The sequence below is a fragment of the Moschus berezovskii genome, chromosome 12 (genome assembly GCF_049115385.1).
Source record: "Moschus berezovskii isolate FMDL1 chromosome 12, NW_MosBer_1.0, whole genome shotgun sequence".
NCBI classification, from domain to species: Eukaryota; Metazoa; Chordata; class Mammalia; order Artiodactyla; family Moschidae; genus Moschus; species Moschus berezovskii.
Genome location: NC_142471.1, coordinates 14,165,577 through 14,742,292, shown reverse-complemented (window position 1 = coordinate 14,742,292; position 576,716 = coordinate 14,165,577). Strand labels below are relative to the sequence as shown.

The 576,716-nt window shown below is 40.6% G+C and overlaps 2 protein-coding genes and 1 pseudogene across 4 annotated transcripts; 1 reads left to right on the top strand and 2 right to left on the bottom strand.

Annotated features, from left to right (window-relative positions):
- Nucleotides 1–96,112: 96,112 nt before the first annotated feature.
- On the bottom strand, nucleotides 96,113–96,788 carry LOC129555089 (ADP-ribosylation factor-like protein 2-binding protein pseudogene; annotated as a pseudogene).
- A 23,003-nt stretch (nucleotides 96,789–119,791) lies between these two features.
- LOC129555822 (heterogeneous nuclear ribonucleoprotein H-like) lies at nucleotides 119,792–120,967 on the top strand. The gene has a single exon (XM_088841895.1). The coding sequence runs from the start codon at nucleotides 119,810–119,812 to the stop codon at nucleotides 120,866–120,868; it is 1,059 nt and encodes a 352-aa protein (XP_088698021.1). The 5' UTR covers nucleotides 119,792–119,809; the 3' UTR covers nucleotides 120,869–120,967.
- Nucleotides 120,968–202,252: 81,285 nt separating this feature from the next.
- BICC1 (BicC family RNA binding protein 1) lies at nucleotides 202,253–568,109 on the bottom strand. 3 transcript variants are annotated; one of them, XM_088841894.1, is made up of 22 exons: nucleotides 567,616–568,109; nucleotides 462,348–462,394; nucleotides 368,566–368,635; nucleotides 261,060–261,139; nucleotides 259,147–259,305; nucleotides 257,615–257,668; nucleotides 256,645–256,839; nucleotides 255,927–256,178; nucleotides 253,644–253,775; nucleotides 250,989–251,175; nucleotides 249,035–249,196; nucleotides 248,261–248,457; nucleotides 247,990–248,122; nucleotides 247,035–247,191; nucleotides 234,493–234,652; nucleotides 231,345–231,384; nucleotides 230,839–230,993; nucleotides 221,063–221,219; nucleotides 213,571–213,731; nucleotides 210,680–210,779; nucleotides 207,813–207,891; nucleotides 204,755–204,890 (listed from the first exon to the last, which is right to left on the bottom strand). In XM_088841894.1, exons 1-21 carry the CDS (start codon nucleotides 568,085–568,087, stop codon nucleotides 207,836–207,838), a joined length of 3,126 nt encoding a protein of 1,041 aa, XP_088698020.1. In that variant the 5' UTR covers nucleotides 568,088–568,109; the 3' UTR covers nucleotides 204,755–204,890; nucleotides 207,813–207,835. The 3 variants fall into 3 exon arrangements, with proteins under 3 accessions (XP_055281659.1, XP_088698019.1, XP_088698020.1); XM_055425684.2 differs by lacking the exon at nucleotides 207,813–207,891 and having other exon boundaries at nucleotides 202,253–204,890; XM_088841893.1 differs by lacking the exon at nucleotides 207,813–207,891 and having other exon boundaries at nucleotides 202,253–204,890; nucleotides 234,493–234,649.
- Between the last annotated feature and the right edge of the window lie 8,607 nt (nucleotides 568,110–576,716).

Below are 576,716 nucleotides of genomic sequence, written 5' to 3'. Positions count from 1 at the left end.
GTCTTCATAGAACTGGTCAACTTCAGCTTCTTTGGCTTTAGTGCTTGGGGCCTACACCTGGATTACCTGTGATATTGAATGGTTTACCTTAAAGCGAACTGAGATTATTCTGTTGTTTTCGAGATTACAACCAAGTACTGCATTTGGACACTTTTGTTGATATTATGAGGGCTACTCCATTTCTTCTATGGGATTCTCGCCCACAGTAGTAGATATAATGGTCATCTGAATTAAATTCACCCATTTCCATTCATTTTAGGTCACTTATTCCTAAGATGTTAATGTTCACTCTTACCATCTCCTGCTTGACCATGTCCAATTTACCTTGATGCATGTACTTGACATTCCAAGTTCCTATGCAATACTGTTCTTTATAGCATTGGATTTTACTTTCAATACTAGACACATCCAAAACTGAACATCATTTCCACTTTCACCCATCTGCTTCATTCTTTCTGGAGCTATTAGTAATTATCCTCGACTCTTCCCCAGTAGCAAATTGGACACCTTCCAACCTGGGGCGCTCAACTTTCATATATTTTAGCCTTTTCATACTGTTCATGGGGTTCTCGTGGTAAGAATGCTGGAGTGGTTTGCCATTCCCTCCTCTAGAGGGCCACGTTTGTCAGAACTCTCCACTATGACCCATCCGTCTTAGATCGCCCTGCATGGCATGGCTTATAGCTTCACTGAGTTACACAAGCCCCTTCATCAAATGGCAATGATCCATAAAGGGGACATTGAGTCTTACTCAAGGTAATATAGCTGAGGCTCAAGTTCTGTCCTCCAATTCTTTTTTTCTGTTATGTTGCTGGACATAGGTAGGGCTCTAGGAATACTGTTTAGACCCCTTTAAGATGATGACTTGACTACATTAAACATCCTACATACCTGGAGGCTTGCTGGGCAAAAGACATCTGGCCTTGAAAGATAAAGTTGAAAAGATGTATGTTTCATGGGGAAGCAACTATTTGTTTAAGCCACTAGAAGGGAAGAGATCAAATGACATAGGTGGGGAATTCCAGCAGGCACATGGGGTCTGCTGCTGCTGCTAAGTCACTTCAGTCATGTCCAACTCTGTGTGACCCCATAGACGGAAGCCCACCAGGCTCCCCCGTCCCTGGGATTCTCCAGGCAAGAACACTGGAGTGGGTTGCCACTTCCTTCCCCAATGTGTGAAAGTGAAAAGTGAAAGTGAAGTCGCTCAGTCGTGTCCGACCTTCAGCGAACCCACGGACTGCAGCCTACCAGGCTCCTCCATCCATGGGATTTTCTAGGCAATAGTACTGGGTCTAGGATTGTGCAAATATGAAGCAGATGGACAAAGAGAATTGGTTGGTCCTAAGGACTTTAAGGCTATGGTTTCCCAGTGGTCATGTATGGATGTGAGATTTGGACTGTGAAGAAAGCTGATCGCCGAAGAATTGATGCTTTTGAACTATGGTGCTGGAGAAGACTCTTGAGAGTCCCTTGGACTGCGAGGTGATCCAACCAGTCCATTCTAAAGGAGATCAGTCCTGGGTGTTCATTGGAAGGACTGATGCTAAAACTGAAACTGCAATACTTTGGCCACCTCATGCGACGAGTTGACTCACTGGAAAAGACTCTGAGGCTGGGAGGGATTGGGGGCAGGAGGAGAAGGGGACGACAGAGAATGAGATGGCTGGATGGCATCACCGACTCGATGGACATGAGTTTGAGTGAACTCCGGGAGTTGGTGATGGACAGGGAGGCCTGTGATTCATGGGGTCGCAAAGAGTCGGACACGACTGAGTGACTGAACTGAACTGAAGGACTTTCCTGGCAGTCCAGTGGTTAAGACTCTGAGCTTCCTCTGCAGGGGTCAGAGGTTCCATCCCTGCTTGGGGAATTAAGATCCCATGTGTCATGCTGCCAGGGGGGTAAAAAAAAAAAAAAAAAAAAACACTGATCCTAGGCCAGACACTAACTTTAAAAAGGACAAAATTACTGTATCCAGTAGATCACATGAAAGGCTTGGTGTCCCATAAATCATTTAGCCAAGGGTAATCTGAGGATTGCATTCTACTATTTTTTCTGAATGTATTCATTTCAGCAAGCTCAGGAAATCCTGGGTGTGCCACTTAACTATTGTTTGTTTATTCTCCTTGCTTCTCCTACTTGCTTTAATATGCAGAGTGAAGGAACTTGGACATCAGTGATAATTAAGAAAAGCAAGTTTAAGCCACAGCTCTTCTGTGCAACAACCCTTGTGTTAACTTCAACCTGTATGGATTTGGTTCAGTTATCTGGAAAGGGAGACTTCATAAAGTACATCCTTCCTAGCCTTTATGTTCTTTCAGTCTTGGTGGAGCAAAATATAGAAAGTAGCCTTCCTTGGTCCAGTGTGTACCTAGCCCTTCAGGGTGACCTAGTTAATACACGTACTGCTATTTTGTCCAGCAAGGGACACGTGGACATACGCAGAGAAAACTATACTGTCTTGACAATCACAGTTCTGTTGGGAGATTTCTCTGATCTTCTTTTCTAATTTTTAAGAAGCTACCAAGTGCTGCTGAAATCAGATTGATTATATTCTTTGCAGCCAAAGATGGAGACGCTCTATACAGTCAGCAAAAACAAGACCAGGAGCCGACTGTGGCTCAGATCACGAACTCCTTATTGCAAAATTCAGACTTGAAGAAAGTGGGGAAAACTAGACCATTCAGTTCAGTTCAGTTCAGTCACTCAGTTGTGTCCAACTCTTTGCGACCCCATGAATCACAGCATGCCAGGCCTCCCTGTCCATCACCAATTCCTGGCGTTCACTCAAACTCATGTCCATCGAGTCGGTGATACTATCCAGCCATCTCATTCTCTGTCGTCCCCGTCTCCTCCTGCCTCCAATCCCTCCCAGCATCAGAGTCTTTTCCAGTGAGTCAGCTCGTCGCATGAGGTGGCCAAAGTACTGGAGTTTCAGCTTTAGCATCAGTCCTTCCAATGAACACCCAGGATTGATCTCCTTTAGAATGGACTGGTTCGATCTCCTTGCAGTCCAAGGGACTCTCAAGAGTCTTCTCCAGCACCACAGTTCAAAAGCATCCATTCTTTGGCGATCAGCTTTCTTCACAGTCCAACTCTCACATCCATACATGACCACGGGAAAAACCATAGCCTTGACTAGACGAACCTTTGTTGGCAAGGTAATGTCTCTGCTTTTTAATATGCTGTCTAGATTGGTCATAACTTTCCTTCCAAGGAGTAAGCGTCTTTTAATTTCATGGCTGCAATCAGCATCTGCAGTGATTTTGGAGCCCCAAAAAATAAAGTCTGACACTGTTTCCACTGTTACCCCATCTGTTTCCCATGAAGTGGTGGGACCAGATGCCATGATCTTTGTTTTCTGAATGTTGAACTTCAAGCCAACCTTTTCACTCTCCTCTTTCACTTTCATCAAGAGGCTTTTGAGTTCCTCTTCACTTTCTGCCATAAGGGTGGTGTCATCTGCATATCTGAGGTGATTGATATTTCCCCCGGCATTCTTGATTCCAGTTCGTGCTTCTTCCAGCCCAGTGTTCCTCATGATGTACTCTGCATATAAGTTAAATAAGCAGGGTGACAATATACAACCTTGACGTACTCCTTTTCCTATTTGGAATCAGTCTGTTGTTCCATGTCCAGTTCTGACTGTTGCTTCCTGACCTGCATACAGGTTTCTCAAGAGGCAGGTCAGGTAGTCTGGTATTCCCATCTCTTTCAGAATTTTCCACAGTTTATTGTGATCGACACAGTCAAAGGCTTTGGCATAGTCAATGAAGCAGAAATAGATGTTTTTCTGGAACTCTCTTGCTTTCTCGATGATCCAGCGGATGTTGGCAATTTGATCTCTGGTGCCTCTGCCTTTTCTAAAACTTGCTTGAACATCTGGGAGTTCACAGTTCACATATTGCTGAAGCCTGGCTTAGAGAATTTTGAGCATGACTTTACTCGCATGTGAGATGAGTGCAATTGTGCGGTAGTTTGAGCATTCTTTGGCATTGCCTTTCTTTGGGATTGGAATGAAGACTGACCTTTTCCAGTCCTGTGGCCACTGCTGAGTTTTCCAAATTTGCTGGCATATTGAGTGCAGCACTTTCACAGCATCATCTGTCAGGATTTGAAATAGCTCAACTGGAATTCTGTCACCTCCACTAGCTTTGTTCGTAGTGATGCTTTCTAAGGCCCACTTGACTTCACATTCCAAGGTGTCTGGCTCTAGGTCAGTGATCACATTATCGTGATTGTCTTGGTCGTGAAGATCTTTTTGGTACAGTTCTTCTGTGTGTTCCTGCCACCTCTTCTTAATATCTTCTGCTTCTGTTAGGTCCATACCATTTCTGTCCTTTATCGAGCCCATCTTTGCATGAACTGTTCCCTTGGAATCTCTAATTTTCTTGAAGAGATCTCTTGTTTTTCCTATTCTGTTGCTTTCCTCTATTTCTTTCCATTGATCGCTGAGGAAGGCTTTCTTATCTCTCCTTGCTATTCTTTGGAACTCTGCATTCAGAGGCTTATATCTTTTCTTTTCTCCTTTGCCTTTTGCTTCTCTTCTTTTCACAGCTATTTGTAAGGCCTCTTCAGACAGCCATTTTGCTTTTTTGCATTTCTTTTCCATGGGGGGTATGACCTAAATCAAATCCCTTATGATTATACAGTGGAAATGAGAAATAGATACAAGGGATTAGATCTGATAGAGTGCCTGAAGAACTATGGATGGAGGTTCGTGACACTGTACAGGAGGCAGTGATCAAGACCATCCCCATGGAAAAGAAATGCAAAAAGGCAAAATGGTTGTAAAAGGAGGCTTTACAAATAGCTGAGAAAAGAAGAAAAGTGAAAGGCAAAAGAGAAAAGGAAAGATACACCCATTTGAATGCAGAGTTCCAAATAATAGTGAAGAGAGATAAGGAAGCCTTCCTCAGTGATCAGTGCAGGAGATAGAGGAAAACAATAGAATGGGAAAGACTAGAGATCTCTTCAAGAAAATTAGAGATTCCAAGGTAACATTTCATGCAAAGTTGGGCACAATAAAAGACAGAAATGGTATGGACGTAACAGAAGCAGAAGATATTAGGAAGAGGTGGCAAGAATACACAGAACTATACAAAAAAGGTCTTAATGACCCAGATAATCATGATGGTGTGATCTTTCACCTAGAGCCAGACATCCTGGAATGTGAAGTCAAATAGGCCTTAGGAAGCATCACTTGAACAAAGCTAGTGGAGGTGATGGAATTCCAGTTGAGCTATTTCAAATCCTAGAAGATGATGCTGTTATCAAAGTGCTGCACTCAGTATGCCAAGAAATTTGGAAAACTCAACAATGGCCATAGGACTGGAAAAGGTCAGTTTTCATTCCAATCCCAAGGAAAGGCAATGCCAAAGAATGTTCAAACTACCACACAATTGCACTAGTCACATGCTAGCAAAGAAATACTCAAAATTCTCCAAACCAGGCTTCAGTAGTACATGAACTGTGAACTTCCAGATGTTCAAGCTGGATTTAGAAAAGGCAGAGGAACCAGAAATCAAATTGCCAACATCCGCTGGATCATCGAAAAAGCAAGAGAGTTCCTGAAAAACATCTACTTCTGCTTTATTGACTACACCAAAGCCTTTGACTGCATGGATCACAACAAACTTGAAAATTCTTCAAGATTCAGTAATACCAGACCACCTTACCTGCCTCCTGAGAAATCTGTATGCAGGTCAAGAAGCAACAGTTAGAATTGGACATGGAACAACAAAACAGACTGGTTCCAAATTGGGAAAGGAGTCCATTAAGACTGTATAATGTTACCCTGATTATTTAACTTATATGCAGAGTACATCATGCGAAATGCCAAACTGGATGTAGCACAAGCTGGAGTCAAGACTGCTGGGAGAAATATCAATAACCTCCAATATGCAGATGACACCACCCTTATGATAGAAAACAAAGAACTAAAGAGCCTCTTGATGAAAGTGAAAAAAGAGAGTAAAAAAGTTGGCTTAAAACTCAACATTCATAAAACTAAGATCATGGCTTCCAGTCCCATCACTTCATGACAAATAGATGGGGAAACAATGGAAACAGTGAGAGAGTTTATTTTTAGGGCTTCAAAATCACTGCAGATGGTGACCACAGCCCTGAAATTAAAAGACACTTGCTCCTTGGAAGAAAAACTATGACCAACCTAGACAGCATATTCAAAAGCAGAGACATCACTTTGTCAACAATGGTCCATCTAGTCAAGGCTATGGTTTTTCCAGTGTCATGTATGGATGTGAGAGTTGGACCATAAAGAAAGCTGAGTGCCGAAGAATTGATGCTTTTGAACTGTGGTGTTGGAGAAGACTCTTGAGAGTCTTGGACTGCAAGGAGATCCAGCCAGTCAATCCTAAAGGAAATCAGTCCTGAATATTCATCGGAAGGACTGATGCTGAAGCTCCAATATTTTGGCCACCTGATGTGAAGAGCTGACTCCTTGGAAAAAGACCCTGATGCTGGGAAAGATTGGAAGGTAGGAAGAGAAGGGGACGACACGATGATGAAATGGTTGCATGGCATCACCGATTTGGTGGACAGGGGTTTAAGTAAGCTCCAGGAGTTGGTGATGGACAGGGAAGACTGCATGCTGCAGTCCATAGGGTTGCAGAGTTGGACACGACTGAGTGGCTGAACTGAATTGACCCAGTGCTGCTTGTGGCCTTTCTCCTGAGCATTCCAGTTAACAATAACTTCTATGAAGTTCATTATTCTTCAGATAGGCAGGGAAGCCCTTTAGGCTCCTTTCTGGAATCTTCAGTTTAGTTCAGTCGCTCAGTCATGTCCGACTTTTTGCGACCCCATGAATCACAGCACGCCAGGCCTCCCTGTCCATCACCAACTCCCGGAGTTCACTCAAACTCATGTCCATTGAGTCGGTGATGCCATCCAGCCATCTCATTCTCTGTCATACCCGTCTCCTCCCACCCCCAATCCCGCCCAGCATCAGAGTCTTTTCCAGTGAGTCAACTCGCCACATGAGGTGGCCAAAGTATTGGAGTTTCAGCTTTAGCATCAGTCCTTCCAATGAACACCCAGGATTGATCTCCTTTAGAATGGACTGGTTGGATCTCCTTGCAGTCCAAAGGACTCTCAAGAGTCTTCTCCAGTACCGCAGTTCAAAACCATCAATTCTTCAGCGATCAGCTTTCTTCACAGTCCAACTCACCTTGTCTTAAATATACCGTGACCTGGCCTCAGTAACATGGGATATATTGAAGAGATTCTTTTTTTTTTTTTTTTAACTCAGTGCTCTTTGATACCTCATGGACTGACTATAGCCTGTCAGGCTCCTCTGTCTATGGAATTTTTCAAGCAAGAATACTGGTGTGGGTTGCCACTGCCTACTTCAGGGGATTTTCCCGACCCAGGGATCAAACCCCCGTCTCTTGTGTCTCCTGCATTGACAAGCAGATTCTTTACCAACTGTGCCACCTAGTTTGCTAACAGTGCACTTTTTATGTAAATAAGAGTAGACACAATTGTATTTGGGGGGTTAAGAAGAAAGTGGTGTTTTATTAATGCACTGAGAATTGTACATAACTTTAGATAACCCATAATTGTATGTAATTAATGGGAAGGTCATCCCTCATGTCTTCTCTAGTGGAAAAACAGTCTCTTAACTGATGGTGCTGTCCATGATTGTCTCTAGAGGTGATTTCAGGCCAGGGAGAAGAATCATATGGAGAGAGGAGGGCATTTTGATCCACCAGTGGGGTCACACTGACCCTAAGCACTATGGTTCTGTTAAAAATGAGTTCTGTTTGAAGCATTGGGGCCAAGATACTGATAGTTCTCTATTTTTATCATCGCTAATGTATTTTTCTGCCTAGGAGTGGGGGCATGCTTGAGCTGATAAAATTAGTAGCCTATGAATTTTATGTGTGTATATACAAAACTGTAATAATATGATTACATCTGGAACATAAACATTTATGAATACTAATAAAACTGTCTAAGACTCTGGGCTCTTATCCCCAAATGATCCTCATTATAGTAACCTTCAGTGAGACATATGGTTAGATCAAGCAAGGAAATGGGCAAAAATAAATGGTTGGCCACTGTATTCTACCTAACTGCAGCCAAGCTCTGAAAATAAATAGTTCTTGATTTTTTTTGCTGCACAGTCTCAGAATGTCACTAAGAGCTAAATGAAAAATTTCCAGTAGCCCAAAGCATCTCTGATTTCTCACACACAGAATTACATTATGTAAATATGCTTAGCTCCACATAAAGGCAGTGGAGAAAGATTCACTGACTTTGGATTTTGCATGCTTTCAAGCAAATGTTGAGGTACACAATACTCACTATTCTGGGCATTTAAACAGAACTGGAGGAGGAGTGGTGAATGGACTAGACATTTGAGTTCACGGATATAACTTTGTCTACCTTCAACTTTGTGGCCATTTCAAGATTCATAGCAGATTTACAGACCTAAGTTGGCTTTTAAAACTAAGTGATCGCCTGTCTGCAGCCTGTAATTCTTTAAAATCTAATACCTGTCTTGGTTTTATGGGCAGAGAATCCATAATGACATGTTGTTTATTCCCTCAACTGCTTAGAAACACTTCAGGAGCTAATTCACAGTGTCATTTGCTAAGCAGCTATGTTATTGAAGAACTGAGATTTACAGAGAAAAAACAATTGCTTAATGGATACAGAGTCCTGATGAGTGAGGGAATGGTAGGAAAATGAGGGGTGACACAGGCCTCTTCAGCCAAGATCTATGGCTCCACAGTGCTGCAAATCCTTGCGTTGCAAGTGGCAATCCCAGGGTCTGGCCCAGAGGTAGCTATGCCTAGTGTTAAGAATAGAGTCAAGGGAACACAGTCATGACAGAGGTGGTTGTGTTGCTTTGACAGGCTAACATGCTAACTTGAGTGCTGGCCAGCTAGGGATAGATTAATCCCAGAAATGCAATGAGTATTCTTTTCATATAAACTGATATAAGCCAGTTTTGATTCTCAGATCTCCATGTTCCTCTCTTCTACTATCCAGTCAAAATGAACCTGCTCTCTCTTTTACTATTATTGGACCAAGCTTCTCTACCCACTAAGATTCCAGCTAGCTAGTCTGATAAAAGCACCCTTGCTGATGGAATCATGGAAAGTCAAGAATACTGTGAAACCAGTTTTCTCCTTTTCGTGGCCTTGATGGCCCCATGAGAAATAGCTTCCTCCTCCTCTTATTACTTTCTGCCTGGTTCTATGCCACAAGCATTCTGGTTTCTTTTGCTCCTATAATGCTCCTTACCTTCTCTTGCCTGTGAATCTTCGCCATATGCTGTTTTGCTGCCTGGACCAGTTCTTTCCCCAACTAATGTTTTTGTTCATTAAATCAAGCTTTGTTGTTGTTGTTCAGTTGCTCAGTCATGACCAACTCTTTGCAACCCCATGAGCTGCAGCGTGCCAGGCTTCCCTGTCCTTCATCATTTCCCAGGGCTTGTTCAAACTCATGTCCATTGAGTCTGTGATGCCATCCAACCATCTCGTCCTCTGTCGTCCCCTTCTCCTCCTGCCTTCAGTCTTTCCCAGCATCAGGGTCTTTTCTAATGAGTCAGTTCTTTGTATCAGGTGGCAAATCAAGCTTTCAGTTCAGTTCAGTTCAGTTGCTCAGTCGTGTCCGACTCTTTGGGACCCCATGAATCACAGCACGCCAGGCCTCCCTGTCTATCACCAACTCCCAGAGTTCACTCCGACTCATGTCCAAAGAGTCGGTGATGCCATCCAGCCATCTCATTCTCTGTCGACCCCTTCTCCTCCTGCCCCCAACCTTTCCCAGCATCAGAGTCTTTTCCAGTGAGTCAACTCGTCGCATGAGGTGGCCAAAGTATTGCAGTTTCAGCTTTAGCATCAGTCCTTCCAGTGAACACCCAGGATTGCAGATTTGCTTATTCTCAAATACCCAGTACTTCACCAAGGAAGTTATTCTCAACACTACTTACCTCTCACCACCCATATTACATGTTCTACCTATAGACTCCTTGGTAGACTTTCATGCCAGTGTCAATGACTTGTTCAGTGGTCTTTCTGGAGGATGAACTTCCTGAGTGCTGACTTTATATCTTTTTTGTTTATTTCTGTGTCCTCAGCACTTATTCTAAGATCTGGAACATAATGGACTTGACAGAGAGTTGTTGAATTAATAAATGAGAATAAGAGAAAAAATGCATAAATTGCTCCAGGGGTGTTTGTTGTTGTTGTCTAGTCACTAAGTCATTTCCAGCTTTTTTTCAACCCGTTGGACTATAGCCTGCCAGGCTCCTCTGTCCATATATTGCCTTTCAAAATACAGTTTGAAAGGATGTCCATTGTCTTAAGAGTGGAGTACCCATCAGGTTTAATGGTAACCAAGAATGTTTGCCTAAAGGTCCATTAAAATGATGATTAAGAACAACCTTTTCTTCCTTTCTTTATTAGTTATTTTACTGTACCTACCTTGGTAAGCTTCATCACCGTTGGGATTGCCAGTATCAAATCACAGTATCAATTTCAGATGATAATGCGACTCTGCCATCTACTGGTGAAATGGAGTATTACTGTGGAACCTATGACAAGATATTTTCATTTTGTCCAGAATCTTCTGGATTTGAAAACTAGGAGAGGCTTAGATTCCAAGTCATTTCATTTTACCAACGGGGAAGCCATTTCCCATGAAGAGTATATGATCACCCAGGGCCATCCATCTCAGTGAAAGGGCTTGAACTCTAATGTAGGCTTCCTGACAGAATCAGGCTCTTTTTCGTTCTGGGTGCTAACAGCAGCACATCTGGTCAACAATGCTGGCTTTTTCAAAAAGAAATAAAGCAATTAAAATTTGTTTCAAGTTACGTGCCAGGAATCTCTTACCCCATTATAGAAAATTTCTCAAATTCCAAAAAGCAGAAAATGTGATTTTCTGCTTTCTGTCCATAGATTTCCTGGATCTGAGGACAGTTGTCTGGGATCATGTGGAAAGACTCAACTCACAGAAGTTGAAATTTCACACCAATAAGTGAGGCAAAGATATGGAGCAGGATGTGTGTTGCGTGCTGTTGGATTGCCTGTCATCAGCAATACTTGGAGGGATTGGAAACACACCAGAAGTTTTTTGTTCTGAGAAGCCATGATCTTTAATGGAAAAACTGACAAACCATAACTGAAAATTCTAGAAACTGCCACCCTAATCAGAATAGACAGAATTGGTATAAAACCTTCCAGAAAGCCCCATCTGTGAACCTGGCAGAATTGGCTACAGAAGCCTTCGGTTTTCCAACAAATTTTTTAGATACCCTATGGGACTGTATCTGACCATAGTCATCTTTTTATTAAAGTATGGTTTGCATGAAAACACTTCCCTGGTGGCTCAGACGGTAAAGCGTCTGCCTGCAATGCGGGAGACCTGGGTTCGATCCCTGGGTCTGGAAGATCCCCTGGAGAAGGAAATGGCAACCCACTCCAATACTCTCGCCTGAAAAATCCCATGGTTGGAGGAGCCTGGTAGGCAATAGTCCATGGGGTCACAAAGAGTCAGACATGACTGAGTGACTTCTCTATCTATTGCATGAAAACATGCTTGTCAACATCCCTAGGATCAGTGCAGAGCAAAAACAAACCAATCATCTCACTTCCTGCCAGGAAGAGTTTTGTCTTTCCCTAAAGATTCTCAGAACCAAGCACTTCAGGGACTAGGCTTTTAAAACAACAACAACAAAAAAAAGATGTGGCTGTCTGAAAGTTCTCACTGGGTACTTTGGAAAAATTTCTACGTAGCTCTTTGGCTCTGAATGTATTTTTTAAAATCTTTCCTACTTAAGATAGTACTACCAGCTCATTCAGGCTGATCATTTCATCAACTGCAAAAGTAACTCCTTTACTTCATATTCCTGGGACAAACCTAGTGAGGAAAATAAGACAAGGTCCTGAAGGATTAAGAATCAGTTGAGATACCATTTTAGTCCCTTCAATAATGGGACAAGGGAAATGTCAGTATTCATTCCATTAATCCTTTCTTATGATCATCTTCCCTCCAATATCAACCATTGGTGGAGGGGAGTGATGCTCTCACCATTACACCATCCCTGGATGTGATCTAGAATGTCCTTAGTTTGAATATGCACCCTTTCCATCTCCACACATCCACACAGTGCCCATGGCTGAGGGCACAATCCTAATGTCAGAATTCTAGAGCCCTGCATTAAGGTACTGGGGACTTACTCCCGAGAGAAGGAAAGGATGAGACTGTTTCACTCAGATTTCAGTGTGAGAGTTATATGAGGACCAGGAGGTCCAGATGAGCACCGGAGGCCAAGTGAAGGTTCTTGTGACTTGACCATTATTACCACTGCTGACATTTCCCTCTTAGGGATGAACTCACAGTTCCTGCAGTCCCTGGAGCTAAATTATGCTTGCATGAGCCCAGAGACCATGCTTAATGCAAGTGACAGTTCTCCCCTTTCAAGACCCACAAGGGATGGAACTCAGCCCCCTCCTCTCTCTCGAATCCACATTAAGGAGATGCAGGCAGCTAGAGCCCCTGGTTCTCCCTTTCTAACCCTTCCACCGTTCCACACCTGCCAACGTATCTCCTTTTGTTTCTACCTTCCCCCACAGTCAACTCCGTTTACTCCAAATTCGTTCTCATCTCTTCCCTGGCTCACACTGTCATTTCAGAGTCATCATTCATGATCAGACGGTCCAAAATAGCTTTGCAGACTTGCCTTGAAGCACGAGGCTCCAAAAAATTAACTGGTCTTAATCCCTTTTCCTGGCCCTATAAATAGGGTTTGATGGTAGTGTGATTTTCATGCTGAAAATGAACACTGCACTTTTGAGAATTTTTATGTTTACCTCCAAATTTTGCCTAACTTAACTTAGGCTTATTTTAAATGACTTCAAAAGAAATTCTTATCTTGAGTTCATTCACATATAAGAACCCGATAAAGCTGTTTTCAAAAAAAGAAATAGCTTATACTAGTATTCAAAAGTGTGGGCTCTGATCTCAGACTGCTAATGTTCACATTTGACACCTCTGAGCTTAGAGACCCGTGCAAATGACTTAACCTCTCTAAAACCCAGCTGCTTCTTTTACAAAATACAGATAATAGTAGTACTTGCCATCCCACCTGGTAGGATTAAATAAGATAATGCACAAAATGTATTTAGCATGGTATCATGTGCATTGTAAATTATGTTTTTTAATGTATAAAACCTTTATTTTATATGACAGGCATTTCCACATTCACTATCACATTTAATTCTGATAAATCCATAATGTAGTCTCCCTCAGTACCTGCAATAATTAGTGCCAAGACCTCCATGGATACCAGAATCCTTGGATGTTCAAGTCCCTAGGGTGGTGAGGTACCATGGACCAGCTCTACAAATCCACACATTTCACATCCCAGTGTTCAGCCACCCGGAATCAAACCATGGTTGGTTGGCCCTGCAGATAGGAAGGGCTGGCTGTATTCTGTCCCCATTTTGTAGAATGCTGGCTCTCTCCTGGAGATACAGCTTTCTATACAGCTTTCTCAAGGAGAATTTGCTCAACTTCATATTCTGGAGCTGGAGGGGCCTCCTTGTTCCTCACTGACATTTCCACACCACTGTTCTTGCACTCTTTTGTAAAAATGCCTGCACCATTAAGACTCTTGCTTTTGGTTCTACCATCCTCTCTATTCCTCTCTGTTACTGCTGCTGCCGCTAAGTCACTTCAGTCGTGTCCGACTCTGTGCGACCCCACAGACGGCAGCCCTTATCTACCAAATCTTTGTCTCTATACTCAGATTCTAATGTCAGCATCTCATGTCACTTTACTTACGCTAACACTCAGCATCCTGGCTGCTGGGTTCCTTGAGCTCTTCATCTCCAGTCACCTTCACTGCATTCACAATTTTAGTCATGTGTTTTTATGGTCACTCTCTGGACCTTGTTATCACCCAGAACAGTTCTACCTTAAAAATCAACAACTCGGACTCCTCACAGGTCTTATCCTTCTAGGTGGCTCATTCAGTTTTCTCTGTTGAACCAGCCCCTTGAATTCACTGGGCCGCCCTCACAATTTCTCACTCATCCGCGTCCTCCTTTCGTCACTCCCTTCCCTGTCCTATTTATTCCATGTTCTGTTACTTTGAGCACTCTCTTGTTAATTTCCTCAATTCTCTTGCCCTACTATCCTTTTGACACAACCTACTTGGCCTTTCTCAGTGAATTTAACTACTGACCAAGTTTGCTGAGCATCATTGCAGAAATAAAAGCAGGGCAGCGTGGTGTCATCATGTGTTCATGATCAGGATCTTCAACAGGACATAATAAAGATGGCAAAGCTCTCCCCCGCAGGTTTTCAATTGCTGAAGGGAAAGGCGCTACAAAAATGCTTGATATAGCCATCTTTAGGGGAAGCTAACTCCTTGCCTGAGCTGACAGAAAGCTGTGATGTAGATGGACTGGGCATATTTTCTTTCAAAGGGGAAAAAATGAACAAGGAGGAGGAAAATTAGGTAAGCATCTGGAGGAGGGATTCAGAGAAGGCCCGAGTAACACTGTGACCAAGCAATTAAATCAGCCTCCACTGCTGCAGCTATTTGTGTCTGCCCTTTCTTAGTCTTGGAGCCGGGGGGAATTGAGGAGGCGTTCAGAGTGAGGAATATTATTAAAGAAAGAGAACTAGAAGTGAAGAGCAAGTGTGGGGAGTGTGAGTCGTACAAGGAAGATAAAAAGAACAGACAAAAAAAGGAAACATGAGCCCACGAAGCTAATCTCTGTCTGTAAAAAGAGGTGATATGGGGGCATAGAAAGAGACTACATGTCAATGTCTGGTCCTTGAATGTTATTTTTTCCAATAAAGATAGTTCAGTTCAGTTCAGTTCAGTCCCTCAGTCGTGTCCGACTCTTTGCGACCCCATGAACCACAGCACGCCAGGCCTCCCTGTCCATCACCAACTCCCGGAGTTCACTCCAACTCATGTCCATAGAGTCGGTGATGCCATCCAGCCATCTCATTCTCTGTCGTCCCCGTCTCCTCCCACCCCCAATCCCTCCCAGCATCAGAGTCTTTTCCAGTGAGTCAACTCGTCACATGAGGTGACCAAAATATTGTAGTTTCAGCTTTAGCATCAGTCCTTCCAATGAACACCCAGGATTGATCTCCCCTAGAATAGACAGAACATGGAATATAAATAGGACTCCTTTAAAGGGACTCTCAAGAGTCTTCTCCAGCACCACAGTTCAAAAGCATAAAGTCTCTTAAAATATAGGACTAAGCAAAAAAAAAAAAAAAAGTACACAAAACAGCAAGAAACATATGAAAAATTATTTTGCTGTAAACAAAGAAAAAATTGAAATTCTGAGATTAAATTTGAAACTAAATTGATGAAGAGTCTAAAGCTTACAAGTGTAGACAGAAGTAGTATTGGGGTCAAATCCTAAATTTTGACCTAAGTAGCTATATGATATTGGTCAAGTAGCACTTAACCTGTTCTAGTATCAGTTTCCTAGTTTATAAAATTACAGAGATTGACACAGTCCACTGTTCTCAAGCTGTGATTCCATGAACAGCACTTATTTTCATGAGAGGTGTTAATGAGGAAGATTGAGCATGGGACCAGTGTGGAAAGATCAGAAGTCTGAGAAATACTGGACTGTCTCAAAGATTTCGTCTCTATAATAGAGAATAAGATAATTTAAAGAATTGGTTTGGAACCAGTTTCACCTTTGTAAATGTATATGATGCAGGCAGTTAAAGAGAACAGATGTAGAATCTGTCATATCTTTTTATGTGCAGTTAACTGAAAATCAAGTATAAGGAAAGGATGGCAGAAACTAAGGCTTGGCAGAATCTGGAGGAAGTCAAAGTCTCTTTTATCTTGGTATGTGTCTTCAGATAAACAGTGAAAAGGAGACAAATTGGTTTTTAATTACTGTTGTATAGGGGTTAAGTTGCCTGGGGTCAGGGGCACCATTGAGGGTAATGAAAAGCAATCAGTCCTCAATCACTCTCTTTATCAAACAGCCACAGAGACAGAGCCCCACTTTTGCCTCCAAATAGCACAGTACTGACCACGGAGTCAATCCAAACCGAAAAAGAGAAACCAGAACCTTGTTCCAGCACACAGCAGCCACACACGGTCTTCCAAAGATGTGGTACTTTCCCACCTCATCAGAGTCACCCTTGTCTGTGGTCAACAGAATAATGACCCACTCCCCTTCACGTACCAGAAGATCCCACACCCTAACCCCTAGAACCTATTATATTGCATGGAAAAAGGGATTTTTCAGATATAATTAAGGCTACAGACATTGAAATAAGTATATTATCCTGTATTATCGAGGTTGTTTGTTGTTTTGGTCACTAAGTCTTTTAACTCTTGGAATCTGCCAGGCTCCCCTGTCCATGAGATTTCCCAGGCAAGCATACTGGAGTGGGCTGCCATTTCCTTCTCCAGGGCAATCTTCCCAAACCAGGGATCAAATCTGTGTCTCCTGCATTGACAGGCAGATTCTGAGCTGCCAAGAAAGACCGATTTTCCCCGTTGTTGTTCAGTTTCTAAGTCATGTCTAGCTTTTTGCAACCCCACGGACTGCAGCATGCCAGTGTTCCTTGTCCTTCACTATCCCCTGGAGTTTGTTCAACCTCATGCCCATTGAGTCAGTGATGGCATCCAATCATCTCAACTTCTTCTCCCTTTTCTCCTCCTGCCCTCAGTCTTTCCCAGCATCAGGGACTTTTCCAGTGAGTCGGCTCTTCACATCAGGTGGCTGAAGTATTGGAGCTTCAGCTTCAGCATCAGTCCTTCCAATCAATATTCAGGGTTGATCTCCTTTAGGATTGACTGGTTTGATTTTTTCTTGCAGTCCAGAGGGCTGTCTCCAGCACCACAGTTTGAAAGTATCAATTATTCAGTGCTCTGCCTTCCTTATGGTCCAACTCTCACATCTGTACATGACTACTGGAAAAAACATAGCTTTGACTATACAGACATTTGTTGGCAAAGTAATAATACACTGTCTAGGTTTGTCATAGCTTTTCTTCCAAGGAGCAAGTATCTTTTAATTTCTTGGCCACAGTCACTGTTTGCGGTAATTTTGGAGCCCAGAAAATAAAAATCTGTCACACTTTCCACTTTTTCCCCATCTATTTGCCATGAAGTTATGAGACTGGATTCCTTGATCTTAGTTTTTTGAATGTTGAGTTTTAAGCCAACTTTTTCACTCTTCTCTTTCACCTTCATCAAGAGGCTCTTTTGTTCCTCTTCACTTTCTACCGTTAAAGTGGTATCATCTTCATTTCTGAGGTTGTTGATATTTCTCCCAACTATCTTGATTACAGCTTGTGATTCATCCCCCCAGCATTTCACATGACGTATTCTGCATATAAATTAAATAAACAGAGTGACAATATACAGCCTTGACATACTCCTTTCCCAATTTTGAATCAGCCCATTGTTCCATGTCCACTTCTAACTGTTGTTATTGTCCTTCATACAGGTTTTTCGGGAGACAGGTACAATGGTCTTGTGTTCCCATCCTTTAAGAATTTTCCATAGTTTGTTGTAATCCACACCGTCAAAGGCTTTCATGTAATCAATGAACAGAAATAGATATATTTCTGGAATTCCCTTGCTTTTTCTCTGATCCAGCAGATGTTGGCAATTTGATCTCTGGATCCTCTGCCTTTTCTAAAACTAGCTTGTACATCTCGAAGTTCTTGGTTCACATATTGCTGAAGTCTAACTTGAAGAATTTTTAGCATAATCTTGCCAGCATGTGAAATGAGCACGATTGTATGGTAGTTTGAACATTCTTTGGCATTGTCTGTCTTTGGGATTGGGCTTCCCTAGTGGCTCAGAGGTTAAAGCGTCTGCCTGCAATGCAGGAGACCTGGGTTCAATCCCTGGGTTGGGAAGATCCCCTGGAGATGGAAATGGGGACTGAGTGACTTCACCTTCACCTTCACCTTCACCTTCACCTTCACCTTCTTTGGGACTGGAATGAAAGTTGAACTTTTCCAGTCCTATGGCCACTGCTGAGTCTTCCAAATTTGCTGGCCTATTGAGTACAGCACTTTCACAGCATCATCTTCTAGGATTTTAAATAACTCAACTGGAATTCCATCACCTTCACTAGTTTTGTTCATAGTAATGCTTCTAAAGGCCCACTTGACTTCACACTCCAGGATGTCAGGCTCTAGGTGAGTGACCACACCATTGTTATTATCCAGGTTATTAAGGCCTTTTTTGTTTTCTTGCTACCTCTTCTTAGTATCTTCTGCTTCTGTTAGGTCCTTGCTGTTTCTGATACTGCATTTTATTATGTTGATTTGTTCTGTTTTACATTTTTTAAATGCTCTCTCAGTATAGTTCTGTTTGGCTTTGAACTGTGTTAAAAGACAAAATACCACTGCCCTCCATGCCTGGAGGCACCTGATCATTCATAGAAAGGGCTGTCTTATAAGCAATTGTTTTTCTAGAGTTTACATTTAAAATTAAAGTTGAAAAAGAACTAAACTGAGCCATTTTTCTTCACAGAGTAACATCTTCACTCTCACAATTTAGAAAGTTGCTGAGGTTCTTCTTTAAAGCTCAAAATTTCTTCTACGTTCAGTGAGTCCCATGCCCCAGGGGTGCTGTCGTACTCACCAGACCATTTGACCAACACCGTCTAGTATTTTAATGATGCCCTTGACTCTTGGAGTAACTAACCTGATTGTGTACTTGGGGCAACTCTCTGGTCTTCTACCCGTTCTGTGAACATTCTTCATATTTGTGACAGATTCCTGGCTGCACAGCCATCTGCCACATTGGAAATCTGTCTCCAAAATCATCTCCTTCATATTTGTTGGTCAGTTTTTGGCTTGATGAAGCTCTGTCATGCATCATGAATGAGAAGGTAAAGCCAAACCTCTTTTTAACATAGGCAGTAGGCATCAAAAATCATTTAAGAAACTGGGCAGAAAGAGAAGGAGCAGCATGGCTAACAGTAAGAACTCGAGCAAAGGAAACTGCTGCCTTTCTGGTTTGAGGCTCAAGAAAGACAAAGGAAATTAAAACAAGGAGACAGAGAGCATGAGAGAGAAAAGATAATTTGTATAAATGTTCCCATGGAACTTTTTGGCCATTAAGATGTGTTTTGGTACAGTTTCTTCATAAGAACCATCTTCTGTTAGGTATTTGTCTAATACGTGGTATATCACCAACGCTCATCAGTTTCCATTACCCAGTTAGTACAGGGCTGGGGAGCGCATAGGGGCAGAGAAGGCTAATTCAGTCCTTGTTCCCTGGAATTTCCTAGTAGCTTATGAAGTTTAATAGATGTTCCAAAATAAAGGGTTCCATGATCAGAAATAAGAAAAGAAAATACTGAGTTAATCAAAGAAAAATTAAGCAGGTTTCTCTGCTGCAAGACTTACCTGAAACTTTACTGCTCTGCTATGCTCTGTGACTCAAAGAGGAAAGTTTATATTGCCAGCTCATTTAGCCAGAAGTCTTTGTATCAAAGGAGCATCTATTAACATCTTGATGTTCACTTTGGAAAACACTCCTAAATAGTCACACGAAGCACATTATTCCTGAAATATAGTAGGCTCTCAATAAATACTTGATCAGTGAATGAAAGCCAAAATTTCCAAAATGACCAACCAGAATCTTTTACCTCAGCATTTCTCTATTAGAAAATGCAAATGGGCTTGGGAATCTACTTTTCTCAGGTCAACAATCTTTTCTCAGGTTAAACAAATGTTCCCAGGCAGTTAAACTGACTACTTTGGTCCCGAGCTTCGTGCCAACTAGTCAAAAGGAGGCCAGCCATTTCCTAATGTCCATTACACACACTATTCTCAACACTTTTGGCTGGCTTGTTGAATTCATCTTTGAGAGCAAGTGAAAATGATGTCAAACAGAAGGCATTTAAGGAGATACACAGCAGCATCTAACTACAAAATCTTGATACATGACGAGTGAAATGTCATCCAAAACAACCCCAGACAAAAACACAGCAAAAGTCTGGCTGAGGCCAATTAATCAAGGGTAAAATCATAGAGAGCATTCAAGGTCTTTGGCGCTACTTCCAGGCTTACTTCTGGGACTTTCAAACTATTTGTTTGAAACTAACCCCTTTGACGGAGAAGGCAATGGCAAGCCACTCCAGTACTATTGCCTAGAAAATCCCATGGATGGAGGAGCCTGGTAGGCTGTAGTCCATGGGGTCGCTAAGGGTCAGACACGACTGAGCGACTTCACTTTCACTTTTCACTTTCATGCATTGGAGAAGGAAATGGCAACCCACTCCAGTGTTCTTGCCTGGAGAATCCCAGGGACGGGGGAGCCTGGTGGGCTTCCGTCTATGGGGTCACACAGAGTCGGACACGACTGAAGTGACTTAGCAGCAGCAGCAGCAACCCCTTTGAAAAAACGTTGAACCTATTTCCAGTTTTCTGAACACAAGAGATTCTTTAAGGCTTTTCAGGCTCAAATAACAAAAAGTGATTAAGCACCAAGCTTGATGTTTTCTTTTAACATTGCATCAACTTTTAATACTTTGATTAGTTGTTTTAGTTTCCTATTGATATCGCCTAAGTGACATGAATAGCCATTGCTTTCCCCCCTCAGTATTTTCTCCAGGGTTTTCTAACTTCATTTCTTTAGAAAACAAAGTGTTTATGCTCTTTACTTTCCTGGGTGGTCATGATGAAAAATATCACCCATCTGAGGACTCCGCTGTCTTCTGAAGGCTTTATTGTTCTCCTTTGTGATGTTGCTCCACATGAGTGGAAGCTTATATTGACAATATAATAGCTTAATTATGTGCTACCTTGGTTTGCCCTCTGTTGGTTATTGGTCTGGTCTCCCTAGCACATCCAATTGTCTGATGTGACTTCAGGATAAAGTAAAAATGGGCTACTCTATTTTGGGGGCTCTATTGTTGTCATAACAATGATTCACCCAGTAACAGGTCATTTTCAGCCCTGACCCTGATGAATTGTGCCTTGATTCTTAATAGACTGGGCATGAAAATATCAAGAGTCAGTTGGAAGAACAAAACTGGAAGCCAGGTTGCAAGAACTGGAACGTAGAGGAGTGGAGGTAACTGGGACTCTGGATCAATACAGAGTGACAACTGAGTGCAGTTGTCAATACTGAGGCAGCAGGGTCACATGTCTGGGATGATGGCAAATACTAGCTGTCTTTCCTCTCCCTACTTACTCCCTGGTATCCTCTACCCTCACCCCATACTCTTCCCTACACCCCTGCCTCCAGCCAAGGTAATTTAAATGCTTTCTTCAAACTGGCAAAGAGAAAAGCAATGGCCTTAACTTGTAGGAGTTACTGGAGAGTCAAAGTGAAAGAAATAAGACAGAGGGTGGCTCACTAATTACCTTTTCTTAGCACTTCCTTCCTGACTGAAAGTCTCCAGTGAGTTTGGATTTGTCAATTTCTTCTTTTAATTTTTGGTTTTCTTTATATAAAGTATATTTACCATTTTGTTATAAAATATCTTGCACCTATGCCCATTCCACCAAACTGATTCCCCTGACTGTAACTCAAAGTGCTCAGGATGAGCTCAGAGATGAGCTCTTGTTTTCACTTTTGGAATGTTATCTCTTCCTTTTCTCTGTCTGGTGGGTTTTGCTGCCTTACATTAGAGACCCAACTCAACTGTACCTTCTCTGCAAATGTTTCCAAATTCCTCCAGAACAAATGAACTACATGCAGTCAGAACACTATCCATGTACTTCTGCAGTGTGTACTGTCCTAGCACTTAACAGAGTACTGGGCATTAGTAGAAGAGTTTGGGTAACAATCATGCTAATTTTCTTCAATGTTTGGTAGAATTTGCCTGTGAAACCTTCTGGAATTTCCTTTTTCAGTTATAGGAGTATCTAGATTTTTTCTTTTTTTTTTTATCAGACTGTATGTATGTTTTTATCAGAATATTTGTAATTTGTGAAATTTATCAAGACAAAGCTGCCATAGTAATATTCTTTTATTATTTTTGAAGGTAGGCTCTGTATTTGTGTTCCCCATTTTTGTTTCCAGTATTTATGATTTCAGTTTTCTCTTGATCAGTTGGGATTTTAGAAGTATACTGTTTAATTTCCTGAATTTGGGGACTTATTTTTTGCTATTTTTCTGTTGTTGATTTCAGCTTATTTCCACTCTTCTCAGAGTACTAGTATTAAGTTTTCATCCTCTTGAAATTCGTTAAGACTTTCTTTATGACTGAATACTGTCTGCATTGGGAAATCCCATGTGTGCTTGAAATGAATAGTTTATTTTAGTTTTGTGGTATACTACTCTATATAGGTCGATTAATTCAAGTCTGTTAAATGTTGTTCAGATTGTCTGTGTCCTTAGAAGTTGTTCCTTTTTTTCTCTCTCTTTTTATTTTTGATCTGCTTGTTCTATTTATCACTGAGACTTTTGAGTTAAAATCATCATTGATTTTGAATTTGTCAGTTTCTTCTTTATATTTTTCTATTCATTGCATCTATTTCTGTTGTTTAAAAAAACAACAGAAAGGCAATTTTCTTGCCTTTTTTGAATCAAACATCTTTATAACTTTTTCTGTTTTCTTCTTTAACAGTAGTTTTAGTGGTTATCTTAGACATTTCAAGGTACATTCTTGATTTTTGAGTCTTCATAACAGTTCTTTTACTGCTTCCCAAACAATGCAATCTTACATCACTTCAACTCTCTTTATCATTCCCCATTGCTGCCCATGCTGTTGTTCTCATGATTATAGCACTCTATATGATAATAAAGATTTTATAATTATTTTCAATCATCAATATTTATTTAGATTTCTCTATCCTCTCCTCACTCACAGTGATCTTTATTTCTTCTTGAAATATTTTATTTCTGTATGAAGTCATATGTTTCTTTTTCTGCACGAAATAAAGCTTTGCTTTTAGTAGTTCTTTTAGTATATATCTTCCGAAGACAAATTCTCTCATTTTTGTTTGTCTAACTCTGTATTTATGAATATGTCTTCACTAGGGTATATAAAATTTTTAATTGGTTGTTATTTTCTTCCATCTCCTCAAAGATATCAATCATTTTATTGAATTCTGACATTCAACATTTCTGTGGAAAAGTCAACTATCAGTCTTGTTGTTTTGAAGGAGAATGTATATTTTTTATTACTCTAAAGATACTTCTCTTTGTATTTTGTTTTTATCAGTGTGAATGTATTGTGTCTAGATGTGATTCCTTGGTAATCCTGCTTGGGTTTATAGCACTTCTTGACTTACAGGAAATTTCTGGCCAGTATTTTTTCAAATCAGTTGTTTTTGTTTTCTTCTGTCTCTTCTCCTGGAACTCCAGTTGTCATCTACTGCATATTTCTTACACTCATCCTGTATTTTCAAATCTTTTCTTATCTGTGTGATATGTTCTTAGATCTGTATATTTTCTGCTAATTTATATTTTAGTTTAATTTTTATTCCATGTTTGAATTCATAATATCTTGCACTGTATTTTTAATTTTTAGAATTTTGACTTGACTTTATTTCTTTTTACAGGTACCAGTTTCCTGGAAAAGCTATCTTTTATGAAATCTTGATCATATTAATCATAGTTATCTTAAATTTTCTATAATTTAACTCCAACATCTGGACCTGTTTCTATTATTTACTTTTGTTTTTTAGGCTGTTCCTGTTTCTTGGTATTCCTGGTGTTTTTTTATTGAATATCAAACATTTTGCTTGAACAACTTGTAAGATCTCAGGGTGAAGTAGTCCTTCTTCTTGGAGGATTTAATTTTGTCTGTGGCAAATGAGGATGTGAAGATCAGCTTTAGTCAAGGCTGACTTAAAGCTTTGTTGGAGCTAGCTTGTGGCTTAATAAAGATAGCCTCAAATTCTTTGACACTCTTCTCACTGAATTGATGGGATTAGAGCTCCTTCCCTTCCAGGACTGCTTTGACCAATATAATATCGCAGAAGTGATGCTGTGCCATTTTAGGGCCCAGGTCTGCTTCCTGTCTCTTAAAATGCCCACTCTGGTAGAATCCAGTCTCTACTTGTGAAGTCCAGATACACTGAGACTTTCAAGTTTGAGGAAGCCCAAAGTAGTCATGAGGAGAGGATTCCAATAGAGATAAATGCTCGGCCACCCCCGACCTGTTCCAGACCTCCCAGCCAGACTCTAGACATGTGAGTGAAGAAGCTTTCAAATGAGTCCAGCTTCAGACACTATCTGGCTGCACATGAAGGACGTGAAACAAGGACCACACAAATGAATCTGTCAACCTCTAGAACTGTGAGAAGATAATAGGTTATTATTTTAAGTCTCTAAGTTCTGAGAAGGTTTGCAAAACAGTATTAGGCAATGGGAACATTGTCTGCTCCAGGATTGCCTTTAATGCTATTGTTTAATCCTGACCTTAGGGCAGTTGCTCCCCAGTATCTTCAAACTGCTTTACACAGCTTTTTAAATTGTTCTGGCAGAAGAGTTAGCTTATACAAGTTATTCTGTAATACCATAAACAGAGGCTCTAATGATCATGCAACCTTCCTGACCCACTTTTTAAAACCAGTCAATGCTCAAATACTCTTAGATGCTCTATCTTTAAATCTCTTATGGGCTGAACTTCTGATTCTGCCTTCTAGCTTCTATACCCTTCCAACATGTTCAAAACTTACAGACACAGGGACTCACAGCTGGATGCTAGTTTGGGTGAACTTCCAACCATAATGAGGTTGAAAAGAGAGACTTGCTTATCATATTTTACTTCTTTTGCTGGTGGATCCCATGATGCTTTCTGCTTTGCAAGTCACCACACCACACTGGTAAACTATTCTGAATCCAAATAGTGTATCTTTCATCCATTTTGTACAGTAGGAAACAAGAGTTTCAGGAATTATTCAGAAAAGTTTATTAGCATCACTATCACCACCACCACCACCATCATTATTGTCATCTGCTCACTGAAAACATGTGGAGACTGCAAATAGCTTTATCTAAAAGTGGCTCAGAAGGAAGTCTCCATTTGACCTCATCTAACCAGGAAGGAGCTGGGCTTGTTTTGGCAATGGAAACAGAATATTGCAGCTTATTATTAATACGGTTTTTTTGGTTCTGGTATTTTCAGTTTTGGCAAACATAAGTGTTCCCACCCTGTGACTTGTAGAAAGCAAAAGCCCAAAAGACAAGGCTTCGAACTATGCCCAAATTCAGAAGTGGTTAAAAGAAAAGGAAAAAAAAAGGAATTTAAAACTCATTTGCTTACCATAAAAAATATATAAAAAAGAAATCCATGGTGTTCTATTTAAGGGAATCTCAGTTGACACATCAGTTCAGTTCAGTCGCTCAGTCGTGTCCGACTCTCCGCGACCCCATGAATTACAGCACGCCAGGCCTCCCTGTCCATCACCAACTCCCGGAGTACACTCAAACTCATGTCCACAGAGTCGGTGATGCCATCCAGCCATCTCATTCTCCGTCGTCCCCTTCTCCTCCCGCCCCCAACCTTTCCCAGCATCAGAGTCTTTTCCAGTGAGTCAACTCGTCGCATGAGGTGGCCAAAGTATTGCAGTTTCAGCTTTAGCATCAGTCCCTCCAATGAACACCCAGGATTGATCTCCTTTAGAATGGACTGGTTGGATCTCCTTGCAGTATGAGGGACTCTCAAGAGTCTTCTCCAACACCACAGTTCAAAAGCATCGATTCTTCGGTGATCAGCTTTCTTCACAGTCCAACTCTCACATCCATACATGACCACGGGAAAAACCATTGCCTTGACTAGACGGACCTTGGTTGGCAAAGTAATGTCTCTGCTTTTTAATATACTATCAAGGTTGGTCATAACTTTCCTTCCAAGGAGCAAGCGTCTTTTAATTTCATGGCTGCAATCAGCATCTGCAGTGATTTTGGAGCCCAAAAAAATAAAGTCTGACACTGTTTCCACTGTTTTTCCATCTATTTCCCATGAAGTGATGGGACCAGATGCCATGATCTTTGTTTTCTGAATGTTTAGCTTCAAGCCAACCTTTTCACTCTCCTCTTTCAATTTCATCAAGAGGCTTTTGAGTTCCTCTTCACTTTCTGCCATAAGGGTAGTGTTATCTGCATATCTGAGGTTATTGATATTTCTCCCGGCAATCTTGATTCCAGCTTGTGCTTCTTCCAGCCCAGCGTTCCTCATGATGTACTCTGCATATAAGTTAAATAAGCAGGGTGACAATATACAACCTTGACGTACTCCTTTTCCTATTTGGAACCAGTCTGTTGTTCCATGTCCAGTTCTAACTGTTGCTTCCTGACCTGCATACAGGTTTCTCAAGAGGCAGGTCAGGTGGTCTGGGATTCCCATCTCTTTCAGAATGTTCCACAGTTTATTGTGATCGACACAGTCAAAGGCTTTGGCATAGTCAATGAAGCAGAAATAGATGTTTTTCTGAAACTCTCTTGCTTTCTCCATGATCCAGTGGATGTTGGCAATTTGATCTCTGGTGCCTCTGCCTTTTCTAAAACCTGCTTGAACATCTGGGAGTTCACGGTTTACATACTGCTGAAGCCTGGCTTGGAGAATTTTGAGCATGACTTTACTAGCGTGTGCTGCTGCTGCTGCTGCTGCTAAGTCACTTCAGTCGTGTCCGACTCTGTGTGACCCCATAGACGGAAGCCCACCAGGCTCCCCCGTCCCTGGGATTCTCCAGGCAAGAACACTGGAGTGGGTTGCCATCTCCTTCTCCAATGTGTGAAAGCGAAAAGTGAAAGTGAAGTCGCTCAGTCGTGTCCGACCCTCAGCGACCCCGCGGACTGCAGCCTACCAGGCTTCTCCATCCATGGGATTTTCTAGGCAAGAGTACTGGAGTGGCTTGCCATTGATGAGTGCAATTGTGCGGTAGTTTGAGCATTCTTTGGCATTGCCTTTCTTTGGGGTTGGAATGAAGACTGACCTCTTCCAGTCCTGTGGCCACTGCTGAGTTTTCCAAATCTGCTGGCATATTGAGTGCAGCACTTTCACAGCATCATCTTTCAAGACTTGAAATAGCTCAACTGGAATTCCATCACCTCCACTAGCTTTGTTAGTAGTGATGCTTTCTAAGGCCCACTTGACTTCACATTCCAAGATGTCTGGCTCTAGGTCAGTGATCACGTTATCGTGACTATCTTGGTCGTGAAGATCTTTTTTGTACAGTTCCTCTGTGTATTCCTGCCACCTCTTCTTAATATCTTCTGCTTCTGTTAGGTCCATACCATTTCTGTCCTTTATCGAGCCCATCTTTGCATGAAATGTTCCCTTGGAATCTCTAATTTTCTTGAAGAGCTCTCTTGTTTTTCCTATTCTGTTGTTTTCCTCTATTTCTTTGCATTGATCACTGAGGAAGTCTTTCTTATCTCTCCTTGCTATTCTTTGGAACTCTGCATTCAGATGCTTATATCTTTCCTTTTCTCCTTTGCTTTTCGTCTCTCTTCTTTTCACAGCTATTTGTAAGGCCTCCTCAGACAGCCATTTCACTCTTTTGCATTTCTTTTCCATGGGGATGGTCTTGGTCCCTGTGTCCTGTACAATGTCACGAACCTCCGTCCAGAGTTCATCAGGCACTCTATCAATCAGATCTAGTCCCTTAAATCTATTTCTCACTTCCACTGTATAATCATAAGGGATTTGATTTAGGTCATATCTGAATGGTCTAGTGGTTTTCCCTACTTTCTTCAAGTCTGAATTTCGCAATAAGGAGTTCATGATCTGAGCCAGTCCTTCCATAGAAATGACTAAATGACAGGGTCTGTAGAGCTGCCCAGTTGATGAACACATTCAAGTGTTAGGAAGGTAGCCTTTACCTCCAACTCCATGGACATCAAGGCTCCTGCACTTAAGACCCTTTTGGTCTTCACCCTATGTAACTTGTTATCGCACTATTTCTTTTCTTCATAATAAACTATAATAGTAAGTACAGCAGCCTGCCCGCCTTGTCCACAGAGTATAATGTCTAAAACTCATACACATGTGGATTTACTGGACAAAGGGACAATTCTTCATACTACTCAGAACCACATGCATTTTTTTTTTTTTTGCTTGCAATTTAAACTTCTGAATTGTTTATTTCTGGAATTTTCCATTTAATATTTTTGGACTGAGGTTGAACACGGGTAACTAAAACCATAGGAAGTGAAACCGTGGATAAGGGAGGACTACTATATAGAATTTTCCTAAGTTCTGTGACTCATTCCAGCCAAACTAGACAGAAGCACAGGTGACTTGGGCACCCCATTGCAACTGGCATCTGAGATGGGGGGGCAGTATTGTGAGATTGAACCTTTAACCTGTGGGGTCTGATGCTAAATCCAGCCATTTTTATCAGTTTAATTGAAATGTTGGACACTTAGTTTGTGTCAGAGGATTGGGAAATGAAAGAGATTCATTCATTCATTTATCATGATGTTCAGCACTTTATTCAGGCTTTCTGTCTGGGAGTCTGAGTCCGCCTCCCTTTGCCAAAATTAGCCTTTGCTGTGGCCAGCCAAAATCTATAGTAGCGTTAGATACCAAACTTCCATGTGATAAAAAGTTGGTTTTGTCACTTCTGTCCCCAAAGTATTTCTATGTCAAATCCTACTCCACAGACTTTCATTTTTCTCACCATAGTCCATTGCTCCTTTTCTCTGCCTGTTGACAACGTCGATGAGACCGAAAATCCTCAATACCTAGCTCAGAGACTTCACAACGAATTTCTACAACTTTGCAGATTTGGAACTATTATCTATCTGCCCTGCATTTTCTCCCCACCTCTTTGCAAAAAAGGCTAAAACTACTGCTATTATACACCTACTTCAAACGTGAAAGCAACTCTGGAAATAATTAACACCAAATATAACATAAAGACATTCCCCAGATAACCAGTCCTTAAAGCCTCAAATCCTATTCAACATTTTATATTTTCTCCAGAGGTAAGTTAGTTACTATAAACAGGGTGACCCAGAATCCACCATCTGACATTTAATTTACTTGTTGGAAATATGAGATCTTCCAGATATTTTAGGCCTTATATGATGAATCAAGATTGTTAGAGTATTGTAGATAAACTTAATGTCCAGTTATAAAAGAATGATTAATTAAATATAGTGCATAAATAAAGGTAGTATTATGCATACATTATGTTTGTGAAAACACTTTAATAGCACTGGTTATATATTAAATGCTTATAATCTAAGAGTGGGTAAAAGAAAAGGCAGTTTACAAAGGAATGTATAAAATATGTCAGAAAACTTATACATGTAACACAGAACTTTGGCTACAATCACATGCATCAAAATGTTAACAGTATTATTTTTCTTTTATCATTTTGTGTTTTATCCAAATTTTTCTGTCTTAGCATCTACTTACCTCCTCATGTAAGTTATTTTTCTTCTTTGGGAACCACCAGGCAAATTACAAATGCCAAGAAGTTGGCTTTAACACTTCATAAATTTGCTCTTTAAATTGCTCCCTTTCAGAATAATAGCAAGCAGTCTATTCTTTTCATAATGAGTTATTTCGTTTTTCTCTAAGATGGACACAGTCTTAAATTTATCTTAATCAATTTCTTCAAATTAAGCTGCAGCAAGACCTACTTTCCTCTGGCTTGTTACAAGCGTTATCTCTAATGAAAAATACAACTTAACAAATGCAAAGTATGGGATGCCTGAGCAGTGGTAAGTATGTGACTCGCTTGAGCTCCCAAAATTCACAATAAGATTTTCTAGAATCACACTTCTGTGCCCTCCATTAGAAGTCAACCAATAGGCTTATGCATGACAATGAGCCTCACTCACCCTCTTAGAAAAGGCACCAGATTTTTCTACTATTATCTGAGACCATAATGCCATTCCCAGTTGTTTTCAGCAAAAGCTAAATGGCAAATGAAGTAAAAAAGAAAATGTTTGATGGAGTAAGTATTTGGGGGGTGGATATAATGTGCCACCTCATGCAACGATGAGTTGACTCACTGGAAAAGAGTCTGATGCTGGGAGGGATTGGGGGTGGGAGGAGACGGGGATGACAGAGAATGAGATCGCTGGATGGCATCACCGACTCGATGGAGGTGGGTTTGAGTGAACTCCAGGAGTTGGTGATGGACAGGGAGGCCTGGCGTGCTGTGATTCATGGGGTCGCAAAGAATCGGACACAACTGAGCGACTGAACTCAACTGAACTGATAATGGCAGTGTATCCCAGATTCCTGGCTAAAGAAAAGGCTAAAATCTGAGGAAAAAACAAAAGACAATATAGTGATGATAACCGAACTGACTTCACATTTTCCCTTGCTGGTTTCTTAGTAATTTCAATATACCTGTGAGAAAGTAATTTTTTTTTTTTTACATCAGCCTTCTAAACAGAATATTTTCACATTCAGTCAGGACCCTAAGATGAAAAAAAATAAAAGTCTTCCTTCTTTGATTCTAAATATAACTCAGTAGTCTAAAGAAAATGGGATGGGGAAAGGGTAAAAACTGACACAGCGGAACTGCACAGCCTCACATTGAGGGTTCTATCCAATGCTTCAACAGAGAGATCCATTTGGCTGCCCAGGGGTCCATCACCACCTCCTAGCTACAGAATGCAATTACATTAGGTGCTTCAAGCTTCGAAGAACCTGGCGTTTACCAAATGAATTGCATTTGTGGCCAGAATGTGAATGACTATTATCATGCATGGCCCATAATAACTCTCCAGTGAGTCATTTCACAAAAGCTGTCACTTAAAAAAGAAACAAATAGTCAGTGAAAGGCTCATTTTCAAAGCTAGATTTTCTCCTGTTGTATTTTAGCAAGCTCTCTTTTGACTCACATTGTCTGCATCAGTGAAGTTCAATGTCTATGCTAGTTTTCAGTTACAGGACATGCCTAACCACAAAATCCTCATAGATGATCTTCTTTCCAGGATATTTAAGGAGTCTTCTATGGTCCTGGTTGCATTAGAATCATGGAAAGGTACTCATTTAAAATAGAGGCTTGGGGGACTCATCCCAGTATTAATTACATACAATCTCTGGGAGGGGGAGATCAAGAGTCTGCTTTTTTTTTAAGTATTTATTTATTTGTCTGCACCAGGTCTCAGTTGCAGCATATGAACTCTTAGTTGTGGCATGTGAGATCTAGCTCCTTTATCTAGATCAAACCCAGGTTGCCTGCATTGGGAGCATGGAGTCTTAGCCACTGGACCACCAGGGAAGTTCCAAGAATCTACATTTTTTATAACTTTTCCCTAGGTGATCCGTCTGCCTACTAAAATCTGAATATCATCACTCTAGTAGGAAATTTTCCTTAGAGATAAACTGATGAGCAAATCAAAAACTAAATATTAGAAGAATTCACTTACCACAACTTATCCACTGTTAGTGAATTTGTCTGAAGGTCTATCCTGAATGAAAAGAGGCGTGCCCAAGTTGCTCCTGGAGAGATGCTCAAAGGTGTATTAGCGTCATCAATGAAGAATTCATAAGGACAAGTTGAAATACATTTTCATTTAATGATCTTTTAAAACAAATATGTTTTATTTTCCATATTTTATTTTTCAAGAGATATGCATGCTTAATAAGCCAAATACAAATCTATGGATGCCAGAAAAAATAAACAGAAGTCACAGAAGGACCAGAAGTGAAATATCAGTCCATCCGGCTATAGGCTGCCAATTCACATACCAGAAAGCCACTACAAAATTCAGAGGAATCTGAGTGAGCCTGGGATTTAAATTTATATTTCCTAACCAACTCTAATCTAAGACAGAGAGGGGAGATTCTCAATAAGTGAGAGAGGATGCCATTGAAGAGAGGTTTCCAAACTTGGTTGTATGTTTGAATCATCTAGAGAACTAAAAATCAGTTGTTGGTTGTCTTGTTACTAGGTTTTGTGAATTGTTTATATTTTATATATAAGCCTTTGTCAGAAATGTGATTTGCAAATATTTTCTTCAAATCTTGAGTTTATCTGTTTTATGCATTTAATAGTGTCTTTCATAGACCAGAAGTTTTCAAATAGGGTAATATCCAACTTATAATTGTTTTCTTTTATGGATTATGTTTTGGGTACAGTATCTAGGTCACAAATATTTTCTCCTAAGTTTTCTTCTAGAAGTTTTATAGCTTTATGTTTTATATTTATGTCTATAAAACATTTTGAGTTAGCTTTTGTATAAGATATGAAATATGGTTTCGAGTTGTTTTTTTGTCGTTGTTGTTTTTGCCTGTGGATGTACAGTTGTATGTAATGTGTCTCTTTTAACTTTAAATATTTTCTTATCTTTGGCTTTCGACTGTTTAATTTTGATATGCTTAGTTGTATGCTTTTGTTTGCTTGGTTAATATTTATCCTGCTTAGTATTCTCTGAACTTCTTGAATATGTGGTTTGGTTTAATTTTTGTACGTTGTCAACAGTTATTTCCTCAAATATTTCTTCTATCCATTTTTCTCTTTTCTCCTCTGGCATTCCAATAGTGAATATAGATAATTTTATATTATTCCATAGTTCTTGGATGCTGGAATGTTTTTCCCTGCACTTACTACTCTTTCGTTTCAATTTGGGTAATTTCTATTGATATATCTTTAAGGTTACTGATTTCTTTCCTTGGCTGTATCCAGTCTACTGATCAGCCCATATAAAGCATTCCTGATCTTTGTTTTTATGTTTTTCATCTCTGTCATTTCTATTTTGATTCCTCCTTATAGTTTTCATGTCTTGGTTGAAATTACCCAAATAATCTAACCCATTGTCCAACTTTTCCATTGAGCCTTTTCTGTGTTAATCACAGTTATTCTAAATTATCCGTTAGATAATTCCAACATGTCTATAATAGCCACATCTGATTCTGTTGACTCTTCTGCCTCTGGCGCAGAGAGAGAGTGTGTGTGTGTGTGTGTGTTGTGTTAGGACAGTAGAGACTGGGGTAGGTAGGTTTTGAGCTTGGAAATGGACACATCCTTCGTTCCGTTAGGCCTTTAGTATTGATAGTGGAGGTTTGTATTAATCAGAGTCAGCTTGAGTTTGAGGTTTGTGGTTGCTTTTTTACTCTAAGTCCAGAAAGCTTTCTCTATGATAACTTGTGTTTAGATTGAGGACTGGTTGCCAAGGTGGTGTTTCTTATTATCTTGCTCTGCTCTCAGCTTTAGGTCTTCCTTTTATACTCTGTATGTAGAGGGTATGAATGTTACATGTCTCCTAGCAGTAGCCCACTGCTTCTTTCACTTGGTGGTTTTTAGCATTGTGAAGCCTGTGGGGTCGGGGTGGTACACTCTGATATTCTGATTGAGCCTTAGTCTTACACAGGTACTGTTTCCCTGGGTTTGGGGAATGTAGCCTTTAAAATCCTCTTGCCTCTCCTCCAACTGTAGTTCTGCCCTCTGCATATATTCAGGTCCCTCCTTCTGGGATAGAAGGTATTTTTCCTGATTTCTTCATCAAGCTGCAAGGAGTTTTTACCATTACTCTAGGGACAGCCATTTTTGTTGCCCTCCACCCCCTAGTCTGTAGTAAGGCTTTGTTCCATAGAGGAGATGGGGAAATAGAGAAGGATCTTGGCAGAATTCTGCCCCTTCCACGGCCCCTGCTCTTCTCCTTCCCCTGACCTTCATCATGAAGGAATCTCTCAGAATTCTCCTTAGCCTTCCTTGTGAGTAGTTGTAATTTGTAGAGAAAAAAACTTTCAAAAACATCTCCCATATATGTGGAACTCAAAGTCTTCCCACTCTCCCTGTAGCCTGCACTCACTTTTGCCAATTTATCGACTATTCTAGCTGAATTCTTCTTACTGGTGTCCAGCTGCATCTACCCAGGTAAGCCAACTCTCATGTCCCATCTCTGTCCATATTTCAGGTTTAGTTTTTCACCCTGCAAATTTAGCACTCTCTTGGGTTCAAGGAAAGTCATGGACTTGAAAATTGCCCATCTTTTTCATGTCTTATAAGTGTGGGAGGAGCACTGTTTGTAATCTCAAGATCCCCAAGTCCATTCTTTCACTTTTGACTTTTCTGTAATATTATTTGAAATTAAAATGTTTCCCTCATAAGAAGCATATACATGAGTTTGGGTTTTAATCCAATTAATTTTCATTATTAACACAAAGTGTTAGTTCATTTACATTTAATTACTGATACAACTGATTTTATAGCTATAATTTTTCTTTTTGTTTCTGTTTCTCACATATTTTATATTTCTTTTTTTCTTCTTTCTGTCCTTTTGGATCAATCCCTTTTTATTACTTAAGTTTTCCTCTTCTAAATAGTAAATATGTACTAAAATATTATTTTTTATTCCTTTAATGACTAGAGATTTTAGTATGTACTCTTTTATTTATTGTGGCTAAAATAAATAATTTTTACTTCCCAAATTCTACTTTAGAATATTTTCTCTCCTTTGATCTCCCATTATCAAAATTTTTATTATTGTTCTCATGCATTTAGTTCTAACAGTATTTTAAACTCTATAAACATAATCATTTTATAATATTCAATATTTCTATTTCTTGGATATTTACTCATTTTTGGTACTCTTCATTAACTCCTATGTTTCCATATTTTTGTCTTTGTTTATTTTCCTTCTGCTGGAAAACACCCTTTTCTGATTTTTTAAAAAAATACAGTCATACTAACAATGATTACGCTCAGTATTTGTCTAAAAAGGTCTTTACTTCACTTTCATTTTGTAGGTTATTTTTACTCTGTATGGAATTTCAAATTGACACTGAATTTGCTTTTAGCACTTTAAAGTCAATTTTCTGTTTTCTTCTGAATTCCATTGTTTCTGTTCAGAAATTAGCTATTCAGCTTCTCAGTCCTTGAACTTAATTTGTCTTTTAAGTTCTAGCAACTTTTAACTTTTTTTCTTTACTTTTGTTTTTCAGTATTATAACTGAGATATGTGTAGGGTTTTTGTGTTTTGGTGTTTTTCTCTTTTTTAATCCTGCTTGACAGCTGCTTAACTTACTACATCTGTGAGTTGATTTTTATCCATTTAGAGAAATTCTTGTATAAAACACATTAGAATATTGCTACCGTTCCACTCTTTTTCTTTACTCTGGTGCTCCAATTACATGTACATTAGACGTTTTGAGTATGTCTCGCCTTTATGTTACATCTGAGCTTTCCCCCATTTTTTTCTCTCTTTAATCTGTTTGGATATTTTCTACTGACCTGTTTTATTCACTGATCCTGGATTTTTCATTTTCCAATCTGCTGTTAAATATATCCATTCAGTTCTTAACTTTAGTTATTATATCTTATAATCCTAGAATATCCATTAGATTCTTTTTAAAATTACAGTGTCCTGGTGAAGTTCTTCATCCTTTCACCTCTCTCATCCATCTTTGTTCTTGAATACATTAATTGAGCTCATTTATATTCTCATCTGCTAAATCTAGTGTCTGATCTTCTGTTGTCTGGAGTTTTTCCCCCAGCTATCTATTGCATGGTATTATTCCTCATGTGTCTCATACATTTTCTTATATGCTACAAAGTGTGTGTGAAACAACCAGGAAGTCCCCAGATGATGTTATGTCTTCTTGTATAACAAAGTTGTTTCCTTTGTTAGATAAGGTAAGGGACCGCTCACCTGAATCCATTTAGGAATTCAGATGGGTCTTCTGTGGACTTCAGTGTTGCTGGAGTTCAGTTTACCACTGACTTGCCAGTATTTCTAGGATATGGTCCTCTAGGGTTTTTACTTTAAAGCCTACTGAGTCTTTGTCTTCTTGGCTCTATAAAACTCCAATAGTTCTACTCTTTGGCATTTTTCAGTTAGCTTGTTAGCCTCCTGACATCTTGAAATACGTTGGATATTTGAAGGGGAGACAGCAGTGTGTCTGAGGCCTCTCTACTCACTGCTGCTGCTGCTGCTGCTAAGTGGCTTCAGTCGTGTCCGACTCTGTGCGACCCCATAGACATCAGCCCACCAGGCTCGCCCGTCCCTGGGATTCTCCAGGCAAGAACACTGGAGCGGGTTGCCATTTCCTTCTCCAATGCATGAAAGTGAAAAGTGAAAGTGAAGTCGCCCAGTCGTGTCCGACTCTTCGCAACCCCATGGACTGCAGCCTACCAGGCTCCTCCGTCCATGGGATTTTCCAGGCAAGAGTACTGGAGTGGGTGCCATTGCCTTCTCCAGTCTACTCACTAGTCCTACAGAAATGGTGAAATCTGTGCTAGTCTCTCCCAGCAGCAGCCTTTTGTCATGACCAAACCTTGTCCTCTACCTGTGTGCTCCCTCCCACTCCCTCCAGAGATGTCCTCAGGTAAAAAGAAGATATAGGCCCTCAATGTCAGTTCACTATTTCCTCTAGGATTTTACCTCTTGCCTATTTTAATTTCAAGATTGCACTGTTGATCTTTGTTTCTTAAGCACTACAAGAAATTTCACTCTACCTGTCAGATTTTTTCCCCTTATCTCTTAACCGCCCCCATGCAACTTCAGATTAAAGCCAATAGCTTTTGCAGAAAACAGACCAAGTAGTTGGAGCCTCTGAAATCTCCAATTTTAAAAGATGCATTGATTTCTCTATTCCCCAGTATTTGCCTCATACATGAGTCAACTCCACTTACCAGCCTATACCTAAAATTGACAAGGCTCCTGGGAAAAACTGGTAGCTAGTTGCCAGCTCACCTCTAAATGATCCTCCCTGCTCTAGAATTTTAGTCTGAATAGCTGCTTAGGTTTTTCACGTCTCTCTGCTTCTTTAAAGTATGTATCTGTCTGCAGCATCGGGTCTCGGTTGCAGCACGCAGGGTCGTTTGGTGCTACATGTGCGTTTCTCTCTAGTTGTAGCACTCAGGAGTTGTGACACCAAGACTTGTTGCCCCATGGTATGTGTGGCCTTCATTCCCAGACCAGGGATCAAGCCCACGCCCCCTGCGTTGGAAAGTGGATTCTCAACCACCGGACCACTAGGGAAGTCTCTCTGATTTTTTAAGTAGTATTTTTATTATCCATCTGGCTTTTTCTGGCTGTTGTCTGCATCCATGATGCTAAGTCACTTCAGTCTTGTCCAACTCTTTGAGACCCCGTGGACTATAGCCTGCCAGGCTCCTGTGTCCTTGGAATTCTCCAGGCAAGAATACTGGAGTGGTTGCCATGCCCTCCTTCAGGGGATCTTCCTGACCCAGGGGTGGAACCCTCATGTCTTACATCTCCTGCATTGGCGGGTGGGTTCTTTACCAGTCACACCACCTGGGAAGCCCAGGTGTTGACTACAGGAGCATAACTTACCACTTCCTGACATTACCTATCATGAACTACTTACTACACCCTACTTGGAGATGAACGACACCCTACTTACTCTGTAGAATAGAATCATAATTGATCCTTTAGAAATGCTCCAGTCAATGAGAATCTCCACAAGATTCCACCTTTATCTACATATTTACTTTCTTTACCTTTCAACACTATATGTATATGGGCAAACTGCTTAAGTATGTTTCCCAATATTCAACTGAATATAATTTTTATGTGAGCATACTAACCAATGAATATGAAAGCATCCAGTAACCACTTAAAAATCACAAGAGTTAATTTAGAAATGATGATGTTGCTACTGATGGGTGAGGATAGGCAGTGACCACTTATGAGAACTTGTTTCTGGACTTTTTTTTTTTTGCTCAGTTCTTCTGTTGGGTTGTTTGTCTTCTTATTATTTAATTATAAAAATTATTCTTAATAAGTCCTTTACCTGCTGTATGTTTTGAAAATACCTTTCAGATATGTGGCTTGTCTTTTCATTGCCCTAATGTTATCTCTTAAAAAGCCAAAGTTGAGAATTTTGATGTGGTACAATTTGCCAATTTTTTAATGGATCATACTTTTAATGTGTATCTATGAAATGTTTGCCTAACCCAAGGTTACAGTTTTTCTCCTGTGTTTTCTGTAGAGGTTTTATGGTTTCAGTTTTTATATTTAAGTTTATCTGTGATTCATTTTCAGTTAATTTTTGTGTTTGGTACAAATTATGAGTCAAAATGTTTGTATATACTATATGGATAACCGATATTCCTCTACTACTTGTTGAAAAGACTCTTCTTTTTCCAATGCATTGCCTTGACTCCTTTGTTGAATATCATGTTGATTTGCTTCTGGACTCTATTCTCTTCTATTGATCTATATTTCAATCTTTATGCCAATACCACATTGTATTAATGCTTAATATTTTTTAAATGAAGGTTAAAATGTGTGTAAATTAATGCATCTCAAATACTTTGAAATCAATAGTTTGTTGAGTTACAAAATTGAAGGCTTGAAGATTTAAATGACTTAAGTATTGATAACATTTTCTAAATCACTAAATTTAAAACTCTAATATTAAACTCATAAGCAAATGCTAACATAGAAAAGAGGCTTTTAAGATTAAAAAAAAATAGAACTCTGTGATTGTACCGAACTTCAGAGAACTCTGGAGAAGAAAAAAAAAATCACTGAAATTTTGGAAAAGGGGAAATTTATGGAAGACTTACCAAAGTTGCCCATATTGGTTGCAGGAGACCATTAGATCTTTAAAGCATCAATATCTGATTCACAACCCCAAAGATATGGATTATTTTGGAATAGAGCTAGATTTGGGAAGCATGTAATAGTTAAACAAATAATCCAGACACAAGTAAATCAAACACATTTAATCATTGTGGAAGGAGCATAAGAAAATAAACATGCCATACAGAAATGAGGACTGCAGTGTAAGATATTTGGGGATGAGCTAAATATCAAAGAAATGCACTATTACTTTTAATAATTATTGAGATCTATAGAATAGCACACATTTACACAAGTACAATTGTTTTATGTTAAAAGGTCTGACTTCTACCTACAAGATTAGAAGGAGTCATTATATATTAATAGCTTCCAATTTTTAAATCTCATTTTGAGTCCAGAAGCAGATCCTGACACAATAATTCAGTGCAAGTATTTTTATTACAAAACAGCAGGAGAAGTAGAGAAATGATAAAGGAAAGAGAAAGCAGCCCATGAAGGATGTGTGGTCTAGCCATCTACCACTGCAATTAGCTAGAGCTTGATCTTATGGAGAAACACTGGGAAGCCTCAAGAGTTCTCCTGAGCAGCTAGGAAATGAGGCATTTATGCATCAACACCCCGGAGTCACAATTTGAGGGCTCCTGGGGTGAGAATGGTATTCCTCAGGCATTTCTGTCCTTCCAAGTCTTCAGAAGTAGTCCTCAGGTAACGAGCGGCATACAGTGGCAGTTGGAAGTCCACCAGAGTTCATACAGTTGGTAAAGTCTGAAAGGAAAGGATAAAGCGCAGACAGATTCTGCTGCAGTGGACTAAAGGACTTTGAGATTCCATTTAATACATTATTTATAACCTTTACAGAGACTTCAGGGAGGTTTTTTCTATCTTAACTTTAAAGAGAAACCAAGACATCTGATAATTATTGTGTGCCTTTTATGTACCAGACACTGCTCTGGACTTCTGTGATAGAGTGATGAACAGAACCGACTGGAAATATGCCCATGTGGAGTTTATACTGTAGTTGGGGAGACTAGCAACCATGTAAATGAATACAGCTATAGAGACAAGAGCTAGCAGAAAAATAAAGTAAGGTAATCAAGAATGACATGGGGTACTTTTTTTAGATAAATAATTTAGGGAAGTCTGGTTATTGGGAGGATATTGAGAAGAGAACCAAATGTTATGAGGGAGCCAGCCAAGTAAAAGTTACAGGCAGAGTAAATAGCAAGTCCACATTCCCAGGGTGGATCTGGGCTTGGTATGCGTAAAGAACAAGGTACCCAGTATGGCCAGAGCAGAGGGAGAGGGAGCACTAATCAGAAATAAGGTGAGAGAGGTTCATCCTTAATATTAAGTCCTTAATATTTAACTTTAGAGTTAACCAAAAGTGTAAAGAACCTGCCTGCCAGTTCCGGAGACGTAAGAGACACAGGTTTGATCCCTGGGTCAGGACGGTCCCCTAAAGGATGGCATGGCAACTCACTCCAGTATTCTTGCCTGGAGAATAGCATGGACAGACAAGCCTGGAAGGCCTCAGTCCATAGGGTCACACAGAGTTGAACTCAAATGAAGCAGCTTAGCACACATGTTCGTGACAGTTAAGAGCAGAAGAAGGAAAACAAATTAGGAGTCAGTTGTGCTAATTCAGGAACAGTGATGGTGTTAAATGATTCTTCCAAGGAGACAGAATTATTAAGTGTTTAATCGTCAGCTGAGACAGAAGTCTGAATTCCTTCCAAGCTGATGATCTTTTCACTGTTGTGCTCCCTCTCCTTTACAGCATGACATTCATTTCTCTAGAATTCTTTATGAATGTGTGCAATTGGTGATATCTCTTTGCCAAATTAAAACAAGGGTTCAGTTCAGTTCAGTCGCTTAGTCGTGACTGACTCTTTGCGACCCCATGAATCACAGTACACCAGGCCTCCCTGTCCATCACCAACTCCTGGAGTTCACTCAAACTCATATCCATCAAGTCGGTGATGCCATCCAGCCATCTCATTCTCTGTCATCCCCTTCTCCTCCCTCCCCCAATCCTTCCCAGCATCAGAGTCTTTTCCAGTGAGTCAACTCATCATATGAGGTGGCCAAAGTATTGGAGTTTCAGCTTTAGCATCAGTCCTTCCAATGAACACCCAGGATCGATCTCCCTTAGAATGGACTGGTTGGATCTCCTTGCAGTCCAAGGGACTCTCAAGAGTCTTCTCCAGCAAAACCCTCAAATTGACTATTTAAAAAAATTATCTATTCACTCAGCCGCTCCGAGTCTTAGTTGCAGTACTCAGAATCTTCATTATGGTATGTGAGATCTTTAGTTACAGCAGTTCAGTTCAGTTCAGTTCAGTCGCTCAGTCATGTCCGACTCTCCACGACCCCATGAATCACAGCACGCCAGGCCTCCCTGTCCTTCACCAACTCCCGGAGTTCACTCAAACTCATGTCCACAGAGTCGGTGATGCCATCCAGCCATCTCATTCTCTGTCGTCCCCTTCTCCTCCCACCCCCAACCTTTCCCAGCATGAGTCTTTTCCAGTGAGTCAACTCATCTCATGAGGTAGCCAAAGTATTGCAGTTTCAGCTTTACCATCAGTCCTTCCAATGAACACCCAGGATCGATCTCCCTTAGAATGGACTGGTTGGATCTCCTTGCAGTCCAAGGGACTCTCAAGAGTCTTCTCCAACACCACAGTTCAAAAGCATCCATTCTTCGGCGATCAGCTTTCTTCACAGTCCAACTCTCACATCCATACATGACCACGGGAAAAACCATAGCCTTGACTAGACGGACCTTGGTTGGCAAAGTAATGTCTCTGCTTTTTAATATACTATCAAGGTTGGTCATAACTTTCCTTCCAAGGAGTAAGCGTCTTTTAATTTCCTGGCTGCAATAAGCATCTGCAGTGATTTTGGAGCCCAAAAAAATAAAGTCTGACACTGTTTCCACTGTTTTTCCATCTATTTCCCATGAAGTGATGGGACCAGATGCCATAATCTTTGTTTTCTGAATGTTGAGCTTCAAGCCAGCAGGCAAACTCTTAATTGTGGCACATAGGATCTAGTGCCCTGACCAGAGATTGAACCCAGGCCCCCACATTGTGAGCCCAGAGTCTTAGCCACTGGACCACCAGGGAAGTCCTTCAGATTGACAGATTTTTCAAAATTACTATTGATAGCCCAGATTTAATAAGCTGTGGCTGCTTATTTTTTTTTCAAATCCTGGGAAATATGAAAACTTTAAACTTGCAGCAGTAATATTTCATGAGTACCTTTGGCTGCCAACTCCACCTACAAGCATTATCTTTTGGGACTCACTGAAATCTCAAATTGTTGCTTTTCTGTGTGCTGTGAGTTGAAAAGAGCCCAGAGTCATTTGTTTCCTCCACAAGCCTCAGGTATTTCGTGAATCCACATTTAAGTCAGGGATGCTTTCTTTCCCTCATGAGAAACTTTTATGTCTCGAAGGTCAATAGAAAGCCTTGGAATATGCAGCCTTTTTTTATCTTGCTAACAGTAGGAAAAGAGCAGAAAGAAAGAACCTCACAGTAAGAGGACATAAAGAATAAAAGGAATGGCAACATAATTTCTTTCATGTTTTTTCAGTCAAAGAAAGAAAACAAGAATACCCCTGGCACAGTAATAACTACCTGGTTAGCATTCTGGCAACTTGCTGGGTTTGTTTTGCTATGGGAATATTGATGGGCCTGACTCTGGGGTAGTTTGGTCCAATTAATGACAGGATCATGACTCCTCTTCACAAACTGCAAGATTGGCTTCTGCAGACTTCCGGAGTCAGTCCTCACCAACGCTGGCCCTCCTGAAGCTCCATTCAGGTACTGGAAATAGGGAGGTGACCGTTTCCTCTTCTGTACTTTCTTCTCTCAGAGACACAGACATCACCTTTCTTCAAAAGGTTATTTATTTATCTTTGGCCGTGCTGGGTCTTCATTGCTGTGAGTGGGGTTTCTCTACTTGCGGCAAGAGTAAGGGATACTCTTCTTCGCCATGTGTGGGCTTCCCATTGCAGTGGCTTCTCTTGTTGCTGCGCATAGGCTGTAGAGCCCGCAGGCTCAGTAGTTGTGGCACATGGGCTTAGTTACCCTATGGCATGCAGAATCTTCGCAGACCAAGGATCAAACTTGCCTCTCCTGCACTGGCAAACGGATTCTTTTTTTTAAATGAATTTATTTTTAATTGAAGGATAATTGCTTTACAGTGTTGTGTTGGTTTCTGCCATACATGAACATGAATCAATCGTAAGTATGTATATGGAAGGCTGATTCTTAACCACTGGACCACCAAGGAAGTTCACAAACATCGTCTTTTGTGGCCTACCTCAGTAATAAATCCCTCTGCCATGAACAAAACACTGAAACCTGGGGTTGGGGAGGGAGGGTCGGGTCCTCGATAATAATTCACAAGGTAAATATGTGGTTTGTCTTTCAGAATTGAAGGTACACTAAAATAAAAGGGTCGCTAGAGTCAGAGAACCTGGGTTGGAATCCCAGCTCCTCTACTTACTAGCTATATGGGCAAATCGCTCAGCCTGCAATGCCTCAGTTTACTGGTCTGAAAAATGGGAGGAAGAATAAAAATAATATTTACCTTGGAATTTTAGTTAGTTAATGCAGAAAACCATTTCTGAATAACTCTCCCCATTGGTAATGCACATGTGCACATAACCTGATTCACTCCCTTCCTCTATTTAGTCCATGTCCCCAGAATTCTGCTGGCCACATGGCCCAGGGTTAGACTGCTCAGATAGCTGTCACCTAATTAAGAGATAGTCATTCACACTGTCCTGGGAGTCTCCACAAGGATTTCTGGACCCAGAATCATTGCTCCCAGATGGCATCAATCATAGCCAGGACAAGGGTAGATTATAATCATCCCAGGAAATTCCTAGGCAACTCACAGTAACTTTTCAATCATGCTTCTCTGGCATGGAAGCCAATCATTTGACTTTATTATAAATAAATTATTTATTTATTAAAATTACTTGGTCCCCACTAATTCCAGTTGAGCTATTTCAAGTCTTGAAAGATGATGCTGTGAAAGTGCTGCACTCAATATGCCAGCAGATTTGGAAAACTCAGCAGTGGCCACAGGACTGGAAGAGGTCAGTCTTCATTCCAATCCCAAAGAAAGGCAATGCCAAAGAATGCTCAAACTACCGCACAATTGCACTCATCTCACACGCTAGTAAAGTCATGCTCAAAATTCTCCAAGCCAGGCTTCAGCAGTATATTAACCGTGAACTCCCAGATGTTCAAGCAGGTTTTAGAAAAGGCAGAGGCACCAGAGATCAAATTGCCAACATCCGCTGGATCATGGAGAAAGCAAGAGAGTTTCAGAAAAACATCTATTTCTGCTTTATTGACGATGCCAAAGCCTTTGACTGTGTCGATCACAATAAACTGTGGAACATTCTGAAAGAGATGGGAATCCCAGACCACCTGACCTGCCTCTTGAGAAACCTGTATGCAGGTCAGGAAGCAACTGTTAGAACTGGACATGGAACAACAGACTGGTTCCAAATAGGAAAAGGTGTACGTCAGTGTTGTATATTGTCACCTTGCTTATTTAACTTATATGCAGAGTACATCATGAGGAACGCTGGGCTGGAAGAAGCACAAGCTGGAATCAAGATTGCCGGGAGAAATATCAATCACCTCAGATATGCAGATGACACTACCCTTATGGCAGAAAGTGAAGAGGAACTCAAAAGCCTCTTGATGAAAGTGAAAGAGGAGAGTGAAAAGGTTGGCTTGAAGCTCAACATTCAGAAAACAAAGATCATGGCATCTGGTCCCATCACTTCATGGGAAATAGATGGAAAAACAGTGGAAACAGTGTCAGACTTTGTTTTTTTGGGCTCCAAAATCACTGCAGATGCTGATTGCAGCCATGAAATTAAAAGACGCTTGCTCCTTGGAAGGAAAGTTATGACCAACCTTGATAGTATATTAAAAAGCAGAGACATTACTTTGCCAACCAAGGTCCGTCGAGTCAAGGCTATGGTTTTTCCCGTGGTCATGTATGGATGTGAGAGTTGGACTGTGAAGAAGGCTGACCGCCGAAGAATGGATGCTTTTGAACTGTGGTGTTGGAGAAGACTCTTGAGAGTCCCTTATACTGCAAGGAGATCCAACCAGTCCATTCTAGAGGAGATCAATCCTGGATGTTCATTGGAGGGACTGATGCTAAAGCTGAAACTCCAATACTTTGGCCACCTCATGCGACGAGTTGACTCACTGGAAAAGACTCTGATGCTGGGAAAGGTTGGGGGCGGGAGGAGAAGGGGACGACGGAGAATGAGATGGCTGGATGGCATCACCGACTCTGTGGACATGAGTTTGAGTGAACTCCAGGAGTTGGTGATGGACAGGGAGGCCTGGCGTGCTGTGATTCATGGGGTCGCGGAGAGTCAGACACGACTGAGCGACTGAACTGAACTGAACTGAATTTCATTAGAGAAAAATTCTGGAATATAAATAAAGCACTTGGAACACAAAGTAGAACTACATCTATAACTGTTAGTTACTGTCATTTCTGTTCATCCTTTGGGAAAAAAGAGACAGTGTTGAGGCTAATGTTCACAACTTCCACGTGTCCATCTCATTGCAACAAGAGAAAAGATGTCGAAGAAACTTTGTTTATAACATTAAGACTTAAAAATGGGATTCTTAGTCTGTAACATGAGAGAGCAAGAGATGACCATGTAAATTTTAACTAGTTGTGTGGTATGAAGAAGGGAGAAGTAATTTGAATTTGGAAGAGAATTTGTAGAGTTCCTATCTAAACCAAAACGTGCATTTGCAAAACGATGAATTTTTAAAATGATAGTCCTTGTATCTTATTCGCCTCTTCTGGGCTCAGCAAGATAACTAGATATCTCCAAGGCTATCAGTAGAGCTGTCCTTTTTTAATTTTTTTTTTGAGCTACATATTTTTATCACATTTTTGTGGCCAAGCTTTTTAGCATTAAGTATTTAAGAAGTTAGCAAAATGATGGTAGAATGTGAGTGTGAGCGGGAAGCATTGCAAAGGGAGTGCCTGCCAATTTCCCAAGCACTCGTTCTGTCCCTGAGTGAAGAGAGCATATGTGAATGTCTTCCATGTAAATGGGAGTGCTCTGACCTGCCCGTAGAACTATGGTATGTTAAAGGTCTTGCTGTTTGGTACTCAAAAGAAGTCACTCACTGCCACTCTCAGATCTATAATCAAAACTTAGAAAATGAAGCCTCACTGGCACAAATAGCCCAGAGTCCCCCTTATGCTTAAGGCAAGTTGTAATCCCAGCCAGTGTAGGCAAAAGTGGGATCAAAGGCTCCTAAATACAAAGAGAAGATGGATTGCTGTGAGTATGGGAAGCTCTTAATGCACTCCGTGAGGCCCCAGTGACATAACTGTGTGACTTCATCGTACAGATAAAGGGGTCTTTGTCAGTTGGAACTCAGGTCTCTTATTTTGTACTGATTTAAGGTAAATAATTAGTATATTCTGGCATTTGTTGGATGATTGGCCTTTTAAATGGAAAGTGTGTTTTTCATTTTTTAATGCTCATTACCATAAACCAGTATCAGGTAATTTTTCATCCTGACTTTTCCTGTCATTCATGGTAGCAGCCTTTTCATTATATATGTATCACCAGCCACATACACATTTGCTTATGCATTTAAATATTTTTTAAGCGTGAACTTCCTTTATATATTCACATCCAATCCTGTAGCCTCGGGTATGCATTCCAAATCTCAAAAAAATAGCAGCTCAGCTTGATAATTCAGGTATTTATGAAAACAGAAAACTAGTTCATTAGTGGGCAGAAGAAAAGTCAGCATAAAAAAACAAAGAGCTTTGCTTTCCAGTGAGGGCTTTAACACGTAGCTGAAACTACTAAATTTATGAAAAGTTTAAATATATATTTCTGAAGAGTTGAAAATTCAGCTCAAAAAGCAGACTTTAGATTTTGGTTTTATGTATAAATATATATATATGAATATATAATTTAACTATATATAATCTTAGTTTTATATATAAATAAATCAGAACTTTAAAATTAAAATATTTTCTAAAAAGTTTTCAAATAAGAAGACTATTCTATCAGTTTGAGTTTATAATAAAACATAGTTATTAATAGCATGCAATATAGGGGAAGATACTATTAGCAGTCCTCCACCATGGTACTGTTGGTATATGTGCATGAAAAATGCCAGAAAGATACAGAGTTTAAGAACATGAGTTTTATAGGCAGGACCTGAGTTTAAATTTTAATTCTGCCACTTATTTAAGTTACTTTCTTCTTTGTTCCTCGGTCTTCTCATTAATGACATGAATAAAATGAATAGTGTACCAACTGCACAGCATTGTTGCTGCTGCTGCTGCTGCTAAGTCGCTTCAGTCGTGTCCGACTCTGTGCGACCCCATAGACGGCAGCCCAGTAGGCTCCCCCATCCCTGGGATTCTCCAGGCAAGAAAAGTGGAGTGGGTTGCCATTTCCTTCTCCAATGCGTGACGGTAAAAAAGTGAAAGTGAAGTCGCTCAGTCGTGTCTGACTCTTTGCGACTCCATGGGCTGCAGCCTACCAGTCCCCTCCGTCCATGGGATTTTCCAGGCAAGAGTACTGGAGTGGGTTGCCATTGCACAGCATTGTTAGGAAGACTAAATTCAACAAATCTGGAAAAATTCATGGAGTAAAGCAAGTACTCAGTAAATATCACTTATTTTTATAAATGGCAGAGTAATGAAAACTTCTACTTTCAGTTAACTTAATAGCCTCCAAGAATGGATTCAACATCCTACTTATTTCAGTTCAAAGAAAATCAATTTTAGACACAATTCATACTTGTTGCTCTAAGTTGCTTTTTAGTTAGACTTAACCCAAAGCATACATGAAAAGATGCTCTAAATTCCATATGTATGTGTTAATATACAATATTTGAAGCAGGGCACCCAAAGCCAGTGCTCTGGGACAACCCAGAGGGATAGGGTGGGGAGGGAGGTGGGAAGGGGATTCAGGATGGGAGAAACACATGTATACCTGTGGCCAATTCATGTTGCTATATGGCAAAATCCATCACAATATTGTAAAGTAATTATCCTCCAATTAAAATAATTAATTTAAAAAAGAAATAAGAAAGAAAAGAGGCTCAACCTTATCAATATTTGAGCAAATTGAAATAACAAAATTCCCTCTTTACCTCTCAGGTTAGCAAAGGTAAAAGGGATTCTAAATTTCATTGTTGGTATATACTGGGAGGAAAAGAATCCTCTTCTACTGCTGGGGGTGGTCTAAATTGGCATGAACTTTCTCGAAGGCAGTTTGGCAGTATACATCAAAATCTGTAAATTGTATATTCTCTTGACACAGAAATTCAACATAGAGAAATTAATCCTAAGAAAATGTTAGACAATGAGGCAAAGATGGATAAACAGGATGGTCACTGTGGTGTTATTTATAACAGCTTCAAATTAGAAGTTACTTGAAAGGGGGTACAAGTTAATGATAATGGATCAGGTCCATAAAGTAGAATTCAGTGGAATCATTCACAAAAATGATAGATTTTATATAGAAAAGATGGATCAAGAGAAAAATAGCATTATTACAGCATGGTTCAAGTTTTTGTAATATGCATACATATTTGTGCGTAGGAAATGTCAGAAAGGCCATACCCTAGAGCATTTCCAGTTATTACGTCTGAAAGATAGAACAACAGGTGATTTATTTTATGCTTGTCTGTGAACTGTGGGCATTTTACAAGGAAAGTATATTACTTCCATAATCATAGAAACATCTGTGAAACTGGTTAATAAAAACTTAATCAAGTGAAGCCCCTAAATCTACAGAAAAACATCATGGGTTTAAACTACTGGACAATGAGGCATTCAAAAATGCAGCTTTATATGTACTTTAGATTTTTATTCCCCTAACAAAGTGATATTCAGTATGGGCAGAACAGCTTGATAGAATTTCAGTCAAGGAGGCTCTGTGGACCTGTACCTGGAATAGAATCGTTGCTTTTTGTTTTGTCTCCCCATACTGCCCATACCCTCCGGGCAGTTTGTTAGAGTTAACGCTCCTTCAATCTAGCTGCTAGCTGTAATTTGGAATTCATTGAATTGTTGACATGGTTGGCCTGGGCCAGTGTGATTCAAGGTTAAGAGGACTAAAAGTCAAAATGAAAAAGAAGTTCTGTGGTACATAAGAAAGGCAATCATTGAAGGGCTATTCCAGAACAGTGGAGTTAATGAAAAGCTATCTGTCTTCTGTCAGTAACACCCAAATTCTAAAGATCTATATATTTAACCAGTCCTAATAATGGTTAAAGTTGAGATGGAAGTTTCACAAAAGGAGATTGACAGTCAACAATCAGTGGACCAGATTTTATAGTTGATAAGGAAGGGTTATCAGTAGGCAAATTTTTAAATAAAAGAGGATTTTAGTTTGGGTGGGCTTCCCTTGTGGCTCAGCTGGTAAAGAATCCACCTGAAATGAGGGAGATCTCGGTTTGATCCTGGGTTGGAAAGATCCCCTGGAGAAGGGAGGGGCTACCCACGCCAGGATTCTAGCCTGGAGAACTCCATGGATTGTATAGTCCATGGGGTTGCAAAGAGACACAACTGAGAGACTTTTACTTTCACTTTAGTTTGGGTAACCAGAAAAGTATTAAACTTCTGAAGATTAGTTAACATAAGCTACTAATTTTTTAAAAGTTATCTGAAGGTATCAAAATCCAAAAGCACATTAAGAATTTTCTGTTAGACTATTATAAAAAATGCCACATATAAATTGTTATATATTGCTGTATATTATTTACAAACATTGTGTATTTAAATTATTCTGGGCAAGGAGGTCTTTTTCAGAAAATATTCCAAACAGAAATTTACCTCAGCCACTGATATTTGATAAGGCCAAGTTAGAATGTGCCAAGATGAATGGTTCAACAGAATCATCCCTGTGGTGATGTCTGTGTGGTGGGGGCAGGGGAAGCAAATGAGAGAGAGGTGAAGACAGAAACATTTAGTAAGAAGAGGAGAAGATAAAGACAGGAAAGATAAATTAACTGAGAAGTTAAGAACTTTGAGTTCTTCTCCCATCTCTGTGGATGAATCCCCAGATCTTAGTCTCTCATTTATCATTATAAATAAAAGATGTGAACTGTAAATGTCTAAAAGTCTTCATCATTCCAGTCTTTCCTTATTCTCTGCTTCTGAAGGCTGCCTTTTTATTTGAGATGACAAACTGAAAAATGCAAAATTTCAGTCAGAGTTTGCATAGATAGGCAATTCATAAAGGTACATTTCTCTCCATCAGACCACTGGGATCCCCACACTAACATAAGTACAATCCAAAAACTAAGAGACTTAAGTAAACAAATGAAATGCAAGTGACCAAGCAGTTGGGAAGAACTCAGTTACCCACCCATTAAAAAAAAATACCTATTCCAGAGAGCAATATTATGAAGAAGATTTATAAGTTTATAGCTCAGATCACAGAGACCACCAGTTTTAGATGATCAATAACCTTTAATGGTTGAGATTAGAGAATATGCCAATTTGTGACTCCCAGTGGCATTTCTTTAAGTCATGTTCTGTCTTTTCTCAGTTTAATCATTATTCAAACAGTAAAAGTCTATATTTTAACTTGTTCAAGATATACTTGAACACAGAACTGTACACTTGGGTGTCTGTCAGTTACCCTCCATGCCTGGAATAATTTGAAAAGAAATTTGTTATACCCTAAAAAGACAGAAACTTCTACCAGATGTCTCTGAACCAAACTCCATGAGTATTGCCTAAGCAAAAACTAGCCACTAAAAGATAAATCTGCTAATGCAGCCGTTATATATTATGACCACCACACAATCACACATGAGGTTAAATAGAGGACTGACAGATTCCATGTCTCATGATTTTTCTTTATCTCTTTTTCCCTCTCTCCCTCCCTATCCCCTTCCCTCTTCCTTCCATCTCTTTTTTTTTCTCTTTCTTTCTTTCCTTCCTTCCTTTACTTTTTTCCTTTAAGCAAAAGGTGCTGTCAAGTTTCAGGTCTTATTTTTTTTTTTTACCTTGCCATGTGACTTGTTGGGTTCCCCAACCAGGGATTATCGAACGTGGCCCAGGTAGTGAAAGTACCGAGTCCTAATCACTGGACTGCCAGGGGAATTCCCTCAGGACGTATCTAAAGGATTATTTTTGTTCATAAATTATACATGCTATAGAAATGCAAGTCTAGGGAATTGATATAATAGGGTATATATTTTTAACATATGATGGATCAGTTTGGTTGATGAAGTAATTTCTAAATATTGTTTTAGACATTGACCATTCTAAATTTCAGTAGCCTTTTAGCACTTTATCCCAGAAGAGTTTAGTGAAAATGTGCAGAAAGAAAGAATAATAACTAGATCAAAAAGAGCTCACTGCAAGTGCAGACTGATGATCATTATAAGTAGGAATATATCCAGTCAGATTTGGTGAACCAGGTCAAAGATAGATGCTAAGTGCCATTTTCATCACATCTTTATAGATGAGTTTCAAGATACATAAGAAATAGAGAAAATACATTGATTTTATCCTCAACTAATGTAGGACTAAGCATCATCATAAAAACCGCACACATAAAGGGAAAAAAAATACAGAGAAATCTTAAAATGTACTGAACCATTTATCTTAATGAGTAGAGGTGCCTTAGAAATATTGGGTAGAGACAGAGGTAAATGATTGAGCTAGAAACAGTACATGACTACCTCCAATACTTAAGAATTGTATTAATAAGTAACTTCCTCATTTCTTGCCATAGTAAGTCATCCTCTGCTCTTCAACCTACATTCTACCGGAAATTCTGGTGGAATCTGTTTCCTCTCTGCATAAGTTCATCAAGCTCAGCATTACTTCTAGGCTTTCAGTCTAGGTGGCCATCTGTTCCCCGCCTCTTCTCCACCATCACTCCATGTTCACCCATTCCCAGTGTCTTCTCTTGTCATTTCAACACAAGCCTAATCCCACTTCCTCTTGGAAGCCTTCATGGCCGATTCAAGCTGCACTGATTTTCAAAGTCTCTGACCTGTTGTTTAGGACTTCCCTGCTGGTCCAGTAACTTAATTTTTGATTGAATTGAATTGACTCTATAGTGGTAAGCATGTGAATCGATTGTTGTCAAGGTAATTTTAATATTAAATATAAGTATTTCATCCCATGTCATCTATATACCTGAGATTTTGGCATATTAATGATCAATTTTCACAATTATTTAATCAATAAACCTTTATTAAGCCCCTTCTACATTTCAGACACCGTGTTATTTGACAGAGATACAGAGTTAATATGGCTCAGTCTCATAACTTGATAATGACAATCCTGGACATTTGTATGAATAACATTTATAGCTTATGAAACAATTTGACATTTTATGTAACTTATTACCTACAGTAACTCTTTATTACTGAGATTGAATGGAAGCTAGGAATGTACTAATCACTTTCAGAAATGACTCTCTTAGCAATTTTATTGCTATCAAGGGCCCCAGTTCTACACAACGTCTCTTACTATCAGCCTTAGCTGGTGGAAGAAGATCATAACTGAGCATTTCATCAATGCTGTTCCCCTTTTACTAGTGCATTCCTTGTGCATGGTTGTTCAGTTGCTAACATGTCCAGCTCTTTTGCAACACCATGGACTATAGCCCGCCAGGCTCTTCTGTCCATGGTATTTCCTAGGCAAGAATACTGGAGTGTGTTGCCGTTTCCTCCTCCAGGGGATCTTCCTGATCCAGGGATCAAACCCACGTCTCTTGTATCTCCTGCCTTGGCAAACAGGTTCTTTACCACTGAGTCACCTGGGAAGCCTGCATTCCTTACAAAGTTGACAAATCTGCTGGGCCCTCTACAGAACATAATGGGCTGGTGGGTTTTCCTGAATTACATGATTATTGTTTTTGTTGTTCATTTGCCCAGTTGTGTCTGACTCTTTGCAACCCCATGGACTGTACCACGCCAGGCCTCTCTGTCCCTCACCATATCCCTGAGTTTGCCCAAGTTCATTTCCATTGTATAGGAGATGCCGTCTAGCCATCTCATCCTCTGATGCCCTCTTCTCCTTCTGCCCTCAATCTTTCCCAGCATCAGGGACCTTTCCAGTGAGTTGGCTGTTCACATCTGGTGATCAGAATACTAGTGCTTCAGCATCAGTCCTTCCAATGAGGATTCAGGGTTGATTTCCTTTAAGATTGACTGGTTTGATCTTCACACTGTCCAAGGGGCTTTCAGGAGTCTTCTCCAGCACCACAGTTCAAAGGCATCAATTCTTTGGCACTCTGCCTTCTTTGTGGTCCAGCTCTCACAACTGTATGTGACCACTGGGAATACCATCAGTTCAGTTCAGTTCAGTTCAGTCGCTCAGTCGTGTCTGACTCTTCATGACCCTATGAATCACAGCACGCCAGGCCTCCCTGTCCATCACCAACTCCCAGAGTTCACTCAAACTCATGTCCACAGAGTCGGTGATGCCATCCAGCCATCTCATTCTCTGTCGTCCCCTTCTCCTCCCGCCCCCAACCTTTCCCAGCATCAGAGTCTTTTCCAGTGAGTCAACTCGTCGCATGAGGTGGCCAAAGTATTGCAGTTTCAGCTTTAGCATCAGTCCCTCCAATGAACACCCAGGATTGATCTCCTCTAGAATGGACTGGTTGGATCTCCTTGCAGTCCAAGGGACTCTCAAGAGTCTTCTTCAGCACCACAGTTCAAAAGCATCAATTCTTCAGCGATCAGCCTTCTTCATATGGGAATACCATAGCCCTGACTATATATGGACATTTGTCAGTAATGTCTCTGCTTTTCAACACACTGTCTAGGTTCGTCATGGCTTTCCTGCCAGGAGGCAGTCATCTTCTGATTTCATGGCTGCAGTCACCATCTGCAGTGACTTTAGAGCCCAAGAGGAAATCTGTCCTCTTCTTGATACATGGTACATCTATTCAAACAGGTACAGTACACTTAGCTCTTTGATATCTTTTCTATTTTTTGCCATGGTGAGTGTGGCATTTTTTGCTTGATGTTGTCTTCCTCCAAATTTCTAACAGCCATTCTCAAAGACAGCATCAACATCATCTCCTTGAGAACTTTCCAGAGTGCAAATTCCTGGATTACGCAAAAGGGCTCCTATACACACTCTCCCTTATCTGCCTTTATGTTGTTCCCTGCTTGATCCAGCATCCTCAGGATTGAGTTTCATACGTTCTCTCTCAGTTCTTGCTGCACACATTGATGTGTGTCTCCTCACAGAATAGCCCTTTTCTCTCTCATCTGTCCATGCACTTCCATAGCTGGACTGAATGGTGATTTAGTGCTAGTTATTCACCCAGGGGACAAGGGTGAAAGTGAAAACAAGGCAGAGGACTCCAGCCAGTGGAGCGAACTAAACCTTAGCAGAGCAATTTGGTCCACTTTTTCAGGCCCAAAGGAGAATGTGGGGATTCAAGATGTTTTAGACTATTAACCCAGCTTTCCCTGTGTCATGTGTCAAGGTCTCATTTCTCCAAATATAACCTTGCCATTGGTGCAGAAAATGTGCCCAGTTGGAGAACTCAGTCTCTTCTGTAGTTCTTCTACTTTTGTAAATAAGATTTGAGACCTGATCTGACTCAGCTTTCTGGAGAGAAGAGTCTCTTTATATGTTGCCAACAAGAACCTCTGACTTCCATATTCACTTTTTAATTTGGTAATTAAACATCCTCAATTTTCATGATCTTTTCTGATGTATTGATTGCCTCCAGCTATATAGTCATCCAATTCCATAGTCATTCTAAGTACTCTTTTTCTCTTGTACAGGTTATCTAATACTGTGTTTAAAAAGAACACCCCCAAAATTACGGGTATAAAATAGCAATTTTAGTATATTTACAGATTCTGCAGGGCAGGAATTTGGGCATGGGAGAAATTGCTTTTCTCAGATTCATGATATCCGGGATATATACTGGGAAGGCTTAGATAACTTCAAAGTAGTGAAAAGAAAGTGTTAGTCACTCAGTCATGTCCAGCTTGTTTGTGACTCCATGAACTGTAGCCCTCTAGGCTCCTTTGTCAGTGGAATTCTCCAAGCAAGAATACTGGAGTGGGTGGGTAGCCATTTCCTTCCCCAGGGGATCTTCCAGACCCATGGACTGAACCCGCGTCTCCTGAATTGCAGGCAGATTCTTTAATCTGAGCCACCAAGGGAAGCTGTTAGATAGCTTAAGGTCACTTAAAGGGCTAAGAACTAAATTTATCTGAAGGAGTGGTTCCTAACTGGGGGTATTTTGTCCCCATGGACTACAGCAGTGTCAGAAACATTTTTGTTTGTCACAACTGCAGGAAAAGAAGTACTACTAGTAATAGCAGACAGAGATCAGAGATACTGCTAACCATCCTCCCGTGTCAGGACTGTCCTCCCAATGAAGAATTGCCTGGCCTCAAATGTGAATAGTACTGAGGCTGAGAAATCCTAATCTGGAAGTTTCTGCCTCCATATATTGGGTACTTGGTCTTGGACAGCTCAAAAGCTGAGCTCTGGGACCTCCCAACATGATAGGCTCCCTCGTAGCATGGCAACCTCAAGGTCACCTGGATTTTTACATACTGGTGCAAAGTTTTAATGGAGAAGGCAATGGCAAGCCACTCCAGTACTCTTGCCTGGAAAATCCCATGGATGGAGGAGCCTGGTGGGCTGCAGTCCGTGGGGTCGCTGAGGGTCAGACACGACTGAGCGACTTCACTTTCACTTTTCACTTTCACACATTGGAGAAGGAAATGGCAACCCACTCCAGTGTTCTTGCCTGGAGAATCCCAGGGACGGGGGAGCCTGGTGGGCTTCCGTCTAGGGTCACACAGAGTCGGACACGACTGAAGTGACTTAGCAGCAGCAGCAGCAGCAAAGTTTTAAGAATAAACAAGGCTGTCACTGAACCATACACTTTAGATGATTAAAAATAAATATCTATTGTATGGAAAAAAAGAGAGTAAATAAGTCTAGAAAAAGCTGTCTGACCTTTTATGATGTGTGTGTGTGTGTGTGTGTGTGCGCACACACGCGCTCAGTTGTGTCCAACTCTTTACAACTCCATGGACTTCAGCCTGCCAGGATCCTCCAGGCAAGAAAACTGGAATGGGTAGCCATTTCCTTCTCAAGGGCATCTTTCTGACCCTGGGAGCAAACCCATGTCTCCTGAGTCTCCTTCACTGCCAAGGGGATTCTTTACCACTGAACCACCTGGGAAGCACCCAACCTTTTATAATATAATCTCATAAATCACATATGATCACTTCAACCTTAATGTTATTGATGAAAGCAGTCTAAAGTACATTCAAATTCAGGGATAGAGGGCATAGTTCCTACTTATTGATGGGGGCAGGGAGTATAAAAACTTTTCTAGCAATGTTCTAAGAACAGCAAAACCCATATCTCTTATAAATCTGAGCTATGCCTCTCAGTGCATTTTTTTTCTACCAGCATCACATCCCAATTCTGTACTAATTAATTATTAACAGTTGCATTCCTGTAGCATGTCAGGCACTACTCATCTTCCACCTACCACCAGTGATGGAGTTCTCTCTGCGACTCAACCAGGGAGTTATTAAGCTCTAAAATCTCTTAGGGTAACTTCTGGTTCCAGTGTTCACAGATCAGGTCCCCAGAAAATAAATGCTGAAATTCTGAGATTTGCATGTGGGAGATTTGAGGGATGCTTATAAGAACAATATCTCTGAGGGTATAGGGTAAGAATTTGTCAGAGGGAGAAGTTGAAATGTGAGATAGTTGCAATGCCCTCCTGGATCCTACAGGATGCTCTAAAGATGGGATGATCCTTTAGAGATTTTTGTAACAGAGGTAAAAGTTTCAGGCTTTCATAACCCTGCTTCAGCTGGTTGTTGAATGTAAACTGCTCCCTTGGAGGGGGCATAAGCTTGGGAAAAGCAGAATCAGTAAACAGGGCAGTTCCTCAAATGGGGCATGGTCTTGCGCTTTCAGCAGGTAATATACTCTTGTCAGCTAGAGGACTAAATTCCTCAAGGGGAATCTGGTTGTCACATTTGCTACAGGTCTTATTATTGTTATTTTTTACCAAAGTAACCTTTTATAATCCACATTTAATTTACTTGGGAAGACAATTGTCATTTATCTTTAGTGCATGCTCTGTAATTGCCATTTGTTTTATTTTAAGTTCAGTATGTTTGAGATGTGCCACTTAAAGTATTATGTAATGACTTGTCTGTAAGAACACAACAGATACAGTCAAGAGCTTAGAGCCTGATGCAAATAATTCTAGTTGCATACCACATGATTCAAATTTTAAGCAATCCATTTAGGGGAAAAATATCCTTGTTTTCCTGTTCTCTGAAAAATAGTTGACCCTCCGCCCACAAGATATTTCATTCTTCACCTTAGAAAGAGAGTTCAAATTTGTTCAGTTCACTGGAGCTCAGCTCAGAAAAGTAACTACATGGGCTATTTGTTATACTCCTTTCAATACAGAAAGGAATAAAATTGATGACAAAATTTCCAAACCATCTGTATTTGTTAAATAACCTTTATTACCTTAAGGTGAAATAAATTACCTTAAGGTGAAATAAAACCTATGGCTTACTTATTTTTCTTTAGGATTCATTTAGGAAGAATTACTAAATGCTGCCTCTCCATAGAAAATGCAACCCTATGGACAGGTTTTTGGAACTGCTATGGATTTTTATATTCAAAAATACCAGTATTAGTAGTAAACACACCATTAAAACTGAAGTAAGAGATGGTAAAGGGAAGTAAAAACAAAGGAAACTTCCCCTCAATAGCAGGGCCAAAGACTAGAGTGAGGTAAATGAAGAGTCTAGGGTACAAAATTTACTGAGGCATTCGCTCTTAAGCATTGATTCTGCCCTTGCATGACCCTGAAAATGAGTGCCTCCTAAAATTTCACACCCAGGCCTCTCTTGCCTTGCCCTAATCTCATCTCTGCTCAGTAGGACATCTGAACAGTAATCAGGTAGGAAGTAGGTGGAATGGGCTGGTTTCTACATGGAATGTGTATTTGACAGTTCATACCGAGTACCTGCCTTCTGATCCATTTTTTTGGTGGTTCTTTAAACAAAAGTCACCCCACTTTGTACCATGGGTTCCAGCTAACTTGATCATACCCAGTTTGACCAGGAGTTAACATCTGAGCTAGAGACAGTTGTCTGTGGTCTGCACCCTTTGATGTGATCTATTGCGAGACTTCTGCCCAGCAGGGGCATTTATGCCAGATGGTAACCATTCAAATCAATCTGATCATATTTTGGAAAATTTGAATGGAATTTACAGTGAGACTAAGCAGAAACTGAAGTAGTACCAAGTAGGAAATCTCAGAAGAGAAGGTCACCAGTATAAGTAGAGAGTCAAGGAAGGTAGCTGGCAGCAGAACAGGAAAAAGCAGCTCCTTGAGAGAGAGACTGAATGGTTAACTCTTTAGTGTCAATCACTGAGTTGTGTTTAGACCACCACTGGCTTCAGACTCCTGTGACTGCTCTTATATCTTAAATTGTGATGATGACACCCTTACTTTCACTGAAACCTGACTGCTCAGTACTGAAACGTTTCTCATCTTTCTTGCTTTTTTCCTTCTAATAAAGCATATTAGTAGAAATAAATTGTGCATTTTCCCGTACATTTCAGGACTGTAGTTACAGAGGCTCTGAATAAAAGTGGTTTGTCCTAAAATATCTTCCACAGCTTCTGACCATGGCTTCTAAAATTGAAGAACAGGTGATTCATGTGTTTGGGTCCTGAATGTATTTCTAGCTTGATGAATTCCCTGTTAAAATGCAAGTACACCTGAAAGGGGCATATTTGAACTGCTGCCAAACAACCTCATTTTGTTTTATTTGCTAGTGCAACTCACGAGCATGAGATTGAGAAAATCCTCCTAATGGGAGGATTAGCCGATCGAGGTCAGCTCCATCCTGTAAACTTTGGCCTCAGCAAACTCCAGGGCTGGGTTCATCTACAGGTCATACTTTCACCTAGCTTTCATGATTTGTCTTAAGACACATTTTGCTCTTCTAAGAGCTGACAGCTTATGAAATAAGGTGTTAGAGTGACTGTTGACCAAACCAGAACTGAGTTGCGATCCTTGTGTCCTCACATATGCAAAGGGCACAGGAGTCAGTCAGACAGACCTGAGTTCAAATCTTGGTTCTGCTCTTTATGTACTAGGTGACCTTTAAATGATAAGACAATTTTGTTACCTGAGGTGCATCCTCATTTGTCAAATGATAATAAGATTTCACAGGGTTATTTTGAGGATTATAAATAACGTAGGCCAAGCATTTAGTATCACTGTAGTAGGAACCCAGTTTTTAAAATGTACCTGATCATAGCTGTTATATATGAATATTTCCAATACTCTGATGAGTATTGAAACTTCTGCTTTAAGTTGAAACTTCTATGCCAAACACTGAAGACCAAATAAATCTTTGTTATTTGAGTGTTTATTTCCCATTGTAAGCAAATTGTCTTTCTTCTGTCAGTTCCACACATGCTAGGCTCTCTTTAGCGTCTCTGCCTCTACATCCTTTATTACACAGGGTTCTATAGTTTACAAAGGAATTTCCATGTATTATCTCATTTGATCCATTGAAACATGTTTTATAATCCTTACTTTGCAGATGAGGAAACTGAGGGCCAGAAAGTATAAATAACTTGCTAAGCGTGCATAGTATTGAGCTGTCCTCTGAAGCCTTCAAGCCTTATAATTACCCAGCCACAAAAGTGAAAAAAGAACCCAGAGACAGTGATGGCAACATTCTTGGTTTATTGGATAGGGAGTCTTACAAGTCAAAAGCAAAGATCATGGAGCAACACTCCATCACCTTTGACAGAGCTGAGCAGGCAAGACACAACAGCAGTCTTTGCTGCGTGAGGGAGAGGGAGGCTACCATTTATAGGGGAACTTATTGGCTCATCAGTTGCCAAGTAAATCAGTATCTGGGGCAGGCAGCGAGATAGTTACTCATTCAGAGGATTGGATGGTCATGTGAGTGGAATGTTGGTGAAACAGGGACTGGTCAAGCAGGGATGTACAGAGAGCAAGAGAACCACCGTCTTCAGTGACCTGATCATACACATAGTGAGCAAGCAATAGGGTAAGGCCTAAATTTCTTTTTTTCTTTTTTTTTAATTTTTATTTTATATTGGAATATAGTTGATTAACAATGTTGAGTTAGTTTCAGATATACAGCAAAGTGATTCAGTTATAAAGGTATCTATTGCGGCCATGAAATTAAAAGACATGTGCTCTCTGAAAGGAAAGTTATGACAAACCTAGACAGTGTATTAAAAAGTAGAGACATTAACTTTGCCTGAAAAGATCCATATAGTCAAAGCTATGCTTTGCCCAGTAGCCATGTATGGATGTGCAAGTTGGACTATAAAGAAGTCTGAGTGCCAAAGAATCAATGTTTTTGAACTGTGGTGTTGGAGAAGACTCTTGAGAGTCCCTTGGACTGCAAGGAGATCCAACCAGTCCATTCTAAAGGAGATCAACCCTGAATATTCACTTGAAGCACTGATGCTGAAGCTCCAATACTTTGGCCACCTGATGTGAAGAGCCAACTCACTGGAAGAGACCCTGATGCTGGGAAAGATTGAGGGCAGGAGGAGAAGGGGATGACAGAGGACAAGATGGTTGGATGGCATCACCAACTCAATGGACATGAATTTGAGCAAACTATGGGAGATAGTGAAGCACAGGGAAGTCTGGTGTGCTGCACTCCATGGGGCTACAAAGAGTTGAACACAATTGAACAACATTCTTTTTCAAATTCTTCTCCCATTTAGGTTATTGAGCAGACTCCCCTGTGATGTACAGTAGATTCTTATTCTGTTTTAAATATAGCAGTGTATACATGTTAATCCAAAATTCCCAATCTATCCCCGCTCACTCTTTCCCCGATAACTGTAAGTTCGTTCTCTGTATGTTTCTGTTTTGTAAATAAATTCATTTGTATTGTTTTTTTTTTTTTAGATTTCACTCATCAGCGGTATCATATTTGTCTTTTGGCCTGACTTACTTTGCTTAGTTTGATAATTTCTAGGTTTACCCATGTTGCTGCAAATGGCATTATTTCATTCTGTCTCATGACTGAGTAGCATCCCCACATCTTCTTCATCCATTAATCCGTTGGTTGACATTTAGGTTGTGTCCATGTCCTGGCTATTGTAAATAGCGCTGCAATGAATATTGGAGTGCATGTATTTTTTCAAATGACAGTTTTCTCTGGATATATGCCCAGGAGTAGGATTGCTGGATCATTTGTTAGCTCTACTTTTAGTTTTTAAAAAACCTCCATACTGTTCTCCATAATGGTTGTTCCAATTTATATTCCCACCAACAGTGTAGGAGGGTTCTCTTTTCTTCACACCCTCTCCAGCATTTATTTTTTGTAGATATTTTATGATGGCTATTCTAACCAGTGTGAGGTAGTTGTACAAAAATCATTGTACTTTTGATTTGCATTTTGCTAATAATTAGCCATGTTGAACATCTTTTCATGTGCCTTTTGGCTGTCTGTATGTCTCTTTAGAGAGACATTTGTGTAGTTCTTCTGCCCATTTTTTAATTGGGTTGTCTGTTTTTTTGATATTGAGCTGCACGAGCTGTTTGTAAATTTTGGAGATTAATCCATTCTCAGATGCATCATTTGCAAATATTTTCTCCCATTCTATGGGTTTTTCATTTTATTTATTATTTCACACCTTCTGATTTCAAAGCCCATAAGGTTTCCACAGTTGTTCTCAGCCCTCACTATTCATTTGAGTTTTCTGGGCACCATAAACAACTATCCATGTCAAGGCTCCATCCCAGAGCAATTAAATCAGAATGGAACTGGCCTGAGACTTGGGAATATTTAAAACTCCCCAAGATATTCTTAGGCTGAACTAGACCAGTTCCAGTGAGAATCCTGTCTCTACTATAAAACTTAGACCATCTTAATCTCTCTAATGAATCTTTTATTGTGTTCATTTAAAAATATACATATTTAGTACTTTATTTTAGAAGTCATATAATGCAAATTCTGGAAGGAACTTCATATCCTTAATTAGTCTGGCTCTAAAACTTGGATCTGAGGACTGGAAAGCAGAAAAATAAGGGCAATATAACAGATGAAAGGGGCTTCCCAGGTGGTTCAGTGGTAAAGAATCCACCTGCCAATGCAAGAGACACAGGAGACATCCGTTCGATCCCTAGGTCAGAAATATCCTCCACAGGGGGAAATGGCAACCCACTCCAATATTCTTGCTGGGAAAATCTCATGGATTTAGGAGCCTGGTGGACTGCAGTCCATGGGGTGGCAAAGAGTCCTGATCTGACTAAGCACGTACCCAGCAGATGTAAGCCGATTATCTGTTGGAAGAACTGATAGTTATTCTAAAATTTGTTTGTGTTAAATGCCCATTCTTTTCTGAAATAATAGTGATCTTTGTTTTGCTAATATCCTCACTTAGAAGCAGAAAAATTTGACAACCCTTTAATTCATACCAAGTTATTTTTGGAAATTTTACTGACTTATAAAATCCAACAATTTCTGGAAGCCACTGATCTTTGCCAACCCCCTCATTTTGCAGTTAAGGAAACTGAGGCCCAGAGAGAAGTTCAGGTACCCAAGTTCTATTCTGTGTGTTGCCTCAGTGATTTTAAACTTATTTTTAAAAAGTAGAATTTAATTATGCCTTTTAATCCACGTGTGGTTCTGATTAATGCAGAGAAAGGAAACATAATTGGAAAAGAAAAGTGAAAGGGTAAAAAAAAAAAAAACTGTAACTCAAAGACTCTGGAATTGTGACATGACAGATTTGAAAATAAGTCAAAGAGAAATTTTAGAACTGTAAAATACTATATCCCAAATTAAGAATTCAATGACAATGGTAATAGAAAATTAGTCACAGCTGAAGAAATAATCAGTCAACTGGGAGACAGACCAGAGAAAATAACCAAATAAGTTAGACTAAAGGATTGGAGAAGGGCATGGCAACCCACTCCTATATTCTTGCCTGGAGAATGTCATGGACAGAGGATCCTCGTGGGCTACAGCTCACAGGGTCGCAAAGAGTCAGACATGACTACAGCGACTTAGCATGCCCACACACACACTAACGGATTTAAAATACAGAAGAGAGTGAAAGACAGGGCACAGAGTGAGAAGGTCCTGGAAAGAAATAAGATAATAGAGGTGAGGCAAAATTTGAAGAGAATTTTCAACGATTTTTTCCAGAACTATGGAAAGAATAAAGCCATAGCTTCAAGAAGTCAAACAGATTTATAAAAGAGAAAAGAACACATCTAAATCCAATTCACTGAGAATGAAAAAAGAAAGAAAACTTAATAGTGGTTTAAAAAAGAAGACTATCTTCAAAGTCATAACAGTTAGATTAGCAGTGACTCCTCAATAGCAATCATTAAAGCCAGAACACAATGGATAGATAAATTAAATATGCTGAAAGAAAACAATAGCCCACTTACAGTTTAATATCCAGAAAAAAAAATTCCAAAAGCAAAGACAAGAGGAAAACATCTTCAGACAAAGGAAAATTGCAAAAAAGTCTCTCAGAGTTCTTAACCTTTCATGTGTCGTGGCCCCTTTGGCACTCTGGTGAGACCTATGACCACTTCCTGAGAATAAGTTCTTTAAATATATAAAATAAAATATGTAAAATCACAAAGGAAACCAATTTTAGACAAATACAAAATATATTTTTAAAGTGATATAGTGATATGTTTATAAATATGCTGGCTGCTGCTGCTGCTGCGAAGTCACTTCAGTCGTGTCCGACTCTGTGCGACCCCGTAGACGGGAGCCCACCAGGCTCCCCCATCCCTGGGATTCTCCAGGCAAGAACACTGGAGTGGGCTGCCATTTCCTTCTCCAAAATATGCTGACTAACAAGAGCTAAAAATAGATCTGAATAAGAAGATCTAAATAAAAAGTATGTATGGTAATTTCTGAGTTGATTACAGTAATTTCTAAGAAGGATAAATTTCTAAAAGTTTATCTCCTTGAGTTTAGTCAGAAAGCTAACTGTGCAAAGTTCTCTCAGAAAGCAAGGAAGTGGAAGAAAGCAATCAGTGGGAAAGCTGACACCTCCTTAAGGCACATCCAAGAAACAAGAGCCATATTACACAGTGGATGGTACAGATCTTTAATACAGGGAATAATAAACATCAATCATTGCTTCCTGCATAAACAGAAAGTGTAGGTTACACAAGTACGTGTGTACCATCTCTATTTTTAAAAATATCCTAACAAGTGTCTTCTTTCTTTTTTTGTTTATTTACAATGTTTTGTTAACTACTGTTGTAAAGTGACTCAGTTATGCACTTTTATACAGTCTCTCTTTATATTCTTGTTCATTATAGTTTATCATAGGATATTGAATATAGTTCTCGTGCTATGAAGTAGTTCAGTTCAGTCACTCAGTCATGTCCGACTCTTTGCAACTCCATGGACTGCAGCATGCCCAGGCCTCCCTGTCTGTCACCAACTCCTGGAGTTTACCCAAACTCATGTCCATTGAGTCAGTGATGCCATCAACAACCTCATCCTCTGTCATCCCATTCTCCTCCTGCCCTCAATATTTCCCAGCATCAGGATCTTTTCCAGTGAATCAGTTCTTCACATCAGGTGGCCAAAGTACTGGAGTTTCAGCTTCAGCATCAGTCCTTCCAATGAACATTCAGGACTGATTTCCTTTAGGCTGGACTGATTGGATCTCCTTGCAGTCTAAGGGACTCTCAAGAGTCTTCTCCAACACCACAGTTCAAAAGCATCCATTCTTCGGCGATCAGCTTTCTTCACAGTCCAACTCTCACATCCATACATGACCACTGGAAAAAAAAGCCTTGACTAGATGGACCTTTGTTGACAAAGTAATGTCTCTGCTTTTTAATATGCCGTCTAGGTTGGTCATAACTTTCCTTCCAAGGAGTATTTCATGGCTGCAGTCGCCATCTGCAGTGATTTTGGAGCTCAAAAAAGTAAAGTCTGCACTGCTATGAAATAGGACCTTGTTTATCTATTCTATATATAAAAACTTACATCTAACCCCAACCTCCCACTCCATTCTTCCACCAACCCTTTCCCCCTTGGCAACCACCAGTCTGCTCTCTCTGTGAATCTGTTTCTGTTTCATAGATAGCTTCACTGTGTCATGTTTTCGATTCCAGGTATAAGTGATACCATATGATATTTGTCTCTTTCTGAGTTCTTTCACTCAGAATGATAATCTCTGGTTGCACCCATGTTGCTGCCATGACACTGTTTCATTATTTTCATGACTGAGTAGTACTCCATCATATACGTGTACCACAACTTCTTTATCCATTCATCTGTCAGTGGACAGTTAGGTTGTTTCCATATCTTGGCTGTTATGAGTAGTGCTGCTATGAACATAGAGACACATGAATCTTTTTAGATTAGAAGTTTGTGTGGATATTTGCCCAGGAGTGGGATTATGGAATCATACAGTAATTCTATTTTTAGCTTTCTGAGGAATCTCCATACCGCTTTCCACAGTGGCTGCACCAACTCACATCCCTACCAACAATGCAGGAGAATTTCTTTTCTCTGCAACCTCTCCAACATTTTTTTTTTTAGAGAACTGTCATGTTTCAACATTTTCCTTTGAAAGTATATGTATAATAATAAAGCTTTAAATAAATACTCTGTTTCCTTCCATCTCATTAAAAAAAATAAGATTCTGTCTTTAATTTCCAGATATTTTTGTTTGCTCAGAGTAGGATTGAGTCTTCTCAAAACAGTTAGTGTCTACACATAAATATTTCATTTTTAAGTTGTCATTAATGCTGTTTCTGAGAAAACAGGTTATTGGTATCCTTGTTCAGATTGTATGGGGGAAAGATACATTGTATCAATACAAAGAGACACTAGTTATTTCAAGTATTCCCTTAAACAGAGCATCCCAAATGTACTTGATAATTGCCTGTCTATGGCCTTCATTTAGTCCTGAGGTACTTCTTGCTATTGGCATAAACATTAGCAGGAATAATAGGTGTTTCGGTGAATACTTGAAGATGTTAAATAATTTGAAAAGCTTTTAAGTGTTGAGTTTATTATTTTAGTTCAGTTCAGTTCAGTCGCTCAGTCGTGTCCGACTCTCCACGACCCCATGAATCACAGCACGCCAGGCCTCCCTGTCCATCACCAACTCCCGGAGTTCACTCAAACTCATATCCACAGAGTCGGTGATGCCATCCAGCCATCTCATTCTCTGTCGTCCCCGTCTCCTCCCGCCCCCAACACTTCCCAGCATCAGAGTCTTTTCCAGTGAGTCAACTCGTCGCATGAGGTGGCCAAAGTATTGCAGTTTCAGCTTCAGCATCAGTCCTTCCAATGAACACCCAGGATCGATCTCCCTTAGAATGGACTGGTTGGATCTCCTTGCAGTATAAGGGACTCTCAAGAGTCTTCTCCAACACCACAGTTCAAAAGCATCCATTCTTCGGCGATCAGCTTTCTTCACAGTCCAACTCTCACATCCATACATGACCACTGGAAAACCCATAGCCTTGACTAGACGGACCTTGGTTGGCAAAGTAATGTCTCTGCTTTTTAATATATTATCAAGGTTGATCATAACTTTCCTTCCAAGGAGCAAGCGTCTTTTAATTTCCTGGCTGCAATCAGCATCTGCAGTGATTTTGGAGCCCCAAAAAATAAAGTCTGACACTGTTTCCACTGTTTTTCCATCTATTTCCTATGAAGTGATGGGACCAGATGCCATGATCTTTGTTTTCTGAATGTTGAGCTTCAAGCCAACCTTTTCACTCTCCTCTTTTACTTTCATCAAGAGGCTTTTGAGTTCCTCTTCACTTTCTGCCATAAGGGTAGTGTCATCTGCATATCTGAGATTATTGATATTTCTCCCAGCAATCTTGATTCTAGCTTCTGCTTCTTCCAGCCCAGCGTTCCTCATGATGTACTCTGCATATAAGTTAAATAAGCAAGGTGACAATATACAGCCTTGACGCACTCCCTTTCCTATTTGGAACCAGTCTGTTATTCCATGTAAAGTTCTGACTGTTGCTTCCTGACCTGCATACAGGTTTCTCAAGAGGCAGGTCAGGTGGTCTGGTATTCCCATCTCTTTCAGAATTTTCCACAGTTTATTGTGATCCACACAGTCAAAGGCTTTGGCATAGTCAATGAAGCAGAAATAGATGTTTTTCTGGAACTCTCTTGCTTTCTCCATGATCCAGCGGATGTTGGCAATTTGATCTCTTGTGCCTCTGCCTTTTCTAAAACCTGCTTGAACATCTGGGAGTTCACGGTTCACATATTGCTGAAGCCTGACTTGGAGAATTTTGAGCATAACTTTACTAGCGTGTGAGATGAGTGCAATTGTGCAGTAGTTTGAACATTCTTTGGCATTCCCTTTCTTTGGGATTGGAATGAAGATGGACCTTTTCCAGTCCTGTGGTCACTGCTGAGTTTTCCAAATTTGCTGGCATATTGAGTGCAGCACTTTCACAGCATCATCTTTCAAGATTTGAAATAGCTCAACAGGAATTCCATCACCACCACTAGCTTTGTTCCTAGTGATGCTTTCTAAGGCCCACTTGACTTCACATTCCAAGATGTCTGGCTCTAGGTCAGTGATCACATTGTCGTGACTATCTTGGTCGTGAAGAACTTTTTTGTACAGTTCTTCTGTGTATTCTTGCCACCTCTTCTTAATATCTTCTGCTTCTGTTAGGTCCATACCATTCCTGTCCTTTATCGAGCCCATCTTTGCATGAAATGTTCCCTTGGAATCTCTAATTTTCTTGAAGAGATCTCTTGTTTTTCCTATTCTGTTGTTTTCTTCTATGTCTTTGCATTGATCACTGAGGAAGGCTTTCTTATCTCTCCTTGCTGTTCTTTGGAACTCTGCATTCAGATGCTTATATCTTTCCTTTTCTCCTTTGCTTTTCGCTTCTCCTTTTCACAGCTATTTGTAAGGCCTCCTCAGACAGCCATTTTGCTTTTTTGCATTTCTTTTCCATGGGGATGGTCTTGGTCCCTGTCTCCTGTACAATGTCACGGACCTCCATCCAGAGTTCATCAGGCAGTCTATCTATCAGATCTATTCCCTTAAATCTATTCCTCACTTCCACTGTATAATCATAAGGGATTTGATTTAGGTCATATATGAATGGTCTAGTGGTTTTCCCTACTTTCTTCAATTTAAGTCTGAATTTCTCAATAAGGAGTTCATGATCTGAGCCACAGTCAGCTCCTGGTCTTGTTTTTGCTAATTGTATACAGCTTCTTCATCTTTGGCTGCAAAGAATATAATCAATCTGATTTAGGTGTTGACCATCTGGTGATGTCCATGTGTAGAGTCTTCTCTTGTGTTGTTGGAAGAGGGTGTTTGTTATGACCAGTGCGTTCTCTTGACAAAACTCTATGAGTCTTTGCCCTGCTTCATTCCATGCTCCAAGGCCAAATTTGCCTGTTATTCCAGGTGTTTCTTGACTTCCTACTTTTGCATTCCAGTCCCCTATAATGAAAAGGACATCTTTTTTGGGTGTTAGTTCTAAAAGGTCTTGTAGGTCTTCATAGAACTATTCTACTTCGGCTTCTTCAGCATTACTGGTTGGGGCATAGGCCTGGATTACTGTAATATTGAATGGTTTGCCTTGGAAACAAACAGAAATCATTCTGTCGTTTTTGAGATTGCATCCAAGTACTGCATTTCGGACTCTTTTGTTGACCATGATGGCTACTCCATTTCTTCTAAGGGATTCCTGCCCACAGTAGTAGATATAATGGTCATCTGAGTTAAATTCACCCATTCCAGTCCATTTTAATTCACTGATTCCTAGAATGTCTATGTTCACTCTTGCCATCTCCTGTTTGACCACTTCCAATTTGCCTTGATTCATGGACCTAACGTTCCAGGTTCCTATGCAATATTGCTCTTTACAGCACTGGACCTTGCTTCTATCATCGGTCACATCCACAACTGGGTATTGGTTTTGCTTTTGCTCCATCCCTTTATTCCTTCTAGAGTTACTTCTCCACTGATCTCCAGTAGCATACTGGGCACCTACCGACCTGGGGAATTCCCCATTTAGTATCCTATCATTTTGCCTTTTGATGCTGTTCATGGGGTTCTCAAGGCAAGTATACTGAAGTGGTTTGCCATTCCCTTCTCCAGTGGACCACATTCGGCTGTGGTCCATGTGATCAGATCAACTAGTTTCCTGTGATTATGATTTCAGTGTGTCTGCCCTCTGATGCCCCCTCCCAATACCTACCATCTAGTATTAAAAGTGATTTGCTTATGCTCATAGCTGAAGCTTCTGCCCTTGCTCAGATGACATGACCAATGTGATCATTACTTGTAGATACATGTTACAAATCTGACATTCTCCCCAGTAGTCCTTAACTAGCTCATCATCTTCTTCCCCTGTGAAACAGATGCAACGACATAATTGACTTCCCAATTTTGCTGGCCCAGATCTACACTGTGTATCATTTCCCCCCATGAAAGCTCTATCCACGTGGCAGAAAATCAACATTAGAAGCAGAAATAAGATTCTTTATTTCCTTTATTTCTTCAATCCAACCCTTAAAACACTTTAAGATTCCCATAAGCCAATACTGAAATATCCAAATGAGAACTTCCAAAGTATCTTTGTGCCATGAAGCAGACTAAAAATCAAAATGGTTCTAAATGCTTTACGAATGAGTCCCAGATATCATACTGTTACTCATTGTGACTTCTGATAGCTCTAAATTATGAGTCTGTGCCACAACCCTCAAAGTAAGGGCAGGCTTCTTCCTGGACTTCATCAACCCAGTGAGGCCCACCAGGAAAGGAAGAGGGAGTTAACTTCACACTTACATTTCTGGTGGCTCAGATGGTAGAGAATCTGCCTGCAATGTAGAAGACCAGGGTCGAGAAGATCCCCTGGAGAAGGGAATGGCAACCCACTCCAACATTCTCACCTGAAGAATCCCATGGACAGAGGAACCTGATGGGTCCATGGGCTCGCAAAGAGTAGGACACAACTGAGCAACTAACATATACACAGGCTTCCAAAGAAATTTGGAGTTGTTTCAGATCAAGCTACCAAATCCCTATAATGGAGTAACAACCTCATTTCCTAAACATTACTTGTATTATTTTTGTGATTTGGATTTATTATGAAGGTTTGAGCAAACAGGACCATGTTTGTAGATTCTATTAAAGATTTATTTTCCATTTCACTTTATCTTGGAATAACAAATAGCTAATATCTGGGGATATATACCCACAGAGGTTTACAAAGAAATCACTAATCAAATGCCCAGATGCATTTCAGATTGTCCTCTTCCCTTTTGTGAGAAGAAGGTTTTTTACATGATTTTGTTCACCCTGCCACCTTGTTCTCCCTAGGATGCCCTTCTGTTCAGCATTGCAAGGGCATTAGACAGGGCCAGGGTGGCAATGATGCAAGTTATCTACATCGAGGCTGACCAAAGTTAGTGGGAGATATAAAAAGTTCTGCCACATTGAGCTTCCTTAACTGGCAGCCCTCATGTTGCCCTTGTTATTCACAGTGAGTTCCTTGTATCCTGGCCTCATCCTGTCTCTGCCTGCCACACAGCCTTCCCCCAAGGTAGTGCTCGCTAGGTCACCTGTTGGTCCACTGTTTATTTCATTTTCCTGTGTTATCAGTTGCCTGTAACCAAGGCAACCAGGGATGGCACCTGTGCAATCAGACAAGCGTTTCTCCCATCTGCTCAGGCCACAGTAGCGTTCTTTCTCACCTCACTCTTGTGGCAGCAAGAAATACATGATCAGCAAAAGCCTTCTCCTTGTCATCTGTTTCTCCACAGGGACTCAGAAACTATACAATTTTCTCTAGGTTTATCAATTAACTTATTTCTTCTAACGAATCTTGGTATGTTTTCTCTTCTAGTGGATTGTACTTCCAACCAGTTGTTGCACTCAACATATTTCAAAATCAGAAGAGAAAATGTACAAACACACAGACTCACAGACAAACATACACCTGTTCTTGGATCACCATTAATGAATGTGTGTGCTAAGTGGAAGGGAAAAATCTTCAGTGGGATGTTTATTCTTTGGACATTTTCCCTTATAGGAAGGACAGACCTTCTGGGGTATAACCCATGAAAACTCCACTTTCCATGAACCTCCTCTCCTCTTCAAGCTACACTCGGACTCTTTTGGAAATTGCATCCATTCTCCCATCTTTAAATACTATATATAATGATGATTCCTATATCTGTATATGCAATCTGGAACACTCCCCTGAATTTTAGATTCATAAATTCACCTGCCTACTTGACATCTGTATCTTGACAGCTGTTAGGAATCCCAGTGTGAATATTTGTAAAGAAACCGAAGTCCCGATCATTTCCTTATCCCAGATTTGTTCTACTCCAGCCATTCCCTTTTCTGTTAGAGGCAACTCCTTTCTTTCCAGTTTATTATGCCAAAATCTTGGATTCACCCTTTATTGCTTTCTCTCTTCATCGCACATTTAATTGGTTATCAAATCCCGTGGGCTGTCCTCTCAAAATATATCCAGAATCCAAGCAATTCTTAATCTCTTTAGCTACTACTAACTTGGTCCAGGGCTTCCCTGATGGCTCAGTGGTAAAGAATCTGCCTGCCAATGCAGGAAACATTGATTGCATCCTGGGTCAGGAAGATCCCCCAGAGAAGGAAATGGCAATCCACTACAGTATTCTTGCCTTGGAAATCCAATGGACAGAGGAGCCTGGTGGGCTATAGTCCAGAGTTTACTCAGACTAAAAAACAACTTGGTCCAAGTCACCATTATCCCTTTCCTAGATTATTTCAATTGGCTCCCACCCTTGTATCTTTCCATCTTTGTTGGTCATAGTATATCCTCACCATATCTACAAGTATGGGTGAGCTTTTGAAGCTGCAGGTTAAACCTGTTAATATCCTCCAGGGACTTTCATTCGCACTCAGAGTGAAAACCAAAGCCCCTTCATAGCTTATGAAGATCTAGTTGATTTCTCACTTCATTTTTTCTACCCTCTTGTTCTTCATCAATCTATGCCAGCCATGCCATGCTCCTTTTGAAGGATTTGAACTTTCTGTTTCCTCTTCTGGAGAGTTTTCTCACCAAATATTTATCCACGTGTCTGGCTTCCTTATCTTCTTTAGGTCTATACTAGATAAAGGAGAAGGGAAAGAAAACTAATGTAAGAAAGGGGAAGTGAGCAAAACATTGTGTAGTTCAGTTCAGTCGCTCATTCATGTCCGACTCTTTGCAACTCCATTGACCACAGCATGCCAGGGCTCCCTGTCCTTCACCAACTCACAGAGTTTACCCGAACTCATTTCCATCGAGTTGGTGATGCCATCCAACCATCTTGTCTCTGTCGTCCCCTTCTCCTCCTGCCCTCAATCTTTCCCAACATCAGGGTCTTTTCAAGTGAGTCAGCTCTTCGCATCAGGTGGCCAAAGTATTGGAGCTTCAGCTTCAACATCAGTCTTTCCAATGAACACTCGGGACTGATTTCCCTCAGGATGGATTGGTTGGACCGGTTGGACCTCCTTGCAGTCCAAGGGACTCTCAAGAGTCTTCTCCAACACCACAGTTCAAAAGCATCAATTCTTTGGCACTCAGCTTTCTTTACAGTCCAACTCTCATATCCATACATGACCACTGGAAAAACCATAGCCTTGACCAGATGAACTTTGTTGGCAAAGCAATGTCTCTGTTATTTAATATACTGTCTAGGTTGGTCATAACCTTCCTTCCAAGGAGTAAGTATCTTTTAATATCATGGCTGCAATCACCATCTGCAGTGATGTTGGGGCCCAGAAAAATAAAGTCTGCCACTGTTTAAACTGTTTCCCCATCAGTTTTCCATGAAGTGATGGGACCAGATACCATGATCTTAGTTTTCTGAATGTTGAGCTTTAAGCCAACTATTTCACTCTCATATTTCACTTTCATCAAGAGGCTCTTAAGTTCCTCTTCACTTTCTGCCATAAAGATGGTGTTATCTGCATTTCTGAGGTTATTGATATATTTCTCCTGGCAATTTTGATCCCAGCTTGTGCTTCATCCAGCCCGGCATTTCTCATGATGCATTCTGCATATAAGTTAAATAAGCAGAGTGACAATATACAGCCTTGACATACTCCTTTCCCAATTTGGAACCAGTCTGTTGTTCCATGTCCAGTTCTAACTGTTGCTTCCTGACCTGCATACAGATTTCTCAAAGGGAGGTCAGGTGGTCTGGTATTCCCATCTCTTTCAGAATTTTCCACAGTTTATTGTGATCCACATGGTCAAAGTCTCTGGCATACTCAATAAAGCAGATGTAGATATTGTTCTGGAACTCTGTTGCTTTTTTGATGACCCAGCAGATCTTGGCAATTTGATCTCCGGTTCCTCTGCCTTTTCTAAAACCAGCTTGAACATCTGGAAGTTCACAGTTCACGTATTGATGAAGCATGGCTTGGAGAATTTTGAGTATTACTTTCCTAGGGTGTGAGATGAGTGCAGTTGTGCAATAGTTTGAGCATTTTTGGCCTTGCCTTTCTTTGGGATTGGAATGAAAACTGACCTTTTCCAGTCCTGTGGCCACTGCTGAGTTTTCCAAATTTGCTGGCATATTGAGTGCAGCACTTTCACAGCATCATCTTTCAGGATTTGAAATAACTCAACTGGAATTCCATCACCTCCATACCTTTATTCATAGTGATGCTTCTTAAGGCCCACTTGACTTCACATTCTAGGATGTTTGGCTCTAGGTGAGTGATCACATCATCATGATTATCTGGGTCATGAAGATCTTTTTTTGTACAGTACTTCTGTGTATTTTTACCACCTCTTCTTAATATCTTCTGCTTCTGTTAGGTCCCTACGATTTCTGTCCTTTGTTGAGGCCATCTTTGCATGAACTTTTCCCTTGGTATCTCTGATTTTCTTAAAGAGATCTCTACTCTTTCCCATTATATTGTTTTCTTCTGTTTCTTTGCACTGATCACTGAGGAAGGCTTTCTTATCTCTCCTTGCTATTCTTTGGAACTCTGCATTCAGATGCTTATATCTTTCCTTTTCTCCTTTGCTTTTTGCTTCTCTCATTTTCACAGTTATTCGAAAGACGTCCTCAGACAGCCATTTTACCTTTTTTGCATTTCTTTGTCTTGGGGATGGTCTTGATTCCTGTCTCCTTTACAATGTCATGAACCTCCATCCATAGTTCCCCAGGCACTCTGTCTATCCAGATCTAGTCCCTTAAATCTATTTGTCACTTCCACTATATAATCATAAGGGATTTGATTTAAGTCATACATGAATGGTCTAGTGATTTTCCCTACTTTCTTCAATTTATGTCTGTATTTTGCAATAAGGAGTTCATGATCTGGGCCACAGTCAGCTCCTGGTCTTGTTTTTGCTGACTGTATAGAGCTTCTCCATCTTTGGCTGCAAGGAATATAATCAATCTGATTTCGGTATTGGCCGTCTGGTGATGTCCATGTGAAGAGTCTTCTCTTGTGTTGTTGGAAGAGGGTGTTTTCTGTGACCAGTGCGTTCTCTTAGCAGAATTCTATTAACCCTTGCCCTGCTTCATTCTGTACTCCAAGGCCAAATTTGCCTGTTACTCCAGGTGTTTCTTGATTTCCTACTTTTGCATTCCAGTCACCTATAATGAAAAGGACATCTTTTTTGAATGTTAGTTCTGGAAGGTTGTAGGTCTTCATAGAACCGTTCAACTTCAGCTTCTTCAGCATTACTGGTCGGGATATACACTAGGATTACTGTGATATTGAATGGTTTGCCTTGGAAACCAACAAAGATCATTTTGTCATTTTTGAGATTGCATCCAAGTACTGCATTTTGGACTCTTTTGTTGACTATGAAGGCTACTCCATTTCTTCTAAGGGATTATTGCCCACAGTCGTAGATAGAATGGTCATCTGAGTTAAATTCACCCATTCTAGTCCATTTTAGTTCACTGACTCCTAAAAAGTCGATGTTCACTCTTGCCATCTCCTGTTTGACCACTTAACAATTTGCCTTGACTCATGGACCTAACATTCCAGGTTCCTTTGCAATATTGCTCTTTATAGCATCAGACCTTGCTTATGTCACCAGTCACATCCACAACTGGGTGCTGTTTTTGCTTTGGCTCTGTCTTTTCATTCTTCCTGGAGTTATTTCTCCAGTGATCTCCAGTAGCATATGGGCACCTACTGACCTGGGAAGTTCATCTTTCAGGGTCCTATCTTTTTGCCTTTTCATACTGTTTATGGAGTTCTCAAGGCAAGAATACCAAAGTGGTTTGCCATCCTGTTCTCCAGTGGACCACATTTTTTCAGAACTCTCCACCATGACCCATCCATCTTGGGTAGCCCTACATGGCATGGCTTAGTTTCACTGAGTTAGACAAGGCTGTGGTCCATGTGATTAGATTGGTTAGTTTTCTGTGATTGTGATTTCAGTCTGTCTGCCCTCTGATGCCCTTTCTCAGCACTTACTGTCTTACTGGGGTTTCTCTTACCTTGGACGTGGAGTATCTCTTCATGGCTGCTACATAAAGTGCAGCTGCTGCTCCTTACTTTGGACATGGGGTATCTCCTCACTGACACCACTACAGACCTTGGAGGCCATGTATCTCCTCTCGGCTCCTTGCCGCTCCAGCGCTGAGTAGCCGCCACTTGCTGCTCCAACACTATGCAGCCTCCGCTCACCACTCCAGTGCTGTTCAAAAAATTGTATAAATGTTTATTTAGTATAGTAAAATCAGGCAACTATATCATTGTGTAAGAGATATACCATTGCTGTGAGATATATCATTGTCTAGATGATAGACAAAATCCAGGAAACAAAAGGCATCTAGAGGAATAAAAATGAAAGTAGAATGAAATCTAAGAGAGTGAATAGAAATAAAATGCAAAGACTTTACCTCCAAGTCCCCAGAGGTCCATATGGCACAACCTCAGGAGTTCCCTTGTTATCCTGATATTAAATTAGAGAACCCCATGTAGGTAGCTGTTTCCATTGTTTCTATTATGTTTATTCTGGGTCAACCTTTTACTGGATTGGAATAATGACAATCAAACAGAAAAAGATAAGTCAGAAAGTAGTGATTCAAAAGGTTAGGCTAAGAATTGAAATGTTAAAAAGGATTTAAAATATTTTTTCAAAGACTCATTTAAAAGGGAAGAAAGTCCTTTTCTAAATGTAAAAGTAGTGCCAGTAGAAATACTTGCTAGTTCACAGAATTGTGTTGGCTTGTAAGAAAGTTATTCCTGAATGAAATCCAAGTGCTTATCCTCTTCCTCCTCATAGAGCCTAACACAGAATATTTTGGAAATGTAGCAGGCCAGAAGAATACCACTTTTATCCAAATGTTTATCTTCGTAGACTATCCTTAACCAAAATTATTCAAATGTTCCTTAAATTGCTTGAAACTGGACAGCCTCTCAGGGTCTTATTTGATTGTATCTGTTAGTTTATTTTTGTAGGGAAAGTGCCAATGGAGGATGAAAATTTACATCATCAAAGCTAGAAATGCCAATTTGAGTGCAGATTTTTTATTCTGTAGCAAAATTCCTGTAATAGAATTTATCTTTGGGAATAGCCATTTGGGCAGGTCTTTTATTTGCGCAGATATAACACAAGGACTCACCCATTTCTCTTAGAGAACACTGCTTCTGACCCACAGTTAGTAATATGAAGTAGATATATGATTGTACCTTTACAGATTAAGACTTTTGGGGAATTTTTTGTTTGTTTTTATCTAGACATCCCTATCTACAGAAGAGTATTGTATTATTCTTATGAGGGGTGTGTATATGTGTTTAAGGAAGAAATTAGAAGCTGAGACTGGTTGATGGCCGGAGAGATGAAGTAGCAAGTCTGAGATGTCTTCTCCTCAGGCTGGTGGTTGGATCACGGGCTTTGCCAGCAGCCACTCCCTGCTAATCTTCTAACCCCCCACCCCCAAAGGTACATCACGTACCTCCAACTGTAACAACTCCTGTCAAATATTTCATTCATTCTGTCCCATGCATGACTTGGGAGCCAGACCAAATCCTATTAAGGGGCTTCCCTGTCAGCTCAGGTGGTATAGGATCTGCCTGTAATGTGGGAGAAGCAGGTTTGATCCCTGGATTGGGGAGATCCCCTGGAGAAGGGAATGGCTACCCACTCCAGTATACTTGCCTGGAGAATTCCATGGACAGAGAGCCGGACCAAATCCTATAAACAAAAAGGTAGGGTATTCCCCTAAAGAAAAATCTGTCTCCTCTGTCAAATCACTTCAAGAGAGAAAATAGGGAAGGTTTTAGCCTGGAGGAAGAAATGGGCTATGAGCTGATGAGCCTGAATTGGAAACTTCTGATAAAAGGCATTTTTCTGAGAGGGGGTAGGCTTAGTTTTGAAACCTAGTGGCTGGACGATGTCAGGTAAAGAAAACTTGTATAAGGGCATTTCCAACAGGTCTAGAAAGAATGATATCTGTATCCAGGTCTAAGCTTTTCCCCCTTCATTGTAGTTCTCTTCTCAGGTAACAACCAGAATATTTAATTATTCCTTGGAAATTCTCAGGAAATACTTTGAAAGTGTAGGGTCCATTCTTCCATTAAAAAATAAATTCTCAAGGTTAACCAGATGGGAAATAAGAATACGGGTTTGGGAAAAGGATTCCTTCTGAAGGCTGGAGAGCCCATGTAACTCTGAGGCATGATTAATTATGTGAAGGGTGCCAAATTTAGAATCCTAAAGTCCTTCAGCCTACATATATTAGAAGAGGGACAGTGCCCAGGAATAAGTCTTACCTCTGACACAGAATACCACCCCAGGGCCGTGGTCACTGGACAGATTCAGTCACTAGCCTCAGTGATCAAATGCAAAGTCCAAAGTCACTTTGTGCCAGCTTTAGAGAACTAGTTTAAATGTGTAACCCAAATTCTGTAGGTCATAACAACATTGTTAAAAGATTAATAAAACAGTATTTCTCTGGTTCTGCCCTCACTGGTATTTTTGGGTTGCCAGCCTATCCTATTTTGCCTCTGCAAACTTCCTTACAGAACGTCACATACTCCTTAGCCTAAACTAAGTTCTGCAGCCTGAATTCTGTCCTCCCTCTGCTCCCATTCAAGTTATTGCAGTCAGCATCTCTTCTTGTGTGGCGGCGGCCCCAAGGTTCAACTCCCAGGCTTCTGTCTCCAGTCCACACGTAAACCGGACTCTTCCATGTGTCAAAGGCCTCCTGAAGGCAAGAAGTTTCCCTTAACCCCCACTTGCACACACTCTGCTACACACATTTGCCTTCTGCTCTCCCAGTCTTACTGAGATTTTATTAGAGTTGTTTTCTTTCTCCTTTAAATAGTCTCTTTCCAGAAATAATCCATGACTGCTAAGAGCTGGTCCAGAGGACATGCTAAGAGACAGACACTACACTGGACTTAGAGTTACCTCTGCCCTCTGACTTCACCCTACTTTTCTTGGCTTGAATCTGAAACACAACTCTCTCTTCCAATTGGATGAGCCTTTCCTATTTGACCTCCCTGGGGATTAGCCTGATAGGCCCAGACTGGAAGCAAAGTGAGCTTCTGATGGTGCTGGGAGTGAGAGACTTTGGGCTGGGAGCAAGTACATAAAACAGCCACAACCCTTTGATTATATGTTTCACTGTCTAATTGTTTGTTTTATTGCATATTTCATGTAGCTTCTTCTAAACCCTTTTTGATGGTTATCTTAAAAATCATTAAAAGATAATGATTTTGGGGAAAGTTTTTCAAAAATGCAATCACTGTCCTTTTCCCTCCCAAGCTACCTCCTTCTGACTCAAAATCATTTGTATTTTTAGGCAAACCAAGCTGGAAACCCTGCCATAGGAAATACGAAAGCTTTTTCCTGATTCAACTTCTTTCTTTCATTGGACTATTCACTGAAGGAAGATGGTAGATGGCATATATATATATACCTTTTAACCCCCTGAATTCAGTCTTCTGAAAGAGTTAAGCCCTCAGGTTACATGCCAGATTTTTCAGACCTTGTAGCCAGTGGACATCAAATAAGCTAAGAAAACATGAGAAACAAAAAGGCCTGAGGAACATGGGTAGACTTTTAGTGTTTTACTGGCCATTGAAAAGAAATTGTGCACTGCACTATTTAGAAATTCAGCCACTATTACATTTTATAAATGGATGTGCCTACATTTATAGATGTACAAATAATTTATGCTAAGTTATGCTTGTTTTATTGCCAGGGATACTCACTAGGTCCTGGGAAATCCAGAAGACAGACTGTAACCGTAATTTCAAAAGCTTTTGCTAGACCTTGGAACAGAATTATCTGATGGTGGTAGCTCTTGTGGGATTTTGCCAATGAGACCAGAAGTTCCCAGAAGCAAAGGGCTTCAGTTCAGTTCAGTTCAGTCGAATTTCCTGCAAAACTACCTGGTTTTGGTTCTAATTAGAAAAGTAACTCATGATCAGAGTAAAACACTTTGAAAACACATAAAAGCTTGAATGAAACAAAAATAGCTTACAATTCTAAAATCTGCTGATAAGTACTCTTAGTATGTTGGTGTATTCTATTCTATTATTTCCAATACTCTTTTATTGATTGATGCACCTTTTTTTCACATTTTAACATCTTTGAAACAGTTGCATCTTATAATTGGTGATTTGTTAAAATAATTATTGGAAGTGTTTTTCTCTTTCTTAAATATAGGTATATGAAATGATTCATCTTAAAATCAATAACCACAAATTAGGTAATCATTTAAGACATGAAATATTGAATATATGTGCATGCATTTGTGAAGGTCTGGTTATATTTAGGAGAATTTATCATGGTTTTCTCCTATTACTATTTTGTATTCAAAGGACAACACTAGTAATCAAAACTAATCAAATTGTTCATTCCATTCTCTCAAAGGACATCAATATGTAACCCCAGTTTACCTCTTAAAATTCTTCTTTCCCAACCCCATGTTTCCAGATCTTTTTTCAGCCCTTCCCTAGTCTCCTTTTGTCCCAGTCTTCTTCACTTCTCCTTTCTTTAACCTCCATCATTTTTCCTTATCATTATTACTTTGTATTGTTTTTTTCTTATTATTATTAACTTCCATCATTTTTCCTTTTAATTATTACTCTTAAGAGTAAAACTGGCCATATCTGATGCAGTTCCTTTCTGCATTACAAAACCCCAGAAACTCAGCACTCAAAGAGGATTTTCATTAGAAGCTAATAAGTGAGAGAGTGAGAGAGATGGGATGGGCAAAGAGCAAAATTTCTGTAGCAAGTGAGGGGAAAAGGGAATCATGTTAATCATTATTATTTCTGACAAAACAAATACACAGATGCAGAGGCATACATAATAATAGTCCTCTAGGTATCAAAAATATTTAATGTTTTGATGGAGCTTTTTGATTTGAAGTAGTAAAAACAATACAAAATAAAAGAAACAGAAACTCTAGTTTGTACATAAGGGGTTACATTTCCTATAATTCTTGCTCTTACACTTGGCTTGTCATCAGAAAATATAAGTTAATAGCCATGTATTTTTTCTTAATATGTAATTTTTCTTTTATATAAAAAAGATACTTGAAAGTATGCTACAACCTTGCTTTTGGCTCATCTGACTACCTGACAGAACCTACCCACTGTTCCCTTGTTACCTTTGATAGATCCCACTGTATAGACACAGGTCTTGGAGGAGTTAACTTTCATCAGACCTGGCTTGTACCTCTTATCTTTTACTGAATATTTGCTCAGAGTATTCTCTGTTGACACATAATGAGAGAAGCTTAAAATGCCCACAAAGGCTAATACAGACTTCCAGTCATTCCACGCCTAATATCAGTGCCTTCCAAGGGGTAGGTCTTGGTGAACACAAGAGTTCCTTGGAGGAGAAAGAGGGCATAGAGAGGGAAAATCAGGAGAAAGTAAACAGTCAAACCTGGTACTTGATCCTGTGCAGTCTAGTCACCCCTCGACCTCGATTACAGAGAGTTCACTGTAAAATGTGGCTGGTTACACCAGGACCCTATTCTTTAAAAACTGAAGGACCTTATAAACTGTTTATACACAAGCCTTAATTTCAGATTCATCAGAAAGCAGGGGAGTCTTCCCCCACATCTGCCCCTCGAATGATAGTAATCATAGAGCAAAGTCTCCAGACACGTTTCTCCCCCTTCACATTCTTTACCTCCCTCTTCTTCAGATATTTTCTTTACAAAAGAAACAAGGGTGAGAATGAGAGATAGGCTTAATGTATATAAATATCAGGCAAATCAGAGCGGAGACTTAATCCAAGCAAAAAGGGGATTTGCTGTATGGTTCAAGAAACTCAAACAGGGGCTCTGCATCAACCTAGAGGGGTGGGGTGGGGAGGGAGAGGGGAGGGAGGTTCAAAAGGGAGGGGATATATGTATACCTATGGCTGATTAATGTTGAGGTTTGACGGAAAACAGCAAAATTCTGTATAGTAATTATCCTTCAATTAAAAAATAAAGAGAAAAAAATAAGGGAATCAGCAGAATGTAGCCTAATTGCTTGTACACAACAGCACATTCACAAATAATAAACTTAAAACATCTTTAATGTCAAGCAACATTCTCCCCAGGTCTCTTTATCCTGCTGAGCACCAAGAGGTTGGCATCAAGCCCCAGGTGATACCACCTCTAGGGCTAAAAACAGAAAGACAAGACAAAGGAGACAGAAAATACAAGTCAGTGTTTGTGCTAGATGCAGTTCACTAGCAAAGCCAATAGTATTCTATAATTTGGGCTGGGAAACAGCTTTTCTTATAATATTATTGTAAGTATCTGTAATAGCTACCAAAATTTAATGGGATTTCATTATACATGGAGTTGCATATAAGAAAAGAAAATAGGGCATTGTCCATTCAAAGAGACAGTGTAAATCTTCCCTTTCTCACTGATGTCTGGGAAAGCACTCAAATAAGAACTATGAAGAACTGGCAGGAAGATTCATTGAGAAAAGCACATTTGTCAACTGCTGGCTGATGTGGATAAGCAGACAGAGTGGAACGAACCTTGGATGAGTTAAGATAAAGTCTTCTCATTAAGGCTCAACTAACCTACAGATTTCAGTCAGTTCCCCATGAGACGAACAAAGATTCAGTCAGAGTTTTATTGCAAGATGCACCAGACCCAAACACAGTGTCAGGTAAACTGTAAAAGGCCTGAATAAAACAATGAAATAATAAAACAAAGTTAAATAAAAAATAAGGAAATAAAACTGTCCACAATCTCCACCCCACCGTTACAAACACTACAAACTTTGAACAAATGGATCCATACATTTACCCATCTACAGCTTAACTGTGGTGTTTTGAGTCCTATTTTTATAGTAAGCCTCTCATTTACAACTGGCCACCTCACTTGAAGACTTGCATCTCTGCTGGTCACCCCAAGTATGTCCCCTTTTTAATGTCTCTGCCCTTACGGCCATTGTCTTCATATTCCCCTCCCTTCCTCAGCTGCTCTTATTCATTTGTTCCACAAATATTTATTGAGTACACATTGCTTGTGTAAATCAGACACTCTTCCCTCCAAAGAACCAGACCACTACCCCGTGTTAATGAACTTAACACCTGAAGCTGAAGACACAGTAGGTTCCTGCAGAAGAGCTGCCTGCTCCCCATCACCCAGACTCTGCCTGCGCACCAGCAAAAATGCTCATACAAATGTTGCTGCCTCCTTCCAGTCTGATCAGACCTCTTGTTGTTTTTCAGTTGCCCAGTCGTGTCCAATTCTTTGCGACCACATAGACGGCAGCACTCCAGACCTCTCCGTCCGTCACCATCTCCCAAAGTTTGCCCAAATTCATGTCCATTGTATCAGTGATGCCAACTAGCCATCTCATCCTCTGATGCCCTCTTTTCCTTCTGCCCTCAGTCTTTCCCAGCATCAGGGACTTTTCCAATGAGTCGGCTGTTTGCATCAGGTTACCAAAATACTGGTGCTTTAGCTTCAACATCAGTCCTTCCAGTGAGTGTTCAGGGTTGATTTCCCTCAAGATTGACTGGTTTGATCTCCTTGCTGTCCAAGGGACTTTCAGGAGTCTTCTCCAGCACCACAGTTCGAAAGCATCAATTCTTTGGTGCTCTGCCTTCTTTACAGTCCAGCCCTTATAACTGTAAGTGACCACTGGGAGAACCATAGCCTTGACTATACAGACCTTTGTCGGCAGAGTAATGTCTCTGCTTTTCAACACCCTGCCTAGGTTTGTCATAGCTTTCCTGCCAAGAAACAATCTTCTTCTGATTTCATGGCTGCACTCACCATCCGCAGTGATTTTAGAGACCAAGAAGAGGAAATCTGTCATTACTTCCACGTTTTCCCCTTCTAATATGCTATAAAATAATGGGGCTGGATGCCATCATCTTAGTTTTTTTAATATTTAGTTTTAAGCCAGCTCTTTCACCCTCATCAAGAGGTTCTTCAGTTCCTCTTCCCTTTCTGCCATTAGAGTGGTGTTATCTGCATATCTGAGGTTGTTGATGTTTCTCCCGCCTATCTTGATTCCGGCTTGTAACTCATCCAGCCCAGCCTTTCTCACGATGTTCTCAGTGTATAGGTTAAACAAGCAGGGTGACAGCAGACAGCCCTGTCGTACTTCTTTCCCAACCTGGAACCAATCAGTTGTTCCATACAGGGTTCTAACACTTGTTTCTTGACTCACATACAGGTTTCTCAGTAGAGAGGTAAGATGTCATGGTGAAAGGACTTGCATAACTCAATGAAGCAATAAGCCATGCGGTGTAGGGCCACCCAAGAGAGACGGGTCACGTTTCTGACAAAATATGATCCACTAGAGGAGGGAATGGCAAACCATCCCAGTATACTTGCCGCGAGAACCTCATGAACTGTATAAAAGGACAAAAAAGATCTGACCTCTAGCATCCTGTAACCAAACTCCATCCTTAACTGCTCTGTCAGGTTCACCTTGTCCCTCAGATTCTCTGTGTACATTTAAACAGCTACACCTGGAACAGTGTCACACTGGAGTGTGTTGAAATACCCTGGTTGAATACTGTCATGTAGCAGCCTCAGCATGTACAGTTATGAAGTGAAACCTTAGACCAGAATCTCTCAAAGAGATTTTTAGAAAAGGTGTCTTATTGTACATCAACTCAGAAAAAGCCAAGGGCATTTAACATTATTTTAGCTTCTGAATTTGGTGAGGTACAGCTAGGGTGAAAAGAGATGAAGAAAAAGGAGACTAATGAGTCAGGAGTGTTTACTTTTTTGAGAGTCTGGTATCAGCAGGGACTTTACCTGGAAGGTATGTGTGTTTCATTTGCCTAATTTTGATTTAGAAAAAACAACAAAAAAGAAGAGCTTGTGTGGGCAACAAGACTGACCTTGGGAGTCTGAACATGGGAGACAACATAGAATGGTAGTGAGAGAGCATCAGAGATCAAGGCCAGCGGTCTGACGTTGGTCAAGTGGTGGAACTTGACTAAGCCTCAAGGCCCTCAGTTATAAAGCAAGGATAATATTAATAATAGTCACAGTGAGTGCTAAGTACCAGACTTTAACACACAGTTGGTATCCAAACAATGTTAGGTGATATTAATATTAATGTTAATTAATGGAAATGACAGCCGAAAGCAAAGGCTGGATAATCCCTTATCTGAAATGTGTTGTGCCTCTTAGTGCAGGATTAGAAAACCACATCCGTTTCAATTCTGTGGCTCTCTGATTCCCTGTGACATTCTTAGTGCAGGAGCAGTCACAGAACCAAATTAGCGATGCCTCGTGGAGCCTCGGTAAGTCAGGCAGTGGACTAGATCCTTTACACGTTATTTTTCATTCAAGCGCAGACTCTCTGACCTATAAATGATTGTCTTCATTTTGCAGATGAGAAAACTAAAGCTCAGGAGAGCAAATAAAGTGCTAGAGGCTGTACTCCTGGGAAGTGGGCAGAGGTTTAACCTTAACCTGAGTCTTTCAAACCTCAAAGCCTGTGCTCTTTCCAATATGCTACACTTCTGTATGGAAACAAGAAATGAGTCATTCATCCTCAGATGGTTTTCCAGGGGAAGAGTGTCTTTCCTCTCAATGGTCTGCTGTCATTTTTTGAGTTCCTTTAGTGACCAGTAGTAATACAAAAGTAGCACCCATCTTTAAATTGATTGACTGGGGTGGGGCTGCCAGATATGGCTGAGGATCACATCTAGCTGAACACTCATCTAATGCACTTAGCAGTCTCAGGGAATGCTATGACAGATACTCTGATGGGGAAAAAAGTCAATAACCATTTTAATAGCGTGGGTTTGACATGGACCAATAACTTAAAAAAACAAAACTCCTGTAAAACTGTGGGAATAAAGATCACTGTTTTCACCTTTGAATAGGAAAAAAGTGACAGTTGAACTCATATTTAATGCTAACTCTACTATCTATGTAGCCACTACTTCCTAGGCCTTAGAAGCTGTAGGGAGATGGTGAAGATCCCAGGGTAACAATAACAATGGGAAATATCTTGACCAAGACTTGACCAATTATAGTTGCTAGGAACTAGATCATCCTCCCTTCCTTTAGCATGATCCCAGATGTCTCAGTGTGACCCCTTGAGAGTCTGTTACCTTTGTGTACTGTCAACACCATGTATCTGCAGTCTGCCTGCCAGCCTCACTGGTAAGCCACTACTTCTGCCAGTAAGGGTCACAGCTGTGGCTGCCATTCAACTGCAACTCTCTCAGAGGCTAGGGTTCCCAGACTGCGATCTACGTGACTTTATATTGGTCTCTCCAAAGTGCCATTATGTTTTCTTTTAATCCACTCTTGAGGCAAATGGATCAGTTTACTTACCACTGAGCTGGATTACACTTGAGTGGAACAGCCCAGATCACAACCAAAACTGAACTGCCGAGCTGACCATAAAAGAATGTCCTCAGAGAGAGTTCTGATACAGAGTAGATGTCTGATCCAGTCAGAGTATTCCTTCTGGAGCATGATTCTTGATGCATGTCTGTCTGTCTTCTGGTGAGATGACTGGGGTTCTAAGGAGCCAAGAACTGATCACTCATTTCTCATGGAAGAATGATGAAAACTCAGTGTCCATCTTTATATAAATCTAATTGCTCCTTACTAGTAAAATGATGGACTAAGGTATTAAAAATCTGATGTAGAAATTACCCAGTGGTTAATGTTTCCTTTGGAACAGAATCATCAGCAAAATAAGAAAAAAGCAATTTTCCTCATGCTCCTTGCAGAAATGGTGTTTGTATTTCCTGTCTGGGGATTCTTGGATTCAAACAGTGGCCAACATACTTTTTGAGAATTTGTATAGACTTATGCAATACTCTTGCCTGGAAAATCCCATGGACGGAGGAGCCTGGAAGTCTGCAGTCCATGGGGTTGCTGAGGGTTGGACACGACTGAATGACTTCACTTTCACTTTTCACTTTCATGCATTGCAGAAGGAAATGGCAGCCCACTCCAGTATTCTTGCCTGGAGAATCCCAGGGACGGGGGAGCCTGGTAGGCTGCCGTCTATGGAGTCGCACAGGGTCGGACACGACTGAAGTAACTTAGCAGCATGATGACCTGACACCAGTCCCATCCTGGGCTTCGTTTGGTTAGGAAAGGGGTCCCAGACTCAAATGAATCCTGAGGCTTTGTGAGTAATATAGATGAATGCATTGTTTAAGATATAATGAGGAGGGTGGTATCTGTGGTAACCTGGAGTCAGCAGTTAGATATGGCCTTTTTAAAAGAAATCTGCAGCTGGAAGGCGGACATGGCTTATACAGTTTGGGACTCAGTTCTAGTCAGTGTTTCCCAAGGTATGGTCCAAGGAACACCTGCAGCAATGTCATTTTTTTAAATGAAGATTTACAGGCCTACCCCAAACTGCTGAATCAGAATCTCCAGAATTAAGATGTAGCCATCAGCATTTTAAGTAAGCATTCTTGGTAATAAATGAATAATTAAAAGATAGGGGAGATTGGCCCAACATTGAGGTATTGGATTTTCTGAGATAAGATCTGAGAGATGGACATGTTCCCATATCACAAATAACACAAAGACCCTACCTCTGTGTTAGCTGCTCCTCCTCATCATCATCTGATCATTTGACCACATGACAGATGTTACAGATATTTATTGAGCTCCTATTATGTGCCAGATTCTGTTCTAGTCACTGGGGATGCAGCACTGAATGAAAGACAGTAAGACCTCTGCTCTCGTGCAGCCTAATTCTGGTGGGGGGACCAGTAAAGAAGGTAACAAGTAAAATATAGGAAGTGAGATGGTAGTAAGTGCTAAGGAGGAAAACAAAGAAGGAGGAGCAGGTATTGGAAGATGGAATTTGCCATTTTAGACAGGATTTTCAAGAAGGCCTCACTGCCTAGAGCTGAGACCTTTAGGAGAGAAGGGGAGATCCACGTGGAAATCTGGGGGAAGGCATTCCAGTCAGAGGGAATAGCAAGTGGAATGGCCCTCAGGCCTTTGCGATGAGTGAGATCCAGGAGCAACATGGAAGACAGATTGGGCAAGAACACTGAGCAAGAAGGTAGTAGGAGATGAAGCAAGGGGAAGGGGTTGTACTGTATAGGGCCTCGTGGGCCAGGTAAGGACTTCAGCCCTTTCACTCTCACAGAGACGCTGGAGGGTTTTGAGCAGAGAATGAGAGGATCGCTCTGGTTTCTGAGAAGGGCATGAGGAAAGACTTATTTCAAAAGGTATAATAATCCAGGTGGTTTGGACCATGAGGATAGTGGTGGAAATGGTGAAAAGTGGTTGAATTCTGGATGTATTTTGAATGTAGAGCTAACAGCCCTAGCCAGTGAATCAGATGTGTGATGTGAGACAAAGACGAATCCAGAATGATATCAAGGTTTGGGACCCAAGCAATTGTAAGAATGGAGTTGATAGTTACTGGAATAGGACAGATTGCAAGAAGAGAAGGGTTTGGTAGGGAGAGTATCTGAAGCTCAGTTTAGGATATATTAACCTAGAAATGCCTGTTGGATATGGAGACTCAAGGAATCTGCTGGCAGAATTCCTTTTTGTTCAGGGAAGGTCAGTCTGTGTTTTCTTAAGACCTTCAGCTGATTGGCTGAGTCCCACCCACATTGTAAAGGAAAATCTGCTTTACTCAGATTCACCAATTTAAATGTTGATATCGTCCAAAATATACCTTCACAAAAATCATCCAATATAATGTTTGACTAAATATCTGGGCATTGTGGCCCAGCCAGGCTGAAACATAAAATTAACCATCACATCATCATCACCATAATAATCATAGTTAAAATTTATTGGGTCTGGTGCAGGTGCTTTATATTATTTAACATTTAACTACTCCCCAGTACACCACAAGGTAGTTTTACTATTCCTATCTTATAGATTACAAAACTGAGGCTCTCAGAGGTTAAGCAATTTGTCCATGGTCATATGGCCAGGATCCAATTCCATATCCAATTTCAGGGACTGTAATCTTTTCCACTACACCACCCTTGCCTCCCAATCCACAAGCTCCTTATTTCCCCAACATTCTATTCTGAGTATTTATGTCTTGTTACATTCTGTTCCTTGTGCCTGAAAAACACTCCCTCCATCAACTGAATAAGTTTTACCCCTTCATCAAAATGCAACTTAAGGGTCACCTTCTCTAGGAAGCCTTCTTTGGTTCCTCTCCTACCTGGATTTTAGAAGCTCTTCCTATATGCTCTCAAAAGGAATTATCGAACTAAAATTGTGGATTTGCTGACCTTTCTTCTACTTTAGACTGAAAACTTCTTGATGGAGGGGAACACACCTTTATTCATCATTCTATTAATATCTGCAGATCCTCGGCACCTAACCTGGTCCATGATAAGTGCTGTACAAATGTTTGTTTCATGAGCGAATGATCTAACATTGTGGAGAGGAAGGGAAGACAGCATGGGACCAAAGAAGGATTAAGAGACTTAAGGGGAAGCAGGAGAGGACAGAATTATAAGACATGGGAAGAGAGGTCTGGTGAATGATGGTAAGTGATGCAGAGATATTGCTAAGACTTAAAACTAAAAGAGGCTATTGGATTTTAATGGTGTTAGCTGTACCAGCTGAGTCAGCATCTCAAAGAACTTGCAGTCTGATCTGGGACTTATAGAAAGTAGACTTTGAATAGGTGTGTGTTAGGTAGCTGAGGGTGGGGGCTAGGGACTGGGGGAGCTGTGATAAAATGGCAAGCAAAGTAGGATTACATCTTTAAAGTAAGTAGGGAGGATGCTGAAGACATTGGAGAGTAACTAGGTAGCCCAGGTATGGAAGGAAACAATACAACCTGAAACAGAACATTGCACACCTGCCTCCCATTCCCTGGCAGGGTTCTTTGCCTCCCTGACAGCTTACTGCCCATCAGCAAATAGGGAAAAGTAGATCTCAGCTCTCTAATATTCAAATCCCTGTGGTGTATAATTTACGTGTCAATTCCTCTGATGAAAAGTGCAGTAAGAACAAGTTTAGACATATTTCAAAGGATGAAAATATAAAATCTGGTAACAACTCAGTTTGTTTCTGTGATCTCCTAGCCAATTCAGTGTGACCTAGACACTAAGAAATTTTTTCTCTGCTTACCTTGGAGCCTTAGAATAAATATGCAGTGGATAACAAATGATAGTTTCTCATTGAGAAATAAAATCAATGGCATATTACCAATGGAAGCTGGCTAACCACCTCACATTCCTAAATTTCCAATAGAAATGAAACATCATTTGATATTATAATTCTAAAGAAATATGCTGCCTTAAATATATGCTCTAGCTGTAAGCTAAACCACTGCATTTCTTTAATATTTCTCCAATACAAGCTATTTGAGCCAACTGCTTTTCATAAGAACAGTGAGATTGGAGGCCTTTGAGCCTTCTGCCAAATTACAGGGCAGAGATCAATCAGTTCACTGTGCTAAGTGGGCTCATTTTGCAGCACTAGCAGAATTATAGCTCTTTGGGGGCCTGGTATTTCCATAGTAACTGCACAAGGTCCCAGCAATACACAGATCATAGCAAAGACAGAAGTAGGATTTGTTTACTTCTTACACAGAGGCAGCAGAGAATATTTTGTTTAGGCATTTTATCTTCAACACATAATGTCTTCCGTGCTTCAAATGTTAATGCAAAGCTAGAGTTCAATATGCAAAATAGTGTCTAAATAATCTGTTGGATGTTGTGGGTTTAGCAACCAGAGTCCAGCTGACCTTTGAGAAGAGAGCCGGTTTCCTTTGTTTTCACTCTCTCAGCCTCTATTGGTCACTTAGGAAAAGAGAACTTTATATTGAACTTCATTTCTGGGTCAGTTCAGTTCAGTCACTCAATCGTGTCCGACTCTTTGCGACCCGAACTGCAGCCTGCCAGGCCTCCTTGTCCATCACCAACTCCCGGAGCTTGCTCAAACTCATGTCCATCGAGTCGGTGATGCCATCCAACTGTCTCATCCTTTGTCATCCCCTTTTCCTCCTTTCTGAGTCAGTGGGCTACAAAGGCTCGCAGAAAACTCTTCCCATCCATGGTTGACCTCATCAGAATTATCTTGTCTGCCAGAGCACCTCTGTTTTCTGGGCTATCTCTCCAGCTTGTGATGAAATACATTTGGTGCCTTTTGCTAAATTTACAGATGGATACCTCTGGGCAAAATTGTTTTCCTCAGGCTTGATGAGAAAATTCAAATGTAATTTACAATTCATAGTCAACTATGACATGACAAATATTTAAAAGTCTTTTCTAATATACATGTGACTTACAAAATACATGATTTACAGTGACCCCCTTTTCCCTGCACCCCTCTAAAACCTAAAAATGATAGAAAACAATGCAAATGCAACGAAAAGAATTAAATACTTAGGAATATATCTACCTAAGGAAACAAAAGACTTGTACATAGAAAACTATAAAACACTAGTGACAGTAATCAAAGAGGACACTAATAGATGGAGAAATATACCATGTTCGTGGATTGGAAGAATCAATATTGTAAAAATGAGTATACTACCCAAAGTAATTTATACATTCAATGCAATCCTTATCAAGCTACCAACGATATTTTTCACAGAACTAGAACAAATAATCTCACAATTTGTATGGAAATACAAAAAACCTCAAATAGCCAAAGCAATCTTGAGGAAGAAGAATGGAACTGGGGGAATTAACCTGCCGGACTTCAGGCTCTACTACAAAGCCACAGTCATCAAGACAGTATGGTACTGGCATAAAGACAGAAATATAGATCAATGGAACAAAATAGAAAGCCCAGAGATAAATCCATGCACCTATGGACACCTTATCTTTGACAAAGGAGGCAAGAATATAAAATGGAGAAAAGATAGTCTCTTTAACTAGTGGTGCTGGGAAAACTGGTCAGCCACTTGTAAAAGAATGAAACTAGAACACTTCCTAACACCATACACCAAAATAAACTCAAAATGGATTAGAGAGCTAAATGTAAGACCAGATTCTATAAAACTCCTAGAGGAGAACGTAGGCAAAACACTCTCTGACATAAATCACAGCAGGATCCTCCAAGACCCACCTCCCAAAATATTGGAAATAAAAGCAAAAATAAACAAATGGGACCTAATTAAAATCAAAAGCTTCTGCAAGCAAAGGAAACTATAAGTAAGGTGAAAAGACAGCCTTCAGAATGGGAGAAAATAATAGCAAATGAAGCAACTGATAAAGGATTAATTTCCAAAATATACAAGCAGCTCCTGCAGCTCAATTCCAGAAAAATAAATGACCCAATCAAAAAATGGGCCAAAGAACTAAACAGACATTTCTCCAAAGAAGACATAAAGATGGCTAACAAACACATGAAAAAATGCTCAGCATCCCTCATAATCAGAGAAATGCAAATCAAAACCACAATGAGATACCATTTCACACCAGTCAGAATGGCTGCTATCCAAAAGTCTACATGCAATAAATGCTGGAGAGGGTGTGGAGAGAAGGGAACCCTCTTACACTGTTGGTGGGAATGCAAACTAGTACAGCCACTATGGAGAACAGTGTGGAGATTCCTCATAAAACTGGAAATAGAACTGCCATATGATCCAGCAATCGCACTCCTGGGCATACACACCGAGGAAACCAGAATTGAAAGAGACACATGTACTCCAATGTTCATTGCAGCACTGTTTATAATAGCCAGGACATGGAAGCAACCTAGATGTCCATCTGCAGACAAATGGATAAGAAAGCTTTGGTATATATACACAATGAAGTATTACTCAGCCATTAAAAAGAATACATTTGAATCAGTTCTAATGAGGTGGATGAAACTGGAGCCTATTATACAGAGTGAAGTCAGCCAGAAAGAAAAACACTAATACAGTATACTAACACATATATATGGAATTTAGAAAGATGCAAATGATAACCCTGTATACGAGACAGCAAAAGAGACACAGATGTATAGAACAGTCTTTGGGACTCTGTGGGAGAGGGCAAGGGTGGGATGATTTGGGAGAATGGCATTGAAACATGTATGTTGTCATATGTGAAATGAATCACCAGTTCAGGGTCGATGCATGTTACAGGATGCTCGGGGCTGGTGTGCAGGGATGACTCAGAGGGAGGATAAAGGGAGGAGGGAGGTGGGAGGGGGGTTCAGGAAGGGGAACTCATGTATACCCGGGGCGGATTCATGTCAATGTATGGCAAAACCAACCAATATAATATTGTAAAATAATTAGCCTCCAATAAAAAAAAGAGAGAGAAAAAATAAATTGCTTGTATGTAAAAAAAAAAAAAAAAAGAAAACAATGCAACTGCTTCTCATTATTTCCACTGTGTCTTAGGTTGAGGGTTTTAGAGCCCAGAGCCCTGTTCTGTGGAAGTTCAAAATCATTAGATTTTTGGCTTCTACTCTAGTCCCCACACCTGTGCTTGCATCACCCAGTGAGTAAAATGCTGTCCAAGTAGCCTCAGCTGTAGCAGGAAACACAGGCAGTTCCTCTGACATGCAGTTAGCAGAGGACGTGCAGAATTTAGTCACCAAGGGCTGAAAGTTTAAAAATACCCATTTACCTGTGGCCCCTTCTGCCAAATAAATCAGGTTCCAGTTTAACCACATCTTAACTTGAATACTGAACAGAGGGAAAGATGTGGATTTGAATTAGTAGAAAGCCTTGAGTTCAGACTCTTCACTCCTCACTCATTGAGTTGATATTGATTTTTTTATAACATTAAATATTTCTATACTGAATTTGCATTGAATTTTTATATTGCTGAGCCTTCCTTCGCGTCTTTAAAATCCCTTTCCCGCTAGGGTATTGGAAGGATTGAATGACATAATGTATTGGAGGGCACCTGGAATGTGCCTCCCACATCAGATGCTTAATAAACAACTAGGACCGACTGACCCTCTAAAGTAGATTGGGTGTCTACACTCACTTATTAAGAAAGAAGGAACCATAGTTCCATGGCAACATCCAACCAAGGCTTTTATAGAATCTCAGAGATGAAAGACAGTTCAGATGGGTTCTAGTTCTTCCTGGTGATTGATTTGTCTCTGTATCGTCTCTGTCAGGAACTACTCATTCCAGCTCCTCAGGCATGAATATTTCCAAATACAGAAGAATTGCCATTTTATCAGCCAGCCATTTAACTGTGAAAAATGGAAAAAAAAAAAGGAGGGGAGAATAACTGTTTTGAGGATCAACTGTGTACCCAGCACTAGATTGATATTATAGTCAAATGACTACTCTGTAGGGTAGATATCCCAATTTTAGGAAACTGAGGCTCAGAGAATAAATAATTTCACAAGCTCCCACAGCTTTATTTAAAAGAGCAGTGATCTCCAAAAGTGATATACTCTAAAATGTCAGAGAGTGGTCAAGTTTAGTAGAACTGCTCTTACCATTTGCACAGTTCCAACATGTCTGTGTTCTTAGTGGAGATGGATAAAGGCATATGTTTCATCTTCTTATAACTCACACCTACTCTCCAAGTTTAACACTTGTCTGTCCTTGCACGTGATTAAGTCAGAATTCCAGACACCCGCTGCCAGAAAGCAGTGAGATGTGCTTTCTACAGACTCTGAAGTGAGAGCGAAAATCCATGTCATTCTCAAAGATTCTGTTTCTACAGACTCTGAAGTGAGAGCGAAAATCCATGTCATTCTCAAAGATTCTGTTTCTAATTGAGAGATAACTACAAGTTAGGAAAAATATTCCCAGTGTCTCATACAGTGCCTGAGATGTGGTTGTTAGTCAGCAAATAATGAAGGATTAGTAAAACATAGTATTGAAGCTCCATTGTGATTTAATATAACCTTTCCTTAACTATAAGCAAGGTGAAAAGATAGCCTTCAGAATGGAAGAAAATAATAGCAAATGAAGCTACTGACAAAGAATTAATCTCAAAAATATATAAGCAGCTCCTGCAGCTCAATTCCAGAAAAGTAAATGACACAATAAAAAAATGGGTCAAAGAACTAAACAGACATTTCTCCAAAGAAGACATAAAGATGGCTAACAAACACATGAAAAGATGCTCAACATTACTCATTATCAGAGAAAGGCAAATCAAAACCACAATGAGGTACCATCTCACGCCAGTCAGAATGGCTGCTATCAAAAAGTCTACAAAAAAATAAATGCTGGAGGGGGTGTGGAGAAAAGGGAACCCTCTTACACTGTTGGTGGGAATACAAACCAGTACAGCCACTATGGAGAACAGTGTGGAGATTCCTTAAAAAACTGGAAATAGAACTGCCATATGACCCAGCAATTGCACTCCTGGGCATACACCCTGAGGAAACCAGAATTGAAAGAGACACATGTACTCCAATGTTCATCGCAGCACTGTTTTTAATAGCCAGGACATGGAAGCAACCTACATGTCCATTGGCAGACAAATGGATAGGAAAGCTGTGATACATATACACAATGAAATATTACTCAGCCATTAAAAAGAATGCTTTTTGAATCAGTTCTAATGAGGTAGATGAAACTGGAGCCTATTATACAAAGTGAAGTCAGAAAGAAAAACACCAATACAGTATATTAACACATATATATGGAATTTAGAAGATGGTAATGATGACCCTATATACGAGACAGCAAAAGAGACACAGATGTAAAGAACAGACTTTTCCACTCTGTGGGAGAAGGTGAGGGTCGGATGATTTGAGAGAATAGCACTGAAACATGTATGTTATCATATGTGAAACAGATCGCCAGTCCAGGCTCGATTCAAGAGATAGGGCACTCAGGGCCAGTGCACTGGGATGACCCAGAGGGATGGGATGGGGAGGGAGGTGCGGGGGGTTCAGGATGGGGGAGACATGTACACCCATGGCTGACTCATGTGAATGTATGGCAAAAACCACTACAATAAAGTAATTAGCGTCCAATTAAATTAATTTTTAAAAATTTAAAAATATATATAACTTTTCCTTGAGTTTTAAAGCAAGCCAAATTGCCTTTTAAAAGGTGGGGGGCGGGGATAGAAATCAAGGAATCAAGTTTTTAGTGTTTTTTTTTTCACGGTACAAAAGTATTTAACAAGCACCATGTCGGTACAGAAAAACACACAGCCTGTAGCTCATCCTTTAAAACCAAAAGCGTCAACTGAAAAGTTAGTAGAGATTCCTATGTCTACTTTAAAAATAAAAACAAAAAACTAAGCACACAGTGGGAATTGAACTACTACATTTTTTCTTTCAACTGTGTTTTCCGGCCAGTAATGTTCTATTCAGCACTGTAATAAGACAATGCACTGAATCTAAGCAGATGACCAGGAAAGCTGTTTGCTATCTCCCACTTGTACTAAGCTAGACCATGGAACACTATCTTGGTAGGATTATTTTGACAGCCAAGAAGGAAGTGCAGAGCCCCTACCCCAAACCTAAGGAGCTGATTTACACAGAAAGGGTTTTAAGCAAACCTGCACAAACACAAACATGCTCTAAGAAAAGGATATATTTTAGACTACTTCCAGCATACATTCACTGGCGCCCAGTAAAATGGACCACCAAGGTAGAAAGCATTTTAGCTTTCGTAGCACTAATAGCTAAAAAGCACACAGCATATAATACTTTAATCTTGAAGTGGGTAATCATGGAAGTTCCAAGATTGTATCCACTAGGTTAGCCTGAGTATTCATCTATAAAAATATTTTTTCAGAAACATGTAAACGAGGGTTATGGAAACAATGGGACTACATCTGGACCTGTAGAAGACAGTGATACAAAAACTGCACATGTAAGACTAGGAACTGATTTTCACAAGTAGCTTTTAGGTAAAGGAAATCTCTGTAAGTTGATTCCTACTAGCTGTGGTGGTAGGCTTTTCAGAAATCTTGAGATGGGCAGCTAGCTGCAGTTAACCCCTAGACAAATACTCCCCGTCAAAACACCCGCTGAGGCTGTAGGACTCAAACTGATCCATACAAAGAGCTGTGAGTGCACAAAAAGCCTCCTGGGACATGTAAGGCCTGCTGGGCCAAGAGAGTTGATGATGGTGAATTTTCCCAACACGGACACCCCGCATGAATGCTGGGGACAGGCATCCCAGGTAGAATGCTGGACTTGAGTTTGCTGCAGGAGCCAGACTCCGAAGCCTGAGAGAGGGGTCTTCTTGTGGAGGAGTACTAGGATTACCAAAACCAAGAATGTCTTGTCCCAGGAAGGTCATTCTGACCCATCAATACTTAACAATGAAGAGTTGCAGAAGAGTCAGTCTTTCCAAGATGTATTCTTCTGACATCATTAGCCAAAGCCTCTCCCAGTCTATTGAGCTGGTGACGTCCAGGAAGAGTTCAGAGCCTAGGGCCGCAGATTGTTCTGGGAGGCTGGCACAGAAGATGATTTGCACAGTGAAGTCACCACTAAACCACTGCTCAAATCCAGTCCCTGGCCTTCTTTTTCTGCTCGGTAGTCCAGAAACATTTCTTTAAAAGCCAGAAAATCCGTGACAGTGAGCAGCATGTCAAAAATGTCACCAGCCACTTCATCTTTATGGTTCTGTAAAGTTATAGTGAAACCCGCCATGTTAAATCCAGGAATCCGCTCCAACAGCTGTTCTTCTATGTACTTTTCCACCAAAGAAATATATTCATTAAAAATAGGTGTGTAGGTGAGCTTATTCTCTTCCGTGTCTTCAAACTCCTAGTAGTACTTGTCCATGAAATTCCTCTGTAATAACTGGAACTCATCATCCATGATAACGTCCTCTAAATATCCAACCACAGCATAAAATTCTGCATCAGAGGCGGAAGAGAAGGACAGCGCGAAGCTCTCTTCCTCTAGGGCGTCCATCGCCGCTGCCGCATCCACCGCGCGTCGGGAGCGGACCCGTTGGCCTTCTACCCTTGCCTGCCGCCGGGCGCAGCCTCTGCTATGCACCGCAGAGCTCCAACCGGCATCCGGGAGGCCTCACCGCCGAGGCCGCGGCCGGCTCACGGCCCAGCCGGGTAGCGCCTATGCGCGACGCCCAGCCTCAGGCTCCCCGGCTGCGGCCACACGCCGGCCGGGCCTCCCAGCCTTCTAGTTTAATTTTTAAAAGAAATTGCCTTCTTTAAGTTTGTCCCGAAGGAAGCCACTGACTCATACCCGTTGGACTCTCATGTTGTTATCCCGATTTCGCCCGTGTTTCCATACACTTGACAGAATCATTTAGCCCGTCAGTCCTCCATTTAGCTCAGTTACCTGACCTATAAAGAACCACTTATTATTTTAAAAATTTCTAGGAAGATAAATTTATGTTCCGTGTTCTTATTACAAAATAACAAAAGAGGACAGAAGGAAATTTTGGAGCTTATGGGTAGATTTATGGCATAGATGTGCTGATGGCTTCATGGATGTATCCTTAGCTTCACTTGTCAAACGGTATACATCAATTATATACAGCTTTTTGTATGTCAAAAAAAATGCAATTAAGTGAAAAAAGGATTCCACTTAGCTTATTAGATCTTATTTCTGATCATGAAAGATTTTTCCATTATGGTCAGGATCTGGGAATGAATGCAAATTCTACAATGCTTAGTTCGCGGCTGATAAATTAACCCGTTGTGAATCCTTTCATCCTGGGCTTACCTTTTCCATCCCTCCAGCTTCCCACATTTGCCCTGTGTGCTCAAATTGCTCAGAAATTTGGAGAGTGGGCATCCTATGAGAGCTTCTATTTGTGGTGAACCTACCTTGCATCAATCCTCTTTTTCTCAGCTCAAAACACAAAAGGCTCCAGGGGGAATGACAAATCCCGGATATGTTTTTCCTTGTTTAGCTTTCATAAAATATTTTCCTTGGCGAGATCCTGGACCGATTCTTCTCAAAGCATTTTCCTTGCCCCTTGTCCTTTCCAGACCTCCTTTGAGGCCAGAACCAGTTTCCCTGATGAAAGGCTGACCCTTCGTTCTCCTTTGGAACCATCCAGTTCTTCCTGCTTCACAGCTCACCACTCATTCCTAATCATTCTCTCTCCTCCCCCTTTCCTCTCTCCGATGTATTTTCATTTTGTTTCTCCCCCAGAAAACATAAGCCAGGATATCATCTGCCAAGATGGGTTTGGCCTTTGGAATAAAGTTTTCCAGTGTCCTACCACATTTCCCAGGGGATGGCAAGAATTCTTAAGCTCAAAGAAAGTGTATTTTTCACTGATACATTAAAAGGAAAGGTTGTGCTCTCTGAAAATGCCTCTGTAACTCAGGAAGTGAAATTAAATCCTCAAAAAAAAACCCAAAAAGTACCTTTACTTCATCTTAAGAACATTTCTTCATTCCCCCATAAAACAGTACATAATTTCAAAGATTGGTTGAAGTAATCACATTATTATGCATTTCTAACATGCCAGTCTGTACATATTTTCAAGTTTCTTAAGTGCATTCTGCCATTTTATCTCACTAGTAATGTCTTTGTGATTCGCGGTCAGAAAATTCTTTTTCTAATTTCTTGCAGCGACCACTGAAAGACATTAAGCCATTTTAGTCAATAAATGTGCATTAAATGCTCTCTATGTGCTGTGACATGGAAACATTAACCACTGAACATGCAGAGCATGCACTTTCATTGTTTCTCTGAAACTTGCTTAAATTCCTGAAATGGATATCTCCATACTGTCAATACTGTTTCCCACAACAAGCCAGTGCTGATTTGATCCTGAATTCTCCTGTGGTTTCCTAAATATGCCTGAGGAGCTTATCAGGTAAAAATAAGAAAAATTAAATGTCCGCAACCCTCAGTGTTCTCCACTACTGATACAGATCACCGGCCTGTGTAGTGAGTAGTTCAAAGATCTGACATTCACTTCCTGAAGCCTCCTCCTCTTTCCACTTCAACAGAAAGAGAAATATTTGGTCAAAATCAGAGAATCCATTTTGATCACATGATCTAGTGACAGAGCTTTCAAACAGTTAAAACAAGAATTCTCAAATTTAGTTGCTATTAGTCTCACATGGGGTACTTGCTTTTCCCACATTATCCGAATTTTATTGAGATAATCATTGTTCACATTATTCTTCTTGGCATGGGCATTTTGAGGTCAATACTTAACCTTCTTTGTTTTGTTGTCATTTTGTTCTTGTTTAAATAAAATTTTATTTTGGAATAATTTTAGATTTCCAGGAAAGTTGTAGAGATAATATAGAGAGTTTTCCTATACTCCTGACCTACTTTTCAGTTTCCCCTCCTATTATCATCTTCCTTTATTGTGGTACATTTGTCAAAATTAGGAAATGAACATTGGTAAATTACTATAAACTATAATCTAGACTTTACTCAGATTTCACTAATTTTTACTTTTTCTCTCCCGGGCTCCAATCCACTGCATTTAGACATTACTTCTCCTAATCTCTTCTGGTCTCGCTTTCTGTCTTTACTTGCTTTCCTTGAAAGCCCTAATGAGTACTCGTAGGTCATCTAGTGCTAGTTCTTGTTCTAGCAGAATATCCTTCAGTTTGGGTATGTCTGAGACTAGAATTGTAGGTTTGTGGAAAGGGTACCCCTGAGGTGAAATGCCCTTTTCATCACATCAGAGGATCCATGATAGCCATATAACACCTTTGGCAGTGGTAACCATCACCACTTAGTGTTTTCCAGGTTCCTCCACTTAAATAGTTACAATTTTCCCCTTTCCCTACTTTATTCTTTGGAAACAAGGCACAAAGTCTAGCACATTTTCAAGTAGGTGAGGGAAGAATTAACGTCTGCCTCCTAGAAGGGGTAATATCTACATAAATTACTTGCTGCAAATATCAATAACCTCAGATATGCAGATGACACTACCCTTATGGCAGAAAGTGAAGAGGAACTCAAAAGCCTCTTGATGAAAGTGAAAGAGGAGAGTGAAAAGGTTGGCTTGAAGCTCAACATTCAGAAAACAAAGATCATGGCATCTGGTCCTATCACTTCATGGGAAATAGATGGAAAAACAGTGGAAACAGTGTCAGACTTTATTTTTTTGGCCTCCAAAATCACTGCAGATGCTGATTGCAGCCAGGAAATTAAAAGACGCTTACTCCTTGGAAGGAAAGTTATGACCAACCTTGATAGTGTATTAAAAAGCAGAGACATTACTTTGCCAACCAAGGTCCGTCTAGTCAAGGCTATGGTTTTTCCCGTGGTCATGTATGGATGTGAGAGTTGGACTGTGAAGAAAGCTGATCGCCGAAGAATGGATGCTTTTGAACTGTGGTGTTGGAGAAGACTCTTGAGAGTCCCTTGTACTGCAAGGAGATCCAACCAGTCCATTCTAAAGGAGATCAATCCTGGGTGTTCATTGGAAGGACTGATGCTAAAGCTGAAACTCCAATACTTTGGCCACCTCATTCGATGAGTTGACTCACTGGAAAAGATTCTGATGCTGGGAAAGGTTGGGGGCGGGAGGAGAAGGGGACGACAGAGAATGAGATGGCTGGATGGCATCACTGACTCGATGGACATGAGTTTGAGTGAACTCCGGGAGTTGGTGATGGACAGGGAGGCCTGGCGTGCTGTGATTCATGGGGTCGCGGAGAGTCGGACACGACTGAGCGACTGAACTGAACTGAACTGAACTGAACTCTATAAGAAAGATTTGTCTCTTTCTCCTCCCTTATTAATTCAGTTGTTTAATTATATCAGTATGGACCCATGTGTATTCATTTCACACTTTGGGTTATAATCCAACACTATGTTGTTTATCTTGTTTCTCAAATATTTCCAGCTTTGGCCATTAGGAGTCCTTTCAGGTTGGTTCCTGTGTCCCTGAGGCATGACCCCATCTTTTTAATTTTTGAACACTGCCTTACTTTCTGGTTGCACAAGATGCTCAATGTTTATTTTGTATTTTCCTTCCCATTTCTTTAAAGTGACCTAGTTGCTTTTATAGGGGAATGATAATGATAAACCAAGATCTGAGAATTGGGAATGTTCACTGCTTTCAGCAAAGCAAAGAAATATGTATTTGTATATTAGTCTATTACAAACATTTTTGAGGGCTTCCATGATGGCTCGGTGGTGAAGAACCCAACTGCCAATGCAAGAGACGTAAGAGACATGGGTTCGATCTCCAGGCCGGGAAGATCCCCTGGAGGAGGGCATGGCAACCCATTCCAGTATTCTTGCCTGGAGAATCCCATGGACAGAAGAGCCTGGGGAGCTACAGCTCAAAGGGGCACGCTTAGTCTGTATATAAAACACATATTTGTAATTCTGTAATGTTCATCTGTCTCTCTCTCTGTGTTGCTAAACATGAGTTCACACTGATGTCTCTGACTCCAGCCCACAAGATTCACTCTAGCCTTGCCTTCCTGCTTATCTGTAACTTTCCTCTCTGACTGAGAAAATTGATAGCCACCACCCACCGAACATTTACTTAATTTTTGATTCCAGAATACAGAAAAAAAGCAGTTCCAAAATTTTTAATCCACACCACACCTGAGGAAATTTTAAAGCACCTCATATCCAAGGCACATGAGACCAATTAACTCAACTTTTGGGATGCAACCCAGACCTTAGCTTAAAGTTTCCCAGGTGATTTCTATGTGTAACCACAGTGAGAACCGTTGGATATAAATGGTTAGAATACATGGAGGGGTTCTTTCTTGCTTTTTTCTGCCTGCTGTTTGCTTCCATGTGACTGAAACTGGAAGGGCTGGGAGCTGGTTCAAAATGCAGGAGATACAGACAGCTCGCTGTCTCAGGGTAAGCTTCACCTCCCCACATAGGTTCAGCAGCAAGGGAGTTATTTTTCCCTTCAGCTTTGATTCCAAGGCTTCAAATACTCTGGCGATGGCAAATTGGCTTGCAGGTGAACTTTTGCCTCAGCATGTATGCTCTGACTCTGGCCTAGGCAGGGAAAAACAGACCAAATCTCCTCACAGCCTGCTTAACTAACTCGCAGATTTTTTAAGGCAGAAAGTGTCTACCAAGTGTGTCACAGCTCAGATAAGTAGTGTCACCATGAGAAGTGATTTGTCACAGCTAGGACCAAAGTGCTCAGTTGCTCAGTCATGTCTGACTCTGCGACCCCATGGACTACAGCATGCCAGGCTTCTCTGTCCCTCTCCCAGAGTTTGTTCAAGTTCATGTCCATCTAGTCAGTGATGCTATCCAACCATCTCATCCTCCGTCGTCCCCTTCTCCTCCTGACTTCAGTCTTTCCCAGGCTTTTCTAATGAGTCAGCCCTTTACATCAGGTTGCTTCTCCTTTGTTTGCATATTTCCTACTTGTGGACCCCTGAAGAAGAGTCACTACTAGTCAAGAAAAGGTTTCTGAATATCCTAGTCTAAATGGATATAATTTCTTATTTAAAAAGTAAACATAGGCAGGTGGGAACAAATCATTTATATAATACAAATTATTTTTTAATTTAAACTGTTTAGTTTTTAATTAAATTAACACCTAAACATAGCTTAAACAATTCAAACCATGCAGAGGAGTCTAAAATTTAAAATCCTCCCCTTTTTTCCACCTTCAAATCCATCTCTCCCTGAAGTCGTTGCTTTAGGTATTTCCTGGTTTTTAGATTTTTCTAGTGTTGACTATTACAAATTTAAATAATATATTCATAGTTCTCTGGCTTGAATTGTCAATATTATAGAGTTTTTATACTCCTGTTAAAAAAACTTTGTGTTTCTCTCTGAATCTGATTGGAAGTCACTGTGTTCTCCAGCATACCACACGCATAATTGTTTTTGTCTTCAAACGAACTTTTTTATTTCAAGATAAATACAGATTCACCTGCAGTTGTAAGAAACAATACGGAGACACCTCTACACCCTTCACCCACTTGCCCCCAAAGGTAGCATCCTGGGTGACTAGACTGTTGTATCATTACCACAACATTGACATTGATCAAAGCACCCAGTGATGCAGATCCACCAGTTTTACGTGCCCACCTGCCCAATAAGGGTATTAAGTTTTATGAATTTAGTCACAGGTGTAGGTTCCCAAAGCCACCAGCACAGGAGATACAGGACAGTCCCATTATGCACTGCTGTTGTTCAGTCACTCAGGTGTGTCCGACTCTTCGCGACCCCATGGACTGCAGCACGCCAGGCTTCCCTGTCCGTCTTTATCTCCTGGAGCATTCTCAAACTCATGTCCTTTGAGTCGGTGATGCCATCCAAAGATGCATAATTTTTCAAGACACTCTCCTCTCTACCTTGCACAGAAATGTGAGGGCTGTGAGATGACATTCTTAAGAGTCCAGAAACATTTATGCCTAGCTGAGAGGATCTACGAGGTATCAACTGAAAAAAAAATGCACAACCTAGAAGTTGAGAGTTACATTTTATTTGGCAGACAAAGTTGAAGACTTAAGTTCAGGACACAGCATCTCAGCTAACTCTGAAAGAATGCTCTGAAGAGGCAAGGGTGGGAGCCAGGATATATAGGAAATTTTGCAACAAAGATCGGGTAGTCGGAACATCAAAAGATTACTGTTAATTAAAGAAAACCAGATATCTCAAGTTAAAAAAAATGAGTTTGTTGACTTTCTACTACAAAAGATGAGAAATTGAACACATTTATACATCCAACCACTTCCATCTCTCTAGCCTTATTCAGTTCGGTTCAGTTCAGTCGCTCAGTCGTGTCCAACTCTTTGCAACCCCATGAATCACAGCACACCAGGCCTCCCTGTCCATCACCAACTCCCGGAGTTCACCCAAACTTAGTTATATATATATTTTCACAGTTTTTCTTTTGTAGTCATAACTGTTTTGTTTTATAGTCATGACTGTCTTTTGTGCTTTTGTTGTCTCTGAGGTCAGTTTCTCTTTTTGCTCATCTTAGTTAAAAACTATTTTGCTGTTAGTTTTCTCTGAATGTCATATGATCTTCAGTTCAGTTTTGGTTTTTTTTTAATGATTGACAAGTTAGGTTGATAACTATAGGTGCCTGGATTGGTTTTCTGTAAAATTAGGGTATTTATGAGGAAAAGAAAGGCTAGTTTAAGAACAAGAAATTCACTAGGAAGATTCAGAGTGATATACAGAATTGAAGACAGGGAGTTGCATCTGAAGGAGAGGTACCAGGCAGCCACACTGTAGAGTTCGGGTGCTATAGACTGAATATTTGTGTCCCCCACAAAATTCAGATGTTGAAACCTAATTTCTACTATGTCGGTATTTGGAGGTGGGGCCTTTGGAAACTTGATTAATGTCCTCATAAAAGACCCCAGAGAGTTCTTTCTCCTGTTCCACCATTAAGTAGGAGGCATGCCCTCAGCAGACACTGAATCTCCTGGCACCTTGATTTTGGACTTTCCAGCCTTCAGAACCATGAGAAATAAATTTTCATTGTTTGAGCCAGCTGGTCTAATATGCTCATTGCAGCAGTCCTAAAAGACTAACACAGTGGGCCTGCAAATAATTACCCAGCGCTTTGCTGGCTTTTAGCTATAAGGGTGCTCCCTGAAGAAGGGGTATTTGTGCCTCTTTGGGAGAGAAATTGTGTGACATCCCCTGATCTCTTTTCATTTTCTTTTCTTTCATTAACCTGGTTCCATCTACTTTATAATTTCCAAAGATTTCCTCTAATTTTTCTGGTTTACTGCCAATTGTCTTTTTTTACTCCAGAATTCTTATCACTTGTATTTTCATTTCACTCTCTTGTTTCAGTAGAAATTTGGGATGTTTGAGGTAGATGGAGGTGCTCATTCCAGAATTTTGACAAGGGTTCAAAAATATTAATGTCATTTTCCATTTCTTAAAAGCACCCCGTTTTCCATAATTTCTAATAAAAATAACAGGGTATTTATTGGCCAGATGACTAAGGTTGGACATCTTTATATTAAGATTGTTCTTGGAACACATGATAATAGTACTACATTGAGAAATATTTTTTTCATTATTAATACTAACTGGAATAAATTGCTTTTACTTTGTCTTACTTTAATACCTAATTTTTTTTTAACCAAAGACTGCCAAAACTGAGTATCTCCTTTCTTTCAAAATTCTCTCAATTGACATTTTTCAAATACCTGCTGTATAACAATTTGTTCATGTTGGCCCTAAGAAAAATTTAACTTCTTTAAGTGAATTTTAAATTCAAGGAATACTGATTTATATATAGTTTAATTCAGCATAATTTTATATGCTTTATAGTATTTTTTATGTTTGGAAAAATATCAATATATTAAGAATGATAAATAAAACTATGACATAAGAAACTACTGGGACACATTAATGAACTTTTAATAGGAAAAATAAATAACACGTCATTAAATAATAAATCACAAGTCATTAAACAACAAATTTCAAAGAATACATTTAATTTTTCAAATTCTAGATGGCAAAAGACATCATCAACAGAATGAAAAAAATAAGCCACAGACTCGAAGAAGGTATTTGTAGTGTATATTTATATAAAAAATTTTCACTAGTTGAGAAAATAATATAACAACAAAAGCAGTGTAATAGAAAAATGGGCAAAGAACATACATTTGAAAAGAGAGAGATATTGGAATGATAAATAATTGAAAACATGGTCACTGTAAATCAGACAAATGTTACTTAAAACACACAAAAAATCCATTTTTACCCATAAAATTGGCAAAAATGGAAAAGTTTGGCAATATCAGATATTTGGTGAGAGTGAAAAGAGAATTAGTTCTTTTTGTTTATTGATAGTTAAGTTAAATATATATATTTACTTTGAAAAATAATTTAGTTCAAAAATGGATAATTCTTATACACTGTGATCCAGCAATTTCACTTCTATTTGTATACCTTTGAAAGTGTGTCTCAAGTTTTGGTTAGTATCACCTGAGTTATTGTTAAAATCTCCAGTTCCCAGGCTCCATCTCAACTCTACTGTCTTAGAATGGTGAATGGAGGCCTCCCAGATACCTTCTGTTCATCCCTCCAAACCCACTCTCCACCTTGCCCACCCTGCTTTCTGCTCTAGAAGGCTAGACTTGGCGATAATACAACAGGACACCATGTCCTGGCTTTAGGATTGGCTTAGCCAAATGGGAAGCACTGACAGGAACTCAGAAGTGAGGTTCAGATATTTAACTCCTTCCTGGAAGGTCTCCATGAGCTCTCCCGCAGTTCCCCTCAAGTCATGCATCTGACTCCAGAGGACACCCTTTTTTTTTCCTCCAAGTCCCAGTAACGTGCCTCTTCCCTTCAGATCTCAGTAGCCAGAGCTCAGCTGCTACTGATTCCAGATAACTGTACTATTCCTTGCTTGACCAAACCAGGGATCAACAAACCACCAGCCTGTTTCTGCACAGCGCTTGAGTTCACAATATTATTTTACACTTTTTAAGAATTGTAAGAGAGAAGACAAGGAAGAGGATGCAGCAGATTGCATATGACCCACAAAACTTAAAATTTTACTGTTTGGCCCTTTACAGAAAAAATTTTCCCACTCATGACCTATCCTTTACCTTTACTTTTTGAAGATACTCTCCTTGTAATTTAACCTGTTGCAGCTGGGGTTTTTTTGTTAGTTTTGTTTTTAGTTTTCCAAGTTTCCTGCTTGGCCTTTGACTGTTATGGAGGAACCTGGGAAGCTATATTTGTAATAAGTGATCTCAGGTGATTTTTACCTCCAAGGAATTTTATCTTTCAGTAGTTTGTATTAAAGTGCCCAAGGAAATATTTTGCCAGTTTTTATAATAATAAAAAATTAATTACCCATCAAAAGTGAATTTTAAAAAATGGGATACAATTAGATGGAGGGTACCAATGAATAATATATCATAATGAATAGGTCTCAAATACATGAAAAACAATAATCAAGTTATACAAACATGTAAATAAAAAGCAATGCATGTGAATTTTAAATATATATTGTTTACAGATTAATGTGTACATTAGTCATTAGTACTTCTAGGAGATGGAGGATATATAGAGTTACATGGAAAAAAGGACCAGTAGTGGTGATCAAAGTCTGTCTGCAGCTGATAGTCTTTGTATGGCTCAGGTTCTGCCAAGCAGAAGCACTGTGTGCAATTGCAACAGGGGAGTGAGCTTTGTGAAATGGTCCTTCTGTGTTGGGAAATGCATGGTGGTGAAAGCATGCAAGTCTTCTGAGGCACTGTAGCAAAATTTTAGCTTTAGAACTCTATCATCATAGGTACTGGGTAATAGATGGCAACACAACAGTGATGCTTCTGCTACAAGAGCCTCATGGTGTAGCTGATCAGGTCTTCTCGCTGCACTGATCCCAGCTCTGTAGCACCCAAGCCTAGTACTTCACCCTGTGTGAGATTCTATGAGCTACCTTGCAAACTGCTAAGTCACTTCAGTCATGTCCGACTCTGTGTGACCCCATAGACAGCAGCCCACCAGGCTCCCCCATCCCTGGGATTCTCCAGGCAAGAACACTGGAGTGGGTTGCCATTTCCTTCTCCAATGTATGAAAGTGAAAAGTGAAAGTGAAGCCGCTCGGTCGTGTCCAACTCTTCGCGACCCCATGGACTACAGCCTACCAGGCTTCTCCGCCCATGGGATTTTCCAGGCAAGAGTACTGGCGTGGGTTGCCATTGCCTCTTGAGCTACCTTCAGTTCAGTTCAGTCACTCAGTCGTGTCCCACTATTTGCAACCCCATGAATCACAGCACACCAGGCCTCCCTGTCCATCACCAACTCCTGGAGTTCACTCAGACTCATGTCCATCCAGTCGGTGATGCCATCCAGCCATCTCATTCTCTGTCGTCCCCTTCTCCTCCCGCCCCCAACCTTTCCCAGCATCAGAGTCTTTTCCAGTGAGTCAACTCGTCGCATGAGGTGGCCAAAGTACTGCAGTTTCAGCTTTAGCATCAGTCCCTCCAATGAACATCCAGGATTGATCTCCTTTAGAATGGACTAGTTGGATCTCCTTGCAGTCCAAGGGACTCTCAAGAGTCTTCTCCAACACCACAGTTCAAAAGCATCAATTCTTCGGCGATCAGCTTTCTTCACAGTCCAACTCTCACATCCATACATGACCACGGGAAAAACCATAGCCTTGACTAGACGGACCTTTGTTGGCAAAGTAATATCTCTGCTCTTTAATATGCTATCTAGGTTGGTCACAACTTTCCTTCCAAGGCCTTTTTAAAAACCCCTTTCAATTTAAACTAGTAGTTTGGGTTAGAACTGGACATGGAACAACAGACTGGTTCCAAATAGGAAAAGGTGTACGTCAAGGTTGTATATTGTCACCTTGTTTATTTAACTTATATGCAGAGTATATCATGAGGAACGCTGGGCTGGAAGAAGCACAAGCTGGAATCAAGATTGCTGGAAGAAACATCAATAACCTCAGATATGCAGATGACACTACCCTTATGGCAGAAAGTGAAGAGGAACTCAAAAGCCTCTTGATGAAAGTGAAAGAGGAGAGTGAAAAGGTTGGCTTGAAGCTCAACATTCAGAAAACAAAGATCATGGCATCTGGTCCCATCACTTCATGGGAAATAGATGGGGTAACAGTGGAAACAGTGTCAGACTTTATATTTTTGGGCTCCAAAATCACTGCAGATGCTGATTGCAGCCATGAAATTAAAAGACGCTTGCTCCTTGGAAGGAAAGTTATGACCAACCTTGATAGTATATTAAAAAGCAGAGACATTACTTTGCCAACCAAGGTCCGTCTATTCAAGGCAATGGTTTTTCCCGTGGTCATGTATGGATGTGAGAGTTGGACTGTGAAGAAAGCTGATCGCCGAAGAATTGATGCTTTTGAACTGTGGTGTTGGAGAAGACTCTTGAGAGTCCCTTGGACTGCAAGGAGATCCAACTAGTCCATTCTAAAGGAGATCAATCCTGGATGTTCATTGGAGGGACTGATGCTAAAGCTGAAACTGCAATACTTTGGCCACCTCATGCGACGAGTTGACTCACTGGAAAAGACTGATGCTGGGAAAGGTTGGGGGCGGGAGGAGAAGGGGACGACGGAGAATGAGATGGCTGGATGGCATCACCGACTCTGTGGACATGAGTTTGAGTGTACTCCGGGAGTTGGTGATGGACAGGGAGGCCTGGCATGCTGTGATTCATGGGGTCGCGGAGAGTCGGACACGACTGAGCGACTGAACTGACTGAACTGAACTTGGGTTCTGAGGTGACAGTGAAAGCACAGAGACTTTGGTTTTAATCTGTATTGTTTAATTTCTTTAAAAGCAAGCATAATGAAACATTGTTATCTGTGTGTTATGAAAATAAAGTTTTGTTTAATTGTGCTTTGTAATTTTTAATTTTCTGTAATCTTCTTCCTCAAAGAAATCTAATCTCTACATGGAACATATATTAGCTCTATACTATTATTCTAGGCTGTGTAGTGTGCTTAGTCGCTCAGTCATGTCTGACTCTTTGCGACCCCACGGACTGTATGTAATCCACCAGGCTCCTCTGTCCATGGGGGTTCTCCAGGCAAGGGTGCTGGAGTGGGTTGCCATGCCCTCCTCCAGGGGAATCTTCCCAAACCAGGGATCAAACCCAGGTCTTCTGCATTGCAGGCAGATTCATGACTGTCTGAGCCATCAGTAAACCCCTAATATTACTCTACTAAAGATTAATCAACAATTTATGACAGCAAGATATTTGTCAGCCCAACACAAAAAGCAACTATTACAGTCCTGTATTTAATAAGTATCCTAAATAATATCTACTCTTACCTGTCTTCTCATCTTTTCCTATAGCATTTCTAATTAATAATTTCCCCAAATTAAATCACCCTAAGGATTTTCCTTTTTTATTGAGCCATAATTTAAATATTATATTAGTTTCAGGTGTACAATACAAGAATGAAATATTGGTAAATATTGCAAAATGATCACAATAACTTAACATTCCTTATCATGCATAGTTGTAAATCTCTCTTATGAATAGAACTTTTAAAATCTAATCTCTTAGCAACTTTCAAATATTCAATACAGGATTATTAACTGCAGTCACTATAATGTACATTATATTTCTGTTGTTCATTTCCCCAGTTTTGTCCAACTCTGCCACCCCATGGACTGCATCACAACAGGCCTCCCTGTCTCTCACCATCTCCCAAAGTTTGCCCAAATTCATGTCCATTGCATCGGTGATGCCATCCAGCCATCTCATCTTCTGATGCCCTCTTCTCCTTCTGCCCTCAGTGTTTCCCAGCAATCAGGAACTTCTCCTGATAGGTCAGCTGTTCGCATCAGAATACTGGAGCTTCCCCTTTAGCAGGTGGCACTAGTGGTAAAGATCCCACCTGCCAGCGCAGGAGATATAAGAGACACAGGTTCAATCCCTGGGTCAGGAAGATCCCTTGGAGGAGGGCATGACAAGCCACTCCTGTACTCTTGCCTGGAGAATCCCACAGACAGAGGAGCCTGGCGGGCTGCAGTCCATTGGTCACAAAGACTCGGACACGAATGCACACACACACATTTTACTTCTAGGACTTACTTATTTTAAAACTGGAAGTTTGTACCTTTTGACCTTAACCCATTTTTCCCACCTATGGCAACACCAGTCTGTTCTATCTATTAGTTCTGGGGTGGGGGGAGTTGTGTGTTTTGAGGAGTTGGAGTTTTTTATATTCCATGTATAAGTGAGATCTCATAGTACTTGTCTTTTTCTGTCTAATTTATTTCACTTAGTATAAATTATGAAATATTCAGGGTCTGTTCAGGGTCCATTCATCTTATGGCAAATGGCAAGATTTCACTATTTTTTGTGGCTGAAGAGTATTCTTCTGTGCACATGTGAATGTGTTTATCACATTTTATTAATCAGTTCATATGTTGATTTAGATTATTTTCATATCTTGGATACTGTATATAATGTTTTGGTGGGCAAGGGCTGTATATAACTTTTCTAGTTAACATTTTTGTTTTTATTTAATAAATACCCAGATGTGGAATTGCTGGATCATAAATTTTTAATTTTCTAACAAACTTCCATGGTGGCTGCACTGATTTAACAGTTCCACTAAGAGTGTGGAAAGATTCCCTTTCTACATGTCCTTTCCAAAATTGTTTATTTCTTGTCTTTTTGATAATACCCATTCTAACAGCTGTGACATTATGGATATCACCATTGTGATTTTAATTTGCATTTCTCTGACGATTAGTGATGTTGAACTTTTTATTATGTTTGTGTTGGCCCTCTGTATGTCTTCCTTGCAAAACTATCTTTTAGATTCTCTGCCCAGATTTTAATTGAATTCTTTAAGTTTTTATATTGAGTTTTATGAGTTCTTCATATATTTTGGATATTGATCCTTATCAAATATACCATTTGCAAATATTTTCTCCCATTTGGTAGGTTGCCTTTTCATTTTGTTGATTCTTTTTTTCTGTACGAAATCTTTTTAGTTTAAAATGGTTACCCTCTTTTTTTTTTTTTTCCTTTTATTGCTTTTGCTTTTTGGCATCAGATTGAAAAATCATCACCAAGACTTAAAACAAGAAACTTACCACCTATTGTTTTCTTATAGAGTGTTATGGTTTCAGGTCTCACATTCAAGTCTTTAATCAATTTTAAGTTTATTTTTGTGTATGGTGTTAGATAGCAGTCTAGTTTCATTCTTTCGTGTTCAGCTTTCCCAACACTATTGAACAGACTGTACATTCTCCATTGTGTATTCTTGATTCCTGTGTCATGAATTAATTAACCTTACATGTTTGGCTTTTCTCTGGGTTCTCTAGTCTTTTCCATTGTTCTGCATATCTGTTTTAGCCAATATCATACTGTTTTGATTACAATAGCTTTGTAAAATAATTTGAGCTCAAGAAAAATGATGCCTTCAGTTTTCTTCTTTCTCAAGATGACTTTGGCTATTATGTGTCTTTTGTGGTTCCATACAAATTTTAGGAGTGTTTTTCCTATTTCTATAAATCTTTACAGTGATTGCACTGAATCTGTAGGTTACTTTGAGTACTAAAATTATGATTTAATAATATCAATGCTTGCAATCCATGAACCTGCAAAACCCTCCCATATATTTGTATCTTCTTCAATTTCCTTCATCAGTGTCATCTGCTTTTCAGTGAACAGGTCTTTCAACTCCTTGGTTAAATTTATTCCTAGTTATTTTATTCTTTTTGATGCACTGTAAATGGGTTTTCTGATAGTTTTCTATTAGCATACAGAAACAAAACAGATTTTTATATTGATTTTGTATATTGTACCTTTATTGAATTTATTAGTTTCAACAGTTTTTTGGTGAAATCTTTAGGATTTTCTGTGTATGATATGTCATTTTCAAATAGTGATGGTTTTACTTTTTCCTTTCCAATTTTGATGACTTTTTTTTTCTTGCATAATTGTCTCTGATTTCCAAAACTATGTGGGAGAGGGCATCGTGATGATGTTCATTTTAAAAATGTATGCATGTTTGTCTTTTGCTTGCCTTCACTCATTAACATATTATAATTTCCACCAGATTCATGGAAAACAGAATTTTAACAACGCTTCTCATCTTGCACCAATAATTTTACTGCAGGAAGGTGATGATCAATTCTGAATGGGGTTGCAATCTATACACTCATGATATATTTAATGAGTGATGACAAATGTCAAGACATGATTTGTTGTTTTCTTTTTCATTAAATTCTTGGATCTTGTGACTTTGTCAGATTACTCAGTTTTGCCAATTTTAAAGATCATTCTCACCTTTAAAACTGGGGCCTAACTTGCATAGATGACTGAAAGCAAATATGCTTTTGATTTTTGACATGGTGAGTTTGAGGAGCTTTTACTAATTGGAGATACTTGCTTAATTGGCAGCTTGTATATATATAAGATTATATTCATATGAAATTTCAGGGTAAGAGATAGAAATTTGAAATTTACTTGTATATGAATGTATTTGAGACCATGGGTATAAATTATATCCCTTAAGGATACAGTATAGAGTAAAGTGAGTAAAGGACCAACCACCAGACTTCAGAAATACAGTATTAAATGGCCTGACATATGAGCCTGCATTTAAGGCTGAAAATGAAGGACCAGAAAGAAAGGGGAGAACTGGCAGTGTATTATAATCTGAAGAAAGAATTTTTTTAAATTAATCTATTTTTTATCATAGGATAATTGATTTACAGAATTTTGCTGTTTTCTGTCAAACCTCAACATGAATCAGCCATAGGTATACATATATCCCCTCCCTTTTGAACCTGCCTCCCATCTCCCTCCTCATCCCACCCCTCTAGGTTGATACAGAGCCCCTGTTTGAGTTCTCTGAGCCATAGAACAAATTCCCGTGGGCTATCTATTTTATATATGGTAATTTAAGTTTCCATGTTACTCTTTCCATTCATCTCACCCTCTCCTCCCCTCTTCCCATGTCCATAAGTCTATTCTCTATGTCTGTTTCTCCATTGTTGCCTATAAATAAATTTTCAGTACCATTTAGAATACAATATTTATCTTTCCCTTTGTGACTTACCTCACTCTGTATAATAGGTTCTAGTTTCATCCACCTCATTAGAACTGACTCAAATGCGTTCCTTTTTATGGCTGAGTAATATTCCACTGTGTATATGTACCACAGTTTCTTTATCCATTCATCTGTCGATGGACATCTAGGTTGCTTCCATATTCTAGCTATTGTAAATAGAGCTGCAGTGAACAATGGGATACATGTGTCTTTTTCAATTTTGGTTTTCTCAGGGTATATGACTAGGAATGGGATTGCTAGGTCATATGGTGGTTTTATTCCTAGTTTTTTAAGGAAATCTCCATACCGTCTTCCATAGTGGCTGTATCAATTTACATTCCCACCAGCAGTGCCAGGGTATTCCCTCTCTCCACACCCTCTCCAGCATTTACTGTTTGTAGACTTTTTGATGATGGCCATTCTGACCAGTATGAGGTGATATCTCATTGTGCTTTTGATTTGCATTTCTCATCCACCTGATGCGAAGAGCTGACTCATTTGAAAAGACCCTGATGTTGGGAAAGATTGAAGGCATGAGGAGAAGGGGATGGCAGAGGATGAGATGATTAGATGGCATCTCCAACTCAATGGACATGAGTTTGGGTAAGCTCTGGGAGTTGGTAATGGACAGGGAGGCCTGGCGTGCTGTGGTTCATGGGGTCACAAAGAGTCAGACATGACTGAGTGACTGAACTGAATAATGAGTGATGTTGAGCATCTTTTCATGTATTTCTTAGCCATCTGTATGTCTTCTTTGGAGAAATGTCTGTTTAGGTCTTTTTCCCACTTTTGGATTGGGTTGTTTGTTTTGCTAGTATTGAGTTGTATGAGCTGCTTGTATATTTTGGAAATTAATCCTTTGCCAGTTGTTTCATTGGCTATTATTTTCTCCCATTCTGAGGGTTGTCTTTTCACCTTGCTTATAGTTTCCTTTGCTGTTCAAAAGCTCTCAAGTTTAATCAGGTCCCACTTGTTTACTTTTGTTTTTATTTCCGTTACTCTAGGAGGTAGGTCCTGAGAAGGCAATGGCAAGTCACTCCAGTACTCTTGCCTAGAAAATCCCATGGATGGAGGAGCCTGGTAGGCTGCAGTCCGTGGGGTCGCTAAGGGTCGGACACGACTGAGCGACTTCACTTTCACTTTCCACTTTCACACATTGGAGAAGGAAATGGCAACCCACTCCAGTGTTCTTGCCTGGAGAATCCCAGGGACGGGGGAGCCTGGTGGGCTTCTGTCTATGGGGTCACACAGAGTCGGACACGACTGAAGTGACTGAGCAGCAGCAGCAGGAGGTGGGTCATAGAGGATCTTGCTTTGATTTATGTCATCAAGTGTTCTGCCTTTGTTTTCCTCTAAGAGTTTTATAGTTTCTGGTCTTACATTTAGGTCTTTAATCCATTTTGAGTTTATCTTCCTGTATCATGTTAGGAAGTGTTCTAATTTCATTCTTTTACATGTTGCTGTCCAGTTTTCCCATTTATTGAAGAGGTTATCTTTGCCCCGTTGTATTTTCTTTCCTCCTTTGTCAAAAATAAGGTATCCATAGGTGCATGGGTTTATTTCTGGGCTTTCTATCTTGTTTCATGGGTCTATAATTCTGTTTTTGTGCCAGTATCATACCATTCTATTCTTGTGCCAGTTTTGATGACTGTAGCTTTATAGTATAATCTGAAGTCAGGAAGGTTGATTCTTCCAATTTCATTCTTCTTTCTCAAGACTGCTTTGGCTATGGGGGGGGGGTCTTTTGTTTTTCCATATGAATTGTGAAATTTTTTGTTCTAGTTCTGTGAAAAATGACATTGGTAATTGATAGGGATTGCGTTGAATCTGTAAATTGCATTTGTTAGTATAATCATTTTCACAATATTGATTCTTCCTACCCAGGAATATCTCTCCATCTGTTTATGTCAACTTTGATTTATTTCATTAACGTCTTATAGTTTTCGTGTACAGTTCTTTTGTCTCCTTAGGTAAGTTTATTCCTAGATATATATTTCTTTTTGTTGCGATTTGTTGATTTCTTCATTTCTCTTTCTGATTTTTCATTGTTGGTATATAGAAATGCAAGTGATTTCTGTTTATTGATTCTGTATCCTGCAACTTTGCCAAATTCCCTGATTAGCTCTAGTAATTTTCTGATACTATCTTTAGGGTTTTCTATGTACAGTATCACGTCATCTGCAAACAGTGAGAGTTTTATTTCTTTTCCAATCTAGATTCTTGTTATTTCTTTTTCTTCTCTGATTGCTGAAGCTAGGACTTCCAGAACTATGTTGAATAATAGTGGTGAAAGTGGACACCCTTGTCTTGTTCCTGATCTTAGGGGGAATGCTTTCAGTTTTTCACCATTGAGAATAATGTTTTCTGTAAGCTTATCATATATGGGCTTTACTATATTGAGGTAGATTCCTTCTATGCCAATTTTTTTAAGAGTGTTAATCATAAATAGGTGCTAAATTTTGTCAAAGGCTTTTTGTCAAAGGCATCTATTGATATTATCATATGGATTATATCTTTCAATTTGTTAATATGCTGTATCACATTGATTGATTTGCATATATTGAAGAATCCTTGCATCCCTGGAATAAATACAACTTGATCATGGTATCTGAGCTTTTTGATGTGTTGCTGAATTCTGTTTGCTAAGATTTTGTTGAGGATTTTTGCATCTATGTTCACCAGTGATATTGGCCTGTAGTTTTCTTTTTTTGTGTTGTCTGTGTCTGGCTTTGGTATCAGGGTGATGGTGGCCTCATAGAGTGTGCTTGGAAGTGTTCCTTCCTCTGTAAATTTTAGAAAGAGTTTTAGAAGGATAGGCATTAGCTCTTCTCTAAATGTTTGATAGAATTCTCCTGTGAAGCCATCTGTTCCTGGGCTTTTGTTTTTTGGGAGATTTTTGATCACAGCTTCCATTTCAGTGCTTGCAATTGGGTTGTTCACGATTTCTATTTCTTCCTGGTTCACTCTCAGAAGATTAAACTTTTCTAAGAATCTGTCCATTTCTTCCAGGTTATCCATGATATTGCCATATACTTGTTCACAAAAGACTCTTATAATCCTTTGTATTTCTGCATTGACTGCTGTAACCTCTCCTTTTTCATTTCTAATTTTGTTGATTTGATTCTTTTTTTTCTTGATGAGTCTAGCTGAAGGTTTGTCAATTTTGTTTTCTTCTCAAAGAACCAGCTTTTAGTTTTGTTAATCTTTACTATTGTTTCTTTCTTTTCCATTTATTTCTGCTTGGATCTCTATGTTTTCTTTCCTTCTACTAGTTTTGGGGTTTTTTTTTTTTTCTTCTTTTTCCAGTTGTTTTAGGTGTAAAGTTAGGTTTTCTACTTGATGTTTTTTCTTGTTTCTTGAGGTAGGATTGTATTACTATAAACTCGTAGCTCAGTTGGTAAAGAATCTGCCTGCAATACAGGAGACCCAGATTTGATCCCTGGGTCAGGAAGATCCCCTGGAGAACGAAATGGCAACCCATTCCAGTATTCTTGCCTGGAGAATCCTATGGACAGAGAAGCCTGGCAGGCTAGAGTCCATGTGGTCACAAGAGTCAGACTTGACTTAGAGACCAAACCAAAACAACCAAACTTACTTCTTAGACCTGCTTTTGCTGCATCCCATGGGTTTTGAGTTGTCATGTTTTCACTGTCATTTGTTTTGAGAAATTTTTTTGAATTCCCTTTTGAATTCTTCAGTAACTTACCAGTTATTTAGAAACGTGTTGTTTAATCTCCATGAATTTTTGTTCTTACTGTTTTTTTCTTGTAATTGATATCTCGTCTCATAGCATTGTGGTTGGAGAAGATGCTTGATATGATTTCAATTTTCTTAAATTTACTGAGGTTTGATTTGTTACCCAGGATGTGGTATATCCTGGAGAATGTTCCATATGCATTTGAAAGGAAGGTGTATTCTTCTGCATTTGGATGGAATGTCCTGAAGATATCAGTGAGATCCATCTCATCTAATGTATCATTTAAGACTTGTGTTTCCTTATTAATTTTCTGTTTTGATGATCTGTCCATTGGTGAGTGGGGTGCTAAAGTCTCCTACTATTATTGTGTTACTGTCAATTTCTCCTTTTAGGTCTGTTAGTGTTTGTCTTATGTATTGAGGTGCTCCTATGTTGGGTGTATAGATATTTACAATTGTTATGTCTTCCTCTTGAACTGATCCCTTGATCATTATGTAGTGTCTTTCCTTATCTCTTGTAATCTTCTTTATTTTAAGGTCTATTTTGTCTGATATGAGGATTGTTACTCCAGCCTTCTTTTGCTTCCCATTTGTATGGAATATATTTTTCCATCCTCTCACTTTCAGTCTATATGTGTCTTGAGGTCTAAAGTGGGTTTCTTGAAGACAGCATATATATAGGTCTTGTTTTTGTATCCATTCAGCCAGTCTGTGTCTTTTGGTTGGAGCATTTAATCCACTTACATTTAAAGTAATTATTGATATATATGTTTCTATTGCCATTTTCTTAATTGTTTGGGGTTGATTTGGTAGATTTTTTTTTTTTTCCTTTTGTATGTCTTAACTGTATAAGTCCATTTAACGTTTGTTGTAAAGCTGGTTTGGTGGTACTGAATTCTCATAACTTTTACTTATCTGAAAAGTTTTTGATTTATTCATAAATTCTGAATGAGATCCTTGCTGGGTACAGTAATCTTGGTTGTAGATTTTTCTCCTTTAGTACTTTAAATATATTCTGCCATTCCCTTCTGGCCTGCAGAGTTTCTACTGAAAGGTGCTGTAAAGTATATGGGGTTTCCCTTGTATGTTATGTGTTGCTTCTCCCTTGTTGCTTTTAATATTCTTCCTTTGTGTTTAGTCTTTGTTAGTTTGATTAGTATGTGTCTTGGCATGTTTCTCCTTGGATTTATCCTTTATGGGACTCTGCACCTCTTGGAATTGATTGACTATTTGCTTTTCCATGTTCGGGAAATTTTCAAGTATAATCTCTTCAAAAATTTTCCATACCCTTTCTTTTTCTCTTCTTCTTCTGGGACCCCTATAATTCGAATGTTGTTGCTCTTGATATTGTCCAAGAGGTCTCTGAGACTATACTCAGTTATTTTCATTCTTTTTATTTTATTCTGCTCTTCAGAAGTTATTTCCACCATTTTATCTTCCAGCTCACTGATTCATTCTTCTGCTTTGGATATTCTGCTATTGATTTCTTCTAGAGTATTTTTAATTTCATTAATGGTGTTGTCTCTGTGTGTTTATTCTTCAGTTCTTTCAGGTCTTTGTTTAAATGATTCTTGCATTTTCTCCATTTTGTTTTCAAGGTTTTGATCATCTTTACTTTCATTGTTCTGAATCCTTTTTCAGGTTGCCTATTTCCTCTTCATTTATTTCGACTTCTGTGTTTCTAGTTTTTTCCTTCATTTGTGTAGTATTTCTCTGCCTTTTCATTATTATTTTTTAACTTACTGTGTTTGAGGTCTGCTTTTCCCAGGCTTCAAGGAAAGTTGAATTTGTTCCTTGAAGAAGGTTGAATTCTTTATTCTTTTTGGTTTCTGCCCTCCTACATTTGGTCCAGTGGGGTGTGTAAACCTTGTATAGGGTGAGATTTGTGCTGAGTTTTTGTTTGTTTGTTTTTCTTCTGATGGGCAAGGGTGAGTGAGGTGATAAACTTGTCTGCTGATGATTGGGTTTGTATTTTTGTTTTGTTTGTTGTTTACATGAGCCATCCTACACAGGGTGCTACCGGTGGTGGGGTGATGCTGGGTCTTGTATTCAGGTGGTTTCATTTGTATGAGTCTCACTATTTGATACTCCCTAGGGTTAGTTCTCTGGTAGCCTAGGGTCTTAGAGTCAGTACTCCCACTCCAAAGGCTCAGGGCTTGAATCTGGTCAGGAAGATTCTACAAGTGGTTTGTTATGGCATTAAGTGAGATTAAAACAAATATCCAAAAATGAGAAACCAAAGATGAACCCCAGACCAATATCAGTTACAAAATCAGGCAAATAATACTTAAAATAATGGAATATACACCCATGAGCAAAGTAAAAATAATCCAACAAAAATAAAATACAGTAGATTAACCCAGCAAACAAAGGAAATAAAAAATTATATTTACCATTTAAGAACAAAACTAACTAAAGCACAAACTGGAAAACAAAACTAAAGCAAGGTGCCAAGTGGGGAATAAAGCAATGAAAACAAAAGTAACAAATATGTTGACAGGAAAGGAAAGAAAGAAAAAAAAAAAAAGATTTTGTCTCAGCCGTGCCAAAGTTGTGTGTGCAGGTCTGCCTGCCGTCCCCCATCTTGCAGCCTGATTTGACGCCAGCACCCAGTAGGAGACAATGATGTTGGGCACCAAAGGCGGTGAGGGGTTCGTGGTGAAGGTCCAGGGCTTGCCTTGGTCTTGCTCTGCAGACGAAGTGCAGCGTTTTTTTTTTTTTTTTTCCTGACTGCAAAATTCAAAATGGGGCTCAAGGTATTTGTTTCATCTAAACCAGAGAAGGCAGACCAAGTGGCGAGGCTTTTGTTGAACTTGAATCAGAAGATGAAGTCAAATTGGCCCTGAAAAAAAAAACAGAGAAACTATGGGACACAGATATGTTGAAGTATTCAAGTCAAACAACGTTGAAATGGATTGGGTGTTGAAGCATACTGGTCCAAATAGTCCTGATACAGCCAATGATGGCTTTGTACGGCTTAGAGGACTCCCCTTTGGATGTAGCAAGGAAGAAATTGTTCAGTTCTTCTCAGGGTTGGAAATCGTGCCAAATGGGATAACATTGCCGGTGGACTTCCAGGGGAGGAGTACGGGGGAGGCCTTTGTGCAGTTTGCTTCACAGGAAATAGCTGAAAAGGCTCTAAAGAAACACAAGGAAAGAATAGGGCACAGGTATATTGAAATCTTTAAGAGCAATCGAGCTCAAGTTAGAACTCACTATGATCCACCACGAAAACTTATGGCCATGCAGCGACCAGGTCCCTATGACAGACCTGGGGCTGGCAGAGGGTATAACAGCACTGGAAGAGGAGCTGGCTTTGAAAGGATGAGGTGTGGTGCTTATGGTGGAGGTTATGGAGGCTATGATGATTATAATGGCTATAATGATGGCTATGGATTTGGGTCAGATAGATTTGGAAGAGACCTCAATTACTGTTTTTCAGGAATGTCAGATCACAGATACGGGGATGGTGGCTCTACTTTCCAGAGCACAACAGGACACTGTGTACACATGCGGGGATTACCTTACAGAGCTACTGAGAATGACATTTATAATTTTTTTTCACCACTCAACCCTGTGAGAGTACATATTGAAATTGGTCCTGATGGCAGAGTAACTGGTGAAGCAAATGTCGAGTTTGCAACTCACGAAGATGCTGTGGCAGCTATGTCAAAAGACAAAGCAAATATGCAACACAGATATGTAGAACTCTTCTTGAATTCTACAGCAGGAGCAAGCGGTGGTGCTTATGGTAGCCAAATGATGGGAGGCATGGGCTTGTCAAACCAGTTCAGTTACAACGGCCCAGCCAGCCAGCAGCTGAGTGGTGGTTATGGAGGCGGCTATGGGGTCCAGAGCAGCATGAGTGGATATGACCAAGTTTTACAGGAAAACTCCAGTGATTTTCAATCAAACATTGCATAGGCAGCCAAGGAGCAGTGAACAGCAGCTACTACAGTAGTGGAAGCTGAACATCTGTGGGAGTGAACGGAATGGGAGGGATGTCTAGCATGTCCAGTATGAGTGATGGATGGGGAATGTAATTGATCCTGATCACTGACATTTTTTAAAAGAAAAATATAAGTTTTAACAGTTTTGCTATACAAGCTTGTGATTTATGCTTACTCTAAGTGGAAATCAGGATTGTTTTAAAGACTTAAGTTTCAGTATTTTTGAACACACATTCATCTAGGATGTAACAACTAGGTTGAGTAAACTATTACTGTTAAATAATTTTAAGCTTTTCTCAAGTTAGTTCTATTGTAGGATGTACTTAAGCAGTAAGTGTAATTAGGTTCAGTTGTAGCTCAGTCGTGTCCGACTCTCCGCGACCCCATGAATCACAGCACGCCAGGCCTCTCTGTCCATCACCAACTCCTGGAGTTCACTCAGACTCATGTCCATCCAGTCGGTGATGCCATCCAGCCATCTCATTCTCTGTCGTCCCCTTCTCCTCCCGCCCCCAACCCTTCCCAGCATCAAAGTCTTTTCCAGTGAGTCAACTCGTCGCATGAGGTGGCCAAAGTATTGCAGTTTCAGGTTAAAGCAGTTGAATTATGTTAAATGTTGCTCTTACATCACATTACATTGAACACTGTCTGGATGCATGTTGAAAGACATGCTTTTTTCTAAAACTCAATATAGGAGCTGTGTCTACAATTAAAAGTGAAACATTTGGCATGTTTGTTAATTCTAGTTTCATTTAATAACCTCTGGCACGTAAGGTTAAGCTTTTTTTCTTTTAAGTTAATGGGGGAAATTTGACACGCAATACCAATACTTTAGGATTTTGGTCTTGGTGTTTGTATGAAATTCTGAGGCCTTGATTTAAATTTTTCATTGTATTGTGATTTTCCTCTTAGGTGTATTGTGCTAAGTGAAACTTGTCGAATAAATCTTTCTTTTAGAAAAAAAATAGATATGCAAGGTTAAATAGTGGTAGATGAAGATTTATATACATTAAAGATTAACTGCAAGTGGAAAAGAATAGTAGGAAAGGTAAACAAAGAAATAAGAAAAATACGATAGCTTTAAAAATATTAAAATTATAAAGAGACAAGACGGTGACACTGTCGTTGGACATGGAGTACATCTCTTTCCATGGATACATCATGAATACACATTCAGACACAAAAGTGCATGCAGAAAACACCAGCTGAGAGCAGACTAAGAGTACCTGACCAGTGGAAAAGAATACATAGAATCATGCAAAACTCAGTAGAACGAAAGAACTAGGGGGAAAAACAGGAGTGCTAGCAGGACTGGACCTCCCTCAGTGGGTGGGGGAACTGAAGCAGGGGTCTGATCCCCACATCTGGGCAATTATCTGAGTCAGAGGAGAACCATTTAAGGCTGAGAGTGAAACAGCTGATCTGTGGTAGCCTAAATGGAATGAGAACTAAACAGTCCTTGCTGCAGCCATAAATACACCTGACAAAAACACTGGTCCCCTGGAAGGTGGAGCGGCTGGGAGCTGGAGTTTAGGGATTGTGGAGCAATCCCAGGGCAAGGGCTGCTGCTGACTGAAGAGACAGATCGAGGGGACATGAGGGAGGAATTTGTGGTGGGAAATGCCAGGGGAGGAAAGCCAGGCAGCCATGGAAGCAAGGCGATACTGCTGAGTCACGCGTAGCGGGTGGAGCCATTACCGTGGCCTCTCTCTTCCCCACACGCCAGCATCAGCAGCCAAACAATAAAGAGGCTTGCCCATCAAATGCCTGATGCACTGAACTACAGAGCAGGACCCCAGGCAGGGTGCCCTTTTAAGTGCCTGATGTGCACATATACAGAGGAGGACCCCAGCCAGGGGAGCCCTCTATGTGCCTGACACACCAAACAAGAGAGAAGGACCCCAGGCAAGGGAGCCCTCTAAGTGCCTGAACGGGCAAAGCTACGGGGAAAGACTGGCCAAAGAGGCCTTCAGATTGCCAGCTACAAGAGGCTTGAAAAAAGACTCTGATAGGGCCATAATTCCTGCAGTGGAGGTAGTCCATGTCCCTCCACACTAGGCACCACCAGGGTCCCTGCAAGCCAAGCAGCTGTGCCACCTTCACGCTCAACTCTCACTGGGGCAGAGCTGCCACAGGCAACAAAAAATCTTGTGTCTATGCGCACAGGGTCGCTTTGGTTGTGTCTGACTCTTTGCAACCCTGTAGACTGTGGCCTGTCAGCCTTCTCTGTCAGAGAGAGAGATCTCCAGGCAAGAATATTGGAGAGTATTGGCCAATACCGGTTGTCATACCCTTCTAGAGTACTGTATTTCCTGCTGCCCTACCCTCCAACTCCCCTGAGTACCTGGTGCTGCCAGAACCCCTGCAACCCAAGCAGGTGCATCACCTCCACACCTCAGAGGGACAAAACCAAGTCCTCCAGGACAGCCTCAGGAGCAAACCCAGTGGACAACCCACATGTGGAGGTGGAAATAAAACCACATTTGAAACCCAGGGGCAGTGTGGCTAAGGAAGAAGACCCAAACCCTTCCCACCAGCTGAACAAGCTGCAGATTAAATCCACACACGATCAACTAGGCAGACTGTGTGTCTATGGAATATATAAAAGGTCACTGAGAGCTCCGACAAAAGAACACACACTAGTTCTGATAGCTAGCTGTAGACATTGGAGGCCAGAACACACTGAAATAGGACCAGATTAGAATCTGAGCTGCCCCACAGCAGATCCAGAAATCAGCATGGTGTTGGAGGGCATCCTAGGGAGGTGAGGTGGACTGTGACTCCCAGCGAGGGAAAGGACTCTGACAGCAGTGACTCAAGAAAAACATTTATTATTCTTATGTTTTGACTTGTTCTGCAGATTCTTTTGGATTTTTTCTCTTTTCTCTTTTTTTTCCTTTTTCCCCCGCTGTGTTGTAGTTGTCGATTTTAGCAATCACATTTTTTATTGTTATAAACTTCTGACTCTGTGTTGTGCTTTTGCAGTTCTGCTCAATGTTCCTTTTATTTTTTTTCCCTTTTTTAAATTTAAAAAAATTTTTAAACCTATTATTTTTTATACATTTATTCCTTTGTTTTTCCTACTGTTCTTATCCCCTTGCAGCTAATCTTAATAGATATAAATCTTCTTTATCTACCTCTATTTAACTTTGCATATCTATTCCTTCTTTCTTTTCTCTCTCTCTTTCCTCTCAACATATTTGTTAGTTTTATTTTCATTGCTTTATTCCTCACTTGGCACCTTGCTTTAGTTTTGTTTTCCAGTTTGTGCTTTAGTTAGTTAGTTTAGTTAGTTAAGTTTAGTTAGTTTTAGCTAGTTGTGCTTTAGTTGTTCTGGTAGATAAAATTTGTAGTTTCCTTTGTTCGCCAGGTCAATCTATTATACTTTATTTTTGTTAGACTGTTTTGATTTTGCTTATGGGTGTATATGTATATGTGTATATTCAGTCACACTTTTTATTGTTGTTAAGAATTTTTTTCAGCTGTTTATATTTAGGTTGTATTATACAATATGATTTTCTTTTTTTATTTTGCTTATTGGCTGTGCTGAGTGCTCATTGCTGTGTAAGGGCTGTCTCTAATTGCAGCCAGCAGGGGCTACTCTCCAGTTGCAGTGCATAGGCTTCTCATTGTGGTGGCTTCTCCTGTTGTGGAGCACAGACTCTAGGGCATGCAGGCTTCAGTAGATGAGAGCTCAGTAGCTGTGGCTTGAGGGCTCTAGAGCACGAACTAGTTGTGGTGCAGGATGTGGGATCTTCTCAGTCCAGGAATAGAACCCATGTCCCCCAGCAGATTCTTAATCACTGTACCACCAGGGAACGTTATACGTGGGATTAATGAACATAATTAGAGGTCAAGTAAGTGGAATATTAAAATTCTCCAATAATTTTAGTGGAATGGAAGTTAATTGCCAAAAGTCAGGTGTTAGTGTATAGAGGGGAAAGTGGGTCTATCCTCTAAGATGTGGGTGAATTGAGAATGTTTAAATGTAAGAGAGAAGATTCTAGTTTCTTGGTTTCGACTGTTCTCTGTACCTAAAATATCTTACCCCTTCTCTACCTATTTAAATCTATACATCCTTCATACTAAAGGTCTTCATTTTCTGAATGATATTTTATATGAGTCAAGCTTTAATTTCAGAGACTTGAATATACTTTAGCTACATTAAGCCAAAAGGGATTTATATAGGATAATATATGAATTTCAAAATCATTGTTGAAAAAACAGATTAAAATCTTAGCTTCCTATAATAATTTTAGAGAAACACTACAGAGCTGGATTTTGAAGAGGGCTGATGCTTTATCTACAATCATATATCTATGTACTGACCAAATATCTTAGGAAATAAAACTGTAAATATATGCTATTTCCAAAAGGTAACTGATCAACGTTTTTCAGTTAGATGCTTATCATTCTAACAGACAACTTTATACTCATTCTCCATGTGTAGGTATTCAAGATTAATATATAGTATTGATTTGCCTCTTTATAAAATATTTGTCTTCTATGAGAATCTACATATTATTCTACAACTTTTCACTTTTGTTAAGTGGGGATAATGAGGAGGCAGTTGTATGTATGTCTCTGATGCTCAATATTGCATGTGTGACTTTTTTATTAACATGCTGGCTATAGTGTATATCACTGTGTGATTATCTGAAAATGTCTTTAGTTATTCTCCTGATATGTGCAGTTGGTTCTCTTTACAATTTTCTCTGCTGAAAATGTTTCAATATCACTTCTACTCCCATCAGAGATAGAGTACTAGATTTATCCCTCTTCTAAACCTTAACAATTAAAACACTAGACAAAATATATAACATTGAACACTAGGCAACAAAGAATTGTGATTGCTGAGATACAAGAAAAATTAGAAGAACCTTCTGATGCTTATTTTCGTGTCATGGCACAGTAGGGACTAACTCAGGCAAAGCTTTGTGTGCTCCCTAACCTGCTGCTGCTGTTGCTGCTAAGTCCCGTCAGTTGTGTCCGACTCTGTGTGAACCCATAGACGGCAGCCCACCAGGCTCCCCCGTCCCTGGGGTTCTCCAGGCAAGAACACTGGAGTGGGTTGCCATTTCCTTCTCCAATGCATGAAAGTGAAAAGTGAAAGTGAAGTCGCTCAGTCGTGTCCGACTCTTTGCGACCCCACGGACTGCAGCCCACCAGGCTCCTCCGTCCATGGGATTTTCCAGGCAAGAGTACTGGAGTGGGGTGCCCTTGCCTTCTCTGCTCCCTAAGCTGAGGAATCCCAAATAGCTAGAATTTACAGAACAGAATACCAGAGGAGAGAGCTATAAACAGAGAACTCTGGAGACTTGCAAAAGGATACAGCAGAATACTAATCAGTGTATATTTGTGATGAAAATACCCAAGGCTGGGAAATGAACCATGCAAAAGGATTAAATGTACTCAGAATTCACACAGTAATGGGAATAGTGCCTATTATTAAGTTTTTATATCTATATTTATTAATTTTTGACAGGAAACATGAAGTTTCTAGATCAGAGAAAAGTATTTAATTACTCAAGGAACATTTGTTGTCAGTCTCCCATGCATCAATTTCCCAAAGGGCAGTGCATTAGGGCAGAAATCTCCTGTGTGTACATAGGGTCTATACAAGAGAGCTGACCCATCTGCTCCCACCCCTCCTCCGGAAAGAGGGAGAGAAACTTTTTTGCCTTTTAACATAGAGAAATGCTCTTGGCAGAGGGTAAAGTGTGAAGGTCCCCAAGTCACTTGTATAAATAACACTGTAAGTCTTAACTCCTAAGGCTTGTTTGTCATTCAGCATCCGTTCACCCAGGTACCAGCAGTCTTTGTTAAGAAAGCTCTGATCATTTAGCATTGTTTCATGTTGCATTAAGCCACTCCAGTACTCTTGCCTAGAAAATCCCATGGATGGAGGAGCCTGGTAGGCTGCAGTCCATGGGGTCGCTAAGGGTCAGACATGACTGAGCGACTTCACTTTTCACTTTCACACATTGGAGAAGGAAATGGCAACCCACTCCAGTGTTCTTGCCTGGAGAATCCCAGGGACGGGGGAGCCTGGTGGGCTTCCGTCTATGAGGTCACACAGAGTCAGACACGACTGCAGTGACTTAGCAGCAGCAGCAGCAGCATGTTGCATTGTATTCCTAACTTCTCTTCCCACCAGTCAGACTGGAGAATCTTATAATTCAGAAGAAAGTGGGTAGTCAGAAGGCTCTTATCTCAGCAATGGGGATAATTATTCCTACAATAAATGTTGTTATGTTCATACCTAAAAGTTTAAAAGCAAGGCCTAAAATGATCAAACTGTTTCCAACAGGAATACAAAACTGTCTAACTCCTGTCAAGGTACAATTCACAATGTCATCTAATTAAAAACTCTCAGGAAGAAGAAAAATTAAGTATTGAAACTGACCCACACATAAATGCTTCAGTTAGCAAACAAGCACCTGGGGGGAAAAAAGCTTTTATAACTGTATTTGTTCAATAAACTAGAGGAAAATGAAACATTGTAAATATGTAATACATAGAAAAATATCCTGATTGAAATTCTAGAGGTGAAAATTATAATGCAGGAGATGAAACAGCAGTTGATAAATTAATAGCAGGCTGAATATTATGGACGAAAAGAAAAATGAACTTGAAGACATAGCAATAGCAACTATCCAAAATGAAACAAAGAACAGGCTCATTTAAAGATAGCAAAAAGAAATAAACCATCATTAGTGAGGTATGTGGTGATTTCAAGCAACCTACTAAATGTGTAATAGGAGTCTCTGGATAATAAAAGGAAAGGATGTGTGTGTGTGTGTGTGTGTGTGTGTGTGTGTGTGTATACATACACAGAAATGTTTAATCAAATTTGAAAATTTTTTCAAATTTGATTAAAATTATGAACTCTCACATCCAAGATTCTCAGCAAACACCAAATCCAAGAAACATGAAGGAAACTATAAGAAGGTACATTGTAAAAATCTTAGAATCTTAAGCATCCAGAGTAAAAATGTTTTATCTACAGAGGAACAAAGGTAAGAATGACAGCAGATTTCATTTGGAAACAGTAAAGTGACTAGAAACTGGAGCATCATTGTTAAAGTACTCAAAGGAAAAAAAAATAACCTAGAATTCTATATCCAATGAATATATATTTCAGAAAAAAAGGTAAAACAAAGATTTGTTGGGTCATACAAAGGTGAAAGAATTTTTTTTTTATTAGCAGACCCAACTGTAAGAAGAGTGAAAAGAAGTCCTTTGGGTTGGAAGAAAATGATAGCACATGATATCAGACCTCTGAGCAAAGGAATGAAGGTCATCAAAAATGATAATATGTTTGTGAAAAAATAATAGTTTTTTTCTTATTTAATCAATAAAAGATAATTGACTTTTTAAATTGTAATGAAGTGTGTGTTTTAGAACAATGAAGAAGTAAAATGTTTGACAATAGCTCAAAGGTCAAGAGGAGAACATGGGACATATACTGTTTTTTAATGACTTATAGGAGTTCTATACACATTCTAGATGATAATCTTCTGTCAAGTATATGTTTTGCTAACCTTTTCCCAAGGCTTATGGTTGGTTTTGTTTTGCCCCCAATGTATTTTTTTAGATTTTATTGAAGTATAGTTGATTTACAGTGGTGTGTTAATTTCTTCTGTATGGAAAAATGACTCAGTTATGTATACTTTTTCATATTTTTTTCCATTATGATTTGTCACAGGATACTGAATATAGTTCCCTGCACTATACAGTAGGACCTTGTTGTTTTTTCATCCCATATATAATAATTTGCCTCTACTAATCCCACACTCATTCCTTCCCTCCCCTTTCCCCCTCCCCCTTGGAAACCACAAGTCTGTTCTCTATATCTGTGAGTCTGTTCTTTTTCATTTCATAGATATGTTGATTTATATCAAATTTTATATTCCACATATAAGTGATATCATATGGTATTTGTCTTCTTTCTGACTTCACTTGTTATGATAATGTCTCGGTATGCATGTTGCTGTAAATGGCATTATTTCATTCTTTTTAATGACTGAGTAATATTCCATTGTATATATGCACCACATCTTCCTTATCCATTCATCTGTTGATGGACAGTTAGGTTGTTTCCATGCCTTGGCTATTGTGAATAGTGCTGCTATGAACACAGGAGTGCATGTATCTTTTAGAATTATAGTTTTTTCTGGGTATATACTCAGGAGTGGGATTGCTGGATTATATGGACAGTATATTTTTTAGTTTTCTGAGAAACTCCATACTTTTTTCTATTCCCACCAACAGTGTAAAAGGCTTTTCTTTTCTCCACATCTCCAGCATTTGTTATTTGTAGACTTTTTACTGTTGACCATTCTGACTAGTGTGAGGTGGTACCTCTTTGTAGTTTTGATTTGCATTTCTCTAATAATTAGTGACGTCGAACAACTTTTCATGTGCCTATTGGCCATCTGTATGTCTTGTTAGGATAAATGTCTCTTTAGGTCTTCTGTCTATTTGTCAATTGCATTGTTTTTTGTTGTTGAGTTGTATGAGTTGTTTGTACATTTTGGAAATTAAGTTCATATTGGTTGCATCATTTGGTTGATCACTGTAGGTTATGGTTTCTTTTGCTGTGCAAAAGCTTGTAAGTTTGATAAGGTTCAGTTTTGTTTTTGTTGTTGTTTCTGTTTCTATTGCCTTGCTTTGGGAGACTGACCTAAGAAAATGCTGGTACAATTTATGTCAGAGAACGTTTTGCCTATGATCTCTTCTAGGAATTTAATGGTATCATATCTTATGTTTAAGTCTTTAAGCCATGTGTTCTAACTTCACTGATTTACATGCAGCTGTGGTTTTTCCAGTGGTCATGTATGGATGTGAGAGTTGGACTGTGAAGAAAGCTGAGAGCCAAAGAATTGATGCTTTTGAACTGTGGTGCTGGAGAAGACTCTTGAGAGTCCGTTGGACTGCAAGGAGATCCAACCAGTCCATTCTAAAGGAGATCAATCCTGGGTGTTCATTGGAAGGACTGATGCTAAAGCTGAAATTCCAATACTTTGGCCACCTCATGCGACGAGTTGACTCACTGGAAAAGACTCTGATGCTGGGAGGGATTGGGGGCGGGAGGAGACGGGGACGACAGAGAATGAGATGGCTGGATGGCATCACCGACTCAATGGACATGAGTTTGAGTGAACTCTGGGAGTTGATGTTGGACAGGGAGGCCTGGCGTGCTGTGATTCATGGGGTCGCAAAGAGTCGGACACAACTGAGCAACTGAACTGAACTGAACTGTCCAACTTTCCCAGCACCGCTTCCTAAAGAGACTGTCTTTTTTCTCATTTTATATTCTTAACCTCCTTTGTCCAAGATCAATTGACTGTAGGTGTGTGGGCTTTTCTCTGGGCTCCCTATTCTGTTCCATTGATCCTTATGTCCATACTATTTTGATTACTGAAGCTTTGCAGTATTGTCCAAATCTAGTAGGGCCATACCTCCTGCTTTGTTCATTTTTTTCTGCAGGATTGCTTTGGAAATTCTGAGCCTTTTATGGTTCCATATAAATTTTAGGATTATTTGTTCTGGTTCTGTGAAAAAATGGCATGGGTAATTTTATATGGATCCTATTATATCTGTAGATGGCTTTGAATAGTATGGTCATTTTAACAATATTAATTCTTCCAATCCAACAGCGTTGGATATCTTCACATTTTTCTAAGTTATCTTTCATTTCCTTTCTTAATGCTTTGTTGTTGTAAGTATATAAGTTTTGCCACTTCCTATGGCATGCAGTGTTTCTGTAGAAAACTCAGCTTATAGCCTTTTAGGGGTTCCCTGTAATTAACTCTTTGTTTTTGAATGTTGCCTTTAGAATCCTCTCTTTATCTTTTGCCATTTTTTATTATAATATGTTGTGGTGTGGGTCTGTTTGGGTTTATCTTTTTGGAACCTTCTGTGCTTCTTGTATCTGTTGCCTTCTTTAGGTTTGGGAAGATTTCAGCCATAATTTCTTCAAGTATGTTTTCAGTCCCCTTTTTATTCTTCTCAGTTCCCTATTATGTGTAGTTTGGCATGCTTTACTTTATCCTGTGGGTCTCTCATATTGCTTTTTTTTTTTTCATTTGGGTTTCTTTCTGCTGTTCTAATTGGGTGATTTCCATTATTCTGTCTTCTATATCTTCTTCTGCATTATTCATTCTGCTATTCATAGCCTTTAGTTCAGCTTTCATCTCTTCAAATGAATTCTCTAATTTTTCTTGGCTCCTTACAGCTTCTAGTTCCTTTTTACAGCAATCTGCATTTCTTTTGATAGCCTTTCTTAATTCCTTCAGTATTTTTATTATCCCCCTTTTAAACTCAGTGTCTGTTAGACTAAAGAAGTCTGTCTCATTGTTTGTTCTTTCAAGGGAATTCTCTCTCTATTTCAGCTGGGAGTGGTTCCTCTGCTTCTTCCTTTTACTTATATTTCTCTTGCTCTATGAGTTGAGAAAAAGCAATTAAGTACTGTGGTCTTGGAGGGTTACTTTTATGTGGAAACATCCCTGTGCAGCCTGCACAGGTTTAATGATTTTTGGTGTGAGGGCTGTTTTTAATATGGATTGCTGCCCCAGGTTTCCTCAGTGTTTACTGGCCTTTACCCTTGTGTTGTGATAACCAGAGGCTGCGTTGGATATGGAGCACTCTGGTGTCTTTTGATACAGACTTTAATTACATTTTTATGTAGTCAAATTTATCAGTCATTTTGCATAGTTTGTGCTTTTTGTCTTGAGTAAGAAATCTTTCCTCACCATTGCCAAAATCATGAAAATATTCTTTATATGTTCATCTAAAACTGTTCCCCATTTCTGCTTAAATTAGCTAACTGATACAAAGTTCCTTACAAGAGAGTGCTGCGATTGCTTTCCTTTTATTGAAGAATAATCCTCTCTACTTGTGGAAGTCATCCTCTCTCAACTTCAGGAGAACTCCTCATGGTATGAGGAGTAAGAAAGAGTCCATGTCCATCAGATCAGTCACATCAACCCTAGCAATCAGAGGGCTGACAGCTGTCTCACTTTCAAGCCCTTTGTAATTACTGGAGGACACCAGCCAAGAAGGAAAGTAGTTATGCCCATGAAAGAGTTCTGGATATATGAGAAGGAAAGAGATAACATCCACTGAGAGTTTAGCTTTCCCAGATCCATAAGCCTATGTTTGAGAAAGCATTTCACCAATAATAACAAATAAGGGCTTGCTGTTTTCAACGTCTGAATAGAAACTGCTTAAATTTCCCTAGTCAGTATTTATTTCTTCCATGAGTCAAGGTACTCCCCATTTTATTTTCTGACTCATCTTCTTTTGGAGATCACATTTGGTTCTTATGTTCAACTACCTTCCTAATACTTCTTTAAATAAATAATTAGAAGAGGGGATGAAATCTTTATTCAGTTTCAAGGATGGATTCTGATAGAAGCAAAAACAGAGCAGAACAGGTTCTAGATGTGCTGAAAAGTCAGCTAGAACTATTCCTTTAGTTTGGTAACAATCTAAATGTTGTTTAAAAGATTAAACAATGTTTTTGAAACATTCTTTTAAAACGCTTTTCACTGTTTAACTATCCTATTTCTATTTTTTCTTGCATCATTATAGTAATTTATACTACAGCACTTTAAATTTATTATACCAAATGATGTCAGTTATTATCAACATTCTTGTGCAATTGAATTATTTTTCAAAATGGAAATTATTTTTTCATCCACTGTTTCCTCCCTGTATTGCTCGAAAGAGTAGTCTTCAGTCATATGGTTTTGAAGTACATATGTAGGAAAAATTACTTTGGCTAAAATTTTAGAAATTACTTAAATCATCTTCTCTCCAAACATATTCTGCTAGTGATTACAATAAGTTTTATTTCTAAGTAGAATGGAATAAATTGCATTTTGTTTTTTATTTGAGTAGACTGTGTACCAGAACAATATTAAATAATCACAAACAGTCTGTGGTTTTTGTTTTGGACTTTACTGCAGCACGAACTGTGAGGAGGTGATGCAACATTTTCTCTAATTGGCCTTTGTGTGAAATTATAACACTGGACTCAAAATTCCATCCCTGCTCTGAATTTCGGGTAAGGTTATATGAGGTTCTCAGACTCAGATAATGGTCAGTTATGATCATAAACAGCTGGTGAAGCCTTGGCAAGAAGCTGGTGTTAAAGAACTTAGAGTGAAATTGAACCCCAGAGGACAGGGGTGCCCCACTTCTTAGATGCTAGTACATCCAATAGCATTCATCCTGACCTACGGGTCAGCATAGAAACTACTGACCCAGTCAGGCCTAGAAGACTGCTGAGAACTTTTCATTTTCCAGGAATAATAGATATTTCCAGAAAATGAGGTCCTTCCCTAGGAAAGGGCTGGTAATTTTGGTTGGGAGTCCTTGCAATTTCATTTGCAAGTGTTGGTGTTGCTAAGGCCTGATTATCTCTTAAGAAATGTGATATCTCATTTCCTGTTGGCCAGAGAGTCTTAGCTATGGACATAATCAGAACCCCACAAAAATGCCTCAAGGAAGACCGAGTTTATATTTGAAGCTACTTCATTTCCCTTGTCAGTTTCCTCCTTCTCTCTTCCTGCATTCTCTGTCATCCCATACTCTTACATTGGTTTCTGACTACCCAGACGTTTCTCCTGCCACTTACAGAGACCTGAACTTGCCAAGCAGAAAACTTCTTCCTCTTGAAATTGGCTTGCCCTGTTTCCATAAGTACAGGCTCCCTATGCAGGGCCAAAGATGAGGGTGGAAGGCATCATAGAAATGGTACATTTTCTAGAGCTCAGAGATCCAGGGTACCCTACTCCAGTTGTAACTCTAGTAGCATGATGTGTGGGTTCAGAACAAAACGAAAACTAAAATTATAGGCCTACCTGAATACAGGTTAAAGCAGAACTATCCTAAACAGTCACTGCTTCCTGAAGGATAGAGGTTTTATTTTTTTTAACTTGCCCTATGAAAAGCAGGGGATTGCATTACTTTATGAGAAAATTCCAAAGTCCCTGATGCACAGAGAGAACAAGAATAATGTATAATTCACAGTGAGAAAAATCAGAAGAGATGGAGGGCTAAGGGATATGCGGCTCTCTCTCCCATCTTTCCTCATCCATCTGGCTCCAGTCAGCTTACTGTCAGTTCAGTTCAGTTCAGTCTCTCAGTTGTGTCCAACTTTTTGCTACCCAATGGACTGCAGCACGCCAGCCCTCCCTGTCCATCACCAACTCCCAGAGTTTACCCAAACTCATGTCCATTCAGTCAGTGATGCCATCCAACCAGTTCATCCTCTGTCGTCCCCTTCTCCTCCTGCCCTCAATCTTCACCAGCAACAGGGCCTTTCCAAATGAGTCAGCTCTTCTCATCAGGTGGCCAAAGTATTAGAGTTTCAGCTTTAACATCAGCCCTACCAATAAACACCCAGGACTGATCTCCTTTAAGATGAATTGGTTGGATCTCCTTGCAATCCAAGGGACTCTCAAGAGTCCCTTTTTTTGAACTCCAACACCACAGTTCAAAAGCATCAATTCTTCTGCACTCAACTTTCTTTATATTCCAACTCTCACATCCATACATGACTACTGTAAAAACTATAGCCTTGACTAGACAGACCTTTGTTGGCAAAATAATATCTCTGCTTTTTAATATGCTGTCTAGGTTGGTTATAACTTTCCTTTAAGGAGTACGCGTTTTCTAATTTCATGGTTGTAATCAGCATCTGCAGTGATTTTGAAGCCCCCAAAAATAAAGTCTGTCACTGTTTCCACTGTTTCCCTGTCTATTTGCCATGAAGTGATGGGACCAGATGCCATGATCTTAGTTTTCTGAATGTTGAGCTTTAAGCCAACAATTTCACTTTCCTCTTTCACTTTAATCAAGAGGCTCTTTAGTTCTACTTCACTTTCTGACATAAGAGTGGTGTCATCTGTATATCTGAGGTTATTGATATTTCACCAGGCAATCTTGATTCCAGTTTGTGCTTCCTCCAGCCCAGCATTTCTCATGATACGCTGCATATAAGTTAAATAAGCAGGGTGACAATATATAGCCCTGACCTACTCCTTTCCCGATTTGGAACTAGTCTGCTGTTCCATGTCCTGTTCTAACTGTTGCTTCCTGACCTTCATACAGGCTTCTCAAGAGGCAGGTCTGTAGTCTGGTATGCCCATCTGTTTCAGAATTTTCCACAGTTTATTGTGATCCACACAGTCAAAGTCTTTGGCATAGTCAATAAAGCAGAAATAGATGGTTTTCTAGAACTCTCTTGCTTTTTTAATGATCCATCAGATGTTGGCAATTTGATCTCTTGTTCCTCTGCCTTTTCCAAAACCAGCATGAACATCTCAAAATTCACGGTTCATGTATTCCTAAAGCCCGACTTGGAGAATTTTGAGCATGACTTTACTAGCGTGTGAGATGAGTGCAATTGTGCGGTAGTTTGAGCATTCTTTGGCATTGCCTTTCTTTGGACTGGAATGAAAACTGACCTTTTCCAGTCCTGTGGCCACTGCTGAGTTTTCCAAATTTGCTGGCATATAGAGTGCAGCACTTTCACAGCATCATCTTTTAGGATTTGAAATAGCTCAGCTGGAATTCCATCACCCCCACTAGTTTTGTTTGTAGTGATGCTTCCTAAGGCCCACTTGACTTCACATTCCAGGATGTCTGGCTCTAGATGAGTGATCACACCATCGTGATTATCTGGGTCATGAAGATCTTTTTTGTACAGTTCTTCTGTTCTTGCCACCTCTTCTTAATATCTTCTGCTTCTGTTAGGTCCTTGCCATTTCTGTCCTTTACTGAGCCCATCTTTGCATGAAATGTTCCCTTGGTATCTCTCATTTTCTTGAAGAGATATCTAGTCTTTCCCATTCTATTGTTTTCCTCTATTTCTTTGCACTGATCATTGAGGAAGGCTTTCTTATCTCTCCTTGATAGTCTTTGGAATTCTGCATTCAGATGGGTATATCTTTCCTTTTCTCCTTTGATTTTTGCTTCCCTTCTTTTCACAGCTATTTGTAAGGCCTCCTCAACAGCCATTTTGCTCTTTTGCATTTCTTTTTCTTGGGGATAGTCTTGATTCCTGTCTCCTGTACAATGTCACGTATCTCCATCCATAGTTCATCAGGCAGTCTGTCTGTCAGATCTAGTCCCTTAAATCTATTTCTCACTTCCACTGTATAGTCATAAGGGATTTGATTTAGGTCATACCTGAATGGTCTAGTAGTTTTCTCCACTTTCTTCAATTTCAGTCTGAATTTGGCAATAAGCAGTTCATGATCTGAGCCACAGTCAGCTCCCAGTCTTGTTTTTGCTGACTGTATAGAGCTTCTCCATCTTTGGCTGCAAAGAATATAATCAATCTGATTTCGGTGTTGGCCATCTGGTGATGTCCATGTGTAGAGTCTTCTCTTGAGTTGTTGGAAGAGGGGTTTGCTATGTCCAGTGTGTTCTCTTGGGAAAACTCTTTAGCCTTTGCCCTGCATCATTCTGTACTCCAAGGCCAAATTTGCCTGTTATTCCAGGTGTTTCTTGACTTCCTACTTTTGCATTCCAGTCCCCTATAATGAAAAAGACATCTTTTTGGGGTGTTAGTTCTAAAAGGTCTTGTAGGTCTTCATAGAACCATTCAACTTCAGCTTCTTCGGCATTACTGGTTGGGGCATGGACTTGGATTACTGTGATATTGAATGGTTCGCCTTGCAGACAGATTTTCTGTTGTTTTTGAGATTGCATCCAAGTACTGCATTTTGGATAATTTTGTTGATTATTATGGCTACTCCATTTCTCCTCAGGGATTATTGCCCACAGTAGTAGATATAATGGTCATCTGTGTTAAATTCACCTATTCCAGTCCATTTTAGTTTGTTGATTCCTAGAATATTGACATACATTCTTGCCATCTCCTGTTTGGCCACTTCCAATTTGCCTTGATTCATGGACCTAACATTCCAGGTTCCTATGCAATATTGCTCTTTACAGCATCGGACCTTGCTTCTATCACCTGTCACCTCTACAACTGGGTGTTGTTTTTGCTTTGGCTCTGTTTCTTCATTCTTTCTAGAGTTATTTCTCCACTTATCTCCAGTAGCATACTGGGCACCTACTGACCTGAGGAGTTCATCTTTCAGTGTCCTATCTTTTTGCCTTTTCATACTGTTCATGGGGTTCGGAAGGTAAAAATACTGAAGTGGTTTGCCTTTCCCTTCTCTGGTGGACCACATTTTGTCAGAACTCTCCACCATGACCCATGTGTCTTGGGTAGCCCCATATGGCATGGCTTAGTTTCACTGAGTTAGACAAGGCTGTGGTCCATGTGATCAGATTGGCTAGTTTTCTGTGATTGTGGTTTCAGTCTGTCTGCCATCTGTTTCCCTGTCTTAGTGCCTACTGTCTTACTTGGGTTTCTGTTACCTTGGACGTGGGGTATCTCTTCATAGCTGCCGCTCCTGACCTTGGACATGGGGTATATCCCCTGGGTCGCTCCTGCGCTGCTTATTGTGAGTGTTCCAAAATCTCCACCTTGTCCTTTCTCTCCTCCTGCCTCCAGACAGGACTCAACTTGCTCCTCTCAGTATGTCTCCATCAGAGATTTTATTTTGTGGACCTGTCATCACTGATAAATTTCTCTCACCATAATGCAAATGTTGTATCTTATATTAATTGTTCTCACAAGACTTAGCACTAACAAGGTATGCCATCAGTGACTAAATAAAAGTTCATACAAATAGTAAAGATGCTCGATCTCACACCTGTGAAACAACCATGTTGTCTGTTCAGCTGTATATTCATATCAGATAACCAGAAGTGTGAACTGTTTAAAGTAATGAAAAGATACAAATCATACCCCTGGACATGATCTGCTCTATTACAGACTAAAGAATGTGACTTAGAACTGTTGGCTAAATTCCATGATCCATTTCTCTGACCTTTTGATAAAAGTGAAAGCTGGTGAAAAGAATGAGAGTGTGCATGTAAGGTAGAGACAGTTATGCCTCTGACCTTCCTGTGTGGTGACTGGTACTGGCTCATTCATGCTTCACGTATGCCCCAGGACAACTTTGGACTTTCCTTCAAACCATGATAGAGGCATGAACCCTAATTATGGTTCAGGAATAGTCTCATTTCTTGGCCACTAAAGAAATGAGAGATTGAGCCTGAAAGCTACATTCTCCCAAGAAATAAAAGCAAGAGGAGCAGACAGACAATGTGATGCTACGTGGAAGTAGTCTTGTGTGGAGGGTGTGGTCAGGGAGGGCTGGGGATGTCCTTTGGTCATCCAGAAAAGGTTCAGAGGAAAAAGGCAGGGGGAGTGTAATGCCTTGCCATGCAAGCAGGGAATAAAAGGGACAGAAGACACGAGTCAGTCTTGTGGAACCAGGCAAGCAGAGATGGCACCATCTGGAAAAGGACCTCAGTGCCCTAGTTGGCACTTTTCCAGATGGTGCTGAGCTGTCTCCAGCCAGAGAAAAGCATTCCTTTATGGCTGATAAGAAATCTTGGGGTTGTAACCAACTCCTGTGGGAGTTGGTAAACAATTTCCATACCTCTTATTGTTATGAAGTGAGGCTATATATTCTCAGAAGCTGTGTGGTTCAGAGAAATATTTTCAGTAACCCTTGCCATTGAAGTTCCAGAGAGACCATGGAAGTCGATCTTAATCAAGCATAAAGGGTGGTACATACTGTACCCAACCCGAAGCAGTGTAATCCAAAGACCAGCTTTGATAATCACTATTAGTGCATTGTATGTAATTACCTAAATAATGTGACTAAATAATTGTGGCACCAAGTCTATGTTAAATTTACTGTGGATGGAAAACTGTCAATATGTATTGAGCAAGCAGAATGTCAGACATTTTGCTGGCTATTTTAACTAGTTACCTCATTTAGTTCTCATAACAAACCTATGAGGTATGACTTTACAGATGAGACAAGTGATAACCTGAAAGGTAAATAAACTGCCTAATCCATACAAACAGAAAATAAATAATATATATTTTAGACTCATGTCTGCTAAACTATTTTCCCTTGCAACATTGATAGTAACCATAGAAACACTTATAGCAAACATTGATATAGCTTTTGGACTGTGGTGCTGGAAAAGGCTCTTTAGAGTCCATTGAACAGCAAGGAAATCAAACCAGTCAATCCTGAAGGAAATCAACCCTGAATATTCACTGGAAGGACTGATGCTAAAGCTGAAACTCCAATACTGAGGCCACCTGATGCAAAGAACCGACTCATTGGAAAAGACCCTGATGCTGGGAAAGATTGAGGGAAAGAGAAGAAGGAGACGACAGAGAATGAGATGGTTGGATGGCATCACTGATTCGATGGACATGAGTCTGAGCAAACTCAGGGAGATAGTGAGGGACAAGGAAGCCTGGTGTGCCGCAGTTCATGGGGTTGCAAAGAGCTGGACACAACTTAGCAAGTGAATAACAACAATATAGCATTCATTCGCTAAGCATTTTATGTACATTCCTTGAGTTGATGTCACTCCAGCCTCCATTTCCTCATAAAGATCGACAATTAGATAGTTATTTATGAACAAAAACAGCTCCGGGAATGGTCCACTTAAGAAACCTGAGCAACACAGTAGGATAAAAGCAACTTGAAACTAACCACACAAGAGGAAAGATTTGTTTTGCCTGCATCATCCCATCCCTCAAGCGAACATTGTTCAGGGCCAATATAATAAAGGCTAAAGATGACAAACCCACAGCTAACATCATACTCAGTATCAAAAGGTTTAAAGTTTTTCCTCTAAGAGTAGAAGCAAGAAAATAAGATCCACTCTTACCACTCCTATTCAACATAGTACTGGAAGTCCTTGCCAGAGAAATCAGGCAGGAAAAAGAAATAAAAAGCATCTAAATCATAAAGGAAGAAGTAAATTTTTCTTTATTTGCAACTCATATGATCCTATACATAGAAAATCTTAAAAACATGCGCCCAAAGTGTTGAAACTAATCAATGAATTCAGTAAAATTTCAGGATACAAGATCAAGACAGAAATCACTTGTATTTCTATGCACTAACAATAAAGCATCTGAAAGAGAAAGAAAACAATCCCAATTCACAATAATATAAAAAATAATAGAATACTTAGAAATAAATTTAGCAAAGGAAGTGAAAGATCTGCACACTAAAAGCCATGAGACTTTGAAGAAGGAAATTAAGACACAAAAAAATTAAAAGATATTCTTTACTCAGAATAGAATATTGTTTAAATGCCCATACTACTACCCACAGCCATCTATAATCAGTGCCGTCTCTATCAGAATTCTAATGGCATTTTTCGCAGGAATAGAAAAAGACCCTAAAATTAGCATGACACCACAAAAAATCCTGAATAGTCAAAGCAATCCTAAGAAAGAAGAACATACTGGAGGTATTATACTTCCTAATTTCAAAGCTATAGTAATCCAAACAGTATGGTACTGGCATAAAAATAGACATATAGACCAATGGGCCAGAAGAGAGAACCAGAAATAAATCCTAATGTATACAATCAACTAATATTTCCCAAGGAAATCATGAGTACTTAATAGGTAAAGGATAGTCTCTTCAATAAATAGTGCTGGAAAAATGGGATAACCACATTGTTGAAGAAAGAAATTGAACCCCTTATGCCACTCACAAAAATTCTCAAAATGAATTAAGTATTAAGACATAAAACCATAAAAATCCTATAAGAAGACATAAGAAAAACCTTCTGGATATTGGTTTTAGCAATAGTTTTTTGGGTGTGACACCAAAAGCACAAGCAACAAAAGCAAAAATTAATAAGTGGAACTACATCAAATTTCTGCACAGCAAGATAAATGCTCTGTTTCAGGAAAAATAAACATTAACAAAATAAAAATACAACTAATGGAATGGGAGAAAATATTTGCAAATCATAGCTAATAAAGGATTAATATGTAAATAAGGTTTCCTTGATAACTCAGTTGGTAAAGAATCCACCTACAATGCAGGAGACCCCAGTTCGATTCCTGAGTTGGGAAGATTCCCTGGAGAAGGGATAGGCTACCCACTCCAATATTCTTGGGCTTCCCTTGTGGCTCAGCTGGTAAAGAATCCACCTGCAATGCGGGAAACCTGGGTTTGATCCCTGGGTTGGGAAGATCCCCTGGAGAAGGGAAAGGGTACCCACTCCAGTATTCTGGCCTAGAGAATTTCATGGACTATATAGTCCATGGTGTTGCAAAGAGTCAGACACAACTGAGAGACTTTCACTTTCACTTTTTTCAAGGTTTTCATACAAGTCAATAGAAAAAAATATCTGACTAAAAATGGGCAGAGGAACTGAATAGATATTTTTCCAAAGTAGACAAGACATACCAATGACCAGCAGATAAAAGAGGCTCAGCATCATTAATCAACAGAAATGCAAGTGAAAACCAGAGTGAGCTATCACCGCAATCCTGTTAGAATGGTTTTCACTGAGAAGACAGAAGATAACAAATGTTGGAGAAGATGTAGAGAAAAAGAAACCCTTATGCACTGTTGGTGGGAATGTAAATTAATGCAGTCACTATGCAACACAATATGGAGATTACTCAAGAAATTAAAAATAGAGTCACCACTATATGATCCAGCATTTCCACCTCTGGAAATGAAAACAAGATCTTGAAGGGATATCTGCATTCCCATGTTCACTGGAGCATTATTCACAGTCGCCACTATGAATGAAAACAACTGAAGTATCCCTCAAGGGATGAATCGTTAAAGTTGTAGTGTACATATATACAATGGAAAAATACCTATGAGAAAGAAGGAAATCCTGCCGTATGAGACAATATGAATGGACCATGAGAACATTATGCGAGTGAATAAGTCAGAGAAAGACAAATAATGATATAACTTATGTAGAATCTAAAAAAGTAAATCTCATAGAAACAGAGTAGAGTAGTGGTGGTTACCAAGGGCTGAGAGGTAGGAGGCGTGGGGAGATATTGGTCAAGAGTATTGTTTTATGCTGGTCTCATCCTGTTGGTAACCAGTGTTATTGCTGAACTGACCTTTGAGGTTCTTACCATGATTTTAAGAGGCCCTCAGCAATAACCAACAGGAAACTTTGAGGAAGAGGTTTATTACTCAAAGGTCTTGAAAATTACACAGCACACCTCAGGCCACATAGCAAAGTCAGGGGTAGAAAAGAGAGAGGCAGCAGGCGTAGGGTTGTGGGAACAAGTGTAGGGACCTACAGTTTCAAAGGCCTTCTGTTTATTGGTGAATTTAAAACACAGAGTGGAAATTTAAAGGGGAGAGAAAAAACAAGCAGCCCAAATGGTCATTTATTGAAATCAATCAAGGTCTCTGAAACCAGCTGTCACATCCTCTCAGCAACCTCCTCCAATAATTGACATGGATAAAGAAGAATATTTTGGGATTATGAAATAGTTCTTTATCTTATTGCAGCAGTGTATGTTACAATTCATAGAAATATATATCCCCAAAAAGTTTTTAACATAATAATTTTTAATGAAAAATAAACTGCAGGCTTTACACACAGACTTTCTAAATTTGAATCACCTATTTGCCATTTATCTTGAGATATGTTACTTAATTTCCATATTTCCTAACTTCTCATAAAAATAATGGCAATCGTAGTGACAACCCCCTCACAGAGTTGTGATGAACACAAAATGGGCTAAAATGTATACGCATTTAGAGAAACCCCTTGTATACAGTAAGTGTTCAGTATTAGTGATCATTATTAGGACACGTATATATTATGTGGGATTAATGTTTTATGCTGTGTAATTTTAAGAGCTTTCAGTTCAGTTCAGTTCAGTCGCTCAGTCGTGTCTGACTCTCCGCGACCCCATGAATCACAGCACACCAGGCCTCCCTGTCCATCACCAACTCCCTGAGTTCACCCAAACTCATGTCCACAGAGTCAGTGATGCCATCCAGCCATCTCATTCTCTGTCGTCCCCTTCTCCTCCCGCCCCCAACCCTTCCCAGCATCAGAGTCTTTTCCAGTGAGTCAACTCGTCGCATGAGGTGGCCAAAGTACTGCAGTGTCAGCTTTAGCATCAGTCCTTCCAATGAATACCCAGGAGTGATCTCCTTTAGAATGGACTGGTTAGATCTCCTTGCAGTACAAGGGACTCTCAAGAGTCTTCTCCAGCACCACAGTTCAAAAGCATCAATTCTTCAGCGATCAGCTTTCTTCACAGTCCATTTACTTTTCAACAATTCACATGTTCCTGAGTTGATGAATGTGGTCTATCTATACAGTGGAGTAGTAGTCATAATAAAATGGAAGCAAATACTGACCCATGCTACAGTATAGATGAACCTTGAAAACATAATGCTAAGTGAAAGAAGCCAGACACCAAAGGTCACATATTGTAAGATTCCACTTATATGAAATGTCCAAAATAGGCAAATCAGTAGAACCTGAAAGTCAATTAGTAGTTGCCAGGGAAAGGGGAGAAATGGGCCTGACTGCTAATAAATATGGGACTTGTTCTGACATGATAGAAATACTCTGAAATAGATAACAGTGGTGTTGGCTCAACTCTATAAACACACTAAAAACCTCTCAATCGTATACTTTAAAGTGTGAACTTTATAGTATGTGAATTGTATCTCAATAAGGCTTTTATTTTGTTTAATCTCTGAAACAGAGGAGCCTGGGGCAGTGGGGGACAACTCAGCCTGACTCTTTATCTAGACATGTGGCTGGCAAGGTGTTTGTAGAGATAGCTGTCTTTGAAGTGGATGCCTCTTTGAAGTGGATCCCTTGGCAATCAAAGCCTAAGTCAGACACTTGCATTACAAAAAAGAAAAACCAACTGTCAGGCCTGATGCTACAGGTACAAACTTCCTGTAACAAGATGAATAAGTTTGAGGGAATCTAATGTACAGCATGGCGATTGTAGTTGATGATACTGTGTTGTGTTCTTGAATGTTGCTAAGAGAGTAAACCTTAAATGTTCTCATCACAAAAAAGAAATGGTAACAATGTGATGGAGGTGTTAACTATGTTCTAGTACTATGGTGGGAATCATTTTGCAATATATAAGTATATCAAATCTACACGCTGAACACCTTAAATTTACACAGAGTTAATGTCGTTATTCAATGGACATGGGTTTGGGTGGACTCTGGGAGTTGGTGATGGACAGGGAGGCCTGGCATGCTGCAGTTCATGGGGTTGCAAGGAGTTGGACATGACTGAGTGACTGAACTGAACTGAATGTCATTATATCTCAATAAAGCAGAAAGAGATATTTTAATTTAAAAATCACTATAAATTGGCTCATTTTATTCTCACAGAAACTTTTTGAGGACACCATTATCCCTGTTTTATATAGGTAAAGAAACTAAGGTCAGAGAACTTGCCCAAGGTCATACATACTAAAATGGGAAAGAAATAGCGTTCAAACCCAGAAAGTCTGACTCTAGAAACCATAGTCTCAACACATTCTACTGTTCTGTTTTCAAATATTTCCTGAACCTAGTGTTTTTCAGAACTTTCGACTTTCTAACCAGACAAGGTCAAACTCCAAAGTGGCCCTCATAAGCCCCTAAAGGAAAATATACCTGACAGAATTCTAGGGATGAGAGCAGTAATAAGCCAAGTAACTGAATGGGAAAGACACCAAAATTTCTTGAAATATTGTATCAAACCCCCACACTGTGATACCTCTCCTCACCCAAGACCTCTTGCTAAAACCCCAGGAGTTAAGGACAGGCCCCTGGAGAAGCTTCAAAGGCTCTCAGGAGTTTAGTCTCCAATGTTGAGGGAGACTGTACTCCCAACATGAGCAGCTGCTCTGTGTTAGGACCACTATACCTTCTGCTTTCCAGCCTGAGGTCTAAGAGGCAGGAAAAACATATAAAATCTTCAAACCCTGAGCAGATGCTTCACAGGGAGAAGAGAAGTGCAGATGCAAATAGCTTACTTGGCTTTCTCTTTTTTTCCCAGAGCTGCCTAAACTTGTCTCATGAGGAATCCACTGAAGGACTTTTTGGGGAAGAGAGTACAAGTCAAGATGTCCAGAAACCAGGTAGGGTGGTCCACCATTACAGGGGTTAATAATCAGCTGCCTATTGCTCTGGCTAAGCCATGAGAAGAACACCATGGGAAAAGAAGAAAAGCAAAATATAGCAGTACAGTATAATCTAAACAAAATTATATCAGGTTATTAGCTGGAGTTGTCATGCCCTGCTAAGCTAAGGAAAAACATAGTGTGGACCTTGGAACAGCGGATCAGAGCAAGTTCAGAACACTGCTTGTGCACACACCAAGATGTTTTCCCAAGGCATATTTGGGTCTATGACCCCCAACTGGGTGATACCCCTTGTACAAGAAAATAGCATGATCCAGCAATCGCACTTCTGGGCATACACACCGAGGAAACCAGAATTGAAAGAGACACATGTACTCCAATGTTCATTGCAGCACTGTTTATAATAGCCAGGACATGGAAGCAACCTAGATATCCATCTGCAGACGAATGGATAAGAAAGCTTTGGTACATATACACAATGGAGTATTACTCAGCCATTAAAAAGAATGCATTTGAATCAGTTCTAATGAGGTGGATGAAACTGGAGCCTATTATACAGAGTGAAGTAAGACAGAAAGAAACGCACCAATACAGTATACTAACACATATATATGGAATTTAGAAAGATGGAAGTATAACCCTGTATACGAGACAGCAAAAGAGACACAGTTGTATCGAACAGTCTTTGGGACTTTGTGGGAGAGGGTGAGGATGGGATGATTTGAGAGAATGACATTGAAACACGTATGTTGTCATATGTGAAACGAATCAGCAGTTCAGGGTCAATGCATGTTACAGGATACTCGGGGCTGGTGTGCGGGATGACCCAGAGGGAGGATAAAGGGAGGAGGGAGGTGAGAGGGGGGGTTCAGGAGGGGGAACTCATGTACACCTGGGGCGAATTCATGTCAGTGTAGGGCAAAACCAACCAATATAATATTGTGAAATAAAAAAAAATTTAAAAAAAGAAAATAGCAGATAGTTCAAAGTAATCAATAAAATGAGAGAAGTGACCGGGGACACAGGAGGCTGATTTTATCGTAGCAAAACAGATACTTTCTGCGTGCCAAGATACTAAATAAAAGTGATGTGGCTCCAAGGAATAGGGCTCTTGATCCAAGAGGTCTTGAGTTCCCTGGTCCCATCTTTAAAACTTTAATTCTTGTTCCCAAAATTGTGTGTTAACTACTTTCAATCCCTACCTGCTGCGCTGGCCGCAGCATACCATCTCAGTTCACCAGGGACTAGGGGACTTCCAGGGGCACAGACTTTGAGTGCTAAAGCCAGGACAGTTGGTTACCCTTCACTCATGTTAGGGTCAGCAAGAACCCCTAGGATTTTTCTTCATTCCAATGCATTCCACTCATGCCAAGTTGTGCTACTCACAGCTACAGAACCATCCAGTCATGCAAATGAATTCTGACTGTGAGCCTTTCATTTTGACTCCCACTTCAGTTATTATTGCTGTAACCCCAGCACCCATTTCCTTAGAATGGTTGCTGTTATTCACTGACTTGGTCTGCTTAAATCAGATGGGATTATTTTCTATAGTTGCTGCCTCCCAGCCAGAGGGGATGTAAAGTTTCCTGGCTTATTCAGAATGTAACCCTGTCTCTTTCAGCTGCTAACTGTCTGAACTTGTCACCAGATAGGCTGCTGTCAACCTGCGATCAAGATGACAGACATGAAGAGTGATACATTTCATTGTTTTAAAACTTCTTGGTTACAAAGGAGTAACTGAAACCGGCCCCACTGAAGTTTTGACTAATTGTTTTCATTGAGTCTTTCAATCCCTTACATAATTAACTTCTCAGAAGCATGTGTCTTTTTGTTTGTTTGTTTTGGTTGCTCCAAGTCTTAGGTGTGGCATGCAGAATCTAGTTTCCTGGAAAGTGAAAGTGTGTAGTTACTCAGTCGTATCTAACTCTTTGCAACCCCATGGACTGTAGCCCTAGTTCTCTGACTAAGGATCAAACCCGTGCCCCCCTGCATTGGGAGCATCGAGTCTTAGCCCCTGTACCACCAGGAGGGAAGTCCCAGAAGCATGTGCCTTGTGGGCAGTACTACCCAATATTCCCATGGAAACCGGAAGATGCGCTATGAGTGCATGAGCCTTTAGAGCACAGTCAGTCCCATTTAAAATTCCCCATTATAAGTAAAGCTGAGCATTAGTGACAGGCACAGCCCCTACCTTTAAGAGATGGTGTAGTCTAATTAGGGAACTGTGCTCACGAACATACAAACACCCCTGCAAGCCCCAGGGATTACAGATGTCAGGAGCTGTTAGTACAGAAACTCATTTCTGACTGAGGAGGAAGGGAACCAGGTGTGAGTTCAAGCACCAGAGTCTCTGCCATCTGCAGCTGTTTCCTTCCAAACTGACTTCCTGACAGTGTCTCCTACACTTCGGGAGGGCATCTGGATGCCCTGGGGTTGTCCCTTATGGAGGAGAGGCTGACTCAGGTTTGGAAGGTGTGTGCAACAACCACCCTCCCAACCTTCTCTTCTCCTCTGTTCACATCCACCCGTGCAGGTTTGGCAGAGGTGCCTGCTAGAGCCCCACGATCTCTGATTATTCTAACAAGATCCATCCCTGAACAGATGGCCACCTCAGTCACAGTGGACTTCATATCTGGCCAAGATAGAGCATTATATATCTAATGAGCAATCTAGCAAATGAGGTTGAACAGGCGTGCATCGTTCTTCATTTAATCATCCCAGCTGTTGGCTCCTAGGCCATGGACAGGCAGGCAGGCTGAATTGGGCCTTAGTATAAAAGTGCAGGTATGGAAAGAGCCTCTCAGAGACCAACCAGGACACCAGATGGAGTTAGATAGCATTACATGCATTTAGAATGTGAACCTCTCATGAACAAAGAGCTGGCTGGCCAACGTGCACCAGAGTGATACCATTATAGAGGGAATGTTTAGGAAATAGCGATTTCCATGCTGATGAGAACAGTGTTTGTTCATTTTTATTGTCTGCTGCAGTCATTCTCTTTTTTTATTTTTAATTTAACTGGAAATAGTTGATTTACAGTGTCATATTAGTTTCATGTTACAGCAAAGTGATTCAGTAATACGCACATTCATCCTATTTTAGACTCTTTTCTCATGTAGGTTATCACAGAATACTGAGTAGAGTTCCCTGTGCTATACAGTAGGTCATTGGTTATCTGTCTCATACGTACTAGTGTCTATGTTCATCCCAAGCTCCTGATTTATCCTCCCCCTAACATTTCCCCTTTGGTAACCATAAGTTTGTTTTTGATATCTGTAAGTCTTTTTCTGTTTTATAACTAAGTTCATTTGTATCGCTTTTAAGAAATTTCATCCCATGGGTGATATCATATGATATTTGTCTTTCTCTGCCTTAGTGTGATCATCTCTAGGTCCATCCATGTTCTGCAATGGTATTATTTTGTTCTTTTTTATGGCTTTATGTATTGTATATATGTACTAAATCTTCTTTATCCATTCCTCTGCTGATGGACATTTAGGTTGCTTGCATGTCTTGGCTATTGTAAATGATGCTACAGCTCATTTCAGGTTATGATTTCCTTTCAGAATATGGTTTTCTCTGGATATATGCTCAGGAGTGGGATAGCTGGATCATGTGGTAGTTCTACTTTTGGTTTTCTAGGGAACCTCCATACTGTTCTCCACAGTGATTATACCAATTTAAGTTCCCACCAAGAGTGTAGAAGGGTTCCCTTTTCTCCACTCTGTCTCCAGCATTTATTGTGTGTAAAGAGTATTCTTAAACTTTACCCGGAAGGGTTTTAAATACAAATTAGGTCCAAGTGTGGAACCAGAGAATTTACACTTTTAACAAGTTCCCTAGTAGAGACCGGAGAAGGAAATGGCAACCCACTCCAGTATTCTTGCCTAGAGAATCCTGTGGACCAAGGAGCCTGGTGGGCTGCTGTCCATAGGGTCACACAGAGTCATACAGGACTGAAGCGACTTAACATGCATGCATACATGCATACATTGGAGAAAGAAATGGCAACCCACTCCAGTATTCTTGCCTGGAGAATCCCAGGGACGGAGGAGTCTGGGGCTGCTGTCTGTGGGGTCTCACAGAGTAGGACTCTACTGAAGCGACTTAGCAGCAGCAGCAGCAAGTAGAGACCATGGGTTCCAGGACTACACATTAAGAGGCGTGGGTCTACAGGAAATAATCCATATAACAGTGTATGTATGTGTGTGTTTCTTCTGCAGACCCAGCCCATATAGAAATCATTGTGAAGCATCATATAACAACATACCAAGATATTTGTTGGAATAATGAGGGATGAAAACTCACAACCAATATTTGATCAACTAACTGCTGCTGCTGCTGCTGCTAAGTCGCTTCAGTCGTGCCCGACTCTGTGCGACCCCATAGACGGCAGCCCACCAGGCTCCTCCGTCTTATTAAGCAGCTACCATGTGCAAAACTAGGTCCTAAATTCTGTAAAGATTAAAAAGAAATGTCGAATTCAAATTGGAAAAACCTTTCTAGAGGTCATTTAGTCAATATATAACTAAAGTCTTAAAACTTGCTACTTTTTCACCCACCAAGCAGTTCTATGTCTAGGAATTTATCACAAGAAAATAATGTAAAACGTTGACAGAGTTTAAACTAAGGAAGTGTTTACTGATGCTTTTTAAAAGGAAAAGGTGGAAATCTAAAAAGTCAACAAATATACTTGTAAATAACTGACAAATACATCACATTCTGTCTCATGCATATCCTATCTTGCTCTCCCTCTAACACACACACACACACACACACACACTCCTTGTTTCTGTAGACCACTGGTTCTCAACACATTTTGGGATTTTAAATGTCTTTACTTGTCACAGTTCAGAAGAAGGAGTGCTACCAGCATCTAGTAAGTAGAGACTTGGGATGCCGCTAAACACCTCACAATGCACAGGAAAGCTCTCAAAACAAAGAATCAATAGTGCTGACCTTGAGAAACCCTGATTTAGTCTCACTTGCCAGAGGATTCCAGCAGAACCACATTGACTCCGATGATTATATTCCATAGAATCAGGCCCCAGCTGTGTAGTGAAGGACTTTATTCCCCTCAGAGCCTCATGGTGTTATTTCTGTTCCTGAGGATTGTCTCAAGTGAATTCATGCATTGTCCATGTGGGATTTCTCCCTCAGCTTCTGCCTATGTTGTGGCAATGCAGAGAGAACTCCCTTGAGAGCAGCCACTGAGCTTGCACAGCTGCCTATTCCCTCCTTCCCCCTTCAGGGGATGGTGATGGGGGCAGTGCACCACCCCTGGTGCCCGTGAGCCTTGCTGGTGCTGTCCTCGCAGCCTCAACACTGCCATAGCTCTATGCAGTCTACGCATGTATGCTTATGCCAGTTACTCAGGTGTGTCAATTCTTTGTGGTCGTTTGGACTATAGCCTGCCAGGCTCTTCTGTCCATGGGATTTTTCAGGCAAGAATACTGGAGTGGATTGCCATTTCCTCCTCCAGGGGGGTCTTCCCGACCCAGGAATCAAACCTGCATCTCCTGTGTCTCCTGCATTTTAGGCAGATTTTTTATCCGCTGAGCCATCAGGGAAGCCTGTGGAGTCTAGTTACCTGGAAACCAAAGCAGTGCTCTTGGGTGGGCTCACACAACACCCTACGAGAAGAGTTTCTTTGGTTTCTGCCTGCAGCTGCTCTCCAATACAGGTTTGTAGGGCCTGGCCAGGAGACCAGGAGCTAGGAAAAGACTGCATTGTCCTCTCATATCTCAGGTCCCTGAGCCAACCACTTTTCTTCTCCTGTGAACAAAATTTTTCAAGCAAATAAACATTTGCAAATCCATATATACACACACTAAGAGTAAATACTATGAGTTCAGATAAAGACACAGTTACTCCAGTTGACATCCACGACAGATGCGTGGAGTGTCCCCTCCCACCAGCCACATGGGCCAAGCTAATGCCCATTCCTTTGCCTCAGCTTATTCTCCAACAGATCTCCCTACCTCTACTCTGTTTACATAAATCTTGCTGTCTTTTAAGACCTGGTTCTCATCTCCTCCAGGAAGTTTTCAAAATCAGCTAGGATGCTTTTTCTGTAAGTAGCAGAATGTTTAAAACAATTAGTGGTCTTATTATTTTATATAAAAAGAAGCCTGCAGCTAGAGAGTTCCATAGTTGAGCAATTCAAAAACTCAGTGGCTTCTTTCCAATTCTCTTGATTTTGTCTCATGGTCACAAGATAGCTATCACAGCATCTTCTCATCATGAAAATATCAAAAGGCAGGAAGTGAAAGAGAGGTTCCCAGCCTCTCCCTTGCTGGGGTATAAAAAAGGAATTTGATTAGAAGCCTTTTTCTTTTTTGTCAGAGAGGAAATTCTTTCCCACAAGTCCCCAACAGATATCTCTTTTTATTTCATCCTCCAGAACTAACCCAGTCATTGAGATGATTGTGATAACTTTAGACATATCATGGTCATTCCTTGAACCTGGAGGAGGGACCCACCTTACCTTAGTGCATTGCTGCTCCGTGAAAACAGAAGCATTGGTTCTTTGGGAGTACTCAGAAGGAGACTTGCCAGGCCCTTTGGAATGAAGGGTAGGACCGTCTTGGATGCTACACATAGTAACACCAGAACTGTTTGAACCTGTTGATGACAAAACCATATCAAGAGAGAGACATATTTAAGACCACCGGTTCTCCTTGTTCTTTCCCATCATTGAGCAACAAGCTCATGAAATGTGCCATAGTGGAGAGAGTGTTGAGAGTTAACATTAAGTTAATATTGAGAGTAGTGAGAGTTAACAAACTTAGATTTGAATTCCAGTCCTGGCACTGATGATTAACCTTGGGCAAGTCATTTACTCTCTCTCTGAATTGTGCCACTCACTGCCAGTCTATTATTCTCTGATACCGAAATGGCACCTTGGGAAAACTGGAAGCTGAAAACAAAAATGTCTCTCATGGGCTGCCTCTGCTCAGTTCTTAACTTCCTCAGTCTTCTCCAGGATGGGACATTCTCGTGTTGTCTGTTCAAAGTTCCAGCAAATGCTAGAGACTCAACACTGAAATACTGAATCCTGGACCTTAGAACATTGAACAGAACAGCAGCAAGGGCTGACCAAAAGTAGAAATATTAGAATTTCAAAGTCATCAAAACTCAAGAAAAGGATTCTATTCAGGGCATTGGAATATTTTTAAGACTTCACTTTTTTAGAGTAGTTTTAAGTTAACAAAATTGATAGGAAGGTATCATATCCCTTCTGCCCCCACATGTGAATAGCTTGCCTAATTATCAATATTACTCACCAGAATGGTGCATTTGTTATTAATAGATAAACCTACATTAACACATAATTATCACCCAAAATCTGTAGATTACCTTTCGGGTTTACATTGCTGTTGTGCATTCTATAGGTTTGAACAAATATATGATAACGTGTATCTATCATTATAATATAATAAAAAGTATTTTTACCGCCCTAAAAATGCTCTGTGCTCCAGCTGTGTGCCTCTCTTGCCTCTTCCCCACTTCTGGCAGCCACTGACAATTTCATGATCTCCATAGGTTTGCCTTTTCCAGAAAGTCTTAACTGGTGTAATCATACAGTATGTAGCCTTTTCATATCGGCTTGTTTCACTGAGTAATATACATTTATGTTTCCTACATACCTTTTCATGGCTATACTTCTTTTTTATGAGAACTGTTAGGATTTACTCTCTTAATAACTTTCATATGTATCATATAGCAGTGATAACTATAGTTATCATGTTGTACATTACGTCCCTAGTATTTATTTACTAGTACTCGGGGGATCTTATAACTGGAACTTATGTTTTGACCACCTTCCAGTTACCACTCTTCCATGCCCTACCTCTGGGAGCTATAAATCTAATCTTTTTTACCTCTGGGAGCTATAAATCTAATCTTTTTTCCTACAAATTTTTAAAATTTTAATTAGACTTTGCATGTAGAAGAGATACCGTATTTGTCTTTCTCTGTCTGACTTACTTCACTTAGCATTAATTCACTATAGTTCTTCCATGTTGTTGCAAATGACAACAACATGAGTATTTCCTCATGTTATGGCTGAATAATATTCCATGGTATATATAAAACAGTTTTTTAATCCCTTCATCCGTCAATGGACTCTTAGCTTGCTTCCATGTAATGGCTGTTGTAAATAACACTGCTATGAAGATCGGGATGCAAATATCTTTTTGAGTTAGTTTTCTTTTTTTGTGGACATATTCCTAGAAATGGGATTTCTCGGTTATATGGTAGTTTTATTTTTAACGTTTGAGGATCCTGCATACTGTTTTTCATAGCAGCTGCACTAGTTTACAATCCCGTCAACAATGCACAAGGATTCCTTTTACTCCACATCCTCACAGGCATGTTTTCTCTTATATTTTTGATGATGGCAATTCTAATAGCCATGAGATGATATCTCATTGTGGTTTTGACTGGCATTTCCCTTATTGCTAGTGATGATGAGCATATTTTCATCTGTGTGTAGGCTGCTCACATATCTTCTTTGGAAAAATGTTACTCGGATTTTTTACCCTATCTTAATTGAATCATTTGGGTTTTTGCTATTATTTGAGTTCTTTGTATATTTTGAATAATTTCTTATAAGATATGTGTTTTTTATGCTTTTGTTGTTTGTGCTTTAGAAGTCATATCCAAAAAAATTCATTGCCAAGATCAATAGGAGCTTTTTTCCTATATTTTCTTCTGAGAATTTCATGGTTTCAGTTTTAGGTTTTTTATTTAACTTTTTAATCCATCTTGAGCTAATTTTTGTGAATTTTGTTCTTCAACATTTAAATATCCAATTTTGAGGGCTATTTATTTATTAAAATCTTTTCTCCATTGAGAATCCTTGGATTTCCTGTCAAGTATTAGTTGACCATATATGTTTGGGTTTATTTGTGGTTTCTCAATTCTGTTCCATTGATTTGTCTGTTTTTATCCAGAACCATATGCTTTTGATTACTAATACATTAAAAGTATAGCTTGAAATCAGGAAGAGTGATGTCTCCTGCTTTGTTCTTCTTTTTCAGGATTGCCTTGGCTATTCTAGTCTCTATAGTTCTATATAAAATTTAGGATTGTTTCTTTACTTATGCAAAATATTCCATTGAAATTTTGATAGGGATTACATTGAATCCATAGGTGGCTTTGAGTAATATGTACATTTTAACAATATTCTTCCAATTCATGAGCACAGTATACCTTTCCATTTTTTGTGTTTTCTCTGATTTCTTTCATCAGTGTCTTGTAATTTTCAAAACAGCGATCTTTCACCTCCTTGGTGATAAACCCAAATGTATATGGTCAACTAATATTTGACAAGGAATGTAAGGATTCTGAATGGAGAAAAGACTTTAATAAATAAATTGTCCTCAAATTGGATATTCATATGTTGAATAACGAAATTCACAAAAATTAGCTCAAGATGGATTAAAATACTTAAATTTATGCCTAAGTATTTTTTGTTTTTGATGGTATTCTAAATGGGATCAATTTTTTTCTTTTGCAGAAATTTCATTCTTAGTACAGAAACATTACTGATTTTTGTAGTTAATTTTGCAAATTTACTGAATCTTTTGATTTGATACATAATAGTCCCTCCCTCATTCACAGGATCACTTTCTGTGGTATTAGTTAACCAGTTTACCATGATCTTAAATATTAAATGGAAAATTCCATAAATAAGCAACTTATAAATTATAAATTGTGCAGTGCTCTGAGTGATGAAATCTTGTCCTACTTGGGACAGAATACTGCCCTTTGTCCAGTGTATCCATGCTGTAGGCACAATCCACCCTTTAGTACCTAAATAGAAAAAAGCATAATAATTATGATTAGGATTCTATACAATCTGAAGCATCACACATTCACTGGAGGTCATGGAACATGTGAGTGACCCTTATAATGTGTTGTTGAATTTTTTTTGCAAGTATTTTGTTGAGCATTTTGCATCTATATTTATCAGGAATATTGGCTTATAGTTTTCTTTTCTGATGATGTCATTTTCTGCTTTGGGTATCATGACAGTGCTGGCCTTGTAAATGAGTTTGGGAGTGTTCCTTCTCTTTGATTTTTATGGGAGAGTTTGAGAAAGATTGGTATTAATTATTCTTTAAATATTTGGTTAAATTGACCAGTGAAGCCATATGGTTTTGGGGTTTTCTTTGCTGGGAGATTTTTAGTTACTGATGAAATCTCTAGCTGGTAATTCTATTCAGATTTTCTGTTTCTTCCAGATTTAGGCTTAGTAAGTGTATGTTTCTAAGAATTTTTCCATCTGTTCTAGGTTGTCCAGTTTGTTGACATATAGTTGTTTGTAATATTTTCTTATAGCCTTTATAATTCTGTGGTACTTATTATAATGTCTCCTTTTCTATTTATAATTTTCTTTATTTGAGTCTTTTGGTTAATGAGCAGCAAAAGGTTGGCCAGTTTTTGTTTATATTTTCAGAGAACCAGCTCTTTAATAATGTTTTTCTATTCTTTATTTCATCTTTTTTTGCTGTAATCTTTATTATTTCCTTTCCAAATTTGGGCTCAATATGTTCTTTTTCTAGATGCTTAAGTAGTAGAGTTGTTTATTTGGAATCATTTTTGCTTCTTTTTTTACATTTAATTTTTTTAAATTTTATTTTATTGGTGTATAGTTGATTTACAATGTGTTAGTTTCAGGTGTATAGCAAAGTGATTCAGTTCTACATATACATATATTCATTTTCAGATTCTTTTTCCATATTGGTTATTACAAAATACTGAGTAGAATTCCCTGTGCTACACAGTAGGTCCTTGTTGGTTATCTATTTTATATATAGCAGTGTGTATAGCCACTCCGGTACTCTTGCCTAGAAAATCCTATGGATGAAGGAGCCTGGTAGGCTGCAGTCCATGGGGTCACTACAAGTCAGACATGACTGAGCGACTTCACTTTCACTTTTCACTTTCACACATTGGAGAAGGAAATGGCAACCCACTCCAGTGTTCTTGCCTGGAGAATCCCAGGGACGGCGGAGCCTGGTGGGCTTCCGTCTATGGGGTCACACAGAGTCGCACACGACTGAAGTGACTTAGCAGCAGCAGCAGCAATGTGTATGTGTTAATCCCTACTCCTACTTCATATGTTCCCACCCCACGCCCCAACGTTTCTTTTTTTTTTTTTTGGTAATTAATTTATTTTTTATTGGAGGCAAATTATTTTACAATATTATATTGGTTGGTTTTGCCATACATTGACATGAATTCGCCCCGGGTTTACATAAGTTCCCCCTCCTGAACCCCCCTCCCACCTCCCTCCTCCCTTTATCCTCCCTCTGGGTCATCCCCGCATGCCAGCCCCGAGCATCCTATAACATGCATTGACCCTGAACTAGTGATTCATTTCACATATGACAACATACGTGTTTCAGTGCCATTCTCCCAAATCATCCCACCCTCACCCTCTCCCAGAGAGTCCCAAAGACTGTTCTATACATCTGTGTCTCTTTTGCTGTCTTGTATACAGGGTTATCATTTGCATCTTTCTAAATTCCATGTATATGCGTTAGTATACTGTATTGGTGTTTTTCTTTCTGGCTTACTTCACTCTGTATAATAGGCTCCAGTTTCATCCACCTCATTAGAACTGATTCAAATGTATTCTTTTTAATGGCTGAATAATACTCCATTGTGTATATGTACCAAAGCTTTCTTATCCATTCGTCTGCAGATGGACATCTAGGTTGCTTCCATGTCCTGGCTATTATAAACAGTGTTGCAATGAACATTGGAGTACATGTGTCTCTTTCAATTCTGGTTTCCTCGGTGTGTATGCCCAGGAGTGCAATTGCTGGATCATATGGAAGTTCTATTGGTAATCATAAGTTTTTGAAATTTGTGGGTTTATTCCTATTTGTAAATAAGTTCATTTTTAATCATTTTTAAAATTAGATTCCACATAAGAGAGAGATATTTTTCTCTGACTTACTTCACTGCATATAATAACTTCTAGATCCATCCATGTTGCTACAAATGACATTATTTCATTCCTTTTGTGGCTGAGTAATATTACGTTGTACGTGTGTACACATCTTCTTTATGCATTCCTCTCTTGATGGACACTTAGGTTGCTTCTATATCTTGGCTATTGTAAATAGTGCTGCAGTGAATACTGGGGTGCATGTATTCTTTCAGATTATGGCTTTCTCTTTTATTTCTTTCATCAGTGTCTTATAGTTTTCAGAGTACAAATCTTTTGGCTCTTTATGTAGGTTTATTCCTAGGTATTTTGCTGTTTTTGATGCAGTGGCAAAGAGTATTGTTTCCTTAATTTCTCTTCCTGATTTTTCGTAGATAGTGTATAGGAATGCAAGAGAATTTCTATGTATTAATTTTATATCCTGCAAGTTTACCAAATTCATTGATGAGCTAAATAGTTTTCTGATAGCATCTTTAGGATTTTCTATGTATAGTACCATGTCATCTGCAAACAGTGACAGTTTTAATTCTTTTAAAATTTAGATTCCTTTTATGTCTTTTTCTTCTTAGATTGCTGTGCCATGGGACTTTCAAAATTATGTTGAATAAAAGTGGAGACAGTGGGTATCCTTGTCTTGTTCCTGACCTTAGAAGGAATGCTTTCAGCATTTCACCAATGAGAATAATGTTAACAGTGGGTTTTTCATTTATGGCCTTTATTATGTTGTGGTATATTCCCTCTATGCCCACTTTCTGGAGAGTGTTTTTAATCATAAATTGAGTGTTGAATTTTATGAAAAGCTTTTTCTGCATCTATGGAGATGATCATGTGGTTTTTATTTTTCAGTTTGTTAATGTGAGTATTATATTAATATGTGGGTATTATCACATTGATTGATTTGTGGATATTGAGGAGTCCTTGCATCCCTGGGATAAATCCCACTTAATCATGGTGTGTGATCCTTTTAATATATCGTTGGTTTGTTGTGTGCATATATATTTATAATTGTTATATCTTCTTCTTGGATTGATCCCTTGATTACTAGAGCGTGTCCTTTGTCTCTTGTAACAGTATTTTAAATTCTACTCTGTCTGATATGAGCATAGCCACTCCAGCTTTCTTTTGATTTCTATTTGCATAGAGTGCCTTTTTCCATCTCCTCTCTTTCATTCTGTATGTGTCCCTAGATACATGCAGTGGGTTTCTTATCGACAGCGTCTATATGGGTTTTTTTGTTTTATCCATTCAGCCAGTCCATGTCTTTTGGTGGAAGCATTTAATCCATTTACCTTTAGGTAAATTGTTATGTATGTTCTTATTGCCATTCTGTTATTTTGGATTTATTTTTAGATCTTTTTTGTTCCATTCCTCTTTTGTTCTCTTATAATGTGATGACCATCATTAATGTTGTGTTTAGATTGCTTTTCCTTTTCTGTGTGTGGATCTGTTGTAGATTTTCGGTTTGCGGTTACCAGGAATTTTTGAAATACTGTTGCAGAAACCAGTACTCGAGAAACCAAGCACCACCCTCGGAGAGCTGGAGAACTCAGGATTATTATGCCAGCAGGCCCAGAGGAGTTAACACTCCAAGCTCTGAGCCCCGAACAAAGAGATTACAGAGTTTTTATAGACAGACTGTAGTGGACAACAGTGACTGTTAATAGGCTGGTTTAAACTAAGAGGCTTCGCGCGCACCGGAAGGGCAGTCAAGGTGGGGAGGGGAATGCCTGACCTTTGCATAGACAGGCTTGATTAAGCAGGTTTGCAGAGGCTGGGCAATTGCAAAGAGAAGGACAAGGGTGAGTGAGATAAGCTCCAGTTCCTAGTATTGTAATCCCTACTTTCTGAGCCTACGTGACCTACATGATCCAAACTTTGCAAGGAGTAAGCTGAGTTACAAAGGAGCAGGAGATTATGTAAAATTTTAACTTTTCCTCTTCAGTTACAATGTATATATACACACAGATTGCTTGAAGTTGCTGATCTCTTAATTTCCAGTGCATTTCCAATATCTTGCATTTGTACTTTCCTCTTCTCATGAAGAAGCTTTCCTGATGGCTCAGTGGTAAAGAATCTGCCTGCAACGCAGGAAACACAGGAGACTCAGGTTGGATTCTTGGTTGGGGAAGATCTCTTGGAGTAGGACATGGCAACCTGTTCCAGTATTCTTGCCTGGAAAATTCCATGGACAGAGAAGCTTGGTGGGCTATAGTCCATGCGCTTACAAAGAGTCAGACACGACTGAGCACATAGCACAGTTTCTCATGATTACTGGTTTTTCACATCATATTTCTGTATAAATGGTTTCCTACCTTTACGTTTTCTTTTACTGGTGAGCTTTCCCATTTGTTATTTTCTTATCTCTAATTGTGGGCTTTTCTGCCTAGAGAAATTACTTTAGGATTCATTGTAAAGCTGGTTTGTTGGTGCTGAATTCTTTCAGCTTTTGCTTGTCTGTAAAGCTTTTGATTTCTCCATTAAGTTGAAATGACAGCCTTGCTGGGTAGAGTATTTTTGGTTGTAGGTTTTCCCCTTTCATCACTTTAAGTATATTGTTCCACTCCCTTCTGACCCACAGTTTTTACTGAAAAATCAGCCGATATCCTTATGCAGATTTCCTTGTATGTTATTTGTTGCTTTTTGCCTTATTGCTTTTAATAGTTTTCTTTATCTTTAGTTTTTGCCAGTTTGTATCTCAGCCTGTTCTTCCTTGGGTTCATCCTATATGAGATCCTCTGTGCTTCCTGGACTTGAGTGTTTCCTTTCTCCTATTAGGGAAGTTTTTTGGCTGTGATATCTTCAAATATTTTCTCAGGCCCTTCCTCTGTCTCCTCTCCGGGACCTTGGTAATGTGATTGTTGGTGCATTTAATATTGTCCCAGAGGTCTCCGAGTCTGTCCTGACTGTGCTCATTTATTTTCATTCTGTTCCACACAGTGATTTCCACAGTGCTTTATTCCAGCTCGCTTATCCATTCTTCTGCATCATTCAGTCTGCTGTTGGTTCCTCCTAGATATATTTTCTATTTCAACTTTGTTTTGTTCAGCTCTGTTGGTTTGTTCTTTCTATCTTCTAGGTCTCATTAAGCATTTCTTGTAACTTCTCAGTTTGTGTCTCTATTCCTTTTCTGAGATCTTGGATCATCTTTACTATCATGAGTCTAAGTTCTTTTTCAGGTAGATTGCTTATCTCTACTTCAGTTAGTTATTCCTGTGTGTTTTTATCTCGTTCCTTCTCCTGGAAAATATTTCTCTGCCATCTCATTTTGTCTTACTCTGTTTGTGATCTCCTTTCTCCAGGCGGCAGGAACATAGCTCTTCATGCTTCGGGTGTCTGCCCCATGGTGGGTAAGGTTGACACTGGGCTTGTGTAGGTTTTCTGGTAGGAGGGACTGGTGCTTGCCCACTGGTGGTTTGAGCTGGATCTTGTCCCTCTGGTGGGCAGGGCCATATCAAAGTTTGTGTTTAGAGGTGGCAATGGCAACCCACTCCAGTACTCTTGCGTGGAGAATCCCATGGAGAGGGGAGCCTGGTAGGCTACATTCCATAGGGTCGCAAATAGTCAGACACAACTGAGCAACTTCACTTCACTTCTGAACTCAGCATGGCTTTAGGCAATCTGTCTGCTGATGGGTGGGGCTGTGTTGCTATCCTGCTGGTTGTTTGGCTCAAGGTGTTCCCACACTGGAGTCTACAGGACATTAGGTATGAGGTTTGATTATGTTGCAAAGACCCCCTCCTACTCTCTCATTGTGGCTAGTTTACAATCCTACCAATAATGTACAAGGATTCCAATTTCTCCATATTCTTTCCACGTTTGTTTTCTCTTGTCTTTTTTCATGATGGCCATCCTAAAGGTCATGTGGTACAAACCACAAAACTGAATGTGGTTTTGATTCAGTTTGGTTCAGTCACTCAGTCGTGTCCAATTCTTTGTGACGCCATGCATCACAGCACACCGGGCCTCCCTGTCCGTCACCAACTCCTGGAGTTTATTCAAACTCATGTCCATCAACTCGCTGATACCATCCAACCATCTCATCCTCTGCTGTTCCCTTCGCCTCCCACCCTCAAACTTTCCCAGCATCAGGGTCTTTGCCAATGAGTGAGCTCTTCGCATCAGGTGGCCAAAGTATTGGAGTTACAGCATCAGTATTTCCAATGAATATTCAGGACTGATTTCCTTTAGGATGCACTGGTTGGATCTCCTTGCAGTCCACAGAACTCTCAAGAGTCTTCTCCAACACCATAGTTCAAAAGCATCAATTCTTCAGTGCTCAACTTGCTTTATAGTCCAACTCTCACATCCATACATGACTACTGGAAAAACCATAGCCTTGACTAGACAGACCTTTGTCAGTAAAGCAATGCCTCTGTTTTTTAATATGCTCTCTAGGTTGGTCATAGCTTTTCTTCCAAGGAGCAAGCATCTTTTAATTTCATGGCTGCAGTCACCATCTGCAGTGAGTTTGGAGCCCTCAAAAAAAAATGAAGTCTGTCACTGTATCCATTGTTTCCCCATCTATTTGCCATGAAGTGATGGGACCAGATGCCATGATCTTAGTTTTCTGAATGTTGAGCTTTAAGCCAACAATTTCACTCTCCTCTTTCACTTTCATCAAGATGCTTTTTAGTTCTTCTTTACTTTCTGCCATTCAGTTCAGTTCAGTTTAGTTCAGTCGCTCAGTCGTGTCTGACTCTTTGCGACCCCATGAATCACAGCACGTCAGGCCTCCCTGTCCATCACCAACTCCCAGACTTCACTCAAACTCATGTCCATCGAGTCGGTGATGCCATCCAGCCATCTCATTCTCTGTGGTCCCCTTCTCCTCCTGCCCTCAATCCTTCCCAGCATCAGAGTCTTTTCCAGTGAGTCAACTCGTCGCATGAGGTGGCCAAAGTATTGCAGTTTCAGCTTTAGCATCAGTCCTTCCAATGAACACCCAGGATCGATCTCCTTTAGAATGGACTGGTTGGATCTCCTTGCGGTACAAGGGACTCTCAAGAGTCTTCTCCAGCACCACAGTTCAAAAGCATCAATTCTTTGGCGATCAGCTTTCTTCACAGTCCAACTCTCACATCCATACATGACCACGGGAAAAACCATAGCCTTGACTAGACGGACCTTGGTTGGCAAAGTAATGTCTCTGCTTTTTAATATATTATCAAGGTTGATCATAACTTTCCTTCCAAGGAGTAAGCGTCTTTTAATTTCCTGGCTGCAATCAGCATCTGCAGTGATTTTGGAGCCCCCAAAAATAAAGTCTGACACGGTTTCCACTGTTTTTCCATCTATTTCCCATGAAGTGATGGGACCAGATGCCATGATCTTTGTTTTCTGAATGTTGAGCTTCAAGCCAACCTTTTCACTCTCCTCTTTCACTTTCATCAAGAGGCTTTTGAGTTCCTCTTCACTTTCTGCCATAAGGGTGGTGTCATCTGCATATCTGAGGTTATTGATATTTCTCCCAGCAATCTTGATTCCAGCTGGTTCTTCTTCCAGCCCAGCGTTCCTCATGATGTACTCTGCATATAAGTTAAATAAGCAAGGTGACAATATACAGCCTTGACGTACTCCTTTTCCTATTTGGAACCAGTCTGTTTTTCCATGACCAGTTCTGACTGTTGCTTCCTGACCTGCATACAGGTTTCTCAAGAGGCAGGTCAGGTGGTCTGGGATTCCCATCTCTTTCAGAATGTTCCACAGTTTATTGTGATCCACACAGTCAAAGGCTTTGGCATAGTCAATGAAGCAGAAATAGATGGTTTTCTGGAACTCTCTTGCTTTCTCCATGATCCAGCGGATGTTGGCTATTTGATCTCTGGTTCCTCTGCCTTTTCTAAAACCTGCTTGAACATCTGTGAGTTCACGGTTCACATATTGCTGAAGCCTGGTTTGGAGAATTTTGAGCACGACTTTACTAGCGTGTGAGTTGAGTGCAATTGTGTGATAGTTTGAGCATTCTTTGGCATTGCCTTTCTTTGGGATTGGAATGAAAACTGACCTTTTCCAGTCCTGTGGCCACTTCTGAGTTTTCCAAATTTGCTGGCATATTGAGTGCAGCACTTTCACAGCATCATCTTTCAGGATTTGAAATAGCTCAATTGGAATTCCATCACCTCCACTAGCTTTGTTTGTAGTGATGCTCTCTAAGGCCCACTTGACTTCACATCCAAGATGTCTGGCTCCAGGTGAGTGATCACGCCATCGTGATTATCTTCATCGTGAAGATCTTTTTTGTGCAATTCTTCTGTGTATTCTTGCCACCTCTTCTTAATATCCTCTGCTTCTGTTAGGTCCATACCATTTCTGTCCTTTATCAAGCCCATCTTTGCATGAAGTGTTCCCTTGGTATCTCTAATTTTCTTGAAAAGATCTCTTGTTTTTCCTATTCTGTTGTTCTCCTCTATTTCTTTGCATTGATTGCTGAGGAAGGCTTTCTTATCTCTCCCTGCTATTCTTTGGAACTCTGCGTTTAGATGCTTATATCTTTCCTTTTCTCCTTTGCTTTTTGCTTCTCTTCTTTTCACAGCTATTTGTAAGGCCTCCTCAGACAGCCATTTTGCTTTTTTGCATTTCTTTTCCATGGGGATGGTCTTGGTCCCTGTCTCCTGTACAATGTCACAAACCTCCGTTCAGAGTTCATCAGGCACTCTATCTATCAGATCTAGTTCCCTAAATCTATTTCTTACTTCCACTGTATAATCATAAAGGATTTGATTTAGGTTATATCTGAAAGGTCTAGTGGTTTTCCGTACTTTCTTCAATTTAAGTCTGAATTTGGCAATAAGGAGTTCATGATCTGAGCCACAGTCAGCTCCTGGTCTTGTTTTTGCTGACTGTATAGAGCTTCTCCATCTTTGGCTGCAAAGAATATAATCAATCTGATTTCGGTGTTGACCATCTGGTGATGTCCATGTGTAGAGTCTTCTCTTGTGTTGTTGGAAGAGGGTGTTTGCTATGACCAGTGCGTTCTCTTGACAAAACTCTATTAGCCTTTGCCCTGCTTCATTCCGTGCTCCAAGGCCAAATTTGCCTGTTACTCCAGGTGTTTCTTGACTTCCTACTTTTGCATTCCAGTCCCCTATAATGAAAAGGACATCTTTTTTGGGTGTTAGTTCTAAAATGTCTTGTAGGTCTTCATAGAACCGTTCAACTTCAGCTTCTTCAGCATTACTGGTTGGGGCATAGGCTTGGATTACTGTAATATTGAATGGTTTGCCTCAGAAACGAATAGAGATCATTCTGTCGTTTTTGAGATTGCATCCAAGTACTGCGTTTCGCACTCTTTTGTTGACCATGATGGCTACTCCATTTCTTCTAAGGGATTCCTGCCCACAGTAGTAGATATAATGGTCATCTGTGTTAAATTCACCCATTCCAGTCCATTTTAGTTCACTGATTCCTAGAATATCGACGTTCACTCTTGTCATCTCCTGTTTGACCACTTCCAATTTGCCTTGATTCATGGACCTAACGTTCCAGGTTCCTATGCAATATTGCTCTTTACAGCATCGGACCTTGCTTCTATCACCGGTCACATCCACAACTGGGCCTTTGTTTCGCTTTGGCTCCATCCCTTCATTCTTTCTGGAGTTATTTCTCCACTGATCTCCAGTAGCATACTGGGCACCTACTAACCTGGGGAGTTCCTCATTCAGTATCCTATCATTTTGCCTTTTGATGCTGTTCATGGGGTTCTCAAGGCAAGTATACTGAAGTGGTTTGCCATTCCCTTCTCCAGTGGACCACATTCTGTCAGACCTCTCCACCATGACCCGTCCGTCTTGGGTGGCCCCACACGGCATGGCTTAGTTTCATTGAGTTAGACAGGGCTGTAATTACTTCACAATATTTTATTGGTTTTGCCATATTTTGACATGAATATAAAACCACCCCGGGTGTATATGTGTTCCCCATCTTGAACCCCCCTCCCAGATCCCTCCCCATACCATCCCTCTGGTTCATCCCAGTGCACCAGCCACGAGCATCCTGTATCATGCATCAAACCTGGACTGGCGATTCATTTCACATATGATAATATATATGTTTCAATGCCATTCTCCCAAATCATCCCACCCTCACCCTCTCCCACAGAGTCCCAAAGACTGTTCTATACTCTGTGTCTCTTTTGCTGTCTTGTATACAGGGTTAAGAAGTCCATCAATAATTCTATAGCACTTTTTGGTGTGTGCTGAATCCTAGCCACTAGACCACCAGGGAATTTTGAGGACTCGTTTGTATGTTACTCATCTCTGTATGTCTCTTATCTTGCTGCTTTTAAAATTCTTTTTTCTTTGATTTCTGATGATTATAATGTGTCTCAGTGTAGCCATATTCATGTTCAGCCTTTTTGGCATCGTTTGAACCTTTTGGATATGGATGCCATTTCTCTCCCCAAGTTTGTGAAATTTTTAGCCATTACCACTTTAAATATACTTTCTGTCCCTTTCTCTTTGCCTTTGTTGTTCTTATAACATGAATATTGTTTCTTCCCATTGTGTACCATAGGTCCTGTAGGCTTTCTTCACTCTTTTCATTCTTTTTTATTTTTGCTCCTCTGATTGGATAATTTCAAATGTTCTTTCTTCCAGGTCGCTAATTCTTTCCTTTTTCCTGCATGATCAAGTCTGCTTTTGAAGCTCTCCATTGAATTCCTAAGTTTAGTTATTCTGTTTTTCAACTCTTAGATCTGTGTTTTTGCTTTTATTATGGTTTCTATTTCTTTGCTGAGCTTCTCATTTTACATATGCATTGTTTTTAAATTTTTTTTGTTCATATGTTCTTATAGTTCACTAAGCTTCTTTAAGAAGATTATTCTGAATTTCTGTTTCTGACAGTTCATGGATCTCCATTGATAGTTACTAGAGCTTTATTATTTTTCTTTGGTACTATCATATTTATCTAACTTTTTATGATCACTGAGTCCTACATTGGTATCTATATATTTGAGTATATGGGCTCCTCTTGCAGACTTACAGTTTCACTTTGGCAGAGTTAGATTTTTACCAGTTCAGACTGAGTTCTGGGTGTGTCTGCTAGCAATATCCTTGGACAGGTGGGGCCTACTATTAGGATTTATTTTTGGGTAAGGCATTTGTTTGACCTCTGAGATTGACATGAGTGGTATGCCACTGGCCAAGAACAGCTGGATAAGACTTTATCTTGTTTCTCTGCCCAAGTGAAGCTGTAGGATGGGTGATTCTTATTTAGATGGTCATGACTGGGTACTATACTCAGTGGGAGGTGCGGCTATGAATTAGTTACCCTGCCCTAGTAGGGCAGAAGGACAAGACACAGGGCCTGTATAGCTTGATGTTTGGAAACTGGAATCTGGCAAGAGTATGCACAGAATTTCCTGACAGGTGAAGCCACTGGTTTTGCTCTGCAGATGGGGAAACTAGATGCAGTCCTCTCTGTTCAAGCACCACTGTAAGCTGGGCTGTTGTATGAGGTGTATCCTGTTTGCTCCGGTGAAGTTCCCTATTTGGGCAATTTGAAGGCTGTTTTCAGCCATGAGTGGGGCAGTCAATTAGTTTCCCTGCCCAGGCACAGCCGTAGATATAGCTCTAAGGTCTTACTGCTTTTGGTGGTCTTAACTCAAGCTGACCCATGCCCTATGTTCCCTGGTTGAATATGGCCACCAGCTTTGCCTTGCAGATTATCAGCTCTGCCTGCACATCTCTGACTTGAGCATTACTGGGTTACCAACTTTCAGATGTTCCCTCTAGCAAGTCTGGTCAAATGGGGCCAGAAGCCAGATCCCACAGAGGATGAGACTGTGACTCATTTGCCTGCCTGAATGGGACAGGGAGGGGCCGCAGCAGGGAACTCACAGTTTTTCTACAGGCTTCCCAGTCAGCAGGGGCTGGGAGCTACCCTCTGCCTCAGGTGAGGCTATGGATTAATTCTCCTGCCTGGGTATAGAAGGGGAACCCTTCACACCTGATACTGCTCCTACGGACATCAGTTTCTGCCCATTCCACTTTTGGCTGGGGCATTGCTAAGTTATACAGCTTCCCCCAAGCTCTTCTGGTCAGTTGGGGCCAGGAGTCATGCTCACACCAGCAGATGTGGCTATGACTCGGCTCGCTTGCCTGACGGTGGGCAAGCCAGTCTCTAGGGCCATCCAAACTCCTTGTTTGAGGATCCAAACAAGGTAGACCTGCACCCCGCTGAGTTCCCTGGCCCAAGGGCTCCACTGACTTGACTCTGCAGATGAACAAAGCTGCTGGTTCAGGGCTTACAGAAAGAAGCTTAGTCTGCCGATTTGAGTGCTGATTGTTACAGGCTCCTCCCCTCTTCTCCTTCACAGTCAGATTCCCAGCAGTTGAGCCCTGCAGACTCCCCTGTAATCCCCATGGGGCCAGACCAGAGTAGGGGCTCCCACCAAGCAATCCCCAGCACTAGGAATGATGGGTTGGATGTCCCTCCCAGACTCTCGCTTCCCCTGAAGGAATAGTAGACTCAGGGGAGACCTCTCCATGTGGTGCTGCACTGCCCTGGGGAGGGCCGGCGTGCTGAGCGTGTAGCCACTTCTCCCCTTTCTGTGCAGTTTCTCTTGGTTTCTGTGGTGTGTATGTATATATGGGGTGGTGCTTCAGCCTCATCCCCATGTTCTTGGATTCTCTCAGTTGTGTCTTGTCAATGTATAGTTGTCACATTTTGTTCTATGAAGGGGGATGAAGTCAGGGGTGACCTCTGTCACCATCTTGGTGAAGTCACTGTCCAGCTCATTTCAACACTGAGTAATATTCTGTTGTCTGAATATGCCGTGGTTTATCTGAGTTTTTTAAAGCTATCGTGATTGATTTAGATCGGTCTATACGCCTCCCTCCAAATCCCAGGTTCCCTGTCACTCCGTGTAGTCAAATGATTATCATCATCACTGCTCACAGTTGTTAGTGGCCTCCCATGTGCTGACATTCTGCTGAGAGCTTTGCACATCTTCATGTTATATGATCCTCACAACAGTCCTTTAAGTTGAATTTTATTGTCAGCTCATTTTTACATGTGAGGAAACAGGTTTAATGATGGAAAAGCAGACTGCCCATTGTCGTACACCTAAAGCAGACTTGGCTAGTTGTTTTTGTTTAGATGCTAAGTCGTGCCTGACTCTTTTGCAATCCCACGGACTGTACCCCGCCTGGCTTATCTGTCCATAGGGTTCTCCAGGCAAGAGTGCTAGAGTGAGTATCATGTCAAATGCTATTTGGCTAAAAAGGCATCTGTGGTGTTCACTTTTCCATTCCCAGAACATGTTTCAGTGCCTGACACACAATAGCCAGTTATTAAATAAACTTGGTATTGATTTTTACAAATTGTACTATCGGGTTGAATTATTGTTCTAATAAAATTAAAAGTGAAGGGTTCTCAGGACATGAATTGAAAGTGTCTTTTCTGTGTCCCATATTCCACGGGAGATGGATGCTTTGCAGTATATCAAAACCATTTCATAGATAGAAATATTGAGGCCAATTCAAGTTAACTGCTAGAGGAGATTAGAGTTATGAGAAGAACTTAGACTTCCTGGTTTCTACTACTAACCTCTTCTCGGGCCAATTGAAGTCCTCATTGCTGAGTGTTACTTAGCAGATCTGACTCCCAATGTACTCCAGAATGATCTTTCACTGCCAGCTAGTAGCCTAGTTGTTCCTTCTTAAGTTTCATTTTTTATTATATTTCCTCTTTCCAGTTTGAGGCTATTCTCACTATTTCTAATCAGTTTCATCATTTGGTTTTTAACATACATCAAATCAAATATCAGGACACATATTCATGGAGCAATTATAGCAGATGGGTCACGCTGTGAAATGACACAGAGATGCAGCAGAGCATGCTTTTTGCCCAATTCAGGAGCAACAGACTCTGCATTTGGAAAAAACTAACTGGATCTCACATGTCTCCCATCCTTCTACTTGCTGTCTTAGTTCAGTCACCTCTAGGACTTCCTCCACCTTAACTGGGTATGAAGTGATTATTATTAAACAACAGCACAAGAGAAATGCTGATTATTTCTACCTCTGTGAAAGTGTTCATCACTCAGTCATGTGCGACTCTTTGTGATGCCATGAACTGTAGCCTGCCAGGCTCCTCTTGTCCATGGATTCTCCAGGCAAGAATACTGGAGTGGGTAGCCATTTCTTTCTCCATGGGATCTTCCCAACCCAGGGATCCCAACCTGGGTCTCCCGCATTTCAGGCAGATTCTTTAAAATCTGAACCACCTTATTTTCCATCAAGTACCCTTGAACACAATTCATGTTGGCAAATATTTGCTGGCCATTTACTCTTCTGGTCATTATTTTAGTCACCATCTTAGGCACCAATGAGAAAATAGAAGAATGAAAACTGCATCTATCCTCAAATTGTATTCAGTCCAGTTCAGTTGCTCAGTCATATCTGACTCTTTGCAACCCCATAGACTGCAGCACACCAGGATTCCCTGTCCATCAATACCCAGAGCTTGCTCAAACTCATGTCCATCGAGTTGGTGATGCCACCAACCATCTCATCCTCTGCTGTCCCCTTTTCCTCCTGCCTTCAATCTTTCTCAGCATCAGGGTCTTTCAAAAGAGTCAGTTCTTTGCATCAGGTGGCCAAAGTGCTGGAGCTTCAGCATCAGTATTTCCAATGAATATTCAGGGCTCATTACCTTTAGGATGGACTGGCTTGATCTCCTTGCAGTCCAAGGGAATCTCAAGAGTCTTCTCCGGCACCACAGTTCAAAAGCATTGATTCTTCAGCACTCAGCTTTCTTTATAGTCCAATTCTCACATCCATACGTGACTACTAGAAAAACCATAGCTTTGACTAGATGGACATTTGTTGGCAAAATTATGTCTCTGCTTTTTAATATGCTGTCTGTTCAGTTCAGTTCAGTTCAGTCGCTCAGTCGTGTCCGACTCTCTGCAACCCCATGAATCACAGCACGCCAGGCCTCCCTGTCCATCACCAACTCCCGGAGTTCACTCAAACTCATGTCCACAGAGTCAGTGATGCCATCCAGCCATCTCATTCTTGGTCATCCCCTTCCCCTCCCGCCCCCAACCTTTCCCAGCATCAGAGTCTTTTCCAGTGAGTCAACTCGTCGCATGAGGTGGCCAAAGTATTGCAGTTTCAGCTTTAGCATCAGTCCCTCCAATGAACATCCAGGATTGATCTCCTTTAGAATGGACTGGTTGGATCTCCTTGCAGTATAAGGGACTCTCAAGAGTCTTCTCCAGCACCACAGTTCAAAAGCATCGATTCTTCGGCGATCAGCTTTCTTCACAGTCCAACTCTCACATCCATACATGACCACGGGAAAAACCATAGCCTTGACTAGACGGACCTTGGTTGGCAAAGTAATGTCTCTGCTTTTTAATATACTATCAAGGTTGGTCATAAATTTCCTTTTAATTTCATGGCTGCAATCAGCATCTGCAGTGATTTTGGAGCCCAAAAATATGAAGTCTGACACTGTTTCCACTGTTACCCCATCTATTTCCCATGAAGTGATGGGACCAGATGCCATGATCTTTGTTTTCTGAATGTTGAGCTTCAAGCCAACCTTTTCACTCTCCTCTTTCACTTTCATCAAGAGGCTTTTGAGTTCCTCTTCACTTTCTGCCATAAGGGTAGTGTCATCTGCATATCTGAGGTGATTGATATTTCTCCTGGCAATCTTGATTCCAGCTTGTGCTTCTTCCAGCCCAGCGTGCCTCATGATGTACTCTGCATATAAGTTAAATAAGCAAGGTGACAATATACAGCCTTGACGTACTCCTTTTCTTATTTGGAACCAGTCTGTTGTTCCATGTCCAGTTCTGACTGTTGCTTCCTGACCTGCATTCAGGTTTCTCAAGAGACAGGTCAGGTGGTCTGGGATTCCCATCTCTTTCAGAATGTTCCACAGTTTATTGTGATCCACACAGTCAAAGGCTTTGGCATAGTCAATGAAGCAGAAATAGATGTTTTTCTGGAACTCTCTTGCTTTCTCCATGATCCAGCGGATGTTGGCCATTTGATCTCTGGTTCCTCTGCCTTTTCTAAAACCTGCTTGAACATCTGGGAGTTCACGGTTCACATATTGCTGAAGCCTGGCTTGGAGAATTTTGAGCATGACTTTACTAGCGTGTGAGATGAGTGCAATTGTGTGGTAGTTTGAGCATTCTTTGGCATTGCCTTTCTTTGGGATTGGAATGAAGACTGACCTTTTCCAGTCCTGTGGCCACTTCTGAGTTTTCCAAATTTGCTGGCATATTGAGTGCAGCACTTTCACAGCATCATCTTTCAAGATTTGAAATAGCTCAACTGGAATTCCATCACCTCCACTGGCTTTGTTCATAGTGATGCTTTCTAAGGCCCACTTGACTTCACATTCCAAGATGTCTGGCTCTAGGTCAGTGATCATGTTATCGTGACTATCTTGGTCGGGAAGATCTTTTTTGTACAGTTTTCTGTGTATTCTTGCCACCTCTTCTTAATATCTTCTGCTTCTGTTAGGTCCATACCATTTCTGTCCTTTATCGAGCCCATCTTTGCATGAACTGTTCCCTTGGAATCTCTAATTTTCTTGAAGAGATCTCTTGTTTTTCCTGTTCTGTTGTTTTCCTCTATTTCTTTGCATTGATCACTGAGGAGGGCTTTCTTATCTCTCCTTGCTATTCTCTGGAACTCTGCATTAGGATGCTTATATCTTTCCTTTTCTCCTTTGCTTTTCACTTCTCTTCTTTTCACAGCTATTTGTAATGCCCTCTCAGACAGCCATTCCACCTTTTTGCATTTCTTTTCCATGGGGATGGTCTTGGTCCCTGTCTCCTGTACAATGTCATGAACCTCCGTCCAGAGTTCATCAGGCACTCTATCTATCAGATCTAGTCCCTTAAATCTATTTCTCACTTCCACTGTATAATCATAAGGGATTTGATTTAGGTCATATCTGAATGGTCTAGTGGTTTTCCCCACTTTCTTCAATTTCAGTCTGAATTTGGCAATAAGGAGTTCATGATCTGAGCCACAGTCAGCTCCCAGTCTTGTTTTTGCTGACTGTATAGAGCTTCTCCGTCTTTAGCTGCAAAGAATATAATCAATCTGATTTCGGTGTTGACCATCTGGTGATGTCCATGTGTAGAGTCTTCTCTTGTGTTGTTGGAAGAGGGTGTTTGCTATGTCCAGTGCATTCTCTTGGCAGAACTCTATTAGCCTTTGCCCTGCTTCATTCTGTACTCCAAAGCCAAATTGCCTGTTACTCCAGGTGTTTCTTGACTTCCTACTTTTGCATTCTGCTGCTGCTGCTAAGTCACTTCAGTCGTGTCCGACTCTGTGCGACCCCATAGACGGAAGCCCACCAGGCTCCCCCGTCCCTGGGATTCTCCAGGCAAGAACACCGGAGTGGGCTGCCACTTCCTTCTCCATTGTGTGAAAGTGAAAAGTGAAAGTGAAGTCGCTCAGTCGTGTCCGACCCTTGCATTCTAGTCCCCTATAAATAAAAGGACATCTTTTTTGGGTGTTAATTCTACAAGGTCTTGTAGGTCTTCAAAGAACTGAACAACTTCAGCTTCTTAAGCGTACTGGTCGGGGCATAGACTTGGATTACCATGATATTGAATGATTTGCCTTGGAAATGAACAGACATCATTCTGTTGTTTTTGAGATTGCATCCAAGTACAGCATTTCAGACTCTTTTGTTGACTATGATCGCTACTCCATTTCTTCTAAGGGATTCCTGCCCACAGTAGTAGATATAATGGTCATCTGAGTTAAATTCACCCATTCAAGTCCATCTTAGTTCACTTATTCCTAGAATGTCGATGTTCACTCTTGTCATCTCCTGTTTGACCACTTCCAATTTGCCTTGATTCATGGACCTAACATTCCAGGTTCCTATGCAATATTGCTCTTTACAGCATTGAACCCTGCTTCCATCACCAGTCCCATTCACAACTGGGTATTGTTTTTGCTTTGGCTCCATCCCTTCATTCTTTCTGGAGTTATTTCTCCACTGATCTCTAGTAGCATATTGGGCACCTACCGACCTGGGGAATTCATCTTTCAGTGTCCTATCTTTTGCCTTTTCATACTGTACATGGGGTTCTCAAGGCATGAATACTGAAGTGGTTTGCCATTCCCTTCTCCAGTGGACCACATTCTGTCAGACCTCTCCACCACGACCCGGCCGTCTTGGGTGGCCCCACACAGCATGGCTTTCATTGAATTAGACAAGGCTGGCTAGTTGTCAGATTGGCTAATTGTGTGTGATTGTAGTTTCAGTCTTTCTACCCTCTGACCCCTTCTCTCAGTGCCTACTATCTTACTTTGGTTTCTCTTACCTTGGACGTGGGGTCTCTCTTCAGATTTTATTGCAAGGCATCATTTAATAAACCATGTGAGAGAAGTACATAGAAGGACAGAAATTCACAGAAGGAATGACTCTTTCACCCCAGTAATCAAGAAATCTGCATGATGGAGCTTCCTTTCAATTGGGCCTGCAGAAAAGGATAAGATTTCTCCAATTGTTGAGTGTCAGGGAAGGCTTTTCAGGCTGAGGGAACATGTTCATGGGCTCATGGACATGAGAATGTGCTCAAGGAATGTTCAACTGTTTAATTAGATTGAACAGAAGTGCATGGAGACTAGAAACATAGTGTGGAGAGGCTTGAAAACTATGATAAAGGACAATGATTTGAGGGAGTGGGGAGTGTTGAGCTGGTGATAATTTTCCTATCTGTTACTTTATGTTTCTAGGGAAAAGTGTTATTGGAAGTTCTTTCCCATATAATCTTCCCTATAGCTCCTTCCGCCAAAAATGAAAGTGACAAATCTCATTGCAGTCTTTTCTTACTCATTGGATGTATTATTCATTCATAGTGGGCTATTGCTGAGCTTCACAGATGGAATCCAGGCTTCAGCTTGCCTCCTGTCATTTCTGCTCCCTGCCCAGTGGGCCCTCTCTTCAATTCTTCTCTCTTTCTGTGATGTGAATTCAGGGCCCTGCCTCTAGTAATGAACTCAGGCTGTGCTCCTTCTACCCAGCCATCCTGTGTCAAGGGGGAGGGAACACATACCTCATTATACCTCTTGGCTCAACCATGTTCCCAAACTCAGTTTTATCAGAGAAGCCTCTTTATGAAGGGGACTCAGAGTTAATATTAGGCATGTACTCAGCTGTTAATAAAAAGAAGCACTTCACTTCCCATTTAGATTCTATTTCCTAAGGCCCTCCTCTTCAGCTGTCACTTTCCTTTCTAGGTAAGCCAAACCGTCCTCCTGATAATAAAAGCAGGGAAAATCTAAGAATCAGCCTCCATACTTCCCACTCATCTTTCACTGCAACCCAGAGGGAAAGTGTCCATCACTTCCTTGTGCCAGGGCAGGATTCAGGCAACAATGCTGTTAAGTATAACTGGGAAACAATATCGATAAGCACCTGTGTAGTAGTCTTAACACCTACCCTGACTTCTGTGAAAGTGGTAAAAACAAAACAAAACAGGCTGTAAGATGTACCCAGGAACCCTGTGATCACACAGCTTCCATTTAACTCTGTTTGCAGAACTCTTACTCTTTCCCTTAGCATCATTTTTCACATGTGCCTATAAAGTGAAAGTGAAGTCTCTCAGTCGTGTCCGACTCTTTGCAACTCCATGGACTGTAGTCCACCAGGCTCCTCTGTCCATGGAATTTTTCAGGCAAGAGTACTGGGGTGGGTTGCCATTTCCTTCTGCAGGGGATCTTCCCGACCCAGGGATGGAAGCTGGGTCTCCTGCACTGCAGGCAGACGCTTTACCATCTGAGCCACCATGGAAGCTCCACGTGTCTATAAACAGCTTTCAAATCCTAGAACTCCCACCCCGGCAACACCTCTATTGACCGTTTACTTCATTTGCATGTAGGTGTTTTTCTCATGATCAATTTGGTAACATGAGGAGGAGCCCTGCTTGTCACCCGTGTCCTACCCTTAACGGCGAAACATGTCTATTCCATTAACCTTCACAGTGTCCTTGACTCACCTTTCTTTGTGGTTGCACAGCTCAAACATTCTGTGAATTCGTCTCATTTTTGTTTCTCCACGAGGTCTTTTGTAATCTGTACACATTACTCTGAATCCATAGACTTCACCCATTCTTTTCTTATTATTAACTCTGGTAGATTTCTCCTTCCTACTAGGGATAATCAGTCTGATCAACATTACCTTTTCAGTAGGGCCCACCTATCTTTCTAAATACCTTAGCTTTCTCTAGAAAGGTGCCATTCATGATATTTTTCCTATTTATTCTTTTTCTTGTCTTTTTCTCTTCTATTACATTGCAAAAAGAATATAATGCTAACAGGATAATTATGAAGACCCTGTTATTATAATCCCTCCCTCTAAATAGTTTAAAACATTAGCTGTCCCAACCTCATCTTCCAAATGGTGCTCTGGAGTGACCTCAGAACACTGCAAGGTGCGGCTTCACTCACCCTAAAGTGATTCGGTGAAAACCTCACCTCTGTGATAATTATGTCAGGACTGGGCCATGACCTAGCTCAAATCCACATAGACTTCTATAAAAGTGTGTGGTTCCAGACATCTGTGATGTGTGTCCAATGTGTGAGTTTCTGAGCTGTTAATTTCTGTCCTGGATGCTGTTCACACAATATTTTACCTCAGATTGTTGAAGCCTAAGTTACCAGGGTCATATACTAATGAAAAGCAATTTGTATCACATGGTCAGTTACAAAAAGCACAACAAGGTCCAAATACACACCCAGTTGTCCGGTGAGGATAGGATACTCTGGAGTAAGCAATTGACCCTCCCACACATTAAACCCATCCTGAACCACTTACTCTATAAGATCATGATCTCAAATTGCAGGTTCAATTGCTTGAGATCACCCTACCCTTATCAGTAATAGTCAAAGTATGTGAAGAACAATTTAATAGATCATAATGATTATGACTCTTTCATTAATCACTAACCATGTGACAGAAACTGTGCTAAGTACTTCACAGAGCCATTATTTAACTTAATGATGATCATCAGTCCTCCACAGAAAATGCCTCCTATGGGGACAAAGCAAGTACCTGGTTCCCTGGTACCATTCAGAGTTTTATGAAAACCATACAGAAAACCTTGTCTTGAAAAGACAGAGGCTGATGCCTGATATTCCACCACTGGATCTTCATTCCTTTGGATTAAGGTATTATTTCTGGACGTGTTACTAACAGCCACTTTGGGAATTAAAAGAAATTCTTGACATTCACACCTAAACAGGACTTTCCCCTCCCTTCCCCAGGTGACCATATTTGATCTGAAAGCAAAACTAATTTGTTGAGGAAAGGGACACAGGTTGGAGAACCTAAGAAAGTAGATATAGGAAGGGAAACTGGGGGCTCTGGAAGATCAAGGGAAAGCTGAGGGCAGAGCTCTCAGGGGTAAGGTATTTATTCTACAGCTTTTCTCAGAGGTAACTTTGCTTCTCTCCTATGCAAAAGAATTAAATGTGCAAGGAGGAGGTGAATTTAGCTACCGCAGAAGAGATTTAACTAGGCTATAAAGAAGAACTTCTTCCTAGTGGTTTTTGTTCTCTGATATTTGACCCCCATGAAAGCAAAATTCCATGTGCCTACCAACTTTGAATTCTTCTTTCCCATTTCTACATGTGTTTCCCACTTCCTTCTGGGTCAGTGTCTGGATTTTATGGTCTAGAGAAATGCAAATAACAGAGATTACTAATGGTATTAGATTATAGCTTTAGGAGGTATCTTGATTATAATTATTTGAACCATACACTGCTAAGAGAAAAGTAAATGCCACTCTCTCCATAAACTGACCACGTAGGAGACGATTCTGCCTCTTTCCACTTTCCAACCTCAATATCAAAAGCACTGTGAGCAGTTTCTCAGCCAGTCCCAACCTAATCACATCACCTTCCACTCTGGCTGGGCACCACCTGGAGTTTTGCAGCACTCTCTGGAATGTGTATGTCTCGTCTCATTTGTTCGGGTGTTAACACCAGATGCAGAGTGCTGGCTGGTGGGAGACTGACTGACTTGACCTGCACTCAAGAGTCACTGTCTCCTTTGTCAGTAACTAACCAGAGTGGGAGAGAGAGAGCAATCCGTCTCTTGCTTTGGTATAAACAGGTGTCAGGGTGCAGATTCTTCTGCACAGGTACCACGGAGAAGAGAGACTGCTGACTGCCCGCAGGAGGCCTGGCAATGTCTGGGTTACACACACACAGTGTGCACACAGTAGGGACTCAGGAAAGAATTTTGAATAAGTAAATGCAGAGAATCCAGAGTCAGTGATGGAGTGAGAGGGTCCAAAGAAGGATGAACTTCAAGAAATAACTTTTTTTAAAAAAACCCATCATTGAACCATGAGAGTTTTTGATGGTTGATGTTCTTTCTCTCCCTCTCTGGCCTCTCTCCCCCAGGCTATTCCAAAACTGGTTCTCAAGAGTCACTCCCAGAAATGAGGGCACTAGAGAAGCGCCCCCCTCACACTCTCTTCCCACCTCTGTGTGCTGCAGGAGCCATCCTGAAGGGCAGGGAGGCAAAGCTCATGGGGCAGGACAGGGAGGGGACTTCTGAAAGGACCCTGATGGCTGCCTTCCAGGACAAATAGTCTGCCTTTGATTGTGACATTTAGGAGCCCTGATCATGAACCAGATTGCCTGGGTTTGAATCCTAGCTCCATCATCCACGAGCTGTGTGAAATTTATTGGGCAGGTTATTTCATCTCTCTGATCCTCAGTTTCCTTATCTGTATAATAAGGCTTAAAAGGTACTGACCTTTTTGGGATGTTATGGCATTAAATGTGTTGGTATCTGTGATGCTCTGAAAACAATCTCTGGCATGTACAAAATAGTCAATGCTATGAATAAATTAGTTAAATAAATTATTCAATAATAGTATAAAAACAAAGTAATGAGAAAGAGAAGGGCAGCCCCCTAGTATCTGAGAGAGGTACTTGGCCTCCCGCCAGAACTCCTTCTCCAGCGGAACATAAGCAGTTCTGCTCAACGCCAACATCAGACAAGGCCATTCAGGGACTGTGATGAATTGAAACAGTAAGACCATTCTGTCACCATGTCCGAACAGACAAAACGTGAGCATTGTCCAAACCTCAAAATTCCAAACATCCCCTCTCCTAGCTAATATGAGCCACTGCTTGTTGAATTTTTACATATTACAGCTTTATGCTATGCTGCATCCTTCAAGGTCAAATGTATTAAGGAACCCAGTCAGAATTACGCCTGCTTCCTGCCAACATCCAACCCAGAGCAGATTCTCTCTTCCTTCAAACTCTTCCCCCAAATCACCCAACACCAGCCCAGATCCCAAGAAGGCCTTTTTAATGCCACTTACTGAGACACCCTCATAGTGCCCCATAGGTGTTTTCTCCCTCTCTGCAATGGGGAATAAACCCAGTTGTCAGCTTCAGATGTGTTTCTAGTGAGTTTGGTTGGAGGACATCTACAGCCACCTTACGTGAAAAATTCACAAGGAACTCTCTACGTCAGATTTTTGAAATGTGCTTTGTAATTGTTTTTTCCAGCAATTTTTATATATCATTTATGGCTTTATTGGGTCTTCATTGCTGCACGTGAGCTTTCTCTAGTTGCAGAGAGCAGGGCTTCTCTTCCTTGCAGTACACAGGCTTCTCACTGCAGTGTCTTCTCGTTGCAGAGCACTGGCTCCAGGGCGCACTGGCTCCAACAGTCGTGGCACACAGACTCAGCTGTTCCATGACAGGTGGGATCTTCCTGAACCAGGGTTACAGCCCACGCCCCTGCACTGGCAGAAGGATTCTTACCCTCTGGACCATCAGGGAAGTCTTCCAAGAGTTTTTGAAGCATTGCTCTGGAAAGACTCCTGGGACAAGAGGGAGGAAGAAGTGAACACTTATTGAGCACGTGCTAATTGAAAGGTACTACGTCATGTATGGATGTGAGAGTTGGACTGTGAAGAAAGCTGATCGCCAAAGAATTGATGCTTTTGAACTGTGGTGCTGGAGAAGACTCTTGAGAGTCCCTTGGACTGCAAGGAGATCCAACCAGTCCACTCTAAAGGAGATCAATTCTGGGTGTTCATTGGAAGGACTGATGCTAAAGCTGAAACTCTAATACTTTGGGCCACCTCATGCGAAGAGTTGACTCACTGGAAAAGACTCTGATGCTGGGAGGGATTGGGGGCAGGAGGAGACGGGGACGACAGAGAATGAGATGGCTGGATGGCATCACCGACTCTGTGGACATGAGTTTGAGTGAACTCTGCGAGTTGGTGATGGACAGGGAGGCCTGGCGTGCTGTGATTCATGGGGTCGCGGAGAGTCGGACACTACTGAGCGACTGAACTGAACTGAACTGAGGTGAGATTCTTAAACCTGATTATTGTACTTAACTTTCAGCAAAACCCTGGGCAGCAGGTATTTGTTAATTACATTTTACAGCTACAGAGCCTGAGTGTCAGAGAGGCCAAATAACTTGCCCCAAAGTAAAGACAAGCTGATAAGTAGGCTAAATCCAGTGGTCAATATTTAGTCAGTAGCAAAGCTTAATTTCATCAGATCTCTAGGAAAAGCACAGCAGAATGTTTGTGATCAAACTGGCACAGTTCAAAGATACATCAGACCTGTTCCCCTACCCTGAAGGAGGGGTGGAAGTGTAAGTGGGACTGGGGAGACCTGAAGCATTCCATGCCGTCTTCCCCTTCCTGCGATAATTGCAGTTTCTTCTTGATTGGTTGAGAATGATGCATATGGAAGCCACAGCCCTTACACTCTTTCCCATGTCAGGGCTTCTTTAGGTTCTGTAGTGATTAGAGAAATCAAAGCCTGCAAATCTCCCAGGAAGGCTGAAGTGCCAACCACCCATTTTCAGATCCTGGTGAGTGCAAACTCTCTGGAAGAGACTGACTCCCCTCTGCAGGAAATCCTCAGTACTTGGTAAATAACAAAACACTTATATCATCCTATTTTTCCTTTGAATGGTTTCTGATCTTTGCAACTCTCAGAATTTAGCCAGGTACTATTCCTCTCAATGCCATGACTTCTTGTCACGTTGACTGTTTCATCTGACCTTTCCCCTGACACATGTCATGACAAACCTAGGGTATCTTAGAAAATAAATTGTGGGCTACTTAAAGGGTTCAGAAAGCAATTCTCAGTGAGGGTTTGAACCTTTGTTTGATTAAACACTGCCTCCTTCCTACTCAGTGCCCTAGGCGAAAGAAAACAATTCTCCTTCTCCTGTGGCCTGCTCTGTCACAAGAGTCTAACATCTCTTTTCCCCCTGTACACCCATCTCAAAATTTTATTCCTGAGGTCCCATTTGATATTTGCTGGGAGTATCAACCTGGTTAGAGGGAAAAGAAGTGAGTTGTAGTTTAAATATCATAAAGAAGCAGATGATCCAAGGAAGAAGAGAGGACCTGCAGACTGCTTTGCAAAGGCACTAGGCAGATTGAGCAAGAATTTATTGGCAGTCACTGGCCAGACCACATGGCCCTATGAGTCCATCATTTGCTTCACACACACATGGCCCAGCCTAAGCAGGAGGCAAGGCAGAAAGGATTCTTTTATGATTCTGGCTTCCCTAAAACTCTCCACAAAAACAATAATGATAAAATTATATGCCAAACTGGCTGTTTATTGAATGAAGACTAGTCTATGGGCCAAGTGTGGCTCAGAGGGAGCTCGATGTGTCTTGCCAAGAAGAGGCAATGGGCCAAAGGAAGCATTCTCCCCAATCACTGTTCCAGTAAGAAGACCTATGTCTAATCCCCCAAATCAGGTCACCTCTCCTCATTCATTTTCCTGAACAGCTTAATGTGACAGGCACAAAAATGGAAAGGAAGTTGGACTGGCCAAGTGTTTCTGAGCATTCACAGAGAGCTGGATCAACCTTAGAGGCAAGAACAGCTGCATAATTTGTGGGCCCAGTGCAAACTGAAAATGTGGAATCTCTTATTCTGAAATCATTAAGACTTTGAAGATGGCAGCATCAGAGCATTAAACCAAGTGCAAGGCCCATCTAAGCATGTCTATGGAACTGGCTGTGCCCAGAACCAAGAGATCCGGCGAGGTAGGAAGAATAATGGGAGGCACAATGAGACACATCCTGTTTTTGTTTGTTAGGGAACATACCTGTCTTAGCCCAAAGAGGCAGGTTTGATGGTAGACTTCATGTACCCTGACAGTCCAGGGAGAGAATTATTTTAAACCCCAGGGGAGCATGGGCTTCCAGATGCACTGTCATCTCAGTGTTTTCAGCAGCCAGGTGTCACTTCCTGCTACAGGTTACAATTCACATCTCTTCACGGGAGGCAAACTGTTGGTGTACAAAAGGAGAAAGAATATGGGGGTGTCAGAATGTGGCAGACCATTACGTCTAATGATGAACTTAAGGACATGGAAGCTCAGATTTAGCATACAATAGGAACTTTAATAAGGTAAACTTCAGTTTTAAAGTGGTGGAATTGAGGACTTTATGAACTGGGGGAAGGGTAGAATTCTAATAATGTAATTTTACTCCACCCAAGGACAGTGTCCAACCCACTAATCTATTCTTCAAACCACTGCCTTACACAAATCTTCAGGAAATCTGTGACTGATTTTTGGATTATCTTGCAACTGATGTCTACATGGATGTTTTTTAAAGTTCTAGGGAACTGAAAGTGCGTTTTATTCAAAAGGTGGTTGTTAGGCTTGAATTTGGAATAGAAAAGTGTTACATTGGAAATGATTATTTAACAGTGATCTGGTCCAGTGGTTACAAAAGACTGATTCTCTATGCTGATGTGACAGAACCATCTGTGAAGCTATTAGAAAAATATAAATTCCCTGAAATTTTCTCCAGAAAATTTTCAGTCATTAGAGTAGAGCTGGGGAATCTGTATTTCTATAAAACTATCAATTTTAATTTAGTAAACATTAGAAAGAAATAACATGAGCAGAAGTCTCACAAGTCACAAAGTAGGAATCAGTCTTTGCAGCTCATACCTAGATGGACCTGGGTCTGAGAGCCAAGAGTGAAAGTATCATCATACAAGACCCTTGAGGGACTTCCCCGGTAGCCCAGTGGCTAAGACTCCACACTCCCAATGCAGGGAGCCCAGGTTGGATCTCTGGTCAGGAAACTAGATCCCACATGCCCCAGTTAAAAAAGAAAAGATCCTGCAGGCTGTGATGAAGATCCCGAAGGCTGTGATGAAGATCCCAAATGCTGCAACTCAGACCCAGGGTTTTATTTGTTTTTAAATAAATAAATATATATATAAAAAAAGACAAGACCCTCTGAGCTGGCACAGGACTGTACACAGACAGGCTCACACAACCAGGCAGAACTGTGTACATCTGCAGGATGCCGATGTATTTATTTACAAAGGAAGACTTTGTGTCCAAGCTCTGATCATTGTTTGACTTCAAACTTGCTGTGTCATCTTCCCCATTCTTTCTACCATGAGCCGGGTGGTGTTCTGTCTGTCCCCCATCTCTCTCCCAGCTAACAGTGAGAAGTCTTAGAAAATCTGAGCAGCCCTTGGAAAGGGAGCTTCTTCACGAAGCCTTGTAATTTCAGGCGTTCCTTTTTTGACCAAAGGCATTTCCACAGCCTGGCTGGAGGATCTGGAGGCAGAACACCTCCAAGGTCCACAGACACAAACCCAGGGATCTTGTCCTCTGGTGATGTGGCCTCGGCCTTACCTAGCATGTTCCCCCTATTTCCCTGTTTCCCTTTTCAGTATTTGATTTGATTCCTTTCCCTTGCGTGTGAACAGTTGGTCCTCATAAACCCCAGGCGGCTTGGAGTTGGTTTGTTACCATCACTCCACAAGGCGCTCCATTCGGTTCCAGCAGGCACATTGGTTTGGACATCCTCTTCCCATAGCTGTCAGTTCATTTCTCTAGGCTGCAGCTGGAGTGGCCACTGTTCGGGATTTGGTTTCCCTTTCTGCTGCTGAACGTGTATCTGTGTCACTGCCTGTGGTGGGTATTGGGATGATTCCTCTCTTTAGTGAATTGTTAAAATCAATTTCCAAGAGTATCCTTAAGAGGTCAAGGTCTAATGTCTGCTAATAAAGAACGACTCTGAACAAAGTGGCCCGGATTAGCCTTGCAAGGTGAAAATGACGATGGGCCTGCCTCCAAAATGCTGTAATGTTACATGCCAGCGTCTGCCTTGGAACCCTACAAGCCACCATCTTGAGAACATCAAAGGGAATATTTTTCGCTTCCAGAGCATGCCAGATCCTAGAGGCACTGCCACACAAAATAAACTGTCCTCTAAGTGATTGAAAATGCTATTTCCCCTCAATTGTAGGAAAGCATAAATAAATGGGACAGCGTGAGATCGAGAAAGCAAGGGGAGAATTTGATACATTGAACACATGGGAGGCACACCCGATATTTCTCTGGGAGATTTAGTCAACTTACTACATCTTAAAGACTCTTGAAGGCACATCCAAATTCTTTGTAGGCTGGTGCAGCTGCTAGAACAAGGGGACAACACTCAGTAATTCCACATGTATCTTTTTAAATACATTTTTAAGCTTTCTGTTACAAAAAAAAAAAAAAACCAACTTCCGACAATTGAGTCCTCTAAGAGTGATTAGGTATGTGGATAGGTATGCATTTGAGAACTGTTTATTCCTGGTCTACAATAAGTACAGGAAATGAGAATAAGCATTTAGAAATGTTTATAGTAACTTTATACTGCCATACTGTTTTTACTGTATTTTATAGCTGTATTAGTCACATGAGTTCATTTTTTCAAATACATTTTTAAAACTAGCTTTTTAATCACATATGGTTTGGGAAATAATGGAATAACACCTGTGTTTGCTACACTCTGTCCATGGAATTCTCCAGGCCAGAATACTAGAGTAGGTAGTCCTTCCCTTCTCCAGGGGATCTTCCAGACCCGGGGACTGAACCCCAGTCTCCTGCATTGCAGGCAGATTCTTTACCATCTGAGCCACCGGGGAAGCCCCATGTTTGTATAACCTAGATTTGTTTCTAAAAAACTAGCATAAATACAGAATACTTCATGTATGAAGAGGACATAAAACTAGGCACTTAAGATTTGCTTTTAAATTATTTCTTTAACTTTCTACCTGGCTTCTCTATCTTGTTAGCTTATTATATTATTGCCTTGAAAGGGGTGTCACCAAGAAAGTAAGAGATCCATTTTTGCATATTTCTACTTCCTAATTCATGGATATTCCAAAATGTTTGTATACACTAGGCTTTGAAAAATACAAGGGCAAAAGTCTAACCTTTATCATTCCTGGAATACTCTTTTCTAACTCAGTTCTGTGTTCTCTGATATTTTTAACAAATCCATTCTTTAAAGACATCATTATAGTGGATTGCCTTATTTAAAATTTATTTTATGAAGGTAACAACTGTAATTTTCCTTAAAGCTACCCTGTTCTCATATTTTTGATGGAAAATTTTAAGGTAGTTTTACATGTTCTTAAAAGATTTTAAATATATAAGAAAAAGTAATAGAATAGAACTGCTCCCCTTGTTTAGAGATTTAATTCAGGTTTGTGAAACAGAAGGTTGCAGGACTTTTCATTGTGGAGACTCAGCCCATAGGAAGAATTTAAGTAGAGCAACCTCATTTGGCTGTTATTAGTGTCAGTTAAAGACTCTGGCGAAGAGGGGGGAAAATAAAGGAAGTGTCACCCACCCACATCAACAGACTTAAAAACCTGGAAAACTTGATTCACAGAGATTTTACATCATATTGCATCAGCAGTTTGGACAAAGAGTCAGTAGTCCTTCAGTGAAAAGTTTGTTTGAACATAAACTGTTTTCTAGATGTTTTGCTAAAGTCTTGTAATGTCCAATTCCCACAACCTCTCTATGAGGGATTAAGAAGCACTGGACACAATGAGTTCAGAGTCATTTGTTTTCTCTGGCCTTGAAAAAAAGGAGGAGGCACACACACACCAAATTATTGATCTACTCTGTTTTTCCTCTTGTAGTTCATCCAAACATTCTATTATGAAGTTGAAACTTTTCAGTTACTGTAATTTTTTCCTAAAGATTCTGGTTCCCACACTGAAATTCTGCTTCCACAGTCAGATTCAGAATCCAGTTCCCAAAATCTGTTCCAAAACATTCGTGGCGTAACCCTTGAGAAAGGGAACTTCAAGCTCCACTTGTCTCCTTGCAGAATGAGTCAGAGTATTTTTAAAAGCAACAAAAAATGTGAAATCCCTTGATGAAGTGTTTTTGAAGTGTCCTGACCACATCTGTAGAAATGGTCAAATATTATCTAACTCAGTTCACTTTTTAAAGTGGAAAACAAGTAAACTTAGCACGAATCCAGGCAAATGATTCCTTCTAAAATAAAAGAAAAGCTCATTATATACACACAAAGGAACTTGGTGTTAAACCCTGGGGTAGTGGTGGGCCCAAAGGAAGGAGAGTGAAATTGGTGAAAACCAGGGTGTAGGACTGAGGTGACTTACAGGGGCAAAATGCCATCTGGAAGTAATGAGAAACTCAGGGAACATGACAATTAGCCACAAAATTTATGACTGTTAGAATTTGCTGCTTATCCTTTCCACACATTCAGAGAGTTCTGTTATCAACGTTCTGATAAGTCAGAGATTTTAGAGAATCAAAATAAAGAGCAATAAGATACAGTACAGATTTCTGTACAAAGTGTAAAACCCTCTACCTTCACCTTATCAAAGTGTTCCGACTTCAGTCTTAATCTTTCTGGAGGCAGATCCCTGAGACAGGAGTTTACAGTCCTCGTGACTAATGTTCTGGCCCAGGAAATGGGCTTCCCCTCCTGACGCAGAAGGCAGATGAACACAGTGAAGATGCCTGGTGGCAAAGAAATCACCCATGCAATGAAAGGAACACCCAGTTAGTAATAATGAGCTGCTGTTGCTTCACTGTTCGCTGTGTGTCACATATTATGTGGGGTGATTTACACAGGGCCCTTCTTTACCTTTTCAACCATTCTAGAAGGTAGGTATTATTTCCATTTTATGGGGTGAGGACTTTGAGGCAAAAAGGGATTCTCCTGAGATCTAAAGATAAGATCCGAATGCATGTTTGTCAAAGTATAAAGTCCAACCTCTTCACCACTCAGCCAAACTACCTGAAAGTTATCTGAATGGCTGTTTGAGGTCAGGAATGGAAATTACTTATCTGGAACAGGATTGTAAGAGAAAAAACAGAATCATGGCCTCTGGCAATGACTGGAATTATATTGTGTTGAAAAACCTTCAGTATAGTATCAAAATTAGCTTAAATGCACACTAACATAATTGAATATATTTAATTAGTAAGTACTAACCTGGCATGATTCGTGGGGTCGCGGAGAGTCGGACACGACTGAGCGACTGAACTGAACTGAACTGAACTGAACCTGGCATGCTGCAGTCCATGGCATTGCACCAACTTTTTGCAACCCCTTAGACTGTAGCCTGCCAGGCTCCTCTCTCCATGGAATTCTCCAGGCAAGAATACTGGAGTGAGTTGCCATTCCCTTCTCAAGGGGATCCCAACCCAGAGATGAGACCCAGGTCTCCTGCATTACAGGCGTTTTCTTTACTGTCTGAGCCACCAGGGAATCCCCAAATCCTGTCCAGGGACAGGACAAATCCTAAGCTAATTTAATAATGTATACCAAGACTTATATAACTAGGAAAATGAAATACCCTTGGAAACAGTCATCCAAGGAGACTTCATTTATTCCATTGTTCAGTGTCTTTGGGAGGTCTGTTTTTTAAAAAACAACTATACTTCTTATGCTGTACAATATATCCTGCAGATTGTTTTATACATAGTAGTTTGTGCCTCTCAATCCCCTGTTGCCCCCCTCCCCTCTCTCCACTGGTAACCTCTAGTTTGCTGTATTTTTAGATTCCACATATAAGTGATGTCACACAGTATTTGTCTTTCTCTGACTTATTTCACTTAGCACAATACCTTCCAAGTCCATTCATGTTGCTGGAAATGACAAAATATTCTTCTTTCATGGCTGAGTAGTATTATATTGTGTATATATACTGCATCTTTAACCATTCATCTCTTTATGGACACTTAGGTTGCTTCCATATCTTGGCAGTTATAAATAATGCTGCCATGAATACTGGCATGTATCTTTTTGAATTACTGTTTTTGGGTTTGGGGGATATATACCCAGGAATGGAATTTCTGGATCATTTGGGAGTTCTATTTTTAGTTTTTAAAGAAACTTTTGTACTGTTGTACAATGGCTGCATGCATTTGCATTCCCACCACCAATGAACAAGAGTTCCCTTCTCCCCACATCCTTGCCACCACATTTCTTATTTGATGTTAGCTATTATAACAGGTATAAGGTGATATCTCATTGTGGTTTTGATTTGCATTTTCCCCATGATTAACAATATTGAGCATCTTTTCATGTGTCTGTTGCATATCTTTTTAGGTCTTCTGCTCATTTTTATTTGGATTATTTGTTTTTTGATGTTGAGTTGTATGATCTGTTTATATATTTTGGATTTTAACTCCTTTCCAGTCATATCAATTGCAGATATTTTCTCCCATTCAGTTTGTTCTCTCTTCATTTTATTGATGGTTTCCTTTTCTGTATTTAGGTCCCATATGTTTAATTTTGCTTTTATTTCTTTTTGCCTGAGGAGACAGATCCAAAAAATTGCTGCAATTAACATCAAACAGTATTCTGCCTGTGTTTTCCTCTAGGAGTTTTATGGTTCCCAGTGTTACATTTAGGTTAATCCAGATTTAGTTTATTTCTCTATATGATGTTAGAGAATGTTCTCATTTCATTCTTTTATATGCAGTTGTCCAGTTTTTGCAGCACCACTTATTGAGGAGACTGTCATAAACTAATTGACCATAAGCGCATGGGTTTATTTCTGGGCTCTCTATTCTGTTTCATTGATCTATGTGTCTGTTTTTTGTGCCAGTACCATACTGTTTTTATAACTGTACCTCTGTAAAATAGTTCAAAGTCAGCATGATTTCTCAGCTATATTTTTCTTTCTCAAGATTGTTTTGGCTATTCAGGGTCTTTTCTGTTTCCATATAAGTTTTTTAAATTATTTGTTTTACTTCTGTGAAAAATGCCACTGGTAATTTGATAGGGATTGCACAGAATAGGTAGATTGCCATGAGTAGTATGGTCATTTTAACAATATTAGTTCTTTCAATTCAAGAACACAGTATATCTTTCCATCTGTGCTGTCTTCAGTTTCTTTCTCCAGTGTCTTATAGTTTTCTGAGTACAGGTCTCTTATCCGGTAGGTTTATTCCTAGGCATTTTATTCTTTACGATACAGTGGTAAATGGGACTGTTTAACTAGATGATTATTGCTGCTAAGTCACTTCAGTCGTGTCTGACTCTGTGCAACCCCATCGACGGCAGCCCACTAGGCTCCCCTGTCCCTGGGATTCTCCAGGCAAGAACACTGGAGTGGGTTGCCATTTCCTTCTCCAAGATGATTATTACTGAATAAAAATACAGGATTTCTGTATAATAATTTTATATCTTGCAAATTAATTTTGTATCTTACTGAATTTATTGATGAGCTCTAGTAGTTTTCTGGTAGTGTCTTTTAGGATTTTTTTATGTATAATATCATGTCATCTGCAAACAGTTACAGTTTTACTTCTTCCTTTCCAATTTGGATTCATTTTATTTTTCTTGTCTTTTGTTGTAGCTAGAACATCCAATACTATGTTGAATAAAAGTGGCAAGAGTGGGCATACTTGTCTTGCTCCTAATCATACAGGACATTTTTTCAACTTTTCATTATTGAGACAATGTTAGCTGTGGATTTGTCATGTATGGGCTTTATTACATTGCCCACTTTCTGGAGAGTCATTATCATAAATGGGTATTGAATTTCATCAAAAGCTTTTTCTGCATCTCTTAGGTGGTCATATGATTTTTATTCTTCAGTTTCTTGGTATGGTATATCACACTGATTGATTTGCAGATACTGAGAAATGTTTGCATCCCTGGGACAAATCCTAGTTGATCATAGTATATGATCCTTTTAATTGTTTTTATTGCTGGATTTGGTTTGTTAATATTGTGTTGAGGATTTTTGCATCTATATTCATCACTGATATTGGCCTGTAATTTTTTTTTTTGAGATATCTTCTGCTTTGGATATCAGGGTGATGATGGCCTCATAGAAGGAGTTTGGAAGTGTTCCTTCTTTGGCAATTTTTGGAATTGCTTGAGACGTATAGATATTAACTCTTCTCTAAATGTTTGGTAGAATTTACCTGTGAAGTCATCCAGTCCTAGAATTTTGTTTTTTTCAGAGTTCGTAAATTACTGGTTCAGTTTCATTACTGATAATTTGCCTGTTCATATTTTCTATGTCTTCTGGTTCAGTTTTTCGAGATTGTACGTGTCTAACAATTTGTCCATTTCTCCTATGTTGTGTCTTTTGTTGGCATTTAGTTGTTCATGGTAGTCTTTTACAGTTATTGTATTTCATGGTCAGTTGTACCTTCTTTTTCATTTCTGATTTTATTGATTCAGGCCTTCTCCATCTTTTTTTCTAGATGAATCTTGTTAAAAATATATTGGTTTTATTTTTTCAAAGAGTCAGCTTTCAGTTTCATTGATCTTTCTATTATTTTTTAGTCTTTATTTTATTGTTTCTGCTCTGAGCTTTATGATTTCTTTCCTTCTACTAACTTTGAGTTTTGTTTGTTGTTCTCTATTTAGGTATAACTTTTGTTTATTTAAGGCTTTTCTGATTTCCGGAGGTAACCTTGTATTGCTAATATACTTCCCTCATAGAACTGCTTTTTCCATGTCCTATAGGCTTTGGATCATCATGTCTTCATTTCTGTTTGTGTGTATTTTTTAATTTCCTTTTTGTCTCTTCAGTAATCCATTGGTTGTGCAGTAGTATATTGTTTAATCTTCTTGTGTTTGTGCTTTTTCAGTTTTATTTTTTTCTCCTGTAGTTGCTTCTAAACTCTTAGGGTTGTGGTTGAAAAAAGTGCTTGCTATTATTTTAGTCTTAATTTACTGAGGTTTGCCTAGCATGTGATCTATCTTGGAGAATGTTCCATGCACTCTTAAAAAGTGTATCCTGCTGCTTTTGAATGGAATGCTCTATAAATGCCAATTAAATCCATCTGGTCTAATGTGTTATTTAAGGCCAGTGTTTTCTTATGAGTTTTCTGTCTGGATGGTCTCTTCATTTATGTAAATGGGATGTTTAAAGTCTCCTACTATTATTGTTTGGCTGTCAGTTTCTCCTTTTAAGTTTGTTAATAGTCCCTTATATCTTGAGATGCTCCTGTGTTGGGTGTAAATATATTTACAATTGTAATGTTTTATTCTGGGGCTGATTCCCAGATCATTATTTGATCTTTGTTTCTTATAATAGTCTTCAAAGTCTATTCTGTCTAATATGAGTATTGTTACTCTGACTTCCTTGTGATTTCCCTTTGCATAAAGTAACTTTCTCCATTCCCTCACTTTCAGTTTGTGTGTTTCTCCAGATCTGAAGTGAGTCTCTTGCAGGCAGCATATATACAGGTCTTGATTTTTTAATCCATTCAGCCATTTTGTGTCTTTTGATTTAAAATCCATTAACATTTAAAGTAATTATAGCTGTTATGTTCTTATTTTGTTACTTGTTTAAACGTCAGCTACTTTGTAGATCATTTTTCCCCATTTCTTTTTCTTTTGTGATTTAATGGCTATTTTTAGTGTTGTGTTTGGATTCCTGTTTCTTTTTTGTGTATACACCTACTACAGATTTTTCATTTGTGGTTACCATCAGGTTTTTATATATATACAGGTTTTTATAGTTTTTATATTATTGTTTTCAGTTGCTGATATGTTATTTTCAAATGCATTAAAAATCCTGCATCTCTGCTTTCCTCCCCTCATTACTGCCACAAAATTACAAAATGAACAGTTCGTTGGAAAAGGCAAACATACCGTAAAGTAGGAAATTATCCACACAAAAAACTAGTTCAGTTCAGTTCAGCCGCTCAGTCGTGTCCGACTCTCCGCGACCCCATGAATCACAGCACGCCAGGCCTCCCTGTCCATCACCAACTCCCAGAGTTCACTCAAACTCATGTCCGCAGAGTCGGTGATGCCATCCAGCCATCTCATTCTCTGTCGTCCCCTTCTCCTCCCACCCCCAACCTTTCCTAGCATCAGAGTCTTTTCCAGTGAGTCAACTTGTCGCATGAGGTGGCCAAAGTATTGCAGTTTCAGCTTTAGCATCAGTCAAGGTTAAAAAAACCAAAGTACTAAAATCATCTATATCCAGAATAAGCAGAGACAAGACAATTGAGAGTTCTTTGTTTGGAATTAGCTTCTAAATATTGCTTTATTTTTCCAGTTTCATTGATATTTAATTGACATATATCACTGAATAAGTTTAAGATGTACCGCACAATGGTTTAACTTTCAGATATTGTGAAATGATTACTGCAATAAGTTTGTGTAGCAGCCATCATCTTTATATAGATACAATAAAAAGAAAAAGCAGGAAAAGAAAATTTATTTTCTTGTAAAGAGACCTCTCAGAATGTACTCTTTTAACAACTTTCTTATATAGCAGTGTTAACTATAGTTATGTTGTATGTTATATTTCTAGTACTTTTTTATCTTATAACTGAAACTTTGTATCCTTTAACCATGTTCCTCCAAAATTCTTCCCTACCCACTGCCTCTGATGATCATTAGTCCTTTTACTATGAGTTTTTTAAAATTAGACTGTGAATGTAAGATCATACCACATTTGTTTCTTTGTTTGACTTATTTCACTTAACATAAAGCCCTCAGGATCAATCTGTTTTTGAAAATGGTAGAATTCTCTCATTTTTATGGCTGAATAATACTCCATTGTATTTACCACAACTTCTTGAACATTCATCCACTGATGGACGCTTACATTGCTTTCCTGCTTTGGCAATTTCAAATAATATTGCTACTGTGAACATGGGAGTGTAGATACCTCTTAAAGTTTGTTTTGTTTGGATGTATTTCCAGAAGTGGAATTGCTGGATTATATAATAGTTTTATTTGTAATATTTTGAGACTCATCCATTTTGTTTTCCACAGTGGCTATACTAGTTTATAGTCCTACCAATAATGTATAAGGATTCCCATTTCTCCATATTCTTTCCACATTTATTTTATCTTGTCTTTTTTCATGATGGCCACTCTAATGGTCATGAGGTGATACATCATTGTGGTTTTGATTCAGTTTGGTTCAGTCACTCAGTCTTGTCCGACTCTTTGTGACCTGATGGACTGCAGCATGCCAGGCCTCCCTGTCCATCACCAACTCCCAGAGTCCACCCAAACCCGTGTCCATTGAGTCGGTGATGCCATCCAACTATCTCATCCTCCGTCGTCCCCTTCTCCTCCTGCCTTCAATCTTTCCCAGCATCAGGGTCTTTTCAAATGAGTCAGCTCTTCACATCAGGTGGCCAAAGTATTGGAGTTTCAGCTTCAACATTAGTTCTTCCAATGAACACTCAGGACTGATCTCCTTTAGGATGGACTGATTGGATCTCCTTGCAGTCCAAGGGACTCTCAAGAGTCTTATCCAGCACCACAGTTCAAAAGCATCAACTGTTTGGTGCTCAGCTTTCTTTATAGTCCCAACTGTCACATCCATACATGACTACTGGAAAAACCATAGCCTTGACTAGACAGACTTTTGTTGGCAAAGTAATGTGTCTGCTTTTTAATATGCTATCTAGGTTGGTCATAACTTTCCTTCCAAGGAGTAAGTTTCTTTTAATTTCATGGCTGCAGTCACCATCTGCAGTGATTTTGGAGCCCCAAAAACGAAAGTCAGCCACTGTTTCCACTGTTTACTCATCTATTTGCCATGAAGTGATGGGACTGGATGCCATGATCTTAGTTTTCTGAATGTTGAGCTTTAAGCCAAACTTTTCACTTTCCTCTTTCGCCTTCATCAAGAGGCTGTTTAGTTCTTCACTTTCTGCCATAAGGGTGGTGTCATCTGCATATCTGAGGTGATTGATATTTCTCCTGGCAATCTTGATTCCAGCTTGTGCTTCCTCCAGCCCAGCGTTTCTTATGATGTACTCTGCATATAAGTTAAATAAGCAGAGTGACAATATACAGCCTAGACGTACTCCTTTTCCTATTTGGAACCAGTCTGTTGTTCCATGGCCAGTTCTAACTGTTGCTTCCTGACCTGCATACAGATTTTTCAAGAGGCAGGTCAGGTGATTTGGCATTCCCATGTTTTTCAGAATTTTCCACAGTTTGTTGTGATCCACACAGTCAACAACTTTAGCATAGTTAATAAAGCAGAAATAGATGTTTTTCTGGAACTCTCTTGTTTTTACAACAATTGGCATTTCCCTAATGACTAGTGATGTTAAGCATCTTTTCATGTATTTGTTGGCCATTTCTATATCTTCTTTGGAAAAATGTCTATTTTTTTCCCTATTTCAATTGAATTATTTCTTTGCTATTGAGTTTTATGAGTTCTTTATATATTCTAGATATTAACTCCTTATCAGATATATGGATTACAGATACTTTTTCTCATTTATAGGTGATCTTTTCACTGTATTGTTACTTTTGCTGTGCCGAAGCATTTTGGTTTCATATAGTCCCACTTTTTAATTTTTGCTTTTGTTGCTTGGGTTCTAGGAATCATACCAAAAAGTCATTGCCAAGACCTATGTCAATGCGCTTTTTTCCCATATTTTCTTCTGGTAGTTTTACTGTTAGTTTCAGGTCTTAACATTTAAGTCCTAGTCCATTTTTAGTTAATTTTTGTGACTGGTGTAAGACAGAGGTCTAGTTATATTCTACATACGTCCAGTTTACTGAATACATTGACTAAGCATAACAGCTTTTAGTGAGTTCTTTAGGAAATTCTACATATAAAATCATACCATCTGCAGAAAGAGGCAATTTTAACTTGTTTTCCAATTTGATGACTTCCCTGGTGGCTCAGATGGTTAAGAATCTTCCTGCAATGCAGGAGACCCAGTTTCAATTCCTGGTTCAAGAAGATTCCCTGGAGAAGGCTTTTACTACCCACTCTAGTATTCTTGGCTGGAAAAAACCATGGACAGAGGAGTCTGGTAGGTTACAAAGAGTTGGACATATGTAGAGTTGTGTCCAACTCTTTGTAGGGGTTGCAAAGAGTCGGACACAACTGAGAGACTAACACTTTGAACACTTCTTTTTCTTGCCTGATGTTCTGGCTAGAATTTCCAGAACTGTGTTGAATGGAGTGGTGAAGGTGGGCACCCTTGTCTTCTTTCTGATCTTAGAGGAAATGCTTTTAATCTTTCTCCATTGAGCATGATATATTAGCTGTGGGCTTATCACATGTGGCTTTTATTATGTTGAGATACATTTCTTTAATACCTAATTTTTTCACTTTTTATCATTAAGAGATGTTGATTTTTTCAAATGCTTTTTCTGCATCTATTGAGATGATCATAATTTTTTCCCTTTGTTTTATTAATGTGATATATCATATTGATAGATTTGTGTATTTTGAATCATTCTCGCATCCAGGGATAAATTCCACTGACCATGGTGAATGATAGTTTTACTGTGCTGCTGATTTTGCTTTGCTTGTATGTTATTGAGCATCTTTCCTTTTATATTGATAAGAGATACTGGGTAATTTTCTTTTCTGATAGTGTCCTTTTGTGTTTTGGTTTCAGGTAACACTGGCCTTGTGAAATGGGTTTGGCCATGTTCCCGCCTCTTCAATATTTTGGAATAGTGTGAAGAGGATAAGTATTAGTTCTTCTTGTGTTTGGTAGAGTTCCCCCTGTGAAGCCACCTGGTCCTAGACTTTTGTTATGGACAGGGATTGGGGGAGACATTTTGACTACCAATTCAGTTTCACTGCTAGTGATTACTCTGTTCAGATTTTCTTTCTGATTCAGTCTTCAAATATTTTACGTTTCTAGGAATTTATCCATTTGTTCTAGGTTATCCACTCTGATGGCATATAACTGTTCATAGTATTCCCTTATGATTGTTTGGGCTTCCCTGGTGGCTCAGATGTTAAAGAGTATACCTGCAGTGAGGGAAATGCAGGTTCAATTCCTGGGTCAGGATGATCCTCTGGAGTAGGAAATGGCAACCTACTCCAGTATTCTTGCCTGGAGAATTCCATGGACAAAGGAGCCTAGTGGGCTACAGTCCATGGGGTCAGAAAGTTGGACTCGACTGGGGGACTAACACTTTTTTTTTCTTTTGATTGTTTATATTTCTATGATGTAAATTGTAAGTTCTCCTCTTTCATTTCGTATTTATTTGGGCCCTCTCCTTTTCTTGGTGAGTCTGGGTAAATATTTGTCTATTTTGTATATTATCTTTTAAAAACTAGTCCTTATCTCATTGAGCTTTTCTGTTTGTATTATCAGTTCAGTTCAGTTCATTTGCTCAGTCGTGTCCGACTCTTTGCGACCCCATGAATCACAGCACGCCAGGCCTCCCTGTCCATCCCCAACTCCCGGAGTTCACTCAAACTCATGTCCATCGAATCGGTGATGCCATCCAGCCATCTCATTCTCTGTCGTCCCCGTCTCCTCCCGCCCCCAATCCCTCCCAGCATCAGAGTCTTTTCCAGTGTTATAGTCTTTATTAAGGGTGTTTGTGGAGTTCTGTTCTTTCATTTGTAACATATCTTTTGTCCTCTCATTATGTTTGACTCCCTGTATTTGTTTTTATCAATTAGGTGAAACAGTTATTATCCCAGTATTGAAAACACATCCTTGTGTTGGACCATCCTACTACATGTGTCTTGTGGCTTTGGCAGGAGGACTGGAGCTGAAGTGGTCATGGGCCAGCGCTTTTCCCAGGGCATACCAGGGGAGCCACCTTGGTGGGTAGGGGGTGGTAGCTGGGGCCAGAGCCTGGTGCAACCAGGGCTTCTCCCAGGTTACACCTTGGTGGGGGTGAGGAACATTGATACCAGGGGCAATGGCCTTGGTAGGTAGAAGGGACTGGAGTCTGCACTCAGAACAGGGCAGAGAGCATGCTGTCTTAAGCTGACTAGAGTGCCAGGTGCTTTTTAATCGGCTGACTCTATGCTAGAACTCAGAGCAAATAACCAAGACCAAATCTTGGTTTTCTGTTATCTTCTGGCTGTCCTGGTTGTAAGCCCCAGTGGTTTTTGGAATCTGTTAAGGCTGATCGCCGAAGAATTGATGCTTTTGAACTGTGGTATTGGAGAAGACTCTTGAGAGTCCCTTGTACTGCAACGAGATCCAACCAATCCATTCTAAAGGAGATCAATCCTGGGTGTTCATTGGAAGGACTGATGCTAAAGCTGAAACTGCAATACTTTGGCCACCTCATGCGACGAGTTGACTCACTGGAAAAGACTCTGATGCTGGGAAAGGTTGGGGGTGGGAGGAGAAGGGGATGACAGAGAATGTGATGGCTGGATGGCGTCACTGACTGTGTGGACATGAGTTTGAGTGAACTCCAGGAGTTGGTGATGGACAGGGAGGCCTGACGTGCTGTGATTCATTGGGTCGCGGAGAGTCGGACACGACTGAGCAACTGAACTGAACTGAATGGGGTTTATATTCCCAGTTCCAGTCCCCAGTGCTGAGGTACTCTATTTGAGGTTTGAACCCCTCACTTCTTCTGGAGGACTTCCAAGTTTGTGATTTCCTTTTCTGCTTGTGGGTCACACATTGGGGCTGTTGGTCCTGACTAGAATGCACCTCTGCCTCACCTACCTGTCACGAAGACTTTTTCATATATCCTTAATTGTGGAGGAGGTGTTCTGCTAGTCTCCAGGTTGTTCTCAGAGAAAACTGTTCTATATGTGGTTTTAGACTTGGTGTGTCCAGGGGAGAAGCTGAGCTCAGAATGATCCTACACCGTCATCTGTGTTCTTTTCATTCTTTTTGCTCCTATGACTAGATAATGTCCTATTTTTCACATTGCTGATTCTTTGTTCTGCATGGTCAAGTGGGTTTTTCGTGCTCTCTATTGAATTATCAATTCATTTATTCTATTTTTCAGATCTAGAATTTCCATTTTGAGTTTGTGTTTTTGTTTGTTGATGTTCACGTTGTTTGGTAGTGGTTTCTATTTCTTTGTTAAACTTATTTTGTTCACACATTTGTTATTGTCGTTCAGTCGCTCAGTCGTGTCTGACTCTGCATCACGGTGGACTCCAGCACGCCAGGCTTCCCTGTCCTTCATTATCTCCCAGAGTTTGCTCAAATTCATGTCCATTGAGTCAGTGATGCTATCTAACCATCTCATCCTCTGCACTCCCTTCTCCTTTTGTCTTCAATCTTTCCTAGGATCAGGGTCTTCTCCAGAGTTGGCTCTTCACATCAGATGGCCAGAGTATTGGAGCTGCAGCATCAGTCCTTCCAATGAATATTCAGGATTGATTTCTTTAGGATTGACTGGCTTGATTCTCTTGCAGTTCAAGGAACTCTCAAGAGCCTTTTCCAGCACCACAATTCAGAAGCATCAATTCTTCGGCACTCAGCTTTCTTTTTGGTCCAACTCTCACATCTGTACGTGACTACTGGAAAAACCATAGCTTTGACTATATGAACCTTTGTTGGCAAAGTGATGTTTCTGCTTTTCAACACAGTTCATCACAGCTTTTGTTCCAAGGAACAAGCATCTTTAATTTTCATGGCTGCAGTGACTGTCAGCAGTGATTTTGCAGCCCACGAAAATAAGATCTGCCACTGCTTCCACTTTTCCCCCTTCTATTTGCCATAAAGTGATGGGACTAGATGCCATGATCTTAGGTTTTGAATATTAAGTTTTAGGCCAACTTTTTCACTCTTCTCTTTTCACCCTCATCAAGAGGCTATTTAGTTCCTCATCACTTTCTGTGATTAGCGTGGAATTATCTGCATATCTGAGTTTGTTATTTCTCCCAGCAATCTTTATTCCAGCTTATGAGTCATCCAGCCTAGCATTTTTCATGATGCACTCTGCATATAGGTAAAGTGATCTGGTATTCCCATCTCTTTAAGGGATTTCCCCAGTTTGTTGTGATCCACACAATTAAAGGCTTTAATGAAGTCAATAAAGCAGATGTTTTTCTGGAACCCCTTTGCTTTCTCTACGATCCAGTGAATGTTGGCAATTTGATCTCTGGTTTCTCTGCCTTTTCTAAATCCAACTTTATTCATCTGGAAGTTCTCAGTCCACATACTGCTGAAAGCAAGTTTGAAGGTTTTTGAGCATCACCTTACTAGCATGTGAAATGAGCACAATTGTCCGGTAGTTTGAACATCCTTTGATACTGCCCTTTTTGGGGTTGGAATGAAAACTTACATTTTTTAGTCCTGTGGCCATTGCTGAGTTTTCAAAATTTGCTGACATTTTGAGTGCTGCACTTTAACAGCATCATCTTTTAGAATTTGAAATACCTCAGATGGAATTCCATCACCTCCACGAGATTTATTCATAGTAAATTCTCCAAGCCAGGCTTCAGCAATATGTGAACCGTGAACTCCCAGATGTTCAAGCAGGTTTTAGAAAAGGCAGAGGCACCAGAGAGCAAATCGCCAACATCCGCTGGATCATGGAGAAAGCAAGAGAGTTCCAGAAAAATATCTATTTCTGCTTCATTGACTATGCCAAAGACTTTGACTGTGTGGATCACAATAAACTGTGGAACATTCTGAAAGAGATGGGAATCCCAGACCACCTGACCTGCCTCTTGAGAAACCTGAATGCAGGTCAGGAAGCAACAGTCAGAACTGGACATGGAACAACAGACTGGTTCCAAATAGGAAAAGGAGTACGTCAAGGCTGTATATTGTCACCTTGCTTATTTAACTTATATGCAGAGTACATCATGAGGAACGCTGGGCTGGAAGAAGCACCAGCTGGAATCAAGATTGCCGGGAGAAATATCAATCACCTCAGATATGCAGATGACACCACCCTTATGGCAGAAAGTGAAGAGGAACTCAAAAGCCTCTTGATGAAAGTGAAAGAGGAGAGTGAAAAGGTTGGCTTGAAGCTCAACATTCAGAAAACAAAGATCATGGCATCTGGTCCCATCACTTCATGGGAAATAGATGGAAAAACAGTGGAAACAGTGTCAGACTTTATTTTTGGGGGCTCCAAAATCACTGCAGATGCTGATTGCAGCCATGAAATTAAAAGACACTTACTCCTTGGAAGGAAAGTTATGACCAACCTTGATAGTATATTAAAAAGCAGAGACATTACTTTGCCAACCAAGGTCTGTCTAGTCAACGCTATGGTTTTTCCCGTGGTCATGTATGGATGTGAGAGTTGGACTGGGAAGAAAGCTGATCGCCGAAGAATGGATGCTTTTGAACTGTGGTGTTGGAGAAGACTCTTGAGAGTCCCCTGGACTGCAAGGAGATCCAACCAGTCCATTCTAAAGGAGATCACTCCTGGGTGTTCATTGGAAGGACTGATGCTAAATCTGAAACTGCAATACTTTAGCCACCTCATACGACGAGTTGACTCACTGGAAAAGACTCTGATGCTGGGAAAGGTTGGGGGCGGGAGGAGAAGGGGACGACCGATAATGAGATGGCTGGATGGCATCACCGACTCTGTGGACATGAGTTTGAGTGAACTCCGGGAGTTGGTGATGGACAGGCAGGCCTGGCGTGCTGTGATTCATGGGGTCGCGGAGAGTCGGACACGACTGAGCGACTGAACTGAACTGATACTGAATGCTTCCTAAGGCCCACTTGACTTCACACTCCAGGATGTCTGGCTCTAGGTAAGTGACCACACCACCCTGGTTATCTGGGTCATTAAGACCTTTTTTGTATAGTTCTTCTGTGTATTCTTGCCACCTATTCTTAATTTCTTCTACTTCTGTTAAGTTCTTACCATTTCTGTCTTTTACTGTGCCCATCCTTAGATTACTTTCCTAATTTCACTGAGTGCCTGTGTATTCTTATAGTTCACTAAACTTTTTTAAGACAATTATTCTCAATTCTTTGCCTGACATTTAACAGCTTTTCATTTATTAATTTCCTTGCATGGTGTCATATTTACGTAATGTTTTATGATCCTTGATTTCTTACACTGGTTTGCCTAAGTGGTCTCCTTTTCCGTGCTTTGCTAGTTCACCTTGGTAGAGATAAGTTTTCACTAGTTAGTTCAGTTGGAATTCTGGGCATGTTTATCGGTAAGGTCTTTGGGCAAGTGGGGAGCTGCTAAAGATCTATTTGGGGCAAGGCAACTGTTTGAGCTCTTAAGGTGGGAGTGAGGCCTGTGCCACTAGCTGAGAATAGCTGGATAGACTGCTGCTTGGTTCCCTGCGCAAGGGATATGATAGCATGCACTCCACATTTGCCTGGAATGCCTCCTCTGAGAACCTGAATCAGGCAGACCTGCACCTCACTGAGAGTTCCCTGGTCAGACTGTGCTACCTTCCTGGTTCTGCAGGTGATACTTGTTAAATGGTCATGACTGAGCTCTTTACTCGACAGTAGGTGGGGCTATGAAGTAGCTTGCCTTGCAGGATTGCTGGACAGGATGCAGGCAATGGGTTTGGGAACCAAAATCTGGCAAAAGTGTACACTGATTATCTTGGTCAGGTGAGGCCACCAGTTTTGCTCTGCAGATGGGAAAAGTCATGGGTTGTGGCTCATGGGTTTTAAGCAACACTGTAAGCAGGACTATTGAGGGGCTATGCATTGTGCTCTGGTTAGGTTCCCCGATCAGGAAGCCTGAAGGAGCAGTGAATTTATTTCCCTTCCTCAATGCAGTGGGAGGAGCATCTCCAAGACAGTAAGTCTCTCTGTCGTCGTACTGACTCAAGCCAATCCATGACCCAAGCTCCCTGGTCAAACAGGGTTGCTTGCTTTGCTCTTGAGGTCAGCTCTGCCCTTCTTCCTCTCAGGTGGAGTGCTACTGGGTTAGTCAGCCACTTCCAGGTGTTCTGCCAGCCCTTGCTGCAGATGGGGTGGACAGTCACAATCTAACAGAGGGTGAGGCAGACCAGGCTCCAGAACCTGAAGAACTCCTCCTTTGAGGACCTGAATCGGGCAAACCTGCACCCCTCTGAGTTCCCTGGTCAGACTGTGCTACCTTCTTGGTTCTGCAGGTGAGCAAAGCCGCTGCTTGGGACTACTACTTGGGCACAGCAGATAGGAACTCAGACTGCCCAGATCCAAGGGCTGGTTGTTGCAAGCCCCTCTTACTGGTATCTTATCCATGAATAGTTTTTAGTTTTTCTTTTAGTTAGGGGAAGTGAAGGAGGAATGAACTGTCACCATCTTGGTGATACCATTCTCTATGACTGCATTCTCAGAGTATCCTCAAGGGTAGAAACCTCATGTTCTTTCAAGGTAAATTTCATTTCTAAATATGGCAGCGTCACCTGGAGTCAAATCTAAGAAGTGATGCATCATCATATAAAGCTGTACCATCTCTTTCGATCACACACTCCTTTCAAGAATGTGATTAAACCTATGAAACGTAGACAGAGGAGGAAAGGAGGCTGTGAATAATATCATGCATTGAAAGCACAAGCCTGTTTCTATGAGATGGGTACTTTCAATCATTTTGTCAAAAAGCATGATTTCTAGAAAGCACTCAAGTTCCCTTGGAAAGCTGTAAATGCATGGAGGCCTATGTTGAAGGGTAGGTGTTTCATCCTTCAGTCCCTCTTCAACAGTTCCATCTTCATTTCAAATGTACGTTTAGTGAGGTTAAGAGTTTGTTTCATTTACTGGTGTTCCTAGAACAGGGCCTGGTACTTAGCCCTCATTTAAGTATTCGTATAATGAAGGAATGCTTGAATATTGGGTTCACAGTAATATTTCAGTTATCAAAAGAACTACTGTGCTAGAATCAATTTTTAAGAACCACCAGCACAGGGAAGTCAAGTGGGGATAATTCTGGGAGTATAATGGGTGGAGGGCTAGGGTTTCTTTGAGATTTAGACAAATCTCAGAATTAATATTCCAGTATCCATTCTGTTTAAGAGTAAGTTCAGACACAACCTCAGAGCAGGGCACAGTAGCCATTCAGCATGCTGGCATAGTCAGTATCTGAAATGGGAACCTGGGTCAGGAAATCCAGCATCACTTTAGTAAGGAGCTCCTTTGCTGATGGATGAGGTTGTCAAAGCAATCATACACTTGAGTCTGTATTTTTAAAAAAGAAGAATGAACAAGAATAAAACCTGTTTCATCATCTTACTCTTTCTATACGTACCTATGGGTGGCCACAGAAACAATGATTGATTACTGGTGCTGGATTCTCTGGCTAAAATAAAGTGCCTTAGTTTTTGGCTGAAAATGAGGACTGTCAATGCAAAACAAGAGTATGGACAGTGGATATTTAATTCTACTTGCAGAAATGTCTTTCAATTCTGCTGAGAATAGAAAAGTTAGAAAATAAAGACATATTTCATGTAGCAATGGCAATACAAAGGGGTTATATAAATTTATTTTCCATATAACAACTGATTAGTTTAGAAAAATTCCCACTTTCAATGTTTAATTCCATCTCTCATTTTAAAAAAATCACTAAAAGGACAAAAGCCCACACAAAAATACAATCTGTATCTGTTCTATATTTACAGATAACCGGTCACTATTAAGGCACAGATTGATTAAAGACATTTATTCAAATAATCCAAATATTTTGTGCATCATATAACACTGACAACACCGTATACTGTAGTGTCATATTCCCTTCATTGCATCGAGAAAGTGAGAAAAGTAATTTCCAGTGTTTTTATTTTTTTTAGCCACTCTATTTAATCTAAGTTTAATTGGGAGAGTTTTCCCTTTGGCATAATATCAAAGCACTGTTCATAAAACCTATATCCACTCAATACTGCAAATTCATTCCATCTTCCTCCTGTTGCAAATGCATGGTGGAGAGCTGGGAAAAGACTTCAAATGACTATTTTGCAGGGGCCAAGATCTTATTAAAGACATGATAAAATGTAGAGCACTGTATTTTTGCACGGGAAACAAATCTGGAATTCTTATTCTATGCTGACTGTGGCATGACGTGTTCATCTGGCCGGATATGTCAGGGAGCTCTATGTGCTGACCTGCATCCATGTTCCCTGTGTGCAGGATGCTTCCGTTCTGTTTGCAAAGGGAACAATTTAGTTTTATATCCATAAGTAGATACAGTTCCTTTTAGGAATGGACATTCCCTTAGTTCTATTATAATTGATAACTTTATGACAGGCCCATTACCTATGCCTTCAAGGTAACCAGTATTTTTTAAGTGAAAATTTTTCTGTGTACAATATTTCTCTCTTGGTTTTTGTTCTTACTTTAATGATTAGCCAAGTATTTCTTACCCCACATTTGTACGAAAGTCCCCAGTTGTTTGTATGACTCTTAACGCCTTCTGTGGAGAGCACTTGACAGTGGTTTATGTCCATGCAGAAGAAAGTCTTGAATACGGAACATAAATAAGTCATTACAGTACAGGTAAGTCACCACATTTCCTAATGGGAAAGTTTTCCAACAAATTCATACACTTGGAAATAATATTGCTTTGAAGAAAGAGAGGCACTTAGTGATTGTCTTCATGGATTGAAAACCCTTCATAAATCCACAAAAAGATGTCTGAAAAGACCTAGGAAACAACGTTGCCTGATTTCTTGGGCTTTCACAGTATCAAGATTGTAACAATGAGTTTAGCCGCTTACAGAATAGTCTTATTTTTCCTCCTTCAGAACTCTGCTATCTTTATAAACTGTCACCCTAGATAGAGACTTAAATAAAACCCTTCCAGTCTCAAGAAACCCAGGTCTACTTCAAGCAGACTGATATGGTTTTAGGAAAGTCCTGTGACCCTATGGAGCACAGCTAATGTGTACATAAGGACAGTAACGTATTCTTCCTCCTCATGGCAACAGTGCTGTCTTGTCAGATGATTATTTGTCTTTTTTAAATAAAGTGACAATCTAGGGCTCCAGTTATTGAATGCCGTCCATTCTCTACCATAAATCTCTAGTAGATATCAATTTAATCAGTTATGTACTGTATGCTTATAATATCTAAAAAATAAAAGTTTGATATAAATAAGTATCCTTTAGTGGCAGTATACTAAAAATAGCCCTTTGCCTTCAGACAACCATTAAAATCACTTTAGCAATAAAGGCAGCAGCTAAATATGATGACTGCAAAGGGTTAATATTGCAAAGTCCATTTGGTCTTTCTTTGCTTGCACCTGTTCCAGTGAACTTGGTTCATTATAAAGTATTTCTAGGATGTTGACATAAATGAACATAACTGGTCCATAACCAAGTGGAGTCACTTAGGTTTCCCAAAGTCACAGAATATTCTGCACAAAAACTAATAATCCAGTACTATTTCAAATGAAAGTTTTAACACAGTCAGAAAAATGTGACTAAATCTGATTTGTACCAATACATCAGGTGACATAAAAATGAGAGAGAGATAATTTCCACAGGACAAGAAATTAGAAAGTGTAAAGTGCTGAAAGACCTCAATAATTATTTTAAAGCAGTACCAGAAAATTCCACTTTGATTATTAAAAAAAAAAAAAAATCCCCAAATACTAAAGCAAACAAAATAACTTCTGTGTTTTCTGGCATCCCAGATGTCAACTCATCCTTCATGTTAAGTAAAAAATCAGTGCATATGTTATATAGGTAAATAAAAAGAGGAAATAAAGCCCTACCCCCATATTGCAAATTCTGTCCAGTTGCCATTAGGAAAAAAAGTAATCCGCATGTGGCATTTGGTATGATGACATAAGAACATCTTCTCTCTTTTCTTCCTTCTTGGCACAAAGTTCAGGCGTGAATAAGATGCTTTGGTCCTGATACCAGACACCCAGAACGCTGAGGACGGTGTGCAGTGAAGGCCTTTCACAGATCTTCTGCATCCAACTTGATAGTTGGAGGGCATATGCCTGGAGGGTAGCGCTACCAGCGGCCACTGACACTAGCAATGTCCGAGTGATACTGACGGGGTAGCCTCCCACTTGCTCCACCTTCCAGGAAAGAGGTGCGTGTATTTGGCGGTTCAAAGAGCTTTCTTCGGTTTTTGTTTAGTTCTGGAGAGAGAAACAGAGACTTATTAGGAACCAAAGGGAGAAGTTCTATAATCTTCAGGACTTGGCAGAAGAGCTCAGAAAATAGCGATGCAGTATGTTTGCAGGGGGGAAAGTCCGGTAGGCAGCAAAAGGAAAACCTTTAGGTTGACCATCAAGACATTTTTGAAATGCTCAAAATCAAAAGTCTGATATGAAAGGTAGCATGTGTAGCTGAGAGAACCAAGGACAGCAAATCATTTTACTGCAGTTTATAAACTCACTGGGGAATATGTCATTCTCAGAACCCTTTCAAGCCCAAATATACAAAATAGTTTGCTCTACCCTAAATGTCCTTTCAGAGGCAAAGGGAGGGGGGCCATCAAAGTTGGTGAAAGGTATATGACAGGATGTATTACCAGTGACACAGAACATTATTGCAGCTCATTAGACATCCATGTCAAACAGAGTGATCATTAAATTATTTACGTCAGACATGAAAAGAGGACCTCGTACCTAAACGTGAGAAGACTGAAAAAGCGCACCGATGTGTTAAGCCACAGCCCGGAGGCTCCACTGACTCGCGATGCCTACACTCCTCGAGTCAGAAACAGTTGTATGAAGAAATGTATCAGTGAGAGGTTTCTTTGAATAAAAAATCAACTCAGTAAAAACAGTAACAGTAAAGGAAATCATTGAAAACAACCAATACATGAATCCAGATTTTCAGGGAAAAACTAGTAAGATCCTAGAATTTAGTTTTAAATAATTTAGTTTTGAACCAGAGTGCTGTTTAGTTTGTCTTTTCCCAACTAAAAATTATTAATCAGAATAGTGAAAAATTGAAGCACTACCTGTTTATGACTATACAATGTGCTGTCCTCCCCTCCATATACACATTCACAAATCCTCAAGTCAACTGACATAATTATTACTAATGAATACATACAAGTAACAGAATTGTCAGACTAGAAAGCAGTGTTTCTGATAGCCACCAAAGGCAAATACAGCTGACCCTTGAATACTGCAGATTTGAAGAGAGTGGGTCTACTTATAGATGGATATTTTTCAACAGTAAATACTACAGTATTACAGGGCAGGTGGAATCTGCAAAGAAACTGTGGATACGAAGGTGACTATAAGTTACATGAGGATTAACTCTCATGTGGTTCAAGGGTCAACTGTATCTTCAGATTTATTCTATCTCAAATATACAGATTAAATAGTTCATATGCTTAAAGCTGTTGTCTTTAGGAGGGTGTTGAAGCACGTGATTCAGTACCTTTAATAACCTGCATAGTACACAGTACTTCTTCGCCATACACACGCACACAACCCCATTCTAAATTCTGAGGTTACAGAAAGCTATGGCTTGCTACAGGAATGCTGGCGGTGAGAACAGACTCAAGCAGGTAGTAGAGGGTCAGAGGAGGCCAGGGACAGCCATATGGCCAGACACACTCTTGTCTCCCAAGTTCTTGAAGAGAGACCAGAACCCTTAACATTTCACCCCACTGCTTTCCAAAGTGTTAACTGACTGTCTCATAGGGGTGATGCCAGAGTGGAGACACCGCGTTCCTGTGCACATTTAGGTCTTAGGGGAGAAGAGAAACAACAGTAATTTATTACAGCCTACATTTGTTATGTGCTATTTAACTCCTCCTTGAGGGGCAGATAGTAATGCTGCTGCTGCTGCTGCTAAGTCACTTCAGTCGTGTCCAACTCTGTGTGACCCCATAGACGGCAGCCCACCAGGCTCCCCCGTCCCTGGGATTCTCCAGGCAAGAACACTGGAGTGGGTTGCCATTTCCTTCTCCCATGTGTGAAAGTGAAAAGTGAAAGTGAAGTCGCTCAGTCATGTCTGACTCATAGCGACCCCATGGACTGCAGCCTACCAGGCTCCTCCGTCCATGGGATTTTCTAGGCAAGAGTACTGGAGTGGCTTGCCATTGCCTTCTCCGGCAGATAGTACTACTATCCTCAATTTATAGGTAAGAAAGTTGTGTTTTACAAACAGACAAAGTAACTTGCCACGTGGCTGTTGGTGACAGAGCTGAAACCCTGCCTGCCCGACGCAAAGGACTGTGCCACAAGCTGCTGCGATCCATCCATTGGGCAGAGACCACCTGAGGTATCCGGAGTACAAAGTTGAGAAACTGGTAGTTCCAGGCATGCCAGATGACAGAGCTCTCCTTCATAATTCATAGCTATACCAAAACTACTTTTTAAATAGAAAAGGCTTAGAAAATAAAGAAGCAAGGAAAATATTATCAGCAACAGACACATGCAGGCATGCATACAGATGGCTACTGTCTCAAGTTCCTACAGAAACACAGTAGCAGTGACATTCCTATTACATGTATCTCATTTTAAAAACAATACATAAAATTCACAATTCAAGACAGAATTGAATATATTTAAAGGCACACTTAACGGAGAATTCAAAATAAATGATTTCCCTTAAACACAGCCTGGAAAAGTTTTATCACCTTCAGATAGGAGACTTTCTTTGGCCTCCATTTTCTTTTGGGGGCAAGAACCCATGAGTCAGGAGGATATTCATTCCCCCGCTACAGAGAAGAGAAAGAACGGAGTCAGATCAGACACTGTTTTCAGATGCTCATGGAGAATTATTGGGCCATTGAAGACAAAAAATTTAACAGACACTGAAAACTTCATTCTGAAAAGTCACGTCAACTAGATTTTTGAGAGAATAAATGATCATGAGTAATTTCAGCCATTCCCTAAAGATGTAATTTCTAAGAGTACATACATAGAGATATTCCAAGTGTGAAGCAGAGAAATCTTTTAAGAGAGATTATCAAGGATCAAAGCCCTACTGAAGAGACTTTAGTTTTTGTTTTTTAAATTAAAAAGCAAGCTCCCTCCTCTGATTTTTTTTTTTTTTTCCAGTAAGCCTAAGGGATAGTTTGAGAAAATACCAACCTTTTTCTTTGAAATTCCAAGGTTCACACAATCCTGGCAGCTCTCAGGATCTTGTTGCGGATCTGAACAGAGTCACAAACTAAAAGAATAGGTCGGGAAATGTTAGATCTACCTGAGGCTGTGGTGGAAAGCCTGTCAATAGGATGCTAAACTTCCTGTCACTTAGTCCCTGTATGTTTAGTTAACCAATCACTACCATACTCAGAGAGAAATCCATGTATTTTCCAAAAATCATGTATTTGGGGGGAAAAAATTGTTTTCTCTGATCTATCTCTAGAGGAGAGAAATCTCATCTCCTCCTGTAATATTAAATGTGTGTCTTCTGGCCCAAGATTAAAAGCAAACCAAAACCTGATCCTGAAAGAACAACTCAATTATAAGTTAAAAAATCTACAAAAATGTTAAAAAGTAATTTGAGCAAACTCTGTGTCTAGCCAACCTATGTAACCACAAGACAAATGCTAAGGCCTCCCTGCTACCCTGCGTCTATCTGGAAGTGAAGTGTCCTGAGACTTTAAATCAATGTCTTTGTTATCAGAGGAACTGAATTGGAAAAAGAAGCTTTTCAATGAAGGGTTTCTCAAAAACTTACTCCTTGCAGAGAAAATGATTTACCAGGTTCAAACAAATGCACTCAACAAAATCACCCTTAAAATAATCAAACACTTCCTGCTGTACAGAGCATTCATAAGGCATCTTATTCAAAGTTTCTAATTCCCTTTAAAAGCAAGAGGACCTGTGAACCCCACTGAGAGAGGCAGTCTGTAGAAGCAGGATATAACCTCAATAGAACCACACTGAAGATGATGTCTAGAGAAAATATTTTTCTTAAATAAGAACTGAAAATCCCTCATGTTTTGCACCCTACTCCCCCCAACCCTCCCACACCAAAACCGACCTAGAATCATCACCAATGTATTCCAGAGTAAAAGTACTGATGATCTACCTGGAATCTATTATAACATTTAGAGACATTTGCTTGTTGCTGGAAGCTTTACAGTTTGGAATTGGGTTGCTGCACAAAGAAACAACTTAATTTTCATTATACAGACACAGACATTCCACGGACCTCTAGTGAAGAAGTATAGAGTTCTGAAACATACACTTCTGTGGTATAAATATGCGGCCCCACAGTATAGACATGGTGATTGAGTTAATAAAGGTCCAAGTAGTATATTAATTTCATTTTCAAATTAATAAAAGAAATATAAAAAAATAAATGAAGTTAATTTGGGTCCAGAAGTAACCTTCTGAAACTTAGCTTTCAGGTAAACAAGTTGAAAACTATTCTACTGCCACAGATAGTTAAAAAAAAAACAAAACCAAGGGGGAGTACCCTACTAATGATACATATTGTTAAAATTGTAGGTTATCTTCACTGTGTCTGATGATATACCATACGGAAGGACAGATCTTAGAACTGGAAGGTGACCTGACATGATCATATACTCCAGTTTATCTTCATGATTAAGAAACCAAAATCAAGAGATCTGAAACTCACCCAAGGGTGCATGACTTGGAGAGGCAAATCTCGGATCTCCTATGTAAACAGTGTTCCTTCCACTGTAACCAAGCTAATTTTACGAGTGAACAAGAAAAACAGTGGCCGCCCTACGGAGCTCCATCAGCGCAGCTGCTTTGGTACACAGCGGGCAGAAAGCCTTCTCAAACTGTTATGTACAGGGCTCTATCCGTGGAGAGGCCTACCAGGCTGCTCAGCAGCTGAGTTTCTACCCCATTTCAAGACTACTCTGCTTATATCTGCTTCGGATATTAGGTCTGTATATACGATTTCCTGTGGGGAGGTCGCTGGGGTTGATCTGCTTCTATAACCCAATGGAAAAGCAATCTGCTGCTAAAATAAAATGGAAAAGCACTGAGGCTTTTAATTTCATTTGATGATTTGATTAGCGAACGTTGTTTATAAAGAACTCTCACCAGTTGGATGCCACTGCTGGCCTCAAAGGCATAGCCTGCAAATTTGGTGTTTTGAAAAAGCAACATCATTTTCTCATCACCCCTAACATTTGGCTTCTGCCCTTGCTGTCTCTTTTTGAGAGACGGGCACACATATAAAATTGGCATTCATGAACTGAATCAGAAAATCTTCAATAACCTTATTTTGTTGCCTCCCAATGTCTTCCTCATATTTCTCTAACCACCTTTTTGAGGTGCACTGTTATGACTCCTGGCTTACACTCATGGGACTCTTGGCCATTCCTTTTGCATGAGAGGTGCCTGGTGAACACACACAGCGTTTTCTTATACACAGAACACGCAAAAGATGCACAAAGGCAGTGGTCTGGGAGACAGACCTTCAGATTTTCCTTCATTCTGTGACTACTTTCAGGATACTACTCTCTTCTATGACTCGCAAATCCTATTAAAACTTTGGGGAAAGTTAAAAAGCATTAAGACAAGAAATACTGCCAGGTTCCAGCTGTACCGAAGAACATTCCCTTTCTCTCTGCTGCAATGATCTCAGCTGCTCTACAAGGACACATGTATTTAAAGCATGACAGCCAATCCAGAATAATTACTCATGAACCCAATGATTAGCACTTAACACAACTGCAACACAGATTCAAACTGCTCCTCCAGCCCCACGTTCTGCAAAGGGGAATTCTGGTTAGATCTCTCGGAAGAGATCTATTTTCAGGGATGACCCTTGTCAAGGCAGGTTTTCAGGCAGTGCCGTGGTGAAGGAGTTGGGGTATCCTCAGCATTTGTTACACTGTTAGTGGAAAAACACTCTGAAACCACAGCCACAAAGCTGCTAGGTAGGAAGCAGAACCAGCCCCACTGGGTGAGACCACTGGCAGAGAGTCTTCAGGTTTTAAGATATACAGAAGAACAGTTATATTCACCTGAGATTGCAAGCAGCATTTTCCTTCTGGCACCAAAAGTCGTAATTCCCAGCTCCTTCAGATCCTGATCTGTGAGCGTGAGGAATGTCTGAAGATCGATCTGTGGGTGAACGAGTAAATCTATGGTCAGTATAGTAAGTACTCAGTTCTTCCTCAGTATGAGTTCAACTAACTGCTGTACTCATTACGCTCTGCCTGCTTCAAAGCAGAATGGTGGTGTTTCAAACACCGAGGGGACAACGGTTAAGTCATAAAGGGGGTCAAAGGAACTGATGATTCTAGCAGAAGACTCTGTATACTTAGTCTTACTTTAACAAACTTAGGTCTTAGCTTCCTGGAAGCCAAAGCAAAAAGGGAAAAAGAAATGGCACCATTTTTCATGACCTGATAAAGCATACATACCCGTCCAGAAGAGAGAAAATATTTCTTAGTGTTAGATTCTGCCTCAGGTAAGTATATCTCCATTAAAAGGGACTGAATGATACCATATAGAGTATCTCTAACTGTGCTCTACATAAAAATGAGAGCAGAATTCACAGTGTAACTCAGACCCGTGATTCCCTTGGCTCAGTCCAGCTGACCATCTCTGAGAGTAGCATATATGAACTATTCCAAGAGACAGTATAATTGTACTTCCTGGCATCAGCAAAAATGTGTGGCGGGAACCACCCCAATAATCCCATCCTGCCTTGAAAACCGTTGGAAGGACAGAAAGGCAATGGGCTCTGAAGCCAGAGAGGCTTGGGTTCAACTTCTGATTCCGCAATGACTAGTTGTGGGCACTCAGGGTTGATGATACCTCACAGGGTTGTTCGGGGCATTAAACATGATCCTAGATATAATGCAGTGTGCTCACCAAAGGGGTAAAACAGTCGGCAGCTATGGTTAGCAATAATGTATTCAGACATCTCATCTGTGAAAGTTGCTAATCTTCATCCTGCTTACAATATATTAAATCTCACACAGTTACTTAATGGGGGATTCCTGTTAAGTCAATGAGAAAATATCCTATATGAAGAGAACAGTACCAAATTTCAACACACCTGAAAATAATGAAATACACTTTTTATTCAAATTCTATAGCAATTAATTTGAAATTTTCTGTTTTGATTTTGAAGGTTACATTCAGATCTTGAAAATCCCTTTCATTTACCACTTGTAACAGGTCTGGAAATATGTTTTGTTGTTTTTTTTTTAGCAATTCTATCCAGTGGAGACTATTACAGGGATCCTCAAACTCTTTTTAAAGGGCCAGAGAATAACTAGTTTAGGCTCACCGGGCCAATATTGTCTCTGTTGCAAGTACTCAAACTCCGCTGATTTAGCTCAAAAGCAATCATGGGCAATATGAGGTAACTGAGTTGGTATGGCTGTGTTCCAGCAAAATTTTATTTACACAATCAGGCAGCAGGTCTGCAGGTTGCCAGTCTGACTATATTATCATGTTTTCTTCCTTTTTGAAGTAACTAGATAACAAGCACCCATATTAACTTAATTTCTGTGCATCTTCAAATAGGAAATACAGATAAAAACAAACCCAGGATATCACCGAATAACATCTAGCTACTTATTTCTAAAACCTTATGTGCATGAACAAGTTAAAATTCCTCAGCTCTGAGCTTCTCAACTAGCCACCTGCATCTGACCAGCAAGACTAAGTAAAGAAATGCAGTTCTTTAATGCACAGATGATGAGCGTGTTATTCAACTTAGAAAATCTTCGGTTAAATGAATACTAATTTAAATTTAGAAAAAAGGAAACAAAATAGTTGTCCTAAAGTCCAAAATACACATGACAACATTTTGGGGGTGTTAAAAGAACAAAAAAGTTCAGCAATTAAACTTAAATTAAGGACAGTACATTAAATTTATGCTATAAAGTACCTAATAAAAATCTTAGATTTTTTATTGACTAATGCATGCCAGGCAATTACTGGAATGTACTCATCCCATGAAGTAAAGCCAACTAGCATGAAACCTGGATGATGTCAGGATTTGGAAAATAGATACATTTAGAGAACTATTCTCTGAATAGTTTCTGGTGCCTTGATAATATGACATGATTAGAAAGAACCATGCTTAGGGGGTCTCCTCCTTATGCCAGTGAGTCATGGCCATGACTGATCAGTTTGACCAAAATCCATGGCAGGGATATTTCAGAAGACATCTTAGTTCTGTCTCAGTTCAGACAAAACCCAAACAGTAAATTAATAAGTTAACATGTATAAAAAGCACATTATATTCTATACTGAGAACAATCTTCAGTAATATAATTAGGATGGTGTCAAAAAACAACTATGGTTATTTATTTCAGATGCTGTTAACTTTTAAGTGCCACAAATAAAGATAACAACGATGAAAGAATAAAATCTTCTTAAATATAGAGTTGCTGCCAACCTTCAGGAAAGTGAAAGTGAAAGTCACTCAGTCGTGTCGGACTCTTTGCGACCCCATAGACTATATAGTCCATGGAATTCTCCAGGCCAGAATACTGGAGTGGGTAGCCTTTCCCTTCTCCAGGGGATCTTCCCAATACAGGGATCGAACCCAGGTCTCCCGCATTGCAGGCAGATTCTTTACCAGCTGAGCCACAAGGAAGTATGAATCAAAAGTTAATGTGAGTCACAACACTCATGAGGTCTTTTAGCTAAAACTGGTGAAGGATGGCTATGTGTGTTTTTGCAAGCACAATTTCCTATATTTCTGCTATCCTGTGTTTACCAGTTGCACTAAATAAAAAAGAAATGACAATTTTCTTGGCAAAAACAAGCTACGAGACTTGAATAAATGCTCAGTGAAAGCGCAGTCATAGGTCAATGAGTGATTTCCTTCTAGAAGTCATCACACATACAACCAAGACAAAGATACCTGGGAAAATAAATACTGACTGACCTCTTGTTGCTGGAAGACGTCTGTATATTTGCCCAGGCCCAGTTTGCTGAAGAGTTCAGGGAGGTCAGAGCCTTTGAAAGAGCTGTTCAGGTTACAGCCATTGCTTCCTGTCAGCGAGGAAATGCAGTCCATGTAATTGCTACTGCTGAGATAGTGTTCCGCTGAAAGGCAGAGGAGAGACAGGCTTGAAGTGGAAATGCCCAGAGAGAACATGGTTTAATTAAAAGTTTTAATCACTCAAATATTTCAGATTCATTGTTTTGGGCTGAATAGAGCAGTTGCTACAGAAACACAGCAAATCCTTTACTGAAATTTTGGCTTTTCATTAAGGAAATACTGGTTATTGCTTTCAGGCAGGCTCTTGCCATTTAAAACGGTACACTTGGGAGACAGCAATTCAGCAACAATGTCTCTGTAGTTAATAATCATTAATCATATTCTCCCTCAGCATTCAGAAACATTTGCTCTTTATAATTGATTTGATGTGAATTAAATGAGGACTCGGAAGGAAGATCCCTAGGACACAATAAAGGTAAGGAAAGTTACAGGCTCCTCTGGCATGCAGGCTGGGCTGTATCCACACTTGTGCTTTCCTGTGGTCAAAGAAATTCTGTGATATTACCACATGTAAATCCCATTTCCCTCCAACATAACTGGGCAGTGAGTTCATGAAATAGAGTGCTCCAAAATGAAGAGGAACATGTGAAATGAAAAGAATGATGCTGGAGTTCCTGGGTTTAACTTACAACGGAAACATATCCATCTCTTAGGGGAAATTCTAAGACAGCCATGTCAAGCTTTGCCTGGATTCTCCTCCTGATCTTGTAGGTGAAGATTTTTCCATATTGTTTGTGGTTCTCAGACCCAATGGCATGCACAATTGGGTGATAGACTAGTGAGCCATACCAAGTACTTGACCAGATATCCACACACCGTTCAAGAGCAGCTTTGGAGAATCTAGCAGAGCTGTGCAGCCATTCCTACCACCCTAATCAACAATGAACTCTCCTCCCTTTGGGAATTCTACCAAAGATGCTGCTTTGGCAGGGATTCCCAGAGAGATGAGGGCAGAAGACACTCACCAAGCTAATAAGATACATCTAATCTCCTCTAGGATCAATGCATTCACCAAATCTAAGAACGCTGTTCTGTACGGCCACTGATCATTTTCTCTGGTTGTTTTCATCTCCTGGTTCACAAGTCCTAATTAGATCTTAAGTGGAAGGAATTTCTTCATAAGGTTTCTCTTTCTTTTAAAAACAGATGTTTTATCTCTTTGAGGAAGAATTTGTAGGGCAAAGGATCTAGGACCAAAGTGAAAAGGCCCTGAGCCCTGGAACACTCCAGCAATTGAAGGTAAGACCCCAGAATCACCAAAAAGATTGAGGAGTAACAACCAGTGAGGTATTGGTTCAAAGGTGACACAAAGCAGAGTATGATGACGGCACTGGAGTGACCACTGGACTTGACAGAATGGAAGCAGGCTGGCTGACCATATAACTCGCTGTCCAAATGATAAATTTACTTTCTTTAAGGGAAAAAAAATCAACCTAAATGTCCATCAACAGAGAAATGGATAAAGAAAATGTGGTCCATATATACAACGGAATATTACTCAGCCATGAAAAGGAACAAAATTGGATCACATATAAAGATACTGATGGGTCGACCTAGAGACTATCATATGGAGTGAAGTAAGTCAGAAAAACAAATATCATATATATTAATGCATATGTGTGGAATCGAAAACAATGGTACAGATGATCTTATTTGCAAAACAGAAATAGAGACACAGATGTAGGGAACAAATGTATGGACACCGAGGAAGGAGTGGAGGGTGATGGGATGAACTGGGAGGTTGGGACTGATATACATACACTATTGATACTGTATATAAAATAGAAAATTATTGAGAGTCTACTATATAGCTCAGCAAACTCTACTCAGAGGTCTGCCGTGACCTAAATTAGAGGAAATTCCCCAAAAAAGGAAATATATATATACGTATGACTGATTCACTATGCTCTACTATAGAAATTAACACAACATTGTAAAGCAACTGTACTCCAATAAAAAAATTTTTAAAAACAAGAATTACAGTGGAGCAACTGGTATAACATGGATTCCCAGAGAAAACCTATATATTGGTGACTTTGAAAAGGGTGTCAAGAAAATTACCTAAAACTTTTTTGATCAGTACAGTAGTCAATGGCAACTTGTGGCTACTCAACACCTGAAATCTGCTAGTGGAAATTGAAAATTTTTCTGTAAATGTGAAATAACACACCATATTTTAAAGACTTAGTACAAAAATGACATCTTAGAAAGCAGGGAACTAAAATGGATGGGAATGGGTGAATTTAATTCAGATGACCATTATATCTATTACTCTGGGCAAGAATCCTTAGAAGAAAGGAAGTAGCCATCATAGTCAACAAAAGAGTTGAAAACACAGTACTTGGGTGCAATCTCAAAAATGACAGAATGATCTCAGTTCATTTCCAAGGCAAACTATTCAACATCACAGTAATCCAAGCCTATGCCCAACCACAGATGCCGAAGAAGCTGAAGTTAACCAGTTCTATGCAGACCTACAAGATCTTCCAGAAGTAACAGCAAAAATAAATGTCCTTTTCATCACAGGGGACTAGAATGCAAAAGTAAGAAGTCAAGAGATACCCGGCACAACAGCAAGTACAGCCTTGGTGTACAAAATGAAGCAGGGCAAGGGCTAACAGTTCTGTCAAGAGAACTGACACTGGTCATAGCAAACACCAGTTTCCAACAACCCAAGAGACAACTCTACACATGGACATCACCAGATGGTCAACACTGAAATCAGACTATGTTCTTTGCAGCCAAATATGGAGAAGTTCTATACAGTCAGCATAAACAAGATGTGGATCTGACTGTGGCTCAGAGCATAAGCTCCTTATTGCAAAATTCAGACTTCAATTGAAGAAAGTAGGGAAAATGACTAAGGCATTCAGGTATGACCTAAATCAAATCTCTTATGATTATACAATGGAGGTTACAAACAGATTCAAGGGATTACATCTGGTAGACTTGAGTGCCTAAAGAACTATGGATGAAGGTTCATAACACTGTATAGGAGGCAGTGACCAAAATCATCCCAAAGGAAAAAAAAGGAAGAAGGCAACGTGGTTGTCTGAGTAGGCTTTACAAATAGCTGAGGAAAGAAGAGAAGCAAAAAGCAAAGGACAAAGGGAAAGATATACCCAACTGAATGCACAGTCCCAGAGAATAGCAAGGAGCGATAAGAAGGCCTTCTTAAAGGAACAATGCAAAGAAGTAGAGGAAAAAATAGACTGGGAAAGTCTAGAGATCTCTTCAAGAAAATTGGAGACATCGGGAAAATTTCATGCGTGGATGGGCATGATAAAGGACAGAAATGATGTGGACCTAACAGAAGCAGAAGAAATTAAGAAGAGGTGGCAAGGAAGCACAGAAGAATCACACAGAAAAGGTGGGATAACTACACAGAAAAGTGGGATAACCACTGTGGTGTGGTCACTCACCTAGAGCCAGACATCCTAGAGTGTGCAGTCAAGTGGGCCATAGGAAGCATTACTCAAGCACAACTAACAGAGGTGACAGAATTCTAACTGAGGTAAAATCCTAAACCAGATGGTGCTGTGAACGTGCTGCACTCATTAAGTCTGCAAACTGGAGAACTCAGCAGTGGCCACAGGACTGGAAAAGGTCAGTTTTCTTTCCAATCCCAAATAAGGGCAATGCCAAAGAAGGCTCAAAGTACTGTACAGTTGTGCTCATTTTGCATGCTAGCAAGGTAATGCTCAAAATCGTTCAAGCTAGGCTTCAGCAGGACATGAACTAAAAACTTCCAGATGTACAAGCTGGATTTAGAAAAGGCACAGGAACCAGAGATCAAATTGCCAACATTCATTGGATCACAGAGAAAGTAAGGGAGTTCCAGAAAAACATGTACTTCTGCTTCATTGACTACACTAAATCCATTAACCTGTGTGCTTCATAACAAACTGGAAAATTCTTAGAGAGACAGGAATACCAGACTACCTTACCTGTCTCCTGAGAAACCTGTATGTGGGTCAAGAAACAACAATGGAACATCTGACTGATTCAAAACTGGGAAAGGAGTATGACAGAGCTGTCTACTGTCACTCTGCTTATTTAACTTCTATGTAGAGTACATCATGCTGGGCTGGATGACTCACAACCTGGATTCAAGATTGCCAGGAGAAAGATCAACAACCTCAGATATGCAGATGATAAAACCACCACCATAGCATAAAGAGAAGGGGAATTAAAGAATATCTTGATGAGAGTGAAAAAGGAGAGTGAAAATGCGAGCTTGAAACTTAATATTAAAATAGCTAAGATCATGGCATCCAGTCCTGTCACTTCATGGCAAATAAATGAGGAAAAAAATGGAAGCAGTGACAGATTTTATTTTCTTGGGCTTCAAAATAACTTCAGACAGTGATTGGCAGCCAGGAAATTAAAAGACGCTAGCTCTTTGGAAGGAAAGCTATGATAAACCTAGGCAGCACATTAAAAAGCAGAGACATCATTTAGCCAACAAAGGTCCATACAGGCCAAGCTATGGTTTTTCCAGTAGTCATGTACAAATGGACCATAAAGAATGATGAATGCCAAAGAATTAATACTTTCAAATAGTGGTGCTACAGAAGACCTGAGTGTCCCTTGGACAGCAAGGAGATCAAGCCAGTCAATCCTAAAAGAAACCAACCCTGAATAGTCATTGGAAGGACTGATGCTGAAGCTGAAGCTTCAATACTTTGGCCACCTGATGCGAAGAACCAACTTACTGGAAAAGACCCTGATGCTGGGAAAGACTGAAGGCAAAAGGAGAAGGGGGCGGCAGAGGATGAGATGGTTAGAAGGCATCAGTGACTCAATGGACGTGAATCTGAGCAAACTCTGGGAGACAGTGGAGGCCAGAGGAGCCTGGCATGCGGGAGTCAATGGGGTTGCAAAGAGTTGGATACAACCTAGGGACTGAACAGCAACAAAAAGACATTTACATCCTTTCTTACATTGATGACATGTTTTGTTGTTCATGTTTAAATGATAATACTTTACAGATGTTGAGTTAAGCAATACATCAGTAAAAGTTTTAAAATATTTCAAAATAAAATACTCTTAGTGATAAATATTTATTATGGTACACAGCTTTTTTAAAAAATATTTGGTTTTATCTTAACTACTTACAGTAGTTACCCCAGGCTCTTAAAACATCTGACAAAGGCCAAAGAACAGTGCTTCTTTAATCAATATTTTTAAATTAATGAATCCCCTATCTTAACCCTAATCCTTAATTTCAATGCAGCGAACTTGCACAGTCAATTTTAATTATCTAGTGTTAAGTGAAAGGAAAGGGGATAAGGACAGAGGAGAGGCACAGAGCTAATTGATGCTGGAATATAAAACGGAGATAATTTCTACCCTGGCTCTACCTCTGGCACCAGCCTACCTCTCCGCTCCACCCTCCTGTCAGTGGTGGGTGGCCCAGCCCAGGACTAACAGGAAGGCTTCAGACTGCTAATGACAGTACACGTGGTGATAAAAGAATGGACCCTGCTTTCTAATGTAGACCTAGCTGACACCATGACTTGTTTTTCCAAATCTGAGGCTCGGACAACATGGCCCACTTGATTGAGAGTAACAACTAGCTGTTACTGTTCACTATGCTCATTTAGATCACCTTTCTCCAAGTAGTCTTCAAATAGTCTAAGAAAAGTGTTTCAGGACTCGAAATCCTGACAGAAGACATTAGGGGCATATCTTGTGATTACTCCGTCAGTTCTTGTCTGTTTACCTATTTATACAGACATGTGGGTGCTGTTACAGACACAACCACTTGACTCATGCTGAGTCTTAATCATATCGGTTCAAAGCCTATGCTTTAAACTTTTTATACAGCTACATCTTGTCAACGTGAAAAGTCCTGCTCTTCTCCTTTGGTAGCTACAGGCCACCGGGCAGACATTCTTCTGTTGTCCAAGACAGAATTAATTTGATCACATTCTGCTCGATTCCTTTACATTCCTGCCTTTTCCTCATCGTCTTGATGTTTGTGTGTTCATAACTCATTTGTATCGGAGAAGGCAATGGCAAGCCACTCCAGTACTCTTGCCTGGAAAATCCCATGGATGGAGGAGCCTGGTAGGCTGCAGTCCGTGGGGTCGCTAAGGGTCGGACACGACTGAGCGACTTCACTTTCACACACTGGAGAAGGAAATGGCAACCCACTCCAGTGTTCTTGCCTGGAGAATCCCAGGGACGGGGGAGCCTGGTGGACTGCCGTCTATGGGGTCACACAGAGTCGGACACAACTGAAGTGACTTAGCAGCAGCAACTCATTTGTATATTCATTCTACAAATATTTACCAAACACCTACTAGTCTTGGACACTGTTAGACATGTGGGAAGAAATAACAGATTAAGAAATAAGGCATAGCCTCCTGTTACTGGGATTGTAAACTGCTGCAGGCACTATGGAAAACAGTATGGAGGTGCCTTAAAAAAATCAAAAATAGAACTGCCATACCCAGCAATTTCACTTCTGGTTATTTACCCAAAGAAAACAAAAACACTCATTCAAAAGGATATATGCACCCCTACATTCACTACAGCATTATTTACAATAGCCAAGATACAAAAGCAACCTAAGTGTCCACCAACAGATGAATGGATAAAAGGTATGTATACAACAGTGTACCAGTCATAAAACGAAGTCCTGCCATGGGTAACGACATGGACGGATCCAGAAGGTACATAGCTAAGTGAAATAAGTCAAAATCAGAAAGACAAGTACTATATGATCTCATTTTGAAAATAGACTCACAGATGCAGAGAACAAACGAGTGGTTGCCAGAGGGAGTTGGGGAGGTGAGACAGATGAAGAGGATTAAGAGGCACAAACCTCCAGTTATAAAATAAAAAAGCAACAGGAATATAACATCCAGCATAAGGAGTATGGTCAGTAATACTGCAATAACTACGGGAGTTACTAGACTTATCATGGTGATAATCTCATAATGCCTGCAAATGTGAAATTACTACATTGTATACCTGAAACATAATATTATATGCTAACTATATTTCAACTTAAAGAAAGAAGGCACAGCCGTAAAGAATGTCTGGTGAATGGGCAATAAAGTTTACCGAATGAATATAGTCCCTGGCTTGTAGATCTCAAGTTCTACACGAAGAGACAGTTATGCAAACAACTGTGCTTCACTAAGACAAATGCTAGAGTGAAAGCATATACGAACTGCAGTGAACGCAGAGAACCAACGGCCTGCTCCCTGGGAAAAACAGGGAAGGCTTCTCAGAGGAGGCGACATGTGAATAACACAAAACCCTTAAAGGCATGAAGTCCAGAGTTTATACTTGAACATCACACCAAACCAAGTAAATTCCAAGCTGATTACATCTAAACATGTGACGAAAAGTCAAAGCTCACTGGATTTGTTCTGTTTTCGCTTGGGGCTGCCAACAGAAGCTGCAAATTCACTGTGACTTGCAGGACCTATTCCATTGCGGTCTCTCCAGTTGTCAGATTCGCTTCCACTTCCCAGGTGCTCACGACTGTTGGACCTCGAGAGGGACATTGATGAACCCTGTAAACAAAGCCAGACAGGGAAATGTTTAATAAGGTGAGTTTCCCAGAGTGGGAGGAAGAAAGAACCCACATTAGACCCCTATCCTTTATTTCAGGTGCTGGCCATGGCAGTTACCCACAAATGCATATTCTCAAGTACAGGGTGTGGGACCTGTTTAGTTTTTTCTTCCAGCTACCAAAAGTGTTAGTCGCTCAGTCATGTCCGACTCTCCGCAATCCCATGGACTGTAGCCCACCAGGCTCCTATGTTCATGGGATTTTCCAGGCAAGAATACCAAGGACACTTGGTCATATACACATGGTGAAGTGTTCTTCCTTCATTATGAAGGAGTTGATACGAGGGTGAGCAGAGTAGTTCTGAGTTCAGTTCAGTCACTCAGTCACGTCCAATGCTTTGCGACCCCGTGGACTACAGCACACCAGGCTTCCCTGTCCATCACTAACACCTGAAGCTTGCTCAAACTCAAGTCTATCAAGTCAGTGATGCCATCCAACCAGCTCATCCTCTGTCGGTCTTTCCAAATGAGTCAGATCTTTGCATCAGGTGGCCAAAGTATTGGAGTTTCAGCTCCAGCATCAGTACTTCCAATGAATATTCAGCACTGATTTCCTTTAGGATGGACTGGTTTGATCTCCTTGCAGTCCAAGGGATTCTCAAGTGTCTTCTCCAACACCACAGTTCAAAAGCATTAATTCTTCAGCACTCAGCTTTCTTTATGGTCCAACTCTCACATCCATACAAGAAGACAGGAAAAACCATAGCCTTGACTAGATGGACCTTTGTCAACAACTAATATCTCTCCTTTTTAATATGCTCTCTAGGTTGGTCATAGGCTTTTCTTACAAGGAGCAAGCGTCTTTTAATTTCATGGCTGCATTCACCATCAGCAGTGATTTTGGAGCCAAAAAAAATAAAGTCTGTCACTATTTCCATTGTTTCCCCATCTATTTGACATGCAGTGATGGGACCAGATGCCATGATCTTAGTTTTCTGAATGCTGAGCTTTAAGCCAGCTTTTTCACTCTCCACTTTCACTTTCATCAAGAGGCTCTTTAGTCCTTCTTCACTTTCTGCCATAACAGTGGTGTCATCTGCATATCTGAGGTTATTGATATTTCTCCCGGAAATTTTGACTCCAACTTGTGTTTCATCCAGCCTGGCATTTCGCATGATGTACTCTGCACAGAAGTTAAATAAGCAGGGTGACAATATACAGCCTTGATATACTCCTGTCCCTGTTTGGAACCAGTCTGTTGTTCCATGTCCAGTTCTAACTGCTGCTACTTGACTTGCATACAGACTTCTAACGAGGCAGGTCAGGTGGTCTGGTATTCCCATCTCTTGAAGAATTTTCCACAGTTTGTTCTGATCCACACAGGCAAAGGCTTTGGCATAGTCAATAAAGCTGAAGTAGATGTTTTTCTGGAACTCTCTTGCTTTTTTGATGATCCAACGGATGTTGGCAATTTGATCGCTGCTTCCCCTGTCTTTCCTAAATCCAGCTTGAACATCTGGAAGTTCACAGTTCACATACTATTGAAGCCTGGCTTGGAGAATTTTGAGCATTACTTTGCTAGTGTGTGAGATGAGTGCAGTAGTTTGAACATTCTTTGGTACTGCCTTTCTTTGGGATTGGAATGAAAACTGACATTTTCCAGTCCTATGGCCACTGCTGAGTTTTCCAAATTTGCTGGCATATTGAGTGCAGCACTTTTACAGCATCACCTTTTAGGATTTGAAATAGCTCAACTGAAATTCCATCACCTCTGCTGGCATTGTTCATAGTTCTGCTTCCTAAGGCCCACTTGACTTTGCATTGCGGAATGTCTGGCTCTAGGTGAGTAATCACACCATCGTGATTATCTGGGTCATGAAGATCTTTTTTGTACAGCTCTATGTGTAGTCTTGCCCCCTCTTAACATCTTCTGCTTCTGTTAGGTCCATACCATTTCTGTCCTTTATTGTGCCCATCTTTGCATGAAATGTTCTCTTGGCATCTCTGATTTTCTTGAAGAGATCTCTAGTCTTTCCCATTCTATTGTTTTCCTCTATTTCTTTGCATTGATCACTGAGGAAGGCTTTCTTATCTCTCCTTGCTATTCTTTGGAACTCTGCATTCAGGTGAGTATATCTTTCCTTTTCTCCTTTGCCTTTCACTTCTCTTCTTTTCTCAGCTATTTGTAAGGCCTCCTCAGACAATCATTTTGCTTTTTACATTTCTTTTTCTTGATCACTGCCTCCAGTACAATATCACAAATCTCTGTCCATAGTTCATCAGGCACTCTATCAGATCTAATCCCTTGAATCCATTTGTCAATTCCACTGTATAATCATAACGGATTTGATTTAGGTTATACCTGAATGGGCTAATGGCTTTCCCTACTTTCTTCAACTTAAATCTGAATCTGGCAATAAGGAGTTCATGATCTGAGCCACAGTCAGCTCTCAGTCTTGTTTTTGCTGACTGTATAGAGCTTCTCCATCTTTGGCTGCAAAGAATAAATCAATCTGATTTTGGTATTGACCATCTGGTGATGTCCACATGTAGAGTCTTCTCTAATGTTGTTGGAAGAGGGTATTTTCTATGACTGTTATATTCTCTTGGCAAAACTCTGTTAGCCTTTGACCTGCTTCGTTTTGTACTCCGAGGTCAAATTTTCCTGTTACTCCAGGTATCTTTGACTTCCTACTTTTGTACTCCAGTCCCCTATAATGAAATGAACATCTGGTGGAGTTCTGAGAGCCCCCAGTAAAAAGAGTCACTCCTATAAGATTTGGAGGAGTAGGTGCTAAGATTCCTGTTTTGGGGAACCACAAGGCAAGTCCTCCATCTGGCATAGTAGAGATTCTCTGCCTAGTATCTCACTAGGGTGAGCAGGGAAGTGAAGCAGCTACACCCAGTGCTTTGAGAGGAATCGAGCTCACAGAATGGAAGTGTGGAGAGCAGCCTGGCGTTGTCCTGTGTTATCTCACCAAATAAGTACATGACTCTCCAGCAAATGACAAGTGCCTGGAAATCAAAATGAACTCTCCCAAATCTAATTAAAAATAGTAATTTAAAAGATCTCAAAGTTTACGCCCAACCTGCATTTATTCATTCTTTATTCGTTTATTTAATCACTATATTACAGGTGCCATACTTTGTACTATATATCTATAGTATTAAAGTCAACGTTTTCTGATAACCCTAGTTTTATGTTTACTGGGTAATTCCAAGAGAATCCTTTACTATTCAGGTCACTGAACTCGATTCAATCCCACGGCAGCACACCCACAGCTGACAGTGCCTGGCTGGAACACTTCTTTCTTCAGGGCATTATGACAGCACTCATGACACCATTCTCAAGACTTCCCATCTGCCCTACTGCATCCTTACTGTAGGATCTTCCTCTCTTTTCTATTCCAAATGTCAGGTTTGGTCTTCACATTCCTTATCATCTCTCTCTACACTTTCTCCTTAGTAATCAGTAATCACAACCTTTTTCAAAGCTTAACAACAGCCATGACTGAAATTGTTACCTCTGGGTTTGAATTCTCTACTGAAATTTAGCATCATGGAGTTGCCAATCTGACACCTCCATTTTACTATCTCACAGACATTTTAAACTTATCGTGTTTGAAACCGTATTGGTCATGACCATCCCCACCAGCTACACTCAAATCTACTCCTCTCCCAGAATTCCTACATCTCAGTGAGGACCATTCACCCAGATGCTCAAGCCAGACTTCTGAGAGCCACACTCATTCGTCCTTTCCTCACCCTCTCCAGGTTGTCAGTTTATCAATGTCATATCTAAACGTACCCCAAATCTACCTACTGTTACCAATCTCCACCACTGTCATTAATGGCCTCGTTAATGGACATGCTGATTCTTTCTTGCCTCCCACCCCAATTAATCCATCTTCCATGAAGCAACCAGGCTCTAGGTTGTTTTTTTAAACGCAAATTAGAACAAAACCATGCCTCTCTCAGCATACAGTCCTATAATAATCCGTTGCCAGTACTTTACCATGGGCTGAAATGCTCCATAATCAAGTCTCTGCCTGTCTCTCCAACCTTATCTTCAATGCTCCACCACCCTATCCACCTTCTGCTCCATGAACTAACCAGTTCGCTCTGACTCCAATATGATAATACCAGCTATTTCCCTGGCCTAGTACTATTTCCCTAGATAGTCACAAGGTTGGCCCTTTCTTGCCATGTAGGTCTTAGCTTAAATGTCATTTGCTCATTAAAGCCAGCTAAAACTACCCAATATAAAACAGCCTCTGTTTCATATTTATCAGGGACTTTTATTACTTAATGCCTTCTGGTTAACTTGTTATATATTTCTTTCTACCCACCAAAAAAAAAAAAAAGCTCTATCCATGGAAAGCAAGAATCTGTATTCAAGCATTGTATCTACTGCCCAGAACTGCATCTAAAACACAGGAAATGCTTATTGATAAATATTTGCAGAATTACTAGATCTCACATTTACCTTTTCCTACATCTATGGGATCCCCTTTGCTGACTTTTGGGAAGGGGCTTAAGTAAAGGAAGACTCCTCACACCAAAAAAATGGGTTTTTCAGTTAAAACCATCATTAACATAATTCAACCAGATAAATTCCATGCAGCAAGAGAAATAAGAACATGCTCAAAACTGGTTAATTACCAGGAAGGAGACCATTATGTAGTATTCCTATATATTTTAAAATTTCTGCATCTAAACTCTTTTTGAGTATAAAAGCAAACTTATCTAAGATCTAAGCTGATTTCATTCACACAGCTATCTCAGATCTGGCTAAACATGATGTTTTCTAAAAACATTAAATAAAAAATAATCTTGTGATATTTACCAGTTTTTTATGATATGTTAGAAGACAACAAACTGGTAAATATCACAAGATTATTTAGATTTGTAAGATTTAAAATAGTCAGACAATCTCATTACTCTTAGGGGGAAATTTAAAACCTTCTTTTAACTTGCAATGCAAGTTTTACCTGCTCCAGAGAACACGCAACCATTTCTAATGCCTTTAAGAGATAAGTGGCAAAAAGAAAAGGAACATCCAAAACTTTTTAGTTCTATTAATGTGACAGAAATACTGCAGATCAAAGCAACCTTTTGTTTGACCTTTGCTGTCCCAGTATATCATTAAGTGGATAGGGTCATACTTTTGAGTCTTGAAGAAAACAAAAATAAGCCTCAAGCTACTTGCTTCTTATCTAAAGGAGTTCTTTGGAAAAGTCTAATTTCTCAAAAATGCCTTAAAACTGGAAACAGTTGCTCAAGTCTAGTTTCTCAGTAATGTGAACAGGGTGTTCAAAGCATCAGTTTCTTGCCTAAAGCAAGCTTCCTAGAGCAGGAAACCCATGCGCCTTGATCCCCTACACACTGAGTAACCCACACCTGTCAGGACCCATCGGCTTCTCTAGAGCATTCTACTTGTCCATTTGGTTTTGGTTTTCTTTGGAAAAGAATAAGGAAAAAGAGCGTTTCTAACTACCCCCTAATTTTTTTTAACTTTTTATTTTGTATTGGAGTATAGCCGATTAACAAACAGTTAATAGTTTTAGGTGAACAGTGAAGGGACTTAGCCATACACCTTCATGTATCCATTCACCCCCAAACTCCCCTCCCACCCAAGCTGTCACATAACATTGAACAGAGTCCATGTGCTATGCAGACCTTGTTGGTTATCCATTTTAAATGCAGCAGTGTGTACATGTCAATCCCAAACTCCCTAACTATGCCTTCCCCCATCCATCCCCCTGGCAACCATAAAGCTCGTTCTCATAGTCTGTGAGTCTGTTTCTGTTTTATAAGTTCATTTGTATCATTTCTTTTTAGATTCCACATATAAAGGATGTCATGTGATATTTCTCCTTCTCTGACTGACTTCCCTCAGTATAATAATCTCTAGGTCCACTCATGTTGATGCAAATGGCACTATTTCATTCTTCTAGATGGCTGAGTAATATTCCATTGTTTGTATATATGTACCGCATCTTCTTTGTCCATTCCCTGTCAACCGACATTAAGGTTGCTTCCATGTCTTGGCTACTGTAAACAGAGCTGCAGTGAACACTAGGGTACATATATCCTTTTTGATCATGTTTTTCTCTGAATATATGCCCAGGATTGGGATTGCAGAGTGGAATGGAGGTTCAAGAGGGAGGGCACGTATGTATCAGTTCAGTTCAGTCGCTCAGTCGTGTCCGACTCTTTGCGACCCCATGGACTACAGCACACCAGGCTTCCCTGTTCATCATCAACTTCCAGAGCTTGCTCAAACTCGTGTCCATCGAGTCGGTGATGCCATCCAAACATCTCATCCTGTCATCCCCTTCTCCTCCTCCTGCCCTCAATCTTTCCCAGCACCAGGGTCTTCTCCAGTGAGTCAGTTCTTCGCATCAGGTGGCCAAAGTGCTGGAGTTTCAACTTCAGCAACAGTCCTTCCAGTGAATATTCAGGGCTGATTTCCTTTAAGATTGACTGGTTTGATCTCCTTGCAGGGTCATAAGGTAGCTCTATTTTTAATTTTTTAAGAAACTTCCATCGTGGCTATACCAGTTTACATTCCCATCAACAGTGTAAGAGTGTTCCCTTCTCTCCACACTCTCTCCAGCATGTATTGTCTGTGTGTTTTCTGATGATGGCCATCCTGGCTGTAACTACCCTCTGATTTTAAAATAGTGCTACAAGTGGAGATGTGGTAAATCTTTTTAAAAAATTTTATGCCCGCTCCACTTTTCCCCAGGTCCTTCTCAATACCCACCCTGTCCCTATGTTCTAACCCATTAATTGCCCACTTTACAATCCCTCTGAGTTTTAACAGAATAAAGAAGAGGGCAGGCATCCACAAACAGCAACTGTTTCAGAGTATCAGATCATGCCAGGTAAGGGCCCTTTTACCTCCTTTCGATGGCTTTGGGGTGTGTGAAAGTCCTCCACACCGCGAAAATCTAGAACCATTCCCTAAGAAAGCCTGAATCTCTCTCTTATCACCACTGCTTAAAGAGGCCGTGAATAAAAGCAGGTTACCTGGTGAATGCCCTGGCACTGATCTTGCTGGATTCATCCTCTCCCCCACCTTTCAATGTGAATGAGCTGTTAGACATTAGCCAGAAAGGTGGAACAGGCTGGCCCGAGAGAACCAAAGCAAACAAAGCCACAGGAGGGATTCAGCCACTGAGTCAGGAGCCTGCAAACTCAAGCCCACAGAGAGTGGTCTACTCGTCCTCGGCCAAGACCCAGAGCAGAGGCCCTCCAGGTTCTGAAACCACTTCTGAGTCCCTGCAGAGCAGTGTTTCCAGGAGGGTGCCTGCATCAGAATCAGACCCAGGCTTTTGGTGAAAATGTAAATTACTGGTTCCTGCTGGCTCGTTCCCTGATGAGTGAGATGCTGGGGGAAGAATCTGCATTTTTAAGTGCACCAAGTGATTCTTATGTCTTTTAACATGGCTCTAGAGTATTTATAAATCACCTTGTATAGTAAAGAATTTGCCTCCAATGTGGGAGACGCAGGTTCAATCCCTGGGTCGGGAAGATCCCCTGGAGAAGGAAATGGCAACCCACTCCATTATTCTTGCCTGGAAATTCCATGGACAGAGGAGCCTTGTGGGCTGCAATCCATGGGGTTGCAAAGAGTTGGACATGACTGAATGACTAACACTAACTAACTTGCTATGTACCCTTTGAGTTAAACCATTAGGAAAAAGAGGATAAAGAAATTTTGCAAAATGAATTCAAGTCCTTTTTTCTAACAACTACTGCCATGACTTCAAGTAAGACACTTAACTGATCTGGGACCCTTTCCCTCACTGGGAATTTATAGGGATCAAATAAGCTCATGGATGAAAATGGACCGTATAAAACATCAAAGAAATAAATGAATGTGATTTAAGGTAATTATTACTAGCACATTATGTGTTCATGTAAGACTCTAAAGTATTCCTTTAGATATAAAAAGCATATCTATTTTGAATGTGCAGAAATACTTTCACTAATAAGCATTCATATATGTATATGAATCACATCTTTCATCAGGCTCTTGGTTTTCCTCAGGGTAAAGTTCTTTGGTGGAAATAACAGTAGTTGCTAAATATTACTGAGACTTCCTGCACATCACACTAAGCACTGGATGCCTTCTCCCACAGCATGCTCAAAATAACTGCAATGAGAAAACAGGTTCTGAGGTGTGAAGTCACTCATCAAAGCTGTACATGTGTCAGTGGTGGCTGTCAGGTTCCCATAGCCCCTGCATTTGACAACTACTTTATTAGAACGATCGTCATTTCAACCTGTCATACTACTGGTCTCTGAGAACAGAACTGAATTAGCATTTCTAAAGTGAACTATTTCATCTCTGAAATGACAGAAACATAATCCACCACCTAAAGATCCATTCCGCTGAAGGTGGGGTGAGCACTCAGACGACTGCAGGTCCATCAGTGGAAGCCTGAGAATGAGCACAGCAGTTTTTAAGGTCTCTGCCAACCTGAAAGGAGATGTTGACTTTCTCTCAGAGCTATAATGGCAGAAAGAGGGGTGTATACCTCCTAGGGCCTCAAATTTTTCATAATGATTCCTGCATTCTAGCTGCCAACAGTAACTTCAGTCTTTAAATATACCCTGCCAAGATGCTACTTTAAGTCTGACAATGAAATTTGCAGGAGACTGCTTTTTGGTATTTCAATAGTACTTTCTTTTTCACTTTCTCTAAGAGATAAAGGGAAAAAAATCACATGTTTGCATTTGCATTTCATCAACATGCTAATTTATTACCAAAAAAAATGGGTGAAGAAATGAAGGTCAATCTGCAAATGCTGGTGATTAGACTAACAATTATGAAACACTTAACCAGTATTTGTTTTTGAGCCTCCAGTGGTCTGATTGAACATTGTGATTCTTGGATTAATAATTTTCATCCATCTTTTAGGTTTGTGCAGTCTCTGCAGTTGTGTGTGTGAGTGTGTGCACGCGCATGCATTCTAACTCCACCTGCACTTGCAAAAGACTTACAGCCAAAATCCAACACTCTGCAACTGAAAAGGCCTTGCTGACTGAGTCGCGTACAGCCCGGCCGAGAAGCAAGGAGCTCTGAATCCCTTCTGCCTATGGTGAGGACGCCAGCTTCCCTGTCTCACCCCTAAGCCCTGCAGCCAACATCTGGGAAGCAAAATGTTTTGGAGCTCTTGTTTGTGATACTTCCTGCTGTGTTCCTGGCACATCTGAACACACTGAATTTTTAACTCAGATCTGAGAACTTGTTTTTGTTGAATAATTGCCTTTTCCCCCTGGAATGAAGGGATTCCTTATACATTTTTTATGGCATATTACATATGTCCTTTGCTTAATCTCAGCCCTGCTCTCCGACATTCTCCCCTAACAAAAACACATTTATCCAAATTTCCTTCACAGCTGATAAACAACTTTGAGAGAAAACATGTAAAAGATCATGATATATCAGATTGTATCTATTTCACAGCAGTACATTTACAGTATTAGAAATTAAAGCAAATCACCATTAAGAAATTGTCTTTATGTAAACAGAGAATGAGAGAGAAGATGGTTCTCTTTTGCTGAGAGAATCGACGGGAAGAGTACATAGGGCATGACTCTACAAACCTCAAAGGTGGTCGTCATTGTGGGCTTATACGACACGTGGTTGGCCCTTCTCAGCTCCTTGATCGTTTCAGCGGGCATGGATTTAGAAAATCCCAGACCACTCCAGGTGTTTGTGGGTGTTCTGACCTCCGTCACCACTGGTTTCTTTAACATAGCTTTGGAAAAGAGAACATAAAACAAAAGCTTGTTTTTAATGCATTTCTTAAATACAACATTGATGGGTATTTTTTTGTTGATGTATATAAAGAAATTACCACTGACTATCTCCTAAAATGTCTTCATAAAACATTTTCTACAAAGTAACAGTAAATTTTTAAATGATACATTATTTCTTAATTGATCTAATGCTAATCTATTTAACCTCAACAAAGTTTATGCAACTTGAACCTAAACATTCTGGGCTTCCTTTTATGAAAGTCCAATTTCTCAGTTCGATATCAGTATTGAAAAACTTTATATGTGTCTACTGAAAAAACTCAAAGTATAGATCATAATGTATCACATACCTTTGGTTGCTAATAGCTTCTTCTGTTCATAGTCAAATGCCTGAAAAAGACAGAAAATATCTTTATTGTCAGTTTACCCAAATGTCGCGCCAATGCTCCATGAAAAGATTACATGACTGCAGACCATGCACCTGCCTGAGGCAAATGCTAAGCTATGCACCATGATGTTACAGGAACCCACGCAAGTCTGATAAACTTAAACATGTTTTCAAAACTCATTCATTATAATAATATCCTACTTCTGACCTTAAGTCATGACAGTGACAAGAGTCAGAAATCTTCCTTCAAAGGGAAAAAAAATTCCTCTTTATTATGAATATTTAACATACCAGGACATATATATGCTAACATATAGTGAATAACTTAATAAGGGTTATGCTAAATTTCAAAACAATGCATTCTCAAAATACTTTCAGGTTATCTATTATTGGCCTCCTTTGTTTCCCAAAATCCCCTCTTCACTTGGGTAAAATGGTATGATGTCACAAAAACCTATGAAATTATGTAACTTAATTGGCATCATCTACGCTTTTAAAGTGACATAAATGACAAATGTCTAGCTTTAATAATGACACAAGCAGAACGTTAAAATTAAACCTAAATAAAAATATAAACTGAGTTAAAAAATGAAGCTGATCTATCTTGTATTCCACAGGACTAGGATGGCACCATTTATCCTCATACACACTGAAGAGGTGACCACCACACAGATGGGTCTTTATACAGACTAAGGCAAGCTCCGAAGAAAGAGGTCCAGATATAGCTACATCTCAGATGCTGACTCGGGGTCTCAACTCCCGTGTTTCAAGAGCTGAGGCTTGATTTTAAAATGCCTCTTATAAATAAAAAACTATAATGGAAAATGAAAAAAAAAGAACAGAGATATACACATATATATGTAAATCTTCTTTGCTATACAACTGAAACTAACACAATATTGTAAATCAACTATACTTCAGAAGTTAGGGGGAAAAAATGTCTCAAAGATAGTTCAAGAACCCATTGACAAGGGCCAACTACCCATTGGCCCTTCCTCCCAGGAGGACTGTACACCATCATATGCAGAGTGTTCATATAATTTATGGTATGAAACAGGATACTTCTAAAAGTGAAAAGTACCACAAATGATCAGGTCAAAATAATGAAAGTAAACTGGCTGACTCTGACCAACCAGAAGGAACATGGCAGTAAACTGGGAGAGTCAGATTTTTAGATAACATGGCTTGATAATGTTTTTGAAATCCTAGGTCTAAAATGGCTCTGGGAGTTAAAATCAACTTTTAATGACTAACGTCTAAGGCAAGATGTGGGGAGATTCTTAAGTTACTTGTTCAATAAATATTTATTGAGTGCCTTCTGGTTATAGATACTGTGCTACACTTTGTGGAAGAATAAAACAATGAATCAAAAATAATCTATAGCCTCAAATCATATGGTGGCTTAAAAGGGATGAATAAGAGAAATAACCGCAAAATAAATTATAAAGTGAGATAAATGTGAAAAGAGAGCTGGAGATTCAGAAGTCCAAGAATGGTCAGGAAACAAAGGTCATCTCAGGAGACAAGGGTCATCTTTAGCTCCAGAAATCACAGAAGTCTTCAATCTCTCTCCCTGTCAAAGCTCAGTAACTCTTATCATTGATTTCTTAGTGATTTTAAAAGTCAGCTCTTCACTAATGGCATAAATAACATCTATTTAGATTTGAAACTCTATCACCAGGAACACTCTCATCCATCCTAAAAGAAAGGAACATGAAAAGGTTCACTATAGGTATAAACTCGATGGAAGAGATGGGACTCACAAGATGGCCAAAACTCACAAAGGGACCATAAAGGAATCTGATACATTTTAAATAAGAGAATTTTAATTTATAATAACTGAAAATATATCCACCAGAGAAAATGTAATAAATGTTTGTTTTTAACTTTGCACCTTGTAAAGGCCATGGCTTTTGTAAAAACATTCATCTAAAAACATGAAAATGTTCAAATGCAAAGGATTAGTAAAAGCAGACAAGCAGGATTGTACTGTAGTTTTCACTGGAATTACAGAAGTATAGTGTCAAAGAATTAATTTCTTTGACATATTTGTGACAACTTCTTTATTTCTAAGATTTTGTGAAGTTTTTTTCTTTTTTGGAGGTGGGGAGATGGAGGTGATATATCTTACTATGAAGTAGGTAAGTCTACCCATTAATTCAGACACTGAAACCAAATGTTTATCAGTTCAATTCAGTTCAGTCGCTCAGTCATGTCCGACTCTCTGCGACCCCATGAATCACAGCACACCAGGCCTCCCTATCTGTCACCAACTCCCGGAGTTCATAGACATCTCTAAAAGCACAGAATCCTTATCTTTCATATTGTGATCAATATAAAAATCAGATTTCTGAATTCCATGATCAACAGTCTATTTTTTTTTTTTTTTTGGTAATTGGATCAATAGTTTGAAAATGAATACAGAGAAAATCCCTGCTGAGGAAATAGTTTAAAATAATCATAAAAATCTGTGAACCAACATAATCATCAATAATATTTAGTATCTCCTTTCAAAAAACTAAAGCCTCACATTAGTTATTTTTATAACTGTCTAAGAAGCACCAAATTCATTTTCTCCATTTCACAGATAGAAGGATAGTATATCTATTTATTTAAGACTATGTCACGAGGTAGTAAATGCTCAGAAATAGCAGATCGTATATTTATCTGAATTATTTAAGTAACAGATGAAAAATGTCCTTTGCATAAGACACAGTGACAGAGACCATGTTAGATCACTTTTAATATTTCAAAGAATTCTCCTCACTTAAACTAAATCCTGCATTTCATTTTTAATGTTTATAGCAAAACCAATTCCTAACCACTGCATATATATTTAAATTTAATTTTGAGCAGGCATTACCGACTCAATGGACATGAGTTTGAGTCAACTCTGGGAGTTGATGATGGACAGGGAGGCATGGCGTGTTGCAGTCCATGGGGTCACAAAGAGTCGGACACAACTGAGCGACTACACTGAAATGAACTGAGCATGTGCAGGAAAACGGAATTTCTGCTCTGCTGCTAAAGGCTCACTGAATTCCCCATTTCCCTCAATCTAGACGGCCCACATTTGGATGATTCTCCCTTTTTTTTTTTACACTCATTACCTGCATGTTGACATATGATGGCCGCGGGGCAAGGCGGGCCCTCTCACTGTTCTGCTGTGCGGCCCTCTCAGCAGCGCGCTCACTCCCTGGAGCCTTCTTGTCAGCCAGTGGGCTTTCTGCAGCGCTCAGTTCAGGATCTGAGAGCAACCGGTCAGTGCTGCTGTGAAAGAGAGAGTTTGGGATTGAGCATGCCACTGTCACATTCACACGCACCACACCTTTGCCAGGGGCCGTGTTTCCTAGTTAGGTTTACGTGTCCACCACGCACAGGCATTATCTCCTGTGATCCTCACAGCACTGCGATGAGGTAGGCAGCATTACTGTCCCCATTTTTCACATGAGGGAAGTACCTTATCCAAGCTCACACCTCTGGTAAATGGTAGAGATGGGATATGAACGCAGATTTGCTGACTCTCAACATGGTGTTGAAACTATCTCAAGATACATATTCACGCACAGTAAATATGTATATATGACATTCTGTATATGGTACATACGGAGTAGACATACAGACAAGATTTCTGATTTACAGACAAGCAAGCAGATATCTGACCCACGTTTATCTGAACACACTGAGTCAGTCTGAAAGCACGCAGATAACCCATTCCATCTGCGTGCAATACACATGAGGGTGCTACAAATCTGCTGTGATAAAGGCAGCAGGTAAATAAATGCTCTTTAATATCTGTTCAGGGTGCAGGGAAAGAACACCTCATGAAAGTGCTTCTTAAAACAAGGGAGAGTTATCTGAATTATAAGAATTCATAGTGCCATAGACATGCACCTCAAGCTTAACTGCAACTGAAGGTTAAGCTCAAGTAAAACAGAAATAATAAACAGTATTAGTCAAAGAGCTGATTTGTTCACACGTTCTTTTTTGTATCATTCACTATTCAGCTGTGCCAGGGGAATTCAGAGGAATTTAGAAAGGGCTATTAGAACACAACAGGAGGAGCAAAGAGCTTTCTGTGTTTGACAAAAGTTCACAGAGACTTCACACAGGCTTGTGACCTGGAATTGAAAGGGCAACTGCAGGCTCACCACTGAACAGCAGCAACTCAGAGGGAACTGCATAAGTGAAGGCAAGGAAGTATGCAGTGCACATCACTGGTGGTTTTAAAGCCAGAATTACTTCTCTAACCTAACATTATTCCTCTAAGAAAGAAAGAAAGTGAAGTCGCTCAGTCATGTCCAACTCTTTGCAATCCCATGGACTGTAGCCTACCAGAGTCCTCTGTCCATGGGATTTTCCAGGCAAGAATACTGGAGTGGGTTGCCATTTCCTTCTCCAGGGGATCTTCCTAACCCAGGGATCAAACCCCGGTCTCCCACATTTCAGGCAGATGCTTTACCATCTGAGCCACCAGGGAAGCCACCTATAACAAATAATGTTAATTTGGCATATTAGTACAATATCAAGAAAAACACAGATAAAGCAGATTTGGACAAAATGGAAACAATGATAATCAATCAAAAACTTTATAAAAGTAGAGCAGATTTTTCTTTTCATAAAAGCAAGACAGATTTTGCTGGACAAAGGAGGAAGTAAGAATAGAATTATTATTTAACACATTTTAAATCAACTACGCTTACTCCTTGGAAGGAAAGTTATGACCAACCTAGACAGCATATTAAAAAGCAGACACATTACTTTGCCAACAAAGGTCCGTCTAGTCAAGGCTATGGTTTTTCCCGTGGTCATGTATGGATGTGAGAGTTGGACTGTGAAGAAGGCTGATCACTGAAGAATTGATGCTTTGAACTGTGGTGCTGGAGAAGACTCTTGAGCGTCCCTTGGACTGCAAGGAGATCCAACCAGTCCATTCTAAAGGAGATCAATCCTGGGTGTTCATTGGAAGGACTGCTGCTAAAGCTGAAACTTCAATACTTTGGCCACCTCATACGAAGAGTTGACTCACTGGAAAAGACTCTGATGCTGGGAGTGATTGGGGGCGGGAAGAGACAGGGGCGACAGAGAATGAGATGGCTGGATGGCATCACTGACTCAATGGACATGAGTGAACTCTGGGAGTTGGTGATGGACAGGGAGGCCTGGCGTGCTGTGGTTCATGGGGTCGCAAAGAGTCAGACATGACTGAGCGACTGAACTGATACTTCAATTAAATTTAACTTAAAAAATACATGTGTTATATTTGCCTAAAGACATTCTATTCTGTAAGGATATAAAACACAGTAGAGGAAATTCAGTTAAGTTCAGTTCAGTCGCTCAATCGTGTCCAACTCTGCAACCCCATGAACCGCAGCATGCCAGGCCTCCCTGTCCGTCACCAACTCCCGGAGTCCACCCAAATCCATGTCCATTGAGTCAGTGATGCCATCCAACCATCTCATCTTCCATCGTCCCCTTCTCCTCCTGCCCTCAATCTTTCTCAGCATCAGGGTATTTTCTAATGAGTCAGCTCTTCGCATCAGGTGGCCAAATAATTGGAGTTTCAGCTTCAACATCAGTCCCTCCAATGAACACCCGGGACTGATCTCCTTTAGAATGGACTGGTTGGATCTCCATGCTGTCCAGGGGACTCTCAAGAGTCTTCTCCAACACCACAGTTCAAAAGCATCAATTCTTCGGTGATCAGCTTTCTTTATAGTCCAACTCTTACATCCATATATGACTACTGGAAAAACCATAGCCTTGACTAGACGGACCTTTGTTGGCAAAGTAATGTCTCTGCTTTTTAATATGCTATCTAGGTTGGTCATAACTTTCCTTCCAAGGAGTAAGCATCTTTTAATTTCATGGCTGCAATCACCATCCGCAGTGATTTTGGAGCCCAAAAAAATAAAGTCTGACACTGTTTCCACTGTTTCCCCATCTATTTGCCATGAACTGATGGGACCAGATGCCATGATCTTATTTTTTGAATGTTGAATGTTAAGCCAGCGTTTTCACTCTCCTCTTTCACTTTGGTTAAGAGGCTCTTTAGTTCCTTGTCACTTTCTGCCACAAGGGGTATCATCTGCATATCTGAGGTTATTGTTATTTCTCCCGGCAATCTTGACTCCAGCTTGTGCTTCATCCAGCCCAACGTTTCTCATGATGTACTCTGCATATAAGTAAAATAAGCACGGTGACAATATACAGCCTTGACGTACTCCTTTCTCAATTTGGAACCAGTTTGTTGTTTCATGTCCAGTTTTAACTGTTGCTTCTTGACCTGCATACAGATTTCTCAGGAGGCAGGTCAGGTGGTCTGGTATTCCCATCTCTTTCAGAATTTTCCACAGTTTGTTGTGACCTACACAGTCCCATGGACAGAGGAGTCTGGCAGGCTACAGTCCAAGGGGTCACAAGAGTCGGACACAACTTCGCAACTAAACCACCACCACACAGTCAGAGGCTTTGGCGTAATCAATAAAGCAGAAATAGATGTTTTTCTGGAACTCTCTTGCTTTTTCAATGATTCAGCGGATGTTGGCAATTTGATCTCTGGTTCCTCTGCCTTTTCTAAATTCAGCTGGAACATCTGGAAGTACACGGTTCAAGTACCATTGAAGCCTGGCTTGGAGAATTATGAACATTACTTTGCTAGCATGTGAGATGAGTACAATTGTGCAATAGTTTGAACATTTGTTGGCACTGCCTTTCTTTGGGATTGGAATGAAAACTGACATTTTTCAGTCCTGTGGCCACTGCTGAGTTTTCCAATTTGCTGGCATATTGAGTACAGCACTTTCACTGCATCATCTTTTCGGATTTGAAATAGCTCAGCTGGAGCTATCTCACGTCCACTAGCTTTGTTCACAGTGATGCTTCCTAAGGCCCACTTGACTTCGCAGGAAGGTGACCTTGTCTGAAATAATCCTTTCTTTTGAGGAAGACTTCCTTGTCCCTCATTTTGGCTGCTTTAAAAATGTTTTCTACAGCATTTTGGAGCTTCTTTCTATTTACTAGATGGGATGCTGCTGATTCATGAATTGTTGAATAAAGTAAATTTGATCTTTAAACTGAGTTTTAGTTTTTTCTTTTTTTAACAGATCTGATGGCAGTAATAAGACTGAAGGAGACTTCCAGTAACTTTGGGCATGAGAAACATGGGTGTGGCACCGGCAAACCCTTTTCAGTTCTCTGTCTCTGTTTCTGAGGTCTGTAGGTAAGTTCCTTTCAGTTCTGAGCTCTGCTCTCTTTGCACTGAGCTCCCAATCTAATGGGCTTCCCAGTACAGGGCAGGTCAGCTCAATCTGGCAGATGGCTCTGCCTGGAGCTCAAGCCCCTACCCTTTATTTCAGACCATGACAGTCAATTAATTGGTGGAAACCCCCAAGCCTTGATTCTGTCCCAGGATCCACATGGGAACTATATATGTGCAGCCCCTCGTCCTCAGTCCCTGTCTGTTGAGGTCTGCTGGTTCAGTTCTTTCCCCAGGCCAAGGTCCCATGGCAGGAACTGTTGGGGTGCACACAGGGCCTTTAAATGGCTGGGACACAGAAGAATCTTTTGGTTACTGCTGGTTTAAGGTGCACGTGTTTGTTCGACTTGTTTTGTACAAGCTACTACTATTAGGAATCTCTGTGGCCAAAAAGTTGCAAAAATTAGTGGGCAAGGGTGAAGCCTTTAAAACCTGATGAAGTACTCTCCACATAACTCAAGGACTCCCGAGTTCAAATACGCTGGTCACATAAGCTTCTAGGTTAGCTTGATACTAGTTCATCCACCAGCCACAAGAAGATTTCTATGCAACAAGGCTCACTGTAAAATACCACACAATCCCTAGGCCCACAGCACGTATTAATCTCGCTCCCCCAAACCCAAAAAGGCTTAGCTGAAAGAAATGGGATCCTTAATATTCAAAGAGTTAAGCACTCTACCTTCTGGTACACTTGCTGATTTTACATCTAAGAACTATGGCCCTGGAAGCTGTAACTATCTATAAAAATGTCAACGTGTTACTAAGGACAACTATAATTAGAATGGCCATTATGAGGAATGTTCCAATTATATAAGATCATTTAAGAACTGCACTTAAAAGCAAGAGCTTTCCTGCCCAACTCCCACAAAAAAAAAAAGGTGGGGCAGGGCGGAGGATACCTATTTTAATTGACATGCAGAATGCTCCAAAAGGCTTCAAAATTCCAAAATAGCTTCACTGAAAGATTCATTGCAAAAAGGCTAATGAAAAATTAAAGACGCAAGAGGTACCTAAAACAAGAGATAATATGACTGACTATCTGCTACTGCTCTCCTCTATACTTATTTTCTTGGCCATGTCATGCTGCTTGTGGGATTTTAGTTCCCCAACAAGGGATGGAACCCAGGCCCTCACCAGTGAGAGTGCAGAGTCCTAACCACTGGACCACCAGGAACTCCCTATCCTCTTTGAGTACTCATTCCAGTAATCCTGTCTGAACTGTCTTTCCACTCTGAAAAGACTGCAAGACCGCAACAAAAGTCCGCCATGTTAGTGGTCGTGGGGCTTCTAGTCACGAAGCCTTTCTGTGTCCCCGGTTTCTTATACGTAGGGAACAGACTCTGGCCTGTATGATCTTCCCTGAGTTCCTAAGGGCATATTTGAACAGTTGCTAATCAGGGGAGGGAAGAGATCCAGAGACAAGGGAGGAGCAGCCAAGAAACCATAGTGGGGCAGGTCCTGGTTCCACCCTAATCAGATATACTTAACATCTTTGAGTTCTTCTAGGGAACTAAAACCCTCAACAAATGGAAGACAAACTACTTGATGAAGAAGTCCTCATTCCAGAGGGAAGCTCACGGTTTGATAGCCTTGAGAACCAGAGAAGCTGGTTAGGTTAGGAAGCTTCTCAGGTTAGGAGACCACTTGAGGGCACATTAAAGGAACGCAGGCCTGCACACACCCTGATCCTCATCAGCAACCCGGCCCTGGAACTATTACTATAAAACTCCTCACTAAAGCCTCACATGTTGGGACAGTTTTCCAGGGCACAAGCCTGAAGTGTCCTCCTTTGCCTGGCAAAGTAATAAAGCTATTCTTTTCTACTTCACCCCAAACTTTGTCTCTGAGATTCAATTCAGCCCTGCTGCACAGAGGCCGAGTTTTCAGCATCAAAAGACACCCTCGTATCTACCCTCAAAGGATGATCTCTGTATGGGCCTTTCCCAGAACCGACGACATTCTGAGGGATTTTCTTGTAAACTACTACACTATTCCCTTAAACAGCTAAGGGAAATTAAATATAAATTAATGAAAAACTCTGCCAAATTCTGACAGACACTGGAGCTAACCTTCTAGTTTAAACCCTCTTTGGAGCATACAGATGAGATTCTCAGAAAACTGGCAGAAGTCAGCTAAGGGTGAGATTCTTACCAGAGCCAGCACTCGTGGATCTCTTGTGTAGTACCCAATAAACAAAGGAAAATAAAATAATTTTTGCACTCCCTTTTGGAATAGCTTTTAAGTCCAAGGGGTTATTCAACACTGCCAGAAATATTTACTGTTTTTCTATACTGAAAACTGACAAGAGAGTTAAAAGGTTTTTTTTTTGTTTTTTTTAAGGAAGAGAAGACTCTACACATGGACCTCACCAGATGGTCGACACCGAAATCAGACTGATTATATTCTTTGCAGCCAAAGGTGGAGAAGCTCTATACAGTCAGCAGAAACAAGACCGGGAACTGACTGTGGCTCAAATCATGAACTCCTTATTGCAAAATTCAGACTTAAATTGAAGAAAGTGGAGAAAACCATTAGACCATTCAGGTATGACCTAAATCAAATCCCTTATGACTATACAGTGGAAGTAAGAAATAGATTTAAGGGACTAGATCTGATAGACAGAGTGCCTGATGAACTATGGACGGAGATTCGTGATATTGCACAGGAGACAGGAATCAAGACCATCCCCAAGAAAAAGAAATGCAACAAAGCAAAAAGGCTGTCTGAGGAGGCCTTACAAATAGCTGTGAAAAGAAGGGAAGTGAAAAGCAAAGGAGAAAGGAAAGATATACCCATTTGAATGCAGAGTTCCAAAGAATATCAAGGAGAGATAGGAAAGCCTTCCTCAGTGATCAGTGCAAAGAAATAGAGGAAAACAACAGAATGGGAAACATTAGAGATCTCTTCAAGAAAATTAGAGATACCAAGGGAACATTTCATGCAAAGATGGGCTCAATAAAGGACAGAAGTGGTAGGGACCTAACAGAAGCAGAAGATATTAAGAAAAGGTGGCAAGAATACACAGAAGAACTGTACAAAAAAAGATGATCATGATAGTGTGTGATCACTCAGCTAGAGCCAGACATCCTGGAATGCGAAGTCAAGGGCCCTAGGAAGCATCACTACAAAAAAAGCTAGTACAGGTTGATGGAATTCCAGTTGAGCTATTTCAAATCCTGAAAGATGATGCTGTGAAAGTGCTGCACTCAATATGTCAGCAAATTTGAAAAACTCAGCAGTGGCCACAGGACTGGAAAAGGTCAGTTTTCATTCCAATCCCTAAGAAAGGCAATGCCAAAGAATGCTCAAACTACTGCACAATTGCACTCATCTCACACGCTAGTAAAGTAATGCTTAAAATTCTCCAAACCAGGCTTCAGCATTACATAAACCGTGAACTTCCATGTGTTCAAGCTGGTTTTACAAAAGGCAGAGGAACCAGAGATCAAATTGCCAACATCTGCTAGATCATTGGAAAAGCAAGAGAGTTCCAGAAAAACATCTATTTCTGCTTTATTGACTATGCCAAAGACTTTGACTGTGTGGATCACAATAAACTGTGGAACATTCTGAAAGAGATGGGAACACCAGACCACCTGACCTGCCTCTTGAGAAATTTGTATGCAGGTCAGGAAGCAACAATTAGAACTGGACAAGGAACAACAGACTGGTTCCAAATAGGAAAAGGAGTACGTCAAGGCTGTATATTGTTACCCTGCTTCTTTAACTTATATGCAGAGTACATCACAAGGAACGCTGGGCTGGAAGAAGCACAAGCTGGAATCAAGATTTTTGGAAGAAATATCAATAACCTCAGATGTGCAGATGATACCACCCTTATGGCAGAAAGTGAAGAACTAAAGAGCCTCTTGATGAAAGTGAAAGAAGAGAGTGAAAAAGTTGGCTTAAAGCTCAACATTCAGAAAACTAAGATCATGGCATCCGGTACCATCAGTTCATGGCAAATAGATGTGGAAACAGTGGCTGACTTTATTTTTTGGGGCTCCAAAATCACTGCAGATGGTGATTGCAGCCATGAATTTAAAAGACGCTTACCCCTTGGAAGGAAAGTTATGACCAACCTAGATAGCATATTAAAAAGCAGAGACATTACTTTGCCAACAAGGTCCGTCTAATCAAGGCTATGGTTTTTCCAGTGGTCATGTATGGATGTGAGAGTTGGACTATGAAGAAAGGTGACTGCTGAAGAATTGATGCTTTTGAACTGTGGTGTTGGAGAAGACTCTTGAGAGTTCCTTGGACTGAAAGAAGATCCAACCAGTCCATCCTAAAGGAGATCAGTCCTGGGTGTTCATTGGTAGGACTGATGATGAAGCTAAAACTCCAATACTTTGGCCAACTGTTGAGAAGAGCTGACTCATTTGAAAAGACCCTGATGCTGGGAAAGATTGAGGGCAGGCAGAGAAGGGGACAACAGAGGATGAGATGGTTGGATGGCATCACCGACTCAATGGACATAGGTTTGAGTGGACTCTGGGAGTTTGTGATGGACAGGGAGGCCTGGCGTGCTGCAGTTCTTGGGGTCGCAAAGAGTCGGACACAACTGAGCAACTAAACTGAACTGATGCACTCAGAGGGAAAGAAAAACTCTCTAAAGCCTTTGTGGAAGGATGCACTACAATATTTAGAGGCAAACAGCTCTAAATCCAGAACACAGAAATCTTTTGATTTCCATCTTAGTTAGAAATCTCCCTGATTATTTTTTTTAAGGAAATTAAGGATAATGTAGTTGGATGGGTGGCTCAAAATATAATGTCACTTAGGCTGCAATCCTATTTGGGAGAAATTAAGAACAACTTTTCTTCCTTATCTTAGAAATCTTTGCAAAACTAGGAACTAACTCACTATAATATCTATTCCTTTTATCAGTCCTAAAACCTCCCCTCTTTATCTCAAATGTATTGTAGAAATTCTGGCCTTAGGAAGCCAAAGTCCTTGGAGGAAATTTTATTCTTTCCCTGTACCTTTGAAATGCAAATGTTGTATTAAAAACTTCTGGGATCATTTCATTATTTTTAGTGCTGAGTAATATTATATATGTATATTGTATATGTGTATTACATCTTCTTTGTCTATCTATGGGCGTTTAGTTTGCTTCCATATCTTGGCTTGTGAACAGTGCTGCAATGAACACTGGGGTACACATATCCTTTCAGATCATATTTTTCTCTGGACACATGCCCAGGAGTGGGCTTGCAGGGTCACATGGTAGCTCTATTTTTAGTTTTTTAAGGACCCTCCATACTGTTCTCCATAGTGGCTGTACCAGTTTACATTCCCTCCTACAGTGTAGGAGGGTTCCCTTCTCTCCACACCCTCTCCAGCATTTGCTGTTTGTGGATTTTTTGATGATAGCCATTCTGACCTGTGAGGTGACATCTCACTCTAGTTTTGACTTGCATTTCTGTGCTGAACATCTTTTCATGTGCCTGTTGGCCATATGTATGTCCTCTTTGGAGAAAAGTCTATTCAGGTCTTTTGCCCATTTTCTGAGTGGGCAGCAACGTGGATGGACCTAGAGAGCATCATACTGAGTGAAGCAGACAGACAAGGAGAAATATAATAGGACATCCCTTATATGTGGACTGTAAAAAAATAAATGGTACAAATGAACTAAAATGAACTTATGGTTGCTAGGGGAAGGGATAGTTAGGGAGTTTGGGACTGACATGTACACACTGCTACATTCAAAATGGATTACCCACAAGGCTCTACTTACAGCACATGGAACGCTTCATGTTATGCCCTAGCCTGGATGGGAGGGACTCGAGGGAGGATGAATACATGTGTACAGATGGCTGAGTCCCATCACTGTGCACCTGAGAGCACCACCACGGTGTTAATCGGCTATGCGTGCATATGGAGTCACTTCAGTCGTGTCTGACTCTTTGTGACCCCATGGACTGTAGCCCACCTCTGTCAGTGGGATTCTCCAGTCAAGAATACTGGAGTGAGTTGCCATGCCTTCCTTCTGGGGATCTTCCCGACCCAGGGATCAAACCTGCATCTCTTGCGTCTACCTGCACTGGCAGGTGGTTTCTTTACCACTAGCATCACCTAGGAAGCCCATTAATTGGCTATGCTGCTGCTCAGCTATACCCCAACATAAAATAAAAAGTTTGAAAAAAAAAATTGATAACCCCCCAAAAAACTTCTGGGAGTTAATTCCCATCAAAAGATGAACAAAAGAAAAGACCATCTGAAACACAGGTGGGCAAAAAAAATTTTAAGTGTCTTCCCCACCGATGCAGTAAAAAACTTCACCCCTTTGAGCAGACTTATTTCATCTACCAAAAAACAACTGAAATCCAACATTTTTTTATGACTAGTGAAATTTTGTATTATTGTACTTGATTCACAGCAGTAATTTAAAAGTGGAACCCAAAAGGACTCTTCAATTCATGTGTGTCTATGTATGTGTTGGGGGCTTCCCAGGTGGCTCAGTGGTAAAGAATCTGCCTGCCAATGCAGGAGACATGGATCTGATCTCTTGGCTGGGAAGATCCCCTAGAGAAGGAAATGGCAACCCACTCTAGTATTCTTGCCTGGGAAATCCCATGGACAGAGGAGCCTGGTGGGCTATAAAAGAGTTAGACATGACATATCGACTAAACAACAGCAATGTATGTGTTAGAGATGTATTGAATTTTCCACCTACAGAGAGTATGGCCAAAATTAATTGGCAGTAAATTAAATAAATAAGTAAATAAAAAATGTAAATAAATAAAAAAGTAAAGTAAATAAAGTAAATAAAAAAGTCTATTAAAATGGCTTTAAAAGATGAAATGCTTATATAAATCAAGTAAATTGAATCCAGTCGTCCCCCTTTATCTGTGGTTTCAATTTCCATGGTTTTAGTTACCTACCATCAACCTCAGTCTGAAAATATTAGAAGAAAAATTTCAAAAATAAGTCATAAATTTTACATTGTTTGCTGTTCTGAACAGTGTGATGAAATTTCTCGCCACCTCACTCGACTCCATCCTGGGATTCCCCAACCATCAGCAGTGTCATGGCTCTATGATCCAGGGTCCTAGAGCCCGGATCCTCCTCCTGATGTCAACAATAGCTAACATGACATCACAATGCCTACATCACTCGCCTCACTTCACTTCATCACAGGCATTCCATCATCTCACATCATCACAAGAAGAAGGGTGAGTACAGTACAATTAGATATTTAGAGACAGAGATAAAATGAGAAAGACCACATTCACATAACTCATATTGCTGCAATTATTCATTAGCTTTGTGAATCTCTATCTGTACCTAATTTATAAATTAAATTTTATCATAGATATATATATGGAAAAAACAGAGAATATATAGAATTCAGGACTATCCATAGTTTCAAGTATCCATTGCAAGTCTTGAAACGTATCCCCCAAAGATAAAAGGGGATTACTAAATTCCATATATATGCGTTAGTATACTGTATTGGTGTTTTTCTTTCTGGCTTACTTCACTCTGTATAATAGGCTCCAGTTCCATCCACCTCAATAGAACTGATTCAAATGTATTCTTTTTAATGGCTGAGTAATACTCCATTGTGTATATGTACCACAGAATTTAGAAAGATGGTAACGATAACCCTGTATATAAGACAGCAAAAGAGATACAGATGTATAGAACAGTCTTTTGGACTCTGTGGGAGAGGGCGAGGATGGGATGATTTGGGAGAACGGCATTGAAACATGTATATTATCATACGTGAAATGAATCACCAGCCCAGGTCCGATGCATGATACAGGATGCTCAGGGCTGGTGTACTGGGATGAACCAGAGGGATGAGATGGGGAGGGAGGTGGGAGGGGGGTTCAAGATGGGGAACACATGTACACCCGGGGCAGATTCATGTCAATGTATGGCAAAACCAATACAATAATGTAAAGTAAAAGAAAAAAAAGGGTGGGGGGATTACTGCAAATGTAAATGAGATAAAAGTTTTTCAGTAAATTTTTTAAATAGTTTCTCTAAAATATTACTTGTGACCTAAAACCTTAAAGTTTTGCTAAATTAAATGATAGTCACTAAATATTCAGATCCTTCCAAATCAGATAAAACACTAAGATTTCGTGTCCCATTTGCCATGGGATGCTGCTGATTTGTGAACTGTTGAATAAAATCAATTCGATCTTTAAACTTACTTAGTTGAATTTTGTTTTATAATAAAGGTGAAGGTTACCAGATACTATTTCTTAATAAAATTTTTAAAAGTAAAAAGAGAAGGTAATTATAAAAAGAAATGAAAAAAAAAACACAAATATCAAATGCACTTAAACCAAAGAGCACTAACTATTCAGTTTAACATATATCCAACCTGTTACATACTTTCTTTCAAAGGATCAAGGACTTCAAAATTAAGATACATACTGTAAGTGTGAGTTTTTTGTGCCTTGCAATAGTTCTACTGTCTGCCTCTTGGCACAGGAAACTTTGGAGGGACCCATCATCTGTTTCAAGTCACCAGCATTTCCAGAATGGGAAGGACTTCGAGGCATGCCTACTTCAACAAAAGCATCATTACAACCTGTAGAGGAGAAGAAAAGAAGAGTAAAAATCCAGGGGACTTCCCTGGGAGTCCAGTGGTTAAGACTGCCTTCCAGTACCGGGGGTGAGGGTTCAGTCCCTGGTGAGAGAGTTAAGATCTCACATGCCTCGCAGCCAAAAGACCAAAATATAAAACAGAGCAGTATTGTAAACAAATACAATAAAGACTTAAAAATGGTCCACATCTAAAAAAGAAAAAAAAATCAAAATATCACCTTACTATCAACAATCACCTGCAATAGAAACTAATCAGATTCTGACTCTATGGAGACACAGCATAACAGCTTTCAGCTACAGAGATGATGCCTTAAATTAAGGCTATCTTAAAAATACAAGATGAAATCTGAAAAGTAGACCCTCATATTTTTTAAAGATTGATAGAAATGTATGGCAAAAACCACCACAATATTATAAAGTAATCAGCCTCCAATTAAAATTTTAAAAATAAAATAAAAGCAGGAACACAAATTCTGGGTTACTTTGGGAAAAAAAGATTTTTAGAAAAAGAAATACTCTACTTGGAAAAAAATTACACAGCAAATTAATGCTTTCCTGCTGCACAATCACATTCACTTTAATTTAGGAAGTTCCAATGGAAGGGGAAAGTGCTCTTTCACCATGTTCTTTGGAACTCTGTTCAAGATATTGTCCTTCTGCATCCTTGAGGCAGGATGAGTCATAACTAGTTAGCAAAACCAACTCAAAAATCACTGCATAGACTTTTTACGATCCCTTTATCCAATCAACAGAGCAGGCTGAAGTTCAGAAGGAAAGATACCTTCCGTGGGGTTTGATTTGGGAGATGTCTGCTCAGATCCAGTTGTCTGCAGGGATGGATCACCGTGATTCGCACTCAGCACTTTTTCTCCAAGTGATGAAGTGGATATTGCACCATATTTTATACTTGGAGACTGAAATAACAGTAGAAAATAGCACAGACATATGGTCACAACCCTAAAATTCATTTCAGGTAAAAGTTTAAACATGTTATCAGTGGCTTATCCTTTACGAACAGCATATATCACAAGCGCTTTGCTGAAGGGCATTACCTGTGTGTGTCCATTTAAAGCAGCAGAGATTTTTTTGCTTTCTGTCTGCATAGTGTTGATATGGACATCAACAGGTGTCAAGCCAGGAGGGGGAGACGGAGCTGTGTGCCCATAAGTGGGTACTCCAGACAACAAAATATTGGTTAGCGTGGCTTGGGCAGTGGATGGAATCATAAGGTGTGGTATAGCAGAAAAACCTACAACAGCATTTCACAAAGACAGGCATTAGACACAAAGCAACTCAGAATCATTTTAAGTAACAACAAAAAAGTCACTTTTGTTGCTGTCAATGCTGAAGAAAATTCCATTTTGATACCTCTGTTAATAGGTTTAACACATTACTATAAAAACATACGAGTATTAGAATGGAACAACATTTTAGAGAGTATTTAGTTAAGCTCTTCATTGTACAGACAAGGAAACTATTAATAGCTAGACTTAGCAAGTGCATTTGACTACTAAGCAAATTTGTCAAACTAGAACCTGCACTTCCTAATCACCAGGTCAGTGACCTTCAGGTGTTTCTGTCATTGCTCTGCGTGCATCATGCTCTTTTTCCTGATCTGCTTGTCACATTTGAAGATTACTTACTTTTATGAAAAACTCACTGTTTTTTAATGCTTCATTTTAACTGACACTTTGGAGAACTTTTTGGCTGCAGTATGCTTTGAGCCATAATTTTTCCCTGAGGAAACGGAACCACTAGTACAGTTTACTTAAAAACCCATAATACCTAAGAATACACACCTTCGATTGTACTTAAATACCACTGACCTGTGGCACTTGAAGTATTAGCGAGTGGCGGAGCCCACAACGTGGGGCTGGGGGTGCCGGAACTCGGACTTTGCAAAGGACTGACTGAGCTGTTCAGAGCATTTAAGAGTGAGTTTGGGGATGTCGAAGTGTTGAGAGATAAGGCGGTGGGTCCCAAAAGACCTGAAAAGATGAATGTAAAGTCAACACACATAAATTCAAGATTGTAATATACAGATGGCATCAATATTGCCGTTAGGAACACACATTCATAGCATCTGATGTTTTCCAGTCATAAGGCATGGGTGACAGATTACCTTCTTTCAGATATTCACATGAAATACCACATGATACACAGCTCCAGCACTGGACCTTGTTTGTCACAAACAGACCCAGAAACGGGAGGACAGGGGAGCTCGGATCAGGATAGACCGCGGGGCCTGGAGCACCACCGGCTGCTTTGCAATCATTTCAATGAGCCAGCATGAACGAAACTGTGCTCAAGTGGAAACCCAATTTTAATTTCTCTGAGTAACTCACATGTCATCTGCTATTAAAAAAAAAAAAAAAACTCTTTCTAAAGCACTTACAATTAGCAGTGAATTGGGAAATGTTTTTCTGCAACAGGACAGCTTCCTTCAGTTCATCTGCAGAGAGGTTGGCCCCCCGAAAAAGCTTTCATACTACGTTTGAAAGATCTAAGTTCCTGCCAAAGTGCCTGAACGGCATTTCCTGACTTACAAGCAGTGCTGTAGTCAGCATCTCCAGTGGAAGAGACAGCTTTGGGAGATTACGGGCCAAGGGGCCGTAATATGTCTTTACTTGTAATGGTGTCTGGGCAGGGCTACTTGGAACCTTCATCATATTATAACCATATTACATCTTTAAAAAGCTAGAATAGCTACTAAAAAATTTAAAGACTGCTGAGAGTATTTTTGTTAGGGCTTCCCAGGTGGCTCATGAGTAAAGAATCCACCTGCCAATTCAGGAGACGCAGAAGATGTGGGTTCGATCTCTGGGTCGGAAGAACCCTTGGAAGAGGAAATGGCAACCCACTTCAGTATTCTTGCTGGGATAATCCCATGGATGGTGGAACCTGGTAGGCTACAGTCCCTGGGGTTGCAAAGAATTGGACATGATGGGGTGAGTGAGCACGCACGCACAAGAGTATTTTTTGTTTCAAATCAACACTGAGGCAGAATGATTTGTGAGGGTTATTGCACTAACTTTTTATACACAAGCTACTTAAAATGTACAAAAAAGTAGTGAACCTAGAATAACTGATATAGCAATGAACTTTATCCAACAAAACAGGAATCTATAAATGAGACAGTACGTATCACACCATGACTGTTAAATGGCTCACCCTGCTTTCTTAAAAAACTAAAGCACCAAGGTGATGCTTTCTTTCCTCTTTCTCTTCTTTACCTCAGATATAAATGCAGGTCCATTCGCTTCCCATGGCGGCTGCAGGCTACATTTCCTTTGTGTCTGGACGAGGCTAAAGTAAGCGCTGGGAGCACGGTTCAGCTTGCCTTCACCCACCCCTGCCCACCCCACATGCAGATTTGCAATTACTGTTTGTAAAGCAAACTGGATAATCTTTATCTCCAGGGACTGATGGCAATATTGCAAACGCAAGAAAGAACAAACACATAAATTATAGTCAGCCTGCTCACTTCACTCTCCATGGCTTTCTTAATTTAGAAGAACAAACACAGCCACCGAAAATAAAACAGCCAGACCTTGATTATTTATGCAGAAATAAAAAAATCTGGGTAACAGAAATCCAGAGAGTCTAACAACAAAAAAAATCAAAATAGATTGATTCGAGTTGTGTTGCTTTTCAGCTGATCATAGAACCTAAAGAAGGAAAAAAGAGCCTCTGAAATGTAGCCCCAGACAGTAGAAAGAAAGGGAACTAGATAAGCAATCCTCTGGTGACTGAGAAGGGCTGTAATAATAAATTTTATACCTAGTCCAGTGAGTCCAAGGCCTGCAGAAGCTAAGATATCCAGGCTGGGACATGCCAGGCCGGCAGGGCAGGACGCTGGGGACGGGCTGGTTGCTATGGAAACCCCACTGCTTTCAAGTCCGAGGAGACATTTCCTTGCTTCATACATATTTAAGGCATTTCGCTCAACACTTTTCACAATCACAGACTATGAAAACACATAATGAGAAAGAAAAAAGTGACACGCAAGTAGTCTACAATGAATTGGGGAAGGGGGTGAGAAAATGAGTATGATAATAAGAATTCCACTCAGGGCATGGCTTAATGCTGTTAAAGTCAACTGCAAATTCTAACCACTTATTTCCCAAGTTTACTCCTCTTGGTAAAAGCATAAAAGGTTAATTACCACTTACTCGGTGTGTCCTACATCCCAGGCACTGTGGTGGAAGCTGCACAAATACTCTAATTCCTGCAGAACCTTATGGGGTGAAATTATTATTTGTGTTCAACAAAGGCCCAAAGCCACAGTGCAGCTGCAGGGGGGCAGCTCGAGGAACCTAGGTCCGTCTGTCTCTACAGCCCATTCTCATTTACATCCTCTTGTCTTTACATTAAAGCTTCCCCCATTTATCTCATCTTTTAAAAATCAAATTTGTCACCATAGATAGACTGCACAGTAATGGTCATTTACATTTGACATTTACAGTCTACCAGTTGACTAATGGACTTGGAGGTACCACTCTTCCTCACTGATGATATATCTGTGGCAAAGCTTATGGCAAAATAAATTCCCAAACAATAAATCTTTTTTTCCCTCAATGGACTCATCTAGAGAATTAGAAATTTGAACCCATGAGAGAAAGCCTCCAATGGAAAATAAATAAAATGTGTGGCTGACAAAGCAGTTAAAGCAGTGGTCAGCCTGGCGGCCAGGGAGGCACAATTAAAAAGCTCTGGGATGCTGCAAGGTTTCAGAGCTCTCATTTTTCATTTCCCCCTGACCTTGGCTCACTTCTTGCTGAACTCCAGAACTCTTCCTGGGCCTGTCCATCTTTACATGCAGAGTCTTTTCTGTTTGCATCTTTTCATCCTAGTCATCTACAGTGACTCTAGTCAACTCACATTAGTCAGATACGAAGCTCCACAATACAGAAAGTCAATGTCCTGTTCTCTAATTGTAAACTCAACATAGCAAGCTCGTTCAGAATCAATCCTATCTTTTCCTTTAAAGTTTTCTTTGAGGAAGGCATGATTTTCTTTCTCATGCTGGACACTGACTACCACATTATTTGCATACATACACATACATAACAGTACATATTTTTATATATGTACCATATGCATATATGATAAAATTCATAGTTTAGAAATTTTAAAAGCACAACTATTTGGTGTTTTATCTACTATAATAAAAATATATGTTATCATTTAGTATATGTTGTTGTGTAACTTGTTTTTTTTCACATTTTAAAAAATTTATTTTTAATTGAAGGATAATTGCTTTACAGTCTTGGGTTGGTTTCTGCCAAACACCAACATGAATCAGCCACAGGCATACCCATGCCCCCTCCCTCCTGAACATCCCTCCCCACCTGCCTCCCCATCTCACGCTCTAGGTCATCGCAGAGCCCTGGTTTGAGTTCCCTGAGTCACATGGCAAATTCCCACTGCCTATTTTACATGTGGTAATGTATGTTTCCATGTTACTTGCTCCATGCATCCCACCCTCTCCTTCCCTCCCCCTCCGACCATGTGCATAAGTCTGTTCTCCATGTCTGCATCTCCACTGCTGCTCTGCAAACAGGTTCATCAGCACCATCTTTCTAGATTTCATATATATGCATTAGTATATGATATTTGTTTTCCTCTTTCTGACTGACTTCATCAACTTGCTTTTTTTATTCAATACCACTCTTGTTGATTAACTTCTGATACAAAGGTTTCCTCAGCATGTATGACTAGAAATAGAATCACTGGTGGTAGAATATCAGTATTTTTGTGATCAAATGATCACAAACTACTTTTAAAGTGCTTGGGCTAATTTATACAGTTTAATGCAGGAACATTTCTCTTTCCTCATATCCTTACCAGCACTTAATATCATCAGACCTATCCCATTAAATTTTTGACAGCACATGTAATTACTGAAATTTTGCAACATCTTAAAAGAGAAGCTCCAAGAAAGCTGAACTAGGGACACTAAATTGTCTCAACTATTTATGAAAATGAATAGGCACCTATTCTTCAAACCTCTAGGGCAAGCACAATGGCTCACAAGCAGTAAATAAACCAAGCATTTTTAAAACTGCTTTGCATCCGTACACCCATACATGTGGACATAACACAACATTTAGCCTTACCAACTCTGTGGCAACTTAGTAAAGCTTAAAGTTACCAAATTGCAAATTAAGAAAAAAAAAGTTTCCTTCCCATATATGTAATTAAAATAATGGTCACAAAAAGACTCCAAAAACCAACACACATATAAATAAAATGATCAATAACGAATGCTGTTATAAATTTGCCTTTATATAAAGTAAAATATAATATGTAATAGTGTCTATTATATAGAATATCAAGTGCCATGTATACGCAGATATTCATTTATATGAAAATCACACTATATTGAATGTGATATGATACTTGGTTCTGTTTGGGCCCAGACTCTGAACCCACCTTGCTTGGCTGTTTTGGCTTTGGTTTAATACTGATGAAGACATCAAGCTGTTCCATCAGCTGAGCAATGAACTGTGGATCGACTTCAATTTCTTCCTTCATATCAAACATCAGCACAAGGGGAAGACAACCCTAGAAAATGCCACAGTAGAAAGTGAGGGAGGTTAAACACTATTTGTTTATACATCCAATAATTTAACATGCCTACAGATAACGCAACATTTTATAGATTTAAAGAATAAGAGTCCCTTTGCTGTCCACCGGAAACTATCACGCTGTTAATCAGCTATATTCCAGTACAAAATAAAAAGTTTAACTAAAAAAGAATAAACCAAAGTGTTGAAGCTCAATTACATACCTTCACATAGCTTAGAAGGCTGGTGTGGGAATAATATTGAGGGGTGGAAACTATCTTTTGGATGATGGAAATAAGTGTCTTGTGTTTCTCTTTATGGCTGTGAATTTTTTACTTACTCTCCACCTTGGAAAAACTCTTCCATTCTCTGACTTCAGCTTTGTTGGTGGCGCCAGAAACTATATTCTCAACTACATGAAGGGTGGTAATCTTGTGGTCTGGCTCAAAGACTTACAGTGGAGGCTCTTTACTGTCTCCTGAATGAAATCTAAACATATATCAGAATTTAAAAATCTCCACATTCCCACCCAGCTTTGCTTGTGCAGTCACAGGTCTCTCTGTGTATGTCTGCCCCTTCTCCAAACCACACCAACTTATTGACAGTCTTTGCAACAGATTCTGTTCCCCAGGATCTTAACTCATCATCAGACTTCTCTGCCAACCCAAGTCCTACTTCTCCTTTGACGCGGCTCAAAGCTTCCCTCCTTCCTGAGTAAACTGCTCTCAGCCTTTCCTGTGACTGTCTCTCTCTTCAGCAGAGCAGGGTTTAGCACTTGTGCTTTTTCTCTGATTCTTCCTTCCTGGCTCTTAATCTACTGAGTATAGGAACCACATCCCACAGTTTTTTGTGATGCACAGATTGATGGGTTTGTACATAAGTATTGGAAGAAGTTACTGTTAAACATACAGAATTAAAAAGAAATCACCATGCTCCATTTCTCTTCTGGATAAGAGATGTTTATACAGACGTTGCTATAAAAAACCGTGATACTATTTAAAATTTAAGTTAAAGCCTTTTAATTTCTCTCTCAATCTTTCAGTATTGTGCGGTAATAATAATATGTCTCATTGCATACCTGTATTTTTGTCAGGTATGAGCACAGTATGAATGTGAATTCATAACTGTGCTGATTGCTTGAAAATTTCACTGAACTCAAAATAATATCTAAAGAACTTGAAAAGTGTGAAAAAAGAAAGTATGAAGAGTAATCATAATAATCTTTGGATACAAATATGCTGTCTAACTAGCAGTATATTAAAAGTAGCCTAAGTAAGCTTAGCTAAAAAAAATCATTCACAATGAAATTAATTTATTAAAATCATACATCATAGTTCTTAGTGATTATAACAAGTTTTCATCTATCAGAGGAATGGAATCAACAATAAAAATCTGGATTTTCTGAAAGTTTCTCAAAAATAGATTCTGCAAGTTAATAATAGTTAAAGGTCATGCCTGAAGCTTATGGATTCAAATGTCACTAAAGGTCTAGCCAGAATGGAGAATATAATAGCATTTTTTAATAAGAATACATGGTATGTCAGTCCATTTTGTTACTGTATCAACCTACACACTGGGTTTTTAATGAATATAGGAAGGATAGACAGACTGAATATTATAAGCTGAAAGCAGTAGTAAATTATGTAACTTATTTTCTTTCAATTCATGACACTCAAATTCACGGCTCAAATACTACAGCATTTTTAAAATGCTATGAGAGATTTATGAAATGTTCAAATGTTTCATGCTACCAAAATTTATTATCTTTGAGGGTAGGGTAAAATTTTAAATTTATTAATTTTTAGTTGTTCTTTTTAAAAAGTGATTTTTTTTGTCAAACACAAACTAATGCTAAATGTCAAATAAAAATAATCACCTTCCACAAAATACAGCCAATTATTTCCATGTAACCTCTTCAGTTGTTTAAATTTAAAAACAAATACTGCAAGAGAATTACCCACAAAACGAAATTAAATCTGGGAGGCACCATGTACCTTATTCTTTTACTTTCTTTTACCAAGAACCTCCCTTATTTGACCAGAATTCCAAAGTGCTTCCATAAATACCACATTGCTACAGTATGTGCAGCAACATACACGGTAACCAAAGATGTTAAAAAAAACTGTACCATTAATTTCAGTAAACCTACCATGAGATATTGCCTTGCAAGACAGACAGACTCAATGGTGCCCTGGAGGTAGACGGTGGATTTCTTTTGTGGATTACTGGGATCAGGAAAGTGGATCTGAGCACCCGTTCTCTGCATGATATGTTTGATGTTGCTTCCATTTCGACCCATCATAAAGAGATGATGCTGAGCTGCAATATCCAGTTGCGTGCTCACGGGGATAGCTGACGCCAAGCTCCCGGCGAGATGTTCCAACAGCATGGCCGTTCCTTCCTAAGAGAAAAAGTGGGAGAGAAATAGTCCCATGCGACAGATGTCCACACTGAAGGGAAAGGTTCTACTGCGCTTCTGACAGCTATGGAAAAATGCAACATGTCCTAAAAGCCAGAATGTGGGGCCTTCCCTGGTGGCCCAGTGGTTAAGAATCTGCCTTCCAATGCAGGGGATGCAGGTTTGATCCTTGGACAGGGAACTAAGATTCCATGTGTCGAGGGGCAACTAAGCCCACGTGCTAGCAACCAGAGAAGCCCACACACCACGGTGAAGGATCCCACAGGCTACAACTACAACCCAACACAGCCAAATAAATAAACAAATATTTTTAAAATAAATAAATAAAAATGGGAACCAGAATATAATATGAGAGGAAAAAAAAACCGAATTTGTCTTAAAATCCTTTAAAAATAAAACTCACAGGATTCGTACACCTACGATGTCTGGAATGACCCACATCACTCACCTTCACAGCGCTTGTGTTACTCTGAGACCCCCGTACTATCACCGTGGCACCATACATCCGGGACCGCTGTTTAAATGACACTGAAATGTTGTACATCTGTGATATGTGCTGGATAGAGGGGGAATTAGGATCAGGCGCTGGTTGAAGAATTCCAGCGATTGGCAGCTCAAACATCAGCACCAAAGGAAGCAGCTCCTAAAACGAGATCACAGAACCCAGAGCAGACAGGTCACTGCATAGTTACTCAAAGTGAAAATGTTAGTCACTCAGCCATGTCCAACTCTGCAACTCCAAGGACTGCAGCCTGCCAGGCTCCTCTGTCCACGGAATTCTCCAGGCAAGAATACTGCAGTGGGTAGCCATGCCCTCCTCCAGGGGATCTTCTTGACCCAGGGATAAAACCCGAGTCTTGTGCATTGCAGGCAGATTCTTTACCTTCTGAGCCACTAGGGAAGCCCATTCATTTAGAGATATGTGTAATTCACTCATTCTTTTGTCAAGATGGGATTTTTTTCGCAAGATGAGGGCAGATATGTGTGTGTGTATATATATATATATGATTTACTTCAGTAGACTCACACAACGTTGTAAACAATCATCCTTTAATAATTTAAGATTTAAAAAAAAAAAACAATGCTTTTATTACAGCCATAAGCTTGGGTAGGCTATCTGAAGTTTTTAAATGGAAGGAAACTTCTGCAAAACCTGAGAGTTTATAACTTGAATTGCCTGTGGCATTTTTCCTCAGGCGTCTTTTTGATCATTTCAAAACCATCAGAGCAACAGAGCCAGGTAAAATTCAGACCATCTCTAAGAAGCATCTTCAAGACATTAAAACAACTTTTATCACTCTTTCCTACATGTTGAACATACGACTGGCTATAAATTGACAAATTACAAGATTTTTTTTGCCTTATAATGCCAGCATTGCTGACATTGCTTTATAGTACGAAAAGGAATCAACACTTACCCGAATTCTAACTCGGGCAGATTCTACTCCTGCTGGTTGTCCTGCTATAGATACCTGCAAAAGTAAAAAACACAGATTTATTGTCCTTGAATCCACATCCACCTTCTCAGTTACCTACTCCTTCACTACTCAAAGTGTCATCCAGGGTAAAACAGCATCGTCTTTCTCTCGGAGTTTGTTAATAATGAAGGACCTCAGGCACCAACCCAGACCTACTTAATCAGAATCTGCACTTTAGCAAGCTCTGGTGATCTGGTCAGTGAATCAACATTGCCTCCTGGACTTACCTGAAACCTCCCAGCCCACAGAAGGCCTCCCACCGTCCTCCCGGTTTCCCGTGCTCACTGCAGTTTCCCCCTTTTGTTTAAACTCTTTGCACATGAGGTGGGCATCAATGTGCAATGGTCCCGCCACACTGTGTTCACAAAGTAATGGACTACTTCCATGCTGGTTGGCAAAAAACATCGTTGCTCCCCAGCCCTTCCTCAGGATCTTCTAGGCTTTCCTATGGTCCATCAATTGAGGAATTACTCCTGGCATTAGGGCGAAAGGGCAGGCCTCCAGGACAGCGCTCTCATGGGTTATGTGCACACCATGTTGTCAGATAATTTAATTACTGCTCTCGCTTTTTACCATGGCTTTCTATCTAGTTCCCTGTGTGTATCTGCCACTGTCACCATCAGTCCCCACAGAGAAAAGACTGTCTTATTCATTTTTGTGGCCAACATAGCTTCTCTGTTGTTTAGTTGCTAAATCATGTCTGACTCTTTGCAACCTCATGGACTGTAGCCCACTAGGATCCTCTGTCCATGGGATTTCCTAGACAAGAATAGTGGATTGGGTGGCTATCTCCTCCTCCAGGGGATCTTCCCAACCTAGGAATTGGATCGAACCCAGGTCTCCTGCCCTGGCAAGCGTGTTCTTTAACACTGAGCCACCCAGGTTCTAACATCACCATTAGAGGAGAGAAAACTTCCAGATAATACAAAGAACACTATCTGTTCTTCAGGTACTGACAGCATTTTGATGTAGACGCGTGAGCTCCATTTGTTTTCAAACCCAAGAACTAGAAAAAAAAGGCGGGGGCATAAAACAGAGACATAATTTGGCCAATGTGAGCAAGTTGGACACTTGCACATCGCCTCTCAGAAGGGGTAGCCTGGAGGAGCACTTGCGTGATGCTTCAGACAGAAGCCCAGCTATCAGTAGATGCCCGGACTAGGCGAGCTTTCAGGTCCTTTCCTAACTCACATGCCTTCTGAGCCTTTCTGGAAGGACTTCATTTCAATTTACCATGACAACCTTCCCTCTTTTCTACCAACCATTTAGAGATCAAGAATTTAAGGCCCATCTACAACGCATCTCTTTAAAAAAGCTGAGCACTTTCAGTCTCCTTAGAGGGGGACATCCAATCTATACTACCTGCCATCTTCACAAGTACTCTTTTCTTCTCCTCTCCCCCAAAAGATGCGCATACAGGAAATCCAAGCTTTAATCTGTCCCATAAAATTTCATGTGAAAAGTCCCAGCACCTGGTTGCTTTTTTCGGCTTGATTATTCCTGTTGGAGTCCGGGAAGTGGATGTGGCATCCTGTTTCTTCCATCACCTTTTTAATATTGTTGCCCCCTTTGCCGATTACATGAGAATGTTCTGTGTGTGAGACATCCATCTTCAAGGTGACCCGATTGCTCTACATGGAAATAACGTATTATTTCTTGATGTATGAAAAAGGAAAGAACAACTTATAAAAAGACACGTTTACCCCAAGGGAACAGGATTAACAAAAAGTGACCCAGTGGAAGTTCTTACAGAGTTCTTAAGATCATCTTGATCTATAAATTTTTCAATTTTTATCTATCTATCCTTGGCTCATAAAAGATGTTTCATTTAAAGATAAATCTTTCAGAAGAAATAGGAAGATATACTCTTTACCAAGATAATGTTTTTGGACAGTAGTGTTCAAGTCAAATTAGTTACAATTACAAATAGATATTATTAATGAAAATGAATTCAAATAACTGAAAAACAGGTGAAAAAAATTGCAAGAGTGAATAAATGTATGTTAGTAGAAATGCTGAACAATGATAGAAAACTAGAAACAAAAATAAAGCTCAAAACTGAATAAAAAAGTATTTACAGACACTTTCACAACTTCTCTATCACTGTATGTCAAACTTTACAAAGTAGGTAAATTATTCTTGCAGGTAGGAAGAAGAGTGAGGAAGAAATCACAAAGTATACTTCTCCAGGAGTAAAATGGCTTCAGTAAACCAGTACAGAGTGTAAGATTAACTATACTAAAGGCAAATGTAAAATTTTAAGACAAAATGAATAATTACAGGCAGACTGGAATTCATGTATTTAATCTGGGGACATGTAGTGCCGTAAAATTATAAAGACTAACATGAAATGTTTTCTCATTTATAAAATTGATATTGAAATTCTTCAGTCCTTACAAAGTAAAATTAAAAAGTCAAGATACAGCAAGATTTTAAAAAGATCAGTAGTTGTATACTTTCTGAATTCTTAAATTTTAAACTTAGATCCATTAAATACTTTGGTTTTTAAACTTAGGTATTTTAGTTAACCACTAAAAGAAGTAAAAAGATAACCTTTTTTGGATATTGCAAAATTTTCAATAATTATAGGATGAATAATTATTTTCTTAAAAAAGTACAACAGCAGCAAAAAGGAACAAAAAAAAATAGGGAGGAAAAGATTAGAAATAATTTCAATGAAATACTAGGTGGCAAAAATAGTGGTTAAGAACCAGACAGACTGAATTTGAACCCACCTCCCCACTCGGCAGCTATTATATCCTGGGTAAATTCCCTAATATCTCTTTCCTGAGCTTGTTATGAGGATTAAACAAATTAATAACTGTGAATGATGGAGCTAAGTGCCTGGCATAGGGTAAGTGATTTAGAAGTGTTTATTAAAATAAATTCTCAAAAGCAAGTATACATTTTTAAATATTTTCATTTCTCTATTGTTTCTCTCTACATTGTAGAAAGAACATAGCAGACATATTGTCAGATTTCACACACAGCTATACAGAACATAATTTTGGTTTTCCACTGACTTCATAAAAGCAAATATGCTAAATTCTTGCAATTTTTATTACTTGTTCTGTATTAATCAAGGTCAATGTCTATTTCTGAAGATGGCATATACATACATACGTACTTATACATAAAGACATACACACGTATACATGCTATGTATTTAAGTATATATAGAGAGAGAAAGTATTATTTAATTACCCAACATGAGAGAACCTATGCAAATGACCTTCACATCCATTGTAGAATCACGGGCTTATTTTAAAACCCACCATTACTTTCTCCTGGTTTTTCTTCTCCGAATGGTTCATTCACAAAAGCATGAAGTAGCCCCTTCCAGAGACAAGGTTCTGACATCTGAGTGTCTTTAACATTCACTTACTTTTGTGTCTAAGACAGACATTATCATTTCCTTGGCTTCCTTAACATCTTCTTTCTTTCCAGAAACCTTAATGTGGGGATCTGTAAGAAATCAAGAACAAAAAGCTCATATGAAACCTCTAAGCTCTGTTTTAAAACTTATGTTACAATATAAGAAACAGTGATTACATAATACATTCAATATTTGATTCATTCTAGATGTGTTGTCACTGTAATAAAAACAGAAATATGTAAAATATTCCTTCTGAACACTGGCTAACTTATTTAACTTTAATTGCAAAATAAGTATATTATTATTTTTTAAACAAGTGGGGAGTCTATATATTGAATTTATTACTTCATCTCTTGGTACATTTAAGGCCCTGTTCTAAAGGCTTGAAAGGCACTGAATCATTCAATCTACACCATGGTTTACTTTTTTCTTTTTTAACCTACCTGTACTGTAAAGCAATTTCTTTAGTGAATTATCCTGCCTGTTTTAAATTCCAATGGTGACATCTCTAAAAATAAAGTGTTTTTCAATTTAAAAAAAAAATCCCACAATGCAGTATCACTTCACAGTACAATAGTTAAAATGAAACAGACAATAATAAGTATTGTACACCACAGTTTTGTGAGGTTGTCTGCAGAGGAAACTAAGGTACAGAGCAGTTTAGCAACTTGCCCCTGAAAACCATTCAGGGGATGTTTATTATAACCCAATGTCTTCCAACTCTGGATCCATACTTTAAACTATGTGATCATTTAAGAGATATTCTTATTGGCCAAAGTTGACAGGAAAAAAACACTTAATCTTCATTCAGGAATATTTAATATTTATTCAGAATCAGTACTAAGTAAGTGATTAAGTTATATGCTATGTCTGCAGGAAACCACTCATTCACTCAGTAAAGATTTTCTGAACCTGAACCTCTCTTATGCTCCTCCAGCAGCCTCACACTTGCAATGTAGGGGGTGCTGGTTTGATCCCTAGTGGTGGAACTAAGATCCTACATGCCACATGCCAGGACCAAAACAAGAAAGCCATCTGTCCACATGGACCTTTCAGACTTGTGCAGGGAGGTAAAAATCAGTCAAATAAATAAATGATCTAGTATATTAGACCTAAGGAGCCTCTTGATGAAAGTGAAAGAAAAGAGTGAAAAGGCTGACTTTTCTCAACATTCAGAAAACTAAGATCATGGTATCTTGAGCCCATCACTTTATGGCAAACAGATGGAGAAAAAATGAAAACAGTGACAGACTTTATTTTCTTGGTCTCCAAAATCACTGCGGACGGTGACTGCAGCCATGATATTCAGAGATACCTGGTCCTTGGAGGAAAAGCTACGACAAACCTACACAGCATATTAAAAAGCATATTAAAAAGTCACACTCTGCCTTCTTTATGGTCCAACTCTCACATTTGTAATGATTACTGGAAATATCAGAGTTTTGATTAGATGGACCTTTGTTGCCAGAGTGATGACTCTTTATTAATATGCTGTGTAGGTTTGTCATAGCTTTCCCTCAAAGGAGCAAGTGTCTTTGAACATCATGGCTGCAATTCACCATCCACAGAGATTTTGGGGCCCAAGGAAATAAAGCCTGCCATTGTTTCCATTTTTTCCCCATCTATTTGCCATGAAGTGAGTTCTTCTAAACCACAATAAACTAGGATAAGAAAATGACTCACTGTAGATTTTACCAAACTACACATATTTCCTTGTCTTGTGATTTAACCCTCCCATCTCCACCTCACAGTCATCAAGGCCAAGATTCATCAGTCCAGTTCAGTTCAGCCACTAAGGCATGTCCAATTCTTTGTGACCCCATGGACTGCATTACGCCAGGCTTCCCTGTCCATCACCAACACCTAAAGCTTCCTCAAACTCAGGTCCATTAAACCGGTGACACCATCCAATCACGTCATTCTCTTCCGACCCCTTCTCCTCCTGCCTTCAATCTTTCCCAGCATCAGGATCTTTTCGAATGAGTCAGTTCTTCACATCAGGTGGCCAAAATATTGGAGTTTCAGCTTCAGCATCAATCCTTCCAATGAATATCCAGGACTGATTTCCTTTAGGATGACTGGTTGGATCCCTTGCAGTCCCAGGGACTCTCAAGAGTCTATTCCAACACCACAATTCAAAAGCATCAATTCTTCGGTGATCAGCTTTCTTCACAGTCCAACTCTCACATCCATACATGACCACTGGAAAAACCATAACCTTGACTAGATGGACCTTTATCAGCAAAGTACTGTCTCTTCTTTTTAATATGCTGTCTAGGATTGTCATAGCCTTCCTTACAAAGAGCAAGCATACTTTAATTCCATGACTGTAGTCAGCATCTGCAGTGATTTTGAAGTCCAAGAAAATAAAGTCTGTCACTGCTTTCATTGTTTCCCCATCTATTTGCTATGAAGTGATAGGACCAGATGGCATGATCTTAGTTTTTAGAATGTCGGGTTTAACCCAGCTTTTTCACTCTCCTCTTTCTATTTCATCAGGACGCTCCTCAGTTCCTCTTCACTTTCTGCCATAAGGGTGGTGTCATCTGCATATCTGAGGTTATTGATATTTCCCCTGGAAATCTTGATTCCAGTTTGTGCTTCAGCTAGCCCAGCATTTCTCATGATGTACTCTGCATATAAGTTAAATAAGCAGGGTGACAGTATATAGCCTTGGTGTACTCCTTTCCTGATTTGGAACCACTCTGTTGTTCCATGTCCAGTTCTAACTATTGCTTCTTGACCTGCATACAGATTTCTCCAGAGGCAGGTATGATGGTCTGGTATTCCCATCTCTTTAAGATGGGAATTTTCAACAGTTTGCTGTGTACTACACTGTCAAAGAGTTTGGCATAACCAATAAAGCAAAAGTAGATGTTTTTATGGAATGTTCTTGCTTTTCTATGATCCAACAGATGTTGGCACTTTGATCTCTGGTTCCTTTGGCGTTTCTAATTCCACCTTGAATATATGGAAGTTCATGGTTCACATACTATTGTAGCCTGACTTGGAAAATTTTCAACATTACTTTGCTAGCATGTGAGATGAGTGCAATTGTGTGGTAGTCTGAACATTCTTTGGCATTGACTTTCTTAGGGATTGGAATGAAAACTGACATTTTCCAGTCCTGTGGTCATTGCTTACTTTTCCAGATTTGCTGACATATTGAGTGCAGCACTTTCACAGCACCATCTTTTACAATTTGAAATAGCCCAACTGAAATTCTATCACCACCACTAGCTTTCTTTGTAGTGATGCTTCCTAAGGCCCACTTGACTTCACATTCCAGGATGCCTGGCTCTAGGTGAGTAATCACACCACTGTGATTATCTGGGTCATGAAGATCTTTTTTATACAGTTCTTCTGTGTATTCTTGCAACCTCGTCTTAATATCTTCTGCTTCTGTTAGGTCCATACCATTTCTGTCCTTTATTGAGCCCATCTCTGCATGAAATGTTCCCTTGGTATCTCTCATTTTCTTGAAGAGATCTCTAGTCTTTCCCATTCTGTTGTTTTCCTCTATTTCTTTGCATTGATTGCTGAGGAAGGCTTTCTTATCTCTCCTTGCTATTCTTGGAACTCTGCATTCAGATGGGTATATCTTTCCTTTTCTCCTTTGCCTTTCACTTCTCTTCTTTTCTCAGTTATTTGTAGGGCCTCCTCAAACAACCATTTTGCCTTTTTGCATTTCTTTTTCTTGGGGATGGTCTTGATCACTGCCTCCTGTACAGTGTCACGAACCTCCGTCCATAGTTCTTCAGATATTCTATCAGATCTAATTCTTTGAATCTATTTGTTCTTCCACTATATAACTGTAAAGGATTTGATTTAGGTCATACTTCAATGGGCTAGTGGTATTCCCCACTTTGTTCAATTTAAGTCTGAGTTTGGCAATAAGGAGTTCATGATCTGAGCCACAGTCAGCTCCCGGTCTTGTTTCTGCTGACGGTAAAGAGCTTCTCCATCTTTGGCTGCAAAGAATATAATCAATCTGATTTCATTGTTGACCATCTGGTGATGTCCTTGTGTAGAGTCTTCTCTTATGTTGTTGGAAGAGGGTGTTTGCTGTGACCACTGTGTTCTCTTGTCAAAACTCTGTTAGCCCTTGCCCTGCTTCATTTTGTACTCCAAGGCCAAATTTGCCTGTTACTCCAGGTATGTCTTTATTTTCACTTTTGCATTCCAGTCCATTATGATGATAAGGACATCTTTTTCATGCATTAGCTCTAGAAGGTCTTGTAGTTCTTCATTGAACTGTTCAGCTTCTTCAGCATTACTGGTTCAGGCATAGACTTGGATTAATGTGATACTGAATGGTTTGCCTTGGAAACAAACAAGAGTTCACTCTGTCATTTTTCAGATTGCACCCAAGTACTGCATTTCGGACTCTTTTGTTGACTATGAGGGCTACTCCATCTCTTCTAAGGGATTCTTGCCTACAGTGGTAGATACAATGGTCATCTGAGTTAAATTCACCCATTCCAGTCCATCTTAGTTCACAGATTCCTAGAATGTCAATGTTCACTCTTTACATCTCCTCTTTGACGACTTCTAATTTGCCTTGATCCATGGACCTAACATTCCAGGTTCCTATGCAGTGTTGCTCTTTACAGCATCGGGCCTTGCTTCCATCGCCAGTCCCATCCACAGCTGGGTGTTGTTTTCACTTTGGTTCCATCTCTTCAGTCTTTCTGGAGCTGCTTCTCCACTCTTCTCCAGTAGCACAGTGGGCACCTACTGACCTGGGGAGTTCATCTTTCAGTGTCCTATCTTTTTTGCCTTTTCATACTGTCCATGGGGTTCTCGAGGCAGGAATACTGAAGTGGTTTGCCATTCCCTTCTCCAGTGGACCACATTCGGTCAGACCTCTCCACCATTACCCGTCCGTCTTCAGTGACCCTACACAGCGTGGCTCATAGTTTCACTGAGTATCATGATTCATAGTGAAAGAGAAGGAGACAGAGAAAGGGAAGGATGAGAAGGAGGAGGAAACCATTTTCTAAAGCTCCACACCCTTAGGACCAGGATGAAGCAATCCTAATCAGCAAGAGTACACAGGGAGCTTCAGAGCCTAGGAATGAATCTGGCCTCCTGGGGAGACCTCCCAGCAGCTGGCCTCAATCTGAATCAGTGCCTACACTCCAGCCCCGCCCTCTCCCCCAGACTATGCCTCCTGCCAGCTGCCCTGGGATCAGGCACCTCTCCTCAGCCTGTTCTCTAATCCCCCCACTGACAGATGCCCTGTCAAAGGGATACTGTGAAGATTAAAGACCTCAATGTTGGTTAAAACTTTCTAAAAAGTGTAAGTATCAGGTTCTGACAAAATGTGGTCCACTGGAGAAGGGAATGGCAAACCAGTATTCCTGCCTTGAGAACCCCATGAACAGTATGAAAAGGCAAAAACATAGGACACTGAAAGATGAACTCTCCAGGTCAGTAGGTGCCCAGTGTGCTACTGGAGAAGAGTGGAGAAACAGCTCCAGAAAGAATGAAGAGACGGAGCCAAAGCAAAAACAACACCCAGTTGTGGATGGGACTGGTGATTGAAGCAAGGTCCAATGCTGTAAAAAGTAATATTGCACAGGAACCTGGAATGTTAGGTCCATGAATCAAAGCAAATTGGAAATGGTCAAAAAGGAGATGGCAAGAGTGAACATCGACATTCTAGGAATCAATGAAATAAATGGACTGGAATGGGTGAATTTAACTCAGATGACCATTATATCTACTACTGTGGGCAAGAATCCCTTAGAAGAAATGGAGTAGCCATCATAGTCAACCAAAGTGTCCGATATGCAGTACTTGGATGCAATCTGAAAAACGACAGAATGATCTCTGTTCGTTTCCAAGACAAACCATTCAATATTAAGTAATCCAAGCCTATGCCCCAACCAGTAATGCTGAAGAAGTTGAAGTTTAACTGTTCTATGAAGACCTACAAGACCTTCTAGAATTAACACCCAAAAAAGATGTCCTTTTATTTACAGGGCACTGGAATGCAAAAGTAGGAAATCAAGAAACACCTGGAGTAACAGGCAAATTTGGTCTTGAAGTATAGAATGAAGCAGGGCAAAGGCTAACAGAGTTTTGCCAAGAGAATGCACTGGTCAAACACCCTCTTCCAACAACACAAGAGAAGACTCTACACATGGACATCACCAGATGGTCAACACCGAAATCAGATTGATTATATTCTTTGCATCCAAAGATGGAGAAGCTCTATACAGTTAGCAAAAACAAGACCAGGAGCTGACTATGGCTCAGATCATGAACTCCTTATTGCCAAATTCAGACTGAAATTGAAGAAAGTGGAGAAAACCACTAGACCATTCAGGTATGATCTAAATCAAATCCCTTATGACTATACAGTGGAAGTGAGAAATAGATTTAAGGGACTAGATCTGATAGACAGAATGCCTGATGAACTATGGACGGAGGTTTGTGACATTATACAGGGGACAGGGATCAACCATCCCCAAGAAAAAGAAATGCAAAAAAGCAAAATGGTTGTCTCAGGAGGTCTTATGAATAGCTGTGAAAAGAAGAGATGCCAAAAGCAAAGGAGAATAGGAAAGATATATCCATCTGAATGCAGATTTCCAAAGAATAGCAAAGAGAGATAAGAAAGTCTTCCAGAGTAATCAGTGCAAAGAAACAGAAGAAAAAAAAAGGAATGGAAAAGACTAGAGAGCTCTTGATTAAAATTAGAGACAACAAGGGAATAATTCATGCAAAGATGGGCACAATAAAGGACAGAAATGGGATGGACCTAACAGAAGCAGAAAATATTAAGAAGAGGTGCCAAGAATACACAGAAAAACTGCATAAAAAAGATCTTCACGAACCAGATAACCATGATGGTGTGATCACCTACAGCCAGACATCCTGGAATGTGAAGTCAAGTGAGCCTTAGGATGCATCAGTACGAACAAAGCTAGTGGAGGTGATGGAATTCCAGTGGAGCTATTTCAAATCCTAAAAGATGATGCCATGAAAGTGCTGCACTCAATATGCCAGCAAATTTGGAAAACTCAGCAGTGGCCACAGGACTGGAAAAGGTCAGTTTTCATTCCAATCCCTAAGAAAGGCAATGCCAAAGAATGCTCTAAGTACTGCACAATTGCACTCATCTCACACGCTAGCAAAGTAATGCTCAAAATTCTCCAAGCCAGCCTTCAACAATACATGAACCGTGAACTTCCAGATGTTCAAGCTGGTTTTAGAAAAGGCAGAGGCACCAGAGATCAAATTGCCAACATCCGCTGGATCAGTGAAAAAGCAAGAGAGTTCCAGAAAACATCTACTTCTGTTTTATTGACTATGCCAAAGCCTTTGACTGTGTGGATCACAATAAACTGTGGAGAATTCTGAAAGAGATGGGAATACCAGACCACCTGACCTGCCTCATGAGAAACCTGTAAGCAGGTCAGGAAGCAACAGTTAGAACTGGACATGGAACAACAGACTGGTTCCAAACAGGAAAAGGAGTACGTCAAGGCTGTATATTGTCACCCTGCTTATTTAACTTATATGCAGAGTACATTATAAGAAACGCTGGGCTGGAGGAAGTACAAGCTGGAATCAAGATTGCTGGGAGAAATATCAATAACTTCAGATATGCAGATGACACTACCCTTATGGCAGAAAGTGAAGAGGAACTAAAAAGCCTCTTGATGAAAGTGAAAGAGGAGAGTGAAAAAGTTGGCTTAAAGGTCAACATTCAGAAAACAAACATCATGGCATCTGGTCCCATCACTTAATGGCAAATAGATGGAGAAACAGTGGAATCAGTGGCAGACTTTATTTTTGGGGGCTCCAAAATCACTGCAGATGGTAATTGCAGCCATGAAATTAAAAGATGCTTACTCTTTGGAAGAAAAGCTATGACCACCCTAGACAGCATATAAGCATAAAAGCAGAGACATTACTTTGCCAACAAAGGTCCATCTAGTCAAGGCTATGGTTTTTCCAGTAGTCATGTATGGATGTGAGAGTTTTGACTATAAAGAAAGCTGAGTGCCAAAGAATTGACGCTTTTGAACTGTGGTGCTGGAAAAGACCTTTGAGAGTCCTCTGGACTGTAAGGAGATCCAACCAGTTCATCCTAAAGGAGATCAGTCCTGAATGTTCTTTGGAAGGACTGATGTTGAAGCTGAAGCTCCAATACTTTGGCCACCTGATTGAACAGCTGACTCATTTGAAAAGAGCCTGATGCTGGGAAAGACTGAAGGCAGGAAAAGAAGGGGACAACAGAGGATGAGATTTTTGGATGGCATCACCGACTCAATGGACATGAGTTTGAGTAAACTCCAGTACTTGGTCATGGACGAGGAGACCTGGCATGCCGCAGTCCATGGGGTCGCAAAGAATCTGACACAACTGAGCAACTGAACTGAACTGATGTATCAGGTATGTAAGGAGAGGGGCTAAAAAAAAAAAGTAGGCCAAAATGGCTGTCCAACCCCTGCAAGCTGGGAGAGCTTCCACACACAATGTTCTGTCTGCTTGCTCCTGCTTGGGTCCATTCATGCTTCCATCCTAATAGAGAGTATCTTGTCTGTGTAAGACTCTCGCCAACTTCAACACACTTACGTAAAGAAAGTGAAAGTGTTAGTTGCTCAATCATGTCTGAATCTTCACGATCCCATGGATTGTAGCCTGCCAGGCTCCTCTGTCCATGGGATTCTCCAGGCAAGAATACTGGAGTTGGCTGTCATTTCCATTCTCTTTAATTATTTGTATTATACCCACTAAGACTCCTAGAGGCAATATTTACACAGAGCTGTCTACATTCAAACTTTTGGTCTCAACTATCTTGAACTTTGGTAGTCTGGTAGGCATACACTCTCATTAGTATCCCCTAGAAGTGCTCATTGCTACAGTGGAGAGTGGAGCCTGGTGCGTCTCAAACATGTCTGCTCATCAGACTCATTTTCTAAAACTTAGGTTCCGGGTTTCTAGGACCCAGCAGTCAGCATTTTGTTGTTTTCCCAAGTGATTCCTTAATCAGGCATCGGACACAGCAGATCAAGCTGAAAGACATGCAACCATAGCCCCTTATGTATCAGCCAGGTATATGTAACAGAAAATGCTTCTACAGGGAAAAAAGTGTATTTTCTTACAAAACAAATTAACAGCATGTATTGAGTGCTATGATAATCTGAAAACCAATTACATTACTGGTTGCATAATCACATTAAAATTCCTATGCATCTGTATAGGGACAGGAAACCTCAGATCTAATTTAAGAAGGAATCTGATTTTCCACCATCTCTGCATCAACAGAACAATAAACAAAATAAAAGGCAAAAAAGACTCAATTTTAAAAATGCATATATATTTCAAAGCGAAAGAGCACCATCTAGTGGCCAGAAATATAAATTATCAATGAACACAACAAAGACAACTCAGTCACCAGTAGCATCGAACTGTCTCCAGGGCTCAAAGCAGCACTCGTTTGGGATATGGTTCTTCAAAAAAAAAAAAATCAAGGCTCTGAAGTACAGAGGAAAAGATGACAAAATTCTGGTTTAGACTGCTAAAGCGGCAGTAGTATCGTACTTTTCTTTCCCTCTTCGCTCTTAAAGGCATCTACAGGACGTGAGCTCTTCTTCCAAGTTGAACTTAATGCTCTCATCCCAAAGCCTGAAATACTCCTCCTGCTTTCAATGAGTGTTACGGTTACCATTCAAGCTTTGTCCATGTACCACCACAAGGCACTATGGTGTCACTCAGACCCATTCTGGAAATACTTAATGGAGAGGTGAAAAATCAAAGCATGAACTGTATTAATAAACATAAAAACAAGGAAATCGACTCTTGGAGGATGGTGGAAAAATAGGAAATAAGTATGTAGTCTGCTCTTCCCCAGAACTAATGGCTTTGTAGGACCACTCTCATTCAGCCATGAATGTTTGAAAACGTTGCTCTAAAAATAATACTGATTACTGTTGAATCGACCCTCAAGCTCTCTGGATACAGGGATTGTTTTAATGGATTTTGTCACTTCCACAGCTAGCTCATCGAAAAAGCAAGAGCGTTCCAGAAAAACATCTATTTCTGCTTTATTGACTATGCCAAAGACTTTGACTGTGTGGATCACAATAAACTGTGGAGAATTCTGAAAGAGATGGGAATTCCAGACCACCTGACCTGCCTCTTGAGAAACCTGTATGCAGATCAGGAAGCAACAGTTAGAACTGGACATGGAACAACAGACTGGTTCCAAATAGGAAAAGGAGTACGTCAAGGTTGTATATTGTCACCGTGCTTATTTAACTTCTATGCAGAGTACATCATGAGAAATGCTGGGCTGGAGGAAGCACAAGATGGAATCAAGATTGCCGGGAGAAATATCAATAACCTCAGATATGCAGATGACACCACCCTTATGGCAGAAAGTGAAGAAGAACTAAAGAGCCTCTTGATGAAAGTGAAAGGAGACAGTGAAAAAGTTGGCTTAAAGCTCAACATTCAGAAAACTAAGATCATGGCATCCGGTCCCATCACTTCCTGGCAAATAGATGGGGAAACCGTGGCTGACTTTAGTTTTGGGGGCTCCAAAAATCACTGCAGATGGTGATTGCAGCCATGAAATTTAAAAAAGACGCTTACTCCTTGGAAGGAAAGTTATGATCAACCTAGACAGCATATTACAAAGCAGAGACATTACTTTGCCAACAAAGGTCCATTTAGTCAAAGCTATGGTTTTTCCAGTGGTCATGTATGGATGTGAGAGTTGCACTATAAAGAAAGCTAAGCGCCGAAGAATTGATGCTTTTGAACTGTGGTGTTGGAGAAGACTCTTGAGAGTCCCTTGGACTGCAAGGAGATCCAACCAATCCATCCTAAAGGAGATGAGCCCCAGGTGTCATTGGAAGGACTGATGCTGAAGCTGAAACTCCAATACTTTGGCCACCTGATGCGAAGAACTGACTCATTTGAAAAGACCCTGATGCTTGGAAAGATTGAGGGCAGGAGGAAAGGGGATGACAGAGGATGAGATGGTTGGATGGTATCAACGACTCAATGGACATGGGTTTGGGTGGACTCCATCACGGGAGTTGGTGATGGACAGGGAGGCCTGGCGTGCTGCGGTTCATGGGGTCACAGAGTCCGACACGACCAAGTGACTGAACTGAACTGAACTGTGCCAAATAAGAAGCAGATTTTCACCAAACTGTTGTGGAATAGATTGATGGCTCCCCTATATTGGGGAGATGGCAGAATACAGAGAGAGGAGATGTGAATCTGTGGAAAGAGTTGAAACCTCACATCCACGGTGACCATATGTCCTGCTGCTGCTGCTGCTGCTAAGTCACTTCAGTCGTGTCCGACTCTGTGTGACCCCATAGATGGAAGCCCACCAGGCTCCCCCTTCCCTGGGATTCTCCAGGCAGTTACCAACATAGTTTTGATTTCAAATATTCTGATCTCAGCTCCTCTATAAAAGTACAGAAAACTGTCAAATATTTGTCCAGATTTTTGTTTTTTAGATTCCTGCCCCATTAATCTGCTCACAGCTCTCTGGTGTCATCCTATGGAAGAGAGGGAGACTTGACAGTGATCCAGCCTTCCACAAGGAATATGAAGCTGTACGGACATGGGTTTGATATGAGCACATTATATGTGTACCCTGCAAAATAGCCAAACATCCGGGCAACAGAGGTTTTTTATGACTCCATATGGAAATTCATAAGGGCTTGGTAAGATAACAAATGTTTTCATAAGAACATGCTAAATACCATATTTTCAGAAAGATAAATATTTCAAAGAGTTTGTATGTTTATTTGAGCTTAAGTTATGGCTTTAAAAAGATTATCTCTTAGAACTCTGTTGTCTCCCCTCTGGTTTCCCATCCTTGGAAACAGTGCCCATCCTGGAAACATCAGAGGACATTTCGCTATCTTTTCCTTCTCTCCACAAGTTTAAGCCTCCTTTCTGTTTCATTCCTATCCCACAGCAAAAATCTACAGAATATGCTCACATGAGTTCACTGTATTTATTCCATATTATGCTGCAGAAAGTCAGGTGCTATACAGGTGATGAACTGAAGCCACTGACGTGCCACCAATGGTCTACGTGTAACTACTTTCCTGCTTCCATGGCTTGAGTGCTGTTGAGAGAAACTTCAATCAGAAAAATTCAAAGCAATGCTTTCACTGTCAGCATGCTCTCTTGGACAGAAAATAGACAGACAGAAAATCCTTTGTTTGACTAACCTCAGTCCTCCCACCCACAACACCCCCAAATAAAAACATCGTATTAGAACTGCATGTCTGTTTATGGGGGAATATTCCATATCATGGCCTAAAATCAAGATGGCTTTTGGTACATTTTTACAAATACACAAGGCTTCCCAGGTGATCAGAGTGATTAAAGAATCTGCCTGCCAATGCAGGAGACACAAGAGACTCAGGTTCAACCTCTGGGTCAGGAAGATCCCCTGGAGTAGAAAGTGGCAACCACTCTAGTATTCTTGCTTGGAAAATCCCATGGACTGAGGAGCCAGACAGGCTATAGTCTATGGGGTCGCAAAGAGTCAGACACAGCTGAGCAACTGAGCATATACAAACAAACAAAATGGCCAACCTGGCCTTAACCCCGGAAGGAGAGAGCACGGGGCAGAATTCACTTTCTCCCAGCTTGGAACTCTTTTCAGTTTTATTTCGTGTTCTTCCTAAAAAGTCTTAGCCTTTAAACCTGACTAACCAAGGATTCTGGCTGGGGACAGGTCTGTCAACGCTGTTAGGAGTGGGTCAGCGTTGACAGGCAGAGAATTTCAGCTTCCTCTGAAATTCCCTCCAACCACTGGGAATATATCCTCCGTTGGTAAGTAGTTCCAAGTAGTCATGGCCAAATTTTTTATGGAAGGAACACTTTGGCTCTAGGATAAGAGTTTTGCCCAACAGCCAACATACATCTCAGAAAAATCTCCAGGCATCTCAAGGGTACTCACTGGTTGACTTGGATCACATTGGGGAGATGCTAGGAAAAGCCAGCAGATGGCACAGAGCAGCTATTATGGTTTAAGGTCTTTGACCCTGCCTAGGCCACAGAGTCCCTTCGTGCTGTGAGGAACAGTCATAGATTCTACTGTCATGGTGCTAAGTTCTGAATCCCAATTCAGCATAGACAATCTCTGTTATCTTGAAAGGTCACTGAATCTAGCGAATCTCTGGAGTGTACTTTCTTCAAAAAACATAAAGGGGCGGAGGGAAGTTTGGTCAGATCATTTACATAATGTTTCATAAATCTAAATTTCTTTGGTGTAAAGCAGTACTATCAGATTCTTAAATAAAAATAACCTCAACAAGTTTATTTTCCAGTTTTTGGGATCTCATGGTAAGTGGCTGACACCAAAGATTTGTTGCTGTTGTTACTGTTCATTCACTAAGTCACATCCAACTCTTTGCAACCCGATGGACTGCGCTCCACCAGGGTCGTCTGTCCCTTCACTCTCCTGGGGTTTGCTCAGATTCATGTCCACTGAGTCAGTGATGCTGTTGAACCATCTCATCCTCTGCCACTCCCTTCTCCTTTTGCCTTCGATCACACCAAAGATACCACCATCTAAAATGTTTCCAAGAAGCAGAAGATACAGGAGCGAAACATAAGTGTGTCTGAAATTGTGTTCCTCCTCTGAGTGGAAGAAGATTAGGCCCCCAACCTTGCTGACAGACCCACAAGTGGCTTCAGAGATGGCAGCTCGGGCTGGTCTTTTGTGCTGTATACTCTGGGAATGTGGAATCGTGTGTCACAGTAGATGAAATTCAGTGCTCACCCCACTGTCATCTCCTGCAGATGGAGCTTGTAAGCATAAAACATGTGCAGTGCCAAGCCCAGAGGGATTTTATTCCACCTCGCACCCTACTGAGCTACGTCACTATTCACAGCTAGAAACCATCCATGTCTGCTATTCTGATCACTTTTCCTTTAGGCTGGAAAGTTTGGCTGACCAGCAAAAGTGGATTAAACTTATGGTCAACTGGCCACAGCTCGTATATTTCTGTGAAACTAAAGAGTTTCCCTGTAACTTCCTGAGAAACAGACTTTCCTTTTTAGGGGGAAAAAAAAGTGATATGGGTCAAATACATACCAGTATCACCTTTTTAAAGTAAAGATATATATTTTATCCAGAGAGAAAACCTCATTTAACCTGACTGGGAATAACTTGAAAAGAATGAAACAGAGTGACAGGAAATCAATGCCCTTGAAGCTTATTCTGTAGCCAGTGATACTACAGATTCTTTCAAAGAATGCTCTTTGACAACAAGAATTCCAATAAACTGAGTTAAAATTCAAATAAAAGGGCAAGGAGTATATTTGGACAGGGGTAGAAGAGTCCAAGCTGTATTTAAGACAAACTGTTGTTGATCTAACAGATAGTATAACTGGGATCAAGAAAAACAAATTCACCTGTATTTAACATATTCACCTGTATATAAACAACTATGCTGCTTTAGTTAGTTAGTTAGTTCAGTCACTCAGTCGTGTCCAACTCTTTGCGACCCCATGAATCACAGCACGCCAGACCTCCCTGTCCATCACCAACTCCTGGAGTTCATTCAAACTCATGTCCATCGAGTCGGTGATGCCATCCAGCCATCTCATTCTCTGTCGTCCCCTTCTCCTCCCGCCCCCAATCCTTCCCAGTATCAGAGTCTTTTCCAGTGAGTCAACTCATCGCATGAGGTGGCCAAAGTTTTGGAGTTTCAGCTTTAGCATCAGTCCTTCCAGTGAACACCCAGGACTGATCTCCTTTAGGATGGACTGGTTGTTATTTATCTTATTTTAAAACAACAAAAAAACACTGGGCTTCCCTAGTGACTCAGTGGTAGAGAATCCACCAGTCAATGCAGGAAACACAGGTTCCATGCCTGATCCAGGAGGATCCCATATGCTGAGGGGCAACCGAGCCCATGCGCCACAACTGTGCAGCCAGACAGCCACGACTACTGAAGCCCACGCGCCCAAGGGCCCATGCTCTGCAACAGGGAGGCCACTGCGGTGAGAAGCCCTCACCCCACAACCAGAGAGAAAGTCTGTGCGGCAAACAAGACCCAGCACAGCCAAAAATTTTTTAAAAGTCTAAAAAAAGATTAATCTGCTTACTAGTCAACTGGAAGAGAAGAGGGCTGGATACTGAGGTGTGAAAAACCAAATGTGTTTTAAATTCAAAGACCTAATTTTCCCAAGAATCAAAGGTTTGCACTGTTATCTGCAATCAAATTACACACCATGATGCCCCTAGATAACTTCCTATCAAAATTCCATTCAGAAGAATGAAAGAATACGCAACAGAGAAATGGTATTCTTGACTTGACAATGGCATGAATGACACAAGCAAATCAAAGGACAAGAAAGTATAGCAAGTTCCTCAAGACATTTTCAGTTCAACTGTTTGGCAATGACTGAAATGAGGTGTCCTAACCTCTTTGATGATGAACACTTCAGGCAAGTTCCTGCTGAATGCAAGGAAAGGGTGAATTCACATCCCAGGATGGAGCATATGGACTCTTTATCAAGTTGGTAGGAAAGAGCTATCAGCCTGAGAAAGTCCAAAGCTAGCTAGAAGATATAAAAGAGCTTTTGCTGATGAAATACCAGCATTTCCAACTAAATCAGCAATAAAAGAGTTCCAAATACACTGATAATATGCTGTGATAATTATTCTCTTCTGATGTTTCAGCTTTAGGAGGAAATAAGGCATAAGAAAGAGATGAAGGAGGTCAATCAGGCACATATTTCTTTTCTGTTAAGATTCTTATGTGCCTTATCACAGCTATTTATTTAATCAGAAACAGTTTTAGGAACTCAGCAAAAAGCTAGAAATAATCTCAGAGAAAAACAACGAAATGCAAACAAACTATAAAGCAAACTCGAGGCATAAGATGAGAAAATCAAGAACAGATGTACTTAAGGAGTGTGAGAATTGAGAAAAGGTTAATGACTTTATTTCATAAACCGCCTTATCTTATGCAGTGTAAACTCAACTCCATGCATAACTGCAGAGTTGCTGTTCAGGTAGGGTGGCGGGGGGGCGAGGGAAAAATCGAAAGCACACACACAAAAAATGGGACTTGGAGGGTGAAGAAAAGAAATTAAAAACACCAATCCTCACTCAATTAGTTTCTTGAAGCCTTTTGGCCTCTGAGGCTCTACATTCAGAAATAAGAGGATTCTGAGAAGAGAGATGGGAGGAAACAAAATGCCAGGAGGAGATCTGGAATCTTCTGAATGGTTTATATTAGGTTGGCCAGAAAGTTCACTCAGGTTTTTCCGTTACCTCTTATGGAAAAACCCAAACGAACTTACTGACCAACCCAGTACATAACAATTCTACAGCAAGTATGAGCAATGCTAGGTTACTTCAAGAGAGAACATTCTCATATGTGTGGTCGAGAGATGGACACCACTTGTGGCGGTGGGAACAAAGCCACGGGGCCTGACAGAAACAGTAATGTGAGGACTCAGGAGGAGGAAGGGCCACGGCTTAACAGAAGAGAGCTGGACTGAATACCTGCCCTCTGGACGGGAACTCGAGTTCCAGGCTGATAGCAGTGGTCCATTTGAGAATAGAGGGGGCTTGGAGGAGGAGATGGAGCTTGTGATGGTTAAAGCATCCCCAGGAAGCTGTACTGAGATAACAGCAAGTTATGCAAGAATTTCTGGGAGCCACAAGTGACTAATCTTCATTCTCTCTCCAAGGAACATGACTGTTCGCAGTGTTCACAGCAGGTCCCAGAGGTATAAACTCTGGTCTAAACCCTGTCATCTGTGGCCAGCGCAGACCGTTCCATCTGACAGCAGCTGGAACCATTCACAGAGTCTTAACACGGAGCTGCTGCTTGCAGGCACAGGAAAGCGACCGTGCCCTGAAGAGCTCACACACATTACATGAGGGAAGTTCCACAAATGAAGACATGACCCTGTCACACCACACACGCGGTCTCTTTGTTTTACTTCTGGCCTACTGAGAGGAGAAATTAAAAAAAAAAAACAAAACTGTGACTTTTGAAGGTATTTGAGGCACAATTAAGGGCTTACATATGAGACAGCAAAACTCTGAGATCAGTTCTAAAAAAAGCTTACCAGCTTGAGGCCGGCATTAAGATTCTCCACCTTTCTCAACTTTGTTGTACGATCTAGTGAGGAAGTTTTACAGAATGCACTGAAGAGCAGTTGATTAAGGGTCCACGTGACTCTGGGGGTTAAAGACTGTTGCAGTCTTGTTCATGATCTCAAGAAAGGAATTTTCACAAGAAGTGAAAGCACCTAATACTGGGTAAATGAGCCTAAAAGAAAATTATTCAGAAAAGCCCATCTACCAGTCCTTTCTTCTTCCTCCCCCTTTCTACAGGATGACTGAACAGCTGACTGTTCACACTGTTTTTATGCAGCCACACATATTGAAACAACAGTCATACCCCTGTCTCCAGCTCAGTATCACTCTGCATATTGTCCATTTCTCTCATATTTTTTTAGTAACTGTTTTGACCAAGAGTCTTAATCTCTCAGTCCTAAGAGATTCATACCTTCTGGAGGAATACATTATTTCAATTACCAAATAACTTTAAAATGACTATCATTCTTAATAAAAGAGGCCCAACTGTTTCTAAATCAGGATTCACTGAATATTTATCCAAAGGTAATACTCCTGCTTAAATATCTTAAATAATGAAAAAGTTCAGAGTTCAGTACTTTAAAACTAACTGGCTTGCCTTTGAGAGCAAGAATACAGGGCTTCTCACCAAAGGTCACAGGAAACAAATATCACCGATAAGGGTGATCAACCTGTCCTATTTTTATTAGTAAGAAATTTATTAAATAAATTTGTATCTATACAAAGAGCTCCTCTAGACCAAGGGGGATAAAACCACTAATTGTCACACTGCAAAAATTGGGAAAAGGCATGGATAAATAATTTAATAGAAAAATAACCAATAAATGGATAAACACGAATAAAATTTGACCTTACTAAATAATATTTTATTTATAAAATTGGGAACAATTTTTTTTTAATTATACAGCTAACAAGGATTTAGTTAGACAAACTAATATACTCTTGATGGAAATAAAGATTGGTGCAAAATGCCTGGAGAGCAATTTGGAAATATTAACAAATACTCATAATACCATAATTTCATTTTAAAGATACATGTATATTCGGTGGAATAAAAAAGGAAACTACCAAATTAATACTGATTACTTCTAAGTAACAGGGTTACAGGTCATTTTTATTTCATTTTTATGCTTCAAGATTTTTTGTATTTTCTATTAGTAAAAAAACATGCATTTATAATGGGGAAAAAAATACTCATACCTTAAAAGAAGGTTATCTGTATCAGGAAAATCTGAAATCAGCTTGCTTCAATTAGATCCTTATACTTTAAGACATTAAAATGTATTTAAGTCAGAGCTCCCTGTTTTCCAAACACAATGTTCCACAAGAATTCTCTTAAAAATTGAGACCTTTAAAAACGTTGATAATGACAACCATGCTTTCTCAATTAGCAAAGTCCCTTCTTTCCCCTTTACAGGCCTTTTGCCAGGCATTTTCTGAACGTCACTCTTTTTACTGGTTATGCCGTGACCCTTAATATTTTATCAGCATACTCTGGCTCTCAATGTAGACTTCCCCAGTTCAACTAGAGTGAGCCCATGATGACGGGGTAACTGAAGTTGAAATACGCAGCTGGAACAGGGTCCAAATAGTTGGCAAAGGCCATAACGAAACATGCCCCCACTAACGAAACATGGAACTCTTTCAAACAATTATGGCCACATCTCTCTTTTTCTTCGGCAGTTGTTTCCAAAATAAATGGAATTTATTCCAGTCCTAGTAGTGGGAGTATGCTGCTGCTAAGCTGCTTCAGTCGTATCCAACTCTGTGAGACCCCATTGATGGCAGCCCACCAGGCTCCCTCGTCCCTGAGATTCTCCAGGCAAGAACACTGGAGTGGGTTGCCATTTCCTCCTCCAATGCAGGAAAGTGAAAAGTGAAAGTGAAGTTGCTCAGTCGTGTCCGACTCTTCGCGACCCCATGAACTGCAGCCCATCAGGCTCCTCCATCCATGGGATTCTCCAGGCAAGAGTACTGGAGTGGGGTGCCATTGCCTTCTCCGAGTGGGAGTATGAAGTGAAGTGAAGTTGCTCAGTCGTGTCCGACTCTTTGCGATCCCGTGGACTGCAGCCCACCAGGCTCCTCCGTCCATGGGATTCTCCACACAAGAATACTGGAGTAGGGTGCCACTGCCTTCTCCGAGTGGGAGCACAGTGCTCTTTTAAAAATATATATATATTTATTAGGTTGGCTGGTAGTGCCAGGTCTTAGTTGCAGCAGGTGAGGTCTAGTTCCCTGACCAAGGATCAAACCCGGATGCCCTGGCATTGGGAGTGAGGAGCCTTAGCCATTGGACCACCAGGGAAGCTCTTAGTGTTCTTTTTTATTATCGTTTTTACTTTTAATTGGAAGATCATTGCTTTACAAGGTTGTTTTGGTTTCTGCAATACAATGACATCAACCATCCATAAGTATACATATATCCCCTCCCACTTGAACCTCCCTCTCACCCCACCCCACCCCTCCCCTCTAGGTTGTCAGAGAGCACTGGGTTGAGCTTCCCGTGTTATACAGCCTAATCCTCTTTCTTGATAGAATTCTCCCATGTCCTCCACCAAGCAAGGACATATCATTCTCAGGGTATGATGAAACCAGCCCTTAATATAAGTAAATAATAACCTCAAAGAACAGTGTCTTCCTGACAAAGAGTTTCACCAGGACGGCCAATAACAATCTGTCTTCTCAGCAGAGAGGTCCCAGGGGCGGTAATGGGACCTGGACTGGCTCCAGGGGCTCCGCCCAGGTCGGCCCGCTCTGCCAGTCTCTCCTCCGTCCTGCTTCACACCCAGGACACTGGACCAGCATCTCTGGCGGGAGCTGCCTGGCTCCTCGGCCAGGACTCCACTGAGCAGCCTCCTGCCGTGGTCCCCACCTCCCAGGGATCCCACCCACCACACCCTCTGTCCTCCCCTGGCCCCTCAGCCCCTGGGCGGTCAGGGCTTCCAGCTGTGGCCAGTTTTGGTGCCTCAGCCTATCAGCAGCCCTCTGCCTGCCCCTCTACTCTGTCTACTGTAAGTAGCGCCTTCACTGGAGTTCATTTAAATCACTTGTAGTTAATTCTGTTTTCTGACAGACTGAGACTGCCTGCTCCACCAAGTCCTCATCTTCTTTTTTCTTTTAAGGTTTTTATTTTGGGGGGATGTGGATCATTTTTAAAGTTTTTGTTGATTTTGTTACAATACTGCTTCCATTTTACGTTCTGGTTATGTTAAGCTCCCCAACAAGAGACTGAACCCCCCACCCACCCACCCCCACCCTGGAAGGTGAAGTCAACCACTGGGCTGCCGGGGAAGTCTTGCGTCTCCTTCTGAGGAGAAAGCGTGCCTGAGGCTGAGGTGATGACGCGGACAACCCCACACTGAGGACTTGGGCTGCTTCTCTTCTCACGAAAGGACTAACTTTTAGGGGGTGGACTTCACGCCTTATGTAGGTTAAGTATCATACTCCTTAGGTCTTGGCAGACATTGTTTTGAAAAGACTGATTCCTTCTTACTGTTCAACACAAGTCAATTTCACAACAGCAGCAGAAAACGGTAATACAGTTTTCTTTTTACTTTCTTTCCCTTTTCTCTCTCCCTTCCTCTCTTCTTCCCCCACCCCTATTTCTGCCTCTGGGTCTCTCTCTGTCCACAGGCTATGCAAATGCATTTTCATCACGTGGTCATGTTTACTCCAGCACATTACTGGAAATATCTTGGCACCTTCTTCTGTTCCTTGATAAAAAGGTTGTTGAGAAATATGTGTGGATTCAGCAGCACTTAAAATTTTCTTTAATATTTTCTTAGCTTCCATACAACTTTTATCTCTAAAGGCATTTGTTTTCGTGTTCCTCCCCAAACACCACTATTTTAAATACATACATAAATCTGTGTTGTGCCAACGCCAAATCTATACAAGTGGGATTTCTGTAAACCACAGCATCATTCTAAAGTCCGAGTTTCTTACTGGGGTGGGGAGAGCTCAATGGATTATCTTTGTGGGGTTTGTGAACCTCCCTAAAATTGAAATCAAAGACTTATACATATGCCTGTACATATGCTTCGGTGAAATTTTATAATACAGTTTCAGGACTACTTAAAACATGAATGCTAACCAATAAAATGACACCAAATTTGTGTTCATCATTACTTTCCTTCAGTTATTATAAGAGATCCAGAAGAAAACAGTAACAAAGAATGGAAGATCTGGGACTCCTGTGGTGGTCCAGGAGACAACACTCAGCTCCCAGTGCAGGGGGCCCAGGTCTGATCTCACATGCCACAATTAAAAACACTGCATGCTACAACACCTGCAATGCAGGAGACCCCAGTTCAATTCCTGGGTCGGGATGATCTGCTGGAGAAGGGGTAAGCTACCCACTCCAGTATTCCTGGGCTTCCCTTGTGGCTCAGCTGGTAAAAAATCTGCCTGCAATGCGGAAGGCCTGCTTTCAGAAGATCCCCTGGAGAAGGGAAAGGCTACCCACTCCAGTATTCTGGCTGGAGAATTCCATGGACTGTATAGTCCATGGGGTCACAAAGAGTCAGACACAACTGAGCGACTTTCACTTTCATACTACAACTGAGACCCAGCACAGTCAAATAAAAATTTTTTTTAAAAAAAGCATATCTGTGAAAGAAGGCACAACTGAATCAAATTCTCTTTGCTTAAAAATCCTATATATTTTATTAGAGCAGAAATCCTGGAGCTTTCACCATTCTGCTACAGAAATGGATCTTCATTCAACAGATGATATGAAATCTTGTTTCAGAACAACTCCTAGAAAGCATATTAAAGAACTTCAGACCTGGAAAGGAACGGAGTCCTAGCCTGCCTTCCTGTCCTTCATCGAAGGTCACTAAGGGCTCCCCCTGGGTGGGGCACACCCTACAGGGTCCAGCTGCAGTGGGGACGACAACATAGTCAAAGCCAGGTAGGGGCCCACGGATTTTAAAACTTCCCCTCCCAGGACGCTTTCTTCTACAGAACACTCCTCCCCAGTGTCATCCAGAATGCCACGTTTTTAGTGACAGAAAGTGTACCACTTTACCAGATAGCAGACGTTAGCTGTTAAAAATAACTCTCTTCATACCATCTTTCTCATCATAAACCTCCAAAGATTCCTCAACCTTACGGAATTAAAAGCGGGATCCGGTGGTTGAGAATATACCTTGCAATGCAGGGGACACAGGTTCAATTCCTGGTCAGAGAGCTAAGACCCCACATGCCTCTGTGCCTGCACATCACAACTAGAGAAGCTGGAGCACCACAATGAAGACCCGCGCAGCCAAAATTCAAAAAAAAAAAAAAAAAAGGTATGGACTGTCGCCCGCATTATCGAAAGCCCGTGTGACTGGGACCACATCCAGCCATTTCTCTTTCACTCCCCTTCTTTCCCTTCATATAAGCTGCACTACAGTGCAACCTGAACAGTCCCCACACACCAACATGTCCTAAGACCTCCCATCTCCACGCCACTGTGCCTGGAGACACTGGACACTGCATGCTCCTCCTCTGAGCTCCACCTGGCCCATCCACACCTGCCAAGATCAACTCAATGCCATGGTTCATCAGGTCCCTCCAGTGCCTCTCTGCTGGCTTCTCCTTCACTGTTCATCCTCCAACAGGCCCGTTGCGTGCTCCACTATCACACACCCCTGCCAGTCTCCTGGCGTCCGAAGGCTCCTGGATCTGACTGTGCCCCCTTTCCACACCCTCCACAGAACACACTGCTCACTGCATCTTGAGTGCAGGCAGGAGATGACTCTGGACTTCACTCCAGTGACGGGTATCTGCTCCCCAGTCTTTCTGATGCAGGTGTGCCCTCCCCTTCCACACTAAAAACCCCGCCCCTCGGCCCACCCATCATTGCCGTTCAGACTCTGTGTCCAGTCATTCCGTTTCAGTGCAGTGTGACCCTTGCTTGTTCAGCTAGGAACTGACTTTAAGTGTGCATGCGTGCCAAGTCACTTCAGTCATGTCCGACTCTGCGTGCTCCTCTGTCCATGGGATTCTGCAGGCAAGAATGCTAGAGTGGGTTGCCATTTTCCTCCTCCAGGGGATCTTCCTGACCCAGGGACTGAACCCATGTCTCCTGCGTCTCCTGCACTGCAGGCAGATTCCTTACCCACTGAGCCACCTGGGAAGCCTGACTTTAAGTAGAGCAACTTTAAGTTTTTGAATCCTCCATCTCTCGCACAAAGTAGGTGTCCCACACACATAGCTGTGAGGAAGAAATGATAGTAGTGGGGACAGCATAACTAGTTTAGGTCTATAGAACCTTTCAATCCCTCTGCTAAAGCCGACAAAGTTGGCATTTGTAACCACAGCAAAGATACATCACAGCTGGTGCAGTGACTTCGAAAACCAAAACCCCAGAGTTTTCTCATTGCATCTCCCCTCCTTGGACTATTCAACAAGTGCAAACAACTCCTCATGTTTTACTATAGTTTATATATATATATATATATATATATATATATATGAGATTAAAACATCTCTGATTTGCTTTATTAGTATTTCTTTTTTAATGGGAAACTCCTATTGAACTGTTAGCATTGCCCTCGGAAAGAGAGAAGATAAACAGCAATAGGATAAACTCTTATTCCTGACTTTTTAGAAAAACTTTTATATACGGTTTGACATCTGTTTGTTTCCCCTCACTTTCAATGAGTATTAGGAATGTAGGACACAGCGATACGATCCATCCTCAGTGAGGACAGACTCAGCAGTTTGTGAGAGGATAACATTTGAAAAAAGAAAGACAAGAATTAAAATGGATGCATCCATGTTGCCAACACCTCATGGTTCCTCTCAAAAGAAAAGCAAAATATCGGATTAGATCATTGTGGCCACAACAGGAATTCTAAAGGCTGGAAATCAATGAAGACAAATTCAGCATAAATCCATCATGTCTCTACCATTTATATTTTCTGTGGCAGAGCCTCTTGATGATACTTATAAACTAGAAAACAAAGCAAAGGAGTTTGAAGCTAGACTTCTAAAAGTTAAACTAGGTCATATCTGCTAAATATTATAAATGATTACTCAGAAAATGTTAAGAACTCTCATTTTGCAATTATAATTAAAAACGTTACCGCTGATTTAGACAGCTTGGAAGGAACATAAAATAAAGACATAGAGACATGAAACTCTTTGCAAGTCCTAGTTTCAAGATTCTCCTATGTTCATACTAATCAGTACAAAAGTCCCCAATCTACACTACAGTGATACAGTGACAGTGAAGCCGCTCAGTCGCGTCCGACTCTCTGCAACCCCGTGGACTGTAGCCCGCCAGGCTCCTCCACCCATGGGATTTTCCAGGCAAGACTACAAAGTGGGTTGCCATTTCTTTCTCCAGGGGATCTTCCTAACCCAGGGATTGAACCCGGGTCTCCCCATTGCAGGCAGTAGCTTTACCATCTGAGCCACCAGGGAAGCTTCATCTACACTACTTTATTTACTATCTCTATTTTACTGCCCACTTTTAGGAATTTAGGTACCAAATCTCACATATCTTCTGAGCTTCCTAGATGCTAAAGTATATTATTAGTGAAGTAAAATATATGAGATAAAAAGCCATCAGTATTCACAAAAATGTTTTCCAAAGAAAAATAACCATTATTGAATTCTTAAGTTCAGAACTATTCATGTATATACAGTTGGGCCAACAGTAGTTCAGAGAACACTCACTAAGAGACACACTTAAAATCAAAGAAAATATGTGACATGGTACTTCAAAGCATGATGGTATAAAATCATTCCCTAATGCAACACAGGCATGAAAGGAGGATGGCTTTCAAAAGTATGAGATTTTGTTGTTGAAGAAGACATCTTATTAACACTTTCAGCTGATAACTCTGAGATGATTCAAACGTTATTGTGATTTACATAACAAATAAAAATGTATATGCTAAGGAAGTGAAACATTTTCTTGCACCCACACCCAATTACTCTTCCTACTCCATTTCATGGCAAAGTAGTAAAGAATCTGCCTGCCAGTGCAAGAAATGTAGAGTCAGGAAGATCCTCTGAAGAAGCAAATGGCAACTCATGATAGTATTCTCGCCCGGGAAATTCCATGGATGGAGGAGCCTGGTGGGCTACAGCCCACAGGGTCACAAACAGTCAGACACGACTGAGTACGCTGCCATTCCACTCTATTTCAAGAGGAGCAATGGAATTTAAAAATACATGGGGTCATTCTTGTACCATATCCAGCAAGTTTCAGCTGTCCTGCCCTCCAGGGCCCTGCCACCCATCTCTACCCCCACCCCGTAGCCCTACTCTCAAGACTAGATTTGGCTTTATTCTGGTTCACAGGCGGGGTTTTTGGTTTTTTTTCTTTGGATACAGTGCAGCATGAACCACTTCTGCAGCCATTGGACACTACCCAGCATCCCTCCTGTCAGCCAGAAATGATGGGGGTTTTCGAAGCAGCAGCAGGCAGCCGTGTCCAACTCTTTTGAGACCCCATGGACTGTAGCCCGCTAGGCTCCTCTGTCCATGGGATTTTCTAGGCAATACGGGAGTGGGTTGCCATTTCTTTCTCCAGGAGATCTTCCAGACCCAGGGATCAAACCTGCATCTCCTGCAGTGGCAGGTAAATTATTTACCACTGAGCCACCAGGGAAGCCCAGACATAGAACAGGCATCAGCTTTTCTGACCTAAGTATTTAATAAGAACAGAAGCATGAAACGTACCCTTTTAGAGCAGGAGAAGTATTTCCTCCTCTGATCTTTGGCTTAGAATCCAGGATGTTGGTTGGAGAAAGGTGAGATTGCTTCATTGGTAGTCTGACCCATCCAGAACTGCTGCCTAGCTAAGTTTTCAAATCTTAGGTAACAAAGGGATTCTCATGGCCTTGACAGAGAACATGTTTCCGGTTCACACTGGGCCTTTCTTAGGTGCCATTTTAGTCATGTGGACGTCACTCATTCCCAGTATCAAAGTTCTGAGCTAGGCTGGGCTTTACCTCTCCTTTGGAAATGAAGGAAGTGCTTAAATAAGTACATGAATATAAATAAAAATGTCTGGGCAAGAGAAATGCTATTCAAACACCATCAGGTCCTTTAGAAGCCAAATGTATACATTTTAAACCACAGAATACCAATAAAATCATAATAACAAATCATCAAAGTGTCTCCTCGGGAATATTAGGTAATCGTTTGAGAAAGCAACCCAGAGGAGAATAAGAAAACTTTCTTCTAATAATACCTTTTGGATTCAGGTTTTCCCCTAGTTAACACAGGTATCACACTGACTATTCTAGATCAGAAATGATTTACTGGAATATTTGTGCTCACATAATCTGTTGATGATTCCCTGACAGGCTAGTGAACTTGCCCAGTTTCACCTATTTTCGTTTCCTCAGTGTCCCTAAATTTCAGTTCATTGATTTCCTATTTTTATCTCCATCAAACAAAGATTAGAGAAAATCAAAGGCATAAAATTTAAAACAAACCCCTTTTCCTGCTTTAGGAAGAAACTAGGAAACACCTGATCTGAAACAAAAATGGGAATTACAGCTTAGTTTTCAAGGCTTTAAGTTTCTCTTCCCCAAGTCTGGAGAGGGTTTTATGCTAACTCAGATCTTTTTGCCCTTCTGCTGTATCAGCACATAGACATGTATCACCTTCTTCATTTTCTGTACGATTTTTACTGCCTCAAGCACTTCTTTAGCTTTTTCATCCACAAGTGAATTTCGGATCCCTTCCAAGTTAGGGGATCTCTCTGCCAATAAGGTGTCCGGAAAAGGATACAGCATTCCAAGTACAGATTTTCCCCACAGTCACATAAACTAGATTTTTTCCACATCTGTTGCTCACGTCTAAGGTCTCTGGGTAAGTGAGCTGAATTCTTAAGGATCCTTGATGGAATTGTGTTTCTGGCAATCTGCAGTTGCTTCCAGCTCTCTTTGTTTGATCATTTACTTAGTAACATTCAAAAGCTTACGGTTGGCAAATGGTTATTATCAAAGTAAAATCGATATGAGTTCTGGTTCTCCTGATGTGAGTGGTTTCTTCACTCATAAAATGGTTTTGATAAAACAGCAGTATGCATTATTGCACCTCCACCTTCTAGGGGCCCCAAAGCATCACTAGACTTACAGCAATTTTATCACTGAGTCGTTGCTTGGTATTCCTACTCAGTCTCTTTTCCTGCCTTGTCTGCCTCTGCTTCCAGGGTATCCCCTTTGGGATCTGTCTTTTGCCTGGATAATCCATTTCCTCATGTAGTCTTAACACTCTGATGCGTTCAAATTCTGGTTTCCCAACTTTGATCACCCTATATTTCCAGCCACCCAGTCAACAATTTCCCACTTTCCTCACCCTCTCCAATTTCAACATGGCAGATCCAAAATTTATTACTATACTCTCTCCTCTTTGGAGAAATGAAGATCTCCATGGTTGAGGAATGAACATGCTTGTGCACAGAGCAGTTCAAAGATGAACAGATCAGAGCATGTGATCCTGTCCTACTTGACAAGGTCTGTGCTCACAACCAGGTTCCTCCTGGTTCTCTTCAATGTACCAGTCAGGGGGGCACAGTCCATTATCAGAAATCATCATGCTTGTTTTTTTCTTTGACTAATTCCAAAATGTATGAGGCTTACACCTGAAAACATTTCCTTCCTTCATCTAAACTAGATTTTAACTTGTCCTTTGGGAATACCATCTTAGGGAAAGCTCAGTTCTATACAGTCACAGTTTTAAAAATCACCTATAAATGTTGACCAACTCCCATTACCGGCTACAGTGGCTAGTACCAAAACAACAGTGAGAAAAAAAAAGATAAAGTATTTTAGGTATCTTTCCCAAAATCTCTAATAAAGCAGCTATCTTACCTTTTCAGGGTTTATTCATTATTGGAAAACTCTATTAATTTTATCCCTGGTAGAGATGGTCACAGTTGTGCAGATCTGAAGATCTGATGGAACTACAGCTGGTTATTAGGAGGGAAATTATGTCATGATCACAACTCAATACTCAATTGCTTCCCCTATCATTCCTCATTCAAAAAAGTAAAAGATCACAGGGCCTTGAAACAAAAAATGTAAAACATTTAGAACCTAAGAAATTCCAATAGACTTTCTAATCTTCTGAGCCTGATGAACACATGGCGATTTGCTCCATGAGGTGGTGAGGAGTGTGCAATATTCTTTATTTAAAGATTAAATCACTCAAATACTGTGATATACTTGTATGGCTAATCTAGAAAAAATGAATACTCTTTGTTTTTTTTAAAGTTCCAATGTACACTTGCAATTTTGGCCAATGTCTTTTAACTTCCATCTCACAATAAAAACTCAACATGGTCCGAAAGAATACATACACCTCAATGTTCACTGCAGCACTGTTTATAGTAGCCAAGAAATGGAAGCAACCTAAACGTCCATCAAGAGATGAGTGGGTAAAGCTGTAGTACACATACATAATGGAATACTACCCAGCCATTTAAGAAAATGAAATAATGCCACTTGCAGCAACACGGATGGACCTACAGATTGTCAAACTGAGGGAAGCAAGTCAGACAGAGACGGAGAAATAACCTATGACATCCCTTATATACAGAATCCAAAAAGAAATCACACAACGAGCTTATTTACAAAACAGAAACAGACTCACAGACTTAGAGAACAAACTTATGGTTGCTGGGGGGAAGGATGGAAGGAAGGAATAGTTAGGGAGTTTAGGATGGTCAGCTACACACTGCTATATTTAAAATGGATAACCCACAAGGTCCGACTAGATAGCACAGAGAACTCAATGTTACGCTGCAGGCTGGATGAGAGATTTGCGGGGGGAAACAGATATAGGTGTATGTATGACTGAGCCTCTTTGCTGTCTACCTATAACTATCACAACGTTGTTAAATGGCTATCAATTCAGTCGCTCAGTTGTGGCCGACTTCTTGAGACCCCACGGACTGCAGCACGCCAGGCGTTCCTGTCCATCACCAACTCCCAGAGTTTACTCAAACTCATGTCCATTGAGTTGGAGATGCCATCCAACCATCTCATCCTCTGTCGACCCTTTCTCCTCCCACCTTCAATCTTTCCTAGCATCAGCGTCTTTTCAAATGAGTTAGTTCTTTGCATCAAGTGACCAAAGTATTGGAACTTCAGTTTCAGAATCAGTCCTTCCAATGAATATTCAGGACTGATTTCCCTTAAGATGGACTGGTTGGATCTTCTTCAAGTCCAAGGGACTCTCAAGAGTCTCCTCCAACACCACAATTCAAAAGCATCAATTCTTCAGCACTCAGCTTTCTTTACGGTCCAACCCTCACATCCATACAAGACTACTGGAAAAACTATAGCTTTGACTAGATGGACCATTGCTGGCAAAGTTTTTTTAAAATGCTTTTTAATATGCTGTCTAGGTTAGTCATAACTTTTCTTCCAAAGAACAAGCAACTTCAATATAAAATAAAAAATTATGTTGAATTGTTTCATAGTGCTTTTCAGGTCTACTATATCCTTCTACTTCTCTATATAATCATTCTATTAATTTTTGAGAGTTTGACATTGAAACTCCAACTAAAAATCTTAATTTATCTACTTAAAATAACTGTAATATGTAGTGGAACTATATGTAACTTTTTCTGTATTTTCCAAGTCTCCTGTTATTTATTATATTTTCATAATTTAAAAAATAAAAATTGAAATAAAAAATAAAATATAAAGTTAAAAAAAAGCTCAAGTCAATTGCGGTATAAAGAAAATTTTGAAGAGAGAATGTACAGAGGCTCAATGCCACATATATCTGTCTGTTTAAACCAGACTGGCTGGACCTTACCTGCAGCAAGGCTGACCACAGGCCCCAGAGTTTGTATAGAAGAACACCAGCTACTTAATAACCTATTCCTATTTCTTTTACCATATGATGTGGAAACAAAAGAAAACAAAGTTGACTGCATTTTTGGCCAGATACCACGATAAAAATATATCATATAAAACCTTATGGATCTTGATTTTGGCAGTTCCACTGTATACTTTAGACATTTTCTGCTGTATTCAGCAAAGCTGACAACGGCATTCTGCAGTTTTCACAGACATTCCCTTCAAGTTTGGCTGCAAAACAGATCTCAATGTCTGACCAGATTTCCTCATTTTGGTGGCACCTCTCACAGTCTCTTGTTTTGTTCTCTTTAAGTTTCCGTGATTTTTGTTTTTCTGTGTTTGTACATTCTTCAGCGTTCCCTTACTTGGCCCTGAATCTGATCGGCTCTGAGAGTCTGCTGGCCACACTGTTCTCTGAGAGTAAGGAGGAACTGGCCCACCCCAGGTTAGAGACACAGTCTGTACAGGCTCTTTCCAACATAAATCAACAACAAAGACGTGTGGGAAAACCAGGGTCGTGAGGGAAAGCAGTGCCAACTTGGAAACAAACACCTGGAAAACAGCTTGGTTTCCAAATGAATCCTGGACTCACACCTACAAAACAAAGTCAACTTCTACCATTTGACCTATTTTTATCCAACTATAGGCTCCCAGTTCTTTCCTGATGGGAGTATTTCCCAAGAATTTTTTTCCAGTCATTATGGAAATGGTTGCTTTTATCAGTAGCTGATACAAACTTCAAAATTCATGAGTTTGGGACTTCCCTGGTGGTCCAGTGGCTAAGAATCTGCCTTGCCGTGCAGGGGATGCAGGTTTGATCCCTGGTTGAGAAACTAAGATCCCACATGCCGGTGGAGCAACTAAGCCCAGGTGCTGCAACTCCTGAGTCCTGCACGCTCCAGAGCCCGAGTGCCACCACTAGAGAGTCCACGCTCTACAACGAAAGATCCTCCATGACACAGCAAAGATCCCATGTGCTGCAACGAAGACCAACATAGTCAAATAAATAAAGATTCTTTAAAACCCACGAGTTCTTGGAGTGTGCTGATGAAAAGGATTATAAAGGCACTTACTCCAGACTCCTGGAAGATGACAGTGTTTTCCCAAGAATCAGAGTACCAGGCCAATTCTTGCTCTGCAGTCTCCAGAAAAGAAGCCCCGTCAGCTCCTTCAGTTAGTGCTTTCTCTCTAAGACAGGCTGAAGGAATCCACAGCCTGAACCATTTGTTAATCGCCTACTCTCAAGAACCCTTATCTATAGGAGCACAATGCCCTTTTGCGATCTTAACTGTTTAAGCACACAAACACTTCTACATTTTTCTAAGTGATTCTATTGAACTAGAGACAGATGGAACTAATTAACGCACAAGGGAAATCACAGTAAACCATCTCTAAAACTGTACGTTGATGCAGTTCTCTGCCAGTTCCTTCAAATGGAAACTGATTTAAGGTCCCAGGGAGCTTAAAGTCCTTCACTGACTCGTTTTTAGTGTTCCCCTCATGTAGATCTTCAACTTTGTCATTGCCTCCTCTTCAAGGATTTGTGCATCTCCTCTGGCAATTAGAGGGGCCTCCCTAGTGGCCCAGATGGTAAAGCATCTGCCTACAATGCAAGAGACCTGGGTTCAATCCCCAGGTCAGGAAGATCCCCTGGAGAAGGAAGTGGCAATCCACTCCAGTATTCTTGCCTGGAAAATTCCATGGACAGAGTAGCCTTGTAGGCTACAGTCAATGGGGTCGCAAAGAGTCGGACATGACTGAGGGACTTCACGTCACTTCACTTCTTGCAATTAGAAAGGAATCAACTATCTTCCCAGTCCCATACATAGACAGCTGGTACAGAGGCAGCAACCTCCATCTGCATCTCGGCATCATCTAGTTTCATATGTAGTCATCATTCTGTTTAGAAATTCACAGCATCTAACTTTACAAAAAAAATCTTACCTCATGAGATTTAAGAATGAACTTCATATCTTTTATAACAGAGAACGAAGACGTCTTTGTCAGGACTTCTCTGATGGTCTATTGGTTAAGAATCAGCCTGCCAATGCAGGGGACACGGGTTTGGTTCTCGGTCCAGGAAGATCCTACCCGCCTCAGGGCAACTAAGTCCACGAGCCACAACTACTGAGTCTGCGGTCTAGAGTCTGTGCTCCACAACAACAGAAGCAGCACAATGAGAAGCCCAGCACCACAACTAGACAGTAGCTCGACAGCTCGCTGCAACTAGAGAAAACCCATGAGTAGCAATGAAAACCCAACTTGGCCAAAATAAAAAGATAAATCAGTCAAAAAAAAAAAAAAAGACTTTGTATAGGAACTGAAATAACCTTAGAAACCTTTCAGAAAATAACCAAAGGACAGCTGTGTGCTACTTCTCCACTAGTTCCTCTGGTCCTATTCAAATGTTCATTTATGTCAATCATAACTAATGTAATGATAAGCAAAAGAGATTCCTGGAGTCTCTAATGGAAACTCTGCACGGTTTACAGCTCAACTTTCCAGGTTTTCTGATGCTAGCCTAGCATGGCCTTTGAACTACTTAATAGAACTCCTTAAATTTTATACAACTGAGTGCAAAGCAAAATAAGTGTTGTCTAATAGTGCTTAGTTGCTCAACTGTGTCCGACTCCTGGTGACCCCATAGACTGTAGCCGGCCAGGCTCCTCTGTCCATGGGGATTCTCCAGGCAAGAATACTGAAGTGGGTTGCCACGCTCTCCTCCGGGGGATCTTCCCAACCCAGGGATTGAACCCAGGTCTCCCGCATTGCAGTCAGATTCTTTGCTGTCTGAGCAACCAAGGAGTTGTTTCAGTTCAGTTCAGTTCAGTCGCTCAGTCGTGTCCGACTCTTTGTGACCCCATGAATCACAGCACGCCAGGCCTCCTTGTCCATCACCAACTCCCAGAGTTCACTCAAACGCATGTCCATAGAGTCGGTGATGCCATCCAGCCATCTCATTCTCTGTCGTCCCCTTCTCCTCCCACCCCCAACCCTTCCCAGCATCACAGTCTTTTCCAGTGAGTCAACTCGTTGCATGAGGTGGCCAAAATATTGGAGTTTCAGCTTTAGCATCAGTCCTTTCAATGAACACCCAGGATTGAACTCCTTCAGAATGGACTGGTTGGATCTCCTTGCAGTACAAGGGACTCTCAGATGACACCACCCTTATGGCAGAAAGTGAAGAGGAACTCAAAAGCCTCTTGATGAAAGTGAAAGAGGAGAGTGAAAAGGTTGGCCTGAAGCTCAACATTCAGAAAACAAAGATCATGGCATCTGGTCCCATCACTTCATGGGAAATAGATGGGAAAACAGTGGAAACAGTGTCAGGCTTTATTTTGGGGGGCTCCAAAATCACTGCAGATGCTGATTGCAGCCATGAAATTAAAAGACGCTTACTCCTTGGAAGGAAAGTTACGACCAACCTAGATAGTATATTAAAAAGCAGAGACATTATTTTGCCAACCAAGGTCTATCTAGTCAAGGCTATGGTTTTTCCAGTGGTCATGTATGGATGTGAGAGTTGGACTGTGAAGAAAGCTGATCGCCAAAGAATTGATGCTTTTGAACTGGTGCTGGAGGGAGTTGTTTATAGAGACATGCAAATAAATCCTGTCCCCTGGTGATTCAATTAACTTCCTTTCCACTTCCCATTAGAAAAAACCAACTTCAGATACACTTGTAAATTCACATGTAAACCTTTATTCCATATAAACTGTGCTTCTCCTTTGAGAGGTTATAACATCTGTCTGGTTCTCTCACTAATAATGAGATAAATAAAATCTTTAACACATGTTCAATTTATATCTGTAGGAGAGTCAGGATTTTTCATTTGGGGGGAAATGATCCTTTAAGTCTAAAACCAATAATTCCCAAAGCTATGAATAAAGACAATTTAAATCCTATTACAATAGATTCTGAAAAGCATTTTTTGGCTAACAGAAATTTCTCTGCATTCAATGATAGTTTAAATAAATGATTTAGAAAATGTATTTGCACGATGTTTGGTGGTGATGTATTTATGGTAGTGAGGTCCCACCTGGGATGTACACATAAGCTTCTCTGTGGAAGATAATATATGAGTTCTACAGTTTAACAAAAAGCAAAACTGTTAGGTATAGACATACCAAGGAGCTAAAAAATAGTGGAAACTGTCACTTGGGGACTCAGCGATCTGCTGCGTGAATGTAATCTTTAATAATTTAACACCCTTGATGGAATAAAGGTTCCTTGAGAAAACCAATCCTGTTCTCAGACCTGGCAACAACCAGGCTTCTTTTAGCATCATCAGCTCTTCCCACAATATATGAATTCCCAGTGGACTTACTATCAAAACCAAAAACAGAGCTAAGAATGTGTTTGTTTAAAAAGTGTTGATGAAAAACAGCTCGCATTTGGTCGTGTTTCAAATGACCATGAGTCTCTCAAAAATGAACAATCTTTCTTACTCCTTTGCCCTTCTTCTTAGTATTTTTATTTTATTAATAGTATTTAATTTTATTTTTAGGTTTCATAAAACTTACACCTGGGGCGGATTCATGTCAATGTATGGCAAAACCAACCAATATAATATTGTAAATTAATTAGCCTCCAATAAAAAATAAATAAATAAATAAAAAGAAAGGTCAGCATACAGACATAATCAATAAATAATAAAAACAACTTAGAACATTTACTTAAAAAAAAAAAAGAATGCCAACACTGAGTTTCTTTCGGATTATAGAAAAAGAAGAAACAGAAAGCATTGTTTTAACAATAAAAGACAATTTAGTAGTTTTCATTCCTTCCCTACTCTTACTTGTAACTTTGTAAAAAAGGTTCTAAGGCACCATACCAGTTAATACAAAGTTATTCATATCAATTAATCCTTTCTGTGTGCCAGCAAAAGGGCTTAACATGCCTGCTTCCCAGATACTTGGGCTGAAATTTTCCTCTAGAAAAGTCTGCAAAGATTTTAGATTTTACAGGTATCTTTTTGTTCATATTTAAATATATTTACATTGTATTTTAATGCCTGAAGCTACTGTCTTTGGAATCTAAATTGGACTTTCATCTTTTAAAAAAAAAAAACTCATTGGAACAAATGCTCAGTTTTTGTTTCTTTTCTCTGATCACGTTTTATAGAACTTAACAGTTTTTACTCCCAAGAGCAACAGAAATGTTTAACCAGTAAGAAATATCAGAAGCCAGTTCCATCCGTTTCATTATCTTGGACCTACAGATGGTGAGAAGAAATGGCTGATGAAGTATTTCTGATGCTTGACAACATTTGGTAAGAATAAAGGGTTGAAATGGAATTATTATCTAGCCCAATAGTTTGGTTGTTAGAAGTAACCTTGGCTTTGCCAGATGGAGAACTGGAAGGAATAATGGGCTGGCTTTTTCGTCCCAGCCCCAAAAGTGGAGGGAGAGAAGAAGTGGAGAACCACGTGCCAGGAACTGCTTCCTGAGTGTCATATCCACGACAGTAATATAATTGCTCTACCAGGATCTGCCACAAATTCTTTTTTTTTTTTCATTTTTAAAGTCTTTATTGAATTTGTTACAATAGTCCTTCTGTTTTACATCTTATTTTCTTTTTTTTTTCCGGCCCCGAGGCATGTGGGATCTAGTTTCCCAACCAGGGGTCGAACTCTTACCCCCTGCACTGGAAGGCAAAGTCTTAACCACTGGACCGCAGGGAAGTCCTGACAAGTTCTGTTTTTTATTTGGTAGGGAAGAAGGGCATGAGAAAACATTCGGCAACCTTAATAACCTGTGAGGGCTCCCGCATAATCTAAAATCTATTAAGTATATGTGGCCCATGCTCAACACAACCAGGGACTACAAGCTTTTGAATAGGTAGTATTCTCCGAATGTTTTTCCGTACTGGTTTTATGAGACATGCAATGTATTCTCCTAGCCAAAAATATGAATATTTTTACATGATGGCTCTGGTCCCAGGTTTGGCTCCCAAAGGTCTAATAATCTACAGGATGACTTTAAGAACTAGATATTTAGTTTTTTAAGACAGTAGAGAAAACATATTGTGAATGCATGTTAGGGCATTTTGTCTTCTACAGAATGGTTTTGGAAACCAAGCACCATTTCCAAGGTTCTCTCCTGGGGTAGTTTCTGAGACAGGGAGTGAAACTTCTCAGTGTTACCAGCTTTCAAGAACTTCAAACCTGTTGCTGTGACAGCAAAAAGAAAAGCTTTTGATGTGAAGGCCAACTGCTCACAGCTGATATGAGTGGGAGATTTCAAACTTAAGGACAGACTGCATCAATATTTATGGCACTCCTGATTCTAACTAATTTTACCCATGAGCAACCTAAATCAATGAATAATCTTTGATGGAAGTCTTATGTGGGTCCCTGTCTTGCCACCTTCTTTATTCCTCAGGATATCTGGGAATTAATGAGCTAGGTGGAGTTCCAGCCTCTCTGAGAGCGTGACTTACACAGGTGTGTGCAGTTAAGAAACCCCTCTTGGTGCATAAGACCTCTTGATGCAACTGAAATCCGAGTCGGAAATCCTAAATATTTATCCTCTGAAATATCTACCTATTAATCATAAGCTACCAGGTGGTACTAGTGATAAAGAATCTGCCTGCCACTGCAGGAGAAATAAGAGAGGCAGATTCGATCCCTCAATTGGGAAGATCCCCTGGAGATCTCCTGGAGTGGTTGCATGGCAACCCACTCCAGTTCTCTTGCCTGGAGAATCCCACAGGTAGAGAAGCCTGGCGGGCTACAATGCATTGGGTCGCAAACAGACACAACTGAAGCAACTTAGCATGCACGCACACTCTAGTAGTGAACTAATGTTTATTTCTGTTATCTTTCAAGGACAAAGCAATGTCCACACAGAGGTTTAATATCTGTTGTACTTTTTCCCTCCCACATCTCAATTAGCAGCGCATTTTCCAAGAGAAACACAGAATGCGATAGTTGGGCAATGAATTGGTAGCGCTAAGTGTTCTTCCTATAGACAATGTGCTATGACTTTAAAGAATTTACTAAAATCTGTACTTCACAGTTGAAAAATGTCCACACAGTCACAGCAAATATAAATTCACAGAATACACTATACATGTAGTGTTAACATACAAAATCCAACAGGGAGGCTGATTTCATTTCAGGGTCAGAGAAATGAAATTATTTTATATGCATGCTTTTGTATATTCTAAAGTGATCTATCTAATTATACGTTCACATTGTGTATTTTAATTACACACGGTTATTTTGATGCACAATAGAAGTTTTCTGTCATAGCAATTAAAAAATTAAAGCACCAAGAAAATAAACTGCAATTTTTCATGTTAGCATCTAGGACAATTCTCTGCAAATACCATACAAGCATTCCTCACTATCAAAATCTATTAAATTCATGTTATCTGAATTTATTAGATATCAGGGATTAAAAATCCCTGAGTTTTAATAAGCTTTAGTCAGCTAAGTTTGGATAGCATGGTTTACACAGTACAAAGGCTAGAAAGTTCTTTTCTCTTCTTTGTCAGATGAAGCCATTTTAAAAGGCATCTCAATGTTGTCAGAGTGTTAGATATATTTGCACAAAAATAATTTGGTTGATTAAATTCTTGCTTTTCTCCACAAAGGAATTAACTGCTAACTTAATATGTGACTAGAGTTACTATGGAGAACATTCTGGCAAAAACAATAGTAGGTGCGGAAGAGTCCTGATGACCAGGAACCTCTGTGAAAAGATGTGTGGTGATCACATGGGAAACATTTAGGGGCAGGACCAGGGCAAGAGGAAGCAAACCCACAGGGCCCCTGGATATCCTGCTGGAAAGGGAACCAGAGGTTACCTCAGGAGACTAGACCTAAATATAGGGACAGCTTCAAATCAACAAAACGTTAAGGAAAAACCTGTGGGAGGCAGACGCCAGAGACTCTAAATATCACCTTGCCCCCTCTCCTGCCCCCACACACAATCTCAAAATGAGCGAGTTTAATTTCACACGGCATACCTGCAGTTTCCAAGGAAGCAGCAACCCAGTCCGCTTAGGAAAAGTAAAAAGAAGCCCTTCCAACCAGTCATTAAGTGAGGAGAGCTACTGCTTTCTACGCTATGAAAGGGAATTGAAAAGAACTTCTCCATGTTGATGATGCCAGCACAGGCCACATAAGAAGGAACATTTTTTTCAAAGGAAAAGATGCAAGACTTCAAGACACAAGTGAAAATGGAACAAGCAGGAGTGTGACCTTTGAAGGCTGATTAGAAGCAAAGGTATAAAGAAATAAGAGGGCCACAAATCTAGAGGAAAAGAGAAAAAGCACAGGTGGGCAAAAACAGATAGGGGCCTCGTGAGTACCGAGGCGGGTGGGGGAGTGAGAGCATCTCAAGGAGAAAACTGTGGAACTGGGGGGTGACTCATGTGCCAGCAGCGGACACAGTCCCCAAGAAGAGTCTCTCAGGTCTTTCAAGAGACAGGTGGGACTGCCACTGGAAACCCCAGCGTCCAATCCAGACTCAACCACTGCTGCAAAGATTTTCCCAAAACTCAGATGAAATTCACCATCCCCCCCAAAAAAAAAATTCACGCCCAAAAGGGAAAAAAAATTTAAAAAAAATATATATATATACAACACACTATATATATCTATATTAGATACACACACACACACAATCCAGGAATGTAACTGAGAAAAACCCACTCCAACCGAAGGCGTTTCTTCCTTTGTCCATTTAGGATCATGACTTTCCACAAACTGTAATTTTTTCTGAAGACCTCAGATGGAAAATCCCCGACACACAGGAACTGATGCAGAGTTGCCAGAGTCTGAGAAATACTTCCCCAAATGTACTGGAATGTGAAACCCAATCAAATGTAAACCGAAATCACATGAGGAGTCTCAGCTGGCCACCGAAGAACCAGCTTTTTCTCAGTTTTTAACTTGACAGCCCCACTGACTTAGGGACCTTGGAGTGTGGAGGCTGTAAGGCTGAGACCAATTTGAGGACAAATGCTCTCATCTTCCTTCCCGGAGATGGCCAAACGCAAAACTGTAGAGACGGAGATCGAAAGTAGGGCAGATACTAAAATGTGTGCCCCGGCAGTTTAGAAAAAAGGGGAGGGATCATAACAAACTGAAGTTCATAAGGCTAAAATAAGGCTGTCTATTTAGCTCCTTGCTTTTGTACGTGGTTTAAACAAACAGTCACCAAGCCCAGAACAATTCCTCCATGAAAGCAAAAACAAAGAGAAATCTTGTGATCTGGACACAGTTGCTTTTCAAAATTTTCAGAGTCAGGCTCCCACTCACTAACAGTTTCAGTTTACCAAGGAACTTTAAGAGAAAGCAGATGTAACCTAAATACGACTGGAATACATACGGTAATTTGTCTGGAATTGCAAGCAATAAACCTGAGGTCTGCAGGGGACCTGCTTGCAATTCTGATCTGCTACAAGAAAACCATTTTCACGTCCAAAGTGCCTTTTCAGGCTTCCTCTTTTTTTTAATCTCAGTTATTTGGAAGGTAAATAACTTCAACTTGGAAATCAGGGTTCAAGTAGAGTGTTACACACACACACACACACACGTGTGTTCAAGTGTTTACTCCTAAAGCTGGTACAGTATAGATGGTCACAGAAGAAAAATTTCCCAGCCACGTCTGAGGCATCCCTGGACTCCCTGGAGGGCCCACCCTCTCCAGACATCGATGAGATGTTCCTTCTCCTCCCTGCCGTGTTGGACATCGGTTGAACAGAGGTTGCCAACCTTTGGCAAGTTATGAAGAAATCAGACTAGAAATCCAAGAGACTCTGGACTTCTCTCCAAGAGAAACGCCCACTTGAAAACAGCTGCAGGGTTTGTTGTTTTTTAAACAACTTGTGACCAAACGTGTTTTAATCCTCTGTGACTGATTTTTGCAAACCCCCATGTTTCCAACATCAGGATGATCCAGTTTGCTGATGGAACTGACTAGATTCATTCAGCATCTTTCAAGTACTGTTCAACAGAATTTTTAAAAAGTCACTTTCTCCTTGGAATATAAAAACATAAGCACTTCTGCTCAAAGTTGTTCGCTCTCAATTCCCAATACACTATTTTTAGTCAGATGAGGGGTCAGAGGGGGGCTTTCCTCGATGACTCAGATGGCAAAGAATCTACCTGCAATGTGGGAGACCTGTATTTAATACCTTGGTCAGGAAGATCCCCTGGAGAAGGGAATGGCAACCCACTCCAGTTGCCTGGGAAATCCCACGGACAGAGGAGCCTGGCGGGCTACAGTCCATGGGATTGCAAAGAGTCAGACAGGACTAAGCAACTAACACTTTCACTTTCAAGGGGTGAGAGAGACAAGAATAAAACATGGCAACACTGTTCAGGGCTGTTATAGTTTTAGGAGAACACACTGTAACATCTGGTGGTAAAAGAACAAAGCAGAACCAAACCACAAACTTCTGAGATAGACTGAATATTAAGGTTTTCATATTGCTATTTTTAGGGGTGGGTGTTGAATCTAGGCTTCTTACACCTAATACTTCAAACTGCTTTTTTTTTTCTTGACCCTATGGAAGTTTATTTCTTTTTTTAAAATTTTAATTGGAGACTAATTACTTTAAATTGGTGGCCCGTGAAATAGAAACACAGACATTAATGAGCTCTATCACATCAGCAAGCAGAAACATCATCTCTACCATCTCCATCACTTGTCAATGATAAGAAGGAAAAAGCAAGAAAGAAAAAGGGAAAACATCAAGATAGAAGCAGGGAGGCAATGGGAAGGACAGGAAAAGAAAAGCAAAAAGGATCTTTGCCTACCATATACTAAGATTATGCCATCTAAGAGACAAAAAGAACAAGTTCCAGAAAAATATGAGGGAGGAAAAATGCACACGTGTGTGTGTTGATCAACTTGTTTAACAAGAAAAATCAGTGAGAAAGGACAGATAACCTATAACTTGGTGCTGAGAAAACGGACTCCTTTCATGGAAACAAATTTGGATCCCTACCTCACATCATATACAAAAACACATTATGGGTGGATCAAAGATCTATGCCTGAAAGGCAAAATTAAATAGGAAAAAAAAAAAAAAATAAGGTTAACTCTGAGCCATTGGGGGAGGAGACCAGCAGAGGCAGTTGAACTTTCTATCAGCAGAGGAAGGAGTGATGAAAACCACACAAGCCTTTCCCCCAACCTCTCACCCGTCTCTTGCTTCCTCCGGACGGCTGAGTGATGGAGCTACCACCTTGTGACCACACATGACAAGCACAAAGGCAACCAGCACATAACAGAGAGAATGTCAGCACCTGGCTCCCCGGCCATAAACACCATCAATCAGTGGAACCGGCCCTAGACCGCTGACCTCCAGACATCCTGTGATGCAAGGAAAAAATAACTTCCACTTTTGGAAACTACAGCTGATTAAGGTTTCTGTTCCTTACAGCCATGAATGAAAAGTGTGCATCAAGTAAATGTTGTGTGTGTGTGTGCACGTGTGCACATGCATGTTCTCAGCAGTGTCTGACTCTTTGTGACCCTATGGACTATAGCCTATCAGGCGACTCTGTCCATGGAACTTGCCAGGCAAGAATACTGGAGTGGGTTACCTCCTCCAGGGGATCTTCTCCATCTAGGGATCTAACCCAAGTCTCCTGCGTCTCCTGCACTGGCAGGCAGATTCTTTGCCACTGCGCCACCTGGGAAGCCCAAACGCTGTGTGTACCCCCAAGGTAACAAAACCACAACCACACTATGTTTGTGAAAATGTCTCTGAATGTAGCCTGGAGAAGGATATGGCAACTCACTCTAGTATTCTTGCCTGGAAAATCCTACAAACAGAGGAGCCTGGCAGGCTACAGTATGTGGGGGTCACAAAGAGTCGGACACAACTGAGTGGCTGAGCATACACGCTCCTAATAGAGAGCAGATGTGCTCTTGAAAATAATCAAAAGTAATCCTACAATCAGCAGTATCTCTAAAACATTCATTGGATTCAGTGGAGGATTCATGTATCAAAGGAGGATTCAGGAGGACCAGACGTGAGACAGACGGTGGTCCAGTAGCAAAAGATAACAGTGTTGGAAGAGCTCCTCTTTCATCAGCCTTGTCGGGACGTGGCTTGACTGCTGCCCACCAAGCGTCTGATGGCATTCAGGACAGGACCTGGCCTTGGACAGACACTGGGACAGCTGAGCAAGTCCTGAATCTTGCATTCCTATGACAGAATCTGGTCTATCTACTAAACTCTTTTGCAAGCAGATATTCAAACTCTGTCCCTGGGCCCTTTTGCTATCAGAGAATCGCATAACAATACATTGAAAATGCCACCCATACAACACTGAGAACAAAAGCTTCTTTATTTGTTTAAATAAACAACTCCACAACAGTCTGAGTGCCACACAGTGAGCCAAGTGTGCCTCCAGTAAACAATCTCAGACTTCTCTGGGAAATTATTGAGGAATGCCTCAGATTCAGAACTGTAATGATAACAAACTGGGTTTTTTGAGCAGGATTGGGGGGTGGCCATTTTTCCTCCTTATCTAAAGAAGTCTACAAGAAAAATGCACCCAACATTCAATTCTATGTCTCAAAGTAGGCAAAACTGCAAAATCTCAGTTGCTCATGTTCAATCTTAGTGAAGTTTACTAGAGAACTTTATCACAGACAGGGAGGCATGTTTCCATTTTAACATCTTCTCTTTACCTGATTTTCTGGGACAAAAAATTATAAATGTACCCTGTAGGTATGTTACACGTTCAATTCCAGAATAAATTAGATCACCTAAAAATACACAGCCTGTGTACTTCTGGGTCCAAATCTACATGTGAATGTAGAAATGCTTCAGGCACTTTAAAAATAAATCAACTTTGTCTCTTAGAAACAAACTTTGAAGTATTCGTGGTTCGATAAAGGAAAATTAAAATATAAGCAGAGTATGCATTCTGACTAACAGTAAGCCCCAGTTATATTTGAGGCTGTATTAGTTCCTGGGCCTATTCTTCTCGAGCAAAACTAATCTGCTTGCTCTAATAATGAAATACTTCTGAACTTAAGTCATAAGTATTGAGTCCCTAACATAGATGTGTACACACACACAAAGATGAAATAATTCCTACTAGGCACACTACTTCAGAAATACAAAATACATCCCAGACACTACAGATGAAACACTTAAATTCCAACAAAACCTATAGTTGACATAGTGTTATGATATCTCGATTTGTATTACAATCTTTATCAATAACATCTCAAAACTGACAGCACATTAGGCTGCCTGACATCTGTCAAAATCACCAGAGAGGTGATATTAGGAAAAGGTTGCAATCAGTATCTGGCAACTGCATCATCTGTGTTAGAATCACTTTACTAGTAGAGAAATTTAAAATGAGATTTTAGATAATTTATAGGAATGGATGATAAAAAATTAGTGGATCATATGTAAAATATTCACTGGGAATCTGCTGTACGACTCAAGGAACTCAAACCAGGGCTCTGTGACAACCTAGAAGGGTAGGGTGGGGTGTGAGGTGGGAGAGAGGTTCAAGAGGGAGGAGACATACATATACCTATGGCAGATTAATGTTGAGGTTTGGCAGAAACCAATACAATATTGTAAAGCAATTATCCTTCAACTGAAAATAACTAAATTTTTAAAAATCAGTGGATAAGAATAAAACAACTGTAATTATTTGGAGCCCATAGCCCTTCCTGAATTCAGAAGAGTTTCTGGGAGTCTGCAGCCCCAATATACTTTCTTGCTGTTGATCTGGGTATGTGCATTGTTCAATTAATTTTTTAAAAAATTTTTATTGGAGGCTAATTATTTTACAATATTATATTGGTTGGTTTTGCCATACATTGACATGAATCCACCCCGGGTGTACATGAGTTCCCCCTCCCGAACCCCCTCCCCTTATCCTCCCTCTGGGTCATCCCCGCATACCAGCCCCGAGCATCCTGTAACGCATCGACCCTGAACTGGCGATTCATTTCACGTATGATAACATACATGTTTCAATGCCATTCTCCCAAATCATCCCACCCTCACCCTCTCCCACAGAGTCCCAAAGACTGTTTTATATATCTGTGTCTCTTTTGCTGTCTCGTATACATGGTTATCATTTGCATCTTTCTAAATTCCATATATATGCGTTAGTATATTCTATTGGTGTTTTTCTTTCTGGCTTACTTCACTCTGTATAATAGGCTCTAGTTTCATCCACCTCATTAGAACTGGTTCAAATGCATTCTTTTTAATGGCTGAGTAATACTCCATTGTGTATATGTACCAAGGCTTTCTTATCCATTCGTCTGCAGATGGACATCTAGGTTGCTTCCATGTCCTGGCTATTATAAACAGTGCTGCAATGAACACTGGAGTACATGTGTCTCTTTCAATTCTGGTTTCCTCGGTGTGTATACCCAGGTGCGATTGCTGGGTCGTATGGCAGTTCTATTTCCAGTTTTTTGAGGAATCTCCACACTGTTCTCCATAGTGGCTGTACTAGTTTGCATTCCCACCAACAGTGTAAGAGGGTTCCCTCTCCAGCGTTTATTGCTCGTAGACTTTTGGATAGCAGCCATTCTGACTGGTATGAAATGGTATCTCATTGTGGTTTTGATTTGCATTTCTCTGATTATGAGGGATGTTGAGCATTTTTTCATCTGTTTGTTAGCCATCTATATGTCTTCTTTGGAGAAATGTCTGTTTAGTTCTTTGGCCCATTTTTTGATTGGGTCATTTATTTTTCTGGAATTGAGCTGCAGGAGCTGCTTGTATATTTTGGAGATTAATCCTTTATCAGTTGCTTCTATTGCTACTATTTTCTCCCATTCTGAAGGCTGTCTTTTCACCTTGCTTAGAGTTTCCTTTGCTGTGCAGAAGCTTTTGATTTTAATTAGGTCCCATTTGTTTATTTTTGCTTTTATTTCCAATATTCTGGGAGGTGGGTCATGGAGGATCCTGCTGTGATTTATGTCAGAGAGCGTTTTGCCTATGTTCTCCTCTAGGAGTTTTATAGTTTCTGGTCTTATATTTAGCTCTCTAATCCATTTTGAGTTTATTTTGGTGTATGGTGTTAGGAAGTGTTCTAGTTTCATTCTTTTTCAAGTGGCAGACCAGTTTTCCCAGCACCACTTGTTGAAGAGACTGTCTTTTCTCCATTTTATATTCTTGCCTCCTTTGTCAAAGATAAGGTGTCCATAGGTGCGTGGATTTATCTCTGGGCTTTCTATTTTGTTCCATTGATCTATATTTCTGTCTTTATGCCAGTACCATACTGTCTTGGTGACTGTGGCTTTGTAGTAGAGCCTGAAGTCCGGCAGGTTGATTCCCCCAGTTCCATTCTTCTTCCTCAAGATTGCGTTGGCTATTCGAGGTTTTTTGTATTTCCATACAAATTGTGAGATTATTTGTTCTAGTTCTGTGAAAAATATCGTTGGTAGCTTGATAGGGATTGCATTGAATGTATAAATTATTTTGGGTAGTATACTCATTTTTACAATATTTATTCTTCCAATCCACGAACACGGTATATTTCTCCATCTATTACTGTCCTCTTTGATTACTTTCACTAGTGTTTTATAGTTTTCTATGTACAAGTCTTTTGTTTCCTTAGGTAGATATATTCCTAAGTATTTAATTCTTTTCATTGCAACAGTGAATGGAATAGTTTCCTTAATTTCTCTTTCTATTTTCTCATTATTAGTGTATAGGAATGCAAGGGATATCTGTTTGTTGATTTTATATCCTGCAACTTTACTGTATTCATTGATTAGCTCTAGTAGTTTTCTGGTAGAGTCTTTAGGGTTTTCTGTGTAGAGGATCATGTCATCGGCGAACAGTGAGTGTTTTACTTCTTCTTTTCCTATTTGTATTCCTTTTATGTCTTTTTCTGCTCTGATTGCTGTAGCCAAAACTTCCAGAACTATGTTGAATAGTAGTGGTGAGAGTGGGCACCCTTGTCTTGTTCTTGACTTTAGGGGAAATGCTTTCAGTTTTTCACCGTTGAGGATAATGTTTGCTGTGGGTTTGTCATATATAGCTTTTATTATGTTGAGGTATGTCCCTTCTATTCCCACTTTCTGGAGGGTTTTTTTATCATAAATGGATGTTGAATTTTGTCGAAGGCTTTCTCTGCATCTATTGAGATAATCATATGATTTTTATTTTTCAGTTTGTTAATGTGGTGTATTACATTGATTGATTTGCGGATATTGAAGAATCCTTGCATTCCTGGGATAAAGCCCACTTGGTCATGATGTATGATCTTCTTAATGTGCTGTTGGATTCTGATTGCTAGAATTTTGTTAAGGATTTTTGCATCTATGTTCATCAGTGACATTGGCATGTAGTTTTTTTTGTGGGATCTTTACCAGGTTTTGGAATTAGGGTGATGGTGGACTCATAGAATGAGTTTGGAAGTTTCCCTTCCTCAGCAATTTTCTGGAAGAGTTTGAGTAGAATAGGTGTTAGCTCTTCTCTCAATTTTCGGTAGAATTCAGCTGTGAAGCCGTCTGGACCTGAGCTTTTGTTTGCTGGAAGATTTCTGATTACAGCCTCTAGTTCCGTGCTTGTGATGGGTCTATTCAGATTTTTTATTTCTTCCTGGTTCAGTTTTGGAAAGGTGTACTTTTCTAGGAATTTGTCCATTTCTTCCAGGTTATTCATTTTATTGCCATATAATTGCTGATTGTATTCTCTAATAATCCTTTGTATTTCTGTGTTGTCGGTTGTGATCTCTCCATTTTCATTTCTAATTTTATTGATTTGGTTCTTCTCCCTTTGTTTCTTGATGAGTCTGGATAGTGGTTTGTCAATTTTATTTACCTTCTCAAAGAACCAGCTTTCTCTTTTGTTTCTTTTGCATTTATCTCTGGCCTAATTTTTACGATTTCTTTCCTTCTACTGACCCTGGGGTTCTTAATTTCTTCCTTTTCTAGTTTCTTTAGATGTAGGGTTAGGTTATTTAGTTGACTTTTTTCTTGTTTCTTGAGGTGTGCCTGTATTGCTATGAACTTCCCCCTTAGCACTGCTTTTACAGTGTCCCAGAGGTTTTGGGTCGTTGTGTTTTCATTGTCATTCATTTCTATGCATATTTTGATTTCTCTTTTGATTTCTTCTATGATTTGTTCATTATTTAGCAGCGTGTTGTTCAGCCTCCATATGTTGGCATTTTTAATAGTTTTTCTCCCGTAATTGAGATCTATTCTTACTGCATTGTGGTCAGAAAAGATGCTTAGAATAATTTCAATTTTTTTGAATTTACCAAGGCTAGATTTATGGCCCAGGATGTGATCTATCCTGGAAAAGGTTCCATGTGCACTTGAGAAAAAGGTGAAATTCATTGTTTTGGGGTGAAATGTCCTATAGATATCTATTAGGTCTAACTGGTCTATTGGATCATTTAAAGTTTGTGTTTCCTTGTTAATTTTCTGTTTAATTGATCTATCCATAGATGTAAGTGGGGTATTAAAATCTCCCACTATTACTGCATTGTTGTTAATTTCCCCTTTCATACTTGTTAGTAATTGTCTTACATATTGTGGTGCTCCTATGTTGGGTGCATAAATATTTATAATTGTTATATATTCTTCTTGGATTGATCCTTTGATCATTATGTAGTTTCCTTCTTTGTCTCTTTTCACAGCCTTTGTTTCAAAGTCTATTTTATCTGATATGAGTATTGCTGCCCCTGCTTTCTTTTGGCCTCTATTTGCGTGGAATATCTTTTTGCAGCCCTTCACTTTCAGTCTGTATGTGTCCCTCGTTTTGAGGTGGGTCTCCTGTAGACAACATATATGGGGTTCTTGTTTTTGTATCCATTCAGCCAGCCTTTGTCTTTTGGTTGGGACATTCAACCCATTTATGTTTAAGGTAATTAATGATAAGTATGATCCCGTTACCATTTTCTTTATTGCTTTGGGTTCAAGTTTATACATCCTTTCTGTGCTTCCTGTCTAGAGAAGATCCTTTAGCATTTGTTGAAGAGCTGGTTTGGTGATGCTGAATTCTCTCAGGTTTTGCTTGTCTGTAAAGCTTTTGATTTCTCCTTCATATTTGAATGAGATCCTTGCTGGGTACAGTAATCTGGGCTGTAGGTTATTTTCTTTCATCACTTTAAGTATGTCTTGCCATTCCCTCCTGGCCTGAAGAGTTTCTGTTGAAAGATCAGCTGTTATCCTTATGGGAATCCCCTTGTGTGTTATTTGCTGCTTTTCCCTTGCTGCTTTTAATATTTGTTCTTTGTGTTTGATCTTTGTTAATTTGATGAATATGTGTCTTGGAGTTTTCGCCTTGGGTTTATCCTGTTGGGGACTCTCTGTGTTTCTTGGACTTGGATAATTATTTCTTTCCCCATTTTAGGGAAGTTTTCAACTATTATCTCCTCAAGTATTCTCTCATGATCTTTCTTTTTGTCTTCTTCTTCTGGGACTCCTATGATTCGAATGTTGGAGCATGTAACATTGTCCCAGAGGTCTCTAATATTGTCCTCATTTCTTTTAATTCATTTTTCTTTTTTCCTCTCTGTTTTATTTATTTCTACAATTCTATCTTCTAGCTCGCTTATCCTGTCTTCTGCCTCTGTTATTCTACTGTTTGTTCCCTCCAGAGTGTTTCTGATCTCATCTATTGCATTATTCATTGTATATTGACTCTTTTTTATTTCCTCTAAGTCCTCATTAAACCTTTCTTTCATCTTCTCAATCCTTTTCTCCAGGTTATTTATCTGTAACTCCATTTTGCTTTCAAGATTTTGAATCATTTTCACCATCAAAATTCGAAATTCTTTATCAGGTAGATTCCCTGTATCTTCCTCTTTTGTTTGTGTTGGTGGGTATTTATCTTGTTCCTTTACTTGCTGGATATTTCTCTGCCTCTTCATCTTGCTTATATTGCTTTGCTTGGGGTGGCCTTTCCCTCTTCTGGCCGTTTGTGGAGTTCTCTTTATTATGTAGTTTCCTCACTGTGTGTGGGGTTGGACAGGTGACTTGTCAAGTTTCCCTGGTTAGGGAAGCTTGTGTCGGTGTTCTGGTGGGTGGAGCTGGATTTCTTCTCTCTGGAGTGCAATGTAGTGTCCAGTAATGAGTTATGAGATGTCAGTGGGTTTGGAGTGACTTTGGGCAGCCTGTATATTGAAACTCAGGGCTATTTTCCTGTGTTGCTGGAGAATTTGCACGGTATGTCTTGCCCTGGAACTTGTTGACCCTTGGGTGGTGCTTGCTTTTAGTGTAGGTATGGAGGCGTTTGATGAGCTCCTATTGATTAATGTTCCCTGGAGTCAGGAGTTCTCTGGTGTTCTCAGGATTCGGGCTTAAGCCTCTTGCCTCTGGTTTCTGGTCTTATTCTTGGAGTAGTCTCTAGACTTCTCTATCTGTCATTTCCAAGGTGGTTCCCTCTGTTTTAGCTTCTGTTTGCTGGTCTCTTCAGTGTCTAATTTCCGCCCTGATACTAGGGGGCGGGTGGACACTTTTTAAGGCTCAGTTGTTCAGTCCTGTTCTGGGAAGGGAGGAATGCTGCAGACAAATATCTCTGGCGTCTGTGGGGAGTGCTCGCAGCGTCTCGGCCACACTGGGCTTGCCCCCGCTCACAGCACATGTGTTGTCCCAGTCTACACTGCACAGGCTCTAGGTTGCTCTGCTGGGAACTATCCGAGGCCGGCGCTGGGTTGTATGCACTTCCCAGGTCTGAGCGGCTCAAGTTCAGTTTCTCGGGTACTCCACAAAGGCGCAGACTTGGCTGGGTCTGTGTTTTGTGCCTTCCCCGGTCCAAGCAGCTCAGGTGACCAGGTGGTTGATGAGCACGGTCACTGCGACTTTTCGCCTCCCCAATCCCTGCCACTCGGTTTTCTGGGTGTACAACCGGCGCACCTTCTCAGGCGGATATCAACCAACTGGAGCCCAAGAAGTCTTGATTAGCAACAAGCCTGCCTGCAGTTTGTATTGGATGCCTTTCTGGGGCCGCGGTTGTCCCCTCCGGCTCTGGCTGACTTCCCTGTCTGTCTCAGCGGGGGATGGGGGATGGGCTGACCGCAGCCAGCTCACTCTGCTTAGCCCTTTGTTCTGTGAGCAGGGCTGGTGGAGTCTTACGTTAGAGCTTTCCGCCTTTTCGTGGGGAAGCTATCCCAGTCTGCTTTGCTACCCCCTGTTAGATCTCTCGGATTGTTCTAGCGGCATTCAAGCCCAGTCCTCTCTCTAAGCAGTTCAGCAAGCTCCTCCCTGCCCAGCACCCGCTTGCTAATGGCGTATGCAGGCGTCTGCGCTGCTTCTCCGCTGGGAGTTACCATTTGGCGGGTAATCTGTGAGTTTTAATTATTTCTTTCTTTTTCCTCCCGGTTATGTAGCCCTCTGAGGTTCAAAGGCTCACCACAGACTCGCCAGTGAGAGTGTTTCCTGGTGTTTGGAAACTTCTCTCTTTTTAAAGCCTCCCTTCCCGGGATGGAGCTCTGTCCTTACCTCTTTTGTCTCTCTTTTTATCTTTTATGTTTTTTCCTACCTCCTTTCGAAGACAATGGGCTGCTTTTCTGGGTGCCTGATGTCCTCTGCCAGCATTCAGAAGTTGTTTTGTGGACTTTACTCCGCGTTCAAATGTTCTTTTGATGAATTTGTGGGGGAGAGAGTGGTCTCATCGTCCCATTCCTCTGCCATCTTGTTCCTTCTCTTTGCATTGTCCATTTTAAACCTCTTCAATGAGCCCTGTGACTAACAACTTATTCTCCAGGGTTGTGCTTCTATTTCACAAAGTCTTCACACTTCTTTTTAGGAGAAAGAGAAAACAATTGCAGAAGCAAAATACTTTTCTGAAGAAGACAAACATGAAATAGGAATCAGCAATACACAGTGAGAACCCTTCATGTGAGAAAGTATTTGTGACTTCAAAAGAGTAAAGACTGATTCCAATTAAAAAGCAGGTTCCCTTCCGATTTCTAGAACTTAGATTTTTCTTAAAAAAAGAAAACTTTTCACGGGAAGGGACAACACTTGGATGGTAATGGTAGATATAATCTAGCCATTTCATTTCAAAAATCTACTCAATTTACCTTATGCACAGAAACATAATACGGAGCACTAAGAACTTTTCATCTATTGTATTTCACTGATTATAAGATGTATATTTCAACACCAACGAAGTGATGATGCATCTTAAAATTGAGAATGCTCAAAACTACAATATAATCCATCTGATTTCTGTATTGACATCTGGTGACATCCATGTGTAGAGTCTTCTCTTGTGTTGTTGGAAAAGGGTGTTTTTGATGACCAGTGCATTCTCTTGGCAAAACTCTGTTAGCCTTTGACCTTCTTCATTTTGTACTCCAAGGCCAAATTTGCCTGTTATTCAAGGTATCTCTTGACTTCCTACTTTTGCATTCCAGTCCCCTATAATTAAAAGGACATCTTTTTGGGGTGTTAGTTCTAGAAGGTCTTGTAGGTCTTCATAGAACTGTTCCACTTTAGCTTCTTCAGCATTACTGGTCGGGCATAGACTTGGATTACTGTGATATTGAATGGTTTGCCTTGGAAACAAACAGAAATCATTCTGTTGTTTTTGAGACTGCACACAAGTACTGCATTTCAGACTCTTTTGTTGACTATGAGGGCTACTCCATTTCTTCTAAGGGATTCTTGCCTACAGTAGTAGATATAATGGTCATCTGAGTTAAATTCACCTGTTCCAGTTCCTTTTAGTTCACTGATTCCTAAAATGTCAATGTTTATTCTTGCCAACTCCTGTTTCAGCAGGTCCAATTAACCTTGATTCATAGACCTAACATTCCAGGTTCCTATGCAATATTGCTCTTTACAGCATCAGACTTTACTTCCATCACGAGCCACACCCACAACAGGGTGCTGCTCTGGCTTTGTCTCTGTCTCTTCATTCTTTCTGAAGCTGTTTCTCCACTCTTCTCCAGTAGCATATTGGGCACCTACCCACCTGGGAGTTCATCTTTCAGTATCATACCTTTTTGCCTTTTCATACTGTTCATGGGATTCTCAAGACAAGAATGCTAAAGTGGTGAAGTAGTGGAGGTGATGGAATTCCAGTTGAGCTATTTCAAATCCTAAAAGATGACGCTGTGAAAGTGCTGCACTCAAAATGCCATGAAATTTGGAAAACTCAGCAGTGGCCACGGGACCAGAAAAGGTCAGTTTTCATTCCAATCCCAAAGAAGGGCAATGCCAAAGAAGGTTCAAACTACCGCACAATTGCACTCATCTCACACACTAGCAAAGTAATGTTTAAAATTCTCCAAGCCAGGTTTGAACAGTACATGAACCGTGAACTTCCAGATGTTCAAGGTGGATTTAGAAAAGGCAAAGGAAGCAGAGGTCAAATCACCAACATCCGCTGGATCATCGAAAAAGCAAGAGAATTTCAGAAAAACATCTATCTCTGCTTTATGGACTATGCCAAAGCCTTTGACTGTGTGGATCATAACAGGCTGTTGAAAATTCTTAAAGAGATTGTTTAAATACCACACCACCTTACCTGCCTCCTGAGAAATCTGTATGCAGGTCAAGAAGCAACAGTTAGAGCCAGACATGGAAAAACAGACTGGTTCCAAATCGGGAAAGGAGTACATCAAGACTATATATTGTCACCTTGTTTATTTAACTTATATGCAGAGTATATCATGTGAAGTGCCAGGCTGGATGAAGCACAAGCTGGAATCAAGATTTATGGGAAAAATATTAATAAACTCAGATATGCAGATGACACCAACCTTATGGGAGAAAGCGAAGAACTAAAGAGCCTCTTGATGAAAGTGAAAGAGGAGAATGGAATAGCTGGCTTAAAACTCAACATTCAGAAAACTAAGATCACGGCATCCAGTCCCATCACTTCATGGCAAATAGATGGGGAAACAAGGGAAACAGCGACAAACTTTATTTTGGGGGGTCTCCAAAATCACTGCAGATGGTGACTACAGCCATGAAATTAAAAGACACTTGCTCCTTGGAAGAAAAGCTAGAACCAAAAAGCAGAGACATTACTTTGCCCACAAAGGTCCATCTAGTCAAAGCTATGATTTTTCCAGTGGTCATGTATGGATGTGAGAGTTCGACTATGAAGAAAGCTGAGTGCTGAAGAATTGATGCTTTTTAACTGTGGTGTTGGAGAAGACTCTTGAGAGTCCCTTGTACTGCAAGGAGATCCAACCAGTCCATCCTAAAGGAAACCAGTCCTGAATATTCATTGGAAGGACTGATGCTGAAGCTGAAACTCCAGTACTCTGGCCACCTGATGCGAAGAACTGACTCCTTGAAAAAGACCCTGATGCTGGGAAAGATTGAGGGCAGGAGGAGAAGGGGAAGACAGAGGATGAGATGGTTGGATGGTGTCACTGACTCGATGGACGTGAGTTTGAGCAACTGAACTGGATTGACTGAAAAACCACAATGAAGTACCCCCCAATAAATGCTGAGGAGGGCGTGGACAAAACGGAGCCCTCTTACACTGCTGGTGGGAACGTGAACTGAAGCAGTCACTGTGGAAAACAACATAGAGAGTCAGTAAAAACAGAGTTGCCATTACGATCCCACAATCCCACTTCTGGTCATATATCTGGATGAAAGTAGAATTTGAAAGGATACATGCTCCCCTACGTTCAGTGCAGCACTATTTACAACATCCAAGACAGGGAAAACAACCTAAATGTCCATTAACAAATGAATGGAAAAAGAAAATATGGTATATGTACACACAACAAAATATCAACCATAAAAAGAATGCATAGTGCCATTTGCAGTAACATGGATGGACCTAGAGACCATCATACTAAGCAAAGTAAGTTAGAGAAAAATACCACTTATATGTGGAATCTCAAATATAACACACATGAACATATCTATGAAACAGAAACAGACTCACAGACACAGAGAACAGACCTGTGGTTGACAAAGGGGAGGAGGAGGGAGGGGGGAAGGACTGGCAGTTTGGGATTAGCAAATGTAAGCAAACTATTATATACATTGTGGACAAATAACAGGGCTGCCTTGGTGGCTCAGATGGTAAAGAATCTGCCTGCAATGCAGGAGACCTGGGTTTGAGCCTTGGGTTGGGAATATCCCCTGGAGAAGAGAATGGCAACCCTCTCCAGTATTCTTGCCTGGAGAAATCCATGGACAGGGAAGCCAGGTGGGCTACAGTCCATGGGGTCACAAGAGTCAGACACGACTGAGCGACTAACACTTTCACCTTCAACAAAAAACAACAAGGCCTTATGTATAGCATAGCAAACTATGTTCAATGTCCTGTGATAAACCATAATGTAAAAGGATATGAAAAAATATATATATATATAACCGAATCACTTTGTTGTACAGTACAAATTAAGACAACATTGTAAATCAACTATACTTCCATAAATTTTTTTTTTAAATGACACGCTATAATGGCTCTTGGTCCTGTAGTGATCATGGATGGTATAATTCCATTGTGCAAACTGAGACACAAAGGTCCATATTTCCATATATCCTGTGACAAAACACTTCTAAAAGAGCCATATAAGTTTAAAATAATAATTTCAAATGGCAAGAAAGTATGTGCCCTGGTTTAAATACTACTGTTTTTTTCTTCCTGAGTGCTGAGTATGTTTCTAACATTCAATGACATTACACAATCAGTAACGCAGGACATAAATATAATCCAGATAAGCAGTACTTGTCCGTGACTAGTGATTCAAGTTGTCTAACAAAGAGTATAAAGCTTTCCCACTGGCCATCAGGGCCGCACACAACAGAATCTTAAATACATTCCCCAGCTTCTGTCTCAGTAGCTACTATTCTTACTGTCTTGCTATTAGGAATGAACTGTTCATGATGCACTGAACATCTGCTTCATCTGCTTCCCAAAGGATTCCCTCATGTTCTCTCCTGCTGTTTCCTCATGCACTGTGTGTGTGTGTGTGTGTGTGTGCGTGCGTGCGTGCACTCAGTCATGTCTGATTCTTTTGTGACCCCATGACCCCGCCAGGCTCCTCTGTCCATGGGATTCTCCAGGCAACAATACTGGAGTGGGTTGCCACGCCCTCCTCCGGGGGATCTTTCCTTATAGTGGAACTTAGCTGGTGAACTAGGCTTTGTCAATCCACATCATGTTTTAGTTTTGTTTACTTTTCACTTGCATGAACATTAAAAAAAACTCACAAAACCCCAAACTGTTGAGTATTATGTGCCTAGCTCCTTAGAATTCAAATTTTCAATCTCTGCCTTATCCAACTAAAGGTCTGAAAGTCCCTTAAGGTAGAAATTTTACCTTTGTAGACCCATAGTAGGTATCTTCTAAACATAGGCTGAAATGAATACATCCTTTAAAAAAAAACCCACTCTACTCACATTATGGCTTTGGGGGATGCTTTGCAAAAGCTATATCTTACAATAAAATGTCTTAAATTACACTGAATTAAGTAAATTTTATTACAGCACCTCATGCGATGAGTTGACTCACTGGAAAAGACTCTGATGCTGGGAGGGATTGGGGGTGGGAGGAGATGGGGACGACAGAGAATGAGATGGCTGGATGGCATCACCGACTTGATGGACATGAGTTTGAGTGAACTCCGGGAGTTGGTGATGGACAGGGAGGCCTGGCGTGCTGTGATCCATGGGGTCGCAAAGAGTCGGACACGACTGAGAGACTGAACTGAACAGAAAATGTGGTGAACTTTTGTTTATTACGGTTTTTATATTTGCCTGTTTTCTGTGTATATTCATACTCAAGAGAGAGAGCGCCAATATCAATGAAGGTTTTTAGGGAATTTCTATAGAAATAACAACAATACAGTTTGCAGACATAGAATACATCCTATGAACAGTTTAGAGTTTTGGCATCCAGTGGAATTAATTCTCCTTAATTCTAAATGGAATTTTACAGAAAACCAGCAGCAACTCGGGAAGATGACCTTAAGAAATACTCTGTCCTTTCCTAAGCTTAAGTCAATTAAACATATTAGTACTGGGTACCTATCACATACTGTGGAGTTGGGATACAAAGAGAAAATCATGAACATTCATGGCCTTCACCCTTAGAACTGAGTGTTCATAGATTTTCCCAAAGAAATAATGTAAAATTTATTAATGAACATAAATCTATGGGACTGTAAGAAAGCATCTTAGAATTCTCACTTCTTTGGAAGTTATTCCTCAGAAAAGAGTCCTGAATATTAAGTAGTTTCCTTGGTCAAACCGTTAGTGGGATCTCTTAGTCTAATTCAAAGAGCTATAAAGCGTTTTTAGGGAATTTAAAAATACTGGAGGAACTGGAAGAACTCCCACGATCATGGAGGGTGGTGGTTCTCTCAGTGTGGTTACCAGGCCAACAGCAGAGCTGGCTTCACCTGGGACCTTGAGAGAAACGGAAATTCTCAGGCCCCAGCCCAGACCCACTGAATCAGAAACTCAGGGGATGGGGACAGCAATCTGTGCTTTAACAAACCCTCCAGATGATTCTGAGACTCAACTTTGAGCAGCACTGACAGAGTACAATCCACTGCATGTCGCAGGGAATTTTTAAAGGCCATTCAGCCAAAAAGAGATGAGAAAGTGAAAGTGTTAGTCACTCAGTCGTGTCTGACTCTGTGAGCCCATGGACTGTAGCCACCAGGCTCCTCTGTCCATGGAATTCTCCAGGCAAGAATACTGGAATGCGTTGCCATTTCTTTCTCCAGGGGATCTTCCTGACCCAGGGATTGAACCCAGGTCTCCCACATTGCAGGCAGACTTTGTACGTACTGAGCCACCTGGGAAGCCCAAAAGAGACTAAACAGGGACTAAAACACAAGTTGCCTGTTGTCTAATCAAATTTTCTTCTACCATATCAAAACGTGTATATTTTATTTGCCATGTTATATCCTTGTGCAATTTTGAACCATGTATAAAAAGCTCAGAGAAAAAATTACTGGTTTGAAATACTTCATTCTCCATCCCCTTTTTCCAAAAATCTAAACCTCATCAGAGATTCAGATATTTTGGAAAATTAACCAGCTTACTGCTAATGACAAACAACACCATTAGTGTGCCCACAATATACATAAAAATACAGTACATACCAGGCATTAGATGATATGTTTGTCTGTTTTTTATCTGCCTACTCTACTAGGCTGCAAGATCCACGAGGGTGCTTTGTCTTCTTTGATTATTTCTACTTATTTTACTTTAGAACAATGCCCAACTCCGAGGCGGCACTCAAAAAGCACTCAATTTGAATCAACAAATAAATGAACTTCAATTTGACTTGTACTATTACTTAAATTCGGAGAAGGCAATGGCAAGCCACTCCAGTACTCTTGCCTAGAAAATCACATGGACAGAGGAGCCTGGTGGGCTGCAGTCCATGGGGTCACTACTAGTCAGACACGACTGAGTGACTTCACTTTCACTTTTTACTTTCACACATTGGAGAAGGAAATGGCAACCCACTCCAGTGTTCTTGCCTGGAGAATCCCAGGGACGGGGGAGCCTGGTGGGCTGCCGTCTATGGCGTTGCACAGAGTTGGACACTACTGAAGTGACTTAGCATTACTTAAATTTGGGAATCTGTTTCTCCAACTACATATTAAGTTATTAGACACTCAGCCTTCAATGATTCTTGAACTCACATCACCTAGAAGGTATAATGTACCACACCTGTCTAACAGTTGACACTGTTTGTTCTATAAAGGGAAAGACAGTAAACATCTTGGCTTTGCAGGGCATAATGTCTTTATTTCAACTACTCAGCTATGCCTCTCAGAGTCGGACACAACTGAAGCGACTTAGCATGCATGCATGCTAAGGAAATGGCAACCCACTCCAGTATTCTTGCCTGGAGAATCCCAGGGATAGAGGAGCCTGGTGGGCTGCCATCTATAGGGCAGCACAGAGTCGGGCACTACTGAAGCAACTTAGCAGCAGCAGCAGCAGCTATGCCTCTGAAGCAGCAAAGTAACCACAGACAACTTGTAAATGATGGATGTGGCTGCATCCCAATAAAACTTTATTGACAAAAGCAGGTGGCAGGGCAGATGTGTTCTGTGCCATGTAGTTTGCTGATCGCTGATCAAAGCAACAGAGCTAACAACTATTATTACTGTTATATTCAAAAGACTAAGTTAACAGATACAAATAGAAGGCTATAAGAAGCTCTCGAATACCTATTTTTAAAAAGAGCACATTAATGCTTATTACTTAAAATCTATATCCTCTTAAGAAAATTAGGATAAGTTGTAGAGACTTAAGTCAATTATTTATTTACTTCAGTTCAGTTGCTCAGTCGTGTCTGACTCTCTGCAACCCCATGAATCACAGCACACCAGGCCTCCCTGTCCATCACCAACTCCTGGAGTTCACTCAAACTCATGTCCATAGAGTTGGCAATGCCATCCAGCCATCTCCTTCTCTGTCGTCCCCTTCTCCTGCCCCCAACCTTTCCCAGCAACAGAGTCTTTTCCAGTGAGTCAACTTGTCGCATGAGGTGGCCAAAGTATTGCAGTTTCAGCTTCAGCATCAGTCCTTCCAATGAACACCCAGGATTGATCTCCTTTAGAATGGACTGGTTGGATCTCCTCGCAGTCCAAGGGACTCTCAAGAGTCTTCTCCAGCACCACAGTTCAAAAGCATCAATTCTTCGGCGATCAGCTTTCTTTATAGTACAACTCTCACATCCATACATGACCACGGGAAAAACCATAGCTTAGAGGCCAGTTAACATAAAGTTCATTCCAGTATCTTTTAACATTTTTAAAACAGAGGTATAACCAAGATGGACATTAAAGAAAGCCTGCTTCCTTCACTTCACTGACCTTGTAAGTTTCAGGGCCAAGGAAGTAGGAAAATGAGCATTACTTTATTAAATAAAATTTACTCTGGCACCCCAAAGCTATAAGGTTAATCTTCTCCACAGCATCCCAAAAGGCTTTAATAAGAAATATATCACTTTGCATTTCTCTTTAAAAAATAAAGAGTGCTTCCTTTGTAATTACAGCCAAAGGAAGACAGACCTGGCCCACCAGCCATACTGTGTGGTCCTGCAAACCTCAGCAGCTGACATGAGCAAGGATAAATCACTTGGTTCTGTTGCTGGGGAGAACGTCCTTTGGACGTGAAGGGAAAGGAGAGAGCCAAGAGCTGAAAGTCACCCTCTGAAGCACTGTTCTGTTGCCAGAATCAAGGCTATTGTTATTGGCATTCACTTTCCGAAGAGAGAATGAATTATTTCGCTGTTGTTGACATATCAGCTGACTTTTTTTCTTCAGTGAGTTCTGTGAACACACTTTCCCCTCCGCCCCCTTTTTATGAAATATAATCACTGAGTGTGCTGGTCAGTATACACTGTACTAGAAAACAATGGCTTCATATATTCCTGGCCTGGTTTAAGAAAGGAAAAGAATGCCTCTCTCTTCCATCCCTCCCCTGCAAACTGAGTTATATGAAGAATCACAGAGAAGCAGACTGACTTAGAAACACAGGTACAATGTCTCCTCTGGTTTCCTGGGCTATAGAAATGGGAACTTACCTACTCATTCATCTATCCCTCTTCCCACTAATCCTACCTCCAAATTTTAATTAAGGAAGAAAACAGGATGGGGATTGACAAAGATACACTACTGTTACTATGTATAAAATTAATAACTAATGAGAACCCACTGTATAGCAGAGGGAACTCTAACCCATGCTCTGCAGTGACCTAAATGGGCAAGAAATCCAAAAAAAGGGGGATATATGTATACGTACAGCGGATTCACTTTGCTGTACAGCAAAAACTAATGCAACACTGTAAAGCAACTCTACTCCAATACAAATTTTAAAAAGGAAGAAGGCAGGTGCTTTTCTTACCCTATCCTTTTTGGCAGGCATATCTCTAGGGATGACTTTGTTGTCTAAAAGATTTGAGCTGTTTTAGTTCTCAAAATGCTGACAGGGTTCATAAAATAATTTTTATGAAAACATTTATAAACTGTGAGCCACCTCACAAATGTTTATCCATTTTATTACATTGTTTTGAGTCTCTGCCCACTCTAAATCATAATATTTGATGTAATTAGGTCATATTTTATGGATATAAGCAAAAAAAGAATAAGTTTCAGTAGGAAAACAACCTCTCATAGATAAATGAACTAAATGTTGCCTTCTTCACTGCTGTCATCAAACCTTTCAGAGGCACTAACCAAAGGGGAAGGTCAATTTGGATAGTTATAAACATATGACAAAGGAATTAGCTCTAGTCCATGTAGATGCAAAAAAAAATAGCATCGTCACATAATCCTTCCCACTTTTCTCTCTTTCTTTGGTCCCTCTCTTCTGCCTGGGGTAACATAACTGCTCCCAAAATAGAAAAGAATTGTGGAAAAATATAAACATCTACTCGAACACTAGGATATCATGAGGTGAAAAGGGACAGAATTATCATCCACTCCATACTAAAGGTTTCCTTCCATCTCCTAACTCCCTGGATCCTGTGAAGATATTAGGTTACATGGCAAGGATACTTAAGGTTGCAGATGGAATCAAGGTTGTTATTAACTGGATTTTACAAACAGGGAGATCAGGACTCCCCTAGTGGTCCAATGGCTACAACTCTGCACTCTCAAAGCAGGGGGCCCAGGTTTGGTCCCTGGTCAGGGAAGTAGATCTTACATGCTGCAACTGAGCGTTCACATTCTGCAACTGAACATCTCACAGGCCATAACTAAGACCCGGAACAGCTAATTAAATAAATAATAAAAATATTTTCGTAAATAAGGGGATTATCTTGGATTATCTAAATGGGCTCAATATAACCACAGGTCCTTAAGAGGGAAGCAGAAGGGAGAGTCGGAGGGAGATGTTGACTATAGGGGGAAAAAAGGCTTTAAGGGTGAATGAGTGGGGTTATGAGTCAAGAAATATAGGTGGCCTTTTGGAACCCGAAAAGGCAAGAAAATGAATTCTCCTCTAAAGACTCCACAAGGGAATGCAGTCCTGCCAACAGCTTGATTTTAGCCCAGTGAGGCCCATGAGGGAATTGTGACCTATAAAACCATAAGATGACAAAATTTGTGTTGTTTTAAGCCACTTGGTTTGTGGTGACATGATATAGCAGCAGTAGAAAACTAACATATTAGACAATTACGATATAGCAATTCTTTTTTTTGGCCACACACTGGGGCATATGGGATCTTAGTTCCCCAACCAGGGATGAACTCGCATCCCCTGCAGAAAAAGAGTGGAGTCTTAACCACTGGACCACCAGGGATGTCCCTAATATATCAATCCTTACATAATTGAATGAACCAGGTACAATTATTGTTTCCATTTCACAGAGGAAGATACTGAGACAAGAGAAGTTAATGACCTTCCCAGGGTCAGACAGCCAGTAAGTGGAAGGGCAAGAATTCCAGCCCAGGTAATCAGGCTCTAGCGACCACACTGCCAGCCAACAGTTAACTCTGTGAAAGATATGATGCTGCAGAGAACACTTCATGGACAAGCACATCCTGTGGCTAAAATTTAAAGTTTTATGATGAAGAGTCACTGGAAGACTAGAGTCATCAATGTGGTCATCAAAGGAAGTGAAGTGGGTTGTTACAACAATCAGGAATGTGGATGTATCAGAATAGGGTCATAACAGGAGACAAGAGAAAATCTAATTTAAGGCCTGACTGAACCTGTGGAAAGAGATCAAACAAGAACACCCTTGTAAGATCTCTCAAGATGAGTCCAGCTTTCCATTTCTTCCAGACCATCCATCCCCTCCATTTGCTGTAATTAATGTCCTTCCCATGTTTCAGTTCTTAGGAAGTTACCCCTGTTCCCCTTCAAGGGTCTTCCAGCTCCCAGTGTCTTTGCCATGACTCCCTACACCGTTCTCCTGGAACTGTGGTCCAGAAGGGGACACTGTAATGAGCACCAGGTGGAGACATCTAGATTTGACACAGTGGTCCTTAGCAAACAGTGTCTTACCCAAAATAAGGATAAAGATGTGAACTGAAGATTTCATTGCTTTCCCCTCAATGGTCAATAAATAAAATAGAATGTTTAACAGTAAACACACACAAGAAGAATAATTATCACTTTGAGAAAAAAGTGATCCTATTAAAATTCAAATGATACTGGTAAATGAATAAACAACTTATTCCTTAAAATGGAACTTCATTCATTATACCTAAGTAACAGTTTAAAATCCTTCGCAAAGCTTCAAAAAGCACACAATAGCTACTGATATAAACATTAAAACTAGTATTCAATTACATCTTTTAATAAATATAAGCTTCATCAGGTATTAACTTGAAAATGAAATTTATCTTTGGCAGAAAAATTAGGGGGAGAAGGTATATGCCAGAATACTGAGAGACTATTTATTACACTATAAAATCACCATTATTAAAACATCCATTTTCTATGCTTAAGAAATTTAAAGTTTTCAATCATGAAACAGTATTTTTCCCAACTGGCAACTGAAATAGAATTTACTTGTTTTTAAGTGGACAAAACATAAATTTAACATCATTCAATTTTTTAACAGATTGCTTATAATTGTAATTTTATTAAGCTCTTAACAAAAAAGATTTTGAAATATTTGCCCATATAACACCTTGAACTAGCTAAATTCTCCTGCCTTAGTTTATTAGGCAGCATTGAGAATCGAAGGCATTTTTGTGGTATGAATATTTTATAGCTAAGATGATACTCAATACCTGCATGGAGTTTTGTTGTCATGGGGACCATCTAGGAGAAACCATTTAAATGCCAGAATTTCAAACCCCCTGGAACACTGCCTTCAAGTCTGGCTTCACTTACAACTTGGAAATCAAAACTGTAGTGACCATTTTTTTAAAAAATGTACAATCCATCTGCTTAAAAAAAAAAAAGTACTGACTTCACTCTTTGAAAAGTCTTAAATTTCCTTTCCATGAAAAATTCTGATGCTAGAGCATACCAAGTGGGGGGATACTGCTGCCTAGCAGGTCGTCATGGCAACTAAAGTACACACACACACACATTGTGAGCCTACACTAAAGCTAACATGATAAGACCACAGCTGAGAAGTCTGGCATGTATTATCACTGACGCTGTCTCCTTTTTTATTTCTATTGGTATTTTAAAAGAAATCCAGCTAAATTCATCTATTTCTTAAAGCTCACCCACAAATCACCATCAAAATAACAGATAATTTTGCCCAAAATCAAAAGGCATCAGAGAAATGAAAATGCAAGTGGGGAAAAGGGGAGAGGCCTTGATTTCCAATTAGCTGGAACCCTGTGAGGACCATGCTGTCAGCTGGCCTGATAGTCAAACTGCAGCCCACAGAAGCATCATAGCCAGGCTCCTACTAAGAGATCTCCTACTGGGAGATTGTATTTTCTTGCTGCTGCTGCTGCTGCTAAGTCACTTCAGTCGTGTCCGACTCTGTGTGACCCCATAGACGGCAGCCCACCAGGCTCCCCCTTCCCTGGGATTCTCCAGGCAAGAACACTGGAGTGGGTTGCCATTTCCTTCTCCAATGTGTGAAAGTGAAAAGTGAAAGTGAAGTCGCTCAGTCATGTCCGACTCGTAGCGACCCCATGGACCGCAGCCTACCGGGCTCCTCCGTCCATGGGATTCCCTAGGCAAGAGTACTGGAGTGGCTTGCCATTGCCTTCTCTGTGTATTTTCTTAAGAAATCATATATTACAAAGTCCTCCTCAGTTTGATTCCAAGCAACCTTATCTGAAGCCTGTCTCTAACTACACTATCCCATGAACTCTGCATTCCAGCCAAATTTGCCTGCTTGTCAATCCATACACATGCTGTGCGTCCTTCTGACCTTCCCTCGCTATACCCACCACCTGAACACTCTCTGAACCTTCGTCCTACAGGGAGTAAAATGATCTCTAAAACCATGAGCAACACACAGAAACCCCTTACATTTCTATACATTAATGATTAAAATTCAAAAAGTTAAGGAAACAATCCAATTCACCATTTCAACAAAACGAATAAAATACCTAGGGATAAACCTACCTAAAGGGACAAAAGCCCTGTATGCAGAAAATTATAAAGACACTGATGAAAGAAATCAAAGATGAAGCAAACAGATGGAGAGATATGTCATGTTCTTGGATTGGAAGAATATTGTGAAAATGATTATACTACCCAAAGTAATCTACATATTCAATGCAATCCCTATCAAACTACCAATGCTATTTTTCAAAGAACTATAACAAAAAACTATCACAATTTGTATGGAAATACAAAAGACCTCAAACAGCCACAGCAATTTTGAGAAAGAAGAATGGAGCTAGATGGATCAATCTTCCTGACTTCAGTCTATACTACAAAGCTACAGTCATTAAGACAGCATGACATTGGCACAAAAACAGAAATACAGAAAAATGGAACAAGCTGAAAGCCCAGAGATAAACCCATGCACCTATGGGCACTTTCTCTTTACAGAGGGAAGAATATACAATAGAGAAAAGATAGCCTCTTCAATAAGTAGTGCTGGGAAAACTGAACAGCCACATGTAAAAGAATAAAACTAGAACACTTTCTAACACCACACACAAAAATAAACTCAAAATGGATTAAAGATATAAATGTAAGGCCAGAAATGATAAAGCTCTTAAAGGAAAACATAGGCAATACATTCTGACATACATCACAGCAAGATCCTCTTTGATCCACCTCCTATGGTAATGAGGGGAAAAAATAAACAAATGGGACTTAATTAAACTTAAAAGTTTTCTCATAGCAAAGGAAACAATAAATAAGATTAAAATACAACCTCAAAATGGGAAAAAACAATTGCAAACAAAACAACTGACAAAGGATCGATCTCCAAAATATACAGGCAGCTCATGCAGCTCAATACCAGAAAAACAAACAACCCAATCAAAAAATGGGCAGAAGACCCAAACAGACATTTCTTCAAAGAAGACATACAGATGGTCAAAAACACATGAAAAGATGTTCAGCATCACTCATTATTAGAGAAATGCAAATCACAACTACAATGAGCTATCACCTCATAACGCTAAGAATGACCATCATTAAAAAATCTACAAAAATGTTGGAGAGGATGTGGAGAAAAGGGAACCCTTCTGCACTGCTGCTGCTGCACTGCTAGTGGGAATATAAACTGCTAAGCCACCACAGAGAACAGTATGGAGATTTCTTTAAAAACTAGGAATAAGACTACCGTATGATTCAACAGTCCCAGTACTGGGCATGTACCCTGAGAAAAGCACAACTGAAAGAGACGGGGCAACGCGCGTTCACTGCAGCACTACTCACAAGAGCTGGGGCATGGAGGCAACCGAGACGCCCACCGACAAGTGAATGGGTACGGAAATCGTGGCACCCATGCACAGTGGGGTATTAGAGCTATAAAAGAGAACACATTTGAGGTAGATGAACCTAGAGCCTATGGTACAGAGTGAACTAAGAAAGAGAAAGACGAATACTGTATATTAATGCTTGTACGGAATCTAGAAGGATGGTACTGATGAGCCTGTTTTCTGGGCAGGAAGGGAGTCCCAGACGTAGAGAACAGACTGTGAACACAGTTAGGGAAGGAGAGGGTGAGACGAATTAAGACAGCAGCATGAAAACATATACACTGCCATGTGTAAAACAGATTCCCAGTGGGAGTTTGCTGTGTGACACAGGGAACTCAACCCAGTGCCCTTTGACAGCCTAGAGGGGTGGGATGTGGTGAGAGATTCAAGAGGGAGGGGACATATGGCTGTGGCTGACTCAAGTCAATGTACGACAGAAACCAGCACAACATTGTAAAGCAATTATCCTCTGCAGACGAATGGATAAGAAAGCTTTGGTACATATACACAATGGAGTATTTTTCAGCCATTAAAAAGAATGCATTTGAATCAGTCCTAATGAGGTGGATGAAACTGGAGCCTATTATACAGAGTGAAGTAAGCCAGAAAGAAAAACGCCAATAGAGTTTTCAGTTCAGTTCAGTTCAGTCGCTCAGTCGTGTCCGACTCTCCGCGACCCCATCAATCACAGCACGCCAGGCCTCCCTGTCCATCACCAACTCCCGGAGTACACTCAAACTCATGTCCACAGAGTCAGTGATGCCATCCAGCCATCTCATTCTCAGTCGTCCCCTTCTCCTCCCGCCCCCAACCTTTCCCAGCATCAGAGTCTTTTCCAGTGAGTCAACTCGTCGCATGAGGTGGCCAAAGTATTGCAGTTTCAGCTTCAGCATCAGTCCTTCGAATGAACACCCAGGATTGATCTCCCTTAGAATGGACTGGTTGGATCTCCTTATACTAACGCATATATATGGAATTTAGAAAGATGGAAATGATAACCCCGTATATGAGACAGCAAAAGAGACACAGGTGTATAGAATAGTCTTTGGGACTCTGTGGGAGAGGGCGAGGGAGGAATGATTTGGGAGAATGGCACTGAAACATGTATATTATCATATGTGAAACGAATCACCAGTCCAGGTTCGAGGCATGATACAGGATGCTCGAGGCTGGTGCACGGGGATGACTCAGAGGGAGGATAAGGGGAGGAAGGAGGTGGGAGGGGATTTCAGAGAGGGGAACTCATGTACTTCCGGGGTAGATTCATGTCAATGTATGGCAAAATCAACCAATATAATATTGTAAATTAATTAGCCTCCAATTAAAAAAAAAAAAACTAAAGAGAAAGCATGAGCAATCCCCACCCAGCAAAAGTGCCTGTGTTTTTCAATATTTATTTATTTATTTGGTGGCACTGGGTATTACTTATAGCACGCAGGATCTAAAATCTTTGTTGGGTCATGCAGGATCTTTAGTTGCGGCATGTGGGGTCTTTTTTTTTTTTCCTCTTCTAGTTTCGGCATCTGAACTCTTAGTTGCAGCATGTGGGGTCTAGTTCCCTGCCCAGGGATTGAACCCAGGCCCCCTGCATTGGGAGTGCAGAATCTTAACCACTGGACCACCAGGAAAATCCCCAAAAGTGCCTTCTGAATTGATGTAACTATCTCATTTATATTGCTTATTTGACATTAATTTTTTGCCTCCCAGAGTATTCAGGGGTCTACTTCACTTCTCCCTGACACTGACCATTCAGGAAGGGGGTTATATTTTGTGATCTAAGGGCTAGTTCTCCAGTTACTTGGACAACAATAGAAGGGACCATAGAAAATTAAGGAATATTGATAACAACCAGCATATACTAATACCTTTAAGCAGATCATGCCAGAGTTGTATGAGACAGAATTTTTCTAAAAAATCATACAGGTAACCTCATGGCAGAGATGAACAACTCTTGAAAACACCACTGAGATATAATTTATTCATGTGGTGACACTCACTGATGTCAGAAAATCCTTAAAACACTCCATTGGAGCTAGATATACCACAATTCTCTCTAAAGATAATGATTAAAGATATTTTTCTCCTAAATTTTTTCCAGACACCTTTCTGACAAAATACATATACATAAAATGAAGTATGATACTTGGGCATGAAGCAATATTGCATCTAGAAAGAAAAAAAATAGAAGTTTTCAAAGTGACTACCTTGGCCACTTGGGACATTAACTTTGAAACTTTTATTTAAGGCCAGAATAAAATTGAATATCCAAACTTTAATGGCTCATTTTATAACAGAAAAAGTTACAGTTCTGTCAACTCCAAAAATATGTCTTTCATTTTTCTTGTATTACAACTGCTTACCAGACATCTCCACCAACTACTTCAAATGTAACAAGTCCAAAGCTTAAATGATGATCCATTCCATTCCCACACACACAAAACAAAAACAAAACTACTCCTTCACTCATATTTCCTGTTCCAGTTAAAAGTGCCAGTAACTGTGGTCACTCAAACCAGAAGCCATTGGGTCAGCGTTGACTTGCTTCTCAGCCTCATATCCTAAATTCAACGATTTCAATAGGGAAACAATATCATGTAAAACAAACAGCATGGATTTAAATATCAGGACTTCTTATTAACTATAAAACCCTTGGAAAACACATTTAATCTTATTAACTCTCAGTGAAGACTATGAGTCATGTAAGATTTTTTAAAAATAAATAAATAGGTTTTGAGATAGATTTCTATTATCCTATTACTGTTCTCTTGGAATTCACAAAACATGCTATCAGATTCAAGGTGACGGGAAATAAAAAAATGACAGCAAAAACTATTTCATTTGGTTTAATTACTCTTTCCCAAACTTACTTGATTTTTAAGGAATGCACTGACATTTCTTCTCCTTAAAAAAAAAAAATTAGCTGTGAAATACTAACCTATTTCATGGCTGTGCGTGTGGAAACATAGGTATCTTTTGGGGTTTCGCTCTGTACTACACCCCTCCTAGATGTCCCACCAGTTCCTCAGGTATCTGGGGGCTCCCTGGTGTGTGCCCACCCTCTCCCCATTAGCCTTTCATTTGGGTCCAGAATACTGCCCAGGGCAGTTTCTGCCCAGGGTGGGACTAAACAGGACAGGTTTTCGTGTGTGTGTGTGTGTGTGCGTGCGTGTGCACACGCATGTGCATATGACTGAAGTATAATATAGCCAATCACTTCATGTGTGTGTGCGCGCGCACACGTGCGTGTGTGCATGAAAGTAACTGAAGTATAATATAGCCAATCACTTCATGTGTGTGTGCGCGCACACGTGCGTGTGTGCATGAAAGTAACTGAAGTATAATATAGCCAATCACTTCATGTGTGTGTGCGCGCGCACACGTGTGTGCACATGAAAGTAACTGAAGTATAATATAGCCAATCACTTCTGTACAGCAACGTAACTCAGTTACACATACAGACATTCTTTCCTCATCCTCTTTTCCATCATGGTTTCTCACAGGTGACTGGATACAGTTCCCTGTGCCATACAGTAGGAACTTTTTGTTTACTCATCCTATCTATATACCATAGTTTGCATCTGCTAATCCCAAACTCCCAATCCTTCCCTCCCCAGCAGCACTATTCACAACAGCTAAAACATGAAAACAACCTAATGGTCCTACAACAAATAAATGATGAAGAAGATGTGGTACATACATACAATGGAATAATACTCAGTCATAAAAAAGTATGGAATGATGCCATTTGCAGCAACAGAGATGCAAGTAGGATGAATTTTCTTTTAATGAGTCAGAGGCCAGAAAAAGAAAACATTCCCTATTGTGTAAGGAACTCTATATACCTTAGAGAATAAAACTCCTGTGTCTGTGCTTTAAGAAAAATGTTTCAATGTGAGATTAAAGCTCATGTAATATCATACATATCCCATACACATTAATTAAAACTCTTTCTTCTTCTGCACATCAATCCTCTCACCTAAGGATCCCACTCTTAACTTCTTTTGTTCCAACTTCTGTCACCACATCTCATCTCTCATCTAGACTATGGTCAATGCCTTCCAAGATCTCAGCTATTCCCTCACCTCCTGGGCCAACCCAGAAACCTCTCTAAAACACAGATGTGAGCAACTGCCTTTCAGGTGAAGAACACATTCCTTAGGATACACACCCTTCTGGATTTGGCCCCAGTCCTCTTCCAGTACTTTGGCACACCATTCCCCACTGGCCTCGCCTGCACAGGCCTGGAGGCAGCTTTCATATTGTCATGTCCTATGGTCCCAGCAGATTTTTTTTTTTTTTTACTGTTAATGAAATACGTGTGCTTTCAGGGCTCTGCCTTTTCACGTATCACTCCCTTGGTCTGTGAAAACCACCCACACCCATCCCAATCTCCATCTGGCAAACAATTCATCCTTCAAAGCCAACCCAAATGTCACTTCTTCTATGAGGTCTTCCAGAATGAGTTAGTCACTCCTTCTGTGGACTCCCATGGCACTTTGTTCTCAACTCTGTCCTGGTGAGTTATTTAAACTCAAGAACAAAAGCGAAAGACATAGTGATCTTAAAATTATTAATTCCTAATGACTTTTTTCCACTAAAATCCTAGGCACTCCATACTTTTTCTTGATTACATATACACAAGATCCAAGGGAAATACTAGGAACAAAGAGCCTCGACATAATCAAATAAATTCAGAAACCATCATATTCATCCAAATGAATCAGGCCTGATCTCATTTTGAAATACCTGCTGGTGTCTTGACAACTTTTAAATGTCAAAGGAGTTTCAGGGAACAGCCAAAAAATTTTAAGGCTCTCCTAAGTTTCCAAAATATAATTTCTAAATTGTAACAGTCTTTTCTTCATACATGTGTAAAACTTTTAGAATTCAATGGGGAAATAAACTTTCATTTCAAAAATTAACTTTGAAATTGGGAAATAAAAACATATGCCACTGCCAGGCACTAGTCATAATAATGGGTTTCCCAGGTGGTTCCGATGGTAAAGAATCCACCTGCAATGCAGGAGACATAGGTTTGGTCCCTGGGTAAGGAAGATCCCCTGGAGAAGGGAATGGCTACCCGCTCCAGTATTCTTGCCTGGGAAATCCCACAGACAGAGGAGCCTGGAGGGCTACAGTCCATGGGGTCTCAGATAGTCAGACACAACTGAGATCGGTCCCAGTAACAGTCGCTACCATTTGCTGAGGGCCTCATGCCAGGGCTCCTCAGGGCAGTTCCTGCAGATTCCTGCATATAATTCCTGCAGCTACTCCATGAAGTAAGAGTCATTATTCCAATGTTTTAGATAAGGAAGTTGGTCAAAAAGATTAAGGGAACCCACCTAGATATTATCCAGTGAAGACTCAAACCCAGACCCTATGACTCCCTGGCACATGCATACCTTCTATAAGCTACAATACAGAACCAAAAGTTGTATCAACTGGGTAACTTCTCTGTGAGGAAATAACCATGGACTTGCTCACTTCAAAGGGGCACTCTTCTGTAATCAAGGGGCTTTCATCTAAGACTTATATACTGATCACCAGAGAGCTAGATGAAGTTATCAAAGTATTTTTATTTCCTCATAGTGAGCAACTTTAAAATTTCCTTAGAAAATGATATATAAATATTTTTATAATGTGACAGTAAACTCAATTTAAGAAAAAATCTAGTCTAAATCAAACGAGTTTTTAAGCTGAAGTTTATCTAAAAACAAACAAGAAGGCAGAAATCTTTCAGTTCATGTAAGAATTGCTGGAAATAAAGTCTAGAAAATATTAAACCAAGGTTTTGTAAATCCAGCTCTATTTTTCTTTATTTCTCCAATCAAATTGATATTTCTTATTTTGACTGATCATGACAAACGATTTAGACTTACATTTCCCTCAAACTACTTGGCTCAATTCTTTTTTGTCAAGTACTGGGTGATCATAAAGAGTATTGTGAGTCTTCCATGAACACAAGACTTCTATATCAGAACACAGACCTTGATTATAACTATTCTGCAAATACATATTTATCTTCACACACAAAATTATAAATTTTGTTTGCTTATTTATATTTTCTGAAAATGCAGCAATAAATCACAGATACATCCACTAGGAAGAGAGCCTTGTAGTCTTTCTTAAATTTTATGAATACTTAGTCATTCATAAATGCTTCAAACTGACCAATGTTTTCACCTCTGTGATGACTCACATGAATTATTTGGTACTTGATTTTTCACAAGACTAAGACCATAAGAAAAAAGAAGATGCTACATTCGACAAAGTAACGAATAAATCAAGTATGAATTGTAATCACAGAATTCTGCATATTACTTAAATTGTTTATGAAAGAAGAAATATTTGATAAGCAAAATAATTTAAAAACCATTTTAACACTCTCTCTCATTTTCCTGAGTCAACCCCTATTTGCTGAATGCCTCGTATGCACCATACTCCACCTTTCAGGGATGCAGCGGGTCGTGCCTCTTGGATAAGATGGAAAGAGTGAACAGACAATGACAAGTGAGATGAACGCTATAAAGGAAGAGAAATATACAGAGCTGTGACTTTGGTGCAAAATAAGGTTTGCCGAGGAAACAAGCAGACAAAGTAGGGAAAAGCAGCAAACAAGAAGTTTCCAAGTCAAAGAAGTAACGAAACTGAGCAGGCAGGACCCTGAGGGGCCCCTGGGCACAAAAGCCTTTCTGTGTCCCGTTCCCTGAGCTCCAAAGGGCAGGCTCAAACAGTTGCTAACTGGGGAGAAGAGGAATGAAGAGACAGTGGAGGAGCCCTAAGAAACACGTGTGGCCCCCTCAAGGGAAACACAAAACAGTAACTTCGAGCTCTTCTGCAGAACTAAAACCCCCACCATGCGGAAGAGAGGTCACAGTTCAGTAACCTTGACAACCACAGATCACGAGATGCCAGAAGATCTCTAGATTTAAGGACTGCAGGCCCTGCACGCACCCTGATCCTTATAGTCCCTTCCCAGATGCACCTGGGTTGGGACATTCAGTTTTGAGGGCATTAACCCTCTGTGGCTCCCTTTGCCTGGCAAAGCAATAAAGCTATTCTTTTCTACTTCACCCAAAACTCTCTCCAAGGTTCAATCTGGTACCGGTGAACAGAGACCAAATTTCGGCATCAACAACAGGCAAGCAGGTCCAGAGGCTTCAGGGACAAGTCACACAGGGCTGGAGAGGAGCCCATGTGGGGAGCCAAGCAGATCTCCCTGTGGGAACAAAGGACTCACCCCCTCAGGTGCTGGGAGGGGTCAGCCTGCTCTGTTGCTACTTTAGCCTCTGCTGAAGAAAATGCCCCTCCCTGGTCACACCTTCTTCCCGTGTCATGGAGGGACTATCCAACCCATGGTCTAGAAGCCTGGCCCTCTGACCCAACTGGGGACAGTTCTGAAGGGCCTCACAGCTCCAAAGTTTCCACTGATGGTGGGGGCCTGCTGTGAGCCCTGCACAGCAGCCCCTCCTCCCTGCACACAGCCAGGCCTTCTTCTCCGCCACTCCCTGCCGCATGGGTTGATCTCAAGGGCAAAGGCATTCCCCGACAAATGTCTCATACAGGAAACTCCCTCTCAGAGTCTGCTCTCCAACTCTGGGATCCAGTGTGAGCCAGGACGAGAGGTGAAAATGATGACAGAGGACAGCACACTCAGGGCCCCACCTGGAACTCAGCCTCAGGGATTACAATTAAGGTGTGACAGATACATCATCAGAGGCAAATCCTAAAGGAGGAGAAGAGAATACAAAGAGGGAACATCAGGGGAAAAAAGTCACCCACTAGAAATTTCTCCCCAGACCTCGAGGGCAGGTGATCTGACCATCAGAGCAGATGTACTCAAAGCCTTTTATGGAAAGGAAATTATCTTGAAATTCTGATAAAATAGGACTAAACTCCAGTTTGTGTACTGGTGGTCATCCAACCCTTATACAGGGACTGTGAGGCTCTAAGGCTTTAGGTTAGAAATACTAGAGCATTCATTAAAAAATTCTTGTATGGAATCACATAACAATAAAAGAAAAAATCCCATTCCACATAACAGCTATTTTCTAGTAGAAAAATTAATGAAAAGAAAGATCCTTCTTGTTAAATAAGACTTTGCAATTTTAATATTTCAGGCAGTGTAAAAGTCAGTGTAAAACCCAAAGAAAATTTATTGAAAATATCTCTGTGTTGCCACCTTTTGGTATTTTTGTATGTAACACCTCTGGTGGCTCTATTTTTTTGGTTTACAAGTTACATAAAAGGTGGTAGCAAATAAGCCATAATTCTGCCAAAGATAATTCATTCGATGTGATGCATACAAGCCCCTTTTAAATATAGGCTTTTATCTAGATATAGCCTATCAAGAAGAGAAAACTTTTAAATTGCACTTATTGGATAAAGCCACCTTCTGAAAAATCAAAACAAAACTGATCAAGTGTAGGAATAGATAAGCGTGCAACAAGAGTAGCTGGAGTGCTGTAGGCCAGGGGAAAGCGCAAGGCAGCTGACTGGGTGTGAGAGCAGACACTGGAGTCGGGGGGTGGACAGACTGATACATGGTGGGGGCCACTGGGGGCGGGGGTGCTGTTTTGACCTCCCTTTCAGAAAGAAAGGCCTTTGCTGGTAGCCCAGATGCTAAAGAATCTGCCTGCAATGCAGGAGACCTGGGTTCGATCCCTGGGTGGGGAAGATTCCCTGGAGAAGGGAATGGCTACCCACTCCAGTACTCTTGCCTGGGAAATCCCATGAACAGAGGAGCCTGGTGGGCTACAGTCCATAGGGGCACAAGGAGTTGGACTTGACTGAGCAACTAAACGACAAGGGGCTGCTGGGCAAGTGTGGCCTGGGCTGAAAAGCTGAAGTGAATCCTAAGGCCCTGCAGCTGGAGGCAGTCAGCTGACTACCCAGCTGCCACGGCACTGCCAGTTCTTCCAAAGAGAAGTGTTAGTCACTCATTTGTGTCTGTCTCTTTGCAACCCCATGAACTGCAGCCCACCAGGCTCCTCTCTCCATGGGATTTCCCAGGTAAGAATACTGGGGTGGGTTGTCATTTCCTTCTCTAGGGGATCTTCCTGACCCAGGAACTGAACCCACATGTCCTGAATTGGCAGGCGGATTCTTTACCGCTGAGCCACCTGGGAAGCCCTCAGCAGCCCTAGTGAAAGACTAAAGCCCAGGGGCATATCTTGTCCATTCGGCTCAAAATGAGATTTCTGTAACAGGCAACCTTTGCTCCAGAGCCACTGCTGGACCAACGGAGGTGATGTCAGGTCTGCATCCCAGTCCAAGGCTCTCCTGACCTCCTTCCCCGACATGTTTCCTCTCACAGGTGTCAGAGCTAAACTGGGCCTCCATCCTGCTCCTTTCCCAGGCATTCCAACAGCTGACACAGCGATGCTTAGCAGGTAGAGTCAATGGTACTTTGTGCCCGATGGAATGTAGTGGATGAGCAAGAAGGAGGGCTCAAGGCTAACTCCTGGGATTCTGGCTTGAGCATCTGAAACAGGAACTCTGAAAAGGGGCCAAATTTAGGGAGATCGCAAGCTTGCTCGGAGTTGGGCTAAGAACAAGGTACCTACAAGAAATTGCTTTTCATCCAGACACCTAAGGAAACAAACGAGTTTGGGACACTTGCTTAAAATTGTTTTTGTTCCCCTGCTCTGCATACCATGTACCATACACCCAGCCTTCTTCAAATACTGATTTAATACTTAGACAAAGAAAACAATTTCTTGAAGTGCCAAAAGGTCAAGTAATGCCTGGAGCCACTGCAGACAACCTGGCAACAAATTCCCTTGAAAAAGGAATTTTTCCTATGAAAGATGGATCATTCGCCTCTTCACTGAGAATTTAAAAATTCACTTTTCACACTTGTTTAAAATTCACAATTCCAGTCATAGATTGGAACTCTGTGGTTTCTTTCCAGCTTTACAATACTAATACTCTTGAATGTTTCACTTCATTATGAAAGTCAGTAAAGTGACTGGTGTGGTATATGGGCTTTAGACTCTAAAAGATATAGCCGGGTAATTTATCAAAAGTACCACAAGTGTTCTTTTCCCCATCATAAATGGTGTTAGGGGGTTAATCCCTGCCCTGCAGGGAGGCTGTGATCTAGAACAAGGTCTGAGACATAGGAGGGAGGCACTTGTAAAAAGTATATTTTGTTATTCTATGTCCTATCTTAGGGCTTCCCTGGTGGCTCAGAGGGTAAAGCATCTGCCTCCAATGCGGGAGACCCGGGTTCGATCCCTGGGTCAGGAAGATCCCCTGGAGAAGGAAATGGTAACCCACTCCAGTATTCTTGCCTGGAGAATCCCATGGACGGAGAAGCCTGGTAGGCTACAGTCCACGGGGTCGCAAAGAGTCAGACACGACTGAGCGAAGGAACAGAACGGTCCTATCTTAGTAAACATATCTGTTAAGCACAACACTAACACCTTCATTAGACAGACACACACGGAAGGATTTGGGAAAACATCCTAGAAGGAAGGCTCTGTACCCTGTGAAACCTGGATGGCTCCACAGGTTTGAACAGTGCATGGCATGTCCCTAGTGAAGGTGCCTCCCCTTACGCGGCAGCTAATATAGAGTGAGTGTTTCCAGTAACACTAGGAGCAGCGAGGAGAAAATACCCCTGCCAATGGCATCCAAACAGGAGACCACATGTTCCAAGTAGACCCTGCTGCAAGCAGAAATTTCAAGACAGTCATGAAGAGGACACAGTCTATCACACCACAGACAATGCATGTTTAGAAAAAAAATGGTTTTCTTTTTCAGAGCATAAAAGAAATTTAAAAAGCAATTAGCTTCTGCTTAACAGTGAATGTACAACATCCTCATAACAGTCTTTTCACCATCTGCCTCCATCAGAAAGGCCACTGTGATTTACTTCCTGGAGAACGAGAACCTGTAGTGAGGGGATGAAAATTCATTCCATAAGATCTGCTTGACTGACAGTTAAGAAACCAAATCTACTTGCAGATGTGGAAATACACATGGCTGACTGCTTTCATCCCCCTGCTCTGCATACCATCTAGTACACCCAGCCTTCCTCAAATACTGATTTAATACTTAGACAAAGAAAACAATTTCTTGAAGTGCCAAAAGGTCAAGTAACACCTAGAGCCACTGCAGACAACTTGGCAACAAATTCCCCTGAAAAAGGAGTTTTTCCTATGAAAGATGGATCATTTGCCTCTTCAATGAGAATTTTAAAATTCACTTTTCTCAGCTAATATAAAGTTACCACCAATTTCCTGAAAATCCAAACACAATTTTGAAACCCCAAAATTATGATGACAAAGAAATATTTCCAGTGCGCTTCAGCATCCAGCTAAAAGAAGAAAAATGTTCAGGAATTCCCAAATCATATTGTTCCTCTTCATCCAGCTCCTACATCCAGTGGGCAGAAGCGAAGTATTTATTGAGTCCATATGGATGCTTGGAAATGTTAGCAATTGTATTTAAAACAAAAATAAATTCAACTATGTCAGCATTTCAGGAATTTATAGCCAAAAACCACAGTCAATACATGCCAAAAATCTCATGCTAACCAGAAAGCATTTTCGAACTTCTCCAGAATGAATATTTTTTATCATAATGATCACATCCTCTAAACAGAGCTTAATTAAACAAATACTGACCGGAAGTCCTTGTCAAGCTTACAAGTCATTGAGTGAGCATGTCTGCTCTCCAACAGGGCAGATGACCAGAGGCAGGGTGGCAGGTAAATAATTAAATACAGCCTAGGCTACATGTTAGAATTGTCCTCATTTTTGTCCAGAGCCGTGTGAAGTTACAGACCACACTTTTCCCATGGGTAGAAGCGCAGTTTTTACAATCTAAGGTAGACATCAATAAATCCTCTAAGAGGTAGCCACTACTTGTGCTCCCATTTTGCAGATGAGGAATCTAGAGGTTTAACGCGGCTTCCCAGGTGGCTCAGTGGTAAAGAATTTGCCTGCCAATGCAGGACACATAAAAGACACAAGTTTGAAGCCCTGGGTCAGGAAGATGCCCTGGAGGAAGAAATGGCAACCCATTCTAGTAATCCTGCCTGGAGAATCCCCATGGACAGAGGAGCCTAGAGGGCCACAGTCCATGGGGTTGCAAAACAGTCAGACATGGCTGAGTGAACTCGCACACACACACACACACACAATCTAGAGGTTTAAAGGGGCCCACTGCCCATGTTTCATAACTAGTAAGCAGCTGAGCTAGTCTTCCAACATAAGGAGCTCTCAATCAAGACACCACACTCCCAACCACTGCCCTGCACTAGAGCAGAGATCTTTAAAGCACAGAAGAAAGTCCTTCCAAGATAACCAAGGCAATCCCACACACATTCACCCAGCTAGGCTATCTGATCATGCAGTGGCTACAGTCAATAAGCCATCTGACTTCCCCAGCTTCAGCTGAATCTGAGAAGGCAGGGAAGCAGGTCTGACTGTGTTGGGGACTGAGAGTTTCTAGGGAACTGAGGCTATTTGGGGTGAGACATGGTTCCTACCAATACCACCACCATAAGCATCAATCTCCACAAACTTTCTTTGGACTTTGTGCCTGGGATAACTACTCCAGCATTAATCCAGCATGTTCTCTGAGCATGTATCTAAGTATACCAGAGTAAGGAAGTAGGGAAGAGAAGAGGAGCTACTGATTGTTCATGAGCATTGCACTGGCAGCAAAAGGAGGGGTAAGTTCATATATCCACGCATCAACCCATTGATCATGACAGCAGCCATTCATTCACTCTTATTTATTCACTCACAGATACACACACACAGTTCTCAACACCCACTATGCACGAGGCACTACCTCAAGGGCTGGTAACTGTTTCACAAAGTGCCATTCTCAGTGATTCATAAAAATTAGAAGAATTACAGCTGTTCATAGCGTTATGCTTATTTTAGTCACATCATAATTGTCTACCTAATCTCCCTATACATGAACAGTTTATTACTTTATTAAAAGGCTGTTAACAGATATTACTCAGGTGTACTGCTAAGTGAATAATTAAATTCAGTTTCTAAGAGATTATACCTTCAATAGGGCTTCCCTGGTGGCCCAGCATTAAAGAATCCACCTGCCAGTGCAGGACACATTGGTTCAATCCCTGGGTCAGGAAGATCCCCGGGTGAAGGAAATGGCAACCCACTCCAGTGTTCCTGCCTGGGAAATGCCAGGGACAGAGAAGCCTGGCTGACTAGAGTCCATGGGGTCACAAGAGTCAGACACAACTTAGCAACTAAAATACTCACCACCATATCTTCAATACAAAAGAGATCTACTATTTAATAGAACTTTGCTATGAATCCTTTTGCAATTGTAAAGTATGAAAACCAATTTTTTTAACTATCTGGCTAGAGACATTGGACACTTACACATTAAGGTTTCTCAAGGAAAAACAAATACATAAAATACGACCAGAATCAGCATTCTAACCAGGGATGTATTATCTTGTTACTGTGCCATGCAAAATTTCATTTGCTCTCAATAAAATTCATTTGGACTTTGTAATGAGAAGGCAATGGCACCCCACTCCAGTACTCTTGCCTGGAAAATCCCATGGACAGCAGAACCTGGGAGGCTGCAGTCCATGGGGTCACTAAGAGTCGGACATGACTGAGCAACTTCCCTTTCACTTCTCACTTTCATGCATCGGAGAAGGAAATGGCAACCCACTCCAATGTTCTTGCCTGGAGAATCCCAGGGACGGGGGAGCCTGGTGGGCTGCCATCTATGGGGTCACACAGAGTCGGACACGACTGAAGCGACTTAGCAGCAGCAGCAGCAATAAGAAGAGCAACAATAAATTCTATCATCTTTTAAAGGCAAACATTAACATTAGTGAGATAAAGTTACAAAGTTTTGCAAGGTTAACATTTCTGCTTACTTTTTAATTGATTGCTTACATTTCTCAAGTCAACTCCTTCACAAATTCTCAGTCTTGCACCCACACACATACACTTTTCCTCCTGGACTCTGAACCCTGCCAAGTTCCAGGAGGAAAGTGTTTCCTTTTATATAACGGCAGTCTACAGATCTGATTTTCCCTGGGGTAAATTTGTTCTTTTGTACACTGATTAAAATATATTTACCATCAATTGAGTTATTCAACCTTAAGAAACAACTGCAGAACATTCTGTGGTAATAGGTGCATATTTTTAAGATGATGACAAAAAAAAAGTAGGAGATTATTAGCTGTTCCAGAAGAAAAGGCTATCAGTTAATTTCTTTTGTGTGAGAAAGAAACACAGGACAGATGGTGGCTGCACAGTTATCTCCAATTTATGCTTATGACATGTAATTAAAATATTATCTTTTAAAATCAGATATATTTAACTATTAAAATGCTCAAAAATATACACATGCTCAGTTCAGTTCAGTCACTTAGTCATGTCCAACTCGTTGTGACCCCATGGACTGCAGCACGCCAGGCCTCCCTGTCCATCACCAACTCCTGAAGTTTACTCAGACTCACGTCCATTGAGTTGGTGATGCCATCCAACCATCTCATGCTCTGTCATCCCCTCTTCTCCTGCCTTCAATCTTTCCCAGCATCAGGGTCTTTTCCCATGAGTCAGTTCTTCGCATCAGGTGGCCAAAGTATTGGAGTTCCAGCTTCAACATCAGTCCTTCCAATGAATATTCAGGACTGATTTCCTTTAGAATGGACTGGTTGGATCTCCTTGCAGTCCAAGGGACTCCCAAGAATCTTCTCCAACACCACAGTTCAAAAGCATCAATTCTTCGGCGCTCAGCTTTCTTTATAGTCCAACTCTCACATCCATACATGACTACTAGAAAAACCATAGCTTTGACTAGATGGACATTTGTTGGCAAAGTAATGTCTCTGCTTTTTAATATGCTGCCTAGGTTGGTCATACCTTTTCTTCCAAGGAGTAAGCGTCTTTTAATTTCATGGCTGCAGTCACCATCTCCAGCCATGCAGAGAGCCATACACGTGCTATCCAAGTGCAAAAGGTCAGGTCCAGGGTTCTATACTAGAAGCTCCAAGCATGGTCAAGAAGATGATCTACCAACTAAATGAACTGTAGGTGCAAATTTCCAGTCAGGGCACCTACAAATTGCCTAACCATATGGAGTTCTCTGAGACTTTGTTGCTTCATGTAGGATAACAGGTTTAGGTCATAGAACTCACTAGAGTAAGGTAATCCAGAAAACACATATACTGTAATCCAATGACTGACTTAATAAGTGTTCAATAAATGATAGTTGTTGTTATTACTGAAACAACTTGAAAGATAAAACTCATTGTGGATAGTAACACAGTCTTACCTGGATGAAAACTGGCATGCTTAATATCTGATCTAATTTTTACTTTTAATTCTTCCTACTCAAGGGTACTGATGCTAAAGCTGAAACTGCAATACTTTGGCCACCTCATGCGACGAGTTGACTCACTGGAAAAGACTCTGATGCTGGGAAAGGTTGGGGGCAGGAGGAAAAGGGGACGACAGAGAATGAGATGGCTGGATGGCATCACCGACTCAATGGACATGAGTTTGAGTGTACTCCAGGAGCTGGTGATGGATAGGGAGGCCTGGCGTGCTGTGATTCATGGGGTCGCGGAGAGTCGGACACGACTGAGCGACTGAACTGAACTGAACTGAACTGAACTCAAGGGTACAAAGACTTAATTTTAATGGGCAGGGAAAAGTTAGTCAAATCACTGGATTTTCAGGCTAATTAAAATTATAGGGCTTCCCTGGTGGCTCAGTGGCAAAGAATCCACCTGCCAGTGCAGGAGATGTGGGTTCGATCCCTGGTCCAGGAAGATCCCACATGCCATAGAGGAACTAAGCCTGTGTGCCAAAACTATTGAGCCTGTGCTCTAGAGCCCAGGAACTGCAACTACTGAGCCTGTGCTCCACAGAGCCTGTGCTCTGCAACAAGGAAAGTCACTGCAAGGAGAAGCCCACACACTGCAACTCGAGAGTAGTCCCCACTTGCTGCAATGAGAGAAAAGCTCGTGTAGCAATAAAGGCCCAACACAGCCAAAAATAAGTAAATAAATAAAATTATTTTAAGATTATATTACACAAGGAGCAGATTCTCATTCTTTGTGGCTATGAGAGAGAAAGAGGCAGAAATTTAAAAATAAATTGTATAAGTGAAAACAACACTAACAATCTACATTAAAGTTAATTTTGACATCTCCAATTATAAAGGGTATTTTTAATACACTGAGTGTGCAACCACTTCCCACAAAGTTGTTAAGAAACATCAATCAAAATAATAAGGCAAGCCTTCAAGAACTTACTTCAGCATTAAAAAAAAATCTTTCTTTTTAATTAACTCTCCCCTAAAAATATGTCTTCAGGAAACCAAGAGCTTATAGGGTATCTCCTTAGATGGTGCCAAATTTATGGTATTAAGACTAGTAATCCAAGATGTCTCCTAAGCCTGAGGTGGCCAGGAAGGCGCTAGGAATTAGATGAAGGCCCAAGGGACTTCCCTGGTGGTCCAGTGGCTAGGACTCCATTCTCTAAATGCAGGAAGTCCAGGTTCGATTCCTGGTGGGGAAACTAGATCCCACATGCCGCAACTAAAGATCCTGCATGCTGTAACTAAGACCCAGTGCAGCCAAATAAATGTATTTAAAAGAAGATGAGGGCCCACAGGTTCACAGTCTGAAAGACTTAGGAATCATGTGGGTTTGTGAAAGAAAAACAAGCAAACACACAAACAGAAACACATGCTGCTAAACTGTCTCTGCCTTCTGATACGATGTGTTCATACTGCGGTGAAATCCACTTCAACCTTGCTCCTCTCCCTTCTTCCAGACTGGCAGGTGAAGGAGAAGGTACCTTCACAAGCCAGAACAGTAGATTATCCATACTTCGAAGGAGTGCAAATGGGGACCAGGGTCAAGATAAAGGCAAAGAGACGATCTGATGTTTTTAAATGTTTGCTGAATTACATTTGGGCAGAGACTGGAGTTGGGGGTTGTAAAAGAGCACGATAAGCAGAATCTCTCGCTGTCTCACAGGTCTCGTCTGCCACAAATGGCTGAATGGCCGGTATTTACAAGATGAAAATCCAAAAGGAAAGGCTGTGTTCTTTGTCATCAATGTATAATAAAGGGCCCACGACAGGAAATTCAGCCACAATTTAAATAAGGTAGAAATGATTAAACTCTTCCTAAAACACACCCCCACCAAATTGCTCCGGAGAACTCCAGATTCTCTCTCACCACAAATGAGGAGGGATATGAGCAAAATTTTTTTGTATTTCAAAGGGAGTAGTGGACTTCACCTTATACCTTACACCTTATACCTGCACCAGGCAGGGATCCAAGTTCAAATAAGATTCTGGTTAGTAAAGGGAGAAAGACAGACAGCCAAGACAGACAACAAGATGCTTAGAGATTCTTAAATGCCTTCATCTCCTGAACTTACTCCTCAGTAAGGGAGGCCAGACCCCATGATGAGTAACTGAAGGTACAAGAATCAAATCTAAAGGTGTACCGTCTGCCTCATCAGGAAAGAGCAGCCAGGGTTTTGGGCAGACAAGCTCCAGAGACAGCCAGTCTCTAAGCCAAAGCCTCCACATCCTGCAAATCACCAGCAGACTCTACTACTACAGCAATTCAGGAGATGCTGGAAAGGTAAAGAAGGTTGAGTATAAATGGCCAGTCAGTCCAAAGCCCCAGAAAGAAGGAATGGCTTGGAGGGTGAACACTCTCTGTGACTCCAAGGAATCCTGTGTATAGCTCAGCTCTGGGTTGGCACAGGTTTTGATGTTCTGTTAACTGAAAGGTGACCTACCTGATCCCTCTGGTGGTCCACAAGGAACAGCCAAAGACATGGTCAGATCAAATCTAACTAGTACTTATTATTTGTGTATTTGCAAAATTACACCCACACACAAATGTTCTTCAACCAATCATCCTGTTGAATTTCTATAAAAAATATAACTTTTTTCCCCCTTGTAAGGAGCCATGATTACATAATGATTTCAAATTGTATAACTAGGAAGTTATGAAGTTCCTAGATTATGTAACATCTATGAACCATGGATGCATTTATTTTCTTTCCACATATGATGCAATTCTCACTGGAAAACATGCATAAGTTATGAGGTGTTCGCACATTTAACATTTTAAAACTGGCTAGCAAAAAGCACTGATCAGCTGTTATGTAATTCATTCTCCCATACATGAAAGTCAATGACTAAAGGAATATGAACTTGACTACTCAGCTTTAAAAATCACACAATTCAGTAAACTAGAGTCATATTGACATTAACTGATTCCACCTTACTTGGTTTTAACTCCTTAACAAGTTTCTTTTTGCTTGTTTAAAGAATCAAATTTAAGTTTGCTAAACAATCCTAAAGTTGCTAAGAATTATTAAACTGTGAAACATTACATTAGTAACCCACAAAACCAGCCATAAACTGGACCTCATCACAACCAGACTCCACCACTTCTAAGATGTCTTCTAACTGGTCATTTCTTCCTGTGGCTACAACCTCCTACCAGTGCAATTCTTGAAAGCCCTCAACTCTGAAAGTTCTCTAGAATATTATGTCTTCCTGTTGGCTTTAATTCTTCCTGTGCCATCCCACCCCAAGGGTAACCATTTCACCCTCTCATCACACACTCTAAAACCCACCCCCAATCTGTATTCTCCACTTCGGAGAGACCAAAGAACTGGAAAAAGGCATGTAACTACCCCAAGAAATCTCACTACAAATTCATACTACGCAGCCTCAGCTGTATAATAATTTGGTTTGGCAAGTTTTTTAATTCATTTCTATTGCATTTTCCATAAGCAGCTGTTCTGAACTCTCCCTAGTTTTTTCAAGTCTCCAAAACACCCTTCTATGCCTGCAAGAGATGACTTCATCTCCAAACAGATTGAGAAAAGTAAAGGAAATTTATACTCAATTTTCTCCCATTTCTCTTAAATCCATCATAATCTTTACTCTTTTCTCCTTCTCACCAAACTCAGGAAAATATGTTCAAGCCCATTTAACAGACTTTCATTGAGGACACACTAGATAGAAGTCAAGCATTCTACGAGGTATGGATCTGGCAGAATCAATGCCCACAGCCATTAGACCCATGACCATACCTAGCAGAGTCTATCGGAGAAGGCAATGGCAAGCCACTCCAGTACTCTTGTCTAGAAAATCCCATGGATGGAGGAGCCTGGTAGGCTGCAGTCCATGGGGTCGCTAAGGGTCGGACACAACTGAGCGACTTCACTTTCACTTTTCACTTTCACACATTGGAGAAGGAAATGGCAACCCACTCCAGTGTTCTTGCCTGGAGAATCCCAGGGATGGGGGAGCCTGGTGGGTTTCCGTCTATGGGGTCACACAGAGTCGGACATGACTGAAGTGACTTAGCAGCAGCAGCAGAGTCTATTGAGGACTACAGATATGAACCAAAAATTGAAACTGGTTGTTTCACTAAAATGAGCATAATAATACCAGCAGAAGGACTCATAAAGAGAGGGAACAGCTCAAGGCTGACTAACCCCTGCCCAACACCTATTATCTCCAACCTAGCTCTGCTCTCCTGTCTTCTCTAGTGTCATTCTCTTCTCTACACTTCTTAGCCTCAAAGTTCTCTCAGCTTTTATTCTGAAAAGAATGAAACAGTAAAAGAAAATGATATCATTTCACCTCAAATCATGGACACATCATGCAACCACTCCATCCATTACCATTTTCCTTTAGAGATAGACAATCTTCACTATTAGTTGCTGTGTTTTCCTTCCCTGACTGTTGAAGTCTAGATTCCGTTTTTCTCTCAAAGGTCACTAATAGGATCAGTACTTATTTTCACTTTCCTATACATGATGTTTTATTCAATAGAGATGAGGATATTCTGATTTTTAAAAATTACATGTTCCAGAAAGTATTCAAGTTTTATTATTTTATTCCTTAATTCATATGACGGATGAGATTATAAAATGATAATTCATATGAACACTCCAAAATTTATTAAATGGTAAACAAACAATCCATGTTTTAAATTCATTTCAAGAGAATTAAGAATCTCTAATAGATAGATCATCTATGGTGTTGTATGTGTATTAGTCATTCAGTAGTGTCCGACTCCTTGAGACCCCTTGGACTGTAGCCCGCCAGGCTCCTCTGTCCATGGGATTCTCCAGGCAGGAATACTGAATTGGGTTGCCATGCCCTCCTCCAGGGGATCTTCCTGACCCAGGGACCGAACCTAGGTCTCCCACACTGCAGGCAGATTCTTTACTGTCTGAGACACCTGGGAAGCCTGCACAATAGATTTTAGAAGAAAAACACCAATAAACACTATTCTTTCCCTTCTAGAATAAGGTGCAACATAGAAAACAGGGCTGGGGACTTGAAAGTACAGTGGTTAAGACTGTGCTTCCAATGCAAGGGGCACAGGTTTGATCCCTGGTCAGGAACCTAAGGTCCCACGTGGCAAAAAAAAAAAAAGAAAAGCAAAAAACAATATGTGGCTAAATAAAACCAGGGTTTCATTTTGCAAGAGAGTGTAATAGACAGGACCACCCCTGCGTGGGCATCTTTTCATTCAAACATCAAGTTCCAAATGCTGAAGAATGCAGATACAATTGTTCATGGAAACTGGATGCATTCACTGCTTCCTTGTAAGCAATTTTCTTGCCATTTGTCTATAAAACACTATCAAGTGCTGACTTTTACAACAGTTAGATACTAATATGAACATCAGGAAAAAAATGAAAATAATGAAATTCTTGTGATTACCATCAAGTAAATAATTCAGAATTCCATGGAACATACTTAACAACTATATTGTTAGTAACGGAAATATTTTTCCTAACTTGGCTGCAGCCACTCAGCATGACTTTCAGGAGAGCACAGCACGTGGACAAAAATGACCCTATGGCTGGGTCCTCTCCCCATGACTGATCATCAGTGAATTGCATCACAGCTGCCAATGGCCCAGGATTCCTAAGCCACCTGGCTGACACCCATGTGAGGACACCTACGGCGCCTGCCCTGCTCACCCGCTGACATTCTTCTTGATTTGCTGAAATCAGGGGTTTTCAGGACCTTTCTCTCTTCCTGCCTTTCCCTGTAGTGTATATTTTTCTCTATGTTGACAACAACCTAATGTGCCTGGAAACTGCTTCAAGTGCCGATGTGCCACTTGGGATCATTTCAATACTTTTGCAGATGGTTTGGGGCTTTTTTTCCTCAAAATGAGCCATGAACTCTAAATCATTTTGCCATATTTGCACTGATATATAAAATATACTTGAGATTAATGCAGTCTTTTTTTTCCACTAAAATAACAAGAGTCATTAATTAACCACTGGAAGAGAATGCCAACTCCATTTTTCCATGACATAATGACCATTCGATCATCCAGGATAGCCATCTTAGCCTGTACTGCCCACAAAGAGACCCTGAGACAAGAACCTGGGTTAGTGTGTGTTACTTGCATAGTTTATTCGGGAGGTGATCCCAGGGATCACAAGTTAGGAAGGAAGGAAGATATGGGTGAGGAGAGAGGGAAGCAAATAAAGGGGAGTGGTACCGAGCAGCTGCTGCTAGGGCTCCAGCCCCCTGGGGTATCCAGGGGAGACATGAATAATATGCCTCAGAACATTCCACAGAGAGAAGGGAAAACTGGACATTTGTCTTCTGACTCCAGTCCTTCACTGGCTGAAGCCTGTCCGTGGGAGAGGTCATCCTCCAGCATAACTGCCAACACTTCCAGGCTGCTCTGCCCCAGAAGGGGTGGTTCCCATTGTGCTGACCCCAGAGAGAAGGGCAGCGACCCAGCCCCCGACCTGGGAACTGTCAGCCTGCAAGGGAGATGCCCACCGCAAGTAAACTCAGAGACAAAACAAGAGCATAAGAACATTCCTTGCCTGTGTCAAGCCGCCATGTTATGATGATTCGCCTTTCAAGAACTCTCTTTGGATGGGAGGTGGAAGGCAGGTTCAAGGAGGGGAAATAGGTGTACCCATGGCTGGTTCATGTTTACGTACGGCAGAAACCAACACAATATTGTAAAGCAATTATCCTTCGATTAAAAATAAGTAAACTTAAAAAAAGAAGTTTCCTTAATCCCACTGTTATCAAATATGATGTACTACACTGGTCTCCCAACCTTTAACCCCTTCCAACCACAGTTACCAATTATCTCCTGCAACCATCCCCTACCCCAGGCTGTCCACTGTCTACATAATGGACGAGGTTCTCATGAGGTCCAACCTCACTGGCCACCAGCTCTTTCCCCTCTCCCCCTTTCACCAATCACTCTCCTCTCTTCTCTAACACACAACGATCCTTCTCAGCTTTGAGCCTTCCCCACACCTACCCTTTGGAAACCCACACGATCAAGTACCTACTGCTCAGGAATATTTTCCTTAGCTGTGGCTTGCACCCTTCTCCTCCTCCTCCTCTGAACTATTCTAGTCTTGATAGCAAACAATGCCACTTTTAAAAAGCTGTTTAAAGTGAGTAAGGCAGAAAACCCTGGCCAAACTCTAAGTCTCCAAGGGGCAGAGACTGAGCTCAATGCTTCATCCTTATGTTTCTACAACATTCACCATGGTGCCCACTGGCCAAAGACCACCAAGAATACAGCTGCAGTAGATAAAACGAGCTTTCTTCAATGCAAAGCACTGAGGAGGAAACTGAAGGAAGCTCATTACAGAATCTGGTTTGTTCTGGGTGATTCCATTGAGGTCTTGTGAAAGTGGAGGTGGCCAAATCTGGGTCAGAAGCTGCCAAGAAAGAGGGGGAAATCTACTGAATGAACATCTTGGCAAATGTAACACGGAAGGCAGAGGATGAAAGCAGAGTTGGAATCATCACTGTTCAAGCAGCAACAATTACTGAGGTCGCTCATAAGAGAGGGATGTTTAATTAATTTTGTGGCTGCAGAGTGGCCATGTTTTCAGCCTTGCTTCAGACTTAACCAAGGAGTAACCCTGTCTGATTATTTATACTCCATGAGAGGTATTTATATTCAATTGGGAACACTGCGGCCAGGCTGCCAAGGCCATTTTTCACTTTCTCCGAAGTGACTCAAAAGATACTTAAATCACTGTTGAATTAATTTCAAATTTGCTCTAAACCTAAGTTACAATGTAAACTTTACCTCCTAAGTTATAATTCCACTCCTGGCAGGCACCATGCACACGGAAGGGAATAAGACATGCTGGCCTCTGACGCAGGTCCATGAGCTCAGAGTCCAGGAGGAAAGGCAAAAGTCTAGGCTGCTGCAACACAAGCCGAGAAAGTGCTAACATGGAAAGCTGCATATGGCACCGAGTTAGCACAGGGAACTGAGCACTAACTCTGTTTCAGAGTGTGGATGGTGAGGCTCTCCAGGAAGACGCGTCATCTGAGATGGATGTGAAACAAAGACTAGGAGCTGACCAGTCAGACACAGCACACGCAAAGGTGTGAGACGGCTTCACAGGCTGGCGAAGAGAGCATAAGTCAGTGTGGCGGGAAACACTTTACTCCAAACTGAAAATTCTGCAGTGAACTTGAATGGATTTCCAAACCTAGGTTATGTGGCTACTACATTTGGCGGGTGTGGAAACAGTGTTACATAACTTGCCTATGATGTAAAAATTGATTAGGCATTGACCAAAGGAGAAAACCCAACAGGATTAGATTAAAATATACCCCCTTGATGGTAAAAGCAAAAGAAACAGGGGCATACAGTTTGATCTCAAATATGTATATCCCTAGTGGCTGAAACACCTTTTTCCTCTCTTCTCCCTCATTTTGCTGAGTTCATGCATGTCTCCCAGCTGAACAAAATAAATCTGGACTCTGTGGTGCTGTGTCAGACTTGAGAAAGAACATGGACCACCCAAACAAAAGCAAAGGGGGTACTCCTGAAACAGTGCAATGCAAAAGGTGGCTTCTGTTCCGTAAGGCGAGCTCAGTGCTGAAGAGGAAGTGAATCACACCAAAGCTGAGTACACTCTCCCTGACGGCGCACGCGAAGTCGCTTCAGTCGGGTCTGACTCTGCAACCCTATGGACTATACCCTGCCAGGCTCCTCTGTTCATGGGATTCTCCAGGCATGAATACAGATCCTAGTCTCCAAATGGGGAGAGTATAGAAATGGAGTGAAAGTTAATCCAAAATAATATATTCAAGTGTCCGTCCCTTGAATATAAAGGAATGGAAAATTTTTCACAAATTTTCCCCACTAAAATACAAAACTAAAGCTCAACACATGAAAATAAAAGCAAATGACTTCCTGGGTCTTACTTCTGTTACACCAAGAAAACTCAGGAATTCAATAACTTTCTCAATAGTATTTTAATTATTTCTCATGCTCTGCCAATACACACACACCCACGTATATACATAAATATACATCTGTGTGTACGTGTGTACACATGTGTGTACCTGTATATTTACATAATTCCCATGCTATTAATACTGATGACCTAATCTTTATAAATTGTTTACTTTGGAAATCCAGTATCTTAAAACTTCATCCATACTTTCCTACAGTCCTTCAGAAATCAATACATGATTACCACTTAAGGTCAATTCATTTCTTTCCAGTTTTGAATAGAAATGATTCATGAATGACTTGCAAATACTATTAACAGTGAGAAATGAGCTACGTGGTCATTATGGTTAGAGAGAAGCATAAGTAATCTTACATTTTCAAATAGAAAAAACAATTTAAAGGTCTTTATTTCACTGTAAAAAAATAAAAAAGATGAACTACTCACTAAATAGGGAAAGATTATGAATCAATTGATAAAAAGCAAGGACAAGTAATTCACAGCAATAATGCAAATAAATGTTCCATGAATGGACAAAACAGGCTCAGCTTTTCTATTAATTAAGGTAGGGTATGGAAAAACGTATTTTTCACTACATATTTAGGCTACCCAAAGATGGGAAAGCACAGTGTTGGCAGAGATGACTGGAAAGGGGTATTTTGTTTCCAGAAGACAGAACCTTCTGGTAGAATTTCAAGTCATTTGGGAGGACAAGATGGCAATCCTAAAAATTACCAAAGTTGCTTATTACCTAAGACCTGGGAACTCTACTTATAAAAATGTATGTAAGAAAAAAAGGCTGTACAAAGGGGCAAATAAATCTGATATTCATTGTATTGAAAAAAAAAAGTACAGTCCAAAGTCCATTAAAACACATTATAATATATCCACACCCCACAAAAACACAATGGCATCATAGGGGACTGGAATGCAAAAGTAGGAAGTCAAGAGATCCCTGAAGTAACAGGCAAATTTGGCCTTGGAGTACAAAATGAAGCAGGGCAAAGGATAACAGAGTTTTGCCAAGAGAACTCACTGGTCATAGCAAACAACCTCTTCCAACAACACAAGAGAAGACTCTACATATGGACATCACCTGATGGTCAACACCAAAATCAGATTGATTCTATTCTTTGCAGCTGAAGATGGAGAAGCTCTTTACAGTCAGAAAAAACAAGACTGGGAGCTGACTGTGGCTCAGATCATGAACTCCTTATTGCCAAATTCAGACTTAAATTGAAGAAAGTAGGGAAAATCACTAGACCATTCAGGTATGAACTAAATCAAACCCCTTACAGTTATACAGTGGAAGTGACAAATAGATTCAAGGGATTAGATCAGATACATAGAGTGCCTGAAGAACTATGGACGGAGGTTCGTAACACTGTACAGGAGGTGGTGATCAAAATCAACCTCAAGAAAAAGAAATGCAAAAAGGCAAGATGGTTGTCTGAGGAGGCATTACAAATAGCTGACAAAAGAAAAGAAGTGAAATGTAAAGGAGAAAAAGAAAGATATATCCATCTGAATGCAGAGTTCCAAAAAACAGCAAGGAGAGATAAGAAAGCCTTCATCAGCAATCAATGCAAAGAAATAGAGGAAAACAATAGAATGGGAAAGACTAGAGATTTCTTCAAGAAAATCAGAGATATCGAGGGAACATTTCATGCAAAGATGGGCACAATAAAGGACAGAAATGGTATAGACCTAACAGAAGCAGAAGATATTAAGAAGAGATGGCAAAAATACAGAACTATACAAAAAGACCATAATGATTCAGAAAATCATGATGGTATGATCACTCACCTAGAGCCTGATATCCTGGAGTGTGAAGTCAAGTGGGCCTGAAGAAGCATCACTATGAACAAAGCTAGTGGAGGTGATGGAATTCCAGCTGAGCTATATCAAATTTTAAAGATGATGCTGTGAAAATGCTGCACTCAATATGCCAGTAAATTTGGAAAACTCAGCAGTGGACACAAGACTGGAAAAGGTCAGTTTTCATTCCAATCCCAAAGAAAAGCAATGCCAAAGAATGCTCAAACTACTGCACAATTGCACTCATCTCACACGCTAGCAAAGTAATGCTCAAAATTCTCCAAGCCAGGCTCTAACAGTATAGGAACAGAGAACTTCCAGATGTTCAAGCTGGAATTAGAAAAGGCAGAGGAACCATGGATCAAATTACCAACAAAAAAAAGCAAGAGTATTCCAGAAAAATATCTACTACTGCTTTATTGACTATGCTAAAGCCTTTGACTGTGTGGATCACAACAGACTGTGGAAAATTCTTCAAGAGATGGGGATACCAGACCACCTTACCTGCCCCCTGAGAAACCTGTATACAGATCAAGAAGCAACAGTTAGAACTGGACATGGAACAATAGACTGGTTCCAAATTGGGAAAGGAGTACGTCAAGGCTGTATATTGACACCCTGCTTATTTAACTCATATGCAGAGTACATCATGCAAAATGCCAGGCTGGATATAGCACTAACTGGAATCAAGATTGCAGGGAGAAATATCAATAACCTCAGATACGCAGAAGACACCACCTTGATCTCAGAAAGCAGAAAGGAACTAAAGAGCCTCTTGATGAAGGTGAAAGAAAAGAGTGAAAAAGCTGACTTAAACCTCAACAATCAAAAAACTAAGATCATGGCATCTCTTCTCATCACTTCATGGCAAACAGATGGGGAAACAATGGAAACAGTGAGAGACTATTTTCTTGGGCTCCAAAATCACTGCAGATGGTGACTGCAGCCATGAAATTAAAAGATGTTTGCTCCTTGGAAGAAAAGCTAGGGCAAAGATAGCGTATTAAAAAGTAGAGACATTACTTTGTTGACAAAGGTTCATCTAGTCAAAACTATGTTTTTCTAGTAGTCATGTATGGATGTGAAAGTTGGACCATAAAGAAGGACAAGCATTGAAAAACTGATGCTTTTGAACTGTGGTGTTGAAGACGACTCTTGAGAGTTTCTTGGAATGCAAGGAAATAAAAACCAGTCAATCCTAAAGGAAATCAATCCTGAATATTCACTGGAAGGACTGATGCCGAAGCTCCAGTATGCTGGTCAACTGATGTGAAGAGTCAACTCATTAGAAAAGACCCTGATGCTGGGAAAGACTGAAGGCAGGAGGAGAAGGGGACAACAGAGGAAGAGATGACTGGATGGCATCCCCAATTCAATGGACATGAGTTGAGCAAGCTCCAGGAGATCGTGATGGACAGGAAGGCCTGACATGCTGCAGTCCATGGGGTCGAAAGAGTCGGACGCAACTGAGCGAGTGAACAACAACCTCTCATTTTTTAAGAGGAAAAAGCCAATTGCAAAAAAATGCTTGTTTGTAAAAAATGAGCCAATTTTCATAACGTGATAATACATTAACTTGGCATAGACCAAAGAGCCAAAAATAGATACATGCTGTGTTCTTGTTTTATTTTTATTTCAGGCGAGACTTATTTTGCCTTAAGAGTAATTTCTAGCAACGAGATATAAAGAGAATGTAACTTCTCATTCCTGAAATCTCTCTATTACCTTTTGATAAAAATGTCTCTTAGTACCAAGGTTTGTATGAAAATGGCTATAATAAGCCACAAACCATGCTTTAGTGCCAATAGAAAGACCATCTGAAGAAGTGAGGGTGCTACTCTGACTTGTTTTCCTTAGCTAATGAGAAATACCACATGGTGGTTTGGTCATGTTTGCAACTGCAAAAGACTTCTTTAAAACACTCTAATTGCTACTGACAGGCCTGACAGATGTCACTGAGTTCTGTCCAGTGGTGCCGTAACTGACAGAATAAAGCCAGGGAGATCCCACAAGCGGCTGGGGAAACCATCAAAACCTTGTGCCCACCTCTAGACCAAGACAGGAGTGTATGGCACCCTCATGGTGGTCAAATATGGTCACAAACCACAGAAACTGTCACAGTTATCACGACCACACATTCCAGAAAGGAGGAATGGAAGACACAGTCAGCTGGCAAGGGGAGGGCAGCCAGTCCTACAGGCACCAGAGCTACAGGCGCAACTTGAAACAGGGCTGAAACGCTCAGGGAGAATAAACAGCGCAAGTTGCACCAACTACATCATTCCAACTGGACTACAAACTAGCTTTGACAATGTGCGGGTCTGCCCTCCTACTGTGTTTCATCTCTCCTGCTGACGTTCTGTCCTTCCACCTGTTACTATGTGTGTATGCCCGCCTTCAGGAGTCACTCATACAGATCAACTCTGTTCTTAAGGCTGCAAAAGAAAACCAGTTACACAAGACACACATTTGCAAGAAATGGCCCAATAAGAATCCAGCGCATGGAAGGACCTAGAGACTGTCATACAAAGTGAAGTCAGACGGAGAAAGGTAAGTACCATATAATATTGCTTACATGTGGAACCTCAAAATATGATACAAATGAACCTATTTACAAAAGGTAAGTAGAGTCACAGATGTAGAAAACAAACATGGTTCAGGAGGGGAGGGATGTACTGGGAGACTGAGATTAACACACACTCACTACTATGAATAAAATAGGTAACAATTAGGATCTACTGTACAGCACAGAGGAAGAGTCTACTCAGTAATCTCCACCACTCAGTACTCAATATGGGAAAAGAATCTGAAGAAGAATGAATATATGTGTTTGTGTAAATGAATCACTCTGCTGCAACCTGAAACTAACATGACACAGTAAGTCAACTATACTCCAATAAAAACTTTAAAAGCAAATTTTTAAAAAAGAATCTGATGCTATGTAGAGCCATCTCCTGATACCACACCTGTTCCTCTAAGCTCCGGGTTTCTCAGCCTTGCACTGTTGACATTTTGTGTCAAATAATTCTTGCTGTGGAGGCTGCCTTTTGCATTGCAGGATGTTTAGCATCATCCCTGGCCTCTACCCACCAGAAGCCAGCAGCAGCACCTCCTGCATGGGATAACCAAAACTATCGCAACAGTGCCACCATGTCCCCTGGGGAATAAAATCAACCCAGCTTGAGAACCACCATACCAGGTAACAGTGTACAAATCCTAGTGAAACCATTAATGGATTTTAAAAGAGACAAGGAAGGAAAAATACTGTAAAAAGCACAAATAGAAACAAAAAACCGAGGTTGAAAATAATTTTACAGATGGTCATCAAGCAAGGTTCTAAAATGTGGGTAAGGACTTAGGATTGCATTTCTTCTTGAAGAAATAGTTAAGAAACATAGTCTCAATCTGAGTTTTCCTAAACGAATGTGCTGGTGAATCTTCATTCCTCTGGTGAACACACACTCACCATGAGCACCTATGCATGTGCTTAGCAGTGAAGAGAATGCCCTTGAACTATGCAATCAAGGTTTCCAGCCGAAAACCCATCATTTCAGACCCTATGTACGACACTGAACAAGTTATAACACCTGTCCATCAGTTACTCGTGTGCAGACCAGGGATAATCACAGTCACTCGTGGAGGATGACTGTGAGGATAAAGACAGAGAACACACCTGGGACAACACATATGACAAGGCAGACAAATAAGGAATATTTTTGCCCTTCCTCCTCATGGGGTTTAACAAGGAAAAAGAGCTGCGGTTAGCAGGGATCTTGGGATGGCAATTTCTTCACTTTTAAAGGTAACTGACTTGAAATAAAACGTCTGTTCAGGAACAAGACCACTGAGGGGAAAGGAGCTCTCCCCAGGAGACAGGGTAACAGAGGCAAGTGAATTCAGAAAGCTTGTGACTTCGCTCCAGTCCCTTCTGGGGAACACAAAGGCGTGATATACCATTTAATCATCCTTCTTACTTTCATTTCCTTTTTTAAAATTTTGCAAAAATTTTCATTAGTTCTTGAGATTTCATAATGCTTTTTTTTAAATTTATTTATTTTAATTGGAGGCTAATTACTTTACAATATTGTATTGGTTTGCCATACATTGACATGAATCCGCCCCAGGTGCACATGTGCTCCCCATCTTGAAGCCCCTCCCACCTCCCTCCCCATACCATCCCTCTGGTTCATCCCAGTGCACCAGCCCTGAGCATCCTGTATCATGCATTGAACCTGGACTGGCGATTCGTTTCACATGAGATAATATACATGTTTCAATGCCATTCTCCCAAACCATCCTACCCTTGCCCTCTCCAACAGAGTCCAAAAGACTGTTCTATACATCTGTGTTTCTTTTGCTGTCTCGTATACAGCGTTATCATTACCATCTTTCTAAATTCCACATATATGCATTAGTATACTGTATTGGTGTTTTTCTTTCTGGCCTACTTCACTCTGTATAATAGGCTCCAGTTTCATCCACCTCATTAGAACTGATTCAAATGTATTCTTTTTAATTGCTGAGTATACTCCATTGTGTATATGTATCACAGCTTTCTTATCCATTCATCTGCAGATGGACATCTAGGTTCCTTCCATGTCCTGGCTATTATAAACAGTGCTGCGATGAACATTGGAGTACATGTGTCTCTCTCAATTCTGGTTTCCTCGGTGTGTAAGCCCAGGAGTGCGATTACTGGGTCATATGGCAGTTCTATTTCCAGTTTTTTAAGGAATCTCCACAGTTTGCATTCCCACCGACAGTGTAAGAGGGTTCCCTTTTCTCCACACCCTCTCCAGCATTTATTGCTTGTAGACGTTTGGATAGCAGCCATTCTGACTGGCGTGAAATGGAACCTCATTGTGGTTTTGATTTGCATTTCTCTGATTATGAGTGATGTTGAGCATCTTTTCATGTGTTTGTTAGCCATCTGTATGTCTTCTTTGGAGAAATGTCTGTTTAGTTCTTTGGCCCATTTTTTGATTGGGTTGTTTATTTTTCTGGAATTGAGCTGCAGGAGTTGCTTGTATATTTTTGAGATTAATCCTTTATCAGTTGCTTCATTTGCTATTATTTTCTCCCATTCTGAAGGCTGTCTTTTCACCTTGCTTATAGTTTCATTTGCTGTGCAGAACCTATCCTACTCAAACTCTTCCAGAAAATTGCAGAGGAAGGTAAACTTCCAAACTCATGCTATGAGGCCACCATCACCCTAATCCCAAAACCTGACAAAGATGCCACAAAAAACAGAACTACAGGCCAATAGCACTGATAAACATAGATGCAAAAATCCTTAACAAAATTCTAGCAATCAGAATCCAACAACACATTAAGAAGATCATACATTATGACCAAATGGGCTTTATCCCAGGGATGCAAGGATTCTTCAATATCCGCAAATCAATCAATGTAATACACCACATTAACAAAATGAAAAATAAAAACCATATGATTATCTCAATAGATGCAGAGAAAGCCTTTGACAAAATTCAACATCCATTTATGATCAAAACCCTCCAGAAGGTGGGAAAAGAAGGAACATTCCTCAACATAATAAAAGTTATATATGACAAACCCACAGCAAACATTATCCTCAATGGTGAAAAAGTGAAAGCGTTTCCCCTAAAGTCAGGAACAAGACAAGGGTGCCCACTCTCACCACTACTATGCAACATAGTTTTGGAAGTTTTGGCCACAGCAATCAGAGCAGAAAAAGACATAAAAGGAATCCAAATTGGAAAATAAGTAAAACTTTCACTGTTTGCAGATGACATGATCCTCTACACAGAAAACCCTAAAGACTCTACCAGAAAACTACTAGAGCTAATCAATGAATATAGTAAAGTTGCAGGATATAAAATCAACACACAGAAATCCCTTGCATTCCTATACACTAATAATGAGAAAATAGAAAGAGAAATTAAGGAAACAATTCCATTCACTGTTGCAACGAAAAGAATAAAATACTTAGGAATATATCTACCTAAAGAAACAAAAGACCTATATATAGAAAACTATACCACATTGGTGAAAGAAATCAGACAGCACACTAATAGATGGAGAAATATACCATGTTCATGGACTGACAGAATAAATATTGTGAAAATGAATATATTACCCAAAGTAATTTATAGCTTCAATGCAATCCCTATCAAGCTACCAACAGTATTTTTCACAGAGCTAGAACAAATAATTTCACAATTTGTATGGAAATACAAAAAACCTCGAATAGCCAAAGCAATCTTGAGAAAGAAGAATGGAACTAGGGGAATTAACCTGCCGGACTTCAGGCTCTACTACAAAGCCACAGTCATCAAGACAGTATGGTACTGGCATAAAGACAGAAATATAGATCAATGGAACAAAATAGAAAGCCCAGAGATAAATCCATGCACCTATGGACACCTTATCTTTGACAAAGGAGGCAAGAATATTCAGTGGAGAAAAGACAATCTCTTTAACAAGTGGTGCTGGGAAAACTGGTCAACCACTTGTAAAAGAATTAAACTAGAACACTCCCTAACACCATACACAAAAATAAACTCAAAATGGATTAAAGATCTAAATGTAAGACCAGAAACTATAAAACTCCTAGAGGAGAACGTAGGCAAAACACTCTCCGACATAAATCACAGCAGGATCCTCCATGACCCACCTCCCAGAATATTGGAAATAAAAGCAAAAATAAACACATGGGACCTAATTTATAATGCTTTAAACTTACAATTAAGAAGTTATTGATAATATAGCATTATCTTTGCATATCATACACTTTAAAATGCTGATTTAAGTGTTGTGCCTAATATCTAGGACTATTTTTTAATATAGACTCTGTTTTTTAGACCGTCTCAGGAACACAGCAAAATTGATGCGAAGTACAGAGTTCTCATATGCCACTCCCCACACACAGCCACTGGCTCCCCCACCATCAACATCACAAACCATTTTGTGGGTTTTGACAGATATAAAACGACATGTACTTACTATTTTAAATTATATAGTTTAGCTATCCTAAAAGCCCTCTGTGTTCAGCCTATTCATCCTTCCCTCCTCCAGTTCAGTTCAGTTCAGTTCAGTCGCTCAGTCGGGTCTGACTCTCCGCGACCCCATGAATCACAGCATGCCAGGCCTCCCTGTCCATCACCAACTCCGGAGTTCACTCAAACTCATGTCCACAGAGTCGGTGATCCCTAGCAAATACTGACCACTAAATCTTTTTACCATCTCCATGTTTTTTACCTTCTAAAATGTTCATGTAATTGGAATCATACAGGATAACTTACCAGTCTGCTATTTATTAACTGTAAAACCCAGGGCAAGTTATTTGACTTGATGTTTCTTAATTTTTTCACAGGTAAAATGAAAATACCATCACCTAACTTACATGTGTTCTGATCAGGAAATAAGATTATTCACGTGAAATATTTGGCAGAATGCTGTGCCCCAATTGGTCTCAATAAATGGTAGTAGCCAATATTAGTATCGACAATGTCAATGACATAACCAAATTCTAATTAAAACACCACAACCAAAACAACTTTGGTCTGGAAGATAATCAGGAGGCTGTATCTTGTAAAGTCTCATTTACATACCTACTATGAACAGTACCAGAGTTTTATTGATTCAAGGGTCCCATGAATAGCAGCCATCAGATCGTTTTCCTTAAGTTTCTTTCCACTTCTCTGACTAGGGCTACTCAGACCATGAAATGCAGTTTGAGCCACATAAGCTTCAGCCACAAATCGTGTCCACTTTCATTCACTTAGAGAGGTCTACAGGAAAGATATCAATAGTCAATTTTCTCAATAGTGAATGCTACTCCTGTGTGAAGGCTGTGATTCTAAATCTTTTTCCTACACAATACATCTTGGTGATATACATTCTCATCTCTATTCGCAGTTTCACTATGATCATGACTGAGTTACCAGACAATCTACAAATACTGACTCGGGGTCCACTATGTACGGGTTGTGTGCTTGCTCAGTCCTCTCCAACTGTTTGGGACCCCATGAACTGTAGACCACCAGGCTCGTCCAGCCATGCAATTTTACCAGACAAGAATACTGGATTAGGTTGCCATTTCCTCCTCCAAGGGATCTTCCCAACCAACCCTGGGATCAAACCTGCACCTCCTGCTTCACGTGCATTGGCAGGTGGATTCTTCAATCCACCTGAGCCACCAGAGAAGAAACACAATGATGAACAAAATGCATGTACTCTTTATCATCTGAGGAACTAACTGCTTAAAATGGTGTGTTCTCTGACCTTTCGTTATCACCCATTGCACATTAGGGCATGCACACCTGCTCAGTCATGGCCAAATGTTTGCTACCCTATGGACTGGGGCCCTCCAGGCTCCTTTGTCCATAGGACTCTCCAGGCAAGAATACTGGAGTGGGTTGCCATTCTCTTCTCCAGGGGATTTTCCCCACATAGGGATCGAACCAGTGTGCCCTGCGTCTCCTGCATAGGCAGGCAGATTCCTTTACCACCAAGTCACCTGGGAAGCCCCATTTCACATCATGACCGAGTAATATATACGTGTTTGTTCATACATAAAAACAGTGACAGACCTGACTAAAGGTTTCATGAAACGATGCTTTCACACTCCGACGTTCACTTCTATGATCTAGTCGTGGTTTGTGTACATGCTGCTTGTGACCCCACAAAACACAAATATCGTGGTCAAAATCCACCACTGGGAATACTGTCGTCCATATGTTGTGCCAGGCCTTCTTTCTGCCCCCTGCCCTTTGAGCAGTAAATACCAAGGTAAAAGCATCATCAAGTCCAATGTGAACACACAACAGAAGCTTTAGTACACTTGACAATACATTTTCCTCCGGAAAAAAATAAAGTGAAAAGTCTACATTTTTCTCACGTGAAGATTCTATATTAGATGTTGCTTGTTCTGATGGAAGACAACCAACAATAATAAAGGCCCATAGAATTCTGATGATCTTCTTTATTCCAGGAGGAGGAGAACGGCCAGACTTGGTGCCAAATGGCCTCCAAAACATCAGGCAACCCAGCCAACACCTTCCATTCTGGCTGTCTTGGGGCACTGAAACTGTCGTAAGAGAAACACTTGCAGACAACAGTTGCTATCACTTAGTTAAACTCTGCAGGACAACTCTTCCCAGAACAAAAGGCAATAAAGCTTTATTAATGCTGATCTTACGTACATGGAATTTGGCATAAAAACTTTAAACAATTTGTAACCACATCTATCTTGGCTAGTCTAAGAAGAAAGAGGACTGATAAGCAAATTAAAAGCAAGAAGATTTTAAGAAAAATGTTTACCTATTTAAGGGAATAAGCTCATCTAACATTAAGGAGCATGCAGGATGATCACAACAACGCAGTAAGTTCTCCTAACAAATCACTTTTATCTATTTGTTAAGGCAGCTTTGGCAGGACTTGTATTTAGCAAAACAGTCAAACTTGTTCAGAATGTAATCTGTACTTTAATAAAGCTGTATTTATTTTAAAATAGGCTGTGATTCAGAATAACATTCAAAATTTTCATGAGTACCTGAAATCATTCTCTGTTAGTAAGCTTCTACAGTATTACACAATTGTTATTAATTTTTGGCTGCACTGTGCAGCTTGTGGGATCTCAGTTTCCCAACCGGGGATTGAACCTGCACCACAGCAGTGAAAGCACGGAATCCTAACCACTAGGCCATCGGGGAACTTTAATTCTGCTTTTTTTGTTGTTGTTGCACTGGGTCTTCTTTGCTTTGCGTGTGGGCTTTCTCTAGCTGGGCAAGCAGGGGCTGCTCTTCGTTACAGTGCAATAGCTTCTCATTGTGGTGGCTTCTCTTGTTGCTGAGCACAGGTTCTGAGGCATCCTGGCTTCAGCAGTCATGGCATGTGGGTTCAGCAGTTGTGGTTCAAGGCTCTAGGGCACAGGCTCAGTTGTTGCAGCACATAAGCTCAGATGTCCCGCAGCACATGGAATCTTCCCAGACCAGGGATCAAACCTGTGTCCCCTGCACTGACAGGCAGATTCTTATCTATTGCACTGCCAGGAAGTCCCTTAATTCTTAAATACTGCTCTCACAGGAACAAACATCAAGTCTTTCTTTGGAAAGCAGAATATTCTATTATTCCAAATCCAACAGTTGGAGAGATTTTTATTTTATTCTACTCAAAACAAATTTATGCCATACAGTAGAAATACTATGTATTGATTTATTTTCTTAATCATGGCCCCCATTACGACAATCCTCAGTTCAGTTCAGTTCAGTCGCTCACTTGTGACTGACTTTTTGCGACCCCATGAATCACAGCAAGTCAGGCCTCCTTGTCCATCACCAACTCCCGGAGTTCACTCAAACTCATGTCCACAGAGTCACTGATGCCATCCAGCCATCTCATTCTCTGTCATCCCGGTCTCCTCCTGCCCCCAATCCTTCCCAGCATCAGAGTTTTTTCCAGTGAGTCAACTCGTCGCATAAGGTGGCCAAAGTATTGGAGTTTCAGCTTTAGCATCAGTCCTTCCAATGAACACCCAGGATCGATCTTTAGAATGGACTGGTTGGATCTCCTTGCAGTCCAAGGGACTCTCAAGAGTCTTCTCCAGCACCGCAGTTCAAAAGCATCAATTCTTCAGCGATCAGCTTTCTTCACAGTCCAACTCTCACATCCATACATGACCACTGGAAAAACCATAGCCTTGACTAGATGGACCTTTGTTGGCAAGGTAATGTCTCTGCTTTTTAATATACTATCTAGGTTGGTCATAACTTTCCTTCCAAGGAGTAAGCGTCTTTTAATTTCATGGCTGCAATCACCATCTGCAGTGATTTTGGAGACCCCAAAAATAAAGTCTGACACTGTTTCCACTGTTTCCCCATCTATTTCCCATGAAGTGATGGAACCGGATGCCATGATCTTAGTTTTCTGAATGTTGTACTTTAAGTCAACTTTTTCACTCTCCTCTTTCACTTTTATCAAGAGGCTTTTGAGTTCCTCTTCACTTTCTGCCACAAGGGTGGTGTCATCTGCAATTCTGAGGTTATTGGTATTTCTCCCGGCAATCTTGATTCCAGCTTGTGTTTCTTCCAGCCCAGCATTCCTCATGATGTACTCTGCATATAAGTTAAATAAGCAGGGTGACAATATACAACCTTATCGGACTCCTTTTCCTATTGGAACCAGTCTGTTTTCCATGTATAGTTCTGACTGTTGCCTCCTGACCTGCATACAGGTTTCTCAAGAGGCACGTCAGGTGGTCTGGGATTCCCATCTCTTTCAGAATGTTCCACAGTTTATTGTGATCCACACAGTCAAAGGCTCTGGCATAGTCAATGAAGCAGAAATAGATGTTTTTCTGGAACTCTCTTGCTTTCTCCATGATCCAGCGGATGTTGGCAATTTGATCTCTGGTGCCTCTGCCTTTTCTAAAACCTGCTTGAACATCTGGAAGTTCACGGTTCACATATTGCTGAAGCCTGGCTTGGAGAATTTTGAGCATGACTTTACTAGCATGTGAGATGAGTGCAATTGTGCGATAATTCGAGCATTCTTTGGCATTGCCTTTCTTTGGGAACTTTTAGAACTAACACCTTTTACAACTAACACCCAAAAAAGATGTCCTTTTCATTATAGGGGACTGGAATGCAAAAGTAGGAAGTCAAGAAACACCTGGAGTAACAGGCAAAGTTAGCCTTGGAGCACAGAATGAAGCAGGGCAAAGTATTAATAGAGTTTTGCCAAGAGAACACACTGGTCATAGCAAACACCCTCTTCCAACAACACAAGAGAAGACTCTACACATGGACATCACCAGATGATCAACACCAAAATCAGACTGATTCTATTCTTTGCAGCCAAAGATGGAGAAGCTCTAAACAGTCAGCAAAAACAAGACCAGGAGCTGCCTGTGGCTCAGATCATGAACTCCTTATTGCCAAATTCAGACCTAAATTGAACAAAGTAGGGAAAACCACTAGACCATTCAGATATGACCTAAATTAAATCCCTTATGATTATACAGTGGAAGTGAGAAATAGATTTAAGGGACTAGATCTGATAGAGTGCCTGAGGAACTCTGGACGGAGGTTCGTGACACTGTACAGGAGACAGTGACCAAGACGTTCCCCATGGAAAAGAAATGCAAAAAAGCAAAATGGCTGTCTGAAGAGATTTTACAAATAGCCATGAAAAGAAGATAAGTGAAAAACAAAGGAGAAAAGGAAGATATAGGCATCTGAATGCAGACTTCCAAAGAATAGCAAGGAGAGATAAGAAAGCCTTCCTCAGTGATCAATGCAAAGAAATAGAGGAAAACAACAGAATAGGAAAATCAAGAGATCTCTTCAAGAAAACTAGAGATACCAAGGGAACATTTCATGCAAAGACGGGCTCGATAAAGGACAGAAATGGTGTGGACCTAACAGAAGCAGAAGATATTAAGAAGAGGTGGCAAGAATACACAGAAGAACTGTACAAAAAAAGATCTTTATGACCAAGATAATCACGATGGTTTGATCACTCACCTGGAGCCAGCCATCCTGGAATGTGAAGTCAAGTGGGCGTTAGAAAGCATCACTACGAACAAAGCTAGTGGAGGTGATGGAATTCCAGTTGAGCTATTTCACATCCTGAAGGATGATGCTGTGAAAGTGCTGCATTCAATATGCCAGCAAATTTGGAAAACTCAGCAGTGGCCATAGGCCTGGAAAAGGTCAGTCTTCATTCCAATCCCAAAGACAATCCTGCGCTTGCCTCTTTGAATTCCCCATTGCCTATGTAAATTTAAGATACTGAACCTTAAATTCTTAGTTCTTTTTGACAGAGGATTCAGTCTCCCAATGATTTCAAACACTTGGGAATTTTTTTTTTTAATTTTAGAGCCCCTGAGTTTATATCACAAAACATGCACAAAATGCCCTGCTTACTAAACGACAATACTCCTAGTACATTTTTCCACTGTATTCTCTATGGTTAAAGGGAATGAAGAAAGGTAAAGGGGAGTATAAGGGGAGAGAAGAAGCGGGCAGAAGGGTGACATGGAAGGAAGAGGGGCGGATGGAGGGGACAAACAGCAGACAGACTTGTACCCCTCATGACATCTCACACAGGCACCGAACAATGAGGTCACTGTCGCTCTAAACTCATTCACGCTGACTGCAAAGAGGGCAGAGACACAAAATTAATGAATCCATACAGAGGCAGTTCTTTAGAAACCAAGATGGACATTGTTCCAGAGAAGTGGCCGCTGAAGGATCTTGCCTGTTTTCCGATAGCAGTCATCATCCATCCATTCCCCTTTGAACACGTGGTCTCCCAAGTGACTAAATAATGGTATTTCCATATGAGATGGGGAGATTTTTGTTTCCCAAACTCAACCTTAAGAACCACCAGGGGAACTTGTTAAATATACGGATTTCCAGTCCCACCCCAGACATACTAAACCAGAATCTCTAGGGTGTCAGTTGTTCAGTCATGTCCGACTCTTTGTGACCCCAAGGGTTGGAGCCTGCCAGTTCCTCTGTCCATGGAATTCTCCAGGCAAGAATACCAGAGTGGGTTGCCATTTCCTTCTCCAGAGAAGAATCTTAAGTTCTTACATGATGGCAAATTCAGGATGCTGGCTTTCTGCCTTTCTGCCAAGCAGGATCCTACTAGCACATCAACCCAAGGAGTCATGCAGCTACTCATACAGCTGCTCCAATAAAGGATTGATGACTTGAAAAATATTTTGGACAGGACAACTTGAAAAATGCAGGACTAATTGCCATAAGGTAAAGAAGGGGACATACTACGGTAACAGTAGCCATGAAAAACATTTGTCTAGGCTCAAATATTCAATCAATAAGCGTCATAAATCTAAAAGTGAAATACAATATAAACACATGGCTGCACTGTCTCAATGGCACACGAGGGATCATCTGCAAATTCCAAACCTTCACATCACCATGGGACTTAGAATTTAATAATCATCCAAAACATGGCATGAGTCACTAGATACCTTTATATTCTTTGGTCTCTTGAATAATAATAGTTTGGAATGAATAAAGCTTAAAATTAAGAACACTAACTCTTTTCTCAACAACATTCAGAGGTAAGAAAGGGTCAGATAAAAAAGCAAATAATTATCTTCTAAAGTGCCTCCTGTCACTTGACTTTTACTAAATACAAACTATAATCCCACAAATTTCATCTATAAATCAGATCGTTTTAAAAATATACAGGAATACACATATCAGGGATATAAGCCAAAATGTGATTCAGCAGCTGTGTGTTTAAGTACTAAGGGCAAATCAAGTCAGTTCTGAAGAGTAATTTCCTCTGAGGAACACTTTTTTTTTTCTTTCTTCCTTGAGCTCAATCTTTCTCTTTTGGCACATTCTGCTCATAATTCATTATTGTATACATTTATGGCACTTCATAAATAATAAAAAATTGAAGGATGTCTTTAGACCTAGGCCTTCAGGGATCAATTTTTAGGCACAATTCCAAAAGTTAACTTTAACCATGTGGAAATTATGCTAAATGCCCTCAAATGTACTGCTGAGATACTCTTATTTTCAAAGCAAAATGTATCATCACAGTGTGGAATACAGCTGGCCACTGTGAATGGGTTAAATGGATCCATGACCAGAAACCAATCTAAAACACTAACTGTTCAATCCATATTATCTAACATCTCTAAAGTTGCAACCACATTTTAAATTTTTTAAAATGAATAATTCTCAGTTTCCCACGATAGGGGGAAGAAAACTGTAGCAGGGATAATGCAAGAGAATAAGCCATCCAAAATTATCTGGGATTGTTGTAATATTCATGTTTCCTTGGGGCTTTTCTTTAGGGACTGATCAAATTACATTTTTATTAGGCTAGTAATGAAACTCATGTCATTCTTTAAGTAAAAATACGTGACAACACGGCAGGAGGCTCCAGTTCATGTTCAAATTCCAACTTTTTCAAATGGCAGGCCAGGGATTTTGAGTGGCTGCAAACAACCCAATAGAAAGGCAGCCAGTTAGTGGCAGCTTATCCTTCTGCATATTAAGTATAGCGCATCTCAGCACACTGGAGATAGATATATCCTACAGCACTTGGCAAACTCAAGATTCCTACAAAGTTGTGGAATTCCACTTGGAAATTCAGTGTTTTCATAGGAATGTTTAGCATATAAGCTTCCCTTTTCTTGCCACCACGGTCACAAATATTAAAAGTAACAAGGTCAGAGTGTCAATAGGAATTCCAGTCCACTGAAGTCCGGATAACAACACTCCCACGAGTTGTAAAATAACTTACATTCCAAGGGATGAGTAGCTCTAATAAAATGAGATTAAAAGAAGGCAATCTGGATGACCAGAAAGAAGAAAGCTGACAAACCTTGCAGTGTTCAGCATCATTTAGCAATAAAGGTCACAGAGAGAAGGGGGAGCAAATGCAAAACTTAACAGCAACAACAAAAAAGCTAGACCACAACAGACAACGCTCAGCTCACACTGCCGTTTTCTGAACTGTTTGGTGACGGTTTCCCATTATCTCCTAGCGACTACAGGCATCTTTTAATGACGTATATGCAACAAAGTTTCTTGACACTGAGGTTACACACACACACACAAAAAAAGCTATCCATAATATGTAATAATGAAAATATAAAAACAATATGTAATCTTGGGAGGAAACTAAGGGTCCTATGCTTTCATTTCTGACCATCCACGCACCAGTGAGTGTCCTCTAGGTTAAAGCAGAGAAAAAAACAGACAAGGAAAATGCTTGGCCTAAAAGAGAAATCCTGTGTGTTTTTTGCTGTGTGATAGACAAAGAGGAGAAGCAGCAGTCAGGAAAGGAAATCTAAGTTCCTATCAAACTGGAGGTGAAAATAATCAGCTGTTAAATCTGGGACATAAACAAGAAGCCTAAAGTGTAAACAGAAGGAATCTGTGAGTTGAAAACACGTTATTATATGTGGGAGTTACCATGACTCATGGCCACTAGATGGTCATCCTTGAAATCATAAGATGCTACAATAATCTTCTACAATAACATGTCTATTATTACAAAATACACAAAAATATTATTCTGATGTTGAATCAAAAAGTTATGTTATTTTGCATTATGATAATCCTTCCCAAATACTGTTATGTAACAAATATTTGGGAACAACGATGATAAGGATAAAGGTTGATTTTAATCCCCAGGAAACCTGCTGATATTCCATAATCTGCATTATCACAACCACCGATATCTCCGTCTCGCAGGATTTACCTTTCTTGGATTTGGCACCAATCTTCAGTTTTGATGGCCAAGCAATCTGAGTATTTGTTTCCTCCATGATCTGCAGCAAAAATTTAGAAAAAAATATTGATTCGATTAAGAACTTGCATTTATAGGTAAGATTTTTTCCGCCCCCCCAAAAAAAAAAATTATTTTCAAGTCCTTAGCATCATGTTGTTGCAACAAAATGACCTCTTTTTAAAACAATTCAAAAACAACACAGAACCTTGGCGGGGTGGGAGGGGAGGGGAGATGCATTTTTATAAGCCTTTAATCTATTAGAAATAGTCAAGTATATTTGTTACTCCTAGCATTCCTGTCTGTGATGCTCCAGAATTTTAACTTGTTGCCAAACCACCCGAGATGCTTGCACTGAGTAAAATTCCCCATGACAATCACCAGTGGATTGCAACACATCAAACACGATCCTTGTCATACAAAATGACGTGGGATAGGCCTACAAAATGAAGTGTTTTTTTGTTTTTGTTTTTTTTTTCTGGAGAAAATAAACTTGCTTTGGGCACATTTGTGTTTCATTAAAACTGATGAAAAGCCTCTAAACAGGACATCACGTCATAAGGCTGCATTTCCCATCATCTTTTGCCTGATCTGAGATGACATTTTTGCCACAGTTCTTTCCCACTTCCCAGGCAGCTAATACTGGTCAGAAGGACTGGAGACCCACTGTGCAAAAGCCCAAGGACAAGTGATGCAAGCATGGTGTGCAGAGCAAAGGAAGTCCACGGTAAATGAGAGACAAGTGAATCACCAAGAAATGCCCATCCTTTCTATTATTACACAAATTAGCCTAGATTATTGCTGACTTTCACACCATGAACATAAAATTCACTCAACAAATGAATAAAGCCAACAACTGACTACCACTTGTAAGTCACTTGAGTGGGATAATATTTAATTTTTCACAAATTAATGGCGAAGGCAATGAAACGCATGAACAATGTAGTTAATAAAAAGTACCTCTTCTCCCTCTGTGTTGGCTATGTTCTGGGCATAAGGCTAAATGGTTAACATGTTAGCGTGCATCATTCTTCATTTAATCCCCTTTATCACAGCAGCAAAGGGCTTGCAGCAGATGTTTCAGCCTGGCAGCCCACAGAGGCATGCTGTCCACCCACTATAAGGTTTTTTAAAATCTAAGCCAACATTTTTAAATCTTGGAATTTCACAGACATTCAGGATTCTGCTTCTCTGGGAAATGTGGCAGAGTTAGCATCTGGAGCCCACATCCCCACGTGGCAATGCTCAGCTGAGGACCAGATGCCCCCTTTACCCGGGACCAGGAGACCCTGGGCTGTCCCCCACCACCAACTCCCCCTGGGTCTCCCACAATGAGATCCCAAGCCACTTGCCCTTCCTGTCACTGTGTATTACTCACTTGCCATTCATCACGGTGTTTGCACTTCTATACCCGTGTCTGTATTAAAAACTAAAAAACAAACTACAGTCACACTGTCTTCACAAAGTCGAGCGGCTGCCCTGGCCCTGCAGATGGGCAAGCCCTTTGCCCCAACTCTCCAGATCCGGCCCCTGCCTCTACTCCTCCTATCTATGCTGTCCAAGTGATGGGTTTCATTGTCTTCTCCATGAAATAAGAGAACTTATTTCTAAACGAGTTAGAAAGAACTTATTAATTTCTAAACCTAACTCTAAATCCATATTTTAAAAACATTTTTATTGGAGCTGATGTGCAATGCTGTGTTAGTGTCAAGTGTACAGCAAAGTGAATCAGTTACACATACATCTACTCTGTTTCAGATTCTTTTCCCATGTAGGTCATTACAGAGTGTTGAGGAGAATTCCCTGTGCTGTACAGCAGGTCCTCAGTAGTTATCTATAACTACTAAAAGACAAATATCACATGACATCACTTCAAGGCCCTGTGCCCCGCCCCCAGCTTCCCCCCAGCCCCAACTCATGCACCACCCCAACGACCTCTCTGTTTATCTTCCTCCTAACCCTTATCATAATCTGAGATTCTATTTTCTGTGTTTCCTTGTTTATAGTTTGTCTCTGCAAATAAAAGTTCTCCAGACCCTGCACACAGCAAGCACAGATTTATCTGGATAAATGAATCTTCCTAACACCCTTAGAAAGTAGATTTCTTTATTCCTCAGACAGCTGGGATGGAAGAGAGTAGGGATAAAAACTTTAGACAGCTGACAAAGACTGCCTTTTAACCACCGTACTATATGGAATATAGGACCTCTCTCTTTTAAAAACGTGTCTAACACATTTGAAAACATGCTTTAGAATTTATGCAGACTGATTGCTTTTAACAATCTGCAAATATTTATCAATAACCTACTTCGGTGCCATAATTATAATACTTAATAAAGAAGTGGCTCATCAAAGACAGTTGGAAGATATAACATTCTGAAATTTTCATTATTTGGAGAGCTTCCCAGAAATCACCCTGCATAAGATCATCTCTTTTTATTAAACACCAATAGATGCTCCATAAAGAAAATAATTTGCCATAGAAAATATCTTAATAGCAGGTAACAGCTATTGAGCTGAAATGCCTTCTTTACACACACTTCCTCTAAACCTCACACCAGTCCAGTGTCTCTACAGAGCAGTGAAGTGCCAGGACCCATAGCAATGAATAAGGAACAATTCCTGGTGTTCACAAGTTTACAGTCAAGTTCAGGGACACAGACAAACCATCACAGGCAGTGGGTTGGGTGCTGGCACAGGACCACTCACAAGGGTGGGTCTGGCTCCTACTGTGAAAGGTTGGGGTTCGAGGTAAAGTTAGTAAAGGGCTCCCCAAAATATAGCCTGCAAAATCACTCAAGCCCTGAGAGCCAAGTGAAAGCCAATTTATGAATGAGCTTATCAGTCACTAAATGAGGGCAGGAAGGCCTAATCAGGAGGCTTTCTTATGGGTCATGTTTTATCCCTGATTAGTTCCAGCTACTGTACACATATCTTCAAAGTGACTAAAATTAGCATATTTTCCTCTAAGATAGCTTCAGAGAGAAAATGGTAAATTAAGATCTTACTATCATATTGGTGGGGAAGCAGAAAGAGAATAATCTATATACTTTTGTGAATTAAATAATTTGGCCGTGTAATCCAGTAAATTATATCAAGTGCCATAATTATAATACTTAATAAAGAAGTTTCCCTGTCAAAGATGGTTAAAAGACATAACTTTCTGATATCTTAATCATTTGGAGAGCTTCCCAGAAAGCATCCTGAGTTCAGAGGCAGAAATACAGCACTAAGCAAGTCTGAGGCTCTGTTACTAGCACGTTTGACTTAATGGTCGTCAGAACAAGTAGACAGGAGAACTGGCAAAGATGAGCTCAGGAAGCTTGTGGCTGAAATCAAAGAAGCCACAAAACCTCCGAGAAGAAAAAGACTATCTTACATCTCAAGAAAAAAGGGGGAAAAAAATCCTAAAGTGAATTCCAGCTAGTTATTTCTTTTTAATCTTATTATGGCCCTTGTTTCCACTTTCACAAAACCAAAGCTCAAAGAAGAAACTACTAATTTTGAATCATGTTCTACAGACATTAAATCACGCCTTAAATATTTCAAAGACTTGTTTTAACCCGTAATTCTGGATGCTGTAACCTTGACAAAGCAGCTAATGAATGGAGGTCAGAGATAAAGTGAAGATTTCAGTCAGAGGCAAAAATAAGACTTAGAAAGTTTACAGGTGAATTCCACACTTTTTAAAAAAGATGTTTCAGGGCTTCCAGATAAGCCCTGACCTAAGGGCTTATCTTCCTTTTCACAGAGGCCCCGGCCTCGAGTTGAACACCAGCTTGCGTGTAGACAGAGATGATGTTGAAGCCACTGAGGAGACTGAGCCGCGGACGCAGCAAGTTCCGAGCACATCTAAAGGGTCAGCAGGCAGGGTAAGGAGATGAAAGGAGCAACTATCACAGGAGCGACAGGTAGTCTCTCACCATCTTCACAAAATCCAGACACGTTTAATAGAGAACAGAGCTAAAGGGACACTTTTTCTAAAAACAGGAAAGAACTCTGGAGGAGTTCCTTCTGTGGATTTTATAATGTATGAAAACACTGACATCTTTCAAGAAAATGTGTCTTCTACAAATGAATTAATTCCTGCAAGACTTCACAAAGAAATCAATTCCCAGAAAACCATGATATGCAATAATTTTTTTAATTGTTTTTAATTAATTTTTAAAGAATTTGTGCCTGCACCCTGTGGCACATGGGATCTTCGTTTCCTGACCAGGAATCAAACCCACACCCCCTGCATTTAGAAGGCAGAGTCTTAACTACTGGACTGCCAGGGAAGTTCCTACGCCCTAATTTTTAAGCAAATCAGGATGATATCCAAAAACTTTCGTTTGCATTCAAGGAATAATTTCAATTAAACGGCCAACTCTGACCAACCTCTTTACAAAAAATAAGTTGTTGATGTCCCCCAGTTGTGTGAAATTTGAACTGAAAACTGGGAAACCTACCTAAAATCACTAGTGCTTCCATGTGAAACTAAATCTATAAATATTCTGGTGTCAGTTAAGCCAGGAATGCCTGGGTATGCAAAACCACAAAACCTTTGAGAAGAAAATGACTATCTTCTGTCTCAGGAAAAAAAAATCCTAAAATGAATTCCAGCTAGCTTTTTACCCCCTAATTGTATTATTGTTCTGGTTTCCACCTTCACAAAATCAGACCTTAAAGAACAAATATTTGATGTTGAGTCATTTTCAATAAATATTAAATCACACCTCAAATATTTTAAAGACTTGTTCTAACCCATAACTCTGGATGCTTCATGTTTATACCATCTCAACTAGGTCAGTGTTAGCTTCTGAGTATCTTCACTCTCACAAGAATCTCTTGTCAATTCTACTAATTTCTGCCAGGTTATAATAGGCAGCAATTCTATATGTCATAAAGATAGAGGAGATTTTGGAGGAGTCGATCTAAAAATGCAATTATATGAAAAATAACTCTTAAATTTCTGTCATTAGACTTGTTGCACTGACTATTTACAGGGAATTAATCATTAAAATGTAACTTAATTCCTATGCTAATCTCAGATGTGATGAATTCCAAATATTTATAGTAAAAAATGGAGGAGGAAATGGCAATTCACTCCAGTATTTGCCTGGAGAATTCCATGGAGAGAGGAGTCTAACAGGCTACAGTCCATGGGGTCGCAGAGTCGAACACGACTAAGCGAATGAGCATACACAGTAACAAAAGTATCTGACTGAACACAAACTTTAAAATACATGAAGCAATGAAAATTGAGATGATTGATGTTAGAAAGAACACCTATTGTAGCTTCAAAGGTTACTCTTCATCATGAAAAATCTGTTGAAAATAGAACGCTATATGTAGTTACGGCTGATTTGAGGTGCTGTACGGCAGAAACCAACACAGCATTGTAAAGCAATTATCCTCTAATGGAAAAAAAGAGAAAACTATGGATAGATTACAGTTTTGGAAGCTAAAGAGCCATCTTAAAGTTCTAATTCACATTTGCTTTTCACAAACAGGGAGTAATTTCCCTGATCAAAGAGTAACAGCACTGCTTCTTATATTTAAAAGGTACCTAATAAAAATGGAGAAGGCAATGGCAAGCCACTCCAGTACTCTTGCCTAGAAAATCCCATGGATGGAGGAGCCTGGTAGGCTGCAGTCCGTGGGGTCGCTAAGGGTCGGACACGACTGAGCGACTTCACTTTCACTTTTCACTTTCACACATTGGAGAAGGAAATGGCAACCCACTCCGGTGTTCTTGCCTGGAGAATCCCAGGGACGGGGGAACGTGGTGGGCTTCCGTTTATGGGGTCACACAGAGTCGGACACGACTGAAGTGACTTAGCAGCAGCAGCAATAAAAATGGAATCGTATATTCTTCCTTTGGTTTTAGCTTTGGGGGAATAAGGGAAGGTAGGAAGGTAACATTTATATAAGATGGAATACGGAAGCTTTTTTTGATTGGATGAAAGTTCTATCAGCTGTTGGAAAAATGTCATCAAAGATGTACATGGAAGCATTGAAATAATCTCACTTTCCTTAAATAACTTGCCAAATTAGAATAAAATAAACAAGATAACCTAATCAAATTCTACAAGTAGCTTCATTCATGATAAAAATAATCTCCATTTATATTCTTCAATAACAAGTCATAGATTTACTTTTCCCTCTCCAACAAATTCCACTTTAGTACACCATGTGAAAAGAGAACATGTCTATAAATGCTCACTATACTACACATTCTGAAAGTCTGAAGCAATTATAGGATAATATCTAACAGATGAAGGAAACCTTTGCTAAACCAACAACATTCTACTAATGTGCTTATTTCACCAAATTCTTCAATCCAAACGTAAAGCTAAAAATCCACAGGTAAGTAATCGGCATCTCAGATCAACCCAAGACAAATCTATTTATGCTGACTTTACTTGAAATATTTATTTTTGAACCAGGAAAAGAATGCTTGACATTTATACTCTAAGCTATTGAAAATTCATCCTTCAAAATGGCTACCAGCTGGGCACCACCTGCAGCCTGCTTCTCTAAGAGACCAGCTCCTGTGTGCTCCATTTTCCCTGTGTTAATATCAATGGAGAAATAAGGTCCACCTTCACGGAGGAGGCTGTTTGAAGTCACTTCATGTACTGGTGGATTATGAGTCAATTTGCCGAACTTCACCACGAAGGGAGCTAAGTGAGAAAAGAGCAACTAGAAGTCACTGAAAGGTGGAGCTGGGAAACCAGTCAAGTCTCACATAAGGGGGTGTCTAAAAGCTGAAGAAGGGACTTCCCGGTGGTCAGTGGTTAAGACTCTTGAGCTTCCACTGCAGGGGACACAAGTTCAATCCCTGGCTGGGGACCTAAGATCCTCGCATGCCATGCAGTGTGTCAAAATAAACAAAAATTGGGATATTGATTTTGCTGAGACATTAGAGGTCTTTGTTATATTTCATTTTAAATCCAAGAAACGTGTCTCAATTATTCAGTTATTCATCATCCCCAGAACATCTGCTCACATTTGCGTGACGTTAGCAAACACTTTCCATGTACTCAAGATAATCTTATAAATCAGGTATGTGAAACCCTTTTTTTTAATTAACAGATGAGGAAAGCAGGATTCAAAGAGGTTAAGCAGGAGATAGGCATGTGGTAAAGCCCAACCTGACAATAAGCGACTGAATCCCCAGGCAAGGGTGATTTCTGCTCACCTGGCTTATGAAGGAAGGGACGGCACCACATACTCAGGGGAGGGTGCTGTCAGAACCCTGCTGTGAACATGGAAGTGCTCGCCAGCGGCGGACTGGCTGCCCCTCACATTCTGATCAATGACACAGTGACCCAGAGGTGGCCCCAGAATGGTTCAATCCAGGGAGGAATCCCCACCCCACGCATGAATGGAGAATATGAGAAGCAATTTGGTTGTCACAGTGACACAAATGAGAGCCACACTGGCGCTCAGCTGAACCTCCCATGAAGAGCGGGAATATCCACTTAAGATACCCACAGAGAGGGATGTCCCTGGTGGTCCCGTGATTAAGACTCCACACTTCCATTGCAAAGCAGGCAAGTTCAATCCCTAGTCTGGGAACTAAGACCTAACATGCCACACAGCCAAAAAAAAAAAGATATCCATAGAGACAGTCCTGGCTTCACACTGTTTTGATACACGGATTTTAGTTACAACAGTTCAGTTAGTGGTGTTGTGATGATGGAGAAGATTCTTAGAGCTCCCTGAAAAGCAAGGAGATCAAAGCAGTCTATCCTAAAGGAAATCAACCCTGAATATTCATTGGAAGGACTGATGCTGAAGCTCCAATACTTTGGCCACCTGATGTGAAGAGTCTACTCATTGGAAAAGATCCTGATGCTGGGAAACACTGAAGGCAGGAGGAGAAGGGGACGACAGAGGACAAGATGCTCCGGGAGGGGTGAAGGACAGGGAAGCCTGGAGTGCTGCAGTCCATGGGGTGGCAAAGAGTCAGACACAACTTAGCAACTGAACAACAGCAGCTCAGTTCAACATCACCAAACCCCCAACAACACAAGCTTACATTCCAGTTACCAAAGTCTATTCACTGTGATTTTGAGTAGCTGCATCAAATAGAAATTCCCCTGCCAGCTCTTCAGTACACAAATCACTACATATGTAACAGATGTTCAGCTTGATCAGTGACTAGTCACGCTGCTTCTTTCAAAGTCTGTCTGTGGTTACTCACAAGACATCTGTAATCAGTTCACGTATAGACAGCAAAGCAAGGAACAGTGCTGACTTTCTGTCTTCCAGTGATAAAACCAAAGGACACGAAAATGGATAACCCAAAGTGAAAACTGGTCAACAAAGATGAAAGTGAAGCAAAGAAGCAAAATATTATACTGCTGGAACTGGAATTGAAATCCAGTATCAATGGGGATAGTATCAAGAGCTAACAGTGAGAATTTTGACGCTGATGCTGTATGTGAGACTCTGAATTCACAGCCAGAGGAACTTTGTGAAGACAAAAGTAACACCAAAGAATGAACGCAGTCATGACAAAAAGGGGGAAGATGTCCCAAAGGAGATGATAGCAGCCAAATAACTCACATTAAAAAAAAAAAAACACCAGGTTTCCCTGGTGGCTTAGTGGTAAAGAATCCACCTGGAAATATAGGAGACACATACTTGATCCCCGATCTGGAAAGACCCCACATGCCGCAGAGCAACTGAGCCTGTTTACCACAACTACTGAGACTGTTCCAGAGCCCGGAAGCTGCACCACTGAAGCCCACACGCCTAGAGCCCGTGCTCGCAACCAGAGAAGCCACCACAATGAGCAGCCCACTCATAACTAGAGAAGGACCCTCGCTCACCACAACTAGAGAAAAGCCTGCGCGGCAATGAAGACTCAGAACAAAAATTAATTTTTTAAAAAAACTCAGCAATTTCACAACTTTGAAAGTACAAAGGATAAGCGGTTGGAATTTGATTCAGAATTAAGGCTGTGATAATTCAAGGCACAGAAAAGATGCTACCTCAATATGCAATAAAAAGAAAGCTAGTGCTGTTGCAACTTGACAAGATTTTACACTGAAATGAAACACAATAATCCTCAGTGTTTCTAATGTTTAAGTACAATGTTCTGAATAATTATTAATTTTACTATTTTTTCATTTTCCTATAATTTATGATTGATAGGAAGAGACTGTTTTCTAATGTTTGACAAAAATTTTTAACAGTGGCAGATCATCGCATTTTCCCACTGATTACTAAAAGGGTTTTGCAGTTTCAGTTTGCAAGGTTGTTTTTAGGGTCCCACATTACTATACAAGGTGAAGACTACTTTTTAATGCCCCACTGAAAATCACAGATAAAGGGGTTTAAACTATTCACACCATAGGCAAGCTTAAGCTCATTTATTTCAGAAAGTTCAAAGAACTCTTACTTATCAATTAAAACCTAGATGAAACGTGCCCTCCACTGTGAAAACTCCTCCAGATTTCCCAGGCAAAGCTCAGCTCTCTCTCCCCACCCCCATTCTCACCTTGGGGTGGCAACATTATAGTGCTTATTTCTTTGCTGAGATTACCAATCCCACGATGAGTTGGGCTCCTGGTAGCCAACAGCTGTATTTTGATCTTTTTCATGGGTGAACGGTCTAGATAACTTTATATTTTTAAACTTTTTAAAATTTATCTTTATTGAGGTATAGTTGAAGAACAATGTCAATTACTGCTGTATAGCAAAATGACTCAATTATACACACATTCATTCTTTTTCAGGTTCTTTCCCATCATGGTTTATCACAGGATACTGAATATAGTTCCCTGTGTTACACAGTGGGACTTTGTTGTTTGTCCATTCTACGCTTGCATCTGCTAATCCCAAACTCTCAATCCAACCCTCTGCCACCCACTACTCCCTCGGCAACCACCAGACTGTTCTCTATGTCCCGGATTCTGTTTCTGTTTCATAGATAGCTTCATTTGTGTCGTATTTTAGACTCCACATATAAGTGATATCATATGCTATTAGGATCTCAATAAGCATTGGTAAAGTAATCAGCAGTGATGAGGAAGAAATTCTGAAGGCAACAGAAAATGTTCCCTTTATATGAGATTTTCCAATTACACAGCACATGCTGTAGCTCAGATAACAGCCATTGCATCTACAAAGTCTCTTTAACTCACACAAAATATGGTATTTTTGAGGAGTATGCTTACCAGAATAAATGAACTGAGTGAAAATTCATTAGGTGAAAGTAAATTCTAAATCACTGACAAGATTCATTCTCTCAGGGTACAGTTCAGTTCAGTCACTCAGTCATGTCCGACTCTTTGCGACCCCATGAATCACAGCACGCCAGGCCTCCCTGTCCATCACCAACTCCCGGAGTTCACTCAAACCCATTTCCATCGAGTCGGTGATGCCATCCATCCATCTCATTCTCTGCCGTCCCCTTCTCCTCCTGCCCTCAATCCCTCCCAGCATCAGAGTCTTTTCCAGTGAGTCAACTCTTTGCATGAGGTGGCCAAAGTATTGGAGTTTCAGCTTTAGCATCAGTCCTTCCAATAAGCACCCAGGATTGATCTCCTTTAGAATGGACTGGTTGGATCTCCTTGCAGTCCAAGGGACTCTCAAGAGTCTTCTCCAGCACCACAGTTCAAAAGTATCAATTCTTCGGTGCTCAGCTTTCTTCACAGTCCAACTCTCACATCCATATATGACCACTGGAAAAACCATAGCCTTGACTAGATGGACCTTTGTTGGCAAAGTAATGTCTCTTGCTTTTTAATATACTATCTAGGTTGGTCATAATTTTCCTTCCAAGGAGTAAGTGTCTTTTAATTTCACAGCTGCAATCAGCATCCACAGTGATTTTGGAGCCCAAAAAATAAAGTCTGACACTGTTTCCCCATCTATTTCCCATGAAGCTCAACATTCAGAAAACAAAGATCTCATGGGTACAGTTGAATTATAATAGAGAAAAAAACTCTCCAACCAAAATATTTGGAGTTGTGGGTTAAGTACAGTGAATGGCAAGTTGGGTCAAGTGTACGCTGTGGAAAGCAGGAAGCCCAACTTCTGTCATTTCTCTTCCAGCCTATGGCTGGCACCGGCTTGAGGAAAGGGGACACGCCACACACACACCCCCCCCCGCATTTTAAAAGACAAGCCAAGTTTTCACATTAAATCTGATTTCTAAACGTTGGCACCTATTTCAGTAATGTAAAAAACATTCTGTGGGGAAAAAAAGCATGGTTCCCACTTCGTGATCTGTGCTCCAAACCAAGGAGAATTTTCACGGGATGTGTGCTCAGTCACTTCAGCTGTGTGACCCCATGGACTGTAGCCTGCCAGCTCCTCTGTCCATGGGATTCTCCAAGGCAAGAATACTGGAGTGGGTCGCCATGCCCTCCTCCAGGGGATCTTCCCAACCCAGGGAATGATCTCACGGTTTCTCCTGCGTCTTATGCATCACAGGCAGATTCTTTACCAATGAGCCATTTGGGAAGCCCTTTCATGGGGTATGAGTCCATTATTTCTGATGACCTATGTTAGTAAAAATCTGGTTTCTTGGTTCCCCTGGGACATAAGGACCTATTATTCTTAAGACTATTTCGTTCTCCAAGTATCCCTTTATTCCTCAGAAAGATTAACCCGATCTCTATCTGACTTCATGAGTAACTCTGAAGAGATTTATTAAACTTGAACTATCAGAGTTAGCTCACTGTAACTGTTGTGTAACTTGAGTGTAACAGTATATAAATGGGGGAAAATATAACACTATTGATATATTTAATAAAATCAAGTTACCAAGCTCTGGCTGTTAATTTCCTAGAGTCTGACTTTTCACATGCCTGGTTAACTCCAGTTACAAGAATCTACATTATAGGCTTTTTTAGACAATACATTTTACCACCCCGCTCATTTTAATCTTTTCAAAGTTAACAATCTTACTTAGCTCAGTAACCTCGAATGGTATTGATGCTGTTAAGGAATGAAAGATCAACATAACACAGCAGCTCTATAATGGTGTCCCTGAGACATCAAAGAGATAAAATTCCATGCAGGCTATGCTACTGCAACAACTCTAAATGGAGCGTGTTTAGTGGATGAATATAAAAAAAGCTTCATTTCTCCTTCATGTTGAATGGCCTGTGTGAGTTGTCAAGGGGCTTTGTTCTACACACTGAGGGACCTGAGCTAAAGGAGGCGCTTCCATATTACAGTTGCCCATCTGGAATCCATGGCCTCCTGAGTCTCCCTTTGGGAGAAAAACAGGAAGAACCCTGCATCAATATTTTACTGCCTTGGCGTAGAAGAAAAACATGCTGCTTCCCCCACAGCTCATTGACCATGACGATGTGTACATCTCTGCCAAACTCAAAGGGAGCTGGGACATGCAGGAGGCAATTAAAATACTTGGTGGGCACTGCTGTCTCATTACTGCCAGACAGTTCTTTAAAAGCTTCATGTCCCATCACCGAAGAACTTATTACAAAGTGAAACTTCCCCTTTCTCTTTTTTTTTTTATAATCCAGACCAATACACATAGCCTTTTAAGCATATCTCCACCTGGGCATCTCACTAGCTTCTTAGACATGTTTAAACTGAACACATCTTCTCCATGCAACTTGACACTGTGAGTTGCCTAACCAGGATCCAAATATCAACCCAATTATCTAAGGGTTCTGCCATTCCCATTGCCAGAGGTTAGTATAAAAACCAGCATGTTAAAACTCAACAACAAAAAATACAAATAACTTCATCCAAAAATGGACAAAGACGTTTGAAAAGACATTTCTCCAACAAAGATATATAAATAGTTAATACACATATAAAAAGACGCTCAATATCATCCATTATTCAGTTCAATTCAGTTGCTCAGTCGTGTCCGACTCTTTGTGACCCCATGAATAGCAGCACGCCAGGCAGCCCTGTCCATCACCAACTCCCAGAGTTCACCCAAACTCATATGCATCGACTCAGTGATGCCATTCAGCCATCTCATCCTCTGTCATCCCCTTGCAAACCTGCCCCAAATCCCTTCCAGCATCAGAGTCTTTTCCAATGAGTCAACTCTTCGCATGAGGTGGCCAAAGTATTGGAGTTTCAGCTTTAGCATAAGTCCTTCCAATGAACACCCAGGACTGATCTCCTCTAGGTTGGACTGGTTGGATCTCCTTGCAGTCCAAGGGACTCTCAAGAGTCTTCTCCAACACCACAGTTCAAAAGCATCAATTCTTTGGCGATCAGCTTTCTTCACAGTCCAACTCTCACATCCATACATGACCACGGGAAAAACCATAGCCTTGACTAGACGGAACTTGGTTGGCAAAGTAATATCTCGGCTTTTTAATGTGCTGGCTAGGTTGGTCATAACTTTCCTTCCAAGGAGTGAGCATCTCTTAATTTCATGGCTGCAATCACCATCTGCAGTGATTCTGGAGCCCCGAAAAATAAAGTCTGACACTGTTTCCCCATCTATTTCCCATGAAGTGATGGGACCAGATGCCATGAACTTAGTTTTCTGAATGTTGAGCTTCAAGCCAACTTTTTCACTCTCTTTCACTTTCGTCAAGAGGCTTTTTAGTTCCTCTTCCCTTTCTGCCATAAAGGTGGTGTCATCTGCATATCTGAGGTTATTGATATTTCTCCCAGCAATCCTGATTCCAGCTTGTGCTTCTTCCAGCCCAGCATTTCTCATGATGTACTCTGCATATAAGTTAAATAAGCAGGGTGACAATATACAGCCTTGACATGCTCCTTTTCCTATTTGGAACCAGTCTGTTGTTCCATGTCCAGTTCTAACTGTTGCTTCCTGACATGCATATAGGTTTCTCAAAAGGCAGGTCACATGGTCTGGTATTCCCATCTCTTGAAGAATTTTCCACGGTTTATTGTGATCCGCATAGTCAATGAAGCAGAAATAGATGTTTTTCTGGAACTCTCTAGCTTTTTCGATGATCCATCGGATGTTGGCAATTTGATCTCTTGCTCCTCTGCCTCTTCTAAAAGCAGCTTGAACATCTGGAAGTTCACGGTTCACGTATTGCTGAAGCCTGCCTTGGAGAATTTTGAGCATCACTTTACTAGCATGTGAGATAAGTGCAGTTGTGTGGTAGTTTGAGCATTCTTTGGCATTGCCTTTGGGATTGGAATGAAAACTGACCTTTTCCAGTCCTGTGGCCACTGCTGAGTTTTCCAAATTTGCTGGCATATTGAGTGCAGCACTTTCACAGAATCATCTTTCAGGATTTGAAATAGCTCAACTGGAATTCCATCACCTCCACTAGCTTTGTTCGTAGTGATGCTTTCTAAGGCCCACTTGACTTCACATTCCTGGATGTCTGGCTCTAGGTGAGTGATCACACTATTGTGATTATCTGGGTCGTGAAGATCTTTTTTGTACAGTTCTTCTGTGTATTCCTGCCACCTCTTCTTAATATCTTCTGCTTCTGTTAGGTCCATACCATTTCTGTCCTTTATCGAGCCCATCTTTGCATGAAATGTTCCCTCGGTATCTCTAATTTTCTTGAAGAGATCTCTTGTCTTTCCTATTCTGTTGTTTTCCTCTATTTCTTTGCATTGATCACTGAGGAAGGCTTTCTTATCTCTCCTTGCTATTCTTTGGAACTCTGCATTCAGATGCTTATATCTTCCCTTACCTCCTTTGCTTTTCACTTCTCTTCTTTTCACAGCTATTTGTAAGGCCTCCTCAGACATCCATTTTGCTTTTTTGCATTTCTTTTCTATGGGGATGGTCTTGATCCCTGTTTCCTGTACAATGTCACAAACCTCCGTCCAGAGTTCATCAGACACTCTATCTATCAGATCTAGTCCCTTAAATCTATTTCTCACTTCCACTGTATAATCATAAGGGATTTGATTTAGGTCATACCTGAATGGTCCATTGGTTTTCCCTACTTTCTTCAATTTCAGTCTGAATTTGGCAATAAGGAGTTCATGATCTGAGCCACAGTCAGCTCCTGGTCTTGTTTTTGCTCACTGTTTAGAGCTTCTCCATCTTTGGCTGCAAAGAATATAATCAATCTGATTTTGGTGTTGACCATCTGGTGATGTCCATGTGTAGAGTCTTCTCTTGTGTTTTTGGAAGAGGGTGTTTGCTACGACCAGTGCGTTCTCTTGGCAGAACGCTATTAGCCTTTGCCCTGCTTCATTCCGTACTCCAAGGCCAAATTTGCCTATTACTCCAGGTGTTTCTTGACTTCCTACTTTTGCATTCCAGTCCCCTATAATAAAAAGGACATCTTTTTGGGGTGTTTGTTCTAAAAGGTCTTGTAGGTCTTCATAGAACCGTTCAACTTCAGCTTCTTCAGCGTTACTGGTCAGGGCTTAGGTTTGGATTACTAGGAAGTGCAAATCAAAAGTACTGTTATAGATACCACCTCATATCCGTAAGCATAGCTTACTATCAACACACACACACACACACAGAGAAAGTAACAAGCGCTGGTAAGGATGCGGATAAAATGAAACCCTCGTGCACTATAGGTGAGAATATAAAATGGCACAGCTGCTCTAGAAAACACTATGATACTGCCTCAAAATAGTAAAAATAGAATTAACATATGATTTAGTACTTCTGGGTATATATCAAAAAGAACTTAAATCAGGGACTCAAAGATATATTTGCACAATGATCAACCATGTTCATAGTAGCACTATTCAAAGTAGCTAAAATATGGAAGCAACCCTAGTGTCCATCATTGGATGAACAGATAAGCAAAATGTGGTTTATATATACAAAGGAATATTATCCAGCCTTAACAAGGAAGGAAATTTAAACATATACTACAGCATGTATAAACCTTGAGAACATTATGCTAGGTGAAATAAGCCAGTCTCAAAAATACATATACTATGTGCTTCCATTTATATGAGAAATGTAGTCAAAAATCAGAGAGATAGAAAGTAGAATGGTGGTTTCCAGGGGCTGCAGGGAGAAAGCAATGCAGAGGTATTCCTTAACAGGTAGAGGTTCAGTTTTACTAGATGAAAAGAACTACGGAGATAGATGGTGCTGATGGGTGAACAACACTGGTGCTGTTGCTGTTCAGTCACTAAGTCGTGTCTGACTCTCTGCGAATCCACAGACTGCAGCACGCCAGGCTTCACTGTCTCCCAGAGTTCACTGAAACTCATGTCCAGTGAGTAGGTCCAACCATCTCATCCTCTGTCTCCCCCATCTCCTCTCGTCATCAATCCTTCCCATCATCAGAGTCTTTTCCAATAAGTCGGTTCTTCACATCAGGTGGCCAAAGTATTGGAGCCCGTGAACAACATTAATGAATGTACTTAATACCACTGCTGCTGCTGCTAAGTCGCTTCAGTCGTGTCCGACTCTGTGCGACCCCACAGACGGCAGCCGACCAGGCTCCGCCGTCCCTGGGATTCTCCAGGCAAGAACACTGGAGTGGGTTGCCATTTCCTTCTCCAGTGCATGAAAGTGAAAAGTGAAAGTGAAGTCGCTCAGTCGTGACCGACTCTTAGCGACCCCATGGATTGCAGCCCACCAGGCTCCTCTGTCCATGGGATTTTCCAGGCAAGAGTACTGGAGTGGGGTGCCATTGCCTTCTCCGACTTAATACCACAGAAAGATACACTTAAAGATGGTGAAAATGAAGTGACATCAACATCATGGTGGCGTGAGACACTCCCTTTGTTTCCCCTCTTTTAATCTACAACAGTAAAACATCCATAACTCAACAAAGGTCTCTCTGCCCAACACACCAGGATGCTGGAGACTCCACACATCTACACACCTAAAGGGTGGACTAGAACACATGGAGGAGGCGGAACCAGGGGAAGAGCAGAGGCAGTGCCGAGATCCTCATAACCCAGCCATGGCAGCTGAGCCTGCAATTCAGAGAACCCAGATGCAGGAGGGGAACGGGGGTACATGGCTCTGGCGTCCCAGCTCCAGCAGCACCCGCAGCCAGGGACCTGGGTGGCAGCTGCAGCAGTAACAGCAGGACCTGCAGCACAGTTCCTCCAGCTGCTGCAGGGCCCAGGTCTCCAGCCCCCTATGCACAGCGACAGTGCCCATGAACCCAACAACCCCAGCTATGGCAGAAGCATCCCACTCACCTCCCCAGCCCTCCTACTGCCCCCACCACCGCAGCTGCCTGCAACGCAGGGGACCCCAGACGTGGTGGACATGCCCATCATCCCGGGTTCCCAGCAGTGACAGCAGCAGCAGCAAAGCACCAGCAACCCCAGAGGCACACGCAACGACAACGGAGGCGCCAGGCCACACCTGACAGAGAGGCAGTAGAGGATGCAAAGTGCCAATTCTCAAATAGAGCCAGAGGCAGCACAGGTAAGAGAAATCCAAAACTTGCGATATATCGCCACCTACTGAAAAACAAAAGAAAAGCCTCTACTTACCAACCTGTTGAATTAGAATTGAATGAAAAAAAGCTTTACCTAAAGAAAAGTAAAAAGCAGGAGCAGAGGAACAACTCACCAAGCACCGCGAAAAAGTCATGACACACAGTATCACATACACAAAAAAAATGACTGTTCTCCATAAAGCAAACTTAAAGTCTGAATACTGCAATCTAAATGACAGAGAATTCAAAATAGCTGTCCTGAAGAAACTTAATGAGAAGATTCAGAAAGGCAGTTCATTGAGCTCAGGAACAAATAAATAATGAACAGAAACAATACTTTGCCAAAAAGACTGAAACTCTGAAATTATAAAGATCCAAACAGAAATTCTGGAGCTGAAGAATTCTATAAGTGAGACTTTTTTAATGTTTTAGAAAGCACTGGAAACAGAACAGACCATATGGGAGACAGAATTAGTGAACTTGAATATAGAAATCTAGACATGACTCGGGTAGGAGAGAGAGTTATGATTTTTGTAATGAGAAAAATTCTAAAAGAATTGTCCATTAGGAAGAGCAAGATGTGTTTAAAGGGCAATATAAGGATAATGGGTATCCCAGAAAGAGAAGAGAGAGAGAAGGGGGCAGAAAGTTCATTTAAACAAATAATTGCTGATAACTTCCCAAACCTGGGGAAGAAACTGGATAAGCAAGTCAATTAAGCCAAAAGAATATCTAACTCTCTTGAAGCAAAAAGACCTTCACCAGGACACATATTAAAACTGTCAAAAGTCCATGACAAAGAATGAATTTTAAAGGCAACCAGAGAAGAAAAAACCAGTACCCTACAAAGAAACCCCATTAGGCTTTCATCATATTTTTCATCAGGAACTCTACAGGCCAACAGCGTAGAATGACATACTGTGCTCTAACTACTCAAAGATAAAATACTCTCATCCAAGAATATCCAGCAAAGTTATCCTTCAGGTCTAGGAGAAATAAAGGTTTTCCCAGTAAACATACTTGGAGGGAGTTCACTACCACCAGACCTGCCTTACAAGAAATGTTGAAAGGAGCTCTTCTACCTGAAATGAAAAGGCAAAAGTACACAAAACTGAGTAAGGTGGTGATCAAACAGGAAAAATCAGAAAAATTCAACTTTATATCAAAATGGTTGTTAAACAATTATAATATAAAGGTTAAAGGGGAGAAGAGCAGTAAAATATATATAGATATACTCATTTTGGTAACAAACTCACAATATAAAAAGTGATAACTTGTGACAACAAAAACATAAAAGAGGAAAAGGAACAGAACAGAACACAGAGAGGTAAATGAGATAAGATGCTATCAGCATGAAAAGGAGTATTCCAGCTTTGAGACATTTTGTACACATCTCAGTAACCACATTTAAAAAATCTAGAGCAGACAGGGCACTCAAAGCCAGTGCACTGGGATGACCCAGAGGGATGGGATGGGGAGGGAGGCAGGAGTGGGGTTCAGGATGGGGGACACATGTACACCAGGGCTGATTCACAGCAATATACGGCAAAAACCACCAAAATATTGTAAAGTAATTAGCCTCCAATTAAAATATAAATTAATTTTCTTTTAAATCTAGAGCAAAGACATGAAACATAAAAGAGAAAACTGAGAAAAAATTATAAAATACTGCTAAACTCAAATGGCAGACAGAAACACAAGGAAAAAGAAAAAGGGAAATATAGAGCAACCAGAAAACAAAAGGTAAAATGTCAGTACTAAGTATTTATCATTAGTCACCCTAAATGTAAATTGATCAAATTCACCAATCCAGAGTCATGAAGTGACTAGATGGATTAAAAAACAACACTCAGCCACATGTTTCCCCCAGGATAATCATCTCAGTTCTAAAGATAAACATAGACTCAAAGTAAAGGCTCAAAAGGTGATATTCCAACCAAATGACAGCCAAAGAAAGAGAGTAGAGTCATACTCATGTCAAATAAAATGGACTTCAAGCCAAAAAGGGCATCAAGAGACAAAGCTGGATGAAAGTGATGACAATCCATCAAAAAGACATAACGGTTTTTAATATATATGAACCTAACTTAGGAGCTCTAAAATATATAAAGCAATTATTTACAGACCTAAAGGGGGAAATTGACAGCAATGCAATAATAGTAGGGTACTTTAATACTGCACTTACATCAAGGGATGGATCAAGACAGAAAGTCAACAAAGAAACAGCAGCCTTACATAAAACATTAGACTAAATGGACTTAATAGAATTATATAGAACATTCCAAATGCAGAACATGATTCAGAGCTTTCATATCCAAATGCAGAGCTTTCATATCCAAATGCAGCAGAATGTACAATCCTCTCAAGTGCATATTCTCAATGACAGACCGTATCTTCAAACACAAAGCAATTCTTAATAAATTTTGAAGAGTGAAATCATATCAAGCATCTTTTCCAGTCACAATGGTATGAAACTAGAAATCAACCATGAGAAGAAAGCTGGAAAAATTACAAATGTGTGGAGACTAAACTACTGAGCAAATATTGGGTCAATTAAGAAGCCAAAGGAAAAATTTTTAAATGCCAGAAGACATCTGTTCAAAACTTTATCTCCTCCACTCCTCCGTCCCTGCTGCCATCCCCTACACTACCCTCTCCAACAGGCTGCGTGAACCTAGTGATTCTCTCTCCAAATCTGCATCCAGAATCAAAGAGAAGCTTCCATCCGAATCATGGCCCCCGGGAACATTTCCACAAAACGGGTTCCACAATATGGGTTTCAGCACTGCTGAGAGCACTTCCGGTCTTCTCCCATTCAAGTCACAGGCTCTAAGATGTCTCTCTTGTAATTCAAAAGCCAGCCCGTGCTTATTCAGTATCCTTTAATTTAGGCATAAACTTCGTGGCCTAAAATTTAAGACTGGTCTGAAAACCAGGCCTTGACACACCTTTATTAGTCTTACTTTTCCTCAAACTCCTCTACTTTCATCAACCTCTCTAGCCACTGTCCTATCCACACCTGACCCTTACGGGTCTTCTTGTAATCACACTGTTGGACAGTCTCACTGTCTCCAGCTGCTGACTTTCTACCTGTTGTTCAACACAAAACATAAAAGCAACATCAAGATTCCATCAATCAGATGTAATCTTTCCCTCCTCAGAGCTGCTATATGGTCTCTCTGAAAAATGAAAGTGAAAGTCACTCAGTCATGTCTGACTCTTTGTGACCCCATGGACTATATAGTCCATGGAATTCTCCAGGCCAGAATACTAGAGTGGGTAGCCTTTTCCTACTCCAGGGGATCTTCCCAACCCAGGGATCGAACCCAGGTTTCCCGCATTGCAGGCGGATTCTACTGTCTCTCTGAGGCCAGTTATATGACAGTACTATTTTTAATAGTACTCCCTTTTAGAATACAAAATCCTCAGGGCAAAGTCTGTTTTACTTATAACAAACTTGCCAATCTCTATAAGGTCTAATTATTTGGAAAGCCAGTAACAGATACCCTTCTAACAAGTCATCGAGAGGATATCTGGGGGTTTCATTCCAAGAGATCTGTAAGCTTCTAGAAAATCAAAATACTGATCTTTGAGGGACCCAAAGGTGGGCTCACTTTCTTTTTATAGAACCATACATCTAATCAAGAGTCCCTAACTCATTTGTTTACAGAAGTCAGGCATGAAACTTTTAAAAATGAATAAGCATATTGCAAGCTTTTAATTCAAATATACATTCCACAAAGAAACCAACAGATGAAAGTTATTTGTTCCCCCAAATATACCTCCTCTCATTTTTTTGGCATTCACTGTCCCCCTCTCATTCACATTTCCCCTTGATTGGCCACAATACAAAAAACTATTTTATCCGACCATGAGAAAATCCACAGTACAACAAGGAAAAGTGATAACTGACACTTGACCTCCGTGTCAGGGAAATAACAGGGCGCTGCAGTGGGAGGGAGGACCAAGCAGGAGACCACTGTCCTGCCCAAGGTGGCTGCTTGCTAACTCCAGCTTCCATTAGCATACAAGAGCTAGCCCAGAGCAGCCAGTCTTTCAGGTTTTTCAAGAAAAGCTACCAAACCAGACTGCTATGTAAAATCTCCTTAATTTTAAAATGTTGGCAGACACATAATTCATATCAAAATCACTTTTTGAAGAAATACAATATGGCCTAAACTAAACATTCCTTGATGTCATATATAACCAGGAAGCTATCCATTCATTTTCTGTTTATCTGAAATGGGTTACAGAAAAACTGTCAGGAATATGGAAATACTCAAAACAGTGAGTAAATGGTGCTTCTACCAGAATCACGAAAGCTGGTGCCCCACGCATTTTATAACTAGCTGTGCTTTGACTGTAGAAAGAAGGAATGAACAGACAGCTTTACAGCCCAGCACCTGACTTTTGGTCAAGGGTATACAGTGGGGCGGAGAAGGCAATGGCACCCCACTCCAGTACTCTTGCCTGGAAAATCCCATGGGTGGAGGAGCCTGGTGGGCTGCAGTTCATGGGGTCGCTAAGAGTCAGACACAACTGAGCGACTTCACTTTCACTTTTCACTTTCATGCATTGGAGAAGGAAATGGCAACCCACTCCAGTGTTCTTGCCTGGAGAATCCCAGGGACAGGGGAGTCTGGTGGGCTTCCATCTATGGGGTCGCACAGAGTTGGACACAACTGAAGCGACTTAGTAGCAGCAGCAGCAGCATACAGTGAGGCGGAGAAGGCAATGGCACCCACTCCAGTACTCTTGCCTGGAAAATCCCATGGATGGAGAAGCCTAGGAGGCTGCAGTCCATGGGGTCGCTGAGAGTCGGACACGACTGAGCGACTTCTCTTTCACTTTTCACTTTCATGCATCGGAGAAGGAAATGGCAACCCACTCCAGTGTTCTTGCCTGGAGAATCCCAGGGAGGAGGGATCCTAGTGGCCTGCTGTCTATGGGGTCGCACAGAGTCGGACACGACTGAAGTGACTTAGCAGCAGCAGCAGCATACAGTGGGGAGGAGGTCCAGGGCTAAAAGCTGCTGAGAAACTGAGGCCAATTAACACAAGGTGAATCCCCTTGAACATTTTAGGATTTTTAAAACCAGAAGACTTTCCTGAATTAATGTTGGAAATCATTTCTTCCAAGAAGATACCAGAAAAAGTATTATTCATTGAATTTGTACATCATGGTAAAAAATATCTGCTGTACTGAAAATGTATTTTTCTGCAAAAGTAATTTTAAATCTGTCTCATATAGGAAAATGTGTGGAGCCCATAAAAAGTTATGAGTAATATTCAAAGAATTTACACATTTCAAAAATGAATTTAATTGATTATGAAATTTTCCAAAGGAGCTTCTCTGGAGGCTTAAGTTCACTAATGATGTCACAAGGGAGACTTGGAAAGACAAACATGCAGATGGACAAGGATTTCATTAATCCTCAACAGCACAGAATTGCATTTGGCATTATCTCAGATGTTTTCATGTGATTTTTAGAGTGAAATTTTCAAGTTTTTCCCTTCAAAATTTTAGGTTCTTAACATCTGAGGAGAATCCAGTTAAAAAAATCACTCAGTTTTCCAAAGGCTGGTTTCAAGAAATTAAGATTCTCTCCATTTATCCTCAACCTCCAACACCTAGTCCCATCTGATTAAACAGCATATAACTATCATACTGTGAAATGTCAACCAGTCGGTGAGGTATATTTTCACCACTATAAACTCATTTATGAAACATATGAGTGTGGAGCAAGAAGTTCACCAATGGGAAACAATGCCTGACACAAACTGCCACAGCCACTGCTCTCGCAAGGCTGACAGTAGTCCAGGGAACAACCAGCCAAACAACTCTGCTCAATGCAATAAAGAGGTAAAAATTTCCACAAAAGAAACTTAAAAGTTGCAGATGGTAATCTGATAGAGACATGCCATGCAGTCTATTAATCCGGGAAAGCAACCTTCAACAAGAAGGTCACAATATGAAGTGTGGTAACACAAACCATGAGGATCACACAAGGGGGTAACACAAACCGTGCCAGGGAGAAGAATCAGCTTTTATTCACACACAAGTATGTCCTGCCTGCCAAACACGTGCCAGTCACCATGTTAAACATTAGGTATGTCATAGGGAATAGAATTTCAGCAGTCCCTGATCACATTTACAGTCTACTGGGGAAAGCAACAAATTTTCAGAATAATAATAAAATAAATATACTGAGGTAAATGAAGGAAGAATGGGGGGAAAACATCATCGTTTAACATGGGGGAGGGGTTAAAAAGAACAAGATGCTCTGAATCAGAACAGTAAGAGGGTTTGTACTTTATATTGGCTAGGACCATCTCACTGGGTCTCTAAAGGGTCACTGAACCCAAGACCTGGAGGATGTTAATATATAGGACTTCCCTGGTGGTCTCGTGGTTAAGAATCCACCTGCCAATGCAGGGGACAGAGGACTGACCTTGGCCTGGGAAGATTTCACATACCTCAGGGCAATTAAACCCGTGCGCCACAACCAATAAGCCAGCACACCCTAGAGCCTGTGGCCCCAACAACAGAAGCCTCACAATGAAAAGCTCACATACCGCAACCAGAGTCAGCCCCGCTCACTGCAACCAAAGAAAACCCATGTGCGGCAATGAGGACTCGGCGCAGCCACAAATGAATAAATTTTTTTTAAAAAGAATACAGAACACTGCAGGCAGAGAGTACAAGACAAGCATGAAAGCCCTGAGGCAGGGAGAACTCGGCGTTAAAGGAACTGAAAGACCAGACTGGAAGCAGAAAGTGACATACGACATGGAGAGAGCAGTACGGGGCACTCACACAAAGCCAGGAAAGCCACAGTAAGGCATTCGATCTCAGACTCTCAGCACATCAGGAAGGCAACGAGCGGGTTTAAGCATTAGAGGAACACGGCTTTATGTGTGTTTAAAACAACACACTAAAGGCAGCAGGACTGGGAGCAGAGAGATGAGTTAGGACAACATGGCAATTGTCAGGCAAGAGATGACGGGAACACAGAGAAGGTTTTGGAAGGTAGAATGAAGAAAAGGAAAACAAATCAACATGTACGAGGGGAGAACTCACAAGACCACTGACAGAATTGATCGAGGTGTGAGGGAAAGGAAGTTACAAAATAGTCAAACATGTCTCCGGTATAAATAACTGGATGGCTGGTGCCATCACTGAGCTTGGAAGAAAGGAGAACAAATGAGACTGAGAAAATAAGAGTTAAAAAAGAGTTAAAATAAGAGTTTAGGGACTTCCTTGGTGGTTCAGTGGTTAAGACGCCATGCTCCCACTGCAGGGGATACAGGTTCCATCCCTGATTAGGGCACTAAGATCCCACCTGCTGCCTGACATGGTGAAACAATAAGAAGAAGAAAAATATACCAATGTAGTTATAATATATATATTTTTAAAATACTTAAGGTTTAGACAGGTTATATTTTTAAAGTCTATAAACCACTGAAGTGGATTTCCATCCAAGTGGTAATATCAAGCCCAAGTTACAAGGATCCAGTGATCAAAGGGAAAAAATCTAATCACAAATATAAATTTGGATTTCTATAGATGATATTTAAGGTCATGGAAACTGAGGCTCCCACGTAGGAAGAACACAAAGAAGAGACAAAAGTTCTCCTAATTTAGGTGCCAAACCAGCCTTGAGAATTTAAGGAGAGGAAGTAGACAAGTAGTCATAAGGACCTGGGGGTGCGGGAAATGGGTAGTTATTGCTCAAAGGTTATGGGGGTTCAATTTGGGAAGTTGAAAAAGTACTGCCTGTGGAAGGTGATGATGGTTGCACAGCAGTGTGTATGTACTTAGCGCCACATTCAAATGGTAAAATGTTTATGATTAATTTTATGCTATTTATCTTTCACTATAATTTTTTTAAAAAAACTAAACCTTGAAAAATTCCAGCATTCAGCCTGGAAAATTCCATGTGACTGAGCACAAACCTTGGAAAATCCCAGCACTCAGGCATTGGGTAGAATAGGAGATGCTGAAAAATAGGAGGACAAGGAGCTTACAGGAAGATGGCAAATGACAAAGTCACGGAAGATGGACGAAAAATTTAAGACTTAACTGCCTACAGCAGAGTCCCTCGAGGGAAAAGAACTGAAAGCTACTGAGCGGGTAAGACTTTGACATATTCCTTGTATTCTTGAAACACGGAGACCACAGGTAATCTAGACACAACCAGCTACATGGAAGGTTAGTACAAGAGATGTGGTGAATTAAGAAGAGAAGGGATAATAGCATTATTAACAGAAAACTCTCTCAAGTTTTAATTCTAAAAAGAAGCAGAAAAGCAAGACAGTGGCTGGAAGGGAATGTAGGCTCAAGGAAGATACAGCAGTTGCTAACAGCCTAGCCCAATGTCCATTTCTCCCAAGTAGAACCTCCAATTTCTAACTGGGCACATGGACACCTGAAGTAAGTGCTCTGCCTTCCATGAAGAATTGTTAAGGTCAGGTAAGTCGGCTCTGCCCAGGGAAATGACAGCAGATTCTGAGAAATGCATGACCTTTGTTTGCCTTCCCTCCTGCTCTTCGGACTGTGATGTCTAAAGTTCCAACTTGGATTATGAAGATAAAGGCCATCGCCTGAGAGCAGGAAACTGTACAGGCAGAATCAACGTGGTTTACTGCGGTCGTGAGGGAGCACTGGCACCTCCCAGGCTTGCACTGCCCTGCTACACGATTCTTTAAGGGGAAATAATCTTCCATCTTAAACAACATATCACTCATTTTGTTTTGTGTTTATTTTCTGTTTCTACAGACGATTCTAATTCCAACTAATACAGGCAGTTTTTGTCTGTCTTTCAAATGGGAGACACTACTTGATGACAGTGTAAATTGATACAGTCACTACAGAGAAGAGTATGGAGATTCCTTAGAAATCAAACACAGAGCTACCATACAACCCAGCAATTCTACTACTGGGCATATACCCAGAGAAAACTGTAATCCAAAAAGATACATGCACCCCAATGTTCACTGCAGCACTATTTACAACAGCCAGGACATGGAATCATTGTAGGTGTCCATCAACAGAGTAACGGATAAAAAAGATGCGGTATCTATATATAATGGAATATTAATCAGCCATAAGAAGGAATGAAATTTGGTCATTTGCAGAAACATGGATGGATGTACAGAGTGTCATACTATGTGAAGTAAGAAACAAGCATTATATATTAACACATATATGTGGAATCTAGGAAAATGACATATATGATCTTATTTGTAAAGCAGAAACAGAGACACAAATGTAGAGAACAAACATATGGATATCAAGAGGGAAAGATGGTGGTGGTGGAAGGAACTGGGAGACTGAGATTGACACTTACATATTATTGCTTGTTGTCATTCAGTCGCTAAGTCATGTCTGACTCTTTGCAACCCCATGGACTGCAGCACACCAGGCGCCTCTGTCCTCCACCATCTCCTGGACTTTGCTCAAATTCATGTCCCGTGAGTCAGTGGTGCTATCTAACCATCTCATCGTGTGCTGCCCTTGTCTCCTTTTGCCTTCGATCTTGCCCAGTATCAGGGTCTTCTTCAATGAGTTTGCTCTTTGCATCAGGTGGCCAAAATATTGGAGCTTCAGTTTCAGCAACTGTTCTTCCAATGCCTAGTGTAGTGACTAGTGTAAGCAGATACACTATTAATACTATAAATAAGATAAATAACTAATGAGAATATAGTACATGGCCCCAGAAACTCTACTTAATGCACTGCGGTGACCCGAATGGGAAAGAAGTCCAAAAGGGAGGGGATACAAGTATATGTATGGCTGATTCATCGTGTTGTACGCTAGAAACTAACACGACATTGCAAAACTACACTCCAATAAAAATCAATTTTAAAAAATAAAATGAGACACTAGAACACAACTGTGTGTCAGTGGGAGTAACCCAATTAGAGAGACTGCCTCAAGACAGCAGAGGATAAAGTCTAAGGCATGAAGCATGTGGGACATGCAAACCCAGTGTGGTTAGAAAGATGAGAACCAGAAGAAAGTCGAATCATGAAAACTACAGTAAGGATTTTCTTTTTTTACCTAAAAGCAATGGGAAACAACTAGACATCTTTTAACAGGGAAGTAGTATACTTAATGTGCATTTTTTCAAAGATCCCTGACAGTGGTCAGGGAAGGTAACAGACAGGGAGCCAAGAGAGGGAGCAAGGAGACCAGTTAGATGGTTATTTGGCAATCCAGATGAAAATGGTGCTGGCTTCAAACAGGATCGTGATTAGGCACGACAGCAAAGCGACTGAATGTGTTGAAGACAGTGCTGGCAGGACTCTGTCTGATGATGTGTGAGAGCTCAGGGACTGGGAGCAGTCAAGGTTATGACTTGGACAGCACTGTGAATGGTGCTGCCATTCACTGACACGGGGACTTGGGGAGAATATACAGCTGGGTGAGCTCAACTTTGAACATACTAGGGAACTTCCCTGGTGGTCCAGTGGCTGACGCCATGCTCCCAATGCAGAGGTCCAAGTTCCATCCCTGTTTAGGGAACTAGATCTCAGACACCACAACAAGATTTCACGTGCCACAGAGAAGATCAAAGATCCCATGTGCCATAACTAAGACCCAGCACAGCAAAAAAAATGTTTAAAGAAAAATTTTGAACATACTAATTTTTAAGCTCCTGAGTTAAACAAATGGAAGTACCCAGCAAGTAACTGGCTTGTTCTCAGCAGCTTTACTCATAATAGCCCAAAACGGGAAACAGTCAAGAAAGAGATAAACCGTGGTAGGTTTCATACGATGTAACATAACTCATTAATAAAAAGGAATGAATTACTGATATATGTAACAATATGGATGAAACCCAAAAGCACTACGCTAAGTGAAAAAACTCTTATACCAGAGTATATACCATATGTTTCAACATATATAATATTCTAAAACACAAAATACTAATCTTTGATTTAAAAAACAAAACTCAGAAGAGTGGTTACTTCTGAGTTTAGGGAGATTCAAGAGGGTCTAGAGGAAGGGGTGGGAGGAAATTTTTCCAAGTTATAGTCTGTATCATATTAAGAGTTTGAGTTACATGGATGTATATTATACATTTGACAAGACAGAGAATGCTTCATTGATTTTAACAACAACAGAACACTATGGGTGAATTTGGTGTGCATGGGGAAGGGCTGAAGTGTGCGGTCTACAGCCTGGAATGCATCAAAAAGACGGAATCGTGAAAAAGTACACGGATGGAGAGATGATCCATGTGTGACAAAGCAAATATTTTAAAGGTGATTGTAGAACATAAGTAGAGGATATAGGGCATCCCTTGCATACTCCTTTCAACTTTTCTGTATTTTTATAATAACACAGTAGAAAAGCCTTACGTAACCAAACTGCATTTCTTTAAAAGCAATAACTAAGATTTTACAAAAATACAGACAAGCAAACTCTTCCTTTGTTTTCTTCATAGCTTCACTTTGATTATGAATCTATGAATGTTTACTACTAAGGAATTTGTAACTAATTCAATCACCAAGAAAATTATGTTATGCCATCTGAAATCATTATCAAGGACCCAAAATACAGACTTTGCAGAAGAAGAGTTAAGTGGAAATATTCTAATGCATTTTAAGCAATGAAACCATGATAATTGCGCGGGGGGGGAGACAAAAAGTTCCAACTAAACAGGCAAAATGATGGTCATTCTGATTTATGCAACATTTTAATGGATAATGTTTTCTTATTTTCATGCACTGGAAGGTCTTTAGGACCTATTTAACAAGTAGGTAACTATCACTGGCATACCAAATGTCACATTATGTTACTCATTAATGTATTTTTTCCATGTTTCCCTAGGAATCCTGCTTATATCCTTAATTTCCACTACCAAACACAAGTGTTTTACTTAAAACTCCTTGGTCACTCTTTGCAAAAACTATCAACTGTAAAATTATTAATGGCTTAGTTAAACAATACTAAAAATTTATCTTCAAAAAATAAAATCGAATTGCCCCCTTTCTCCCCTTGCAAAGGGTTTACTGGGGATGATTCAACCAAAGTAGTAACACCAGGAACTCGAATCCTGAGGATCCAGACAGAGCTCAAGGGCTGGCTGAGGGGAGCTGACTGCATTCAGAAGCAAGGACATGACTTTTTGAGGGCACAGGGAATGATGCAGGTCTGGTCTGGAACTGTGAAGAAGGTCTCCATGAAAAACAAGACGGCTGGTGGCTGGGCTCTGGACAGGCGTGAGCACCTGACCCATTTCCAGGGTTTGTACTTAGACATCTGCCGAGGTGTTCCAGAAGACGATGACCATCGTGACAGAGGAGGACAAGAAGAGCAGCAGAGGTGAAAGGGCAGGACACCCACTGTGTGGGTCACCAGAACCCGCCAGCCCACAAAGCGCTGCTTCTGGGTCTCCGGTTCCCACTGGTGCTGCAGGCATCCATTTAACTCTGCCTCTCTGGTACCTGGCACCTTCCCCACCAAACTCAACAGTTCCTTCAGGCCAGGCAGATGAGTGGAGGTAAGACCTAGACCCTTATTTCCTTTCTGGGGTGTGGTGGGGCAGCATTTCCTGAGGTCAGTGCAGTGCAAAAGCAGAGAATGGAGCCACCAAGGCACAAGTGAGAGCCAGGTACAGCAAACAGGTGATGAACGTGGTCTCCAGGAGGCCGACCCGCACCATCAGAGGCAGTGCGGGCCAAGGAGACGCTGAGAGCGGGTACCAGTGGCCAGGAACAAGTCCATCGTCATGAGCAGAAAGATGCGTAGCCCAGGAGAAGTGCCATCTTTCTGCTGGCAGGAAGAAGCTGAAGGTACTGATGACAAACAGAAAGCCATCAAGCACCAAAGGACACATCACGCAAAGGCTGGACCTGCGCCTGATGGCCACCTGTTTACATGAAAGGGCCTAGGCTGAGTGTGAAATTCTGTTCATCAGAGGGGAAAGAGATGTCCAGGTTACAGATGCGGACCACATTTCTGGACCTTCACTGTTGACATAAGTCATGAGACCTGAAGGTGCCTGATCCACATGCATGAACTCCTCAATGAAGGTATCTGGAAGCCACAGGCTCTGAGTTGCCATGCTGAGCTTCCTGATGTCCCCATATGCCTCTGGGTTCCACCTGGTGGATCCATTGTATGAGATCATATTTAGCCACAGGAATGATGTCATCAGCTGAAGCTGTGCATCCACTTCCAGGACAACGGACGGGGTGAAGGAGAAGATGATGTGAGTGGGATGCTGTAGAGCATGACTGGACAGAAATCTTTCTGTGAAACGACAGGATCTACCTCCATGCTGGTCAAAGTCCAAGTGACCAACAGAGTGTTTCCTCTCACTTGAAGGAGCAGGTAGAGAAGGAAGCAAACTCCTCTCCATAGAGTCAACCTCTTTCCATTGTCCCCTCCTAGGCTCTTCTCTGGAGACTCAGTGATGATATCGACTTGAAAGGACTATTATCTTCTTAATTAAAACTTTTCATTAAACTGTTTTCAAAATCAGCAACAAATTAAAATGTTCAAGGTCAACTCTCATTTATTCAACCACTCCTTACGTAGAGTTTATTATGTGGCAAGGACTACTGTTGACACTGTACATATCAAAAGCTTTCATTTAGTAACATAAATATTTAATTATACATCTAATTATACAATTATATTCAATTATACATTCACTGCTTGGGAAACTATAATTTATTGCTTATTTCAACAGTGACGTTTTTAACCTATAGTCTGGTGAATTTAGTAAGACAAGTACCTTCCTTACTGTACATGCTATTCATTTGGACCTTTCCTGTATAAAACTTTTTATAATTCTTTTAAATTTTTGTGTGTAAATTTATTTATTTTAATTGGAGGCTAATTACTTTACAATATTGTGGTGGTTTTTGCCATAGATTGACATGAATCAGCCATGGGTGTACAGGTGTCCCTCATCCTGAACCCCCTCCCTCCTCCCTCCCCATCCCATCCCTCAGGGTCATCCCAGTGCACCAGCCCTGAGCACCCTGTCTCAGGCATCGAACCTGGACTGGCAATCCATTTCACATATGATAATATACATGTTTCAATGTTATTCGCTCAAATCATCCCACCCTCGCCTTCTCCCACAGAGTCCAAAAGTCTGTTCTTTACATCTGTGTCTCTTCTGCTGTCTCATATATGGGGTCATCATTACCATCTTTCTAAACTCCATATATCAGAGAAGGCAATGGCAAGCCACTCCAGTACTCTTGCCTAGAGAATCCCATGGACGGAGGAGCCTGGTAGGCTGCAGTCCCGTGGGGTTGCTACAAGTCAGACATGACTGAGCGACTTCACTTTCACTTTCACACATTAGAGAAGGAAATGGCAACCCACTCCAGTGTTCTTGCCTGGAGAATCCCAGGGATGGGGGAGCCTGGTGGGCTGCAGTCCCGTGGGGTTGCTACAAGTCAGACATGACTGAGCGACTTCACTTTCACTTTTCACTTTCACACATTGGAGAAGGAAATGGCAACCCACTCCGGTGTTCTTGCCTGGAGAATCCCAGGGATGGGGGAGCCTGGTGGGCTGCCGTCTATGGGGTCGCACAGAGTCGGACACGACTGAAGTGACTTAGCAGAAGCAGCAGCAAACTCCATATATATGCGTTAATACACCATATAGGTGTTTTTCTGACTTACTTCACTCTGTATAGTAGGCTCCAGTTTCATCCACCTCATTAGAACTGATTCAAATGTATTCTTTTTAATTGCTGAGTAATACTCCATTGTGTATATGTACCACAGCTTTCTTATCCATTCGTCTGCTGATGGACATCTAGGTTGCTTCCAAGTCCTGGCTATTGTAAACAGTGCTGCGATGAACAGTGGGGTACACATGCCTCTTTCAATTCTGGTTTCCTTGGTATGTATGCTCAGCAGTGGGATTTCTGGGTCGTGCAGAAGTTCTATTTCCAGTTTTTTAATGAATCTCCACATAATTCTTTTTAAATTCCCAAAGAAAGGCTTATTAATCTGTCAAGTAAATATCTACTTAGAGCCCACTGTTAAAGGAAAGATAAATAGCTAAGTGAGCACAAGGCTGCTCCCAAGACCTCAGTTTCTAAATTCTTCTCTGGTCTGAATCAGGAAAAAAAAATTTTTTTTTTGGCCACATTTGTGGGGTCTTAGTTCCGTGACTGGGGACTGAACCCAAGGCCACAGCAGTGAAAGCACTGAGTCCTATCCACTGGACCACCAGGGAAGTCCCAGGAAAAATAATGAACGAGATCCACCACCACCCCACCCCACCCCAGTTTTAGGGAAGGAAGAGAAATCTTCTTTTACAAGTTGATGGGTCCTGGTTTGCAAACTGTAATGGGCCCGAAGCAAAGTGCTTTCAATAAATGTGGTAAACAAACAGCAGAACTCAATGTCATCAATAAAACTGAGTTTTCCCAAATAACAGCATGTTGGAGTCACACACACTATCCATTTAAACTGATGCAATGTTTGGGATGTGTGTTCGTTAAAAGGGCAAGTGAAGTAGCATAAAGCTCCAATGTGACCACTGGAATACAGAATGTTATGCCAAAGAAAAATTTTGAGATTTTTTTCAACAAGAGTCAGACCTAAAAGGCTATGAATCCATCTGGAAAAAAAAAAAACTAAGTGGAAAGTTTACATTTTAAATTTTACTGATATTTTCCCTCTCTTTTATAAGGTCATTCGGTGAAGATCAAAAGCTCACAAGAGGAATTCATGGAGGAAAAGGAAAGGAAAAGTCGTTACGACTACTTTTTGTATAAATTGGTGTACCTGACCCAAGGCAATAATATGCACTGACTGAAATCAGAGCATCTAAAGATTATATAAAACTCCATTTTCTCTAGCCAAATGATTAAGGGAAACTTCCAAAAGAAGTTTGACTCCAGTCTTCACCCTGTGCATTTTGTTAAAAAGTAGAAGACCACAAAATATTTAATTCAGTGCTCACTACCAATTTTCTACTTATTATGTTCACACACAAAAAGTCACTTACAGTAAGTCAAGATGAGACAAAGAAAAAAAAACACTGATGGAGCACCTGGCATCAGTGCCAGCACTTCATAAACACACACACACACACACATGAGCTCCACTCCATCCATGTAAACTTACAAAGCAGGCATGATCCCCTTTAACACTTGAAAAGGAAGTTTAGAGAGATTAAAGAGTTTGCTTGGATCATGGAGCTATGAGTCAGGAGCATCGTTCGGTTCTGGCTTTGCCATTCAGTTCAGTTCAGTTCAGTCGCTCAGTCGTGTCCGACTCTTTGCGACCCCATGAATCACAGCACACCAGGCCTCCCTGTCCGTCACCAACTCCCGGAGTTCACTCAAACTCATGTCCATCGAGTCGGTGATGCCATCCAGCCATCTCATTCTCTGTCGTCCCCATCTCCTCCCACCCCCAATCCCTCCCAGCATCAGACTCTTCCAGTGAGTCAACTCGTCGCATGAGGTGGCCAAAGTACTGGAGTTTCAGCTTTAGCATCAGTCCTTCCAATGAACACCCAGGATTGATCTCCTTTAGAATGGACTGGTTGGATCTCCTTGCAGTCCAAGGGACTCTCAAGAGTCTTCTCCAGCACCACAGTTCAAAAGCGTCAATTCTTTAACTAGCTATAAATCCTATATACTTGTAAGTCACCTCTCTGACACCCTGTTATCTCACATGCAAAATAAAAAAGACTCAACTGAACATTTCTATTACTTTAAAAGGTTAATTTGGGTTTTTCGGGACTGATAGTGGAGGCCCAGGCTTCTTGCTTCCCTCTCTTTCCCCCTACCCTGGCTTCCTTGTCTTGGTCTAATTTCACTCTTCACCCACTCCACAAGAAGGGAGTAAAGGGAACAGCTCTCCTACCCCAAAAGAGTGCTTAAAAATTTTGATAGTTGACAACACATCTGATTTTTAAAGGAAAAAAAATGTGAACAGAGAAATTAAGACTACTTCCTAAAAATAGACTGGTCATGACTTTCATCTTATACTACAGTTTTATCATGATTACAGTGAATGAATGAGAACTGACTTCATAAAATTCCCTCAAATGCCTCACATCTTCACTATAAAAAATAAATCATTGTGGTGATCTCACAATAACAAGTTTGGTAGACACAGAAGCAACTTAAATGTCCATCAACAGAGGAATAGATAAAGAAGACGTGGTACACATATAAAGTGGAATATTACTCAGCCATGAAAAAGAATGAAATAATACCCTTTGAAGCAACATGGATGGATCTAGAGATTGCCATACTGAGTGAAGTCAGTCATACATACTGAGTGAAGTCAGTCATACAAAGACAAATATCATATGGTGTCACTTACATGTGAAATCTTTAAAAAGCGTACAAAGGAACTTATCTACAAAACAGAGTTATAGATGCAGAAAACAAAATTATGATTACCAGGGGATGGCAAAGGTAAGTTTGGAGACTGGAATTGACATATACACACTGCTATATATGAATTAAATAACTAACAAGTACCTACCGTATAGCACAGAGAACCCTACTTACTATTGTATAACGGCCTGTACGGGAAAAGAGTGGATATATACATAACTGATTCACTTTGCTATACACTTGAAACCAATACAACATTGTAAATCGATGTAAATTGCAAATCAATCCAATAAAAAAATTTTTTCTTAAGCTTGGTAAAGAAGCATCATCAACTGCAAGTGAGAAATTGTATATCTAGGCTATATTTAAATGTCATTCTTTGTAAGTCAACTCTGAAAGAGGCGGCCAAGGGAAATAGATGAGTAGTTTCGTCTGAATCCTGTTTATAATCTACAGAGGCACAAAACTTACAGTAGTTAAGTAGAAAACAAAATCTTAGTTTGGTAAGTAGTCAACTGTGCCTTTCTTGAAACTACTGAGCTGCACTGAATTGAGATTTTTCCATCCAGCCTAATTGTGAACCTCTCTTTCTAGTTCATTATTGAAAAGACAGAATAAGCTATCACTTCCAATGTATCTGTCAAAGGAGCTTAAATATTAAATAGAGAAAGCAGGTTAAATAGCAGCAAATGGCTGCAGTATCTGTATTTGAAATTCCTTGCAGAGGGGAACTCAAGAGAAAAACAAGGGTACACTGAATAATTCAGTGGGTATTTGAGAGGAAGCATGATATTAACATTTGAATGGCTACTACAGGGACATGCCAAGCAGGAGGTTTTCCATAGGTTGCTTCATTTAATCAAGTCTTTAATCCTATAAAAGGTAGGCATTACTATCCCATTTAATAGGTGAAGAAATAAACTAGGTGATTGGTCCAAGGTCACACAGCTAATAAATACTGATGATCTATTTCCAGCTCAAATACACTTGAATATAAAAGGCATGAAAAGTCTTTATACTTCCTCCTCCCACCTTTTCCATGCTTGGCTAGGGATTCAAAAATACATGATTATAGAGCCCACACTCCTCAACAAGAGAAGCCACCAGTGAGAAGCCTGAGCACAATGAAAGTAGTCCCTGCTTGCAGCAAGACCCAGCACAGCCAAAACAAATAATTTTTAAAAACACACACAATTGTAGATTTCCACTGCTCATCTCTTCCTACTGAGTATGAATCCGTACATGACAAACTGAAACTAAACAGCGATCGTACCAAATGTATTTAATATCTCAATAAGGAAATAAGAGCCAGTGTACCAAACTGCTATCTTCAGGTTTTTTTGAAATTTTCACTTACTTCTGCTATTTAAAAAAAAAAAACTTTTATAAAGATGCTAACAATCTTAAAGTAAAAACTAAAAATAATTTTAAAACTACATGATTATGACAATTCATCAACTTCTATAGCAAGAGAGATGAGAAGATAGCATAAGATAGTGCAAGATAGAACTTGTACTTCTTTCAGCAACAGGTTAAACTGGATAATCAGATAAAGCCATTTAAGTAGAAAATATCTTAAAAAATAAAAAGTATTTTAGAACGTATGGAAATTCTTCAGAGGTCAGAAATGATAAAAGAGATAAGTGAAGAATCAGCAACTGCCATAGAAATGTCTGTTATTTAATCTGGTAGCCTTTAGTCTGGATTTAAACACCATGATCAGAGAATGGAAAATAAAGTTTACATCAAAAACACTCACATAAAGCTACAGAGGTCGAAACAAATAAAACTTCCGCTTAATGATGGACCATGGCAATGAGTGCCTGGCTTTTCCTTGGTGAAATGAGGGGAAAGAGACGAAGTCTCTCCTGAGAATTTTTTTTAATTTAAAAAAAAAATTATTGAAGTATAATTGATTTACAATAATGTGCTTATTTCTGCTGTACAGAAAAGTGACTCAGTTATACATACATTCTTTTTCATATTATTCTCCATTATGGTTTATCACAGGATATTGAATATAGTTCCCTATGCTCTACTGCAGGACCTTACTATTTATCCATCCTATACATACTAGTCTGCATCTAAAACAACATTTCCTTTCATCTAAGCCCAAGGCCGCCAGGGGTTTTAAGCTCATGGTTCTGTCTGTATGACTAGCAGAGCTGAGAACTGAGAACTGCAACGTGCCTGGGAACTCCCTCACCACCACCCAGCACAAAGATACAACACAGAAGTGCAACAAACATTATCAACAGGGTTTTTATTGTCTGGAGTGTATCCATTCAGCAGTTCGAAATCATTTTTCAAGTTTCCTATGAGCGGTTTCTCTGTTAAATCTAACTCCTCAGACCTCACATGAACTCTTCACTCTTTTTCCTTCCCTAGTAAAATACATTTGTTTTGGAGATGATTTTGATTAAATTGTGTTTCCTCTGAAAGAATAAAGCAGTGTTCACAGTTTTTTTGATGTACAGTTGAGTTACAATGTTGTATTAATTTCTGCTGAATAGTAAAGTGATTTGTTATACATATGTATAAATTTAAATCTTCTTTTCCATTATGGTTTATCATAGGATATTGAATATAGTTTCCCTGTGCTATAGTAGGACCTTCTTGTTTATCTATACTATATATAAAAGCTAACATCTGCTTATCTCAAACTCCCAATCCACTCCTTCACTATCCTCTGCTGCTGCTGCTGCTGCTGCTAAGTCACTTCAGTCGTGTCCAACTCTGTGTGACCCCATAGACGAAAGCCCACCAGGCTCCCCTGTCCCTGGGATTCTCCAGGCAAGAACACTGGAGTGGGTTGCCATTTCACTATCCTCTAAGAATTCTCAAACCCAAGTCTCTATTAGTGTACCCTTGGTAACAGGATGCACAAACAAAACAAATACATTTGGAATAGCCTTAGGCTAAGGCTGTGCTCTCAGGCAGAGAGACAGATACTGTCTGGAGCAAAGGACTTTAAACAGTCTTAAACCCAATGATTATAATGAGCTCACAATCAAAAAATTCACTAAAGATAGAGGAAAAGCTACGGCTAGTGAAGAATCATAGACAAGCTACAGAAAAAGACCACCAAAATAATGCAGATATTACAGTAATTGACATAGACTATTTATGCTTATAAAAATTTATCAAAAGTATGTTGAAGGAACAAGATACCATCAAAACTAATCACGCAGATTTCAAAAATAATTATGCGTGGGCAGGAACACTGAGAAAGCCCCTTTCCTAAGGCTCAGGCACAGAGGGCTTGCCTAACACTGAGGCTTGGGGGAGAAGGGAAACTCTCAACTCACCCTCTACCCCACCATGAACCTTGTACCAAGTAACAAGCAACAACAGTCTACTGGCAGGGGAGAGGTGGGAACACGGGGCACCCTGGGGCCCAGGGATGCAGCACTGACCTGAAAACAGAGGTGGATCACTGAGAAAACCTTCCTGCCCACCCCAGGCCTCATACTAGCTCAAGGGAGCAGCAGGCACCACTGAGGAAATTTAAAACTGTACTGTACTCACAATAAATATAAATACAAGAAAAGCAAAATTCAAATTCAGCTTAACTGCTGACAGTAGCAACACAGTTACATATATTAAGAGCCTGAAGGAAAAAAAGAAAGTACCATTTACTGATACATTATTCATCCCAGCCTCCGTTGTTCTTTAGCACATAATACCTGACACAATTTAAAAATCACTAGACACAAAAAGGGAAAAAAAGAGCCATTGTTAACAGACAACAGAGTCAACAGAACCAGACTCCAAGATGGCCCAGATTTCCTTAAGTATCAAATAGGATATTTAAAATAATTACAAATATGATAAGGACATAACTGAATAAAATGATCAATGTATGTATATGGGGGAGGTAGATTTACTACAGAGATGAAAACTATGTAAAAAGAGTCAAATGAAAATGCTTAAAATTCACAGCAAAGTCATGGACTGGGAAAAAAACATTTACAAAACATATCTCCAATAAAGGACCTGTGTCCAGAACTCTTACCACTTCAATAAATAACACATTTTAAAAATTAGCAAAATGTTGACACTGAACAAAAGATGCTATACAAATAGCCAACAGCACATGAAAAACTGCTCAGCAACACTGGTCATAAGAAAAATGTAAATACATCTGAAATGAAAAATTACTAAGGTATCCACTAGGATGACTACCATTAAAAAGATGGACAATATCAAGTGCTGACAAGGATGTGAAAAACTGCAACTCTCATGCACTGCTGGTGGGAAGCTAAAATCATACACTTTACAACACACTGGGCAGTTTCTGATAAAGTGAAATATACATGTACATATGAGCCAGCAATTCCACTTGAAGGCACTTACCCAAGAGAAGCAAAAACATATGTCCACACAAAGACCTATATGCGAATTTCACAGAAATTTCATTTATGAAAAGGCATAAAATGTGAACAATTCAAATACCTGTGGATGGGTGAATGAACAACAGCAAAAATGAAGTATATCTATACAACAGATGTCTACTCAGAACCAAAACAATAAATTGCCAATACACCTGACCACCTAGATGAGTCTCCAAGATTTATTGCAAGTAAAAAGATACAAGAGACTAAATATCATATGGTTCTACCTTTACAACATTCTGAAAAAGGCAAAACTGTAGGGAGAGAAACAGTTTGGTGGTTGTCAAGTGCTAGAAGCTGAAAGGAAGGAAACTGCTCTTTCATTAAAACTTATAAATTAAATTTTCAAAATTAACTTACAAATAAAATATCTTTTATTTATTTATTCAACAAACACCAACTACCTACAGCACAGTAGGCACTGAACAAAAAAGAATCAGAAAAACTTGAAAGGAATATCCTTTCGTTGAATAAGTAATTTTAGATGGTATAATTCATGCAAATAACTTTAGAAAAAATTTCAATGTTCAAAAACAAAAATCAACATTTTGCTAATTTTTAAAATGTGTTATTTATTAAAGTGGTAAGAGTTCTGGACACAGGTCCTTTATTGGAGATATGTTTTGTAAATGTTTTTTCTTTTTTTTCTTTTCTTTTAGTTGCACAACTCTGAATTTTCAGGAAAGTAACTGATGAGAACAAACAAAATAAAACTCATTTAATCCAAGTTTTCCATACGTGTAGACAACGTTATCAGTCAAAACTCTTAATATTTTCCCCATCTTCTTATAAAATTGTTTTAGCCTGTATTTTACCATGATAATTTATATATTTATTAGAGTTGAACCATATGAAACTTCAGTATAACCAACAAAATAGTTCTTTCCTATGACAAGATCTCAACTAAGAAATTTGTTCATCAATGGTCATGTCACACCTTCTCTTTGTAATGCAAAATAATCAATAACTGAATTTCTAGTCAAAACACCTAGAGCTTCTTTTCACTTTTGAGAATTATTCCCAAAATCCAGACTAAAGTGTGTTATTCATCTTGTAAATAGAAATGATTGCCATGGAGACTTAGCTGACTTCTGGTCTCTTATTTCTAATGTAAAGACTAAAGGACAACAAAGTTATTCCCATTTTTAGTCAAAAGTCTTATCTTTAACCTCATTCTTTACCATTAGCAGAAAACATGTGACAATCCTTCTAAAAAGGTTTATTTCATCAAGGCATTTTAAAGTGGAATATATCTACTTATAAAAAAAATATACTTGCTAGAATCAGAAAAACTTTGTTCTATAAGCAATTTTAGATGGTATAATTCATGCAAATAACTTTAGAAAAAATTTCAATGTTCATGCTTTAACAGTATCTTAATATCTTTTTATAAGCCATGGGGCATATGTACATTTCTAGTGAATTATTTCCATTAACTGTGTTGACAGTATTTTGGCCTGGAGGAACTACTCATTCTATGGTCCCTGAAGGCTTCTTTAGGCACCTAAATGACAGGTGTCACTCAACAACCACACACCGAGAAAATGGAGCTTCAGGACCATGAGTCTCACAAAGAACTTCATCACAGAGAAAACACAATGAACAGAAATTCATTAAACATTAGAGATGAAACTTTTCATCCCTCATTCATAATATTTTTCAGAATTCCAAAATATGAAAGTTCTGCAAGTTAAAAAGTCTAGTTTTCTTTTTCCAATGTTTTTCCTCAAGCCACACTCAAATTTTTCTGCTTTTGCTTGCTTGATTTCTTCATCTTTTATAACTGTTTCAAATCTTCAAGTTACGGAATTTAATCTTTAGTCAAATGAATGCTACTAAAAAGCCTAATGTTTTAAAATCTAAATTATATCAGATTTGAAACTAGTATAAATTCAATAACACTTAATCCAATTTTTCAAGTAAAAGTGAGATTTTACAGACTCTCTTACCCTGCAACTGACGTCAGATATTTTCCACTATGTAAGAGATTATCTAAAGTAAACTCATGCTATGCAACCTTTGCAGAACGAATGTGTGCCAACAGATGAACAAAACCTGAACACCGCATACGTAGGTAACTCTATCCCTTGATTTTAATTGTTTAAAACCTAAACATTGTCGATAATAGCAACCAACTTAACAATCTTCAGAGAATGAAAACCAGATGAAAAGTCTTAGATCATCATGAATCATACAGCAACGGAATTTAGCTTCAGATCACCCTTAGGATTCTCCTGACTATAATCAGGTTCGGAGCTTTGATTTTTATAATCTAGGCCACCAGCTCCCAACTACTTCTCCCTCCACATTTCCTTCAAAAAAGATGGGGTTAGTTTAGGAGATGCGTTACCTCTTTAAAACCCCATTTTTAAACTCCAGGGAGAAAAGACATGGGATCCTCATGGTATCAGTGCTTCTGAATTTAGTGAAGAAGCAGAAGCAGAGAGAGGCATGAGAGAGCTTCAAAGACTAAAAGAGAAATCCAAGCTCTGTATGCGAGTCCTTGTGAAGTCATGAATGTACAGAATACACTCCTATATATAACACAGATAACTAATAAGGACCTACTATATAGCGTGTGTGCATGCTCAGTCACTTCAGTCGTGTCCAACTCTTTGCGACCCTATGGTCTGTAGCCCGCCAGGCTCCTCTGTCCATGGGATTCTCCCAGCAAGAACACTGGAGTGGGTAGCCACGCCATCCTCCAGGTGATCTCCCAGCCCAGGGATTAAACCTGCATCTCCTGCATTGCGTGTGGATTCTTAACTGCTGAGCCACCAGTGAAGCCCCTATATAGTATGTGAATTTGCTCAGTCATGTCCGACTCTCTGCGACCGCATGGACTGTAGCCTACCAGGCTCCTCCATCCATGGGATTTTCCAGGCAAGGGTACTGGAGTGGGTTGCCATTTCCTTCTCCAGGGGATCTTTCCAACCGTGGGATCGAAACCAGGTCTCTTGCATTGCGGGCAGACGCTTTACATCTAAGCCACCAGGGAAGCCCCCTATATAGTATAGGGAACTCTAATTCTGCAATGGCCCATATGGGAAAAGAATCTAAAAAAGAGTGGATGTAGTTAGCATAACAGATTTACTTTGCTGTATACCTCAAACTAACCCAACATTGTAAATCAACTATACTCCCAACAAATCATAAGTGACCAGTCCAGGTTCGACGCATAAATTTTCCTCTGTTCATTTCTTTGCATTTGTGCTTTTTCAATAAAAATACTTTTAACTGAAAATAAATAAATAAATATTCGTTACAAGTTAAAAAAAAAATTAAAACAAATAAAAGAAAAGGAAAAAAAAATAAAAAAAAAAAAGAATCCGCCTGCAATGCAGTAAAAAAAAAAAAAAAAAATTTTTTTTAAAAAAGAAAGCATCTCCCCCTTAAAAACTCTTGACAGCACCAGGTTGCTACCAATACACCAGATCAGACCATTTTGGAAAAAATCCTACTCACACAAAGGAAATTAAAAACATTAGAATAAAATGCAGCTATCAATACCCTGCTGAATGAAAATGAAATGAAATGAAAGTCGCTCAGTCGTGTCCGACTCTTGGCAACGCCATGAACTGAATAGTCCATGGAATTCTCCAGGCCAGAATACTGGAGTGGGTAGCCTTTCCCTTCTCCAGGGGATCTTCCCAACCCAGGGATCGAACCCAGGTCTCCCGCATTGCAGGCGGATTCTGTTACTAGCTGAGCCACAGGGGCTAGAGTCTCACAATTAGTAAGAATTTATCTCTATTTCATGTATGAAAGAATTGTACAAGCTGATAACAAAGATGTATCTCTAAAATCTCAACTATTTCACGACAAAAGAATGTCTGGTTTGAAATATTTAAATCAGACATAATGTACGTAACACATTAATACAGTGATTTTCAACCTTGGCAGCACATGAAGTCACCTGAGGTGGAGGGTGGAGGGTTCTCTCTATTCATTCCCTTTTCCTCCCTCCTGGCATGAAGACACTGAGATCCCAGAAGTGGGACCATGATTGGGACTGAGTGCCATACAGAGACGTCGGCGGCAGCATGCCGGCTGCCAGAGGGAGGGGAGAATAGGGGAGCACCACAGTGGCAGAAAAGAAGCTTCCTGTGTAGTTGGAATTAATTAACTAACTGGGCACAGAATTAATAGACTGAGGATAATGGAAGCCAGCCTCCTCAATTTCTAGAGAAGAAGAAAGGCTAGAAAGAATACTGAATAATTCAATTACAAATTGAACTATCAGAATAAACTCATTATTATAGTAAGTTATACAGACACAGATTCAGAAATAGTCACAGATACATATGTGTGAATATACGTAGACACATGTACATTTCCTAGTTCTGCCTGCTGAGAGGGCCTAGAAGTAACAGCACCCTGATACCCCAATCATGATTCTAGTGAGCATCTACCACTCAAAAGAACAAGGGCGAGGGACTTCCCTGATGGTCCAGTGGTTAAGACCGCGCTTTCACTGTAGGCAGCACAGGTTTGATCCCTACCCAGGGAACTAAAGATATTGCATGTAGCATAATGTGGCCCCCCCAAAAAAGTAATTAATTTAAAGAGAAAAGAACACAGGACAGGGCTGGGGCAGAGATACTACAATATAAGCCTGGAACATTTTGTGGTGCCTGAAAGCAGGAAAATGCTCAAAAGATAAGAAATTGTCAAAAGAACACAGGGGTCAATGTGAAAGATTCCAAATCCAGAACAACGTGAGTGTCACAATAATGAAATTATCAGATTAAAATCCACTAAATAAAATAAGAATTCATAAATACATACTGAAATAAGTTAAATGAATAAGCCAGTTGATAAATCAGGGAGAAAAGAAAGCTCTTACAGAATGTCAACTAATAAATATAGATGGGATACTGAAAATAAACCATCATCACTCAGCAACTATCAAGTAGCAGTCAGGGCTTAGAGGTGGAGATATGATGAAGAATAGGATACAGGCACCATATGGGAATACCTCCTTACCAAACATAATTAAATACAAGGGGGATAACAACAGTGACTCCACAGTCGACAAACTTAGCATTCACTAACCTCATGAAGTGGAGAAGGCAATGGCAACCCACTCCAGTACTCTTGCCTGGAAAATCCTGTGGACAGAGGAGCCTGGTAGGCTGCAGTCCATGGGGTCGCTAAGAGTCGGGCATGACTGAGCGACTTCACTTTCTCTTTTCACTCTCATGCATTGGAGAAGGAAATGGCAACCCACTCCAGTGTTCTTGCCTGGAGAATCCCAGGGACGGGGGAGCCTGGTGGGCTGCCGTCTATGGGGTCGCACAGAGTCGGACACGACTGAAGCGACTTAGCAGCAGCAGCAGCAGCAACCTCATGAAGTGACTACAGTTAACATCACCAGTGGTTAGACAGATTATTTTTCCTGACGTGATACACCTTAAAGGGCCCGGCATCATTCCTGCCAAGATAGCATGGCCTGAGTCTGGTCCCAGGTAAGGGTTTCCCCTGTCAAGGGCATGAGAAACAGGGGAGAGACATAGGAATGGGTTCCATACTGAAGAAGCCTGGTGGACGTGACAACTAAACTCATGTTCACATATACAATCCTAGACCAGAAAGGGAAAGATCAGCCCTGCCAGGGCATTTGATGAAATCTGAACAGGGTATTGCATTGTGTGATGATTTTGTATAGTGTTGATTTCCTGAGGGCTGAGGGATAATTTTTCCATTCTCTCCTATCCTCCCTTACTTTCCTTTGTCTCACCATCATGGTAACACAGACACCCAAGGAAGCGAGGCAGAGAAGGGGACAGGGTGCCAGTCTAACAGCCCAAGGAGAGGGGAGGACAGTGTAGGGGAACCACGGCAGTGATGGGGGAAGGAGAGTGACCACAGGGTGGTCATTACAGGTATAGATGTACGTAGGGAAGGGCTCTTCTTGGAGGAAGGCACATACCATAGCATTTAGGGGTGATGGAGCATTATTCTTAAAAAAAGATTACATAGGGACTTCCCTAGTGGTTCAGGGGTTGAGAATCTCCCTTTCAATGCAGGGGACACAGGTTGGATCCCTGGTTAGAGAACTAAGACCCCACATGTCACGGGGAAAATAAGCCAGCATGCCACAACTACTGTGCCCGTGTCCTGCAACTAAGACCTGATTAAGCCAAACAAACAAACTTTTTTTTAAAAGGTTGCATAGGTTAATATAAAGGAAAAAAAATTCAGGAGAAGGTTAACAACTAGGAATCTAGATGACAGGAGTACAAGATTTCTTGGCAGCATTTTTGGAGATCCAATATTATTTAAAAAGGAAACTTACCTAGTAACAAAGAATCCCCTAGGGAGATGGTTAAAAATCCCAGTACCCAGATCGCCCCTTTGACAAACTAATCTTTGGGTGAGGGGAATCCACTGACTTAGCACTCTACAATACACAGTGATTCTTCAGTAAATGGTTGAAACAGCTATAACCTAGTGGCTCAGTGGTAAAGAATCTGTCTGCCAACACAGGAGATGCAGGTTCGATCACTGGGTTGGGAAGATCCCCTTGAGGAAGAAATGGCAACCTGTTCCAGTATTCTTGCTGGGAAGTTCCATGGACAGAGGACCATGGCAGGCTACAGTCCATGGAGTGACAAAGAGTCAGACACGACTAAGCATACACATGTAGCAACTGCTGCTCAGACTATTCTATTTAGCATGACCTCACATGTCTATACTGGAGGAGGGCACAGCAACCCACTGCGGTGTTCTTGCTTAGAGAAACTGATGGACAGAGGAGCCTGGTGGGCAACAGTCCGTAGGGTTGCAAAGAGTTGGACACGACTGAAGCGACTGCATGCACGCACACAAATGTCTATACGCAGAACATAATCTACATATTGAAAATAACTCTTTAAGACAACAATCCTGAGTAACTGTGACCTATCTTAAGCAGCAAAGTTCCAACACAAGTAATGAGGTTGCTACTATTAGCAGAGACCGCACTAAGACTGTAAGTAAAATACTAATAGTGATGGGAAAACAAGTCTTTAATCTCTAAAACGCTTATTATATCACAAAAAAAAGTTACCGAATTTGATCTCAGGTAAGATTATAAATTATTACAAACATTATTTGCCTATAGAATCCTCAGAAATAAATAAAATATAAATTTCAGTTGGAATCAAAAAGAAGCCAATTTAAGTAATAGCTACTTGTGCTAAATGGGTTTTTAAGTAGCTCTTCAAATTTTCTTATTCTGGTCACTAAAAAAACAATATAAAACAACCTGTACCTATTGTCTCTATGTTCAGAAATCCAAATCAAACCTACAATGAGATATCACCTCACACGGGTCAGAATGGCCATCATCAAAAAGTCTACAAACAAAAAATGCTGGAGATGGTGTGTAAAAAAGGGAACTCTCTTGCACTATTGGTGGGAATGTAAATTGGTACAGCCACTATGGAGAACAGCATGGAAGTTCCTTTTGAAACTAAAAATAGAACTACCACATGACCAAGCAATCCCACTCCTGGGCATATACCCAAAGAAAACCATAATTCAGAAAGATACATGCACCAGAAAATTCATGGCAACACTTTTACAACAGCCAAGACATGGAAGCAACTTAAACATGAGGAATGGATAAGGAAAGTGTGGTACATATATACAATGGAATATTACTCAGCCATACAAAGGAATGCAACTGTGCTATTTGCAAAGATGCAGATAGACCTAGACACTGGCATACTGTAAGTCAGAAAGAGAAAGATCAATATACTATAGGATCACTTATATGTAGAATTTAGCAAGAATGATGTAGATGAACTCATTTGCAAAGCAGAAGCAGACACACAGGTAGAGAACAAATGTACGGATAACCAAGATGGGAAGAGGGGTGGGATGGAATGGGAGATTGGGATTGACATATATATATTATGTGTGTGTGTGTGCGCACGCGTGTGTGTGTGCATGCACTCAGCTGTGTCCAACTCTGCAACCCCTGGACTGTAGCCCACCAGGCTCCTCTGTCCATGGAATTTTCCAGACAATTTTACAATTGTCCAGATAATTTTTTAAAAATTAATTTTTATTGGAGTATAGCAGCTTCACAATGTTACTTTCTGCTATTACAAGAACGTGAATCAGCTATACGTATGTGTGTATATTCACATATCCCATCTGTTTTTTATTCCCTTCCCATTTAGGTCACCACAGAGCACTGGTAGAGTTCCTTATGCTATACAGGAGGTTTTCATTAGCTATCTATTTTATACATAGTAGTGTATATATGGACTTCCCAGGTGGCAAAGTGGTAAAAAATCCACCTGCCAATGCAGGAGACGCAAGAGATGTGGGTTCGACCCCTGGGTCAGGAAGATCCCCTGGAGAAGGAAATGGTTCCAGGAGAAAACAAACACCCTGCCTATATCTGGACTTTGCACATATGTTACACCGCAATGCAGTGTTACATGAAAACAAAACTCCAAGGGGGAATAGATGGTATGTTCAATGCATTCGTAAGGATCACTGATTTCTTTAAACAGTATGTCAGGCGGCCTTTCAAGAATAATGCATCAATAGGCAAAAAGAGATAAGAGAGGAAGTGCATTCATGTAGATGGAATAGCAAGGCCCTGCTGCATCTGGGGAGCAGCTGGCCACCCATTTGGCAGCAGCACGTGATTAGTATGGGCTTCCCTGGTGGCTCAGATGGTAAAGAATCTGCCTGCAATGCAGGAGACCCGGGTTCAAACCCTGGGGTCAGGAAGATCTCCTGGAGAAGGGAATGGCAACCCACTCCAATATTTTCGCCTGGAGAATCCCATGGACATGATTAGTATACACAAGTTGAAATTGAAGAAGATGGAAAGTGAGGCTACTACAGAAGACAGCAGCACTGAAATCACAGGCAAATCCAAGGCCTGGTGAGTGTCCAGCTCATAATAGATGTTCAACAAATGCTTACAATGGTAAGTCATGGTGGAGACACAGTCAACATCACACCCAGATGCAGTCAACCGCGCACAATACTCTGAAGGTTGGAAGCAGTCCTGGCAGTGCATGTGGAGATGTCCTTTATTTCCATTCCTTCGGCTGGTTGTGAATACTTGAAGAGATTGCTACAGCTATATTCTTAGATCAAGAAACTCGGTAAGAATTCTGAAAGACAGAACTTATTAGGACTTCTGTGATTTAAGTCAGAGGTCCCCAGCCTCCAGGATCTAATGCCTGATGATCTGAGGTGCAGCTAATGTGATAATAGTAGAAATAAAGTGCACAATAAATGTAATGTGCTTGAATCAGAAACCATCCTCCTCACCGGTCCATGGAAAAACTGTCTTCCACGAAACTGGTCCCTGCTGCCAAAAAGGTTGGGGACTGCTAATTTAAACAACTGTTTTCCTACTGAGGTCACAGCCTACACATGCTAAACATGTATTTGCGGGCACAAAGCAGGGGCAATGACACTCGGTAAAGGATACACGGTACCCTGATTCAAACAGACCTGTGGACTGAACACAGGGCAAATGAAGGCTAGACTCCAGCAGTTTTCCATGCTGCACTGTTCTGAGTTCACATCTTGCTGAACTACATTGTCATGGAAATAAAGCCACCCTTCAGAAGAGAATTGCATAGTCTGACACTCAGGAAAGGGGCTTTCAATTTCCACCCCTGCCCCTTGGGTCCCCCATGTTTGCATGGGTGTGAATCTCTCAGTGTTTGTCCCACCAGTGGGGCTCAGCTTCAAAGAGAACTGAAAACTAACCAGATCCATGAAGATGATGCAATAGCACTGGAATTTTGGAAACAACTCTACAAATCCCTAAACTATTTCTGGCTACTTGGCCAAACTCCGGGCAGGGTTTGGATCTGCCCATCCCAGTGAAAACATTCTCTTATGTGAAATATGGCAGCCACCACCAGCAGGACAAACCATCAAAATCATCCACCCTGACTAAATACATACTATACTGTAGAGAATAACTAGTCATTTCTTTGTGTTTGTGTGTATCATTTCTTTGTGTTTATGCATGTGCATGCACGTGTGTTCAGTTCTTGGCCCTGACTCTTTGTGACCCACAGACTGTAGCCCACCAGGCTCCTCTGTCCATGGAATTTCCCAGGCAAAAATACTAGAGTGAGTTGCCATCTTCCCAACCCAGGGATCGAACTCACATCTCTTGCGTCTCCTGCATTGGCAGGACTAAGGCCACCTGGGAAGTGCTTATTTATTTATTTATAGCCACACCATGTGGCACGTAGGATCTTAGTGCTGCAACCAGGGATCGAACCTGTGCCCCCTGCATTGGAGGTGCAGAGTCCTAACCACTGGATCACCAGGGGAGTCCCAAGAATAACTAACCTTTTAAATACGTCAACCACGTTATTAAAAGGACTCAATGATTAGCTCTAAGGCAATAACTACGCATTATTGTGACTAGTCTATTAATCTGTTTCCTGTTTATCTCTTGTATTACTGGTTAAAATATTTATTGGCATGACCCAAATGTTCAACTATATGTAACAGGCTGTCAGGGAAACTTGTGCTTGGCCTCCACGTGCACAGATTTCAAATTATGAAGTCTTCCACTAATAGTAAACACTCATTTAAGGAAAGGGGGTAAAAAACTAACAAAGTTCCAACTATGTGCAAGGCACAGTGCTTGTTCTCTTCCACCCAATAAACAGAAAATGTATAAGAGTTCTGTAATAAATATATAAAAACAAGCTACCTCCTGCCAGACAACAATCTTATTAAATATACTACTTCCCAAAAGTCACTCAGTTGCAAAGAGTTGGACACGACTAAGTGACTGAACTGAACTGAAGGTCTCTTTCTAAGTTAAAATGTTGTGGTTTTATAAAATGTTTTAAAATGAATTCTAAGGTAAGGTAACAAGGTGATACATACTGACCATTTTTAATGGATAATGCTATAAAATTTCAAGTCAGAACAATAAACACTTATTGAATACCTACAATGGATATATCAAAACACACCAAGAATATGCCTAAGAGTAACCTTTCTAGTAACTTATAATCACAGCAGCATGCATGGATGTGTGTACACAATTATTTTCATTTGTGTTACTCCAAAATTATGAGGAAAACACCTGTATTCTGGGTCTGGAGGCCAATCATTCTGCCAAGAGACTGCAATGAGGGTGTGATGATTTGTATTAACTCAGACACTGCTAAAGGGCCTCAAATCTCAGGACTCCCAGATTTCTACTTACATACATCATGGTGGGAAATTCTCTTTTCAAGGTTCTAATTTAACTGCATTTGGAAAATCACAGAATTTTAGAGTTGGCAGAGTAGTTACATTCATTTTGTCTAGTTCCCTCATTTTAGAGACAAGACGACTAACTTAGAAAAGGGAAAATGGCTTCTCACAGTAACACTGCCAGTTAACAGTTCTGTTGCTTCACAGGATCAACACCTCTAACTCTACCTGCTTCTTCTGAACTGTTAAGTGTGTTTACTTGTTTCTGCACTAAACAGCTTATAAGATCTTAGTTCCCAGAACAGCGATCGAACCCTCGCACCTGGCAGCGAAAGCACAGAGTTCCAACCACTGGAGTGCCAGAGAATTCCCAAGTGTAAATTTTTAATACACTTTCTGTCCCAATTCATTACTGAATGTGGATGGTTCCTTACAATCTCATATTCAGTAATTAACATGATCTTTCAATCATCTTCATTCTGCTATCTCAAGGAAAAAATAAAACAACACTTTTATCTTAGTCATACCTACCTAACCTTGCCAAACCTAGAACAAGATTCAAAGGTCTGTAGGAAAGCTGTGGTCTCACTCTCCCACCACAGACTTGGGGGCATAACTTGCTTTCAACCACCACCACTATCAGGCAGTAGATAAGCAAAGCTAAAGCCTTGAAAACACAGGTTATATTTACTCAGCAATGGCGCTCTAGATGTATGTGATTCACCATGAGGACTGGAGGGATCTTACAAAGCACAGAGGAAATCAGAGCATCCCATGAAGAATCAAGAGAATACCAGAAGGAAAATTAGAGTGGAAGAAGGTATCTTGGGTTAGAAACTCGATCCCTGCTTCCTTCAAGCAAAGAGAGAAACCACATTTGTACAGTATTCAGTATTGTCCATAAAGCTAAAAAGTAAGCCAATGTTCCAGGGGCAAAAGCACTGAGGTTGCTAGTATGAAGCTCTGCAAGCAATTTCCCCAGCAGTTCCTCAACAAGAGTCGATCTGTGATGTGGTGGATGTCCTCCATAATATTGGCCTGTGCTGGGTCTCTTCTCATAGTTTCTAAATACAGGTTGATGGCCTTGTGCCACGTAAAGGAGAGACAGACAACACATCTCACTGGGAGAGGCAGGTAGGGGGAGGGCAGGAATGCATGCAAAGGAGGTCCAAATCTTCCTTAAAGAACCATCTAGCTTCATTCCAATTCCCAGACCAATGGGTGATTAAGGTCAGAACCTGGTCACAATCATTTAAGCCTGTAAAGTGTTCAAGGCAGGCATTCCTCATTGCCTACAAAAGTAATTTGTAAGTTGGGGGTGGGGTCAAGAGGGGACCCAGTAATTTTCTGGTCTCTAAAAAGCATGATTCAACGAACTCTAACAGAAGTTTTGCTATTAACACTTAAACTTCTTAATAAATTTTCAAGGACTAACTGATGTTGGTTTCATCTTTTCCTATTATGACATTTTTTTCATCTTGACTTATTTTTAACCAAGGGAATTCCAGGTTGACTTTAAAAGTTTATTGAAAGGATATAAAGAGGCTGAGTTTTACTGAAAATAAATTATAAACCGATGAGGAATGAATGAATATGATGTGCTATAAGTGATCAATACAATTATAAAGAAGTCTAAACTAGCAAAATAAACCCTTTCAATAAAATCTACTCTGGGCTAGTATTACAAAACATCTTGAAGTCTGAAATTAGCACCTCCAAACCCCAACTTCAGCAGCAAAGATGAGTATAGCCTATGTTCCATGGAAGACAGGGTCATCCCAAGCAGACTGCAAGCCTCTCACAAAGTCATTTAGACAAAGGCTGATATAACTAGCTCACAAACAAACCATGAATTGGTGGGGCGGGGAGGGGCGGGCAGTAACAAATGGCAACCCACTCAAGTATACTTGCCTGGAGAATCCCATGGACAGAGGATATAGACCACGGGGTCACAAGAGTTGGACACGACTTAGTGACTAAACCACCACCACCAGTAACATGAACCCCAACATCATTACTTTCAACTGCTCTCTTGAATCCCTCCTTCCCTGTCTTTTACCAGGAACGTAAAAGTATTAGTCATTCAGTCGTGTCCGATTTTTTTCAACCCCATGGACTGTAATCCGCCAGCCTCCTCTGCCCATGGAATTCTCCAAAAAAGAATACTGGAGTGGGGAACCCATTCCCTTCTCTGGGGAAATCTTCCCAACCCAGAGATTGAATCTGGGTCTCCTGCACTGCAGATGGATTCTTTACCATCTGAGCTACCCAAGGATCCATCAACTTCTGGTCACTTTCAGTATGAGAAACTCAGGCCAGGGAAGGGTAACTCTCCACCCTCACGACCAATTCTGTTAGCCCCATTCTCCGTGACCACCCAGGTTTGCAACTCAGAAAACTCATGGCAGTGTGGACGGGGAGAAGAGGAGAGAGCAACAGAGAGAGAAGGCGCACAGGGATCGGGCGCGGTGCTCTCCTCCCTTCAAATCTCTTCTGAGCATCAGGGCTTCTACTCAGGGTAACTAGCAATTTTTTAATGAGAGGAAAAAAATCAGGCTATGTTACATGTAAATGTTATTCTCATTTTTTTTCCATTTATTTCTATGTAGGTGTGCACAGGGTCAGGATGTAAAATGTATTTTTTATCGCTGCTGCTGCTGCTAAGTCGCTTCAGTCATGTCCAACTCTGTGCGACCCCGTAGACGGCAGCCCACCAGGCTCCCCCGTCCCTGGGATTCTCCAGGCAAGAACACTGGAGTGGGTTTCCATTTCCTTCTCCAATGCATGAAAGTGAAAGTGAAGTTGCTCAGTCGTGTCCAACTCTTAGCAACCCCGTGGACTGCAGCCTAGCAGGCTCCTCCGTCCATGGGGTTCTCCAGGCAAGAGTACTGGAGTGGGCTGCCATTGCCTTCTCCAATTTTTTATCGCTGCTGCTGCTGCTGCTGCTAAGTCACTTCAGTCATGTCCGACTCTGTGTGACCCCATAGACAGCAGCCCACCAGGCTCCCCCGTCCCTGGGATTCTCCAAGCAAGAACACTGGAGTGGGCTGCCATTTCCTTCTCTATTGTGTGAAAGTGAAAAGTGAAAGTGAAGTCGCTCAGTCATGTCTGACTAGTAGCGACCCCATGGACTGCAGCCTACCAGGCTCCTCCATCCATGGGATTTTCTAAGCAAGAGCACTGGAGTGGCTTGCCATTGCCTTCTCCGCTAATGACAGTCAAAAGATTCAAAATCATGTCTTTTGATCTCAGATGATGTAACAATATGGTGGTTACAGCCACGGCCCTGGGAGCTGGACCACCTCACTCCAAATTTCAAACACTAAATCTTTCTATGAGAAATAAATATCGTATATTAACACATATGTGTGGAATCCAGAATAATCATGTAAATGATCTTATTTGCAAAGCAGAAATAGAGACACAGACATAGAGAAAAAACGTATTGGACACCAAGAGGGAACGGGGGTAGGGGTGAATTGGAAGACTGGGATTGACACATAAACACTATTGATACTGTGTATAAAACAGACAACTAATGAGAACCTACTGTTTAGCACAGGGAACTCTATATGATGCTCTGTGGTGACCTGAATGGGAATCCAAAAGAAGAGGAGATACGTGTATACGTCTGGCTGACTCACTTTCTTGTACAGTGTAAATGAGCACATTTTAAAGAAACTATACTCTAATAAATATTAATTTAAAATAATAAAATCTCTCTATGCCTTAGCTTCCTGTGTCTGTAAAATATGAACAATAAAAGAACCTATATCATGAGTTGTGCTGGGAGGATTTGATGAATTAACATATGGAAAGCATACAGCATATGCCCGTGGAGATTAGCTATTCAGGGGAAGAAAGGACAGAAGTAGCAGCAAATGCCCCCTCCCTGACCTGGGTGCACTAGCAATCCTCTCTCTACTGCATTCCAGAGCTTTCTCTGACTAATGCTAACCGGCCGCTGACAGCCTCTCTGGGAAGGACTGCAGGTGCGGCTCTCTTGTGGGGAGCCTGTCCAATTTCCTGAGGCTTCCATGAGGGCTCCACTTCCCTGACATGAGAAAACCAACACCCTTCCACATCCCCTTCCATGACAGCAGCGGAATATCCAACGGTCTCCAGGTGCTGGGCTGTCCGCACCCAGCAGTCAGGCTTCATGGGTGGGTAAAAAGAGACAGCTCTCCAGACCAGCTACCTTCAGTGGCATCCACGTGACCCACACTGAACTGTGGGAGAGTTTCTCCACAATGCTCTTCCCAAACCTCACTCAGGCACAGGAGCATGTCAGCAAGTCTGCTGCTCATGCAGTAATGCCACCAGGTAACACAACACTGGTCTTCCTCCTCCTGCAAACGTCCCCAATGTTTATGAGAGATTTCCTTGGAAAGATCCTTTCTTTTCCCAAGAAATCTTCTCGATTTTTATGGGGACCACTGATATTTCCCACCAGTCCAACATCCCCAGAGATTCACCACCTCTTTCTTCCCACTTCAATCTTCTTATTGGGAAGGGGGTTTGCAGGGAAGAGGGGTGGCTTGTCGCGGCGGCTGTTGGTGTGATTCTACCACCTCTTAATAAATGCAAAGAAGTGTACAGACTCAAGTGTTGGCAGTTCTGACACTCTTTTCAGAATGCCAGGACCACACAGCCCTCCACTCTTGAGTCTTAGTTGCCAACTGGGGGGTAACAGGAAAAGATCCTACTCAAATCTTATGTAGTGGAACGACCAAGAAAAAAAGAAACTCAAAAAGGAGAGAGAGAAGCCAACAGATGGAAAGTTGTCTAGAGTAGAACAAAAGGCAGCAATACCAAGCAGCTTTACACTCAGACAACAGAAAGGATTTCCAACAACACCGAGCCATCCTGTACCTCAGTGCTCTGGCCGCTCAAGATACAGGATGGGGAGGGGTGTGTGTGTGTGCGCGTGCGTTTCTGTGTGCACACGTGCTGCTGTGAGACAGAGATAACTGATTTAGAGAGTGACACTAGACATGGCATTGCTCTTTCTATACCACAGCCTTTAAAATCCTAGGACACCGCTATAGTAATGATCTGCGTCACAGCAAGAGTGGCGAGCACACAAGAGTGCTGTGCGCACCACAGAATAAAACGCTGGGTGCGGTAAACACCTTCAGCGGCTTGGATTCAAAGGCTCCTCTGACCAAGGGCAGAAAGAAATGGCATTTAAAGTAGGTGAGCAGAAGAAAATGTAGCAGGATCAGTACAATACCAGCACACTGACTCCATGTGCACTGTGATGCATCTGAGACCAACAGCTCAGATACCACAGGTGTTGGAATGTTTTAATACACTGTGAGCATCTAAAACTTCCAAGTACCATACGTGTCTCCAGCAGATGACTTCCCCCATGTTCTACTGCAGAAGTTCTCAGTCAAAAGAGCTGACCCTGCCCTCTGAGACAGACTCGCAGCCTGCTGAATAAGCAAAGTAGTTGCTCTTTAATGGAATTCACCATGTCATGTTTATTTCTGAAAACTTTTTCAAATTAAAATAAGGTGTGAAGACACTAGACACAAGTTGAAAAGAACTCAACATGCCCTAAAGCTGGGCGGGCGGGAGGCGGGGGAAGTGATGTGATTTCTGGAAAGTACACTGCTGAATGCAGTGTGTGCTCAGAACAGTTTACAATGCTTACAAAATCAGTCAATTGTAGTTCTGGTCAAAGTGAAGCACCAAAGGGAGCCGGAGAAAACTTTATCAGTTTCGTGTTTGCAGAGCTGTGCTTCTCTCCCATGATTACACACACACACATGCTTCTCTCCCATGATTACACACACACACGCTTCTCTCCCATGATTACACACACACACATGCTTCTCACCCATGATTACACACACACACACACGCTTCTCTCCCATGATTACACACACACACACACACGCACGCTTCTCTCCCATGATTACACACACACATATGCTTCTCTCCCATGATTACACACACACACACACATGCTTCTCTCCCATGATTACACACACACACACACATGCTTCTCTCCCATGATTACACACACACACACATGCTTCTCTCCCATGATTACACACACACACACACATGCTTCTCTCCCATGATTACACACACACACACACACGCTTCTCTCCCATGATTACACACACACACACACACACACAATGCTTCTCTCCCATGATTACACACACACACACACATGCTTCTCTCCCATGATTACACACACACACACACATGCTTCTCTCCCATGATTACACACACACACGCTTCTCTCCCATGATTACACACACACACACACACACACACACACATGCTTCTCTCCCATGATTACACACACACACACATGCTTCTCTCCCATGATTACACACACACACACACATGCTTCTCTCCCATGATTACACACACACATGCTTCTCTCCCATGATTACACACACACACACACACACACACACATGCTTCTCTCCCATGATTACACACACACACACATGCTTCTCTCCCATGATTACACACACACACACACATGCTTCTCTCCCATGATTACACACACACACACACACACGCTTCTCTCCCATGATTACACACACACACACACATGCTTCTCTCCCATGATTACACACACACACACACACAATGCTTCTCTCCCATGATTACACACACACACACATGCTTCTCTCCCATGATTACACACACACACACACATGCTTCTCTCCCATGATTACACACACACACACACACACGCTTCTCTCCCATGATTACACACACACACACACATGCTTCTCTCCCATGATTACACACACACACACACACACGCTTCTCTCCCATGATTACACACACACACACACAATGCTTCTCTCCCATGATTACACACACACACGCTTCTCTCCCATGATTACACACACACACACACACACACACACATGCTTCTCACCCATGATTACATACACACACACACACACACACACACATATGCTTCTCTCCCATGATTACACACACACACACACACACACAATGCTTCTCTCCCATGATTACACACACACACACACACACGCTTCTCTCCCATGATTACACACACACACACACACACACACACACGCTTCTCTCCCATGATTACACACACACACACACATGCTTCTCTCCCATGATTACACACACACACATGCTTCTCTCCCATGATTACACACACACACACACACAATGCTTCTCTCCCATGATTACACACACACACGCTTCTCTCCCATGATTACACACACACACACACACACGCTTCTCTCCCATGATTACACACACACACACACACGCTTCTCTCCCATGATTACACACACACACACACACGCTTCTCTCCCATGATTACACACACAAACATGCTTCTCTCCCATGATTACACACACACACACACACGCTTCTCTCCCATGATTACACACACACACATGCTTCTCTCCCATGATTACACACACACACACACACACGCTTCTCTCCCATGATTACACACACACACATGCTTCTCTCCCATGATTACACACACACACACACACACGCTTCTCTCCCATGATTACACACACACACACACGCTTCTCTCCCATGATTACACACACACACACACGCATCTCTCCCATGATTACACACACACACACACACAATGCTTCTCTCCCATGATTACACACACACACACACATGCTTCTCTCCCATGATTACACACACACACACACACACGCTTCTCTCCCATGATTACACACACACACACGCTTCTCTCCCATGATTACACACACACACACACACGCTTCTCTCCCATGATTACACACACACACACACACGCTTCTCTCCCATGATTACACACACACACACACGCTTCTCTCCCATGATTACACACACACACACACACACGCTTCTCTCCCATGATTACACACACACACATGCTTCTCTCCCATGATTACACACACACACACATGCTTCTCTCCCATGATTACACACACACACACACATGCTTCTCTCCCATGATTACACACACACACACACACACATGCTTCTCTCCCATGATTACACACACACACACACATGCTTCTCTCCCATGATTACACACACACACACACACATGCTTCTCTCCCATGATTACACACACACACACACACACATGCTTCTCTCCCATGATTACACACACACACACACACGCTTCTCTCCCATGATTACACACACACACACACACAATGCTTCTCTCCCATGATTACACACACACACACAATGCTTCTCTCCCATGATTACACACACACACACAATGCTTCTCTCCCATGATTACACACACACACACACACACACACACACATGCTTCTCACCCATGATTACATACACACACACACACACACACACACACATATGCTTCTCTCCCATGATTACACACACACACACACACACACACAATGCTTCTCTCCCATGATTACACACACACACACACACACGCTTCTCTCCCATGATTACACACACACACGCTTCTCTCCCATGATTACACACACACACACACATGCTTCTCTCCCATGATTACACACACACACACACACGCTTCTCTCCCATGATTACACACACACACACACACGCTTCTCTCCCATGATTACACACACACACACACGCTTCTCTCCCATGATTACACACACACACACACACACACACACGCTTCTCTCCCATGATTACACACACACACACACATGCTTCTCTCCCATGATTACACACACACACATGCTTCTCTCCCATGATTACACACACACACATGCTTCTCTCCCATGATTACACACACACACACACGCTTCTCTCCCATGATTACACACACACACACACACACACGCTTCTCTCCCATGATTACACACACACACACACATGCTTCTCTCCCATGATTACACACACACACATGCTTCTCTCCCATGATTACACACACACACATGCTTCTCTCCCATGATTACACACACACACACACACAATGCTTCTCTCCCATGATTACACACACACACGCTTCTCTCCCATGATTACACACACACACACACACACGCTTCTCTCCCATGATTACACACACACACACACACGCTTCTCTCCCATGATTACACACACACACACACACGCTTCTCTCCCATGATTACACACACACACACACACGCTTCTCTCCCATGATTACACACACACACACACACGCTTCTCTCCCATGATTACACACACACACACACACGCTTCTCTCCCATGATTACACACACACACACACAATGCTTCTCTCCCATGATTACACACACACACACACACACACACACACACATGCTTCTCTCCCATGATTACACACACACACACACACACAATGCTTCTCTCCCATGATTACACACACACACGCTTCTCTCCCATGATTACACACACACATGCTTCTCTCCCATGATTACACACACACACACACACACACACACACACACATGCTTCTCTCCCATGATTACACACACACACTTTTAGAAAGCACTTCCCAAAATCCCTCAAGCACTCATTCTTGTAATGGTGAAGGATAGTCCTTAATACCCTATCAGTAAACCAAAAAAGTATCTGTGTATAGCCAAAGAGGGTTTTATGACTTGGAAAACCTTAAGTTTCCAAAGTGCTGACAAGCCAAAAGACACAGATTGTGGTGAGGGTGGTGGTTTTCAGGAGGGTCGAAAATCACCTTGGGAAAAAGCACCTCTTTAAGTCTTTGATACTACAACCACTAGGATGCATTCCTCTGGAGTATTGTTAACTAGTGTTTTATGGTATTCAAATACTTCCTAAACTCATGAATTATCTGTGAGCTCCTTCAAATTTCTGAACTAAGTTAAAGACCAAGGATTTCTGATTCTCTAAAGTATCAAAGAGATTTTGACATTCCTGTATTTTATAAACTAAACTCCTTACGGCATATATTTGGCATCCTCTCTTTCAATGGTTACTATAGACAAACATTCAGCATTTAATGCTAGTTTTCTAACTGAACAAAATACTTTCATATTCTAATGAGAAAATTATTAAGTGAGTCCATGATCAAACAGAATGTTGTAAATCGATATTTATGAACAAGAAAAGGTGATGACTAGAAGAAAAAGAATACAGACTAGTTGGTAGACTAAATGACATTAAATAAATGTTAAATAAAACATATATACAGGCTTAAACAAAATAGTTATATAGATATAGACTTAAATAAATAATTATGTGTATACAGGTAGAGGCTTATCTATGACAGGAACATAACGAGAGATATTTCTAAAATGTATATAATATCTTTAGGGAGGAATGTGGCTTTTCTTTAGTTTCTGCTCTGTAATTCTCTGCACCTTTTTTTCAATGAGTACAAAGCTTTTTTCTGAAAAAAAGAAAAGGCTATTTTTCCAAACATAAAACTTATGAAAAGGAACGTTTTCTGTTGCATTTAAAATTAACATGAAAACTACCTAAAACAGGGAGTAATTAGTTAAAAAAATAAAATAAATTTTAAAAGTAAATTCAGGAGCAGGAAAGAGGGCTCTTATTTCTCCCAAAGGCAACACTGCCTGTTGCCTTTTTCAAAAAAGCATCTTGTACATCCTAAAAGCAAGTGTCAGCTACCACTGTTTCTACTGTGAATCTCCTAAGAGGGTCTATGCATGAGGCACACAGACATCATGCAAGTCTCAATCAAAACGTTCCAGACAAAGGAGACTAAACAAAAGGGGCTATCAGCAGTGAGAGTTTATGTGCAGAGGGACGTCCATCTTCATAGTACTCACATCTACATAATGATATCCAAACAGGATGCAGGCAGCCTACAAGATCCTGAGCCTTTTGGAAGGATATATGATAGACATACACCTCACCAGGAAGCACGCGACACTACTTCTGATAATGTATTATGGAGAATTTTAACCCAGTCAAATAATGGGTTATTCATATTCATTCCTTTTACTGATAAATTTCATATTTCACACTCTTATTAATTTCTCACATGTGCATGTTGACTCCGTTTGGGAAAGTGGAAAGGACAGTTATATTTATCAGCATCTTGCCCCCAGCATGACTCACACATTTAAAAGGTGTTTCCTTTTAAATATTTAGCTTTCATAACTGGCCTGCATTTTCCATCTCATAGTAAATAGCACAGTACCATTGCTGGCCCACACAGTACTGCTGTCAGCCCAAAGAGTCAGTGCAAAATAAAAACAAAGTAAATGGACAGACCTATGGTTCAGAAATTATTTTTCAAAAGCTTTACACATCTGATCACTAGTCTGAAAAACACGTAGTTCTCCAGTTTCACTGGCATTGCTCAAATTCATCCAGAAAAGCTACTTAAGTAAAGAACTGAGTGTACCTAGGTGTTTGAAAATTTTGTTCATTTGCCGGAAGAAAGAGAAAGGTTTTTTTTAAAGCAAGCATATCTCCAGCAGGAAAATCTAGTCGTCAGAAAGGAGAGCACCAAAGGAAAAGGCAGCTGCTCCTGGCAGAAAGGAGTGCTTTTCCTTATACAGCTTCTCTTCACCTCTGAGGCTGTTCAGATGACCTGGCCCACTGGACTGCCTGCCTTTGCTTCAAGTCAGTCACCTGGCCTCCTGGGGAGAAAATTCACTTCACTACTGACTCAAATGCCAATGCAATTGCTGGCAAAATTGTGTATTCCAAATTCAAATGGTAACAGAGTTTACTACATTTTGAGCCAGGATCACAAAACTAAAATTGAGAAACCAGTCAGGTTGGACGCTTGGGTAATGTCCTTTGTGTTTGTTGAAGTCTGCCTAGCAACTACTGGCAACTTCTGAAAGCACGTTCACCCTGGAAAAATAAATACCTGCCAAAATGCCAATGTGGTTCTAATTGCATACCTTCTCCCTCTTTAAAACTTATCATCAGCTTCTCCATGTTGACCTAAGGTACCACAAATTGTGGTTATATTGAGAGGGGGTCGTTGGAGGTGGTCCCTTTCTGTCCATATAAAGCAAATGCTTTGTTTCAACACACATTCGACTCTTTAAACTGTGGGCATAATACTATTCAGTGAACACTGTTATTAAAAATTGACATTCAAAAGTGACTTTGCCTCTGGCTTAAAATATATACAGGCAAATGTTAAGGCTACTTTCCAGCATATAATATACTGTCAGAATGATGGAAGGAGAGAACCTATACATTTTTTTCACTTATATTTTTAATCATAAGGACATGGTAGAAATATTATCAAATCTCAAGCATCTTTACATGGAAGGTTTTTTCCTTGCCTTCTTGTAAGACTACCCTTCCTGACATTAGCCAACTTAAATCTAATTATATTTTCAAAGCTTAAGAGCATTTTAAAAAATCAAAGCAAGAAAACACTTGTTCTTATCTAGCTTTTCCAATCACTCTCATTCACTCTGGAGGCACGATTCAGTCTCAAAGGGAGACAGCTGTGGAATGCCACAAAGCAGGCATGCGACACAGGGGGCCACCAAAAACCAGGGGCGCCCAGGCACGGTGGCCGGGGGGGCTCTCTCCGCAAAATGGCAATGAGAAGAAAAGGCTGCTCCTAGGACTGCTTTTAAGATTTGGCTGAAAAGAGCTCAACTGCCCTCTCTCCTCAACTTCTCGGTCGCGGGTAGTGGAAACCATACAAGGCGCACGGGCCAAGTCAGTCAAATTCTCTGAGCCAATTTCCTTTCCCTAAAGTCAAAATCAAGCTCCTGCAGGGTTTCTGCAAGGATTACGAGATGTCTTCCGCAGCTAGTGCCTTAATGTCTGACACGTTATGGGAGCTGTGCAAAGAGTAGCCACATGTTAGGAAGTAGTGCTATTGCTAGAATTAGTAGTAATGATAAAAATGCGTAAGTAGAGACTCCCCTGGTGGTCCAGTGGCTAAGATCCAGCACTCCCAACGCAGCGGGCCAGGGTTCCATCCCCTGGTCAGGGAACCAGATCCCGCATGCTGCAACTAAAGATCCTGCATGCTACACTGAGACCTGGTGCAGCCAAACAAATATATTAAAAAAAAAAAAAAAATGAATGAGTAATCACAAAAGCTCGATCACCACCTTATCTGACTCAGCTGGGCAAAAGAATATTCCTAGAGGACTGTCTCACAATTGTATAGGTCATCCTCGGTATTTTAAATCCCTAATTCTTGTAGAACTGCTTTAATTCATAGTAGCACAAAAGCAACTATTTTTCTATACTGAGAGGTAACTGGAAACAATCATACAGCAGCTAGGGGTGGTTGCTGTTGACAACACCGTCTACTGGCCTCATACTGCATTGTCCCCTTTAGCAAATTCACAAAAGATCTTCTGAGGTTGAGGCTTCTATAGCCATAAACCCTGTGATTTGTGGGACTTCCCTGGTAGTTCAGTGGGTAAGACTCCATGCTCTCAATGCAAGGCGCCCCAGGTTCGATTCCTGGTCAGGGAACTAGCTCCCACGTGCTACAACGAACACCTGGCCCAGCCTAAACAAATAAATATTGTTTTTAAAAAACCTGTGGTTTTCCTGAGCCACTGATGCAGTTTTAATCTTCTGAACCTTGTGCTTCTTATAACTGGCCGGCTTTTCAGCTCTGGCAACTGGGGAAGCTCCAATTCTGAGGTGTGTGTTGTATACAGACCTTAATGCTCCTCACTTCAGATCATTTTCAAATTCCTATTTTCCCTTCACACCAATTTCCTCTTGCATTTATATTTTAGTCTCTGTTAATACATGTAGGTTACTAAAAGCCACTCCAAATCCATTTTTTGGAACAAGAGATAACATAATATATCTTAAACCCTTAAAGCTTGACCACTCTGCCATTCAGAACTCACACTGAAAACAGAATGCTGTGTTCAGCCCAGGCCAGCCAAGTTCAGGTCTGGAGGTAATGGAAAGGTTTCTCTGATGGAGAGATGGTGACAGATGACTAGGGAGGAAACTGCTTCAAGAAATATCTGGGAAGCTTGACAAAATTAGATGCAAAGGAAGAAGATAGCAAAGAGCTCTGTCATCACAGGAGGGCACTTTAATCGCTAGATGCAGCCTAATGTTTTTGGATGTACAAGGTTTTCGCATAAGCGAGAATATTACCCCTCCCACGAAGGCTCCTGTCCGGATCCGAGACTGGCACCATCACAGAGTCTTCAGAAGACAGACCAACCACAGTGATTCCAACTCCCCAGTTTCTAGGCTGAGAAATTCAACTCAGCTTTCCTTTAAGTCATGGGTTAGTTGAGAAAGCCAGACAACACAAAATTTTGTTCAGTGGTGTCTAAGAGAAACTGGTTGACAAACCCCATATGTAAATATCACCTCATACGCAGTACCAGGTCTAAGAATAACGCAAACAGAAGTTCCATATTTTCAGGAGCACAGGTGTTTTTGCCGATTTGTCCAATTAAATGATGGGTTGTGCAGTCAAGCACACTTTTCCTGCAAGACCACTGGCTGCGGAGAAGACAACAGGCTGGACCAATAGAACAGAAATGGTGATTGCATGGGCCAGACTTGAGGGCAAGGTTTGGCAGATATTCTCAAGTCACCAGAAACTCATTACAGAAAAAGTTCCACAAAGTTCCAGGTATGATACCAGCCTAGAACTCCTCTCTCTGACCTCCTCCTCTGCCCTTCCAGAGTCACTATTCTCCATCCTGGAACATGACACACACATGGACTTAATAAACATTTCAGGGAAGATGAAATGGGCTCTACACGTATGCTCTTTTCCACAAGCATCTTTCACAACACGGAGTAAGAAGCTGGGATCAGCAGCTGCTGTGCGTTTTCACTCACCCCTGAAGCGCAGAGCTCCCTTCGCAAAAAGGCAGAGACCTGCTGTTGTTGTTGTTCAGTCACTAAGTGATATCCGACTCTTTGCAACCCCAAGAGCTACAGTACACTAGGCTTCCCTGGCCTTTACTATCTCCCGAAATTTACTCAGATTCACATCCATTGAGTCGGTGATGCTGTCTAACCATTTCACCCTCTGCCACCCCTTTCTCCTTTTGCTTTCAATCTTTCCCAGCATCTGGGCTGGATACTATTCACTGAAATGTGCAAAGCTGACCTCTAAGAGTCCTGGCTATTCCAGGTCAATATGCGGCAAAAACTATTACAATTTCAAATTTTATCTTTCCAGCAAAATATCTTGTTTCTGTGATTCAGTGTGAATTTTTTTTCCCTATAAACAAATGGCTATCTTAAAGTTAAAATACAATTCAGATGAGTTGCTATTTTTACAGCAAGAATTTAAGTAGTACAAAAAAGTGAATGCACTTAATGCCAGTAAACTATATACTTAAACATGGTTAAAAGGATAAATGTTATAGTATGTGCATTTTACCACAGTAACAAAAAACAAAGAATCTCTCATGTGAGGTTTTCTCCATCTAACCATATTAGTAACCACGTGGCCAACTCATCCTTCCTTAGAAAGAAGAGCAACCAATGGCTTCCTAAAACACAGGTGATAAGCTCTACTATATTATTAGAACTTAAAGTTATAAATGATTCATCTAAGACTAATCGATATTTGACTAGCTCCCGGCATGAAGACACCACTAGAACATTTCCTTCCATCTGTTGTCACTGCTTGAAACTATTCAGCACCAGTGTTCTTGCAGGGAAACGAGAAAAAAAAAAAAAAAAAAACCAACAACAACAAAATCAACCTAGATGGCGCCAAACCACCCCTGAACCTAAGGAAAGCAAATATCTTGCCTCTGAACTTGCAACAAGCCCCAGAAAAATTCCGACATGAAGAAAGGGCATGACAGCAAAACCACAATCTGAGTGTTGCCCTGATTTGAAAGGCAAACAAAACCCCAAGTCTATCCAACACAGAGTAGATAATGAATAGCAGCCATCACATGATAAAGCGTCCCTAAATCATTTCCTGAGAATCCAAATATTTAGCCGGGGTTAAATCAGTCTTTTCTCCCCTCCCTCCCTCACTTTGGTTGCCCTATAAAAAGAAATTATTTACCAATTGTCTTGACATCACAGGTAATGGAAACACATCAAATGAGATGCTTCATTATTCCTGCTGAGGCTTAACTCTAAGGAATGTAGTACTGTTTTGGAAGAACTGTAAAAGAATTCCAATAAAGACAAATACAGAAAAGACAATTATATCCTTCATGGGTAAGATTTCTTAGATGTGCTAGTCTAAGTGAGAGGGTAAAGAATTGCTTTTGAAAGCTGAAGCAAATACTTTAAAAAGATTTTGTCTAATCCAAGCAAATGATTAAAATTTACCTGTCTCCTGAAATTACTTTGTTTAGAAAAACTGAGTTTTCACTTAATGTGTTCATCCATTTAACAAGTCTTTCCCCATATCCATACCTTGGATGTTTCTTTCAAAATGGATTATAATCAATCATTATTTTATTTGCTTATATTCTTGTATTCTTCCTAAATTCTTCAGTAAAATTTCCATTTGTTCCAAAATGACAGAACTTACATCTAAACTGCTCACCACTGTATGCCCAACACAGCACCTGGCACACATTAAAAAGCCCCTCAAATTTTTTAATGAGTAAATCATTTCATTCACTCGATCAACAAATATGTATTGAATAACTTAATTCCATGGCTGCAACAATCATTTTAAGATTTAGGCAAAGGATGCATATGTAAGCTTTTTGGGGCTCTGGAATTAAAAATTCACAAGAAGGAAAGAAAGGCAGTCTGAAAGTTCTTTAGAATATAATGACTTAAAACACCTTAAAATTTCACATGTTGGGACTTCCCTGGTGGTCCAGTGGTCAAGACTCCATGCTACCAACACAGGGGGTACAGGTTCGATCCCTCATCAGGAAACTAAGATCACACATGCCATGCAGTGCAGCCAAAAGATTAAAAAAAAAAATTTTTTTTAATCTAAAAATCTTTGACTTTTGGACACAGTGGGGAAAGGAAAGAGTGGGACAAATTGAGAGAGTAGCACTGAAACATATTACGTAACCACATACAAAATTAGGCAGCCAGTAGAAATCTGCTATATGATGCAGGGAGCTCAAATCAGGAGATCTGAGACAACCTAGATGGTCAGGGTGGGGTGGAAGGGAGGTTCAAGAAGGAGGGCACATATGTATCAGTTCAGTTCAGTCGCTTAGTTGTGTCCGATTCTTTGCGACCCCATGGACTGCAGCTTGCCAGGCCTCCCTGTCCATCACCAACTCCGGGAGCTTGCTCAAACTCATGCCCATCAAGTTGGTGATGCCATCCAACCACCTCATTTTCTGTCGTCCCCTTCTCCTCCTGCCTTTAACCTTTCCTAGCATTAGGGTCTTTACAAATGAGTCAGTTCTTCGCATCAGGTGGCCAAAGTATTGGAGCTTCAGCTTCAGCATCAGTCCTCCCAATGAATATTCAGGACTGATTTCCTTTACGATGGATTGGCTGGATCTCCTTCCTGTCCAAGGGACTCTCAAGAGTATTCTCCAACACCACAGTTCAAAAGCAACAATTCTTCAGTGCTCAGCTTTCTTTATAGTCCAACTCTCACATCCATAGATGACTACTGGAAAAACCACAGCTTTGACTAGACGGACATTTGTCGGCAAAGTAACATCTCTGCATTTTAATATGCTGTCTAGGTTGGTCATAACTTTTCTTCCAAGGAGCAAGCAACTTTTAATTTTATGGCTGCAGTCACCATCTGCAGTGATTTTGGAGCCCCCCAAAATAAAATCTGGCACTGTTTCCATTGTTTCCTCATCTATTTGCCATGAAGTGATGGGACCAAATGCCATGACCTTAGTTTTCTAAATGTTGAGTTTTAAGCCAACTTTTTCACTCTCCTCTTTCACTTTCATTAAAAATCTCTTTAGTTCTTCTTTGCTTTCTGCCAGAAGGGTGGTGTCATCTGCATATCTGAGGTTACCGACATTTCTCCCAGCTATCTTCATTCCAGCTTGTGTTTCATCCAGCCCAGCATTTCTCATGATGTACTCTGCATATAAGTTAAAATAAGCAGGATGACAGTATACAGCCTTGATGTACTTCCCGATTTGGAACCACTCTGTTGTTCCATGTCCAGTTCTAACTGTTGCTTCCTGACCTGCATATAGATTTCTCAGGAGGCAGGTCAGGTGGTCTGGTATTCCCATCTCTTTCAGAATTTTCCACAGTCTGTTGTGATCCACACAAAGGCTTAGGTATAGTCAATAAAGCAGAAGTAGATGTTTTTCTGGAACTCTCTTGCTTTTTCGATGAATACCTATGTATACCCATGCACACATGTATACCTATGGATGATTCATGCTGATATACCTATGGCTGCTTCACCTATGGCTGATTCATGTTGATATTCATGTTGATATATATAGCAGAAACCAACACAAAATTGTAAAGCAGATATCCTCCAATTAAAAATGAGTAAATTTTCTAAAAAATTTAAAACTCTTTTAAAATGTCACATGTAAAGAAGCCACAACTCAGAATGCTCAGCATTCTTCAGCATGAATAAACACTAGTCATTAATGGCAGCCCCTACCTGTGTACAGGCAAACATTTTGATATAAGCGTTCCACTATAACTCTTCTTTTGACAAAAGCCAAACCTTTCAGTACCCAAATAGTGAACAAAATCTGCAAGGAATGTTGTCACTAAACAAAGAAAGGGCACGTGATGTGAACCTGCCACAAAAATAATCCTGTGGATTCAATTCTTTTTCTCACCCAATCAGTTCGGAGACAAATTGCTTAGCTTACTACATATTGCCTCCACCAGAAAGGGGAGTAGAAAACAATATTTCCTTATGATTAATGAGAAGTTAACATTTCTGTCCAAAATTAACAGTTAACAAGAGCTAGTCATGAGGCTCAGGGCAAATCATAAATCTTTTCTGTATATGCCCCATTTATCATCACATGGTTTCCAAGAAGATGACCCTGGATGAATTTCGGTGATGAGCTTGCTTATCAAACTTCTTTAACAGCTAAAGACTTTCCTGCTGCCCTATCTTACTGGGGAGTTTAGAAAAATAAAAGCCTTGGCAAATTTAAGAGTGTTGCATAAATCTCCCATGAAGAAGAAGAATAAATATACTCTATGAGCTGTTACTTGGGATACTCTCCTGATTCATTGGGAACACTTATGGTATGGATATGGATCTTATTTCTGTATACTAAAAAGCAGAGAATCACAACTTTAGAGACCAGATGGTTCTGCCCTCCCTTAATGAATAAGGAACCAGAGACTTAGAAAAGAGATTCAACACTGGAATTAGCTCCCTCTTCTTTCTCCTGATCCAATGCTCTTTTCCCAACAACCAGCTATTAATAAACTGGTACAGTAGCCTCGGGTCTCCTTTCTCATTATGACTGTGCCACAAACCACTGGGGAGGCTGGTGTGACACATGTGGCCCTCTGGGAGAAGGAACTTTCAAGTCTCTGAACCCTGTGTGACCACCTATCAATGCATACGTGGCAGTGAGGCACTGGCCTGCATCTCAGAAGTGAGTGCAGGACGGTCAGGGGAGAGGAGCCTGAGACAGGATGAGAGCAAAGAAAGCAAGAGCCGAAGAAAATGAAGCTTTTACTGAAGCTTGAGTTATTCCAAATTCAGACCCACATTTCTAAAAGAATACACACTGAAACTTCACTGGTGGTCCAGTGGTTAAAACCCATGCTTCCACTGCAGGGGGTGTAGGTTCAATTCCTGGTCAGGGAACTGCTGCTGCTGCTGCGTCACTTCAGTCGTGTCTGACTCTGTGTGACCTCATAGACGGAAGCCCACCAGGCTCCTCCGTCCCTGGGATTCTCCAGGCAAGAACACTGGAGTGGGTTGCCATTTCCTTCTCCAATGTGTGAAAGTGAAAAGTGAAAGTGAAGTCGCTCAGTCGTGTCCGACCCTTAGCGACCCCACGGACTGCAGCCTACCAGGCTCCTCCATCCATGGGATTTTCTAGGCAAGAGTACTGGAGTGGCTTGCCATTGCCTTCTCCAGGTCAGGGAACTAAGATTCCACAAACCGTGTGGGGCATGGTCAAAAAAAAAAAAGAATACACATATGCCCCACATTTCCTATTGGATATCTTCTAGTCATTTTTTTAAATCTCCTTTAAAAAAAATCCATAATTACTTACCATAAAATGTAATGGTTATTTTCCATAATGTTAAGAAGTTGGATAAGAAAATTCCCAGTTTATAGGCAATTTTACAGGAACCACCTCACCATTACTGGAACAATGCAAGTGATTCCAAATAAGTCACTATTTCCAGCCCTGATTTCTTGGCTACATGCTATCAAACATCTCCAACTTGGCTTCAATGCATTTCTCCTAAACAACTCTCCTGCTAGATGATACTATATTCTTTTCATATGAGAAACGTTGAAGTCACCCTTAATTCTTTCCTGTTCTTCTTCTCCATACCACTAGATGCTAGCAAGACTCTTCATTCTCGTTTCTTCATATCCATCCCTGCATCTTCCTGTCTCCTATCTGTCCAACATCCCTGGGCTTCTTCACCTTACAGGTCCCATTTAAGCGGCTCCCCTGGATCCCCACAGTTCTGGTCCATCACGCCTGTACCAACCTAACTGCCAGTGACAACATCCAAGCCGATGTGGTGGTGGTGCTCAGTCGCTCAGTTGTGTCCAACTCTGTGATCACATGGACGCTAGCCCACCAGGCTCCTCTGTCCATGGGATTCTCCAGGCAAGAACACTGGAGCAGGTTGCCATGCCCTCCTCCAAGGGATCTTCCCTAACCCAAGGATCGAACTCATCTCTCCTGCATTGCAGGCAGATTCTTTACCTACTGAGAAGCCCCTATCCAAACATATGCTGCTGCTGCTGCTGCTGCTAAGTCGCTTCAGTTGTGTCCGACCCTGTGCGACCCCATAGACGGCAGCCCACCAGGCTCCCCCGTCCCTGGGATTCTCCAGGCAAGAACACTGGAGTGGGTTGCCATTTCCTTCTCCAATGCATGAAAGTGAAAAGTGAAAGTGAAGTCACTCAGTTGGGTCCGACTCTTAGTTACTCCATGGACTGCAGCCCACCAGGCTCCTCCATCCATGCAATTTTCCAGGCAAGAGTACGAAGTGGAGTGACATTGCCTTCTCCGACAATAATTACTGGAGTGTTTAAAACAGAATTTAAAACCAACACTCTAACCTACAGATCACTGTCTCCATACAAAACCTTCAGACAATTTCACAACACTAGCACCTCTTCTCCCCTGAAACTACCACTTATGACTTATTTTCCTTAAAGTCTGTTTTTCCTGAAGCAATTACTTACATCAAGATTCCTAAGTCATCTAAGAGGCCAACTCCTACTCTCCTGCATTTGCTGATTATCAAGTAGAAAACTAGAAAAGTTCAGTTCAGTTCAGTCACTCAGTCGTGTCCGACTCTCCGCGACCCCATGAATCACAGCACACCAGGCCTCCCTGTCCATCACCAACTCCCGGAGTTCACTCAAACTCATGTCCATCGAGTCGGTGATGCCATCCAGCCATCTCATTCTCTGTCGTCCCCTTCTCCTCCCGCCCCCAAACTTTCCCAGCATCAGAGTCTTTTCCAGTGAGTCAACTCGTCGCATGAGGTGGCCAAAGTATTGCAGTTTCAGCTTTAGCATCAGTCCTTCCAATGAACACCCAGGATCGATCTCCCTTAGAATGGACTGGTTGGATCTCCTTGCGGTACAAGGGACTCTCAAGAGTCTTCTCCAACACCATAGTTCAAAAGCATCAATTCTTCGGCTGATCCCCAAATAAATACCTCCACTCATAATGAGCAACCAACAGAATCTCCCGTCTTGTCATGTTCTTGCAGAGGCCTAACAGTGCCCCAGTCAATGTTCAATAAAAGCTTTCAAAACCATCATGATGCATGGCTCGTACCCCCTACTAACAGGCCAACTGGCTGCAGAAAAAATGGCTCATAAGTGGTCTTCAAAGGACTCTTATGGCTCAGAGCCAAGAGCCACGAAGCCACAAGCTGAAAGCAGAGCAGGCGTGAGGAGGGAAGACAACACACACGTGAACCAAAATGGCAAATTCTTGTGGCTGAGACACGAAACATTCCGTGTGCCCAGAGAGAACTGGCAGCTCCTGAATCAAAAAGCTGGCTAGATTTTCTTTTTATCTTCTTCTGCCAAACAGAACAGAAAGATTTTTGCATCCAAAATGAGACTCTGGTTGCCCCGGATGATTCTTTATTGGTAGCAAACCTCCCCCAGCCACAACCCATCATTCCCTGACAATTCTCCACCCTGAAACAAGGCGGCATGAGGATTTCTAGTAATAGCAGTGCAAACTATCCCACTGCATGAAAACTTGGCACCACTGACACCACCTCAAGAAAACAAGAACGGGGAAAAGTCACTAAGGAAGAAAATATTCTTACTGTCAAATATCAAAAAAAAACCTAATATATTTCAATAAAAATAAACAAATGGAATCTTTTCTCAACATAAGAATCTGGAAAGTGGTATTCCCAAATAAAAGTTACTATCACTAATACTAAACTGAAAAAAGTTACCACCAATATTATAGATGTGTATGTGGCTTTTGTTCTCAAGCAATTAAAGATATAGGGACCCTATCCTGGCAACTCCCTGGCAGTCCAGTGGTTAGGACTGCACGATTTCACTGCTGTGGGCCTTGGTTTGATCTCTGATTGGGGAACTAAGATTCTGCAAGGCACATGGTGCAGCCAGAATACAAAGAAGTAAAGACATGGGGTCCCATCCTGAAACAATAAAGTTCTGCAGGCTTCCCTCAACCTCAAAGATGCAAGCACCCATATCAGAAGAATCCCATCACGTCTCACATTTGCCCAAAGCTTTTCAATTTCAACCCATTTGGAATTGCTCGATCTCAACTGATTTTTAACACTAATTCTATGATGAACAGTCCCCATTTTTTAAGTAAGAGCAGTGAGTCTCAACAACCAAATGACTTGCCTAAGATTTCACGGCTTGTGACTTGAACTCAGATCTCATGGCTCCTAGTTTAGTTCTTTACAATACTGACATCTCTCATTTGTTTCATCCACTGGTTGATTCAGAATGAGGGCATGGCATAAATCAGGAAAGGGAAGAAGGGATAAGGATAAGCAAGAAGGAACCATACTGTAATGAATATTCAATGCCAAAGGGTAGACATTTAGCTTTTTCTGGGAGGCAGTGGAGAGATGTTAAAGAAACTGAGCACAGTGATCAAAGGATAATGGTTGTGTTTTAGGCAAAAATCATGTACTTCGAAATGATTTACACTCTCAACTCTATCATAAAGCCCACTGGGGATATACATTTTTTAAGAAAACCTCCTTTGTTGCTGCTCACCTGAAACTACCACAGTATTGTTAATCAGCTAAGTGAAAGTGAAACTGTTAGTCGCTCAGTTGTGTCCAACTCTGCAGCCCCATGGACTGTAGCCCAACAAGTCCTGTATCCATGGACTTCTCCAGGCAAGAATACTGAAGTGGGTTGCCATGCCCTCCTCCAGGGCATCTTTCTGACCCAGGGTTAGAACCCAGGTCTCCTGCATTGCAGGCAGATTCTTTACTATCTGAGCCACTATATTCAAACATAAAAAGTTTAAAAAAGAGAGAAAGAAAGCCTCCTTTGTAAAACCACATTACATCCAGTCCTAACACAAATCTTGGTCGGTGGGAAAAAGTGAATTTCTAAATGATTCACTGATAGTCTATAAAATTAAAACAATCTTTTCAACCCCCAAAAATATGATGAAATGTTGCATAATATATATTCCTCTAACAAATTCACAAATTACAAATAACTGACACATTAGTGGCTACAAGCAGTTCCGCAGGAAAGAACCTGTTTTAATTGTACATAACAGCATTCCTCAAACTTACCTGAACATGGAACTTTTAAAAGTACAATATTTATTAACATAATACAGAACTGGCATTCCACAGTATATTCCCTTAGAAATCGTACCATGGAGAATTTAGTCCTAAGAGAATGAAACTCAACAGAAAGTGAAACCCACTGATAATTGACACAAACACACAAAATACATACAATTCCTTCCTTTTAATCAGCATTAAAGACCAACACAAACTTACAATTCTCTTTGCACTTGCCCACATGTCACATTAGTGGTTCCCAACCTTGGCTGCAAATTTAAGTCACTCTGGCAGTTTGGGGGGGAAAAAAACACTAATGTTCAAGCTTTACTTCCAGAACAATTAAACCAGAATCTCTAGTTTAGCCATCAATAGGTTTTAAAAGGTCCTCAGGCAAACCTATACAACGAGGGTGAAGCACATTGCTGTAGATGAAGTTTGCTAACTCTAAAATGGTTAATGGTAGAGTTTGAGGAAATGGGAAAGGGAGTCTGAATTCCACTTAATTCAGTTAGAAACTCTTCATCTGAAAAAAAGAATATAGCCAACTATATTTATTGTGCATACAATATCGGATCTTGAATATTCCTAGCCTTCTCTGTACTTGTTCATCACTGCATAATGGCGGTTTAATGCTAATACTAGAATATGCTAAATCGTTGATGGCCAAGAATTCCTTTAAGAGAAGTTTTCATTTTAAACAAACAGAACTAAATTTTCTAATATTTGCCAAATTGGAATCACTGGTCTCAAGTTTTAGTTTGATTCCCATAAAACACAGCCAGAAGTAAACTGCAAAGCCAAAGCTTTCAACTGTCTTCCTGGAAAATACAGTTTTTAAAACTGCCTATCATAGGAGGTTAGTTAAATTATGCTATTTATTTTATAGCCATCATTCCAAACTTGGAAATGTTATCATCCAAAATATAATGAAGGTATTACAATAGTTGAAAACCCATGTTTCAAAGCACATTTAAAAGTTAATCTTCCTGGGAATGCATTTCCCCTCCAGGAAAGGAGAGGGAAGAAAAAAGTAATAATACATCCCTCAACTCAGCATTTACAAAGAAGTCAGAAGCTGCAAAACAAATCAACACAAAATGTCTGATTATCCTGGCTATCATCTTTAATTTTCATCATCCTTCAATACACAATGAATACAACAGTATGATTTCCTCAATTTAATCTGAATTTTCAAACCTTCTACTCACCCTCTCAACCTTCCACTTCATTCTGCATAATTAGCTCAGAAAATGATACAATTATATACATACATACATATATATATATATATGCATCACTTTTAACTCATTTGCTCTCTAGGTCATAGGACAGAAAAACACTCTCCACTGTCCTTCTTTTCCTGCTGTGCAGTGTCCGCAATACTTTGCTCAGGCTTTCTCTAGTTGCAGTATTCAGGTTCATTGAAGGGACTTCTCCCGTTGTGGAGCATGAGCTCTAGAGCACACAGGCTCAGAAGTCCCGCAGCATGTGAGAACTTCCCAGACCAGGGATCGAACCCATGTTCCCTGTATTGGCATGCATATTCTTAACCACTGGACCATCAGGGAAGTCCTCTCTCCACTGTAGCTTATTTTGCCTTTGCAAAGGCACTCAGTGGGTCCTTTCCACAAGGAATGCCTTTCCATCTTGCCTCCATTAAATCATGTAGGCAGTGGAATGTCCAGAAAGCACCTTAATCTAATCTCAACCCTGCTCTCTGCTCAGAAACTCTTCCACAAGGCCTGCCCTAATCTTAATCAACATACACCCTTTACCTTTCCCTCAAATTCCAACTCAAACACTTTCTCCTGAGGGCAGCCTTCCTTGACTTTTCTGAGTAAAATGAATCACTCCTTCTGTTTCCTCTATTACTGTCGCCATGCTGGCCAGCACTCCAGTGTCACTTCTCCTTAAGTGTGACCCTTCTGAGGACAAGGGCCAGATGTAAACCTTCCCTTCTCCCACAGTCCTGCACCTGGACAGTATCGAGCTCACAGGGAGGGTGGAAACTGTCTCACAAATGGCCTCCTTAGCATCTTTGTAAGTTCAGTTCAGTTCAGTCGCTCAGTCATGTCCGACTCTTTGCAACCCCACGAACCACAGCACGTCAGGCCTCCCTGTCCATCACCAACTCCCAGAGTCTACCCAAATTCATGTCCATCAAGTTGGTGATGCCATCCAACCATCTCATCCTCTGTCATCCCCTTCTCCTCCTACTGGCACCCCACTCCAGTACTCTTGCCTGGAAAATCCCATGGATGGAGGAGCCTGGTAGGCTGCAGTCCATGGGGTCGCTAAGAGTCGGACACGACTAAGCGACCTCACTTTGACTTTTCACTTTCATGCATTGGAGAAGGAAATGGCAACCCACTCCAGTATTCTTGCCTGGAGAATCCCAGGGACGGGGGAGCCTGATGGGCTGCCGTCTATGGGGTCGCACAGAGTCGGACACGACTGAAGCAACTTAGCAGTAGCAGCTCTCCTCCTACCCTCAATCTTTCCCAGCATCAGGGTCTTTTCAAATGAGTCAGCTCTTCGCATCAGGTGGCCCAAGTATTGCAGTTTCAGCTTCAACATCAGTCCTTCCAATGAACACCCAGGACTGATCTCCTTTAGGATGGACTGGCTGGATCTCCTTGCAGTCCAAGGGACGCTCAAGAGCATCTTTATAAAGCCTGTACTTAATCGTTCATTCTAACCTCTTCTTGGGAACATCATTCCCTTCTGCTTGAAGGCTCTCTGAAGGTAGAAATTATTTCTCCTCTAGTATTTCCATTAGAGAAGGAAATAGCAACCCACTCTAGTACTCTTGCCTGGAAAATCCCATGAACAGAGGAGCCTGGTAGGCTACAGTCCATGGGGTCACAAAGAGTCGGACACGACTGAGCAACTTCACTTTTTTCACGTTAGTATTTCCATGAAACCAGAAGGTGACAGAAAAAGTCTCCAGGTTGATAGAGTATGAGGTTCCATTCCGTTCCGTCGCTCAGTCGTGTCTGACTCTTTGCGACCCCGTGGACTGTCGCCTACCAGACTTCTCCATTAACACACCGTATTTTTTAACGTGTGAGAGGGAAGCTAAAGTGAAGTGCTACTCACAAATGAGAAGAAATACAACATTCATGTTCCAATTAAATACTGAAATATACTATTTCCTCAATTTTGTTAATATTCCCTCTCAATCTACTGGCTGAAACCAGGAAAAATTTAGGCTCTCCCAACCTACCAACCTAGGGACCACACCACAGAGCTTCCCAAACAGCGCCTCCTATTGACTTACACGTGGATTTGGACCATTGTCTTGGAAAATCCCATAGAAAAATATAACAGGAAGAAGTTCTATTTAAGAAAACAACTCCAAGCTTACTGAGTTTAAAGTTTTCTTATTCGCGTGGGATTAAGGTTTCTTGGTAACTCCAAAGTAAACAGGCACATGGGAAGTGAAGATTTTTTTTCCCTGTCTCTCAAAAAACTAACTGATTGTGAACTCAAGAAAGAAAACCGAGAAGGAAGCACAGAAGCCTCTATACATAATATGTGACTGTAGTTGGTTTCATCTCTGGCTAAATTCCTTCATTCCCAATCATCATCACTTTAACCATTAAGAAGCAGAAAATCTGAATAAGTAAATGATAATGTAGGGTGACAAAAGTACTAAAAGTAACAAATGCTAAGGAAGAAAGGCACGCTTATACACTCCTCCTAGATCATTTTGATTTCACCAAGGGGGAAAAAGAAGTAATGAAATCTATTTTTCTTTTTACCACTTAAAGTGACAAAAGGCAGCTCCTTTCAAGAAGGAATTTGCCTCCAACAAAATAAAAACCTGCCAAAGAACGAGTTTGGACAAGCCATGACTGCTGAACATACAAAATAAGAGTGTAACATTCAGGATATTTAATAATTTAATTCAAGGATCATGTTACTTAAAGAGGCAAAGAGTAACAACGTGTTCTCCCTAACCACTACTGAGAAACACAGAAAATGTTCAACAGCTGTACTAACCACTCTGCACACTGGCTGACTGTAAACCTCCCTCTAAAAGTATAACACTGACGAAAACAGTGCCAACGTCCAAGGTGAAGGAGGAAATCCTACAATGCACAATAAAAGCCCGCAAGAAAACCATTTTGGAAAATAAGGACAACACAAGCTTTTTCCACCAAAGATATTAACAGCAATGATGACCTTATGATTCTTTGAATGATGCTGGCAACTGGCTACCAAAAAGAAACACCCTGAATAAGAATACTATTCATATACAAATACATATGTGTGTATATATACATACACACCCACAGACAAATACACACACACACACATATATATATGAATTCTATTCAGAGTGTTCATCACATACTGGTATGGTATATTTTTATACATTAAAACATACTATACCAGTATATGATGAATGGGCTTCCCAGGTGGCTCAAATGGTAAAGAATCCATCTGCAATGCAGAAAATCGGGATTCGATCCCTAGGTCAGGAAGATCCCCTGGAGAAGGGAATGGCAACCCACTCCAGTATCCTTACCTGGGAAATCCCACAGACAAAAGAGCTTGGTGGGCTACAGTCCAAGGGGTCACAAGAGTCAGACATGACTTAGCCACTAAACCACAACCACATATGATGAACACTGTCTAAATAGAATTCATGTGTGTGTGCTACTATACACATCATTTAATGACCCATTGTGGGAGGACGTCTTATGTCTTATTTAGAGAGCAATGCTCCTTTAAAGATGCAACTTAATTTGAGATACTCATTGAGGGGTTAAACTGTTCTACACACACACACCAAATTTTGTTAACAAGTACGAGCATAACTTTTTGAAGAGGTGGTGGTTTAGTCACTAAGCCGTGTCAGACTCTCGCGACCTAATGGACTGTGGCCCACCAGGCTCCCCTGTCCATGTAATTTCCCAGGCAAGAATACTTGAGTGGGTTGCCATGTCCTTCTCCAGGGAATCTTCCCAACCAAAGAATCGAACCCTTGTCTCCTGAAGAGCAGGCAGTTTCAGATTCTTCACTGCTGATCCACCAGGGATTCCCTTTGAAGAGGATAATTATGAAATTATTCACGCAATTGAATACCTTTTGTACATTTCCATCTGAAACTTAATTACAAGGCTTTCCAGGTTCTCAACCGCATCAAGAGAAAGGAAGAAGACTGCAAAGACACCTATGGATTCAAACTGGAGAAATGTCACAAACTGCCAGCTCCCCACCAGAGGCATGAATCACTGCTGGTATATCTGCTTCTCAAGTTGCTTTTGTTTTGTTCCACACTTCCTTCTGTGGACTGGCTTCTTCTGCTGACTCAGCTGCTTCTTCCTGTAACCCCAGCGCTTACCCGTGGCCCACACGGCCATCGCTGGCTTCTCCGCGACCCCACCCGGTGTCATGACCTTTCCCTCCACAGTCCCACAGCCACTCAAGGTCTCAGTTTCCCCAATCTGTAAGGGACAAGTCTCGCTCAGAGTTTTCAGAGCAAGCCACACAGGTCATGGCCAGTATCTACAGAAGGTCCATCTTTGGATCTGGTGCCACATCTAGGCCTGTTGGCTGAGGCTGGAAGAGCCAGAAAACAGGCGATGCAAAACACAGCCTGCTCCTCTCCTTTTCACGGGAGGGCACAGGAAAAGACAGGCGTATAATCACATAAATGAAAAAGTCCGTACGCTTAAAAGTACTAAGCAGAGACAAAGCAAGACAATAGTTGAATTAGCCAAAGGACAAATCCTAAAGCAATCTATTTAGTCAAAATAAAATGCAAAATGTTAAATACATCAGGTAAAAGGCTGTTCTTTAAGAAACCAGAAAGGATTCCTAAATTGAAGAAAAGACTGACTCATAAGATGACAATAAGCCATTACTGTTAGTCTCCTGGATAAAGTAAAATAGTGAAATAACAGGTACCAACTTCCGAAGAACCAACCTTAAGATGATCTTGAAACCTGACTGTTTAAACAAAATACAAAGGATTACAAAACCCTTACCACTTATTTTACCATATTAATTTGCCTCCAGCCCTCTGGCTGTCCCTCTAATGCACCACAATGACCCTAATTCAGAGCCCTAGTCAGCAAAACTTACAGCTTTAGCCAGAACCTTTCTCACTACACAGGCACAGTCTACATGCTTGAGAGCATGCTAATCAACAGTTTAAAGAAAATAATTTATATTTTATTAACAATAGTCAAAGTCCAAAAAGCATCTTCAGGTCCTGGCTGCCACCAACCAGCTATCTGACCTTGAAAATAAAAAAATAAAAAAAATTCAACACTATTCAGATCATTATCTAGAAGAAAAGGACATCACCATCACACCCAATTTCTCAACATGACAATTCTTCCATAAACCCATTTCTTTTATTTAATTTTTTTTGTTTTGGTGTGGACCATTTTTAAAGTCTTTAATGAATGTTATAATATTTCTTCTGTTTTATGTTTTTGGCCTTTTGGCCACGAGGCCTGTGGGATATCAGCTCCCCAACTAGGGATCAAACCCATGCCCTGTGCATTGGAAGGCAAAGTCTTAACCAGGGAAGTCCCTGTATACTCATTGTAAAGCAGTAAAGTTTAAAGCTCTTTACTAAATGTCACAGCATTCCCTCAAGTCACATGAAGAGTCATTGCCTTACCCCATTAGGCTGTCATGCAGTGGTCAAGTACTTTTCTGGGTAACCTTGTGGGATCCATGATGAAGAAAGAAAATCATGCAGGGGTTCTGACTACATAGAACCAGGATCAGTTCAGTTCAGTTCAGTCGCTCAGTCATGTCCGACTCTCCACGACCCCATGAATCACAGCACGCCAGGCCTCCCTGTCCATCACCAACTCCCAGAGTTCACTCAAACTATGTCCACAGAGTCGGTGATGCCATCCAGCCATCTCATTCTCTGTCGTCCCCTTCTCCTCCTGCCCCCAACCTTTCCCAGCATCAGAGACTTTTCCAGTGAGTCAACTCATCGCATGAGGTGGCCAAAGTACTGCAGTTTCAGCTTTAGCATCAGTCCCTCCAATGAACGCCCAGGACTGATCTCCTTTAGAATGGACTGGTTGGATCTCCTTGCAGTATAAGGGACTCTCAAGAGTCTTCTCCAGCACCACAGTTCAAAAGCATCGATTCTTCGGCGATCAGCTTTCTCCACAGTCCAACTCTCACATCCATACATGACCACGGGAAAAACCATAGCCTTGACTAGACGGACCTTGGTTGGCAAAGTAATGTCTCTGCTTTTTAATATACTATCAAGGTTGGTCATAACTTTCCTTCCAAGGAGCAAGCGTCTTTTAATTTCATGGCTGCAATCAGCATCTGCAGTGATTTTGGAGCTCAAAAATATAAAGTCTGACACTGTTTCCACTGTTTTTCCATCTATTTCCCATGAAGTGATGGGACCAGATGCCATGATCTTTGTTTTCTGAATGTTGAGCTTCAAGCCAACCTTTTCACTCTCCTCTTTCACTTTCATCAAGAGGCTTTTGAGTTCCTCTTCACTTTCTGCCATAAGGGTAGTGTCATCTGCATATCTGAGGTTATTGATATTTCTCCCAGCAATCTTGATTCCAGCTTGTGCTTCTTTCAGCCCAGCGTTCCTCATGATGTACTCTGCATATAAGTTAAATAAGCAAGGTGACAATATACAACCTTGACGTACACCTTTTCCTATTTGGAACCAGTCTGTTGTTCCATGACCAGTTCTAACTGTTGCTTCCTGACCTGCATACAGGTTTCTCAAGAGGCAGGACAGGTGAACTCTTTCAAAGGGATGCTCCCCTCATTTGCATGTTCTGGCCACCTTAACTGCCACATGATCTCCAAGCCAAAGGTCAGGTCAGGAGACTACAGTGACAGAGCATGTGAGCAATTTCTAAGTGGGCTTACCTGCTAGTCAGAATTCTAGCATCCTTAATTTTATATTATGTACCTAGCAATGACAATATGATCCAAACTTGCCTCTTCATTTGGGTGAAGAATAGCACAAAAAAAAAAGCCAACTCAGTGCCTGAAGACTACATGCTGCTGCTGCTGCTGTAGCCTTTAGCTAATTCTGGATCATATCTATACTATGGATATTATGGCCTCACTATAACTGTACTCGTCAGCCTATACTCAAAATACTGTACCGGATATTGTTGCTACATTTAACATACAACATTGATCCTGCTCCTAAAGAGACTAAAATGGCAAGTGGTCTGAAAATTAAGTCATATGGTAAATAAAATTTAAGTTATCTTTAGTCTGAAGACATAAAGATGTTATTTTTAAAAATCTTCAAAAAAAATTTTTATACCTCCAAATGGCAAAACAAGAACAGCACATGGATGAGAACAGGTGGAAACTTTCTAAAAATCAGCACTGACTAAACATGACTTGCCTTATACACGGACGTGAGACCCGTACGGTCTTTATACCTGTTGTAGGAACTAATACAACTACTTCTGTAGGATACAGAAGGAACTTCAGTACTTCATGGGAGGCAGAATCCAATGACCTTTGACACTTCTCTCAACAAAATATTGTGTGTTCTACAAATTGGCAATAATTTATGTATTCATGGACAACCTCAACCTAGGTCAGCCATTATGACCTGTTTTTCTCCATGAGGTGGTGGCAGTAGCGATTAATCTTAATTTTAAAAATAACACTGGTTCACTGCATAAAAAGTATAAAGAATACAAATCAACCATAATCTCACCACTGAGACAGAACTTAACATATTACAATAATTTCTTAGTAATCTTTCAAGGCACAAATATATATAACAAAAGTTGAGTCAACCTATTTATATGCCTTCTGTCCTGATTTTTGCATTCATATGATAATCCATTTCCCAAGTCACTAAATACTGATGGCAAAAGCATGATTTTTAAGGCCTACATAATAATCCAATCATAAACTCAATTTGATTTTCCATAGCATCCAATGCTTTCAGTCTGGATTTAGGAAGAGAGAAGGACATTTTCACCAATTACAACTAAACATTCATATGGTATTGCTTTAAATAATACTTCAGTTCAGTTCACTTCAGTCGCTCAGTCGTGTCCGACTCTCCGCGACCCCATGAATCACAGCACGCCAGGCCTCCCTGTCTATCACCAACTCCCGGAGTACACTCAAACTCATGTCCACAGAGTCGGTGATGCCATCCAGCCATCTCATTCTCCGTCGTCCCCTTCTCCTCCCGCCCCCAACCTTTCCCAGCATCAGAGTCTTTTCCAGTGAGTCAACTCGCCGCATGAGGTGGCCAAAGTATTGGAGTTTCAGCTTTAGCATCAGTCCCTCCAATGAACATCCAGGATTGATCTCCTTTAGAACGGACTGGCTGGATCTCCTTGCAGTATAAGGGACTCTCAAGAGTCTTCTCCAACACCACAGTTCAAAAGCATCGATTCTTCGGCGATCAGCTTTCTTCACAGTCCAACTCTCACATCCATACATGACCACGGGAAAAACCATTGCCTTGACTAGACGGACCTTGGTTGGCAAAGTAATGTCTCTGCTTTTTAATATACTATCAAGGTTGGTCATAACTTTCCTTCCAAGGAGTAAGCGTCTTTTAATTTCATGGCTGCAATCAGCATCTGCAGTGATTTTGGAGCTCAAAAATATAAAGTCTGACACTGTCTCCACTGTTTTTCCATCTATTTCCCATGAAGTGATGGGACCAGATGCCATGATCTTTGTTTTCTGAATGTTGAGCTTCAAGCCAACCTTTTCACTCTCCTCTTTCACTTTCATCAAGAGGCTTTTGAGTTCCTCTTCACTTTCTGCCATAAGGGTAGTGTCATCTGCATATCTGAGGTTATTGATATTTCTCCCAGCAATCTTGATTCCAGCTTGTGCTTCTTCCAGCCCAGCGTTCCTCATGATGTACTCTGCATATAAGTTAAATAAGCAAGGTGACAATATACAACCTTGACGTACACCTTTTCCTATTTGGAACCAGTCTGTTGTTCCATGTCCAGTTCTAACTGTTGCTTCCTGACCTGCATACAGGTTTCTCAAGAGGCAGGTCAGGTGGTCTGGGATTCCCATCTCTTTCAGAATGTTCCACAGTTTATTGTGATCGACATAGTCAAAGGCTTCGGCATAGTCAATGAAGCAGAAATAGATGTTTTTCTGGAACTCTCTTGCTTTCTCCATGATCCAGTGGATGTTGGCAATTTGATCTCTGGTGCCTCTGCCTTTTCTAAAACCTGCTTGAACATCTGGGAGTTCACGGTTTACATACTGCTGAAGCCTGGCTTGGAGAATTTTGAGCATGACTTTACTAGCATGTGAGATGAGTGCAATTGTGCGGTAGTTTGAGCATTCTTTGGCATTGCCTTTCTTTGGGATTGGAATGAAGACTGACCTCTTCCAGTCCTGTGGCCACTGCTGAGTTTTCCAAATCTGCTGGCATATTGAGTGCAGCACTTTCAGAGCATCATCTTTCAAGACTTGAAATAGCTCAACTGGCTGGAATTCCATCACCTCCACTAGCTTTGTTAGTAGTGATGCTTTCTAAGGCCCACTTGACTTCACATTCCAAGATGTCTGGCTCTAGGTCAGTGATCACGTTATCGTGACTATCTTGGTCGTGAAGACCTTTTTTGTACAGTTCTTCTGTGTATTCCTGCCACCTCTTCTTAATATCTTCTGCTTCTGTTAGGTCCAAACCATTTCTGTCCTTTATTGAGCCCATCTTTGCATGAAATGTTCCCTTGGAATCTCTAATTTTCTTGAAGAGGTCTCTTGTTTTTCCTATTCTGTTGTTTTCCTCTATTTCTTTGCATTGATCACTGAGGAAGGCTTTCTTATCTCTCCTTGCTATTCTTTGGAACTCTGCATTCAGATGCTTATATCTTTCCTTTTCTCCTTTGCTTTTCGCCTCTCTTCTTTTCACAGCTATTTGTAAGGCCTCCTCAGATAGCCATTTCGCTCTTTTGCATTTCTTTTCCATGGGGATGGTCTTGGTCCCTGTCTCCTGTACAATGTCACGAACCTCCGTCCAGAGTTCATCAGGCACTCTATCAATCAGATCTAGTCCCTTAAATCTATTTCTCACTTCCACTGTATAATCATAAGGGATTTGATTGAGGTCATATCTGAATGGTCTAGTGGTTTTCCCTACTTTCTTCAATTTAAGTCTGAATTTCGCAATAAGGAGTTCATGATCTGAGCCACAGTCAGCTCCTGGTCTTGTTTTCGCTAACTGTATACAGCTTCTCCATCTTTGGTTGCAAAGAATATAATCAATCTGATTTCGGTGTTGACCACCTGGTGATGTCCATGTGTAGAGTCTTCTCTTGTGTTGTTGGAAGAGGGTGTTTGCTATGACCAGTGCATTCTCTTGACAAAACTCTATTAGCCTTTGCCCTGCTTCATTCCGTGCTCCAAGGCCAAATTTGCCTGTTACTCCAGGTGTTTCTTGACTTCCTACTTTTGCATTCCAGTCCCCTATAATGAAAAGGACATCTTTTTTGGGTGTTAGTTCTAAAAGGTCTTGTAGGTCTTCATAGAACCGATTAACTTCGGCTTCTTCAGCATTACTGGTTGGGGCATAGGCCTGGATTACTGTAATATTGAATGGTTTGCCTCGGAAATGAACAGAAATCATTCTGTCATTTTTAAGATTGCATCCAAGTACTGCATTTCGGACTCTTTTGTTGACCATGATGGCTACTCCATTCCTTCTAAGGGATTCCTGCCCACAGTAGTAGATATAATGGTCATCCGAGTTAAATTCACCCATTCCAGTCCATTAATATTATTTAATAGTTTTATTAAATAATAATATTGAATAATTATTAATTCAATTATATTAAATAATATTACTTAACTTATTATTTAATAACTTAAAAATTATTTTAAATAACTTTAATACTTTTTTATTTAATAACTTCTTAATTTATTTAGTTAAATAATAACTATTTAATAATTAAAATAATTATTTAAATAACTTTTAATTATTTTTAATAATAGTTAACTAACATTATTTAACTATTAAATAATAGTTAACTATTACTTAACAAGGCTTCCCAGGTGGCTCAGCTGGTAAAGAATCCGCCTGCAATGAGGGAGACCTGGGTTCGATCCCTGGGTTGGGAAGATCCCCTGGAGATGGGAAAGGCTACCCACTCTAGTATTCTGGCCTGGACAATTCCATGTACTCTATAGTCCATGCTGTCACAAAGAGTCAGACACAACTGAGCAACTTTCACTTTTCACGTAAACTATTACTAGTCACTTTAAAAAATCATAATAGCAATTAGGGTATATTCGTGGCCATCAAACACCCAGTTTAAAGGAATCTCAACTGCATCCCCTATTTCCATGGCTGCAGAGAGAGGAATAAAAGACCAAATGTGGTTCTCATAAAGCAGTGTGAAATGACTGCCAAAGAAAACCTGACATGATGACAGAACGCAACAGGTAACTGTACGACACGCTCAAGAATACAGGCTTGACACCAGGCTCATCCTGTTCAAATCAACACAAAGACAGAACTCAGAGGACACTAAGAACAGAGAATGAGCAAATCACATAAGATAGTCTTTTTTCTGAATCTTTTCTCACTAACCCTTAACTGCTAGACTCTGCTGGAAGACAGAAAGCAAATTAAAAGATATAAAAATAGGACAGGTTCTTACCTTTAACAACTTTATAAAAGATGACCATATGGGGAAAGAATCTAAAAAAGAGTGGATATATATATATATATGCATAACCGATTCACTTTGCTGGACACATGAAACCAGCACAACATTGTAAATCAACTATACTCCAATAAAAATTTTTAAAAATGAATAAGTAAGCAAAAGATGACCAGATAACCTGTTTGGGGGGTTGTTTCTTTTTTCCAAGTCATATATATGCCACTCACCTCTATTTAGTCAGTTGTAGAAGAGAAGAGGGATAGATTCTCTCAATGAAACTTACACTCAGGGTCATAAAGCTGTCATCAGGAGTAAGAACTCAGGGTTCCTGCATGTTAGCTGTAAGGCCTAACTGTCCATTTGTGATGACATCCATTGCTGACCACCTTTGAGTTTGGAAACGAAATCAACCCTGTCATTCTGCAGCCTTCTCCACCCATTTTCACTACCGTGGCATCAAATACTCCACTGTACATACATCTTTTGGGAATGTTTGAATTGTAAAACACGTGAATATATTCCCTACTGAAACACATACTGATATTAAAATGTTAAATATCCTAACTTTATTACATCAAATTTGATTTTACATGTTCAAGCAAAAAGACTCAGTGTCAGAGAAAGCATACCATGAGCTACAGTTAAGTGAATGCACTTTTAAATAATTAAATCAAAAGTTATTTCTATGACCAGAGGACTATGAGCTATCCAAACTAAACAAATTAATGGCCAGTGGAGAAAGAAGAAATTGTAGTCAGACATTTCTGTCTCCCTTCCAATAAAAATATTTAAGTAGTCCTCATCTAAGACCACCTAATGTACTTGTTTTGAGATACAAAGGGAGCCAGCTATTCCTCCAAGCAATTTACCCCAGAAGACAACATTTGCTACTTTCCAGTCTCAAAATGACAAAAGTAATCTATTTGCCTAAAAAGATGAATTTGAGGGTAGTAAAAACATACCACATAAACCATCAAACAGTTTCCTATTTATACTGGCCTTAGTGATAAGTCCTTCTGAAAAACCATAGTTTACAGGTCAGTTTTCTAACTGACGTATTTTAAGGATATAAAATACCCCACATTTAAAACATGCTTTGTGTACTTTGTGGAGAAACTATGTATATAACCCAATGTAACAGAAAATTTGGTTTGATCAATTACAACACTCACTGGATTTTCCCCTCTTCAGCCAACGGGATTCAAGATTCCTAAAGCATTTTGCTTTGATGAATCACATTTGTAATACAATCACTTTACTCATCCCTACCTAATACAGTGTAACTAACACATTTTCCCCTCCAAGATCTCACCATAGTCATTGCACAAGAGAAATGTAAAAAAGAACTGATTAAAGGAAACAGGACAGACAGTGAGTAAGCCATGAACAACTGCCCATAGAACTGTAAAACTCCTGGCAGATCATTTCCATGTGTTTCAATTAAAGTTGCCATGACAAGTGGACAAAAACTAGACAGAAAGCTGTAAAAGTTGAATCCATTCCCTCCTTTTGTTAAGTATAGTTAGAGTCAAAAAATAAAAAACACAATTACTGAAGAATGTGCAAAATTCCAACACAGAAAAACATCTGGGATGTATCCAATATGGTCTAATTTGTAATCTCATCAGCCAATTAAAGAATATTAAAAAGCATTTTATATACATTTATATATATATATATATATATATATATATATATAAGGACCAAAGTATATAAACAGTAGTGCTGGAGAAGACTCTTGAGAGTCCCTTGGACACAAGAAGATCAAACCAGTCAATCATAGAGGAAATCAACTCTGAATATTCATTGGAAGGACTGATGCTGAAGCTGAAGCTCAAATACTTAGGCCACCTGATGCAAAGAGCCAACTCACTGGAAAATATGGCAATACTGGGAAAGATTGAAGGCAGGAGGAGAAGGGGGTGACACAGGATGAGATGGCTGGATGGTATCAATGATTCCATGGACATGAGTTTGAGCAAACTCCAGGAGATGCTGGGAAGCCAGGCATGCTGCAGTCCAAGAGATCACAAAGAATCAGACACAACTTAGGGACTGACAACAAGTGTATAAAGAGTAGTTTTCTTTCAAAGGTAGGAAGACTAAGTAGATTTTTTTTCTTTTTCTTGCATGTCAATTATGTATTTGTTATAAACAACTTAAAAATGACTTGCTATAAGGAAAGAAAAAGATTTAGTATAAGTGAAAGTGAAGTTGCTCGGCTGTGTCCGACTCTTTGCAACGCCATGGACTGTAGCCTACCAGGCTCTTCCGTCCATGGGATTTTCCAGGCAAGAATACTGGAGTGGGTTGCCACTGCCTCCTCCAGGAGATCTTCCCAACCTGGGTCCCCCACATTGTAGGCTTTACTGCTTTACCATCTGAGCCACCAGGGAAGTCTCTAGTATAAGTGACTAGGAAATTAAAATCTATAAATCAAATTGAGTATCAAAACATGATAACATTTACAGTTTTACCAAATTGTTCTGACTATAGTAAATTTTATACAAAATAATTTCCGCCATTGAAAGATATTATAGGTTGAGCCATATCCCCCAAAATTCATCATGTTGAAATCCTAACCACTAGTAAGTACCTCAAATGCGAACTGACTGGAAACAGGGTCACTGCAGATGTAATTACTGAGATAAGATCACTAGACTGAGCCCTAATCCAATAGGACTATTGTCCTTATAAAAAGGAGATATTTGGACACAGACACACATGGGAGAACTCCACAGGCAAACATCAGGTTAAAGCTTCTAGAAGCCAAGAACACCAAAGATGGTGAGCAAATCTCCAGGAGCCAGGAGAGAGGCGTGGACCAGATTCTCTCTCAGCACTCAGAAGGCAGAGCCCTGCCCACACCTTGACCCTGAACTTCTAGCCTCCAGAACTGTGAGACAATCCATTTTATTGTGTAAGTCAATCTGTGGTACACTCAATCTGTGGTACACTTTTACAGCAGCCCTCAAGAAAATACAAAAGGTTTCAAAGCGTAATACAGAGACTTTACCCTCTTGACCACGTTATTTCTTCCTGACAATCTGCCTTTTGTTAGGCAGTACTTGCAAAATCAGTATTTCCTCCAGACACTCCTCCTCCCACCTCTATGACTACAGTTACAGAAGGCCACATACATGAGTTTCCTCCTCAGAATGTGAGAACGAGTGACACACGACAGACCCAGACCTGGACCTTAAGACCAGGGCATCTTCCGCCTCCTCATCAGCTCACATGTGGCCACGGTAATGACCCAGCTTCAACCATACAGATGAGATGCGTGCCTTAAGGAACAAGAGTTCAGTCATAGAAGAGATGTGGGTCTCTCACTGACAGCACGAGACAGCACTACCCACCAAGCCGGAGTACTCTCCTTAGAATGTTACATCAAAGTAAAATAAAGAACTCTTCTTTAAGGCATGATATTGTTGGATGTATCTGCTATACCAGGTTAGTCTTTTACCCCAATAGAGTATCAGTGGAAATAAAATATTGTGTGTGTGCGTGCTAAGTTGCTTAAGTTGTGTCCAACTCTTTGTGACCCTATGGACTTAGCCCACCAGGCTCCTCTGTCCATGGGATTCTCCAGGCAAGAATACTGGAGTGGGTTGCCATGCTCTCCTCCAAGGGATCTTCCTGGCAATACACAGACAACAAAACAGTCTACAGAAAACCAGGAAGCTCTTTGAAATTAAGTAGTGGCTGTGACTCCAGGGGAGAATTTTAAGTTTAGAGTCAACTGAACAACTATACATTATGGCTTCAAATTTGACACAATAGATCTGATGATCCCAGCGGTTGTTAAACTATGATTTCAACCCTTTGTAGAAATCTAACCATTTTTACTCTTAAAGATATTTAAAGTTGTTTTTTTTTTCATTTTTGAAAATTATTAATGAAAATAGTTAATATAATCATATTGTTATGGTTTTACATATATTTTTACAAAAAAACAAAATAATATATAAAACTCTCGTCCTCCTCTTCCAATCCTCTCATCAGGAAGTGTGCATGCTCAGTCACTTCAGTCATGTCCGACTCTGTGCTACCCTATGGACTGTAGCCCGCCAGGAGCCTCTGTCCATGGGATTTTCCAGACAAGAATACTGAAGTGGGTTGCCATGCCCTCCTCCAGGGGATCTTCCTGACCCAGGGATCGAATCCAGAGCATCTCCTGTATCTTCTGCATCACAGGTGGATTCTTTACCACTGAGCCACCCAGAAAGCCCATCAGGGAGAGCTAGTAATGAATTCACGAGTTATACTTCCAGGCTTAGATCTTTTTAAAGTCAGGATAATAATAAAAAAAAAAAATTGAGGGGCGGGGATAGTCCAATTTTAAACTAAGCTCAAAGAGAGATTTTAATGTCAATGTCAGTTTGTGATACATACCCCCAGAGTCAAAATCCAAAAGACATCCTAATAATAAGCATATATAACCTTCATATTTGCATTTCCCTGAAAGAAAAAAGAGCATTTTTTCAAAGATGCTCACAATCAGCAATGTGGTTTATTTTTTGTTCCTGTTTCCCAAAATGCTATTATTTTTAAATGGGAGGTATGCAACTAAAAGAAAGCTCCTGGAGGACAATTCAATACTCCTCCTTTCCTTCATTCTAATGTAGACTGTAATTTATTCTTCTCTCTGGTCAAAACACTAAAAACTACTTTTCTGACATTTGAGCTGTTCCACTTTTATTAAGTAACAGGAGCTTTTTCCCATGGTAAGTATCCAAATATGACACGGACCCTTGTTGATCAGGAAGACACTCTTTATTGAGCTAAAGAAGAAAATGAGATTAAAAAGTACTCCATTTAGTTACTCAGAGACCTCATTAACCTGTGATCAAGAATGGAATCGATGATTCCAACTCATGGTTTGTGGGATGCACATATGTTCCTGGATTCAGACATGTGTTTCCATTTAAACTGCTGGAATGTATACATAGCTCTGTAAAGAGTGATAAATATTAGCAAATCTTCTAAGAATGAAAGTCCTTTATGACCACATACACCGTGTTTTGATTCAGTTTTTAAAATGTGAGTCATATAAAGCTGAACAGTCTGTTTTTTACATCTCTTCACAAGTTAAAGAACTAAAAAAAAAAAAAAAAAAATCCTTCCATAGAGTGCATTTATTTGTACCATCACAGAAAAACCAAGGCAACTCTGTGATTTCTATTTGTCTTCTCTTTTCTTTGCCTTGCAGCAAGCCTACCCCAGCCAAAAGCTGAGATTCTGAATTGCCCAAGCATTGAGTACAAGCTGTACATGAACCAATGTCAGATAATACCAAGTAAGGGTGCTTCAGACATACTACATAAATTTCAACAGCAAGAGCCTAAAAAGCAGGGGTGGAAAACTGTGGTCTGGCATATTGTATCCGGCCAGGACAGCAAATTTTTAATTAAATATCTTTAGGAATGCACCCTCACCCCCATACAAAGAAGGTACTTCATCATATAGGACAGTAAACCTCACTCTGCACTATGAACCTCTCAGATGATGCTTTCAAATGTGAATGTTGCATGAATTTCTCCACATCGGAGCTTTCCTCCATTCTGTTTCTTCACTCAGAATGCGCTTTCTACCCACCCAAGTCTATCCCTCCACTTAGCTAATTTCCACTCTTCAAAAGATCTCAAGAAGTTCTTTTTAATCTCCTCAAGTCCCAGTCAAGAGCTTAGTCCTCTCTGGTGCAGACTCCCCTGCTATTTAGGCAGCTATATAATCAAACACCAGACTGATTCCTTTAGGGAGGGGATGCCTTGCTCATTTTGGTCTTTCCAGTGTGTTCCACACAGCAGGTGGTAAACAAACATTTTCAGAATGAAGAAAGGGCAAGCCCAGTATCAGCTCTGAAGATATTCGCTTTTAATAGCCTTGGAAGAAAATGCAGATGAATAACGAACTTGACAAAAAAAAAGATCAGATCACACAGAAAGCAAGAGAATAAAGAAGCTTACTTGTAAAAGACACATCTGGTCACAAAGGTATTTTCCAAAAGCTTGATGACCTACCACAGCGATATTTAACCACATCCAGAGTTGCTACTGTGTGTCACTCTAGGACAAACTGCATATTTGTCCCTACACACATGCTTTCTGGATGCCAACAGCAAACACAAATATCAATATAATAAACTCAAATGAACAAAAGAAAGGAGGATGGGAACTTGAGTCAACTTCTTGGCAAAGACAGACATCTTCCCTTACATAAAACACTTACTTTAAAACAGAGCTAATAACCAGAAGTAATCCACGGCTGTCGACAGTACCTCAAATCACTTGCCATCAGTTTTATTCCTGTCTCCCTTTATGACTGGCCAGGCCGACTTCACTGAAGGTCAGAACTTAGGACCGCCAGGGACACAACAGACAAGGTTACCAGTCGTGAACAGAGAGGTACAGTAAGCATCTTCTGTCAATTTTATCACCCCACCCATGGTCCTGCTTACCAGAAATGAAGCCTCTGACATGGGGAGAGGGGAGGAGAGGGTGAGATGTATGGAAAGAGTAACATGGAGGCAACGGGAATCTGCTGGATGTCTCAGGAAACTCAAACAGGGGTTCTGCATCAACCTAGAGGGCTGGGGTGGGGAGGGAGATGGAGGGAGCTTCAAAAGGGAGGGGATATATGTATACCAATGGCTGATTCAAGTTGAGGTTTGACAGAAAACAGCAAAATTCTGTAAAGCAATTATCCTTCTATTAAAAAATAATTTAAAAAAAGAAAGAAATGAAGCCTCTGTAAGGGACTCCTCTCCAACTCCCTAGGTCAGGTATGTGTTTAAGGAAGGAGGAAACAGGCAAAGAGAACAGGTAAAGAAAATAATCTGGTAGCAGATCTGGCAGTCCTCATCGCCTGCAATGGAAAACTTCATTAAGTTTGCCCAGAGAGAGCTGCCTTTGAATGGTTATGTCCCAAACAGCCTACCACCCTTTTCTTGCCCTGAGCATCTCCAGCTTTAAACCTAGTCCCCTTCACAGAGAAGGGGAGCTTTCAGGGGCTTCTGGGGTAGCTACTGAGAGACAGGTACATTTCTCTTTAATTATCGTCAAGACAGGAGTAAAAAGTCACTTACCTTCTGAAAAAAGTCTTCCCCACTTTTGCCTTTTCCTTCGGCAGCAGCTGTAAATAAAAATGTATACATTTAAAATAGTTTCGTTTTCCAACCTAAGTATTCAAAGCACTCTCAGTATCAGGCACAAGAACAGAGCTAAACAAGATGCCAGCCTCGCTCTCCCCAAGCTCAGGGCCTGTTCACAGGCCTCATCTGTGACACGAAATGGAAAAGAAACACTAACCCCATCCATCAGACATCTTCAGATACCCTCGCACTCCGTTTTCTGTCTGAAACCCTCACAAGTCTCTATTTTCACACGCAGATGAAAGTAATCTTGTTTTTTTCATAGTTAAGAAGCTACACATACGAACAAATGCAACTATCAATAGAATCATCTGTACTGCTGTGAGTACTTCCTGTCTGAAATCAGTTCCAAGCAAGAGATTGCCTTTTCCAGTGATGGCTCATCTGACAAGGCCTCCTCGGGGCTATTTCAGGTTTATGCTTTGCACTGACTATATAATCTACTTGGATTTCAGCTGGCATCATACATGACTTTAATCCACTCCTTTATTCACATTTACAAAGAGAGAGACAAAAAAACAAGAGAATTACAAAGTCATGGTCAAGGTCCCAGACAACAAAATTTCACCTGAGATTAATTTAAAGGTCGTTGTATTTGAACATTTTCGTGTCTAAATGGTAGCCTACAAATATGGGACAAGCCCAGTTTTATATGTGCAAAAGTTTTAAGGTCCTGTGGACATTTTCTTTTTCATCTTCAGAGAGAGGAGAACAAAGAGCTAATGGCATCTTGCTTGCAACAGCCTCAAATCACATCTTTCAGAATGCAAACACTAGGTCTCAGATTCAGGCAGGGGTGAAAAATGGTTAACAGAAAAGGCCACCCCTGGCCAGGACAGAGAAATGAGCTGGAGCAAGAACTCCTCTAAATTGAAATCTGGCAGACTGGTACCCCAAACACCTAATGGGCAATACCATCAAGGGACCCCACCTGTACGTGTGTGTGTGCGCGCGTGCGCACACACCTGTATGTCTGTGTGTGTGTGTAACAAGTGCACTCGCTAAAGTTCCTGAAAACTCAAGAATTGTGGCCAATCAGTAGAGAATTCAAAATTCAAAGAAATCCTCTCTGCCCTCGAAAAACAGTGTTAAAGTCTAAACTCTTTTGTCACCAACTCTAATTTCACAGTTAAACGTAAGTTATCTTCTACTATTTTGTAAAACTGTGTATTTTTATTGACATGTTTTCATTTAAAAAGCAGAGCACAGAGTACACATTTCTGTGATTTTTCAAAATATGGCAGCTAAATAGTCCCTCAAAGACGTCATGTTCTCATCCCTAGAAACTGTGAATAACTCACCTTATATATGCTAAAGGGATTTTGTGGGTGTGTTTAAATTAAGATCTTGAGATGGGAAGTATATCCTGAATTACGCAGGTGGACCCACTGTAATCACAAGGAGCCGTTTTAAGAAGGGAGAAGGAAGGTCAGAGTCCAAGGAGGCAATGTGACAAAAGAATCAGACGGAGAGAAGGGCACTGACTGCAAAGGAGAGAGCCAGAGCAGAGAAACTTACAGAGATGCTACACTGCTGGCTTTGAATGTGGAGGTGGGGCCACAAGCCAAGTAATACAGGAGCCCTCTAGAAGTTGGGAAAGGGAAGGACTGGGATTTTCCTCCAGGGTCTTTGGAGGAAGTGCAGCCCCGACAATACCTTAGGATAGCCCGATAAAACACATTTCTGACTTCTGACCACCAGAACTATAAGATAATAAATTTGTTACAGCAGAAAAGGAAACCAATACATAATTTCAATGCCATCTTAACTTCACTTTTTGCACAAACACATCATCAACAGCACAAACTGAGCACAGACACTGATGTGAGCATTTGAGTCACACATTTCCACAGATTTTATATTCTGGCTGCACCTCGTGGCACGTGGGATCTTAGTTCCCTGACCAGAGATCTGACTGCACCCCCTGTATTGAAAGTGGGGAGTATTAACCACTGGACCACCAGGGAAGTTACACAAATAAATTTTTTGCAGTTCACTCTAACTAGGGAATATACCAATAGTGAATTCTTGAAAGAACATAAAGAAGCAATTTTGAACCCCCAAAAAAAGAGAAAAGAAGGTGAATATGGTTGGTCCTAGCCAGAGGGCCAGAAAGATAAAAGATCAGCACCCAAACCCAAAGACACAAATGCCCTGGGGACACTTCAACTCAGCTACCTCTTGGGCTGCCTTTATCTCTACAGCTAAAAATAGTTTAAAGTAACTCCTGCTCCATGATACAACTGTGTGGCAATGAAAACTGCATACCAGGCCACAAAGATCAGAAAAAGATTTTAGTGACATCAAGGGAACTCTTCTTTTAAAAAGAAATGTTAGTATCAAAGGTATATTCAAAAGCCTATCAAGCAGGGCAGATAAACACTTTCACCCACAGGGGACTCCTTCACCACTTAAAATTCATGGGCTTAAATTTCATGATACAATGATGTTTTATTACAGAAACCAGAAACTTCCTTTAAGATACTTACTTTGCTCATGACAAACGCATTATGTCACAACCTTGAAATGCCCCTTCATGCCAAGTCCAGCTAAACAGACTTCACAGACTGGCCTTTCAATCCCTGGATGAATTAAAAGCCGGGGTGGGGGGAGGGGTGGAATTTCCTTCAGTTCAGTTGCTCAGTCGTGTCCGACTCTTTGAGACCCCATGAATCACAGCATGCCAGGCCTCCCTGTCCATTACCAACTCCCGGAGTTCACTCAAACTCATGTCCATTGAATCGGTGATGCCATCCAGCCATCTCATTCTCTGTCGTCCCCTTCTCCTCCCGCCCCCAATCCTTCCCAGCATCAGAGTCTTTTCCAGTGAGTCAACTCGTCGCATGAGGTGGCCAAAGTATTGGAGTTTCAGCTTTAGCATCAGTCCTTCCAATGAACATCCAGGACTGATCTCCTTTAGAATGGACTGGTTGGATCTCCTTGCAGTCCAAGGGACTCTCAAAAGTCTTCTCCAACACCACAGTTCAAAAGCATCCATTCTTCGGCGATCAGCTTTCTTCACAGTCCAACTCTCACATCTATACATGACCACTGGAAAAACCATAGCCTTGACTAGATGGACCTTTGTTGGCAAAGTAATGTCTCTGTTTTTTAATATACTATTTAGGTTGGTCATAACTTTCCTTCCAAGGGGTAAGCGTCTTTTAATTTCATGGCTGCAATCCTTAGTTACACACAAATTATAATTAAGCTCCCAGGAAAACATCTAAAATTTAACCAGAAACCTGCACCTTTAACAACTTTATGATTTGAGGGGCATCGAGAGAGGGGGAGCTGGAAATGGCACACTCGATGCCACCAAAAATCTCTGGCTTTTTTCATCCCAGAATGTTTATGTACAAGAAACTCAAAATCTGAGCCTGAATTTCCCCTAAGTCCTACGACAGTCCACTTCCTAAGCCCACAAGGCTGGACTGGTGGGTGGTCACGGTCTCTAGTACAAACCAAGGTGAGTCCCAATCATCGGCCCTTTGCTGGGAGCATCCTTACCTCACCCCCAGGTTGCTGGGTCTCCTGCACTTTTACTGACTCCACACAAGCAAAGCTGCCAAGACCAGAGAAGTCAGTCAAGGGAGAGCAACATTTCCCCCAAGTATTCTCTCCCCTCCCTAAGCAGGGATCCTTCGGTGCTCAAATTTGAGAATTACATACTCTAAACTCCTCAGGATTAAAATATCAACTCCTCTTGAATAAGTGAGAAATTGAGAAGGCGGAGGTTTGTGGAGTATTTCTTAGGTATATAAGATGTTCTTTCTATAGAAAGAAAAGTTCACTCTTTCACTCCACAGGTATGTAAGTCTCACGCTGGTGACTCAACATAGGCCAGGCCCTGCCTTCATTCAGCTTACAACCTTGACCCATGTATTCAAAGCACGCAATGAGTGAGGTCCAAGACAAAATTAAAACTCAGTTCTAGAAACAAGGGTCCCAAAGATCTTTTCACAGTTACCACTCCATCCAAATTAAAATTATTAGAAATCTTAGCTACTCTTATTCTGGACAGTGCACTAAAAAGCTAGTCATCTTACTCTTAACACTAGGACTGGGTAGCTACTGTCAGGACTCAAAATTAAAGGGTTCTTCCAGGGAGACCACTTGAGACCTAGGTTGCAAGAAAAAACAGGAGGTATAATAATATCTTGACACAATGATTTTCTTGTCATTATGTTTCGAGGGGAAAACATCACCCTGTGAAATGAGCCAACCCAGACTTGATGTCATGGAGCTCCGTGACCTATGAAAAGTCTGACTGTATTTTGTGGTACAACAGTTCTATCAAGCCTCACATTCTCATACACTGATACAGCCTCATCTTTTTCATTCACAGCAACATGAAAACACACAAAATGATTTAACAGGCTTTTTCTAACTGTCCTTACAATACAATTTCGGCCTGCCTGATGTTCCAAAAGTTAATCATTTGATGGTTAAAAAACCTTTGGAATCTTCCTGCCAATGAAAGCAATTGTCTTTATTTTCATGACATAGAATTCCAGGAATAAATTACTTCACTACTACTGAAACATGGCTTCATGATTTTGTGCAGGTAAAGCATTTCACATTTTAAGCTGAACAATTCATTTTTTATGTTTATTATAATTTCTCCAATGCTCTGGCCTATTTTATTTCATATTTTTGCTTCATAAGAAATATGGGATGGCAAAAGCCACAGCCAATAAAAACAGCAAAAGTTGAGACAGGTGTAAACTATTACAATCCCCCAAACTACAGGGAAAGTCTACTTAATTACTAAATTAAAGGTGGGGGCTAGATTTTCAATTCTTCGCAGGGCCCATGGAAACTTATTCAAATACCCTTTTCATTCTGAAATGCTTTTCCATAACATCTGCTTTATACAGCCAAATCTAAAAACATAAGGCCCAAGGGTCATGTATTTCATATTTAAAATACAGTATGGAATATCTTTAAACATTCTTCTGAAAAGTAATGGTTTTTTTCACCCTTGTGGAATATGAGCAAGAAAAGACCAAATCCATATTACAAAAAAATAACTGAGAAATAATTCTTTAAATCTGTTAAGATTCAGGACACCCCCTCCCCATTTTCCCCATACAACCCGACTGTAGCAGATTTGCAACTAAGAAGCCTGCTGCATCTCAAGTTCACCTGAAAGACAACTATAATTGCTTCGCTAGTCTGATTCTCTCGCAAAAATATTTTACTAACAATTTTTAAAACATTCACTTACTGTGTCTATTTAATCCATACGCTGAAAGAACTATACCATACATTTTATTTGGATATTACTGTTTTCAGAAAACTTCCCTACTATTTGGCTGATTCTACTGACATAGGAATCAGCAACAGATGTTCAAGATGCAGTTTCTGTATACTCCCTTTTAAAAGGGAGTTTTAAAAGAACCTTTTAGAGAACCTTTTAAAGTTCTCTTATAGTGAGAACTGAAAAGGCAGAGGCACCAGAGATCAAATTGCCAACATCCGCTGGATCATGGAGAAAGCAAGAGAGTTCCAGAAAAACATCTATTTCTGCTTCATTGACTACGCCAAAGCCTTTGACTGTGTGGATCACAATAAACTGTGGAAAATTCTGAAAGAGATGGGAATACCAGACCACCTGACCTGCCTCTTGAGAAACCTGTATGCAGGTCAGGAAGCAACAGTTAGAACTGGACATGGAGAGAGACGCTCGGCTCCGGCGCAACCGACCACGTGCAGAATCGTCCCTGAGATGAGCTACCCCGTGGCCAGGGTTAGGGCGGTGGCCGAGGGGAGCTGTACCACGTTCAGGAGGCGGTGGCTGCTTGGGCACCGGAGGGCCGAGAGGAGCTGATCCACATTCAAAGCAACAGGGGCGGCCTTGAGGAGATACCCCTCGTCCAAGGTAAGGTACAGCGGCTGCGCCTTGCTGGAGCAGCTGGGAAGAGATACTCCACGACCAAGTGGAATATAAGAATCCAGTGTTCTGGGGAGGAAGGAACAAGATGGCGGAGGGATAAGATGGCAAGACCACTTTCTCCCCCACAAATTCATCAAAAGAACATTTGAATTCGGAGTAAAGTCCACAAAACAACTTCTGAATACTGGCAGAGGACATCACGCTCCCAGAAAAGCAGCCCATTGTCTTCTAAAGGAGAGAGAAGAAATCCAGCTCCACCCACCAGAACACCGACACATGCTTCCCTAACCAGGGAACCCGGACAATCACCCGTCCAACCCCACACACAGCGAAGAAACTACATAATAAAGAGAACTCCACAAACTGCAAGAAGAGGGAAAGGCCACCCCAAGCAAAGCAATATAAGCAAGATGAAGAGGCAGAGAAATACCCAGCAAGTAAAGGAACAAGATAATTGCCCACCAACACAAACAAAAGAAGAAGATATAGGGAATTTACCTGATAAAGAATTTCAAATTTTGATGGTGAAAATGATTCAAAATCTTGAAAGCAAAATGGAGTTACAGATAAATAACCTGGAGAAAAGGATTGAGAAGATGGAAGAAAGATTTAATAAGGACTTAGAAGAAATAAAAAAGAGTCAATATACAATGAATAATGCAATAGATGAGATCAGAAACACTCTGGAGGGAACAAACAGTAGAATAACAGAGGCAGAAGACAGGATAAGCGAACTAGAAGATAGAATTGTAGAAATAAATGAAACAGAGAGGAAAAAAGAAAAACGAATTAAAAGAAATGAGGACAATATTAGAGACCTCTGGGACAATGTTAAACGCTCCAACATTCGAATCATAGGAGTCCCAGAAGAAGAAGACAAAAAAAAAGACCATGAGAGAATACTTCAAGAGATAATAGTTGAAAACTTCCCTAAAATGGGGAAAGAAATAATCACCCAAGTCCAAGAAACCCAGAGAGTCCCCAACAGGATAAACCCAAGGCGAAATACTCCAAGACACATATTAATCAAATTAACAAAGATCAAACACAAAGAACAAATCTTAAAAGCAGCAAGGGAAAAGCAGCAAATAACACATAAGGGGATTCCCATAAGGATAACAGCTGATCTTTCAACAGAAACTCTTCAGGCCAGAAGGGAGTGGCAAGACATACTTAAAGTGATGAAAGAAAATACCCTACAGCCCAGATTACTATACCCAGCAAGGATCTCATTCAAATATGAAGGAGAAATCAAAAGCTTTACAGACAAGCAAAAGCTGAGGGAATTCAGCATCACCAAACCAGCTCTCCAACAAATGCTAAAGGATCTTCTATAGACAGGATACACAGAAAGAGTGTATAAACTTGAACCCAAAGCAATAAAGAAAATGGCTACGGGATCGTACTTATCAATAATTACCTTAAACGTAAATGGGTTGAAATTTTCAAAAAGGCTAGGAAACAATTCTCATAGCCATCAATAGTTCAGTGTTGAGTTCATGAATAGTTTTTAAAGTTTGGGACAAACTGTAGTATTTGCTATTTGAAGTACTATTTGTAATTGGCATATTACGATGTAACATTGGTCTTCATTTCCAACTTAAAACGCCTAAAAATGCCTAACAGGTTTTTAGATTTGTGAATTTTAGTTGAAATGTATTTTACGATGTTACTAAACCTGCAGAAATATTGAAATATTTCAGAGAACTTATTCACTGTACATTTAATTTATTTTATTTATATAAGTTATGAACTGTAAAAAATAAATAAATAAAAAATAAAAATTTGAGGATTAAATAAATAAATAAATAAAAATTCATTACAGCAAGGTTAGTTAGACACATGATGGATGCAGCTTTAATCCTACCATATATTATTACAGTTAAAATGTAAATGATGAAAAATATTTTGTGCTTATCAGCATTTATGAGGAAATGTGTTTTACAGTGATATATGGTGTTATATTTCTATTATTGGGATGAAAAAGAAAGCAATACAAAAAGACGAACTGTTTATTAAAACATGAAAAAAAAAAGAAATAAATGGTTTTGCAGCACTGAAGAGATTATAGAAAGTAAATAATCTAGATCAGACCTGATTTATGTAGTAATTTTATAGTGTATTTTAATTATTTCAGTTGTAAAATATTGTTATACCGTTAATTACTTCTGATTGTTCATATTAAACTATTGAAATGCAAAAATAAATAAATAAAAGAACTGGACATGGAACAGCAGACTGGTTCCAGATAGGAAAAGGAGTACGTCAAGGTTGTATATTGTCACCCTGCTTATTTAACTTCTATGCAGAGTACATCATGAGGAACGCTAGACTGGAAGAAGCACAAGCTGGAATCAAGATTGCCGGCAGAAATATCAATAACCTCAGATATGCAGATGACACCACCCTTATGGCAGAAAGTGAAGAGGAACTCAAAAGCCTCTTGATGAAAGTGAAAGAGGAGAGTGAAAAGGTTGGCTTGAAGCTCAACATTCAGAAAACAAAGATCATGGCATTTGTTCCCATCACTTCATGGGAAATAGATGGAAAAACAGTGGAAACAGTGTCAGACTTTATTTTGGGGGGCTCCAAAATCACTGCAGATGCTTACTGCAGCCATGAAATTAAAAGACGCTTACTCCTTGGAAGGAAAGTTATGACCAACCTTGATAGTATATTAAAAAGCAGAGACATTACTTTGCCAACCAAGGTCTGTCTAGTCAACGCTATGGTTTTTCCCGTGGTCATGTATGGATGTGAGAGTTGGACTGTGAAGAAAGCTGATCGCCGAAGAATGGATGCTTTTGAACTGTGGTGCTGGAGAAGACTTTTGAGAGTCCCTTGGACTGCAAGGAGATCCAACCAGTCCATTCTGAAGGAGATCAATCCTGGGTGTTCATTGGAAGGACTGATGCTAAAGCTGAAACTCCAACACTTTGGCCACCTCATGCGACGAGGTGACTCACTGGAAAAGACTCTGATGCTGGGAAAGGTTGGGGGCGGGAGGAGAAGGGGACGACCGAGAATGAGATGGCTGGATGGCATCACTGACTCTGTGGACATGAGTTTGAGTGAACTCTGGGAGTTGGTGATGGATAGGGAGGCCTGGCGTGCTGTGATTCATGGGGTCGCAAAGAGTTGGACACGACTGAGCGACTGAACTGAACTGAACTAAAACCTTCGTCCAATGGGAACCTTTTAAAAATGCTTTTTTATTTGTTTGTTTGTTTGGCTGTGCCAGGTGTGAGTTGCAGCACACAGGATCTTTAGCTGCTGCATGTAGGATCTGCTTCCCTGACCAGGGATTGAACCCAGGCCCCTGCATTGGGAGTGTGGAGTCTTGGTCAATGGACAACCAGGGAAGTCTTTAGAGAACTTTTCATGTTCAGTAACCATATATAACAGTCTAGACTGGCATGCAAAGCTCTGACAATTGACTGAAGTAACAGTGGACATTAAGTCAATTTTTAAAGTTTCTTCAGTTCTCAATCAACGTCTCTCAAATACTCCAGTGAACTAAAGAACATCTCCCAGTTTAAGCTCCAGCAGTAAGTAGTGTCATTTGATGGTGGTATATCATAGTTAAGTGGGAGGATGTTCAGACCTCATCTTTCCTAAAACTCCTTACCTGATTCCTAAGTCCACTGAGAACAAATCAAATTCACTCACCCTGAAAAAACAAAAAATCATGTAGGCCCACCAAAAAAATTCAAGAAACAGCCAAAATTTAAAATAAATTTTATCTTAAGAGTGGCTGGGTATTTAAGGATGGTTTCTTCAGCTTCGAATTTATCCTTAAGATCCTGTTTCATTACTGTAGTTTAAAAAAGTTCCCATGTTCAAAAATGCAATAAATTGTTTAAGGGGACTGGGATTACAAAACAAGACATACAACATGGTCAATTCTATACTTAAGTATACATGTATGCGCACACATAATATGTATATGCCAGAGGAAAAAAAAACTTAAAGGATAAACACCAAAATATGAACAAGTGCTATTTGAGTGGTTGAATTATTGGGTTGTCTATCACTTCCTTCTTTGCATTTTTCATAATGCCTTTAAATAGATTGAATAAATAGGTTTCAATAGCCTTCAATTAGGGGGAAAAAAATCAGGTTAACAGTCATTTGAACCCTTTTTGAGAGAACCAAGATTTTACCATCACTGGAGCCACATTTCCAGCCCAACATGTATAACAGAATCTGATAAACGTCTAAGTCAAATGTGCACACAAGCTACCTAAGAAGACAAATGACTAATGGACTAACGAAATGGGACAGTCAACAGCCCACAAAACCACGCCTGGCACTGATCATCACGGGCCCTAATTAACCTAGCACTTCCTAGACTGAAATACTGACTTATGTGCAACTGATTCTGAGTAAAAAACAATGCCTAGAGTTCACAACTTCACAACTGAAACTGCTTAAACAATCCAATATTTGGAAAACCTCTGAGTCACATCCAAACATAGCAGCTAAACAAAAGACAGAAAAAGATGCTCTCTAAAATGCATGAACCAGGGGAGAACTTATTTATTATGTTTCTCATTTTATATATGTTACACTTTAAAAGAAGGCCATTTTTGGTGATGGATGGTAACTAGAAGAAAAGGAAGGCCATTTTTTATTGAAAGTGAAAGTGAAGTCTCTCAGTTGTGTCCAACTCTTTGTGATCCCATGACCATGGGATTCTCCAGGCAAGAATTCTGGAGTGGGTTGCCATTTCCTTCTCCAGAGGATCTTCCAGACACAGGGATCGAACCCAGGTCTCCCTCATTGCAGGCAGACTCTTTACTGTCTGAGCCACCAGGGGCAGGGCACATCAAATAAAATATGAGCTAAAACAGATAACACCTGTTATATTTATGTTTTATTTAGATTTACCACATTCTAAAAGGGTTCAGTGGCTAAGAGTTTGAAAGAAAAGAGATGGATAATCTATGATAACTGGGCTAAGATTATTCAGGTAGGCCATTACCTGAATGATACCTACAGCAAAAATCCAAGACATCCATTGTGGCTATTTTTTTTCATTTCCCACCAAAGTTTCCACAGAACTAGCAGGGATGCCAAATATTATGATGGGGGTGAGAAGTCCTTCTATCTCTTCTATTAATGGTGGGTCACTGATGCCTCTTTCAAGTTAATACCCACCAACTCAAACAGTTAAGTCCTTTGCAGACTACACATCTCAACATTCAGATTTCAGGGAACTTTTTTTCACATTCAATCTCTCAGGGAAATAAAGCTCTGTCAGTATTTCAGAGTCAAGGACAACCTAAGACAGTGGAGGCCCTGCCACATGCAGGGCAGTCTCGGAGTCTCAGGCACAGGCCAGTGTTCTCTCATCTACGGGCTTTAGTTTCAGAAAGTATCTGCTGCCGTCAAACAGAAGAAAACAAATACTCACCAACATTTACATTATATTATTCATTGCTTCAAACACACTTGAACTCTTCAAGAAACTTGGCTAAGAGTTTATTCAGACTTCAAATTTATTGGCCTGACAATGAAGACTTCCTTGAAGGCTGATGACCCTAACATACGTCAATGGACTCTGAGTCTAGCTGATTAACAGAAACTTTGGTCATGTCAAATGTCTTGCATTCACACCCTATTCCTTCTTACATAAGCAATCTCTGGAGCATCATTTAGTTTGGCCTGTGGTCACAAACACTATTTGATGACTTGAGTATTTACACAATATTTTTTTAAGCAACACTCTTCTAGCTTTATCAGACACTAAAGGATATTCATGGCCTTTATATAGCTCACAAGGATTCTGCCACAGAGCTGTGCTATGGCTACTGAGTGCTTGAAATGTGGCTCATCTGAACCCAGATGTGCTGAAAGAATTAAAAACACAGTGGGTTTCAAAGACAATGCAAAAGAAAGCAGAAACCTCATTAACTGATCATATGTTCAAAGTGTACCATATTTATATATTGGGTTAAAGGAAACAATATTAAAATTTACTGCACTTGTTTTTTTTTCATGTCATTATAAAATTTTAAGTTACACTGTGGTTCATATCCCATTTCCATGTCACAATGCTCCTACAGCGGATAATAACTCTGTTACTACCCACAGAGGATTAAAAATATTCAAGTAGAGATCACAGTGACAGGTCTGAAGGACCAAAAGCAATGAATACTTCCAAACAGGAGGAGTCCTCAGCAGCTTGAAATCCAAGCTGTATCTGTCTTAACCCTCTAGGAACATTTTAAAGGAAAAAGCAAAAGGTTACCTGGTGTTTGTGGAGGTGGTGGGAGGGGTAAGGAACTAAGCGTAGTTTGAATAAAATACGTAACATTAATAACCATATCCTTAATGCCCAGCTTTGGCCCAACCCAAAACTATTTAAGAGTTTATGTAGATGGTTATTTCATGAATGAAGTTTATATTTCTTCTGTGTTTGTAGTAACATGGCAATGAGCACGCCAACTGGTTTTAAATCAGAACCAAATGTGTTTCAGGCATGTTTAAAGTTCAGGTTATCTGCAGAAATCTGTGACAGGGTGATCTATTTGCTATTCTCCCCTCCGAAATGGGCACATGGGTGGAAGGGTATAAAGATGTGCTTCCTTTCATCAGGGCTTCTTCAATTCATTTTAACTCTGGAAGACTCATTTATTGATTCATTTAGACAATACTTATTTAGCACCTGAGGAATATACAGAGAAGATCAAAATTATGGAGTCAGAGAAAATGGGGTTCACCTCTAGGTTTGCCATTGTCTATAACTCCAAATGACTTAATCTCCCAAAGGCTCTATTTTCACCTTCAAAAATGTAAATACACGCGCCATAAGAATTTTAAAAATGGTAACCTGCAACTTTGACCTCAAAGAACCTACATCTTAACCTGTAAGTTCTTTGAGGTCAGTAATTAAAAATGACAAGAGTACTCTAAAAGGTTGGACATCATGTAGGAGTTATAGATTACAGGAATTCAAAGTATGGATGTGGTAGGGAGCTTCTGAGCTGCCTGTTTAATTGGGAAAGGACTGAGATACACCTCACAAGGGGAGGTGTGGAAAGTGAAATCTGGGCAGAGAGAAGCGGCAGATACCACGCCTGTTTATCTAAAGCTCAGTTTCCCTTTTATGTGCCTCAGAGCACTTAGAAGAGCAACTCTGGGCTTCTCTGGGAGTCCAGTAGTGAGGACTCTGCACTTCCAATGCAGAGGGATTCAGTCCCTGGTCAGGGAACTAAGATCTCACACGCTGCACAGCATGGCCAAAAACTAATAATCAGTAGCAGCAAGGCTTGGGGTTCTGCTGTCCCACCTCCCCACAGTGGGAATCGGGAGCACCACATTAGGAATTTCGGGGACAACAGTAGCATTAAGGGCATGACTTATGGGGCAACAGACTTGAGGAGCCCTTTTGCTTTTAAGTCTTCTTGGCAGTACAGAATCCAATGGGAAGACAAACAGAAAACTTTGAGACAGTGCAAAGGCAGTGGTACAGACGATGCCTGCAGCAATCCAAAAAGAAGACAAGCCTTTGCATAAAGCAGACAGACCTGAACATATCTGAAGGTCATTAAGAAAAACTCCACATCCAGCAATATCGGTGATGCTCCATACCACTGCGCTTACTCACTAAATCCAGTACTAAATGAGTGTCTAGCTGTCCACTCTTCTAAGACTTTAGAAATTGTACCAACAGAAAGTTACTGACCTGCCACTCCTAACAACTATTATGCAAGACTGTAATTCTCACTGCAAGGAGAACTCCACCTCTGGCAATGTACAAATTAACCTATTCCAGGAAGATTCTTTACCATTTGAGCCACTGGAGAAGCCCAGTGAACTACCACATGGACAAGGAATTCACATGGCCTTTCCATAATCTTTTATGTTGTCAATACATTTAACTGCATCACAAAATTTACCTTGTTTCCCTGGATGCTCCCACTGGCACGAAGAAGGGAGATCTACTGAAGCAAAAAAACCAACTGGACCAGGGCTTTCTCATGTCCCACTGGACTATAGTTACAGCAACTTGGAACACATTGGGGGAGAAGGGTGCTCACGCAAAAAAATTGCCCTCAGATACCACAGAATCTTAATCACTATGGTATCCTAGGCAGACGTATTTTTATAAACATGCTGGATAATTCTCACAAACAGTTAAGTCTCAAGCACTGTGACACTGCCAAAATTATGTGGTGACGCCAGTGCTGTCCTTTCCAAACTATCAGTCAAACTGGTTTTCTATTAGCCTAGCTAAGTTGCCCATGACCATCCACTGCACTCTTCACCTGAACCCCAGGACTACAGAAAAATACAATTATTCTGAGGCAGGTAAAGGGTTTAAATCTGACAACCTCAGTCATTCTTGGCACTGAGGCCATCCCAATACTCTGAATGTTCAGCATAATTCTTTACGGCCCAGAGAAGTTTTCAGGACTCACTAACGGATGGCAGAAGTGGTCACAGACTTAACTTTTATTATTAAAACTGCTTCCAGCCCTTTCTAAAACTGCTCTACTCAAGGTCTGTTGAGTGAACACTGCCTCATATTGCATCTAATTAGAAGAGATCTCTAGGGCTAATAATAATCAGCACGTGTCCAGAGGCCTGGAGGACATTTTCCCACACTCAGGAGGACCGGGTTATGATCTCCAGGTTTATGAATGAGCTCAGAAATGCCAAAGCAAGACAGCAAAGGTAGTCATTCAGAGAGGAGCTAACCTACAACCCCCACAGGTCCTGCTGCCACAGCCAGCGGCACACTTCCACCTTCTGTAAAACGTGGCTGTGTATAATCAAGTTACTCCAGATCCCGGCATCCTCATTCAGAACACCTAGGAAAACATTTAAAGGAGCTCTAATTTCTTAAACTCAGCACTTTGCTGCCGATAAATCACAAGCGTGCTTTTAGGAAATTAAGCCGATCCCCTCCTCCCAAAACACTGCGTTTGAAAAAAGATTAAACTCTTTGAGGGCTAAGCCATCAATTCTCATCTCTGAAAAGAATCATTTGTTTATGTTGAAACTGATCGAAATCTAACATCTGATTATAATTTGTTCCATTTAAAGGCCTTGGTTGGTTGAATTCATTTTTCATCAGTAGGCAGGAAACCACCTTTAAATGTGGTTTTCATCTCAAACAATGCTTGAGGAGTAATTTTAAGGTAATAGTCTTTGGCCTTGGATAAAAGTTATAACCGATATCATTACCTCTATTTCCTTTCATAAAATATGTGTGTATATTTATGATGCAAACATGGTGGTCATATTCTAACCCATAGCTTTATTCTTCTTCCCAGAATTGTAACTTTGGTTAAGGATCACATTCTATCTCAATTAAAATGAATCTTCTGTAATAGCATCATGGATCTGGATGTATTCATTTTCTTAAGCAGTTCTATCTTCTCAGGAGCTTTTTGTACTCTATTTACTTTGGAGAGTTTAAACTCATTTTTCTTAAGTTCAAGTTCAAGGAACTAAATGTCTCAGGCTTTGATTATTCACCAGTCTTAAAATACTCAAGCTTTTCCAGCAAGGTTCTGTCAAGCTCTGGGTGTTCACAGTTAAAAAGCACCTCTCCCGAAACAAAGTGTAAAATTCTCTAGATTATCTTTCTGATTTTGCTAAATCTGTTCAGGTTAATTTCAGAATAGTGTGAAAATAAACTCTTGATACATAAGAGGTCAGGTACAATACCTCAACCCACCCTCTTTTTAAATGGTGTATTTTCCCCGAGAATTTATAAAGATTTTATCTCAAGTAAAGGTTTTATAATTTATAAAACTATGTTACAATTACCACAAAATTCAGAAATACCACAAGCACCAATAAGGATATAGTGCTTACACAGTAAATATAAATTCACGTAATCATCTTGGAAAATAACTGGGTTTACACAAAGAATAACTGTAATTCTATTTCTGGGAGACCAGGTCCTAAGAATACAATCCAAAACATGAAATAAAGAGGAAAACTATCAGCACAAATGAGTTCACTTTAGTAACATTTAAAGTAAGCAAAGATCACGGAGAAAGCAAGAGGAGAATTAAGAAAATTTAGACATAGGCACTTATGCAATTTTTTTAAAGTCATATGAAAAGATGGTTTTGATGATTTGCAAAAGATAAAGCAGTCAGGAAAAAGTGATTACAATAAACTATTCAGTAACAAAAATTAATAAGCATGATTTTTAAATGGATCATAAAACTGTATGTGAAATATGATTACAACTATTAAGTTAAATATTCTTTAAGTGAAAGTGAAACTGTTAGTCACTGGGTCACGTCTGACTCTTTGCAACCTTACGGACTGTAGCTGGGCAGGCTCCTCTGTCCATGGAATTGTCCAGGCACTGGAGTGGGTAGCCATTTCCTTCTCTAAGGGATCTTCCTGATCCAGGGATCGAACCTGGGTCTTCTGCATTGCAGGCAAATTCTTTAGGGTCTGAGCCACCAGGGAAGCCCCATTATTCCTTAAACATACACACAAAAACTAGGGGCACTCATTAAAAGATCAAAATGTGTATGCTATGAAAGAATATGATTACTACATTATATTATAGTGTTATAAACTGTTTTCATTTCCCAATTTTTCTTGAGATATAGCTGCAGTACTCTGAAAATGACCCAAAAAAGTATAGACGCACATATCCATAAAGGTAAACCACTTAAGAGTTTTTATCGTAAGTCGAATCATTTTTTAATATCTCCCTTGAGAAAATAAGGACTTTATGAATTTGTATTTATTCATCTATCTAACTAAACCCAGTCAACTCTGGATTTCCAAAGGCTATTTTAATATTAACAAAATCAAGGGGAGGGATGGATAAATTGGGAGACTTGGACTGACATATACACACTACTATATATATAAACTAGATAACTAATAAGAACCTACTGTACTTCATAGGGAACTCTACTCAATAATCTGTAAAATCCTAAATGGGTAAAAAATCAAAAAAAGAACAGATGTATGTAAAAGTGAATCACTTGGCTGTACACCTGAAACGAACACAACATTGTAAATCAACTATACTCCAATTTAAAAAAAAAGGAAGGTTAAAGTTAAAACAATTGTGCAAAACAGTACAAAATCTACCCAAGGCAGGATGCTCACCTTCAAGTAAGTCGTGCCAAGCTCCTCCCACTGCTGTGAGGTAGAGATAGCCTCTACTTTCCCACTGCCTAGCCCTGATTCCATGTAGACTCTCCCCCTGTACAAGGCAGTCAGCTTAATTGTACCTACTCAGTGGCTATAAACAGAACACTGTAGCTGTGGCACTTCCAAATAAGCACTTTACAAAAGCAGTCAGGAGCCAACAAAATGAATTTGGAAAAGGGGGTGCTATGTTACATGCCTGTCATAGCTGCAAGGGCTGCGAGGCAACTTCTCAAAATAGTGCTGCTGCTCACACCCCCGAGAACCCCCCTCATACTCACAAGCAGAGACAGTGAGGGTCAAGGGACAAGCCGAGAGTTCACCTCTAGCACTGAAGAAAGAACATCCTGAGCTTCCGTGGATGTATCTTAAAATAATTCACAAGCAATCTTAGCCCAAATTAAGTCCCAAAATGTAGGAATCACAAAACAAGATGCACAGGTGTTCCCTCCCACCCTGTTCCACTAGATTTTGCAAAAGGCGATCGTAATGTCATTGGCTCAAGTGGCTACAGTGCATGAAGAAATTCCCATCTGATAAAAGGTCTCCTGGACTCACCCCTGTCCTGCCCCTGAGATGGAGGGGAACTAGTCTCAGATTTTTTTAAACGAGATGCTCCTTGGGCAGGCAATCCACATTGATCGGCGACTGTGTCCGTGCCTCATTGAGGTGGAGATGATGGAAAAGGAATAGAACAGATAAGCAAAAGAAAATTTAGAAGAACTGTTTAAAATCATTTGAAGGACTTACCTTTTGGAAGAAAATCAACAGCAGACTATTCTCTAAAGATAGGGACTAAAACTCTAACTGCTCCCTACTTTATCCACTACCATCCCCCTCCCAAAGAAGAAAAATGAACAATGACAAAAGAGATGGCAAAGAATATTATCCCGATTTGAACCCAAAACTAGTAGTCAGCCATACGTGGAATACTGCATGTATTTCTCATCATGACACCTGAAGAAAGGACTGTGTCTGCAGAAAGCCAATTCATAAAATGAACAAGGTATTTATTAGAGGATATTTTTCCCCTCACAAAGTTTTCTGTGGAAACTTTCATTCTAGGAAGGAGAAATTGAGGGCACCATACAAATGCATTGATAACACTGTAAAAGGTATGAAGAGAGACAAAGGTCTGTAATATTCTGGGAAACAACACACTCTATGTATTTTAGAAAAACAATCCCCATCTCCTCCTCCTGAGAAACACTGCCAAGTGCTACTTTATATGCAGTGACCACCTAGGAAACTTGGTGGCAGAGCCTAGAAACAGAGCCAGGAGCAAGAACAACTCAGGGCAATTCATACACACCATGCTCCACAAGGACGGCCTGTGTTTGGACAAGCCGGGTGTCCGCGAGGTTAAAGAGCACACAGCTCAACTCCTGAGGACACACCAGCCCTTCGGAGACAACTCCAGGTGCCCAACGTTCAGAGCACGGGAACAATACCGTCTTCTCACTGCATCTTACAACCTCCCCACCGGTTCAGGGACAAGGTGTGAAAGGAATCTGCTCCTCGGTCTCTTGACAAAAGAAAGTGAAAGTGAAGTAGCTCAGTCGTCTCCTATTTTTTGCGACCCCATGGACTATAGCCTACCACACTCCTCCGTCCATAGGATTCTCCAGGCAAGAGTACTGGAGTGGGTTGCCATTTCCTTCTCCAGGGGATCTTCCCAACCCAGGGATCGAACCCAGGTCTCCCGCATTGTAGGCAGACACTTTACCATCTGAGCCACCGGGGAAGCCGAGGAAAGAGACCCTCAAGCCCCACCCACCCTGGGTTTAAACCTTCCCAGCTTTTCTTAGGGCTTCTGAGGTGGCACTAGTGGTAAAGAAACCGCCTGCCAAGGCAGGAGACTTAAGAGACACGGGTTCAATCCCTGGGTTGGGAAGATCCCATGGAGAAGGGCATGGCAGCCCACTCCAGTATTCTTGCCTGGAGAATCCCATGGAACCAGTCAGTCAGACACAACTGACGCAACCTGGCACGCACACAGCATTTCTTATCTTCCTACGACTCAACAGCACCTAAAGCAACGTGAGGCAACGCGTGTGTGTGTGTGTGGCAACTTCAGAGGACAGGAAGGATGTGAGACAGATGTGAACCTGGGAAACGCACAGCCAATGTGACGAATTAAAGCGTATTTCCCAAAACCAGCGACAGGGAGTGTGTGTTTAGATCTTTGAAGGAAGACAGACGCACACCAATAGAAAGGATTAGTAGACTGGAGAAGGAAAGCAAGCACTCACGGTCACAGGTCAGTTTCTCAAAAGCAAAAAAAAAAAAAAGAAGAATGTAATGTTTATTTGGCTGAGTCAGGTCTTAGTTGTGGCAGGCAGGATCTTCCTTGAGTCTGGCAGCACATGGACTCTCTAGTCGTGGCACATGGGTTGAGCTGCTCTGAGGCATGTGGGATCTTAGTTCCCTGACCAGGGATTGAACTTGTGTCTCCTGCATTGCAAGGCAGGTTCTTGACCACTAGAGAACTAGGAAGTCCCACAAAATTCTTGTCTTTTTTCAAGTAAGATATTTCCCACTGATTCCTCAACACAGGCATTGGCTCTACTCTGCTTCTGCGTAAAATCATTTTATTTCCGTGGATCATCTGGCAGGCAGTTGCCTTTTTTCAACGGATAATCTAACGCACCAACAAAATGACGCGGGATTGCGAACGCTGGGAAGGACACTTAAATGCTCAGAGAAGGGAGTCACTTTTATTAGAGAAACTTGGAACACTTTCAGTTAGACTGCAGATTTGCCATGAAAGGAGTTTTAAGTCTGGGTATAATTCCCAAGCCTCTAACTTTCACATAAGAGGGAAATAAACTCATTTCCCAAAGCATCCATCTTCACAAGAAATTCAAGGACCGTAACTATCACAGCCTTCGTCAACGCACACGATGTCTCCTGGCAGCAACTGGAGCTGAGAGCAGCAACATTCTTTGATTAAACAGAAGTTTTAAGAGATGCTCTGCAACAGGGAGAGATTTGTTTTTAACAGACTTCCTTATAATGAGTCATCTCATAGATAGAAGGCTCAAGGATGAGAGCCAAGAACCAGCAGACACAACTGCTCAGCACAAGCAGGCCGTTTACATCCAACCCAGTCAGAGACGTCAAAGTCCTGCTTCCAGCCAAGGCCAGGCTGAGCGTCGCTAGGGCAAAGGACCAGCACTGCGTCCTTCGTCAGCAGCTCCCTAGTTTGGGAAACCGTGTATGAAAGATAAATTTCTCCTTAGTCCAAACAGCTCCAAACTCCTCCATGAGGAGTTTTCTGCTCCATGTGCAACTCTCTGACATCAAGCATAGCAGAGACAAAAGAGCATACCACCCATCAACCCACTGGACTGATGCTTGCTTACTGGTAATTTCACAGGAATAAATAAAATTTTACATTCTCTGGAAATAATGGTCAACAGGCAACGATGGAAACAAAAGCCGTACGTGATGTCATAATGAAAAGCACATCACCGGTTCAACAGTGGACCCACTTGATGACTCTAAGCAAGGTGACTCAATCTCCCTCATCTGAAAAGGGGGCCAAAGCAGTCCTTAGTCATATGTGTTTTTAACTGGATTCTCCCAAGAAGTAGACTCTGTGACAAGTATTTGAGTGAAAGCCATTTATGCAGGAACTGACCCCAGGGGTCACTGGAATGGAGGAGGGAAGGTAAAATAAGAAGGCAGCAAAGAGGAAGTGATCCAGGTATGTGAGAGGGACCCCCTGCTGGCCTCAGGGCCAGTTCTGCAGGGGACCTCTCAGAGTTGCCTCTCGAGGGGCTCAGAAGTAGACACACATCCTCCCCCGATTCTAGCCTGTTATTGCTGGAGGGCAGCTTCCACTCTAAGCACAGTCTTCGGGTTGCAGGGCCCTCCGGCATGAGTCACAGCCCAGACTCCTGTAACCAACTCATCAATGGGTTCTAGCGCTGAAAGGCCAGGCTCCCAAGAAAACCGTCAGACCCAGGCAAACTAAGACAACTGGCCACACGACCCGGTCCTAGGGTGGTGAGGGGTTGGGGCAGGGCACTGCCAGTGTCTGCTCAGCCCGCCAGGGTCATGACGATCAGGTGTGCTCCTCCAGGCAGAACGCTCAGCCCCAAGCGCAACACTCGGAGTGGGATGCCAGCTCTTCCTGTGTGTTCAGAGCAGCCTAAGAGTGGGATCTGCTCTTCCATACAGGACACACCCTCTGGGGCTGGGTCCACTCGCACCACTCTGCTCAAGCTGCTGGTCCCAGTCAGCCCAGGGGGCTGGGTTCCAGAATGGCACAGAGAAGAGCTTCCAATCAGAGAAATGCCTTCCTTTACCTGCTCTGTCACTGATTCGGAGCAGAGACGCTGAGCTTGAAATTCAAGTTACACATAAAAGAGAACTGAAGGTGTCCAAACAGAAGCAGGTCTCCTGCTCAACTTCCACATCCCTGACGCCCTCTCTGCCCTCCTGCAGTATGAAGCGACACACACACGAGAGGACCCTAAACTCCCAAGGCTGACGAGACATCTCTGCCCCCCCATCAGCCATGTCACTTGTTTACCAAGAGTCAGCTGTGTCTGTTCCCAAATGTCTGCCAAATAATCCTAAAAATCATGACCATTTCTAATCCTTCATGTTCAGAAAAGGCCTTGGCCCTACAACAAAAATAAGTAAATAGATATTTATATTTTAAGGCTATAATAAAATATTTATAATATGTGTATATTTTTATGATCCCCCAATTTATCCACATTTGGTTTCAGTCACTTTGGAAAAGCACTTACATTGCTTTCAACCACTCCTCTATGGAGTATATGTGGAGTGGTTGAGATGTCTGTTCAAATATACCTTCTCAAACAACCTAGGGGAGACTCTCCCTGAAGGTGGCAGAGAAGACGCCAAACTTTTGGTCCCTTCCTGGCTAATTATTAATGAAAAGGAATGATATACTTCCCACGATACACAGAAAATGCAAACAATCCTGTTACTGCTAAACCTTAAACATAATCCCAGATTTACTCAAGTCAGGAGCTGTATGAAGATTTAACTCTTAGAATGAAATGGAGCTTCTTAGCCACCCAAAACCTATTTCTCTTAGTCTATCACTTTTTCTTACAAAATAACATTTCCATATACTATAGAACTTTGAAATGTAACTATATTAAAATGTTTACAACACAGAGGAATAGAACTAGTGAGTGCAAGTTCAAAACCCCAAAGACTGTAAGGAGTTTCAAACAGCATTACCATCTGCATCCACAAACTTCATGATACTGACCTGAAATTTTGAATATGAAAAATAATTTTTCCAAGAGGGAAGGGGGGCCAGAGGATGGAATTGAAAGTTTTGGTTTAGCAGATGCAAATTATTATATAGAGAATAAACAACAGGGTCCTATTGTATAGCACAGGAAATTATATTCAATATCCTGTGATAAACCATAATGAAAAAGAGTGTGTGTATGTATAACCGAGTTGCTTTGCTGTACAGCAGACATTAACACAACCTTATAATTCAACTATATACTTCAATAAAAATAATTTTAAAATAATTTAAAAATAAACAAGTAAAAGAGAAAAAGAAACAATAAAAATTCTCTTCTCTCTGAAGCTTCTGGGCACAAGGCTCAGGAAACTTTACAACTGGACATCTGCGGCATACACCCGCTGTATTGTTTGAGAAAACTCAATTCTACCCAATAGGGCAGGAAATTCTGCTCAACAACACAGGAAAATAGATGGAAAGAAGAAACTCTTCAGATGTGTGAGGTAATGAGACGTGACAAAGTAAACTGAACATGTGTGTGAGAACACACAAAGGGGTGGAAGGAACAAAAGACACCTACAATTCATGAAGCACGAACATCCATGAGGCACTAAATCTGCAGAAGGCATCTAAGGCACACTGAATATTCACGATACACAAAGTACACATGAGCCATGGGGCACTCAATACTCATGAGGACTTAGGACAATGGGGTAACATTCTTTTGCAGAAGACATACGAATAAAACCCAGAGCTGCGATCAGGCTGACTGGCAGATCCCTGTGTCTCCCATGGAGACGTGGGCAAACCTGACCCTGGCTGTCAGGTAAATATGTTTGGTTGATGCCTGCTTGCTGAAGTCATACTCAACTGAGTGAACACACACACACACAGAGAGTTTCCAAACACTATATACATGTTTATATGTAACTGCATGTTTCTAAGCCTCTATATGGGTTTTCTCAGGTGGCTCAGTGGTAAAGAATCGTCTGCCAACGCAGGAGCCACAGGAAACCAGCTTTCAATCCCTGGGTCGGGAAGATCCCCTGGATTGGGAAGATCCCCTGGATGAGGAAACGGCAACCCACTCCAGTACTCTTGCCTGGGAAATCCCATGAACAGAGGAGCCTGGTGGGCTACAGTCCATAGGGTCGCAATGAGTCAGACATGGCTTATCGACTAAACAACTGAAGGAAAACCATCCAAATGCATACTAGCAATATTGTGTATTTTGTATGTAGCATACCAACCCCTACCTTTCTGAACAAAAGTTGTATGTTTGTTAATACATAGGAACAATTCATCTGGACCACCTCTCTGAAACTATATTACCTGCCACATTGGAAGAAAGAAGACTATTCTGACTAGAACTTTAATAATTAAATGAACTAGAGTTAATAATAATAAATTATTGGCAATACAGAATCAGAGCTGATTTTTTTAAACTGGATTTTAAAATTACCTCAAAGAGTTATGTCATACGGTCCTCAATAGGAACAGACCAGACAACCAACCTTGCCGTACAAAACACTCTTCAAAATCAAAGGAAAAAAAACTGCAATACTGCAATGCTATATAAATACATGACTCCTGTCTTATTAAATATCACACATTATTGATCTGGTTCACACAGCACTGAGTAGACTGAATTTCACAGCTCATACTCTGCTTCTGTAAGTCATTAACATTTGCCAAGTACAACCATAAATTAGACAGCTAAGGTGCAGGAGATTAGTAATTATACAGGTCAGTTTGCACAGCGACTAGCTGTGCTTATCCTGAATTCGCATTAACTGAGTAAAACGGAAACAGTCGTCTTGCAGTCACGTCAGCCTTTGTTAAACTCTTTTGTACTCAAAAAAATGTTTTATACCTACTTTGTCAGTAACTGCTGTAACTGCTAAGAAGACACTGAAATACACTGCTGCTGCTGCTAAGTCGCTTCAGTCATGTCCGACTCTGTGCAACCCCATAGACGGCAGCCCACCAGGCTCCCCCGTCCCTGGGATTCTCCAGGCAAGAACACTGGAGTGGGTTGCCATTAACTCACCCCAATTTGCCCAGGAGTTTACCATTTCTAGCACTGAAAAGTCCATCTTCTCAGATATCCCTTAGTACTAAACTAAGTGGAATAGTTGGTCACTCACACTGAGAAATAAACGAGAAGAAAAAAGAGATACGATTCTTACACCCATAAACCTTACTGCCCACTGGAGGAGAGAGAAATTAATGAACAATCACAAAGAGAGAATTTCCTGGTGCCCCCAGTGCACGGGGCCCAGGTTCACTCCCTGGTCAGGGAATTAGCTTCCACATGCCACGAGACCTGGTGCGGCTAAATAAGCAATTTATTAAAACCACAAAGAGAAATTATGTAACAGCATCATAGCAATGATCCTTATATCATAAATTACGGCTAAGGCCCACACCACAGCACATGTTCAGAGAGCAGCCTGTGAAGCACCAAATACTGGGGAAGCCCTCCTCCCAGATTTTACTAAGAAACACCAGGACCAGCCCTAACTCCACCTTCCATTATATATTATCCACCCAGCCCCAGTCAATACAAAAGGGGACTGAGAATTCAGCATATGGTCACCTTTAGGGAAGAGTGGAATTCATGGGGGAAGAAGTGATCTCTTCCCACTCCTGATTCAAAAACCAAAGCTATAAAAAGAACAAGATTGAGACAAACACAGAAATGAGAAAGGAAGGTTGTAATGAATTGAAACATCATTCAGGAATATGTTAGAGTACACCTCACAGAGAAGAGAATTTCGACACAGCAAGGCTAAGAACAGCTACTGAAACATCATATGTGTACACATGTGTGGTGTGTATATGATGAATTTCATATTTATGTTCAGAGTAGAGATATGCAAGTACTCCACAGTTAAAACTGCAGAAGAAAGGGACTTCCCTGGTGGTCCAGTGGTTGCAATTTGCCTTCCAATGCTGGGGGTGCAGGTTCAGTCGCTGGTTGGGGAGCTGGGATCCCACATGCCTTGAGGCCAAAAGGCCAAAACATAAAACAGAAGCAATGTCATAACAAATTCAATAAAGACTTTAAAAAATAATCCACTTCAAAAAAAAAAAAAAAAAACTTTCAAGAAAAAAATTGCAGAAGAAAAACTACAGGGAGGTCTGTGAACCCGCAGCTGGAATCCTTGACGGGCACAAGGAAGGTTTTCCATCAGGAAGGGTACCTATCGAAACTGAAGAATGAATGTGAGCTAACAAAGTAAAGATGATGAATGATCGGAGAGATGGGAGACCTCCGTGGCAGACAGAGGAGTCCACGTAAAGGCCCTGAGGCAGAGTGGAAACTGGGAGGAGGACCACAGAGAATCACAGGGTCAGGAATAAGTGGTGTGATCTTGAGGCCACATCACAGGCTTGTTTTTACTCTGAGGCTTTGAAGAAGAGAAGTAACACTGGTATATTTGCCTTTTAAAAAAGACCACTCTAGCTATGAAGTGTGACAAACATCTGGAGGAGGTCAAGAGAACATACCGAAAGGTTGTACACTTTAAAAATAATCATGTTGTACAACCTCAATATATGCAGGCGTCCCTCGGTATTAACAAGGAGACTGGTTTCAGGACCCCTGAAGAGACCAAAATCCAGATGCTCAAGCCCCTTATATAAAATGGCATAAGGGACTTCCCTGGTGGTCTAACGGTTAAGACTCTGCACTTCTAATGTAGGGAGTACAGATATGATCTCTGGTCAGAGAACCAAGATTCCACATGCCTCATGGTGTGACAAAAAAAGGTTCCTTTTTTACCTTTATTTAAAAAATAAATAAAATGGCATAGTATTGCTTATAACCTACACACATCCTCCCATATATTCAAGTCATCTCTGCACTACTTATAATACCTAATACAATGCAAATGCTATGTAAATAGCTGCCTGTGAGCTGCAAATTCAAGTTTTGCTCTGGGGAACTTCCTGAAATTATTTTTCAAATATCTGCAATCTGCGTTTGGTTAAATCTGTGATGTGAAACTGCATATACAGAAGACCAATTGCACAACTTTTACCCAATCACACCTCAATAAAGCAGAAATACATATATATACTGGGAGAGTAGTAGGAAGTTCCCATAATGGTTCAAAAGAGAGATCAAAGGCATCCTATTATAGGTATGGCAGAGACAGCTGTCCTTTGTGCTTTGAAAGCTATCTTGGAAGCAAAATCCACAAAGTGGATGACAGATCATACATGAAGTAAACAAAGGATGAAATCAAACATAACTGTGAGGTATCTATTTGCTCAGCTGATAGTGAAGCGAATTACTAAGACACAGAACATCAGAGGAATGCTAAGTTCAGGGTAGGAAAACTGAATGTTGTTCTGGATACGTGCAGTTCAAGTGGTATGGTAGGCAGAATAACGGCCCCCACACCCTAAATCACGGAAACCCATCAACAGGTCAGGTTACATGGGGAAGGAGAATAAGGGTTGCCAACGGGATTAGGGTTCCTAACAGATGGCCTTAAAATGAAAAGACTATCCTGGATTCTCTGAGTGGGCCCAATGTAATCACAAAGGTCCTTAAAAGATGGAAAAGTCAGAGTCAGAGATTTGACAAAGTTTCTCTAGTGGCTTTAAAGTTGAAGGAAGGGGTTGATCCAGGGTACAGGCAGCCTCTAGAAACTGGAGGAGGCAAGGAAAAGGATTCTCCCCTAGGACCTCCGGAAAGATCACACCCCTGCCAAGACACTGATTTTAGGCCAGAGACATCTATTTTGCACTTTTGACCTCCAGAACTGTAAGAAAATAATTCTCTGTTGTTTTAAACCACTAAGGTCGTGACAGTTTATTACAGAAGTAATAGGAAGCAAATATAAATGGTCTTTAAGTCCTCTAAGTAGATAGTAATTGAATAGGAGTATGTAACATCATTACACCACACCACAAAACAGAGGCACATGGAAACTTGAAATATCCTCTTTAAAATACATGGAGTATTTTTCATGTATTTTCCTAAGGACCATATCAATCAATACCTGCAGATCACAAAAAATAAGACATTTAAAACAGTATTAAACATGTGTACCTATGATAAAGAAGTTGATCACAAATAACTTATAATAATCTGATAAATATTCTAAATATAAATATTACCATTACCACTTAGTTTTTGTGTGTGTGTGGTTCTGTGAAATACTTGAATTTAGGAAAGTCCTATTATTAAAAATAGTTCAATTAACGCTTAAAAAGTTACTTCAAAATATGAAACCTTCAGTATTTATTATTTTTTTGGCCACACCATGCGGCTTGTAGGATCTAAGTTCCCTGATTAGGGATCGAACCTGGGCCCCAGGCAGTGAAAGCACAGAGTCCTAACTACTGATGCGTGTGTGTGCTCAGTCACTTCAGTCGTGTCCGACTCTTTTCAACCCTATGGACTGCAGCCCACCAGGCTCCTTTATCGATGGGATTCTCCAGGTAAGAACACTGGATTGGGTTGCCATGCTCTCCTCCAGGGGAACTTCCCCACCTAGGGATCAAACCCACGTCTCTTATGTCTCCTGCATTGGCAGGTGGGTTCTTTACCACTAGCACTACCTGGGAAATCCCCTAACCACTGGACCACCCAGGAATTCCCAAATCTTCAATATCATTGAGCATAATTATCTGAGATTTAATATTAAACAAAGACTATAAAGAGATTCTTACTACCTCCTTTAATAAGTATGGACAGTAGAAAGATTTCACTGATTTTAGGAAACCAAGAAATAAAGTTGTCACTTGTTTCCTAAAAGAAAAGTAATACAGCATAGTGACTACAATTAATAATACTGAACTGCATATTTGAGTTGCTAAAAGATCTTAAAAGCCATTCTCACAAGAAAAAAAGAAATTTGTAGCCATGTATAGTGACAGATGTTAACGAGACTTATTGAGGTTGATCATTTCAAATTATATACAAATATCAAATCACTATGCTGTACACCTGAAATTAATACACAGTATTAGACATAAACTATATCTCAATTTAAAAAAAAAAAACAAGTAAAACTCTAGGACACTTTTAGGAGCTTTCTGTGCACAACTTCAAAATCTGAATACCACATCTCTCTCTCCCTGGTTAAAACCTTTCCTAGGATCCAATACAAAAGCTGTCATATAAATTTTTCTGTTCTTATTCCCATCATCAGGATATCCTGCTGCTACTGCTAAGTCACTTCAGTCATGTCTGACTCTGTGTGGCCCCATAGACGGAAGCCCACCAGGCTCCCCCTTCCCTGGGATTCTCCAGGCAACAACACTGGAGTGGGTTGCCAAAACTAAGAAGACTTAAAAATTAAACACGAAATTCCTCTGACACTGTTTGATCTTGAAAAGTCACTACCTCTGTTATACACTGAGTTTCATTTCTCTTATACAGACTCCACTTGGAAACTCAGGTTTTTTAACTTAATGGAAATGTTGCTTGATCTCAGGAAGGGGAGACTGGTGGCAGGGAGAGCCCAAAAATCCAAAGCATAAAATTCAAAGAAAAATACAACAGAGTCAATTCTCCCATATTCATGGAACTCAACTGGAATAATGCAGGGTGAGCAACAGTGTAAACATCCTATTATCCAAAATCATGGATAGTCCAAAAAGCTGTTCTTTTCTACTTCAGAAAACATCCAGAGCTTCCTTTACCTTTCTAATCATACCCCCTTTAAGCCAAATTAGCCCGCATTCCCTCTGAAGACACACCAACTCAATGGCCAGGGCAGAGTAATCCAGAAGCAGACCAGGTAGTCATGGGGAGATGCCAGTGCTTCACAATGGACTCAGGGATGGGGAGGAAAACTCCCATCACTTCAAACATTAAGAAGGATTAGAAATGAGCGTTTCCCACCCAACCTCCCTCCAGAGAGAAGAAAATAATCACCTGGCAAAGAGAAGACGCTGCAGTCCATGGGGTCACAAAGAGTCGGACGCAACTGAACTGAACTGGAAACAGAAGACAGCATGCAGCGAGAGCCCTGAATTTCTCTGCCTGGGATCGACTGTAAAACATGAGCAATGCAGCCAGGGAAAACACTCCTGCCCCCAGGCCAGGCTCTGGGCTACGACCACTGCTCCGTGGATCACTCGTTATGGTGTTTGCACCAATGAGCGCCCACACACAGACAACTGCTCCTTAGGAAGGAAGTTCTCCCTTTCCCGCAGTAGGAGACCACCTCAACAAAACCTGAGAGTCAGGTCAGAGTGTCTTCTCTCAAGCATGGAGCAGTGCATCCTGTGATGGCAGCTCACCCACTAAGCTTCACTTTCAAACCAAGCACATGGCAAGTTCTAATGAAGCCAGAGGCACGACCACATCGGGCAGCAGGTAAGGCCTTACGTCCCAGGGGAGGGGAGTGGGCTGGGGAGCACACAGGTTGACCATGAGTGAGACAGCATGAGGGGAGCTCTGGGTGTCTTAGCGGGTCCTCATCAGTCAGAACTTTCATGAGAAACCAACTCAAAAGGAATGCTGGTATCATGAGGATTTATTTCAAAACAGCCACTTTCTGGCCATTCGATGTTTTCTTTTTTTTTCCCCAAGCCACGCCATGTAGCATGTGGGATCTCAGTTCCCTGACCAAGGACCACACCTGTGCCCCTGGCCTTGGAAGCCCAAGTCTTAACCACAGACCACCAGGGAAGTCCCTCAATGTCCTAAAAGGCACTGCCGAGGTAGGCTTCCCTCCTGCATGGGTACAAGAGCAGAGTGGGTGCTGACTCTCAGTGAGGATGGCATGGCGGGCACGGAGAGAATTCTGCACACTTGTGACCCCTCCACACACAGGGGGAGGGGAGACCTGGCTCAAACACAGATCCTGAGCTGGGCTCTGATGGAGAGGAGGGGAACTCAGCCTCTGGATCCCTGGCCTCTCTGGCGATTATGCCAGAGGCTGTTTACCTCCACTGCTTTCCAATCTCCATTTACCACACATCGAAGGAGAATCGGTATCTGAAAAAGCCTCTCTCAAACACTGAAGAGTTTTCAGGCATCGGGAGACAATCATTTCCACTGTGCTTACGAAGGCAGGAATGCAGGCTATTATTTTAGGAACATTTTCAACAGCCTGAGTCCAAAAGAAAAGTTTCTGCATCACTCTTTATTAAGAAGAAAAATAGATTGAGAGGACTAATCCATTCCAAGTTTTCTATCAATTAGGGAGGTGTGTTGGAAGTCAATGTGGGCCCTAGACCAGGGACTTGTATGTGGAGAAAAGAAAGACAGCCTGCAGAATGTTCTGGTGGAAAAATAAAAAGCAACAATTCGAAGAGATTTTTTGACTCAAGTTTCTGGAACAAAAAATAAAAATTTGAAAACACTCTCTAAATGGAGAAAGAATGATCAAAAGTAAAGATATTAAAGTTAGAATGTTACTGAAAATGTCACACAGGAAAAAAAAGGTTAATTAGGGAACTGAGGTCACAAATCAATAGTCCTTTTTATAAGAACATTTAGTAGTCCTCACCCTCACATCCACCTCTCTCCACATCCATTACAGGAGAATATGTCATTATGTGTTACCTTATGACTAAAGATAAAAGCTTCTGTTATCATTTAGGTAGAAAAGTCAAAGACAGCTAGAGTGAAACCTCCTTTGAGCCTTTCACTAAGGAATAATAATTAAAAATTTAAGTAGGAAACATTCCATGTGTATGTAGTAACAGAGCGCTAAATGTGATCTTTTTTTAAACGCAAAAACACAGCTTACTCTAGCTGAAATAGTTGCCAATTCAGAAATATTTTTTCCACTTGGAATAAAATAATACTCCAAATAATCATTTGGAGTGATTCCTTCTGTGCTTCCACCATTGTTATTTCAAAGAATTTAGGGTTTTAAGAGCATATTTTGGATTAATTGACCATGGTTTCAAATTCAGGTACGTATATTTTTAAAACTCAAAGCGGCTTCAGGAAGATTGCAGAGCACTAGCAGAGATCCAGAAAGTATTGCAATGTAGCCAAAAACCTTTGAATAAATAACATCTGGCATTAGTGGCTTGCTATCCTTGAGTTTCTCAACTTCCTCTCTGGAGGAACTTAAGTCCCTCTTGGCCTCTCTCTGATTTCCTTCAAAATGTTTCTGGAAGCAGATACTTCATCGTCCATCTTCTTTATCTAGAGAAGTACTGGAGGAACTGGTAGGAAACTATACTGGAGCAAGAAAGCACCGACCTGCTCCAGCTCTCACCGGGGCCCATGTCACAGTCTCAGCCCCTGCTCCTGTCAACCTGCAGCTCATCTGAAGAGAGCAAGAGGCCGCCGCATCACCCTGATGTGGGTTCCAATCCCAGCCTCACTGCTTCTCAGCTGCATTCCCCTGAACAAATATTTCACCTCCATGGACTTCTCTGTCCTCTTATCCTCCTTCTTGGGTCTGTCTTGAAACACCTTCCTTGGTGGCTCAGATGGTAAAACGTCTGCAATGTGGGAGACTTAGGTTCGATCCCTGGGTCGGGAAGATCCCCTGGAGAAGGAAATGGCAACCCACTCCAGCACTCTTGCCTGGAAAATTCCATGGACAGAGGAGCCTGGTGGGCTACAGCCCACAGGGTTGCAAAGAGTCGGACATGACTGAGCAACTTCACTTTCTTTCTTTCTTTAAGGATAAAAACAGGTTCCATAAAAAGAAATCAGGCCTTGCCTGGCACACTGCTGCTGCTGCTGCTGCTAAGTCGCTTCAGTCGTGTCCGACTCTGTGCGACCCCATAGACAGCAGCCCACTAGGCTCCTCTGTCCCTGGGATTCTCCAGGCACACAGTAAACGGTAAATGCCCAGGTCCTGACTGTGACAAACACAGCTCCAGCTGACAGCTGGCCAGCTTGGAAATCAACCACATCTGATGTGAAGTGGCTCTCTCTACCTGTTAGAGAAGGGTCTACTGCCCCCAGACCATGGACCACTATGCTTCGTGGCCTGTTAGGAACCAGGCTACACAACAGCAAGTGAGTGGCGGCCAGCGAACAAAGCTTCATCTGCATTTACAGCCACTGCCCGTCGCGCGCGTTCCTACCTCTGCTCTGCCTCAGCAGCAGCAGCGCTGGATTCTCTCAGGGGAGTGAACCCTAACCCTGAAGTCGAGGTGGAATATCCTGAGACAGCCACAAAATAAAGTGCACAATAAATGCCATGCGCTCGAATCTTCCTGAAACCATCCTCACCCCTCAACCGCCAGCCTGTGGAAAAACTGTCTTCCACGAAACCAGTCCCTGGTGCCAAAACGGTTGGGGACCGCTGTGCTAGAGCCTCCTCTGGCCCTGGCTGACACATTGGATCCTGTTCGCCCTCCTGTTCTCAGCTGCAGCCCCTTCTGACTGTCCCTCTGTTCCTCCCCTCACACACAAGTCTTCAGTAAAATGACTCTGTAAGAACCTGGGTAAAGAAAAAATAAGCAACCACTCATTCCTTCCCTTAACTCAAGCCATCTGGGACAACCTCTTTCTCTCCCTAACTTGTTATTTTGTCCTCCTCGAACTGGTAAGTCAGTGCTGATATCTTGTTCAGTGAGAAAATGAGGTTAAGAACAATGTTATTTGAACATATGTCTGAGTGTATTTTGAGAACAGTAGTGATCCTTTTTAATAATATACTTTGAGTACGCATACCTTACTTTGGTAACATCATTTCCAAGGTACAACACTATTTAAATATTATTTGAGAAGGCAGAGAAAAATATAAACGAATTCTCCAGTTTAAACTGAGGTTAAGGAAGACAGGATGTAAAATGACAAAAGTCCAGGTTGGAGGGACTTCCCTGGCAGTCCAAAGGTTAAGACTCCACCTTCTAATGCAGGGGACGTGGGTTCAATCCCAGGTTTGGGAACTCAGGTCCCACAAGCTGTGGAGTGCGGCCAAACAATTTTTTAAAAACAATCCAGGTTTGAAGTAGGTGAGAAGGCACAGCGCTTATAATGGACATGGGTGCTACCGGAAGTATGGTCTCCTCCCATATACCAGGGAAATAACACCAAAAAACACAGAACTGAGGATGAGCATTGAGAAACCTTTACGGTAACTTGAAAGGGTAGCTGTATGCTTATGGAACAAAACAATAAAAATTGGGGCCCATCATTGCTGCTTTTCCAGCAATTTTCATCTTTCTCATAACTTATTTTCATTGACTATTCAAGAACCAGTACATGAAACAAAAAGTCTACCGCAACTTTAAAATTTTGAAACACAGATCCTACACAATAGATCTGTTCCTGAAATGCTTGGCAGAGAGACCTGCTTTGACCTCCATGGAGGGCACAAGTCTGTGGAGAATATAACCATAGTTAATTAGAGGCTAGGTGACAGTCTGCCAAATCCACATTCCTTTCTAAGGTGTAAAATATAATCCACATAAGGTGAGAAAAGAAAGTGACTGTCCTGAAATAACCTATTTAAAGCACATACCCCAAAAACCATGGTAAACAGTGCCCATGTATTCTTATCATAAACACTCATTAAGCATTAAAATATAACTGTGAAAATTGGATATACAAATATTTGGAAAACCACCCAAAACAGTAACTCTCTGCAAACAACTCATCTCTTTTCACAAAGTTGCCTCAACAATGGTGAATGCTTCCCTCCCCTGAAATCTAAGTTTAATTAGAAGGGAGACACAAGTCACAGTAACCAAGCACACAGGCTGCAAGAGAATAATTAAACAAACAGAATCATCAGAAAACCATTTAAAATTGGCTGCAACCACTATGCACAACAGTAGAGGTTCCTCAAAAAACTAAAGTCGGAGTCACCATATGATCCTGCAACCCCACTCCTGGGCATATCAGTTCAGTTCAGTTCAGTCGCTCAGTCGTGTCCGACTCTCCATGACCCCATGAATCACAGCACACCAGGCCTCCCTGTCCATCACCAACTCCCGGAGTTCACTCAAACTCATGTCCACAGAGTCGGTGATGTCATCCAGCCATCTCATTCTCGGTCGTCCCCTTCTCCTCCCGCCCCCAACCTTTCCCAGCATCAGAGTCTTGGGCATATAGCCAGTCAAAACTATAATTCAGAAAGATACATGCACCCCTATGTTCACATCAGCACCATTTACGACAACCAAGACATGGAAACAATCTAAATATCCATCAACAGCTGAATGGATAAAGAAGACATGGTACATACATACAATGGAATACTACTCAAGCATTAAAATGGATGAAACAATGCCATTTGCAGCTACACTGGATGGACTTAGAGATTATCATAATAAATGAACTAAGACAGAGAAAGACAAATACCATATGATATCACTTACATCTATTTAAATATGACACATGAACTTATCTTGGAAGCATAGAGAACAGACTTGTGATTGCCAATGGGGAGAGTGGGGTGAGAAGGATTGAGAGTCTGGGATAAGCAGATGCACACTAGTATAAATAGGACAGATAAACAACAAAGCCCTACTCTACTAGCACAGGGAGTTACATTCAATATCCCGTGATAAATCATAATGTTAGGGAATATGAAAACTATATCTAGACGTACATAACTGAATCACTTTGCTGTACAGCAAACTAATACAACACTGAAAATCAACTATATGTCAATAAAAAACAAAAATTGGCTACACTAGCAGCTGAGGAACTTTCACAATACTGAGTACTCAAGGGTAGGTCTGCAGGAATCTGTTTCCCTCCACTATAAAACGGGAGATGTAAATGACTTCTCAGGGTGAACATAGGGAGAAAATCAAATCGTGGGTGGGAAGGCACTTGTTGAGGCAAGTTTTTCAAGTGTTGCCCAGGACCCTTGGGAAGCCTTGACCGCCTTTCGGCGGGCTCGAGGAGGTAGGGGAAGGAGGTCTGAGAGACCACAACTATTTTCATAATACTAAGACATTCTTTGCCTTTTTAATTCTCATTTCCTTACAAGCATACACTAAAATTTTTCAGAGGCTATGTGAAAAGTAACAGTGCAACAGACTGAATGCAGAAGCAGGCATGAGAATCCAGCTGTCTCCGGGCACATGGGATACTGAAGAATCTCTTTAGTAAAAAATATTAAAAAAATCTCTATAATGCAAAAATATGAAACAATGTCACTCATTCACTGAAAGTCTTGTTTTGAAAAGGACAAAATCTTTCATGGAAAAAAAATGCTTTTTATGAACATGCAACAGCTTTAGAGTTATGTTTCAACGTACTGATAAATATATTAAAATTCTCAATGCTAATTTCTAATACAGTCAGTATCAACAGCTACAACCCACACGAATGACATCTCTTTCAGGGTCCTCAAAGAATTTCTCAAATGTAAGAAGGTCAAGAGATCAAATATTTTTAAAACTGTTGCTGAATGAAGACCCCGCATAGCCAAAAATAATTTTTTTTAATTGCAAAAAAAAAAACTTGCTGAAAGTGAAAGGGTTGTGCATGCTTTAATATGTGATCCATACATATAATCAACTTTGTCTTTATAAGGATACCTTACTTTAGCACACATTTCTATGTTATGCAAAGAAGTTGATTAGACTGCATTCAGTGTTTTTATCTCACTTCCAAGTTGCCTCTGCCCAGAAAAAAGCACTGAAAGGGCCTGTTCTCTGGCAACCATGTGTCCAGGTTTTCCCAGCCCATCTCAACATCAAATGTGTTTCCAATTTTTCCTGTCAACCACAAAAATGTTCCTTATATTTCAAGATTTTTTGTGTCCAAATGCACCTCCCAACCTGGTTCTCACATAGACGAATAATCACAAAACATCCTCCTATTGTGTTGTAATTATATTTTAAATACTTTAGCACAACTCATATGACAAACGCGTGTTGGCTGGTTCTGACCAATACCCCAGGAATGGCTGCTTACTCCAGCTGAGAACACTCCAGGCACGTTTCCTTAGCATCGCAAAGCCTCCACTCAGGACACACTCCAGGGTCTGTCACTAGGCTTCTCAGTCTTTCTTTCTCTTTCATAAATACCAGAGGCTTTGTTAGGAAAATGAACATTAAAAATTGTTCTCATGAGTGAAATAGCGATGGTTTTAAAATGTGGACTGACTACAAAGACTGTAGGGTATTCCAGTCCTTGACCAAACAGGGCACATGAACTGAGAACAGCCAGAAGCCCAATCCCTTTGGATCAGCACCCCTAGCTTAGGGTTTCCAGTGTTAGGGTTGACCAGAAGTCCCTTCTGGCTCAAAGGAACAATTCATATAAGGACTGTACAAATGGCAGAAGGACAAAGAGCTAGGACTTCACTGGTTTTATGGAATAGTCCTACTGGGCCCTGCTCATGAATAAGAACTTGCATGTAAGGCAGAATTCTGTGTCAAGTTTGTTTTAGGAGTTACACATTACCTGGTAGTAAGGCTGATAAGGAGGAAAGCTATAGCCCTCATTACACCTTTAAGCTATGAATAGCTTCCCAAAAAGAACTGAAAAATTACAAACCATTCAATTAGTTTAGAAGTGTTAGCACAACCTCTTTTAGACCCTGAGGGCTTTAGAAATCCCTACTGTCCAGCACTATTATTTAACTGCTAAGAGCTGCCTGTGCGTGCTCAGTTGTGTCTGATTCTTTACAACCCTGTGGACTGTAGCTCTCCAGGATCCTCTGTGCATGGAATTTCCCAGGCAAGAATACTAGAGTCAGACACCATTTCCCATTCCAGGGATCCTTCCGACCCAGGGATTGAACCCATGTCTCCTGCATCTCCCACATTGGCAGGCAGACTCTTTACCAATGCACCACTTGGGAAGTCCTAAGAGCTGTCTAGATGGGCTCAAAAGATGCAGGGATTCTGCCTTGCAAAGCCAGTAATGTCATCTCAGTAATGACAAAGGCCAGATATGATTTTTCCAATGAATGAAATTCAGAGTCTAGTGTCTTTTGATGCTGCCTCTTCTTGCAGGAACAGTAGTGAAGGAAACAAACACCCACAGACTACTTACACATGCCAACACTGATCTACACCTGTACAAATATGCTATAAGCTGGACCTAGTCTCAGAGAAGATGGGAAGGGCACCATTACACAATCACTAGGACAGCCCTACCTACAACTAAAGGAAGCAGGGGAGGGAGAAGAGAAAATTTTTAAAAGCAAGAGGGAGCCAAGAAGGGAAAATACGCAGTTTCCAAAATTCAAGCCACACCAAGGTGTTGTCATTTTGTTTGGGATAAAACTTCAGGTATTACAGATCCAAAGTTAGATGTGAATTACCTGCTTGGGTTTCCTCCCATTAATCCTGAGGAAGAATTAATAGTAAACACCAAATCTCTCGTGCTCCAAATAATGAAAAGAAGCCAAATATCCATATGATGGAATACCATAAAACATCAGAAAAGCAGGCCATCAAAACATTCACCAATTTACAATAGCCAGGACATGGAAGCAGCCTAAATGTCCATCAACAGAGGAATGGATAAAGAAGATGTGGCATATACATACAATGGAATATTACTCAGCCATAAAAAGGAACTAAATAGCGTCATTTGCAGAGATGTGGATGGATCTAGATACTTTCACGCAGTGAAGCAAGTCAGAAAAATATTGTGTATTAATGCTCACACTCAGAATCCAGAAAAATGAACCTAACTGCAAAGCACAGAGACACAAATGTAGAGAACAAACTTAAAGATATCAAATGGGGAAGAGGAGTGGGATGCACTGGGAGATTGAGATTGACATATACATACCACTGATATTATGCATAAAATAGATAACTAATGAGAATCTACTGTACAGCACAGGAACTCTACTCGATGCTCTGTGGTGACCTAAATGGGAAGGATATCTAAAAAGAGGAATATATGTATACACTGGATAAGGAACTATCAACCCACTCCAGTATTCTTCCCATGGACAGAAGAGCCTGGCAGGCCACAGTCCATGGGGTTGCAAAGAGTCGAACATAACTGAGCAACTAACACACACATATGTATGCACACAGCTGATTCACTTTGCTGTACAACAGAATCTAATCCAACATTGTAAAGCAATTACACTCCAATACAAATCAAAATTACATAAAAACAGACTGAAGAATGAAAAAGACATTCACCATACTTCCTCTCTCCCCAGAAGGTGTGGGGTACAGGGGGACACCAGCTACGTACAGCATGGTGTTTTTTTCCCTCTGGAAGTTTTTTCTTATTCTTCCCAACATCAGAGATAACCCTTTTTGACAGACTGTCCCTCTAGTTTTCTCGACATCTTTAGATATAAATATATGTGCTAAATATCTCTCTTCAGTTCAGTTCAGTCGCTCAGTCGTGTCCAACTTTTTGGAACCCCATGAATCGCAGCACGCCAGATATAAGATATAAATGTTTAAGGGTGACTTTTTTGTGCTTTTCAGTATTATGCATATGTTAAGTATTATAAAACTATTTTAATGAAATTTTTTCAAAACAAATAATATTTTCATATTAGATTAATAATGAGATCCCATGGAAGTCATATATTCTTGCCTCTAAGGTAATCTCCATAAATCTGGCCTCCATCAAGATCATCTATAAAAATAATGGATTGCTTTGCCATATCAATAAGTTTTTAATTAAGCACTTCTGTTAGCTAGTTTCTTTGATAGACCCAGTGGAAAGACAAAGGTTCCTTCCAATAAAATTATACATGTCTCTGAATTTTCATTATTCTATTCAGAGCTGACTAAAATGTCTTCCTAAAATTTTTCAGTCTGTGAAGCAGAAATTAAAAAAAAAAAACTGGGATGTCAGATTCACAATTCATAGTGTTCAACGTCTGCTTACAAACAAATCTAGAATTCACTGGACACAAAGAACTGACAGACGAAGGTAAAAGAAATGAGAAACTGGTGAAGCAGATAGCTTTGCTGGGTACCAAAAATGATCAGAGTCAAGAAAATCTTTCTATGCAAAAAGAGCAACAACAAAAGAAAGCTCAGCAACAGTATTTTTAAAAACCTCAAACGGAAATAGTGGTCAAGAAACATTTCACAAACAAAGGTGATTCAGATCCTACTTTATGAATCACATAAATCAAGAGCATCTGGAAGAATCTGCCCAAAACTGTACTTGCTAGCCATTTGTTTCTGTTTAGCCTGAGTCCATGCTCAATTACCAGTTGGCTTAGCGATTCCAGGTTAAAAAGGTTCAGGTCTGGGAAATACACACACACAGTTTTGGTTTAAGTTAAATTTCCCATTGACACATAACTTTCCTAAACCTTCAAGTTTCCAAACTGTATTCGCACAAATGAAGCACGAATTCTAAGTTCTGCTGGCTCAAATATATTATGGCTAGGAAGTTAAGGGAAAGATAAACATACAAAGCCGATGTAAGAAGCAGTTCAAAAGTTTGAAAAGAAGCCTGCAAAGATGGGATCAATTGCAGTAAGTCACTCTGCATCTGTTCTGAACTGCTCCACTTCAACCTCTTTCAACACCAGAATCCTAGCTCCAGTTATCTTGGCTGCTCCTGACCTCGCCCCCAGTCTATCAAGTTCAAAGAGTTCATGTGGAAGGTTGGCCAATTTGGAGAACCTTTAAGTCTACCAGGGCCAAACTTACAAGAGCAGCAAGCCAGGAAAAGCACATGCGGGCATCACGTTCCAGCATGCATTTCAATGTTATAAGGCAAGATAGAAGATAATCTTAGCCAAAGATAATTTTTCTATTCTGACATCAAAACTAGACGTTACATCTATTGATCCTACGTTTTCCTACAAACGGGCTTTGAGCTTTCCAGAACAAACAGACACACACACATTCATCTTGTTATTGCTCTCCAGCTAAGCAGTCAGGGGGCTTCTTTACTCATTACTGCAGTGGATCAAGAAATCATCTTCAGTTAAAATTCCCAAGGCTGCAGGTTTGAAGGGTCCTCATAAAACATAAATATTCCCCCAAGAAAGATTCCTGACATTCCGTTTCAATTGCAACAGAGAGCCCTCAAGATGTTCAAATGTTTTTGACATGGACACTTGTTCCCTGTGGTGAGGGGAACAGCAACAAGTTGGAAAAAGCAACACTGTGTGATTAAAGAGACTTGAGACTCGGGAGAACATCCAGGAAATTGTGTGGACAAACGCTGAGCTACACCATCTCCAAGTGAATGTCACTGGCTACACAAACTGGATCAACTGTATTCTATACCTAACTTACTTGAGGTGTTTTTTTCTGTCTTTCCTGGTAGATCAAATGGTAAAGAATCTGCCCGCAATGTGGGAGACTCAGGTTTGACCCCTGGGTCAGGAAGATCCCCTAGAGTAGGAAATGGCAACCCACTCCAGCATTCTTGCCTGGAGAATCGTAGGGACAAGAAAAGCCTCGCTGGCTACAGTTCATGGGGTCGCAAAGAACTGGACACAACTGAGGAACTAACACTTTCTGTCTTTCAGTATAACTTGAAAAACACACAAACAGCACCTCTACTGCACTTTTAAAAAACCCATCCAGATTCATTTCCCTACCTGTGCTATTTGGAAAAGGAAAAACAATGTTAAAGCCCAAACTGAGAATTTTTCTTTTTAAGAATTTAAATGGCTTATTGATTATTTAAACTTTAATTTTTAAAACTATTATGGTGAGAAAACCTTTTCTATTATTATAATAAGTTCAATGAACATTTACCATCTCATACAGATATAAAATACTGTTCATACTGTTCATGGGGTTCTCAAAGCAAGAGTACTTTAGTGGTTTGCCATTCCCTTCTCCAATGAACCACGTTTTGTCAGACTCTCCACCATGACCCGTCCGTCTTGGGTAGCCCTTGGGTGGAATGGCTCATAGTTTCACTGAGTTAGACATGACTGTGGTCCATGTGATCAGATTGGTTAGTTTTCTGTGATTGTGGTTTTCAGGTTGTCTACCCTCTGATGGAGAAGGATAAGAGGCTTATGGAAGCTTTCTGATGGGAAAGATTGACTGACAAGGAAACTGGGTCTGCTCTGGTAGGAAGGGCCATGCTCCGTAAATTTTTAATCCAATTTTCTGTTGATGGGTGGGGCCATGTTCCCTCCCTGTTATTCACCCGGGGCCAAACTATGGTGGAGGTAATAAAGATAATGGTGACCTCCTTCAAAAGGTCCACATGCATGGACTGCTGTACTCAGTGCCCCCAACCCTGCAGCAGGCCACCGCCGACCCACGCCTCCACCAGACTCACTGAAAGGACACTGAAAGATGAGCTCCCAGGTTGGTAGGTGCCCAATATGATACTGGAGATCAGCGGAGAAACAATGTCAGAAAGAATGAGGGGACAGAGACAAAGCAACAACACCCAGCTGTGGATGTGACTGGGGATGGAAGTAAAGTCCGATGCTGTAAAGAGCAACACTGCATAGGAACCCGGAATGTTAGGTCCATGGATCTAGACAAATTGGAAGTGGTCAAACAGGAGATGGCAAGAGTGAACGTCGACATTTTAGGAATCAGCGAACTAAAATGGACTGGAATGGGTGAATTTAACTCAGATGACCATTATATCTACTACTGTGGGCAAGAATCCCTTAGAAGAAATGGAGTAGCCATCATGGTCAACAAAAGAGTCCAAAATGCAGTACTTGGATGCAATCTCAAAAACAACAGAATGATCTCTGTTCACTTCTAAGGCAAACCATTCAATATCACAGTAATCCAAATCTATGCCCTGACCAGTAATGCTGAAGAAGCTGAAGTTGAACGGTTCTATGAAGACCTACAAGAACTTCTAGAATTAACACCCAAAAAAGATGTCCTTTTCATTAGAGGGGACTGGAATGCAGAAGTCGTAAGTCAAGAGATCCCTGGAGCAACAGGAAAATTTGGCCTTAGAGTACAGAATGAAGCAGGGCAGAGGCTAACAGAGTTTTGCCAAGAGAACTCACTGGTCATAGCAAACACCCTCTTCCAACAACACAAGAGAAGACTCTACACATGGACATCACCAGATGGTCAATACCGAAATCAGATTGATTATATTCTTTGCAGCCAAAGATGGAGAAGCTCTATACAGTCAGCATAAATAAGACCAGGCGCTGACTGTGGCCCAGATCATGAATTCCTTTTTGCCAAATTCAGACCTAAATTGAAGAAAGTAGGGAAAACCACTAGACCACTCAGGTATGACCTAAATCAAATCCCTTATGATTATACAGTGGAAGTAGTAAATAAAGTCAAGGGGTTAGATCTGATAGAGTGCCAGAAGAACTATGGATGGAGGTTCACGACACTGTACAGGTGGCAAGGATCAAGACCGTCCCCAAGAAAAAGAAATGCAAAAAGGCAAAATGGTTGTCTAAGGAGGCCTTACAAATAGCTGTGAAGAGAAGAGAACTGAAAGCCAAAGGAGAAAAGGAAAGATATATCCATATGAATGCAGAGCTCCAAAGAACAGCAAGAAGTGATAAGAAAGCCTTCCTCAGTGATCAGTGCAAAGAAATAGAGGAAAACAATAGAATGGGAAAGACAAGAGATCTCTTCAAGAAAATCAGAGATACCAAGGGAACATTTCACGCAAAGATGGCCTCAATAAAGGACAGAAATGGTATGGACCTCACAGAATCAAGACATTAAGAGGAGGTGGCAACAATACACAGAAGAACTGTACAAAAAAGATCTTCATGACCAAGATAATCACAATGATGTTATCACTCACCTAGAGCAGACATCCTGGAATGTGAAGTCAAGTGGGCCTTAGGAAGCATCACTATGAACAAAGCTAGTGGAGATGATGGAATTCCAGTTGAGCTATTTCAAATCCTAAAAGATGATGCTGTGAAAGTGCTGTACTCAATATGTCAACAAATTTGGAAAACTCAGCAGGGGCCACAGGACTTGAAGAGATCAGTTCTCATCCCAATCCCAAAGAAAGGCAATGCCAAAGAATGCTCAAACTACTGCATAACTGCACTCATCTCACACGCTAGTAAAGTAATACTCCAAATTCTCCAAGACAGGCTTCAACAGTACGTGAACCGTGAACTTACAGATGTTCAAGCTGGATTTAGAAAAGACAGAGGAATCAGAGATCAAATTGCCGACATCCACTGAATCATCGAAAAAGCAAGAGAGTTCCAGAAAAACATCTACTTCTGTTTTATTGACTACACCAAAGCCTTTGACTGTGTGGATCACAACAAACTGTGGAAAATTCTGAAAGAGATGGGAATACCAGACCACCTGACCTGCCTCCTGAGAAGTCTGTATGCAGGTCAGGAAGCAACAGTTAGAACTGGACATGGAACAACAGACTGGTTCCAGTCTATCTGGAAAGGAATACATCAAGGCTGTATGTTGTCACCCAGATTATTTAACTTATATGCAGAGTACATCATGAGAAACACTGAATGTTTTCATCAGTGTGTTTTCATCCAGAAACACTGGATGAAGTACAATCTGAAATCAAGATTGCCAGGAGAAATATCAATAACCTCAGATATGCAGATGACACCACCCTTATGGCAGAAAGTGAAGAGGAACTAAAGAACCTCTTGATGAAAGTGAAAGAGAAGAGTGAAAAAGTTGGCTTGAAGCTCAACATTCAGAAAACTAAGATCATGGCATCTAGTCCCATCACTTCATGGCAAATAGATGGGGAAACAGTAGAAACAGTGGCTGACTTTATTTTGGGGGGGCTCCAAAATCACTGCAAATGGTGACAGCAGCCATGATTTTAAAAGATGCTTGCTCCGTGGAAGAAAAGCTATGACCAACCTAGACAGCATATTAAAACGCAGAGACATTACTTTGCCAACAAAGGTCTATCTAGTCAAAGCTATGGATTTTCCAGTAGTCAAGTATGGATGTGACAGCCGGACTATAAAGAAAGATGAGCACTGAAGAACTGATGCTTTTGAACTGTGGTATTGGAGAAGACTCTTGAGAGTCCCTTGGACTGCAAGGAGGTCCAACCAGTCCATCCTAAGGGAAATCAGTCCTGAATATTCATTGGAAGGACTGATGCTGAAGCTGGAAGTCCAACACTTGGGCCACCTGATGAGAACTGACTCACTGGAAAAGACCCTGATGGTGGGAAAGACTGAGGGCAGGAGAGAAGGGGAGGACAGAGGATGAGATAGTTGGATGTCATCACCAACTCAAAAGACATGAGTTTGAGTAAACTGGGAGTTGGTGATGGACAGGGAGGCCTGGCGTGCTGCAGTCCATGGGGTCGCAAAGAGTCCAACACCTCTGAGCACTGAACTGAACAGATATAGAATAAATGAAAATGAAAAAAATATATCTTCCTTGAGATGAAAATTCAGGATTTAACTCCCTTAACAACTTTAATGTGTAACATACAGCAATGTTAACTATGTTTATCATATTGTACATTATAATACTAGAACTTATTTATCCTATAACTTGAAGCCAAACTGATCATTCTTAAGCATAACCTAAGAAGTGGAATATCTTGGCTTGTGTTTTTGCAAAAACCTTTCCTTATAAACAAAAAAAAAAAAAAAAAAACAGGAGCAGCCTGACCTGTCTCTACCTGCCATGCTGTGGGGCAAAATTCCCCTTCTTTAGGAAGGCCTTGGTATTTTCTGTAGTTTTGTTTTGTTTTCTTTTATTTTGCACTGGGAGGCTTGTGTGATCTTAGTTCCTCGACCAGGGATGGAACCTGGCCCCTCAGCAGTGAAAGTGCAGGGTCCTAACCACTGGATCACCAGGTAAGTCCCTTCACGTAGTTCTTACAAAAGGTGGAGAGACAGGATTCTTACCTCTCTCTTGTGATAATCCACTGAGTTGAGAGAAGCGGGGGAGGTGGGAAGAAGGGGATGGAGCACCAGGAGTAGGAAAGAGTGTGAAGTCCAAGACCAACCCTTATCTAAAAAAAAAAAGAAAAGAAAACCTGGCTGGGTTTAGGGAACTGAGAAGCCGCCTGCCTCCTAGGAGTGGATGTGGTCTGCTGATGGGCTATCTGAGCACAAACTTCTTTTCTATTCTGTTTGTGCGGGCCAGCAGCCCTTCTTCCTTTCCTTCCATCCTTGCCAGAAAGTTTCCTCAGTTTAAACTCTGGGTGAAGAGATAACCAACTGGAACATTTAAATATGTGCTATGTGATACAGAATCAGAAGGCCCTGGAACAAATAGGACCCAGGTTTAGGGTGTGATGCTCTCAAAGGAAACTCTCTGAAGAAAACAGACCAAATGTTGCTCATACAAGGGCATTCCCAAGCCAGACCCTTCCCACACAAGTCTGGGGCTCTGTTTGGCACCTGCCAGCCTGGCCTGGCCTGCTGAAAGTACCAGGGACAGTCTCCAGGGGTCCTGAGGAGAATGAAGAAAGGGATTGGTATCCCACGTGGAGGAGAATTCCCAGAAGGATCCCAGAGGCCTCTACATATTCTCTGCGAGTCCTATGAAAGCTCCCCTAGAGACTGACACTATGAGCAGCATTAATTGCACGGAAGAGGAAACTGAGGTGGAGACATGGGTTAAATCACCCAGACTCACACGGCGAGAAGGGTGCTGAGACATGAATGTCGGGGACTCCTACTCCAGGAGAGAAGATTAACTCTTCCCTTCCTCGGTCCCTGCTATTCTGATCACCTAACACCTCTCAGTCGGAGAAGGCAATGGCAACCCACTCCAGTACTCTTGCCTGGAAAATCCCATGGACCGAGGAGCCTGGTAGGCTACAGTCATGCGATTGCGGAGAGTCCAACACGACTGAGCGACTTCACTTTCACTTTTCACTTTCACACACTGGAGAAGGAAATGGCAACCCACTCTAGTGTTCGTGCCTGGAGAATCCCAGGGACGGGGGAGCCTGGTGGGCTGCCGTCTATGGGGTCGCACAGAGTCGGACACAACTGAAGCAACTTAGCAGCAGCAGCAGCAACACCTCTCAGTACTCTCCGAGGAGTCCATGCCCTTTCTAACATCCAAACCCTTATGCTAGAAGGTGTCTCTGCCTGAATGAGTGAGCTTGAGAAGCTCACTTCAGAATCAGATGATGTTAACTCCTCTCCCAGGCAGACTTCAGCACCTCTCCAGGCACAGGTGGTCACGGCATCCCTAGACACTAAGGAACTTGAAAAATGCTACTACGAACTATTTAACAATAAACAATTTATTTAAACCTCTAATTGAAACTACCAGTGGCTATCTTAGGTCTTCAATTCAGTTCAGTTCAGTTCAGTCACTCAGTCGTGTCCGACTCTTTGCGACCCCATGAACCACAGCACGCCAGGCCTCCCTGTCCATCACCAACTCCCGGAGTTCACTCAAACTCATGTCCATCGAGTCGGTGATGCCATCCAGCATCTCATTCTCTGTCATCCCCGTCTCCTCCCGCCCCCAATCCCTCCCAGCATCAGAGTCTTTTCCAGTGAGTCAACTCGTCACATGAAGTCTGGTTATAGCACTGAGCAGCAGCTAAAAAGATTAAAACAATCTTTAAAAATCAATCAAATACTAAAGCATCAAATAAGCCAATTACAGGGAGAGGAAAAAGAAATACATATTTTTTATATATTATTTTATATATAATCTATGTAAAATATATTTCTTTTTAAAAATGACAAATCACTTTTCTCTTCACAGCTCTCCTAAAGAGAGAAAATAATTCACTTTTTTTATGGTCACCCCATGTGGTTTGAGGGATCTTAGTTCCCCAACCAGGGATCGAACCTGTGCCTCCTACAGTGGAAGCTTGGAGTCCTAACCACTGGACAGCCAAGGAAGTCCGAAATTCAAATTGCTTTTGAGGGCTTATGGTAAAGGCTGATCATAAGATCTGTACTACCACTTCAGCTCTGGTACACTTCTAGAATACGAGCCATCACAGAATAATAACATTTATACTCTTTAAGCAAAACAACGACAGCAAAATTGAGTACAGAAGGTGTTCTACGAACATGCCAAACACTTTTTTCCACATCTTTCATAAGGCACAAGAGACATGGTCTAATCCAGGTCATTGCCATGAACATGAATGTAATGCTACACAGACTCCAGAGATGTGAGTGGCAGGAGCCCCAGGTGACTAGCAGTTTTTATACCTTCTCATAATTCTCAATCAGGTTTTCAACTGAGCTTCAAGGTGATGATGTCAGAATAGTTGGCTTAAGTATCCCTTCTCCAAGCTTCTAATGTACCACTTCCAGATAGCTGTAGGCTTAAGTGCCAGGTAAGCAAACTTCTAAAACTGAGTGACAGAAGAAAACACACAGGTTTCAAGGAAGGGCCTTGCACATAAATACATGGATTGGAAAGGGTTATCTGCCAGCAAAACAAGCAGAGGCGACAGTGTGTGTCATACCGCCAAGAAGAATGACCAGGTCAAAATGGCACAGTTGCCCGTTCATCACTTCTCTGGGCATCTAGAATCTCACAGACATGGATGGTTACTACAGACACAGAACTTTCCGCTTAGTTAATTCAACTGACCTATGAAATATGAGAATGTGTTGAGAGTCTTTTTCCAGCTGAAGCTATTGATAGTGCTTCTGCACCAGGTGGCAATGAGAAAATAAGTTCTGTTCTTATTTGTTCTGACTACTTCCTGGTAAGACTTGAGAAAATTCATTAAGATGAATTTCTCTCTTGAAAACAGCGTTTCACTTTTTGTGCTTCAAGGGCTTTGTAAAACACAGAAGCACTGTTTAATTAAGTGGGGGATTTCTCCCTGAGCATAGCTAAGTTGTAATGAATTAACAGATACCTGTTAAATAATACCTCTAGATTTGGGAAAGGCTTTTTTTTAAACCACTACCAGTCAATTCTGACAATCCCTCAACTGTAAGTTTAAAAATTCAAGTGCTAAAAAAATAAAATAAAATTCAAGTGCTTGAATTCAGCAGTGACTTACTCAGTCACTCACTCTTTCTTTACCTTGTTAGCATGCACAGTATTCTGTATTAGGTTTTAAAACATACAAGACTTCCCTGGCAGTCCAGAAGGTAAGGCTCTGTGCTTCCACTGCAGGAGGCACGGTTTTGATCCCTGGTTGGGGAACTAAGATCCCACATGCCAAGCGGGGTGGCCAAAAAAAAAAAAAAAAAAGGGATACAGTTCTGCCTGCCAAAGACCTGTTTAGGGGTGAATTAGCTTCTTACTGCTGATCTAACAAATTATCACAAACTCAGGGGCTTAAAACCCAAATGTATCATCTAGCTGGTCCGGAAGTTAGAAATCCTAAATGGATCTCACAGGTCAAAATCACACTGTTGGCAAGGCTAGCTACATTCCTTACAGAGGCTCTAGAGAGAATCATTCCCTTGCCTTTTCCAGTGACTAGATGCCAGGCACATTCCTTGGCTCACGGCCTCTTTCTTCATCTTCAAAGCGTACCGTTTCAACCTCTGCTTCTGTCCCATCTCTTTCTCTGATACTATGACCTTTCTTCTTATAAGGACACCTAGGTGATTACACATGGCCCACTGGATAATCCAGGACAATCTACCCAGCTCAAGATCTTTAATTTAATCATATCTTCACAGTCCCTGTGCCATAAATGATAATATACTCACAGGTTTGGCAATTAGGACATGGATGTCTCTGGGGGAGTCAATTTACAGCCTCCCATAAGAAGACTGATGGAAATAAAACCATGAATCTCAGCAAGAGCTGCTATTCTTTATTCTTGAAGTCCTCTCTCTGAAACTTACTCTTAACAAAATTCCTAAAAAGCTTGGTTACCTGCTAAACCACATCACAGCACAGCGAATCACAATGCAGAAAAATGGAAGACATGTTAGGGTCCTAACTTCAGGATATTAACATCAGAACAGGAAACATAAAAATAAAATGCAGATGGGCTGCAGGACAAAACTGAAATCTTAAAAAATATATATATGTTAGTGTATTCAAGAAAGCCAAAAGTATATGAAGAATTTTAGAAGCGCCTAAACTTTAAAATGTTTTAGAGTATGCTCAATCTAATACTGATTTTTTTTAAATATTCTTGTTTTGGAGTTTTGCAAATAATTGGAATAATTCCATAAACAAACAATGCATTTTTAAACATGTTTGAAAACTGAAGAAAGAAATGTTCAGAAGTCTTTAGAAACCTCTATATGCTTGAAAGTCAAGTGATGCATTACTATTCCTGTAAATTTAATCCAACTTGAGACATATGCAGGTAGTAAAAGCACTTTTCAAAGCAAATAAATTGTATCCAGGTAATACTTTTCATTAGTAGCCTCCAGTCCACTAATGCCTTCAACCACGTATACAGTCCTTAAAACACTAGTTCAGGAAAAAAAGAAATCTAAAAATATTTGAACAATGGTAGTCACAAAAAATACCCCTAATTTTTTTCTGATATTTATTTTTACAGCCAAAAAAATGTAACAATATAAAACCAAAGATTAATAGTGATTATCACTAAAAGTATTGCTGATAAGTTAAAATAAAGGTGCTTTTATTTTTTTCTTAGCCTTTCTTTTAACTTATTCTATAACAAACATACATTATCTCAGCAACCAGAAAAATATATGCTGAAATGTAATTTTTAATGATTTGGTAGTTAAAAGTATAGGCTTCAGTTCTATGGAAATAGTCAATTAAATTAGAATACTCCTTTCTACTATAAGGCCACATTTATTATTTTTATTTATTAATTAAAGATCTCTTCTATAAAGCAATATTCTGATTTGTTGCTGTTGATCTCTCTGCTCCACACATTTACTTTTAAGCTTTTTATTTTATATTGGGGTATAGCTGATTAACAATGTTATGATAGTTTCAAGTGAACGACAAACAGACTAGCCCTACATATACATGCATCCACTCTCCCCCAAACTCCCCTCCCCTCCAGGCAACATTCATTATTAATTTACCCTCTCGGCTGCAGGGAAATGGATATCCTGGAATCTGTACTTTAATCACTGACGCTTTATAGGTTTCTTTTAAATGCATTTTAATAGGGCTAAAATCAGAGTTACGTATTCATAAGTATACCAAATACTTAACAGTCATACGTGTGTAAATCATGAAGTCAGTTACAGATATGATCCCAAGAAGAGCCACACAGGTAAACTTAGTATTAGCACATTCACACCCCAAAAGATAAATCTTACTCATTTTTACTTCTTGAAATTCCACTCATAAATGCACACCTCACCACTCACAAATGAGAAATACTAAAGAGCACATTTTTCAGGCATTTCTCATCCCTCCTGCTTTACGGGAAAAGAAAGGACAGGAAGAAAAAGGGAAAGGAAAGAAAAACAGGAAAAGGAGAAAAATAACAGAAGGGAGAGAGAAAAATCAACCTTTGCCCTGGATACTTAATCTGGACCAGCGCTACACCACAAACCCTCATTTTAAAAATACCATCTCCCCTCTCCTTTTGTAGATTAGTCAAAGAAGTGAGCATAGGCTTCTCAAGGACTTCCAGAATTACTAATTTTACAACCTGAACCAAAGCAAGATCTACATAACATGATGCAGGGCTCCCAGTTACAGCACTTGGTCTTTCCATTAGAATTCAGGACTGTCCTCCTGGGGCAGGCCTTTTGAGGTGGGGGTGAGCTGTAGTTTCCAGCTACTGAAAGGCTGAGGGGGGGTCTGCTTTCTCACTCAGAGGTTTGTTCTCAGTTGTAAAACCCCACGGGACAGGGTAAACAGAGGGGAGGGCTTCTCAGCCCACTTAATGAACCGGTGCTACTGAGGGCAGAAGGAAAAAAGGCTTTGCTTAGAATCTGTTCAAGGTTCCCAAACTCCTGCAATCCCTGACTTCAAGCCTTTGGAGGTGAGAGCCCAGGTCTGTTCCATTCATACAGTGTCCCTAAGATCAGGGACAGAGCAGACATGAGAGGTCTTTCAGCCATGCCTATCTGCTGCAACGTCACCTAATAAGCATAAGAGCTAAAAAACTCCTAAATTTGAAATACATCTTTTCTATCAATTTGCAAATTACATCAACTTCTAACTCAAGAGCATAAATGGCGTATTCATGTTATACCCAGGAGATGAAACAATAAATCCGAAATGTTGGAAAGATTTGGCTTATAAGAAAATGAGGCAAAAAAACTATACATAGGAGAATCAGGTAAGAATCAAAAGGAGAGGGTGTCAGAAGCGGCCGGCACCCAGATTCTTAAATAGTTCCTTCTTTCCTTATTCCCCTTTTCCGCTGATACTATTTAAAGTGAAAAGGACAAATTTATACACAAAAGTATGTCATTTCATAGATACTTTTATTATTCCTAAAAGAACATCATTTCACAGGTTCTTCAGCAACCAGAACCGTGAACATCCACATTTACTGAAGTCATATAAGATGGCTGTGCTGTGCCACTTGTGTCTGACTCTTTGTGACCCTCTGGACTATAGCCCGCCAGCCTGCTCTGTCTGTGGGATTTTTCAGGCAAGAATACTGGAGTAGGTTTCCATTTCCTTCTCCAGGGGATATTCCCGACCCAGGGATCAAACCCACGTCTCATGTGTCTACTGCATTGCAGGCAGACTCTTTATCACTGAGCCATCAGGAAAACCCCCATTTTTTAAAATAAAGTAGAACTTCCCTACAGACAGCTTAAGACTATAACTGACAGACTTCAATTGGACTGTACCCTGGATGAGGGTACAATGACCTATGTAACAACGAACAAAGGCACCAGAACAGCCAATAGTTGCCTATATACAGAATATATCATGAGAAACGCTGGCTGGAGGAAACACAAGCTGGAATCAAGATTGCTGGGAGAAATATCAATAACCTCAGATATGCAGATGACACTACCCTTATGGCAGAAAGTGAAGAAGAATTAAACAGCCTCTTGATGAAAGTCAAAGAGGAGAGTGAAAAGGTTGGCTTAAAGCTCAACATCCAGAAAACTAAGGTCATGGCATCCAGTCCCATCACTTTATGGCAAATAGATGGGGAAACAGTGGAAACTGTGGCTGACTTTATTTTTCTGGGCTCCAAAATCACTCCAGATGGTGACTGCAGCCATGAAATTAAAAGACACTTACTCCTTGGAAGGAAAGTTATGACCAACCTAGACAGCATATTAAAAAGCAGAGACATTACTTTGCCAACAAAGGTCTGTCTAGTCAAGGCTATGGTTTTTCCAGTGGTCATATATGGATGTGAGAGTTGGACTATAAAGAAAGCTGAGCACTGAAGAATTGGTGCTTTTGAACTGTGGTGCTGGAGAAGACTCTTGAGAGTCCCTTGGACTGCAAGAAGATCACACCAGTCCATCCTAAAGGAGATCAGTCCTGAGTGTTCATTAGAAGAACTGATGTTGAAGCTGAAACTCCAATACTGTGTCCACCTGATGCGAAGAGCTGACTCACTGGAAAAGACCCTGATGCTGGGAAAGATTGAGGGCAAAAGGAGAAGGGGATGACAGAGGATGAGATGGCTGGATGGCATCATCAACTCAATGGACATGGGTTTGGGTGGACTCTGGGAGTTGGCGATGGACAGGGAGGCCTGGCATGCTGCGGTTCATGGGGTCACAAAGAGTCAGACATGACTAAGTGACTGAACTGAACTGAACCAGTCCAAGGGGGTTAGGGTGGAAGACAGCATAATGTCATGAGTGTCATGGAGCCTAAAGAGTCAGACCTTTGCCAGTGGGGTTACCTGAGGGACAGCTTCCTGTGACCTCACTGAGGACCAGGTCCCTCATCTGTAACACTGATGCACGTGCTCCCAATGCTTTAGAGATGATCAGTATAAAGTGCCTGCCTCCTGCAAAGCCCCAGTGGTTCAAACACAGCAATCAGCACTTCTGGTCTCAGGGAACCAAAAGCATTTTCTCATTTATGGATGTGATTTAGAGCCATGGCAAATAAACAATAACTGAGTCCAAAGCCCTTTGTGAAAGACTTTGCTTCAAAACCATTTCATTTTTTTAACAGCCCACAAAGAGAAAGCAAAAAGGAAGACTGAAAACAACCCAAAATTACTAGATACACAACAAAAGTATAAAGCTAAGACAGAGATATTTAAGTAAAATTGGCTTAAAAATAAGTTGCCTTTCACTTATCTCAAACACTGATCACATTGCTATCACAGAACAGCACAGAGCTTTTATCTTTTCTATTTGAAAGTCAAAAGCAAAAACTGTACGTAAGAAAATGTGGAACAGGTTTCTATCAGTAATTAAATACATGAACTTGGGTGTTCAAATACGCAATTTGTTTCTCATAGCAAACATCAGGAAAAATTTTGGCAACGGTTTTCCAAGAAATTTCAATAGCTTCATCACATCACTAAAAATTTTAATCACATATAAAAATGCAATCCAAAGAAAATTATTTGTTTGCTGTCACTAAGAGACACCAAAGCAAACTTTAAAACACTCCATTGTTTCTGAATTCGAAATTTCGTGTATTTCAGAAAACAGTTACATACAATCCATGTAATGGCTGCACTTCTACATTTAAAAAAAAAACACACACATACACAAAGTGATAACTATGCTACCATTTTTCAGTTTTGTAAGTCATTTAGAACTTGAAGTTCAATGTATTTCAGCCTAACAGGTGAACACTAAAGATTTCTACTGTATTTTACAGATCTTCCAATAATAAGTCATCAACAATCCTAAATACATAAAGACATAATTTTTTCAAGCCATAAGTAAGAGAATAAAGGCCTGGATGTTTTTCTTAAACAAGAGGCATTATAAAGTTAACAACTACAACAAGGCACTCCTATGAATGCTTCTTGGAGATGACTAAGGCCTCACAGGCAAGAGAAACAGGGACCAGATTTACCCATACACTTTTAACGACTCGAAAGTAGACAAAATATTTCAGACAATGGTTTTAAAACACTGGACATGGAGCAACAAAGGACAGTGATTCATGAGAGACAGGAAACAAGCAAGGTAACCATATGAAGCCTCAGTTCAGTTCATTTGCTCAGTCGTGTCTGGCTCTTTGCAACCCCGTGGACTGCAGCATCCCAGGCTTCCCTGTCCATCACCAACTCCTGTAGCTTGCTCAAACTCATGTCCATTGAGCCAGTGATGCCATCCAACCATCTCATGCCCTGTCATCCCCTCTCCTCCTGCCCTCAATCCTTCCCAGCATCAGGGTCTTTTCCCATGAGTCAGTTCTTCACATCAGGTGGCCTAAGTATTGGAGTTTCAGCTTCAGCATCAGTCCCTCCAATGAATATTCAGGACTGACTTCCTTTAAGGTTGACTGGTTTGATCTCCTTGCAATCCAAGGGACTCTCAAGAGTCTTCTCCAACACCACAGTTCAAAAGCATCAATTCTTCGGTGCTCAGCTTTCTTTATAGTCCAACTCTCACATCCATACATGACCACTGGAAAAACCATAGCTTTGACTAGACGGACCTTTGTCGGCAAAGTAATGTCTCTGCTTTTTAATATGCTGTCTAGGTTGGTCATAGCTTTTCTTCCAAGGAGCAAGCGTCTTTTAATTGCATGGCTGCAGTCACCATCTGGAGTGATTTTGGAGTCCAAGAAAATAAAGTCTGACACTGTTTCTGTTGTTTCCCCATCTATTTGCCATGAAGTGATGGGACCGGATGCCATGATCTTAATTTTTTGAATGTTAAGATTTAAGACAAAACTAGATCAGAGCAAAATATGAAGCCTACTGCCTGGACAGAATTTCCAGACTGTGACCCAAAGAACAGGAAGCCAGGCAAGAGTCTGGGGATCACCTTGAGTTGAGGAGACGAAGCTAGGAGTTCAAGGATTCCAAGATGGCTTTTTTGCAGGGCAGAATACCAGAAACAAGAAGGTTACAAAGAAAGAAAACCCTGGAGATGTGCTGGGGTACCTCTCAAGTCTTCAGTTGACCAACCCATGTGTGTGATTAAACTACCCAAGAACCTAACCTAAAAGGATAAGAGGGAATAATCCCTAAAGCTCACATAGGCTGGAAATGGCTCCTTCTGTTCCCACTAATCAGAGTGGAAAACCTCATAATTAACAGGACATTAGGTAGAGTATTTAGAAGGGTTTTATCTCAGTTCAGTTCAGTCGCTCAGTCGTGTCCGACTCTTTGCGACCCCATGAATCACAGCACGCCAGGCCTCCCTGTCCATCACCAACTCCCGGAGTTCACTCAAACTCGTGTCCATCGAGTCAGTGATGCCATCCAGCCATCTCATTCTCTGTCATCCCCGTCTCCTCCCACCCCCAATCCCTCCCAGTATCAGACTCTTTTCCAGTGAGTCAACTCGTCGCATGAGGTGGCCAAAGTATTGCAGTTTCAGCTTTAGCATCAGTCCTTCCAATGAACACCCAGGATTGATCTCCTTTAGAACGGATTGGTTGGATCTCCTCACAGCCCAAGGGACTCTCAAGAGTCTTCTCCAGCACCACAGTTCAAAAGCATCAATTCTTCGGCGATTAGCTTTCTTCACAGTCCAACTCTCACATCCATACATGACCACGGGAAAAACCACAGCCTTGACTAGACGGACCTCGGTTGGCAAAGGAATATCTCTGCTAGTTGCTCTGGTTCTACCTAAGAAAGCTTAAAAGCAAGACATGAAAAGGGCACACCCTTTCTAAGTGACTTAACTATGTCCCGTAACAAAGCTCAAGAACACAAAAATATTCAGCACCCAACAAGATAAAATTCAAATGTCTGGCATCTTAGCAGAAGTTATTAGGCATGTAAAGAAGCAGGCAAATACAATCCACCATAAGGAGATAAGCCAATTAAGTAAAACTGACCCAGAACTAACACTAACAAGTTAGAATTAGCAGACATAAAAAACGGTTACTATGTGTAACCATTCAAGACAAATTTGAAATTTTTAAGACATTAAGAAATTTGAAAGATCCTAACTGAACTTCTAGAGGTTAAAAACTAGTCTGGGAAGAAAGACACACTGGATGGAAGTAACAGCACATTAGGCAGTCACAGAATGTCAACTCTATGCCAGTATTTCATAAGTAATATTTCGTGATAACTTTCTTTTCCCCTTCACACTCTTAACCAATTTTCAGAGGGAAAAAAAAAGATTAGTGGATTTAAAGTAATAGCAACTAAAAGGAAACAGTAGTTAAAAAAAAAAAAACACTGGAAAAAAATGAACAGAGCATCAGCAAGCTATCGAACAACTTCAAACTGTCTAATGTGTACATAAATGGAGTCTTCAAAGGAAGAGGAATAGAAAAAAATATTTGAAGAAATAACAGTTGAAAATTTTCTAAATCAAATGAAAACTATACATGCATAAATTTCAGCAGCTCAATGAACTCCAAGCATAAGACACATGAGTAAAACACAGACATATACATCAAATTGCTTGAGATCAAGGTTTAAGAAAAAACTTTTAAAACAACTAAAGAAAAAACTGGCTTCCCAGGTGGCACAGTGGTAAAGAATCCACCTGCCAATGCAGAAGATGAAGAGATATGGGTTTGATTCCTGGGTTGGGCAGATCCCCTGGAGGAGGAAATGGCAAAACACTCCAGTCTTCTTGCCTGGAAAATTCCATGGACAGAGGAGACTGGCAGACCCCTGTGTATGGAGATGTAAAGACCGACACGACCGAGCACACACACTAAGAAAAATCTACACATTATTTACAGAGCAACAAAGATAATGATGATCACCAATTTCTCACCCTAGATAAAGTAAGCCAGAAGACAGTGGAATATCTTAAAAGGAAAAAAAAATGATCAACCTATAATTTTTAATCCAATGACACTTATTTTTCAAAAATGAAGGCAAAATAAGATTGTTCAAGGGTAAGAAACATTAAAAGAAATTCTTCAAACAGAAGAAAAATAATTACCCAAGATAATCTCACCATCTCAAGATTCTAAATTTAAACACATATTTGAAGAACCTTCCATCCTATTCGGTAACACTCACAGGATCCAAGAAAAAGGACATGGACATTTTGGGGGCTATTATTATGCTTACTACACACATGAAGAAATTACTAAAAACGTTACACTAAAAAATAACAATAATGTAAGACAAAACATGATTTTGTTGAATGGAAACTGAATATGACTAAGAAAACAAGACACACGAAAAACATGAGACTCCTTTGTACTTAAACAATATTGACATATTTACACTATTGCAAGTGCTATGTTTTAATAAAGAACTCAAAGGCAATCAAAAATCTGGTCTGAAAAAATACCCAACCCTCCTATCTTCTTGCATGAAATGCTCTATCAAATTAATTTTAAAGACAAATTGAAATTAAGCTAACTATGAATATTCTGCATGGAGGGTTTCTTGATAAATTTCCTTCCCCTTTCATACTTTTAACCAATTTGCAGACTCTTACGTTAAGTGGATTTATGGCCCATCAAGAATTTCAGCACCTCTAATACACATTTTTCCTTACATGAAATGCTTCAATGACTGACCAAACTGACCTATTATAACATTTTAGAATTCGTACTGCAATTTCAGAACTTGAGAAGTTGCAAATGAGTAAAATTAATCTTTTTCTACTTGCATGCATATCCCCACCTCAGTAAAAATTAGAATCAAGGCTTCCCATTCAGCAGTAAAGTCACATTTTTAACATAACCTTGGAGGTATAACTTTCATTCCAAGTTAATAATTTGTCATAATAGTAGCCATCCCCCCCATCACATCTAAATAGAAACTCCACAGTCTTACAAATAGGCTTCCTCATTCTATAATTTATAAATTATCTGAATAACCATTAAGCAAATAAATGGAAAAGTTTTTTTTAAACATACAATTTAATATTACTTCTCTATCCAAACACTATTTAACTTGGAATAACAGTTCTAAACCTTAGTGTAGGACACCATGTTTAGAGAAGCAAGGACCAATCTACAAAAGTAATTCTCTTTGGTGATAATACGGTGGTGAAATATTTCACTTGACCCTCCTCCAAGCAAAGTTAGGGGCTATTTAAAAACCAAAATCAGGGCTTTGAAGCCACTGTATTAGTTCACTGACTTCATCTATTTCCATTTAATGATTAAAACTCTGTTTAACAGAGGCCAACCCCATTTGGCCATCGTCTGAGTTCCTGAGATGCCAAGCCAACATTTAGTTTCACATGAGAGACCTCGCTGACGAGCACACACAGAAACCCCCCTTCCCAGGGGCTGCTAATCATTACCATGGGCAGAGAGGAGAATGCTGACAGGCTCACTGAAGACGAACTGATTCCACATATAGAAAGCCTCACTACCTCGACCTCAGCTTCCCTTCTCTGATCTTGGTGATCACAAGAGAAAATGTACCTATTTACCCCGATGATTTTAGAACTCTTGCCAAGACTACTGACCACTACATTTTTTTCAATTTTTATTGGAGTATAGTTGATTGACAATGTTATATTAGTTTCTGCTGTACAGCAAAGTGAAGCAGTTATATATATTTATATGTCTATATTTACATTTATACATACATATATTTATATTTATATGTTTATATATATACACTCTTTTTTAGATTCTTTTCCCATGTAGGTCATTATACAATATTCCCTGTGCTATAAACTCGGTCCTTGTTAGTTATCTGTTTTATATACAGTAGTTTGTATATATCAATCCTAATCACCCAATTTATCCCTTCTCCCTGCTTCTCTTCACCCCCATCCCAGAAGCCATAAGTTTGTTTTCCACATCTGTGACTTTGTTTTATAAATAAGTTCATTTGCACCATCTTTTTAGATCCCATACAAGTGATATCATCACATTTGTGTCTGTCTGACTTACTTCAGTAGGACAATCTCTAAGTCCTACTTACTAACCAACTCTCCTCCTGATAGGACACAAGAGCAATGCTGCAAAGGAGTAATTAATCAAACAGATGATATATCTGTGGCCACAAGCTGCAGTACTCAGTATGCTATTCATGTCCTAGGGCTAACCCCCTCAGAAAGAGTCCAACAGCTTCCATTCTGTTCAACCATAAAACAGAATTCTGAAGTTGTCACAACGGAAATGAAAGTGAATTATACCAAGTTTCAGAGGTATGCCCTGACTAACGATGATTCAAACAAAAATATGCTTTTAAAAACCTCAAAAATGCACTCTTCCCCAAGTAATTATTCTAGATCCAAACAATTTTATCTTAAATAACGATTTTTACTCTCCCCATCTGTGTCAGTTACTTATTATTTGTTCTTTCGCCTTTGAAAGGACTTTGAAGCTTCTATCACACAATCTGGTCAAACATGTCAACTGAAAATAATGAATTCAGAGTTTACACATTTAGTCACATTTTTGATCAGACACAAAGCCAAAAAAGAAACAAACATATAAGAATTAAACTTATAAGGAAATAAAAGTATATTAACATATACATTCTAGAAAAAGAGGTAAGTACATGTTAGCAGAATTTATACCAAAGTTAAACATAATTCTAAGAAAGTTGGAGAAACAAAAAATCCACATGTAATTCAGGTAAGAACTTTAAAAATCAGATAGTTAAGTTTTAAAAATTAGGTCCTTCATTTTTGACATATCAAATATTCATGTTTTATGGGTCCAAAGCACAAAATAATCCTTATCCTGTATATGCCATCCTGGCGAACAGCCGACCATTTTATCATATTCTTGGCCCTTTTTTATCCTTTCAAAACTTCTACTATTTACGGTTGCCTCACAAGACAACCAGACAGTAAAGAATCTGCCTGCAGTGCAGAAGACCCGAGTTGGATCCCTGGGTCAGGAAGATCCCCTGGAGAAGGGAAAGGCTACCCACTCTGGTATTCTTGCCTGGAGATTCCCATGGACAGAGGAGCCTGGAGGGCTACAGTCCATAGCGTCTCAGAGTCAGACACAACTGAGTGACTAACACTTCCACTTCACACAAGACAATTACACAAAAGGAGAAAATTCAGAAACTGCACCATAAGAAAGGTCTGCAAAAATAAGAAAGCCTATTTGTCTGAGATGTTTATGGCTGCTGCATTTAAAAAGAGAATCTATATACTGCTGGCTCTTTATAAAATAGAGTAAGTAACTTCAGAACCGACCGAAACAATTAAGTTCAACTTTAAAAGCTTAAAATTTTCTAACTTTCACTCACCTTAGTGTCTAGCAAGACAAAAAGAAGAATGGATTTAGAGCCCAGAGATTTAAATTTTAGATTTCAATTTTTTGTTCAAAGTTCTAAAATAAACCAGGTGCGCTAACTTGAGCTAAACTCTTAAACGACCCTCTCTGAAACTCAGCTTTCCTTAACGACAGAATTAACACAACCTCAACAAATCTTCATAGCTCCTTCTGATGCTAATAAGGGATTAACAACTCTAAACTCAATCAATTCCTGCCTCCCACTTCAATAAGAAATATGTCCAATAAAATATCCAGAAAAATGTAATTCATTTTAATGCTAGCTATTTTAAAATACACATAATAAAATTTTTAATTATTTTTTAAAATAAACCCTTGTTCTAAACCATCTGTGCCTGACTGCTCAGTCATGTCTGACTCTTTGCAACCCCAGGGACTGTAGCCCACCCAGGCTCCTTTGTTCATGGAATTTTCCAGGCAGGAACACTGGAGTGGGTTGCCAAGCCCTCCTCCAGGGGATCTTCCTGATTCAGGGATCGAACCCACGTCTCCTGCGTCTCCTGAGTTGGCCTGCAGGTTCTTTACCACTGAGCCACCTGGGAAACCACTCTAAACCATCCAACATAATCCAAATTTAAATATAAATTATTTAGTGTTTTCAATTCTATTGATCAGCATTCCTCTCAACTACTGCAGTGAATCAAGAAGTTAAAACTGTTATTTCAAAAGGAATGAACTCCCTCTTATCCAGACTCCAACTGACACCTCCAAATTTCTTCAGACTTTTGTACTTCATTGGCAAAACCTCTAAAAAAACCTTGAAAATGACAAGAAGTTTAAGCATTCCAAGTGAGTATTATAATTCTTGATGTTATTAAAGAAACCTAAAAATAGGGACCCCATGCCCCTGAAATTATTTGCCTTGATATATTTTATGAGTGTTTTCAGGAAGTTAATTACTGAAATTGATTTGCACAGTGCTCTTTGCACTAGACTAGGGATGCCCAGCCTCCAGCATCTAATAATGTCTGATGATCTGAGGTGGAGCTGATGTAATAACAATAGAAATAAAGTGCCCAATTAATGTAATGCACTTGAATCATCCTGAAACCATTCCCTCCCACTTGTCCATGAAAAAACTGTCTTCCACGAAACCAGTCCCTGGTGCCAAAAGGGTTGGAGACCACTGCATGGCTAGACATCTGTATTTACATTAGTTTCCTATTGCTGCTGTAACAAATTACCACAAACTTAATGGCTTAAAACAACATCAATGTACAACCTTACAGTTTTCAAGGTCAGAAGTTCAAAATGGGTTTTACTGGGCCAAGATCAAGGTATTGGCAGGGCTCCACTCTTTCTGGAAGCTCCAGTGGGAAATCTGTTTCTGTTTTCCGGCTTTGCTTCCCTGATAGCTCAGTTGGTAAAGAATCCACCTGCAATGCAGGAGACCCCAGTTCAATTCCTGGGTCGGGAAGATCTGCTGGAGAAGGGATAGGCTACCCACTCCAGTATCCTTGAGCTTCCCCTGTGGCTCAGCTGGTAAAGAATCTGCCTGCAATGTGGGAGACCTGGGTTCGATCCCTGAGTTGATCTCCTGGAGAAGGCAAAAGTTACCCACACCAGTATTCTGGCCTAGAGAATTCCATGGACTGTATAGTCCATGGGGTCGCAAAGAGTCGGACACGACTGAGTGACTTTGACTCACTTTGATAGGCACCCATGTTCTTTGGTCCCCGCCATCTTTAAAGCCAACAAGGGTGGGTGCAGTTTTTCTCACATGTCTCCCACTAACTCTCCTGCCTCCCTGTTTCATTTATCACCTTTGTGATTACAATGGGGCTCACCTGGATAATCCAGGGCAATGCCCCTATATTAAGATCAGCTGCTTAGTGAATTTAATTCCACCTATAATCCTAGTTTTAGTTTTCCCTTGCCATGTCACAGGTTCTGGGGACTAGGGTGTGGCCAAGTTTAGGAGACTTCCACCTACCACAACATTTATTATCTATTGAGAGAGCCTAATGACAGACTGCAAGACAGATAAGCCCTGTGGGAATCACTTTAATAGGAATTACAAAAAAATAAAACTACAATTCAGAGGAGAAAAAATATAGAGATTAACACAGGGAGGTACACTTAGCAACAAAAGGCAGATGTACAGGGGATTTTTTTTAAATAATAATTTAAAATATGGTTGACTGAGGTCATATGCTGTTAGAGATAAAATAGTTCTACATACTTCAACCTTCTTTTTTGGCCGCATCACATGGCATGTGGGATCTTAGTCCCTCCACCCACCTGGATAAGGATCAAACCTGCACCCCCTGCATTAGAAACACTGGAAGCTCAGAATCTTAACCACTGGACCAACAGGGAAGTCCAATACTTGAACGTTATTTTGAGGAAAGACCTAGTGTAACATGCCACAAGGAATGAGGTCATTATCAATCCAAATTTTAGGGACTGATGGGAACTTAAGAAATCATCTAGTCATTAAAACTAGTGGTCCACTGAGACCCAGGAAAATTATAACTTTTCTAAGATCATTTGCTTAGGTAATTTCAGAAATAGGCCTTTAACCCAATTTCTTGGTTTTTAGTCAAAATATTAAGTGAGATGGCACAAAGAATAAATTGAATTCAGTACAATGTATTTAAGAAACAAAAGTAACATTTAACTCATTTTGAAAATACTGACTGCAGATTTTTCCAGTTATAAGTTCTGCTTAATGTTTAAATGGTTAGCTATTTAGCAAATTCACCTTTGTACAATAACTTGCTGTTCAAAGATATTACAAACATGAGACACCGTATTTCATTCATCTAGTTTATGTTACATCAACGAGATCTTACTAAATCCCAGGCAAGTCCTAGGTGAAAGAGATATCGCAGTGAAGGGCAACAAGAAAAAAGTCCTGCTCTCATCAATCTTCAATTCCTATGAACAATCAGGGAAATAGATAAAAAAACAACCAAATAAGTGTATCATATATCAGGGAGAGGTTGTAATTAATATCACAGGGATCTGAAGGAAGATTAGCGATGTGCATTCTCAATGTTACTTCAAAAATAAACACGATATGCAATGTTAAGAGTTTATGACAAGATGGTGATGAAAAATCTAATGTTTTAAGAAAACACAAACACACAAGCATTGTTGTCAAGTTGAATGAGAATCCATTTCTCAACTCCTAACTAAAACTCAATACCAATTAAAATCTAAATCAAGACAGAGTGGAACTGGTAAAAGAACAGACATATAGATCAATGGAATAGAATAAAAAGCCCAGCAATAGACCCACACAAGTAGCAACACCTGACGTTTGAAAAAAGGCGCAAAAGCAATTCACTGAAAAAAGAACAGTCTTTTCCACAAATGGTACTAGGACAACTGGATATCCATATGCAAAATAGTAATAACAAACCTAGACTTAGATCCTACACCCTAACAAAAAAAAAAACACGAAATGAATCACAGTCCCAAATGTAAAATTCAAAACTATAACGGTTCCAGAAGAAAAAAACAAGAGAAATTTTATATGACCTTATGTTTAGTGATGAGTTTTTAGATACATATCGAAACCACAATCTAAGAAAAAAAAGACAGGTAAGTTATACTTAACAAAATTTAAAACTTCTCTATGAAGGATACCATTAAGAAAATGAAGAAATAAGCCAAAGATTGGGAAAAAATATTCGTAAAACATGTATCTGATAAAGAAGTTGTATACAAAAATATACAAAGAATTTTTAAAACTCAATAATAAGAAAACAATCCAATTTAAAAATGAGTGGGGATTTCCTGGTGGTCCAATGGCTAAGCCTCTCCTCTCCCAACACAGGGGGCTGGAATTCAATCCCTGGTCAGGAACTAGAAAGATCTCACATGCCACAATGAGAACGGAAGATCCTGGAGCACCCAAATAAGTAAGTAAATATAAATAGATATGTTAAAATAAAATAAAAATGGACAAAGAATCTGAATACCTCACTGAAGAAGATATATAGATGACAAATGACATGTTTATATGAAAAGCTGGTCAACATCATACATCAACAGGGGAATACAAATTAAAACAACAATAAGGTACTATTACACATCTACTAAAATGGCTAAAATCCAAAACACTTTCAATGCCAAACGCTGATGAAAATGCAGAAAAACAGGAACTCTCATTCACTGCCGGCGGGAAGGCACAATGGTACACAGCCACTTTGGAATATGGTTTGACATGTAATAAAGCTAAACATAGTCTTACTCAACATGCAACCCAGCAATCACACTCCTAGGAATGTATCCAATTCATTTGAAAATTCACATCCACACAAACAACTGCATGAGAATGTTTATAGAAGCTTTATTCATAGTAGCCAAATGGAAACAATCTCAACAGGTAAATATATTTTTTTTAAAAAAAAGGTCTTCCAAGAACCTCCCTGTGATCCAGTGGTCAAGACTCTGTGTTTTCACTGCAGGGGGCTCGGGTTCTATCCCTGGTCAGGGAAGTTCCATGCCACATGGTGCAGCCAAAAAAAAAAAATCATCTTCCACACAATGGAGTACTATTAAGAAAAAAGAGTGAACTATGTAAAGCCAAGCAAAAATAAGGATGAATCTTAAATACACACAACTAAGTAAAAGAAAGCCAGTATGAAAAGGCCACACACTCTGTGATTAGATTTATGTGACCTTCGGAATAAAGGTAATGCTATAAAGATAGTAAATAGTCTGTCATTGACAGGAGGCTGGGAAGAGAAGAGAGTTGAACAGGTAGCATATATGGGATTTTTAGGATGGTGAAAGTATCCTACACATTATAATGGTGAATATATGACATTCTGCATTTGTCAAAATCCATAAAACTTAACAGCATACAGAGAAAACCTCAGTGTATGCAAATTTTAAATTATTTATGAAGTTGGAAAATCCCAGAATGGAATGCAGTGACAAAAGAATGTAACAAACATACGAAATAAATTCACCGCAGAGGTAAATACTGACCTAAGTATCCTTAGAAGTAAGTGCAGTGTGACTATGTATAAAACAGGTTACTAATAAGAACCCACTGTTTAGCACAGAGAACTCTCCTCAATTCTCTGTGGTGATCTAAACAGGAAGAAAACCTAAAAATGAGGGGATAGACGTATACATATAACTGGTTCACTCTGCTGTGCAACAGAAATTAATACTTTATAAAGAAACTACACTCCAACAAAAAGTTTCTTTCAAAGACAATAAAATTTAAATTTTACCATTTGCAACAAGATGAATAGACTTGGAGTGTGTTATGCTTAATGAAACAAGTCAGACAGAGAAAGACAAACACTGCATGATATCACTTACATGTGGAATCTAAAAAATAAAACAAACCAGTGAACATAACAAAAAAATAGACACACAGACATAGAGAAGAAACTACAGGAGTTTCATCAGTGGGGAGAGGGAAGGAGGGAGGGGCATCACAGAGGCAAGAGATTAAGAGGTACAAACCAAATTATGTATGAAACAAGTAAACTATAAGGATGTACAGTACAGCACAGGGAACACAGCCAATATTTTATAGCAACTATAAATGGAGTACAGTTTTTAAAAACTGTAAACCACTATGTTGTACACCAAAAACATACAATATTATATGTCAATAAAAACATTTTTAAAGAAATAAGTGCAGTGTGTAAATAAGGGTAAAGGCTAAAGGAAGTGTGCATAAGCTCTGTTGATAAAATTCTTTCTCACAGCGGGTATTTATAAACAATCCTAAAACCATCATATACTATAAACTGGACTTGAAAAAATTAAATAAATGATGGATCCTGGGAGCCAGCTCTCTCACTGTTGGCGTGGGTGTTCACAAACAACAGAGGAAAGCACTAACGATCCATGTGGTGATAGATTAGAGTTGGAGAAATCAGTTCTGAGCTCACATTTGTTGCTGTTTTTCAGTCTCTAAGTCATGTCCAGCTCTTTTTGCAACCCCATGAACTGTACCCACCAGGCTCCTCTGTCCATGGAATTCTCCAGGCAAGAAGACTGGAGTGGTTTGCCGTTTCCTTTTCCAGGGAATCTTCTTGACCCAGGGACTGAACACACATTTCCTGCATTGGCAGGCAGATTCTTTACCACTGAGCCACTTGAGGAGCTCATATTTAGCTTAATACAGATACAGAAGGATGCAAGCAGAAATATTTAAAAGTATGAGTGTGTATGGCTTACTACACACAATAAAGCTCCTTGCTCTGTCAGCTGAGAGGGCCTAGAAACAGCACAACTCAGTAACAATGACCACGCCAGATCTTGCTTTCTGATGCCATTCTCCAATGAAAGAAACCAGGGCTCCTTAGAGAAATGGCTGATTCGAGAGCTGGCCAAGGAATACAAAGATGAGCTTAGCTATCTTGCAATGCTAGAAAGCAAGTGCTCCAAAAAAAAAGAAAGAAAAGGCACCAATACTGGGGATACGTCAAAGCAACACAGGAACCAAGTCAAAGAGCTCCCAATGGCCAAAGCTGGAACAATCTGAGCACCAAAATAAAGAAGTATCGCCTTCTACCCCAGAGTATAAAATAAATATCCATGGTCTATACTGATATAACAAATGATTGAATAAAGAAATAAAAGTGGGGTTCTTCCCCGGTGGTTCAGAGGTTAAGACTTTGTGCTTCTGATGCAGGGGGTGGAGGATGGACCCCTGTTTAGGGGAACTAAGATCCCATATGCTGCAGAACATGGCCCCCAAAAATTAATTAAAAATAATAACAATGATTAAATTTTTTAATAATCAAAAAATAAATAGATAAACCAATAATTAATAAATAAGAAGTAAACCAATTTCCCATGCAAAAGAGTTCCAAAATATTACCTAGACTCTCCCCTCACAAGGAGGTACAGCAGGAGTCCCTACTGAAGTGTGGGCTGAACATCGGCACTTCCTTCTGTGTCCATTATAGAAAAAGAAAACGTTTAAAAGAGTATCGTTACAGTAAAGAAACCTGACAAATACTACGTCAGCCAAGTGATCAGGATTAGCATCAATAGTGACAGGTCACATCAATGATATGTGGTGAGAACAGTACTTTACCGCTCTAGTCTCACTCCCCAAAGCTCATCACTGCAGCTGAACCAGGAGAAAAACCTCAGACAAATCCCCAAATGAGGCACATTCCTAACTAGTACCCCCCTCAGATTGTCAAACTCATCAAAAACATGGGGAGTCTGAGAATCTGTCAGCCAAAAGGAGCCTAAGGAGATGTGACAATTAATGTAATGTGGTACTCTGCATGAGATCCTGGAAGAGAAAAAGCACATCAGGTAAAAAAAAGAAGGAAATCTGAATAAAATATAGATTCTGGGTCATAACAATATACTATTATTGTGAAAATGTGCCACACTAATGTAAGGTGTTAATAATAAGAGGAAACAGGGTGGGCTATAAGGGGACTCTCTACTATATTCACAACTATTCTGTAAATCTGAAATTGCTCTGAAATAAAGTTTATTTTTTAAAAATTCTACTAGAATGATTTAAAAATTCTCACCAGTGAAGAAAGTAAGAATAACACGTTATTTCTCCAGGTATCAGTTTAAACACATCTAAAAGTCTAGCACATTCTTTAAATATTAAAAATAAAATGAAGCCTGATACATTTACAAGGCAGGAAGCCAAACATTATCATTTTTTTAAAGTGTGTCATTTTTTAAAAAAAAAGTACAAACACCCTTTGGATTGCAAAACTGATACTTTAATATTGATTTTTTCTTAAGTATTTGAAACTACTGATAAGATAATAGGACAACAAATCAAATTATGACAATAAAAGGACCATTCATTTTAGGTAAAACTGTAGTCAACTGTAGGAGTCATTTGGATCTGGGTTTTTTCCTGCCACCATAAGAGCCACTGAATACTGAATCCCAGAGGTGACTCCTACAGGACTGATATCCAGGATTACCTGCTACCTGGAGGAGCGACAAGGCATCTTTCTGTACTCTATACTGAAGTCTGAAAATATGTACTATGTTACTTGGCCCATAAATACTTTTTTATTAACAATCTGGACTTATTATCAACAATAAAATCAAAAGACTGATGACCGACCAACTATACTTCAATAATATATATTTTTAATTTGGAGTCTGAATGTAAAAAAAAAATCAAATTTCTACCTGTCTGTTTGAACAATGGGAAGATCTGGCCACACCTGGCCTGCATTTCCATAGGGCAACAACCTGATACCACCGAGCAGAGCTGTCCCCCGCAGGCCAGGCACTGCCTCTCTAGATTGCCTTAACCCCCATCACTCCCTGATTAATATCCCAACCCATTTCACTTATGACTTACAGCTCTACAATCTTCCACCCTATTACTTCTGAAACCTGAAAAACAACAAACGTGGAGACACAGCAACAATATCCATGCTGCTGCTGCTGCTAAGTCGCTTCAGTCATGTCCGACTCTGTGCGACGCCATAGATGGCAGCCCTCCAGGCTCCCCCGTCCCTGGGATTCTCCAGGCAAGAACACTGGAGTGGCTTGCCATTTCCCTCTCCAATGCATGAAAGTGAAAAGTGAAAGTGAAGTAGCTCAGTCGTGTCCGACTCTGTGCAACCCCATGGACTGCAGCCTACCAGGCTCCTGCGTCCATGGGATTTTCCAGGCAAGAGTACTGGAGTGGGGTGCCATCGCCTTCTCCAAACAATATCCATAAGCTAATACAAATAAGATTATTTTTGTTTCATGACCCTGAAGTATCCCTGATTCATGTAATCAGGGGCAATCGTACTAAAAATGCCAAAACAGCATTAATTGCTTCATTCTGGTTCAAGAAAGAAATCATGGATTAGGGTGGATATATCACAGACAAGACAAGATACAAATACACACACTCCGTTAATTCCCATTTACCTTTAGGAACCTAGAATAAATAACAGGATGGTTATGGCTCATTCAGTGAGACAAACAGGAACAAGACTCTGGGCACTTGTGTGGACTTCTCTTAGAGCTAAAGTAAGTTACAACCCAACTAGGTTTCTCCCTAGATTGCTACCCCTCCAGAGGTTCTAAAACCTCTAGGGCACTAAAACATCACCAAATATAAGAAAATGGAAAAATGATATTGACTAGAACCGGGCTCAGAGAGGGTTTGCTGTACGTTTTACAAAAAATAACTCAATAATCTTCTTTGCATAAAAAGTGAACTCCACAAAGGACATGTTAAAAGACCTTCTAGAGACAGCAGGACTAATGAGTGAGTTGGTTTGTTTCACTAAGGTGGAATATGCAATTTTGGGCAGCAGCAAAATTTCTTGAAAAAAGGAAAAAAAAAGAGGCCTGGAGCTGCCACCAGAGGGCTAACTTCACCCTCTCCCAAGGCAGGGCCCTGCCTCTGTAGACAGTGTTTGTCCAACAAATATCTGAAGAATATGAGCCAGATTCTGAGCCTGACTGGAGCTCACTCACTTTTCTTGACATTTTCTATTTCTGTTACATATATTCAATAAATTGAAAGAAAAACTTTGAAGTTAGTTCCAGCTAGTCATCATCATTCATGTCCAAGAGACAAGACATGTCCTCAGATACAGAAGAAAAACACCACAAATTAGTATCAAACCTTATACTCTCATATCTAATAAAGGAGTCATAGAATAGAATACAACCTGAGGCCAGAGTGATATATACTCTTAAGGATAAAGTTGAAATTTTCCATTTTAAACTTCGAAAGAATGAAACTATTCACAAAAATATATCCAAGGGATAACTTTTGAAGCAACCTGCTAGAGTACAGAGAAGGCAATGGCACCCCACTCCAGTACTCTTGCCTGGAAAATCCCATGGACGGAGGAGCCTGGTAGGCTGCAGTCCATGCGGAAGCACAGAGTCAGACACGACTGAGCGACTTCACTTTCACTTTTCACTTTCACACATTGGAGAAGGAAACAGCAACCCACTCCAGTGTTCTTGCCTGGAGACTCCCAGGGACAGGGGAGCCTGGTGGGCTGCCATCTATGGGGTCGCACAGAGTCGGACACGACTGAAGTGACTTAGCAGCAGCAGCTAGAGAGCATCTATGAAAGTGCAAATATAAGTTTTTAACTATAAAGCAATACTACAATAATACCACATCTACACATCTTAAACTAGAAGATGACTAAAATAATCTAAAAGGCAAAGCTAAAGTAAGCAGTGTAATAGGAGTAGCCACGTATTAGAGTAAAACAAGCGCCATTTATAAAAAGCCTGCAGTATCTAAGAACGCTTTGATTTTCAAATTGTTTCCAAGCCTTTAATTTGGTACTGAATAACCTGAATCAATGGACTTTTTGTTTTTCAATTATTTATTCACTGGCTTAGTCTTCATAAAGTTTCTCCTGAAAAAAGTACTGTGGTTAGGAAAACTATCCTATGCAATCCTTACTACAGCCATATCATGCTTAAGAATACACATTTACAATATTCATTAGATAATTCACAATCTAGAATAAAATGAGTTTTTTGTAATAAGTACAAATAGTCAAGGACATATTTGATTAGATGGAGAAGACTCCATCACATAAAAGAACTGAATGTCTTATCAAGGCAATGGGTCCCACTAACAGAAACTAAATATATAAAACTGTAAATCCACAGAAACAAAAATCAGACATGAGTTTCCATTCCAAAAGTAAGCTTCATTTTAGGAAAATAATTCACTATATGATTTCTTTGAATAGTTATAAAGCCTAATACATTCAAAGTGAAAGAAAGTGAAAGTGAAGTCTCTCATTCGTGTCCAACTCTTTGCGAACCCACGGATTATAGCCTACCAGGCTCCTCCGTCCATAGGATTTTCCAGGCAAGAGTACTGGAGTGGGTTACCATTTCCTTCTCCAGGGATCGAACCCGGTTCTCCTGCATTGCAGGCAGATGCTTTACCATCTGAGCCACCAGGGAAGTCTCAATACATTCAAATTAGGGCTCAATTTCGATATTTGAGGAATAAGAGTTAATAACAATGTTGTCCAATGCTTTGTATCACTTTTTATTATTTATTTTTAATTGTGATAAAATACATATAAAATTTACCAATTTGAACCATTTTTAAGTACGGTTCAGTGGCATTAAGTACATTCACACTGCTGTGTAACCACCACCACCATCCAGATGGTTTTCATCTAAGACTAGTTCATCTTACCAATCCGAAACTCTATTCGTTAAACAATAACTCAACTTCCCTCCTCCCATACCTTGAATACCACCATTCCACTTTCTGTCTCCATTAATGTGACTAAATACTTCACAAAAGAGTAATCATACAATATTTATCTTTGGTGACTGGATTATTTCACTTAGCATAATATCATCAGGCCTCATCAGTCTGATGGGGGAAGGCAATGGCAAGCCACTCCAGTACTATTGCCTAGAAAATCCCATGGATGGAGGAGCCTGGTAGGCTGCAGTCCGTGGGGTCGCTAAGGGTCGGACACGACTGAGCGACTTCACTTTCACTTTTCACACATTGGAGAAGGAAATGGCAACCCACTCCAGTGTTCCTGCCTGGAGAATCCCAGGGACAGGGGAGCCTGGTGGGCTTCTGTCTATGGGGTCACACAGAGTCGGACACGACTGAAGTGACTTAGCATCAGTCTGATAGCCTGTGTCCAGACTCCAGAGTTCCAAAATAGTTATATCAGATAGATTCTGCCCCTGCAACAGCTGTCCAGGTGGGAAGACAGATCCCTGGAGCATTGAACTCTGCCATCCTCTCTCGAGCTCCCCCAGTCCACTGCAATGCACATGGCATAAATTCTATGAGAACACAGTCCACGGTTACTCAAAGGGACACTCCATTTGTTGCAAATAAACCGAAAGGGCAGATATTTTTTATATTTAAGAAGTTTCTGTGAAATAATATGCTGACTTACTTGTTGCCATAATTATATATCTAGACTATTTTAAAGTTCAATTCTAGCCAAAATATTTTCTTTAAACATCAAGGAGTAATGTTGCAAAATGAAAACCAAAAACATAAGTATGGGTCTTTTATGAAAAATTCATTGAAAACCAAGGAATAATTTGTAACAAAACCTCAAGTGAAGTTTCATAAAATTCCCCTTAAAAGTTATTCCCTCTGAAACTTAATGTCTCATGGCTTGTTTTCCTCCATATCTTTAAAATTAGAAAAACAGGAATCATCTGATGAAAAGAAAACAATTCTGAGAAATTCCACTTCCAGTAGAGACAGACAAGGTAACAGAGACCCTCCTATTGTGGTTAACTAAAAAAAGATGAACGCTTTTTTAAATCCACTTGCAGGCCTCACAGCATCAACAAGAGACTGAAGAACTGCCAAGCCAGGATACAGTGAAGAACAGAACACCAGGAATGGGAAAGCAGCATCAAGTGCCTTTTCCATGGGAACATGTGCTGATTTCAGGGGGAGCATCTGAGAATCACATCATGCCCTGCACAACCTCTCAGCTAGAAGCCAGACAGCCAGGCACTGGAGTTATGTAAGATGATAGGAACTTGAGTTTGAGCAAGCTCCAGGAGATGGTGAAGGAGAGGGAAGCCTGGAGTGCTGCAGTCCATGGGGTCGCAGAGTCAGACACGACACACGGAACAACAACAAAGATGATATCATACTGAACAAATGTATCACCAAAGTGACTGTCCAAATAGCCAGGAAATATGAAAAGATGCTCAACCTCATTAGTAATCAAGAACATGCACATTTTAAGCCACACTGAATGCTGCTACATCCTCACCAGAATGACTACAATATAAAAGATTTACAATACCTATCATTGGCAAAGTTACAGAGCAACTGGAAGACTCTTAAGACTGCAGATACAGTGCAAGGTGGTAATGACCGCTTTGGAAAACTGGAAGTATCTTCTAAAACAAACCATATTCTTACCATGTATCATTTTCATCTGAAGGCACACATCCAAGAGAAATTACTCCATCAAACTACATACACAACAACACTCATAGCAGCTTTACTCATAATAGCTAACAGACAAAAAATAAATGATTGTCAGTACAATAAACTAACAATCAGTACAATAAAAATACTCCAGAGCAAACAAAAGAACAAATATACAGCAATAAACATGTTTAAATAAAACTAAGGAAACTGGTCTCCAGCAAAATTGTATTATAAGTAAAGGGATTTTTTTTTTTAGGATGAAGGTAAACATTACATAGAAACTTGGTTGTTGAGGAAGAAAGGAAAAGCTCAAAAAAATGGCAAATATGTAAATAGATTCACAAATTTTGATTTCTTCAAAATACACATGACTGTTCAAAACAAAAATTTATAACATTGTACTATGGGGTTTATAATTTGTGACAGTGGCTCAGTTGTGTCAGACTTTTTGCCATACATGGACTATAGCCCATCAGGCTCCTCTGTCTATGGAATTCTCCAGGCAAGAATACTGGAGTGGGTAGTCATTCCCTTCTCCAGGGGATCTCCCCAACCCAGGGATCAAACCCAGGTCTCTTGCATTGCAGACAGACTCTACCGTCTGAGCCACCAGAGAAGCCATAACACATATAGGAACGAAATAATAAAGGCTGGAGCTCGGTGATAAATGGTTGCAAAGCCTTTCCTTTCATGTGAAGTGGTACAGAAATTAAACATTGTGTCAACTTGAGGATGCACAGTGTTATACTACATCTACTAATTTAAAAAATAAGGAAAAGAGCTACTGCTAGAAATCTAAAGTTAAATGGAAATTTTATAAGAAATCAATTAACCTAAAAGAAGGCTGGACAGGAAAAAAAAATCAAAGAACATGCCATTATATATTTGTTCAAACCCATATAACATACAACATCAAAAGTAAGCCCCAGTGTAAATTACGGATTTGGCGTGATTACGATGTGCCAATGTAGGGTCAGCAGTTAGAACCACTGTACTGCTCTGGTGGGAGATGTTGTTAATGACTCTCCATGTGTGAGGACAGAGAACAGATAGGAAAACTCTGAAACTTCTGCTCAACTTTCCTATGAACCTAAAACTGCTCTAAAAAATGAAGTCTATAGAAAATAAAATTAAAAAACAGATGAGACAAATAATAAACAGTAAAGTTGCAGACCTAAATCCAACATCAATAATCACATTAAATATGTATGGAGCTGCTGCTGCTGCTGCTGCTAAGTCGCTTCAGTCGTGTCCAACTCTGTGCGACCCCATAGACGGCAGCCCACCAGGTTCCCCCATCGCTGGGATTCTCCAGGCAAGAATACTGGAGTGGGTTGCCATTTCCTTCTCCAATGCATGAAAGTGAAAAGTGAAAGTGAAGTCGCTCAGTCGTGTCTGACTCTTAGATAAGAGTCCAATAAAAAGGCAAGCGTTGTCACATGGAAAGGATAAATTATGATATGTTCACACCACAGGAAACATTCAGCAATGAAAATCAATAAATTTCAGTATATACAATACAGATCAATTTCAAATGTTGAGGGAGAAAACCAGACCCAACAGGTTATATACAGTATAATTGCACTTAGATGAAGTTTAAAAGAAGGCAAAACCCAACAAAGTATACAGGGATGGAGATTTATATATAAAACACACACACATACACAGACACGTGGTAAAATTATGTGGTAAACTAAAACAGATACTACTCTCCAAATAAAGAGAGTTATGACTTCAAAGGAGTAGACATGAAGTTAGTGCTTCTGAGATGCTGATAATATTGTCTTTCTTGACCTGAGTGGTATAAATCATTTATAATTCATTTTTGCTACATTTCTTGTATCTCTATTAAACTTGACAATTTAAATGATCAGAAACAAAAATCACTCTGAAATGACTGACTAGATTGTTGTTGTTTAGTTGTTAAGTTGTGTCTGACTCTCTGCAACCCCATGGACTGCAGCATACCAGGCTTTCCCGTCTTTCACCATTTCCCAGAGTTTGCTCAAACTCATGTCCATTGAGTCGGTGATGCTATCCAACCACCTCAGGTTTGAAACGTTAGGGTGGAAACAGTCATAATAAAAGCACTCAAAAAAAGCATATTTAGAAAAGGCACTCATGGTGATAAACCACAGGAAAATTCTCTACCACAAGTTCAGTGTCACAAAATTTTCAAACTCATAAGTACAATAATCATATAATGTTCCCTGATTAGCTATTTTCTAAATATGAAATTCAATTCAATTTTGGAATGGATAATAAAAGTTTACCAATGACTAGGTCAATTCTTCCAAAAGGTTTGAGTTTCTCATTACTCCAAACACTGTATAGTCTTATTTTCAACATTAGCATAAGACCTTTCAGGTAACACATTTTGGTATATTTTGAATTAATAGGAAACTGGACAACATAAGCATGATTGAAAGAATGCCAGCTTCATAGAAGGTAGTTTCTTTCGTCTTCTTCATTAAAAATTACTGTGAAGCCACCCGTGTGCCAACCCAGGAGACATAAGAGACGCAAGTTCAATCCCTGGGTCAGGAAGATCCCCTGGAGAAGGGCATGGCAACCCATTCCAGTATTCTTGCCTAGAGAATTCCAAGACAGAGGAGCCTGGTGGGCTATAGTCCCAGGGTCACAGAGTCAGATACAGCTGAAGCAACTTAGCATGCACGCATACGAAGATACATAAAACAGACTTGTGACTGCCAAGGGGAGGGATGGGAAGTGAATTAGCAGATGCAAACTATTATATATAGGATGGATAAACAACAATTTCCTACTGTATAACACAAGGAACCATATTCAGTATCTTGTGATAAACCATAAAGGAAAACAATATGAAAAAGAATATATATATGTAAAACTGAGTAACTTTGCTGCAGAGCAGAAATTAACATAACATGGTAAATCAACTATTCTTCAACACAATTTTTTTTTAATTACTGTGAAAATCATTGGCCGGATGAATTTAACAGCTTTCACTCTCTTAGTCTATAAAATTCAAGTAGGTATAGAATTTTTTCACCCAAAGATTAACCTCTCTTACCTTCCATAGCGACAACAAAAATATCTAGAATTTTAAAATAGCTTTCTTCAAGACTTCCTTGGCAGTTCGTGCTCTCAACACAAGGGGCACTGGTTTGATTCCTGGTTAGAGAACTAAGATCCCACATGCTGCACAGGAGAGCCAAAAGTCCTTTTTGTTTAAAATATCTTTATTCTTCTCTACCACTAATTCCAATTCAATCTCAGAGATGTGGGTAGGCCAGATGTGTTCTCACATCACTTGGAGGTTGTGAACTCAGACTTGGCTTTACTCAGTTAGTGGACACAGGAACCCTGGGTGTGCTGGATTCGTAGAGGGACACAGCTGAAGGAACACTTCCTCTGCCACATTTCCGAGCACTGAATTCAAGTGTCCCTTCTACTGATGACAAAATGAGCACAAGAAAAAGGCACATACACCTTGCTGCTGCTGCTAAGTCACTTCAGTCGTGTCCGACTCTGTGTGACCCCATAGATGGAAGCCCACCAGGCTCCCCCGTCCCTGGGATTCTCCAGGCAAGAACACTGGAGTGGGTTGCCATTTCCTTCTCCAATGTGTGAAAGTGAAAAGTGAAAGTGAAGTCGCTCAGTCGTGTCCGACCCTTAGCGACCCCACGGACTGCAGCCTACCAGGCTCCTCCATCCAAGGGATTTTCTAGGCAATACTACTGGAGTGGCTTGCCATTGCCTTCTCCAACATACACCTTGGGGCAGCAGAAAAACATGGTCATTTGATGCCATCTGTTTCTAATTTCCAGAAAATTTAATTCTAACATGTATAATTTTGAGGCGAGGGGCTTATTTTGGTTTTTTTGGTGCTGAAAGAGAGTGGGTAGATTTATGTCTCCAGTGGACTCTGGCATTGCTACAAACTGCACAAATGCATATACTCCTGAATATAGAGTGATCTGAATTTATACTGCATTGAGTCAGAGGTTCTAGATCCACTTTCCAAATCTAACTGCCTCATCACCATGGCCAACCTCAATTTCTCTGCCTCCAAAATTGGGAAACTAGTTTCTTAAGAATGCTTAAGAGATACTGAGAAATGTTCAATGACTAATCATGTATTACCCCTAAATAAGTTTATCCTGATGTGTGGCATAACAGGGAAACATATTAGTTCATTAGTGATGCCAAACTAAGTACCACAAACTAGACGGCTTAAACTATAGCAACTTGAACTGAAAATTTAAATTTAAAATTCCAGAAGCTAGAAGTCCAAAATGAAGGGGCTTCAAGGCTGGATTCTTCTGAGCACTGTGAGGGATGGCCAGGTTCTCCTATTGTGTCTTCACACTGTCTGCCCGCTATTTGTGTGTCCAAATTTCCCTTTTACAAATATATCGGTTATACAGGATTAGGGTCCACCCTAATGACTTCACTTTGATTACCTATGTAAAGACCCGATCTCTAAACAAGGTCACATTCTGAGATTCTGGGGGTCAGAACATCAACATATGAATTTTGAGTGGACACAGTTCAATCTATTAATATGACATATACAGACATGTACGTATGTGTATATCATATATATGCGTGTATATATGCTATGCATGTTTGCTGTAACTAGAACTGTTCCAATCAATTATCAAGACAATTTAATTGTACTGGTTTTCACTCCACTTTTTTAAAGTTTTTTTTACTAAAGTATTATTAATTTACAATGTTGTGTCAATAGCTGCCGTAAAGTGACTCAGTTATACATATATATACATTTTCTTACATTCTTTTCCATTATGGTTTATCACACAATACTGACTGTAGTTCCCTGAGCTATACATTAGGACCTTGTTTTTAATTTCAACCCACTTCTAAAGTGTCTTATATCCCTAGTAACGTGTATTTTTAACACAGTGTGTGGCATTTTTAATTCTTTCCTTTCTAGATTCATAACACAGATCACACTTACATATCCATGCTTCAATATCCATGCTTCAAGGCTTAACAGAGGTGTTTCTAGTCAAACAGCCTGAAACAAACATTCAAAATAGGGCGTACTTTCCAATGGAGGTAAAGATTATAGCGTAACCAGCAGGAATGTGCAAGCAAGAAATAATTTAATTTAGTAGCTGAGCCAAACCATGATAGTCCACTTGAAAAATAAAGAAATCTGAGAAAGTGATACTGTTACAATTGTTAACTATGGAATGCAAGAACATTTAAACTTCAAGTCATACAAATCCATTTCGTATATTTATTTTTTAAAGCAATGTTTATTCAGTACATTTGGGGTTCGAGAGCTTGAAAATAACTGAATCCCTTTTCCTGTTATATGCATGTTAACACCAAATGTAAATGCTATTACGTGGTTCCAGTTACCACAGGACCCTGCCTTCATGCTGACTTATTTTTATGCATCTCTCAGAAGGAAATATTCATGGTTCAGGTTTCAATGGATTTGTTTTCACCCTTATGAAATGTACAAAGTGTTCTCCTCTTGAAACTTTTAACAAAAGGTAAAGAATTTGCCAGGATTCTTCAAGTGATTTTGCTCTTTCATTTTTAAAACTTAAATAGTTTTTAAAAGATCATGACTGGTTATAAAGGTTTACCTAAGGCAAATCGGTCATATCAGTCATATCAGGTTAAAACTGAGATGACAGCACACAGGAGTTTTCCTTTTTTGGATTTTTATTGTAGTCAATAAAACATAAAATTTACCATTTCTTAACCTTTTTCAAGGTTTCTTTTTAAGTAACTCCAAGATGGCGGAATAGAATAATGTGTGTTCACCTTCTCCTGTGAGAACTCCAAAATTACAACTCACTGCTCAACAACCATTGACGGGAAAATGTCGGATCCCACCAAAAAAAGATACTCCATGTCCAAGGGCAAAGGAGAAGCCCCAGCAAGATGGTAGGAGGGACAAAATTGCATTTAGAATTAAACCCCATACCCACCAGAGGCACTCGGAGGGCTCTAACAAGCCTTGTCTGTAGCAGGACCCAGAGACCCCACAGAGACTGAGCCAGCACTGTGTGTGAGTCTCCTGAGGAGGTGCGGGTCAGCAGTGGGCTGCTGCAGGGGCAGGGGCTCTGGGTGCAGCAGACCTGGGTATGGCATAAGCCCTCTTGGAGGAGGTCGCCATTAACTCACCATAGAGCCACCAGAACTGACACAGAACTGCGGAAACATTCTCTTGGAGGGTGCAAACAAAAGCTTCTGTGTACCAGAACCCAGGAGAAAGGAGCAGTGACCCCGTAAGAGACTGACCCAGACTTGTCCGTGAGTGTCCAGGAGTCTCTGGCAGAGGTGTGGGTCGGCGGTAGACTGCTGCTGGGTAGGGGGCACTGAGTGCAGCAGGGCACGCATGGGACCCGTTCATCGCCTCCACCATACTCTGGTCTCAGCCCAAACAACAGGGAGGGATCACAGTCCCCATCAACAGAAAATTGGATTAAAGACTTACTGAACATGGCACCACCCATCAGAACAAGACCCAGTTTCCCCCTCAGTCAGTCTCTCCCACCAGGAAGCTTCCATAAGCCTCTTATCCTTCTCCATCTGAGGGCAGACAGACTGAAGACCACAATCACAGAAAACTAACCAATCTGATCACATGGACCATAGGCTTGTCTAACTCAATGAAACTATGAGCCATGCCGTGTAGTGCCACCCAAGACAGACAGGTCATGGTGGAGAGTTCCAACAAAAACATGGTCCACAGGAGAAGGGAATGGAAAACCACTTCAGTATTTTTGCCTTGAGAACCCCATGAACAGTATGAAAAGGCAAAACGATAGGACACTGAAAGATGAACTCCTCAGGTGGTAGGTGCCCAATATGCTACTAGAGATCAGTGGAGAAATAACTTCAGAAAGAATGAACAGAAGGAGCCAAAGCAAAAACAACACCCAGTTGTGGATATGACAGGAGATGGAACTAAAGTCCGATGTTGTAAAAAGCAATACTGCATAGGAACCTGGAATGTTAGGTCCATGAATCAAGACATACTGGAAGTGGTCAAAGAGGAAATGGCAAGAGTGAACATTGAAATTTTAGGAATCAGCAAACTAAAATGGACTGGAATGGGTGAATTTAACACAGATGACCATTATATCTACTACTGGGGGCAAGAATCCCTTAGAAGAAATGGAGTAGCCCTCATAGTCAAAAAAACATATGAAATGCAGTACTTGGATGCAATCTCAAATATGACACAATGATCTCTGTTCGTTTCCAAGGCAAACCATTCAAAATCACAGTAATCCAAGTCTATGCCCCGACCAGTAACACTGAAGAAGCTGAAGTTTAACAGTTCTATGAAGACCTACAAGACCTTCTAGAACTAACACCCAAAAGAGATGTCCTTTTCATTAGAGGGGACTGGAATGCAAAAGTAGGAAGTCAAGAGATCCCTGGAGTAACAGGCAAAATTGGTCTTGGAGTACAAAACAAAGCAGGTCAAAGGCTAATAGTTTTGCCAAGAGAACACAATGGTCATAGCCAACACCCTCTTCCAACAACACAAGAGAAGACTCTACCCATGGATATCACCAGATGGTCAACACCGAAATCAGATTGATTATATTCTTTGCAGCCAAAGATGGAGAAGATCTATACAGTCAGCAAAAATAAGACTGAGAGCTGACTGTGGTTCAGATCATAAACTCCTTATTGCCAAATTCAGACTTAAATTGGAGAAAGTAGGGAAAAACCACTAGACCATTGAGGTATGACTTAAATCAAATTCCTTACAATTATACAGTGGAAGTGACAAATAGATTCAAGGGATTAGATCTGATAAGACAGAGTGCCTGAAAAACTATGGATGGAGGTTCATGACTCTGTATAGGAGACAGTAATCAAGACCATCCCCAAGAAAAAGAAATGCAAAAAGGCAAAATGGTTGTCTAAGGAGGCCTTACAAATAGCTGAGAAAAGAAGGGAAGTGAAAGGCAAAGGAGAAAAAGAAAGATACACCCATATGAATGCAGAGTTCCAAAGAATAGCAAAGAGAGATAAGAAAGCCTTCCTCAGTGATCAGTGCAAAGAAATAGAGGAAAATAATAGAATAGGAAAGACTAGAGATCTCTTCAAGAAAATTAGAAACTGAAAAATATGAAAATATGAAACTGGAGCCTATTATACAGAGTGAAGTAAGCCAGAAAGAAAAACACCAATACAGTATATTAACACATATATATGGAATATAGCAAGAGGATAATGATAACCCTGTATACGAGACAACAGCAGAAACTCGGATGTGTGAAGCAGTCTTTCAGACTCTGTGGGAGAGGGCGAGGGTGGGATAATTTGGGAGAATGGATTGAAACATGTATATTATCATATGTGAAATGAATCTGATGTGGTTGGGGGTTCCCCACCTCAACACTCTGTGGATTTAAGAAGCCGTTCCTTCCGGAAGTGTATAAATTAGCCTGGGATAGAATCTGTATGCTGAATTTACTAATTAAGAAATGAGAAACCAGAACTATAAAGGTGGCATAGAAATACAAGAAACTATTCTTAAGTAATCTTTTAAAACTTTGAACAGAGTTACAGATTTTACCATTTGTTATAAACTGGTATATATAATTTAACCAGAACCATAAGAAAATTAGTACTGTGTGAATTCTGAAGCACTTTCAACATGTTGTAGGAATAATGTGGACTTTCTTGAGTTTTACACATTCATGAGTAAATGGTCTGTATCTCATGCCTTTGTTGGCTTTCTGTGAGCTGTAGTTTCTGGGAAGTGAGCAGCTCTCATTCCTGTAACTTGTAATCCAGTTATTCGTGTGCCTCCTTCATGTGGATTCAGTATGGCTGTGGTGCTGTTATCCCTCTAATAGGAACTCTAACTCGGTGTAAAGCCCCAAAGGTCTGTTACTTATTTTTATTTTATATTGTACTATGTTTTATTTACAGTGTTGTGTTTGTTTCAGGTGTATAGCAAAGTGATAGTCATATATATATATATAAATTAACAAAAGCAGTTCCCATCTTTTGATGGGATGCTCATGGTTTATAACATAAATGGCATTATTTTGAGAGAGGGATAACTTAGGTATGGCAATGGGTTTTTTTTCTTTTTGCAGCTTGAGGCAGTTGTAAAATAACTTAATGAAGCTTTTTACAACTGTGTATTCTATAGTATTTTTTCATTTGGTGAAATTTTAACTGTTAATGTTTTGGCATTGTGCTTTGTACCATTTATTAAATAAAAATTTTTTAAAAAATAAAAAATTTAAAAAAAATAAAATTAGAGGTATCAAGGGAACATTTCATGCAAAGATGGGCTCAATAAAGGACAGAAATGGTATGGCCCTAACAGAAGCAGAAGATATTAAGAAGAGGTGGTAACAATACACAGAAGAACTGTACAAAAAAGATCTTCATGACCCAGATAACCATGATGATGTGATCATTCACCTAGAGCCAGATATCCTGGAATGCGAAGCCAAGTGGGCCTTAGGAAGCATCACTATGAACAAAGCTAGTGGAAGTGATGGAATTCCAGTTGAGCTATTTCAAATCCTAAAAGATGATGCTGTGAAAGTGCTGCATTCAATATGCCAACAAATTTGGAAAACTCAGAAGTGGAAACATGACTGAAAGAGGTCAGTTTTCATTACAATCCCAAAGAAAGGCAATGCCAAAGAATGTTCAAACTACCACACAATTGCACTCATCTCACATGCTAGCCAGAGAAGGCTAGTACTCTTGCCTGGAAAATCCCATGGACGGAGGAGCCTAGTAGGCTGCAGTCCATGGGGGTCACAAAGAGCCGGACACGACTGAGTGACTTCACTTTCACTTTTCACTTTCATGCATTGAAGAAGGAAATGGCAACGCACTTCAGTGTTCTTGCCTGGAGAATTCCAGGGATGGCAGAGTCTGTCTGGTGGGCTGCCATCTATGGGGTCGCACAAAGTCGGACACAACTGAAGCGACTTAGCACCAGCAGCAGCACATGCTAGCAAAAATATGCTCCAAATTCTCCAAGCCAGGCTTCAACAGTATGTGAACCATGAACTTCCAGATGTTCAAGCTGGATTTAGAAAAGACAGAGGAACCAGAGATCAAATTGCCAATATCGGTTGGATCACTGAAAAAGCAAGAGAGTTTCAGAAAAACATCTCCTTCTGTTTTATTGACTATGCCAAAGCCTTTGACTGTGTGGATCACAACAAACTGGAAAATTGTGAAAGAGATGGGAATACCAGATCACCTGACCTGCCTCCTGAGAAATCTGTATGCAGGTCAGGAAGCAACAGTTAGAACTGGACATGGAACAACAGACTGCTTCCAAATCAGAAAGGAGTACATCAAGGCTGTATACTGTCACCCTGCTTATTTAACTTATATGCAGAGTACATCATGAGGAACGCTGCGCTGGAAGAAGCACAAGCTGGAATCAAGATTTAGAGAAAAAGGTCAATAACCTCAGATATGCAGATGACACCACTCTTATGGCAGAAAGTGAAGAGGAACTAAAGAGCCTCTTGGTGAAAAGTCAAAGAGGAGAGTGAAAAAGTTGGCTTAAAACTCAACATTCAGAAAACTAAGATCATGGCATCCAATCCCGTCATTTCATGGCACACAGATGAGGAAACAATGGAAACAGTGACAGACTTTAATTTGAGGAGGGGCTCCAAAATCACTGCAGATGGTGACTTCAGCCATGAAATTAAAAGATGCAAGATCAAACCATTCATCCTAAAGGAAATGAGTCCTGAATATTCACTGGAAGGACTCATATTGAAGCTGAAACTCTAATACTTAGGCCACCTGATGCAAATAACTGACTCACTAGAAAAGACCCTGACGGTGGGAAACACTGAAGGTGGGAGGAGAAGGGGTTGACAGAGGATGAGATGGTTGGATGGCATCACCGACTCAATGGACATGAGTTTGAGTAAGCTCCAGGAGTTGGTGATGGACTGCATGGTGCAGTCCATGGGGTCGCAAAGACTGGGTGACTGAACTTTTCTTAAATATACAGTACAGAAGTGTTCACTGTTTGCACAGTGTCATGCATCAGATCTCTAGAAGTTCCTCATCTTTGAAAATGGATGCCATAACCACTGAAGACTCTCTGCTCCCCTCCCCTCAGCCCCTTATACCACCACTCTGTTTCTAAGCCTGACTATCTTTGATGCTTCATATAAGTGGAATCATGCAATATTTATCTTTCGGTGACTGGCTTACTTCACTTTTCACTTAGTATAATGTCCTCAAGCTTTATCCATGTTGTAACATGTGATAAGATTTCCCTCCTTTTAAATGGGAGATATGTCCTGTTGTATGTACATACCATCTTTTCTTTATCCATTTATCTGCTGATGAACATTTAGGTTGCTTCCAACTCTTGGCTACTGTGAATAATCCTGTAATGAACATGGGTGTAAAGCTATCTCTGGAATGTTATTTTCAACCCTTTTGTATATATACCCAGAAATAGGACTGCTGGATCATATGATCAATTTATACCAAGGCTTTGATTTAGCTTAAACAGTACCAGACTTTATTTTTTGGGGCTCCAAAATCACTGCAGATGCTGATTGCAGTCAGGAAATTAAAAGACGCTTACTCCTTGGAAGGAAAGTTATGACCAGCCTAGATAGCACATTAAAAAGCAGAGACATTACTTTGCCAACCAAGGTCCATCTAGTCAAGTCTATGGTTTTTCCCGTGGTCATGTATGGATGTGAGAGTTGGACTGTGAAGAAAGCTGATCGCCGAAGAATGGATGCTTTTGAACTGTAGTGCTGGAGAAGACTCTTGAGAGTCCCTTGGACTGCAAGGAGATCCAACCAGTCCATTCAAAGGAGATCAGTCCTGGGTGTTCATTGGAAGGACTGATGCTGAAGCTGAAACTCCAATACTTTGGCCACCTCATGCAACGAGTTGACTCACTGGAAAAGAGTCTGATGCTGGGAGGGACTGGGGGTGGGAGGAGACGGGGACGACAGAGAATGAGATGGCTGGATGGCATCACCAACTCGATGGACATGAGTTTGAGTGAACTCCAGGAGTTGGTGATGGACAGGGAGGCCTTGGCGTGCTGTGATTCATGGGGTCGCAAAGAGTCGGATACGACTAAGCGACTGAACTGAACTGAAATCATTTTTAAAATTCGTAGTTTTGAAGTATTTTATTATAAAAACCTGGTACTCGTATAAATGAATAATAACTTAAAAGTCATCATACATTTACTTCATCTTTTAGTTTGAACCTCCTAGTAAATCTTTAGCTTCAATGATTTTGGCCACTATATAAGAAGACTTACACCTAATATTAATGCTGCTTCCCATTTTGTCATTTGGGGTTCAAACCCACCTCTGTAATTTGTACCACTGAAGGCAGATTTCAGTAGACTTTGAAAAACTTGTTTAACTTGAGGGTCCATATGCTTCATGGCTTGCAAAGAGTAAAGACCTGTAAACCCTGCAGCAGCAATGGTCAGTCCAACTGCTACCACTGTGCTGGCCATGGCACCCACTTGGCTCCCCTGCCTCCACCAGCAGCTCAGTTCATCCCAGCCCAGCAAGACTATGTCTCTATCACAAAGCGATGCAGCCCCCACCTCCTCGCCAATCTTTCATCATTTCTTTCCGTCTTCTGATTTTGAGTTTTCTTCGCTCTTCTTTTTCTAAGTTTTTCAGGTAATAGGTTAGGGTGTTTATTTGACTTCTCTTGTTTCTTGAGGAAGTCTGGAATCGCTAAGAACTTCCCTCTTAGAACTGTTTTTGCTGCATCCCATAGATTTTGTATGGTTGTGTTTTCACTTCCATTTGTCTCCGGGTGTTTTCTGCTTCTTCTCTGATTTCACTGTTGACCCACTGGGTTTTTTAGTAGCATGCTGTTTAGTCTCCATGTGTTTGTTCTTTTCCCATTTTTCCTGCTATGTCTGATTTCCAGTTTCATACCATTGTGGTCAGAAAAGATGTTTGAAATAATTCCTGTCCTCCTAGGTCTTTAATTCACTTTGAGTTAATTTTAATATATGGTGAAAAGTAAGGGTCCATGTTAATCCTTTTCAATGTGGGTATCCAGTTTTCTTACTACCACTTGTTGAAGAGACTATCCTTTCCCCATTGTATACCTTGGCACCTTTGTCAATGAGAAGGTTTACTTCTGGGCTCTCAATTGTCTATATGTCTGTTTTATGCTAGTACAACTAAGGGCAATTTTGAGATTTTTATTTTTTGCAGTGGTGGTCTTCCTTGCTGCTTTCTCTAGTTGTGGTGAGGGGGCAACTCTGCTGCAGTGCAGACTTCTCACTGTGGTGGCGCCTCTCCTGTTGCAGAGCACAGGCTCTAGGCATGGAGGGCCAGCAGCTGTTGCTCCCAGTCTCTAGAGTGTAATTCAGTAGTTGTGGCTCACGGACTCAGCTGCTCTGCTGGATGTGGGATCTTCCCAGACCAGAGATAGAATCCCTGCCCCCTGCATTATTAGGCAGATTCTTAACCACTGGACCACGAAGGAAACCCTCAATTGTGTTTTGATCACTGTAACTTTGTAATATGTTTGAAGTCAGGAAGTGTGAGGCTTCCAACTCTGTACTTCTTTCTCAAGGCTGGTTTCACTATTTGGGATCCTTTGAGATTCTGTATGAATTTTCAATTTTTCTCTATGTCTTCAAATATGTCATTGAGATTTTGATAGAGTTTGCAATATAGATAGTGACATGTTTTTATTCCTTTCTCATTTTCTTTTGTGCATCTATTATAGGAATTTTCTTTACCAGAGAACTTTATATTTTCATATGTTTTAGTGATTATGAACTCCCTTGGGTTTTATTTAGCCAGGAAGGACTTTATTTCTCCTTAACTTCTGAAGGGTAGTTTTGCTGAGTATAGCATTTTTAGCTGACAAGATTTTTTCTTTCTTTCTTTGAACAGATCATTCCACTCCCTTCTGACCTATAATATTTCTGCTAAGAAATCTGCTGATAATCTTACATGAGTTCCCTTGTGACATACAAGTTACTTTTCTCTCATTTCTCTCAGGATTCTCAGTGTTTGATTTCTGATAGTTTGAACTTTGCATGGACAATTTTGGGTTCATCCTAGTTGGACTCTTTTAAGCTTCTTGAATTCAGATGTTCATTTCCGTCCTTAGATTTGGGAAGTTTCCTGCCATTATCTCCTCAAAGAAGCTGTCTGCTTATCTCTCTCTCCTCTGATAGTATATATTGGTCCATAAATCCCTAAGGCTTTTTTCAGTTTTCTTCTTCATTTTTCATTTCATTCCTCTGAATCAATAATTTCAAATGAACTGTCTTAAAGTCACCAATTCTTTCTTCTGCCTGATCCAGCCTGATGTTGATCCCCTCTAGTGAATTTTCCAATTCAGTTATTGTATCCTGCGGCTCCAGAATTTGTTTGGTTCTTTGTTCATACATTGCTTTGCTTATCTTATTTACTGTGTTATCTCGCAGTACACTGAGGTTCTTTAAAATGATTATTTTGAATTATTTGTCAGGTAATTCATAGATATTTATTTCCTCAGGGTCAGCTTAAAGTTTATTTCGTCCACTTGATTGGTCCATGTTTTGCTTTTTTGTGTGCCGTGTTATTTGTCTTGTTATCTTTCTTATGACTTTTCACTTAAACAAACTGCCACCTCTCCCAGTCTTTATAGATTGGCCTCATCAGTTATCCCAGCAAGATTCTGAAGGCCTTTCAGACCTTTCAGGTTTGCCTCTTCTCTGGGCATGCTGGGAGAGAGAAGCCTGCTGATTTCTTTTTCACTAGTCTCTTGCTCCCTCTAACGTCTGTCTGCAGTACTGCCGGTTCTCAGACACTGAAGTCTCCAGACATCAAAACTATGTCAGATCCCCCAGTACTCCAAGTCAGGCAAAATAAAAACCAATCCCTTGGGTAGTTCCCCTAAAAGCTGCAAAGTCAAAGGTATGTTCCATTATTCTCTTTCCATTCCAAGGGAGAAGCAGCAAATTGGGCTTTTTCTCCCAATTGCTAGCTTTACTTGCCTAGGAAGGGGGCTGGTGTAGATGAAACCACTTTGCTAACCCATTTCACTGCTGCTATTCTTGTCTTTAAGCTTGTTGAGGCATTCTCATAATGACTTCTGAATTGTATATTGTTATTAAGTCAGTGTTTCTGTCAGAGAGTGAGTTCTGGGGCTTCTTACTCCATCATCTTTCTGGCCACAGAAAGGTTTATTTCTACAATCTCACATTACAGCAAACTCAACAGAAACACAAACAATAGAAGTCATCAAGAATTTACAGTAACAACTTTGATTTAGAAAAAAGAATATGTAACATTTTAAACATCCACACCTCTCTCCCTTTTTTTTTCTTTTTGCATTTAAAGTTTATGAAGATATCATACTATACACACCATCTCATCCACCACTTCATCTCTGATTCCAGTCAGGCTACAGTAAAAGGCTCTGTTCGTGTGTAAACTGACTTTGTACTGGATAGCACCTCATCTCAAACAGTAAACAGACTTCTCACTTCCTGCTCTGGGAGTTTGTCAGATGTCTTCAGAGGCTGGTAGGTGTCAAGTGTATGTAACTCAGAAGTAAAGAGGTAAACCTCATGAGGCAACCGTGTGTGTGTGTGTGTGTGTAAAGAGGTAAACCTCATGAGGCAACCGTGTGTGTGTGTGTGTGTGTGTGTGTGTGTAAAGAGGTAAACCTCATGAGGCAACCATGTGTGTGTGAGTGTGTGTGTAAAGAGGTAAACCTCATGAGGCAACCATGTGTGTGTGTGTGTACGTGCACACGCTCAGTTGCTCAATCGTGTCCAACTCTGCCTCATGAGGCAACCGTGTGTGTGTGTGTGTGTGTGTGTGTGTGTGTTTGTGTGTATGTGCACACACTCAGTTGCTCAATCGTGTCCAACTCTGCAACACTATGGACTGTAGCCTGCTAGGCTTTCTGTCCATGGGAGTTTCCAGGTAAGAATACTTGGGTGAGTTGCCATTTCCTACTCCAGGGGATCTCTCTGACCCAGGGATCAAACCACACCTCCTGCATTGGCAGGCAGATTCTTTACCACTGAGCGACCTGGGAATCCTCAATCTTCTTCAAAGAGGGACAGAAGTTGATGGACAAATGATTCTTTTAGAGTCACTTAGATGTTTGACTCAGGGATGCAGACTCTGGAACTCACCAGAAACAGCAATTGCCTTCAGAGGTAACCAAGTCAATTATGCATCATTGTAGTGGCTTTACCTTCTGCCCCAAATGACTCCCTTTATTCCCTCATTTACCCTCTTTGAGAGTACTTCCCAAATAAACTACTTATAACAAGCCTTCATCTTGTGGAATAGAGGTAGGCAACCCCAGACTAAGATGCACATTAAGTAAATACAGCCTTATTCTATGGGATGTCCTTTTCTTTTCTATTAACAAGTTTAGGTAGATTTTCTTTTCTACTTGAATCTATTCTTTTTAAAGGTAAAAGGCCTCATTCACTGTGCAGTCCCCAAAGCGTGACCTCATGATTTTAACACATACAATAATTTCCCACCTGGTTTTTCAAATGGCCTTGCTATTCCTGAATGATTTACTATGAGAGACAATTTTCACAAGCCTGAAAGCTAATCATTTATGCAGAACTTCCTTCATATTCAAATTCATTTTTCTATTTTTTTGTTCAATCCTACTTGCTTAGTCTTGGTCAAATAAACTTTCCATAGATAATAAATCCCAGATATCCATTCACTGCCACTCCAGTACTCTTGCCTAGAAAATCCCATGGATGGAGGAGCCTGGTAGGCTGCAGTCCATGGGGTCGCTAAGAGTCAGACATGACTGAGCGACTTCACTTTCACTATTCACTTTCACACATTGGAGAAGGAAATGGCAACCCACTCCGGTGTTCTTGCCTGGAGAATCCCAGGGACGGCGGAGCCTGGTCGGCTGCGTCTAGGGGGTCACACGGAGTCGGACACGACTGAAGCGACTTAGCAGCAGCAGCAGCAGCTGCACGGCTTGCGAGATCTTAGTTCCCCAACCAAGGACTGAACCTGGCAGTGAAAACACCAAGTCCTAACCACTGGATCTCCAGGGAACTCCCCGTAAATATATTTTTGAAGCAGTCTTTCCGTTGAGGTGACAATATGACTGCCAGCAATGTTTTACTACATTATAGATCCCTATAAGAAAATTAAAACTCTGTATCTTGGATTTCTGTTTCCCATATAAAAATTTTTTTAAGAAAAACACTCCCCCTGGACTAAAACATTTCTTATATGACTGCTCCTCCAATACTGAAGCTAAACATACATTTTCCTGACTTTTTAAAAGTAAATCAGTACAATCAAGCAATTTAAAAAAATAAAAGCCTGTCACAATATGACTTTGAATGGTACTTCAACTCAAAACATAAATAATACAAGCTCCAGTGGTATTCTGTACAAGAGACACTGTATTCAGTTCAGTTCAGTTCAGTTCAGTCGCTCAGTCGTGTCCGACTCTTTGCAACCCCATGAATCACAGCATGCCAGGCCTCCCTGTCCATCACCAACTCCCGGAGTTCACTCAAACTCATGTCCATCGAGTCGGTGATGCCATCCAGCCGTCTCATTCTCTGTCATCCCCGTCTCCTCCCACCCCCAATAATCAATACACAATTAAATCAATTCTGAAAATACTTAAAATGTGGGCATACAGATGTTTTTTTTCATTGAGATTTTCCTCTAATGAACATTAGGGCTTCCCTGGTGGCTCAGATGGTAAAGAATCCGCCTGCAATGCAGGAGACTTGAGTTTGATCCCTGGGTCAGGAAGATCCCCTAGAGAAGGGAATGGCTATCCACTCCAATATTCTTGCCTGGAGAATCCCATGGACAGAGGAGCCTGGTGGGCTACAGTCCATGGGGTCGCGAAGAGTCAGACATGACTGAACGACTAACACTTTCACTTTTTTCTAATGAACATTATTGTTTCCCGGCTACATTTCTCTAGTGGTTTGTATGACAGATATAAACCCTGGCACAGGAAACGTGGTAACTGGACACACTGGCAAAGGAGGAAGGAAAGTGTGACAAAAAGATGCTATTTTGGGGAAGCATGCAATCTCCTTTGTTCATCTAACACAGTAGGTCAATACCGACAAGTCTCAGCTATGATGTACACGTCCTCCCTGCTCAATTACTGCAGAAACCCTTACATTAGCTAACATTGAGACCATAGAATACAGGGCACTGTAAACCTGACTGCCAAGATGTCAGAAAGCAGAGCTTGTGGTCAGCTGTCTTGGGAACACTGACTCCTCCAAAGATACTGCAACTGTTTTCATTTCACCACCTTCCCCATTTGCTGCGAATGCTCATGTGTGAGATTCAGATCAAGGCAAATTCCTACCAAAACTACTCATGGATGCAGAACTGAGTTAGCCTCTAACACCACACGCCATTAGCACTGGGTTTATATTGCATACTGTGCAAAAGACCCAGAATCCTGGGGATGGAAAGGATTTTAGGGGGCATCTCATCCAAACCCTAAGAGGTTAAGTGATCTGTACAAGGTGACAGTGTCAGGGGAAAGACCAGGTCATGAACTCAAGTTGCTCAAGTCATCCACTGTACTGGGAGAAGTAGTTTATCTTGCTCCTACCCAAAATACCTTAATGAATATCCTCGTGTAATGAACAAACTAACATAAAAAACCATCTCTTCTTTAGATGCTTTTAAATCATATTTAAACAAGTATCTGGAAATGTATTATTCAAAGAATAAGAATAATAATCTGTAACCAAATACATTGAAAAATTATATTCACTTTGACAAATTTCAGTTTATAAAACTAACGTAGTTCAGACATAGACACAAACCTCGCTTGAATGAAGTTTAGCACATCCTCATTCAAAATGCCACATTCATGTATTATCACTAGTAATATAACATTCTACTAGACACGAAGGTGCAAAAAGACTGCCTTGCATGTGGAGAATTACTCTGCCTTACTTACTTAAGTAAGGCAAAACTATTTGGCGTCTTTTTTTTAAGGCTTTGTTTATCTATTTATTTTTGGCCACACCACGGGGCATGTGGGATCTTAGTTCCCTGACCAGGGATTGAACCCACATTCCCTGCAGTGGCAGTGCAGAGTCTTAACCACTGGACCACCAGGGATGTCCCTATTTGGTGTTTCTTAAGGTCAAGCACATGCTTTAGCTTTAAAGTTCCATCCTATGAGGTCAATGCAGGTCCACCAGCCCAAAATGGGACGGTCTTTAATCCAGATCCATCATGAGTCATTCACTCTGTAAACATACACAAGTTGTTTCTCACAGCACTGGGCTAGATGCTACAGAAGAACAGGAGGTGAGTTTGAAACACACAGACTAGGTACAGGGCATCGACAACGAGCCGACGTTATACACATTTTCATATAATCTTCACAATAACCCTAGGAGAGAGTGTCATTATCCCTGTCTCACAAAGGAAGGAACGGAGAAAACCTAACCAAAGGTAGCAGATGATAGTACTTCGGAACATCTGCACTCTCACCAAGAAACCTAACCCATCTCTGTGCCTACCACCACATCCCTCTGCATTTCAGCAGGGAACTGAGGAAGCACTGAAATCTGTTCTGGAGTCGAGTTGACCATCCTAGACTCAGATTTGACATGTCTCCACAGTATATAAGAGCTCTGACTCTACAACAAGGAAAACGAGTGTCTAGATCCACTCAGAATTCCAAAACTTCACAGGAGTTACAGCCTTTTTGTCTGTAAAACAAAGATCCAAACAGCATCTACATCTCATGAGCTGTTGTGTGAGGCTGAAATGACTGCAGAGGCATGAAGCACCAGAACACCGCACATAGTAAGCACCCAATTAAACTGGCAGCTGATTTCAAAATTACCATCGTTGTTTAGTAACTATATTCCTCAAAACTGTTTCCTCGGAATATAGGTCCAAAGGAGGAAAAAACTATGCAATTCACATTCACTATAAGGCTGTCTATAACTGCAAAAAAGCTTTTTTGATCAGATGTACCATTATCCAACCATAACACTTTAATTCTGAAAACTGCTTCGAAATACAAAAACATTTAATATAGTAGATTAATGATGAATATAAAAATCAATGCTACAACTACATAAACTCCATGCAAATAGTCAAGGATGTATCTCAAGGACTACACTTCTGTTTTTTTCTTTTTTTTGGCTGAGCTGAGCAGCTTGTGAGATCTCAGTTCCCTGACACGGGATCAAACCCACAGCCTCGGTAGTGAAAGTGTGGAGTCCTAACCACTGGACAGCCAGGATTACATTCCAAGGATTACATTCCCCAGGATTACATTCCAAGGCAGAAAAATGAAAACAGCTATAGGATAGTGAAATGACAAATGATTATTTTTCTTTTTAAAAGTTTCCTTATATTGCTTTTTAAATTTCTGTAATAAAAACAATGTGTGTTCTTGAGTTAATTCATAATATACTAAACAGGTATCTATGACATCTGACTTAATAGGAGTCTGTAAGAAAATCAAACCATTCTGAGCCTGCTATGCAATAATAAAAACAGTACATCCCCTCCACAGAAATATATAGGTTTGTGCTCTTCCCCCAAGTTCCTTACAGCAAGCCATTGTAAACATGTGCCAGTTAAAAATTATGCTCTGAGATTAAAATGCCTCAAGGTAGTTTAATGGTTTAAAGCTTCAAGGTGGAGAATGTTTTACTGCTAGGTGCGCCAGTGGTAAAAAAAACCCACCTGCCAATGCAGAGAACAGAAGAGATGCCGGTTCGACCCCTGGGTTGGGAAGATCCCCTGGAGGAAGGCACGGCAACCAATTCCAGTATTCTTGCCTGGAGAATTCATGCACAGAGGCGCCTGGCAGGCTACAGTCCATGGGGTCACAAAGAGTCAGACAAGACTGAAGCGACTCAGCATGCACACACACTAGGTTCAAGGGTGCTGTGCTGTACTCAAGGGTAAAGAGAAAGAAAGAAAAGAACTCAAATCTTCTTTGGTTTTACTTTATATGATTCCCAGGCATGCTAATGATGTATGATAAACATCATTCAAAGTTTTCGATGAAAGAAACAAACAGAACTCTAACTCTAAATTGGTCGTTATTTCCTAATCTCTCACTACCACGAACTCAAGCCAGGTTGTGGGATCACAGGTACAAGGAGCAGACAGCCTACAAATCTGTTGTCTCTTCTGCCTAACCCATGAATCTTTCCAGAAAATATTTCTGCAAATTTATCAAAAGCCTTAAAAATGTCTGTTCCCTTTGTGCTAAAATTTTCACTACAAAGAATTTTTCCTACGAGAACAATTAAGGATGAAAAAAATGTTTTCCAGGCAAAAAGGGTTTGGGGCAGCAGGGTTAACACTCATTACCTGCTAATTCTTGAGTATCACACTACATATGACACTGGTGCATGCTTGATATACAGTATTTTTCTTATAACCTAGAAACTGTATTTATTCTATTTTAGCGATGAGAAGACTAAGGCTCAGAGAAGTAACTTGCCCCAGGCTACACAACCAATGGGCTTCCCTGGTGTCTCAGAGGTAAAGGATCTGCCTGCCAAGGCAGGGGACATGGGTTCAATCCCTGGGTCGGGAAGATCCCCTGGAGGAGGGCATGGCAACCCACCCACTCCAGAATTCTTGTCTGGGAAATTCCATGGACAGAGGAGCCTGGTGGGCTACAGCCCATGGAGTAGCAAAAGAGTCAGTGGCAACTTAGCAATTAAACACCACCACCACAACCATAAAATGATAGCCAGGACCTGACTCTGGGACAATGTGAATAGAAACATCAGGTTCTTCTCAATGAATGACCAACTAAAACTGTTATAAAATGTTATAAAGAGGAAGTGTTAGTTTCTCTGTTGTGTCCAAGTCTTTGTGACCCCATGGACTGTAGCCCACCAGGCTCCTCTGTCCATGGGATTCTCCAGGCAAGAATACTGGAGTGGGTTGCCATTCCCTTCTCCAGGGGATCTTCCCGACCCAGGGATCGAACTCAGGTCTCCTGCATTGCAAGCGGATTCTTTACTGTCTGAGCAAAAAAAAAAAATCATAATGTTTAATAGGTCAAGGTTAATATTATAGAGCTATTTAAAATCCTGTTCAAGAATCTTTAATGAGATGGAAAATACCCGTAATACCAAAGTATTTGTCACTCAGTCATGTCCGACTCTTTGAGACCCCATCAACTTCAACCTGTCAGGCCCCTCTGTCCATGGGATTCTCTAGGCAAGAATCCTGGAGTGGGTTTCCATTTCCTTGAAAGAAGAGAGGTATGATCCCAGTTTAGAATTTTAGGGACTCAAGTCACACAGGGATAAGAACCGAATCTACCTTGGTTTTATCTGCCCTCCCCCCACCAAAGCCCCATACTGTAACTGACATGTAGTAGGAACTCAATATATGTTCCTAAAATAAATTCAGTTCAGTTCAGTCGCTCAGTCGTGTCCGACTCTCCGCGACCCCATGAATCACAGCACGCCAGGCCTTCCTGTCCATCACCAACTCCCAGAGTTCACTCAAACTCATATCCATAGAGTCGGTGATGCCATCCAGCCATCTCATTCTCTGTCGTCCCCTTCTCCTCCTGCCCGCAATCCCTCCCAGCATCAGAGTCTTTTCCAGTGAGTCAGCTCGTCGCATGAAGTGGCCAAAGTATTGGAGTTTCAGTTTTAGCATCAGTCCTTCCAATGAACACCCAGAATTGATCTTCTTTAGAATGGACTGGTTGAATCTCCTTGCAGTCCAAGGGACTCTCAAGAGTCTTCTCCAGCACCACAGTTCAAAAGCATCCATTCTTCGGCAATCAGCTTTCTTCACAGTCCAACTCTCACATCCATACATGACCACGGGAAAAACCATAGACTTGACTAGACGGACCTTGGTTGGCAAAGTAATGTCTCTGCTTTTTAATATGCTATCTAGGTTGGTCATAACTTTCCTTCCAAGGAGTAAGCGTCTTTTAATTTCCTGGCTGCAATCAGCATCTGCAGTGATTTTGGAGCCCAAAAAAATAAAGTCTGACACTGTTTCCACTGTTTCCCCATCTATTTCCCATGAAGTGATGGGACCAGATGCCATGATCTTCGTTTTCTGAATGTTGAGCTTGACATTACGTGTGAGCATAGTTTTTAGAGACCAGGAAAAAATACCCAAAATGTTATCAGTGGTTACTGCTGGATTCTAGATTTAGGGATGCCTTTTGGTTTTTATTTTTTACATCTGTTTGTATTTTCAAATATTCTATAAATTTGTATTACTTTCAAAATCTGAAAAAAAAAAACATAATGGCTAATTTTCAAGTCTTATGTTTAAGCATCTTGCTATACAAGAGATGTAGTTAAGCTTCAGATCAACTCAATATGCAGACTAATACATGATTTATCTTATTCACAGCTACAGAAAAACTACTTCAGAGCTGGAAAGTGATCATTATCTTTTTATATGCCAGTATCATAAATGGGAACAGGATTCAATATGTGTTACAAATATAAATGGCTTCATCAGCTACAGTTATTAGTAAATTATTAGGTAGTAAATGGATTTATAAAAGTATAACATCCACAAAATGTGTCTATTAATGGTTTGTGCACTTTGGAAATTAAATGCTGGTGCCACGAGGATTAAAACTCAAATGTGGTGGCTTTTGCAGCAGAATGAGGGTTTCCTGCCAAGGTCACCCCCACACACTGCAAACCTAATATGGAGTAGTACTGAAATGGTGCCTCACCTCAGGCGGTTTATAAAGCATTTTACCTAAAGGAATATTTATGGTCACTATCATCCCATGCGTTTTTTAAAAATACTTATTTATTTGGCTGCACCTGGTCTTAGTTGCAGCATGTGGGATCTTTAGTTGTCACATGTGGGATCTAGCTCTCCAACCAGCGATCTACCCGAGACCCCCTGCATTGAGAGCTTGGAGTCTTAGGCCACCAGGGAAGCCCCGCCCCCCATGCATTTTTAAAGTACTGGATGTTTAAATAAACAGTATAAACTAAGGATGAGCCAACTGGTATTTTTATTAGCTCATCATTCTGGACAATTTCAAACAGCAAAACATGGCACAAATCTGATGATAATTCTATTATCAAACTGCCTCTAAAATGACTTCATTTTCTAAACAAATTCTGGCTTCACTGGCCAGATGCTATTGCAGTGACCACTCTAAGAAAACCCTAAAGGGAAAAAGTATGAACTACACTGAACCAGTCTACTTTAAAAGCAACTTGAGATGTGTGGTGGGCCAGAAGGAAGAGGGAGAAGAGAAAGATCATCTTAGAGTAATAAAAGGTAAAATGGGGAGGGATGGACTGGGAGTTTGGGATTAGTACCTGCACACTATCCACATACAGAAAGGAAAACAACAAGGCCCTACTGTATAGCCGAGGGGACTATATTCAATACCCTGGGATAAACCGTAATGGAGAGGAATATAAAAAAGAATGTCTATATGTGTAGAACTGAGTCACTTTGGTACAGCAGAAATCAACACAACACTGTAAGTCAACTATACTTCAATTTAAAAATACATTAAAAATAATATATGTTTTAAAAATAATAAGATATTATTAACAATAAGATATATTAAAAATAATAAGATGTTTCTTAAAAGGTAAAATGGATGTATTATGCTGTATAATTTTCAATGGAAAAAGAAAAACACTTGACAGGCAGAAAAGAGTGAAGGTGAAAAAGACAGTTACAGTACTTATCGGCCCTAAGTCCTTTTTTAAAAAGGCGTAAAAACACAAGAACCGCTTTCCATGATCAAAGGTGTTTTCTCTTTGGAAATTAGGTTTATTCCTGAACTAAGCCAAGAAGAAATTCCACCAACTTAAACACTATCAAATAATCTAGATTTCCAGAAGTTATCAATGCAGGTCAAAGTCTCTGACACAGGTAAGCTTTTACAGCAGGCACAAGCTAGTGTTTCTCTCACAAGGACCTCAGCTCTGCCCCTTGTGGGGAAACTATGGGTTGGATCACTGGATCCATTCTGATTCCCTTCTTCCTTGCCTCCTTCTACGAGAAGCTGGAAACGAAGTCATTTTCTTTCCCAGAATCTCTTGTAGCAAAAAGTGGCCAAAGAAATACAGATGGAAGTTCCAGGAGAGAAAATTCTTCGTCACATAAAAAGGCAAAATCTTGAATAAAAAAACATTTTTCTTCTCTGCCCTTTTCCCTGCCAAGACCACAGACTCGACTCAAGGTAGAGTCCTGGCCAGACTGCACCAATGAGGCCACAGCCATTGGCTGGGACGGCCAAGGTCAGGGGGGAGAGTTGTTTAGCTCCCTGAAGCCCCTGAGTAGCTCTTAGGGCCTCGACCTCTCAGCCCCAGATTATTTTGTTTCATCGGGAAAATAATCCCCTGGCTTGTTTAAGCCACTCTGCGTTGGGTTTTGTTAGTCACAGCCAGATACATTCCTGCCTGTTAAAATCATCGATAGGACAAACTCTCTGTATGTTTTAACTTATCAATGATCAACTTAACCAAAGTCCCAGAAGTCTTCACAGAGGTAAGACTGACGGAGAGCACTGACTCCCTGCCTCTATCACAGCATCCTCCCAGGACCCTGCAAAGGACAAAATTAGGACCCCAACCCAGGTCAGCCCCAGAGCAGCTCCCGAGCTCTTTATTGCTGGGCTCTACAACCTCTGATGTATTTTCTTTTAGCTTATAAAACAGTCTGAACCTTCAGTTCTGCTAACTCTACTACACTTGTCCTAATAAACTACTCTGATTGGAAGAAGAATTTCACTGTGGGTGGGGGCAACTCATATGCAGTTGTTTTTTTGTTTGTTTTTTAAAAAGACAGAAAGGCTTCCTTGGTGGTCCAGTGGTTAAGACTTTGCTTTCCAATGCAGGGGGCCCATGTTCCATCCCTGGCCAGGGAGCTAGGATCCCACCTGCCTCCAGGCCAAAACACCAAAACAGAAACAAAAAAAAACAGAAACAACACTGTAACAAATTCAATAAAAACTTTCAAAAATGGTCCACATCAAAAAAAAAAAAAAATCTTAGAAAAAAACCTGGCAAGCATTTGCTTTCTAGTGTTTTGAAATCCCTCTCCGTCTAGTGTTTTGAAATCCCTCTCCATCACGTGGCACAGGGCTGTTGTGACCAAACACTGTGTGCCTGGCCCTGGGCTCAGCATTTCACCCGCATCACCTCCTTCTGTTCTCAGAACATCCCCAGAAGACAGGACGACCGTGGTCCCATTGTATAGATGAGCAAACAGAACATGTTACCCCAGGCCCCCAGCATTTTCTTCAAAGACGCCAATGAATGACAAATCCAGAGCAACATCAAACCACAAGAGAGAGTAACTGATTCTGAGGCTCGTTGTTAGTAAAAACAATAGAAAAGGCTGGCTTCAGACCATTTAAGAAATGAAAAATTCTCAAGGCAAGAACATCACAGCTGAAGACAGGGCAAAGACCTCTCATCCAGCACAAAAGCTAAAAATCCGCACTCGTGTCCAATACAGCTTTACTCATTATGTACTCAACCACCTTCACGAGGGGCTGATTCGCCAGGTACACTGTGAGCTACCAGGAAGGCCAGTAATAACATTTAGGTAGCTGTGAATGCTCATTTATCGTTTTAATAAATGAACCGTTTATTTAATTCATTTAATTCATTTTCAAGTATACTAGATTTTCATTTTCAATAGGAAAATGTGCACTTTATGAGCTACAGTTTATAATGAACATGGTTATCAGTGATTTATCCAGCATTTCCCATGCGGCCAGCACCGTGATGTTTTACCTGCATCTTCTATTCTCTGAACAGTCACAACCACCACAGGATGCAGGTATGCTCCTGCATCAGAATCCTACATCACCCTCTTTCAGAAATGGGCTGCAGGTAATGAATTTTCTCAAGCTCCCTATTTAAAGGTAAAACCGAGACTCAAATCCAGATCTGGCCAAGAGTTCTTTGCCTTCAACCATTAAGCTTCATAAAGTTATTGCATCTGTTCTTAACGTTTACTAGCTTTTATCAAGCCCTAGCTAGAAAACTCTATCCAGCTTAGCTCTTTGTTTTCATTTTCAGCACTCCTCCATTTTCATATATTTTGGCTCATCTCTCTCACAAAAGCATCTAAAAAATTATTATCTATTTACCAAGCCATAAGACAATCTTCACTAAAGTTTGCCAGATTAAAAAGTTATGTAATTACGTAACTGCTGCTCTTACTTTTAATCAACCGTGCGATCAGCTGTTTTAATAACTAGTTCTGCTCCTCAAGCAAACAGCAGTCAATGAATCCTGTTGTGCCCATCGCTGTCAACATGTAAAGACATGTTTTACTTTGTTTTTAATTTTTTTTGGCTGTGCCACATGGCATGTAGGATCAATCTTAGCTCCCCAACTAGGGATCAAACCCATGCCTCCTGCATTGATTGGAAGCACGCGAAGTCTTAACCACTGCACCACCAGGGAATTCCCCAAAACATGACTTTTAAAGTCTTTAACAGCAATATCCTAAAAGCCCACCAGACATCAACCTCAATTTATAAAAACAGGTCACTGCCTCATTCACCACCAATACTTCTTTCTATGTTTATATATGAGGGATTCCGTACTTTGAAAATGCCTATGAGTCTAAATTTTATGTAGGAGCTTTCAACTGCATGGCATGTGTATACATTTTTCAATGTAAAAATAAAAATGTAATCGTAAGATGTAAAACAATCCCAAAAGAAAAAAAAAGGAAAAGTCTAAAGTGAACAACTTCCATGTTTGTCTCTCAGGACATTGGCCAGCACCAAGGCTGTATTTCTGACTCTTCTTACCCACTGATTTCCTACATCTCCCAGACTTTCCTCTGGATCACTCTCCTCCCTCTTTGTAAACCATAACTCACATTTAATTGACTTATCAATACTACTACCCTACATGAAGTATGAAGTCTAATTTCTGAATATTAGTATTAAGTAAATCAAGAACAATTTTTCTTCATTATTATAATGTTGTCCATGTATCTATGCCAAGGCCGACCATCCTCATCAAAACCTTAAATTTGAAAATGAATTTCCATTTACAAAACTGTTGACTAATAAAATCAGTAATCTTCACTTAGATTCAAGCAAAAATGTCAGATACTCTGCATGGCTGTTTCAAAGTAATTATCAGCCAAAAAACAAAAGCAAAAAATAAAAAACTAGTGATTTTTTTCCTACATTTTTTAGCCCTAGTGGATTTTATGTGTTATCAATTCTTTGGGGAGTCAATGATCATCCAAGAATGGCATTCATTTCTTTAACCACTACTCTATTGCCTGTATTTTAAGCTCACTGAATTTTTGGTCCATTGCGTAGAAGAATTTCTCTACTAATAAAAATACAACCCATTAAACATTAACTTACCCCCAGGACAGTCTCTCTGGAAACAAATTCCAAGCATTATAATCACCAATTTGCACTATGTAGACTTAAAGGCAGAGAATCTTATTTATCCTGATTTAAATTGGGAACCTGTACACATTTTAAGGCAACTATGTGAAGAAAAATGGCAAATCCAAATTCACAATAATCAGAAACCCAACCAGGAAAATAAAGACTTTTTTTTAATTGGCACTTTACAAACAAAAAGCTTCCCACCCCAGGACATCTAACAATATTAAAATATTTGTTGACTTTCCAAACTCCTACCTCATTCTCTATTTTACTTCCGCAATTATAAAAATGCAAACTTTTTTCCCTACATATTCAAATATAGACTGTCAGAAATTGTGCTAGGCATTAGAAATAGACTGAATCCATGCTATAGATTTATTATTAATAATAATGAAATAATAAAAGCAACTGATATATATAATATATAAATATATATAAATATAAATAAAAGCAACTGATATATACATTATATATATATATATAATATATAATATATTATATATATATATTAGGACTTCCCTGGTAGCTCAGACAGTAGAGCATCTGCCTGCAATGCGGGAGACCTGGGTTCGATCCCCGGGTTGGGAAGATCCCCTAGCGAAGGAAATGGCAACCCGCTCCAGTATTCTTGCCTAGAAAATTCCATGGATGGAGGAGCCTGGTAGGCTACAGTCTATGGGATCGCAAAGGGTCGGACACAACTGAGCAACTTCACTGGCACTGATATATATTAAGCTGTTACCATTTACAAAATGGTATGGTAAGTTTTTGTTCATTAGGCATGATCTCTTTTAATTCTCACAAAACTCTAAGAGAAAGGTATAATACTAGCATCAGTCCCATTTTACAGATGGGCAAACTGAGACAGAGAGGTGTCCACAGGGATTTGAACCTAACTCTGCGTGAACTCCGGGAGCTGGTGATGGACAGGGAGGCCTGGCTTGCTGTGATTCATGGGGTCGCAAAGAGTCGGACACAACTGAGCGACTGAACTGAACTGAACTGAACTGAGTGATTCCAGTTGCCCACACTTGCTTTAACCACCTAGTATCAAGCAATGAGACACATGACTATGTTTGGTTCAGAAAACTAGTCTTACTCCTTATTCCATGGTGGTTCTCCAGAGCCTGTTATACAGGATGAAGTAAATCAGAAAGAGAAAAACAAACATCATATATTAATGCATGGAATCTAGAAAAATGGTACTGACGAGCCTATATGCAGGGCAGGAACAGAGATTCAGACATAGAGAACAGACTTGTGGACACAGTGCGGGAAGGAGAGGGCGAGTCAGATACAGAGTAGCACTGAAACATACACCTTCAGTTCAGTTCAGTTCAGTCGCTCAGTCGTGTCCGACTCTCCATGTGTAAAAAGAGGCAGCTAGGGCTATGGGGTCGCACAGAGTCAGACACGACTGAAGTGACTTAGCAGCAGCAGGGGAAGCCGCTGTGTAACACAGGGAGCTCAGCCTGGTGCCCCTTGACAACCTGGAGGGGTGGGGTAGGGTGCGGGGTGGATGGAGGTTCACAGTGAGGGGACATATGTGTCGTGTGGCAGAAACCAACACAACAGTGCAAAGCAATTACCTCCAATTAAAAAATTTCAAAAAATAAAAATAAACCTGGTGGCTCTAACAAAATTTGACTCTGAGAAGCACGGATGACAAAATGCCTTGGTACACAGTGCACTGAGTTCTAGTTTCAAGTGTGTTCAAATTTACTTTCTTAGAAGGTGTAATTCACTTACCAGGGACTGCGAAAAGTTAAAGCACTATGTTAAATTATTAAAGACTTCTTTGGAGTTGAAGTGTGAATATTTCGTTAATGCGTAGGTTGCTGAAGAAATGCAAACTCTTAAGACGCTTAAGAAACTTTATCACAACAAAGCAATTTTAAACGGTCTCATGTCAGAATATCATATCTACAAAGGGAAGAGCCTTCAAATTTTTAAACATGCCTCACCTATATTTCATTTTATTCTAAATGGAAATTAATTCAAAACACGAAATCCACTTCCAAAGCTCAGGCTGTGCAAGATAGCTTCCTAGATGCTTACATCACCTGCCTGTGTGTATGACCACAGGCAAGACAGGGAAAGAAGACGCGGTATTATGAGAAGAGCCCCTGTCTTTCCAGGCCTCCAGATGCACAAAACAAGCAAGAAACTTGCTGGAAGGAGAGGCAGGTGTGTTAACAGTTCAACCTAAACCATCTTACACCAAAATTTTTTCTGAATAAATTGAACATCTTGTTTTAAAATAGGAACGAGGCAAAAAGAACTATGGAACAAATGAAATAACTAAAACAAGTTACTGAAAGGCAACTGGGGTTTTAATTTCCAAATCTACTTTGCAACATTCCTATATGAAGAGTTTATCTCAGAAGTAACTCTCCTAGGACGTTACATAATTTAAAAGAGGAGAAAAAGAGGGGGAAAGACAGCGACAGGACAAGCACAGGGGATGTTTATCAATAAAAATAAGCAACAAGAGAGACAAGCTCGCAGCTCATCCCGAAAACGCGTGCCAAATACTCCTGCTATTTGTTTCCACCAAGTTATTGTTTTGGAAAACATCTTGTTCTGTCTTAAAATAACCTTCTTAATTGTTCTAAAAAACCACTGCATTTCCATGGAGGGCTAAAGAGCTCCCACATTTCGATGCACTAACTGATAAAGTCGAAATAAGTTATGCACCAAGCCAAAAGAGCTAGAAAGCTCCTATCCTCCCTGACGTAAGGACACCAGCTACTCAATGAATCCACCACTGCACCCTCAGTGAAAGTAACGCCTGGTCCCTCTATGGTATTTGAAGAACAGTCATTCAAACTACCTTATTTCTCTAGATGATGGAAGTGAGCCACACCGGCGATTACAAGTAAGCTAGTAATTAACATTTTTAGAGAAGAACAAAATGACCTTGGACACTTTAGTATTCACTCTAAGAATCCCAATCCTCCCATTAAGAATCAGAATTTGATCCCGGTCCTACATGGTTAAAGCTGTTACGACTGGGAAAGTCCCAGAGAAACGAGGGAGTTTAAAAAAAAAAAAAAAAAATCCCAAGTTGTGAAAGGCAAAGTCTGACATCCATAATACGTAAAGATTTTTATGAACCAAGTGTAACTCAGGATGTGTTTTATAAGCGTGTCAGGCGATGAACACACACTGTCCCCCAACCCAGCAGACTGCCCTGACACCATCCCCACGCCTTGGCCGCTCACCCCCATCCTGGCCCCTCTCACTCCCGGGTGGAGGGTGGGGGGCGGGAACTCCTGTCTTAAGCCTTGACATCTGCGGAGCGTTTCCCAATAGCGAGACCAGGCCCCTCAGCTGGAGGAAGTGGATACTGACAAGAGATGGGAGAGAAACAAGAGACAGAGCTAGAATTCAAGGGTGCCAGAGAATAAGCAGAGAGTCACGCGTACTCTGTGCCGTCCGACTGGGTCCGGATGGCACAGCCCAGGTGTCCAGACTAAAGTTGGCATCTTCAAAGTCCAAGAATGCAAGTTGGGCGCGCGGGTACAAACACGGCCTTCGGCGTCTCTGAAGCCGGTTAAGTTAGCACAGGGTTCCCGGTGCCTGGAGACCTGGGAGGCGTGGAAGGGTGGGGACTCCCGCGAGGTCTCCACTCCCTGGGTGTCCTTCGGCTCCGCGGGGGAAGGGACGAGGAACGAAGCCGACTTTGGGCCGGGCGCTTGGAAGCGGGGCGAGGGTGTTCGGGAAGGTGTCGGGGGCTCGGCCGGGGAGCCCGAGAACGCAGGGGGATGCCTACCTTGTAACATGGCCTCGAGTTTCTTCCTGTCCACGCGGAAGCGCTCCTCGCTCCACTCGGGGCTGTGCAGGGGCGCCCCGGCGACCAGGTCGTCCTCCGAGCCGGGCATGGGAGAGTCCGTGCTGCGCTCGCTGTTGGAGCCCGGGTCCGACTGCGCCGCCAGGTAGCCGGGCTCGCCCTGGGCGGCCATGGTGGGCGCGCGGCGCTCGGGCTCCGGCTGCCGCCGCTGTCCTGCCTCAGCCGCCTCCGCTCGCCCGCCGGGCTCCGCTGGCTCCCCGCGCCGCGGCGCTAGCTCGAGCCCCCGCGGCCGCCGACGCCGCCGCCACGGAACCCCGTGCGCATCCCAGCCCCCGGCGCCGCCGACGCCGCCCGCAGCCCCGGGTCCGGGCCCCGGGCCCCGGCTAGTGGCTGCACCGCCCCCCGCCAGCACCGCCCGCGCGGAGTGAGCGCGCCGGGCCGCCCGCGCCTCCATCCGCAGGGCCCGGCGCCCCCTCCCCGCCCGCCGCCCCGCAGCCGCGCGCTCATTGGCCGGGCCGGCCCACGGGGAGCCGCCGCCGGCGGGCGGGCAGCCCCTAGCTCGCGCGCACACTCGCGCGCACACTCTCACCACGTACGCACTAGCACTTTCCTGCGGTTACACGTCTGAATTTTGTCCCACACACATACTTTCCCAGTGTTTCCATCACGGACACTCGCCGAGTTCAAGCACGGCACCCTCCTGAACTCACCCGAAGTCCAGACACAGTTCCCCCTCTCTTGACCTACAAACACTACACTGTAAAAGTCACAGCCCCAGCCGGTCCCACAAGTTTGCAACGGGAGAAAGGAGAAAAAGAGGAGGACTGCGGACAAAACAACGTCCATCTATCGCAGACATCGTGGCCCCCGCTTCCATGCAGCTCACTTCTCCACTCCGTGCTGGAAGCGGGTATCTCCTCTCTTCGCAGCCAGTGGCCAGCTAGTTGCACAAGAAGTGGACAAGAGGCTTACTCTTTTTATTGTAAGGAATGGGATTTTTTTTTTTTTTTATTGAGGTGAGATGGGAATCGTTTTCTGTGTGATTCTCAGGGAACAGATTCAACTGATTAAAAACAAAAGGAGGGCTAGAGAGAAAAGAAGCTCTGAGATTGCAATGGAGGTTAGCTGGATTCAGCTGGCATCTGAGCAGGGCTGTCGTGTCAGGGACTGAGGGCTCTACTCTGTTCCCAAGGTCAGTCTCTCAATGGTAACGGGCAGCAACGAACCTCGGATCCTACCTGCCCAGGCCAGCTCACCCACTGCTACTCAAACTTGGGCTTGAAGCACCAAGGAAAAAGAAGCTTGCTTGCACCAGGAAATCCCATTGGAACTCTGTTTTTCCAGTTCACGTGGATTCAAACTCTCTTTTGTAACCAAAGTACAAAGTTTGTGTGTTTTTTTTTACTTTTTGGGGAGGGGGGTGCTGGGGATGAGAAGGCAGTTTGTCACCGGCCACAGGAGACTTAGACTACACCAGGGTCATGCCGTGTCATTGGCATGAGCCTGTGGACGATCATGTACTATGTTTAAGATTAAGCAAAATTCTTAGAGATTCAGTTGCCTGCTGCTGCTGCTGCTGCTGCTAAGTCACTTCAGTCGTGTCCGACTCTGTGTGACCCTATAGACGGAAGCCCACCAGGCTCCCCCATCCCTGGGATTCTCCAGGCAAGAACACTGGAGTGAATTGGCTCTGTGCTGAGTAATGGGATGTGATTTGACAGATGAGGAAACTGGAATTGTAAGAGGTCACATGACACGATTAAGGTCACACAGCAGCAGATTATGGAGCTAAGAATTAAACCCAAGCCTGTGTATCTGGCACATAATCTCCACAAAACCCTGCCTTGTTAGGTCCCATTTGTTTATTTTTGCTTCAGCAAGGGAAACTATAAGCAAGGTGAAAAGACAGCCTTCAGAATGGGAGAAAATAATAGCAAATGAAACAACTGACAAAGAATTAATCTCTAAAATATACAAGCAGCTCCTTCAGCTCAATTCCAGAAAAATAAACGACCCAATCAAAAAATGGGCCAAAGAACTAAACAGACATTTCTCCAAAGAAGACATACAGATGGCTAACAAACACATGAAAAAATGCTCAACATCCCTCATAATCAGAGAAATGCAAATCAAAACCACAATGAGATACCATTTCACACCAGTCAGAATAGCTGCTATCCAAAAGTCTACATGCAATAAATGCTGGAGAGGGTGTGGAGAGAAGGGAACCCTCTTACACTGTTGGTGGGAATGCAAACTAGTACAGCCACTATGGAAAACAGTGTGGAGATTCCTCAAAAAACTGGAAATAGAACTGCCATATGATCCAGCAATCGCACTCCTGGGCATACACACCAAGGAAACCAGAACTGAAAGACACATGTGTACTCCAATGTTCATCACAGCACTGTTTATAATAGCCAGGACATGGAAGCAACCTAGATGTCCATCCACAGACGAATGGATAAGAAAGCTTTGGTACATAGACACAATGGAGTATTACTCAGCCATTAAAAAGAATGCATTTGAATCAGTTCTAATCAGGTGAATGAAACTAGAGCCTATTATACAGAGTGAAGTAAGCCAGAAAGAAAAACACCAATACAGTATACTAACGCATATATATGGAATTTAGAAAGATGGAAATGACAACCCTGTATATGAGACAGCAAAAGAGACACAGCTGTATAGAACAGTCTTTGGGACTCTGTAGGAGAGGGTGAGGGTGGGATGATTTGGGAGAATGGCATTGAAACATGTATATTATCATATGTGAAACGAATCGCCAGTTCAGGGTCGATGCATGTTACAGGGTGCTCGGGGCTGGTGTGCGGGGATGACCCAGAGGGAGGATAAGGGGAGGAGGGAGATGGGAGGGGGGTTCAGGAAGGGGAACTCATGTACATCCGGGGCAGATTCATGTCAATGTATGGCAAAACCAACCAATATAATATTGTAAAATAATTAGCCTCCAATAAAAAAAAAAAAAAAACCCTGCCTTGTTGAACAGAGGACCCTCCTGCTCAGAGTCACCTCTTGAAGAACCAAGAGCAGATCTATAGCTAAACTGTTTGACTCACCATTGTGTTTTCCTTGTCAAAACTTACTAATTACTATACAAAGCACTAATTTAAGCAGCAAAAGAGTTTATCAAGGAGGCTTCCATCAGGGATGTTTAATGTCTTTTTGTGTCAACAGATATTTTGGGGAATTTCCCTGGTGGTCCAAAGCTGAGACTCCTCACTCCTAATGCAGTCGCCCAGGTTCTATCCCTGGTCAACAAACTAAATCCCACCAAGACAAGATGCAGCCAAACAAACAAGCATTTTGAGGGGAAACCCACTAAGTAAAGGAAACTATGTTAGGCACAAAGGATAGTGACCAAAAACAAACAATATCCCTAAGCTCCTGGAGCTGACATTCTAGTGAGAAAGATAGAAGGTTAACCAAAAGTAAATGTATAAATCACTCAGAAAAATAGAAAATCCCACCTATATTAAACATGACAAATAAGAGACTCAACATAAGAGAATAGCTGCAATGAGGTAATTGGATTCAGTCAGGTCAGTGGATGATTCTCTGAGAGAGTGACTCTGGAACTGAGAATAGAAGTTTGAGAAGAAATTAACTGGGCAAGAAAGAGGAAAGACCCTTCTCTGTAAACGATCATTTGATCATAATAACACTATTATAATCAAGTATATCACAATTATCCTTTATTTTCCAGTTGAGGAAACTAAGGCACAGGAGATAAGTAACTTACCCAAGGTTGCACAAATAAGATATAGAATCAGGACTTGAACCTTGGCAATCCCTTGAAAATTAGGCTTGAAGAGTGATATGCTTAGCTACTAAGCTACACTGGATCTTAATAGAATTAGTGTAAGCAAAGATATGTGGTTAGAGGAGGCAGCATGGGGAGCTAAAGGAAAACCTGAGCTGCGAATGACCACAGCTGAGAATAGGAAATGAGATGGTGCTTGCCAAGGCAGGAGAGGTGTGTAAGGAACAGCTTGTGAGCCCTACAGGCCAAGTTGAGGAGTTCTTCCTTTTTATCCCTATAACAAAAGGAATCCATGTAGAGACTTTGAGCAAAGGATGATGTACTCAGATTAACATTTTAAAAAGATGTCAGTAGCTACAGTATGGAAAACAGATTGAGGGACTGGATAGAAGTAGTTAGGTCAATTAAGAGACTATCCAGGAAATTTAGATAAGAGATGCTGGTAGGTTCCCTAGAGCAGTGAAGATGGAGATACATGAGAGGATTTGAGAAATACTTTGGTGGCAAATATTATCAACTAGATGGATGATGGATTGGATATGGGGTGGTAGAAAGGAAAATGTCAAGAATGACTCTAGGGTTCTGGCTAACGTAAGTGAAGAGAGATAAGTGCCCTTAACTGAAATAGGAAACACTGGCAGAGGACTGGCTACCTCAGAGGAAAGTTGAACAGGACATATGAGTTGAAACCTCCAAGAAGATATGTCAAGTAAACACTTGGATGTATTGGTCTGGAGTTCAGAAAAGAGGTCTTGGCTAGAGACTAAAATGTATTATTTGTTTATAGGTGGTAATGCTGGTCATGTGCATGGGTGCGATTAAGGAATGAGAGGAGAATTTAGAAGAACCAAGCAAAGAGCCTTTCAGAAATTCTAACAGTGATCACATAGATGACAGTATAATGGGAAAGGTGGTAGAAAAAGTAATGAGAAGAAAAAACAAAACAAAGTTTTAGCATGTACGCACAGGAAATAGACTATTTCAGAAAGTAAAGTGTGATCGTCTTTGTGTAATGAGGTCAAAAATTTGGGTGGAGGTCACTGGATGCTCAGCAAGAAAACCAGAATGGAGTGGTAGAGGAGTGAATACAGCGAATGAAACGACCAGACAACAATTTGGGAGACGTCTGGCTGCGAAGGGGAGGAAATAACAGTAGCTGGAGGATAATGTGGGAAGAAGACGTTTCTTTCTTGCGTTGGTTTGCGTTTAGGCTGGGTGATGATTTAATGAGTGAGGTTTGAGTACTGGGAAAACCACTGCATATGATCCAGTTGGCAGAGATGGAATATAAAGGGAAAAAAGGAGGGATCATTATTATAGCACTTTGAAAACAAGAGCAGAATAGACTCCAAGATATAAGTAGAGGAGAAACAGTTCATCAGAAGGGTATGAAAACAGCCCCGTTTGTAGATTTCATTTCTAGAACACAAAAGCATCCCATCTGATGGCTTTCATTTTCCCCAAAAAAAGGAAAAGTCAAAGTGATCTGTTGAGAGTGTGAGAGGAGAGCTTCCAGAAGTTCAAGAAAAGTAGAGAGGGGTGTGCGTGCATGTGTTTGTGTCCAGAGGTTTTAAAATAGCTTCTCCATCTGTAGGAATGCTGCTGCTTAAAATCAACTATACTTCAATAAAATTCTTTTAAAAGAGTGAATTGGTACTGTTGAGAGTTCAGTTGATGTTGGTAGTCATAAATTTATAATGGGATCAGCCTGCTTGTCCTGACTTTCTCCACCAGTGCTAAGCTTCTTGGGTGCAGACACAGAGAAACATAGGAGTCCTGCCAAATAGATGAAACACCAGGAGCTTGAAGGCAATAAAACAGTGCCTCATAATTTTCAATGTAGAAGCTGAAACTTCTTCAATGCAGAAGTAGAATCTAGCAAAACTATCTATCAAACATGAGGACAAATTCATGCATCCATGTGAATGGTCTCAAAGACCTCTCCTCATATCTATCTGAAAAAGCTGTTAAAGGTTACATGCCACCCAAACGTGGGAGTCAATCAAGATGAAGAGAAAAACTTACAACATGGAAAATAAGAGATCCAGTCCATAATAGAGGCAAAGGAGCACCTCAGAATAATGGTGAATGGAGAACAAAAATTGCAGTAGGTCAGGAGTCTGAGGAGTTGAGATTTCTTCTAGATTAAATAGATAAGACTTTCTTGAGTATGAATGCATTCAGAGATTAACAAAGTTCATGGAGATTTGGGGGTTACGTTCATGACTGGGTCATATAAAACTATTAGTAACTCCAAATATAACAAAACTGTGCTGAAAAGCTATACTAGTCTACATAGCTTAGCTGTAACTAGTATTTACACAGTTATAACAATGTAAACTATGGATATTAATCTAACCAAAATTATAACTAGATTAGCAATTGGCACTTTGGGAAGTAGACTTGTGGGAAGTGGGGAGTTTGGGGAGGCAGTAGTAAAAAATGTGAAACCTCATCTGTTTTAGAGGAACATCAATAGATAATGACTAAAACTTTTAAAATCAAGAAGTAGCAGTATATGCATGTTATTTGGAGATATGGAGATAAAAATGGAATGGAGCTGAAAGTTTTGGAAGTGGCTGCCTGTAGGAAATGGGAAACGGGAAAGGCATATGGTACTTAAGGTGATTGTTACACAAGTCTTCTAGAACAATTTGATTCTTTAAACCATAAGGATGCATAATTTTAATTATAAAAAAGCTAATGAAGTAATACATAATGCCATTACTGAAATGGTATGTAAATAACAGAACCTTGGATTCACAACTTTGAGTGCTGTGCTCTTTCTACAAAAATTGAGCCAGAGTTGGTTGTTGTTATTGTTGTTCAGCCACTAAGTCGTGTCCAACTCTTTTCAACCCCATGGACTGCAGCATGCCAGGCTCCCTCAGTTCAGTCACTCAGTCATGTCCAACTCTTTGCAACCCCATGGACTGCAGCATGCCAGGCTTCCCTGTCCATCACCAAATCCCAGAGCTTACTTTGAGTCAGTGATGATATCTGACCATGTCATCCCCTTCTCCTCCTGCCTTCAATCTTTCCCAGCATAGGGATCTTTTCCCGTGAGTCAATTCTTCGCATCAGATGGCCAAAGTAGTGGACTTGCAGCTTCAGCATCAGTCCTTCCAATGAATATTCAGGACTGATTTCCTTTACCATGGACTGGTTGCATCTCCTAGGAGTCCAAGGGACTCTCAAGAGTCTTCTCCAACACCATAGTTCAAAAGCATCAATTCTTCAGCGCTCAGCTTTTTATAGTCCAACTCTCACATCCATATGTTACTACTGGAAAAACCATAGCTTTGACTAGATGGACCTTTGTTGGCAAAGTAATGTCTCTCCTTTTTAATGTCTTTTTAACATATCTAGGTTGGTCATAGCTTTTCTTCCAAGGAGCAAGTGTCTTTTAATTTCATGGCTACAGTCACCATCTGCAGTGATTTTGCAGCCCCCAAAAATAAAGCCTCTCACTGTTTCCACTGTTTCCGCATCTATTTGCCATGAAGTGATGGGACTGAATGCCATGATCTTAGTTTTCTGAATGTTGAGTTTTAAGCCAACTTTTTCACTCTCCTACTTTCAAAATCAAGAGGCTCTTTAGTTCTTCTTTGCTCTCTGCCATAAGGGCTTCCCTTGTGGCTCAGCTGGTAAAAAAATCCGCCTGCAATGCAGGAGACCTGGGTTCAATCCCTGGGTTGGGAAGATTCCCCTGGAGAAGAGAAAGGCTACCCACTCCAGTATTCTGGCCTGGAGTTTGCTCAAATTCATGTCCATTAAGTACATGATGCTATCTGACCATCTCATCCTCTGCCACCCCCTTCTCCTTTTGCCTTCAATCTTTCCTAGCATCAGGATCTTTTCTAAGGAGTTGGCTCTTCGCATCAGGTAGCCAAAGAACTGGAGCTTCAGCTTCAGCATCAGTCTTTCCAATGAATATCCATTGTTGATTTCCTTTAGGACTGACTGGTTTGACCTCCTTGCTGTCCAAGGGACTCTCAAGAGTCTTCCCCAGCACCACAACTCAAAAGCACCAACTCTTGAGTGCTCAGCCTTTTTTATGGCCAGAGTTAGAATAACTGACAACCATCTTTGTTTCCATTAAGTATATTTGTTTTGCCTTTATCTTCCTATGTCATTCAAGAAAAGAATAAATTTCAGTTACTCAGAAGGATAGGAATAGAACAGATGCCAGACAATCAGTGGTGTATAATTTTTAATGGAGCAGGGCTCTCAAAAAGAAAAATCCCTAAGGCTAATAAAAATGTATTTGTCCTTCTTTCCTAAGGTGGAAAAATAAAAATTGCTTATATTTCAAAAACAGAAAGAAGGAAACATAAAAACCCCTGGGAAAAACTTAAATAACTAAAACCACCTTAAATCCTCAAGTTTACAAAATATGAAAAACCATAAGACATTAAATGAAAATAAGAAGTGACAGTTATCTTACATTTACTTTGGAAATGGATGCTGAACTCTGATTAGTGGTCATCTAATGAAAAAGATAGAGTGCCTCATGAACTCTGGACGGAGGTTCGTGACATTATACAGGAGACAGGGACCAAGACCATCCCCATGGAAAAGAAATGCAAAAAAGCAAAATGGCTGTCTGAGGAGGCCTTACAAATAGCTGTGAAAAGAAGAGAAGTGAAGGGCAAAGGAGAAAAGGAAAGATATAAGCATCTGAATGCTGAGTTCCAAAGAATAGCAATGAGAGATAAGAAAGCCTTCCTCAGCGATCAATGCAAAGAAATAAAGGAAAACAACAGAATGGGAAAAACAAGAGATCTCTACAAGAAAATCAGAGATTCCAAGGGAACATTTCATGCAAAGATGGGCTCGATAAAGGACAGAAATGGTATGGACCTAACAGAAGCAGAAGATATTAAGAAGAGGTGGCAAGAATACACAGAAGAACTGTACAAAAAAGATCTTCACGACCAAGATAGTCACGATAACATGATCACTGACCTAGAGCCAGATATCTTGGAATGTGAAGTCAAGTGGGCCTTAGAAAGCATCACTACGAACAAAGCTAGTGGAGGTGATGGAATTCCAGGTGAGCTATTTCAAATCTTGTAAGATGATGCTGTGAAAGTGCTGCACTCAATATGCCAGCAAATTTGGAAAACTCAGCAGTGGCCACAGGACTGGAAAAGGTCAGTCTTCATCCCCATCCCAAAGAAAGGCAATGCTAAAGAATGCTCGAACTACCGCACAATTGCACTCATCTCACACGCTAGTAAAGTCATGCTCAAAATTCTCCAAGCCAGGCTTCAGCAGTATGTAAACCGTGAACTCC

What these genes read in the sequence shown, in the direction of transcription:
- BICC1 (XM_055425684.2), bottom strand. Translation starts at nt 568,087, where the DNA reads ATGGAGGCGCGGGCGGCCCGGCGCGCTCACTCCGCGCGGGCGGTGCTG. An exon ending in GGGAAGACTTTTTTCAGAAG is followed by an intron (nt 368,636 to 462,347) that starts GTAAGTGACTTT and finishes TTTTTGCTGCAG; the next exon opens with ATCATGGAGGAAACAAATAC. An exon ending in TTGCAAGGCAATATCTCATG is followed by an intron (nt 253,776 to 255,926) that starts GTAGGTTTACTG and finishes GGCATTTTCTAG; the next exon opens with GGTTGTCTTCCCCTTGTGCT.
- LOC129555822 (XM_088841895.1), top strand. Translation starts at nt 119,810, where the DNA reads ATGGGACACAGATATGTTGAAGTATTCAAGTCAAACAACGTTGAAATG.